Source organism: Rhinatrema bivittatum, chromosome 3, assembly GCF_901001135.1.
Source record: "Rhinatrema bivittatum chromosome 3, aRhiBiv1.1, whole genome shotgun sequence".
Taxonomy (NCBI): Eukaryota; Metazoa; Chordata; class Amphibia; order Gymnophiona; family Rhinatrematidae; genus Rhinatrema; species Rhinatrema bivittatum.
The window spans coordinates 340,488,290-341,065,005 of NC_042617.1; the positions used below are offsets into that span (position 1 = coordinate 340,488,290).

A 576,716-nucleotide genomic window follows, 5' to 3' on the forward strand; every position below is an offset into this window, starting at 1 on the left:
AAAAAACACTAAAGCAAAACAAAACAAAAAAAAAAACCAGAAAGAGAAATGGGCCTGGTCCCCCCCGCATAAAACCCCTCCAGTGTCACTGAGAGAAAATAATTTATCTCCTTTGTTCCCCTGGACTTCCATTATTTCCACACCTCCCGCCCCCCCCCCCCCCCCCCCCAATACAGCTTACCCCATCTGTTGGTTCCAGTGGTCCAGATGGGGCAGGAGCAAGCCCTAGTTGCTTCTGCCCTGCCAGATCCTTATTTGAAAATGGAGTTGGTCATACAACAAAATTACACCAACCTCAGGGCTGACCAGCACCATTTTCATATCGAAGCCCGGTGGGGTAAGAACAGCCAGACACCTGCTGCAGATTTTTGCAAACTTTTACCAATAGCCCTTTCACAATATCACTTATGAACATGAAAAGAACCAAGCTGAAGATGAATACCTGCAGTAAACTACTGGCTACGCCGCTTTCCTTGGAGTAAACTCCATTCGTCCCTGATCTTTGTTGCCTTCCAGTCAACCGGTTCCCACCCCATACCTAGGCCATTCGTAAGCCACCTATGCAGAATCGTATCTCACGGCCTTGCTGAAATCAATATACACACTACATCTTGCTCTCTCCCTGATCCAAAGCTCTGATCACCCAGGCAAAGAAATTGATTACATTCATCTGACAAGAGCTATCTCTCTGGTGAAACCGTGTTGCCTTGGATCCTGAAATCCAATGTGTTCCAACAACTGCACTATTCCCTGTTTTAAAAGCAATTCCATTCATTTGCTTACCACTTGGGACAGACTTAGCCAGTAATTGTAGAGGATGATTATGCCTGTGTACAAATAAGACATCAGTAAGTATACACACCAAATCAGTGCTTTATTCTAAGCTCATGTCTTCACATTGAGAAATGCACTTGTAATCCTCTTCTGGCATGGGCTCACTTGAAGACTTTACTTCCCTTCACATTCAAAAATGAATGCATCAAACATATTATAGGCCTGATTTTCAAAAGCATTTACTCACTTAAAACTGGGTTTTACATATGTAAATGCACTTTACCCTATAAGTGGGTTTTTGAAAATTGCTACAATAGTAGTTACGTTTATAAAAGTAACTCCTTTTAAAAATGACACCCTTAGCATCTACTTCCATGCCAACCTACATTGTAAAACTAAACTACTGCCATGGAAGAATTCATCATTTTCCTGTTTAGTTTTCCTCAGGGATCAATTTTCAAAAAGATTTGTCTGACTAAAATTAGGTTTTAGCCTGCGAAATTTCATTAGTTAAATGTACGCCCTCTAGCTTGCTATATTTGTGCAAGTAAAACTAAGTTGCACAGATTCAGCTGGGCATAAAGGAGTAATCTATCATGAGGAAGGACTGGATGTTCTGCAGACAGAATCTAGTGGACGGGATCTGCAGAAGGATAAAAAGAAAAAGAAACATTATCAGATCTTGGGGGCAGGGACTTCGGCCATCATCGCTGTGATTAACCCCTACGTATCCTAGGAGTCTGAAAATTCTGCATGCCGCCATGTCGCTTTGGAGGGCATTCCGATGATGTCATGTTTGCAGGAGAGTGCTGCTGCGTCAGGGCTTTGAGGGAAGGACATTTACGGTAAAATCTCCTGCAGGTGGAATTCTGTACTTGCCTGCAGCTTGCTATAGTTCCTGGGTGCTGGCTACCAGCACAGCAACATACTTGGAGGGCTTCTGAGATAAATTTCAAGTCTGTGCTTTCAGGGAAGAATTTTCAAAGCCACGTGTATGTAACCACACCCCGGGGAGCTTACTGCACTTCGGTGGGACCATAAAAGTTTTTAATGTCTCTTCTGGGCTCTATTCACTCCCGGCTAGCTCTAACATGGTTCTCTTTCCCCCCAATGTCGGGATCCTTTGTTTGGGGGGGGGGGGGGGGGGAGGAGGAGTTCTACTTCCAAGGCCCGGAGTGACAGGGGTGTTCTTTTCTCGCATGTTTCCTGTCTCTAGTTTCCTGGGAGAGGAATGCATGATTTCTCTATGTGCTCTATAAGTGTCCAAATAAAAAAAACAAAACACTCTGGAATCACTGGGAGAGTGTCCAGAATAATAATCTTTACTGTGAAACACTGGTGGATTATGGCACAAGAAATGTAAACTGCAGCACCACAGGATTCTCTTGTTTACAGCCTCTTTCCTCTATCTGTGCAGGAGTGTCTTAAACCAGAGTCAAGGAAACTTGTAGCCTCCACCGCTTGGATAACTAGAGTCCCCAGGCGAGCAGATTATCCCTTGGTTGGATGGGAGACCCTTTCCAAACTGTCTTTTACTCAGGGTTAGCAGATCATCAGAATACGCAGCCACACACAATCATCCTTGTGAATCTTAAAACTCAATGTCCTTTTCCTTTCAATGGAAGCTGACACCGGAGTTCCTCCTAGCAGCAGGTCACTGACACCCCCGTCATTACTGAGGGTATGGCGGGCAGGTCTTTCCTAACGTACACAGCCCCAGATACAGGGTGCCCCGTGCTCTGGGCCCTGGTGGTGTACAGGCATTCACAAGACTCCTACCACTAAAATTCTTAAAGCCCAAAAACAACCCAGAGGGATGTCCCAATCAGTTAATGAGTAGACTGGAAGGAAAGCCCTCCCGAGCAAGGTCAGGACCCCCAGTTTGGATTAGCCTTCCTATTCTGACTCGGCCTGAAGAAATTACAAAAACAGGTTGAGCTCCTCACCACTTCCTAACTTTCCAAAAACAATAAAGGTCTTCCGACAGACTCTCAGGAGAGAGGTGTTGTAAACCCTTACAGGTGGATGGCCAATCCAGACCCTACAATTGAAAGTCTGCATTTGAATGGATCCTCCCCTCATGTACTAACCTGATCTTCACTATCTGAACTAAGGATTCATCCAGGCCTTAATAGTAATAGACACAAGGGACTATTACTAGGGATGTGCATTTGTTTAAAATGAATGCAAACCCACAATAAATAAGGCCAATTTGTTTAATTTGGGGGACCCCGAAACAAATCCGGGGCCCTCTTGAATGAAATATTCACTGAATTGGTTTTAATTAAATGCATTGAGCCTAGGCCCAAGGTCGGGGCCTCGCCTAGGGCATAGGCCGAGGCCCAAAGCAAGGGCCACGGCCGAGGCTCGAGCACGATGCCATGGTCTCTGTCTAGTTTGGGCCAACAGTGTGGCTTTGGCTGAGCCCTGTACCCACCGAACAAACTTATCTAATCAATTGGGTATCCATGGAAGCGGACAGACCAGGTCCTGATGCCTAAGCCTCAGCCTAGGCTGCAGTCCAGATGCAGGCCCACTTCCAAGGTCCAGCCCGGAGGCCAAATACCAATGCCTGTACCTTGGCCTAGGCTGGAGCCCTGACTTAGATCTTATGCTGCAGCCTTGCCCAGAGGCTGGGTCCTGACGCAGGGGCTCTCAACATAGACCCAGGCAACCTGGCTTGAAGACTGGTTCCCAATGCCTGGGCCTCAACCTGGGCAGAAGCCCAGACCGAGGCACAATGCCACAGTTCAGTCTGAAGATTGAGTCCCAATGCTGGACTTCAGCCCAGACCCAGCACAATGCTGGGGCCTGGCTCAGAGGCCAGATAGAGACACCTGGGTCTCCACCTAGACCAGAACCAAGACCCAGGCCCAGTGCCATGACCTGGCCTGGATGCTGGGTTCCAATGCCTGGGCCTCAGACTAGGCTGTAGTCTGGACCTAGGCCCGATGCTGTGGTCCAGTCTGGAGGCCAGGTCTTGATGTCAGGGCCTCAGCCTGGACCCAGCCATGATTCCATGGCCCAGCTCAGAGGCCAGGTCCTGATGCTGGGGCCTTGACCTGGACCCAGGCCCAAAGCCACAACCCATCCCGGAAGCTGGGTCCTAATGCATGGGCCTCAGCCTAGGCTGTAGTCCGTATCTAGGCCCAGTGCTGCAGCCCAGCCTGAAGGCCAGGTCCCAATGCCAGGGCTTCAGCCTGGATCCAGCCACTATGCCATGGCCTAGCTCAGAGGCTGGGTTCAATGTTTGTCATTGGCCCGGGCCCAGGCCAATGCCGTAACCCATCCTGGAGGCTGGATCCCAATGCCTGAGCCTCAGCCTAGGCCGGAACTCGGACCCAGGCCCAACAGCGGCCCAGTCCAGAGCCCGGGTCCTGACAGCAGGGTCTGGGCCTAGACCCAGGCCTGAGTCTGGGGCCTTGGCCTGTATGTCTCGTGAAGCACTTCATTCAGATGCTCAAATGTTGAGGAAATTTTTGGATGAAGATGGCAAGAACTGGGACACATTGATATTCTACATGCTGTTCACAATCCGCAAAGGGTCACTGAGCTTGATAAGTTTTCCTCTTTTGAGTTACTGTATGGGAGGAGACAGAGAGGAATCTTGGATATGGCAATGCGAGACTTGGGAAGATGAAGTGAACCCCGAGCAGAACCTCATTGACTATGTTTTCCCAGTGTAGTATCATTTATAGAAGGCTGGGAAGCTGTCCTGCCTATGCCTAGAGAAGGCTCAGGCTACCCAAGTTAGAAGTTACAATCTCCCTATCGTCTGAAGAGTATTCCAGGCATGGAACCGCATCCTTGTCCTCTTCTCATATTTGAAAAGCAAGTTGTTAGCCCATTGGCAAGAACTCTATGAAGTTTTGGAGAAAACAGAGCCCATGGATTACAAAATAGCCAAGCCGGTTAAATGAAAGCAAACTTAAATCTACCACATAAACCTTCTGAAGAAGTGGGTTACACAGGAGTGCAGAGTGGTGCAAAAAGAAGAGTTTAGTTTGGAGGTCAGACCTGAAGTAGACTGAACCAAGATTCATTTCAGATAGCAGAAGTCCCTGCATAGATAGCTGACATAAAGCAGCTGCTAGAACAAAACAAGGATATCTCCTCAAATATACTAGGTCATATCCACCTGGTGCAGCATGAAATCTTTACACTTCCTGAAGTTGTGGTATGGAAAAGACCCTATCAATTACCCAAAGCCATATGCCATGTTATTGAGACCGAAGTGAAGAAGATGCTCCAGCTCCGGGTTACAGAGGAGTCTAAAAGTGATTGGACCACACCCATAGTGTTAGTGCTGAAGCAGATATCATATTACACCCAATAATTAAATCTAATTAGTATAAAATTAAAATATCCCACTCTTCATACCTTATAAAAGGTACTTTTCATGTAAACAACAAAGAAGAAGACTGTGTTCTCGACACCAGGAGGACTTTACCCCATTTGGACTCCTTGGTGTCCTAGCAACATTTCAATCCTGGGTTGCCCGCCTGCTCCGCCCACATCATGGGTATGCAGCCTCCTATTTGAATGGCATCATGGTGTACAGCCCAGATCTAAACCAACTCCAGGCCATGCTAATCAGTCAAAGGAAAGCAGGACTGATGGCCAGCCCTAAGAAATGCTTGTTGGGAGAGCAAGAAGTCCAGTATCTTGGCTACACTCTGAGGAAAGCCAAGATCCATCCACAGACCTGGAAGATCGAGGTGACCACCAGGGTTCTAGTCCCACAAACAAAAGTGAAAGTGAGAGTATTCCTAGGCCTTATAGGGTACTACAGAAGGTTTATTCCCAATTACTAGCAGAAGGTGGAGCCTCTCGCAAGGCTATTGTTAAAGAAAGCACCAGAAAAGGTCCAGTGGTAAGCTGAATCAGAGAAGGCCTTCTGGGCTCTGAAAGAGGCGTAATGCTCCAAACCAATGTTGATAAGTCTGGACTTTACTGAACCCTTCACGGTGCAGACCTATGCCTCAGATGTAGACTTGGAAGCAGTCTTAGGAGAAGAGAGGAATGGTTAAGAATATCCTGTGACAATAATTTGCTGGAAGTTGATGACTCAGGAGATCATTCAACTCAGGAGATCATTCAACTGTTGAATACTACAGTTATTCAACAGTTGAGAAAGAAGTCTTGGCAGTCAAGTGGGCCTTGCACTTCTACTTGCTGGGATGGCAGTTCATACTCATATCGGACCACCAACCGCTCCTATGGATAAATATAAATAAGGAGTCCAATGCTAGGGTGATAAGATGGTTCCTGGCTATACAGACCTTCAACTATAAAACATAACATAGGGCAGGAAAGGAAAATGCCAATGCAGATTTTCTGCCCATAGAGGTTTCCCTGCTACAGGCAGGGTGAGCTGAGAGGGAGGGAATGGGAGCGAATGTACCGGAAACTCCCTCGAACCACCTTAAGGGACCGGCCACAGCTATCGAGCCTGGTCCTCATTAAGGATCAGCCCTGCAAGGGATTGTGGGTAAAGGGAGGCTTCCCTCACCGTACTATAAGGAGTCAGGGCCCAGAAGGGTTAGAGAGGACCCAGGGTGCAGACCAGCTATGTTTGATGCCTCTATGTTACCTGTGCTTTAAGGTGAGCTGCGTCATTTTGTCTGTTTCTTTGCTTTGCAGTTTGCTTTTCACTGTAAATAAATTGCACAAAAGAAAACAGCCAGAGTCTGCCTCCTTATTTCTCCTGGCTGTTTCCCAAGCCACCATTTCCCAAGATACCACAGTGCTCCTAACTTTAAGAGTGTATGCACACAGCAAGGCAATGTCGACTTTGAGGGATTTTATAACAGCTGCGTGTCCAGGCCATGACCAGTTTCACCAGTTCATTCATCAGATTGCTCAGCCTACAATTAGGTCCTCAGGACCCTCCCGGTTCTTGAGCTTGCACTCCCCCAGTTAACCCAGATTCCTCAAGCATTTCATATGTGGCTAGAATTAGTTTTATTCTGACTTACACCTCATCTACAGCAGAACTAAAATTGCACTGAAATGGACCTGGATGAGCGCCCAAGTGCATAACTACATGCGGGCATGTCTCTTGGCCTCACTCACATTCTGCCCCTTTTTTTCCAATGCGAGATATTTTTGCGTGGGTGCTTGTGCGCATATGTGCGTGGTTTATAAAAGTGGGTGGACATGTGCACATCCACCCATCTCCTGTTTTTGGCACTTGCCTGGCTTTTAAAATGCACCTTTAATTATTATAGTGCACATTAATTTTTTTTTTTAATGTGCACTATTTCAAATTAGTACACACTAAACAGAAGCAAAAATTAATAAAAATGAAACAAAAGTGAAAAACAGAAAACAAAATGAAAAACGAATGAAAATTTTCTGGCTGCACACTCCTACCTGGTACTCTTTCAACTTCAACTCTAAGTCCCACACAGTTCTCCCTCTCTGCCAGCTCTTGTTTACACAGCTCACCATTCCAGCAATCTCACAGGAGGTGCTGTCATGAAATGGGATGCTCCTCTCTTAACCCCATGACCTAGGCTACTGCCATCTAATGGTTATCCCAAGGAGGTCACTGCATGCACAAAAAACAGCCATTCTGGATGGGCATATTTGGGATTAACGTGCATGCTTTTGATTTCTAAAAGTATGTGAATAAATTAAACCAGCATGTATAGCTGTTCCCAATAAGACAAAGTATTGTTCCAAATCTTCATATAGAGTAATATTTATTTTTTAATTTCAAACTTCCAAACAGTTACAATCCCCCGACACGGCCATGTTTTGCCATAGGGGCTGTGTCAGGAGGGATCCAAAGTAGCAAGTTTACATCTATATTAAAAAAAAAAAAAGATTATAAATAGAACAGTGGCAAAAACAGCATTATATGCGCAAACAAAAAGTACATACCAAGATGTAGTTGATAATATGAATATATAGACCAAAAAGTCAAGGTGTCCTGTAGGCAAGGAAAAAAGGCAGTGAAATTACTGTACAGAGTATTTTAAATGGGGTAAAGGCAAAATATATACCGAGCGGCAAGCAGACGATTATCAAAGCATATTTGCAGAGTATTCTAAAAAGTGACAAGAATAAAGGTTACGGTGCCAAAAATGCAGAAAAATTCTCAAGTAAATTAATAAAGCAATAAATGTTTAAAAGTGCATGTTTACCTTGCCCAAAATGGGGAGTTTAGAAGCCCAGGTTCAGCCACATGGAAGGACGCCTACTGTATGACTGGAAGAGACATTTTAAACAAAGATATTCAAAACAACACAGCACAAGACATCAAGAAGCTATCTAATCCAGTGTGAGCAGGATCAGACCACATGAGACAGAGTAGGAGTGATAAACGAAAGGAGCCATGTATACATGATCAAGAATATGAGGACCTGAAAGAAAACTTGGTCAATGTGAAGAATCTAAAAGAGAACCTGAAAGTGAACTAGTCAAAATGCATACATTTGCTCAAGAAGTGACTTTAAGAAACCAGGAAGAACCACATAAAGGCCACCTACTAGTGAATGCAGAAACATTTTAAAGAGGCTTATTCGAAATTGCGGCAGAACACTCTAGGAGGAGTTTAAAACTGAAAAATAAATATTACTCTGTATGAAGATTTGGAATAATACTTTGTCTTGTTGGGAACAGCTATACATTCTGGACACACATTTTGTTCCTATTTGCATGTTTCCTGTGTGCTTCCATTTACTCCACAATCCCTGTGTGCAATAATTTAAACCACACAGTTTACATACTGCAAAGATCCCCAGACTAGTTTGTGCACATTAGCTGGATAACTTTAAAAGCAAACCTATGTGCATAAGTTTGCTTTGAAAATTAGAAAAATGTATGCATTTGTTAAATGCATAAATTATGTGGATTATTATAAAATTACCCTCCCTGAGACTACTAAAACCATCCACAAAGGGGTCTGGTTATTCTATTGCTCCTCTATCACCATCTGATCAACCACTGCTCTCAAGAACCTTCAGCCAGTTGGGCCTAAGACCCCTTAAACACCTGCTTACATTCCCGCTCAAATATTGAGTGGGGTAGATTTAGCCAGATACTGAATGGTAAAATGAGGTATGTAAATGTGGCTGAATATCTGGCTAATGATAACAGAGTATACCTGGCTGTCTTTTAGAGAGGTGCATGCTGAACATTTTTGGTTTGGTTCATCTTCAAGGAGCCAGTTGATTTTGGTTTGGGGGAGGGGGAGCCTGGTCATTTTTGTTCATTCCATTTCTTTCATTCATTTTCTGTAAATAGTGCACCTATTTGCTTATAGTGAGCCCTATTAAAGGGGACACAGGACTGTAGCAACAATCCCCCACCCAACATCCACTGGAAAAATCCTTCCTGGGGTCTACTGCCCCCCTCCCCCCCCCCCCCACACTTTCCAACCCAGTCAAAGTAGCGTGTGATATGAGCTGGCACCAACCAATCTGACCAGTGCTTGTTAACATCATACAGGTCTTGGACTTACCCTAAGGGGTCAAAGTTCGATCTGACTTCAAGGGCCACCATTTTGAAGAATGGCACTGGCGAGGCAGATGCGAAAGGAGCAAGTAGGGATTTGCTTCTGCCCCTGCCCCAGCTAGGCTCCAGGAAAAACTATATACAGTAATTCTCGGGGGAGAGGAGGGCACTATGCCCCAGGTATTAGGTAGGTGGGGGTCAAGACTTTTCTCGGAATATGCGGCCTTGTTTCAAAATGAGGGCCCCTACATGAAAATTTGTGAAAATTTCCAGAAATTCTTGGAAACGTCCCAAAACTTTCAAAGCCATTTTCAGTTCATTCTGTTTGCAATAAATTAAAAATCGACTCAGTTGTCACATTTAACCCATTTGGATAAAACAAATGCACATTCCTATTATCTTTACTCGCTCTGCAGGCTTTGATCATCAACCACTTAGACTATAATGCATTGCAGTGCAAGGATTCTGATTTCATCTGTGCACAGTGTAACACTAATGACTTGCCTCTGATGGGTAACTACAACATTTGCAAATATTTAAGACAAGTACAGGTCATAGGAGCAGTCCTATAGTGCACACTCATAATTTGAAAGAACAAAAAACTTCTGCTAGCCAAAAGAACAAAGTTATATGTTTTGGAAAAGAATAATTAATAAAAAGAAACTGGACTGAACAAGATTACGAAGTTGTAGTTTTCCACTTCTCCCAATACTTAATTACATTTTTAAAAGCTAATGGAGCATCACATTCAAAGCATTAAAAAAACTAGTATGATGGATGCAAAATTAATTCAAAGTAGGTTCATGCCCAATTTCCTACTTTAATTGCTTGCATCAAAGAACTGATAAGGACCAATAGGCATGACAGCAAATCCCTAATTAATTTAGTATTACACTTGTTACTCTTACAGTGAAGAGAGCTTATCAGTCACATGCAACCAAGGCTTACAGTCATACTATTGGAGGAGCCAAGAATAAAGCAGTTTCCTGTTTAGAAGAATAGTGGAGCAGAAAAGCATTATTATAAATCTTTGGATAACATTTCGGATGGAATTGTGTCAAAAGTACTTTTGCATGCACACTTTTCATTTCTTTTCATTAATTAGAAGGACCTTAGAGCATCATTCAATAATGGAACAGGAAAGGCAATGGCTGATCATGCCGTTTTATATTTGGTGGCTTGCAGGACTTACCTGCAAGCTGCCGCACCTACCCCTGGTGCCGGTAGCAGCTGGGTCTCACTCCAGGGGCAGGACACTGCTGAACCTCACGCACGTAGCAGGATGCCACCAAGACCGCCACCTCTGGCCGACCCCCATGGGCGTTCTTGCGCCTGATGTCATCTCCATTAATGGGCCCGCAGCGGGAAAAATCCACAATGCCCATTGATGACATCAGCGGCCTTAGCCCCATATAAGGGCTGTCCAGACTCCCTCACCTTGCCTCAGCAACGGGTCTCCTTCATTCCTGGTGCATTGTGCATTGCTTCTCCTGCGTTCCTGGTTTCAGTGTCCTGCTTCCTGCCTTGCCTCATTTCTCCAGCCTGCCTTGTCTCGTTTCTACAGCCCAGCCTTGCCCTAGTTCTCCAGCCTGCCCTGTTTCATCATATCCAGATCCACTTGCCTTCCTGCCCGTCCTGCTGTGTCACTCCTTCCTCCTCGTCTTCCCTGTGGACTGGCTCTTGGATTTGACCTTTGCCTGGACACTGCCTACTCTTGATTGCTGCCTGCTTCTGACCCCTTGCCTGGACTCTGACCCTTGCTGGCCCTGCATCTCTGCTATCTACGCTATTCCAGTAGAGACTATCGCCTAAGTCCTGCTGGCCCCCGGAATGCAAGGACTCAACCTGCGGGGAAAGAGGCTGGTATAGGTGAAGTCCTAGTCCAGTCTCTCTCCACAACCTAGCTCTGCCAGATCTTGGTGAGGGCCTATGGGGTTCACCCCACTGGTTGCGTCAACCTCAGCACAGCAGCAAGGGTCCACACACATTACAGGCTTAGATCTGCACCAGCTCCTTGGAAAGCAGTCACAATAAATCCACTCTCTGGATTAAGTAGAAAGGATCTATCTTGGAGAAAGAACTGGGATAGTAACAGAAATCTAGAAGGTGGGGAATCAAATGTGATGGCCCAAAGTAGTCAGGAACATCCAGTTCTTTCTAGAATACTCTGCAGGACTCTGGACCATTAGTCATATTGATCCTGAAAAAAACTGGAATCAACTTTTATAATTTATTCAATAAACCTCCAACCATAACACAGATTTAAAAGGGAATCCATGTTTAGACATATTCTGACTGAAACTAGTGATCAGAAATCATGCTGCCTCAAATCTTTTGTTATTCCCAGCAAAATATGTGCATGAATTAAATACACCAGGAGCAGAATAAAGAGAGCATGACTCAAGAGTGACCTGATCATCATTCCCAACCCTTATCAAACAGATTCAGCACATACAGGCAGGGTAAGATTTCTCATAAAAAGATGTTTGTAGTTTATCTAAATATAGATTATGAAGCAGAAGAAGTCTGCCACAGAAAGGGGTGACTTTTCCAAACATTACATGCATAAAGGTTAGCATATTCGTATGTAAATTGCATACATAGTTCTATGTAAACCGATATGATGTACCCACTAATATCAGTATAAAAAAAAAAGCGGATAGATAGATAGATAGATAAATAAATAAATAAATAAATAAATAAATAAACAAACAAACAAACAAACTCGGCACATTCTGTATTTCCTAAACATTGAAAGTACGCACGTACATTGCATATCATGCACATATATGTGTGCATAAAAGGCAGTCTAGGGGCATTCCAGGACAAGGCTGATAGTTTCATGCAACGGAAGGTAATTTTCAAAGGAGTTAAGCTTGCACATGTAACATACTATCATAGCAGTTTTCAAAAGCCCATTTATGCAATTACAGGTGAATTTTTGAAAGAGATGTGCACACACAAAATAGCAAATATGTGCATAAATAGCTTATAACTCGTGGAAGTGCTATTTTATAAACCTCACATGCACGTACACAAGCACTGGTGCGTGAATACATTTGCTCGCATAAAAAAGGCAAAGAGCAGTGGTGTTCCCAAGAAAAGCTATTTATGTGCCTAAATTGCTATTTTATAACCTGCAAAAGCTGTGCATCTAGGGCTGTTACCTGGCATATTTACAGCTGCTAATTATCAGGTCTGAAGTCAAAATAGAACTCTTTATAGCCAAATATTGGCAGGGTTAGAGGGTCTGGGTAAACTGGGAGAAGTTCAGGCTGCCCAGTCTATCCCCAGGCTGCCAGTCTATCCCTATCTTGAGGACCTGGGGATAGACTGGGCAAACTGGTGGACTAATTTGCAAAACTGGTGTTTTTCTTCACAAGCGTACGGTCTATAATTTGATGATTTACACCCATAAAAGCCGACAAATGCTAAGGAAAATATGCAGATAAAATATCCTGATGTAAATGATGAACACAAGGAGCAGAAATACAAGTGCATACCAAATGCGCGCCACTTATCTGGCTAAGTAACATAGTCTAGCCAAGTAACAGTCTGAGAATGCTACATAGCCAAATAAGTAGCATTGTTTAAGGCTTTCCCACTGTTTAGCCAGATAAATAATAACTTAACCAGCTTCATTTAAAATACATGTAGCATTTGGATAAGCGAACATGTTGGGTAGAGTTACTTGCATTTTATATCGTGTGGGCACGATATAAAATTCATGTGCATGCAAGGGTGTGCCCATATATAGGCACACCCTTGTATGTAGGAATCGCCACTCGACTTTCAGAAAGAAACTCAAAACTTGGCTGTTCTGCCAAGCTTATCCAGGAACATAAGCCCCTTGTTTCACATCCTGCTTGCTCGTTCCTCCGTATATCCTCACTGTCCGATCCATTCAAGATTGCTCTGGGCACGATGTACCCTACTAGTATTCTCCACTGTAGGTCACTGTTGTTTACCCTCACAAGCTGTAATTGGCCCTACTCCCCATTTTCATTGTACTGACTACTTGATATAGCTCTGGGCACGATGTTTTGACTACGTAATATAGTTCTGGGCACGATGTACCCTACTAGTTTTCTCTGCTGTAGGTCAATGTTGTTTACCCTCACAAGCTGCAATCGGCCCTACTCCCCATTTTCGTTGTACTGACTACTTGATATAGTTAATCTGTTTATTTGTTTATTTGCTCATTTGTTTACTTGTTTTTCGGGACTATTCCATAACAACTAGAATAGTCTCCCTTATCCCAGTTTCTTGTACCCCTTGTTCCATGTACCGCCTACGAGCGAATTTCTTTTGATTTATTTCAATGTTTCAATGTAAACCAATGTGATTTGTATGTCATACAGGAACACCGGTATATAAAAATTAAAAAAATAAATATATCCGCGAACCTTCCAAAGTGCATATACGTGTGTAAAACCTAGTGATGATGCAATGGAATATATTGTAGTAATTTTCAAATGTCCACTGAGGGAATGACTGGCGATTCCTACAGGCCTGGAGACAAACTAGACTGACACCAGCCTTCTTTAAACAGTAACACTTTATTATAACTTCACACATGAACAACCATAGACTCTCTTCTCCTCAGACAGCGACGGCATACACTCTTTATTTGCTGTGTGTTGTTTCATCTCAGCTCAGTGTTTGAACAGTGGTACTTTACAGGAACTGCCTTCCTCCCGGAGACCTCAGGCTTGGCTGGTTATCCCCACCTGGATCCCAGCTCTTATTCCCCAGTCTCTGGCTACACCCTCTGAGCCCCACCTGCCCCGCAGGATCCCGCCCAGAGGGCGCACACTCCTTACGGCATTTAAGGTGGACCAGGCATCTAGCTGAGTCCTGCACAGGTAAATAGGGGACCACTAGGGGTACTGTGCATTTAAACATGTAAAATCCAGTTTTAAGCAAGTAAATTGATTTTAAAATTACCACCATAGACTAATGCACGTGAATTTGGCAACTTACTACTGTAATTTTTCACCTGCTAACTATCTTCTGCAGGTGCTAATAAATTTGTTTAGTGTGTACTATGGGGTAGGAGGTCTGAGTGACCTGGGGGGGAAGGGGGGAGATCAGGCTGAAGAACCAGAAGGTTCTTGATGATCTGAAGAAGGACTTGGTGAACTGGTGGGGGAATTAGTAAACTGGTAATTTTATTTTTGTGTGCAAAATATATGCACATATGTAAATATATTTTTTATACTTTATATATATATTAAATTAAGAATTATTTACAAAGAATGAACTTTACAAGAATTTATAAAAAGAACAAACAGACTTATTTGTATTCCACTTTTCAGGCACTTCTAAGTGGATTACTTGTACAGTGCATGTTTCCTTGTCCCCAGTGGACTCACAATCAGGCCGATACAGAAAAACGCTCGAGAGAGCCGGCACGCGCACAGGCCACTCTCCTGGGCACGCGATTCAGGAGGGTGGCCTATGCAAATTAGGGCCCGAGGTAAAAAGAGACGCTAGGGACACTAGCGCGTCCCTAGTGCCTTTTATTTGACAGGAGCGGCGGCTGTCAGCGGGTTTGACAGCCGACGCTCAATTTTGCCGGCATCGGTTCTAAAACCCGCTGACAGCCACGGGTTCAGAAAACGGACGCCAGCATAATTGAGCGTCTGTCTTCCGACCCGCGGGCCGTGGGCCGATTTTAAATTTTTTTATTTTTTTTATTTTTGGGGCCTCCGACTTAATATCGCTATGATATTAAGTCGGAGGATGCACAGAAAAGCAGTTTTTTCTGCTTTTCTGTGCACTTTCCTGGTGCCAGCAGAAATTAACACCAGCCTTTGGGCAGGCATTAAATTTTGAAAGTAAAATGTGCGACTTTGCTGCACATTTTGCTTTCTGGATCGCGCGGGAATAACTAATAGGGCCATCAAAATGCATTTGCATATTGCGGGCGCTATTAGTTTCGGGGGGGGGGGGGGGGGGGGGGAGGGTTGGATGCACGTTTTTGACGCGCTATTACCCCCTTACTGTATAAGGGGTAAAGCTAGCGCATCAAAAACACACATCCAAACAGTGCACTCTATCGGCCTGAATGGAGAGTAAGGTTACTTGCCAAAGGTCACAAGAAGCAGTAGCAGGATTTGAACCTTGATTTCTCTGGTTCACAGCCCACTGCTCTAATCACTAAGCTACTCCTCCACATACCAAAGCAAGGAAACTGTTAAGTGTTAATTTTAGTCCACAAGCAAAAAGAAGGGGGTGAAGAAGAAAAAGGAAGCTGTATAGAAACTGCAATAGCCTAAAACCCTGCAGGCATTTCACTCTGACACTGGATTGACAGATGCTATTTGTGGGACTTGAGAACAAAATAGCTTTCCTGGAATTAATAAAAAACTTGCAATTTGCCAGGTAGAAAAAAAGAAAACTTTCATTATGATATTTACAGGGGAATCTCAGCAATAAAAAGTAGCCCCTAAAGCCATGGCTTCCTGGTAGGAGGTTAGAAAGCCTTTTCTTCTCTCTTGAGTTGCTCTAGACAAATAGGGGGAAACCCTGAATGAACCAATAAACTGTACATTGATATTCCTAAAGTAACTATTCATAATAAAGTTTAAATCATATTTGGAGAGCACAGATACTAAAAACATCAAAACTTTCAGTTGGAAAGAAATCAGTAGAACTAAGAGTCACAAAACGAAACTCCAGAGAGGATGGACTCAGAACCAGTGCCAGGAGATATTTCTTCACAGAGAGGGTGGTGGATGCCTGAATGCCCTTCTGGAGAAGGCGGTGAAGCTGAAAACAGTAAATTAATTCAAAGGGCATGAGATAAATACTATGGGGCAGAATTTCAAAGCCCTACGCATGTAAATCCATGAGGATTTACACGCGTAGGGGGGTTATGCGCACCGAACCTATTTTCAAAAGGCCCGGTGGCACGCGTAAAGCCCTGGGACGCGTGTAAGTCCCAGGGCTTGAAAAAAGGGTGAGGAATGGGCGGGGCAGGGCGGTCTGGGGGCGGGGATGGAGCCTCCAGGCATAGCGGCCATTTGCTGCTGTGCCCAAGATTGCGGGCCGGCCATTGGCCAGCTTGAGCAAGTTGTGCTTGCCCAAGGCAGGCGTAACTGGTAAGATACATTTTTAGGGGGGTTTAGCTTAGGGCTGGGGGGCGGGAGAGTTTGGGGGAGGGAAGGTGGGGTGGGGTGGGGGGTAAGGAAGTGAACTGAACCATTGCAGGCATCCTCAGGGGAAGGTGCTGCAAGGAATGGTCTGCCCCTCCTAGCTGTTACCTAGCAAGCAGTAATCTAGGGCCAGTTAATGGGGGATCAAGGGTTCCCCACATATAAATTTCATGAAAACATACATACATGCATTTGTTGGGGGGGGGGATAGATATGCATATTTTATAACACAAGCTTATGTGATATATGTGGGTTATAAACTATTATCCTAGATCTATGCATGGCTCTGTACACAATATATACCGCCGCACACAGTTGCTTGAAAGTTATCCTCAAAATTTTGATTTGTCTGGGTATGTCTTGCCCCAGAAAAAAATGGGAAAATACCAGTCTAACACTGCAAAATCTCCATCCCTGTTTCCAATATTTATGATTCATAGTCCTGTCTCTAGCAAAATCAAGGGCCACAGGTCAAAAAACCTGCCAGCCAGTTTGCTTGTACAGTTCCAATATAATTCACCTTTTGCTTCATTCCTTGAAGGTTCCGAAAGACAGAGAAATCCACACGGCAAAAAGGTGTATGCAAAACGAATTGGAAGCTGAAGCCAGAGTTTGACAGTGGATTTTTTTTGGACGAGATTTTTCACAGTTACTTCAGATATGGGCTCTAGCTATCTTGAAAACCATATTGGTCTCTTTTTGGGCAATTTTCTATAGCATGTACATTTGCAAAGTGTGTGGATACTTTTACGGCATGTTCTTTGTAGCTGATTTTCCAAAAGAAAGTACCTGCGTAGCTTCTGCTTGGTAAACTACATGTGCTAAACGTGCCCATATACTTTTCACCCACTATATGTGCAGGCAGCCCAGGGGAGGTAAAATAATGCCTGCATTTTAGAAACTCATCATGTAAGTGTGCTGTTTTGTCTCTCTGGAATGCCACCTTCTCAGCTAAAAGTACGCATGTCATTGGAGCCCATATTTACTTTCACTCCGATACAGGAAAGTAATTTTCCAACAGGCCTGATTACCCTAGTAAAATGGTTTGATTTGAAAATTTCAGTCCCCATTCTCTGGCTCAAATTTACAGCAATAACACAGGAGTGGCAGCTTTTCGTTTACTCCACTCTTCTTTCACTCTACTTAGATCTTCTCACCCTTTCAGCTACTTCTTAATATTTTCTCTCTGACCTTTTGTATGCATAAATGTGGTATAAAAACCCAGTTTATTTGCACATTTTCAACGTGGAGGCCGAGGCCCAACACCTGGGCCTCGGCCTAGGCCAGAGTCCAGACAGAGGCTCAACACTGCAGCCCGGCCTAGAGGCTGGATCCTGACGCCTGGGCCTCGGCCTAGGCTGGAGCTCACACACAGGACCAATACCGTGAGCAGACCCAGAGGCCAATTCCCGATGTAGGGGCCTCAGCCTGGACCCAGGCCCGATGCAGCGCCCTGAACTGGAGGCTGGGTCCTGACACCTGGGCCTCAGCCTTGGCCAGAGCCCGGACCCAGGTCCGACGCTGCGACCTTACCCGGAGACCGGGTCCCGACATCTGTACAATTGTACAGCAATGCCGCACACCAAAATGGCACTGTCCACTGGGGTGAATGCGCTGCTGTTAATTAGGTCCTGGTGTGATTCCAGTGCATGGCATCAAAAGAAAGAGGAGGACGATACACAAGGAGCTGCGAGCCTTGGGCTCCGAGCCTGGGCCTGACCCTAGGCTGAAGCCAACGCTCAGGCACTGGAACCTGGTCTCCAGGCCAGGCCCCAGTGTTTGGCCAAGGTCTAGCCCGAGGTCCCAATTTTGGGAGCCAGCATCCAGGCACGGTTGCGGCATCAGACCTGGGTCTATGCTTCTGCCTAGGCTGAGGCCCAGGCGTTGGGACCCGGCCTCCGGAATGGATCATGGGTCGGGCCTTGATCTGGACTCTGGCCTAGTCTAAGGTCCAGGCTTCAGAACCAAGCCTTCGTTGAATATCTAACAGGTCAGGTAAGATTATTTTTCATTTTCAGGGATCTCAGCTGAGGCCCTGGTGTCAGTCTGGGCCTCTGCCAAGACCCTGGCATTATGCTTGGGCCTATGCCATGGCCCCTGCGTTGGTCTTCAGCCTAAGACATAGGCAAGGCTCTGACTTTGGGCCGAGGCACTGGTGTCACACTAGGCTTTGGGCTGAGGCCTATGCCCTAGGAGAGGCCACAGCTTTGGGCCTAGGTCCAATGCATTCGTTTCAAACAAATAAGGCTTGTTTTATTAGGGAGGCCCTGATTCGGTTCAGGGCCCCCGAATGAAACAAATCAGATTTATTCATTGAGTTTTGCATTTTTGTTTTAAACAAATGCACTATCCTTACAAAGTCCCTCATGAGAGGCTTCTAAGAAAACTAAAAGGTTTTGGGATAGGAGGTGATGTCATTTGGGGATTACAAACTGGTTAAAATACAGGAAACAGAGAGTAGGATTAAATGGTCAATTTTCTCAGTGGAAAAGGGTAAACAGTGGAGTGCCTCAGGCATCTCTACTTAGACCGGTGCTTTTCAACATATTTATAAAGGATCTGGAAAGGAATACGAAGAGTGAGGTTATCAAATTTGTGGATGATACAAAATTATTCAGAGTAGTTAAGTCACAAGTGGATTGTGATAAATTGCAGGAGGACCTTGCGAGACTGGAAAATAGGGCACCCAAATGGCAGATGAAATTTAATGTGGACAAGTGCAAGGTGTTGCATATAGGGAAAAATAATGCTTGCTGTAGTTACATGATGTTAGGTTTCACATTAGGAGCTACCACCAAGGAAAAAGATCTAGGCATCATAATGGATAATACTTTGAAATCGTTGGTTCAGTGTGCTGCAGCAGTCAAAAAAGCAAACAGGAATTATTAGGAAGGGAATGGTTAATAAAACGGAAAATGTCATAATACCTCTGTATCGCTCCATGGTGAGACCTCACCTTGAATACTGTGTACAATTCTGGTTGCCACATCTAAAAAAAAGATATAGTTGCGATAGAGAAGGTACAGAGAAGGGCAACCAAAATGATAAAGGGGATGGAACAGCTCCCCTATGAGGAAAGGCTGAAGAGCTTAGGGCTGTTCAGCTTGGAGAAGAGACAGCTGAGGGGAGATTTGATAGACGTCTTTAAAATCATGAGAGTTCTTGAACGAATAGATGTGAATCTGTTATTTACACTTTCGGACAATAGAAAGGGGGCACTCCATGAAGTTAGCAAGTAGCACATTTAAGATTAATTGGAGAAAATTCTTTTTCACTCAATGTACAATTAAGCTCTGGAATTTGTTGCCAGAGGATGTGGTTAGTGCAGTTAGTGTAGCTGGGTTAAACAAAGGTTTGGATAAGTTCTTGAAGGAGAAGTCCATTAACTGCTATTAATCAAGTTGACTTAGGGAATAGCCACTGCTATTAATTACATCAGTAGCATGGGATCTTCTTGGTGTTTGGGTACTTTCCAGGTTCTTATGGCCTGGTTGGCCTCTGTTGGAAACAGGATGCTGGGCTTACCCAGCATGGTAATTTCTTATGTTCTTATGATGTGGCGTGCCTCTTGTGCACATGACTGAAGCTGATTCCACATGGGCTGGCTGTTGCATAATCTGCTTTTCATCCTTGTGGCTGACACTGACATCGATGCTGCCTGCCTCTTTTTAGCCACATCGGACCATGGCGTGGCCTGTCTCTCAACTGTATGGCAAGCAGATGCTGCCTACCTCTCTGCTAGGTCACACAAGCTGAGGGTGATGCCTCCTTACCACCTAACTTTCTCCCATTCCCACAGACAACATTGATGATGCTGTCTGACTCCTTCTGATTGAACAGAGCCAATACTGAATGTGCTTGTCTATGGACTGGACAGGCCTTGGATGCAGTTATTGTTTGGCAAAAATATAAAAATTCTGCGCAGGAAGGGAATTCTGTGCTAATACTGCACTGCACTGCTCTGTCGCAACAAATTCCTTCAGGCGTACACATACCAGACAACAGAATCTCTAATCATTTCTGTTGTGTGCTCTCCTTCATGTTCACTACCCAAATATAAACTGTAAGTCCAATTGTAACTGCAAGCCAATACCTTGATGTGTAACAGCTGTTTCCATTTTAAGCAGGTTCATTTATTACATGCGCTTTTTGATCAGAAGAATTTTGTGGCTATTGTCCACACAACTTTGACCACTCATTTAGATTACTGTCATTTTCTGTATTTGGGATTACTGAAAAAGTGTCTGAAGAAGTTATAAATAATCCAGAATTCTGCAGCTCATCTTCTTTACCAGTCTGAAATGGAGGGAACAGAACACGTTTCCCCAGTTTTGCTGAATTTTCCGTTGTTTGCCTTTAGAGTCTAGAATTGCACTTAAAGCTTTGACTTTGACCTATAAAATAATAAATAATATGGGTCCACAATCCTTGAGAGAAGAGTTGTGGAAGTGCAAACTACATCAAACTTTACACACTCAAAGGGATAATCTCTTGGAGCAACCTAACTTGACGAAGGTGAGGTCTGTAAAGTTGGCGATGTGATCTTTCTCTTATCCTATTTCGTATCGGAGTAATTCATGACTACGTGAGATTTGTTTGGCTGAGAGTCTTCTTACCTTTAGATGTTAGTTTAGAACCTGTTTTGTTTTGTTTTTTATTTTGTAGATTGAAGTTCCTGGGGGTGTATCAATTGTTAAACTAATAAATTAATTATGAATAGAAGGGGTTGTTTAAGCCCAGGGAATAAGGTTTATAAAGGGCTTTGCGGCTATAATTACTATCCGGATTTTTTTTGTAGAGAAAATGGGCTTTGTGGTTTTAAATTCTTCAAAATCTGTTTGTAAGGCTTTAAGTATTAATAGCACATTTTTGCACATAGGATGGCAACCGTTGCATTTTATTATGTCACTGTGATATGTGATGTTGCCATGCTTGCTATGTTATTGTTTTATGGTATAATTTGCCATCTTTGTCTATGTAGTATGGGTATGACTGTGTTTTTATTGTGCTATTGTTATATGGGTTTTGTTACCGTATAATATGGATGTGTTTTAATTATTTCACTTTATGATGGTTACTATGTAACTATATTGTCTATATAGTATGGGTATGACTGTGTTTTTATTGTGCTATTGTTATATGGGTTATATGGGTTTTGTTGCCATATAATATGGATGTGTTTTAATTATTTCACTTTATGATGGTTACTATGTAACATCTGTAAGCTGTCTTGATTGTTCACAGAAAGATGGAGTATAGATGTTATAAATAATTTCATTTCAGAGCTGAAATCACACTAATTAGCTTTAACACATTCATGGTAAAATATCAACTGTCTATGTATGTAAAGAATGTTACTAGGGGGATAATGATCTGCTTAGCCATTATTTCCTGTTTAATAAAGGAGGGTACAAGTATGGACATTTCCCATTGGATGAATACCACAGAAAAATTAGCGACATAGAAACATGATGGCAGAAAAAGACCAGCCTGCCCATCAATTCCTTAGAAATCCCCTGTATTTATCCCATACGTTCTTAAATTCAAATACTGTTTTTGTCTTCACCACTTCCATTAGGAGGCTCACCTTACCTCTAGGGTATACTTGTTTAGATCTTTAAGTCTATCCCCATATGCTTTAGAACGAAGACCACTGACCATTTTAGTAGCCTCCCTCTGGACCGACTCCATCCTGTTTATATCCTTCTGAAGGTGCAGCCTCTAGAATTGTACACAGTATTCCAAGTGAGGTCTCACCAGGAACCTATACAGGGGCAATATCAATTATCATTTCCCTTTTTCGGCTGACTATTCCTCTCCATATGCAGCCAAGCATCCTTCTGGCTTTTACCATTGCTTTATCCACCTGTTTGACCTCCTTAAGATCATCAGATACAATCACCCCCAGATCCCGCTTTTCCTTTTGTGCTTAGAAGTATTTACAGCCTTCCCACTTTGTTCCTTCATAGCAAGGATTACACTAGTCTTTTCCCAGCTAGGGGTGAAGAGCAGAAGGATGAGGTCACCCACAGAGGAAACGGTGGGGGGGGGGGGGTGTACTCCTACTGCATTGTTCTCTAGGTCATGTTTTCGGCAGGGTGGTGTTTCATAGATACCAGGGTGCTGTGTTCAGACTGCAGAGCAGAGAACAGTGTGGTAGAAGGGAGCAGGCATGACGCTCCACCTTTCTCCTGCTGGATCAGGGGAAAGAGGTAAAATGCCCTGGATGCACTTGTTGTTTTTTTTATATAATTTTTATTTGTAATTTTCCAAACAGGCAACAACAATTACACTGGATTGTATTCTAACATCAGTTGAATTTCATTGCAGAGAGAATTAGAATAAGAGATCCCGACCCCATCACCCGCACATCTTCCTATAAAAGCCCACAATAGGGGCCGATTTTTAAAAGCCGGCGCGCACCAATCCCAGGAGATAAGAGCATGGCTGGGCCACATGCGTGCCGAGTGCATTTTCAGAGCGCTACGCGCAGAAGTGCCAGGTGTTTGAAAAGGGGTGGGCCAGGGGCGTGGGCTGGCTGGGAAGCCCCATTAGGTGCTGTGGAACTTGCTTCAGCTCCTGAGAGGAAGTAAGTTAAAAAACAAAAAAAATTAGATTAGTTAGATGAGGATGAGGGGGAAAAGGGAGGAAGGGGAGTTAGGGAGCTGGGGTAGGCCCTGTCCTGTCATTACGTGTTTCTACAAAAATCCCCTGCCCTGCGCACACGAGTCAGCACCTGCACGCCGATATAAAATTGGGCATGCATATGTGCGCTGTTATCAGATTTTATAACACGGGAAAGTGATGCGCATGTTATAAAATCGGCACATCCATGCGCGTGCTCTGGAACCACATACACATGGATGCCAACGGGTGGCTTTCAAAATTTACCAGATAATGTCCAACTTCAAAAATCAATCCCTTCTATCTGTTCCCCGCCATGTCCAGTATGGGCCCTAATCATGGTCATAACTGTCTATCCTATTCTACAACATATAAGTCAATTTTTCTAGCCTTGCTATCTCAGCAAGTTTCATATCCCAACAATTTCTTGAGGGTCACACTTCCACTGACGGGCTATTGTGAGTCATGCTGCATGCAACATATGCCCAACCAGTTTCCTCTTTCCACTACTTCTTGCAACGTTCCATATAGATTTCCAAGCTCAGGCATCAAAATCAGTACTCAAATCATTATTCCGCTGCTGAATTAATTTAGCTGTTGTGCCGGCCTCACCTAGCTCAGATCTAATAGTAATATATAAAACAGATATCAGATGTCGCGCTCTTCTTTTACAACATAACACCCCTTCTATTCCTTCTCATTCTTCCAACTCATCATATCATGGCTATTTTTTCTATAAATGCAATGAGGTAGATTTTAAAAGGGTGCACACGGGTGTACATGTGCGCGCACTACCCAGGACGCACACATGTACGCCTGATTTTATAACTTGCGTGCGCAAGTTATAAAATCGGGGGTCGGCATGTGCAAGGGGGTACACAATTGTGCACCTTGTGCGCACCGAGCCACACCACCTTCCCCCGTTTCCTACCCCCCACCTTCCCTTCCCTTCCCTTCCCCTCCCCTACCTCTCCCGCCCTTTCCCCCTACCTTTTTTCCTTCTTTTTTTTGTTTCACAACTTATTTCAGTTGGCCAGCGCACGATCCCTGGCACAGCAGCAAATGACCGCTGTGCCTGGAGCCTCTGATCCCGCCTCCTCTCTGCCCACACCCTGCCCCTTTTTGCAAGCCCCAGGACTTACACGAGTCCTGGGGCTTTAGGCACATCGCCAAGTCTTTTAAAAATAGGCTCGGCATGCATAACCTTTTTAAAATCCGGCCCAATCTGTATATGATTTAGTTTGGTGCATGGCGGTGCAAAAATCCTTTTTAACCTGCACCATGAATTTCAAAAGTTACCTGTGATATAACCTGTGAAATTTTCCAGGCTTCAGAACAGTGAGTGATGCAGCAGTGACATCACTAACCACGATACATTTTAAACAAATGTGAGCCAGTGCTATGTATTTAACTGGGGCCATGACAAGAAGTTGTAGGAAGTCAGGTGACCTCCTTTTGGCCACTGAGATAGTGAATTTTAGTCCATGTGGCTTCAGAAGACCAAAGATACCCCTAGATCACACGCTGAACAGGTACAGAGTTGTTCAGACACCCTCTTGTGACTTTCTGCGGCACTCCTGTGATAGCAGGAAGCACATGTTCCTACCAGTCATACTGGATTTTCCAAATGACAGCATAAGTCTGTACCAGGTGCACATTGGTTAGCAAGCTTGTCTTCTGTTTCTTGACTGACAGCGCTTATATTGATTTCAATGCAAATATTCCATTAGCCCAGCAGTTTGCTTGCATTCTTCTGTTTAAATGCCATCTAAATACATTTCAACGGTACTTGCAATGTTTATAGGTATCACTAATATAGAGGTAGAACAACCAAATCAGGTGACAAAATATGCCTAAAAGAAAGCAGACAGCATAATTTAAGCAATCATTTTCTTCCTAGGAAATAAATACAAATACTTTGAAAGCAGTTATTGAATGGGAAGAGGCAATCAAGTGAAGCAATTCTTTGCATAGCAGGTTGGGGAGAATGTCAACCAACCATTAAACCAACTTGTGTAAACGTCACTCCCAGATTAGGTATTAATCAGGAAGGTGTAAAAACGCAGCCATGGAAATCTGCCGCAGTGTGTAACCCGTTGGGAGGAAGCAGGCAGTAATCAATTTCCCTATGGAGTTTCATGTTAAAAATCTGGGCTGGCACGCACAGCGCCAGTACATTGCACCAGCACTAAATGTACCTAAAAATCCCCAGTCTTATTTCCATATGAAATCCTCACACGTACTTTCCATTCCCTGACCCAACCCTGCTCACTTTTTAATGCACACATACATCTATATATCTATTCTATAGACATATGGATAGAGACAAATATATATATATATATATATATATATATATCACATGCCACGCCTCTCAGTATCTTCCTGCAGGCCCAGCACTACCAGGTGTGCAAACCGTGCAATTGTACAGGGTGGCACACCCAGAAAGGTGTGGATGGAGCCTATCAAAGGAGTAATGAGTGGACCAGGGGAAAAAGCCAACAGTCACTCAGCAGTGTATGATTCGGAGGAATATATCTTTGAATGATACTAATGAAACAGGAGAGTTAGGGCATCCCAACAGAGAGGTTCCAATAACAACAAAGATAGTCTATGTGCCTGTAAGTAAAGAATCACTTGAGCTAAAGATTTCCAAATTATTCCTACCAACTGAAAAGCAGGTTGTTAATACAAACAAAAAACACACTTTGAAATGTCTGTATGCCAATGTCAGAAGTCTAAGAAGTAAGATAGGAGACTTAGAGAGTATAGCAGCAAATGATGAGATTGACAAAATTGGCATCACAGAGACTTGGTGGAAGGAGGCTAACCAATGGGACAATGTTATACCAGAGTAAAAATAATATCGCAATGATAGGTAGGATCAACTTGGTTGGGGTATGGCACTTTATGACCAGGAGGGTATAGAGTCCAACAAGATAAAGAATATACAAGAGACTAGATGCTCAGTAGAATCTATATGGGTAGAAATCCTATGTGTGCTGCGTAAGAGTATAGTGATAGGAGTATACTACTGTCCATCTGGCCAAAATGATCAGACAGATAATGAAATGCTAAGAGAAATCAGGGAAGCTAACCAATTTAGCAGTGTAGTAATAATGGGAGATTTCAATTACCCTAGTATTGACTGGGTAAATGTAATATCAGGACACGCTAAAGACATAAAGTTCCTGCTTCATGGAGCTATTGGCTCAGAAACCAACAAGAGAGGGAGCTATTTTAGATTTAATTTTAATGGAACACAGGTTTTGGTGAGAAAGGTAACGGTGGTGGGGCCTCTTGGCAATAGTGATCATAACATGATCAAATTTCAACTAATCACTGGAAGGGGAACAATATGTAAATCCACAGCTCTAACACTACATTTTCAAAAGGAAAACTTTGATAAAGTGAGGAAAATTGAAAGGTGCTGCTGAAAAAGTTAAAAGTGTACAACAGGCATGTCATTGTTTAAAAATACCATCTTGGAAGTGTAGTCCAGATGTATTCCATGCATTAAGAAAGGTAGAAGGAAGGCAAAATGATTACTGGCATGGTTAAAAAGTGAGGTGAAAGAGGCTATTTTAGCCAAAAAACATCCTTCAAAAATTGGAAGAAAGATCCATCTAAATATAATAGGAAAAGCATAAATGTAAAACATTGATAAGGCATCCTAAGACAGAATTTGAAATAAAGTTGGCCGTAGAGGCAAAAACTCATAATAAAAACTTTAAAAAATATATTTGAAGCAAGAAACCTGTGAGGAAGTTGATTGGACCATTAGATGGCCAAGGGGTAAAAGGGGGTCTTGGGGAAGATAAGGCCATTGCAGAAAGATTTTGCTTCTATGTTTACTAATGAGGATGTTGGGGAGATACCAGTTCTGGAGATGTTTTTTCAAAGGTGATGAGTTAGATGAACTGAACCAAATGTAAGATATAGTAAGCCAGACTGACAAACCAAAGGAGTAGCAAATCACCTGGATTGGATGGAACTCTGAAGAACTAAAAAAAGAACTTTCAGATCTATTAGTTAAAATGTGTAGCCTATCATTAAAATCATCCATTGTACCTGAAGACTGGAGGGTGGCCAATCTAACACCAAAATTTTAAAAGGGCTCCAGAGGCGATCCAAGAAACTATAGACCAGTGAGTCTGACTTTAGTGCTGGGAACATAAGAACATAAGAAAAATAGTGGAAACTATTCTAAAGATCAAAATCATAGATCATATAAAAAGACATGGTTTAATGGAACACAGTCAACATGGATTTACCCAAGGGAAGTCTTGCCTCACAAATTTGCTTCATTTTTTGAAGGGCTTAATAAACATGTGGATAAAGGTGAACTCGTAGATGTGGTGTATTTAGATTTTCAGAAGGTGTTTGACAAAGTCCCTCATGAGAGGCTTCTAAGAAAACTAAACAGTTATGGGATAGGAGGCCTTGTCCTTTTGTGGATTACAAACTGTTTAAAAGACAGGAAACAGAATAGGATTAAATGGCCAATTTTCTCAGTGGAAAAGGGTAAACAGTGAAGTGCCTTAGGGATCTAAACTTGGACTGGTACTTTTCAATATATTTATAATGATCTAGAAAGGAATTTGACAAGTGAGATAATCAAATTTGCAGATGATACAAAATTATTCATAGTAGTTAAATCACAAGCAGATTGTGATAAATTGCAGGAGGACCTTGTGAGACTGAAAAATTGGGCATCCAAATGGCAGATGAAATTTAATGTGGACAAGTGCAAGGTGATGCATACAGGGAAAAATAATCCATGCTGTAGTAGCACAATGTTAGGATCCATATTAAGAGCTTCCACCCAGGAAAAAGTGCTAGGCTGCATAGTAGATAACACATTGAAATCGTCGGCTCAGTGTACTGCGGCAGTCAAAAAGCAAACAGAATGTAGGAATTATTAGGAAGGGAATGGTGAATGAAATGGGAATTGTCATATTGCCTCTGTATCGCTCCATGGTGAGACCACACCTTGAGTACTGTGTATAATTTGGGTCACCGCATCTCAAAAAAGTTATAGTTGCAGTGGAGAAGGTACAGAGAAGAGTGACCAAAATGATATGAAGGGGATGGAACAGCTCCAGTATGAGGAAATGCTAAAGAAGTTAGGGCTGTTCAGCTTGGAGAAGAGACGGCTGAGGGGGGATTGTGATAGAGGTCTTTAAAATCATGTCAGGTCTAGAACTTGTAGATGTAAATTGGTTATTTACACTTTTGGATAATAGAAGACTAGGGGGCACTCCATGAAGTTAGCAAGTAGCACATTTAAAACTAATCAGAGAAAATTATTTTTCACTCAATGCACAATTAAGCTCTTGAATTTGTTGCCAGAGGATGTGGTTACTGCAGATAGTGTAGCTGGGTTTAAAAAAGGTCTGGATAAGTTCTTTGAGAAGTCAATTAACTGCTATTAATCAAGCTGACTTAGGGGTAGATTTTCAAATAGCGCGAATTGGCCTACTTTAGGCGAGCAGGGCTCTGAAAATCCGCCCCATTGGGAATAGCCATTGCTATTACATATGGCATCAGAAATATGTGGTTTACTTTGTGTTTGGGTACTTGCCAGGTACTTGCAGCCTGGATTGGACACTGTTGGATACAGGATGCTGGGCTTGATGGACCCTTGGTTTGACCCGGTATGGCAATTTCTTATGTTTTGATGTTCTTGTGGCTGCTATAGACACCATCCCAACAGCAGCGGAAGAAGTGAGAGGCTCATGCTACCAGCGGTGGACCACTTCCTATCGTCGGCAGAAGAGAGAGGCCCGCACTCTGGATGAAGAAGAGGAAGCTCATTTACAGCTCTTCCTCGTGTGCTCGCCGGCAAAGCGGTACTCAGCACACGTGGTACTAGCACTTCCTCTATGCTCATCTCATGGGCACACACACAAGCAAACCTCGGGAGTGCGTCAGGTTTGACAGCTTGGACTGCCGGATGGAGCAGGGCCTGGGACAGAGTGTGAGACTGATGGTTTCTATAGTGTGCTGGTTATTGGGGAAACCATCAAAAATGTTAGAACCTGGTATGGGAGTAGCTCAGGGCAGCAAAAACGTTAGCACTGGGCTTGGGAGGAAGTGTGGCTGCCCCTACTCAATACAGAGAGGCAGAGGGACAGAGATGCACCCACAGCTCCGCCTATGCTTTGACAGAGTCCTGGTTTAGGAGCCGATTAAAACAGACTCAAGTCATCGCTGCAAAATTTGTGACATAGAAGAAAAATGCGCTAGGGGGATCCGTTCTGGAAGCTACAGAATACTTTGGCTGAGACTTCTTGTTGCAGATAATTTTAATTCTACCAAAGAATACAAGAACAGCAGTTCTAATGAAAGTGTTTTTCTTCATTTTTTAAAATATAACAATTTGATATATTAGCAAGGAAAAAAAAAAAAAAGCCATCCTGCTGCCTAAAACTTTATCAGATATCTGATGTTCTAACACCCCCGAAAATACACTTGCAAATTAAACAGGTTGGAAAAAAAAAACATCAGGCCGGCAGAACTACAAAATGCAGTGTAAATGAGTCAAAGTGAAAAGAGAAGCTCAGGGGAAAACGAAATCTTTGTATTCCATGCAGCACCGTTGGCAGCAGGGACACCTCCGCAGAAAGCCTTCAAAGTGTTTTCCTAGAATGCCGTGCATGGCATGCAATGAGTCTGAGACCTGATGTGGGCTCCTTCTGTCTCTTTGGCTGTTAGAAAACAGCCTAAATCCCCAAAGACATCCAGTGTAGATGGACACGCCGCTTGTGAGATAATTATAGGATCTATGTGCTAGGCAGCATTAAAAGCAGCCCGGCATCATGACTAAGGCCCCTACCCACCCCCCACCCCCCAGCTGCGTTCACAGAAAGCCCCGCTTCCTTGCTGGTAGGAGGGAGCCAGGTTTCTCTTCTGCCGGTCGTGGCTCCAAATCTAAATTGCTGCCGCCGTGTCTCATTCGCGTGCACTCGGCACACGGGGTCAGAGCATCAGGGTCGTAATTTTGGATTTGGTAAACCATCTCTCTCCTGCTGGTAAAGATTCCGGGCTTTCTGTGAAAGTAGCTTGGGTTCTGGGGGTGGGTAGGGGTTTGGAAGGTCCAATTTGTGTTGGTAGTGACCAAGAGGTCCAATTTAAGACATGCATGGAGGTTATGGGGGGAGATGGGGGCCTGATTGGAAGCCTGATATTAGTTTGGTATGGTGGGGACTGGGCAGAGATCCAATATCCATTTGGCAGGGATATAAGGTACAGGTAGTAAAGGGTGGGCCCAGAGACCTGATATCAGATTGACAGGGGGTTCCAGGGGGTTGGTCCATAGACCTATTATCAGTTTAGCAAGAGACATGAGGGTCCTGGAAGCCCATAATTGCATTTTGGGGCAGGCTGTGTTTGGGCACTCAAGGTTCATAAAAGCCTCCTGAGGTATGGTTAGTTTTTCCAGCATTATTTAGGAGGCCTCATTAAGCCTCTGGTTGGAAAATCTCATTTGATAGATGTCAATGCCTGTTTATGAATACTACCTCTGTAACCATTATTTGTTGATTTATATCTATGAATGTTACATTTGTAAACCACTGTGATCTTTACATATATAAAATGTCTAAATACATAAATAATAAGTAAATAAGCACTGTATAGTACATCCAGTATTAATGCCTAGTGATCAGAGCAGCAGCCTGCAAATCAGGGAAGCCAGGGTTCAAATCCCACTGATCATCCCTGTGACCTTGCTCAAGTTATTTTACCCTCCTATTTACCATGCATTTTCTCCATAGACACAAACTGGTAAATTTTAAAACAAGTGCGCGCATTGCAGCGCGAGCAAAAATATACCTCATTCTATAAAGTACATGTGTAGCATTTAAAGTACTATTGCTGCATGTATGTCTTCTACAGGCTTTACATGTGTATCTTATGCAGGGGGAGAGAGAGAGAGCCTCTGAATAGAGTCAGTCAGATACTCTATATATAGGTACCGCTTTAGAGGGGCACTTTGAATCAGGGTGGGTTTTCGGGAGGTGGGGTGTTGTTATAGACACATTCAGAGGAATTCATAGTAAAAGTGACAGCAGTAAATAATGATAGCCGTTATAACTGATGAAAAGGAGTAGATTTGTACAATGCAGCTAGCCCTGTAGTTTACAAATCAACTCCTCGTTAGACTTTTCATTACTTATAAGGACAATCATTCTTTACTGATGTCAATTTAACTATGAATACCTCTGAATGTGTCTGTAAAAATGTCCCTCCTAACCCCAACCCACCTTCCGAAAACCTACCCTGATCCAAAGTGCCCCTCTACTGTGGTACCTATATATAGAGTATCAGACTGACTCTATACAGAGTCTCACTCTCTCTTTCTCTCTTGCTCTCTCCCATTTAGATGGATAACTCCAAGTTAGCAATTTAAATGTTTTGTTGTAAATATTGACCTCATTATGGGAGAAAACCTTTAGTAAATAACCCCCTAAGATTGTAAGCCCTCTGTGGCTAGAGAAGTACCTACTGTACCTGAATGTAATCCATTTTGAAGTGGCTGTTCAGTAATTAAAGGTGAAATCTAACATTTTTTAAAAATGATGTAATTATTACATTTTTGTTACTTTTGGGTATTTATATATTTTAGCATTACTGCTAGGGAATTGGTGGCAATGCTAATGTACATGCAAATAGTTGTTTTAATGTGTTTCGTACATGGGGGTAACTAATACATACATTAACATGCATAGAGAGGATAACTTTAAAAGGTGTATGTGCATGCACATATGTGAGTGTAAGTCAGCATGTGCCAATTTATAATAGTATTTTATAAAATGAGTACATGATGCCTGCGCAATTTATAAAATATGCTTATATTTGTGCAGGAACATATGCGTGTAAGTAGGCTAGCGAATGTATTTCTGCAATCTATCGATGCAGTGAAACTTGCATACTTTACCCCATTTTAAATATATACATTCATACATTTTGCATGTGAAAATAACATAGGACCTACGTAAGTCGGGTTTTAAATGCATAAGATGGTGTATTTTAAAAGAAACGTGTGCAAGTGAAATTACCAGTTTAACCAGTTAGCCCAACAGTTCACCCTGTCCTCCTGCAGCTCATCAAGACTGACCTGGTTCTTAAGCCTGAACTCCCCCCAGTTCACCCAGACCTCTCACCTGGCCATTAGTAAACAATAAACACGTCTACTAACAATCAGGAAAAAAGCACTTAAACTTATACCTTACAAAGTACAGGTTAACCCGCCCTACGAGGTGGCAATACTAAAATCACCACAACTAAACATGGGAATGGTCTATTGCCCCCCCCCTCCCCCGGAATACTTCAAAAAGACTTCTCACCTGTAATAGGTGGGCCTGATATTTAATCGGAGCCCACGGGTTACCTGGGGGAGGGCCGGACAGCCGGGCGCGTCGCGTGACATCATCGGGGCATGATCCAGCCCCAGTGGGGGCGTTCCGGGGCTAGCAGAAGCAAGGAGGGGCGGCGCCGATGCGAAGCGCCGCCCCTCCAGGGGGTGTTCCGGTTGCCGGCGTCATCGGCCCCGATGACGCCGGAGCCCGGATCTCCGCCCCTTTGGGGGCGTTCCTGCGGCCGGCGTCATCTAAAGGGGCCGGCTCGGCCTGATGACGTCGGCCGGGGTTTAAAGGGCCGGTGCCTCGAGGCAGCCGGCCCTTTTTTCCCTGGAGAGCCGTTTCCCCACCCTCCCACCCTGTAATGAGTTGTAAGGTGTAATGGAGATAGGAGACGGAGATAGAAGGGAGCAACGCAATGTCGCAGCTGGGGGCGGGTACCTGGGCCAATAGGACTTAGGGTAAAGGGATCAGCCGCGGGCTGACAAGCAGATTGCCGGAAGAAAAGGGGGACCATGCCCGGAGGCAGGGCCCCCCTGCTTACTAAGCGGCGGGGGGCCGGTGAACGGAAGTCGCCTTGCTTGGAGCGCGGCAGGCAGCGTGGGGTGGGCGTGATCCCGGCAGAACGTGTGGCAATAAATAGATACATATATGTATTGGCCCGGGGTGGTGGGTTGTTATGATTACATTGTGTGCTGTTATATAAACATATGGTTAAATAAAAGCTGCGGCCAGTTTTACCCAAAGATACGTTTTGAGTGGTCATTAAGCACTGCAGGTGGGCGAGCGCCCGGGAACAAAGGAAGTCACAAGTCCCAGAGTCAATCAAATTATTCACTAAAGCGTTTCCATCACCTGACTCTACACTAATTGTAGGAGACTTTAACCTACATGAAGATAGAACACCGAAAACCACAGCACGTGAAGTCTTTTTAGATACAATAGAAGCAATGGGATGGGCACAATTTATAACAAACCCCATTCATAAAGCAGGACATATCCTAGATCTAATCAATACCTCCCACAAAATATTGCCATGGTCTGATCACCAACTAATAAAAGTAAACATAACTCTCCTCAACACAAAGCAAACAATTCCAATAATAACCAAACCTTCACCTTCAGAAAAAAGATAGAACCGGATGTACTTAGGAATCTATTAAAAATAAGCTAATAGACATTAATCAAGCTAATGCCTCCAGAGCTTTTGACTCCTGGGGTAAAATCGTCAATGATATTAAAGATAACCTAAGCACAATTCAGACAAAAACATTCCAAAATGAACAGAATACCGTTAAATAAAAGAAACCATGGTACAGCTAAGAGCTAAGATGAACCAAACAAACACTAAAAAAATCGGAGAAATAATGGCAAAAATGCCAGTCTGCCCTAGGAAAATACAGATCCATCCTAACAAAATACCGTGCACAAATCAATAAAGCAAAAAAGACTACTATGCAAAACAGATTCACAGGATAATATTTAATTCCAAATTAATCTTTGATAGCATCAAACACTTAATCAACGAACCATCTTCTTCCATCTCAAATAATTACAACTTCTCAAAGAATGCCTGCAATGAATATGCCACCTCCTTGTTAGATAAAATAAATCGATTAAAAACACAATTCTCCACTTTCTCATCATATAAAGAACCTGAAGAAAAACATGGGCAGTCCAAATGGAACACATTCAACATAGTAACTAAACTTCAAATAAATCAAATCATTACCAAAATTAAGCCTGCTATCCACCTACTAGACCCAATTCCGGTGAGTTCCCTGAAAATAGTACACAGCGTAATCACTCCTACAATTGCAACCATAATCAACCATTCACTCTCAGAAGGACTGGTCCCTTATGGGATGAAACAAGCTGTGACCAAACCAATCTTAAAAAAATAAAACTGGAAAAATTAGAATAGGACAATTATCGACCAATATCCAACTAGCCTTTTATTGCTAAAGATCTAGAAAAAGCAGTGTTATCTCAATTGGAAAACCACCTAGAAGACAATGATATTCTACACTCAAACCAATTTGTATTCAGAAAAGATCGCTCAACAGAAACTTTACTCATATCTTTAATGGACCCTGTACTACAGGGGTTTGACAATGATATTACATCCTGGTTCTAATAACAGCAGCCTTCAACACAGTGGACCATACCCTGCTATGCCATCAGATGAGACAAACTGGAATAGAAAGATGTGTTCTCAAATGGTTCTCTTCCTTCCTAGCTGGTAGGACATTCCAAGTCCATAACTGCACCAGCTTCACTGCAGTATAGACCCAGAAACCAGAATAATTGCAGACAACTCATGAGTTGTGGTTCCAAAACTGGTCTGACTTGATTTGCACAGGAAATCTATTTTACATGCTGCTTTTCACAAGAATAATGAGTATCCACAGTCTGAGCTGAGCAGAGTGATCCCTTGAGTTTCTCCCTACACCTCGTTATCCTTTCTTAGAGAAAAGAAAATGCAAGGATTTTAAAGCAAACTATTTATTCCTGGTCTTCTTGAGATTATTCAGTCCCTCTACTCTTTACAAGAGCCTTCTTCTTCTTGTTGAGAATTTACAATGAGAGCTCCGTTTGCGCACTTTCATTGGTTGAAGACTCCCTTTACTACTTACAGTTCCGTGATGGCTCCTGACTGGACATCTATTAAAGAAGAGGTCTCACATCTTCACCAGGAGTCTGGCATTTCTTTCTTTGCCATGCTTTCGGCAGATTCTCTGTCTCGCAGATATTTCCAGCTCAGTCACCAAAAGTCTCCATGACCTCTTCATCCTTCTCTACCTATTTTCTGCTTCCAACACCGCTGATCACCAACATTGTCTTCAACATTTTGGTGCTCACTCTGTTTTGGCTTTCTTCTTACCTCTCCTATATCATACCTTCAGTTTATTTTCTGGTGGATCCTCCTCTACTGCTATCTGTCGGTATGCCTCAGGGCTCTGCTCTTGGCTCTCTTCTCTTTCATTTCTAAACTTGTTTGTTTGGTGCTCTGATCTCCTCCCACAGTTTTAGTACCATTTTTATGATTATGACTCCCAGATCTACCTCTCTGCACCAGAAACTTTATCAATAAACCAGTCCCAAATCTAAGCCTACTTGTCTTATATTGCTGATTGGTTTTGTTGGCTCGGGCTTATTACTTGCACTGTAATGAAGCTGTGGCTTGTTGATGCCCAGCAGTGGTGTTTGTCTTAATTTTGTGATGAAAGAATTGTGAAAGGGTTGTTGAAGAGTAGTGGTTTAAGTCCTGGTTACCCATGTAATCCATTTTTGGTTGTATTAATTTATAAGCAATGGATGACTTTTTATGCTCCAATGCATTATTTTACTTTTTTATTTTTTGCATTGAAACACAGTTTGATCATTTTCCTAATTTTTCAAGTCCCTTTCCTTTTTAATTCCTCTCCCAGTGTGCTTGCCCTGTTTCATAAGTTTGTGTCATCTGCAGACAACCGTCAAGTAATTTCTTTAATAACGAAAAGAATAGCTCCCCTAGCCCCAGGCCCTAGCATTGAGCTGGACCTACCCCCGTTAATCACTATATCTTCACCAAAATGAACTCTCTGAGATCTGTATTAATCAGTTTTTCACCCAATTTGGCATCCTCCTCCTATAATGGCTAGTTTGCTTACCAGTCTTTTGTGGGGAAAACTGCCTCTAACCTTGTTGAAATCCAGAAAAGCAACAGCCATTGCAGCTCCTTAAACCACTGATTCTGTCAGCTGGTCAAAGAATCCTGAAATGATGTTATCTGGGATCCTGTAATCTACCAGTTTCAATGCATTATCCTTTTCTTTCATTTTGTTTCTGTAGCTTTGGCCACTAAGACCACTATTGATGTTGGACAGACACGACTCCTTTTTATTTGCACTCTGATGATGATGCATTTGAATATTAATTAGGGTCTGCTGAATTGTCATAAATGGAGAAAATGAGCAAACTGGGTCATTGCCATTCCCTTCTCTCTTTTCCCTGTTTCCATGCACTTGAAACTCAAAGGGAATGTATTTCAGATTCACATGAGCAAGTGTGCTTTTTTTGTCAGTCTTATTGGACCAAAGTGGATATCGAAAAAATGTAGGAGCATGGAAAACAGCCAAAGTAAGGAGTAACGAAATAAACCACTACCAGCATCCCGCAAGTTATTTTGTCTCTTTCTCGTCTGCCTTCAAAGTAAAAGTCAAACACCTCTGCAGGTGGTCAGCTGTGCCGGCTCCAAATCACAGGCCAAACCGACAAAGACGGAGGGGCTCATCATAACGAATCCAGTGCAAAAATCTTTCTTATCCTATTAGAGAAGTGTTAAACGCAGCTGGCTTCAGCATGTCACAGAGCCCGAGTGCTCAGCTCAGCTCGGGTTTAGCTTTAGAGCACCTTTCCCAGACACGAAAGCCTCTCCAAACCAGATTGATTCAGCAGCACACTTCTTCAGTGTCTGGTACTTCAGGTATTGTTCCGTATTTAACATACTAATACATATTCAAATTTAACAGCCCCCCCGCCCCCTACTTTTTCATAGTACAATAAAGTTTTATACACTGGATTCCTCGACTGCCTCCACCTTCTGCTACTCTGGCTTGAAAACACGTGCTGAGATCGCAAAATTCCCCACTTCAAAGGCAATAACTAAAACTGAATTGCAAACCCATCCGACATAAAGGGAAAACGGGGGGGTGGGGGGGGCGTGTGCATATATTAAGTCAGCCAGGTAAAGTGATGTTTTATCTAGCACAGCTTTCTGCTGCTGCAAACAGTATTTTAATTCTGTAACAAACAGCCTCGGCCGAGAGTGGCTATACATTTCACATGCGTTTTAAAAACAATCCAAGTAGCAGACGATCAGATTAAAATGAGCGAACTGCTGCTGGACCCACCGTGGAATTCGGAGGTCATGCGGCTATAGGCAGGACAGGTCACGCGAGAGGTTAAAGGTCTTGGCAAAGGATGACGTCACGCTGGGAGAATTCTTACCAGAGCGCGTCCGAATTGCTGGGAATAAAGGAATGCGTGCTGCTGCTGCTGCTAAAGTTAAACTGATACGCTTTTACAGAGAGCAGCAGATTAACCTGCGATCGGAGATCAATAATACAAACGCCAGGGTTGCATGAAAATATAATGAGGACACCAAACGTTTCTGTGTAGCCCCCAGCGCAAAACATGTTTTAGTTTAGCAAAGTGGTTTTTGCCATCGAAAATGCAGGGTTTCAATGATAATAGTGAAGGCATTGTTGAACTACAGTAAAAGTTTGAAAGCCCGCTCTCCTCTCATCTCCCTCTACTTCAGTGGTTTGTATATATCCATGATGCGACTGCACCTTCGATACTGAGTACAGTTCCGAGACATAGTGGACATAGAACAGGGTGATAAAAGTGATAAAGAGGATAGAAAAACTCCATTACGGAGAAAGGCTAAACTGATTAGGGCTCTAGCTTGGAAGAGAGACAACTGAAAGGAGAAATTATTGAGATTTATGAAATCATGAGTGGGGCGAAATGGGTAAATAGGGATCGCTTATTTACCCTTTAAATAACACTAGGCCTAGAGAACACTCCACGAAACAAAAAACTGGCAGGTTTAAAACAAAGCATAGCAAGTATTTTTTCACTCGGTGCATAATCAAGCTAAGGAATCTGTTGCCAGAGGATGAGGTCAAGGCAGCTAACATAGTGGAAAAATCCATAAACAGTTATTATCCAGGTGGACTTGGGAAAGCCAGCACTTGTCCCTGGCGGTGAGATACAAGAATTTGAACTTATTTGGGCCTGGCCACTGTCTGAGACAGGATGCTGAGCCTGGGTCTGACCCAGCAGGGCACTTCCTGTCTTATGCTAATGATAGTGCCAGCAGTCAGGTTTTACCCTGGTTAAGGTGGATCCCAACCTGACAGAATAGGCTTCCTCTACCCCAAAATGTTCCTCATTTCCTAACAAATCGAAAACCCTCTTCCCTGCACCGTCATCTCATCCATGCATTGCGACTCCGGAGCCCAGCCTGTCTTTGGTTTCCTGCACTTGGAAACGGGCAGCATTTCTGAGAATGCAACTCTAGATTCTGTGTTTCAGTTTCCTGCCAGAATCTACACCTTCCTATGTTGTTGATTCTCACAGCTGGCTCCTCCCCAGTGCTCTCTAAGCTCCTACGTAGAAGACGTGAGGTCCACTACCTTTGTACTAAGGCAGGGCAACTTTCCATAGTCAGTCATTCCAGCCACAGTCCTCAGCTGGGGGCCATGCACCAGCAGGGCCGGAGAGAGAGCAGGAATTAGGCCCGTGCCAGCTAAGAAAAGTAGGCCCCTATGTAAGGTTCTGATGTGATTCTTAATAAGAGAAATCTTTTTCTAAATTTCCCAAATAATTTTTATTTATTTAAGAAGGCTTTATGAGCTTTTTTGTTAGTAAATTCTTCAATTACAATTGAAATTTTTATTTATACATGTTAGAAATAGATATACTTAGCTTTTTTTTTTTAATTTTGCCCAACAAAAGTAGGCCCCTTGAACTTTGTAGGCCCTAGCCAAATGGCCATGCTGGCACCCCCTCTCTCCTGGAGTGTGCACCAGGCTCCTTCCAGACTCTTGCAATCATGAACCCTAAATCCAGCCAGTAACTACTGCTGCTACTACTACTACTATTTATCACTTCTATAGTGCTATTTGACGTTACACAGTGCTGTACAAAAGCATGTAAAAAACCATCTTGTTCAGTGATGACATGACTTCTTTCTCCCCAGGGCCTAAGAACACCAACTCCAGAGAATCCCCAGCTTTTGCTGAATCAGGAACAGTTAGAAATGGAACCAAGGTCCACTGGGCCAGCTTTTCAATACTAGTATGTTCCAGGAAACTGACATTCCTGCCATCAGTAGTCATAGATAGTATGTGACAGAGGTCATCTGCCTATGTATAGAGTCTCAGGAGCTGATGTAATAAAACCAGTATTAAAATCTGTGCTGAGAATTTTCAGCACTGAACTTCAAGCACCTTGCCGTTAACCAGTTAGAAGCAACTCGCAAACCCGTATTCAGATGTCATCCCCACAACCACAGGCAGCAGGAGCCAGATTTTTTCCAGCGGGGAGAAGAATTCAATCTCCAGGACCCAAGGCACACGGCATGGCTCAGTCTTCAGTGTCTTCCTGTAGAACTCACAGTAGGGATGTGCAGACCAAAAGTTTAAGTTCATAAGTCCATAAGTCGAAAGGGGGTCCCATTTGCGGTCAATATGGACATATGGAGAATTCCATAAGTTGAGTCTATGTCCATATGTGCAAATAAAAATTTAAACCCCTCACCTGCCTTAATCCCCCCCCCCCCCCAAGACTTACCAAAACTCCCTGGTGGTCCAGCGGGGTCAGGACGCCATTCCTGAACTCCTTTGCAAGGAGCACATGACGTCGGCGTCACGTCGGAGTGACGCGGCGTCACGTGATTCCCCTCGGGTTCGCTCCTGGACCCCTCGTTGGGCTCAAAAGGAACTTTTGGCCAGCTTGGGGGGGCCTCCTGACCCCCCCCAAACTGGCCAAAAGTGCCTTTTGAGCCCAACGAGGGGTCCGGGAGCGAACCCGAGGGGAATCACGTGACGCCGCGTCACTCCGACGTGACGCGGACGTCACGTGATTCCCCACGCGTCCGCTCCCGGACCCTCACGGAACTTTTGGCCAGCTTTGGTAAGTCGTGGGGGGGGGGGATTAAGGAGGGTGAGGGGTTTAAATTTTTATTTAGATCAACAATCGCGATTTCCAACGTATTCAACATAGTTGGGGGGGGGGGGGGATTAAGGCAGGTGAGGGGTTTAAATTTTCATAGTTATGTTGAATAAGTTGGAAATCCGATCGTTTAAGCCTCATCTTTTTTTTAAGTTAAAAAAAAAAATAAGTTGCGTTTTCCATTTAAGTTCAAAACGAATGCACACCCCTAACTCACAGTTAACTTGTCTTTCTGGGAAATTGCCTCTCCAGTACCCAAAGACACACACAGGACTCGTTATTGGGGTGTTTCAAACTCAGAACCTTACCGTAACCAAGTCTCAAAAATAGAATAAACAATCTCCAGCCAGCCTCCCTGGAGGGTGAAGGGGTGGATTCGAGCACACCATTTGCTCTTCTGACTGCTACTTCCTCTCTCCCCGATCGGCTGCAGCACATGGAGTGCATTTGTGCTGGGTGGGCCCTGCCAAACATGCCATCTCCCCAAGCCTTTGCACCCGGGGCAGCTGACCCACTTCCTCAGCCTTCATTATAACCCCGGCTTTGAGCCTCCTCTTCTTTCAGCCCCTGTTGAAATGTGGCAGGCAGCATTGCAAGCATTTATGAAGCTCATGGGCTGGCACATCCAGTGTTCCGACTGCCGATCTTGAGATGCACAAGATCAGCAGTCAGTAAGAGCCAGGCCACAAGTTTTAAAAACGCTTGTGGTGATGTACCTTAAAGATGGGCTGGCACACCCGGAGGTTTCTGAGTTAATTGCTCCCCACCTCCACCACACACATTTGGTGGCATAGACAACCACCTATTTCTTCTAAAGGAAGAGCCAGTCCTGACTGGATCTTGGTCCTGAAGATCCTATTAATATAGACTTACTGAGGGGAAGAGGGCAGGCAGAAGGACAGAGTCCTTGTTGTTTCCCTTTTTTGAGGATGATTCCAAAATCTGTAACAGGATCGATACCTGGAAGGTGTGGAAAACATGAGAAGAGATCTAGTGAAGCTTGTGACAACCCAAGGGAGCAATACAGTGTAACCCCTCCAACCACGCACATAAAATGTGAAAAGGATCTGTCCTCATATGATGAGAGTCCGTCTTTCTAATTTATTTTGTGGATTTGATGATTTGAGTCATGCAGGTGGTGAAGTGGACCCTGTCAGAAGCAGTGGCACCGAATGCTTTTTACAGGTGGTGCACTGAGCGTGTTCCATATTAGGGATATGCATTTTGGAGAAACGAAATAGGAAATGACAATGAAATTACCTATTTCATTTTAGGTTGTTTTCAAAACAAAATGATTTAAATTCCAACAAAATTCAGTCAGAATTTAGCTTCATTTTGAAAATCTAAAAAAAAAAAAAAGTCACTTGTTTTGGCCTAGGCATTGGCCAACGCTGGAGCCTCTTCTAGGGAATAGGCCGAGACATAGAGCAGGGGCTCTGGCTCATGCCCGAGCGTGATATTGTTGCCAGCACCTCAGCCTGGGCCTCAACCAAGACCTGAGCAAAGGCCCAGGCCTGGAAAATTTCCCAATGTCTACTTACCTTAACCATCGAGGATCCGACCCTGTGACTAGGCCCAGGCCTGACATCAGGGCCCAGCCTAGAAAATGGGTCCCGATGCCAAGGCCTCTGCCCAGGGTCAGGCCCAGGCCCAACTGGAGTCCAGGCCTCATAGGTCCTCTTTGTTCTTCTTTTGTCAGTTTTCTTTTTTCAAATGATGGCGTCTGCTGGAGATGGTTGGAGTAAATTAACTTCTGCGCATCCTTCTCAGCAGAGAGTGCCTTTTTTTGTGTACGGCAGGTCCATTAACTGTCATACAACAAAATGGTGCCTTCCACCGAGGAGAATGCACCGGAGTTAATTTAATCTGGCGTGTCGCCTTTGAAGGCCCCATTTTTTAAAATGAAATAAACAAAATAAATATTAAAGAAAATTAAATTGTGGAATCCTCCCCAAAATGAAACAAAATTGTTACCCCTGTACGCCCTTATTCTATTTCCTCCCCTCCATGAACCTGGTGCTGGCATGAATAAAATTTCACAAACAAAATCACACCACTCACAGGCTTAACCAGTCTCCTAACTTTATTTTTCCAGTCAGCAACTGGATGCATTTTAGCAGAGGTTTAACAGTCTGTACTGAATTCTCAGAGTTCATGGGGATACACAGTCAGAGTGGAATGTACACTGTCAAAACTATTTGCAACCCTGCAGGGGCGGAGTGCCAATCTCCATGACTGCACGTGAACAGAATTTTAGATCCCACAAGCCACTCTGCTTATCACAGCCACCCCTTTCCATCCTCCAAGTTTCTCTTTCCCTTTTTGGGGGACATGAAGCTCAAATTACCTCCTGAGGCCACTCAAACTAAACACCATGAGCTGCTCACAACTTCTGGACCTTAGGCATCTCTCTCCCCCACCAGCCTGGGCTTTTCTCTCTGGCAAGGTGCAGGCTTCTCTGGTTTTTCTCCACACTCCAGTCCTCCCTGAGCTCTCCTCCTTGTGGGTCCCCCTTCACTTCCTTCTGCAGGTTTTTTTTCCCTCAGGGGGAGGAGTTGACTGCTTTCCACTCCTCCAGCCTTGGGCCTTTTCTCTTGGGAGGAAAAGCCACTCCATATTAGTTTGGTCCCTGAGTCCCACAATCCAACAGGATGGCTACTTCAAGACTCTATAACCTGGAGGTCTCTCTCTTCTGAAGAAAGGTCAACTTCTGCCAAACTGACCCAGAGTTTATACCGTCCTGGGTCACATGCCCACCAGTCATGTCCTCCCATTACTCTTAAGGAGACAGCCTCATCAAACGCCTTAACCTACATTGCCTTAAAATATCCCAGAAGCACATCTCATTTATCCCATATCAAACCAAATGCCATCCAGAGGTCACTTTGGGCAAAATTGGGGGTCCTCCCCGTGACAGTATAGGGGGTGAAGTTCTTCTGTGCACAAAACAAAAGTGGGATCTGATGATATTGAGGCAGCCAAAACAGGTAATCAAGGTGTTGGTAAAGGCCAGAAGGATGCTTGTGTGCATATGGAAGAGAACCAGCAGGACAAAGGAGATGATAATGCCTCTGTATAAGTCTCTGGTAAGCAGGGGCAGATTGGGCTATCGGGGCTTCAAGAATGCTCCGGTGGGACGCTCACATTGGCCAAGTGACCTATGTTTGCTGTTTTCCCAGTGCTCTAGTAGGAAGGGTCCAGAGGAGCCGCCATAGGAGTTCATTCTACTGGCGGGCAAAAAATGAGAAGACGGGCTGCAGCCCAGTCCGGCAGCGGCTGAAGAAAGAGAAGAGGGGCCATGAGCTGCTGCAGGAGCCCAGGCCATGGCAGCTGAAGAAACATAAGAGAGGCCAGGAAACCGTCGCCGGAGCTCTGGCCGGCGGCAGTTGAAGAAACAGAAAAGAGACTGTGAGCCACCACTGGAGCTCAGATTGGCAGCGGCTGAACCAAGGAAAGAGAAGCCACAGGATGTTGCAGGAGCCTCAGGCCACTGCTGGAGTCCAGGTCAAAGAAAGGAAAAAGGCACATTGTGTGTTGCATATGTGTGTGTGTGTGTATGTGAGGCAGCCTGCTTTGTGTGTGTGTGTGTGTGTGTGTGGCAATTAATTTGTAACCTGTCATTAAAATCATCCGTTGTACCTGAAGACTGGAAGGTGGTCAAGGTAATGTCAATATTTAGCTCCAGGGGTGATCCAGGAAACTATAAACCAGTGAGCCTGACTATAGTGCCGGGAAAATCGTGGAAACTGTTATAAAGAATAAAATCACAAAACATTTAGATAGACATGGTTTGATGGGACACAGCCAACATGGATTTACCCAAGGGAAGTCTTGCCTCATAAATCTCCTACATTTTATTGAAGGGGTTAATAAACATGTGGACAGAGGTGAACCGGTAGATGTGGTGTGTTTGGATTTTCTGAAGGCAATCGACAATAGGGATGTGAATTGTTTTAGGATGATTAAAATTATCGTCCGATAATTTTAATATCGTCTTAAACCGTTATGGAACACAATACAATAGAGATTCTAACGATTTATCGTTATAAATCGTTAGAATCGTGAGCCGGCACACTAAAACCCCCTAAAACCCACCCCCGACCCTTTAAATTAAATCCCCCACCCTCCCGAACCCCCCCCAAATGAGTTAAATAACCTGCGGGTCCAGCGGCGGTCCGGAACGGCAGCGGTCCGGAACGGGCTCCTGCTCCTCAATCTTGTTGTCTTCAGCCGGCGCCATTTTCCAAAATGGCGGCGAAAAATGGTGGCGGCCATAGACGAACACGATTGGACAGCAGGAGGTCCTTCCGGACCCCCGCTGGACTTTTGGCAAGTCTCGTGGGGGTCAGGAGGCCCCCCACAAGCTGGCCAAATGTTCCTGGAGGTCCAGCGGGGGTCAGGGAGCGATTTCCCGCCGCGAATCGTTTTCGTACGGAAAATGGCGCCGGCAGGAGATCGACTGCAGGAGGTCGTTCAGCGAGGGTTCCGGCGCCTCGCTGAACGACCTCCTGCAGTCGATCTCCTGCCGGCGCCATTTTCCGTACGAAAACAATTCGCGGCGGGAAATCGCTCCCTGACCCCCGCTGGACCTCCAGGAACTTTTGGCCAGCTTGTGGGGGGCCTCCTGACCCCCACGAGACTTGCCAAAGTCCAGCGGGGGTCCGGAAGGACCTCCTGCCGTCCAATCATGTTCGTCTATGGCCGCCGCCATTTTTCGCCGCCATTTTGGAAAATGGCGCCGGCTGAAGACAACAAGATTGAGGAGCAGGAGCCCGTTCCGGACCGCTGCCGTTCCGGACCGCCGCTGGACCCGCAGGTTATTTAAGTCATTTGGGGGGGGTTCGGGAGGGTGGGGGATTTAATTTAAAGGGTCGGGGGTGGGTTTTAGGGGGTTTTAATGTGCCGGTTTTGCGATTTTTAGATTTTTAGATTTTTCACGATTTTTCACGATATTTTACCCCCCCAAACGGCAACAATACGATTCCCTCCCCCTCCCAGCCGAAATCGATCGTTAAGACGATCGAGGACACGATTCACATCCCTAATCGACAAAGCTCCACATGAGAGGCTTCTAAGAAAACTAAAAAATCATGGGATAGGAGCCGATGTCCTTTCGTGGATTACAAACTGGTTAAAATACAGGAAACAGAGAGTAGGATTAAATGGTCAGTTTTCACAGTGGAAAAGGGTAAACAGTGGAGTGCCTCAGGGATCTATACTTGGACCAGTACTTTTTAATATATTTATAAATGATCTGGAAAGAGGTACAATGAGTGAGGTGATCAAATTTGCAGATGAAGCAAAATTATGCAGAGTAGTTAAATCTCAAGTGGATTGTGAAAAACTGCACGAGGACCTTGTGAGACTGGAAGATTGGACTTCCAAATGGCAGATGAAATTTAACGTGGACAATTGCAAAGTGATGCATATAGGAAAAAATAACCCTTGCTATAGTTACACGATGTTAGGTTCTATTTTAGGAGTTACCGTGCAGGAAAGAGATCTAGGTGACATAGTGGATAATACTTAATTCGTCAGCTCAGTGTGCTGTGGCGATCAAAAAAGCAAACAGAATGTTAGGAATTATTAAGAAGGGAATGGTAAATAAAAGGATGGATGTCGTCATGCCTCTGTATTGCTCCATGGTGGAGCTGCACCTTGAATACTGTATGCAATTCTGGTCGCCGCATCTCAGAAAAGATATAGTTGTGATGGAGAAGGTACAGAGAAAGGTGACCAAAATGATAAGTGGCATGAGGAAAGGCTAAGGAAGTTAGGGCTGTTCAGTTTGGAGAAGAGAAGACTGAGGAGGGATATGATAGAGGTCCACAAAATCATGAAAGGACTTGAATAAGTTAATGTAAATCGGTTATTTACTCTCTCAGATAATAGAAGGACTAAGGGGCACTCCATGAAGTTAGTAAATAGCATATTTAAGACAAATCGGAGAAAATTATTTTTCACTCAGCGTATAGTTAAGCTCTGGAATTCATTGCCAGAGGATGTGGTTACAGCAGTTAGTGTAGCTGGGCTTAAAAAGGTTTGGATAAGTTCCTAGAGGAAAAATCCATAAACTGCTATTAATAAATAAGCAATAGTAGCTTGTGATTTATTTAAATATTTCGGTACTTGCCAGGTACTTGTGATTTAGACTGGCCACTGTTGGAACAGGATACTGGGCTTGATGGACCCTTGGTCTGATCTAGTATGGCAATTCTTATGTTCTTATGTCCTGCTTGTGGGATGTGTGTGTGTGTGTGTGTGAGAAAAGGAGGAAGGAGAAATGTGTGCACCCCCCTGTCTCCAGGTGATCCTTGACAATTTTAGGATGACTGGGAATCAAACATTCCTAGGTATGGAAAGCACTGGATTTTTAAAAATTCTTTCTAAGCTTAATTGGGTGTTTTTTAATGTCTCCCAATCACCAAAACACATTTTCTAAACAATTTTAAAAAATATGAGTTTTTACTAATTGGATATTCTATTCATCTGCTATATTTAAGTATTTGTTTGTTTAGTATGCTTTTACTATTATGTTTTATATTTCTTTGTTTTATTTGATGTTTTATGAAGAAGCATTATGTTTCTGGTTTTCACAAAGAGTATCTAGCTTGTTGCGGTTTCCAGTTCAGTTTTGTGGATATGTTTCTATTTATACTTTTATGATATATTTATTCTGTATTTGTCTGTGTTCTGCCTTTGTCAGACCAAGGTGAAGTATTCTGTTAGGGTATAGTTTATGTGTAGGGATATATAGAGACAACTTGACTTTTTGTGTTTTCCTAATAAGAGTGTATTGATGTTTTAGGGCTTTGTGTAATATTTGCAATGTTGCCTTTTCAAGAGTAGAGCTGTTACTGTTTGAGTGCTGGCAGTCAGTGCTTTTTTGATAAGTGAGGTTTAGTATATTATAAATGTAATGTAGTTTGCTCATGACTTTGTGAGGGCTAAGCCCAAACCTGATGCATACCACAATAGCCCTAATACCATATGAGTTCCAATAGTTTTTCACTTTTTCAGGGTTTTCAGGTTGGCACTACAGCAGTGCATGTAAAGATAGTATACAAGCTGATATAGTTCCGTCATAAGACTACTTTGAATGTCCTTTTTTCATGCAAAATCTTATTGCAAATGCATAATTTGTAAATGTGTGTGGGGAAGGGAGGGGTGGTACTGGGGGGTGCAAGGTTGTAAGGTTTGCCGGATGCCTAACACCCTTGCAGCAGGCCTGGCTGCATTGCTTGCATGGGGGAAGGCAGAATTCCATCTGCAACTGTGCTGTCATGGGTCAGCTCTCCCCAGCCTCAGCTGCAGCAGTGATGCATATAGTCTTGGCCGTGGATTAATTTTCTGTTTTCTAAACCCTGGAGGAAGCAGGCAGTAGGGATCTCTTCTGGTCACACCACACCCCCCCCAGGAGCAGGTAGGAGGAGCAGAGCCCAGGGACCTATAAAAGCAGCAGACTGTGTAGGAGTGTGGGAAGCCCTGAGAAGTGGAGGCAATGGGGTGGAGAGCCAGAAGGAGGTGCCTGTGCAGTGTTAGTGAGGCAGCTGTCAGAGGTGGCTGGGCTGAGCTTTGAGAGGCACAGCTAGCCTGCTGTTGATCTAATGAGTCTCCTGGAGAGTGAGGGTGCCAAGAAAGGGTTAAAATGGGAAAAGGAAGGGGATGCTGCAAGCTGAGGAAGGGCTGGCAGCAAGCATCAACTTTTAGATAATGATGCGGCATTGCTGGGGGCAGGGGAACACTCAACTGAGCCCAAGAGAAGCAGCTCAACAGCAAATGTCTGTGCGTGTGATGGTCTCGCTACCTGGCAACTGGTTCAAGAGCTGATTGCTTGGCAAAAGACTAACACCAGACTAGGAATCCGGGATATATATGAGAGATGTAACCAGACTTGTGGGAGGCCCAGCCAATTGCCTGGATAGAAGGAGGGGACTGCAGCTTAGTTTGCTCACCTCCGATCTAGGATGTGCTCTACTTAGTTTGTTAGGAAAAATGTGAAATTTATGTTGGAGATTTTCTTTCTAAATTCCACCAGGCTCAGGTCATATGAAGCACATTTCAGTGATTAGCTCGGGGTCCTTTTGGGAGCTTTTAAGGCACATGCCACACAGAAAGTGCACGAGCGAGTCAGATACCCTGAGGGGCCAGTTTTTTGAATAAAAAAAAAATCCCCCAGGCTGATATTTGCCTGCAGTCCGCCCCTGCTGGTAAGACTTCATTAGGAGTACTGTGAGCAATTCTGGAGACCGCACCTTCAACAGGACACAAATCTGATGGAGTTGATCCAGAGGGCGTCTACTAAATTGGGGACAGACTAATTAAAGATCTAAGAATGTATACCCTGGTAGAAAGAAAGGAAAATAGTGGTATGATAGAGACATTTCAATACCTCCAGGAATTAAATGCATAGGAGAAATGGGTCATGGGATGAGAGCGAAAGGGGTAACATCAGAAATAATCTAAGACGCGGATGGTGGATGCATGGAACAATCTTCCATTAGAGGTAGAAGAGATGGGGACAGTGTTGTAATGAAGGAAGGTATGGAGCAAGCACAGAGGATCTCTGAGAGAGAGCAAGGGATTGTAATGCTAAGTAGCAGGTGGGGATGGGCAGACTGGACGGGCCATATGGTCTTTAATTAGTTAATAATTTTATTTGATAAATCGCCTTTTTGATTAAAATCAAGGCGATGTACAATAAAAATTTATCAATAATCACAGTGTATAACAAAATAAATTGGATATACATTAAATTAAAAATACAAAAAAATAAAACTGTTTAACATAAAATAAAATTGGAAAATCATCATCATGAAAAGGCAAAGGGCAGAACCCTAAATTATTTCATATTGCAGCAAAAACGAAGAACCCATCAATTAGACGAACAATTTAAATAATAAGAAACGCAAGTAAAAATAAGATTTGGCATTATGCCCAATCTAAAACTGATATTATCTCCACAAAAAGGTAGAAGAATAGATCCTAAAATTATTTCATACCTCAAGCAAGCGTGAAGATAACTAGATCTTCAGTTACTTCTTGAATTTCTGAAAGTATTTTTCAAGGCACAAGGCTAACGGAAGCAAGTTCCAAAGGGTAGGGGCCAAGTAAGAAAAAGCCATCTCTCGAGTTCCCTGCAACCTGATTTCCTTTGCTGAAGGGATTTTAATCAATTCTTGTTGGGAGAACCTAAATACATGACCAGGTTGGTATGGAGTTACTAAATTTGCCTGATATGACAGAGAACCACCATGGAAAGCTTTAAATACCAAAGGTCCAATTTTGGGGTAGATTTTAAAAGGTTGTGCGCAGGCGTACATGTGTGCGCGCTACCCGGCGTGCGCACATGTACACCCGATTTTATAACTTGCAGACAGCAGTCCAGCAGCAAGAAGGGGGCTTTCCAGTCTTTTTCATTGAGTGTCACATGTATGATTTTTGTGCCCGCCGATGAGAGATTGGATGTGTGCACTCGGTGCAAAGAGCTCCTGGCTCTCAGGGAACGAGTCCGATCTCTGGAGGCTAGAGTAACATACTTGGAGGAGCTGAAGCAGACAGAGAGGTACATTAATGAGACCTTCAGGGACATAGTAACCAAGTCCCAAATCCAGTCTGGCAGCCCCAGTGCTGCCTTAGATCAGAAAGGCCTCCCAGTAGGAGAACATCACCCTGGTGTAGCAGGAAGTGATCCTGTAGCAAGGACCTGCTCTCCAGGTGATGTAGCGTCATCTCACACTGAGGACAAGTCTCCCAGGGCTACTGCCCAGGAGGGAAGGGTTAGGCTGGCCATCATAGTTGGTGATTCAATTATTAGAAATGTAGATAGCAGGGTGGCTGGTGGATATGAGGATGGCCTGGCAACTTGCCTGCCTAGTGCAAAGGTGGCGGACCTCAGGCGTCACCTAGATAGGATTATAAACAGTGCTGGGGAGGAGTCTGCTGTCATGGTACATGTGGGTACCAACAACAAAGGAAAATGAGGGAGAGAGGTTCAGGAAGCCAAATTTAGGATTTTAGGTAGCTGAAATCCAGAACCTCCAGGGTGGCATTCTCTGAAATGCTTCCTATTCCATGTGCAGGTCCCCAGACGCAGGCAGAGCTCCAGAGTTTCAATGCGTGGGTGAGACAATGGTTCAGGGAAGAACGATTCAGTTATGTAAGGAACTGGGGAAATATTTGGGGAAGGGGGAGACTTTTCCGAAAGGATGGGCTCTACCTTAACCAGAGTGGAACCAAGCTGCTGGCACTAACTTTCAAAAAGGAGATAGAGCACTTTTAAACTAGAACAAGGGGGAAAGCCAACAGTCACTCAGCAGTGCATGGTTCAGAGAAATGTATCCTTGAAGGATACTAATGAAACAGGAGAGTTAGGGCATCCCAACAGAGAGGTTCCAATAAAAGCAAGCGTAGTCCATGTGCCTATATGTAAAAAAATCACCAAAGCTAATGATTTCCAAATTATCACTAACAACTGAAAAGCAGGTTGTTAATACAAACAAAAAACACACTTTGAAATGTCTGTAAGCCAATGCCAGAAGTCTAAGAAGTAAGATGGGAGAGTTAGAGTGTATAGCAGCAAATGATAAGATTGACATAATTGGCATCACAGAGACTTGGTGGAAGGAGGATAATCAATGGACAGTGCTATATCAGGGTACAAATTACATCGCAATGATAGGGAGGATCAAATTGGTGGGGGTGTGGCACTTTATGCTTGGGAGGATATAGAGTCCAACAGGATGAAGATCATAGAAGAGACTAAATGCTCAGTAGAATCTATATGGGTAGAAATCCCATATGTGTTGGGTAAGAGTATAGTGACAAGAGTATACTACCGTCTACCTGGACAAATGCTCAGACAGATGATGAAATGCTAAGAGAAATCAGGGAAACTAACCAATTTGGCAGTGCAATAATAATGGGAGATTTCAATTACCCTACTCACACAAGGGAGTCAGCGGTTAACCACAACATATAATCTATCACAGGAAATGTGGAACCCAAAAACAATTTCAAAAATTGGCCTAAGAAGGTGTCAGCAAGCCTTGACGTTATGTGTCACTCTCAAGCAGACACTAACCGGTCTTATCTATCATTCACCTTCATCATAATTTTAATGCAACAAACTTTTTTTCTTTTTTCAATTATTTAAAAATGTCCTCCATTCTTGATAAACAAATGACTCTTTCAAATAGCATTAGTAAGAAAAGCCCTACACGGGCCGGTGTTTCGCTGGGTAAGCTTCCTCAGGGGCATATAGAAACACTTCAGTTGTAGAGCCACATTTCATTTCAGACGGGACCAGACGTCTCAACCATCTTAGAGGGAAGGAAATGGAGGACCATTTCCTCCATTTCCTTCCCTCTAAGATGGTTGAGACGTCTGGTCCCGTCTGAAATGAAATGTGGCTCTACAACTGAAGTGTTTCTATATGCCCCTGAGGAAGCTTACCCAGCTAAACACCGGCCCGTGTAGGGCTTTTCTTACTAATGCTATTTGAAAGAGTCATTTGTTTATCAAGAATGGAGGACATTTTTAAATAATTGAAAAAAGAAAAAAGGTTTGTTGCATTAAAATTATGATGAAGGTGAATGATAGATAAGACCGGTTAGTGTCTGCTTGAGAGTGACACATAACGTCAAGGCTTGCTGACACCTTCTTAGGCCAATTTTTGAAATTGTTTTTGGGTTCCACATTTCCTGTGATAGATTTCAATTACCCCAATATTGACTGGGTAAATGTAACATCAGGACTTGCTAGAGACATAAAGTTCCTGGATGTAATAAATGACTGCTTCATGGAGCTATTGGTTCAGGAACCAACAAGAGAGGGAGCTATTTTAGATTTACTTCTTAGTGGAACGCAGGATTTGGCAACAGTGATCATAACATGATCAAATTTAAACTAATAACTGGAAGGGGGACAATAAGTAAATCTGCAGCTCTAACACTAAACATTCAAAAGGGAAACGTTGATAAAATGAGGAAAATAGAAAAAAACTGAAAGGTGCAGCTGCAAAGGTTAAAAGTGTTCAACAGGCATGGACATTGTTTAAAAATACAATCTTAGAGGAGCAGTCCATATGTATTCCACACACTAAGAAAGGTGGAAGGAAGGCAAAACGATTACCATCATGATTAAAAGGTGAGGTGAAAGAGGCTATTTTAGCCAAAACAAATCCTTCAAAAATTGGAAGAAGGATCCATCTGAAGAAAATAGGATAAAACATAAGTATTGTCAAGATAAGTGTAAAACATTGATAAGACAGGCGAAGAGAGAATTTGAAATGAAGTTGGCCATAGAGGCAAAAACTCATAATAAAAACTTTTTAAAATGTATCTGAAGCAAGAAAACTGTGAGGGAGTCGGTTGGACCATTAGATGACCGAGGAGTTAAAGGGGCTCTTAGGGAAGATAAGGCCCTTGTAGAAAGACTAAATGAATTCTTTGCTTCCATGTTTACTAATGAGGATGTTGGGGAGATACCAGAGATGGTTGGGGAGATGAGTCAGACGAACTAATGAGGATGTTGGGGAGAAACCAGAGATGGTTTTCAGGGGTGATGAGTCAGACGAACTGAAAAAAATCACTGTGAACCTGGAAGATGTAGTAGGCCAGATTGACAAACTAAAGAGTAGCAAATCATCTGGACCGGATGGTATGCATCCTAGGGTACTGAAGGAACTAAAAAATGAAATTTCTGATCTATTAGTTGAAATTTGTAACCTATTATTAAAATCATCCATTGTACCTGAAAACTGGAGGGTGGCCAATGTAACCCCATTATTTAAAAAAGGCTTCAGGGGTGATCTGGGTAACTATAGAACAGTGTGCCTGAATTCAGTGCTGGGAAAAATGGTGGAAACTATTCTCAAGATCAAAATCGTAAAGCATATAGAAAGACATGGTTTAATGGAACACAGTCAACATGGATTTACCCAAAGGATGTCTTGCCTAACAAATCTGCTTCAATTTTTTGAAGGGATTAATAAACATGTGGCTAAAGGTAAACCGGTAGATGTAGTGTATTTGGATTTTCAGAAGGCGGTTGACAAAGTCCCTCATGAGAGGCTTCTAAGAAAACTAAAAAGTCATGGGATAGGAGGTGATGTCCTTTCGTGGATTACAAACTGGTTAGAAGACAGGAAACAGAGAGTAGGATTAAATGGTCAATTTTCTCAGTGGAAAAGGGTAAACAGTGGAGTGCCTCAGGAATCTGTACTTGGACCGGTGCTTTTCAATATATATATATATATATATACATGATCTGGAAAGGAATTAGAAGAGTGAGGTTATCAAATTTGTGGATGATACAAAATTATTCAGAATAGTTAAATCACAAGCGGATTGTGATACATTACAGGAGGACCTTGCAAGACTGGAAGATAGGGCACCCAAATGGCAGAGGAAATTTAATGTGGACAAGTGCATATAGGGAAAAATAACCCATGCTATAGTTACACAATGTTAGGTTCCATATTAGGAGCTACCACCCAAGAAAGAGATCTAGGCATCATAGTGGATAACACATTGAAATCATCAGTTCAGTGTGCTGCGGCAGTCAAAAAAGCAAACAGAATGTTGGGAGTTATTAGAAAGGGAATGGTGAATAAAATGGAAAATGTCATAATGCCACTGTATCGCTCCTTGGTGAAACTGCACCTTGAATTCTGTGTACAATTCTGGTCGCTGCATCTCAAAAAAGATATAGTTGCGATGGAGAAGGTACAGAGAAGGGCAACCAAAATGATAAAGGGGAATGAACAGCTCCCATATGAGGAAAGGCTGAAGAGGTTAGGGCTGTTCAGCTTGGAGAAGAGATGGCTGAGGGGGATATGATAGAGGTCTTTAAGATCATGAGAGGTCTTGAACGAATAGATGTGAATCGGTTATTTATACTTTCGAATAATAGAAGGATTAGGGGGCATTCCATGAAGTTAGCAAGTAGCACATTTAAGACTAATCGGAGAAAATTCTTTTTCACTCAACGCACAATAAAGCTCTGGAACATGTTGCCAGAGGATGTGGTTAGTGAAGTTAGTGTAGCTGGATTCAAAAAACGTTTGGATAAGTTCTTGGAGGAGAAGTCCATTAACTGCTATTAATCAAGTTTACTTAGGGAATAGCCACTGCTATTAATTGCATCAATAGCATGGGATCCTCTTAGTGTTTGGGTAATTGCCAGGTTCTTGTGGCCTAGTTTGGCCTCTGTTGGAAACAGAATGCTGGGCTTGATGGACCCTTGGTCCAACCCAGCATGGCAGTTTCTTATGTTCTTATGTTCTTAATATTGGTGTGAAATGGAGTTTTGAAGAAACAAATATATATGTTTGATACTTGAGTGAAAAAGAAGGAGTCTATTGGAACAGTTACCCTGAGGATGCCCAAAAGGGTGAAACAAGGTTCCTTGTTGGGATGAATATATACATGTTGGTGTTTTGAAAGGCGATATATTAAGACTAATTGTATCATAGAGTGGTGTTTGGAAGGTGAACATCAAGTAAACCGCATAGAGTCTGTCTACATGCATGAAGGCGTTTTGAAGACAGGATATCAAGATAATCTGCACCTACATGCAGGGCCGCCATCAGGAATTTTGAGGCCCCATACAGCCAAAATGTCTGGACAGAGCGCGCGGACGAGTCTCTGTCTGCGGTGCTCTGTAAATCAATGCTATGTGTGTCTAAAAGACACGCATAGCATTGATTCTCTCCCTTCTCTGGGACCCGCACCCAGGGCCGGCTCCAGGTTTCAGTAGGCCCCTGGGCGACAGACTGTCGGAGAGAGCCTCAGTGGGCCTCTTTGCCATGAACTAATACATCCCCCAAGCGCACCTGCCGCCTGGCGGCTGCGGACCCCCATATGTGGCAGTAGATCCTGGGGCCCCATACTGCAGGCCCAAGAATACTGCCCTGATGGCGGCCCTGCCTACATGGTTCATCAACATAGCATAATGCTCATTTGGCCATTATTTTTTATTTTTGAGCAGATCACATTTTAGTTATTTTTTGAAGTTTTTTTCATGTGAGTGTGAATGATTGTGTACGTATGAGTGATTTTTATTTGGGTATTTTAATATAAGGGGTTTGTTGGACAATGTTCTAGGCACTGGTATTTATATTTATTAAAAAATATAAATATAAATGGTATGATGTAATATTTATATTTTGGTAATGTCCATTATATATTATATTGAAAAGTATTTCTCAAAGTTTTTGTATTGCTATAAATAATAAAGTGGATCCATGTATTGTGTATTTATCTTTATGACGGTGTGACAGAATATTTACCTCTTGTATTGGTGGGATATAGTATTTGTATGCCAAGAGGTCAAGAGTATTTCCTGTTTTTTTGCCTTAATATGTCTAGCAAACTACATTGCCTCTGATTTTCCTGGGTTTACCTTTGATTTGGAGGAATGGAGCCAGTTTGCTACTGCAGAGAGACAAATGTTAAAGTTAACCAAACAGTCTGGAGACTTTAGGTCTATACTGGCCATAATTTGGATGTCACCTGCATAGAAATAAAATCCATGTCCGAGGCTCTATATAACTATGGCCAGTGGAGCCAGATAAATATTGAAAAGTGAGGTGACTGGAACCCGCCCCCCCCCCCCCCACACACACACAGACACCCGTGTGAGAAGGTGGATTTCAGAAGGTGTAAATTGACAGATTATATTGTAGGAACAGTTTGTGAGGCATGAGCTGAACCAATTAAGTGGTGAACCTCTGATTCCAGTTTCTGCAAGACAATGTATGAGATGGCAATGGTCCCTTTAGCTAAATTTAGGATGCTGTGCTTTAGCACCTCAGTGAGAGGTCTTTCTGTACTGAAACCCTTTCAAAAGCCAGACTGTTTAGGATGAAAAAACTAGGGTTTTATTGAGAAAAGATGAAAGTTGGACGTGCGCTGCTTTTTCCAGGATCTTAGAAAAAGCAGGGAGATCAGCAGCAGAATTGTGCTTTTTTTGTTCGAACGGGGCGAGCTTTGATATTTTCAGTGAGTCAGGAGGAGCTCCCTGCGGCAGGCTAGAATTAACATGCTCAGCAAGGAGAGGAAGCAGCGCTAACTCTGGGATTTTCATAGCAGAAAATGGAACAGGGGTTCAGAGAGGAGAACAAAGAAGGCCTCATGTGCCTTAGGATTAATGACAATCCTGCAGCAGTCATCTTTTTAGAAACTGAAAGTTTATTTGTAGGGCCCGCACAGATAGATGGATAAGTAGCACTTATCTAGCTACCTAGCGGTCGCTGAATATCCGCTTATGTTCAGTGGCCAGAGAAGTTTGTTGGCAGGCAGTGGGCGGATCGGGGCAGCGCTACTTTAGCCCAATAACTTATCTGGCTAAGTAGCGATACTTACACCTAGCTGGATAAGTTGACCATCTAAGCTAGACCTGCTCAATAGCAGGTCTAAACTTTTACGCGGATATTCAGTGGCGTAGCTGTGCTGCTGAATATCCATGTAACTTAGCAGGATAAGTTATATCTGACTAAGCTACTTTGCCATTTAGGCTTTAAATATCTATATCCCTGTGACTGAAGTGTTATCTGCTGAAAAGAGTGACTGAAGCTAGTTTACAATTGTCTGCTAAGGAAAGTGACTCTGAGGTTGGTGAAGAATTAGACAGAGAGGACTGTAAATCAAATGCAGCACTGATTCGATTTATTTTAGTCTTAAAATTGTCAGATAGCGGTAGCAGGGTGAGCATCAGGGGAGGCACCTGAGAAATTGGAAACAGACTAAAAAGGTTTCCAGCCTTATAAGGGCTTCCTTTTTTGCACATTTAAGTTCAGAAAAATGGTACCTGGATATCGTTTTTTAAGCAAATATTCACTTTCTGGTGTTTTATTTGTCTAGTCCTTAATGTTCTAGATGTCTCTTTATCTGCTGGCAGGCTCTCTGTTTCTTTCTTCCTTGGGCTCTGATAATACCCAGGCCCAACTCTGCTTAGCTTCCAAGATAAGATAAGATTAGCACATTCAGGACAGCATGGCAATGGTGAGCACTAGTGGTCTTTAGTATTCAAAAAGCAGAACGCAACTTATGCAGCAAATAGTGAATTTCATTGTCTTTTCTTATTTTCTCTGCCTTGCAAATAGATGTTATAGTTTAATTTTTGCGTCTTATATTTTAGGTGCACTTTGATGTTCTCCAGGTGCAGCATCTGGCCAGTCCTGCAGCGTGAGTGTTCAGAGCGCAGTGTATCCTAATTCTTTTTCTCCCAAAGCAGCAACCGCAGAACTCTTGCTGGGAGGGAGCAAGGAGGCTGGAGGCATTAGTACTGCTAATTGAGAAGACTAATAGAGGAAGCAGCCTTCCATCATCACCTGTGCAGCAGAACTGCAGGGCCTGTGACACTGCCGAAATGACTAGAGAGGAGTATTACGGTATACAAGCGCCATGCTACAGTCCTGTCAAAGTAATGGTGCAAGATGAAGGAAACATGAAGCATTTTATTTATGAGAATTCTAGCTAAGTAATAGCTTTTTCTGTCTATAAGTGACATTAAGCAATAATGGCTGATTTAAAAAAAAAAAAAAAAGAGCTCTTCTTTACAGTAACTAAGTTGGCTTTGATGAGTTTTGCAATTAAGGAAATTACACAGGCTGTAGGGGTTTAATGATCTGTATTAAAATATTTATTATTCCACTAGCTTTATACACATAATAGTTGCTTAAGAAAAAGGTGTTTGGTACACTCTTATTCCTCATTCCCCTGTTTGCAACAGACTTTCAAGAGGTTCCACCTGCAGACATCTTTGTGCCCTGTCAAGGTGCCATGAAGTAGGTCTAGCATTAACGCATGATCTGGTGCCATACAATAAAGCTCCTTGCAGCATCTTTCATATACCAGTACCTCCAAACAATGTACAGATGCGAATATAGCAGATAGGATGCAATGTACATGATTAAATATATAAAGCTGTAAGCACTAACTGCAAGCTTTATACATCAGGTATAAATCAGGTCAGAAGAGGTGATAATCTGTGGCAAAGGGAAAAGGCTTCGGTTTCAATTTGAAAAGTGAAAAAAGAAAACTTTAATCATTGGAAAAGAAAAGGTAAAGTCAGCGACTGACTGCCCTATTCAATAAAGATTTTTTTCTTATAGGTAGAGCAGCTGGGGGGGGGGGGGGGGGAGGAGTCATTTTTGTGCACGGCTATAAAGACCTGATTCATAAATCCTTCCCCCTCCCACATAAACACAAAATAGAAGAAAATCCTAGTAAATCAGGCCCTATTTAGGGTATTGCTGTTGGAAGGAGAAATGGATAGACTAGATAGCTCTGCTGTAAATTATTATTATTATTATTATCTCTGATGCCTTACATTTAATAGCATTGTTCATCCATCTGAAATTCAACTCTTCCAACTTGGTTAATAAATCATTGTAAACTTTACTGCCAAGTAAGTCTTCTGCTTGGTAATACACCCACTTTGTGCAGGCAGAAATATAGCGGTCTATGCTATCAACACCACTTTTATATTGTACCTCACAATGAGGTAGGACCAGGCCTCGCATTAGAAGAGGCTCAGGGAACAAGGGTGAGTAGAATCTCACAAAATTCTGCCTGTCACCTCACCAGGGAGTGCATCTATAGTGCACGCCCTCTTCTCTGTCATGGAGTTTGGTGAAGGGTTTGAGCAGCAAGCTCCACGGTGCCTGATGACTTCAGCCAGCAACAAGAGAACACTGACAGAGTACTGGCACTGCCTTATTCAGAGCTTTAACTGAAACACATGTAACAGAGGAGAAATAGGTGTCAGGAAGATGGAAGGGATAGATAGGGGGGATAGAAAGGTTTGGACTGGGGGATGATGGAAGATGAAGGGCATGGGGGAGATGGAAAATGGAGGACAGGTAATATGAAAGAGATAGGTTAGAGAAAATGGAAGGGGAATAGCATGATGGATGGAGTATATGGATCACATGGGAACACATGATAACAAGGATTGGTCATAGGGGAGTGAGGTGAGATAGGCTGTAAGGAGCTTAGGGTGGAGGTAAAAGTAGGAGAGGAAATACACTAAAATGCAGGGAAAGATAGACTGAATATAGTAAGCACATAAAATAAAGAGTAACAAAATCACCAGGACCAGATGGTATTTACTTGAGAGTTCTGAAAGAAATCAGATATGAAATTGCAGACCTGCTACTAGAAATCTTTATCATTAAAAACAGAAACAGTACCTGAAGACTGGAGGGTGATCTGGAAACTAGACTAGTGAGTCTGACATCTGAGCCAGGGAAATAATAGTAATCATTTTTTAAAATAAAATTAAAAAGTCATGGGAAAGGAGATAATATTCTAGTGTGGCTTGGTAACTGCTTAAAAGACAGGAACAGAAAGTAGGACTAAATGGTCAGTTTTCAAATGACAAAAATTAAATAGTGGAGTGTCCCAGGGATCTGTTCTGGGGTTGGTGCTCTTTAACAAATTCATCTGAACTGGAAAAGGAATCACTGAGTGAGATGATCAAATTTACTGTGATACAAAATTATTCAAAGCTATTAAAATATGAGCAAGCTGTAAGGAACTGCAGAAGGACCCTGTGAGAATAGGGGACTGGCCATCTAAATGGCACATGAAATTTAACATAGACAAGTGCAAAGTGATCCACACAGAGAAAAACAATCTAGACTATAGGTACACAATTCTGGGTTCCATGTTAGGAGTCACTGCCTAGGAAAGGGATCTTGGAGTCACTGTGGATAACACATTGAAATCCTCAGATCAGAGTGTGATGGTGATCAAAAAAGGAAATAGAATTTGAGCATGATTCTGAAGGGAATGTAAAATAAAATGGAGAATATTCTAATGCTGCATCTTTAGTATTTTAGTTCTGATCACCACAAGGTAGATACTGAGCCACTGTGTGCTTCTGCTAGTTAGCTGGAAAAAACGTATCTGGCAAACTTACCCCATATATTCAGCGGTGTAGCTATGCCACTAAATATATACAGTTATTTTAAAGTTAGCTTGATACGTTTATCTGGCTAACTTTAAGACAGCCCTATGGGTACCATCAAGCTAGGGTGAGTTAACATAGTAGAAATCTCATCTTTGTGAGACTTTCCTCACTCCAAATGACATCAAATCTTCACCAAGGGTACTGTGCAGTTCGTACGTCTCACTGTGCATGCAAAACTGGCCCCTAAACCCTAAACCACCACCAATACCTCACCTCAAGCTATTATATGGTCCTCCTATGGTCATTTAAAGAGTTGAATATGGTGAAGGACTCCCCAGAGTCTCTCTCTCTCTCTCACTCCACTCTCCAGCCCAGAAATGGCATTTGCAAAATGTATCGTGAATTGTGTTACAGTTGTTTCACAACATATCACACTGCTTAATGCCAGGAAAAAAGGTGTAGATGTTTCTGGCATTAAAACCATGCAATAGCATGCATTATGCTATCACATAGTGTGATATTGCCCCTCATTTTAATTAATCCCACCCAAATCCCTCCCTAATCCCAGCCCTTCCAGAAATTTGCATTCGTGCCATGCGATAGTATGATTATCGCATGCTATTTGGTGTTAATGCAGTAATGCATTTTGATGAATGACCCTATTAGGCAGCTTCTCCGCAGAATGCCATCTCCCACCCGCCACATAGCCAGCTAATTATTTAGCTGGATAACTAGATATCTGAATAAGTAGCAGCCAGACAACGGGGCCAGATATTCAGCCATTGCTACTTAGCCAGATAAGTTCTAACTGAATATTGCCCTCCAGATCTATTCTCTGGTGTCTTCAGGTTCCTATGATCGAGCTTGGTCACTGTCAGAGACAAGCTGCTGAGCTTGATGGATCTTTATTCTGACTCAGCATCACATGTTTTATGTTTTTAAGTTCAGGGAGAGGATCAGAAGTGATGGGAGGAGATGCAGACTGGATCAGGGATGAATAATAATTAAAAGACATGCTAAGTTTAAGAAGAGAGACATCTTTAAGTATGAAGAGGTGATAATATATAAATTGGATAGAGGACGATAAATGCTGAGAGACAGCTTTGGATGAGAGAGAAGAGACAGCTCAGGAGAAGGGAAACATTTGGCTGGGGACAGAAAGGGAGATGAGGAGACAGGCAGATGGGATAAAGGGAGAATGACAGACTTGGGGAAGAGGAAGATAAAAGGGGAAAAAAAGGTTATAAAATTAAGAGACTATATGACAAATAAAGAGAGACAGCCTTGGACATGGGGAGTTACAGGGAAAGAGACACAAAGAGGTAAGGTAGAGGTTCTGAGAAAGGAGGAAGAGATGGTACTGTGGAGAAGAGGAGGAGTAGGAGCAACGTCAGACCGAGTAGGGAAACAGGAAGAGAAAGGTTTGGGGTAAGCTGAGAAGGAAAAGGGAGAAAGGACCATGGGAAAAGAAATGAATGAACACTACAGTATCCTTTTCTTTGTTCATACAAATTAACTTAAAGACTGAGGGGGGAATTTTCAAAAAGAGCGATGTGCAGACATCTTAGTTTCTGCAGATAACCCCCCATTTGTACGTTTACACACATAACGTGCAGGTATTTCGGGGGCAGAACTGAGGCAGGGAAAGGATTTCTGCGCATCCTTCTCGATTTTCCACAAATGTTCGGGGTCGCACCTGCTGGAGAGCAGGTGTAATTTTGTGGGTCCATGAGACGGAAGATTCCTCGCACGCCAGCAGGCCTTCATATTCACTCTGAAAATCCTAGCTGAAGTCTGCAGGTAAAAAGTACCCACAGACTCTCACATGGTAAAGGTTTATCAATGTAGTAAATCATTGCTTCACTACGGTCAACTTGGTTTGTCCCTGGATAATCACAATCATTAACAAGCCCGTTCCTTTATTGATATTTAAATTCCCTCAAGAGTTTACAGCCTGAATGCTGGTCAGCCATTTCTGATTCCAAACATGAAGTAAATATATCTAAGACATTCTCTCCAATTTAGATAATTTAAATATGACTGATTATTTGTCACCTTGCCACCCTTCTTTAGAGAAGCCAAGCTGGCTATGTAGTGAACTAAATTAAATAACTACCAACATTACCTTCAGAAGGACAGGGTACAGGATAAAGAAATATCAAATCTAACACAAAGACCAAAAAACAGAGCCCTACAGAAAGGGCCAGAAACCCGGAAATATGTTGAACTGAACAAATTGCTACCATGAGAACAGCTTTCAAGAATAGGCCCTTAAATCAAGCATGTTTCAAATGCTTAAAGCAAGGCAACATTGAGGAATTATTGGCTTAAAGGGAGGCTGCAGTCTCTATCTTCCAAGAAGACAACAGGACATATCAGGATGGAAATTACCGAGATCCCTTGACTTCTACCCCTAAAATAGGAAAAAGCACCAACCTGAACATTGTGAAGTTCAAGGCCAGACCCTTCTCTAGACTTCACCTGAGAAAGACTAATAGACAAGGAATATTCAAACGCTAAGAAGAAACCAACCTTCTACAGCAGCACACCAATGCTGCACCAAAAACCAAATGTAAGCCACAGAAATAATTAGAATGTGGGCCTTCCTTAGAATAGAAATCGTCAATGAACGATAACTCTCCTTTCTTTTTCTTTTTTTTTTTTTTAATAAGCTTGACCTTTCAAATCCTCAATCATCTGGGAGGCACAGAGAATAGTCAATCTGTAGTCTCATTAGAATGGCATACCATGACCCTCTTGGCTAATCTGGAGCCATTTGAATCATGGGAGCATAGTCTGCCTCTATTTCATGAACCATTCTGTTAGATGCTTGAAGACCTTCATGGTAAAACTTGATAAGGTAAAAGATTCCTTCTTCCCTAAAATATGCTGCCACTACCACCATTACCTTGAGAAAGATACATGGAGCCATAGCCAGACCAAAAGGAAGTGATTTAAATTGATGAACAACAAGTGAAAGATACTTCTGATCTTCTGATGGGAATTGGCAGACACAACTGAACAAAGACATGCTGGATGGAACTGAACTTAGTCTGTTTTTTTCCTCTCCCCCCCCCAAAGGGCCTGGTTCTTACTTCTGGCCCTGAAATGAGAAGAATATGACCGCCTTTGAGGCCTATAGCATCTGGAGTTCCAAAACAGCCCGGCCCCATTGGGATGATAAAAAGACCAACCCTTAACCGCAGGAAGCCACTGGCATCTGAATCCTAAGCAGCTGATTCAGATCCTACCCCAAACAGAAATTTCCCCTTAAAGGAATCCTACGAAGTTAGACCTTAGACCACAAATCTGCCACCCAATGTCAAAGTCATAGAAGCTTTAGCAGCTCCAGCAGAGAAAAACCTGAAAAGGTCATACAGAGCATCAGCTAAGAAAGCCACTGCCAGTACCAGCCTCCACTCCTTCAGGAAGTTACTCAATCCAGCGCAAGAGCCCTTGTGACCATGCCACGGCAGATAACCATTTGCTCAGGCAGGGCCGCTGCTGTAAAACTTTTCCAGAGGCATCCCTGAGGAAGGTACAGGTCTCCACTGCAAAAAATATTCTAGAACCTGTAGAAACCGCAACCCGAGGCCACTGGTATAAACATTACAGTGCCTCTTGTGCAAATGAATACAGGGAGAGACAAGATTTTTCACTCCTTGGAGACCGGTTTCAAGGTTGCACATTCTGAAATCGACATGCTCACTATCTCAGAATGAAATCAAAATCCCAGAGGATTTGCACTCTTTGACAATATTTTCCAGGTTCTGTAACTAGGGCGCTATACTATGTACTGAAGCGCCTTACGTAGCAGCATGGTTTGTCCAAGGGGACCATTCTAGCCCAGTTGTCAGTAGGGACACTTCTCTTTATTTTAAATTATCAGGCTATAGAAAACGCATTCCAGGAAGTTTTATAACACATTTATAAGGCTGCTCTAATCCCCATATAATGAATTTATTGGGTTTCCATACAATATTTGAGTTCAAGGGTTCAGGGTAGCACCAGGGCCATTTACCGGGGTGTGTGACCTGTGTTACCAGGGGTGCTGAAATCAGGGCCGATGGGCAGAGATTTTCAGGTGGTGCCACAGTGTTGTGGTAATGGGCTGGAAAATAAACATAGGGGCCTGCGATTTGTCATGGGCTTACAGGCACTGCAGTGGCCATGCCTTTCACGTTGTCTTTCCTGGTAACATGTAGGAGGAGAGGTTGGGGGCCGCCGAATGGACTATGTGCTTCTGTTAACTCACAGGCCCTCCTGTTGCTGCCACCTGAAGACCACCAGGACAGGGATGAGCCAAATGAAGTGAGGAGAGGGCTGGAGAAGAGTTAGATAATCTGAGGAGGTGTCATGAGAGGAATAACAGGAGAGTGCTGCCAACAGTTCGGATTTTTTCTGAGCAGTGCTGACTTCTGGGTTAATGTTTGGAAGTCAGAAAGTGGGCTAAAATGTCCCGAAATGGTCTGGATTTTAACTCGCCAAGTCCCAGTGCTCCATCAGTGTTACCATCAGCTCAGCCCACCTTGCTGCCACCATGGCAGCCTGGGTGTGGATAGGCTGACCGGTTTGCTGTTTCGAGAGAGCGCACATGCCACTCAATTATTTCTTTGAAGGCTAAGTGTAAAGGGAAAGTCAGCCACCATGTAGTGTGGCTGAGGACATGTCGGTGAATGCTATGAGCTGCCACCAGGCAGAAGGCCCAAAACTGACCTTGCCTTCAATTTTTGTGCTGCTTCCCCAGTCATTGCCTTGAACTCAGTCGGTTTCTTCTCTGTATCTCCCCTCCTCCTCTCCCACTGCTTATTTTGGTGTGCAATGTGGCACTGATCAGTTTCAGTCACTGAGCAGGCAGGCTACAGAACCTGATCCAACAACCAGAGAGGCCATCCTGACTGCACCGGTTGCTCCTCCCCAGTGTGGGCAGGTGCCAGTGCCAGATGGGAGCAGCGGCAGAAGGCCACTGCTACGGTGGTTTCTCGTAAGAGAATAAAGCTGAAGTCTCCCAAGATGCCTTAACTTGCCACTATATGTGTGTGGTTCTAATTTCTGATTGATATGGGGTGGAAAAGAGAGGTGGATCCAATCCCGGAGGTCGGGGGAAGGGAGAAAGGGAAGGATGACGGGGTCTGGCCTGTAGGGGAGGGTGGGGAGGGGAGGTGAATGCTAGGACTGGATTTGGGAAAGAGAGAAAGTGTTCTGGCGTCCAGCCTGGGAGGGACAAAGATATTCCTACTCCTGTAATGAATCCCAGCTCGCTTCCCTTTCCCCCCTCTCCTCATCTGACTCCAGCACTCGCTTCTTTATTGTCCACACTCCAGGTCCAACCACAGTATTTTCCCTTTCTCCTCTCTCTCCAGGTCCAATGTCCAACACTCTTCCCCTTTTCCCTTCCTCAAAGGGGGACGTTGATGAAGTTGGACCTGGAAGAGGAGAAGGAGAGGGGAGAAGGGGCCCAGCCTGGGATGGACCATGTAAGGGGAAGAATACTGGGTTCAGATTAGAGGAGGGGAGAAGGCGGAGAGTGCTGGGGACCAGTCTCCCCCCCTTCTCCCCTCCCTAGAGTCTGGCTGTAGTCAAACCTGGGGCAGTGACGGGTAATTGTGCTGGCCGGGGGTCACAGGGCTGGCTTTTGGAGAGGATATAGGTGCGGCAGAAGGATAGAGAAAGGGAAGAAAAAGAAAGAGACAGCATGGGTGGAGAGAGAGAGAGAGGGAAGTGAAGACGGGAGGAGAGTAGGGGTGGGCAGAAGGTGGGGATAGATAGGGACAAAGAAGCATAAAGGGTGAAAGGTTATTTGATTGATCTCAATTCTGTTGTACGTTCAAAGTGATTTACAATAAACAGCCGCAACAAACACATGCTTTGTTGGAGATGCCGAGCCTCCATCCTTTTTTGCAGGGAACGTTTGGCATTCTAACAGTTGAAAACTGCCAGGCCCTAAGTAGGAGAGCCCATATCACTGGAGAGTCCCTTTCCCTGCAGCACATGGCACCACTTATCTGAGGGCCAGCCCTGGGTCGCGCTACCTGCTTTTGTTTACTTTTCTAATTTCAAAAACTCAGTTCACCCATCACCCTACAAGAAGGCCAAGAACCTTCTAAATGCATATTTGAAGGCCATGGCAACCGTCATGCTTGTTACTAATACAGCGGGTTTAATCATTTTGATAACTATTAGTCTTTTTCAGCCAGCTTGTGTTCTAACATAAAATAATGAATTTTCAAAGTGACCTTTCTCGCTTTTTTTTTCCCCACCATAATATTCACAACCTTCCTCCCCCTCCCCCGCACTAGTTCACTTAAATTGAGTGGGAATGACACCGACCTTTAGATTTCTTACAGTTATGTTCTAGCACCTGCATTTGTTGACTTCTGATTGAGACTGCTCTGCTGTATTTACAAAAGATGATTATCGAACAGTAGTGTTTAATAATTACACTTATTATAGATAAAATTAGGGCATTATGGCAGTAAGCAGACAATGTGTACAATAATAACTTCCCCCCCATACACACAGTTTTTTTTACTCTATTTATGTGCCATCCATGTTGATTGAAGAGATGTGTATGAGAAAATCTACTTTACTTCAATAGCTGCATTGCTGCACCTGGATCAAAGGGCTTCTGAGTCAAAATGGCTGCCATGCCCATCGCGTTTGATAGATCCATCTGTATATTAGCATGAAACATGGTTATGTTACCTCTTCTATAGGCAGGGAAGTGAAAAAATACACTTTGGTCTTTCGTTTCTAATATCTGTTACACAGAATTGCACAGTGCAATTAAAGAAAGTTTTAGCATTGTTTTGTGCTATTGACTCTAACCAAAGCCTAAATATTAACCTTAAAAGCATAGAGTTTGTTTTGTTTGTTTGTTTTTTTCTCAGAACTTTTAAGGATTAGGTGTTCCAGTCTAAAAGCTCGATTTTAATGTATTTTCAATGTTGTTGATTTCACGCTCGGTTATCTTCATCTTAAACTTGGTGCACTCAGACAGCCGCTTCCGGAAGTTTCCGCTCAGCAGCACATAGAGGAACGGATTGACGCTGCTGCTGGCGTAGCTCAGGCAGATGGAGCAATAGTAGCACACGTAGAAAGTCAGCGTCGGCTGAGAAATCTGCAGGTTCACCAGCTGTATCACGTGGTAGGGGGCCGAGCTCACCACGAAAACACCCACCAGAACAAGCACCATCTTAGTCAGCCTCAGGATCCTCTGCCTTGGAATGCTGGTATTGTAACTAGAAGGAAGACAGGAAAAAAATGCTCACTGCCTCATGGAGGTAACTTGAAAACAATAAAGCTGTGCAACATTTGTTTGCAAAGTTTAAATTATTAAGCAACACAAGAAGTGAACAGCCTGGCCCTGCAGTCTCCCCTCCCCCCCCCCTTTAATTTTGAAAGATGTCTCGTGAATGACCTTCCAAACAACTTTTTACACCTTTCCCAGATACAACAAAATACTGATGGGAATTTCTTTTTTTAATTATTGCAACTACAGCTCATTATGGTATGCTTCCTGTGTACCCAAGAGACATCACTGAACCTAAACAAAAAAAAATATGAGATGGGGTGAGGAAAGTGTGAACTCATTAAGAAGATAGTAATACTCTGTGCTATTTTCAGAAAATAACAAAGAAAGACAAAGGCAGGAAGATGGCATAGGAAAGTGTGAACAAATAAAAAAAAAAAAATATATATATATATATATATACACACATATACATACTATTAAAAAGTGCCCATTGTTGCTTGGGTTGTCTAGTCCATAACAGATATAATTTTATGCGTGTGTGTGGGTATGAGCATGTGCATTTATATGTAGCTATGTGTATATGTGCAGGGGAGCCTGTTTATGTATGTGTGTGTGTGTCTGCCAGTCCTTGTGTGTTGGAGCATGAAAGACAGGGCTTTGCGAATAGAGCATGTTAACAAAATGCACCTGGCATTGCGCAGGCAGTCTAGTTTATTACTAGAGATGTGAATCATGTGCCAGATAGTCTTAACGATCAGATTCGGCTGGGGTGGGGAATCTGATCGTTAAGATATGTGAATTGGAATCGTTTCCGATTCCAATTCACATCGCTAGAAAGGCCCGCGCCGCTAAAAAAAAACCAAACCACCCGACCCTTTAAATCGACCCCCCCCCCCCCCAAAACCTTTTAAAATTACCTGGTGGTCCAGGGGGGCCTCGGAGGGCCTTCGGGAGAGATCCAGGGGGGCCTCGGGAGAGGAGAGATCCAGGGGGCCCTCGGGGAGAGATTTCCCGGCATCAGCTGTTCTATAAAAAGAAAAATGGCGCAGATGCCCCTTTGCCCTTACCATGTGACAGGGTATCCGTGCCATTGGCCGGCCCCTGTCACATGGTAGGAGCACTGGATGGCCGGCGCCATCTTTAAAGATGGTGCCGGCCACTTTACTCATCAGCCCCTATTATAATAATAGGGGCTGATGAGTAAAGTGGCCGGCACCATCCAGTGGGGCATCGGCACCATTTTTTTTTTTTTAGAACAGCTGATGCCGGGAAATCTCTCCCCTAGGGCCCCCGGGATCTCTCCTCTCCCCAAGGCCCCCCTGGATCTCTCCCTGAGGCCCCCCTGGACCACCAGGTAATTTTAAAAGGTTTTGGGGGGGGGGGTCGATTTAAAGGGTCGGGTGGTTTTTTTTTTAGCGGCACGGGCCTCCCTAAAAAAAAAGGGTTGGGAGGGTGGGGGGTCAATTTAAAGGGCCGGGTGGGGGTTTTTTTTATCGGGCCATCGGCGCCATTTTAATTAGTGGCAGCCAAAATGGCGCCGATGGCCCGAGAGCAGGAGATCGCGCCGGGACCCCCCCCCCCCACACTGGACCACCAGGCAACTTAACATTTTGGGGGGGTTCGGGAGGGTGGGGGAGGGTAAGGAATTGGTTTTAAAGGGTCGGGGTGGGTTTAGGGGTTGTTTTGGTGTGCTGGTTTTCCCGCCCTCCCCCAAATAATTCCCGTGCCCTATTTAACGATACAATACAAATGCCCCTGACGATAAATCGGGGACATTTGTATTGAATCGTGCACTCTAACGATTTTGGACGATTTTAAAATTATCTGACGATAATTTTAATCGTTCAAAAATGATTCACATCCCTATTTATAACTGGTGTAAATGTTGAAAACCAAACAAAAGTGAAAAAGATAAATATACTTTTAATGTATTAACAAAATTAAGAGAAGGGTCTGTGTGTGTGGGAGCTTTGCAGACAGAATATTTTGTCTTTGTCCAATGTTCCGGGTACCACCTGATGGCCACAGTGAGACACAACAGTGTGACTGACCGACGCAAGCCTTTCATTCATATATATGCACACACACACATATTTCTTTAATAATGTTTTTGGCAAATATAGCAAAAGAAATGGGAGCAAACATCACACCCATACAGTCAATGTATGTAGCAAAGGAGGGTGAAGCCAATGAGTACAGAGATAGTCGAATAAGTTATTCAGCTAACTCCAAATATTAGAGTTAGCTGGAAAAGTTATTTGGCTAACTCATCCCTGCTCCAGAATGCCTCCAACAGGCTTCTTTCATAATCAGCTAAAACTTTGCTGGATAATGACTTATCCAGTTCAGTTTTAGCTAGATAAGCAAGAAGGATATTCAAAGCTTGTCATTTAGCTAGATAATGTGAGTTATGTGACTAAACGATTTTGAATATTGACCTCAATATGATTACAAGGAAATATTGATAACATCATGCTGCATCAAGGACAAAATACCAGCCACTAAGGCATTTAAATCAACAACACTGAAGAGCTAATTGATTTAACAGATTTTTTTTTCTTTTGCCTTTTAGCAAATTAAACTCACATGATAATGGGATTTGCACAGAGCAGGAAGCCTGGGCAACATGATTAAATTATCCTACCAACTATTTGAATTTGGGTTTGAATTTTAGATTTAATTACTCTCCATTCTAGATCCAGATTCAAAGCAAATTACAAAGGCAGGCACAGTTGGCTTACAATCTAACCCATAGATTTATCAAAATGCTAGAAATATAGTGGAAATAGTGCCCGTGATAAAAAAAAAAAAGGGGGGGCATGGCTAGGCTAACCTGGCATCACTAAAGTTTTGTAGTCATTATAATGGATGGAAAGTATAACTAAAGGAGTGACTACAAATCTTTAGTGATGTCAATTTTACTATGAATACCTCAGAATGTTTCTATAATACCACCCCTTAACCTCCCATCCCCACCTTCTGAAACCCACCCCGATTCAAAATGCCCCTCCACAGTGGTACATATATAGAGAGTGTGAGACTGACTCAATCTGGAGGTTCTCTCTCTCTCTCACCCTGAAATGACAACCAAATCGGGATATGCTGAGAAAAAAAATGTATGGTTTGCATATTTTTTTGGCTCAGTGATTCATTTTGTTCGGTTCACATCCCAAAACTTCATTAATTTATTTGGGTCATTTGTTTTCCATTTAAGTCAATGGGGAAGAAACAAATCCTATGCTGGGCTCTAACCAAGCCACGCTGCCTTCCTCCATTCCCTCCCCCCTAATCTAACCTTCCCACCCCTTCCCCTAATTTTTCCCTCCCCAGCCCTACTCTAACCCCTCCAAAATTATCATCTTACCTTTTGCGCCTGCCAGCCGATTGCCGGCATGTTTTCCATGAGACTCTATCTCTAGTGTATGCCACCAAGTAAGTTAAGATGGAAATATTTGCATTTGTAATGCTATTTGAATCCGAAAGTGAACATAAGAACATAAGAAATTGCCATGCTGGGTCAGGCCAAGGGTCCATCAAGCCCACTATCCTTTTTGTTTAGGACACTATTATTTGTTATTAGCATCATTTGCATCATTTTTGGACTAAAAAGCTTTATTGAAGATAGAAGCACTAACATAGCATGATATCTGCCCAAGATGCAGATAACGAAACACTGATATAGTGTTGGGCTGCTACTGAAGAAAGAAATTGACACATTCATTCCTGAGATAAGCCCTTTTTATCTGCAATACATAAGAAAACTAAAGAAAAATGCAACTTATATGATCTATGATTATAAAATTCGGTGCACCCAAGTATGACTTCAGAGACTGTAACTCATGAGTGCAGTCGGCATCTCTAACTGTATATTTGTGCATGAAATGTTAATTTTTGTGTTTCAGTAACTGTCATAGGTGAATTTATAATCTACTTGTTGTCATACAATATTCAATGAGTGGGTTCCAGATTACCAGTATCGTTCATAATTGTTATGACCATTGGCTGCAGGCGGCCGCAGTCGACCCAACTCAAATCATGTGCGGCCCTGCTCTCCTCTCCGGGCGAACTCGCGACTGTGGCTAGCTGTTCCCGACACATGCCACCAATCTCCCAGGACTTCTCATGGTGGCTGGGATGCCACCGACCTCCATGCCTCTTCCGGGCCTTTCTAGGCGCGCGCGCGTGCCACCGAGTCTACCTTTAAGGAAGCTATGGCGGGAACTTCAGGGGCGTCTCCTTTTGATGACATCAATAGCTGGGATTCATAAGCACCACCTTGGGCCTGCATTAATCGACTTGGCAACAAGTTCCTTTGCTACTGGTGCTTGTGCCTGTCTGCCCGGACGTCTGTGTCATGTGTATTTCTTATATTTTTGTATTTTGCTCTCTTAAGTATTCCACTGTTCAGAAATTTTTGTTTCTCAGGCTTTCTATTTTAGTATATCTGCATGTTTCTGTTTCTAATTTATAGTCTCTTATTTCTATATTAGGTAAGGGTCGGTCTCAGTTTTGCCTGTGTGTGACAGAAATGCAGTATTTCTGCTAGTGTGTAGTAGTCCATCTTGTTCTGTTATTCCCGTAGGTGATGTATCAGTGCTCCTTCCATGTGACAGGGGCTGGCCAATGGCACGGATACCCTGTCACATGGTAAGGGCAAAGGGTCATCGGTGCCATCTTTATGAGTGGCAGCCGACGGCCCGAGAATGGGAGATCGCTCCCGGGACCACCACTAGACCACCAGGTAATTTTAAAATGTTTTGGGGGGATCGGGAGGGTGGGAGAAGCTAAGGGGTCATCTTTAAAGGGTCGGGTGGGGTTTTTTTTAATTGGGCCATCGGCGCCATTTTTGAGTGGCAGCCAAAATGGCGCCGATGGCCCGAGAGTGGGAGATCGGTCCCCATGCCCCCACTGGACCACCAGGTACTCGTAAAAGGTTTTGGGGGGGGGTTCGGGGGGGGGGGAAGGTAAAGGATTAGTTTTATAGGGTCGGGGTGGGTTTAGGGGTTGTTTTGGTGTGCCGGTTTTCCCGCCCTCCCCCCAAATAACTCCCGTTAGTGGACACTAACGGGAGTAACGATTTTTCATGATAAATCGTGAAAATTTCTATTGTATTGCGCACTGTACCGATTTTTGACAATTTAAAAAATATCAGACGATTTTTTTAAATCGTCAAAAAATGATTCACATCCCTAGTTATTATTCCCTCCCTACCGACCTAATAACATGTGGAACCAATGTATGCACGTAATATAACCTATACAGTCTGACACCTGAACTACATTTATAATGCCTACAATAACTATGTTAACAATCGCATGAATCTTTTGAACGCTCTGTCAAACATCGAAACTTTGTAAACCATTGTGATGGCAAAACCGAACAACGGTATATAAAACTTGATAAATAAATAAATACATACATTTTTCTATTTATTTATTTAGTTAATTTTTAAGATATCTTACCCACCCTTCCACTGCATAGTCTATGTGCTTTGGAGTACTTTCCCCCTCCTGATGATGTCTTTTCACAAGTTTTATTAGAATTGATGAGAAAACACCAGTTTTGGAGCCCAAAATAGGCTGCAGTGCTTCCCCCATTGGCTTTAATGGCAAATGAATGAACAAATGAAACAAATACATTAAATTTGTTTTCATTTGAAACAAACTAGATGAATGTAAATGATCTACAAAATGAATGAACCAAAATGAATTTTTTTTTCTCTGCACATCCCTGAATTTCCTCTCATTGCTCCCAAAGTAAATGGTTTCAGATAAAGTCTAAAATGACTCGTTCAGTCTGCCGAATTTAGTTTTGTCCACGTTGGGTTGATGCAAATATAAATTCTCATATGGAACCCTACACTAACTCCACCCCCACCCCACCAAATGTGTTCTATGCAATCTTTCAATTCTTTACCCATCACTACTCTCCATATCTGTCCCAAGTATGCCCAAAATCTGTTACATTGATGGCCTTCATTATCTCCACTGGTAGGCCATTTTAGGCCTTGCCATCTTTAATTTTGCTTCTTACAAGACTAATACTTAAACCAATACTCTGGTGCCCTTCTATGTCTTCTTATAATAATCCATACAACTACCAAGGTTAGAGAGGCTGTTATAAAAAAAAATCCTTCCTCCCCATGCTCATCTAAATTTTGGGTTTAACCATGGTCCCTCTATAGTCCCTCCATGTAACCTCTGTGCCATGAATGTTACCCTAATATTTTCTTAAAGTCCCAATGCAATCATATTTCTACTGTTTATGATTGTTCACCCACCAATAATAACTGGGATGAATAAACCCCAATATTTCTTGAAAATATAACACATTGAAATATTTATACATAATATGTGACAATAAAAAACGTAAAGTACTTTACCATCCTGCTTTCTTGTTTTGCTGATACATCTCCCAGGTGTAACACAAAATTAAAATGTAGCAAGCCAGGATCAGAGGTAGCGGAAAAAAGAAAGTTGTGATAGTCAAATAAAGGGTATACCTGGAAAACAGATTGTACAGAAGAATGCTGTCATCGTAAGTTAAAACAGCCCACTATTTTCAATAATTTTGCGGTCAGAACATCTGTCAACTAATTCCAACTAACAGGGCCACATTGAGCTAGTTCTGGTTCATCAAGTCCCTTCCATCAGTATTCCGGCACTGGACTTCTCGTTCAGAGGAAATGAAGAGGCAACCAGGGATCAAAAACATTTAGGGAAATGTAAGCCCTGCCCCTGCCACTCAGCAGCCATGGTTGTGGTGCTGTTCCTCCTCTCCCCTGCTTCCTGTTGCTTCCTATGCTGCAGGCCTAGAGCAAGGCCCCTAGCTCCTATATCCCGCCCTCTAACTTCCTGCTCCTGAGTAAATGCAGGTACGGGACAGCTGATACAGCCAATAGGAAGAGAAGGGCTATGGGCATCAGGGAATGGCTATGCTGTGCTGAAGGGCTATGGGCTTCAAGGAAGGGCTATGGGCTATCCTGAAGAGCTATGGGCATCAGGGAATTTCACAAGGGCACAATCTGACCTGAAGAGCTAAGACATAGAGAGAGAAATATGAGAATGTATGATTAGAAAGTTTACTGCATTGTTAGTTATTGCATATTTAATGTCAGATTAGAGCTATTTTATTGTTAGAGGCATGAGAGACTGAGGTTCTGTATGTAGGAGGCTGGGATCCTCTGGAGGAGAGGTCCCTGCCTCTAATTAGGAAACAAACATGCTGGTGGTGGGAGACACCCCAGTGAAGAGATTGGGAGGGCCAGCCAGTGGAAAAGTCAGGAGGGGCAGCTGTATCCAGGAAGGGCCAGTGGTATTTGCCCATGCCTGAGCGCAAGCACAAGTGAATTGATTTGCCGTGAGGCAGCCATTATCTGTCTGGATCGAGCCAGCATCTCCAGGACTGCAAGAGGCCAGCATAGAGGGACTGAAACACCTCTTATTTTGGTTGACAGTAGGGCCTAAGATTGTGATTAAGCAAATTCTGCATGCTGCACCACTGCTGTTTTCAAGTGAGTACAAAATAAAGTTATTGGACCCTTCCTGCATGAACCTTCTTTTGTTATATGCTGCTATGGAATCCATGGCCTCAGGGCCAGGAAGAAGAAACCACCCATAAATGTAACAGTACTGCAAAAGGACAGGTGAATGTGCAGACCAGGCTTGAATTTGTCAATAAGCACACTAGGCCTGTGCCTAGTGTGACAAAAATCTGGGGGCAGCAGACTGGCTGAAGATTTCCTGCCTTTCAGCTGTGCTGATTCTCACTCAGCAAAGAACTCTCTGTTTCCTGAAAAGAGTTCCTCCCCTCACAGGCACCATACAGGGAATAGGGAATAGGGAATAGGAAGAGAGGGGTTACATATGGAGCAGACAGAGCAGACAAAGAACTATTTTGCTCCCTTATCCATTCCCTCCCCTTCTATCATTCAGGAACAGGAATGGAAAGGGTGAGCCTGGAGCAGACATAACAAAGAAGGCTCATGTTGGAGAAGCTAAGAGTGATTGAGTGGGGGAACACTGCAAGGTGAGGAGAAAGGATTGGCTGGGGATTATGCTTCTGTTTATATGAGAGCGGGGAATGGGAGGCAGTGTCCGTGTGTGTGTGAGAGGCATGGGATTGGTGCTGTACGAGTGCCAAATTCCATGGGAGGTTAAAGACAGGACGCAATGAGGATTAGGACTTGTGTGCAGTAGGGACATCTGCCTCCTACTTCCCCCCTCCTTCCTCCTCACCACTGAAATTCAGATCCTCTCTCCCTTGATCTCAGATTCTATCCATCAGTTCCTGGGAACTACTTTCCTTCCTGCCTTTCTCTTCTCTCTGGGTCCTGGAACCCACCTCACCTTCCTTAGTCCCAGAATCTATATCCCTCTCCATCCTCTTCCTCCCCATTCCTCACTCTCCTCATCTCTCCCTATCCTCATTATTATTATTTTCCTCTCATACTCTTCCCCCCTTCTCTTCAACCCATTCCTGGTCCTCCTCCTCTTCTCCTCTCCCCATCACTGTACAGATAATAGAAATCCCTTTTCCTCACCCAATAAAAAAAAAATTATATAGACACAAGCAAGATTGCCAAACTATTTTTATAAAGAACAATACATGATAGAACTGTTTGCCAATGTGCTTCAGAATTTTAAAATTTTTGCCAGAGAATCTACCCCGGAGCTTCCGCAGGAAATAGTGGAGGTTGAGCTTTAGACCTTTCTGCTCCTCATTGTCCGACCTTACAGTGGGTGGGAAGGGGCAGCAGCTCTGACAATGCCTAGGGTGGCAAAATCTTAACTCAGTCACTGAGGCAGACTAGATGGGTCTGGTGGTCCTTCTGCATTACAGTCTGGTCTGCAAGTTCCAGAATGCGTGGAGATGGGAGTTGAAAAACTTAGACTGGCTCCAAGCATCCTTGATGGTTAGATATGAGAGGTATGAATAGAATATCTCCTGTTCTCCTTATCCACAGCAGCCCAAGGAGGCTGAAGAAGTGCTACATGTACAGTGCCATTCATTTATTGATCATGTTGGCTTACTTCAATGACCATGAAAGAGCGATGACCTTCATTTTTTCCCACTGCCAGATCATCAACTACCTCTCTATTTTCACACATCACCAACTGTACCAATTGGATTCATGCCAACGTAGCTGGATGAACCAGTTCTCTTGCTACCCAGTTTGTGTCTATGGGTTTCTTTTCTAGGAAAAGAAGGATATAGATGAAACAGGATAAAACTAGGGCTGACACTGGTGACAAGGAGTCAGTTTGTAACTACCCTCACTCATCCCATTCTGAATGTCGACTGATATAAAAACTCATGTTCTACCATTTTCCATCTTGAAAGAAACATCAGTTACATTTTTCCGAACATTCATTGTCCGCTAACATTGTAAACTGTTAGCTGTTACTGGAATCCATTAACAATCGTGGAAGAAAGTGGAGTTAATTGTGTAGCAAGCGTTTACTGTGATGTCACCAGAAAGAGGAAATGGGTGAGAGAGAGATTCTATTTACACATGAGCAGCTTCTGAATTAATTTATTAGCGTTTTTTCTTTCGACATAAAATAGGTGTAAACTTGCAATGAATGCCAATAGTGACCCTTGTTGTTCCTCATAATGGTACAGAAAAGTTGTTTGACTGTTAGATTTTTACTTATATAGGCAAATCTTCAAACAATTCTCAGAAAAACAAGTGACAAGAAAGGGTACCTTTAAAAGAAACATCTATAACTTTAAAGTGTATGAGTAAATACCCCATTTTTTGCTTGAAAATGGAGCACAAGGAAGGACCAGGAAAGAAACTTACAATTTTGCTTTTAAAGTGCTGCATAGTGCCATGTGTCCAAGTCTTTATGCTGGTGACTGTGGGCTAATTTCATATGAAATCATAATGTAGACAAATTTCCAGCAAAAAGATTGATAGCTTGGTGAATAAACATACATAGGCATAATGCAGTTTGGAGGACCTGTGTATCACAAGAAAAGTAAACTCTGTGTAGGATTGTGGCCTAATCCCCACTCTGAATCGTGAACTGTATCATCCACTTTATTAAAATATGCATGAATCTCATCACCAACATCTGGTTACAGGAAGTGCAATCAGCTCAAACTGGATGAAAATGTTGAGACAGCCTTTGCTGGGGCGTTGGCGTCTACTGAGGTTCTCAGCAGTTTGTTCGGAGAAGGTTCAGGATGCCATCTCGATGCGCAAGGTCAGAGTCGATCTGATAAAGCCCTCCTCGGTGTCTTTACTAAACCTGTGGTGCATTTTAGCAGTCATTGAGAAGTCTTTTTCGTTGTTAGCTGTAGTGACTATGTATATACACTAAATTTCAGAATCAAGAACAGCATTTGAATGATTATGAAAAGAGACTGAATGTTGTAGAAAAATTCATAGTTCAAGTGAAGGAAGTCGAAGTTAATATTATTAAAGATCGAGCTGTGTATTCTCAGAGGGTAGAAAATCTAGAAAATTTTTCTAAATTTCTAAAATTGCATTTTCTTAACTTTCCTCAAACCCAGTTAAATAAATCTTACATAAAAGAGATAAAGCAGCTTCTGGTACTTGCAATATCTCCATTTTTTAAGATTTAATATTTACCTGGTGCTAAGAAGCATTTGAATGAAGTGGAACAAGCTCCTTCTAATTTGTCAGATATTCTAGAAAATATGGATGAAACTATTTCCTCAAGAGCTGCTTTATTAGTGACGTTTGGTCTCCCAGAAGATCAAGATAGCATTCTTCCACTCTTTTTCACAGGAAGAAATTTCTGTCCTGGGGGGCATCCTTGTAAAAGTCTCATTAATTTTGAAGACACTAGGTACTTATTTTATGATCCTTCACAGTTGAGAGGCTTTCTGGATGTTAGAAGTAATGTTCCCTCCTAGCTTGTCTTGTGCTTGGCGTAACTGTTCATTGTCAGGCAGTGTTCTGATCAGAGTTCTCATCAATGTTCTGATCAGTTGTGCTTGTTTCTTCATTCTAATATTGCTTTTATTTGGCTCTAACCCTAGGGCATCTTTCTTTCTCCCCCTTTATATGTAGTGGACTAACTTGGCTATTCATACTGGGGTAGATTTTAAAACCTACGCGCGGGCTTCCGTGTGCGTGCGCTACCCGCTGCATTTAAGTTTTAAAGTGTGCATTCCATCCCTCCCGACGCAGCCTTCAGGCGAAACACGGGTCCGTGTCGGGGGACGCTAAAGAGAACTGTTCAGGTTTGACAATTGAGCATTGGAGTTACCGCGTTGAATAATAAAGACATCTTTATTTAAAACTTTCAAATTTTGGACCGACTAAGTTTCTTTGCATCTCCTTTGGCATTGAATAATAATATATGGGCAACCAGACAGGACCCAGAAAACCTGATGAACTCACCTGATGTTTTATAAGTGACGTGAAAGAAGGGTGAGTTATATATATGTACGGCTTGTGTAACTGAGACACAGCTTGAGATAGTAGTGCTACATAGTGCGATGAGTAGTCACTACGAATATATCCAGCTTGCTAATGCAGCAGTGCAGTATGCCAGCACTATATTGTGTCTTTTCATATGTCTGCAGTCCTGAGTGGCCATGGATGTGTGATATCTGCTTGAGCAGATGTGAGGTGTACATGCACAAAAGGATTTGCAGGCATAGATAAAATGAGTGGCGTGCAAATGTGAGTCTGTAACGCATGACTGAATGAGCATGATAGCCTGGGTAAACTTGTGAATGCAAGTAAAACCAGGCTCAGAATAGCATAAGAGAGAGAGTGTGCATGCTGTAGAAGGTAAAGCAGGTGTTGGGGGAGGCTAAAGCCTTTTAAAAAGAGAAGTGACCTGACTGCTGTGAGAAAAACAGCACTGGCATTTTAAGGGAACAATATTAAAAAAAGCAGGAGAAGGTAGTTAACAATGTGTGTGATGTTGTCTGAAAGAGTAAAAGAAGGGGGTCTCGTTTTAGATAGCTTTCCTTTGTTTTTTTCACAAGTGTGAAAACATTTAAAATGTGTCGAAAACTGTTTTGTAGGAATTTAGGAATGAATGGGAACTGCTGGAATGCAGCATGTGCTCCAGTCCAGACTTATGCCAGTCTCAAGCCTGGACATATTTGATCCTGAGCGTTGCCGAACATGAATAAAAGGTGCGGATATATGTAGGTGAAAAAATGTTTGCAAACAGGTCTGTAGAGTAGGTCATCCATCTGCACACTCTGAATATCTTTTTTTTTCAGGCCATGGTAAATATCCTTTTTTTTTTTTTTTTGCCCAGTATCTCCCACATCTTATCACAGCTGCTATTTGATTTCTTTTCTGATGTTCCCTCCTTACAGGCCAAACATATTTTGGGTGAATTTAGTCCCATGTTATTATTTTACCAGAAGAAGAAATATATGGAATAGTCAAACAGCACCGAGGCCAATTTTCTATAGATGCTTCTATGGAAAATTGCCTCATAATTCTATTCAATCAATAATTTTCCAAATGCTACTCATTAGCAAAATGGAAACATTAAAAAAAAAAAACAACTGAAAGCTTCTTTTAAGCAATAAATACAGTGAGGCCCATTCTATATGTTTCCTGGATTCCCCTTGTGCTGCCATTACAAGGGAAAAAAAAGGGCTCACTCAGAAGAAAAGACGCTTTAGCCATGAGATAAACCCACTCCATTATTTTAATCAGGAAAAGATTCTTATAAAGTCAGGCACATGATTCAAATGAACAGAGCAATGACGACACTAAGATGCCATAGCGTAATCCTTGCATCTTATGCTCAGAACTTGCATAGTACTTGGAAGTCCTAAAGTACCAGGTCTGGCAAGTCTATCCTAAAAATCAGTGGATGATGGTGAAGGCTAGCATAGACGAGCTATGTATTTATGTATTAACAAATGTATATACTGCATAATCAGTACAAAACCAATAAAAGCGGTTTACAGAATCATCCATACAATGTCTTTTAAATAGGTATCTGGACTTAGCAAAAGCTGGTCCAGGTGATATGTTCCCATGCAGATATGTTGCTGCCACGGTAAATGATGGCATAAAAAGGACCAGCTGACCCATCCAATCTGCACAGTGAAAATGTTCAAGACTAGTTTTGAGTTTTTGCCTCCCTTTCCCAGAATTGAACTGGTAGCCCTGGGATTCCCACTCATCCTGTACACCCATCACAGTAGAAAATAACTTTTTCTTACAAAGGTTTTGTTTTTTTTTTGCCTCGGTTACAGCATTTGATGCTTGCTAAAAACAACAGTGTGCTCTGAGGCTCTTGGGTAGGCTTAGTTGCAGGGAGTGCAGGCCAGATGGGAACTATACTTTGAGAAGAAAAATATTATCTCTTTTTTGGAGTGCAGACCGGTGTGTTTTAGTGCAACTAAACTGAAGGTTGGAGGCATTTCAGCTTGGACAAATTTTGAGTCAGCCATGTTAGGATGCATCCTTCATCTTGAAGCTTGCAAACGCAACCATAACCTAAAGTTTTAAATTCTACTCTATAATTCTTTTCATAAACAGTATTCAATGAATTAAAAGAATGAAGATTTAAGAATGAGTATAGTCATCTACCCAGGATGGTAGAAATTCAAAGAGGAAGACAACTAAAACAGACTTGCCTAAGGAGCCATAGCTGGCATCTTGGATATATCCTTATCAGTGTAGGCCAGAATAACCAGGCTGGATGGATAGGGTAGATGGTCTGTATTTGCCATCATCTACTATGTTATGATGTAAAGGTCAAGTTGCAATGAATGTTGCATTCGAATATATGAATGTATCATTTTATTTTGCATTCTTCACTTACCAAAGAACATCATTTGGTGTGGTTAAATCGAAAGCACAACTCTCCAAACCATCTTTGAATTTGATAACTTTTGAGTAGACCCACACAGGAAATACCAGAATAAAAGAAACAGCCCAAAGGCATAAATTGACTCGGATGGTTTTCGATCTCGTTCTCAAGCTTGTCAGTCGAAATGGCTGGACAAGAGCCAGGTACCTACAAAACCAATTGATTAGTAAGTATTATAGAAAATCATTAAAAACAATGAAAGCTTTATTTGCTACTTGCATGTCAACGGTGCCTTGGGGAGAAAAAAAAGCAATATTTCAAAAGGCAACTAGTACCGCAGGCAATAGAGAAACCCAAACCTGCTCCTTGCTAGACTACTAATAATCAAATTGTTGGAGCAATATTCTCCTGATGACTTCAAACAATCTGCAAAGGCTGCTATGATTTATTTGAACTTCAAGTTAATATTTAATTGCTTTGATGGAATTTTTGCTTAATGAAAGTATGATAACCAACAATGGAACCTCCAGATGATACGTAGAACCACTTAGTGCCGTGTATGTAGTTTTAATTAGACATTGAAAGGCACTCGAGGCATTCTGTGGAAATATATTTGTTTTCAGTTCTGAATATAATTTAAGAACTAAATTACACAGTGAGTGCTATAGTGGATCCCAACCCATCAAATCTATAGCTGCCCAAACTTTAATTTAAAAAGCTCCAAGGCGCACTTACCAATGCACCGTAAATTTCAAATATGCCACAGGTTTACTGGCTTACAGCTAGCCCGTTAGCTATAGTGCTGGATCTTTGCAAATCAATGTCACTTTCAAGTTCAGTTCGTGATCAGCTTGTTTGAGAGGTGCTCAAAGCAAAAGGTCATTCAGGGTTATCTGCTAAAGAAAGAGGCTGAAGCAGAGCTGGAAAAGAGTTAACCCAAATCCCGCAGGCCGCCTGTGAGCTCTACAGCAGTCCACGAAAAGCGCCAAGCGGCAAAAGAGAGGGCATTAGGAGAGTCAGGCTGCTCTTTTATTTCTCTTAAGAAAGCGCTGTGAAAGATAGTGGTGGCTTTTCAGTTACAAAGTACAGGTGCCCGCAGCATGGCGGGCGGGGGGGGGGTCATTATCGAAGCCTTTCCCACAGGTGAAACGGTGCTTTATCAGCAAAAGTGGAAGGAGGGTGTCTCTGAAAATTGCCAGCTCTATGTGGGATAAAATGAATTGCGTAGTACAGTGACGATCGTCACGTCACCCTTAAGGAAAGGAAGTATTTCGGGGGGAGGGGGAGCAGTACGCATTTTTGAGACATGCTTAATTTTGAATTTTCAAAAGTGCTCCTGTATTTTTATTAAGTGGAAAAAGTAAAAGTGGAAAAAAAAAAAAAAAAGGAGCTGCAGATTTGTGCGGCCACATTTCTTAGGCAATTTTCAAAGGAAAAGCTTTCCCTTTGAAAATGAGCGCAGAGTCATTAGGGTAAGAAGTAGCCGTGGGCTCTGAGCTGCTGGGGGCACTTTGGAAAGCTTCCTCGCTGACAGTGCACCCACCGTAGCTTTTCACCGCCCCTCCCCCCCCCCCCCCTGAGAAATAACGCTTATGGAAAGAGTCATTTTCAAATCCTGCTGGAATCTCATTTCCAAAGGGAAATTCTGTGCGGTGCTTCCCTTTGAAAATTCAGACCGCAAGTGCTTCTGTGCCCAAGGACTTTACATCTGCCTTAAAGCAAGTGTAACGCGGGTGCTGGGATTTCAAAATGAAACACCCGCGTGCAATTTCCGGTTCCCCAACCAGCACCACCACTAAATCCACTCCCCAGGGCCCATCCCTTTCTGGCATGGGAAAAGCACGCATTCTGTGAAACTGCACATTTGTTTTTACTCGACATTGATGGGGCAATTTCCAAACATCCCCATCCAGTCCTCTTTATCCTTCTAAATGTGGCCAGTTGCATTTGAAAACTAGCCTCTTCATGCTGCTGAGAGCACACAAATATCTTTTAAGTTCGTTTAGTTTTGAATCTACGTAGTGTGAAAGCCGGTATAGCACCGTGTGCTCTAAAATTAAAAGTCTCACAGGAGTCCTCAGAAAACTGTATAGCACTCAGTCAACAAGTCTCTCTCATCAGGAATGAGATTCGGGGCGGCAGGGAAGTGGGGATAAGTTGGTGGCAGTACAGGAGGGAGATGTGCCCTGAGTCCTTGCTGATTCCTTTTTTGTTTTTCGTCATCTTTCAGTCTACCTAACCACTGTACAATGGTTACGAGGAAGAGGGAACGTCAAGACTTTTCCATCTGAGTTTCCTCTATGATCCCTCCCTCCGGCTTAATGGATGGATTTGTGACTCAGGTGGGAGAGACCCGGATGGCACCCTTCACGGCAGCATCTCTGCCAGAGATGGACCCTTCTTTACGTCCCAAGGTTCTCCAGCTCCCGCTAGAGCTGCATGGCATGGAGGGTAGACGCAGTCCCTCACAGTTTGCTCTCTCTCTCTTACATTCTCTCTCTGCAGCCCCCCTCCCTAACACCCACAATGCCAACGAAGGCCTCCACCCTTCCCAAGATCTGTGTGCTTCGCATCTGTGTGAACTCAATCATTTTCATCTGCCTCAACCAGGCAAACAATTTTGGGCAATAGTTTTGGGTGACACAGGGACAGATTCCCTAAACTTTGTGGGCATTTATGGCAATCGCTAAAGCCTTTACGTGGCACTTTTGTCGCATAAACCCTTGCTGACGTGTCAGTGAGAAAACGCTCCACCTCCACATACGTGGATAAGGAATTCATTATGCTAGGAACCGCTTCTGTGTGGGGCCAAACTTTGGGCACTAATCACTTCAGAGCATGAATAATTTTACTCTCAATGTTTTTCTCTACCACTGGTGCGCGCATTGAAGAGGGAAGGCCACCTTCTTTGTCTCAGCTGCCCATGGGAACACTGCTCGATACCGCGGCCATAGAAGTATCCTGGGTGCAGGAGGTGGCGTTGGCAGATGCCGGAAGACCGGTCCAGGAGATGAGGAGACAAGAGATCAACAACAATGTAGTGAAAGGAGGAGGAGGAGGAGGTGGGGAGAGAGGGGGTACAAGAGTGTCTGGCCAGCTGGGCAGGGGACACCACATACATATCCGGGAAAAGAGGAGCTATTGGCACCCGAGCTCTGGGGAAGGCCTCAGCTATCCATGCACACTAAAGAACAACAGCTGCATGGATAGCTGAGGCCTTCCCCAAGCTCTGGGGAAGGCCTCAGCTATCCATGCACACTAAAGAACAACAGCTGCATGGATAGCTGAGGCCTTCCCCAAGCTCTGGGGAAGGCCTCAGCTATCCATGCACACTAAAGAACAACAAAAACCAGAAATTCAAATTTAAAAAAAAACTTTCTTTGGGAAAGAAGACCTGAAAAAGGCACCAATCTCACAACAGAGAATCGTTAGAAGTCCACGATCGCCAAGGGAAAGGAGCTAAGTAGAGTCTGCAGCCTGTAAAGGTGCTTGGGGTTTGGATGAAAGCTCCACAGAAGCCACAGGCTGTTCAGCACCCCATGGACAGAGGAGGCCGAGCAGCACAGCATCTACAGGCTGGGCACCGGGCCTGACCCCTTTCCGGGCAGTAGTTCTGGGCAAAAGGAACCCCTCCTAACAGACAGAAGCCACCGGCGCCAGCCTCTGCCGGTGCAGCTCAGCTACACCGGCTTTAAGGTTCTTCGCTGGCGTTGTTTTTAATGCTGGATCCAGGGCCAGCCTTAGCAATGTGCTACCTTGGCAGCCACACAGGGTGCCAGCATTAGGGGTGCGTGCACACATTTATTCATTTCTTTTTTATTCATTTCATTTTGGTTATTTGAAATGAGGAAAGAATAAAGCAACAAAAACAAAAGAAAACAAAAAAATAAATGTTAGGTCACTGCTGAAAATAAAATGAAAAAAACTGCAAACCCGTCCTGGGCACTGCCGCCCTGGATCTTCTTACCCCCACGTCATCTTCTTCCACAGTGCAGGAGCTATTTCCAGTCACTCCTGCCTCATCAGCGTTATAACTGTAAATTGCACCAGTAGACCGAAGCTGGTGCCATTATCAATTTCCCCCATCCAGCAAAATGGTGCCAGTCACTCACATTCATTTTTTTCATTTCACTTTAAAAAAAAAAAAAAAAGGAATGTAATGGGAAACTATTTCTGGTTTCATTTCCATCGAAGGCACTTGTCTATCTGGCATGCCCAATGGGGCTCAGGCAGGCTAAATGGGTGCCATTCACAAATTCCAAGGGAGAACACTCCAGAGAAAGTCCAAACAACCTCCCTCTCCCTGCTTTCCCCTCCTCCACAGCCTAGGGCTGGCCCTGAGGGCACCCTTAGGAGGCTTCCAGGCCGCCTGCCACCTGCATTCCCGTACCCTTTACCCGGGTTGTTCTTTCCCGCTTCAGCCTCTTCCCCATGCTGCTGCTGGGGTCGGCTCCACTGAGGCAGTACAGTGCTGGTGGTAGACTCCACTGTGGGGGATCGAGTTGGCTGCGCCCTAAGGACATTGATGCCTTGCAGCAAAGTGTGGGCTACGTCAGTCGGGATGACCGTGCCTCTGTCCAGGAATGTGGCAATGCATTTTGTACATTTACACAATGGACTTTTGGAGATTTTGAACACTTTAGTCCCAAGTGCTGCATAGGTTGACAGTGAAGATGACGATTGCCAGATTGGGCCTCTGAGACCTGCATGGATCATTTGGTCCAATCTCTGCTGACTCAAAATAACTGAGGGCTCTGTCAGTGGGCTGGTCTCCTTGGAAAAAGTGATGGCAGTCTAGGGTCTGGACTGGAGGGTCCCACCGCAATGATGTTGGCTGCAGCTGGTTCAACCTGCTTCTGCTGCTCTGTGACTGGCAGGCCTGCTGATATCACCTCCGCCGTCAACGTGGGTGCAGCCTGTGTCTCTTGCAGAGTCAACTGGAGACAAGGCAACTGAAAGAGCAGATGCGTGGTATGCCATGGGTACCATTTCAGTAGGGCCTGAACCCTCGAGATCACCACTTGGACCTTTATAAACAAGAAAAGGGAGAGGCAGTGATTGGAACATCTGCTGTGCATCCTCAGTTCCGCAAGTGCTTTACACGGGATTTTCCACTAGCAGCATGTTGAGGTTACAGCTATCCCCTCTGAAATATCTCACTACAACACCCATTCGCTTCCCCTCCAATCCCAAGCCCTGTATTGCTCCCATCTCCCAGGTCAAAACTAGTAAGAAACAAATAATCTCTGTCAATAGCAGGGGACATCCTTCAGAAAGTGTAAGCATTTGCCTGAGATATGACCAAGTCCTGTCTGCTGTCTCCTCACATATTTCTGTGGCAGTGCTGAGGTCCCAGGCCACTTCCTCTAGGCTTCCCATTCCCATGGGGGAGAAGAGGTGCCACTTGAGTCTGGCCAGATGTAAGGGGCATGGTTTTCCCCCATAGGTCTTGTAAGCCGAACCTGAATCAAAGTGTGCATAGGGCAACCCTGAAGTTATATTCGATGCGCTCGCCTGCATGTGGCAGGGTGCTCAAACTGCAATGGCTTTCCAGAATTTCTGCTTTACTGCACTGGATTTTTTTTTTGTCATGTTTTTCTACTTCTCCTGCCCCTCCTGACCTTCAGTGATCTTCGTCCTCGTAACCTGTTGTTGTGCTTCTCCTTCAAACTCAGTCTCCCAGTGCTAGCACTACTACATTACCACATCCCGCCTGATTCCCATAACCATTCCACCTGACCTCTTGTCCACTCCTTTTCCTAACCTTTCATGCCCTATCTGTTGCACATCAACTAAAAGAAGATGATTCATTTATTTTTCAAAAACTTCTTTGAATTTGTCCTTCTTAGTATAGGGCAAGCAAGAATGTTGGATCCTGGAGTCTCTGGATGGTGGAGGATCCCTTCTCTGCTTCCGAGAGGCTTATTCCTACTCCTGCTCCTAGAGGCAAAGCATGCACATGATCAAGTGAGGATAGCAAGGAGAAAAAAAGGACAGTTCAGTGAGAATATGTCACAGACATATCCAAAAGCAGCACGTACAAGTTAGGAAACAAAGGGAGCACACACAACAATAATCCTCCAACTGGGGGCATCTCCACACCTCAATAACAAACCCAGGGAATACCTGTATGCATGCATCTATTGGTGGTATGCCTGGCCTACAGGACACCAGCCATTTGGAGAGGCTATTGGATAGCCACGTTCTGGATAGTCAGGGAAGAAACTCAAACACAATGAGGTTACAGTTACTCTAAGAAGCATGAGCAAAGAATGCAAAGGTAGGATGCACAGAAGAGGCAAGGCGTACAATGTAACTCTGAAAGACCAAGGCATGCAACATGACGGACACTATGAAGGGAACATCAAAACAGCACGTGTGCTTCCACTGCATTGCACTAGTGGACTACACCCAGAGGTCAGAAAGAAAATAATGCCACAGAATATACAATACATAACATTAAAAGGCATTGGGGGGGGGGGGGGGGGGGAAAGCAAGCACTTTGTTAAAGTTGGACTAAGTGATATAAATAAACAAGATAGAGGAACGCAGCAGTTGTTACACCTGCATGCTAGACAGAGACATAAAAAGACATTTGCAGACACACACACACACACACCAGTATCCATGATAGACTAACAGATATGTACAAGGAAATGCTCACAAGATAGATCCATCTACCCATGGCTACTGGCCTCCTGGGACTGCCATCAAGCACTTGGGCATTCTTGCCCTGTCCAGTTCTTCCTCTTGATATTGATGGTTTATCCCAAAGGCATCTGTAGGTTAATGACAAAAACAGTTCCTTGGAAACTCAGTTCTGTCTTGGTGGATTTGCTGGAGAGCAATAGATATTATTTTAGCAGCGTTCTTCTTGTCTTATCTTTTTGTGTGAAAGAGAGTAAGCTCCAAACACTTGGTCTAATGATTACCTTGCTCTGAATCCCAGACCAGAAGCAGGCGGGTCATAGGTTTGGGTCAGTCTGAAAAGCAATCCCAAAAAGGCAAGAATCATTAGTGGACTGAATCCAACAGGCTCAAAACAAGGCAGTAATCAAGAGAAATGGTTCACTTTCACTCTATAAATACACATTGGGGCCCATCAACATTATGTGTGCACCCTGCTCTTCTCACAGCAAAGCAGGAGAAAAGACAGATAAACTTACCAGAGTTAGAAAGAGGATCCCCCGGGGTACGCATATCCAAAGTAGCTTCAGGAACACAGGTGGGTGGCAGCGACAGTGGCAGTGGTCAGGGGCATCACAGGGATTGGGGATGGGGGGGGGATTGTGACCACCATCCTCTCTCTCTTAGTCGGGGCCAGTGCCAGTGCTCGACTGTGGCATTAGGGGCATATCTGCAGCCTGTCCATACAGATGAAAGATTTATTCTGATATAAGACAATCATTAGAAGGAAGATTGCCTAAAACACATTTATTCTGAAAGCTGCCACAGCTCGAGAGACATGGAAGGAATTATGACAAATGACAATACATCACCTTCGGCATTCAATCCTTCTCTGAAATAATGTGTAAAAAACCTGCTCGCTTTTAATTTCAGGGTTGTGTAATTCTTTTTTTTTTTCCACTTGAGTTCCCAAGAAAAAAATAATAAAAGGGTGAAAGTGGTTTAAAAAAAACAAGACCTGTTGTTACTCTGCAGAACATCTGCAGAGACAGGAACGTGACGCCGGTGACCTGTTTTTGCCATTAACCAGCGAGAGTCTGCCAGAGAGAGCATCAGTCATGCCTTTGTTGTGAGATTTACAAGGGTTGCTGCGATTCGGAGCCAAGGCATTTCTGTTCTTCAAAAGACAGTCCTGAAGGACAGGCACACACCTTACCATCCTAATCAAGCACGGCACTACGCTGCTATGCATTTTAGAAATAAGAAAAAGCTTGCTGTTGTGTCTGATCCTCATGGGAGCCTGAGAGACCTAGATCAAGAACTCAAGCTGAGCTGACAGCACATGAGAGTTTCTGACCTTTCCTCAGACCTAATTTGCATGGGTTCAAACCTGCTTCTTAAACTGGCTTTAAAAAGGTCTGCATTTATGGGTCTGATAAAGCTTTTCTTCCATTCTGGGTCTATTAGTGGTTATGGGGGCAAATTTCAAACTGCACGTTTGCTTTCCCTACGAAAATTGCCCTGGGTGCCAAGTCCCCACTTGGATAAAATTTCTCTGGAAAATAATGCTGGGCGGGGCCAGTGCTAGCTTTTTTTCTGCCCTGTGTAAACAATTACCGCGCTGCCCCCCCCCCCCCCCCCCCCCCCCCCAGCCCCCAGTTCATTCATCTCCCTCCAATAATCTAAACTTTATAATCTGACGTTCCTCCCTACCCAGGTCTACCCCCTCTCCTCTGCCCAGTGCAAGGGCATTAGATGTCATAGGCAAACTTTAAAGCCCCCCCCCCCCCCCACGCACAATTAAAAATGATGCATTAATAACAGATTTTACATTAAAAGAACATTCTGAGTATAGTCTTCTGAAGTAAAAATATCACTTACAACAACCTGTATATTATATTTATATACATTGCTATGATGCCAACCAAAAAACCCTGCAAAAATACCCATACGGTATTAGGCCTATTGTAATGCATTTTGGATGTGGGCTTGACCCTCAGAAAGCCTTGAGTAAACAAATTATAATATAGTAAACCTCCCATACCTTAACAGCATTAACTTCCAGCACTCAAACAATAACAGTCATACTTGTGAAAAAGTAACACTGCAAATATAAACCAGCTCCTAAAACACCAATACACCTCCTATTAGGAAAACAGAACAAGCCAGGCTGCTATACATTCCTACACAGAAGCTAATCTTAGCAGAATACCTCACCTCGGTCACACATGCAGAATACAGACAGTCCATCCCTAAATAAAAAGTCCATCACAGAATAAAAATTTGCAGACAAAAACTGAACAGAAAACCGCAAAAGGCATACTCTGAATATAGTGCAACAACAGAAACATCACCATTCATCATAAAACAATAAAATCAAGAAATATAAAACATCAATCATAATAGTAAGACTATATTAATAATGAAGATATATATTTCAAGACAGCTGAAGAATAAACATCCAATAATTAAAAACTCATATAAATTGTTTTTTAAATTTCCCAAACACCAGTAAAATATTTCAAAACAGCAGACATCAAATAACACCCAATAATTAAAACTAATAAGAATAAAAATAAAATATCCTGCTCGTCATACCTAGGAACCTTTGGTTTCTAGTTACCCTGAGACTGTTGTGGATTAGTGGGGGAGGGAGGGCACACAAACTTTCTCCTCTCTCTCTCTCTCTCATATATGCACTCACACTTTCTTTCTCTCATACATACTCATGCTCACATACTCATGCTTCCTCTATCAGATGCACACAGTTCCTCTCTCCTACTTTTGTGCACACACACACACACACACACACACACACACACGCTCCCTCTCACACATACATTCACACACAGAGACAGATGCTCTTTCTTGCCCCCACACTCCCACATATTGATACTACCTCTCACATTTTCCTTCTGTCTCACATAAACACATGCACTCCCTTCCTCATACCTACATATACATATGCGCTCCCTCTCAAACATACACACACACACCCACATGCTGTCTCACTCCACTTTGGCTGCTGGTGAGATGGGTTCTGCTGGCAGCCTGCAGTCTCTTCTCTGCTTAGGCCACCAGTGGATGGGATGAGGTCTACCGGATAACCCATTCCCTCACTACCTCAGTTCTTCCTCCCCTTCCCCTCACTATCTTGCTCTTTCTCCCACTTTTCATCCCCCCTCCCTCCCTCTAGATATTCCCTTCTCACACTACCTCAGTTCTTCCCCCATTCCTGTCCCTCTAGAGATTCTTCTCCCCCCTTACTGAGTCACTATCTCAGCTTTTTTCGCCTTCATTCCCTCTCCCTTCCTCTATAGGCTCTGTCCTCCCCTCTTCTCACCCCTTCCTATGCTTTCCCCACTTTCTTCCTGCCGGCTCCCTATGCCCTTCCCCCACCTTCTCACCCAGTCACTTCCAGCCTCTTAGCCCTCCCCAATCTCTTCCTCCTCCCACTCCCTGGTGCAGTTTATTACAGTCAGGATTCCTTTCCCCCTCAGCAGGCAGCAGGAGCAGCAAAGCGGCCGAAGTAAAGAAAAGGCCAGGAGACTGCCCACGGCACAGGAGCCGCTAAACGAGGCTTGCCAGTTCAGATTTAGATATTGGATTAGGCAGAGGTAACCCAATCTCCTGCCCGATCCGATGCATCGACATCTAGGTCTCCCGCACGAGCTAGCAACAGGAGCAGCAGCAGCATTTGAATGACGTCATCTCCTGCTGCCGTGGGAGGAGCAGCGATATTGCAGCTCTTCTCGCGAGACTGGCCCCGCAACAGCAGGACATGACGTCATTCAAATGCTACTGCTGCTGCCCACTGGCACGGGCATTCTGTTTCCAGTGGTGACCCATCCAGATCACAAGTACCCAGCAAGTCCCAAGTAGTAGATAGATCCCATTCTGCTCCTTGAAATGCCAAGTGACATGCAGTTTGAAAAATTTTCAGTGGTAGAGTTTGATGGAGTGTTAAGTGGCATCAAGACTGGGACAGCCCTGGGCTATGACGATGATGCTGTTTCTGAGTTTTTAAAGCATCTAGGTTGCAGATCATGCTTCTGGCTCTAGTCTCTAGTCTCTTCTTGAGAATCCTAACCAAGTGAACACTGCCCAGATTTCTACATATGGTCAAGATCATTGCCTTGTTCAAGTCTAGCAATGATCCAAATAATTCAGCCAGCAACTGTCCCACAACTCAGTGTTCATTTCAAAATGTCTTGACATGATTAATCTTCCATTGAATATTGCCATCAGTTGACAGTCCTCTGCCTGTGGACCAGCTGGCATTTGGTCAAACAGGTCAAGCAGGCTGGCTTTAGCGCCAGTGATGCCCTGTGTTGACACCAGAAAAGGCACTCCTTTCTAAACACAACAGTACCCTCCATGGCTGGGAAAGGAGGGGTTACCCTGAGATAATTCCAGCTGGTGGTGCCCTGCTCTGTTTAGTAACTCCCTCCTTCACATAAGCCACTACTTTGCCCCTGAAATGGCAGAGCCCTGTGAAACTGCACTGAACCCATACTCCCCTAAAGCTGGCTTCAGTCACATTGATCATGGTTTCGCCTGCTGTGCAGTCTTCCCATTCCAAGATTCTGCCTGCTGTCCAACACTAGGAGCGAACCCTGCTCCTAGTGTTGCCAGTTACCACTTCACTGGTCACAGCATGCCTCAGTCTCAGCCCTACATAATCCAGCCTGCTCAATACCTCAGTGCCTCTTCATCAAGTTACCTTGGCTCCCTGACCTGGCCACCTGTCCTTACTATCCTATCTTACCTTGTGGCCTACCCAGGACTCCTGCCTTGCCTTATGACCTCTTTTGGTCTCTTGTCTTATGTTCCTCCTGGGCCTCTGGGCCTTACCTTATGGCTTACAGGTCTACTTGGTTCTCCTAGCTAGACTTGTGCCCTGTTAGGCTTCCCTGTTTACTGTTGCTTGTTCTATCTAGTCCATTCCTGTCCTTGTCCCAGTCCTGTCCTGGTTCCTGTCTATGCCATGTATACTGTATCCAGCCCCTTCCAGTCCCTGCATTTAGTCTGAATCTGTATCCAGCCCCAGCCAGTCCCTGCATTTAGTCTGTATCTGTATCCAGCCCCAGCCCATACTCTGTGTCCAGCTTCCAGCTGGTACCTGTATCCAGCTCACAGCCTGCACAATGATGTACAGCCAGAGACAAGCCCTAACGGCCCCCTGAACTCAAGGGAGTGACCTCCTGCACTCGGGCCGTCGGCTGCCAGTATTCAAAATGGCACTGATTGTCTTTGCCCTCACTATGTCACAGGGGCCAACCAAGGGCACCGGTAGCCCCTGTGACATAGTAAGGTCAAAGGCTATCGGAGCCATTTTGAATACCGGCAGCCGACGGCCCAAGTGCAGGACATGGCTCCCGAATCCCCTGCTGGACCACCAGGGAGTTTTGGTAAGTCTTGGGGGGGTCAGGAGGGTGGGGGGTTTGTTTAAATTCGCTCCTTTAGATGGCTGAATAATTCGGTGAAGATTCGTTGTATTCGTGGGGAATCGCAATACATTTCGCTTTCCCACGAATACAACGAATATGGCCCTATACGTTGCGGATTACCAATACGTTGGAAACGAATGCACACCCCTATCAGAGGCTGGTTGAGCTGGTTCTATAAGTAGCCAAATTCAGAAATTTGTATTTTTCATGTATTGCAACACACTTTTTGAGTGATCTCTGAGTGGTGTGGCGAGCATTAAGAAGAATTTTATTTTCACTAGAAGAGGATGGAGATCATGTTAGTGAATTTGGCTTCACTTCCAGAGTCACTGATAGGTATCTTAGCAATCTGGGGCACAGGCTCTTCCCTCCCATCGCCCCCCCCCAACCGAAATTTTGATAATTAATTCACCACCACCACCCCACCCCCCGCAAAAGAATTCGGTAAAAACACATAATTAGTCTTTGCTTTTTTTTTTTTTTTAATTATCTCTATTTTACGTTCCCACGCAGCTGTTATCAGGGAATCATCTTATAGGACCTTGTGAAAGGGAAGCCCATGCAGTTTGATGCCAGCAGCAATCCTGTGGCTCTCTCCACACCTGCCTCTTACCTCCATCCATATAGAGAAGGAACATCTCCTCCCATAAACCGGGAGGCACCGCTACAAATGTTTTGCATCATCATTGCAAAGTGCTAGGCGTGGAAGTCACTGACATCTCTAGACAGAGGGAACTTCCATGCAGCAAAGGAACCAAACTACTGCTAAAATTCCTGAAGAGCATTAATCGATAAAATGATTCACTTGGGAGTGAAGTTTGGGGTCTATACAGGCTAGGACAGAATCCCAATGTACTGCGAACCCTGCATTCACAGAAGTTCCCACAAAGGGTGCAGAGCAGAACCAGGATCCTTTCCCTTTTACCACTCACCATAAAAAATACTATTTAAATTCTATCAGCTCACTGTAACAGCAACAATTAGCACACCTCAGTAACACTGTGTAATAATTCAAAACCCTGCAAAAAATATACTCAGAACTTAAAGCAAACCTGCCAGACCATCACACACACTAACTGCCAGATTCAAACAGTAGCAATCCTACCCATGAAAAGGCAACACTGCAAATATTACACCAGGCCCTAAAACACCAATGCACCTTCTATTATGAAAAAAGAACAAGTGGGCTGCTATACATCGCTACACAGAAACTTCATGCTTGCAGAATACCTCACTTCATTAACACATGCAGAACATAGACAGATCTTTGCCAAATACAGAATAAAGAGACCATAAATAAAAACGTGCAGATAAAAACTGAATTAGAAACCACAACTGGCCAGACTCTGTATGCAGTGCTACAATGGAAAAAAAAAAAGAAACAGCAGCATTCTTTGTTAAACATCAAATACAATAAAGAAATTTGAAACAGCAATCATACCAATAAAATTTATTAAACACCAATAAAATATTTCAAAACAGCAGACACATCAAATAACACCCAATAATTAAAACTAATAAGGATAAAAAAAATATCCCCTGTGATCCATACCTGGGAACTTTAGATTTCCAGTCACCATGAGATTGTGGTAGATTGGAAAAGAGTGCACAAACTTTACCATCTTTCTGTCTCTCTCACAATTACACACACACACACACACACACACACACACATGCATATGCAGTCTTTCTCTCAAACGCACAGTCTCTCTGTCTCTCACACACACATATAGGCAGTCTCTTTCACTCTCACACACATACACAAACATACACAATTGCAGTCTCTCTCTCTCAAATACACACGCAATCTCTCTGTCTCTAACACACACATTCAGGCAGTCTCTCTCACTCCCTCACTCACACACACACACACACAGGCAGTCTGTCTCTCTCTTTCTCACACATATACACACACACACAGACAAGTGGTCTCTCACGCACACAGAGTGAGGGCGAGAGACTGCCTATCACACATACGGGGCATCTTGTTTGGCCACCTGCTGGATGAAAACACCAACGGCCTCACAGGGTCTCCCCTGCTCCACCTGCAGCTAAGGACTCAGAGTTCCAAGGAAGAGACTCGGGGCATAGGTCCTGTGTGCCTAGTGCTAACGATGCCCCTGTTCATGTCCCAGGCGAGCTTCCAGCTACAGGAATTTTTTTTTTACTAAAGGTTTCTCTCATTTTGTGTCTATGGGAAAAGTACTTAATAAATAGGATAAAGTACTTAATAAATAGTGTCCTACATTTTTTTTAAATTGTGCAACTCCTTTAGCCTCCATTCCCCCCCCCCCCGTACCATTCCCTCCCCCTCCCCCTCAGCCACCCTTTGCTGTTCCCCTCCAAACCTTTCCCTTTTGATATTTAAATATCCTAATGGAAGCCTTTCAGGAGCTCAGACGCACTAGGCCCATCTCTTATCAGAAGAGAGTGAATGGAAGGTATACTTTCACTTTTGGTCGTGATCTGCTTTGGTTGTGATCCACTTTTTTTTTCAAGGTAATTGAATTAATAGTGACTAAGGTTGAGTCTTTGATGACTGAATCTTGCACTAACTCAGCCCCTTTGAGTGCTTGCTGTGTTTCTGCTTTCTTATAAGTCCCTGAGGCGCACGTCGCTCAGAACCATTCTTGCAGTTCTTGAAAAATAGTAGGGTGGCAGGTGAATGGAACAGTCTCCCGATGGTGGAAGCCATAAGAGTAACGGTATTCAAAAGAGCTTGGGAGAAACAGGGGGGGGGGGGGTAAGAAAGAACTCGAGCAAGAAATGGCAAACCTGTTGCTGGTAATCTGTCACCTATCATTTAAAGTAGCCACGATACTTGAGGAACGGAGGAGCGGCCACTGACACTGGGAATCTCAAAAGCACGCCGACCCGAGGTAAAACGTGCGCTCAGCCTTTTACGCAGAAAGGGGGGTGGAGGGGAGCTTATGGAGGGAACAAGGAGCCGGCCCTGCTAGGAAAACAAAATGCACTGGGCAGAGGGAAAGCCGCCTTCCCCTCTCTCTCTCTCTCTCTACGTCCTGAAAACATTTTTTTTTTTTGTGCAGATTCAAAACAAATTGCAGAACGCACTTTTTCCTTCGTCACGCAATCAAGCTGTGGAATCTTTTGCCGGAGGACGCGATGAAGGTCTCTAGCGTAGCGGGGTTTTAAAAGAGGTTTGGACAAGTTTCTGGAGGAAAAAGCCCTTAGCGTAATGTTAGCCAGGCAGACTAAAGAAAGCTGTTTCTGTCCCTGGGAATTAGTAACGGGAATTAGATCTGCTTCATGGGATCTGCCAGGCACTTGCGACCTGGCTCTGGGGGGGTGGTCGGAAGGAGAATGCTGTGCTCGATGGACCTTGCTCTGTCCTAGCCTGGCACTTCTGCCCTTATGTACTGTTTAGAGAGGGGGGCCACAGTACTTAGAATCCATTGAACCTATTTAAACAAATTTGATGCAAACATAGAAGAAGGTGACATATAAAGACCTCGCAGCCCAGCTAGTCTGCTCATTTTCTCTTTCAGTTGCAGAATCTATTTAATTTCTGGCTCCGTTCTCACTTTCCTGCAGCAAACATCCCTTGTGCTTGCTCTGCGCCTTCTTGAATTCTAATCAGTGCCAGAGACAATTTGATCCCATATTCCAAAACAGCTGGAAACGCACTCTACCCTTCACCAGATGTATAATAATTAAACAACTGACACCGCATACCATCTCTGTCAGGCACTGGTAAGACTTTTTTTCTGTCTGTAATAACTGTAGTTTTTCACGTGTATTGGTGGCTGCTGGGGTTTTCCCATTGAATCCCCTGGATCCAGAGCAAATACCTGTAAGTGTTGGAGAAGATATGCAAAATGCAGATGGTTTTGGCTTTTTGCCCTTATCCCCCCCCCCCCCCCCCACCCCCACTACCTTTTTATATAAGGAACTGCGATCAGCCGAGTCAGCACTTTACATGTCCAAAAAGCGATAATGAGAATAATGCAATTATATGGCAGTTATTAGTTAATGCTTTCCACGATTCAGAGCCAGGTGGGCCCCAAGTGCTTTGTTACATATTTATTATTACCCAATCCATAGCTATTTAGCCTCACATGCAGCTCTGAATTACATTTTTCTTCTGTATTTGCCAATCTTCCGGTAGCAAAATGGGGATCTTTGTACCTGTTGAGATTTATTATTTTGCAGTGAGACCAATCAGGAGGATTTTCAAAACCCTGCGCACATAAAACTCGGTAGATACACGTGTGGCTGGGCCGAGCACACACCAAGCGCATTTTTAAAATGGCCCGACCACATATGTATCTACCGATACGTGCGGAAATGCCCGGGTTCACAAAAGAGGCAGGCCAGGAGGGGCGGTCTGGGCAGGGTGGGGGCCAGCCAGCCAGGACAGCGCAAAATGGTGCTGTCCCGATGACTCATGTGCCAGTAGCTGGCCAGTGTGCGCAACTTACTTCAAATCAGGGAACGAAGTAAGTTACAAAACAAAACAAAGGGATAGCTAGGGTAGATTTAGGGGTTGGGGTGGAGAGGGGAAAAGGAAGGAAGGTTACGTAGGGTGTAGGGAACTGGGAAGAAGCCCTATTGCATCACTGTGCGTAATTGAAAAAATCCCCCCGTGCACGGAGGAGGCCATCCGCACGTATATGCACGCACGGACATTAAAATCCAGCATGCATGTATGTGTGGGAAACATATTTTATAACATGTGTGTGCTGATGCACACGTTATAAAATCAGCGTGTCCATGTGCATGCACAGGGAACCACGAGTGCATGGATGAGCATGTTCACCTTTTAAAATTAACCCCTTTTTGTTTACTCTAGTAAGACCTCCTTTCCCTTGCAATTCTGGAACTGGCAGGCAGGTGGCAGCCTAACTCCTGCTATGCTCTACAGTTTCAAGTAGCTACAACTGAAGAGGTTAACTTGCATGTACCCCAAAGTGAGGCTTAGGATTTATACTGAAAGGCAGAATATAACATAAATAAATAAAACAAACATACATGCTTTCCCAGTTTCCAAACAATGGTATAATGTTGCAATATTTTGTATTGCTATTGGTCAGGGCTTTCATTGGCTGTGCAATACAAGTCCCAGAGTAACCCAGCCTAGAATTTGTGGGAACTCTCAAGATTTGTCTGAGAGATAAGAGGAATCAGATCTTTGCCAAGGTGCTGCCCATCTCTATACATTCTTGTGAGTATAACCATTTCCTTATTTTACTTGTTTGTTATTTGAAATTTTCATTTTTTTTCTGTTCACTGTTCTTGATATTTGTTGATAAACCTTTTAGTTTGTTAGCTCTGCCCTGTGACTGGTGATCACAGTATTTTTTTTGTAGTTGGTCTCTAGATGAATTTCTAGGTACTGTGTGACTCTAGAAACTACCAGAGGATATTTTGCTGATGGGGTACTTGCCAGGAAAGTGGGAACCTAGTTGGCAGGTAAGAGGCTGCCAATCTAGAAATATGTGCACAGATACAGGCAGCCCTGGGCAGTACTTGGCAGGACTCTTCGAGTGTCCACTGGGTTAACTCTGAGTGGGTGTTAGAGGTAGAGCTAAGATGTTATGTGACACTGTCCAATTAGCTATTTGCCACAGCGTCCTTGCTAATGATCGTAAGCTCTTTTGGACAAGAACTGGTACATGTCTGTAATTTGTTAGAAAGTGCCCTGGTATAGAATTTTATATAAATTTCAGCATATAAATATCTTGCATCCACAAAAAGGCCACATTTTAAATAGTTTGCTTTCAAGAAAGCAATACTGAGACAAATCCAGTGCTTCTGACATTAAGGATTATAATTATATTTATGATTTGTATTGGAAATGTCAAAATATGTAAACAAACACTTTAAGCTGAACACAAGCAGTTATGAAGCAGGAGTTGAACAGAAAAATGGTCAAAAGCGCCTATGATTTGAATAAGACATTTTTCTACCACTGCTACCATTTCCGTTCCTGATATGAATTCTTGGGAATGACACCCTTTCCTCTGGAATCTCTTCTCAGAATCCCAGCTCTTGTCACACAGTCATAAGTCAGAACAAAGTATATAAAACAGATTAGCAGCAGTGTGGGAGAATTAAAACAAAGAAAAAATGGATTAAAGGTAAATGACTGTTTTTTATCTGAGTCCTAAGGCACAGGGAGATGAAGAGACTTGTCCAAGGTCATACCCAGAGTTTTTTTGTTTCACATTTATATAGTGCTTTTCTCAATAAAACAGTTTACAGCAATAAAAGGTATAAAAATATAATATAATACAAAAAAATATAAAATAAATACAATTAAAATACAATAATACTAGAGACATGGGAGAGAGAAGTCTTGAAATAATGACCCATAACATCTCCTAAAATTAGAGTCCAGTGGTCTAACTATTAGACCCCTTCTTCTTCCCATCCTCTCAGATTCTGTTTTTGTTAACCCAACAGATCACCACCCTGGACAGTCACTTTAGTGGAAGATATAGTCAGAAAGACTCAGGCATACAAGAGAGACAGAAAACAATGTCAGAGACTGAGTCAGGCAACACATTGAAGATAACATGCATCTCATCCCTGGATGTGCTGGGCCGATGTCAGAAGGCCTGGATACAGAAAGGCATAATAAGTTGGCATATTTTATTCATTGGAAATTGTGTAAACATTATAACATTGATGTACCAAAAAAACAATGGGAGCACAATCCTTAAAGAAAAGAAGAGAACAAAGAAGCTGTGATTGCCTAGGATATTCCTATTTCCACCAACAGGAAGATGATGCTAGGAAACAGACATTGTGGTGAAAGAGAAAAACACAAAAATAGCATTGTTGATAGAGGTGTCAGCACCCGACTATTCTTGTGGACTTTATGGAGAAAATTAAGATCCTTAAGTACCAAAAGATGCAATCAGAGACTAAGAAAATGTGGCAGAAAGATACAGAAAATAGTCCCAATTATATTGGGTGCCACTGGCTTAATTAAGAAGAATTTCCAAGTGCACCTCGATATGTTGCCTATAAAAATTACATTCAGTGAATTGCAGATGGAGGATCTCTTTGCCATCATGCAAGTACTAAGAAGTAGAGATGTGAATCGTGTGCCAGATCGTCTTAATGATCAGATTCGGCTGGGGGGGGGGGGGGGAATCTGATCGTTAAGATATGTGAATTGGAATCGTTTCTGATTCCAATTCACATTGCTAATTTTTTTTTTAGGGACGCCTGCGCCGCTAAAAAAAAAAAACCCACCCGACCCTTTAAATCGACCCCACCCTCCCGACCCCCCCAAAACCTTTTAAAATTACCTGGTGGTCCAGGGGGGCCTCGGGGGGCCTCGGGGAGAGATCCAGGGGGGCCTCGGGGAGAGGAGAGATCCAGGGGGGCCTCGGGGAGAGATTTCCCGTTCCCAGGCATCAGCTGTTCTAAAAACAAATGGCGCCGATGCCATGTGACAGGGTATCCATGCCATTGGCCGGCCCCTGTCACATGGTAGGAGCACTGGATGGCCGGCGCCATCTTTACTCATCAGCCCCTATTATATACTATATTATACTATTATACTATTTTACTATACTCTATAATAGGGGCTGATGAGTAAAGATGGCGCCATCTTTAAAGATGGCGCCAGCCATCCAGTGCTCCTACCATGTGACAGGGGCCGGCCAATGGCACGGATACCCTGTCACATGGTAAGGGCAAAGGGGCATCGGCGCCATTTTTTTTTTAGAACAGCTGATGCCTGGGAACGGGAAATCTCTCCCCGAGGCCCCCCTCGACCACCAGGTAATTTTAAAAGGTTTTGGGGGGGGTCGGGAGGGTGGGGTCGATTTAAAGGCTCGGGTGGGGGGTTTTTTTTAGCGGCGCGGGCCTCCCTAAAAAAAAAGGGTCGGGAGGGTGGGGGAGGCTAAGGGGGGTCGATTTAAAGGGTCGGTGGTTGTTTTTTTTTATCGGGCCATCGGCGCCATTTTAATTAGTGGCAGCCAAAATGGCGCCGATGGCCCGAGAGCGGGAGATCACGCCGGGAACCCCCTCCACTGGACCACCAGGTAATTTAACATTTTGGGGGGGGTTGGGAGGGTGGGGGACGGTAAGGAATTGGTTTTAAAGGGTCGGGGTGGGTTTAGGGGTTGTTTTGGTGTGCCTGTTTACCCACCCTCCCCCAAATAATTCCCGTGCCCTATTTAACGATACAATACAAATGCCCCTGACGATAAATCGGGGGCATTTGTATTGTATCGTGCACACGATTTAGGACGATTTTAAAATTATCTGACGATAATTTTAATCGTTCAAAAACGATTCACATCCCTACTAAGAAGGTCATTAGCAGTAAATCTGAGAGACTGGGATCATTCCCAACATGCCCTGGCTTACGAATGAGATTCACTGCTGTCAAGGTTTGTGCAAACCAAACCCATTTGGAGAAACTGCCTTGAGAATTAGCAGAAGTTAAAAAGTGATATTACCAGTGAATAAGACATTGACAAGGAACTTAAGGCTTGATTTTAAAAGGGCCATGCGCATAAAAACTGGGGGTTACGTGCGAGGCTGGGCCTTGCAAAAGGGACGGGCTGGGGGGCATGGTATAGGCAGGGAGGGGGTGCGGGGCAGACAGCGCTATTAGCCACTGACCCAGGGCAGCACACACCAGCAGCCGGCTGTCATGAGGAGTTTACTACTGCTCACGAGGAGCAGTAAGTATAAAAATAACAAAAATGAGGAAGGTTAGGGTTAGTTTAGGGGTCAGGAAGGAGAGGGGAAGAGAGAAGAAGAATAGAGTTAGCGGTAGGAAAGTTCCCTCCCAGTCCGCTCCTTAATTGGAGCGGACTGGGAGGGAACTGGGCAAAGGCCCGATTGTGTCGCTGCGCGTACTTTAGAATATTCTTCCCCTGTGCACGTGAGTCGTGGGCTGCTTGCACATGTGTGCGCAGAAGTTAAAATCCAGCAAACATGTGTGCGCGGATTTCGCATTTTATAACATGGGCGCGCGGATATCACATTTTATAACATGCGTGCGTCGACGGGCGCATGTTATAAAATGATAGCGTCCATGTGCGCGCACTGGGAACTGTGCACACATGGATGTGAGCGGGCTCCTTTTAAAATCTACCTTTTACTGTGGGTGCCCAGGGAAAAGAAATGCAGTTTGTAAGGGGGAGGCAGCATTTAAAATGTTGTGGCAAGTAAGCCTTCTTTTAGTCTGTGGCCTGTGTCGGAAATAAACTGCTCCAGCTTTGGAGAGTGTCTGGCTTGATTCTTCCTTTGGATTTAATTACTCCCCTCTCCAAATCCATGCTCAAGGCGAGTTACAATTCAAGTACAGTTGCAGCTGGTAGGTTCCCTGCCTCGGAGGATTTAAAGTCTAAAGAGGTCATTTTCAAGGCGGCTTCGTATGTAAAAGTAGCATATATCGTAACAATTTTCAAAAGCCCACTGATGCACATAAAACCTTTGCACAATTCAGCCCTATGGAGTGAATTTTCAAAGGAACCACACGTGTAAAAGTAGCAGTTTTCAAAAGTCCATTTAGGCACTTAAAACCTAATTTAACGTGTGTAAATGCTTTTAAAAATTGCCTCCTAATGTGACTTGTCTAAGGTAACAAGGAGCATCCACTCCCACACACCTTCAAAGTGTTTGCATTCCCCATCTCCCTGCACAATGACTTAAACACAATAAGAAAAAAACTGGTAAAGTATGTGATAGAACTACAAACAATATATCAAAAATGGATCACATACAGCAACGTGACCAATAGTAGGACGGGTTTACCCTCTTACATGAGTGACTATACATATACACCCGAAACGGTGTTTCAAATCTCTTAAGCACTTTGTTTTAGATGTGCAAGCAAGCACTCTTAGAATAATCATAGGGTATCCCAATTTCTCTTTTTTTGTAATTTTTTTGAGAGTCCTGTTTTTTTGCAAAAATGTCAATTCAATTTCTAACACCACTTAAATATGGAAAAGTGCACTTATCTTTTCCAAAATTTGGAACAAACGGCTCCTCAGCCTTGTTCAGCCAAACGCCCATTTAAGTGGTGTTAGAAATTGAATTGACATTTTTGCAAAAAAACAAGAAGAAGGGGCAATTTACCTTTTTTTCAAAAAAAAAGTTCAATATTTTCCATGTGTGTTTATGAACGGCATATGTCAACGTGCTTTAAAACAAAAGGACTCTCAAAAAAATTACAAAAAAAGAGAAATTGAGATACCCTATGATTATTCTAAGAGTGCTTGCACATATAAAACAAAGCGCTTAAGAGATTTGAAACACCGTTTCGGGTGTATATGTATAGTCACTCATTTATGAGGGTAAACCCGTCCTACTATTGGTCACATTGCTGTATGTGATCCATTTTTGATATATTAAACACAATAAGGGTAACATTTTTAGTAAGGTGTCTATGGCCAAGGTACTCACATACTTGAAAGACTACATAGATCAAGGACATTTTCAAAGACAAGGTACTCAGGTACATTGAGTCTGAAAACCGGCTTGTTATGCATTAGCTGAATAGGATAAGCACACTAAGCTGAACCCGCTCATTGCTCTCTACCTTTTTGCCCCTTCTGCTGATTTCCAAGGGGCAGAAGCTTCTAGGACATGGGCCCATAAGCCTTCCCCTTCCCTCCCCCTGAGAAGTAGATAATTAAATTAGTTAGTCTATAAGCTGCCACCCGACACCAGTCACTTGAGAAAAAGTAGAACAGGCATGTAAAGTTATCTGTATCCAAGTTATAACTACCTGTTCTTTGTGAGACATCAACTTGTCATTGTTATTGTTTAGAATGTAAACCGAATTGATCAGAAATTCTGTTACTGGAAAATCGGTATATAAAAATGCTAAATAAATAATAAATAAGTACATTAGCAACATTGCATCTATTCATGTACATTTTGAAATTGAAAGGTAACATGCACATCTACTATAAGCCCCCAGAATGCCTTTTGCTTTAGTGGGGCCTTGTTTGTGTGCCCTATGATATTATGCACATAGGGGTAGATTTTCAAAGGGTTACACGCGTAACCCTTTGAAAATCTACCCCTGCTCGCGCCGAGCCTATTTTGCATAGGCTCGGCGGCGCGCACAAGCCCTGGGATGCGCGTATGTCCCAGGGCTTTGAAAAAGGGGTGGGAAGGGGGCGGGGCCGGGGGCAGGGCGGCGGTCCGGGGGTGGTCCGGGGGCTGTGCCGGGGGATGACGCACCGGCGGCCGGCCGGCAAGCGCAAGATACGCCTGCACGAGGCAGGCGTAAAAAAGAAAGTAAGATGGGGGGGATTTAGCTAGGGCTGGGGGGTGGGTTAGTTAGGGGAAGGGAGGGGAAGGTGGGGAGGAGCGAAAGAAAAGTTCCCTCCAAGGCCGCTCCGATTTCGGAGCGGCCTTGGAGGGAACGGGGAAAGCCATCGTGGCTCCCCTTGGGCTTGGCGCGTGCAAGGTGCACAAGTGTGCACCCCCTTGCACGCGCCGACCCTGGATTTTATAACATGCGCACGGCAGCGCGCGCATGTTATAAAATCGGGCGTACGTTGGTGCGCGCCGGGTAGCGCCCACAAATGTACCCCGCGCGCGTAGGATTAAAAATCTGTCCCATAGGTTTAGATGGTGGAAAATCTGCTACCTACATACAGCTGTCTTGCACAAATTAACTATTTTTATCTCCATAACAGGCATATAAGGGCAGATTCATTAAAGATACCTAACAGAGTGCATGCTAAACCAGTTTAGTGTGCATGATAAATTGCATCCTATTCACAAAAGCCTTAACATATGTACTAAAGCGCCTACTAATGCTTTAACGTGTGGGCAGTAAACCGTTAACGTTTAGATGCATGCATATCATTATCTTAGTGATTCTCATTTTAAAGTTCACACTAAAAAAATTTAGTGCATTAATGCTAAACAAGTTTTAGTCTGAATGAAGGTCAGTGAATTGCCCCATAGTGAGGTAAATTTACAGAGATTTATAGGCCTATGCAATAAAACTCATGCAAAATCAGTTTTAGTGAAGGTTCACAAAAATAAAACAAACAAAAAAACCCAAAAATCGGGGTCATTAAAAAAACCACTAAAGGAATCATGCAAAAAAGATTTACCATGCTTACAGTAAAAAAAAAATGTCAGAATAGTCTGCTCACTGTGTTCTCATGCACGAAAACCCAAAAATGCATTAGCTGAATAGCATAAGCACACTAAGCTGAAGACGCTCATTTCTCTCTGCCTTTCTGTTCCTTCTACTAATATCTGAGAGGCAGAAGCATTGCTAAAAGATCTAGGACATGGGCCCACCAGCCCTCCCTTTCTCTCTCCCTGAGAATTAGATAATTAAACAAGTCTATCAAAATCAGCAGCTTCCTCTCCCCCCCCCACAAGAACAATCCTGTAAAAACACATCATTGGATATCACACTTTTACATATTAAATTGCAAAGGCTCTTTGTTCTACACCTTCATGCAGTCATCATCAGAGAGTCATCCTATATGACCTGTGACAGGGAAACAGCCTTATTAGTTTGCTCGGGGTGGTGGGGTGGGGGAGTTGATCCCCCTGGCTTTTTCCACATCCACCTCTTACCAAACTCCATTCAAGCAGAGACAGAACAGCCCAGGCTCATGAAACAACAGGCACTACTGCAAACCTTTTGTACCACTGTCGCAAGGTGCCAGGCATCCATGCCTGTGGTGTCTCTAGACACAAGGACCTTCCATGCAATTAAAAAAAACAAACATCCATTTTCAACCATCTAATAAAGCTACCACTAAAATTATTTGGTAGCATCAATCAATAACATTCTTTGATATGGGAGTGAAGTTTGGGGTCTACGCAGGATAGGACAGGATCTGAAAATAAACCCTGCACCTCAAGTTCTACAAAGTAACTTCCCCCAAAAAAGAGTGCAGAGAGAGCTAGGACATTTCTCCTTACCACTCAGTTTAGAAAAAAATAATATTCATATTCTGGTGTCACCGAAGAAACAGCAACTCAAACTCCCTTCAATGGCAGGAAAATTGTGTAATATTTCAAAATCCTGCAAAAAATAAATACTCGGAACTCAAAGAAAACCTGGCATACCATAAAACACTAACTGCCATACTCAAACAGTAACAACCCTACCTATGAAAAGGCAACACTGGATATATACCACCTGACCATAAAACACCATTACACCTCCTAACAGGAAAATAGAACAAGTCCAGCTGTTATAGATCCCTACACAGAAACTGCATGCTAGCAGAATACTTCATCTTGGTCACACATGCAGAACACAGACAGACCCTCAACAAATACAGAATAAGGTGACCCATAAAGTATAAATAGAAACATGAAGATAAAAACTGAACTGGAAATCTCAAGAAGCCAGATTCTGTATGCAGTGCAAGAATGGAAAAACAGAAATGTCCCCAATCCTCACAAAACAACAACAATAAAATGAAGAAATACAAAACATGTCATAACAGCAAAACCTTCATTGACCACCAGTAGGATGGTCTCTGCCAACGGCCCCAGTAGGCCTCTCCTTTTCTTCTTGCTGCTGGCTTGATGTGCTCTGTCAGCAGCTGAAGAATCAGAGACTCGTAGCATCAAGGAAGTGACTCGGGGTATGCTCTCCCTGTGCACACAGCTAATGGTGCACCTGCCAAGGGGTACACAACTAAACATGGTGCATGGGGATTGCTTGTCAATGCAGAGGGAAGAAATGGGAGACCTACTACACTGCAGGTGAGGAGGTCACATGAGTGTGACATGAATATTTGTACAGAACCATTTGTCTTCTGTGTCAGTAAGGATTGATAAAGAGTCGAATGAGAGGAAATGTTTAGGGACAGAAGGGAGCATGAAAAGGGGAGACACATGGGGAAACCTGGCTGTCCTGCTTCAGAAAGGAGTGGGCATCTAACCATTTCCCCGTTTGGTTAGATGGTTAGTCATATATGCACATAAAACTTGGGTTTTATGTGTGTAAATTGCTTGTTATAAAATTGAAAACGCAATCTATTGGAAGGGACAGATGAATAATATGTATAAATTGTGATCAGTGCAACATGGAAATTAACAGAACTAATCTTTGGAAGGGTGTCAGCAAGCCAGGACAAGTGCTTGACCTCTTGATGAGGTAGCCCAGACCCCCATGCAGGCCCCCAAAAAGGATGCCAATAGTCTCAAAGTACACATTTTTTAAAGATTTTTAAATGTAAGTAAAAAGTCAAACATCAACTAGAAAACACTGTGAACAACCTATCACCAACCTATTTTAAAGGCACTACAATGACTGCACTACACAACCTGCCACTGCTTCAGAGCTCAGGAATTAACTTTGCACTCCGACCAAAACAACTGGTCGGCTGAAAAAAGCTTTTGAGTGTTAGACTTCTCTTTGGCATCGAGCCTCTGAGTGTCTACAGTGGTCTTTGGCAACCTTAGCAATGTCAATGATACGTTTGTCGTGTAAAGAGAGGCATAGGCCATCCAGTGTCATTTTGAGAGATGGCAGTGACTGAACCTTAGCCTAAGGGATGATCTGCTCTGAGCCCCACTAGATTATCAGACATGAAAAGGCACCCTTGGAGGGGTCAGCGTCAGGTGGGGGGAGTGGACTATGGGGAGGGGGGCTCTGGAGCCATTGGGGAGGCCTTTGATAGGGGGAAGTAACGGGCCAGGGGGTAGAAATCCAGATGCTGTTGGGTGGGGACGTGTTGGCCAAGGGGAGGTCTTTCATTGTAAAGGAGGCAAGATGGGGATGGGGGAGTGCTCATCACCATGTGACTTTGGCCCTGTGGTGGGGGAGTGTGGTGAGGGTCTCACAAGACCTCTGGGGCTTCTCTTACACATGGGGGGGATCTCTTTCTGGTCGCTGCTGGTCCTTTTAGAAGATGGTGGCTTCGAGTGAAGTGGGCTACTGTCGCATGATATTCCCCCTTTCTCTGCTATATTTTTTCTCACTAAGTTTTTTCACATGAAAAAATATAGTGTTGAAGCTGCTATAATATTTTTCCACAGAGGGAAAATATTCAATGGGTATGCCCCTCCCCCAGGGGAAAATATACCATTGGAATGTCCCCCTACTGCAGTATTTTACTATTGCCTGTGGTATTTGTCCCCTCCCGTGGTAAAATATCATGGCATAGAAAATAACCCCCTACATCTTGGGAATCAGCATTCATCAGTATGTATTAGCTCTACAATCATCATAGTTAAACAAGTAACAGATGGAATCATAAGTGACTTAATGATCCATTTGCATTTTTACCTTGCTGGCCGTGTATACATAACATGTACATGATTGGATCATTACAGTCTGACAGAAACATATGCTACTGGTATGATCAATCACATTCCTTCTACTGAGGCAGGCATTCCTCACTCTAGCTGTCTTCAAGGTTCTTTTCAAATCCCTTTTCCCTTCGGTACTTTCAGACTGTTGGTCTTGCCCTGGTCATTTGCTGCTTTGCATGCTTGCTGCACCATTTCTTGGACTTTCAATGTCATTCTTCCTCCATATACCTCAGCCCTAGAAGTACATCTTGGGTGGTTTTTGTTACTCTTCTTGCTGTGCTGCTCTGCTCCTTCCATTTCAGTTTTTAATAATCACAAGCACCACTGATGCAAATGCCTTTCCAAGCCAATCTTCATACCTTAGCATGCTTCCTCCAGTACTACAGCTGGCTTCTTGATGCTTTCCAAATCTCTTTCCCATACAATACTTGCTGACTTGCATTGGCCATTTGTTGCTTTGCATGCTTGCTGTACTACTTCTCGGACCCTTCATGCCACCCCAGATACCACTTTTCCCTTCTGGTATCTTTGGCTTTTGATAACATTCTTCCTCCTTCCATCTCAGTCCTCATGGTGCACCTTGGGGTTTTCAGCTACTCTTGATGCATTGTTCTGCGCCTACCATTTCCGTTTTTAATAATGGACAGCACCAGGAGAGAAAACAAGATGGCGCCCTAAGAGGGTGTACTTGCATTTGCTCCGGATCCAAGATTTCTTTTTAAAGCTAAATAGCGATATTTCTTCATTTTCAAATGCCTCATAAGAGAAAAGGCAAAGTCTGGGTTTTTCCTCCCGCCCAGGACATTGTTTCCGGACAATGATTGATATCAGAGTTCGCCCTCCAACCACCACAATTGAGGGTGTCTGTCCCCGCTGGAGAGCAGGCGAGAGGAGAGCCTTACTCCCCTGGGAAACTTTCATTGAGCCCTCTGGACCTCAGAACGCCGCTGAGAACTTTGCCCCTGACTGCCGACGGAGGAGTAGAGGCACTTCCCGATGACATCATTGGGTGAGGCCTGCTGGGTGGCTCAGACGCCGACCGAATGGGTGGAGAGGAAGGAGGTACTCCGAAAGCTTGTGGGTCTGAAACGCCAAGAGAAGGAGGAGAGACAGCAACATACGTCCCCAGAACATCGGGGGAGCTTGGAGGAGTTGCCGGTCTTGGGGTAAGAACCCTCTCCCAGCAATTAACCAAGCCAGTGACTATTACCCTTGATACTATCTGGGAGCTCATGGTGAGGATGTCTTCAAAGCTAGATAATCAAACCCTGAAGCTGGATGATATAGCAGCTAAAGTAGGGGTGTTGGAACGGGACACATACCAAAGATTTGATGAGCAGGATAATTCATTAAAGAAAATAAATGATGATATAAGAAGCCTCCAAAATACAAATGCAACAATGGTCTTAGAAAGAATTTCATCTTTAAGACGTTTGGAGTCAATTGAAAATTATATGAGACATTTAAATCTAAGACTTTTAAATTTTCCACTTGTATCGGGTGAAATATCTTTGTTATCCTTCAAGAAGTATATGTTGGAGGTTTTAAAGATTCCCCAGGAAGAGATACCAGCTATAAAGAAACTCTTTTTCCTACCTAAAAGAAGCAGCACTCCTTTAGTATTTCCAGCTCAAGGATCAGATTTTCAAAATCTAACTGATTACCTAGAAAACTCAAACATAGAAATTTTGGATCGTGCTGTGCTATTTGTTTCTTTTTTTGATGAAACAGCTGTTTCTTTGATTATGAGGAATTATTTAAAAAATATAAATGTGTTATATTGTGGGGGTCCTGTTCGTATATACCCAGACTTAGCTAAGTCTACACAGCAGCGCAGAAAAGAATTCCTCCAGATGAGAACTGAGACCTTAGCACTAGGGGTAGCTTTAAATTACGCTATTCCTGTAAATGCATTATCCAACTGGCCAGAAATACTTATGTTTTCTTTCTGCCTGACCAGCTAAGGGATTTTTTAGCTGGCAGGAGGCCTCCCGATGAGAATTAGGGGTTTATATAATTAAAGTGGTGGTTAGAGCACCTGTTTATGTAAAAGTTTCCAGATATATACTCCTCTTAAAGTTTCTTTTCTCTCCCGATTGCCTATGTAATAAGAGATGTTTGAATTAGGATTAAAACAAATGTTATGTTAAATGGGGTTTTTTGCCTTAAGATATTGGGATTCTGTATCTCTGTGATTTCATATACAAATGTTTGTTTGTATATTGTTTAAAAATCTGATAAATAAAAAAAAAAAAAAAATGGACAGCGCCACTGCTGATCCAAGCCAGTATTTGTACCTTAGGGTGCTTCCTCCACTGAGCCAGCTGACTTCTTGGTGCTTTCTAAATTCTTTACACCTATTGTACTTGTCAACTCTTGGTCTTGCCCTGACTATCTGATGCTTTACACAGGCTCCCCCCCCCCCCCCCCCCCACACACACACATACACCACCCTATTATCTTTAATAGTTTCATACTCTCTTGGACATTTTCTTCAAACTGTTTCCTTACAGTTCTTGTGATTAATGGTTTCATCTGATATGAATTATACCGCAGCAAAAGGCAAGGGTTGCAGAAGTGCAGCACTCAGAACAAGGACTGTGCTCTTCCATAATTACTGCTTCTGAGTCAATGGTGGCAGTATTTGCAAACATTAATTCAGAAAAATAATCATGTCCTGGATTTCCTGAATCACATGATATTTAATAGCTAGTAGCTAAAAAGTATTTGGTGCCTCTAGTCAGTAGCATCTTAACTTCCAGTGAAGCCCAAACAGCCAATTCCTTGATGCCCCTAATGATGCCATATGAAAATGACATCAGGTCTCCTTCAGGATTTCCTCTGACTTCTTCTTGCTTAGAGCTTTCTACCAATTTGGTTGGTACCCTTGGCTCCTCATCTGGAGCTTTAGATTGTTCTTGCTACTCTGGGTGGCTGCTTTGTGCCTCTCATGATGCTTTGTAGTCTTCATGCCTCTGTTTTACTTGCTTTGACTCTCTCTCATTGCCTTGTAGGGTTTTCTGCCTCTTCATGGTGCCTTGTGCTCTTCATGCCACACTTGATGATGTTTTGCCCCTCTCATATACCCTTGGGGGTTCATGCCACTGTTGATACCCTTTGCTTCATTTCTACAGTCTTGGGATGATCTAACTACTCTTGCTGCTGTTTTGCTCCTCTGATGGTGCCTTAGAGAATTCTTGCTACTGCTAGTACTGTTTTGTCCCATCGCAAGTCCCTGGGCTCTTCTGCCACTTTTGGTGTCATGTTGACTTAATCTTGATGCGTTGACATGCACCCTTCTGACGATATCTACCCACCAGTTTTGTTATTCACTGCCAGGGATAGCAATAGCTTTCTTTAGTCTCCCTGGCTAATAATGTGTTATGGACTTTTCCTCTAGGAGCTTGTCCAAACCTCTTTTAAACCCCACCATGTTAGTTAGCTTGACCACATCCTCTGACAACAGATTCCACAGCTTGGTAGTGCGCTGAGTGAAAACGTATTTTCTACGTTTTCAAGCAGTGTGACCTCGTTTAAGTATTATTTGAATGGGTAAATAACTGTTATTTACCTGCTCTAACCCACTCATGATTTTATAAACTTCTATCGTGCCCTCTTTCAGCCGTCTCTTTTCCAATCTGAATAGCCTTAGCCTGTGTAGCCCCTCATCATAGGAGAGTTGTTCCATTTTTGTTGTCCTCCCTCTGCACCTTTCCTAGTTCCACTATGTTTTTTTTTTTTGAGATGGGGTGACCAGAACTGTAAACAGTATTCAAGGTGTAGTTGCACCATGGCTCGATACAGAGGCAATTTGATATTTGGATTTGGATGCAAAAGCCACAGACGTCTATTAGAGTCCCTAACAGGGGAGCCTAATTTAGGTGCCAAGTCCATTCAATAGTGTTTACAAAATCGCCACTGGGCAGGTGCTGATAACTCTGGCTTCGCCCAAGTGGAGCCATGGGATCTCGCGCTTAGAGAGCCCCTGGAACAGGCATCATGACCGCTGTTCGGTTTGTTCAGTTCAGAGTTAGCAATTTGTTCAGTGAGGAGTTAACAGTCTGCTTGGGATTAGCAATCTGTTGTTATTTAGGAGAGTTGTGGGTGGATCCTTGGACAGGTGGCAGATGACCATGCCCCTGAGGGAAGATCCCGAGAGGGACCACCGGTCATGCTTAGAGTATGGAGACAGACACACACTAGTTTTTTTATTAGTCAGTATACTGAACCACCAGAAGTGGCAGTAGTGAACTGGAATGCCCGGCTGGGCTATAGTCCCTCAGATATTGGAACAGCGATCCCTGGAGGCTGAGCTGTAGAGAAACTGAAATATAGTGAGTAGGCAGAATATACAGAGTTCATGTACTGAACCAGATGGTAACACTCACACAATGTCTCATAGAAGCCCAGGAGCTGGAATGTATAGGCCCTCGAGGAAGCGAGTACCTGGTTCCAGGGAAAGCTCTGAGAGAGCAATGGTAACTCACTGATGTAGTTGGCAGTGATGACTTCCAGGCAGAAGAGAGTACCGAGTAAGTCTGGGAATGAGGGCTCTCAAGGAGCGAGTACCAGTTACAGACTGTCACCTGAAAAACAAAAGAGAGAGTGAGGCCCCCGAGGATCGGGTACCCTTAGTAAGTCTGAGGAGGCAGAGTAGCTTAGGTAGAGTAACCCTTGCTAACTCCGAGGAGGCAGAGTAGCTTGGAAAGTCAAAGCGAGTCCAAAGTCATTCCTTGCTAACTCAATCTGTTAGCAATTTCTAAGACCTTATATATCCGTCGCGGGTGACGTCATCTTCGGGGGACGCCCCCGAGGTTCGCACCATCACCGGTACTTCAGTTGGAGCTGCACTGCGCGCGCCCCTAGACTTCCAAGAAACATGGCAGGTTGCAGCATCTAGCCGGTCCGAGGATGCCGGAGGGCCTTGGCAGAAGGACGCCGCAGCAACCATTCTTCCCGCAGACGAAGAGGGAGGCGCCAAAGAGGTAAGGAGGGCAGAGAGAGGGCGTCAAGAACCGACGGACACAACAACTGCCATGCACCAGATGGGATCTCAGCCCAGGCCGCCACGAAGCAAGCCCCTGCTGGAACCCATCTGCCAGAGGGTATCTAGGCCTGGCCGCCACAAAGCAATATAGTTCTGCACAATGTCCATCCACCCATTTGTGTTGCAAATGATAACCATTCCTACTGTTCTTTGTAAAGGCCATGCCTATATATACTTTGGTTGTAAGTTACATGTGAACCGACACGATGTGCAAACGGTTGTCGGTATATAAAATCATATAAATAAATAAATAAATAAATAAATAAATAAACACTCACCCTGGGACTGTATAGCCTTGGCTACTTGCCGATTGAACTTGGCATGGTACCTTCCCCACCACCTGATGCACATCAAGCTATGTTGTAATATAATTTTGGACCAGCAGATTTTTTGCGGACAGCCATGAGGAGGCCAGGTAGCTAAAGTCTTCCCTGATCTCATTCATCAGAGTAATGCTGACACTTTTTCCTAAGTCATTGCCACCAAGGTGTATGATGATCAAGTCAGGCATTGTCGGGCTCACTCTTCTCGACTGCAGCATGCAGCATAGCTGATGCCAATGCATGCCTCCTTAACCTATCCATTTGATTGTGTATCCTTTCCCCGACAGTCCAAGGTCATGACCAAATTTCCCTTCCGTGGCCTTTTTCCGGGCATGTGTGATTTATGAGTGGCTGACGATGCACGAAGAGCAACACTGGACGGCAGCTGCAAGTGAAATAGAAAAGTAGGTCATGGTGCTTACCTGGCCCGGTGCCGGCACAAGGGAACAATCATTGTGCCTAATATATGATGCGTACATTCCCAACCTTCATCAGCCCAGCTGCTGTATCACTGCCGGCAGTGGTGGCACTGGAAGCAGCTCTGATGCAAAATGAGTGAGTGCCAAAACATTCACCCTGTAGTCCTACCTCCATAAGAGCTTTCTTGAAAACCACCAAAAACTATTAGCAAGTTAAAGGGCTCATCGTATGCCTGTGAGGCCCTCCTGCGATTGAAATACCTGAGGCCTATAATCTTTAAGGCTCTACACTATCCACACGTCTTAGAGGTATTAGCTGCCGCGAAACGCAACTCCTCAATACAATATCAGGGTCGTACAATCGTCTTTGTTCCGGACTTTGCTAAAGCCACGGCTGATAGGAGGAAGGCATTTTTGGCCCTCCGTCCGAAACTACGTGCCATTGGGGCTCAATATGGCCTGCTTTACCCGGCTCAGATGAAAGTGATATACCAGAATCACACTCATCTGTTTCAACTACCGGAGAAGCTCATAGAATTTCTGCAAACTACCGTGGATTCTGCAGAAATGGTCACATGATTCAATTTTATGATTCCATTATGAGGACCTAATTGCATTGTACCCTCTTTTTCAATCACAGTTTTTTTCTGGTTTTCCTAACTGTGAAATCGGGTTTGCAAAGCCCATAATTATGGTATTCTATGTCTGGTGAGGAAATGAGTATGGGTAGCCTTCTGATCTGTCAAGAGACTCTTTTTGTACTCCAGTAGCCTTGGATGGCTTTTTTTTCTTCTCCCAAGCTACTTTTTCCTTCCGTCTGTGACCTTTTTGTTCTCTATCTCTATCTAGTATACTGTTTTTTATTCACTCCTCTGGCTAGCAAATATGGCTACTCTGGATATCTTGGTACTGAACACATGTTAAACAGTATACTTCGACTCCACCATTCTTATTTTTATTTCACTATGCTCCCATGGCGACTTCGTCTTCTTTTATTAATCTCACCTCCTTGAATGTTGGGGTTTTTCTCATCCTATAAAACGGAAGAAGATATTAACGTATGTACAATCTCTTCACACTGATATTGCATATCTCCAGGAGACTCATCTCACAGCTGTGGAATCTGCTAAATTGAGGCAACAATGGGTTGGCCAGGTTATCTACGACCCTGCTCAACAAAAAAAAAACGTGGTGTCACTATCCTATTACATAAAAGACTGGATGCCCAAATCACCCATCAGGTAGCGGACCCAGAAGGTCAATGGATACTAGCTCACATCACTATAGCTAATTCCACTTTTGCACTGTTGAATGTGTATACTCCAAACGCGGATGACCCTACATTTTTTCAATCCGTATTCTCCAATCTACTCTCGCTGGATTCAACCTCCAGCATTATCGGTGGAGACTTTAACCAGACTTTGGATCCTTTTCTCAACAAGAAGACCTCCGCTCGTCCTCAAATTTCCAAGTCATGCAAGATTCTTAGACATTTCATGAGCTCTATCGGTCTTACAGACCCTTGGCAAATATCGCACCCAATGACTAATGACTACTCTTTCTACTCCTTTCCTCATTCCTCTTACTCGAGGATCGACTACTTTTTGATTTCTGGACCTTTGCTCCCTACAGTCCTTTCAGCTTACATCTGCCCTATCATAATCTCAGATCATGCTGCAGTTCTCCTACGCCTCGAGTTGTCCTCTCCTCTTATGGTGGATCGTCAATGGCGATTTAATCAATCTTTTCTGGCGGATTCTTCTTTCATGGAAGCAATCTGTATCAAAATTGATGAATACTTTCAGATCAATGAGACACCAGACGTCTCTCCGTTGACTTTGTGGGAAGCGTTTAAAGCCACAATCTGTGGGGAAATTATTGGATATACTATTCGTACCCGCAGAGCTCAAGCTGCTCTCACTTCGAAGCTACAGGATACAGTAGTGGCTCTGGAGAGGTCACATATTGCCTCTCCATCCGCATCTTCGCTCTCTGCCTTACTGAAAGCAAGATATCAATACAACCTACAGCTAAGCTCCCAAGTTAAACTTGGTATGTTTCGTACCAAAGCTTACTATTATGCTGAAAATAATAAGAGTGGGAAACTGCTTGCTAATTATTTAAAGAAAAGAACAGAGAAGAAACAAATTCTTACTATCATGTCACCAACAAATCAACCTTTGAGTTCTGATACTGACATTCTTCAATCAATCCGCAACTTCTATGACAATCTTTATCAGTCAGAATTAACGGATTCCCCAGTGGAGATCAACAAATTTCTCTCCTCCATTTCTCACCCGACCTTGACCACTTCGCAAGCTTCCTCTCTGGATGTTCCCATAACTGTGAAGGAGATCGACTCGGCCATTGGATCCCTCCCAAGTGGAAAAGCGCCTGGCCCAGACAGCTTCACCATTGACTTTTTGCAAGCTTTTAAAAAGGACTTTATAACAACTTGCATTCCTATTACTCCTCTTTACTTGAACATACTGATACTCCCTCTGTGCTATCTGACGCTTTCATAGTGGTGCTTCCAAAACCAGGAAGAGATGATAAATTAGTCTCTAATTATAGACCTATATCATTAATACTGATTATAAAATGTTCACTAAAATGTTGGCTAATAGACTATCTCTGTCTCTCAATTCCCTGATATACCTGGACCAATCTGGCTTTATTAAACAGCGCTTAATTGCTAATAATACTAGTCTTTTTTTTACACATACAACATCATGCCCCTACCCTATCAATGCCAGTTATAGCTGTCTCTTTGGATGCTGAAAAGGCTTTTGATAGGGTAGAGTGGCCTTTCTTTTTCTCTGCCCTTCAATGGTTTGGATTTGGGTGGACTTTCATCTCCTGGATCCAATATCTCTATCATAGTCCTTCCGCATTCCTTTACATCAATAACATAATATCTCCTCGTTTCCACCTCAATAGGGGCACCAGGCAAGAATGTCCCCTCTCTCCCCTACTCTTCAACCAGGCTTTGGAACCACTACTTCAGGCCATTCGGCAATCCTCTACTGTTGAAGGTATTTCTGTAGATCATGACACTTATAAACTATCCACATATGCAGATGATGTCTTATTGTTCCTTAATAACCCAGAGGCTTCCATCCCATCCCTATTTCAATTAATATCTGGATATTCCCAAGTATCTGGCTATAAAGTCAACTGGAATAAGACCAAAATATTGCCACTCAATATGCTAGGTTCCCTGGCAAATTTATCCCATCTTCCCATTCAGAAAGTATCAAGTATTTAGGAGCTCATTTCTACTTCAACTAGACAATGCGATTAGCAACTGTGAGTCAAATATTTTACAACAAATAAGAGATGCTTCTCTACACTGGTCTCCTCTTCATCTCTCTTGGTGGGGTAGGCTAGACACGATTAAGATGGTTCTGGCACCCAAAATCACTTATTTGCTCTCCATGATTCCAATATTCTTTACCAAGGACTTCTACACTCATGTTGATAGATTATTAATGCGCTTTCTGTGGAACCATAAGACCCCAAGAATTGTGCTATCCAAATTGAAAGGGTCGTCCCAGGAAGGAGGGGTTAATTTCCCTGACTTTTACTCCTACCACACTGCACTTTTATTACAACAGGGATATTAGTTCTTTAAGGTCTCTCTTACCCCATTCAATATCCCATGATGGCTTCCCTTGGAAACCCATCTGTTATTTCCCTTTCCTGCTGAATTTTTCCCGGCTACCACAATCTCAACAACACATGCACTTAACCCCATTTTACGTTCTATTCATACAGCTTTCCAAGCTTTTGATAAGATACAAATTCCTGATTCTAGCCCCTGGACCCAGTCCTGTTTAGCTCCTCTATGGGGTAATCCACATATACATATTGGGGGTCATTCCCCCAAATGGCCACATTGGCAATCCCACGGTATTTGGTTTCTCTCATCTCTTATACAAAACAATGAAGTTATGCCATTTGAACAACTTCGCCTCACCTTCTCACCTTCTCCCTACCACTTTCCCAGTTTTTTGCATGGCTCCAAATTCGCAACACCATAAAAGATATCCCCGAGGCTATACTTCATATGAGGAGACCACCACCAGTTATTAAGATATATCAGACATATGGTGAATTGGGTCATTTAGCCTCCCGGTTTTACAAACTATTGAGATCTTCCCCCAGTGCATCGCAGTCACTTTCTAGTTTATACTCTGTTTGGTCATCCGACTTATCTTGCACTCCGACTAAGGTGGCATGGTCATATATTTGGAAGGTCTCCAATCGCATCTCATTGTCCTCCAGTTTAACCCAAACTGCTATTTTTGTATCACATAGGGCGGTCTGGATGCCCTGGAAGTTCCATCGGGCTGGTACTTACTTCTAATGCTTGTTGGTCTTGTAATGCTAGCAAAAGTGGGCTATCTCATATGCTTTTCTATTGTCCCTTAGTAAATTCCTTTTGGCAGCAAATTTGGTATACTGTCTCAGCCTTTTTAGAACTATCTCAACCCATTATCTATTGAAAGGGGCTGACCCTTCTATTGATATCTCCATCCCTGCCCGTAGTTACTAGATTTTCTATTAATAGTGGCAATCCATAATATTTTGTCTAACTGGAAACACAGTGAGATGCTTTCAGAACACCTGTAGTGGAACACAGTCTGCATGTATAGTAAATATGAGCAGTCAATGGCTGTGAAATTCAATCGCATGACAAGTTGGTGAAGGGTGTGGAAACCTCTTAACGTTTATATTTCATCCAGCTATTAAGATGAATGGTATTATGTTATCTTTATTGTTGTAACTCTGTGTCTTGCTATGCCAAGCCCAAGCTGTCTCTTTCTCTCCTTCACACTTCTCTTCTTTTCTTCTTCTGTTACTCATTCTCTATTCTGTCTATTTTTTTCATTCCCTACTTCTCATTTTATTTATTTATTTATTTCACATTTTTCTATACTGAGCTTCATGGTTGAATACCATATCAGATCAGTTTACATCGAACGAGGGATAGAAACTTGTAACCAAAAACAGAACAATAAGTTATAATCAGAAAGAGAGCAAGAAAGTTACATTGAACAAGGACTATAAACTTGGAGGCTTTACAGCTTGGAAGTAAATAGAGTAAAAAAGGCCCGAGCAGGGCCGTAACTTAAAACACAAAAGTCATAATGAGCTCAGTTCGAGCAAGATAGTTTAATTGCGGAGGTATTGGATAAGAGGCATCTCACGGAGAGGCATGGTTCCATGGCTCGTGAGTAGGATGGTAGATTATTGTGTGTCTGAAGGATCCAAGAAGGCTAGTCGGACAGCCAAGTCTTAAGTTTTTTTTTTAAAGTTGGTAGGCATGGTTCCAACCTGAGTTCTGCGGGAAGGCTATTCCAAATGTTTGGACCTGCTAGAGAAAAGGCTCGGACCCTGGTCGAAACTAGGCGAATGGTTTTGGTTGGAGGGGATTGTAACTCTCCTTTGTGGATTTCTCTAATCGGTCTGTTGGATGTATGGAGTTTGAGGGGAAATTCAAGGTCAAGATGAAAATAGTTATGGATGGACTTGTGTATCGTTTTCTTTCCTTTCCCTTTTTCCCCCCTTTGATTATTCCTGGCTCTAATAGAAAATTGGCTTCATGTCATGTACAGCAAAAGTTTTGCTATTATGTATGTTGAAATTATGTACTACTTTCCTTCAGGCTGTATATGTTGTTTCAATATCCTGCCTATTTAATTTTCAATAAACAAATTTCAACAAAAAAAAAAAAATGCCAGTGCAAAAGCGACCCAGAAAAACACAGGACGCACCACAATTGTAACAGCAGATCATGGGTTAATGGTCTCCGGGCATCATGCGGAGGCAGGGATTCCCTGGCCCAGCTGAGCATTTCCCTTTTTACTGCAAAATGTTGCTCCACGCGACTCCTTTCTAGCTTCAAGAAAAACACCAGGGCCAGTAGGTGCGAACGAACCATGTTCCTGGACAGTCCCTGCCACTTAACGTGCACTATGTAGCTAATCAAGAGGTCCTCTAGAACCTGATGGCCGGACCAGCGGTTTGCAATGAGAAATGCCTTTACTTTGCTGTAGTTGCGGATGTATGAGTTCCATGTGGTTGGAGCAAGTGATCTTCTCAGCATCTCACGTGCTGTTCAGTTCTGAAGGACCAAAAATGTTCTGGGACCTCTCTGCTGTTCAGCTTGGCTCATTGCACCAGCTTCTTACCCAGGGACCACTTGCAACAAGAAAGAGAGTCAGCTATTTCATTGTGCATTCCAGGAACATGCTTCGCCCATGCCACAATGTTTGCAAGCAGGCAGCATAAAACAAATTCTCTCAACAACTCTGCCACCAGGAGGCACTTGGAGGTCTGCTTGTTAATTGATTGGACTACTGCAGCATTGTCACACCATAACACCACCCGATGGTAGCTGAGTGTGCGCCCCAAATATGTACGGTGGCAAAAATAGGAAAGAGCTCAAGAAATGTGATGTTCTTAGTTAAACTGCGAGCAGCCCAGCTGTCAGGCCAGTGTGCAGCACACTAATCTCCCTTTTGATGTGTCAGAGTATAGCTGAAAGTTGTTGCTGCCGTTCGGGCTAGAGAGCCAGGCTGAAATACCATTGAAGTCTCTGAAGAACTTGGACCATAGCTTCAGATGTTCCTTAATGGGCATGCTAATCTGCAAATGGTAGTGGTCATAAGCCAGGCCTACCATGAACCAAATTAAATGATGCAGGAAAATCCTGTCCATGGGAATAATCCATAAGGCGAAGGTGAGGCTGCCTATGCGCATAGGAGCCACTAGCTCTGACAGTTTCGTTAATTTATCACTTGGGAATCTGGATTCTATATGCATAGAATCAAGCTCAATCCCTAGGAAAGTGAGAACAGTTACCGGCCAAGGGACTTTGCATTCAACAAAGGGACACCTAGTCAGCTCGCCAGTTCACGAAAAGTGTGGAACAGCTTAACGCATTCCGGTGAACCCTTTCTTCATTTGAATAGGAAATCACCCAAATAGTGAACTAGTGATGCTAGTCCAGTTGCTTCCTCCATTGTCCAGTGAAGGAAGGTGCTAAAAGTTTCAAAATAGGTGCACAAAATTGAGCATCCCATTGGCAGGCACTTGTCATAGTAAGTATTGTCCTCGAATTGGAAGCTAAGTAGATGGAAACTGTTTGGGAGAACCGGGAGCAGCCAAAATGCAGACTCGATGTCCACTTTGGCTACAAGGGCGCCCTGACCACAGGATCTTAATAAGCCCAACGCAATGTTAAAGGATGAATATTGCACTGAGCAGTATTCCAAGGGAATATTGCTATTCACGGAAGCTCCGAGTGGGTGAAAAAGATTATGTATGAGCCTATATTTTCTGGGTTCGTTTTTGGAAATGACTGCTAGTGGGGACAGCACCAGGTGCTCAAAAGGAGGCTCAGAGAACGGTCCGGCTGTGCCCCAAAGCTGAATCTTCTTCCCGAGCTTCTCCTGGACGATATCAGCCAGAATGCGTGCTGAAGGAGCATTGACCACCTTAGCGGATTGTGGTTGAGCTGTGAAGGGAATAAGGAAACCCTCATCAAAACTGCTCAGGACAGTATTTGCCCCAGCCCTATTGGGATAGCGATCCAACTATGGAAGCTTGCCACCTCACAGGGGTTGGGGCTAAGGCCAGTTCCATCCCCTCACTTCTCGCTGCATGGACATTTGTTAGCCTGGTGGGATGCGACACATTGACTGCATATGTCTTTGTATTGACAGCTAGTCGTGGAGCAGGCGCCATGGTTGTATTTCCAGCAGGCACCGCTTGTGCCTTGCATACATTTGGCTAACTCGCTGTGCACCTGCTCGCTACGAAAGGGCCACAAACTGGCTTTGGAGCCAACAGCCTGGTTAGTCATTTTTGTGAGCCACAGACTGACGTCCTGTCTTCCCCATGACATGGCAGACCTGCTGGCCATTCTCTCACAGAAGGCACCATCGTAGTTGAGCCATGAATATTCTCTATATGCGCCCAGGATAGTGTCTAAGTAAGAGAGCAAGGGCTACATCGCTGCGGGCTCAGAACGCACCATGACTGAAGCCAATCATGAAAAGCACGCACCCAATTTATGATCTCTCTTTGAGTGGGTTTGGCTGCTTCCAGCTCCTTTCTCCTCTCCCGCTTAGTCTGGCCTCGCCTCATATGTTCCTCCATCAGGCAGAACAAGTCAATGTAGTGCTTGTGTCTGATATGATGCCTAAGGGGCCTGGGTACCAGTTCCCAAAGTTCATGTTCTGATTCTGACCATTCGTGGGGGTGGACGGAGTCCTCCCAGTCACACCTGCGTGCCATGGAAGCAAATCCTGAACTTTGGGAGGAAGAGGAGGAACAGGAAGAGCCGCTATGTGAGGAAGACAAAAACAACGTCTGCCTGTTCCTGCCTGTTCCACGTCAGTCCGTGCCAATGGTGAAAGGATCCTTGGTAGCGGCTTCGGTATCAAGGATTTGCGAGCAACGATGTTGTGATGGGAATCTGCTATGTGCACTGATGATGAGCGATGTCTCAGCCTGTGAGTGTCGCCATCTCCGTCTCGCTGTATGCTGTCCAAAGGCATTGCAGGCTGCTTTTCGTGACTGTGGCTACCTCTGAACTGGGCAGGGAAGTGACTATACTCTCCGGGTTCCTCACCACTATCGGGATATGGTGAGAAATCTCAGTGTGGGGCGGTAGAGATCAAAATGCAGTTGGGGAATAGAGAGGACATCTGTTCCACCTGGGCCATGGGTCAACATTGTAAGGCCTGTATCCCCAGTAATACATGATGCTGTCTGGATCTCCATAGGAGTAACCATCATAAAAGGGCCACCAGTACAGCCTGTGACAATTGCATGTTCCAGGACTGGTGTGGAAATGCTCCGATGGTGAACCAGAGACAGGTCATGATGGGGATCTGTAGCGCATCTCATCCCTTGGGCTATGTGAGTTCCTAATGCTGGGCTCACGAGGAGATGCCGAGGCACGTTCTGCATGGCCAGCAGGACTTTGCACACCTGTATCAGTTACCACGTTAGTAAGGACAGGCAGGACTTGAGTCTAGATGACTGCCCGAACCTTGATTTCCTCGGGGGTGAGCTGCTTCATATGGGTGCTGAAAGCACAGATGCCCTTGCTGCTACCCTACAACACTTTTCCACCTTGGCCCCCAATTTTTTTCCGAATGAGCCAAATTATGCTTTCCGATAGGGGTCTTTTGGGACTTTCCCCCATGCTTCATGGTTCCCTTATTAGTAACCTTCGCTCCTCGAGGCAGCCCAGGTGCCCTATATCTTCCCCGTTGGCTTCTAGTTCCCCTGCGGTCAGAAATGCCAGTGGGCAGGCGGATCATGAAGTCAGGACCAGAGGGTTTCGGACCAGTGAGCACCTTGGGGTCGGGGGTGCCTAAAACTCCGTAGTGCACTGTGCTGGGGCCTGCCGAGCTACAGTCGAGGAGTTGGACCTCAGGGACATCCGTACAAACGTTGGCAGCACCTCCTTACAATAACGCAACCCAGACAAATTGAGAAAAGATTTTCATTTTTTTATTTTTGGAGTACAAAAGGAACCTGTGGGAGTGCAGTGAAATTGGCAGGCAGCTCAAAATTAAGCGCCTAGTGAGCTGTGGAACCCAAGGCACCAATGCAAAATTCCCCACGGAAAGGTACAGCAGCTCAAACTTCCTTAAAGCAAGGAAGTGTTAAATTTCTAGAACTCCTGTTAAACTATGTTTTTGGTTTGTTTGTTTTTTTTTACAGTGAAGAGCACTTACCCGAAGCCAAGGAGCTAAAACAAACTGATCAAACCGATCTGCTTAGAGCCCAAGGAGGAAGAGGCTGAGCCGAGGGGAACCGGCAGGTTTTAAATTGCCTGCCGGCCATCCTTCCTCCCGACACAGGAACACAAGCTCCCCCCTGGCCAATTGGGTGGCCCAGCATTGGGGGTGCGTCTTGATGTCATCACTGCTCCCGACTCTAGGCCAATCAGGCAAGAGTGATGCCATATGATGGCGCCCCACAGGGGCAGCACGATGCCAGCACCATTCTCAGTGGCATGCGGAGGGGACGGGGTCAGACCCCCTTCCCCTCCGAGCCAAGGCAAGGCACCAGCGCAGCAGGGGCAGCCACCAGCATAGGTGCATTGGGTGCCCAGTTATTTGCGGCGCCCACACATCTGTGCTGGGGGGCCACCTATGAATCTTCAAAGTGGTGAGGCTGTGGTTTAGTTCCTGTTCATGCCTGGGGTCTAGTCAGTTAGAATAGTTTATAAATTATAAGCAAGTTCCAGCTCTGAGAATGTGTTATGCTTCTGATAACTTATTCATATCTATTGAGCTATTCACCTATTGAGCTGCCTCCTTTGCTTAAGGATTCATTATAAGTTTCTAAGATTGCTAAGTGGTTACAGTAAATCTCTATTCTGAGACAAATGAGTGTGAGTGCCTGGGCGGATCAGATCGCATATATAAGATAAAATAAATGTTAATTTCTGTGCACTGCTAGTTCCCTTAGGAAGGGGCGAAGAGGGCAGAATCCAGACTGCAGCTTGACGCTTATTAATTCCCTACAGTTTTTATCAGACCTATGCGAGTAACATGATTTCCTACATATTAAAAAACACAATGAAAAACTTCACAAAACACATAACAAATTAAAATGCACACTCATAAAATAGCTCCAATACCCAGTAGAATGTCATTATTGTATATTAAACCTCTAAGCCTGTGTACTGCAGTTTTAGTTGGGATGAATACAATCAAGTTATAATATGCTACATTATTACTATTACCAGCAACAGCCTGATTAAAAAAAAAAGAGTGCACTTTATCTTTCTTAACTATTCAGGCAAAGAGTTCAAGAATGGTGGGCCTGCAAACTCCCATTCCCTGACCTCTATTATGAGACCAAGCCCCTGTTGTAAGCATACAGTACTTTTTTTCAAAAAATGCCTGAGTTATGAATGTTTATGAAAGTTGCATGATTAGTAGCTAAAGCTGAAGCCTTGATGATTGGTGTGTCCACTCACGCATTTCAAACTGGTGCTAATTCCACCCTTTTTGTATGTGTGTGTGTGTGTGTCCCAGTGGAGCACAATGAAAATCAATGGAAATACCCAAGTTAAACTGCAGTTCAAGCAGAAAACCTTAGAGCCTGCTTGAGTCTGCAGAATAAGTACCTGGGCGTAGCTGCAGCTTTCACTTGGGAACTGAAGGTCTGCGCGACCTCTCAAGCAAAGTTTCGGATCAGCTGTGGGGCTTGTAACTATTTCTCCGGCATTGCATAGCATACAGAGTGGGGTTTCGTAGGGCTGCCAGTTCAGTTTTTGTCAGGCATGGTTTTTTTTTTTCCATTTCTAATTTGCAATCACTTAATTCTGCATTTGTTCAGGTTTCCTTACATCCCTCTTGGGTTTCCCCAACCCTGTGTCACTGTCTTCCTCCCTTGAAACTTTAGAAAAAAAAAAAATAATAAAAAGGTTGTGGCCTTGCTGTTGCAGTTTAAAAGTGAGATGTAAAAGGAATTGCTGGTCTCCTGCGCACACCACCTCATCAATACTCAGACTGAGGGAGGGGGAGGAATGTTGGGGCAGCACCATTTAAGAGAGAGAGAGACACACACACAGCTTCCGCTCCCACTGATCTCTACTGCAGGGCTGCCAGAGGCTCTTGGGGTTTTTTCCCCCAGTCCTTAGCTCCAGAGAACCTGGGAGCTCGCCTTAAATTTTGGAGACATGCAGGTGAAATTTCAAAGGAGTTAATGCATGTAAATGCGACATACTATCGAAGCAATTTTCCAAACCTATTGATGATTCAGTGGCATATGTTGTGGCAGGTAAGTTTCATTTACACATGAAAATCCCAATTTTAAGTGTGAAAACGCTTCTGAAAAATCAGGCCCTCAGGGTCCAACCCGGAGAGTTCCTAGGTACGATAGGCATCACCTAAGGTGACATCGCCTGTTGGCATAGCCAGTGAAAAGCCTCAACAAATATTACAGCAAGTCTCCAATGCAGTAGTATCATCCCTACAATTTAAAAGCTAGGAGGGTTTTTGGGGTTTTTTTTTAAATAAAGCATAGGCAATCACAATCCACTTCCCTTTGGAAAAGGGTCCAATCAAAATTATTAAAACAGACCTAGAAACTACCATCTCATTCTCAAAGAGGTCCCTATGGAACGTGGCTCTGCAACACCGATGACAAGAAGGAAAGATTGGAATGCTGTCACCTGTGCCATATTTGGTGTTTGCATAAATAGAGGATTTCGGTGTGCGGGTTCTCAATCTAGTGCCTGTCACCATCAATAAATTAATTCACCTAGATTCTTTGCAGAGAGCGATGCCTCTTCTTATTGGACAAATGTAAGAATTATTCACAGACGCCGCCGTGCCTGAGCTCTTGAGATCACATAGGACCCTTTTTCTTCAGATGTCAACATATGTGGCCTTGAAAGATTGCCTGCCATGTCTCCTGCTGAACAATGCCTACGTCAGTCCAATTTAAGGTATCAACACTTACAGAGAATCCAGTTCTGAGCAGGGCCAATACAGCTACAAAAACACTGTGCTACCTGAATTCATTTAAAAAAAAAAAATCTTTAAAAATCATCACAATGAAACTAACAAGCCACTCTCTCTGAAAGTTTGCTCTTCGTGCCATAAGACCATTTTAATTTGTTTGAAAGGCTGCTCTGTTCTCTTTCTCGCTGGAACAAGCCAATAACAATTCACCTTGTTTTGCCGTATGTAAAATTAATCTATTGGAATGATTTAATTTCCAATTTTAGGGCATTGTGGTGTAAAGGAGACAATCTATATGTCTGCTGTTTTCCATATGCCATTAGGAGACTCTACTTAAATAATGTTCTGCTCATCCAGAAAAATAAGGGAACAGAATAATCTGCTAGTCACATTAATTCCAATATCCAGCTGTAGGAAGCCAACACACGTTTGGTTCTTTACAGAGCATTTCACTTTCCTGAGCCATTTAGCATGGCTTCTCGGATAAAATAAATGTAATTACTAAGTAAATTTCACTTATTTTGCATATATGAAAATGCCTTTTGCATATCACAAATTTAATTTTGCCTTTTTTTTTTTTTAAAGTTCATTTGGTAGGTCAATTACTTCATGACTCATACAGAATTATTTCCATTACATTCCTCAGAAGCTCTACAAGCCAATAACATAATGAGAATGTGCTAAAATAATTTTTTCAAGAGTTTACACTTACATTGTTTTATGAATTTATTGTAATTCACAATAATATATTGAACAATTGAAACTAGAAATTAAGTACTTGTGGAAAATAATAATAAGAAACAGAGGAAAATACCAGGACTAAAAGAATGCTCCTAATTACGGGGGAATATGATGTTCCCTATAGACCACATGCATCCCCTTTGCATTCCCCGATAAAATCTCAGGGCAAGCCGGTAAATTTATGGGGCATAAACTGTCTTGGATCACTAACAATATAGCTATTACCTCCATATTTTATTAAAAACTTAAAAGGGTATTGAAGAAAACATTCTATGCCAAGATCTAAAACTTCTCGATGCATTGCTAGAGATTGTCAACTCCTATTTAATGTTGCTCTATAAAAGCCTGGGTAAATTCAGATTTTGTGACCCAAGAACAGATTATCGCTATTCCTAAAACAACATGAAAGCATAAATAAATAAGTAAAAAACAAGTATCCAGTCCCAGTCAGAGTTCATTTCCATTTTTTAAGATCTTTCCATGCATAGAGGTTCTGAAGCAATTAAGCTTAAAGCAACTGTACCAATTTTATACATCTGTAGGAGAAAATAAGTAAAACATACATGGTAGGGGTGTGCATTCGGATTGACCGCATTAGTAAAACGCAACTCATATTTTTTTTTAACTTAAAAAATTGATTCGACATAAACGATCGGATTTCCCACATATCGAACATAGATATGTTCGATATGTGGGAAATCGCGATTGTTGAGCCAAAATAAAAATATAAACCCCCTCACCCTCCTTAATCCCCCCCCCCCGACTTACCACAACTCCCTGGTGATGGAGCGAGGAGTGAGGACGCCATTTCTGCAATCCTTGGCGAGAAGCATGTGACGTCGGCGGCACGTCGAGTGACGCCGGCGTCACGTGATTCCCGGCTCGTTCGCGCCGGACGGCTCGTTCGGCCCAAAAAGAACTTTTGGCCAGCTTGGGGGGGCCTCCTGACCCCCCCAAGCTGGCCAAAAGTTCTTTTTGGGCCGAACGAGCCATCCGGCGCGAACGAGCCGGGAATCACGTGACGCCGCGTCACTCGACGTGCCGCCGACGTCACATGCTTCTCACCAAGGATTGCAGAAATGACGTCCTCACTCCTCGCTCGATCACCAGGGAGTTGTGGTAAGTCTGGGGGGGGGATTAAGGAGGGTGAGGGGGTTTAAATTTTTTTTTTGCACATATGTACATATACCCAACTCATTGGATTTTTTTTATGTCCATATTGGCCGCAAGTGGGACCCCCTTTCGGACATAAGAAATATGAACATAAAATTTTGCTCTGCACATCCCTGATACATGGCGCCTACATCAGACTTATGCTTCTTTGGAGTGCAATCGCATACCTGTCCAGGCTCATTGCTGTCATGATAGCGCTGCATGCAAACTGGTTGCACGTGTCCAATGACGTTATAATAGTGCATAACGGGCTGCCAAATACCCATTCTCCGCTTCTGGCCCACTGGTGAATGAGAAAGGGCATTCCAATGACATGGACTAAATCTGCCACCGCCAGATTACAGATATAGATATCAGGGATGGTTTTCCGTTTGGACCTGCAAGAAAGAGGGGATCAAAGAAATTATTGAAGCAGCAGTACTGAGTGTCATCTTTAGGACGTACTGAGGCTGACATTCGGCACCATTTGTCCGGTGCTAAGTTTGGACTTAGCTGGACAAATGCTAGTATTTAGAAATCCCACAGTGCTGACCTGATAACTTTCCATCAGCCTTTTCAAGCTAACATAACCAGATAACCTGAGGACAGACAATGAGCACTCCCATACTGCTGAATATCCCTGCAAATAAGCTAATTGGACTAACCTTGCTAGCTGGCTTGGCAGCTGAATATGGACTTCATGGATCCCAGGGAACCTATTTTCTAGGGTCTCTTGTTGAAACAGGTCTGTCCTTTCCATTATGAGGTATAAGAAGGAGGGAAAACTTAAAAGCGTCTTAAAGAATTCATTTTAAACAAGATGAGCCCAATATTCAGCACTTCTTAGCCGGATAAGTAGTGACTTATCCGGCTAAGAAGGAAGGAGGGTCAATTCTGCCCCTTTCTACCCTGGAGACCCACATGGAAAGAGTAAGTGTGAATCAGGGGGAGGAGAGAAATTTGCATTTGCTAGGAGGATCTTGAGAGACTGGAAGATTGGGCATCCAAATGGCAGATGAAATTTAATGTGAACAAGTGCAAGGTGATGCATATAGGGAAAAGTAACCCTTGCTATAGTTACATGATGTTAGGTTCCATATTAGGAGCTACCACCCAAGAAAAAGATCTAGGCATCATAGTGGATAATACTTTAAAATCGTCGGCTCAGTATGCTGCAGCAGTCAAAAAAACAAACAGAATGTTAGGAATTATTAGGAAGGGAATGGTTAATAAAACAGAAAATGTCATAATGCCTCTATATCGCTCCATGGTGAGACCGCACCTTGAATACTCTGTACAATTCTGGTTGCCGCATCTCAAAAAAGATATAGTTGCAATGGAGAAGGTACAGAGAAGGGCAACCAAAATGATAAAGGGGATGGAACAACTCCCCTATAAGGAAAGGCTAAAGAGGTTAGGGCTGTTCAGCTTGGAGAAGAGACGGCTGAGGGGGGATATGATAGAGGTCTTTAAAATCATGAGAGGTCTTGAACGAGTAGATGTGAATTGGTTATTTACACTTTCGGATAATAGAAGGACTAGGGGGCACTCCATGAAGTTAGCAAGTAGCACATTTAAGACTAATCAGAGAAAATTCTTTTTCACTCAACGCACAATTAAACTCTGGAATTTGTTGCCAGAGGATGTGGTTCGTGCAGTTAGTGTAGCTGGGTTCAAAAAGGTTTGGATAAGTTCTTGGACGAGAAGTCCATTAACTGCTATTAATCAAATTTACTTAGGGAATAGCCTCTGCTATTAATTGCATCAATAGCATGGGATCTTCTTGGTGTTTGGGTACTTGCCAGGTTCTTGTGGCCTGGTTTGGTCTCTGTTGGAAACAGGATGCTGGGCTTGATGGACCCTTGGTCTGACCCAGTATGGCTATTTCTCATGTTCTTATGTTGTTTTTTTTCCCATTGATTTTTCTCAAATGGAAGTCAACCAAAAAATATATTTTTTATTGGGGTGGGGGTGGGGGGGGGGTTGCTTTTGTTTTAAATGATGTAGATAAACCACCAAAGCCGAAGTCCATGTTCCTCATACTCAAAGAAGTTTGATTTCAATAATGGCTATTTGGGGTTTTCCCTTTCTTTCTTTTTTTAACGTTGCTGGTCTTTCAACTGTGGATATGTAGAACAGTACTAATACTGGTGAGCATAATATATTGCTTGAGGGAAATAATATAAAAGTAAAAAGCAAGACCAGTATGGTTTGTTTAGTTTTTATAGTTTTTAATGTAATACGTGAGTCTTTTGTTACATTATTTTAATTAAAAATGAATGCATACCCCATAGACTCCATATCATTACAAGATATTAATCCTCATTGTCAGGGCAATTCTCAGAAGCTATTTGCCTGGGAAATATTGATTTACCTGGGTAAATGGCCTTTTGAAATTTGCCCTCCCACCATATGGTTAAAAGTATGCATTTTTACCTGCATTGTGCAGCGATATTCCTAGGGGCAGGTTCAGTCAGAGGAGGCAACACGTGTAAGTGTGTAAATTCAAACCCATAGCCATTGTTTCTTAAGAAAAAAGCACCTGTAGATTGCTGTAGGTACATTTTCCAGGGTTCATTGTCAAAGAGATGTCTGAGTTATCTATTACATGCAATATACAAATATTTGTTAAAAATGGGCATGACTTTGGGGTAAACGTTTGCACAGATAGTGAATGCTATTGCGTAAGTTTAGGTGTTGCAACACAGTGACAACATACCGGCTTGCTGATACCCCTAAATATTTGCATGCTACTTGCACATTGTTCTTATCTTTTTAAGTAGGATAGATGCAACTTATTTATATGAATATTTATATACTACCTCTTAGTGTTTTCACCATTTAGTTAGTTTGAGGTAGATAAAGCTCTCTTTTCTTGTACAGTTTGGTGAAAGGGCACTTCTGTAGGTAAAACACCATTTTAGCCATGGAAAAGCCTTTGAAAATTACCCTTTAAAGAGCAGGATATACAAATGTAAGCCAGTGGCTTATTAAATTATTATTTTTCCTACCTGGCTAGGGTAAATTAAATTACAAAGGAAATAGCCTCTGGCCACTTTCTTATGAACTCAGCAAATGTTCCTTTTGAAAGTAAGCAGAAGGGCCATTATCACTTCCTTGTGATAGTTATTACCTTCTTTTTTATGTTCCTAGGAAAATCTTTCTGGTTTACAGCAGGGGGGCTCCTTTGGCTAGAAGCCAGTGCTGTATAATTTTTTAGACTACACTGATACCAAGTGGACAATACTGGAAAAGGGGGCATACTAGAAAGTATTATAATTAAATTTTCTTGCTCTGCCTAGGAAATACTAATTTATATTTGAACTGATGAATGGTATATCAGGTTATATGAGTAAAGGGAATATGGGAGTTAGAGGGAGGGGGTGGTGCTAGTTGGATGGGGTTGATTGGGATGCAGGGAGGAAGGGGTAGGAAGAAAAGTTTGGAAAGAGAATCTGGCTGTACTACCTTCAGGGGAATGAGGTCCCTGAAGTCTTTTCATAGAGCTAAAGAGTGTGACAGAAAATTGTTTCTATCAATATCCAGGACTTGAATACACCTACTAAGTGACAATAATTATTTAAGGAATTATGTATTTATTTATTTATTTGTAGCTTTTATATACTGACATTCGTTTAGTAACATCACATCAGTTTACAATTAACGTAACATCTAACATTGATCCATCAAAGGGCGTATATTGCCTTTATTCAGGAGAATTGATCCGTCAAAGGGCATATATTGCCTTTATACAGGAGAAACATTTAAGGAAAAAAGACAAGACTTTACTGAGGCATAAGCATTATTCGCAGATATTTTTAGTGTCTGCGAGTGATAAAAAGTAGAGGGGTGGGAATCCTATTTCACAAATTCATACCTGTCCAATGATAGAACCCTATGGAGGAACAACCCCCATTCCCCAGATGCCAAGCAAGATTCCCCATAGGTAATCACAGATAGCAGAATTAACATTATATGGTAAGGTCTTGGGATTTAAGGTGAATATGTATAAATCAAAAATACTAAATATATCAGTCCCTCCAGGGCTAGAGGAATGACTGAAGGGAGGTATTCCCGTTAAATGGGCACCTGACTTTGTTCCTGTTAGGAAGCGCTAGAAGAGCACTTCCACTTTCCAGGGGATCGTGTGTCCTTGGACCATGGCTCGACCCCAGAGGAACTCCGAAGAAGTGCCGAGGCAGGTGAAGCGTGCCCGAGCATGGGCTGGACAGGAGCGAGGCTGGACAGGAGCGAGGCTGGACTGAAGAGAGATGATGGAATCCAGAGCAGGGACAAGGCTGGAGTGAAGACAAGGATGACTGAAGGTCCTGACCCTCCACCGGACCTGCACGTTTCGGGAAGACCAACAACGCATTGGTGGTCTTATGAACAGTCCTACGATCATTCCAAGCCCTTTCAGACCTGCCGCTGGGTAACAGCAAGAAGCAGCAGGCCGGATGGAGGCCAGGGGCAAACGAAGACTGGAACATGGAGATACAGATGAAGACTCAGGCGAAGACTTAGGTACTTGGACGAAGACTCAGGCGAAGATGTAGGTACTTGGAGGAAGACTCAGGCGAGAACACTTGGATGAAGACTGAAGACAAGGAGTCAGGTCGCCCATATGACATAGTGAGGGCAAAGGTAGCACCGGCGCCATTTTGAAGATTGGCAATACGGCCCGCGTGCAGGAGGTCGCTCCCGGACCCCCGCTGGATATTTGGCAAGTCTTGTGGGGGTCAGGAGGCCCCCCCAAGCTGGCCAAAAGTCCCTGGGGGTCCAGCGGGGGTCCGGGGGCGATCTCCTGCACGCGTGACGTCGGGAGCCAGGAACCAAAATGGCGCCGGCGCTACCTTTGCCCTGTCACATGATAAGGGCAAAGGGCCACCGGCGCCATTTCTCTTAACGCAGTCGTGGCCAGAGAGATATCGCGCCGGGATACCCCCCCCCCCCCCACTGGACCCCAGGTAATTTAAAACATTTTGGAGGGGTTCGGGAGGGTGGGGGATTTGTTTTAAAGGTTCGGGGTGGGTTTTAGGGTTTTTTTGGTGTGCCGGTTTTCCCGCGCCCTATTTAACGATACAATACAAATGCCCCTGACGATAAATCGGGGGCATTTGTATTGTATCGTGCACTCTAACGATTTTGGACAATTTTAAATTATCTGACGATAATTTTAATCGTTCAAAAACGATTCACATCCCTAGTAACCACCACACCAGCAAGTTACCCCCATACACTCTTTTCATCCCTTTTGAGATACTGTCTCCAGAACTGAACACAATACTCCACATGAGGCCTCACCAAGGTGCTATACAAAGGGACTATCACTTCCTTTTTCTTCCTAGTTATACCTCTCTCTATGCAGCCCAACATTCTTCTGGCTTTAGTTATCGCCTTGTCACATTGCTTCGCTGTCTTCAGATTGCTAGACACTATCACCCCAAGGTTCCATGCAAAATAGCCCTTCACCCCCAAGACTTACATCTCTTTTGGATTACCACACCCTAGATGCATGACTCTGCACTTCTTGGCATTGAATCCCAGCTGCCATATTTTTTTACCACTGTTCAAGCTTCCTTAAATCATTTTTCATTCCTCTCTACTCCTTCTGGCATGTCCACGCTACTGCAGATTTTAGTATCACCTGCAAAAAGACAAACTTTACCTTCTATCCCTTCTGCAATATCACTAGCAAAGATAATAAACAGGTCCAGTCCCAACACTATCCTTGTGGCAATCTGCTTAACACTGCTCTCTCATTAAAATAGGTTCCATTTACCATCATATGCTGTCTTCTATCTGTCAACCAGTTTGTAATCCAGGCCACCACCTTGGCACTCACTCCCAAGCTTCTCATTTTATTCACAAGCCTCCTATGCAGGACCATATCAAAAGCTTTGCTGAAATCCAAATAGACGACATTAAGTACTCTTCCTTCATCCAATTCCTTAGTTACCCAATCAAAAACGTCAATCAGATTTATCTGACAGGACCTTCCTCTGGTGAATCTATGCTGCTTCTGGTCCAGAAATTCTTCTGACAGTAGATAGTTCATTATTCTTTCCTTCAGCAGCATCTCCATTACTTTCCCACGACCAAGGTGAGGCTAACTGGCCTGTAGTTTCCAGCCTCCTCTCTGCTCCCACTCTTGTGAAGCAGTGCCACCACCACTCTTCTTCAATCACTCAGCACCACTCCCATTTCCAGGGATCAATTGAATAGGTTGTGCAGTGGACCTGCCAGCACATCTCTGAGCTCCCTCAGTATCCTGAGATGAAACTCATCAGGCCCCATGGCTTTGCCCACTTTTAGTTTTCCTAATTTTTCCCATACATTCTCTTCTGTAAACAGTTTCATCTACTCCTCCCCCAACCACAGCCTTGTCAACTAACAACGGTCCTTCTCCTGGGTATTCTTTAGTGAACACCAAAATTAAGTATTTGTTTAATATTTCTGCCATTTCTTCATCTTTCTCCAACATTGATCCTTTCCATCTTTCAATTTCACTGACCTTGCTTAAGTGCAATACTTTTGGAAGATTTGAAATACTTTGGCATGATTTCCAGATCTGGGACAGAGACAGGAGAACAGCTTTCTTGGATTCTTGAAGACTAGATAACTAGTGCTGGGGTGGGGTAGGGGTAGGGGTTGTTTGGGGGTTAAATTACTGTCTGATTATGGAATTTTCTTTTTCTGCAAAATTATTCTTGTTGAAGCATATTTTTTTTATTTTATCCTCTTTTACAATAAAAATTTCATTACAAAAAAAAAATGGCAATGGCTAGTCACAATACAAGTTATGCCCTTACCACATGACAGAGGTATAATGTGTATTTCAGCTAGCTGTCACCATTTTTAAATAAGATGGCATTGAGCCTGGAGCCTAGGTGGTATTCTGGGCCCCAATAGGCCACCAGACCTTAAAGGTATGCCTGGGTGAGGGTAGCTTAGAATGGGCAAGGGAGCCTAAAACTGGAGGGGTATTTTCTTGAAAATATCTTGTGAACTTAGTTTTCTTTTGTTCTTATCATTAGGACTACCTATAGAGGAAGCATGGGGTGGAGGTGGTTCTCACAAGACCAGGTGGGTTATACATGTTGGGTGGGGGTGTTGATCAAACCAATATAGCCCTTTAACAAGATGGTCCTGAACAAAGGGGTCGCCATTGTGCGGCTTTCAGGGCCTTTTCCCCACGGTATTTTACAACTGGGGAAAATACTGTGGGTGTTCACTAAGCTGTGGCAAAATACTGTGGCTTAATAAATGACTTTGCAAATGTATTATGTAAATGTGCTTGCACTGATTTTACTTATATTACTTGCAATAATATTGTTTGTTTATTTATTTTATGTTAGTTTTATTTTCTGCTGCAGACTCTCCTTCTCCACTCCTGGGCAAACCTTTATTCATTTCTTCCTTTATTTAAAAGCATTTATTATCCGCCCCTCCAAATTTCAGGGTGTGGTACAAGAAAATATTCATAAAAGAAAATATAATCACAATGTAGTTATCTACACTGAAACAAATTAAAACAAAAACAAAGCATAAATGCCAAGGGCCAAAAAATACAAATTGGAGAAAAAAGCAATACATCATTCTTAAGAGGCTGGAGTCAAAATGAGGTCTTAAGACTGGAGAGAATGAGGAAGACATCACTACTGGAAGGCATCATGGAAAAGATGTTTAAGCAATCTGGAATCTTGTGCGAGTCGCAATGAAACGGAGAGAGTTCCAAAGGACTGGGCCATGAAAGGAAAATGAATTTTCATGGGTGGAAACCAGACGGGTGGCCCTGGGGTGAATATGTAGAAAAGAGCTAATTGAGGGGGAATTGAGATTGTAATGGAAATTGCGCATGGAAGTAGCAACTTTATATTTGATACGGGCGGAGATGGGTAACCAATGGAGTTATTGTAAGATAGGTGTAGTATGATTTTGAAAAGGGGTGTCAGTGAGGAGGCGAGGAGCAGAATTCTGAATTATTTGATGTGCATGAAGAGAATTTTGTGGAAGCTCAACATAAAGAGAATTGCAGTAATCGATAGATGGAAAAAGAAGAGCTTGGAGTCCAGTATGGAAACTATCAAGTTGTAAAATGGGGTTTTAATGTCTAAGCATTCTCAATTTAAAAAAAAAAAAAAAAAAGAGTTTTTGACAATGGATTTAATCTGAGGGAATCATGGAAAGATTCGAGTCTAGAATCAACACCCAAGTCACGGAAAGATGAAGAGATGCTATAACTGATTCAGTACACCCAAAAGCTGTACTGAATCAGGGATAGCCAAAGGAGGATAATGACCCAAGATAAGAAAATCCATTTTACAGAGATTTAGAGAAAGCCAGATTGCAGAAACCCAACATCGTATGCTTTGGAAACAGATGGCAGCAAAAGAAAGAGCTGTGACCTTTAGTTTTGTGAGCATGCAACACATGGCTCATTCTGCATCACACAGCTGAGAGGTGGGGTTATATATGTGGTCCCTCTCAAAGGTGGGGGTTTACACAAACATTTCTCCAAACACATGCAGGTATTGCTGGTTCCTATTTGATGACTCTTCCAGACTTATCATCCTGTGATTCATAGAAGAAACACCAACACTAGAAAATGGAAAAGATATTGCTTCTTAGTCACTGGCCACCTCCCTCTCTTCCCTTTGCTGCTTCCATTTGCCCCTATCTCAAAAAAGATTGAAGTCTTGTCACTGCTTTGGTGACTACAACCTCTTCTAGCAGCTGATTCCAGGCATTCACCACCTCAGAGAATTAGTGCTCTGAGCCCCATCCCTTCAGCTTCACATCATAACCCTAAGTTCTCGAGCATTTGTTTTTTTGGTATGGAAACTACTACCTTCTTGCACCTTGCAGAAATCTAACAGATGCACATATGATTTCATACATCACATTTACAATAACAGCTTACCAAATGAGATAATGATTTACCCCCAAAAACTTAGAATAAGGATATGTGAGGGTGGGTGTTGGTGTTGGTTTAAAAATAAGTGCTGACTTCCAGGCTGCTATTACAGGGTTGTCACTCTTAAATCGCACTCAAAATATTATAGAGCCCGATTTCAAAACAGTCCACTGTACACCATTTGCGCATGAAGGTAGGCTCACAGAGATTTATGTTAGTATCTTATTACCTGTTTGGCAAAAGCCACATAATTTAAAAAATACCACATATTTATGCCCTGAAAGTACACGAATATGCTTCAATATACATGTATTTGTATTGCAGGAACATGCATGCTTTCTCCACCTTTTTTTATAAAATTACATACTAGGGATGTGCAGAGGGACGCCATACGTTGCATTCGGGATTCGTATTTGTCGGGGAACAGATACATTGCATTCGGCAAGGGGGCCCCCCCGATACGTTTATATGTCAATTCCTATTCATTTCCCCGCTAAAATTAAATTAACTACAACCCCCCACCCTCCTGACCCCCCCAAGACTTACCAAAACTCCCTGGTGGTCCAGCAGGGGGTCCCCTGCACTCACACCCTCGGCTGCCGGTTTCAAAATGGTGCCGATAGCCTTTGACCTACTATGTCACAGGAGCTACCGGTGCCATTGGTCAGCCCCTGTTACATGGCCATAGGCGCCATCTTGTGCTCCTACCAATGGCACCGGTAGCCCCTGTGACATAGGGGGCTACCGGTGCCATTTTGATTACTGGCAGCCGACGGCTCGAGTGCAGGAGATCGCTCCTGGACCCCAGCTGGACCACCAGGGACTTTTGGCAAGTCTTGGGGGATCCTCCTGACCCCCACAAGACTAGCCAAAAGTCCAGCAGACACTCCATGAAGTTAGCATGTGGCACATTTAAAACTAATCGGAGAAAGTTCTTTTTCACTCAACGCACAATTAAACTCTGGAATTTGCTGCCAGAGGATGTGGTTAGTGCAGTTAGTGTAGCTGTGTTTAAAAAAGGATTGGATACGTTCTTGGAGGAGAAGTCCATTACCTGCTATTAATTAAGTTGACTTAGATAATAACCACCGCTATTACTAGCAACAGTAACATGGAATAATAGACTTAGATTTTGGATACTTGCCAGGTTCTTAGGGCCTGGATTGGCCACTGTTGGAAACAGGATGCTGGGCTTGATGGACCCTTGGTCTAACCCAGTATGGCATGTTCTTATATACATGCTACTTAATGCACATATATGATAATTTTATGCATGCAACCCTCATGTGACTTAATTCCTTCCAGAAAGTTTACAATTTGGAGTCTTTTAACAAAGGTATTACAGAACATGGCAACTATCATTTCAAATTATTTTTTGTCCTGGGAAGGGTTTGGAAACAGGCAAACTAGGCAGTCACCTACAGGACCTCAAGTTAGGGAGTGGCAGTGCCATTGCAGCAGTACTAACAGCAGGTTGCATGCTCCACCATTGTCAGTCCATCTGCCAGTGCCAAGTGTCAGCCTGGGAGAAAGAAGGAAGGAGTCAGGGTTAAATGGGGGCTCTCATCCAACGCATCTTGCCATGCTTGTGGCTGGAAATTGATGCCCTTCTCCTGGGGGGGAGAGCACAGTCCTTGGGTGGGTGCAGGATCCAAAAGGTGGCAGCACATGACAGCATAAAGTAGAGGAGCATGGGAGTCATGCATATGCTGTGAACCGTCTACATTCTCTGCAGGAGACTCGAATCTGGCTTGCATGGGGTGCAGAGAAACGACTTCTAAGAGCTGGAGCTGCTGCCGCTCAGCCACTGTGTCTGGAAATCCCAGGAGAGAGAAAAAGAAGTTCAGTATACCTTCTGTGTGCCAGACCCCCCAGCATGCCATCCGTAGGAGGCAGGGAGAGCGAGAAGTGGCTGGGGTGAATGCTACTGAGGCAGGGAGTTAAGGGAAGATGGGGAGGGCAGAGAGGGAAGGATATTGTTGTGAGGGTGGAGAGAGATAAAGGGGAAACAGATGCTGCTTAAGAGGCTGTAGAGGAAGAGGAATCAGCTGAATTGGGGGGGAGATGAGAATCTGGATGTTGCTGTGGAGGCTAGAGGGGGAGGGGTTTTGGGAAAGAGCGTGAGAGATCCTGTGGAGGAACTGATGCTGCCACTGAAGGAGGGGGATACCTTTCCAGGTGATGGGGCTCTAAGAGGGGGATTCTGAGAAGAGGGCAAGGGGAGAGAGGAGGATGCAGCGGAGAGAGAAAAGACACTGCTGCATAGGTGCGGGAGGCATAAAGAGAGACTGGGGATGGATACTGCTTCTGGGCAGGGACAAACAGAGGGGAAACGCTGGGCAGAATATGGGGAGAAAGTGGTGGGTGCTTTGTCGAAGCTGCAGCTGCTGAAGGAGGGAGTGTTGTGCCAGAGCAGCTCTCAAAGAATGTTGACGTCGGATTAAGGCAATACTTTTCAATGAAGCTTTTTTGTGATTAGTTTAAATTATTATTTCTTTTTATTATTGGTTTTGTGCGAATTGCTTTTATTGTTATTTAGATATTTTATGTTCTGATGCTGTAAACCGCACTGCAAAATCCTTTGGGGGGATTTTGCGGTATATAAGAGTAAAAATAAATAAATAAATAAATAAATAAATAGAAGAGCTGGATGAGAGAGGGGAATATTGGGCAAAGGGGGGGGGGGGCGGTGGTAGAAGCTGATTCTGGGTGTAGGGAGGAGGGAGGAGGGTGCCGGGGACCTGGCATGGGAGGGAGAAAGGAGAGGAGGATTCTGCAGGGGTTGGGGGGGGGAGAGGTTGTTGAGGACAGAGAAAGAAAGGGATGAATGCTGCTGGACGAGGGGAGAGGGAGGGTGGGGAGAGTGAGGAAGGAGGGGGTGCTGTGCTGGAACCACTTGCTGCGTGTGTGTGTGGAGTGATTGAAGGGGGAAGGCTGAAGGTTTGCTAGGGTTCCTAACACCCTTGCATCGGCTCTGGAGCCCTTAAAAGCTGCTTCCCAGACCCTGACTTATGCAGTGAGCTGGGTCTTTCTGCCATCACAGGACGGCTAAGGCCTTTAGAGGAGCTGTCAAGAGGTATAAGGGGTAGACAGTGATCTGGATTACTGGCATTAGAGTAAGATTACAGAGAATCAGACAAAAAGGAAGAACTTTTAATAAGTTCTGAGACGGATAGATTGTTTTTACGTTTTTCCCATTTTATGTGTTCTGCTTGGTCTTGATCTACATTAATCCCCGCTTTCTGACTGGCAGGCCGATACAGTACAGTGCGCTCCAGCGGAGTGCACTGTTAACCCACGATTGGACGCGCGTTTTGGATGCGCTAGCTTTACTCCTTATTCAGTAAGGGGTAATAGTGTGTCCAAAAAAAAGCATCCAACCCCCCCCCCCCCCCCCCCGAACCTAACAGCGCCCACAACATGCAAATGCATGTTGATGGCCCTATTAGGTATTCCCGCGCGATACAGAAAACAAAATGTGCAGCCAAGCTGCACATTTTACTTTACTTTACTCTGCCAGCACCGGGAAAGTGCACAGAAAAGCAGTAAAAACTGCTTTTCTGTGCACCCTCTGACTTAATATCATGGCGATATTAAGTCGGAGGTCCCGAAAATTAAAAAAAGTAAAAAAAAAAAGAAAAAAAAATTTGAAATAGGCCCGCGGCTGTCAGGTCGAAAACCGGATGCTCAATTTTGCCGGCGTCCAGTTTCCGAGTCCGTGGCTGTCAGCGGGCTCGAGAACCGATGCCGGCAAAATTGAGCGTCGGCTGTCAAACCCGCCATATGGCCCATCCAGTCTGACCAGCCTTCCAATTCATTTAGCATCATAGTTTCCATCACTTCCTTAGAGATCCCCTGTATTTATCCCATGCTTTTTTGAATTCAGATACTTTACATGCATTCGTTTGAATGTGCACAAAATTGCATATATGCGCATAAATCAATTTTATATGCATATATATTTTTCACATAAAATTGCATTTTATGTGAATAACAAAACAAAAATTAAAAACATGCCAAAAAAATCAAAGAAAAACAAATAAGTTATTTCTCATGCACATTACTAACTGGTATGCAGTTTTTTCAGGTCCTTATTCAGAAAATTACTGTGATTCCTTGCCTCACCCAAGCACTGATAATGCACTGCCATCTTCATACAGTCTTCCTCTTCTATTTATTTAAAATGGTGAATCAGAAATAGAAAGGAAGAATTGATGCTTAATGACCCAAGACACTAGGGGCTCCCAGTCCGTAAACAAGAAGAAAGCACTGGTGCTTGCTTAATGTTCTGAAACACAAAAGCAATATCTAGATACAGCTCATGCTTTTTAGCCTACTTAGCGAGACAGACCAGTCTTTTTCCAGCCCTTAACACCTCTACAGATAGTTAGCCTGGTTTATTTTCTTGCTGCATTGACATCTTCAGTCATGTTCACTGCATGCACCACCCAATGAGCTGTAAGCAATGTGTGTATTTTATTGAAAATTTACCCATTCATTTCAGCCTGACTTAATATAAAAGAGAAAAAAAATAACTCAGTGATCCTACAAAGTCTGATCAGACCAAACATTTTGCTTGGTATGCACAAATTAGCTACTGGATTCCTCGTATTCAAAAGACCTCTTATCCCGGCAGAGAAACAAAATGCTTTACAAAGAATATGGATGAAGTACTTTGGGTTGCGATGATCGCTTAATTAGGCTGAGACGCGTTTAAAGATGCACGCTTTGTCCATGACACTGTTTCTTTCCGCTGGCAATGGTGGGGGGTGGGGGGAACCTTAGGGACTGGAGGGGGTCCCTAAAGATTGCATCTTTGAACCTGTGTTAACCTAATTAAGGTAACTTCGCTGCCCTACCGCTTTGTAGGTTTTCATTTTAATTAATTGAATGCCTCACCGCAGCCAGGATCCGCTTCTTTTTATTCTGTTATTCATAGCATAGTTTCCCCAATTTGATTTAATTCTTTAGTTCAATGTTTTCCAGGCAGTTACCTTCTTTGACATTTGGAGGGGGGAGGGGGGGCGTAATTAATGACTTGGTCAGATCGTACTTCTGTTATAACATCATTTCCTCACCGGCCTAATTTGGAATTTCATAAACATTGGTGTCTGAAGGATAAGGTGCTGAAGATCAGGTAATGGAGCTTTTGATCAGTGAGGCCATTCAAGAATATTTTAACTTTAATGAGACTGAATATTGCTCCTGAGACAGAATATTCCTCCTAATGCATCTAAGGCAGCCATCAGAAAGGGGTCCTTATTAGTCTGGCACCTGCAGATAAAAGGCACAGGAAAATCTCAGAATAAAATGCAAGTAAAAGTCTCTTTAAGGTTGGTGAAAAAAAAAAATGGCATGTCTAATTGTTACAGTAGATTCTGTATAAAGCATTTTGCCACACTCTTGTTTTGTTGTTCTGGCTGCAAATCCTTAATGCGAGCATTAAAAAATCTTTTAAAGATTTTCATGAGCCAACAAATTTTCTCAGGTCTTGAAAAAAGAAAAATTGTGGCGAATATCTGCAAATTCATATCAATAGGGAGAGTCATTTTCAAAGGCATTGTCACGGGCATTAGTGTTTTACAGGCAGAAATGACCTTTTATAAAATTGCCCACCTGATTTGCAGGTAAATTTATATGCATATATCATGTTCACGGGTAAGTTTCCTCTTTATTGGGATTTGTAAATCGCTTAAGCCAAAGCACTACGCAATGTACAAGATGGCATGCATAATCTAAAAACAATGCATTCATCACAATGACAGAAAATATTCAATAGGCATCGCATAAAGGTAATAGGAAAACATTTCTGCAGAAAATTGAAACATCCTATATATGGCTTAATAGATCTGGGCCCAGCTTAATGACATTTTCTGCCACCAAATGCCAGCATCGCAAAATAATTTGCTAGTTCTGGATCAATTCTAAGCCTGTTTGAATATTTTTTTTAACATGGATTGAGTGGGGGCATTCCTGGAATCAGAGTTGTGAAAGGATTTGCATGTCTGAGCATACGTTTGGATTTTTTTTTTTCAATGACAAAATTTGTGCAGCTGTTTTAAGCAGAAGAAACTTGTGCAGGTATATTTGGTGGGATACTTTTCAAAGTGGCTTTCTGCATATAAATCTGCTTTGAAAACTGCTGTAACACAGAGCATGCACACATTTTGCCAGCCAGCTTATATATGATATTCCAAAATTACCCTCCCCCCCCCAAATCAATGGATTATTAATTGTATGCTGGAAATAGTTTAGGGCGAAAATGTAAGCAAGAGAGTCCAAGAAGCCTATTATCAGTAAAGCTGGCAAGCAACAAAAATATCCAGGAAAAGTTATGCTTGCAGTTTTGGCAGGTATGCAGCAGGAATCACAGGCACAAGTCTGCTGCTGATAAAGTCACACGCATAACATTATCTGGGGTGGCTAGGGTCAGCTTTTTTCTGATCAGCCCTGCGCATGTAACTTTAGCCAGAGAGCAATATATCTCTTTATTTCTTTTATTTACGCAATTTTTATTCCGCTGAGCCACAACTCTGCATCAACGGCCTAAAGATTAGCCCTGCCCCTGGAATACCTCCACTGATGCCTGGAAAAATTTTGCGCACACAGGGGTCGCTTTTCGATGACCCATGCGGGCATCCATGTGCACGTGGTTCCCGGCGCGCACATATGGCCACGGCTATTTTATAACTCGCGCGCTTCAGCGCGTGCAATTTATAAAATACGATTCCCATGCACACTGAATTTTAACATCCGTGTGCACATGTGCGGGCGGGTGGCTTCTCATGTGTGCAGGGTGGAATTTTGTAAAGTATACGCGGCGACACAATCGGGCCTTTGTTCCCTCCCAGTCTACTCCTTAATTGAAGCAGACTGGGAGGGAACTTTCCTATACCCCTATTTACCCTTCCTCCTTTCCCCTTTCCTCTCCTTCCCGACCCCTAACCTCTACCTAGCTACTCAAAATTTTTTTTTTTACCTTAATGCTCTTTCAGAACAGAAGTAACTTCGGCGTGCAGGTCTACTGTTGGCGCAAGCGTCCCCAGGCCTAATGTCTGCTGTCCTGGTTGACCCCTGCCCTGGCGCTCCCCTTCCAGACCCCACCCCCCCCTGCCCACCCCTTTTCATTGGCCTGCACTTCTGCGCATACCGGAGGTTACGCGGCTGGCCAGACCATTTCTAAAATGCACTCGGCGTGCACATGGCCCGGCCAGGCGTGTAACCTCCGGTACGCGCAGAAGTAAATAAGCAAGTATCTTTTGCTCACTTACTTATGCACACAGTTATAAAATTACCTTCCCTGTGTATGTATTTAACTTTTTGAGTTACATGCGACCCTCTCCTAAACTTTGTCACCCAAATTTTCAAAGGGTTGCGCACGTAAAATCCAGGGGTTACTTGCCTGACCAGACCATTTCTAAAATGCACTCGGCACGCACATGGCCCGGCCAGGTGCATAACCCCTGGATTTTACGTGTGCAACGCTTTGGGGGTAATTTTCATAAGGATTTACACGTGTAAATGTAACTACTATTGTAGCAATTTTCAAAAGCCATTTACTCATGTAAAGTGCACTTATGCGAGTAAATCCTATGGACGATTCAATGGCATATATTGTAGCAATTTTCAAAAGCCCACACTCGAGTAAAGTGCATTAAATGCGTAAAACCCAGTTTTACGCATGTAAATGCTTTTTAAAATCAGACCCTTTGAAAATAAGTGAGCAAAAGATACTCGCTTATTTCAACCCAAATTCTCAAAGCAAACTTACGCCTGTAAATCAGCTTAGAAAACCAGGGTTGTGATAATTAGGGCAGGTGTATTCACAGGGATGGTAACTTTAAAAAGAGCATGCATGTTCCCACATATGTAGGAATCTTTAATCAACCACGCAAGTACGCACATAAAATTTAAAAATACATCTAGCACACATTATGGGCTGGATTTTAAAAAGGTTATGCATGCTGGGCCCATTTTAAAAAGACCCAGCGACGTGCGTAAAGCCCCGGGACGCAAGTCCCGGGGCTTTACTAAAGGGGCGGTCTGGGGGCGGGGCAGAGTGGACATTGCCGCTGTGTCGGAGGATCGCGTGCCGGCAAGCTGCCAGCGTGCGCAACTTGCGCCTGCCCAGAGGCAGGCGCAAAAGGTAAGACAATTTTGGGGGGGTTAGAGTAGGGCTGGGGGGGAAAAGGTTAGGGGAAGGAGTGGGAAGGTTAGGTTAGGGGGGAAGGGAATGGGGAAAGGCAGCGCGCGCGCCGACCCCTGCGTGCGCAAGTTATAAAATCAGATGTACGTGTGCGCGTGCCGGGTAGGGATTTGTCGGCTTTAATGCTCACAGCTAAGCGGATTTTAAGACAAGCGCATGTGAAGGAAGTTTGACCAATTAGACCACCGTCTTGCCCAGTCTATCTCTTGGTCTTCGAGACTCTCCTGGTTCTTCAGCCTGCACACACCCCCAGTTTACACAAGACCCCCACACCTAGGCGTTTTGGGCCTAAAACAAGTTTTCTTCAGACACACACCTCATCAAAAGCCGAAGTAAATTATTGCAGGTAACAGTCCAATTCACGTTAAGGGCGTGGGATTTAAAATACGTATTCACACATGTAAAACTCTTTCCCACCCCAGAACTCCTCTGACATGCCCTAACGCCGCTGCTTTTTACCATCCATTGGGTTGCTTGCCCATGTACATATATGAACATACTTGGGCCATTTTAAAATATGAGTTGCTCACAATTGGCCCAGTTACTCTTGTATACAGGCCTTTTAACACGAGCAGCTCTTTCAAACTTCACCCCATAATGTTGATTTTCAGAAGTACTCATACAAAGTTACACGCACACATTCATACTGCTATAGAGTAGGCGTAAATTAACGTGCATGTAGGGAGACCTCCAAAAATACGGTGCACTCTGTTGGAGTTGGGTAGTGACACGAGAGGCTCTGGGTGGGAGAAACCCGGGGAAATTCATGGTTTCCTGGTTTGGAAATAAAATATGATGGTAACTTTAAAACGTGCTCATGCACTGCCCATATAAACATGTATATGGATGCGCAGCCATATATGCTGCAGTTTTATATCCTGTGCACAAATACGAGCACATGCTATAAAATAGGTATGGCGCATATATGCACGCTCCCAATTTTAGGCATGTATGCATACAACAGGGAAAAGTCAGCAGTCAGATGCCCAACTGAGGGAATTTTTATAGCACACCTAGGAAATAACCAGCTTAACCAGTTCAGCCACCATTATTCCCAGTCTATAGCCTTGTCCTTAAGACATCCTGCCCTTGGTTCTTTAGCCTGCACTCCCCTAGTTAACCCAGACCTCTCAGGCAGTTCATATATGGTCAGAAATAGTTTTATTGAAATTTATGCCTCATCTATATTGCGCTGAAATATACCTGGATGCACGTCCTTGTGCGCAGCTACATACGTGCATGTCTTTTGGCCCCCACCCTGGAACGCCCATGCCCCTTTTTTTCCCCCAATGCGAGATGTGTGTGCATCGGTACTTGTGCAGGTATGGGGCGGTTTGTAAGACTGGGTGGACACACGCCTATGCTAGATGCACATGCATCTCCTTGTTTTGGCCCAGGTATCACTTTGAAAATTCACCTTTTAATGTTTTACAGCTCTGTTGATGGAATACTGCTTAAAGACTACTGAATGGCCTTTTTTTTTCTGTGTGAGCATTGTATTAATGTGATGGGGGGGGAGGGTTGTTGCGAAAATTAGTGTGCATGTTGGCTTAAAGACTTGCGCTGTTGTGATTGGGTGGTCCAGGTTTTGCGGGATCTATAAAAGATTGGCGTTTTGGCAGGATTTTGCCATAACCTGCCCATTCCAGAAGTGGGTTGGGTTATTTGGGTTCCAGAAGTGGGTTGGGTTATTTGGGACCTCCAGGGATGTGATCTCCTATAACAGCCAGCCTGGTGGACCCAGGGACAATCCCATTTGGGAGAGGGACTCTGCAGGGGCTTTTCCGCTGAAGGGAAGAGGCCCAAAGCAATGAAGAAGAGGTTTCCTCCTCCTCCTGCCGAGGAGCCTACCAGAGTAGTGAGACGGAGAGGCAGGAGCTCAGGAGTGGGGGGAATCCGTAGATGAGGAGTGCCCTAGAGTACCCTTTGATATGCAGTGGTCTGGGGAGACTGAACCTGAAGGAAGGAGAATTGGAAATTGTAAAGGTCAGCGACCAAGTAAACCTATGGGTTTGGGAATTGCATTTGGCCTCCATTGAATGTGACAGGGATATGCTAATAGGGAACATCTGTCCCTAACAGGCATGGGATGTATGGGATTAAATAAGAAAACTGTCAAGGTATATACCAACCATCGAGGTTGATTCAAGGAAAACAAAATTGTGCAAGGAGGAATGTATCATGATGTTCTTAAGCAATTTAGGATATCTTATATTTATTTATGTATTTATTTATTTTTAATTTTTATATACCGAAATTCCCGTATTGGATACAAATCAATCCGGTTTACATGGAACGATAAGTTGCCCTGGTCTGAGAGGTCCGACCAGGGCTTTTTACATGGAACAGTGAACAGTACATTTCCGTATTTTATACAATTAACGAGTTAAACATTGCATTTAACGAGTGAAACATAATGCTGACTGTTGGAAACTGATGAATTTTTTATTTATTCAATACATAGATGCAATCACGCTTCACATCCTTGTATACAGTTTGCTGGCTGGTTAGTCCAGAGTATAAAATTTGTAGTGCTGAATTTTGGAATTTGGTGTCTGTCACATTTTTTTCCAGCAGCATTGAGTTGAAGCAGGAACGCTGAGTTCATGGAGGGGAGCGGAGGGATATCCTCCCTATCCAGTGAAAGATGAAAATGGAGTCAACCATCTAATCCTACTCTCACTACACAGGTCACTTCACTATCTGGTATACTGAACCTACCAAAGTAATTTGGAAGGGAAGATCTTTAAACAATAGGGAAATCCCATTCCATCATTTTATGTACCTAACCTGGGGTTACATGCACAATGTTGATTTTTAGAAATATGGGTGTAAATGATTTCCCTGCCCCAACTCTGCCCCTAGAACATCTTTTTGTGCGCATAAAACACCGCACGTACTTTTAAGTGCACAACATAATTTGTAATTAAAATTGTAATTTTAATAGGCATTTGTTCTCCCCACTTTTAATTATGTGCCAAGTTTTCTACCCATGTAACCTGATCCAAGTTTTATGCCCTGTTCTCTGTAATTGCATTTCTCATGCCAGTTTTTTCAGTTACAATGTAAACCGAGACGATATGTAACATTTTACATGAATCCCGGTATAGAAAAATGTTAAATAAATAAATAATAAATAAACACCCCCCGGGCAATTTTCCAAAACCCAGTTTTATGATTGTAAATCCTTTTGAGAATTCAGCTCAAAGGATTTGAGTATTAAACTCTGAATAACTTCCAAAGGTAAAAATTCCACTTTGTATTTTGCTCTCTTGGCTTATGCCAAAATCATTTCCGCACATGCCTACTCAATATGGCCACTTGAGTTTGATTATTATAATATTCATCTTGAGCAGCATTTTTATTTCATCTCTGCTTGAAGATTCATTTTATTTTTGTAGAAACAGAAAAGAGGCAATTGCATGGAAACCGTCTACAGGAATCCTGATAGCATTAAGATCGTATCAGCATAATATAACACCCTGACACGTGAGAATGGATGTCTCCACTCTGGCTGCAAGTAGCAACCAATCTGTTCCAGTATAAAAATACATTAGGACATTCTTTCTTTGTCTAATCTACATGAAAAAGTTAATCCTTGCAGTTAGAACATTTTTTCTGAAATATACTTAGCTGATACTGTATTTGACAAGCAATATTTCCTACATGAAATATTTATTACAAATTGAATTAACATGCATAATTTATTGACATATTAGAACTCTAGGATGTGCGGATAGGATAGTATACTGTAAACAGTTTTGTTACATGTAATTTATTATTATAATGCCCTAAATCTTAAATTAGGATTATAGAAAGGTAATCAAAATATCTGATGGATAACAAAGGGTGTAGCTACTATTGCACATGTCTTCTTCTCAAGGTCAGCTACCGTGGCAGACAAAGTCACCAAATGAGAATTGATCTTAAGCACTGATTGTTGTGCTCCGCGGCCGCGGACATCCGCGGCCACGGTCCCCTACCTGTCTGCTGCCGGCGGGACGCTGCAGCAGCGATGGGGGAGGTGGCTGTGTCGAGTCCCCTTCGCTCCCTCGCATCGGCACAGGTCCCCGGGGTGACTCGCTGAGCTTGGGAGCTGTCCCTGCTCCTCCTCATGGTGTCAGGCGGCTTCCCCCGTGGGTCCAAAATCCAAGATGACTGCCGCCATCTTAGACGCGAGGCCGCACCTCCTTGCTAGATTTAAAGGGACCTCGTCCCTTTAATTGCTTACAGCTGTGTTCAATGGACCAGAGCAGAGGAAGTATATAAGGAGACTTCCTCTGCTCATTCCTTGACTTGGCAACGTCCCACGTAGTCAGGTCTGCTTGCTTTGGTGAGTTCTTCTACTTTGGATCCTTGTTCCTGTCTCGTCTTGGTGTTCCTGGTTCCTGACTTCGGACTGGCAAGCGGTGATTCCTGGTGTGTGACTACGAACTGGCAAGCGGTGATCCCTTGGTGTAAGACCTCGGACTGGTAAGCGATGACCCTCTGGCACTTGACCTCAGACTTCTTCTGGACCATTGTCTCCAAGGGCCCACCTAAGTCCCAGCAGCCTGGGTCCGTACTGGATCCTCCCGGGGGGACCGCGGGCTTCCAGGGGTGAAGCTCCAGTTAACCCTTGCACCAAACTCTCGACTCCTTGACCTCTCAAAGGTCCACCTAAGCCCCAGCAGACTGGGTTCCTATGGGCTCCTCCTGGGGGGACCGTGGACTTCCAGTGGTGAAGACTCCGTTCCTCTTCTTGACGTCACGACTCTTCGTCTACCTCCACAGTCGCCTCAGACTCCAGTGCCGAGGGTCAGCTGGTCGCATCTTCTGTCCTGCCTCGCCAACCGACGGGAGAACCTACGGATCCACTTCCTAAGGTACACCATCCTCCCGTCTGCCCAAGGGTTCACAACCTGAGCATAACACTGATAAAACAATGAAGCTATATTACAAGGAAAAACCAAGGGAAAGGGGACCATTACCAAGATTCATGGCTCATTTCAACTATTCAAATGAATCACAACATTTTAAATACTTTCAATCCCAAGGAGCTTGCTCGATTTGATGCATTGTAGAGTATATCTTAGCAAGGTCAATAGGGAAGCAAGAAAACTTAGAAAACAGTGTAGTTGGTTCATAAATATACTAACACATTTCACATCACTCTTCATTTTTGGACATATACACAAGCTCTCTTTCAACATGGAAAGGCTATAAAATACAAGAACATATGCATGCACAAATGCTGGTGCATTTGAGTTACGCAAATTCGGACATATCTGCATAAATGCTGATTTATCTGCCTAAGCAGTGGCACATAACCAGACAAGCAGCACTTTTCAAACTTATCCAGCCATGTAGGCTAGATAAATCAGAATATAGCCGGATAAGTGCAGTTACTTATCAAAATACGTTCAAATTTGTCCGTCTAAGTAGCGGGATAAGCTGAATAAGTTGGAAATTAGCCAGATAAGTGTGTACAACTCACATACCAGCATATTTATATTTCCAGTTTTACAAGTACACACATGTAGATTGTTATCGTGTTAATGTAATGGCTTTTACATGCATAAATCAGGGCATTTTATAACATACATATGGCAATGAAATAACCAGTTTTACCATTTAGTCTTTTTTTTTTCAATTATTTCTTTATTGAATTTTTTTCAAACAATATACATAAAACATGAATATGTTACTTCACAAAGTAAAATATATAATTCTAAATTTGAGAACAAATAATAATTTCCTATGATTAGACAAATAATCCTCTAATTTTCTCAAGTTAGAATTTCCAATAATGAGGGGGATCTGATTATCAAATAAATTCCCATACTTACAAATCATGTGGAGGGACAACTACTTCTTTATTCTCTATTGTATCTCCTAGAATCATTTCTTGGTTACTTTTTGGACTTGATTTATCTTGCAAGAAGTTTTCTAATTGAGACGGTTCATTGAAACTGAATTTCTTACCCTGGAAATTAATAAAACATCTAGACGGATACCTCATATAAAACGTTGCTCCGATTTCCAGGGTTTTACTTTTCAGTTCCAAGAATCGTTTCCTACGGACCTGAGTGGACTTTGAAACATCCGGAAACATATAAATCTTTTTACCACAAAACTGTAGGTCCTTATTTCTAAAGAATTTCTCCAATAAACATTCTTTTTCACTTTCCACCATAAAAGATACAAAGAGAGTTGCTCTGTTGTTAATAATATCTATTGATTCCTCTAAAAATGTAGTAATTCCAACACTATTTTCCTCACTTAACTTGTTCTTATCGTATCGAGGTACAAAATAATGTATTTTTGAAAAAGATGGTATATCTTTTTCCTCATACATCAAGATTTCTTTTAAATACTTTATTAACATTTCTCTTGGAGATACTAACCTCGTTATTGGGAAGTTTACTAATCTTAAGTTTTTTATTCTTATCAAATTCTCCAAGTTTTCTAAATCATAATGTATTGAGGTGTTATCTCTAACTAATACATTTTCTACTTTCTGTAGGCTCTCTATTTTCCCTGTTGTTTCATTCATCAATATTTCTACAGCACTCAATCTTTTACCTTGTTCTAAAATTGACGTTCTATTAATACTAATTAGAGAAGTGAGAGAAGAATTAACTTGCGTCAAATTCATGTCCAATTTCACCAGAACCCTCCACAGATCCGAAAGAGTCACTTTGGAAGGGTCCACAGCCGAAATCTGTGGACTACCAACAGTTACCACCGGATTCCTTTCCTGTGCCTCACTCGAAACATCTCTGAGGCACACAGAAAGGTCAGATACATCCGCCGCAACTTGCAAACTTCCTGCACTTACGTTGGATGCAACTTCCCCATCCAGCTGGTCCTCTCCCGGATTCCTGTGCAGTTGAGGGGGAGTTACTGCATTGCCTGGACTCAGCGAGGCTTCCGACGAGTCTCGCAAACTGTCCATCTTTGGCAAACCCTGCCGACTTACATGGGCGTCCATGGGTCCAAGCTTAGGTGTTATTGTTGCAGGAGACGATGTAACATATCTTGCCTTCCTTTTGCGGCCCATCAAATCGCAGATGTTTCCTTCCCAGCCAAATCCCGGTCAAAGCCGGTCTAAGCCGCGCGCGCCTTCGGCACGCGCGGCGTCGGCTGCGCGCCGGCGTCGGCTGCGCGCCGGCGTCTCTCGGGTTTTAAAGACCCGGACTCCTGATGATGACGTAAGTCCTCTGCTCAGCTGATGTTAATTGCTGTCTTTCAGTTACTCACTGCTCGCTTCTAGTTGTTTATTAGCGTGCGTTTTCACTCCGGGGACTCCAATCAGGGCGGCTCGTTGTCTCTCCAACTCTCACTCGGCCAGACCCCGTTTACCATTTAGTCTATCAGTTCACCCAGTCCATTTGCAGCTCATGAAGACCCTCCTGACTCTTCAGCCTGAGGTTACCCATTGCACCGAAATCCTCTACCCAGTCATTTTTTCACTTTAATGATGTTTACAATTGCCTGCATCAGATATTGAGTAGAAGTGTAATATATACACTTGTCATTTTGTCAGGTTTTAAAATAGCAACTTATGCATGTAAATGTTGGCTTCACCTGAAATGCCTCTGGCACACCCCTTTCTTACATATGCAAAGTTACTCGCAGAATCTGATTTATGTGTGTAAGTTGCAGTTTTGAAAATAGCTTGTATTCTTGTATGTGCTATTTTATATGTGCAAGTGCTTTTTTTTTTATGTGTGCACTGTTTGAAAATTCACCTCATTGTGAAATGGGTGGATATTTTGTCTCAGATACTTAAATAAATCTCAAGTCCCAGGTCTCATACCTTTCCTGTAGTCTTCCCTGTTTCTCCTTTTCTTCTCCTGGCAATACCGGGTTGGCACTCCTCTAAAGCAGCGATTCTCAACTGGTGTGTCACCAAGCACCAGCAGGTGTGTCGTGGTTTCCCGATATCCCGCCGCCCCAGTTGTACACGAGACGCACACATTCTTCCACTAACACTGCTACCATTCTGTCCAGGCAAGAACAGCAGCAGTGTTTAAAAAAAACAAAAAAACCCCAAAACCTGCCCCATCCCTTCCTATTTCATTAAATATAAAGCCCCCTCCCCCCCGATCCCCCTCAAGACTCTCCCAAGGACCCTAGTGGCCAGCGGGGGCCCGGGAGTGATCTCCCTCTCCCGGGCTGTCGGCTGCTAGTAATCAAAATGGCGCCAGCGGTCCTTTGCCTTTACCATGTGACACTGGGTCCCCCGCTGGACCACCAGGGACCTTGGGCGAGTCTTGAGTGGGGTTGGGACAGGGGAGCTTAATATTTAATGAAATAGGAAGGGATGGGGCAGGTTTGGGGTTTGTTTGTTTTTTTATAAACACTGTTGTCGTTTTTGTCTGGACAGAACAGCAGCAGTGTTAGTGGAAGAATTTGTGTGTCTCATGCACAACAGGGGTCCAGAGTGACAGTGAGCCAGAGGAGGAGAGCGTATTTGTGTGTGATTTACAGCATGTATGTAAGAGAAAGCATATTCGTGCTAGTGTGACAGTATGTGTCAAAGTGAGAAAGCATATGTGTGATTGAGAGAGACAGGTCAGGGAAGTGATGTTTTTGTGTGTGAGAGAGATAGACAAACTGGTAAAGGAGGTGACTGGTGTGTGTGAGGGAGGCAGAGACAGAGACTGGTCAAGGAGGTGACTGGTGTGTGTGTGTGTGTGTGTGTGTGTGTGGGTGTGTGTGTGTGAAGGAAAGAGAAAACTGTTCAAGGAGGTGACTGGTGTGTGTGTGTGTGTGAAGGAGAGAGAAGACTGTTCAAGGAGGTGACTGGTGTGCATGTGAGGGAGACAGAGACTGGTCAAGGAGGTGACTGGTATGAGTGTGAGGGAGACAGAGACTGGTCAAGGAGGTGACTGGTATGAGTGTGAGGGAGATAGAGACTGGTCAAGGAGGTGACTGGTGTGTGTGTGTGTGTGTGTGTGTGTGTGTGTGTGTGAAGGAAAGAGAAAACTGTTCAAGGAGGTGACTGGTGTGTGTGTGTGTGAAGGAGAGAGAAGACTGTTCAAGGAGGTGACTGGTGTGCGTGTGAGGGAGACAGAGACTGGTCAAGGAAGTGACTGGTGTGCGTGTGAGACAGACAGAGACTGGTCAAAGAGGTGACTGGTGTGTGTGTGTGTGAAGGAGAGAGAAGACTGTTCAAGGAGGTGACTGGTGTGCATGTGAGGGAGACAGAGACTGGTCAAGGAGGTGACTGGTGTGTGTGTGTGTGAAGGAGAGAGAAGACTATTCAAGGAGGTGACTGGTGTGCATGTGAGACAGACAGAGACTGGTCAAAGAGGTGACTGGTATGTGTATTTGGGAGACAGAGATTGGTCGTGGGTGTAATTGGAGTGTGTGTGAGAGAGAGAGAGAGCTGATCATGGGCCCTAAAGAATAGGACCAAGAGGACAGAGCTTCAGCGGCCACTGCTGCTTCTGGTGTGTGCTGTTGGCCTGCAAGGGAAAGGAATAGGAGAGTTGCTGGAGAGGGTAAGTAAAGGTAGCTTTTTAAGTTTATTTTTCTTGATTGACTGTCATTTTAATTATTTAAGTTTTTTGAAATATTTTATTGATATTTGGAAATGATTTAATAATTTTTACGATTTTTAATTGTTGGATGTTGTTTTGTTCATCAGCTGTTTTGCAACATTTATTAGTATAGATTTTAGGGATGTGAATCGGGCTTCGGACGATTGAAAATATCGTTGATATTTTCAAAATCGTCAGAAATCGGGGGCTCCCCCAAAAGGATAGGAAAACCCCACGATATTGTTCGTAGGGGTTCTTTTATCGTTTTGGGGGAGGGCGGGAAAAACGGCACACAAAAATAACCCCTAAACCCACACCGACCCTTTAAAACTAATCCCTTAGCTTCCCCCACCCTCCCGTCCCCCCCCCCAAAAAAAAACTTTTACAGGTACCTGGTGGTCCAGTGGGGGTCCCGGGAGCGATCTCCCGCTCCCGGGCTGTCGGCTGCCACTAATCAAAATGGCACTGATGGCCCTTTGCCCTTACCATGTGACAGGGTATCCAGGCCATTGGCTGGCCCCTGTCACATGGAAGGAGCACTGGATGGCCCGCGCCATTTTTAAAGATCGGCTCGGGCGCAGCTGATAAACAAAACCGCGATCGAGCCGGATGAAAAAAAAAACCCACGATGTGAATCGGAACTGGAATCCGAACCGATTCCGGTTCCGATTCACATCTCTAATAGATTTACAATTATTTCTGAGTAGAGATCTATAGCAGCTTGGCTTGCTCTGTTTTCCTAATAGGAGGTGTATTAGTGTTTAGGGCCTGGTTTAATATTTGTAGTGTAGCCTTTTCATAGATAGGGTTGTTACTGTTTGAGTGTGTTCCATAATGCAGGTGTAACTTTGTACCTGTGCGCGCATGTTATAAAATCGTGTGTCCATGTGTGCACGCCGGGGAGCACGCGCACATGGATGCACTTGTGCAGCTTTTAAAATCTACCTCTATATTTCTGTTTCCATTTCTCCAGGTTTGCACTGCATGCAGAATGGATTTTTGGGTTTCCATTCCAGTTTATGTCTCCATATTTATAATTTGTGGTCTTTCTGTACTTGGTGAAGGTCAGTTCTGAGTGTGTGACTGAGGTGAGGTATTTTACTAGCATGTAGGCATTTGTTATCAATCTTATTTGTTTTGTTTTCTCAAAAGGAAATGCATTGGTGGTAAATTACTGTCTTTTCATAAGCAGGGCTATAGCACCTGGTAGTAGAGGGAGTTTGTTTTGCTTTTACTGAGATGTCACCCGAACCAGAATATCTTTTTTATATGGTGAATTGTATGGGGAATGCCCTCGTTCTTCTCTGCACCCTTTGTTGGGGGGTCAAGGGGGTTCCTGTGGATGTAGAGTGCATGTTTACATTTAGCGCTGCAATGGTCACATGTTCAGTGTGTCACACATGTGAGAACCATCTGTCAGGTGTGTCCTGACTGACCAAAGGTTGAGAACCACTGCTCTAAAGTATTTCTCACTTGGGTCAGTAATGTTATACTCTTGAATGATACTCTAAATTGAAATTCCTTTTCTCTGTTAATGAATGTGAATCCATTCCTCTGAGATGGCACAGCTACTTTTCAGGTTCTTTCTAGATGAAAGACACCACTTCCTGCAGATTTTACACAATCTGAGACCCTGGGCCCTAGAGTGCTCAATCAATAAAATAAAAACAAGAAGGAAAAATCGTACTCGAAGGGGAAACTAAATAAGAGGCAGAAAGGGTAGAAAAACTTCTTCCTCGGACAACAAAAAAGTTTTCCATAACCATGGACAAAATTAAGGGTTAAGGCACTCTGTCACCATTCTTTTACTCAGGTCTCAGTCTGAGACCCAGAGTCCTTGTGAATAAAAATTAATCAAAATAGGGGACAGGAAAGGTCAAGCAGAGTTGCTTACCTGTAACAGGTGTTCTCCAAGGACAGCAGGATGTTAGTCCTTACACATGGGTGACATCATCAGATGGAGCCCGGCACACTGAGCATGCTGCTAACCACGCATCCACGTGGGGTCCCTCTTCAGTATTATAACATAGAGTTCGCGAAAAATAAAATAAAAAACCGAGAGAAACCCAACTCTGCGGGATGGCGGGCGGTTTTCATGAGGACTAACATACTGCTGTCCATGGAGAACATCTGTTACAGGTAAGCAACTCTGCTTTCTCCAAGGACAAGCAGGATGGGTGATTATGAAGCTCCAGGCCACTCCCAACACTTGCAGCATAAACAAGTGCCAACGTGCACAACAACTAGAGATACAATAACCAGAGGAGCAGGCCTGCACCCAAGGATAGGGCCCATGGAGGGTTTTCATGCCTGAAAGAGATTACAGAAGACTGATTGTCCAAAACGACTGTCCTGCCAGCCATCCTTATTTAGGCAATAATGGGACTTGAACAAGGTTTTGTAACCAGAAAATAATTTGAATATTTAAATGTTAAGAGTCCTCAAATGCCTATATTATACTCTGTACCTAAAGTGCATAAGAATAAAGAAAAGCCACCTGGGCGACCCATTGTTTCGGCGAATGAATTGGTATTGGAAGGACTGTTGTATGTGGATAAATTCATAAAACATTTTGTGCAGGCAGAGGCAATTCCTTCTTATCCTAGAGACTCTATGCATGTGTTAAGGATTTTGGAAGATCTGGGTGATCAATATTCGGAATGCCTATTAGTCACAATGGATGTAGTTGCGCTCTATGGGCTGGATTTTCAAATCTTGTACGCACGTAAATCCAGTTACGCGCGCCGGGCCTAAAGCCCCGGGATGCATCTAAGTCCCGGGGCTTTACTAAAGGGGCGGGGCATGGGCAGGGAGGGGCTCTCCGGGGGCGGGGCCAGGGACCTCTGACACAGCAGCCATTTGCCGCTGTGTCAGAGGATTGCGCGCTGGCAGGCTGCCGGCGCTCACAACTTGCGCCTTCCCGGAGGCAGGCGGAAAATGTAAGATAAAAGTCGGGGGGTTAGAGTAGGGCTAGGGGGAGAAAGGTTAGGGGAAGGGGTGGGAAGGTCAGGCTAGGGGGAAGGGAACGGGGGTAGGCAGTGCAGCTCGGCAGTGCATTTCTGCACCCCCTTGCGCGCGCCGACCCCTGATTTTATAATTTGCATGCGTGCACCCTTTTAAAATCTACTCCTATACGAATATTCCTCAGGATGATGCATTGGAAGAACGTGCGCGTCCTTACACTGTACCAATGAACTTCAGTGTAAGATTGGCCAGCATAGTGTTAAAAGAGAATTATTTCATATTTGAAGATTGATTATTTAACAAATATCTGGCTCATTTTGAGAAGAAATGGATTGCTAATGCACCATTTGCTGACAAGATTTACAAGATTTGCAAAGTTTACTGTTCTATGTAATGGCAGTGCCAAAAGTTCTGTTTAATGACACTGTCAAAAAGTTTTAGTTTTCTGGAAACCGATACGATGTGCAAACGGCTATCGGTATATAAAATCATTTAAATAAATAAAATAAATAAATAAATAAGATTTATGTTTGGAAAAGATATATAGATGACGTCCTGATGGTGTGGTCTGGAAATGTTGAATTGAATGGATTCCACAAATTAATTAATTCATGTGAAGGAAATAAACAACTTTATATGGACAGTCATGACTAATCTATACTGTTCCTAGATTTGGAGATATTTAAAGATAATGAAGGGTATCTTAAAACATCTTTATATGTAAAACTGACTGATTTGAATCAAGGATTGCATTACAGTAGTTTTCATCCTATTCAACTGAAGAAAAATCTACCTATATCTGAGTTTTTTAGATGCAGAAGGAATTGTTCTGAATTGAGTAGATTTAAGAATGAAGCAAGAAGAATTGGTAATAATTCTGTATCGAGGTGTTACCCTATTGCCTGTGTAAAACGAGCTTATAAAAAAGCAAGATTCATTAATAGAGATTTGTTATTAAAAGAAAGAACAAAAGAAGTTCAAAAGGATATGTTCACATGTGTGTAACAAGGTATTCACCTTTATCAGCAGGAATACATAAAATAATTCAGAAACATTGGTCAGTTGTACAAATGTAACCACAATTCCAGAATAGTGTAGTAAGAATGGCATATACATGAAATCACAATTTAAAAGGAATGTTTGTCCCTGTCAACATTGCTGAAGGTGCAGAATCGAGCCATGTATATATTATCAAAGAAAACAGTGAATGGGTTTATGAAATTTTACCTGAACTTAATCCCACATACTGGGCACTGGGCAGTGTCATTTCAAATGTGGGGTTAATGCTCAGTTAAAATTTTTCATAGACCCAGCAATGAACAAGCAGCACGAATTGAGAGAATTTTCAAACTGTTCAACACCTTCAGTAATTTATATGATCAAATGCCCTTGTGATTTATTGTACATCAGGAAGACGAGTAGAGTATTTTGCATGAGATTGATTGAACATAGAAGCTGTCTCCATTTGCTCCTATGGTGAATCAGAGTGTGAAAGAAAATCACACATTTGAACAATTACATTGCCATGTAATTGAGGTGGTAAAAAAGCATCACCTTGGTGGCAATGTGGATGCATATCTGTCAAGAAGAGAATTGCAGTGGATTTACCGGTTAAATACTGTTGAACCAAGGGGGCTTAATAGGAATATGGAATGGAATTGTATCCAATGAACACGCATTGTGAGATACATCAGTGATGACGGGTGAGCGTAATAGAACATGATTGGTTCATTAAAAATCTTAGGGTGTGTATAAAATAGTCTGGAAGCTTTTAGTTTGTGGACCGCCATTGATCGCAGAAATTTTTGTGTTGTAAGTAAGTGCACTATCTATTACAAAATTAAGAGAAATGCATATTCTTTTTAAAAGAGTAAAAGTAATTTGTTTGTTTATAGATTGAACTTTGAGGCAGCTGGGGAAGCGAAACACTGTCAGCATCAGGATTTTGGAATGGGTGGTGTAGCAGTCTGTGAATCCGATTTCACGAGAAATCTTCACAAGAACTTAAGTACAAGTTGATATCTGCTTTTGTGAACATTTGATTATATAGATTGTTGAACTGAGCTATAAGAGGAGCCCTTATAGTTGGTTTAAATTGAAGAGCGATACCAACTGAGATTATACGTTGTTTGAATTTTTTATAAGAAATGCAGATAAAATATGAAATTTAAATTAGGATAAATAAAAAAGAAGTAAAAATTAAAAGTAAAGAATTGAAAAATAGGCAGGATTGTGATTATAGGGCCCAATGACTAAAACAAGTATATAGGACTCTGTGGGACTATAGTCTCAATTGAGTTTAAAAATCTGTCCTGAGGTCCATTCCTCCTAATTAATTTTATTCTAATAGAAGTGCATTTTGTGGGAACTGAATTTTTGGTTTTTAGCTCAGCAAGTTAGCCAGATAAACCTATCTGAATAACACACACCACTTAGCCAGATAAGCTGGAACTTATCCAGCTAACTGGCATAGAATATGGACCACTTTATGTTTTTTTCAATTTGGGAAATAAAGCAAAAAAAAAAAAATCCCCCGAAAAAGAAAAAGCTACGGCTGCAGTTCCCTATTATTTTCTCAATTATAGTTTTGCAAATAATGTTTGCATTTCAGAGAATGAGTCAGCAAAATGCAGAATATGATTTAAAGCTAGAGTACAGAGAAGTCATTTAATAAGTTTTGGGCAGCTGCTAGAAAACTCTGGGCAAAGTTAAAGGGATCCACAATGTCGATGATGCTACCTGTGAATGCCAGCCACTTATTAATAGATATTGCTATATTTTTCACCGTGCTGCCTCAGGGATACACAATAAGATTTTACTATCATTACCTTACTAAGCTCTTATGGTAAAAACAATAGGGTTCTAATTCAGTAAACGGGAAGAGTCTTCTGCGCTGATGTATTGTTTGTCACATTTTGGAAGCAGAGTGCCATTAGTGCAATGCTTTTGTGTGCCTTGACCTAGTTTCTTCCTCCAGTGGAATGAATACAAATGGTGGAGTCAAATGTACTAATGACTGGCTGATCTTCCTTGGGAATTCACTGTACAGCGGGAACATTTTTTTTGTTTTTAATTACGGGGACTTTATTCCTCATGGGGTGGCAACACCCAGTAATTCAAACCTTCCAGTCAGAAGTCTCGTCATGGCTATACAAAATGAAAAGGTTGTTAATCCCAGCAGACTCTCTGCTAATTTTATTGGGGTCGATTGAAAGAAGATCACTGTTTAGAGCTAAAAAGGGTATTGTAATGATAAATCACATTAGTGGCAGCAAAACAGGCTAATGAAAAAAATAAAAAATACTGGAATAATCCCATTAAACCCTCTCATGAGACTTGGATTCCATGACTGTGGGACACCGATGCTTTTGAATAATTAACACATGTAATAAAAGATTATCCTAGTGCTGTTTCTTTTTAATAATTGTGGGAGATTGGGATATGTGTACACAGCAGATAGTCAGGGTTGCAGTTTATTTCTTGCATCTCCAACAGCTCTGATAAATCAGACTTGTAACCCTGGGAGTCCAGGTTCACTGTCAGAGATTGTGTAGGAAGCCCCGAGGCCCTGGATGCTGTGGTGGGGAATTCAGAAAGGGGCACGACAAGTGAGATGGTTAAATTTGCGGATGACAAAAAATTATGCAGAGTAGTTAAATCTCAAACAGATTGTGATAAATTGCAGGAGGACCTTGTGAGACTGGAAGATTGGGCTTCCAAATGGCAGATGAAATTTAATGTGGACAAGTGAAAGGTGTGTAGGGAAAAATAACCCATGCTGTGGTTACACGATGTTAGGTTCCATATTAGGAGCCAGGAAAGAGATCTAGTTATCATAGTGGATAATACATTGAAATTGTTGGCTCAGTGTGCTGCGGCAGTCAAAAAACCAAAACAATGTTAGGAATTATTAGGAAGGGAATGGCGAATAAAAAGGTGGATGTCATATTGCCTCTGTATCGCTCCATGGTGAGACCGCACCTTGAATACTGTGTACAGTTCTGGTCGCCACATTTCAAAAAAGATGTAGTTGCACTGGAGAAATTACAGACAAGGGCGACCAAAATGACAAAGGGGCTGGAACGGCTCCCCTATGAGGTTAGGCTAAAAAGGTTATGGCTGTTCAGCGAAATGAGATGGCTGAGGGGGGATATGATAGAGGTCTACAAAATCATGAAAGGACTTGAATGGGTAAATGTGAATTTGTTATTTACTCTTTTGGATAATATAAGGTCTAGGGGGCACTCCATGAAGTTAGCAAGTAGCTCATTTAAAAAAAATCACAGAATTTTTTTTTCACTCAACATATAATTAAGCTCTGGAATTCATAGTCAGAGGGTGTGGTTATGACAGTTAGTGTAACTGGGTTTAAAAAAAGGTTTGGATAATTTCCTAGAGCAGAAGTCCATAAACTGCTATTAATGAATAAGGATTAGTAGCTTGGGATTTATTCATTTAATGTTTGGGTACTTGCCAGATGTTGCACTGGAGATGGACCCTTGGCCTGGTGCAGGATTGTTATGGCCCTCTGGTCGGACCCAGAGAGCACCTGCCACAAGGAGCACACATAATAACAAAAGAACATAAGAAATTGCCATGCTGGGTCAGACCAAGGGACCATCAAGCCCAGCATCCTGTTTCCAACAGAGGCCAAACCAGGTCACAAGAACCTGACAATTACCCAAACACTAAGAAAATCCCATGCTACTGATGCAATTAATAGCAGTGGCTATTCCCTAAGTAAACTTGATTAATAGCAGTTAATGGACTTCTCCTCCAAGAACTTATCCAAACCTTTTTTGAACCCAGCTACTTTAACTGCACTAACCACATCCTCTGGCAATAAATTCCAGAGCTTAATTGTGCGCTGAGTGAAAAAGAATTTTCTCCGATTAGTCTTAAATGTGCTACTTGCTAACTTCATGGAATGCCTCCTAGTCCTTCTATTATTTGAAAGTGTAAATAACCGATTCACATCTACTCGTTCACGATCTCTCATGATCTTAAAGACCTCTATCATATCCCCCCTCAGCCATCTCTTCTCCAAACTGAACAGCCCTAACCTCTTCAGTCTTTCCTCATAGGGGAGACAGAGGCTAGCTGGAGCTTTGCCAATAACAGTTCGGGGTTTCTGCAGGTTGAGCCCTTGGGTACCCTGACCACCTGGACTTAGGTGGGCCTCAGATGGTCTCCCAGAGAGGTAGCGGAGGGGTGTGCCCACCAGGAGCAAGGGTGCGCGGCTGATGCTGAAAGGATGGACTAGACCTGAACTGGAAGCTCCGGAGACCTCAAGGAGGTAACTGTTCAGGAAGGTTCTCTGGGCCTGCGGGTCTAGTCTGGTGAAGGCCGCGGGTTGAATCCAAGCAGGTTGGTGTGGTAGTCACGGTAGGCCAGAAGAGAGTGTCCGAGTGAAGCGCAAGGGTCAAAGCCAGAGTATCCATCTAGTCAGCCAAAGCAGGGGTCAACACCAATGTCAGTCCGAGTGTAGTCAAGGCAAGCGAGGATCAGTTCCAGGCAGGAGATGAAGAGAATGGTCAGGCAGGCAGTGGTCAGTTCCAGGCAGCAGTTGAAGAGAATGGTCAGGCAGGCAGATGAAGAGAATGGTCAGGCAGGCAGTGGTCAGTTCCAGGCAGAAGATGAAGAGAGTAGTCAGGCAGGCTGAGGTCAGTACCAGAGATCAGTCTGAAAAGGTACTACCTGAGTGGGGACACAGGAAGGACACAGGAACACTGGAGACGCTGGAACAAGGAGATGCTGGAACAAGGATCAGATACGAGGAACAGGCAAACTAGTACACTGAGGTGTTGACCCAATTGCCAAGGCGAGGTGCTGGGGGCAGGACCTCACTTTATATAGGACTTCTATGTGATGTCATCAATTCACATCCGAGTCGGGTTTCCCGCGCTTGGCCCTTTAAATATCGAGACGTCGGCCGCGCGTGTGCCTAGGGGTGGGGCCGAAGCGGCTGAAGACACGGAGCCCCGACGGGAGCTCCGCTGCAAGGTCTGCAGCATGGAGGAAGCTGGAGAGGGCCGCGGTGAGCGACGAGGACGGCGGGAGCTGGCAGCAGCGGCAAGATTAGAGCTAGTTGAGGGCTACACGAGGTGAGCAGGCCCGCTTGCGGCACCCATGCGGCCTGGACGCACAACCCCAGGTACTTTTGACTTTGTTGGCCTCTGTTGGATATGGTATTCTGGACTTGCTACCCCTGACTTAAGTCAGTGATGATGCATTAAAGGATTATATCAGTGAATGCTTGTGCAATCTGAGGATCCATGTCAGACTAATTGCTTTTGCATGAGGGAATGCACTCAAGTGCCCCAGAGAAGTGTCCTTGGAGATGCCAGTGCTCCTCCATAAGTGCAGGTTTACATAACAATAAAACTAAGGGGTAGATTTTAAAAGGGTTACGCGCATAAGGTACGCGCGTAACCCTTTTAAAACACCCCTGCGCACGCTGAGCCTATTTTGCATAGGCTTGGCAGCGCGCGCAAGCCCCGGGACACACGTAAGTCCCGGGGCTTCGCTAGGGGGGCGTGTCGGGTGGGCGGCGCGACGTTCAGGGCATTCCAGGGGGCGTGTCGGGGCGTGGTGCCGGCTCGGAGGCATTTCGGGGGCGCGACCAAGGCCTCCGGAACAGCCCCCAGGTCGGGAGATGGCGCGCAAGAGTTACACCTGCTGGAGGCAGGCGTAACTTTTTAAATAACGGTAAGGGGGGGTTAGATAGGGCCGGGGAGGTAGGTTAGGTAGGGGAAGGGAGGGGAAGGTGTGGGGGGGTGGAAGGAAAGTTCCCTCCTAGGCCGCTCCGATTTCACAGCGGCCTCGGAGGGAACAGGCAGCGCGCGCAGGGCTCGGCGTGCACAAGGTGCACAAATGTGCACCCCCTTGTGCGCACCGACCCCGGATTTTATAAGATACGTGCGGCTACGCGCGTATGTTATAAAATCCAGCGTACTTTTGTTTGCGCGCGCGCTGTTTTTTAAAACGTACCCCTATGTGTGCTTCCAGCAAAGTAGTGCACATTACATGGTGCCCATGCAGACTATTATATGTAAGTAAAACAAATTGCATGTTACAGTCACAGATGATAGAGCATCGTAGTGCCATAAACTGCCAGAGATTGTAAGCCCCATTAGTAGTGCACTGTCCGGCAGACAGACATACATTTGAAGATTTATTTTTCTCAGTTTTGGAGGAACTTAAAGTGAATGAACATGCAATGATCATAATCTTATGTTAAGTCAACATGAACAAAAATGGATCTTTAAATTGTAGACTGTGTCTCAATAAGGAAGTTGATTGGTCTGTGTTCCAGTAGATGTGTGCAGTGACATTGCAGTTTCTAATAGGTGAAAAGGTCCATCTGTTTAGCCCTTTAAATTTTAGTGGTGTTTTGGTAGCTGCCGCCATTTTTTTGAAAGCTAAGCAGAGCCTGGAGTGGTCAGATTAGGGGTATGGTCTCACGTAGTCGCCATTTTATTTTATTTTATTTTGATGTGTTTTTAAATTGTACTTTTTGTGATTTGGTCCCCTGATGAAGGCACTTGCTGGCACTGAAACATTGTCAACGGTGGGCCTCAGTTTGAAAGCACTCATGTTTGTGGGGTGAGTGGAACATGTTTAAGTGTGTCAGACAAGCAGAAATAAATTTTCAAAATATAAAAGTTTGTTAAAAATAAAAGATCTATAAGCAATTGTTTTAAAGGTGTAATAAATAAAAATAAAGCCTGGAATAAAGGTGAGGAAAAGGTAAATGACGTTTTTCAGAGTGCTTTTTCTATGATAGGGACTGAAGCCTGTTGCTGCATGAGCGTGTGGATTAAGATTTCTAAGCACATTTAAAATCTGATACTATTACGAGTAAATTTATATCTTAAATATTGGAGCTTTTTTTGTATATTTTTGGAATTACATAAGAATAATACATCGCCTCACACTGTTGGAGTGGGGCTGTTAAAACTGTAGGGATATGCATTCATTTGAAACAAAATTTCATTTCATTTATAGCCCCCCTGAAACAAATAGAGGGGTCCTCACAAATAAAACAAAAATTTTCACCTCATTCTTTCATGTTTCCCATTCAAATCTATAGCATTTCCAAGAATATGACTATGTACTGCTGAGCAAAAAACCAACTGATAACTGTAGCAACCCACTCTTGCTTATGCGACATTACAGCCTGGTCAGAGCTGAGGCAGTCAAGTAGGCAATGAGACCAGACAGAGGACAGATCATAGTGCAGCATCTTTTAAACCAGTTTATAGATGCTATCTGGATCAAGTGACACTGATGTCCTCACACTGAAAGGACTGATCATGTGCAAGAAGCTCTGTATTTCTTCTAGCAGTTGTAGGGAAACACCTGTGATGAGATGCTGTTTCAGAGTATTAAAATAAAAAGCTAGAAAAACTTGGATTTGAAACTGGTAAAGGACTGTTTATGATCTTCTTTATTGTGGTAGTCTCACTCACTGTACCAGAAGACAGTGGCACTGCTGCATTTTTTCTTCATTGGGGGAAGGTCAGGGTAGGGGTGTGGAGATGGTAGCAGTGCTAGTGAATTTTTTTGTCTCTGTCTTGTCTGAGTGTCTCAGTTAAGTCAGCAGTGAGTATAGAATAAGGGCAGACTGAAGAGAGGAAGAGTCTTACCAGGTTACCAGTCTTTTTGTTTAAAAGTATTTTTCTGTGTGGAAAAGGAGTCAGTCATCACTGAGTGCAAACAATATAGCAAACATACAATAAGTATTTATCAGACAGTAGAGCGGTACTGTAAGTAGAGGTACAGTATTCCTTTGTGCACTTCAAATTCCATCATATTATTGAGAGAAAAAGGACAAGAAGGGAATGGCAGCCTTGTCAAAGGGTAAAGGTTTTACTGGAGAAGCAGCCCAGCCTAGGAGCAATGATAGTAGAAATAGGGGTCACGATTTGAAACTCCAGGGAGGAAGACTTAGAACCAATGTCAGGAAATATTTCCTCACTGAGAAGGTGGTGGATGCCTGGAATGCCCTTCTGGAGGAAGTGGTGAAGACTAAAACTGTGGATTTCAAAGGGGCATCGGATAAACACTGTGGATCCCTAAAAGACTAGAGGATGGGAATAAATAAAAATGTTTAACCGGCATGGAGCAACAATTACTACCCTTAAGAGAAACATGGGGGTAAACTGCACAGAGCAGCAGTTACTACCTTGGGAAGCTTGCTGGGCAAACTAGATGGACCATTTTGATGTTTTCCTGTCGTCATTACTAAGTTACTATGTTATTATAGAAAAGGCAGCCCTGCTACTAAGTTGAAAAAAAACTTTCTTAGCCACCGAATAGCAGGAGTGTAAGGCAGCTCAAAGTTGAAATAACTGAAATGTGTAGAGCACATGCCTCCACCACCTGTTCCTCTCTCTTTTGTTTTGCAGTAGAAAAGGGAAAAGGTGGGAGAGCTATCCAAGGCTGGCATAGGCAGGATAGGGGCAGCAGAAGTTCAATGCCCAAAAACAATAGTATTCTCTTCTATAGTTAGAGCTTCTGAGGCAGTGAAGGCAGTATTTTCACTAAGTGATTCTAAGGAAGAATCTTGTCTATGATCCTATGAATTAAATCTTGAATAGCTAGTAGGTAAATAAAAATTTGGGTGGATTAGTCAATAGTATCGTAGCCTCCAGTGTTGTGATGGGGAGATAGATGATATGGAATTGACAGCAACCCCCGGGATGAACAGGTAGTGTATGTAGATAGTGTGAGTGATGCCCCTGGCATTTTTCTTCAGATCTACCCTCTACTTCAACTCCAGTGACAGTATAAGCCCCCAAGGATGTAGAGAAGAGATTGTGGAAAGCATCCCTTATCTGGAGGCATTTTAAAGTGAGTAAGGACCCCCATTTTAGTATATTCACTGCAACAAGGTCATCAATTGAGGGAAGCAAGTGGGCTATCTGACAAATGCTGTTATGCAGCATCACCTACAGAAACAGCATCCTCTAGCATTGAAATCAGAGATGGTTTCAATACTAGCCTGGGGACTCCTTCTGCCACTCAAAGTAAAAGCCAGAGGAAAGGAGATGAAAAGAGGAAGACTTTTCTCCAAGCTGATCCTATGGCCCATTTCAGCAGTCAAGTAGCAGCCAGCAGCCCCCTTGCCATGCATCTGCAGTGGTGACCAAGCATAAAGGAAATGAGGTGATGTTCCATATCCTAGAGCAAGAGGCAATAATAATGAAGAGCATTGGGGAAATGATTGCCTTGGATAACTAGCTCCTGAAAGTAGTGGAGAATGTGAGTTTTAACCATCCACTGCATGAATTAGCACCTATTTACAAAATCCCCTCCAGGATGGCATTTAGTAGGCAGGTTGTCCTCATCCTGTACAACCAGTAACATAGTCGCATCCAGGTGCAGCTGGCTAAGGCAGAGTGGAGTAGCATGCATTTCACCAGCAATATCTACATCAGTGTAACACTACACATGCTTACATGTCCCTGATGTCACACTGGTGAGACCTGGCTGAGGCAGGGGCAGGCAAGAGCTCTAGTGGGGACCGAGCATCAGGGTGCAGATGGGCTGTGATGCACATGATGGCTAACCCCCATATCTTGTGCAATATTCCATCAGCTATAAGAAACATCCCGGAGGGCTGGCCATTAGTGGAGTGGCAGAAGAATTCAGGCAGGTTTCTTTGTGACAGACAGTGATTCAAATATGATAAATAGAATGGAAGATGGCGGCTTTTGGGGGATCCATTGCTTTGCACGCTTGCTGTACATGGTAATTAGGGATGCCCTGGGGCTGGGGCCCAAGGGCCATGGGAATCTATTCCTGAAGGACCTGATAGAGAGGTGCAGGAAAATAGCAGGACATACCTAATGAAGCATGAATGAGGGGCAGCTTCTCCATGAGAAGCGGGAAGAATTTGAGATGTCTCATAAGTATCTAATTCAAGATGCTGGCACCCACTGGAATTCCAGTTATATGACGCTGCAGAGGTTACTGAAGTAGCTGGCTCTCTTAATGATCTGGCTCTGGAAACAAAGATAAGTATGGATCGCTCCTGGCCATCATGCGGGCCGATACAGTAAAGTCCGCGGGAGAGCGGGCGTTTGCCCGCTCTCCCGGCACGCACACAGGCCACTCTCCTGTGCGCGTGGTTCAGTATGCAAATTAGGTCCGGCGATAGAAACAGGTAAAAAGAGACACTAGGGACACTAGCGCGTCCCTAGCGCCTCTATAGGGACAGGAGCTGCGACTGTCAGCGGGTTTGACAGCCGATGCTCAATTTTGCCGGCGTCGGTTCTCGAGCCCGCTGACAGCCACGGGTTCGGAAACCGGACGCCAGCAAAATTTGAGCGTCCGGTTTTCAACCCGCGAGCTGCGGGCCTATTTCAAATTTCATTTTCTTTGTTTTTTTTTACTTTTTTTAACCTTCGGGACCTCCGACTTAATATTGCCATGATATTAAGTCGGAGGGTGCACAGAAAAGCAGTTTTTACTGCTTTTCTGTGCACTTCCCCGGCGCCGGCAGAAATTAGCGCCTGCCTTTGGGTAGGCGCTAATTTCTTAAAGTAAAATGTGTGGCTTGGCTGCACATTTTACTTACTGTATCGCGCGGGAATACCTAATAGGGCCATCAATATGCATTTGCATGCTGCGGGCGCTATTAGGTTTGGGGGGGTTGGACACGCGTTTTCGACCCCTTACTGATTAAGGGGTAATGCTAGCGCGTCAAACGCGCGTCCAATGGCGAGTTAACAGTGCTATTGGCCTGATGATTAGGTAGTGAGGAGGCAGTTAACAGAAATTCTAAATCCCTTAAAGGATGCTACAAAGGATCTGATTTCCAGAAGCGCCATCCTGGGGTAAATAATCCCTATAGAAAATATTCTGGAGGAAAAACTACAGGGTTTCCATGAGCAAGAAGGAATGGAAGCAGAGATCTTGCAGATTATGGACTCCTTGCAGCAGCAGGTGTAAGTGAGTCAGGAAACAATGCATACAAGCTTGCCACTCCTTGTAATTCTCAGGTCAAAGGGCATCTCGCCCTTCAAGTCCCAGTGTTTCATATTAATGAAGGAGATGCTGGTATGTAAGGTGGGTGAAGAGGTTCACCCGAGGCAGAGGCACAGTGGGGATGTAGCACAGGAAAGAGTGGCCACCCCAGAGAATAGTGCAAGCAGGAGCAGCACCCTGCCAGCTGCTCTTTTTCCTACCACCTCAATATTGCAAAGCCACGTTGCCCGCAAAGGAACATCTCTCCTGTCCTAAAGTTAGCCATTTTGTTTGAACTGAACCAAATGAATGATTGTGACTTATGAAATGAATGAATGGAGTGAAATAAATGTTTTTACTCTGCACATCCCTATAAACTTTAATGAATAAATAAAATATCATATGTACTATTTTGTAGTGAGGCAAAATGACCATTGCAAATCAGTGATACTTGGAGCCTGATGTATGTTCATGACTGATTCCTTACAACTTGCGTGCACACCTACTGTATTTATAAATAGTTGTATCAGTTAATACTATCTCTATTTTAATTCTCAATATGTACAAAAAAAATCAGTCCTTCTTGTAGTGAAGTATCCAACGTCATTGCTCTGCCAAGATACGCAACATGGGGTGGATTTTCAAAAGGTTTTACTGGCTAATCATGATACATTTCATTTTGTTTTTGACTGAAATAAAAGAAGTGGTAATGCTGGGAGGGTTACAGTGTAATAATTGTAGGGTAATAGTTTTTAGAGACACCCTCTGCAGGCTTCTGTGTTGCCCTCTATGTAGTTAACTCTCTAGATAGGATGAAGATGGATTTGTTCATGGCAGAATTGGCCAGCACTAGAGGGAGCTCCCCTCATATCCAGAGTATACCAACCTGCCCCCTTCTCACACAGAGAATTTTAAAACTGAAGAGCAGATGGATTATAATGGATTAAAGTAGGATAAAGGCATGTGAGTCAAAGACACTTTCCATAAATAACACCACTACACAATATCTTTACTACCTTGGAGGTAAAGGAAAATCCCACAGAGGCATCTGAAGTGGATAGAAAAGAAAGTGGAGGCCCACCATAAATGGAAACAAGAATGGTGGCAGAGGATTCCGGAAAAGGAAAAAAATGTCTTTTGGTGTGAAAATAATGTCCGAGGAATAGATCTGGGGGAAAGACTGGAGAGAGATAGGAAGGTTACAGTCTGCAGAGATACAGACCACATTCTCAGGATTGCCGGAGCAAAAGAAGAGGAAGAGAAATTGATATTGTCCACTTGGGGGGCAAACGACCTGGCTGGCATTCAGAGGGGTTTACAAAATTAGAGGATGATCTTAAGCAGCTGTCAGTAAATAATAGTGATTTTTCTAAGGTGTTTTCCGTGTGTTACAGAGGAAAACATAGAAGTTCAATGCCTGGCTGAAGCTCAGAGAAGAGGTTTGAAATTCATGGGGGACTAGGGATCTACGTAGAGGTGTAAAAGACTTTTTAATGGTAATGGTCAGCCTCACCAAAGGGTATAGCATGGTTCTACATGGACAGTCCAGATCTTACCTTGGCATGGGCTTTAAATTAGATGAGAGGGATGGCAGATGGAAACTAAGTGAATCAGGCTGTCACCTCTATACAGTCTTTATCTATCCTCATATCATATATTTATATCTGGAAAGGCATCCTATCATTTTAACCCTTACCATCTGTCAACAAAGAAACCCATTAATACTGTTTGAGGACATTCAGATCCAATAAATGGACAGTCCTACAATTCTGGGGTCCTTCAGAACCCCAATCCAAATAACCAATAAATGGTACAGTAACTAGGAAAAAAACATTAATTAAACATTTTAATTAGCATAAATAATGTATCTCCCATGAAAACACATTTTTTAAAAAATGGGAAAAATCTTTTTTCTCAGCAATAAACATTTTGGAGTGACCCAGACAGGAAGTATTAAATAATAAGATGCACTTATCGACATGAATTTTTTCGCTGAACGCAATCAAAATGCAGCTCTCCGCACATAAAACTTCTTGCAGTCCGTACAACATCTTAGTGTCTTCTGGTCTGTTGCTCAGAGACGAACAGCACAACTTGCCCTTTTAACCTCATTAAGTTCAGTGGTGGCTACTAAGATTCTGATTGGCCTGGTCAGACTCTTAATATTATTTTGTCGTCTCCATTTTTTCAGTCCATCGATCAGCTACTCTCCCAGTTGACTAAGGAGCAGGTGTCTTCTTTCTCAAGGCAATCTGCTGTTCCAAGCAGCATAATTTCTCTTCCAAACAACAAAACTGGCAATTTCATCAAAATTAATCACATTGAAAAATGTCATTGGCTATCTGTTTGTTTTGCAATTGCAAGTAGTCATATGTACTAAATGAGCCAGATTGTCCAACCACAGTTTTGGTTTTGTTATAGTCATAGTTGGTAAGTTTTCTTTCCTTTCCTACTACTGTCATGTCATAGTGCACTTTTGATAGCAGCTACACTGCTTTAAACTTCCTGCTTTAGACTTCCTATGAAACTAAGGTGAGATTCTAATCAAAAATAAAGATGGATGAAAATTTCTCTCTTTTGGGATCAGGCTGCATTTCATAGGCAATCTCAGCCTTCATTCTCCTAATGATTCCTAAGTAGGTCATGTTTTCACTTAGCAATGTTCCAGCGAGGTTTATGCTGATGAAAAAGTTATCAGCCACAACATTCCTTACTGATTTGCACCAGGGCCAAACAAATTTTTGTATAACTTCTATTTGTTGAAATCTTTCCAAATTCAATGTGGCATGAAAACAAGGATGCCAGAGCATAGAGACTACAACACATTCAGGGTTTTGTGCTGGCCATAAATCAAACCATTCAAAATGAATAGCCAGTGTATGCTTTTAGTTCAATTTTATCCAACTGCTTCTATGTTTTTATGTTATTAGAAAACCCTAAGTCTGTCTCTATCATGCCTGACATGGGATATTCCTCGTCATCATACCACTGGAGAACTTGGCATTTTGGCTGCTGTCACCACTAACTCCTCATCACTTGTGATCTTCAGTCACTGACCCTGGAAAAAAGTGGATCGCTATCATTGGAATATCCTTCAAATGGAATTTACTCTGACAAAGACACTGTTACTAGCAGTGTGCCTCAGGGATTGGTCTAGGTTCTTTTCAACATTTTCGTGAGTGACAACACTTTAAACAGCCAGTATGATGTGGAAAACATGAGAAGAGATCTAGTGAAGCTGGAGGCATGATCTGGGGTTTGCCAGCTAAGATTTATGCTAAAAAATATAGAGCAATGCATTTAGGCTTCAAAAACCCAAGGCAGATGTACACTATTGCAGGTGAAATCCTTCTAAGCATGAAAGAAGAGCGGGATCTGAGGGTCATCGTATCTGATGACCTTAAAGTGGCCACACCGGTGGATAAAGTGATGGCAAAAGCCAGAAAGCTCGTGGATGCATAAGGAGAGGAATAGTCAGTAGAAAATGGAAGGCAATATTGCCCCTGTATGGGTCCCTGGTGAGACCTCATTTGTAATATTGTGTACAATTCTGGAGACCGCACCTTCAAAAGGATATACACCAGATGGAGTTCGGCCAGAGGGTGGCTACTAAAATGGTCAGTGGTCTTCATTCCAAAACATATGGAGATAGACTTAAAGATCTAAAAATGAATAGAGGAAAGGTGATATAGTGGAGATAAGATAGAGATATTTAAATATCTCATTGATTTCCACAAACAGGAGGCCAGCCTTTTTCAACATAAAGGAGGCTCTAGAATGAGGGGGTCATGGGAACAAGGTGAAAGGGGATAGATTAAGGAATAATCTTAGGAAATATTTCTTTACAAACAGAGTATTAAATATATGGAAGGCCTCCCAGTGGAGGTGATGGACATAGAAATGGTTTCTTAATTCAAGAAAGCATGAGATAAATACAAGGGATCTCTGAGGGAGTGATGGGAATTGTGAAGCTAAATTATTTGGGTGGATGGGCAGACTAGATGGGCCTGACTGCCTTTTTCTGTGTTATGTTCTGTGTGTCTTGATAAACAATAGAGGAAACAAACTTTATTATACAACCAATGGTGATCCAAGGCGTGGATCAACAGAGTCAGTCCCGAGAGAGTGACCTGCAGCTGGTCGGTCTGCATAGAATCCTCAGCATGGAGTAGTCTGGTGAATACCTTCTCTAGGCATAGCTTGTGCTGGCAACTCCGGTAGTGGTCCGCAAGTACACAGCAACCACAAAGTCTCTCTCTCTCTCTCTCATATCTGCTTTTGGCTGTAGATAGCCATATAGGCTAATGTCCATTTTTCTGATGTAGGAAGGCCCAGAGGAGGCATGGAGGTTGGCGGCATCCCAGCCACCATGAGAAGTCTCTGGAGGTAGGCGGCATGCGGCAGCAGCGGCTCACCACAGCCGCGAGTTCGCCTAGAGAGGAGAGCAGGGCAGCACATGACGTGAGTTGGGTCTGCCACAGGCGGCCGCAGCCAACGTTCATAACAAAATTGAGTTTAAGTATGCAAATCTACTTCAGTTTCCCTCTATATCATACATTGAATCCCACAATCCCTGAAAATCTCAGTAGCCTCCCTTTCATTAGTAATGACTGGCTTTTACAATTACTGCTGAAAAAATGTTGAAGTTGTAATGTGGATGAAAATTAATGACATAGAATTCCAGCAATGTTTGCCTTGATGTTCCCTAGAATGGAACAGTCCAGAAAGTTTTGTGATGGGAAGTAAAATTCCCCCTATTTATTAAAACAGGTGCACTTCCCTTATCTGTTTTGCCACATAGCACTGGATGAGAAGCACTTGCTAATTCTTATGTACCTTAAGTTTTAAGATGGAGCAAGCATCACTGATTTCTCTTTGCTCTGGATAACAATGACGTACTACAAGAACGGAAGTGGAGGAGGCCAAGAATATCGGCATTAGATTCTGAAATTGTGTTCTTATGCCCAACTACAGTAGACACGACCTTGCAGGAACATCAGATTTAATAGCTGGAAGAGGCTCGCGCTCTTTGAAAACTATCAGCTGAAATTGGGAGAGCCACAATTCCCACACTCTAGGGATCAAAATGTGTTACCTGGCAGACAAGCAAATGGGAGGTGATATAACACTCACTGCCAAAACTGAACAAAGCTAACCTGGTAGGAGAATGATGGAATGTCATTTGGACTGCAGCATGCCAGATTTTGCAAATTAAATCTTAACAGAGTTCTTCTAATAAAGCAAAGATACCCAGATTTAATACCATTTACAACATTATGAACAAGAAAAGAAAAGAAATTCGACATCAGAGGATTTTTATTTGGCAATCACTTCCAGAGTAGGGATTCTCAGTGAGGGAAGCAGACATGCCTGGATTTCAGGTTGGCCAGAGTGAGTGTCTGCCTACCTGGTGCGAAGGTGGTGGACCTCATGCGTCACCTATTTAGGATTTTTAGATAGTGCTGGGGAGAAGCCTGCTGTCATGGTACATGTGGGCACCAACGACATAGGAAAATGTGGGAGGGAGATTCTGGAAGCCAAATTTAGGCTCTTAGGTAGAAAACTTAAATCCAGAACCTCCAGGGTAGCATTCTCTGAAATGCTCCCGGTTCCACGTGCAGGTCACCTGAGGCAGGCAGAGCTCCGGAGTCTCAATGCGTGGATAAGACGATGGTGCAAGGAAGAGGGATTCAGTTTTGTTAGGAACTGGGGAACCTTTTGGGGAAGGGGGAGTCTCTTCCGAAGGGATGGGCTCCACCTTAACCAGGGTGGAACCAGACTGTTGGCGCTAACCTTTAAAAAGCAGATAGAGCAGCTTTTAAACTAGAGCAAAGGGGAAAGCCGACAGTCACTCAGCAGTAGGGATGTGAATCATTTTTTGACGATTTAAAATATCGTCCGATATTTTTTTAAATCGTCAAAACTCTTTAAAGAGTGCGATACAATAGAAATTCCCCTGATTTATCGTGAAAAATCATTAATTTATTTTATTTATTTATTAAGGCTTTTATATACCGACTTTCTTGATACAAATCAAATCAATTCGGTTTACAATGAACTAAGCAGAATATACAATTAACCAATCAACAAGAGATACGGAGCATACAGTTACATTATAACAAGGAAGCCTTAACTTGGAGTAGGAAAATAAAGAAGGGGTGAACGGAGCAATAAATAGATAAATAAAATGAAATAAAATAGAATAAATACTATATACAGAAGAGGGGGTAAGGGGCCAACCTCTCTTTAATGGATATTATGCATGAAAAATTTGGAGAGTTTATCAGGTTTGTGTCCACTAACGGGAGTTATATGGGGGAAGGGCGGGAAAACCGGCCCACCAAAACAACCCCTAAACCAACCCGACCCTTTAAAACTAAACCCTTACCTTCCCCCATGCTCCCAAACCCCCCAAAACGTTTTAAAATCACCTGGTGGTCCAGTGAAAGCCCCGGGACCGATCGCCCACTCTCGGGCCGTCGGCTGCCACTAATAAAAATGGCGCCGATGGCCCTTTGCCTTTACCATGTGACAGGGTATCCGTGCCATTGGCCGGCCCCTGTCACATGGTAGGAGCACTGGATGGTCGACACCGACGGCCCGAGAGCGGGAGATTGCTCCCCGCGCCCCCACTGGACCACCAGGTAATTTTAAAACATTTTTGGGGGGGTCGGGAGGGTGGGGGAGGCTAAGGGGTCAGTTTTAAAGGGTCAGGGTGGGTTTTTTTGTTTATCGGATCGGGCGCAGCCGATAAACAAAAAACCAATCAGGCCAGATGATAAAAATTATAAGATTTGAATCGGAATCGGAACCGAACCGATTCCGGTTCCGATTCACATCTCTACTCAGCAGTGCATGGTTCGGAGAGAGGTATCTTCAAAGGATACTAATGATGCATTAGAATTAGGGCATCCCGACAGTGAGGTTCCAATAATAAGAAAAGTAGTCCAAGTGCCTCTAACTAAAAACTCACCTGTGCTAAAAAATTCTAACTTATCCCTATCAATTAAAAAGCAGAATGAAAATACAAACAAAAAACAAACTTTGAAATGTTTGTATGCTAATGCCAGAAGTCTAAGAAGTAAGATGGGAGAATTAGAATGTATAGCAGTAAATGATGACATAGACTTAATTGGCATCTCAGAGACATGGTGAAAGGAGGACAACCAATGGGACAGTGCTATGCCGGGGTACAAATTATATCACAATGACAGAGAGGAGCACCCGGGAGGCGGTGTGGCGTTTTATGTCTGGGATGGCATAGAGTCCAACAGGATAAACATCCTTCACGAGACTAAATGCACAATTGAATCTTTATGGGTAGAAATCCTTTGTGTGTCATGGAAGACTATAGTGATAGGAGTATATTACCATCCACCTGGTCAAGATGGTGAGACTGACAGTGAAATGCTAAAAGAAATTAGGGAAGCTAACCAAATTGGTAGTGCGGTAATAATGGGAGACTTCAATTACCCCAATATTGACTGGGTAAATGTATCATCGGGACACGCTAGAGAGATAAAGTTCCTGGATGGAATAAATGATAGCTTTATGGAGCAATTGGTTCAGGAACCGATGAGAGAGGGAGGGAGCGATTTTAGATCTAATTCTCAGTGGAGAACAGGTTTTGGTGGGAGAGGTAATGGTGGTGGGGCTGCTTGGCAATAGTGATCATAATATGATCAAATTTGATTTAATGAATGGAAGGGGGACAGAAAGCAAATCCACAGCTCTCGTGCTAAACTTTCAAAGGGGAAACTTTGATAAAATGAGAAAAATAGAAAAAAACTGAAAGGAGCAGCTACAAAAGTAAAAAGTGTGCAAGAGGTGTGGCCATTGTTAAAAAAATACCATCCTAGAAGCACAATCCAGATGTATTCCACACATTAAGAAAGGTGGAAAGAAGGCAAAACGATTACCGGCATGGTTAAAAGGGGAGGTGAAAGAAGCTATTTTAGCCAAAAGATCTTCATTCAAAAATTTGAAGAAGGATCCAACAGAAGAAAATAGGATAATGCATAAACGTTGGCAAGTTAAATGTAAGACATTGATAAGACAGGCTAAGAGAGAATTTGAAAAGAAGTTGGCCTTAGAAGCAAAAACTCACAGTAAAAACTTTTTAAAATATATCTGAAGCAGAAAGCCTTGAGGGAATCAGTTGGACCGTTAGATGATCGAGGGGTTAAAGGGGCACTTAGAGAAGGTAAGGCCATCGCGGAAAGATTAAATGATTTCTTTTCTTCGGTGTTTACTGAAGAGTATGTTGGGGAGGTACCCATACTGGAGAAGGTTTTCATGGGTAATGATTCAGATGGACTGAACCAAATCACGGTGAACCTAGAAGATGTGGTAGACCTGATTGACAAACTTAAGAGTAGTAAATCACCTGGACCAGATGGTATACACCCCAGAGTTCTGAAGGAACTAAAAAATGAAATTTCAGACCTATTAGTAAAAATTTGTAACCTGTCATTAAAATCATCCATTGTACCTGAAGACTGGAGGATAGCTAATGTAACCCCCATATTTAAAAGGGCTCCAGGGGCGATCTGGGAAACTACAGACCAGTTAGCCTGACTTCAGTGCCAGGAAAAATAGTGGAAAGTATTCTAAACATCAAAATCACAGAACATATAGAAAGACATGGTTTAATGGAAGAAAGTCAGCATGGCTTTACCCAGGGCAAGTCTTGCCTCACAAATCTGCTTCACTTTTTTGAAGGAGTTAATAAACATGTGGATAAAAGTGAACCGGTAGATGTAGTGTACTTGGATTTTCAGAAGGTGTTTGACAAAGTTCCTCATGAGAGGCTTCTAGAAAAAATAAAAAGTCATGGGATAGGTGGCGATGTCCTTTCGTGCATTACAAACTGGCTAAACGACAGGAAACAGAGAGTAGGATTAAATAGAAATTTTCTCAATGGAAGGGTGTGGGCAGTGGAGTGCCTTAGGGATTTGTATTGGCACCCTTACTTTTCAATATATTTATAAATGATCTGGAAAGAAAAAGTGAGGTAATCAAATTTGCAGATGATACAAAATTGTTCAGAGTAGTTAAATCACAAGCAGATTGTGATAAATTGCAGGAAGACCTTGTGAGGCTGAAAAATTGGGCATCAAAATGGCAGATGAAATTTAATGTGGATAAGCGCAAGGTGATGCATATAGGGAAAAATAACCCATGCTATAGTTACACAATGTTAGGTTCTATATTAGGTGCTACTACCCAAGAAAGAGAGCTAGGCGTCATAGTGGATAACACATTGAAATCGGTTCAGTGTGCTGTGGCAGTCAAAAAAGCAAACAGAATGTTGGGAATTATTAGAAAGGGAATGGTGAATAAAACGGAAAATGTCATAATGCCTCTGTATCGCTCCATGGTGAGACCGCACCTTGAATACTGTGTACAATTCTGGTCACCGCATCTCAAAAAACATATAATTGCGATGGAGAAGGTACAGAGAAGGGTGACCAAAATGATAAAGGGAATGGAACAGCTCCCCTACAAGGAAAGACTAAAGAGGTTAGGACTTTTCAGGTTGGAGGGGGGATATGATAGAGGTGTTTAAAATCATGAGAGGTCTAGAACGGGTAGATGTGAATCGGTTTTTTACTCTTTCGGATAATAGAAAGACTAGGGGGCACTCCATGAAGTTAGCATGTGACACATTTAAAACTAATCGGAGAAAGTTCTTTTTCACTCAACGCATAATTAAACTCTGGAATTTATTGCGAGAAGATGTGGTTAGTGCAGTTAGTATAGCTGTGTTTAAAAAAGGATTGGATAAGTTCTTGGAGAAGTCCGTTACCTGCTATTAATTAAGTTGACTTAGATAATAACCACCGCTATTACTAGCAACGGTAACATGGAATAGACTTACGGGCGGATTTTAAAAGCCCTGCTCGTGTAAATCCGCCTGGATTTACGCGAGCAGGGCCTTGCGCGCCGGCGCCGGCGCGCCTATTTTCCATAGGCCGCCGGCGCGCGCAAAACCCCGGGATGCGCGTAGGTCCCGGGGTTTTTGGAAGGGGGCATGTCGGGGGCGGGGCCGAACGACGCGCGTTTTGGGGGCGGGTTGCGGTGTTTCAGGGGCGGGACTGGGGGCGTAGCGCCGGCCCGGGGCATTCCGGGGGCATGGCCGCGCCCTCCGGAACCGCCCCCGGGTCGGGTCTCGGCGAGCCAGCAGGATGCTGGCGTGTGTGGATTTACGTCTCCCTCCGGGAGGCGTAAATCCGTGGATAAAGGTAAGGGGGGGGGTTTAGATAGGGCCGGGGGGTGGGTTAGGTAGGGGAAGGGAGGGGAAGGTGAGGGGAGAGCGAAAGAAAGTTCCCTCCGAGGCCGTTCCGATTTCGGAGCGGCCTCGGAGGGAACGGAGACAGGCTGCGCGGCTCGGCGCACGCCGGCTGCCCAAAATCGGCAGCCCCGATCCAGGATTTTAGAAGATATGCGCAGCTACGCGCGTATCTTATAAAATCCAGCGTACTTTTGATTGCGCCTGCTGCGCAAACAAAAGTACGCGAACGCGCTTTTTAAAAAAATCTACCCCTTAGTTTTTGGGTACTTGCCAGGTTTTTATGGCCTGGATTGGCCTCTGTTGGAAACAGGATGCTGGGCTTGATGGACCCTTGGTCTGACCCAGTATGGAATGTTCTTATGTTGTTATGGCCTAAGGACAAGGCTAATTTGTGTAACTTGGTTTTCCTGAAAACCAGACCTGTTTTCACCCTGGGATGACTGGAGTTTAGAACCTATGTCCTACAGTGTAGGTTCCAAACGGAAAAAAACCTGATTGGTTACTTCGATAATAGAAGAGTATGTTGTGATGAACAATTCATTTATTAATTTGACAATTCCTTCTAAGCTGTGCCTGTATATAAATCACATTTTTTAAGCTAAATGTATGCAATGAATACATTCCTCTTACTGCCTAGAATTTTTGACAAATGATGGAAACATCCCCCTCCCAAATGCTATACATAATATCCATCTGTCATGTTCTGTAATAGCACAGCAGTGTAAAAAGCAAGCTGATTAGTAATATGTGTCTCAGAGTCATATGCAGGAGGGCTCCATTTACTCAGAAAGAAACACCTTCCATGCTTCATTGCACAAAAGTTTATTAAATTATTTTTCTTAGATGAATCAATGGTAAGTTAAAAAAATCTCCTATCCCTTTGGAGTAAATAAAACCCAAAGAGATCTGTGAAACTCAAAATGTGCTGCACCATTTAGAATTTATAACACACAAAGTAATAAGCTTAAAAAAAAAATGTCTTCAAGTGATCCAAATTTATCTTTCACTTCTGGAAGGATGTCACTTTTTTCCCGTGGAATTACTCTGTTGTATCCTAACTGGAAGAAGCAGGAACAGAATGTTTCCATAAAGGTGCTCTGAAGTGATGAATGTTGGCATCTGATCCATTCAAAATAATTTTCCCAAGTCCTGGCCATGTATTATGCAAAAGCAGCTGCAAGCAATTCTCTCCTTATTTATGTTTTTCTTTACAGTACGGTGAGAAAAAAAGTCCCAAGGTCTAATAAAAACAATTATCGCAGCCTACTGGAAAGGTCACAGTGGCATAATCAGTCCATTTCTGTTTAGATACAAGATGCCACACATTTAAATTCTGTTGACTCATTCGCATACATCCAATTACTGAATGAACATTAATGGACGTGATTTTCTTTAATCAAACTTAAAAGGCAGCAGTGTTAATAAGGGTTAGACAAGGTGCAAGATTAGCACATTCTGGAAATTGAAATCTTAATTATCTCTAGTTGCAGAGACCGACTAGTATATAGCATGGAATAACAACTAGAGATTGGTTTGATGCTTCTATTTTTTAATTTCAAATATTTTCAGGGCAGTGGGTGGCTCATTGGGTAATAGGTCATCAGAGTCTTTCGCCTTTGATGAGCTCGATCTGTCCAACTTGCTAGGCTTTTGGAAGGGCGATGTGAAAGCTTGAGGTGGGTGAAATATAACGGCACAGCCACACCAGCTAATCGTTCAAATAATGTTTATTTTGGTCACAGCAGCAAAACAGTAAGAGAAATCACAGCAGCTCTTCAGGTTTCCCCCATAGTAAACAAGAAAGTGACATAGTTTACCAACAGGGTGAATGTTTCTCGGTCATTTAGGCAGATTGATGCCAGTTGAGAGCTTTGCTGCCACTTTTCCTTATGTGTAGCTCGCCAGCAGCTGCACATAAGGGCAAATGGTGCCCTAGGCAAAAAAAAGTGACTCGCCAAAACTGATGGTGCCTCTCTCCCAACTTGACAGTGCATCCTCCTTTGTCAAGCAGGCTCCTTGCTCAAGAGCCACCAGAGTGTATCCGCCCTTACAATTTAATTCTGGCTAAGAGCAGAATAACTTTGGACAGGAATTCTGCCGCTGCCATGCAGCTCCCATTCACAACAGTTGCACAGTTTTGAAATGGTAAAAAAAAAAAAAACCAACTTGTTTAACCTGGACAAAAACAGAGGGGGCCAATTTTCAAATGGTTTGAGCTCCTAACCTTTGGCGTTAGTCTCCTAAACTGGCCTTTTTGAGAATTTACTGGGCCGAGTTCCTAAATTTAGGCTTAGTTTCACTAGGCTCCTAAATATGGGTGGTTACAGGGGTGGAGTTGGGGAGGGGAGACAAAGTTCAGGGCTTGGCACTGATTTTCAGAATTAGGTACCTAACCAGGCAAACAAATAGAAGGCCCAATGAAGGAGCTTAAACTCAGGAGCTTAAACTCAGGAGCTCCATTCCTTTTTAAATATTGGCATCAGGAAGTCTTCCTCAAACCCCTTTATTTTATTAAAAAACCCTCATTGCATTAAAAAATCAAAATAAAACATTTAATTTGCAGCTCCATTCAATGAACGCTTTGAAAGAGCCAGCACCCCGTTTTCTAAACACTTGCTTTCTGTAAAGCGTTTTGTCTCTTAGCAGTTATAAGCTCCTCTAGAACCTACACAGCATATCCATTCTATTGTACAACAATTTTTTCTTTCATTTAGAACTTTTTCTTCTTCTCTCTGACCTGCTTGTATATTTTGACCTCACACACTCACACCTGAGCTCCATGGACACAGCCCAACATTCACGTCTCAATATTTCATCTACTCAGAGAGCATAATTCCACAGGCCTATGTATCTCCCGCCCACTCCACTCCCACTTCCATCCCCCACTTCTCTATTCTCTCACAAAAGGATGTTTGGGTTCTTTCCCATCAAGGCCCTAGTAGTAAAAATAGGCAAAGGGTACTTCAGACTTCTACAGAAAGACTATGAGCCAGCCACAAAAGGCGAGTTCTTGAGCCCAAACTAGAAAATAGTGAGCCAGACAGCAAAAATATATAGAAGTTTGTTAGTGAAACTGATTGACTTCTGTCTGACTCCTATCTATCTTGTCCACTGGTTTCTGTTTCATCAGAACAGAGGAATAGCTTACATTTGCTCCTTGATGCATGATGTCTCGTTTATATAAAATACTAGCCGTTAAGCCCATAACAACGGGCTACATTTAAAAAAAAAATTTCGGTCCATTTCCTTCCCACTCCCTTCCCCTCATTCTCCCTCCCTCCCTCCCTCTTACCTCTCTCCTCCCTCCCCCCTCCCCTCACTCTCTCCTCCCTCCCCCCTCTCTCAATCCCCTCCCCTTTCAGTTCATCTACAACTGGCAGATGGAAGATCTCCGGGGGGGGGGGGGAATGGGTGTCCCTCCCTCCCTCGCGCATGCCGCCACCACCGCCGTTACTGCTCCTCACCGCCGCCGCCACTCCTGCTCCTCCCAGCACCATTTTTTTTTTCGGGCACGCTCCGCTCTGACCGACGTGCTCGCATGCGCAGTAGAGCTGCTCTCTACTGCGCATTTGCGGGCCATCGGTCAGAGCCCATTTATAAGGTAGATTCTAGATAACTGTCTTTTGGCCATCTGAGTAGTACTTTAAAATCTGAAACTTTCTCCCAGTTAAGAATTACCACCAGACTCTCTAGAAAATACTCCTTCATTGAATAATGTTTGATAGCCCCCATTCAGAAATTACAACATATCTAATTTGTTCCCAGGCTCTACTGTTTCTGTGAATATCTATCCTGGACAGTGGTGTTCCTTCCTCTAACCTCATTATGCCAGGGGACAGGGAAACATCTACAGTACCTGCATGTAATCTGCTTCGAAGGGTCTGAAAGGCAGAATATAAGTCAAATCAAATAAATAAATGTTAGTTCCAAATATCACACATGCATGTCTTGCTCACTGGTTTCTGTTTCATCAGAACAGAGGAATAGCTTACAGTTGCTCCTTGATGCATGATGTCTCGGAGATGAAACGTTTCTTCTTCTTCCTGCAGATATCACGCCTATGTCCATGGCCTTACTGGTCATCTGCCGCAACCATAAACCCACATCCTGTGTCCCCCATGACATGTTTCTGTTTTCCTCCATCTTATCTCTAAACTTTTCGTCATAGTTTAACCAGCAGCAGCCTTGATACTCTTTGTAGGCCTCCAGAATCACATCTGCATAGTTAAGCATGGGTGCGTACTGGGACGGGTCCTCCTTTCCTATGACACTAATCATTTTTAAATACGCTCTGGTCCAATTAATGATATTTTTGGCACCTTTACTTCTCCCCCTTTTTGCTCTTCCTTTTTTTCCCTTTTTCTTCTTCTCTGTTGCACCTTTCCTGCCTTCTAATATTGAGAATATATCCATATACTCTCTCCTCCTTATTTTATTTCGCAATGCCCTCGGGACTCTCTCCCATAACTCAGCTAAGGTGGGCAGCGCTGCCATCGCTGTCGTGCTCGCTGCTACCCGCTCGGGCATCACCGAGGTCCCTGTGGATGCCTTGCTCCCATCAGAGTCCTCCTCTGACGAGCCAGAGCTGGACCCGCTTGCCTTTCTCTTCATTTTAGTACCCTTGCTTTTCGATTCTTTGGCTGTTCTCCGCTCGCCTCCGCTCGTTCCATCTGATGCCTCTGGCCAGGCCGCTATTCCTGCTGAGCCTCTGGGTGTCCCCGCTTCCCTGGCCTCCTCGGTGCTTGCTTCACCTTCTCCGGTTTCCGTCTCCTGTGCCGTTTGCGCTCTGTCGCTCCCCTTCGCAGCGACCCGTCTTCTGGGCTGCGGGCCCTTTCTGGTTTGCCTCTCCTTTGTCTGCACTGGCTCGTTCAGTCTCTCTGTGCCTGAGTCTCTGTCACTCGGTGTAGCTGTGCCTCCGGGCACTGAAGTATACCACGGCGGTGGTACCTGACACCATGGTAGATACATTTGCTGATAGTAAGGCTGTGACATTGCTGCTTGCCATGGGGCAGCACCGTACTGGTTTCCTTCTTGCCCTCCTTGCACGGTCGCATTTGTGGTTGCGCCTGGCCGTCCCGCTCTGGGCATGGCCCCCGGTCCCATCATGGGCCACATGGGCCATCCCCACCTCAGGCTGCATTCCTGTTGCCCCACGCTCGCTGCCTTGCTCCATCGCACTGCTTTTGGCTGCCTTTGGCTGCTGCCTGCCTCCGCTCCTTCCTTTCTGTGCCTTCTGCCCCCGGACGGCTGATCCTGCTCCCTTTTTGGCTCCTGACCTCCGGTCTTTGTCTCCTTCCGGCTCTTTCTCCTCCCTCTCCTGGACTCGAGGATGGCTCCCCCTGCGCTCCTTGGGGTTCTGCTCTCTCTTGCTGCCTTCATCTCCCCCGTGCTTTTCCTGCTCCTCCCACAGCCATGCCGAAAATGGGGTTTATACTCATAGTTTGAGAATTTCACAGCTCATAGATGTGGGAAGGGAGTGCTACGCAGGTCCTTGGGCTCCTCTCCGCTGCTTCAGGTCCCAGATCAGGTCTCCGTCCTCTCCTTGCCCACCTTTGCTTTGAGCACAGGGCTCCAACACATGGCTGCTGGACTGCAGCTCCTCATGGCATAGGAAATGCACAAAAAAGGCCGCCTGTGCCTTTAAATTTCCTGTGCCGGTCTCCGGGTCCTCTTTTCTGTCCTTTCCTTTGCCTGCCCGGTTTTTTGGTGCCTTCCCCGGCTCCGGTCGTTGTTCGGGCGACCCGGATCGTGATTCTGGCCTTCTCCGTGATCCCCCTGCTCCTGTCTCACGCAAGAGCTGGCCATGAAAAGAGACCGGGCCCAGCGCTTGCCGTCGTTTTGGTCTCCCCAGCCTCACGATACCCACGAGGCTGATGTCACCACATGATGACGCTCTGGCATCGCTGCGTACATCATCACCTCCCCTCCCCCATACCAGGGGAATGCTCGAGAAACACCGCCGCGGCGCCGGGTAAGTTGGGGGAAAAAGGGGGGCCTCCCCCTCCGGTAAGCGCCAGGTTAGGGGGGGGGCCCGACCTGCATGCCGCGGGTCGACTCCTTTTCTATTCCCACTCTCTTGTCTATATCTGTCCTCTCTCTCTCTCTCTCTCTCTCTCCCTAAAACAACTAGGAGTTCCCCTAAACAAATCTGCTGGCATGTCACATTCAATTCCCAGCCCGGGAAGTGCAATGGACTATACTAGTTCCTTCCTTGTGCTAACGATGGGACTCTCTACTCTAGAGAGGCTATGAACTTTATTCATGTATCCCTAGTAATGTATAAATTTCAAACTATATTTATAGAATTGTGATACACAGCTACTAACTTAACAAGTGTGATTCACGCACAGAGCTCTTAGCATTAATTACGATTATATTTCTCCATCAAGAAAGCTACTGTACATATATCGCGCACACCTTTCCTTCATACCACATTCAGAATACCTCCATTTACATTTCACCATAAATATATTTTGTTAAATCCATATCCACAACACAATACATTTAGCACATAGGTACCCTATTGTATAAATAGTATTTTCATCAGAGAAAAAAAATGACTGGATCCAAGGCTATTTCTTGATAGCCTGCAAATCACTGTTGGCTGCCTAATGCCCATCTTTTATTTTCATGTAAAAATCATATGAGATCAAGACGACATCCGGCTTCAAAATTGTATATTTTGAAACTATGCCAAAGAGGACTTTGGTGATTGGCAAAATATTTTTTTTTCTCCTGAATTTTCTTGCTCAGGATCCCTTCTGAACCAGAATGAAAACTGGATCTGTTCTTCTTTTCAGTAGGATAGTTTAGCTTATTGGACTTCCGATAGTGAAACACGATGTGCCCGGGCACCTTGTGTTTGAAAATCAGCTGGATTTGTTTAGGATGAAAAGAATGCATGCATGTTGCTGGGTGAGTGTTGTACTTGCAGGACTGGTGCAAGGGGATTAGGTGCCCTAGGCGAATCTTCTGCCTTGCGCCCACTCCCCTCCCTTCCCCCCCCCCCCCCCCCTGGTCCCAGCCTTGGCCCCAACCTCATTCACTGAGATGCCACTCTTGGCCCACCAAATGTTTGCTTTTGTCGGCCGTGATTCGGATGGGCAGTGCTCGCAGCCCACCAAGTCTCTACTCTTCTTGGCCATGAGTGGGATATTTATTGTTATTTATTTAAAGTCTTTTCTGTACCGTCGCTAAGTTATATACCATCTCAACGGTTTACATGTAGGCACATAAGTAATGTTGGAGTAAGCTTACTATAGTACATTCTAACAGGTGCCATTAAGTTTCGGTTACATTAAATCATAAAAATACGTACAAATGTTTATTGATGTAGGTTCTGGCCAGGTGTACCTAGAAGGTACTTTTACAGGTAAAAAAAAAAATCACATTTACTGTGTTATATTATTACATTCATTGTGTACTCAATTTGTTAAAATATTGTAATGCACATTTATGAGAATAATGCTGTGTGCCGGTGCTCTTCTGTTTATTCCAGTGTATTTTCTATTCGCCGGTCTCTTTATAAAAGGCTTGTTTAAAAAGCCAAGTCTTTAGACTTCTCTTGAATGTTTTGGGGTCTCTCTGTAATCTGATCTCCAAAGGCATTGTGTTCCAGAGTGTGGGTCCTGCTAAAGATAATGCCCTTTCTCTTACCTGTGTTAGTCTCGCTGTCTTGACTGTGGGAATGGTTAAGAGAGCTTTATTTGCTGAACGAAGGTTCCTGTGTTTTACGTGTACCCATAGGAACCTTCGTTCAGCTAACTCCACTCACAGCCCCACATGGCTACTCTTCATCACCCCCTAATGGTTGGTGCCCTAGGCGACTGCCTAGTTTGCCTAATGGGATGCACCAGCCCTGCCTACTGTAAGATATCCTAGTACTGCCTAGATATTTCTGAAATGACATAAATGGAGAATGTTTAGGACTGGATGAGGCAGCTTCCCCCTTGGAAAGGACTGTTTTCCATGTGTCCTCCTGAACTGCATTGAGGCATGGCAATAGCACTTTTACAATAATAAGCTGGCAGTATTTCAAAGGGAATCATGGGTAAACACCCTTGCAGATGAAGGAACTGCCGCCCTCATTTTGCCTAGTTTCAGAAAATATCACTTTTCTCCAAATGCCTTATCGTGCAGTTACTGTATTCTCAGAGATGAGAATGGATGGTCCCAAGGTTGCTTGGCTTCTGAAAATCCCTATTTGCTGTTTGGGACCTGCCACCTCCTTTTCTTTGAAATTATCATAACCGACTAATGAGACCTCTCACTGCATGCCCTATTTTCTGAATCTACATCAAGCCAGAATTTGAGGATTTGCTAAAAATAGTGTGGTTGCTCTGGCAGTCTACCTTAATCTGTGGGAATCAAGGATTTTCTAAGAGATCCTTTCCAAAGATATCTGATCAATAAGCCCTTTTGAAATGGAGCAAACATCCGAAATTCTACCACACTCTAGGCTAGGAAGGTTTTATCGAAAGAAATCATGTTGCAGAAGAAAGGACTGTCACTCATCACAATCTATTATTTTGTCTTATTTCACAAAATCTAGAGGGCAATTTTCAAAATGACTTCTGAAGACGTAACAAAAGGTTTTGCCCATGTAAATCATTTGTCTGAAAACCGCCCCTCCCTCTCCCCTGAAATGTTGCTAAAAGTTCATATGTCATGTTTAGGTCTGAGGAAGAAATGTGTGCACATAGATGGCATTTTTAAATCGATGTGCATACTTTTCAAGCAAAACTTCTACTCATGCAAAAAAAAAAATGCAGTGGCGTTCTCTGTATCCATTGCAAAGTGAAAGTAAATGTGGACTTTGGGTTTGAAAATTGGTGCAAAGCCTGTGGATAAAAACTGCTTGAGTGGTCTTTCTCAAGGTGGACGGTTTGAAAAATCCCCTCTCCCCCCCCCCCCCCATATTTTGTAACCCACTGCCTCATTGTGCAAACACTGCTCCCATAGTAGAACCCAACAGTACATCGGAGACCAACATCACTCTGTTATTTACCCAATAGTTTCATTCTTAATATGATGCCAGAACAATAAGGCAAAGAGACATAAGTTGTATTTACTGAAACTAATATATAGAGGAGCATGGGATATTTCTCACACAAAGCTTTACTTAAAACTCCCTTCAACTGGTCCATCCTCAGGTAGTGCGTTACCTTACAACACATACAGTATGCTTTAGTTGCAGGGGATTATCGCTCCATGGTGAGACCGCACCTTGAATACTGTGTACAATTCTGGTCGCCGCATCTCAAAAAAGATATAATTGCAATGGAGAAGGTACAGAGAAGGGCTACCAAAATGATAAGGGGAATGGAACAGCTCCCCTATGAGGAAAGACTAAAGAGGTTAGGACTTTTCAGCTTGGAGAAGAGACGACTGAGGGGGGATATGATAGAGGTGTTTAAAATCATGAGAGGTCTAGAACAGGTAGATGTGAATCGGTTTTTTACTCTTTTGGATAGTAGAAAGACTAGGGGGCACTCCATGAAGTTAGCATGGGGCACATTTAAAAATAATCGGAGAAAGTTCTTTTTTACTCAACGCACAGTTAAACTCTGGAATTTGTTGCCAGAGGATGTGGTTAGTGCAGTTAGTATAGCTATGTTTAAAAAAGGATTGGATAAGTTCTTGGAGGAGAAGTCCATTACCTGCTATTAAGTTCACCTAGAGAATAGCCACTGCCATTAGCAATGGTAACATGGGATCTACTTAGTGTTTGGGTACTTGCCAGGTTCTTGTGGCCTGGATTGGCCACTGTTGGAAGCAGGATGCTGGGCTTGATGGACCCTTGGTCTGACCCAGTATGGCATTTTCTTATTATAGTCAACAGTAATTTGTTTATGGTGTAGAAGGGGGGGGGGGGGGGCTAAATCTTCCCCATTCATTGCACTGAGGAACATTCCAGCCATGGGAGGTTCAAGAGCATGTAGTGGTTTTGACAACTGATGGCAGGGTTCCTCTGCAAAAGAATGAAGCTTGGTGGAAGGGAAACACCATATTGGGCATATCAATAAGCCGGTGAGCGGACAAGTTATCGGGATAAAATTAGCCTAATAACATGTCCTGGGTATTCAGCAGGATAAACGTCCTGCTCACTGGTAAATAGGGATGTGAATCATTTTTGAACGATTAAAATTATCGTCAGATAATTTTAAAATCGTCCTAAATCGTTAGAGTGCACGATACAATACAAATGCCCCCAATTTATCGTCAGGGGCATTTGTATTGTATCGTTAAATAGGGCACGGGAATTATTTGGGGGAGGGCGGGAAAACCGGCACACTAAAACAACCCCTAAACCCACCCCGACCCTTTAAAACCAATTCTTTACCCTCCCCCACCCTCCCGAACCCCCCCAAAATGTTAAGTTACCTGGTGGTCCAGTGGGGGGGTCCCAGCGCAATCTCCCGCTCTCGGGCCATCGGCGCCATTTTGGCTGCCACTAATTAAAATGGTGCCGATGGCCCGATAAAAAAAAACCACCCGACCCTTTAAATCGACCCCCCTTAGCCTCCCCCACCCTCCCGACCCTTTTTTTTTAGGGAGGCCCGCACCGCTAAAAAAAAAACCCACCCGACCCTTTAAATCGACCCCCCCCCTCCTGACCCCCCCAAAACCTTTTAAAATTACCTGGTGGTCTCGGGGGGCCTCGGGGAGAGATCCAGGGGGGCCTCAGGGAGAGGAGAGATCCAGGGGGGCCGCGGGGAGAGATTTCCTGTTCCCAGGCATCAGCTGTTCTAAAAAAAAATGGCACCGGTGCCCCTTTGCCCTTACCATGTGACAGGGTATCCGTGCCATTGGCTGGCCCCTGTCACATGGTAGGAGCACTGGATGGCCGGCGCCATCTTTAAAGATGGCGCCGGCCATCTTTACTCATCAGCCCCTTGGGTCAAGGCTACAAGGATGGAATCTTTTGTCATCTGATACGAAAATTTCAGTATTTCGCAGTTGTCATGAAGATTTGACAAAATATTTCAACCAAGTAGACAATCCATTGATGTCACATGCTGTGACATCAATGGATTGTTTTGTGCTCTCGGATGTGACCATGACCCAAAAGAATGGCGACTGCTTATTGATTCATCAGTCTTAAGTTTGAAGGCTGTTTCGCTGCACAACAGCAATATCTACCCATTAATACCTGTCGGACATGCCATTCATATGAAAGAAATGTATGAGAACATGTAGCTACGTCTCAACCACATTGAGTACTCAAGGTACAACTGGAATTTGTGTGGTGATCTCAAGGTAGTTGCAATTCAACTGGGTCTGCAGCTTGTTTACACCAAGTATTGTTGCTTCCTTTGTAACCTTAAGAATCTCCAACATATATCTTTTAAACATTTCTTTTGGTGAAACATATGACAATTTAGGGAAATGAATCAAGCGGAGGTTCTTCTTTCTATTTGTATTTTCTAAGTTTTCTGTTTTTATCTGTAATTGTTGATTTTCTTTAATCAATGTATCTTGTACTAATTTACAATTATCTACATCTTTCTTAATTATATAAATATCTCTTAATGATTTCAATTTAGATTTTTCCATATTAGATATCTTATCTTGTATAACATTCACTTTATTTACTATTGGATTCAATTGCAATGCAAAAGATATATTTAAACTTGTGATTGCTACCCAAATCTCATCTAAGGTAATTTTATTTGGTTTTACCAGGTCTGGGACTGATATTTTAGCAAGATAAGATGTTTCATCCACCGTAGGCTGAACCAATAAATCTTTACCACCTTCTTTTTCTAGTGAATTGGCTTGACCCCCTAAGGGGCCATTCTGGATTTTCCCTCCTGTTTCTCCAAAGGTCTATGGCCCTGCTGGGCAAAGTTCTCCAACTGCGACTTCCACAGGAGGACTTGCCCCCTTATAACCCTGGGTTCTGGAGGCTGCCAGATTTGCAGGTGGGTCCCGGTAGATCGGGGATAATGATATTGATAGGTCTGGGGGGGAGGCTGTGATGTCTCTCTCGGGCCCTCCCCCACCCAGCACCTCATCCGATCTTGGAGCTTGTTGAATGTGAGAGTCCATTGGGCCTGTTACTTGGTGATCGGGGCAGATGCAGGGTCCACCCTCTCCTTAGCCTGTCTTTTTCACACCAAATGTGGCATATTAAACAGAAAAAACTTTAATCAGGTCCCAGGCTACTCAAATTTGCTGATTATTAGGAAGTTGAATCCTTGATACAGAGGATACAGGAGATCTAGAGGATCAAGATTAGGAAAATAAAATCCAGAGCGGAACAAACTTTTCAAACAAACTTCTTTTTTTTTCTCTTTCAGAGACAAAGCTGTGTGCCCCTTCGGTGCGTGCAGCTTAGGCAGCGTGCCAGCATCGGCTGCGCGCTGCAGGCAGGCAGATCTTATAGAGCTTTAGCCGCGTCGCTCCGGTGACGTCAGCAATCAATTAGGCACACTCACAGGCCGGGAAAGCATCCTCACCTCGGGTACCAGTAATATTTTTTCTCAATTCCTCTCTCCTTTCTCCTCGCAGAGTTAATGCAGGTGGGCAGATCTTATAGAGTTTCAGCCATGTTGCTCTGGTGACGTCAGCAATCAATTAGGCACACTCACAGGCCGGAAAAGCATCCTCACCTCAGGTACCGGTAATATCTTTTCTCAATTCCTTTCTCCTTGCAGAGTTAACGCAGGTGGGCGGATCTTATAGAGCTCTAGCCACATCACTCCGGTGATGTCAGCAATCACTCACAGGCCGGGAAAGCATCCTCACCACGGGTACCGGTAATATTTTTTCTCAATTCCTCTCCTTTCTCTTCCTTCTTGGTGTATTTGAAAAACAGTTAGTCTCTGTTGTATGTTTAAAAATCATAAAAGCTACTGTCCAGCAAGAAAATATATGTACGCGAGATTATGTTTTAAAATTTCACATTGTAACAGAAAATTGGCCATTTCTCAAAACCCTAATGTGATGTACAAATTGTGAAGTAATATCTGTGATCAGCATCAAAAAATCTATTTGGGACACCAAAAAGCCTGAAGGAAACACAAACTTTGTTTACCAGTGATATACTCACCTAAAGTTATATGGCTACATATACCTGAATAACTTTAAAACCTAACCAGCTATGTTTCAATATACCTACTTAGGTATTAAAGTTATCCTCTTAACCAGATATCTTTAAATATATCTGATTAAGTGGCACTGTTAAGGAACAGAAAAAATTGCCTAGCAAGCCTGTGACCCATTTCAATTGAAGTCTGAGTGTACCTTCATACGATGCTGGTAGGTAATTCAGCTATCGTGTCTGTGAGCCTAGAATAAGGCTTCAAAATCATTAGGTACCTCAGTGATGTAGTTCTTTGTACCAGAATGTCCACTTCCAGATAATAAAGCCATTAATGTCACTTATCTTTTGTTCTGTGGTCGATCTTGCACAGCCGACATCTAGATGTTTCGGAGACTAGCTCCTTCTTCAAGGCCTGAATATTCTCAAGAGAGACTCGTGGAACACTGTTTATTTCTAAAAAGAGCATAAATGGAGACATCCTTTGGTTATCGAAAACATTTTCACTTAACATCACCACTAGGAGATGGAACATAATACATACGTGCTATGATGGCAGTATTCGTTTATCAAATGTGGACTGTTCCGCTATGATAGCGGTCTGAGGAGCTCCGCTGAAAATAATGAAGAAGGAATCTCAAAGTGACTGGCGATACTTAACCTCATTGAATCGCTGTGTTTTGAAATGAGACCGATGAAAATAGCCTTGTTAGTGAAAATATTTGAGCCAATATTAGAGCGAATAAGATAGCACTATCTTTTTTAAAAAGAAGAATGGAAGCGCATAATATGATAAAACACTCTACACAACGTGAGTGTATGAAGTTATCAATGAAATTAATCTAGCTCTATAAAGCGCAATGAAAATGAATGAAAAAAATGTGCTCGCAGAGTCTGGCTTTAAAGTGCTTGTAACTTCAAAGCATTTACTTGTTGCCTCAAAAAATACAAAGTGTTCGCGAAGTCTAGCTTCGAAGTGCTGTCTTTTTAAATCGTTATGACTTTAATCCGGACGTTTACTTGTTTGCTCAAAAATTAAAGGTACTCACTGTGTTGAAAGCGGCTGCTCCTAGCGGCTCCTTTGCTGGCGTGAAAACGCCGACTGAGGCGCCATATTTAAAGGGATTCCTTCAAAAGAAAAAATGACGTGTGGGCGGTGTTAATGACGTCACTAACTGCGATATTGAGACATACCTATTATGTCTAAATGAGTGTGTGCCAATCGATCTTGTCATTAAGTCCAACAGGTTCCAAGGTGTTAAGGCGGAAGATCCATGCATTCTCTTGCTTGTTTAAGATGCTAACCCAGTCTCCTCCTCTCCATGATGAACGGACATATTCAATGATAGCCCATTTGAAATCATTAAAAATGTGACCACAATCAATGCAATGCTGAACAATTGGTGCCTTCTGATCTTGATTATTAATTCTGCATTAGTGTTCTGTCAGATGAATTCTGATTTTTCTCTTGGTCCTGCCAATATAAACTTTTGGGCATGGGCACTGTAGGGCATAGATGACAAAATCTGTGTTGCAGTTCACATCACAATTAATTTTAACTGTGAATCCTGACGTTGGATGGCACCAAGTGGTGCCTTGATGTGCTTGAGAGCAGAAAATACATTTACCACAGGGTGTCTGACCTGTGGATACTGAGGCTATTGGTTCTGGGATAGATGCCCTGATAACATGCTGTCTAATATTCTGTCCCCTAGAATACACAAACATAGGGACTTGATTAAAGACTGGATGTGGGCTTAAAACATGCCAGTACTTTAATAAAATTTTTCTGATTTGTGGCATGAGTTGAGAATGTTGTAAAACACACACTAAATCCGTATTATCAGGCTTATTTTTATATTGTAGAAGGGAGTCCCTGTCTGAAAATGTTGCTCTTTTATATGCATGGTTAATAACTTGTTTAGGGTAACCTCGAGCAGAAAAGCGTGTTGAAAGGGTGCGTGCTTGCTTGTGAAATTCGTCTTCTTCTGAGCATAATCGTCTAATACGGAAAAATTGCCCCACTGGTAAACCTTCTTTGAATTTCCTAGGATGGTGACTATCGAACCGGAGAAAATTATTTCTGTCTGTTGTCTTCCTAAATAAAGTGGTTTGCAAAGTAAGTCTGATGTCCAATTATGATATGGTGTCGTGATGGTAAGTAAGAGTAAATTTAAGATTGGGATGGGACTGATTTAACCACTGATGGAATGCTAAAAGTGAAGTTTCCGTGCCTGTCCATATGAAGAAAATATCGTCGGTGAACCTCGACCACTGTAAAATCTGTCCATAAAAAGATGAGGTGTACACTGTGGATTCTTCAAATTTGGCAACGAAGGGGTTTGCCAAATCTGGGGCCACTGGGGACCCCAGATTTGCTACTCCGTGTATTTGTAAGTAATAATTTTGTTCGAATGCAAAATAATTATGAAAAAGTATCATTTCTGCAACTTAAAAAGAAAATGGGACGGAATCCTGTGCGGACGTGGTCTGCGCGTTAATATGTCCTTAATAAGCATGAGGGCTTCTGTCTGGGGTATATTAGTAAACAGTGCCTCTATGTCTAATGTGACCAGGAGGCTCTGTTCTGGTAATTGCTGTATTTTAGCTAACCTGGTAAGCATGTCAGAAGTGACTTGGACGTATGATTTTGCTAATGGAACTTCTGATTGGCAAAAATGATCTATAAATTGTGCGAGTGGCTCTAGTATAGAACCATTGGCTGAAATTATGGGGCGACAGGGAGGCTTCACCAGTCTTTTATGTATTTTTGGGACTCCATAAATGACAGGAGTCCTGGGATGGACAACTTGAAGAAAATTGAACTCATGTGTGGTTAAATATCCATTTTGTTGAGCTTCAGTAAGGAGTTGCTGTGTCCTGTCCTGATTAAGTTAAGTATCGCCAGTCACTTTGAGATTCCTTCTTCATTATTTTCAGCGGAGCTCCTCAGACCGCTATCATAGCGGAACAGTCCACATTTGATAAACAAATACTGCCATCATAGCACGTATGTATTATGTTCCATCTCCTAGTGGTCATGTTAAGTGAAAATTTTTTCAGTAACCAAAGGATGTCTCCATTTATGCTCTTTTTAGAAGTAAACAGTGTTCCACGAGTCTCTCTTGAGAATATTCAGCCCTTGAAGAAGGAGCTAGTCTCCAAAACATCTAGATGTCGGCTGTGCAAGATCAACCACAGAACAAAAGATAAGTGACATTAATGGCTTTATTATCTGGAAGTGGACATTCTGGTACAAAGAGCTACATCACTGAGGTACCTAATGATTTTGAAGCCTTATTCTAGGCTCACAGACACGATAGCTGAATTACCTACCAGCATCGTATGAAGGTACACTCAGACTTCAATTGACATCCATATAACAGGTCTTACATGGTGCAGTGATAGAAGCATAAGCTACCCGCAGTTATTGCATGGTGTAGCCATAATTGGGCATGGGTGGGCCATGGTTGTCTGACACCGGAAAAGCAATGCCATCACGGAATCCTATCCCCATGATGGTGAAGAACGCCGAAGCAGCAAGGACGTCGCAGGATCCCATCCCTGTGACAGTGGAAGTAGGACTTTGGTTATGCCTAATGAAAAGTCCCATGTGTGTGGGTGAGAATGGGAGCCTGGGTATATGTGGGGGAGGGGGGTGAGAATGGGAGCCTGGACGTGTGTGTATGTGAGTGAGACTGGGAGCCTGAGTGTGCATCTGTCTGTGGGTGAGAATGGGAGCCTGGGTGTGTCTATGGATTAGAATGGGAGCCTGGGGGGGTGAGAATGGGAGCCTGGGGGGGGGGGGTGAGAATGGGAGCCTGGGTGTGTGTGTGTGTGTGTGTGTGTGTGTGTGTGTGTGTGTGTGTGTGTGTGTGTGTGTGAATTAGAATGGGAGCCTAGGTGTGTGTCTGGATTAGAATGGCTGAAAAAATAAAGGCAAATAAACAGCATTCAAGAAGTATAAAGGATCCCAAAAGGAGAAACACAGGGAGGAATACCTAGTGAAACTGAGTGAGATGAAGAAAGAAATCAGGAAAGCAAAAAATCAAGTGGAGGAAAGGATTGCCAGAGAGGTAAAGTGAGGTGACAAAACTTTTTTCCAATATATCAGAGAAAGAAGGAAAGCCCAAAGAGGTATAATGAAACATAGAAACATAGATAATGATGGCAGAAAAGGACCGATCGGTGCATCCAGTCTGCCCAGCAAACTTATGGTAGCATCTGCTGTGCCATACAGATCACCCCCATATTTAGTTTCTCAAATCGTCAAAGTCAGGGCCCTTGTTGGTTGCTGTCTGAATCCAATTTCCCATTACCTCTTGCCATTGAAACAGAGAAATGTTGGAGTTGCATCAGAACTATCAGGCTTATTGGTTAAAGGTAGTAACCGCCACACCAGCAAGTTACCCCCATGCACTCTTTTTTTCTTCATTTCCATCCTCTAATCTTTAGGGATCCATAGTGTTTATCCCATGCCCCTTTGAAATCTTTCATTGATTTAGTCTTCACCACCTCCTCCAGAAGGGCATTCTAGGCATTCACCACCCTCTCCGTGAAGAAATATTTCCTGACGTTGGTTCTGAGTCTTCCTCCCTGGAGTTTCATTATGTGTGCTGGGGAGATATGATACAGATCTTCAGATACCTGAAAAGTTTTAATGATGCACGAACTTCAAACCTTTTCCATTTGAAATAAATCAGTAGAACTAGGGGTCATAAAGTGAAACTCCAGGGGGGATGACTCCGAACTAATCTCAAGAAGTATTTCTTCACGGAAAGGGAAGTGGATGCCTGGAATGCCCTTCTAGAGGAGGTGGTGAAGATGAAAACAGTCAAAGAATTCAAAGGTTCATGGGATAAACACTGTAAATCCCTAAAGGCTAGAGCAGAGCTTTCCAAAGTGTGTGTCGCGACACTTTAGTGTGTCGCCTGCAGTGTGCCGGTGTGTCGCGCAAGCCCGGTGCACGTGACACACCAGCAAGTGGGAGCAAATGCGGCCGCCGGTGGATCTCATCCCACTGGCGGCTGAGCAGTGAAGAATCACTGTGCTGTGTGCTGGAGACACACAGCAGGAAGATCGGCAGAGCCGTGGTGGAGCTCATGTCACCACGGCCCGAAGAAAAAGGTCATGTCTAAACGTGCAGGTGCTCCTCCTCCTTCCCCTGATCACGCGGCCCCGGAAGTCTGGCTTCTTGGGGTTTCCATTTCAGTTTTTGTCTAATTTGTGCTCCTTTATTTTGTATTCTGTATTTGGTGAGGGTCTGTCTCTGCTCTGTGTGTGTGACCATGATGAGAGATTCTGCTAGCATAGGGATCTATAGCAATCTGGTTTGTTTTGTTTCCTCAGTAGGTGGTGTATTGGTATTCTAGGACCCAGTGTAATATTTACCCTTGCTTTTTCACAGTTAGGGTTATTGTTGTTTGAGTCCTTGGTGTTATTACTGTTATGTTACAATGGGATTGCAGTATAGATTTTGAGTGTCTTTTTTGCGAGGTTTTGTGTTAGTTCACAATGTGCCTGGCAGTGGAAGGTGTTTGTGCTGCTGTTACTGTGAGGTGACACCAGAATTTGAAAATATTTTTTAGTATGATGAGCTGTAAGGGAAACATCCAAGCTCCATTGTTTGGGGGAATTTCAGTGAATGCACAGAGTTACAGAACTGGAGGTGCAGGATTTATATTGACATTCTGTCCCTTCCTTTATATATTCCAGACTTCACTCTCATAGCCATATAGAATTAGTTGAATGAGGCTATCAAATAATTATATAGTGTGAAACTGGCCAGCTTTTTAAAATTACGCAGAAAACCCTTTGGACTTTTTTATTAACACCAAATATTCAAAAGCTGTGTTCATCCCATCAAGCTCATATATCTCATTAAAGAGGTACATTGAATAGCACAATAACTTTGTTTTATTATTGTTACTCATAAATTATAACAATAACATTAATCTTGGAATATTATATATTTTTAATACAAATGAAAGGTTTTCACAAGATAGGTTGTGTCGTGAAACATTTTATTGTGTATATATTTAAGGAAACATACATAAATTGTCGAAATACATTTCGTTCGTTTAACCTTTAACCTCTGGTTTGCTAGTAGACTGAATTACTGTGTCCCGAAATTATGTTTGTCTAAAAAGTGTGTCACCAACATGAAAAGTTTGGAAAGCTCTGGGCTAGAGGATGGAAATGAAGAAAAGAGAGCATGGGGGTAATTAGCTGGTGTAGCGGTTAGTATCCTTAACAGAAGGTATGGGGATTACTACCCTTAACCAATAAGCCTTGATGCAACTGCAACTTTGCTCTCTGCTTCAATGGCAGGGGGGGGAAAAGGAATTGGATTCAGACAACAACTAATGAGGGCCCCGACTTTTATGGTCTGGGGAACTGATAAGTAGGGATGTGAATCGTGTGATCGATCGTCTTAACGCTGGGGGGGGAGGGAAATCTGATCGTCATGGTTTTTTTTGTTAAAAAATCGTAAAAAATCGTAAATCGGGGGAGGGCGGGAAAACCGGCACACCAAAACAACCCTAAAACCCACCCCGACCCTTTAAAACAAATCCCCCACCCTCCCGAACCCCCCCAAAATGTTTTAAATTACCTGGGGTCCAGTGGGGGGGGGGGTCCCGGCGCGATCTCCCGCTCTCGGGCCATGGCTGCATTAATAGAAATGGCGCCGGTGGCCCTTTGCCCTTACCATATGACAGGGCAAAGGTAGCGCCGGCGCCATTTTGGTTCCTGTCACCCGACGTCACGAGTGCAGATCACTCCCGGACCCCCGCTGGACCCCCAGGGACTTTTGGCTACCTTTGCCCTGTCATATGGTAAGGGCAAAGGGCCACCGGCGCCATTTCTATTAACACAGCCGTGGCCCGAGAGCGGGAGATCGCACCGGGACCCCCCCCCCATTGGACCCCAGGTAATTTAAAACATTTGGGGGGGGGGGGTTTGGGAGGGTGGGGGATTTGTTTTAAAGGGTCGGGGTGGGTTTTAGGGTTGTTTTGGTGTGTCGGTTTTCCCGCCCTCCCCCCTCCCCCGATTTACGATTTTTTGACAATAAATCGGGGGAATTGCTATTGTATCGCGGCTCTAACGATTTTTGACGATTTAAAATATATCTGATGATTGTTTTAAATCGTCAAAAAACGATTCACATCCCTACTGATAAGCATGGGGATGACTTGCACAGAGTGGAAGTTACTACCCTTAACCTAAGGCATGGGATTAATACCCTTATCCAATAAGCCTTGATTCTTTTGACGCAACTTCAACATCACTCTCTGCTTTGACGGTGGGGTGTGAGGGGTGGGATGGAAAGAAGTATTGGATTCAGACACAACTAACACTGGCCCTGAAGTTTGCGGTGTGGGGTACTGATACACAGACATAAATGTATTTCGAAAATTTATGTATGTTTCCTTAAATATATACACAATGATCAAGGACTAAAAGTAAAATTCAGTTTTATTGTTTTAACTCTCATCTGATCATTGTTATCGTCATGTTCTTCCCACTCCCACTGCTTGTATCACATCAATAATCCCACTGGTCCCCATCCCCCTCCTTCTCATGTTTGTAACTTCTGTGAAGCAACCTAAACTTGTCTTTAATGTTCCCTCCAACAGATTATGGCTTAAATCACATTCCGGTTTATTCCATTATGTTAAACTATTTGGTTTATTATAGTTACAGTAGTTATTTTTTGGTTTATGGAAACTTGATTAATGTAAAGCTTAAAGATGCAAATTGTTTACATATTCTTTAAAACGGTTAATTGTAAAATCTGTTATTAATATATTCATGCTGTTTAATTTTGTATAAACTGTTTTATGTAAAGCCTGTTGCTAAAATTAATGTTGTCTGTAAACCGAGGTGATGTATCTTTATACGTACCGCGGTATATAAGAATCTTGAAATAAATAAATAAATAAATAAATAAATAAAGGGAAAATCCCAGGACTGCTTCTACGGCCAAGTCCATAAGCAAAGCACGTCAAGCACTACTGTCTGAATTTTGAAGAAGGCTCACCATCCAGTAAGAGAGACACATGGAGATAACCTACACAGCATGGCAGATACTACCATAAGAAGCTTACTGGGCAGACTGGATTGACCATTTTCGACCTTTTCTGTCTTCATTACTATATTACTTTATGGTTTAATTCATGTTTATCCAATTGAAGACAAACTAAAATTGGAGTAGAGAGTTCCTCTTGGCATCAATTAGACACCAGCATACCACAGAGCTCATCTCTCTCCTGCTTTTTGATGTATATACGTGTCATCAGTCTTCAGATTACTAGCCAGATTATGTAACCGTTACCGTCTGTATGCCAATGACATACAGTTATTCATTGAAATGGGCTCAATTTGGGATGAAACATCAGCACTGGTTTCTTGTTGTGTATCCACCTTATGTCAATGGCTAACTCATATACAGCATAGTTCTCTGCTTCAACGGCAGGGGAGAAGAAAAACTGATACTTCACACATCCAGCAGAGCTCTCTGCTTCAACGGCAGGGGAGAAGAAAAAAGGGTTCGCACTCACAAAGCGGGGAGTAGCTGGCTTGTTAGGGCGGTTACTACCCCAAACCAAATGTGCCTGATACTTCACTTTCGATGCATATCCAGCATGGCTCTCTGCTTCAACGGCATGGGAGAAGACTGATACATCACGCATTTCCAGCATAGCTCTCTGCTTCAACAGCAGGGGAAAAGAAAAACTGATGCTTCACGCATATCCAGCATAGCTTCAACGGCAGGGGAGAAGAAAAAAGGATTTGCACTCACAAAGCGGGGAGTAGCTGGCTTGTTACGGCGGTTACTACCCCAAACCAAATGTGCCTGATACTTCACTTTCGATGCATATCCAGCATGGCTCTCTGCTTCAACGGCATGGGAGAAGACTGATACATCACGCATTTCCAGCATAGCTCTCTGCTTCAACGGCAGGGGAGAAGAAAAACTGATACTTCACGCATATCCAGCATAGCTCTCTGCTTCAATGGCAGGGGAGAAGAAAAACTGATACTTCACGCATATCCAGCATAGCTCTCTGCTTCAACGGCAGGAGAGAAGAAAAAACTGATACTTCACGCATATCCAGCATAGCTCCCTGCTTCAACGGCAGGGGAGAAGAGAAACAACCAATAAGGGCTGTATAACATAATCTGGGTAAAACAAATAAGCATGGGTGTAGCTTGCTTATTGCGGCGGTTACTACCCCTACTACCCCTAACTAATCAAGCTAGATATTTCACTTGGATGCAGCTCCATCACTGCTCTCTACATTAATGGTGGGGGTGGAAGGGAAATAGAACCAAGAGCTAAGAGAAACAGATAAGTATGAGAGAAAAAATGTGTGAAGCTTGCTGGGCAGACTGGATGGGCCGTTTGGTCTTCTTCTGCCGTCATTTCTATGTTTCTATGTTTCTATAATAAACTAGCCCTGAATATTTCAGAAACAGAGATATTAGCTTTACGGCGGAATTTATATGGCTGCCCTAATCAGCATATTCAAATTGAAAACACCGTCTTGCCAGTATCCACCTGTATGAAGTGCCTTGGCTTGCAAATTGACTGTGGCTTGAAATTTAATAACCAAATTAAATCGATCATTCATTCGGGCTTTTGTAAGCTGCACGTCCTGTGCAATCTGAAACCATTATTATCACATTCAGATTTCCGTTCCGTAGTTCAGGCTCTAATACAGCCTTTATTAGATTACTGCAGTGCCCTTTACGCTGGGATGCCAGCAGTATCTTTAAAGGCTTTACAGATATTACAGAATGCCACAGCAAGGTTAATTACAGGGCTTTCTGTGCCTGACCATAACAGCTCCGTTCTCAAAGCCCGTTCCCTGACTTTCTATTCTTTCATGAATCACTGACAAAATTGCTCTGCTAGATCACAAACTCTTAGCAACAAACTCGTTCCCTTGGGCTAATACAAATTTGTGGATTTTCAATGCTAACCAATCCCTGCGCTCCTCTGAAAGAGGTTTACTAGGAGTCCCTTCAGTTTGGTCAGGCTCGTCTAGCTCCGGAGATTTGGAATTCTCTGCCGCAAGCTTTGCACTTCATTACATATTCAAAAACTTTCAAAGTAATGCTAGGAACGTATTTGAGCTAGTTTTTGATCAGTAGCCAACAGAATATAGTAAAGAGCTGATTAATAGTCATTTTATTATGTTTTAAAAACTGATTGTGTTTGAACTGCAAACCACTCTGGGCCTTATATAAATAGCAGTGCAGACATTTTTAATAAAGATAAAGACAGAGGTGATGGGTGAGGGTGGGGGTGGGGGGCTGGAGATAGCTCAATTTTGGGGAAGGGGGAGCAAGCTAAGGACCCCGCTGTATATTTTGCACATGGGGGAGGGTCATTTATGACATTTTGGGAGATGTGTGTGGGAATCAGGACGCAGGTCTACACAGTAATTTTTGTTTTTTCCTTGACAGTGTCACTTAACTGGATATCTTTGAAGATATCCACTTAAATGTCAGATAGTATTTGACTTGCTCTGAAGCAGGTCTAAAGTTATCTGGCTAAGTTACAGGGCCATTCATCAAAATGCATTAGGGGCCCTAGCCTACGACAAAAGGCTCTAATGTGCATTATGTTGCACAATATATATAATATTTTGCAAATCCCCGCCCATAAATATGCTCCCCTGTTAAAATGACCTTCTTTGCATGCAATTTGCATGCACTAATAATGCAAATGAATGCAAATTTTTTATCAGGACCAACTGAGAAGGTTATCAGCCATAATAAAATAACTACAACTCCCTGGCATGCGTTAGATGTGCTGCGGGAGACCTGGAACCCTAACACTGGTTCCGAGGCTCCCATAGCACATTTAAAGTGTCGGGGGGGGAACACGGCCAAATGAGGAATTTTAGCGGGGGTCATTTCTGACCCCTGTTTCAATCCGGGGCTGCCAATCGGAGTGGCCCCGACTCCCCCAAAATACAAATAAAATTAAAAGCATGTGTGTGCAATGGTCCCCACACCCCGAATGAGCAATCCCCTTCACCTTGGCCCCCTGGAATGAGCAATCCCCTCCCCATCCCCTTCCCCTGGCCCCCCCCCCCCCCGCTTTTTTTTTTTTTAATCTTTATCAAGTTTTTAAGTCAAATTAACAAGTTAATCTTAACTTGACAAGAAACAGAGTATAGAGAATACATAAATCAAAAGAAATATTCTTATACAAAAACATTATTTTCTCAAATACATCTCTGTCAGACCACAATGTGGGGGAGGGGACCATTGTAATTATGAAAGAAGAAAAACTTGTGTATATGAAAAGAAGAAAAAGTCAATACGATATGGAGACCAAACCCACTTTTCAATTAGTCGGTACACTGTGGGGTGGAAGTAAGGTTAGACGATATCAGCTTAAGTTTATCATTTAAGAAATTATTTAACTGTGTGGGGTCAAAGAAAACATATTTGACCCCACTAAACTTAACTACACATTTACATGGAAAGTATAGCCAAAAGGATGCTCCCAGATTCACGACAGCAGGACGCATTAATAGGAAACGTTTCCTCTTAGATTGGGTAATCTTAGACACCTCAGGAAACATGCGAATCTTAAACCCCAGAAATACTTCATCCCTCTTACGAAAAAACATTTTTAGGACAAAATCTCGGTCAGAGTCCAGAGCAAAAGTAACAATCAAAGTTGAAGAGGTAATATTTCCTTCAGTGGAGGTTTCCAGAAAAGATGATAAATGAGACATATCCACAGGAGAAACTTCAGTTGGAATATTTTTCAAATTTTGAGCTTTAGCTCCAGGTAGATAGTATGCCTTAGAAATAGGTGGAATTAAATTTTCCTTAATTACCAAAACTTCCGTGAAATATCTGCGAATCATTTCAATTGGTGTGGTAAATCTCTTTTTTGGAAAATTTAAAATTCTAAGGTTACAACGTCTTATAACATTTCCCAGGTTTTCCATTATATTCTGTAGGTATAAATGACCATTCGATATTATGTCCATTGATTTCTGAGTTTGTAACTCTTTAGATTCCAAGGAATCCACTTGGACTTTTACTCCTGCAATTTGTGTTTGCATAGTAGTTAAAGCAGTTGAAAAGTCCCACTGTTGAGACAAGGACTGTGCAACTTGATTAGACAAAGTTGTTATCGCTTCCCAGATTAAGTCTAAGGTAATATTAGCTGGCTTTACCAAAGTAACAGGCAATACTTCTAATATATTTATGTTTTTTTATTTATGTTTTTTATATACCGATCTTCTTACATTATATGCAAATCAAATCGGTTTACAGAGAACAGTTGAAAAACTTGCTTGGGGGCAATTACATATAACGAAGAACTTTTTAAATAACAGTTAAATAGAAGAAAAATATATATGACAAAAAACAATGTCTTAAATGTATAAAAGTCTTAATGTTTTAAATAGAGCTTTGTAACTAGCAGTTAAATAGAAGAAAAAAAATAAATGACCAAAAAAAAATGTCTACAAAAAAAAACAAAAACCCACGGTATTAGGAAATATTCCTGTTCCTAAATTGTACCGATGCCTCACAAGAGGTTGGTAACAGAGGCCTTAGATAACTAACTTCCGCATGAGTGAATCGAACGAACAATTGAGATAAGGTACAGGGGGGATAGGAAAGGGTAGGACGGGGGGAGGGGTAAGGGGGGTCAGAATGGGTGGGTAAAAGTGCATTTATAAGGGGGGGAATGAAGTTTAATGGGGTGGGGAGGAAGGTGGAGTTATACATTTACAGCGAAACAGATGTAAAATAGCAAGTTGAAAGCGGCTTGTTAGTAATCAGGGAAATGCTTGGCTGAATAGCTAGGTTTTCAGTTTTTTCTTGAATGACTGGTGGCAAGAGTCTTGTCTGAGTTCTGGTGGCAGTAAATTCCAAAGGGAAGGACTTGCGGTGGAAAAAGCCCTGTTCCTTAATATAGCTGAAGAAAGTCCTGTTGCTGTCGGGTTTAAAGGAGCTTTAAGAGATATTGCTTCCTTACCCTGCCGGCTTCCAATTCCCTCTGTTTGATCCTCCAAGCTATCTCCCCCCGATGCTGACATTGCTGGCTGTACACTCTCTCCAGAGTGCAAGGGGAAAATGCTGTGTACATCAGTTCTTCCCGTGGGGGGGGGGGGCGGCTGTGGAGGAACCCGACGCTGCTCCGGAGATAGTGATGATTCTAGATCCGGAGTCACCGGCAAGGGAACACCTCTCTGCGTGGCCCCCAAGGATACGTTCAGGGAGCTCCGAACCACATGTTAATCCATTGGACCCATTCGAGGAGTTCCCTCGGAGACCTCAGGGAATGCTCTGGGTCTTCCTTTCCTTTTTCCCATCAAAAAGGTCATTGTTATTTTTGAAAACGCCGAAGAAATTCAGGGTATAAGAAGTGTGTCGGAGCACGACTCCTAACTTGCGGCCATCTTGGAACCGCCCCGCCACAAACCTGTGCGCTGTCAATCGAGGCTGTCAATCGGAGTGGCCCCGACTCCCCCAAAATACAAATAAAATTAAAAGCATGTGTGTGCAATTGTCCCCACACCCCGAATGAGCAATCCCCTTCACCTTGGCCCCCTGGAATGAGCAATCCCACTCCCCATCCCCTTCCCCCGGCCCCCCTGCTTTTAATCTAACTCCATTGCATAAGCGGTATATAAACATTTGTAAATAAATAATAAATTAAATAAACAATTCCCTTCCCCTCCCCCTCCCCTCCCCCAGGTTCCCCCAAATGAGCATTCCAAATCACCCCTCCCCCTCCCCATGGCTCCTATGAATGAGACATCCCCCAGCCTCCCTTCCAAGCCATATCCTCACCCTAGAAACCCCCTTAGCTTAACCTCGATCCCGTGACGGGGATGGGTGCACCCTCGCACCCGTCACAGTCAGCATCATTTTCCAAAATGGCACTGACCTCACCCTGCCCCAGCCATGTGACTGGGGTAAGGTACGGGGATCGGGCTCAGGTTCATTTGGGGGGCCGGTGGAGGGGGAGAGATTGCTCATTTGGGGTGTCGGGGGGAGGGGGGATTGTGTATCAGGGGCAGGTGGGCCACTGTTGCCGAATGCTTACTTTACACTTTATTTGTATTTTTGGGGAGTTGGGGGCCACTTTGACTTGCGGCCCTAGGTTGAAAGGGGGGTCAGCAATGACCTCCGCTCAACCTCCCCGTTTGGCCACGGGTAATCTTTGGGGCAGCCAGCAGCTCTTTAAGACCATAGCTGTCTGTGAGATTGGGGCCACCATCATGTTACAGGGCTGCTCGCCGCATTCTTTTGTGTTGCGGTGTTTGGCCGCGAAACAAAAGGACACACCATGGAGCCATGATGTATTTTCCTGGATGGGGCCCTACTATTGCGGCAATAACCCCCCCGCGCGATAATGAGATGCCTCCTGCAAAGACACATTGCAATTTGATAAATCCTGGCCTTAGCTGGATAACCTAAGCTCACCCCAGAACACCTTCGGAGCCTCTCTTTTTTGTACAACTAGACTTTAGCTAGATTATGACTTATCTGGCTAAAATCTAGCAGGATAAGTAACCCAATATTCAAAACTTGCCATTTAGCTAGTTAGCTTGTAAATTATCTAACTAAATGGCTTTGAATATTGGTCTCCATAAGTCTCAGAAATTTGATATTGAAGGGAGCTGGGAGAGGCAGCCAAGGTCTGTGGCTTTCCAGGGCTTTTGGAAAAGACAATGAATGCATGGATGCACTAAGGAACTCAGCTACATCCAGAACCAGGAGGATTTCTTATCCCAAGATCGAAGATTGTACAAGGATTTGGTCACCAGCTAAGTAGAGGCAGAAGAGGATTTTCCTTTTCAGGGGTTTGCTAAGGAGAAGATGCCTTCGGGAGAACTAGGAGGGATTGCCCTGAGCCCTATCTCAGTAATTAATAGGCATGTGCATTAGTTTAAAAGAAAATAGAAAAATGAAATGAATAGGAGCCAATTTGTTTCTTTTGTGGGGCCCCGAAACAAACTGAGGCTGTGTTGAGAAGTCTGTGAGTGTTAGAGAACAAGTGCCAGCAGTGTGACACTCAGTGCAGCAGTGTCTCTGGGTTTCCCCACACATACACATCAGCATGGCACTGGCACTGGCACCGTCAGTGGGCATTAACGATTCCACTGCAAAATATTAAATCATTTTAATCCTCACATCCCAGTGACAGAATCAATCCTGTCAGGGATAGGGAAAGGCAAAGCAGCAAGAACCCAAAAAGTAGTGCTGACTTGGGATGCCATTGCCACTTTGGGTGCCAGTTTGCCACTTGAGATGGCATTGAGGGTTCATGTCACTGTTGTTAATGCTCTCTCTTTTGGAGCCTTGAGGTGTTCTTTCCACACTTGCTTTTTTGCTTGGTATGTTATACTGGGGTTTTTAGTCCCCAGAACTAAAATTTGAAAAAAGTCAATAAAAGACATTGTTTCATTACCAGGGCACAGTGACACCTGTAACTTCCATAGTTCTTCCTTTCCTCCTAAAATCTCAGCCTGGTTCTCCTACCCCATTGAGAATGATTGATTATTTTGGGGTGGTTTTTTGCCCAGAAAAGCACTAATTCTGAAGGACAAAATAGAGGCATAGTCAAAAAATGCACAAGACTAACCATTTTGATGTCCTGAATGTGATAACAGTTAGAGTAGTGTGAGATAGGGATGTATAGCAGGGACGGATACGTTCGATTCGGTATTCATATTCTTCGGGACCCAAATCCGTTACATCCATTTTCGGGGGACCCCAATTCATTCATTAGTTATGTATGGTAATTGTTTCCCATTAAAGTTAAAAAAAAAAAAAACCCCATCCCAACCCTTTAAATTTCATTAACTACAACCCCCCACCCCCCTGACCCCCCCAAGACTTGACAAAAGTCCATGGTGGTCCAGCGGGGGTCCTGGAGCATTCTCCTGCATGCGGGCCATCGGCTGCCGGTATTCAAAATGGAGCTGATAGCCTTTGCCCTTACTATGTCACAGGGGCTACCGGTGCCATTGGTCAGCCCCTGTCACATGGTAGGAGCAATGGACAGCCGGCGCCATCTTGTGCTCCTACCTTGTGACAGGGGCCAACCAATGGCACTGGTAGCCCCTGTGACATAGTAAGGGCAAAGGCTATTGGTGCCATTTTGAATACCTGCAGCTGACGGCCCGAGTGCAAGAGATCGCTCCAGGACCCCCACTGGATCACCAGGGACTTTTGTCAAGTTTTGGGGGGGTCAGGAAGGTGGGGGTTTTATTCGTTAGTGATACGTTGCAGTCATGGGGGTTCGCCATACGTTTCGGAACTCCACGAATGCAACGAATAGAGACCTATACATTGCGGATTGCGTATTCGTTCAAAACGAATGCACATCCCTAGTGTGAGCGATTTCATGCAAATGCAGAAAATCAGGAGATGGAACAACATGAGATCAGCTAAAGAATATGGAAAATGGTTTCTAAATAAATGGTTTCTAAATAAAGAAGCTCTCACCACTTTCACTGTGGTGTGGAAAACCACACCACAGTCATTTTCCATGTACTAAATGTGATATAATTTTCATTTGGAAAGCCCATTCTACAAAAAACATCTAAATTACACCCTGTACCTATTGGGTCTTTATGCCACTCAGTCTTGCTTCTATGCTCTGACCTTACACCTTGGAGATCCCTATGCCACTCTGCCTTGCTGTCATAAACCAAAGCTAACACTTTGTCAGTCTGGAAGTCTTCTTTGCACCTCTCATTGCTGCTTTGGAACCTTCAAGCCACTCTTTGTGCTGCTTGGCTCCTTTATTAGTGTCTGCCTTGCAAGTTTTACTGCCACCTTTTCTGCTTTCTTCCCCCTTAATGCTGCCTTAGATTGCTAATGCCAGTTTAGTTGCCAGTTTGCCACTTGAGATACCATCAAGGGCTTATGGCTCTGTTGCTGGTAACCACTTAGGGCCTTGAGGTGTTCTTCCCACACTTGATCTCTTCTTGCTTTGTTATACTGGGGTGTTTTGTCCCCAGCACAAACATTTGGAAAAAAAAGTAAATAAAAGGAAGACATAGGTTTCACTACGGGCATGGCAGCACCTGTTTTCCTTTCCTCCAACACTCTCAGCCTGGTTCTCCCATCCTGTTGATAAAAACACTAGTCTACCTTTGAAAAAATGTTTTCTGCTGACCTAATTATTTTTGCTGATTTTACCCAAATGAAAGGTGCTGATTCCAAATATGAAGACAAAAAATAGGCAGTACGTCTAATTTTTTCACAAATGAGAAATGTTTGATTAAAGATTATAAAGTCAAATATCAAGGGTAATAAGTTCTGAAGAAGCGATATCATGTAATATATTTGTTTCATGCAAAAAATGAGTCTATCGTCTAACCAAGAGAGCAATAGTTGTGTAAATTGTAATTGTTAGGGAGAATTTTCTCTTTTTGGATGCTCTGGAATAATTATGATCAGGGTTGTCGTGCTGTAAACACCAGCAGTAGTCTGCCATCATGTTTGTGTTCCATCTGCCTTGATATCTATGTTCCATGCTCTTGATGTCTTGGTAGAAGCGCTCTTCTTGTTCTTCACGCATAGCTCCAAGATTTGAGGGGAAGTAGTTCAGGTGGCTATCAAGGAAATGCAATTTGACACTCATGTTTGCTCCCAGTCTAAGAAAAGCAATCAACAAATTTTGAACTAAAAGGTTATAATTTTCAGCCTGAAGTTGCCAAGAAAGTCTGTAATCATGTCAGAAAAAGCAGATGAAGCATACTTTTCTATGGTTACGTTATTGCTATAAGAGTTTATGAGTAAGCGTTTTGCGGAAAAAACGGACATGACTGGAGGAAACGGATGTGATTTTTTGATTCAGCACATTAAAATACATAAAGATCACATGTTATCTTGTCAGCAAAATTGATGTAGACCAGTGTAATTGATTACACTGGAGTGGGGGTTTTTTTTGCCCAAAACAGCTCTCATTCTGAAGGAGAAACAAGACAAAAGATTCTCAAGCGTAACCATTTCGATGTTCTGACTATGATATCACTTAGGGTAGTGCCAGAGATTTCATGAAAAACCAGAAATCAGGAAATGGAACAGGCTGAGGACAGCTCAGTGATGTAGGATATGGTCTCTAAATAAAATAGCTCTCACTGTTTTCCTGGCAAACTACCCCACAATCATTAGAGAAACCTTTGTGATGTACTAAATGTGACAACAACCTTTACATTTCGCCAATCCATGCTACAAGGAAATCTAAATTCCACCCTTCCCCTTGGGGGTCTTTGTGCCACTCAGTCTTGCTTCCATGCCCAATCTTACACCTTGGAGTTTCCTTTGCCACTGTGCCTTGCTGTTGTACTCCAGAGCTAACACCTTGCCAGTCTGGGGGTTGGGGGGGGGGGCAGCTGCTTTGCATCTCTCATGCTGCTTTGGACCCTTCAAGCCATTCTTTGAGCTACTTCGCCCCTTCATCAATGCCTACCTTGGAAGTTTTACTGCCTCCTTTTCTGCTTTGTTAGAACATAAGAACATAAGATTTGCCATACTGGGTCAGACCAAGGGTCCATCAAGCCCAGTATCCTGTTTCCAACAGTGGCCAATCCAGGTCACAAGTACCTGGCAGGATCCCAAGGGGGAGACAGATTCCCAAGCTGCTTATCCCAAGAATAAGCGGTGGATTGCTACAACTCTACCTTAATAATGGTTAATGGACTTTTCCTCCAGGAACTTGTTCAAGCATTTTTTAAACGCAGCTACACTAATAGCTTTCACCACATCCTCTAGCAACGAATTCCAAAGCTTATTTATGCGTTGGGTCTAAAAATATTTTCTTATTAATTTTAAATGTATTACCCAGTAACTTAATTGTGTGTCCCCTGGTCTTTGTACTTTTTGAAAGAACAAACAACTGATTCACATTTACTTGTTCTATTCCATTCATTATTTTATAGACCTCTATCATATCTCCCCTCAGTCATCACTTCTCCAAGCTGAACAGCCCTAACCTCTTTAGTCTTTCTTCATAGAGGAATTGTTCCATCCTCTTTTCTGTACCTCTTCTAATTCTGCTATATCTATCTTGAGATGTGATGACCAGAACTGAACAAAATATTCAAGAGGAGGTCACACAATGGAGAGATATAGAGGCATTAGGGATGTGCAGAGCAAAATTTTATGTTCATATTTTTTATGTCCGAAAGGGGGTCCCACTTGCGGCCAATATGGACATAAAAAAAATCCAATGAGTTGGGTATATGTACATATGTGCAAAAAAAAAATTTAAACCCCTTCACCCTCCTTAATCCCCCCCCCCCAGACTTACCACAACTCCCTGGTGATCGAGCGAGGAGTGAGGACGTCATTTCTGCAATCCTTGGCGAGAAGCATGTGACGTCGGTGGCACGTCGAGTGACGCGGCGTCACGTGATTCCCGGCGAGTTCGCGCCGGACGGCTCGTTCGGCCCAAAAAGAACTTTTGGCCAGCTTGGGGGGGCCTCCTGACCCCCTCAAGCTGGCCAAAAGTTCTTTTTGGGCCGAACGAGCCGTCCGGCGCGAACGAGCCGGGAATCACGTGACGCCGACGTCACGTGATTCCCGGCAAGTTCGCGCCGGACAGCTCGTTCGGCCCAAAAAGAACTTTTGGCCAGCTTGGGGGGGCCTCCTGACCCCCTCAAGCTGGCCAAAAGTTCTTTTTGGGCCGAACGAGCCGTCCGGCGCGAACTTGCCGGGAATCACGTGACGTCGCGTCTGAGTGACGCGGCGCCACGTGATTCCCGGCTCGTTTGCGCCGGACGGCTCGTTCAGCCCAAAAAGAACTTTTGGCCAGCTTGGGGGGGCCTCCTGACCCCCCCAAGCTGGCCAAAAGTTCTTTTTGGGCCGAACGAGCCGTCCGGCGCGAACGAGCAGGGAATCACGTGACGCCGGCGTCACTCGACGTGCCGCCGACGTCACATGCTTCTCGCCAAGGATTGCAGAAATGGCGTCCTCACTCCTCGCTCGATCACCAGGGAGTTGTGGTAAGTCTGGGGGGGGGGATTAAGGAGGGTGAGGGGGTTTAAATTTTTATTTTGGCTCAACAATCGCGATTTCCCACATATCGAACATATCTATGTTCGATATGTGGGAAATCCGATCATTTATGTCGAATCAATTTTTTAAGTAAAAAAAAATATGAGTTGCGTTTTACTAATGCGGTCAATCCGAATGCACACCCCTAAGAGGCATTATGATATTCTCTGTTTTATCCTCCATTGCTGTCCTAGCATTCTATTTGCTTACTTGGCAGCTGCTGCACACTGAGCAGAACATTTCAATGTATTTTCAATGATGACACCCTTCATACTGCATTAGGATGCGCTAATGTCACTTTCAGTGCCAGTTTGCCACTTGAGATGCCATCAAGGGTTCATGGCACTCTTGCTGGTGCCCTTATTTGGGGTGTTCTTCCCACTTTTTCTGCTTCTTTGCTCCTCTTACAGTGAGTTGGTGAAATTCTGCCAGAGCTGTTATCCCTTTGACCCTTTACGGAGTCGCAGGCTATTCATGCCACGTTTGGTGCCACTTTCCAGTCTCCTCAGTTTTTCCAGGTACCTTGGAGTTCTTTCCCCCTTCTGTTGATTCCTTCCCACAAGTTTTAAGACAATTGATTAGAAAAGCCTATTCTGAAGCCCAATATAGACTGAAAATTACCTGTAATGCTTCCTCCACTGTCTATAATGACAAACAAAAACAAATCAAACTAAAAGATTATATTTTTTTTTGTTTCGAAACTAAAGAAATGAATTAGGATCTCCATGAAATGAATTTTGCAACAAAACAATTTTTCCTGCAGCACATGCCTAGTTTTTAAGTGGTTTGAGGACTTTTTCTTTTCTTTTCACACTGTGTCTGATCTATTTTTGTATTTGCTATAGTGCGAAGAATTAGTTTGGCATTCCTGAACTGTTTTTCTGTGTCTTGAATTACTGAACTGCTTTATTTTTATTCTGTAAACTTCACTCTTGTTTCGGATCATAACCTCTGGTATGAGGACTGCATTTTGTGGCATGACTGTGTGTGATTGCCTGGGCCTCACAGGTTAAGCACGAATCTATGGTTTTCCAAATACAGAAAGAAGTTGAGAGTTTCCATCACTCTCTGAATTGTGGCCTGCTTTGAAGGAGGGGGTTACAATGGGGGGTTTTGTGTTATAGGTACTGTATGTCTAATTTTTTTCAAACAGTGTTTGTGCATGGAAGCCTTATTGTTTAGTTACTTTATGCACGGAGGAAAAAAAGAGACTGGATTCAAGGCCACGCCACTTTTTTTCTTTTGTAAAAACGGTGCCTGTGCACTGAAATGCAGAGAAGGAACAGAAGGTGATAGAGATGTGAATCGTGTCCTCGATCGTTTTAACGATCGATTTCGGCTGGGAGGGGGAGGGAATCGTATTGTTGCCGTTTGTGTGTGTAAAGTATCGTCATAATCGTTAAAATCGTGAGCCGGCACACTAAAACCCCCTAAAACCCACCCCCGACCCTTTAAATTAAATCCCCCCCCCTCCCGAACCCCCCCCCCAATGCCTTAAATTACCTGGTGGTCCAGCGGCACACTAAAACCCCCTAAAACCCACCCCCGACCCTTTAAATTAAATCCCCCACCCTCCCGAACCCCCCCCCCCCAAATGCATTAAATTACCTGGGAGTCCTCCGTAGCGGCGGTCCGTGGCTAAATCGGGGAAGGGGGAGAGCACGAAAACCGGCACACTAGATCGTGAGGTCTTCAGCCGGCGCCATTTTTCAGGCCATAGACGAAAACGATTCGACGCAAGAGGTCGTTCCGGACCCCCGCTGGACTTTTGGCAAGTCTTGTGGGGGTCAGGAGGTCCCCCCAAGCTGGCCAAAAGTTCCTGGGGGTCCAGCGGGGGTCAAGGAGCGATTTCCTGCCGCGAATCGTTTTCCGTACGGAAAATGGCGCCGGCAGGAGATCGACTGCAGGAGGTCGTTCAGCGAGGTCCGGAAATCTTGCAAGGGTTCCGGACCTCGCTGAACGACCTCCTGCAGTCGATCTCCTGCCGGCGCCATTTTCCGTACGGAAAACGATTCGCGGCAGGAAATCGCTCCTTGACCCCCGCTGGACCCCCAGGAACTTTTGGCCAGCTTGGGTGGGCCTCCTGACCCCCACAAGACTTGCCAAAAGTCCAGCGGGGGTCCGGAACGACCTCTTGCGTCGAATCGTTTTCGTCTATGGCCGTCGCCATTTTGCGGCGGCCATTTTGAAAAATGGCGCCGGCTGAAGACCTCACGATCTAGTGTGCCGGTTTTCGTGCTCTCCCCCTTCCCCCGATTTAGCCACGGACCACCGCTACGGAGGACTCCCAGGTAATTTAATGCATTTGGGGGGGGGGGTTCGGGAGGGTGGGGGATTTAATTTAAAGGGTCGGGGTGGGTTTTAGGGGGTTTTAGTGTGCCAGTTTTCCCTGCCCTCCCCCCTCCCCCTTCCCCCGATTTACGATTTTTTGACGATAAATCGGGGGAATTGGTATTGTATCGTGGCCCTAACGATTTTTGACGATTTAAAATATATCGGACGATATTTTAAATCGTCAAAAAACGATTCACATCCCTAGAAGGTGATACTGTGGAGGGCAGTGGAGAATGGCCCCTCTGGTTTCAAATGCACGCAGGCACTTTTTTAGGCCGCATGCACGGCAGCCAATTTTACAACAGGGAAGACGAGAGCATCGTCTCCCTTTGGAACGAGGCAGCCGCAAAGCGAGCGTGCTACTGGCGACAGCGTACTCTGCATCATCCACTGTTTGTGTGGGCAGCCAAGGAGGACGAAACAGCACATGCGCTTCTCAAAATGCCAAGTTCACACATTTGTTTCCTCCCCAAGCCACACACCCACAGGAATGCCCCTTTTTAACCCAGCAAGAAAAAAAAAAGTCCGAGAACTATAGAAGCTGGCATCTGCTTTTTACCTAGGCAGAGGCAGGCAATTTTCTGGCCAGCCATTTCCCCTCAGGTAAATCATGGGGGTAACCTGCATGGAGAGGCAGTTACCACCCTTAAGAGAAGGAATAAGGGTAATCTGCTTGGAGTGGCAGTTACAACCCTAGTCAGGATGGACCATATGGGTCTTTATCTGCCACCATTTACTGTGTATGTTGCTGTGAAACCAGAGTAAATGGCTTTAAAATGTGTCCTCCCCATATTTGCACAGCATATTCTCTCTCATAACCCCCTATCAACTGGATCAAAGGTGCTTCACTTAGTACATCCTTGACAATATAGAGTTTGGCTATCAGCAGTACAGGTCTGAGAAAGTAGCACCACATATCCTGCATAGATGATCTAATAAAAAATGCATTAATTAAATATCATCATTGTTTATTTCAACAGTTGAAAGCATGTTACAGCACTTTAATGTTGCAATGCAATAAAAAAAAAAAGCATAAAGCAATGACTTCTATTTGCAGTCCGCAGTTTGTAACCATATGCTCACAGTAAGGCTTTAATCACAATTAACAAGTAATGAGGTGGTGGGGTGACAGTCATTAAGCTAAAATGAAGCAGAGGGAGTAACATAATGCACTTATAATCATAGTATGAGCAGAATGCTACAGCCAAACAAGCATCATATCAACATTTAGCAAATGGAGCCTAGGCGTACCAGTGTTTCAGACTTGTTTTGGGAGTGTGGAGGAGGCCATCCATAGTTAAGGTGCTAGATGTCACAGATGGAGAGAGAGTGGACGATCCTGATGAGCACCTGGTAAAGTACAGTAGTTGTTGGCTGGCTGCTTAGGCTTCACCTCTGGTGTATGCCTGCAAAGGTTTTGGTTTTGTTCCTAGAGGGTAATTAGTAAGGTACAGTGGTCATTAGCAGAGAAATTTGGGTTTGTTGCTGCGGGCCAGGCACATTTTTAGTAGTTTTCTGAAGGCTAGAAGGTCTGGAATTTGCCTGATATTTGGTGACAGCAAGTTCTAGAGCTTTGGAGCAGCACCTCAGAAGGTCTTCTTCCTGGTAGTTAGGAGGTATAATTCCTTGAGGGCTGGGGCAACCAATCAGGTTTGTGACAGCGAGTGGAAGGGGCAGGAGGGCACGAAGGGAATGAGATGGCAGCTGAGATGGATTGGTGCATTGCCTGGGAGGATCTTGTAGACTAGAGTTAAGATTTAAAATTTGGTATATTAAAGTGTTGGGAACCAGTAGAGTGTCTTTATGAATGGTGTGATTGTTAGGATCTAACTCCTCAGAGGGGAGGAGTTAGCAATCTTGTTATACTCCAACTCCTCCAGAGGGGAGGAGTTAGCAATCTTGTTATACTCCAACTCCTCCAGAGGGGAGGAGTTAGCAATCTTGTTATGCTTTGCTGCTCCAGAGGAGAGGAGCTAGCAATCTTGTTATGATCTCTTGGAGGAGTTAGCAATCTGTTAGGATAGACTACAGAGTAGCAATCTGTTATGAATATGTTGCTGAAGGCTCCTGATGGAGAAGGGAGTAGCAATCTGTTACCAGCGGAGTGCTTGGAGAGGGCACTCGGCTGTAGAGGAAGGTAGATAGGTGAATCCTTGGGCCGATGGCAGATGACTGTGCCCCCAGGAGGATATCCTGAGAGGGACCACTGGCTAGGCTTGAGTACAGAGACAGACACAGATAATTCTTTTATTAGACAGGTTAGTAGAACCACTAAAGGTGGCAGTAGTGAGCTGATATGCCCAGCAGGGCTGAAGTCCCTCAGGTACTGGTACCATGATCCCAGGGTTGAGCTGTAGAGAAACTATAGATAGTGAGTGTTCATAGCCAGAACTAGATGACAAAACTCAGTAGCTGGAAAGGGTTAGGCCCTCGAGGAGCGAGTACCTGGTTCCAGGGAAAGCTCTGAGAGAGTGATGGTAATTAAAAAATGTCTGTATCTGCGTTAGCTTCCAGGCAGTAGAGAATCTTCAGAGTGTTCAGGAACATGGGTCCTCAAGGAGCGAGTACCAGTTCCTAGCTGCAATCTGAAATAGAGAAAAGAGAGCGAGGCCCCTGAGGATCGGGTACCCCTGGTAAGTCCGAGGAGGCAGAGTAGCTTGGACGAATCCTTGCTAACTCGATTAATTAGTGAATACTGAGACCTTTTATATTGGACGTGGATGACGTCAGCTCAGGGGATGCCCCTGAGGATTCGCACCCTTATTGGTACATCAATGGGAGCGCGTGCCCTACGTCATTAGGAACATGCCAGATCCACAGTGTGGTGCTGGTCCGGGGATGCCGGAGGGCGACGGCAAGAAGACGCCGTGGCTGCTAACCGTCCATCAGAACCGGAGGGAGTCGCCACAAAGGTAGAGAGGGCGGAGTGAGGGCGTCGATCAGCAACAGTTGCAACAGTGATCTTGTCAAAATTTGTTTATATTTGGCAACATTTGTGTTTGAAGTATTTTATACAAATTGCAGTTGCACCCAATGTGTAGTGAGTTGAAGTAGTCCAGGTGGGAGATCACAGCGGCCTGGATGATTCTTGCAAAGGCTATGTCTTGGAGAAGAAGGCAGAGATCACACAATTGGTATAGTATGAACATAAAAACATAAGAAATTGCCATGTTGGGTCAGACCAAGGGTCCATCAAGCCCAGCATCCTGTTTCCAACAGAGGCCAAACCAGGCCACAAGAACCTGGCAATTACCCAAACACTAAGAAGATCCCATGCTACTGATGCAATGAATAGCAGTGGCTATTCCCTTAGTAAACTTAATTAATAGCCGTTAATGGACTTCTCCTCCAGGAACTTATCCAAACCTTTTTTGAACCCAGCTACACTAACTGCACTAACCACATCCTCTGGCAACAAATTCCAGAGCTTTATTGTGCGTTGAGTGAAAAAGAATTTTCTCCAATTAGTCTTAAATGTGCTACTTGCTAACTTCATGGAATGCCCCCTAGTCCTTCTATTATTTGAAAGTGTAAATAACCGATTCACATCTACTCATTCAAGACCTCTCATGATCTTAAAGACCTCTATCATATCTCCTCTCAACCGTCTCTTCTCAAAGCTGAACAGCCCTAACCTCTTCAGCCTTTCCTCATAGGGGAGCTGTTCCATCCCCTTTATCATTTTGGTTGCCCTTCTCTATACCTTCTCCATCGCAACTATATCTTTTTTGAGATGCAGCGACCAGAATTGTACACAGTATTCAAGGTGCGGTCTCACCATGGAGCAATATAGAGGCATTATGACATTTTCCGTTTTATTAACCATTCCCTTCCTAATAATTCCTAACATTCTGTTTGCTTTTTTAACTGCTGCAGCACACTGAGCAGATGATTTTAAAGTATTATCCACTATGATGCCTAGATCTTATTCCTGGGTGGTAGCTCCTAATATGGAACCTAACATCGTGTAACTACAGCAAGGGTTATTTTACCCTGTATGCAACACCTTGCACTTATCCACATTAAATTTCATCTGCCATTTGGATGCCCAATCTTCCAGTTTTGCAAGGTCCTCCTGTAGTGTATCACAATCCGCTTGTGATTTAACTACTCTGAATAATTTTGTATCATCCGCAAATTTGATAACCTCACTCATTGTATTCCTTTCCAGATCATTTATATATATATTGAAAAGCACCAGTCCAAGAACAGATCCCTGAGGCACTCCACTGTTTACCCTTTTCCACTGAGAAAATTGACCATTTAATCCTACTCTCTGTTTCCTGTCTTTTAAACAGTTTGTAATCCATGAAAGAGCATCGCCTCCTATCCCATGACTTTTTAGTTTTCCTTGAAGCCTCTCATGAGGGACTTTGTCAAACGCCTTCTGAAAATCCAAATACACTACATCTACTGGTTCACCTTTATCCACATGTTTATTAACCCCTTCAAAAAAATGAAGCAGATTTGTTAGTCAAGACTTCCCTTGGGTAAATCCATGTTGACTGTGTTCCATTAAACCATGTCTTTCTATATGCTCTGTGATTTTGATCTTGAGAATAGTTTCTACTATTTTTCCTGGCACTGAAGTCAGGCTCACTGGTCTATAGTTACCCAGATCATCCCTGGAGCCTTTTTTAAATGTTGGGGTTACATTGGCCACCCTCCAGTCTTCAGGTACAATGGATGATTTTAATGATAGGTTACAAATTGTAACTAATAGATCAGAAAGTTGCTGTTGTCATGACTAGGTCTTGGGCGTTGATGGTGAGATTAGAATCTAGTAAAACACCTAGCAAATATACTTGGTAGCTATAGGTGAAAAATAAACCTTTGAGTGTTACCTTTGAACATAGGCAGGGTGGGGGTCTGCTTTGCTAACTCTTAGTGCTTTAGTCTTTTGTGGACTGAGTTTCAGTTTATTTAATCTTAGTCAAATGGAGATTATTTTCTTTGCATCCTTTGAGATTGTTGATTTTTTTTCTGGGTCTGGATCAGGAAGTTGGGTTCTGGTGACTTTGCTATGGGAAGCCATGTAGAAGTTGAAAAGTGTGGGTAAGAATACAGATCCTTGAGGTACTCTGCATGTTGGGGATGTAGGTGAGATAACTGCTGAAACCAGAGAGATAATCTGAGAATGATCATAAGGACAGGATGTAAACCAAGCGAAGGCTGAGCCTGCTAAACCTAAGTCTCTCAGGCCTGCGATTAAGACTTTATGGTTGACAGTAACAAAAGCTGAAGAGAGGTCTAGGAGTGCCCATGGTCTAAGTAGAGCCTTAGTTCATCTGCTAGGCTTACAAGTATAGTTTTTATACTGTGGTGGAATCTGAAGCCAAACTGGTGTAGGTCAAGGGTATTTGTTGTCTCTAGGAATTCAGTTAGCTGAAGAAAGACAGCACTTTCAATGCTTTTGCTTAAGAATGGTAAGGTACAGACTAGGTGATAGTTGCTTAGGCTGTTTTGGGTCTTTAAAGTTGGCCTGACTGTAGATCTTTTTAAGCTGTCAAGTAGGTGGCCCTCCACAAAGAAAGTGTTGACGATTGATTCAAGGCAATCAAGTAATCCTTTTATCTGTGTGTTACCCGATTTTTAACTTTGCTATTTTGTTTGCTATATTACTTTATTAATGTAATAGCATATGTTATGAATTATGTTAATAAGATTTGTTTTTGTTTTTGTTGTTTGCCATATTTTGCATGTAGCTTGAACACCGCTTAGCATTATAATTTCAAAATAAGCAATATATAGGCATTTTTAAATGAATGAATAAATAAATAGATAAATTATATATTTAAAATAAGTAGGCGTGTGTTCATTGATTAAATTATCCAGAATGGGCAGAGGTCTTTGTTGCATGTTGTGACCCAGAAGGCAGAGAGAAAGGCAATGGTGTCCTCTTCTCGTAGTGGGTTGAACGAGGAAAGTGTGTGGGTGGGAGGTAGGTTGTGTTTCCAATAGAAGATTCACCTCTATAATCAGGTCCCGTTCTGATCTAATGTAAATAATCTTATTTATGAAAAATTTTACTATGTTGTTACATTGGGTTTCTGATGCAAGCATGGAGCAAATGGAGGGGGTGGATCCTAGGAGTTTGTTGACTGTCCAGAATAGTTCTTTGCTTGGTTGATTGTTTTGGTGTAGTACCTTTTCTTGGTGTCAGTCACAGCTCTGTGATAGACTGTTTGGTATTGTTTGTAGTTTTTCCAGTTGGCCTATAGGTGTCATTTCTCACATTTCTGCTCGAGTCTTCTTCCAGTTTGTTATAGTATCTTTAATTGTGGTATAAACTAGAGAATATGTTTTGAGCTCCTAATGTGAAAGACCTTCACTGGAGCAATTTTGTCCATAGTTCTTTGGTCCAAGTTCAAGTTTTCAACAGGTGGCTAGCTGAGGTGTTTGTGTTTGTGGGTTTGCTTCTTGAGGGTGTGTAGAAAGTCCTCTGGAGTTGTGTGTTTAGTCTAACTTGAAGCTTAGATTTTGTGATTGTGAGTGCAGTTGGGGCGGGGGGTCATTGGTTGTAGCTTCAATTGTATCATGTGATTGTTAGTCCATGAGAGCTGAGTGGCTTGTAGTTCCTCAATTTTTTTTTTATTGCTGTAGCTGGTACGGTGTGAGTACCAAATCCAGCATGTGGCCTGTATTATGAATAGGTATGATTACTAGTTGGGATAGACCTAATGTTTCTTTTAGGTTATGAAGTCATGAGTGGGAGCTTGGTCTGGTTCATCTGCATGGATTTTGAAGTCTCCAAGATCAGTGTCCTTGGGAACTCTAGGAAAATTTCAGGGAATAGTGAGAGGAGGTTTTGGAAGGCTTCCTCTGTGCCTAATGGTGGACAGGAAACCAGAAGGTTTCCCCATTTTGTGCGGGTATCAGCTGGTAGAGACATAGATTCTGTTTAATAGAACATAATAAACTGACTACAGAGGGATTATAGGGTAACAAATGCTTTGTGAAGATACATTTCCCATTTCTGAAAATGGCATTTCTCAGGCTTGACAAAAATATAAAGTGACACCTTTCAGGTTTTACTGTATGGTACTATGTATCGTCATTAGGAACTGTCCTGCAGAGGGAGGTCCAACTGGGGGTGTAGGCGTCTGAGTAAGAGGAGATGGGTTTTGGCAATGGTATAAAATAGGGCTCTGCAAATCATGGGGAGGAGTTACTGAAAGGGTTTCTAAAGTGTCCCAGCTGGAAGCCAGTCCTGGGGGTTGCTGATACACTGAGGAGAGTGGAAATGACTCTTTGTGATGAGCTGAAGACTGGTTGGGAGGCGTGGAGCTGATAATTCAGGAGAACACCATCAATTCCGGGGAAGCCTGCAGCCAGTAGTGAGTGCTAAGAAAAAAGTAGCTTTCTCTTCTTTGGGGGTGGGGGAGGGGGACTCCTAACGGAAGGAAAAAGACCCTCGTGGAAACCGGAGAGGGTAAGACCTGAGGAAGTGAATAATTACTTGGGGCCTTGTTGACTGTCTGAGGAGCTGTGCTCTACTTTTCTTGAATTGTGGCCAGTTTTGCAGATTTTTATTTTTTTTTAATACTCCTGGGGAAATTCTGCGACACTGTGCGATGCAGAATTTGCACAAATTCCCCACTCGCGCACATTTTGTAGTTACTGCTGCAGAATTAGGCAGGAGGAGGAGGAGGCGGCCGGAAGGGGCAGGAAGTGAGTGCATTGGCCCGCGGGGGGTGTAAGAGAAAGACGGCGTCTCCGGGGTGTGGCCGCGCTGGTCTCGTTCTCCAGCGACAAGCATGTGAGCAGGCTTCCAGCTGTCTTCCGAGCTTTCCCTCCTGCCAAACTCGGACCCAGAGCAGCAGGCTGTGAAGCTGCTAGCTATTCCCTGCTCCAGGTGGGGTGCTAGTCAGGAGGCCTGGACCTTACTTTTCTCCATAATCTAAATATGCGAGAAGGGGAATGTGGCACAGACTTTGCATAGAGAAGCCTATTCCCCAGGAGATTAAGTTGCTGTGCATTTACCAAAGCCGCAAGCAGCGTGACACCAGCCCAAAATGGGCTTCTGAATGTTCATGTAACAAACATCCCCTGATAGAAGTCAATTGTATTTCATGATGGAAAGGAGACTGGCCAAGTGTTATCAGGGGATCCTGAGATGGCATTCAGGGAAGCTGTGGGGGGCCAGAACTCCCCCCTGCAATCCCTAATCAGAGGGGAGCTTTCCCTCCTGCCTAACTCGGACCCAGAGCAGCAGGCTGTGAAGCTGCTAGCTATTCCCTGCTCCCGGTGGGGTGCTAGTCAGGAGGCCTGCGAGCCAGGGAAGGGAGGAGAGGGAGAGAAAGCTGGCAAGGGTTGTTGAATCCGGGAGGGGGAAAGAGTTGCTTGAGGTTTAAGAGAGAGGGAGAGAGAGAGAACTGAGATTGAACTAGAAAAGAGGAGAAAGACAGAGAGCTGGAGAGAGAGGCTAGATCTTATTTTCTTCCTGAAGGAATTCTGCTTAAAATGTTTTTAATTTTGCATCAGAGTAATAATTTTTCTTTATTGCATTTTAAATGTATTACTCCGTGAGTAGATTGTGTTACATTGACAAATGTCTGCAGAATGTTGCTGAATTTTGAATTTTTTGTGCAGAATTCCCCCAGGAGTAATTTTTCTTGCCTCTAGGCTGGACTTTAAAAGTGTACTCTTTAATAAATCTCTTTTCTTGTTTAGAACACCGAAGTCTTGTAAGATTTTTTTTTGGGACCCTGCAGGTGAATCTGTGGCCTGTATTCCAAGGGCTGCACCAAGTGGGTCAGTGCTCTGCAGCCTCTGAAGGTGACCGCCTTGCCAAGGGGGTGAGGCGGTTTACAATAACATGAAGCCCTGTACCTTACTTTTCTCCATAATCTAAATATGCGAGAAGGGGAATGTGGCACAGACTTTGCACAGAGAAGCCTATTCCCCAGGAGATTAAGTTGCTGTGCATTTACCAAAGCCGCAAGCAGCGTGACACCAGCTCAAAATGAGCTTCTGAATGTTCATGTAACAAACATCCCCTGAGAGAAGTCAATTGTATTTCATGATGGAAAGGAGACTGGCCAAGTGTTATCAGGGGATCCTGAGATGGCATTCAGGGAAGCTGTGGGGGGCCAGAACTCCCCCTGCAATCCCTAATCAGAGGGGGATGAAAACAGAGGAAGCAGAATGGATGCCTGCCCAGGGAGAGGTTTCTGCTGCTGCAACACTGGCTGAACGCTTAACCTGCTTGACAGCTGAAAGACTCTTGTTAAGTTTTTGACACTCTCTTGAAGCCTGGAGAAATAGAAATACTGTTGGCAAGATTTTGTTCTAAGGTCTCTTACCAGAGGGAGAAAGCAGACTGAGAGCCCGCCTGCCATATTGAAATGGGGAAGGCTGCGGTGAGTTGGTTAAACTCTCATTCCTCTGTTTTTCCGGGCTTAAAAAGAAGACCCGTATCATGGTGGAAAGCATGCATGTTCAAGTCTTCCTACATTTCCCTTCTGCTGCCGCTCCCCTTCCACTTCCCCTGTTACATATTTTTTCTTGCAGAATTTCTCTGTGCATTTTTTCCCTCCCAGAAACTACAGGAAGTTAACCTCAGGCAACATATGTGCTGTCTTCAGCATCGCTACACTGGCTCCTCTTCCGCGTACAGCTCAAGCTTCTCATATTCGCCCATAAATGCATTCACTCTGCAGCTTCTCTCTGTCTGCTGCCAAGCACCCTTCCTCATGAGCTCCATTCATTGAGCAAGCCGCTCCTATCTGCGCCTCGTCCCCTCCAACGCCAGCTCCCCATTCTGCATTTGGACCTTACTGTGCCGTAGATGTGGAACAGTCTTCTTGAATCCGTGCATCACTCTCCCTTTCTGCTTGCATTCAAATCCAGTTAAAAAACCCGCCTTTTTGAGGCCGCATTTAAATCTTAACCATTGCTCTACAATAAATGCATTTTCCATGGACTCTTGTTTGTCATGCATGCTTGTCTTAACTAGATTAGACTGTAAGCTCCATGGAGCAGGGACTGTCTCTTAGATACATCTGTACAGCACTGTGTACATTTAGTAACATTTGAGAAATAATAAGCAATAGTACATTAAAGTTGTGCAGTAAACCAACTAGCAGCTTTTTAAGTCTTTTGACCAAATTTTGCCAGATCCTTAATATAGTGAAATGACAACAAAGTAATAGTGTTGGCTCTTCACCCATCCATTCTACCAATGGTGCCCTTTTCTATTGTGTCAACACAGGGCCCTATTTTAAAAAAACATTTATGCATTTAAAATTGGGGTTTACAGGTGTAAATGCACTTTGCCCATGTAAGTGGGCTTTTCAAAATTGCTACAATATATACATTGAATTGCCAATAGGATTTATCCATGTAAGTGCACTTTACTTGCATAAATGACTTTTGAAAATTGCTAGGACAGTAAGTCACATTTATGTGCATAGCTCCTTTGAAAATTACCTCCACGCATTCTTCTCAGTCTCCGGTCGTCTCTCTCCATTTGCCCTTCCAGCCACCCTCCGTATCTATTCTAGGCATCACCACCTTCTCAATCAAGAAATATTTCCTCTGAGCATTCTTCCAAACTTACAGCCTAGCCCCTTTCCCTGGAACTTCTATGAAAAACGCTGCCTTCTCGGGCCTTGGGGAAACCTGCCAGATTTTTTATTTATTTATTTATTATTTTAAAACTTTTCTATACCGTTGCTAAGTTAAATACCGTCGCAACGGTTTACATGTAGGCACATATTTAATGTAGGTAAATGTGTACAATAGTACATTCTAACAGGTGCCGTCAAAGGTTCGGTTACAACATATCATTAGACTTACGGGTAGATTTTCAAAGGGGTATGCGCGTACCCCCCGAAAACCTACCCCAAACCCCCCCCTGCGCGCGCCGAGCCTATTTTGCATAGGCTCGGCGGCGCGCGCAAGCCCCGGGACGCGCGGAAGTCCCGGGGCTTGCATGGAGGGGCGTGTCGGGGGCGTGCCCGGAGTGACGCGGCGTTTTGGGGGCGTGTTGCGCGTGACGCGATGTTTAGGGGGCGGCGCCGCGGGCGTGGTTTCAGCCCAGGGGCATTCCGGGGGCGTGGCCGCGGCCTCCGGACCAGCCCTAGGGACCGGAACACGGAGCAGGGCAGCCGGCCGGTGCGCGCAAAGTTACGCCTGCTGGAAGCAGGCGTAACTTTGCTGACAAAGGTGGGGGGGGGGGGTTAGATAGGGCCGGGGGGGTGGGTTAGGTAGGGGAAGGGAAGGGAAGGTGCAGGGGGGTGGAAGGAAAGTTCCCTCCGAGACCGCTCTGATTTCGGAGCGGCCTTGGAGGGAACGGAGGCAGGCTGCGCGGCTCGGCGCGTGCAGGCTGCTGATTTTGGGCAGCCTTGTGCGAGCTGACCCCGGATTTTAATGGATACGCGCGGCTACGCGCATATCTATTAAAATCCCGCATACTCTTGTTCACGCCTGGTGCGCAAACAAAAGTACGCGATCTCGCTAATTTATAAAATCCGGCCCTTAGTCGTTTAGCGAAGTAGTTCATGACCAATTGTACCAAGGTACTTACACCGGTAGTTTTATTACACATAGTATTATAGTTATGGTTTATTGTGGTGTTCATAGACTAATCTACTGTATAGTCCTAAGGACTGTATGACGGTGCCTTTCTGTCTTTTCCTGAAATATTTCTCTCTATTCTCCTGTCTCTTTGTAAAATGCTTGTTTAAAAAGCCATGTTTTTAGGTTTTTCTTGAATGTCTTGAGATCACTTTGTAGCCTGATCTCTGGAGGCATTGTGTTCCAGATTATGGGTCCTGCCAGTGATAGGGCTCTTTCTCTCACTTGTGTCAGTCTTGCTGTTTTAACTGATGGAATGGTTAGGAGTGCTTTATTTGCTGATCGGAGGTTCCTGTGTGGAGTGTGTACCCGTAATGCTGTGTTCAACCAGTCTGATTTCTCATCATAAATTAGTTTGTGAATGATACATAGGGTTTTGTATTTAATTCTGTGTTCAATTGGTAGCCAATGTAACTCTGCTAGGGTTTCAGTTATATGGTCCCTCCTTCTTTTTCCAGTTAGTATTCTAGCTGCTGTGTTCTGAAGTATTTGCAGTGGTCTTAATGTTGTATTAGGTAGTCCTAGCATAAGGGCATTGCAGTAATCTGTGCTGGAGAAGATTAGTGCCTGCAGTATTGTTCGGAAGTCATTTTGAATTAGCAGTGGTTTAGGTTTTCTGAGTACTATGAGTTTTGCATAACCTTCCCTTACTTTTAGTGATATGTGTTGTTTCAGATTGATTTCAGGGTCTATTATTATTCCCAGGTTACGTACTTTTTCTGCTAGTTCAATTTTCTGGTTGTCTTTGAGTATTATTGATGTTTGACTGATTTCAGAATTTTTTCATTCTAAGTGAAGAAATTCTGTTTTATCTGCCTTTCCCTTGTTGCCTTCCTGTAGAAAGTGAAATATGCAATCAGAGGTCCTATACAAAATATTATATTCTACAAGTAAGTCTTTTTTATTAAACACTTTTCATATAAATCATCCTCCTCTAATACATAGGAACTCCTAGCTAGACAATCTATAGTAAAAACCACTCACTCATTCGTTACCCCCATTCATACTAATCATACGCATACAGTTCACTAACATAAAAAATACCTCAACATGATTAATATATCAATAAATTTCTTGTAACCATTTCATATAGTATACAACGCACTCCCTCTCAGTGTATAACACGTGTCAAATTGGAATCTATTTATATGATCAATCACCCGACGACGATCTCGTTTCGTCCGCCGTAGCAGACTTCCTCAGGGATATGTTCATGAACGTATTAATTAATCACGTTGAAGTTGGTTATTGCACCTCCCGATAACCGTGCTCATAATGATCACCCTCGTACTTCTTGTGACCCTACTCCTTAATATACCTTCCCACGTCTAGCCGAAGCTCCTAAATCGATACATGAATAAAATAATTTTATCAATTCAAGTATATTCATATTTTATAACATAATCTTTACAGAGTCAGTAGACTCCCCCGCCGTACTGAAACATTGACTAACCACATCCACTAATCCAAGTGAACAAATGCACTCCGTTCACTTTTATCTTCTTGCATTCCGTCAACACTGATGGTATTCGCGGCACTACCAATCTTCTTTACATATATCTTCCCTTCATCTTCTGTAAACATATAATGCCATAATATATATTATACATGTCCCTCTACCGCAACAACCTTATTAAGACATTCTTATGCTACATTATCAAAGTTCGGCTCTTCAAACCTGTGCCTACAACCTTAGCATTAACATACCTTGTACTTAAACCAGCAAGTGGACCTTCCTCTTACATATCACTTAAACGCAACGGCTTGACTTGTTCCGCATCAGCACGCTCTGCTCAAACGGACTGCTACCAGGAAGTAGCCACGTTCTTTTAAATATCGCTCTACCAATCACAGCCGTGCCCCGTGAATCCATTTTAAATGTTTACAACTTTATTAAACCTGTGGACTGACATCCACTCCCCGCATCCAGGAACCATCTGTCTCTGGTATACGTCGTGATCTGGTATACGTCGGGAATCCGATTTAAATGTCTACAACTTTATTTAAACCTGTGGACTAACATCCACTCCCCGCATCCAGGAACCGTCACTCTCTGGTATACCAAGAATAAGCCATATCTAAACCGATTCTACTTCTATCAAACTAAACCTTTTAAACCGGTACAGTACGATATTCAAAGAATACCCAATTCTTCAGGTGTCACATAACAGAGAATATCCTCAAATGTCTATTCTTTAAATGTAACCAATCATCAAATACCACATATATTTATCCGACACTTACCCAAAGTTTAATTAAAGTGAAAAGCCATCTCCACATAATCTATTAATAAAATGCCTCCCATTCCAATGAATCATTTAGCCCCCCTGGACGTACAGTATTCCACTGAAAATGTATTTTTGTTCAATTTTATGCATGATCTGTGTCACTTCTCCCTGAGTCTTGATTTCACATTGTTGTATCACAAAATAACGTACCTGGTCTACGGTATGCCCTGCCTCAATCCAGTGTGCCACCAAAGGGGCACCTTCCTTAACAGTTCTTATTCTACTTTTATGTTCTGTGATTCGCAACCTAATTTTTCGTGTGGTATAACCGATGTATACAAGACCACAAGGGCACACTATCCCATAGATTACCATAGCTGAATCACAAGAAAAATTCCCTCTCAATACAAAAGAATGTTTCCATTGAGCTGGCTTAAATGTTTGGATTTCCAAAACATTTTCGCACACCGAGCATCCTGTACATTTATGTTGACCCCATTGTAACATGGGCTCAATCAAATCCGTTCTAGATAACAACGATCTGATATATACCATACCGCGTTTCATGGCAAAAATCGGTGGCTCTTCAAACCCTGGTAATGCTCTCACCAGCTGCCAATGCTTCAATATGCACTTTTTAATTTGATGTACCTTGGTAGAAAAAGGTAACGTGCAAATTGGTCTCATGACTGTACTACGGGGGCTATGCTGTAATAAATTATCTCGATTAGCATATAATGCTCGTTTGTAAGCCCCTCTAATGCATTTATGTGGATAGCCTCTTTCTTCGAATTTCTTCATTAACCTTTTAGCCATCACTTTATATTCCTGTACAGACGAACAAATCCGTCTATACCTAAGAAACTGACTAATCGGTATACTTTCCTTTAATTTCTTTGGATGAAAAGCTCTGGAAATGCAATGTAGTATTGCGATCCGTAGGTTTAGTATACACTGAAAAAACCAGTATACCATCCTTTACTGTAATCATCATATCCAAAAAAGGCAACTGCACTACACTTGATTGAAAAGTAAACTGCAAATGTGGATCACACTGGTTTACATATTGAGTGAATTGACCGAGGGCTTCTTCAAGGCCTTCCCAAATAAAAAACACATCATCGATGTATCTTTTAAAAAAATGGGATATGTGTAAAATATTGAGATGTATAAATAAATTTATCTTCAAAAATCCCTACATAGAGACATGCTACTGAGGGGGCTAAGGGAGAGCCCATTGGAATCCCTTTGATTTGTGTAAACAAATGCTCCTTGAAATGAAAATAAAATTGAGTAATAATGATCTCTGCTAACTGACTGATCACTGCTTTTCTAGATGCTCTTATGCCTGTTTTACTTAAAGAGATGTTGATTATAGAAAGAGCTTCCTGTTGGGGTATGTTTGTATAGAGTGCCGTGATATCAGCTGTCACCATCTTAGACCCACATTTGATCTTACTTATATGACCTGAACTACCTATAAAATCTGTGGTATCTCTGACATAAGACTTAATATCTTTAACCAAAGGTTGTAATATTTGGTCAATAAATTTTGCTGCATTTTCAAACACGGAACCTCTGCCTGAAACAATAGGCCGTCCAGGGGGGTTTCGCTAAAGATTTGTGTATCTTTGGAACAAAATATATATATGGAGTAGTAAATGACTCGATATATAAATATTTAGCTTCTTTGTGTGAAATCACACTCTGTTCCTTCGCTCTAGTGACGATCTGATTAATGTTAATCATAATATCGTGTCCCGGATCTTCTATTATCTTATTGTAGAACTCCGTGTTATTCAACTGTGACCATGCTTCAGCTTCATAATCCTGGGTGTCCATTATGACTAACGCACCCCCCTTATCAGCCCCTTGTATAATAATATCAGTGTCCACCCGTAATTGGTGGATGATATCCATGTCCTGTCGAGATGTGTTAAATTTTAACCATTCTTTCTGTTCCTCAATACAGCTTATGTCACGGATTACCATAGTCTCAAATGCCACAAGAAGGGGATGAGGTGGCTCTGTCGGAACCCATTTAGAAGGTTTATATAGTTTATCCCTGGCATCCATCGAAGATGGTCCAAAGAAATCCCTAAGTCTCAAACGCCTGAAAAATTTGTGTATTTCAATCTGAGTGGAAAAGCTATTGTATCTATTGACAGGGATAAAGGACAACCCCTTGCCCAATAGATTCAATGTAGACTCCCCAAAATTTTTTGAAGACAAATTAACTACTTGTCTTCAAAAAATTTTGGGGAGTCTACATTGAATCTATTGGGCAAGGGGTTGTCCTTTATCCCTGTCAATAGATACAATAGCTTTTCCACTCAGATTGAAATACACAAATTTTTCAGGCGTTTGAGACTTAGGGATTTCTTTGGACCATCTTCGATGGATGCCAGGGATAAACTATATAAACCTTCTAAATGGGTTCCGACAGAGCCACCTCATCCCCTTCTTGTGGCATTTGAGACTATGGTAATCCGTGACATAAGCTGTATTGAGGAACAGAAAGAATGGTTAAAATTTAACACATCTCGACAGGACATGGATATCATCCACCAATTACGGGTGGACACTGATATTATTATACAACCCTAACCCTAACCCTAACCCTAACCCTAACCCTAACCCTAACCCTAACCCTAATTGTCTTCAAAAATTTGTCTTCAAAAAATACATCGGTTATACCACACGAAAAATTAGGTTGCGAATCACAGAACATAAAAGTAGAATAAGAACTGTTAAGGAAGACAAGTAGTTAATTTGTCTTCAAAAAATTTTGGGGAGTCTACATTGAATCTATTGGGCAAGGGGTTGTCCTTTATCCCTGTCAATAGATACAATAGCTTTTCCACTCAGATTGAAATACACAAATTTTTCAGGCGTTTGAGACTTAGGGATTTCTTTGGACCATCTTCGATGGATGCCAGGGATAAACTATATAAACCTTCTAAATGGGTTCCGACAGAGCCACCTCATCCCCTTCTTGTGGCATTTGAGACTATGGTAATCCGTGACATAAGCTGTATTGAGGAACAGAAAGAATGGTTAAAATTTAACACATCTCGACAGGACATGGATATCATCCACCAATTACGGGTGGACACTGATATTATTATACAAGGGGCTGATAAGGGGGGTGCGTTAGTCATAATGGACACCCAGGATTATGAAGCTGAAGCATGGTCACAGTTGAATAACACGGAGTTCTACAATAAGATAATAGAAGATCCTGGACACGATATTATGATTAACATTAATCAGATCGTCACTAGAGCGAAGGAACAGAGTGTGATTTCACACAAAGAAGCTAAATATTTATATATCGAGTCATTTACTACTCCATATATATATTTTGTTCCAAAGATACACAAATCTTTAGCGAAACCCCCTGGACGGCCTATTGTTTCAGGCAGAGGTTCCGTGTTTGAAAATGCAGCAAAATTTATTGACCAAATATTACAACCTTTGGTTAAAGATATTAAGTCTTATGTCAGAGATACCACAGATTTTATAGGTAGTTCAGGTCATATAAGTAAGATCAAATGTGGGTCTAAGATGGTGACAGCTGATATCACGGCACTCTATACAAACATACCCCAACAGGAAGCTCTTTCTATAATCAACATCTCTTTAAGTAAAACAGGCATAAGAGCATCTAGAAAAGCAGTGATCAGTCAGTTAGCAGAGATCATTATTACTCAATTTTATTTTCATTTCAAGGAGCATTTGTTTACACAAATCAAAGGGATTCCAATGGGCTCTCCCTTAGCCCCCTCAGTAGCATGTCTCTATGTAGGGATTTTTGAAGATAAATTTATTTATACATCTCAATATTTTACACATATCCCATTTTTTAAAAGATACATCGATGATGTGTTTTTTATTTGGGAAGGCCTTGAAGAAGCCCTCGGTCAATTCACTCAATATGTAAACCAGTGTGATCCACATTTGCAGTTTACTTTTCAATCAAGTGTAGTGCAGTTGCCTTTTTTGGATATGATGATTACAGTAAAGGATGGTATACTGGTTTTTTCAGTGTATACTAAACCTACGGATCGCAATACTACATTGCATTTCCAGAGCTTTCATCCAAAGAAATTAAAGGAAAGTATACCGATTAGTCAGTTTCTTAGGTATAGACGGATTTGTTCGTCTGTACAGGAATATAAAGTGATGGCTAAAAGGTTAATGAAGAAATTCGAAGAAAGAGGCTATCCACATAAATGCATTAGAGGGGCTTACAAACGAGCATTATATGCTAATCGAGATAATTTATTACAGCATAGCCCCCGTAGTACAGTCATGAGACCAATTTGCACGTTACCTTTTTCTACCAAGGTACATCAAATTAAAAAGTGCATATTGAAGCATTGGCAGCTGGTGAGAGCATTACCAGGGTTTGAAGAGCCACCGATTTTTGCCATGAAACGCGGTATTAATATCAGATCGTTGTTATCTAGAACGGATTTGATTGAGCCCATGTTACAATGGGGTCAACATAAATGTACAGGATGCTCGGTGTGCGAAAATGTTTTGGAAATCCAAACATTTAAGCCAGCTCAATGGAAACATTCTTTTGTATTGAGAGGGAATTTTTCTTGTGATTCAGCTATGGTAATCTATGGGATAGTGTGCCCTTGTGGTCTTGTATACATCGGTTATACCACACGAAAAATTAGGTTGCGAATCACAGAACATAAAAGTAGAATAAGAACTGTTAAGGAAGGTGCCCCTTTGGTGGCACACTGGATTGAGGCAGGGCATACCGTAGACCAGGTACGTTATTTTGTGATACAACAATGTGAAATCAAGACTCAGGGAGAAGTGACACAGATCATGCATAAAATTGAACAAAAATACATTTTTCAGTGGAATACTGTACGTCCAGGGGGGCTAAATGATTCATTGGAATGGGAGGCATTTTATTAATAGATTATGTGGAGATGGCTTTTCACTTTAATTAAACTTTGGGTAAGTGTCGGATAAATATATGTGGTATTTGATGATTGGTTACATTTAAAGAATAGACATTTGAGGATATTCTCTGTTATGTGACACCTGAAGAATTGGGTATTCTTTGAATATCGTACTGTACCGGTTTAAAAGGTTTAGTTTGATAGAAGTAGAATCGGTTTAGATATGGCTTATTCTTGGTATACCAGAGAGTGACGGTTCCTGGATGCGGGGAGTGGATGTTAGTCCACAGGTTTAAATAAAGTTGTAGACATTTAAATCGGATTCCCGACGTATACCAGATCACGACGTATACCAGAGACAGATGGTTCCTGGATGCGGGGAGTGGATGTCAGTCCACAGGTTTAATAAAGTTGTAAACATTTAAAATGGATTCACGGGGCACGGCTGTGATTGGTAGAGCGATATTTAAAAGAACGTGGCTACTTCCTGGTAGCAGTCCGTTTGAGCAGAGCGTGCTGATGCGGAACAAGTCAAGCCGTTGCGTTTAAGTGATATGTAAGAGGAAGGTCCACTTGCTGGTTTAAGTACAAGGTATGTTAATGCTAAGGTTGTAGGCACAGGTTTGAAGAGCCGAACTTTGATAATGTAGCATAAGAATGTCTTAATAAGGTTGTTGCGGTAGAGGGACATGTATAATATATATTATGGCATTATATGTTTACAGAAGATGAAGGGAAGATATATGTAAAGAAGATTGGTAGTGCCGCGAATACCATCAGTGTTGACGGAATGCAAGAAGATAAAAGTGAACGGAGTGCATTTGTTCACTTGGATTAGTGGATGTGGTTAGTCAATGTTTCAGTACGGCGGGGGAGTCTACTGACTCTGTAAAGATTATGTTATAAAATATGAATATACTTGAATTGATAAAATTATTTTATTCATGTATCGATTTAGGAGCTTCGGCTAGACGTGGGAAGGTATATTAAGGAGTAGGGTCACAAGAAGTACGAGGGTGATCATTATGAGCACGGTTATCGGGAGGTGCAATAACCAACTTCAACGTGATTAATTAATACGTTCATGAACATATCCCTGAGGAAGTCTGCTACGGCGGACGAAACGAGATCGTCGTCGGGTGATTGATCATATAAATAGATTCCAATTTGACACGTGTTATACACTGAGAGGGAGTGCGTTGTATACTATATGAAATGGTTACAAGAAATTTATTGATATATTAATCATGTTGAGGTATTTTTTATGTTAGTGAACTGTATGCGTATGATTAGTATGAATGGGGGTAACGAATGAGTGAGTGGTTTTTACTATAGATTGTCTAGCTAGGAGTTCCTATGTATTAGAGGAGGATGATTTATATGAAAAGTGTTTAATAAAAAAGACTTACTTGTAGAATATAATATTTTGTATAGGACCTCTGATTGCATATTTCACTTCTGATTTAGACAGAGGCACTGCACTATTTTAGTGTACCTATTCCTGTAGAAAGTGACACATTTCATAAATGTAAAAAAAAAAAAAAGTGTATGTGAGTTCCTTAAGTCTTTCTGCGTATGGCTTGTGCTACCATGTTAGAACGAAGGCTCTAGAACGAGGGGGTCATAGGATGAGGGGGAAAGGGGTTAGGCTCAGGAGTAATCTAAAGAAATATTTCTTCACAGAAAAGATAGTGGATGAACGCAGCAGTCTCACCGTGGAGGTGGTGGAGACGAAGACAGTATTCGAATTCAAGAAAGCATGGGATAAACATGGAGGATTTCTGAGGGAGTAGTAGGGATTGTAAAGCTGAATTAGTTGGTATGGATAGGGCAGATTAGATAGGCTATATAGTCTTCTTTTGCCATCACGTTTCTGTGTTTCTGCGGTTTTGTTAGCTTTTCTCTGAACTGTCTTCATCCTTGTAGAGGGTCTCATTTTCAAACAGCCCACGCAGGGCAAAAATCTGCAGGTTTTAGTTAGCCTGAATTTTCAAAGAGTACTTGGCTTGCATAAGCCCACTGAAAATCTGTGGGTTGTCCCAGTACATGCATGGACATAGGCACAAGAAGTTGCACTCTGCTTGGACTAGGTGTCATTTTGCTGCATGTGCTTTTAAAAGGTGAATTTTGCAAACATTATGCACGTAAAAATCAGCACATATGCATGTGGATAGCATGCACTCGTGTAGGTGCTATTTTATAAACCTCAAATATTCACATGTAAATAGGGTCACGCTGAAATATACGCATGTAAAAACGGGGTGACATCGGGGCGTTCTGGAGCAGGGCCAAGCTGCTATTTTAGAAGAGACTTAAGTGTGTAGATTTGGCACCTGCTCATTAGCTGGCATAAATGATATTAAACATCTTTATTGTGAACTGGGTGGGTGGTCTGAGTGAACTGGGGGTTGAAGGGCCAAGAGGGTCTTGATGACCTGGAGAAGGACTGAGTGAATGGGTAGATTGACTAGGAAAACTGGTAATTTCATTCATGTGCATATGTTAGAAAATGTGCAGACTTGCACTCATAAAAGCGACTTGCATGGGGTAAATGCTACTTAAATTTTGTGTGTAAAATCTCCATGCATATAAAGTAATAACATAGTAACATGGTAAGGATGGCAGAAAAAGACCAAATGGTCCATCCAGTCTACCCAGCAAGCTTCCCCCAGCAATAACTGCAGTTCCATGCAGGTCACCCCCATGATTCTGTTAAGGGTAGCAACTGCTGCACCATGCAGGTTACCCCCAGGCCCACTACCCCTACAATCCCCAAGCTTTTTTTAATTCTTTTCCATCCTCTAGCCTTTAGTGATTTACAGTGTTTATCCCATGCCTCTTTCAAATCCTTCACGATTTTAGTCTTCACCACTTCCTCTGGAAGGTCATTCCAGGCATCCACCATCCTCTCTGTGAAGAAATATTTTCTGACATTGGTTTTAAATCTTCCTCCCTGGAGTTTCAAATCATGACTCCTAGTTCTACTAAATTGTTTCCTATGGAAAAGGTCTGTTGTTGACCATGGATCATTACAACCTTTCAAGTATCTGAAGGTCTGTATCATATCACCCTTGCTCCTCCTCTCCTCCAGGGTATACATATTCAGATTCTTCAACCTCTCTTCATAAGGCATTCGATGGAGATGACCCACCATTTTGGTCGCCCTTCTTTGGACTGTCTCCATCCTTTTGAGATGCAGTCTCCAGAACTGAACACAGCACTCCAAGTGAGGCCTCACCAAGGACCTGTAAAAGTGAATTATCACTTCCCTTTTCTTACTAGATATTCCTCTCTCTGTAGAGCCCAGCATTCTTCTGGCTTTAACTATAGCCCTGTTGCAATGCTTCGCCGACTTCAGGTCGTTAGACACTATCACCCCAAGGTCTCTCTCCTGTTCTGTGCACATCAGCTCTTCACGCCCCAACACATACAGTTCTTTTGGATTACCATATGCCAGATGCATGACTCTGCACTTCTTGGCATTGAATCTCAGCTGCCATATGTTCAACCATTCTTCCAGCTTCCTTAAATCCCATCTCATTCTCTCTACTCCTTCCGGTGTGTCCACTCTGTTGCAGATCTTAGTATCATCCGCAAATAGACAAACTTTACCTTCTATCCCTTCTGCAATGTCACTCACAAAAATGTTGAACCGGTCCCAACACCAATCCCTGTAGCACTCCACTTAACACCATTCTCTCTTCAGAGTAGGTTCCATTTATTAGAGATGTGAATCGTTTTCTATATCGTCTTAACGATAGAAATTGTGTGGCAGGGCAAGAAAATCGTGTTAGGCACGATTTTTTAGTTAAAAAATCATTAAAAATCGTTTTTTCCGATTAGTGCGCACTAACGGGAGTTAGTGCGCACTAACTGAAAATGATACAATTTGACACTTTTCAGGTCAGTTAAGGTCAGTTTAGGAATGAATATGTATTCCTATTGGCTGCCCTCTTATTTATTCACGTTACCAAGCTTCCCACTGACAGTATATGGGGGATGGGAAATGGAAACAGTTGGTAGCTTGACAAAACAAGTAATGTGATCAGTCAATGTGACTAGAACTTGTGCCCTAACCCTGATACCAGGGGTATTGTGATCTTCCTGCACACAGTGCCCTATCCCTATTAATACCAGGAGTGTTGTGATCTTCCTGCACACAGTGCCCTAACCCTGGCACCAGGGGTGTTGTGATCTTCCTGCGCACAGTGCCCTATCCCTATTAATACCAGGAGTGTTGTGATCTTCCTGCACACAGTGCCCTAACCCTGGCACCAGGGGTGTTGTGATCTTCCTGCGCACAGTGCCCTATCCCTATTAATACCAGGAGTGTTGTGATCTTCCTGCACACAGTGTCCTAACCCTGGCACCAGGGGTGTTGTGATCTTCCTGCGCACAGTGCCCTATCCCTATTAATACCAGGAGTGTTGTGATCTTCCTGCACACAGTGCCCTAACCCTGGCACCAGGGTTGTTGTGATCTTCCTGCACACAGTGCCCTATCCCTATTAATACCAGGAGTGTTCTGATCTTCCTGCACACAGTGCCCTAACCCTGGCACCAGGGGTGTTGGGATCTTCCTGCACACAGTGCCCTATCCCTATTAATACCAGGAGTGTTGTGATCTTCCTGCACACAGTGCCCTAACCCTGACACCAGGGGTGTTGTGATCCTCCTGCACACAGTGCCCTATCCCTATTAATACCAGGAGTGTTGTGATCTTCCTGCACACAGTGCCCTAACCCTGACACCAGGGGTGTTGTGATCTTCCTGCACACAGTGCCCTATCCCTGGCACCAGGGGTGTTGTGATCTTCATGTACACAGTGCCCTATCCCTATTAATACCAGGAGTGTTGTGATCTTCCTGCACACAGTGCCCTATCCCTAATACCAGGGGTGTTGTGATCTTCCTGCACGCAGTGCCCTATTCCTGATACCGGGGGTGTTGGGATCTTCTTGCACACATCCCGGTATCAGGGATAGGGCACTGCATGCAGGAAGATCACAACACTCCTGGTATCAGGAATAGGGTACTGTGTGCAGGAAGATCACAACACCCCTGGTATTAATAGGGATAGGGCACTGCATGCAGGAAGATCACAACACCCCTGGTATCAGGGATAGGGCACTGTGTGCAGGAAGATCACAATACCCCGGAGGAGTGAGGGTAAGGCAGCTCCCCCCCTGTCTGTGAAGCCAGCCTCTCACTAGTAATGCAGGGAGAGAGCTGTCTCAGACTTCACCATCCTCCCCCCCCCCCCCCCTCACCCACACACCATTCACTAGCTGGGACATGGGGGAAGTCAGGAGTGAGGGTCAGGCAGCTTCCCCCTGTCTGTGAAGCCAGCCTCTCACTAGTAATGCAGGGAGGGAGCTGTCTCAGACTTCACCATCCTCCCCCCCCCCCCTCACCCACACACCATTCACTAGCTGGGACATGGGGGAAGTCAGGAGTGAGGGTCAGGCAGCTCCCCCCTGTCTGTGAAGCCAGCCTCTCACTAGTAATGCAGGGAGGGAGCTGTCTCAGACTTCACCATCCTCCCCCCCCCCCCTCACCCACACACCATTCACTAGCTGGGACATGGGGGAAGTCAGGAGTGAGGGTCAGGCAGCTCCCCCCTGTCTGTGAAGCCAGCCTCTCACTAGTAATGCAGGGAGGGAGCTGTCTCAGACTTCACCATCCTCCCCCCCCCCCTCACCCACACACCATTCACTAGCTGGGACATGGGGGAAGTCAGGAGTGAGGGTCAGGCAGCTCCCCCCTGTCTGTGAAGCCAGCCTCTCACTAGTAATGCAGGGAGGGAGCTGTCTCAGACTTCACCATCCTCCCCCCCCCCCCTCACCCACACACCATTCACTAGCTGGGACATGGGGGAAGTCAGGAGTGAGGGTCAGGCAGCTCCCCCCTGTCTGTGAAGCCAGCCTCTCACTAGTAATGCAGGGAGGGCGCTGTCTCAGACTTCACCATCCTCCCCCCCCCCCCTTCACCCACACACCATTCACTAGCTGGGACATGGGGGAAGTCAGGAGTGAGGGTCAGGCAGCTCCCCCCTGTCTGTGAAGCCAGCCTCTCACTAGTAATGCAGGGAGGGAGCTGTCTCAGACTTCACCATCCTCCCCCCCTCACCCACACACCATTCACTAGCTGGGACATGGGGGAAGTCAGGAGTGAGGGTCAGGCAGCTCCCCCCTGTCTGTGAAGCCAGCCTCTCACTAGTAATGCAGGGAGGGAGCTGTCTCAGACTGGTATCAGGGATAGGGCACTGAGTGCAGGAAGATCACAACACCCCTGGTATCAGGAATATGGCACAGGTTCTAGTCATATTGACTGATCACATTACTTTTTTTGTCAACTACCAACAGTTTTCATTTCCCATCCCCCCAACCATCACCTCAGTTGGAACCTTGGTAACATCAATAGATAAGAGGGCAGCCAGCCAATAGGAATACATATTCATTCCTAACTGACCTTTACTGACCTGGATAGTGTCAATAATTTGTATCATTTTCTGTTAGTGTTCCTGAGTTTCCATTTCCATTTCCCATCCCCCCAACCATCACCTCAGTGGGAACCTGGTTAACATCAATAGATAAGAGGGCAGCCAGCCAATAGGAACACATATTCATTCCTAACTGACCTTTACTGACCTGGAAAGTGTCAATTTGTATCATTTTCAGTTAGTGCGCACTAACACGATTTAACGATTTTTAACGATAAATCGTTAGAATTTCTATTGTATCGTGTTCTATAACGATTTAAGACGATATTAAAATTATCGGACGATAATTTTAATCGTTAAAAAATGATTCACATCCCTACCATTTATCATTACATTTTGTCTTCTATTCGTCAACCAGTTTGTAATCCACACCATCACCTTGGAGCTCACCCCCAAGCTTCTCATTTTGTTGAGTCTTCAATATGGGACCGTATCAAAAGCTTTACTAAAATCCAAGTAAATTACAGCTCTCTAGACACCAAATCAATGAAATCAATCTGATTTGTCTGACAGGACCTTTCTCTGGTGAAACCATGCCATCTCAGGTCCAGCAATCCTCCTCACTGTAGATAATTCACTGTCCTTTCCTTCAGCAGAGTCTCCATTAATTTTCCCACCACCGAGGTGATGATAACCGCCTGTAGTTTCCAGTCTCTTCTCTGCTCCCACTCTTGTGTAGCGGGACCAGCACTGGCTCTGCGGGCCATTGCCATCGCTTGGGACTAAGCCATGCCCCCTCATTCCTCAGGTCAGCACTTGTGAACTGTGACTGCCTGGCACTCTCCCGCTCCTCATGAATACGCCTTGTTACTGCGACTACATCATGTTCCCCACTCCTCAGGGTAGCATCCTGCCTGCTCTCCAGGACTGTGCCGCACTTCCCCGCTCCTCGGGATAGTGGTCCCTTGCACTGCCAGAGACCTCCTGGGTTCCCCGTGCCTCAGGTAACCTATGTCATTCTCCAGTGCAGACTCTCTCTCTCAGTGACTTTGCCCCCCCAGGGTCACTCTCACTAGCACTCCTCCTTTCCCTGTTTGCATTCCCCGCTCCTCAGGGCCTGTTCAACACTCTACCACCAGGGGGATCCTATCTGTCTCATTTTTCCTATGATCCAGCCTCCTACTCTCTTCCTACTCACTGGCTGAGTTACCTATAGCTCTGACCTCGCCTCCCGACGGTGAGGCTCAATGTGGCTCCTCCCCGTGGGTGATGCCACCTCTCACCTCGGGCCAAGGGCCCACTAACCTACGAATCCTAACACTTGTCACGTGCATCTTTAATCTCCATCACTTTGGCTTCTTCATTATGTATACCTAGAAGGCATTTTTTATGTGTGTCACTTAAGAGGGTGTGTGTCTCCTCATCACAGATCTTACTCTACCAGAACCCACAGTAATCCATTTATCCCTGGGTTGCTGTACACTACTTGTAAGTGAGGGGGAGGGGGGGGGGACATATGGGTTTCAGGCTTGTGAACATAAGAACATAAGAAATTGCCATGCTGGGTCAGACCAAGGGTCCATCAAGCCCAGCATCCTGTTTCCGACAGAGGCCAAACCAGGCCACAAGAACCTGGCAATTACCCAAACACTAAGAAGATCCCATGCTACTGATGCAATTAATAGCAGTGGCTATTCCCTAAGTAAACTTGAAGGATGAGTGTCTTTGGGTCACATGTCTTGTTCTACCTGTGCCTAATGTAAACCACTTTTTCATGGGCTTTTGAGTTCTCCTTGGTAATGGTGAAACAGTTCCTGAACTGTACTATAGAATGGGTGAAGATTTCTTGGTGGTTGCTGATACTTTCTTTATTGCAGCTAATTCTGCTTTAAGGTGAGCCAATTCCTCTTTCATGGAAGAGAGTTCTGAACAAAAGGGGCAAGCCCTAAGTTTCCAGATTGTTTGCCACAAAATAAAGGCTCCACAATTTTTACATTGGATAGTCTTCATTTTGTTCAATTGATGTGATGGAGAACCTAAGGAATTGCTAAATTTCTAAATTATCTTGTTTCTAATTCTTTATCCAGGTGGACTATATTAGAAGAACAAGACTAGGGGTGGGTGGGTAGGTAGTGGGGTAGGGTGGGAGGGAAATTAAATAGTGGACGCTTTGGATTCAAGTTACTTTCAACAGCACCCCCAATTTCTAGTACAACCAATATTCTGAGTTCCTCAGTTCAATAACAGACTTAGAAATTAAAAAGAAAATAACTTCCTTATCTGCTGCTGAGCTCTTTTAAAAAGCCTCTGGTCAGTCTTGCATCCAAGACAACATCAATTCATGTACAGCAGTTCAGCACCACTTAGCTTTATTTGAGACTTAGCCAGCTAAGTAGTGCTTTTTAAGACTTACCCTGCTAAAGTGTAGCAAAGGCACTACTCCCCCCCCCCCCCCCCCATTTTTGCCGACAATGGGAGAAGTCTCATTGGTGGCAGTGGGAGGGCACATTATTCCCTTTCCGCTGCTCATCCCCACGTTGTTGCCGAAATCTCCTCACTCACCCTCCTTGGGTCTGAAGAATCAGGGACTGCGGCCTTGCAGGATGGCCCCTGCTTCTTCCTTCCTGGCTGCAGGTGCCTGAATGACATCATCAGATGCCAACAGCCAAGGAGGAAGAAGCGGCCATGATCTTCTGAATGTTTGAATGATGGGGGAGGAGGGATGAGTGAGGGGTGAGTGAGGGGTGAGTGAGGGGGTCGTGGCGGCACCGCCAGAAAGGAAGTAATGCACTGGCCACCTACGGCGAGTGAAGGGACTGTGAGTGAGAAGGTATGGGAGGGGGAACAAGACGTCTGGGGACTAGGGAACAACTTCTGGGAAGAAGGGGGTCTGGAAGGGGATCTAGGAGGGGGCAAAGTGGGGAAAGGTGATTGGGGAGCAAGAATGCTGGGAAAGTGGGAGGTTTGGGAGAGGAGGGGGCTGGGGAGCAAGACTGCTGGGAAGTGGGGTGTCTGGAAGGGGCAAGGGGAGCAAGACTGCTGGGAGAGAGGAGATGGAGCTTGGGACCAAAAGTGCTGGGGAGTTGGGGGTCTGAGAGGGATAGATGGCTTGGGACCAAGAGGTCTAGGGACTCGGGAACGAGGAGCTGAGAGAGGGGAAGAGGCTTGGGACCAAGAGTACTAGGGAGCTGGGAGACCAAGAGTGCTGGGGAGTAGGGGGCTGAGAGGGGAGAGGAAGCTTGAGAGCAAGAATGCTGGGGAGAGGGCTTTGGGGAACAAAACTTCTGGGGTATGATAAGCAAGACTGCAGGGGATGGACGTATGAGAGCCAGAAACCCTGTGTCTGTATGTGCATGTGTATGAGAACAAGAGAGCCTGTGATTGAGAGCCAGAAAGCATGTGCATATGTGTTTGTGTGTGTGTGTGTGTGTATGACAGCCAGAGAGTATATGTATATATGACAGCCAGAGAGTATATATGAGAGTATATATGACAGCCAGAGAGTATATTTAGATGATCATCAAATACTCTTTCCATCTCAATATGGGTTCAGAAAGTACCACAGCACGGAAACACTTTTGATATCACTTTCTGAGGTGCTACTAAAAGCTTTAGATGCTGGCAAATCATATCTCATCGCCCTTCTTGATATATCAGCTGCTTTCGACACGGTAAACCACAACACTCTTATTACCAGTCTTTCTGAAATAGGTATCTCGGGATCGGCTTTACTATGGTTTCAGTCATTCCTGAGCAATAGAACATACAGCGTTAGATGTGGACGAAGTGAATCCAAGCCAAGAAACCTCTCTCAAGGAGTCCCCCAAGGATCTTCTCTCTCCTCCACATTGTTCAATGTTTACCTTACACCGCTATGCCGGCTACTCTCTAAATTGGGTCTTCAACACTTCATCTACGCAGATGATGTTCAAATACTCATACCTATAACCAGCACAATCACAAATGCACTGAATACCTGGAAGGTAGCTTTATTAGAAATTAAAACAATCCTCACAGACAACCAATTGGCTATAAATACCAATAAAACTGAACTTATCATAATTTCACCTCCAAAAAATACAATACTGATCAACTCTGATATTGCTCAAAACAACTCCACTATTTCACAACAAGTACGCAGCCTTGGTATCATCATTGACAGCAATCTCTCATTTAAAAAATTCATCACGGATACGGTAAAAAATGGTTTCTTTAAGCTATTTACTCTTAAACGGATTAAATCTCTATTATACCAATATGATTTCCGCACAGTTTTACAAGCAACTATTTTATCAAAGATTGATTACTGCAATGCTCTGTTACTGGGTCTACCCAAAGCCACCATTCAACCTTTGCAAATGCTGCAAAATGCAGCTGCCCGCATTATCACCGACACAAGCCGCCATGATCACATCACTCCAGCTCTTCAGTCTTTGCACTGGCTACCTGTGGCTTACAGGATAATTTATAAATCTATGTCGCTGATACACAAAGCCATTCAAAACAGAGAAATGCTCTGGTTTACAGATGAACTACAATTCAAAACGTCTTCCCGCCCAACGAGATTCCAGAATTTAGCCAAACTAAATATCCCAGCACCAAATCTGACTAAACTCTCTAGTACAAAAGATCGATCTTTCATCATTGCTGGATCAACAATATGGAACACCATGCCCTCTGAATTAGGCCAGGAACTCTGTCACAAAAAATTTAAACAAAACCTTAAAACCTGGCTATTTAAAAAAGCCTACTATCAATGATCTGAATCCTCAACTACTCTTCCTAACTGCCACAATCTCTCATATATTGCTGATATTCTATTAATATAAAGTTATATACTGTATTGTTTTTCGTTTAGTTACCTTGTTATATTGTAAAGCGCAATGCTGAATTACTGTTTGAATGTAAACCGAGGTGATGTTATTTACGTACCCCGGTATAGAAAAATCTTTAAATAAATAAATAAATAAATAATAAATATGTGTGAGACAGAGTCTGCGTGTATATGCCTGTGAGAGGGAGAGGGTATGTATGAGAGTCTGTGAGAAAGGGGTTGTCTGTCAGCATGTGTGTGAGTGAGAGAAAGGGGGATATGTATGAGAGAGAAAGGGTATGAGGGCATATGTGTGTGAGAGACTGAGGGTCTCCTAATCTATGACAATCTCAGGGTGACTGGAAATAATAAAAAAAAATCCCATATATGAAGAGCAGCAGGTTTTTTAATCCTTGTTAGTTTCATTATTGGATGTTATTTGATGTGCGTGCTGTTTTGAATTATTATATTGGTGTTTGGAGAAATTTATAAACATTTTCATGAGATTTTAATTATTGGATGTTCTCTTCATTAGCTGTTTCGAAATATTTATTATTTTTATTAGTATGGTTTTACTATGATTGTTTTAATTTTTTTGATTTTCTTGTTTGTTGGTCTTTCACTGTTTTGTATGTGTGACCAAAATGAGGGATTGTTTTAGTGCATAATTTTTGTGTAGGGTTCTATATTTCTGTTTTCAATAGGTGTATTGGTCTTCTAAGGTCTGTTGAACTATTTGCAATGCTGCTCTTTCATGGATAGGGTTATTGCTGTTTGAGACTTGGGAGTTTAGTGTTTTGATACAGCAGATTTGTCTCTTGGAGGAAACTGAATGCTTGACAGGCTGTGATAGCTTTTATTGGAGCTATGTAAGTATTATCCAAATAAACTGTCCGTGAGCTATTAAGGCAATGTAGGATCCATCTTTAGATATGAATGTCTCTGATCTGACATCTGAAGAAGGGTCCTATGTAATTTTTTGAAAGCTTTTGTACAATAATTTTAGCTACATGCGCAGCAATAATCTGTTCATTGAATTATTAATTCCTGCATTTTTCTTATTTCCAAATTGTTTGACAATATTGTACTTAGTGAACTATTTAAAGATCTTCATGTAGATATTATAGTATATTTTTCTGTGTGTTTAAATGTTAAAATTATATATTGGGATGCCAAAGGAAGTATCCACCCCATGTGCCAAATACTTTAGGTATGTCACTACCCCTCCCACCCCCTTTAGCCACAATCCCTCCCCCCTTACACTCCCTCTTTCTCTCACCCCTTGTCCTATCCCCCCTCCATTCCCTTCACTCTCCCTGCTCCCATCCCTCTCCTGTTGCTCTCTCTCCTTCCTATCCACCTCCCAGAAGAAAAATGACAAAGGTTCAACAGCCCAATATAATACCATATTATGTGGGAGCTGCAGAGACTTTGTCATTTTTCATGTGATGGGTGTTAGGTTACATTACAGCTCTCACTCCCCACAATAAGAATGCCTGGCCTATCCTTGGTCTAGGAGGAAATGCATGTCTTTTTCTAGTGCTCCAGTGCTGCATTGCATGCAGAGTCTGGCTTCTTGAGGTTACTGTTCTAGTTTTTCTCTGTATATTTCTGTTTTTAATTTGTGATCACTTATTTTGTATTTGAGGGTCATTTTGCATGTGTGACTAAGGTGAGGTATTCTGCTACCATATAGTTTCTGTGTAGAGATCTGTAGCAGTCTTGTTCATTGTATTTTCCCAACAGGAGGTCTATTTGTGTTCTAGGGGCCGATGTAATATCTGCAGTGCTGCCAAATCAAAGTAGAGCTGTTGCTTTTGAAGTCTTGTGAGTTAGTGCTGCTGTAGTATGGCAGGTTTGCTATAAATGTACAGAGCCCCCCCCCCCCCAGGATTTTATATTATTTCTTAATGCAGCTGGTAGTGGAGGAAATTTTGTGTTTCTGTCACTTAGATGACACCAGAATTTTTTTTTCTGTGGTGAGTGTCGGAGAAAATATTATTCTCTTCCCTCCATTGTTAGAGGGTTATGTGTGTGTATGTTGGGGGTGGTCTGCAATGATAGAAATGTCAGTACTAAGTATTAGTAATAATGTTTTTGTCATTTTTTCCTTTATCAAGCATCAAGCATTTATTTGATCTGGGAATGAATAATCCTCTCTGATTAATGCAAAGAATATATGCAAGATAGAATAATTAACAGCAAATGTAAAGTAAAAACGTGGCAGTCGGAATGTGGGCAGAGCTTGGGGTGGAGTTGGGGGGAGGCATTTGGGCCCACCCCCTACCCCCAACCAAAAAAGCACTCCGCTGCCTCTGATCTTACCTTTGAACTCTACAAGAGCCATATCACTTCCCTATCCTGCAGGAGATGTTTCTTCTTATGACAAAAACAGTTCCAAACAGTATAACCTTTGATATAAAATGCATACATTTATTAAAGTGAAAAATCAAGCAAACAATGTGGTAATCCACTTTTTTAGGGATTTTCCTCGGTTTCCCAATTGCAAGTTATATATGGTTCAGCTATTCACTACATAAGAACTCAGTTAGCTAATGACAATAATCACCCTGATCTTTCTTCAAAAAGATTTTGCTATTAAAAGCACTTTTATATAATCAAGGACAAAAATTATTCTAAAATGGATATGTCAGTCAATTCTTTTAAGTCTGAAATAAAGGAACTTTTGCAATGATGATTTAAATAGGTTGAATTCAATTAGACTCAACATCCAAATTGGTGTTCCTTGGATAACTTCACACAATCGTGAGAGAATGTTAAAGAAGGTGTTTAACTAATTCTTATGCTCATTTCAATTTGAAATTTTCAATATTTAAATCTATAATTGGTTATACTTCATTATCCTTAAACAACAATAGGTATGTATCAAAGACATTTGATTAACCAGAAATTTTACTTTTCTTTCAATTGTTAATTATTTTACACATCTCAGACTTCATCCTTGCATTGTCTGCTTTTTCTTTCCTATTTTTATTATCGTTAGTTCATACGTTTTACAAATTTTACTTCTATAAGAAGCAATAAGATATATTCATATTAATAGTAAGAAAAGATGCACAAATCTTAAAATGCAAATTTATGTTTAAAATTTAAGCTAACTCAATTTCATGTTAACTCGTTCAGTTCATCCAAAGTTAAGTCCATGTTTATCTGTAAAAACCACAGGAAACTTTGTCATTTCCAGTACCAGTTGTTACCCTGTAAACCGATGTGATATGTCAAATTGAATGTCGGTATATAAAAAATAAATAAATAAACTGTAAAACTGGCTTAATATCAAGAATGTTTCAATCTATTTTGTTTCAAATTGAAAATCCATATCAGTTCCTAACAAGATATAATCAATCTCCTGTTCTTACTCTTGTTCAGAGGCCAAAAGGGGACTGAATTGGAGGATAGCATTTAAAATATTTTTTTTAATTTAATTAATTGTTCCCAGATATCCATTTTTGTTGTGGTTATAATTTGTGTTATGTATTCTGGAGAGCGATGTAAATTTTATGTTATCCTAGTTTGTTGGGGTATGAAATATTTTATTGTAATATCAGGATAACTACCTTCTTTAAATTGCCACAAGCCTTCAGCAGTGATGTTAAATAAATGTAAAATCTAAATACATAAAATAATATCTTGGAACAGAAATAAGGTTGGCCAAATGTGACCAATCATACAGTCCTCTCTCTACTGAAAATATTGAAGAAAAAGAAAGAGAACAGCTTAGAATATCTGCCAAGTCCTCCGGAATGGAAATTCCACGGCAGAAATTGAGGGCAGCAGTAATAATGCACAAAGGGGAAAAAAAGCAGTTAGGTAGTCACCCTGAAACTCAACACCATCATCCCCAGGACTGCCCATGGTTTAGTGGTCTCTTTCTGCTACGGATGCAAATCAGCTACATAGCAAACTTGCGGAAGAAACTTTGCTGTGGGGTCACCAGTAACATCAATTTTCACTGAATTCTAAAATAGTGAGCTGCTTTGCATGACGGTGCATCAAAGCAGTTCATTCATTCATAATGTTAGTATACTTTCACACACAATGTGAAGGTTTATTACTTGTGAAGGGGATATTTTGTGAACTTTTTTGCAAAAGGAGCCAATGCATTAAAGCTCACAAAATGCTGAAATTTTGGTGTAGGTATGTTTTGAGCCATTTTGCATATTTTCGTGCATTGGTCCTTTGTACAAAGAAATTTTGTAGTTTTGTTCATCTGCCTCTAGGTTAGATAAGGAGACATAGGACAAGATATTAACAGGCCTATCTTCCAAAAACCTAGAGAGCTGTTAAGGTTGAAAGAATATTTAGTGCATAGTGTATCACTATAATAGCTATTTGCAAGGATAATTCAGTATAAACCGTGCTTCCAGCTTCAGTACTCTAGTCATTAATTCAAGAATATTTTTCCGCTTTTGTGTGCCACAAGCTACTTCAGAAAAATCTTAAACTTTCAAATTTTAGGGAAAAAATGTATGCATAATGACAGATTACTTCAATATCTATTTTTTACCTGGTATTAATCTATGATTTACAATCAAGGTCGAACTTGCTGCCACCTCTCTCTCAAACATCCCCAGGAATTCAGAAATGTCCAAACTATCAAAAGATAGCTGGTCGACTTGCAATTCCCTGTCACCACTACTAATCCTCGGATGGGTTTGCTGGCCTTCGACACAGGCTCCCCAACCTAGGTTGGCGGCATCCATGGTTAAGGTCACCTGAGGAGCTGATTGCTGAAAGGGGAGACCTTTGCGCAAGTTGGTGTTGTGCATCCACCAGGCGAAAAATAAACGAAGCTGATTGGTTATTTGGACTACGGATGAGAGTAGCTGAGTGGCTTGGTTCCACTGAGATCTCAGGGGCCATTGTGTGGCTCTCATGGCTAGGCGGGCCATCGGGGTGATGTGGACCATTGACATCATATTGTCTAGCAACATGGAGTAGCTGGCGAGCCAAGGCTGCTTGCCGATGGCGGATCGAGCTGGCGAGGTTGGAAAGCATGGTTGTGCATTCATTGGGGAGGAACACCTTGGCCACAGCGGTGTCCAGGTCTGCTCCAATAAAGGAGAGATGGTGAGACGGTGTCAAGTGGGATTTCGGGTAATTTATCAGAAACCCTTGGGGCATAACTGTGCTGCCACGACTGCCAGGCATTTTGTGAATACTCGGGGCACTGAGGCAAGGCCGAATGGCAGTACCTTGTATTAATAGTGCCCATGTCCCACTACAAATCACAGGTATTTGCGATGAGGAAAGATTGCAATATGGGTGTAAGCGTCCTGTAGATCCAGACAGCAGAGCCAATGCCTCTGCTGTAGGAGCAGGAGCATGGTGCCCAAGGACACCATTCTGAACCAGAAACAGCTGTGGCTCCCACTTGATTAGCCTTCACTGAGTTTGTGATTTGCAGTCCTGCTAAGGTGTAGCAGTGATGAGTGCACTCAACTAGCCAGTTAAAAAAGGTATGTTTGGTAATTGCTATTCCTATTTGATTAGGATAATATGAGACGAATAGTTAGGAGTGTTTCTGTTGCGGCTGAGTTTGTTTCTTGTAATACACTAAGGCCTTTTTGAAGTCCAGAGTGTGCAGGGCTTTTTGGCACTCATGCATGTGGGGCCTAGGAAAGAAGGTAGGTAATAACATGGATTGATTGATATGAAAAGCCAAGACAACCTTTGGGAGAAATTTCAGGTTGTGGAAGAACTACTTATATGGAGGAGAGTGGAAGAGAGCTTGGAGTTTGCTGACTCTTTTGGCTGAAGTCACTGCAACAAGAAATACCAAGAAATGTCAATAACGTCTGGAGTCAAGATTTGCGCTTGGCTCTTTACCATTCCCAAATGAAAACAGACATTTTCTTGGCTTTATAACAGGCTGCAGTTTATTAACATACCCGAGCCCGAACAATATAACTGTCATGCTGACAACACGTCAGCCAAACATTTCACCCCCCCCCCCCCCTTGTGCCTTAGCTCCCACCACATCCCAGTGGTAAGCTATGTGCCCCCCCCCTTCATCCTACCCCGCTGCAGCCCAGCGAGGGTAGGACTTGGCCTTGAGCTTTAGCTTTAGCCCCCTAGCTCATTCCGGCCGTCTCGTGCTGCAGCCCCCCCCAACTGCTCGAGACTCACCCCCCCCCCCCCCCCCCGTGTCCTTTAAACATCCAATATAATAACAACATTCAACTTGGGCTCGGGTTTCCACCACAAACAAGGAAGCTATGCTTCCTTGTTATCCCACTGCGGCCCCTTATAAACCTTCTATCGCTGCCTCCAATCCTTCTTGCAGGGCGTTGTTAAATAAATAAATCCCCACATTGGATAGGTGCACTCCATCCCCTCGAAAAAACCCCTACAAACCTTCCCATGCCCATCCATGCCGAACCCAGAATCCCCCTTGTTGAAGCATCCAATGCCCCATCTGCCTGTTTAACAGCTCTCTTCCATATTGACTCATCCTTGCATTTAAAACAAACTATAATGTCAGACCACCCCACTTTAATTTCTGGCCACTTCAACATCACCATCGCTAGGTCCTTACCCATGTCTTAAATCAAATTCCTACAAGAGCCCCATCCTGTATCATTCCTGCCCAAATGCACCAATAAAAGTCTCTGTACCCCTTTTAATTCAACCTGCTCCTTCAAGAAGGATAAAAGCTCATTCCACCTCATGCCCCCTTTTCCTTTCAGCACATCTTCCAATTCAGTCGTTCCAATTGAAGTTTCTCTCCATAAGGCTGCTGTTTTGCCCTCTGCTCTGCCCAATGAATGAAGGAGTGGCCCACGACCCAAGCACACTCCTGATTATTACTAAGCAGTATAGATTCTGGAAAAGAAAAGGCCTTAGTTAATACCACAATCATCCTTTGATTACCCCTCAATTTCACATGTATCTTTTGAAAGCCTTTGATTTCCATCTTCCAATTGCCTTGATCTCTCCTTCACCCATGCTGGTTTTGGCCGCCGTTGTTGCTGCCCCTATATGAAAGCAATGCGAGCTGTAATAACTCGCATCTTCTCCCATAACCTCCATTACCTTTTTTAAAACCCTTGAGAATTGAAAACTCGTCAAAGGCGAGCTGTCCTCCAGTATTAAGTAGGAGCCTGTCACCCTAGGGCGTCCACTCTCATACTTCTGCAAATTTATTACTGGGCACACTATTTCATGACCCGCTCTTCTCAGCCAAATCCAACACCCTTTCCCCAATTGATCTGTCTTTGACCTTTTCAAATAAACCCAAATGCTATCCCTTTGTACACAAACCTGCTCCACCATCAATGTGGCCCTAAGTGGGTTTACTTTTGAGCTCACTACCAGTTCACTGATTCTCATGGCTCCAAAGAAAGCCAGGGAGAAGGCCACCCTAAACAACTGAACCTCGAAAGCAGACCAACACACTTGCTCCAAATACCTTGCAAGCTTTACCAAATCAGCGTACCTAATGGGTCGCCTCTTATCCCCTTCCCAACCCCTCTCCCTTTGCCAACCTTGCAAAATACGCTTCACCCGGAAGCTTAAGGCCGGATTCCTCCAACCCCTAATCTTGTGAAAAAGGCAAACCCTGCTAAATGTGACTTAACCGCAGATAAGGAATATTCCTTGGACTTAGCCCACAAAATGTTCTCCACCACTGTGTCCTCGCCTACCGCTCCTCCGAGCCACCCTTTTGACAGCAAAAATGTAGTTATCGCCTGATGCCCAGCAATATTTACTGCCCATGTGTTCGGGGCTACCGACCTTTTAATTAATGTCCACTCTTCTTCCTCCCTAGTTCCCACAGGTATTCCGGACACTGCTCCCCGGTCATATTCGCTCCAGGTGCCAGCGATCTGAAGACCTTCCACTTAAAATGAGAAAGGGCATCAACAACTATAACATTTTCAACTCCTGGAACATGCTTTGCTGTAACACTCACATTCAACCGTAAACACAAGCCAACTAACTCGCGTAACAACACCGAAACCAACAAACATTTTGCTGACAATCTATTGATTTCTTGAATCACTCTGAGGTTGTCACACCACAAAACCACTCGCTTGTTGCTAAGCTCCGCACCCCAAATAGACAGTGCCACCACTATGGGAAATAATTCCAAGAACATTATATTCCTTGTAATACCTTCTGTCACCCAATCCTCGCGCCATGGCTCTGCACACCATTTACCTTGGAAATAGACTCCGAATCTGGACGTCCCCGCCGCATCAGAAAACAGTTCCAATTCCCGATTTGTTACTCCTTTATCCGGCATTATGCACACCCCATTGAAATCTTCCAGAAATCCCTCCCACACCTTCAGTTCTTCCCTAATGGCCCGCGTTACCCTAATAAAGTGATGCGGCATTTTCACTCCAGTGGTAACCGTAGACAACCTCCTAATGAATGCCCTCCCCATCGGTATAACCCTACAGGCAAACATCAACATCCCTATCAAAGAACACATTTTTTTTAATGTCATCTTTTTGGATTCACCCACCTCCCGCACTAAGATCCTTAACTTGAGCACCTTATCTTGAGGTAGTCTGAACTCCAAAACCCCAGTGTCTAATTCTATACCTAAAAATGTTAACTTCATAGTCGGTCCTTCCATTTTTGTCCTGTGCTATGGGCACACCCATCCTGTGCGCAACTTCCAGAAAACCTTCTAACAACTTACCACACTGCTCAGATCCTCCTCTTCCTATGAAAAGAAAATCGTCTAAATTGTGTAACATACTATGGTTACCTGTCTTATTTTCTGTCTCCCACTGCAAGAAGGAACTGAAAGCCTCAAAGTAAGTGCATGATATAGCACAACCCATCGGCAAGCACCGATCCACAAAAAACTTCCCTTCAAACGAAAACCCCAACAACGGTAAACTTTCAGGGTGAATCGGCAATAATCTAAAAGCAGACTCTATATCTGCCTTAGCTAACAACGCCCCTTTTCAAGCTGTTTTAATCAGTTCTAAAGCATATTCAAATGACGTATACCTCACCGAACACTCACTCCTGGGAATAAAATTGTTAACAGATGAACCTTTAGGGAAAGACAAATTAAGAATCAACCTGAATTTTCCTGGAACCTTTTTTTGGAATAACTGCTAAAGGGGATAAATGCATCTTATTAAAAGGTGGTTCGCTATACGGTCCAGCTACTTCCCTCAACCGCGCCACGGACCTAGCATTCCAAGCTCGTCCCCCTTCCCCCGGCCCTGTGTAAAGAATTGGAAAACCTTCAGAAAAACCTCTAGCTAATAAAAGTGCTGCCGTTTTATTTGGATATGCTTTTAGACTCTGCAAAAGTTCTGCTAAGACTATAGGCGAGTCTGCTTTTCCCAACAGCTCCTCATTGCTTACCCCCTCTGTGCGGGGCAATAGGGATGTGAATCGTTTTAGGACGATTAAAATTATCGTCCGATAATTTTAATATCGTCTTAAACCGTTATGGAACACAATACAATACAGATTCTAACGATTTATCGTTATAAATCGTTAGAATCGTGAGCCGGCACACTAAAACCCCCTAAAACCCACCCCCGACCCTTTAAATTAAATCCCCCACCCTCCCGAACCCCCCCCCCAATAACTTAAATAACCTGCGGGTCCAGCGGCGGTCCGGAACGGCAGCGGTCCGGAACGGGCTCCTGCTCCTGAATCTTGTCGTCTTCAGCCGGCGCCATTTTCCAAAATGGCGCCGAAAAATGGCGGCGGCCATAGACGAAAAAGATTGGACGGCAGGAGGTCCTTCTGGACCCCCGCTGGACTTTTGGCAAGTCTCGTGGGGGTCAGGAGGCCCCCCACAAGCTGGCCAAAAGTTCCTGGAGGTCCAGCGGGGGTCAGGGAGCGATTTCCCGCCGCGAATCGTTTTCGTACGGAAAATGGCGCCGGCCATACGCGTATGGCCGGCGCCATTTTCCATACGGAAAATGGCGCCGGCAGGAGATCGACTGCAGGAGGTCGTTCAGCGAGGGTTCCGGCGCCTCGCTGAACGACCTCCTGCAGTCGATCTCCTGCCGGCGCCATTTTCCGTACGAAAACGATTCGCGGCGGGAAATCGCTCCCTGACCCCCGCTGGACCTCCAGGAACTTTTGGCCAGCTTGTGGGGGGCCTCCTGACCCCCACGAGACTTGCCAAAAGTCCAGCGGGGGTCCGGAAGGACCTCCTGCCGTCCAATCTTTTTCGTCTATGGCCGCCGCCATTTTTCGGCGCCATTTTGGAAAATGGCGCCGGCTGAAGACGACAAGATTCAGGAGCAGGAGCCCGTTCCGGACCGCTGCCGTTCCGGACCGCCGCTGGACCCGCAGGTTATTTAAGTTATTGGGGGGGGGGTTCGGGAGGGTGGGGGATTTAATTTAAAGGGTCGGGGGTGGGTTTTAGGGGGTTTTAATGTGCCGGTTTTTCGATTTTTCGATTTTTCGATTTTTAACGATTTTTCACGATATTTTACCCCCCCAAACGGCAACAATACGATTCCCTCCCCCTCCCAGCCGAAATTGATCGTTAAGACGATCGAGGACACGATTCACATCCCTACGGGGCAACGCATGAACCCGCAGGGCACTTGACTGTTGGGTGCGTTCCACTGCAAACTGAACAGGCATGCCTGAATTTACAGTCAGGAAACATGCAGCTGGCTTTATTAAATCGCCAGCAAACATCTCCTCCTCCCCCACCCGGTTTACCTGTTGCCCCCCCCCTTTACCTGTGTTCCCTGAACCATGAAAGGAACTCGCTCCCCCTGACAAACTACTCATCCCACCTGCGCTACCTATTCCTTTTGGGGCACCAGAGCTCTTATTTGTCATTTGGGTAAGCCACAAATTAATGTCTTGTGTCCCCCATGACATGTCTATTGCCCTCCATTTTATCGTGGAACCTCTCGTCATAGTTGAGTCAAGCCCAACCATCATAATCTTTAAATGCTCCTAAAATACTGTCGGCATTAGCCAACAGCGATCCATACTGATGAGGTTCAAAATGCCCTACCACACTCGCCAAAAGCAGAAATCCTCTAATCCAGTTTAAAATATTTTTGGAAACTTTTGGGCTAGTCTATCTTTCCCTTTTTTTTTTACTCCTCTTCTTGTCCTTCCTCCTTCCTCTTCTACCATCTAGCAATTTAAATATATTTACATATTTACGCTTTCTAATACGCCGGCGCATTTTTTGCGGCACTTCTTCCCAAAGTCCCGTTAAGAAAGCTAATTCAGGGAGACCCATATCCTGCTTGGGGCCTGCTGTGGGACTTGGCCTCGATTCCAATTCTGACTCACTAGAAGACAAGGATGAATCCTCTGAACTGCTATCTGATTCTGAACTGGATTTCTTCACCCTCTTTTTCTTTTTCCCTTTATCTTTTTTACGCTTGAAACCTGTTTTTTCCAACTCATCCGAGTTAATTCCATGAAAAGGAACTTCTTGTCCTGTTGATTCCTTGTTCCTTTGCATCCAGCCTCCTCTCTTCGTCCCCACTTCTAAGCACGAAAAGGCTCTGTCCCTCCAGGCTTCTTGATGGGAAGTGCCGGGGTACTCGCAGTAATCTGCCTCTGTGGGAACAGACGTAAAACCAGCAGAACTACCCGTACATCGTAAATCTGAATACCCTGTCCTACCGTCTCCCCATGCATAGTGTAATGCCTTCCTTCCTTGCAGCAGGCTCAATCTATCTTCCTTCCTTTGCCCCAATTCTATCGGGTATCTAGGAAGGACTTCAAACTCTTCCAACTCATCTTGCGCCGAGTCCCTACGTTCTCTTAACTCTCCGCCTGGAATACTACCCCTTTCCTCACTGTGTTCGCCTGCAATAAACCTTGACCGCGCAAGTCCAAGGTCTCTTCCCGGGATGTGACCCGCTGCCCTTCCTCTGACCCACCTACTTCCAACCTGCTTCCGCTGGACACATGTGCTGCCCACAGAACCATACCCCAAGGGGGTAATGGCAGCCTCCATAGTGGCTACTTGTTTATTCTCGCTCTTCCGGGAGACCTTGCTGGCACCCTTGCCATGTTGAACCCCTTCCTCCGCATCTAGGTCCGCCTCCTGCACCTGGAAACTGACCCTACTACCTTTAGTCTGGGGACCCTTTCCTTGAGCTGCGCGGTGCTGCACAAGTACCTTCTTTACGTTCCTACCTCTGACTGCCTGAGGCCCCGCGCCACTGGATCCCTCTTCCCTAGTCTCCCCTCTCTTATTCACTAGAGCAGGGATCTCCGGCAAGAATGAAGGGGGGGAATATATTAAACGTGTCTCACGAAACTTCTAAAGAAAGTTCTGGAACATCTGTGTCCTCAGAGCTATAAATTTGGGAAGGGGAAGGGGTGGGATCAGCCTCCGGCCCACTCTCGCCTGATAAGGAGAAGGGGGGGGGGAACCGACGCTGGGGGAGCGATTGAAGGACTTGCCTGCTGGAATATCTCTCTCGGATCCTGGGGTCTCCCTGTTGCCATCGCCTTCTTGCTCCCTGCCCACTGATGGGCCTCACCGACTGGCTGGGCACTCCTCTCTTTGCCCCTCTGATTCATCCCGAGGCAGGGGGAACGCACAAGGCAAGGGAGATGAGCAGGGATTGCTCGAGTACTATTTTTTTTTTTTTTTTTTTGGAGACACCCGTGGGACTGAAACTAGCCAAGATTAGACAGGAAAAACAAACCGGACAACAAAAGCAAGGCCTGGATTAATGAATTACATTTTTTTTTTAACTAAGCTACCGAGAATGAAGCAAAGAACCCCGCGCAGCCGCTCCCTAGCTCTCCCGAACAGACTGGCAGCAACAACCGTTGCTTGCCTGCTGGACCAATTGCACGGCCGCGATTCAAATCGCTGGCGCCACGCTATTGGTCTGCCTCTCCTCCCAGCTACCCCTCGTGTCGACTACCCCCTTTCCCCGTGAACTTCGCCATTGCACGCTTCTCTTCTCGTTAGCGCGTGTGGCACGGGATGAGCCCACGCCGCTGCTCTTGTATTTTAGAGACGCTGACTTCAGTGGTTCAAAAGGAGGTTTCATTAGTTGGGAAAGGACTACAATCAGGACCCATGGAACAAGTGTCTTTTGTGCAGGGAGTTTGACATCCCATAGGAATTTCATGAAGTGAGATATTAACAGATGAGTAGAGATCAGCTTGATATCTAAGTACGGTGAGCTGCTATAGTGCTGAGGTGCACCTGCACAGGTGAGACAGTGAGGCCTGAGTCAAAAAAGTGGAGCAAATATTTCAGAAGTTGCTTAGACTCGCAGGAAAATGGGTCCAAAGCATTTTATTTTATTTATTTATTTATTTATTTTTAGGTTTTTATATACCGGAAGTTCCTGTATACAATACATATCACTCCGGTTCACAATTAACAGAGAAAACTATCGCCGGGAAGGCGGTTTACATGGAACATACATGGAACATGGAACATATCGAATAAACTATAATAAAGTACAATCTAATTTAAAAAAAACAACTGAAATAAACTTAGGAAATAACTTGGTACATGTAACTGAAGCAAGATGAACATTACATTGCTGCAAGGCAAGGCTGGATGTTTGTTCTTATTGCTATTAGCTCTCTGGGAAAGCTTGATGGAATAGCCAAGTTTTGAGTTTCGCCTTGAAAGTAATGTGGCATGGTTCAAGACGGAGGTCTGGTGGTAGTGAGTTCCAGAGAGACGGGCCCGCTGTGGATAGAGCACGTTTTCTCAGGGTAGATTTTGCAGGTTGTGTGATCATTCTATTCTGGTATGCCGTTCTGGTTGGTTTGTTAGAAGAGTGTAGTTGAAGCTGGAAAGTTAGGTTGAGTGGGGAGATGTTGTGAAGGGCCTTGTGAATCATCATGCAGGTCTTGAACTGAATCCTATATTTGATGGGAAGCCAGTGGAGATGCTGGAGGATCGGGGTGATATGGTCCCTTTTTTTGGCATTGGTAAGTATTCTTGCAGTGGCATTCAGTACCATCTGGAGTGGTTTGGTAGTGTATGCTGGAAGGCCTTGCAGGAGTGAATTACAGTAATCTAATTTAGTGAGAATGATGGCCTGGAGTACTGTGTCACTGTGCCACTTGAAGGCATAATTCCTTCTAGTGGAAGGTTTCCTAGAGGAGATAAGTATGTCCACAATTTCTGTAGGTAAGATCCTCAATCACTGAGCACTCAACATCCAAGCTGCAAGGTTGTAGCCTGAAAGATGTCCCATCTTCCTGTGCCAACACTGCAAGGTCTATTCCCAGATGTATGGGAGAACTGCTGGAAAGTTGTATGAGATAAGCATAACAGATCTGCCTAGGCCACACTGGAGCTATGAGAATTAGACTACTGCAGTCCTGAAGAACTGTCTGCACTGCCCTGGCAATAAGTGGTAACAGTGGAAAAGCATATATGAGGCTTTGTCTCTAATCGAGAAGGGAAGTGTTTTTATTCAATCTGTGATCACTTGATAAAATTGAGCAAAACTGATTTAGTTCTGCTGTGAGGCGAACAAGTCCACCAGTAGAAGACCCCATAAGCTGAGCAGTTTGTTAGTCACTGACTGCTGTAGAGACCATTTGTGTGGTTGAAACACTCTGCTGAATTGATCTACCAGCATGATGAGATGCCCAGTAGATAAGTGGCCTGAAGAGCAGCTCAATTTGTCTCCACTCAATGCAAATCTTTTAGAGCCATGATCCCATTATTCCTTGCTTGTTGATGTAAAACATGGCAGCCTGGTTGCTAATTTGTATCAAGGGTCCATCAAGCCCAGATGCGGCGACCAGATTGTACACAGTATTCAAGGTGCAGTCTCACCATGGAGCGATACAGAGGCATTATGACATTTTCCGTTTTATTCACCATTCCCTTTCTAATAATTCCCAACATTCTGTTTGCTTTTTTGACTGCCGCAGCATACTGTACCGACGATTTCGATGTGTTATCCACTATGACGCCTAGATCTCTTTCTTGGGTAGTAGCACCTAATATGGAACCTAACATTGTGTAACTATAGCATGGGTTATTTTTCCCTATATGCATCACCTTGCACTTGTCCACATTAAATTTCATCTGCCATTTTGATGCCCAATTTTCCAGCCTCACAAGGTCTTCCTGCAATTTATCACAATCTGCTTGTGATTTAACTACTCTTTTGTATCATCTGCAAATTTGATTACCTCACTTGTATTTCTTTCCAGATCATTTATAAATATATTGAAAAGTAAGGGTCCCAATACAGATCCCTGAGGCACTCCAATGCCCACACCCTTCCACTGAGAAAATTGTCCATTTAATCCTATTCTCTGTTTCCTCTCTTTTAGCCAGTTTGTAATCCACGAAAGGACATCGCCACCTATCCCATTACTTTTTATTTTTCCTAGAAGCCTCTCATGAGGAACTTTGTCAAACGCCTTCTGAAAATCCAAGTACACTACATACTACATATATAGCCAAGCCATCCTCTAGGCTCCTATTGAGGCTGCTGATGTGAAAGCTGTGGTGTCAAATACCTCTTATATGGAGCATAACAGGTGGTGTAAGTCCTCCTCCAAATCATGGAGAGGTTGCAGTGTAATCTGCTCCCCTATTTTGGAACAGATATGTAGCTTCAGTTTTTGTACACATTCAAAACATTTTTGGATCTTATAGAATTGATGCTGTTTGATCTAAGATGCCAGCATTTTTCCTTGGAATACCTTCTTACCAAAGTCATCAAGCAGTCTGTGGTCTGTGCCCAGTGGCGTATTTGAATGGAGCCTGGTTTTTATGGCTTTTTTCATTGCTGATTCAACGATTATTAATATGCGGGGTAGTTGCACTAACCCATAGCCAGGAGTCTTCTTTAGTCAGAATTTTAAGTCTACCTTCCTTGCCATCATAGTGCCCAAGAAAGAGGCAAAGGTTGTTAGAGCATATTTGATTGCACTTAACTCTAGAAGGATGATCTGATAATGGTTATTTTGAAGAATCCAGAGGCCTTTTTTTCAAAGCATTCTGGTATGTGCTTCTCACACTTTGGTGGAGGTATCTGTCACATGAACTACCATATATACTCCATATATATATAAGTCGAGAAATGTAAGTGTTAAAATTAATCTTAAAAAACAGGGTCGCCTTATCCACAAGTCAATGCTAGTTTCCTCCTCCCCCTGCCCATAATTATTCTGATAACTATCCCTGGTCAATCACTCCTTAGCCATGGTGAGGGAGGTATCTCGTTCGTTCCCTCCTTTCTTCCCTTCTCCTCTCGATCTCTGAACTCACTCGCTGCTAGCAGGATGACGGAAGTTGCAGCTGTTCAGATGCGTCCTTCCTCCTCCCCTGCCAGGGCCTGATTGGCACACTTAGACCACGTAGCTCAGCCAGATAGAAGCCGAATATGGACCTCTAGAGGGTTTAGCAATGTTTCATCGGGGGACAGAGATGATAACTCTCTATCCAGCATTGCTCCCAAAGGATCTTCTCACCAGAGACAGTGTTCCAGTCTGAACTGGGCCTACCATATATTTATCTATGTGTTCCTTGGAGGGCAATGACCTAGAATCAGGAGATTAAATCCAGGTCTTTCCTTTCCTTTCCACCTTGGCCAATACTTATAAAGCTAGAAAAACTTTGCAGGTTAAGAAATGTTTCACAAAATCAGGAGTATGCGCAACAGATAATTATATATTGCCAGCCATACTGCACTCCAGCTAGCATTTTTGGCTTCTTGCCCATAATTTACACTATCACATCATAAGCCTATTCTATGTGCTTCCTCCATCCTATTTTAGAAGCTTCTGGCATTAGTACAGCAACTGTGCATATACAAAAAGAGATAATGATCCTCATACCTTTTGTAATGAGCCAGATAATGTACTATGGGCATGACAGTGAGATCTGAATTAAAACTCAGAATAAAGGGGGTTTATTCAGCTTTTCCAAGATACATGATGCTTCTGGAGACCTACTCATTAGGACCCTTTGAACACAAGGGTTTCCAACTCTGGTTATCAAAAGCCACAAACCAGTCAGGTTTTCAAGATATGCAAATGAATATGCATGAGATACAATTTTATGCGAAACTATCTCATGCATATTCATTAGGGACAGCTTGAAAATCTTTCTGGCTTGTAGCCTTCAAGGACCAGAGTTGGAAACCCCTGCATGTTTGTAGGTTTTATGGGAGAGTGAGATGGGGGTCAGGGGGCTGACGTCATTTTGTTTGATGTTGGACAAGAGGGAGGAGGGTTGGTGGGCGGTTGGGGAGGGAGATCTTCATTTTCTTTTAGATCAGGTTTGTGGTGTGTATCGCTTCCTTCAATATAACCCGAACATCAGGACTGCCGATTTAAATTTTGCAGTTCAGTGGTGATAAATTGATCTAAATAAAATGACCACTAAATGATTACAAAAAATACAAAAAGTACAAACTCTAAATATCCATTGAAGTTGACCTAAAAATGCATATCATAATACTCGTGCTCACAATACAAGATAAATCTTTATGGAAAAGGTCCTGAGACAGTGTCCTGATGTTAATATTCCCCTGATACAGATGTTCAAAACGTAGTTCCATGCCGGGATAATTTTGCCAATGGAGACTGCAGTGTTGGCTTAAGTGTATTATAAGCTAAGGGGTTGATTTTAAAAGGAGTGCACGTGTGTCCATATGCGCGCAGCTCTCGGAGCGCCAAGAAACATCGAAGAGCCGATTTTATAACATGCGTGCGCATGTGCAGGCGGCACACACAGGGTGGGCAAATTTTTTAGTAATACGTGCGGCAACACAATCGGGCCTTCCCCTAACCTTCCTTCCCTTTCCCCTCTCCACCCCGATCCCTAACCGCCGCCTAGCTAACCGAACACTTAGTTTTCTACTTACGGCTTCTCCTGAGCAGAAGTAGTTTCCATGCACTGGCCGGCTGCTAGCACACTCTTCCCCGGGATAGCGGCTAATGGCTGCTGACCCGGCCGGCCTCCAACCTACCCACTGGCCTGCCCTCTCGGAGAGGCCTGGCACTTGTGAACGTAGCAGGGTTTACGCGCATGGCTGGGCCTGTTTTAAAATGCGCGTGGTGCATGCAAGATCCGGCCACACGCAGAAACCCCACTTTTTACGTGCATGGTCTTTGAAAATCAGGGCTTAAGTGCATTATAAGCTAAGTATTTTGGGGGCATATTTTCAAAGCCATTTAGCTCCCTAATTAGAGAGTTAAGGGATTAGATCAATTTAGCAAGATTAAATATCTAATAATGACCTAATAATGCACATCATAATACTCGTGCTGCATTTGGCAGTCTGCGGGGCAGGCCTGCGGACTGCTGCACTTACCTACAACCCCGAGACTGAAGCGACATCCTCTGACACTGGGACAGACCCCTGAACAGACTCTTGGCAGGCTGCATCCTTAATCTGCCTCCGATGCCTCTACTTCTTCCAGGCTCTCCTAAGGTGTGCACGTGCCCGACATTGTTCTTCTTAAAGGGCCCGTGGCTGAAAAACACCAGCTGCACCCAATGATGACATCACCAACTAGGGCCTATAAAAGGCCAGCTCAGCCAGCAACTCCTTAGCTTGGTAATAAGTCGACTACTATTTAGTAGAATAAGTTGCCTCAGCGTTCCTGGTCTTTGTTCCTGAGTTCCTGGTCTTCGTTTCTGAGTTCTTGGTCCGTGTATTTGTCTTGTGGTCATTCTTCATTGAGCCTTCGTCTTATGGTCAGTCTTATGTTCTTCAGTTCAGTGTCTTCTACCCACCTGTACTGTTCCTTGCTTCCCTGCCTACCTATCCATCCCGTTTTCCCTTGGTCAGATCTTTGGCTTTGACATTTTTCTATGATTGAACTCTGCTTGCCACTGACCATTGCCTGACTCTCGACCATGTCTGGACGCTGACTGCCTTAACCACCGCCTGTTTCAGGCTACATCTGTTACCAGCCCGCCCTGGACCCTGGCCTGCGACCCAACTTTCTCCACAGACCTCCAGTTTGGCAGCAGAGGCCTCCATCTAAGACCTGCTGGCCCCAGCACCCGAGAGCTCAACCCAAGGAGAACAAGGGCTGGTACAGGTGGAACTCCAGATGGGCGTCTGCCACAGCTAGCTCCACCAGCTGTTGTTAGTGACCTGTAGGGCTCTTCTCTGCAAGTTGCACCAACTCCCCCTCAGCCCAAGGGTCCATACTCGCAACACTCATGCACACAATACAAGATAAACCTTTATGGAAAAGGACATTAATAAACAAAAAAAAAGACTAGCAAAAGCAACACAATCGATGTCTTAAAAGTATAATCATTGGTCCAAGTCTAAGTCTCTTTTATAATACTTTACTTTTATGTTATTTCGTGATGTTGTAATGATGAAGTCCAAACATCTTCACTGTGAATAACACATATAGAAAACCCAAAACTTTATCCACTGATAAAGATGAAAAAAAACCCCAAAGGGGTCAGTTTTCAAAGGAATTTAGCCAGCAAAGAAAGACTTAATGTCTAAATCAAGGCCTTTAAAAATTGATAGAGTTAACCAGCTCAGTTTCACTTTTTAAATTTCACTAAGGAACATAACAGTAGCCACACAAAATTCTGGGCAGGCCAGATACTGGGGTTAAGTTGGGGGAGAAAGTTAGATGGTTACTGCTAATTTTCAGTGCTGGCCACCTAACATAGTTGGCCAAATCTAGGCACTGCTATAGCAGATGTAAATTGACTAGCCAAAGCTCAAGAAACCTCCCCCATAACCAAAAATATCCCCAAACCTCAATCCCCTTCTTTCCCTCCCAATACCCAAAAAATAAAAAAGTAAAAATAAAACATCTCCACCTAGCTCTGATCTTCTTCCCTGCCAGCACTCAATGTAAAAAACAAAATCCCAGTTTCCCCAAGGTCATACCCCTATACCCAATACTTAATTTAAAAAAAATCCCCTGATGACCCTCCCCCCCCCCCCCATACTCAATGGCACCCTCTGATCCACCCCTCTCTTTCTCACCACCCCTCGAGAATCATATTTTCAGAAGGTCCCATCTTCTCTGGCAGATGACGTACAGATCCCAGAGGGGTGATTGGTGGGAGGAATGAGGAGGGTTAACAAGTGGGGTTCAGGATTTGGGGAATTTGAGAATTAGAAAGGGGATCATAAGGGGAACTAGGGTATGGAGGGGCAGGGAATTTTTTCAACTGAGTATCAGGAGAGGGGTTCAGAACTTGTGGATCTTTTATATATGAAAACATTTCTATGCTGCATTACCCACAATTCTAAGTGACTTAACAGTAAAACAAACAAGTGCAAATAAAACAATTCTCAATATGTACATTCTATATTCCACAAAAGAAGTACAAATTGTCACAAGAACATAAGATATGCAATACTGGGTCAGACCAAGGGACATCCAACAGTGGCAATGTACCTGGCAAGTAACCAAACATTAAATAGATCTCAATCTACTATACCTTATTGATTAATTGCAGTTTATGGATTTTTCCTCCTAGGAACTAACTGCCATAACCACCACATCCTCTGGCAATGAATTCCAGAACTTAACTGTGCTATGAAAAATAATTTTCTATGATTTGTTTTAAATGAACTACTTTCTAACTTCATGGAAACCCCCCCCCCCCCCCCCCAAGTCCTTCTACTCTCTGAGAGAGTAAATAACCAATAGCTTGCAAACTGGAATAAGATATACATTGAATAAAGTTGCAGAAAGTGAAGATCCTTGGGGAATCAGAGGGGAAATGGAAACCAATCAAAGGTAAGTGAATTAAGACACTTGCTGAGAATGTCAGTAGTATGACCTGAACCAAGCCAGAACAGTCCCAGCAATTCCAATCTCATGTAGGCGAGTGTGAGTTTGACTGAGCGATGGAGCAGGAACCATGCTGACTCCAGTAATTTCTCATGCAATTTCAAATTTTATTAACATAAATAGAAAATAATAGCAATAATAACTGTCCACCTTTGCAGTAATCTTACAAATCAACTTGTGAGAAAGGGCCAGGAGTTCCTACTCCTGGAGATGGGCCTCCTGATCCCAGCTGGGCTTCTGCCTCTTAACCTGCCCAGCAGGGGCCCACCCACAGAGCTCTTCCTGCCCAGCAGGATCTCTCCCTCTATCAGGCCGATACAGAACAGCTGAGCGCTCCGTTTGGCCACGCATTTTAGACACGCTATTATTACCCCTTATACTGTAAGGGGTAAGAGTGTGTGGAAAATGCGCAGCCAACCACCCTGAAACTAATAACGCTCATCCCATGCAAATTACCCCAGAATACTGAAAGTAAAATGTGTGGCCAAGCAGAATAAAACTGCTTTTCTGTACACCCTTCGACTTAATATCATAGCGATATTAAGTCGGAGGCACCAAAAATTTAAAAAATCTGCCCGCCAGTTGGCAGGTTCGAAAACGGACACTCAGTTTTGGCGGCATCCGTTCTCTGAACCTGTGGCTGTCAGCGGGTTTGAAAATTAAGCTTCGGTTGTCGGACCCACTGACAGCTGCCACTTCCACTAATAAGAAGGTGCTAGTGTCCCTAGCACCTCCTTATTAGTATGAGCCCTAATTTAAATAGAAAATTGCGCGCCCAGGAGAGATGCCTGGTCGCGCGTCGGGAGAGTGGGTGCTCACCTCGGAGCGCCGGCTCTCCTGCATGTTTTATTGCATCAACCTGTATGCGATTAAGGTAGACCAGGCATCTAGCCTAGCCCTGCATAGGTTAAGGAGGGATAGTAAGGCCACTCCTTCACAGCGAGCCAGTAAAAACCTTGTGATCAAGTGTATCAAGAACAGCGGAAACATCAAGCAGCACATCAGTGCCAGAATCAGATCCTCGACAAAAAATATCAAAAGCTAGACAAAATTAATGATTTTGTTCAATATTTGGGATGAAACCTAAATTGATATGTATCTAAGACATTATACCTGTACATAATATCACACAATTATTTAAACATTGAATATTCAATGACATTCACCAAGAAGGCAATCGAAAAAATAAGGAGAAAGTTACTGGAACTGGCTTGATCAGGGTGAGTTTTCATCAATAAGAATTGAACTGAGGCCCGCTAGAGGCACTGGTAAATGGTCCTCTATAAGCAATGCATTAACCAAATGGACCAAAGGAGCACTTAAGTCTTCAGCCATAGATTGTAACACAAGAGTATCACAAGGATTCAAGGAACAGTTTGTGGGATTCATTGATTTCACAATATCATTAATCCCCTTCTTAGAAACATAATCAAATTATTCCCATCTAATTTCAGAAGGTGAAGGTTACAATTCAGAAATGTTACTGGAAGGGAGGAAGATCAGAGATTGGGGAAGATGTTTTATTTTTATTTCTTGGGGGGGGAGGGAGGGAAATCAGGAGGTTTTAATAAAAAAAAGACTTTGCCAATTTAGTACTGGTTCAGCTAAACATTTGCCTTAAGATAGCCAGTTAAATTTATCCGGTTATTTTGTCCACTCAGTGGGTCACTGAAAATTGACCCCATGGGTTAGTTATACTTAGCTGCTTTAAAAATAGGTGTTCCGGGTGGCATATTTAGTAAGAGGAAGATATAGCTGGTTAACTCAAATTTTTAGCACTAGCTGGCAAAGATTAGCTGTTTATGATTGTCTGAGTATACAAACAGCAGGCATAGCTTGCGGCTGATAATTCGTTTAAATCAAGCTGGCTTTCCATTCAGTAGTTTACTGAAAAGTCACCCCAAGTGCAAGCAATGGCTTTGCCTGAGGTTTCTTGCAGATTGCCTACAATAAAATTGGAAGTGTTCACTGGTCTGCACTATGTAAGTTAGAAATCAGCTTCTTGCTTTCATTTTCCCAAAGCAGTCTCATTCCAAGACAAGGCCCTTCAAATGCAGGATGTACTGTTCTGATTAAACAGATGCTCACGGGTTTAACATTGTTTGAGAAAAGAGCAAATAAAATAAAATAAGCCTTCATATTGTTCAAAATATTATGCTCAAAAAACTATACTATCAATATATCTTTAAAAATGTACTATGGGGGATTGCAACCCTGTCAAAACCAAACTGCAGGAAACACAATTTGTCCTGCAGTTTTGATTGCTGATTCTGCTTAAAAAAATATATATAGTTGTGCAGTAAAGCAGTCAAATAATTCTGGAACCCATGAGAACTTAAATCATTTGATTATTTTATGCATCAAATAAAGCAAATAGCCTGCATTCAGTTGGTGGCAAAGTTGAGACAGAGAAGGGAGGCAGATTGAGTTCTCCTGCATTCTCACAAAACAGATATCAAGCTGCATCCCACAGCTGAGGATTCTCTCTTCTTCAATTTTATTTTTTATTTTTCTAATTTGTTTCCTTTCATGACTGGTCAGCTGCATCAAAGTGGATTACCAGTCACTGCCTCTGCCTACTAGCCCTTAGTGTGTGACCTAAAATTTAAAAGCAGGACTGAGCTGATAAGCCATCACCCTTCTTGCACATGTTTTGACATGAACTGACTTGGTCAGGTTGTTTTGCTATCGTCTTGTTTGAGCATAATGTGACGCCAAAGACATTTCATGGCCAGCAGGCTGCTTCAGAAGACTGCACCTAAGTTTGTTACTGCCGATTTGATGTACGCCGGCATCAGGAAGTGTCTTTACAGTCGCGCGCGCACAATCCTCCCTCAGCTGCTAGAGCCTGAACGTGCTGTTAGGTACTGTATAACCTGTTCTACAGTCCACATTTAACTTTGATTTAGAAGTGCCTTAAATGCAGCCCTGTTTTATTTTCAAAAATGCTTCTTCACCTGAAACGAGGATTGAAACAATCTATGACAAAGTTTCTCCCAAAAAACATTTGACCCTGTTCATAAGCGATTACCGTATACTCATACAAACATAGATATGATGGCAGAAAAGGATCAAATGGTCCATCCATTCTGCCCAGCAAGCTTATGGTAGTATATGCCATACCACACAGGTCACCCCCATACTTATCAGCTTCCCAGGCCATCAAGTCAGGGGCCTTGTTGGTTGTTGTTGAAGTCCAATTCCCCATTACCTCTTGCCATTGAAGCAGAGAGCAATGATAGAGTTGCAGCAACAGTATAAAGGCTTATTGGTTAAGGGTAGGAACCGCCAAACCAGCTAGTTTTCCTTATGCACTCTTTTTTTCTTCATTTCCATATTCTATCTAATTCCCCTTTTCCTCTTTTCTCCCTGCCGTTGAAACAGAGAGCAATGTTGTACTTGCATGAGAAGTATCAGGCTTATTGGTTAAGGGTAGTAACTTCCACACAAGCAAGTTACCCCCATTCACTCTTTTTTTCATTTCCATCCTCTAACACTTAGGGATCCACAGTGTTTATCCCATGCCCCTTTGAAATCTTTCACTCATCTAGGAAGGGCATTCCAGGTATCCACCTCCCTCTCTGTGAAGAAATATTTCCTAATGTTGGTTCTGAGTTGTCCTCCCTGGAGTTTCATTAGATGACCCTAGTTCTATTGATTTCTTTCTTTCCAATGGAAAAGACTTGTCGATTGTGCATCATTAAAACCTTTCAGGTATCTGAAGGTCTGAATCATATCCCACCGCATCATTCTCTCCTCAAAAGTCAATTGATGGAGACCCCCCACTATTTTTGTTGCCCTTCTCTGGACCGCCTCCATCCTGTCTCTGTCCTTTTTGAGATATGGTCTCCAGAACTGATCACAATACTCCAGGTGAGGCCTCACCAAGGAACTGTACAAGGGGATTTTCACCTCCTTTTTCTCAGTGGTTATTCCTCTCTATGAAGCCCAGCACTCTTCTGGCTTAAGCTATCGCTTTGTCACATTGCTTCACCATCTTCAGATCGCTAGCCACTATCATCCTGAGGTCCCTCTCTTGCTCCTTGCACAACAGCCCTTCATCCCCCATCACATACAGCTCTTTTGGATTACCACACCCCAGATGCAAGACTCTGCATTTCTTGGCATTGAATCCCAGCTGCCATATCTTCGACCTCCGTTGAACCCTCCTTAAATCGCACCTCATTCTCTCTACTCCTTCTGGCATGTCCACTCTGTTGCAGATCTTAGTATCATCCGCAAATAGACAAACTTTACCTTTTATCCCTTCCGCAACGTTTCTCACAAAGATATTGAATAGGACTGGTTCCAGCACCGATCATTGTAGCACTCCGCTTAACACAGTTCTCTCTTCAGAATAGGTTCCTGTTAGCGCCGCTGGCACTAATGGGCCGCAGGTGCCTCCTCTTACCCGCAGCCCGGCTGTCCTGACTCCCTCGGGGGCTCTTGCCGTAGCGGCAAGCCATTGCTGCCGTTCCCTGCCTGCCCGCCTCAGCCACATGGTGTTTCCAACGCCACCGACTCCAACCCTCCCAGGTGTCCCTAGCTCACACGTGCCAAGACTCCACCTCTTAAAGGGGCCGCAGCGGGAAAACCAGGCCCGGCCTGTAGCTGACGTCAGGACTCCTGGCTTTCTTAAGGGAGCTTCCCCAGTCACCCTACGACTTGGCAACAAGTTCTACTGCTTGCTTCTGGCCTCCTGTGTGGACTAGCCCTCCAAGTAGCCTTTGTATTTCTACCTTCTCTTCGACCTCAGAACAGAACTGACCTCGCCTTTAGCTGCCTGCCCAGACCTTGAAATGGAACTGACCTCACCTTTAGCCACCTGCCCAGACCTCGGAATGGAACTGACCTTGCCCTCAGCCCCCAGACCTCGGATCAGAATTGACCTCGCCCTACTTCCTTGGCCACCCTCGGGACCAGCCATGCAGAAAGGCCACCTAAGTCCAACTGGCCCCGACACCCAAGGGCTCAACCTGCGGGGAACGTGGGCTGACCCTGGTGAAGCGTCCATTTGCCTCTGCTTCCCGACTGGCCTCGCCTCCCAGCAGTGGGGACCTGCGGGGTTCACCCCACAGGTTGTGCCAACTCCACCTCAGGCCAAAGGTCCATGTGCAGCAACAGTTCCATTCACCATCACATGCTGTCTATCCATCAAACAGTTTGTAATCCATGCCACCACCTTAGCGCTCGCTCCCAGGCTTCTCATTTTATTTGCAAGCCTCCTATGCAGGACCATATCAAAAGCTTTGCTGAAATCCAAGTAGATGACATAAAGTGCTCTTCCTAGATCCAATTCTTTAGTCACCCAATCAAAAAAAGCAATCAGATTTGTCTGACAGGACCTTCCCCTGGTGAATCCATGCTGCCTCGGGTCCAGCAGTCTTCCTGACTGTAGATAGTTCACTATCCTTTCCAGCCTCCTCTCTGCTCCCATTTTTTTACAGTGGGACCACCACTGCTCTTCTTCAATCCCATGGCACCACTCCCTTTTCCAGGGAGCTATTGAACATGTCACTCAGCGGACCTGCCAGCATGTCTCTGCGCTCCCTCAGGGGCGGATTTTCAGAGCCCTGCTCGCGTAAATCCGCCCAAAACCGGGCGGATTTACGCGAGCAGGGCCCTGCGCGCCGGGAAGCCTATTTTACATAGGCCTCCCGGCGCGCGCAGAGCCCCGGGACTCGCGTAAGTCCCGGGGTTCTCCGAGGGGGGCGTGTTGGGGGGCGGGCCCGGTCGTCGCGGCGTTTCGGGGGCGTGTCGGCAGCGTTTTGGGGGCGGGAACGGGGGCGTGGCTACGGCCCGGGGCGGTCCGGGGGCGTGGCCGTGCCCTCCGTACCCGCCCCCAGGTCGCGGCCCGGCGCGCAGGAGGCCCGCTCGCGCACGGGGATTTACGCCTCCCTCCGGGAGGCGTAAATCCCCCGACAAAGGTAAGGGGGGGGTTTAGACAGGGCCGGGCGGGTGGGTTAGGTAGGGGAAGGGAGGGGAAGGTGAGGGGAGGGCAAAGGAAAGTTCCCTCCGAGGCCGCTCCGATTTCGGAGCGGCCTCGGAGGGAACGGGGGGTAGGCTGCGCGGCTCGGCGCGCGCCGGCTATACAAAATCCATAGCCTTGCGCGCGCCGATCCAGGTTTTTAGCAGATACGCGCGGCTCCGCGCGTATCTACTAAAATCCAGCGTACTTTTGTTTGCGCCTGGAGCGCAAACAAAAGTAGGCTATTCGCGCGCCTTTTAAAATCCGCCCCTCAGTGTATAAGTTGAAAACTTTTACCCCAAAAATTGATCCTTAAAATTGTGGTCATCTTATCCATGGGCCAATTCACATTAATGCCAGTATCGTAATGCAAGTTTCTTTTAGCCTTAAAGATTTTAGAAATGTGTTTTTATCTTTTATTTTTTCTAACAAATGTTGTATTTCTGATTTTTTTACCGTTGTATTATTTGTCTTTTATTTTTTAAGATTGAATATTATTCCTTTAATTTGATGTTTTAAATGCCTATAACAGGGCATGATTAGTTTGTACACCGATGTGATACTTAATTTTGAACACTGGTATAAAAAACCCAATAAATAAATAAATAAATAAATAAATAAAAATGATTGAATTGTTTGCACGCTCCTCTTTCCGATCCCTTAACTCACCCGCTGCTATGAAAACAATGAAGGCACTTGCAGTTACGCAGGCACGTCCTTCCCCCTCCTAAGCCAGAATCTTATTGGCGAACTTAGAACCACATGGTTGAAAACATGCTACTGGGACCCTGCGGGGGAGGAGGGAGGACACGCCTGAGCAATTGCAAATTCATCATCGTCCTCATAGCAGCAGTGAGTGTTCAAGTTAAGGGATCCAGAGGAGTTTTGGGGGACAGACATGAGGGAGGGAGGGAAAGATTCTGACAGTAAGGACTGCCAACATCAATGTCTCTTCTAGACATGTCACCAGTGGCTGTTGCAAATGACCAACTAAATGTTGACCTTCATATCTAGGTGGACCTGTTAATTTCCTTCTTAAAACATCACTTAAAGATACCTGTCAATTTTGTTTTGTTCATCTAATTGTTTACTGATTATCAAGTGTGTTTTGAATCACATTAAATTAAAACAAATAATTTAAAAATAAATTTCAAACTTTTGAGAAAATATTTACTCATTAAGTATCAAATCACAAAAAATGATCTTCAAGAGGCCGGTATTAATACTTTTGCTTCCCCAGTGGCTACTACAAGTATATGGAGAAATTTTAACCTCTATATCTAAGATAGGCCTATTGAATTTCTCACAAAAATCATCATTCAAAGTTCCAAAAATCTGTATTTATATATCTATTCAATTAATACAATGTTTCTGATTTTTAAAACAATGAAGTCAATGTATACCTCTGATAAACTGATTGGTCAAAGAGCAAAAAATTGATAATTCTAAAAGAAACATTCCCATTCAATACAAATATTTAACTCTTCAGGTTGCAAGCTTCTTAATTCATATATCAATCCTACCCGGCATGCGCACATGAGCACACGATTTTATAACTTGCGCACGCAAGTTATAAAATCAGGGGTCGGCGCACGCAAGGGGGTGCACAGTTGTGCATCTTGTGCGCGCCGAGCCTTGCTGCCTTCCCCCGTTCCCCCTAATCTAACCTTCTCCCCCAGCCCTATTCTAACCCACCCTAAAATTATCTTACCTTTTGTGCCTGCCTCTGGGCAGGTGCAAGTTGCGCACACAATGGCCGTTCTGTCGGAGGCCTCTGGCCCCACCCCCAGACCGCCCCTTTATTAAAGCCCCGGGACTTACACGCGTCCCAGGGCTTTACGCGCATCGCCGGGCCTTTTTAAAATCCGGCCCACAGATTTTCTTACAAGGACAAATGGCCACATAAACTACAAAAGAAGATGTACGATTAGTGAAATGATTCAAATGGTATTACTTGCCAATCTTGGGATGTACAAATTTCTTGATGTTTAACATTAAAGTACAACTATGGCAAGATCCACACTTGAACTGCCCAACTTTCCACTGGTAAAAATGCAGGGCTCAATTTTTCTTTCAAATTCCTTCTCCTACTATAAGCAAACTGTAATTTTTTTTCATCTTGAATGTTTGATGTATGGTTAAAATGTCCCAATTTCTTCTCAAAATTTTACTGACATCTCTCAAGCCATCCATATGTTGTAAAACCCTTGTGAAGGCTTAGCTTCAACAGATTTATTATCGGAATCTTTTAAAAGTTCTTCTCTAGGATAGTACAAAGTCCTTTTATATGCTTTGGGACAGATTTTAAAAGGGTTATGTGCGTAATATACGCGCATAACCCTTTAAAACCCACTCCTGTGTGCGCCGAGCCCCTGGAAGCTTGTATGACCCGGGGCTTGAAAAAAGGGGTGGGGAGTGGGCGGGGCTGGAAACAAGGCCTCCGGCATAGCGACCGTGCCGGGGGATCGCGTGCCGGCACTCGGTCGGCGCACATAACCTACACCTGCCCGGAGGCAGGCGTAAATAAAAATAATAAAGGTAGAGGGGGTATTTAGGTAGGGCTGAGGGGTGGGTTAGATAGGGGAAGGGAGAGGAAGGTGGGGGGTGGAAGGAAAGTTCCCTCCAAGGCCATTCCGATTTCCGAGAGGCCTTGGAGGGAATGGGGAAAGCCATAGGGGCTCCCCTAGGGCTCGGTGCGCATAAGGTGCACAAGTGTGCACCTCCTTGCTTGCGCTGACCCCGGATTTTATAACATGCGCGTGGCTGCATGTGCATGTTATAAAATCGGGCATAGATTTGTGCGCACCAGGTTGCGCGCACAAATCTATGCCCACGCATAATTCTTAAAATCCAGCCCTTTGCATATTACTAATAGCAGATATCCTCTGTCGAGAAAATCACTAGATGATATCTTAGATTGTGTTCTGCACTCCTTTGTTGTTGAGCAGATCTTTACTTTTAGAAACTGAGCATATGGAATGTTCTCTAATAATGCATATGGATGCGCACTTGTGAAATTTATTTATTTATTTATTTTTAACTTTTATATACCGACATTCTTGCATTAAATGCAAATCATGCCGGTTTACAGTGAAACAGAAAAAGCAGGAAAAAATTCCTTAGTCGAATACAATGAAATGTAGAAATTTATTGCAATCGATGCTTTTTTTGTGAGCACTTGTGATGAAATGTGATGGTTCATCCTGATTAATGGACACCTCCAAGAAAGAAATTTTCTTGTAACTACAACTGATCATAAATGTTAATGTATCATCCCATGTGTTTTACCATTGAGAAATTGAATGACTTCCTCAACTGACCCATCCCATAAGACAAAAATATCATCAGTGTATCAATACCACCCTTGAATATTTAACGAGCAAACATTTTATCAAAAGTTTAAAAGATTTTTTTGATTTGATGTGATTCAAAACACAACCAAGCATTGACAAGCAATAGGATGAGCAAACTGATATTGACAGGTTGGGATAAGTTTTATTTTTAAACTTGTCATTAATTTTTGAATTGGATGATCACCTGTTCTTGTTCCCATTGGTTAGATGTATTTTCAAATTAAGCATAAAAAGTTCAGCAAGACGCCGTTCAGCCATGTTTGTCATTAAAAGACATTTTTGGTGAGTTTTAATAACAATTATCAGCACTGTTTATATGGTTTCAGTCCTTGTAATTGAAGTTAAAAACATGTTTTAAAGATCGCTAAGAATCGCTACAGTAAGCCCTTGTTGGGTGAAATGCTGACAGCATCTGACATTGCAGGACAGAGCATTCGGACATGATAACTTGATAACAAGACACATTTTTGAGAAAATGAACCTCATTCTTTGAACACTACCAGTATTGATTGTATAAAGTGTTTCTGAACAACACAAGCAGTGACACACTAAGTAACCAAAGCATGAATTTCTGTTGCATATAAAATTTATTTAAAAAATAGGTTCATAAGAAGTAAAAAACAAAAACTGAGGAGGTATTTTAACTGATGACAGTACTTTCGCCTATGTTATCCAAGGTGTGTTGCCTAGATATTGGCATCTGTAGTTTTTCCCCCACTTGTGCATTAATAATTATTTTGGATACAATTTGTTTATCACATTTGTCAGCATTCAGTAGTCTCCTTTTTGTAGTCTACCTGCACTAAGCTGTACATTTTTTTTCATTTGAGACGTTCCACTATCACGGGGAGGGGCATCGCCACGATAGTGGGACCTCTCCCCCAAAAGAAGATTGCAGTTCTATGGCGTGTTCTTCTTTTCTCATGGCCAAACACCATGGGACAAAAAAACGCAGCGAGTGGCCCTTAAGATGCAATGGTGGGCCCAACCTCAAGGGACTGCCATTGCCTTAAAGGGCCACCACCTAAAAAGAAAACTTGCCACGGCCAAAGAAATTTTGAGCTGGGGATGTGCCCTGACCTTCGCTCAACTTTTATTTAGCTGCAGCGAGGTGTTTTTCTTTAGGCTGTCAGCACTTTAAATGTAATACGGGAGCCTCGGGACCCATGATAGGTTTCCAGGGCTCCTGCCTCCCATTTACTGTATTTCCAAAAGATGTTGTGATTTTATCGCTGCCGACCATTTTCTCAGGCGGCCCCGATTAAAATATTAATATCAAATCGCCTATGAATGACCTTCTTTGCATGCAATTGCATTATTCAAGAAAGCAAATTACATGCAAAGAAGGTAATTGTAATAGGGGAGGGTACCAGGGCGGTGCCATACATAATACTGTGTATATCCCTCGATATCGCCGCAATAGAGCTCTAGCACACGATATTTGCCCTTTTAATGCACATTGGAGCACTACTGTGGCTTGATACATCATCCAGTAAGTTTGTACCTAAGGCAATGGAGGATGAAGTGAATAAAATATTTAAAAAATGCTGAGGCCAATATTTAATATGATAAAAAAATGGATAATTTAGGATAAAGTTAGAGAGGATAACAAAGCAGGAATATTCAATGGGATAAATGTCCCATGGAATATCCCCAAATATAGGCATCCAGCTGCCCTTAGCTGAATAACTTGAAAACTTGCCATTTAATTTTGAATATCCATGGTTAGGGTTAAAGATATTCGAGAACATGTACCTGCATCACTTTAAACTTACCGGTAATCAGCTATAGTCAAAAGAATACAGCCAGTTAAGTGGTGATCTCCTGTTTAAAAAAACAAACAAACCAGCTTCATGGGCTTAGTAGCCTGACTCCCCAAATCCCACCCCAGTTTCACAGAAATGCAACCTGCCGGCAGGGGTCCTCCCAAGCCCCTCCAAATATTGTTTAAAAAGATATAATGGGAATGAGCCAATCACCACCCTTCCCCTGGCCCCCATCCACAGTTGTTCAAATAGATACTTAGCTCTAACCCTCCTTACCCCCCCTCCCCCCAAGATGAACCCTTACACTCACCAGCCACCCTTTCACACCCCTCTGGGATTTTTCTCATACCAGCATTTTGACTGTGCAAGTATTCCTCCGACAGCAATGGTGGAAGTTGCTGGGATCATGAGGAGAGTGTATCATGACCCCAATGGCACAGAGGGTGGGGATATTCGGTGACACATCCACACCACTGAATATACCTGGCTCTCTTCTAATGTTAGCCGAATAAGCTTATTTGGCTAAATTTAGGACTACTCTTTGGCTGTTAGTTGGTTAACTGTGAAAACTGATGTTCATGCAACTAAGAAATGTCTAAATAAATAAATAACTTGACCACGGAACACCCCTACCCCGTCCCTGAGCTAGCCAGATAACGCTTTAGCCATATAAAAATGTATTTAGCTATCTTGGAGCCAGCCAGCACAGTGGGAATTTCAAATTCCTCCACTTGTCCTGCTAAGTCTGAGCTCTTTGAATATAGCTGGCTGAGGATATTAAAACAAAGTCGGTAAGTTTCAAACTTATCCAGGAAAGTATTCCCAGAAAACTGTGTTCAAGGTTATTCAGCAGGACATTTATTCCACTGAATATCCCTGATAACATATCCCGCTAAAGTTAGCGGGATATGTTATCTGTTTTCCAGGGTTTTTTCTTAAATATTTACCTCAAAAAGATCTAAGTAGTGGAGGGAGGGAGACAATAACAGATGTGTGTGTGATGGCACAGTAGGCAAGCACAAATGGTCAGACTGGGCGGGTAAGGACTTCCTTATCTGCCAACCTCTTCGATTTTCTAAGTGTTTCATAGCTTCATTTTTGTGCAAAATGTGGGTCGTTAAAGCATGGGTAAATTAGAGCTTTATTTATCTCTAAATCCTTTGATTCTTCTTTTTCTCTGACTGACATTTTATTTTTCAATCCTATCAGGAGGAGAGAGGATAGTAGTCAATAAATATTCAGCCACTGAGCGGCTAGTTAAGTTAACCGGATACACATATTCGGCAATCATAACTGGGATATTCAGCAGTGCAGCCACGCTGCTAAATATACCTGGATAAGTTAGAGTTGGGTTATAAAAATCAAGCCTCCAAAATGTACATTTCTTGATCTGTTATACGCAGAGGGCCGGATTTTAAAAAGGTTATGTGCATAAATCCTTTTAAAAAGGCCCGGCGACGTGCGTAAAGTCCCGGGATGCGTGTAAGTCCCGGGGCTTGCAAAAAGGGGTGGGGGAGGGGGTGGGGTATGGGCGGGGAGGGGAGGGGACGGTGCCAGAGGCTCCAGGCACAGCGGCCATTTGCTGTTGTGCTTGGGATCGCGTGCCCCGGGGCTGAAGTAAGTTTTGCAATAAAAAAAAGAAGTCATCAAAGGTAGGGGGGAAGGGGTGGGGGAGGTAGGGGAAGGGAAGGGAAGGTGGGGTGGGGAGGTATGGAAGTTCCCTCTGAGGCCACTCCGATTTTGGAGCGGCCTGGGAGGGAATGGGGGAAGGCAGCGCAACTCGGAGTGGGCTCGTCGCACGCAAAAGTGCACAATTGTGCACCCCCTTGCGCATATTATAAAATCGGGCATACATGTGTGCGCGCCGGGTAGCACGTGCTGCTTTTTAAAATCTACCCCAGAGGTTGGTAAGGAACTGCCGTTTATGTACTATCAAGTAAATTTTAAAATTGTATATCATGCATGCAAGTATACGTATACCATTTAAAATACCCCTACCGAGCGTATGTATGGCGCCTTTACGTGCTTACTCACAAGTGACAAGAGAGAGAGAGATTCTGACACTCTATATATCTCCTACTGTAAGAGGGGCACTTTCAATTCAGGTGGGTTTTGGGAGACTCTTGTGCCCTAGGCAGACCAATGTAACACCGCCTTCCCTCTATAGATAGATAGAGATAGATAGATAGATACCAGAGGAGATCAATTCTATATTTTCTGGCATATACAGTAATTACCCTTTACATAGAACATACTGCCAGCAGGAAACATTTGACTTGGGACCTTTGAGAAAAGTGATTTTAATTTTAACTCATATCAATGCAATATGCCAGAGAACACCAGCAGCATAGCATATTAAATTGTCAGTCAACTTGCATCATTTATATTAAACACCGATTGCTGAAATACTCTCCTCCTTTGATATTTAATTCGAAAAGTGCATTAACAGACCCAACTAGCAAAACCCATAAGAGCATGCAGTACAGAAGATATGCCACCCTGGATCAAACCAAGGGCCCATTAAGCCCAGTATCCTTTCTCCAACAGTGGCCAATCCAAGGTGCAAGTACATGGCAAGTACACAAATATTAAATAGATCCCATGCTACTAATGCCAGCAACAAGCAGTGGCTATTCCCTACTGATTAACACTAGTTTATGGGCTTCTCCTTCAGGAACTTATCCAAACATTTTTTAAACCCCACACACTAACTGCCTTAACCATATCTTTTGGCAACGAATTCCAGAGTTTAATTATGCATTGAATAAAAAGAATTTTCTCCAATTCATTTTAAATGTGCTTCTTTCTAACTTCATGGAGTGCCCCCTAGTTCTTGTATTATCCGAAAAAGTAAATAACCAATTCACATTTACACGTTCTATTCCACTCCCGATTTTATAGACCTCTATCATATCCCGCCTTTCCTCACAGGGGAGCTGTTCCATCCCCTTTATCATTTTGGTTGCGAGCAGAAATGCACATAGTATTCAAGGTGCAGTCTCACCATGGAGCAATTCAGAAGCATTATGACATTTTCTGTTTTATTTGCCATTCCTTTTCTAATAATTCCTAACATTCTGTTTGCTTTTTTGACCGCCGCAGCACACTGAGCCAATGATTTCATTGTAATCTCAACTATGTTGCCCAGATCTTTTTCCTGAGTGGTAGCTCCCAATATGGAACACAGATAGAAGACAGTTATGCTGGAAAACATAGGCTATGGAAAAATGTCAGCAGCTTGCCTGTTTCAAGTCAGTAAATCATTCATTATTCATGCCTACATTGCACAATTAAGTCAGCTTTAATTTACAGGGAGAAAATAAAAATCTCAAAATAATCAAGCAAATGAGAGATTTTCTACTGATTTGGTACAGGGTGAGCAATGCAACCTGTTTTTTATAGTGTGGTTTATTTAAGTAATGGGCTACTTGCCTTGAGCTAATTCCATACCTTATTATGATCATCAAAACAAGGACATTCCCGACCAATCCTGTTGCACAGATAATCCCAATGAAAGAAGGTAGGATGATGGTTTCTGCTGCATTGATTACTTGGTAATGATGTCCGGCACTCCAGGATTTGTTAAGTAGTTCAAAGGTGCCATTCCAGCAGGAGAGCTGAATTTCATTCATGTTCATTGGATTTCTGGCTTTACAACTGTAAAGGTGAAATAAAAATGGTATTAATGACCTACCATGATTAGTGTATTTCCAATTTCTTCTGAGCATCTAACCACCCCATTAGAATGCTTACAAACATAAATCCAGGAAAGGAGAGACCATGCAACATGGCTGAGGAGTTAATATTTTTGTGCAATGCATTTAAAAAACTCACAACTGTATTACTAAAAACTCAGTATTCAAAAAGGTTCCAAAAGAGGATGCATGCCTATTTAAAACTAATTCTAATTATTAGTGTGCTGATTACAACTTCTTACATTGTACGCATTTTGTACCAGCGTTCCTGTGAAATGGTTCCATGTTTATATGCAAAACGTTTGTTCAGACATTTGAGCATTCAGCCACTGAAATAAACTGAATAGGTTGGCAGTAAAGTATATAGAACAGAACAGATTTTATGGTTGCATTTTAATGATAATCAACAGTAAATAATTATTCAGAATGAAAACAGAGGATGTCTGAAGTTTTTCAGATGCTTATGCTGTGCTGTATCCATTATATATGATATATTTTTATGGTACATTAATATGGGGACACTTTATCTGCTGCTAATCCTCACCAGTCTTGTTCCCTACTGAAAATTTGCTAGGAACATCTCTGCACTCTTCACCTCACAAGCCATTCTGTTTTCTGCACGGTCTACCACTCTTGAGCTACAAAATGTTCTCTCTCTTTATTAGCAACACGGATCACGGGTTGGTTCCGCAAGCCACTGTACTCGCCCCAACGCCGCCGAGAGTGACCCAGGATGCCGTTGGCATGGGCCTGCGGTTAGGATGCCACCATCTCCTCGGTGCTGCCAGGCGTGGCCCCACATGCTGCCATGCTGCTTCTGTTCTGGAGCCTCCTTAGGCGCACACATATGCCCACATTCTATGGGCCCCATGGCAGGAAATATTGAATGGCACCCTCCGATGATGTCAGGCTGACCGGCCTATTTAAGCCAGGACCTCACAGCATTACCTCACCTCAGCAATAGGTCTCCTGCCTTGGAATGTGTGTTGCCTAGAGTTCCTGATTCCTGTGTTCCTGTGCCTCATCCAGCCTTATATTCCAGCCTTGCCTCATTCAGCCATATCTTCCAGTCTTGCGTCGTCCAGCCTTGTCTTCCAGGGTTGCCTCTTCCAGTCTTGTCTTCTAGCCCAGTGGTCCCCAACCCTGTCCTGGGGGCCCACCAGCCAGTCGGATTTTCAGGATATCCACAATGAATATGCATGAGAGAAAAATTGCATGCACTGCCTCCATAACATGCAAATTTTCTCTCATGCATATTTATTGTGGATATCCTGAAAACCCAACTGGCTGGTGGGCCCCCAGGACAGGGTTGGGGACCACTGTTCTAGCCTACCAGTATTGCCTCATCTAACCTTGCCTTGTCCAGGCTTGCCTTCCTGACTTGCCTTCCAGCCGAACCTCATCCAGTCTTATCTTCTCTAGCTTTCCTCGTCCAGCTCACCTTGTCAGATGGATAAGATTGCGGGCAAATTTGTTTCCGAGAGATGCAGTAAAAGTGACTTATATTCCTTCTCTGTTGGCCGGCACTACACTGGCTTGACCTCACCCCTTTAGGAAAAGGATTATCCTCTCTTGGGGGACCTAGCATGCTTGCTGCAAGAATTCGGGCAAATATTCGATGAGTCTCGTCACACGGCTTCCAAGGCATCTGAACTCCTAAAGATTAGGGATGGTTCCTGGTCTGTGAGACAGTAAGTGTGCACTTCCGCACCCTGGCCTCTGAATGTCAATGGATCAGTGACAACCTGATTACAATTTTCCATCAAGGACTCTCAGAGCATATTAAATATGAGCTAGCTGCCCAGGACTTGCCGGATACCTAAGAAGGTCTGACTAGTCCAGCCATATGGCTAGACCTAAGGTTCCAGGAGTGGGTCAAAGAGAGAAGCTCATCTCACCATCCTGTTCACCTCACCCCAAATTTCCAGCATCCTTTACTCTGCCAATCTCGTCTAGAGCTGAGACCTGCACCAATGGAAGCCATGCAGTTGGATCGCTTCAAACTGTCAGCCGAAGAGAAGCAGAGACACTGTAACCTGAACCTGTGTTTATACTGTTCTGCATCTGTGCATTTCACAGGTCACTGCCCGAATAAGCTGGGAAATTCATGGACCCTAGGTCATTCTTGCACCTCTCCATAACTGCTAGTCCCAATACGCTTATCTCTTGGGAACATTCTTTTCAATGCTCTTGCCTTTCTGGATACCGTGCTGGTAGCAGCTTTATCCATGAGGTTCTGGTCCAACACTACCGCATACTGACAGTTCCTTTGGTAACCCTGCTCTTGATGTCCTCCATTTATAGGGACCCCTTGCCTGAACATATTACAAAAATCATAGTACTACTGACCATGCAAACAGGGGTCCTTCATGGAGAGCAAATCAGACTGTACATGATGCCCAAGGCAATTATTGCAATTATCTTGGGCCTGTCATGGTTCATGCTACATCAGCTCAACATCGATTGGACCATATTGTAAATCACTAGATGGAACCCTAGCTGTCACGAGCAATGCCTTGCCAAAGTCTCATTTGAGGTGCCTATGGCTCGGAAAAGTTATCTCAGAGTTTCCACTACAGTATACTGATTTTGCCAATGTTTTAAGCAAACAGCAGGCAGAGGTCCTGCCAGCTCATCGCTGCTACCATAGACATAGTCCCCGTCAAGGTCCCATCCAGAGACAGAGTATATCCACTTTCTGCTCCTGAAACAGAGGCTATGACCAAATATATTAAAGGGAACTTGGACAGAGGCTTCATTTGCCACTCTTCCTCACCTGTAGGGGGTTGGATTCTTTTTTGTAGGGAAGAAGGACGGGTTGTTATGTCCCTGCATTGATTATTGTGGTCTTATCTCTATTACCAAGAAGAATTGCTATCCTCTTCCCTTGATCTGCAAGCTCTTTGACCATCTTCGGGGTGTACATATTTACCAAGCCTTCTGGGGGCATACAACTTGATCAGAATCCGAGAAAGTGATGAGTAGAAGACCTCCTTTAACACCCACAATGGACACTATCAATACCTAGTGATGCCCTTTGGATTGTGTAATTCCCCTGAAGTCTTCTAATTTATGGTAAATGAGATCTTCCAGGACTTTCTTTACTCCCATGTGGTGGTTAACCTGGATGATATTCTAGTCTTCTTGAAGTAATTTTCAGAGTACCGTCATATTGTGAAACAGGTCCTCCAGAGGCTCCATGAGCACCACCTCTATGCCAAGATAGAGAAGTGTACCTTCACACAGGAAGAACTCCCCTTCTTGGGATATATTATTTCTTGCCAAGGCCTCCATATGAACCCAGATAAATTAAAATCCATACTGGAGTGGCCTTGGCAGTGAGCCTTAAAGCACTACAGCACTTCTTGGGGTTTGCAAATTACCATAAGCAATTTATCCATGATTATTCCTCCTTAGCAGCCTCACTCACAGCCTTAACTAAAAATGGTTTGGTCACCAAGAAATGGACTATGGACACTATCCAAGCTTTTGAGCATCTCAAAGAGGAATTCATCCTTGATCCATGCCTACACCATCCAGATCCATCCGAGCTATTCATCCTAAAGGTAGATGCATCTACCCTCTGAGTAGGCGCTGTCCTCCCACACCATAATCATAATGGTACACTCATGACCTGCTCCTATTTTTCTATGAAATTCTCTCCAGCAGAGAAGACTTATATCATTGAAGATCATGAGCTACTAGCGGTCAAGCTAACCTTGGAAGAATGGCAACACCTGGTGGAAGTAGCCAAACAGCCATTAACTATATGAATTGCAAGACCATGGAGCATCTAGCTCAAGCTGCTGGTGTTTGTTTATGAGTTGGTTTGACTTCAAATTGCCGTACCATCCTGCTGAGAAGAACCGAGCCGATGCCTGCTCATGTTCCTTTGATACTGAGGACTCCCTGGAATCCCTATAGATTATCTTCGACCCTGTAAGATTGTGGTTGCTGTCACATTTACAATTTTGCTTGGAAAGACTGTGGTTCCCTGGTGCCAGCAAGAGAAGGGTCTTCAGTGTGGCCCATGACTCTCCTTGGTGGGGTACCCAGGTATTACTTGAGCCTTGGAATGAGTCGTTCAGATAAAGGCCAATATTAAGTGTTATGTAGAGTCTTGCCCCATGTGTGCTATGAACAAGAGTATACGAACACAACATTGGGGGGTGTTGTAGCCACTGCCAGCCCCCAAGGACTTCAACACTGACTTTCCCCTTTCTGGTGGCAACACCACCAAATGGGTGGTAGTGGATAGATTTTCTAAGATGGCTCATTTCACTCCCCTTCAAGATCTTCCATCTGTGCCTGAATGACTAAACTCTTCAACACATCTTCCATCTGCATGGGCTCCCTCTTCATATCCTCTCAGACTAAGAGATTCATTTCACAGCCTGCTTTTGGAAAGGCTTGTGCAGGAGTTTGGAATTATGTTGGATTTCACCTCAGCTTACCACCCCAGAGCAATGGACAAACCGAGCGGGTAAATCAAGGCCTTTCTATGAGCCTCATGAACCAACAGCAGGATAACTTGGCCTCCTTCCTCCCATGGGCCAAATTCTTACATAATAACCAGTGAACAGTTCCACAGGATTATCAGCTTTCTACATCATGTTTGGATGTCATCCCCATAGACCTAAATCTATTCTAGTCTTTGATTCTTACCCAGCAGCTTACCTGATGGGAAAGGAATTTCAGGAACTATGGCAGAAGACACACCATCTTCTAGAGCAAGCAGCTGACTGTTTAAAAAAAACAAAAAAACATTCTGACAAGAAACGCCATCCCGCACCTCAACTTCAACTGGGAAGCTTAGTTTGGCTCAGCACTAAAAATCAGAAACGCCATCCCGCACGTCAACTTTACCTGGGAAGCTTCGTTTGGCTCAGCACTAAAAATATATAATTAAAGAACCCATCTCTGAAATTTGTACCACAATTTGTGGGTCCACTCCCTATTGAGTGACAACTGAACCCTGTGACTTAACAAGATCAAACTATCAGCATCTTTACAAATTCATGATGTTTTCCACGTCTCACTGTTGAAGCCTGCCATTCTCTCTTGACTGGGTAGATTGCCCCTCCAGACCACTGAAGTTGCTACAAAGGAAGACACTCAATTTGAGGTCTAGGAAATTCTAGCTTCCCGAACAGTCTGAAATCAAGCTGCAATATCTTATATACTGGAAAATCTATGGACCCGAGGAGAACTCTTGGGAGCCAGCCTCCAACCTGCAAGCCCCCAACACATCTGAATTCCATAGGAGATTCCCCGGGAAACCCAAGCCCAGAAGACAGGGGATGGGGCTATGGAAGGAGGGTAGTGTTAGGAAAATGGCTTGTGGGTTGGATCCACGAGATGCTGTATCACCTTGATGCCGCAGAGAGCGGCCCAGGATGCTATTGACATGTTTCCATAGTTGGAACGCAGCTGTCTCCTCAATGCTGATGGGCCCGGCCCCACATGCTGCCATGCTGCTCCTATTCTGGAACCTCCTGAGGCACATGTATGTGTATATGCATGCATTATATGATCCCCAGAGTGGGAAATGCTGAGCGGTGCCCTCAGACTGACCGGCTCACTTAAGCCATGACTTTGCAGCATTACCTCGCCTCAGCAATGGGTCTCCTGCCTTGTAAGGCGTGTTGCCTAGCATTCCTAATTCCTGTGTTCCTGTGCCTTGTCCAGCCTTGTCTTCCAGCCTTGCCTTCAGGTCATTCCTCATACAACCTTGTCTTCTCCAGCTTTCCTTCTCCAGCTTACCTTGTCCTGCCTCACCTTATCTTAGCCGTCTTGTCCAGTGTCTTCAGTGTGTCTTTGTCCACTCTTGGCCTGACCCTCCAGATGACCTTTTGCTTGGACCTGACCATGATTGCCTACCACCTGGATCTACCCCTTGCCTAGAACTGACCACTCTTGCTAGCTGCCTGCCCTGAACCTGATGTACTTTTGAACTTTAGTTATCTTCATGAACCTAAGGACCCACCTAAGTCTTGCTGGCTTCCAGAACCCAAGGGCTCAACCTGCGGGGGAGGCAGCAGGTAAAGGTGAAGCTCCACACTGTTCCGCTACAAGGTGAGTTTGCTAGATGTCGGCATATACCTCATGGGTTTGCCCTTAATGCTATGTCAACTATACTGCAGCACAAAGGGCTCCCACACCTACTACCCTTCACACTCTCGTCCAGCTGTCTCCATTCTTCTCAAAATCATCTCAACCTTATCACTGTCATCATACCTCCTTTTCTCTTTTGCTCCCCTTTTCTCCTCTTAGCTCGAGATATCAATCCAAATCCTCATCCTCTAAGGCACCTCTCACCGCATCTGTGTACATCAGACTTACCCCTTCAAACATATCCCTATCCTCTTCCTCCTTCCATCTTCACTCTTTTTCTCATGTTCTCTGTGGAATTCCCATTCTATTTCAAACAAGCATGCCTATGTTATTGATCTCTCTCTCTCACTCTCTCTTTCTCATACTCTCTATCCTCTTGGTTTGAATGAGACTTGGCTTTCACCTGAGGACTCTGCCTCAAGCATGAAAAGTACCTTTTTTTTCTCATACACCTAGCACATTTGACTGTAGTGGTGATGTTGGGATGCTACTCTATCCCTCCTTTTTTCCACCTCAATCCCATTCTTTTACTTTATTCAAGGTCTACTCCATCTACCTATTCACCACTCCAGGTAGCTGTCATTTATTGACTCCTTGATATATCCCCCACCTCTTTTCTCATTGACTTTGACTCCTGGCCTTCTTTCTTTCATTTTCCCCTTCCATAAATCTTAGAGACTAACTTCCATGCTGATGATCGCCTCTGACTCTTATGTCTCAGAGCTCCTTGCTTTAAGCTCCTCGTTTGACCTCCAATTATACCCATCATCTCTACTCACCAGCAGGACCATTGCCTTGACCTAGTCCTTTCCTCCAAAATAATCTCTCTTAAACTTCACCTCAGTTCTCCCACTCTCTGAACATTATCTGATCATTTTCATCCATAATCAGATTTGCCAGTCAGCACCAACATATTTACAAATTTTGATGCTATTGACCAAAGTGGCCATAGCATCCACTCCATCATTGTCTCTTCTCTTTTCTTCTATCTTCTCCTTTACTTCACCTCCTCTCCTTCACAGAGTCTGTTGATGATGTAGTTTCCTCTTAGAACACTATAATCTCCTCTGAACACTTTTATTCATCCCCTTTCCTATCCTATAAGGTGCAGCCTTCATTCACAAGAATTTGATCCCTTTGTACCTGTACTGCAGAGTAATCCTCGCTAAAATCCTGTGCCAGTGCTGACTACGTACATATATGATTCATTCAGACCTCCTTCCACTCTGCTACTGCATTTGTTACACATTGTTATACTTTTGCACAATTGTTAAAAGAGTTACAATTTAAATTTTGTAAACCGTTATGATGGCTTTACCGAATGACAGTATTTTTTTTTTTTATTTATTTATTTTTATATACCGACATTCAATCTCAATCGAGATATCACACCGGTTTACATTCAGGTACTGTAGGTATTTTTCTATCCCCAGAGGGCTTACAATCTAAGTTTGTACCTGAGGCAATGGAGGGTAAAGTGACTTGCCCAAGGTCACAAGGAGCGACAGCAGGACTTGAACCCTGGTCTGCTGGTTCATAGTCCACTGCTCTAACCACTAGGCAGACTAGACTAGACATAGTCCACTGCTCTAACCACTAGGCAGACTAGACTAGACAGACTAGACAGACTTTCTTGCCTCCAACCTAGACTGTTTCTTTGCCACTTTCAGCTCCCTCCACGTCCAACCTCCCTTCACTCTCTGCCCAGACTATGACTGATTACTTACATGACATGATTAATCTTGAACTCTCCATCAGGTCACATCCACCTTCCCCTCGCCCACTTCATTCCTTTTCTCTGCCTTTGGCTCTTCTCACCCTTACTTCCTTTTCTGAAATCACATAGGAGGAAACTGCACTTCTCTCTTCATCCAAATTCATTAGCTGTTCTTCTGACCCCATTCCCACCCAACTATGCAACTCATCTTCCCTTCTATCATCCGCCCCATCTGTCATATCCTTAATCTATCACTTTCCACTACAGTTTCTCCTGCTGCCTTCAAACATGTTGTGATCACACAACTCCTCAAGAAACACCTTCACTGGACCCTTTCAGCTCAGCTAACTATTGTCCCAATTCTCCCTCCCTTTCTCATCTAAATTACTTGAATATGCCATTCACTTCCACTGCCATTCTTGATTCATTCCAATTTAGCTTTCACACTCTATATTCCACAGAAACAGCCCTTGCCAAATTCTCCAGCAATTTCTTCCTGGCCAAATATGAAGGCTTTTACTCGATTCTCATCCTCCTTGACCTTTCTGCTGATTTTGATACTGTTGATCACCACTTGCTCCTTGATACTCAATTCTCTCTTGGATTTTGGGACTCCTTTCTGTCTTGGTTCTCTTCTTACCACTTCTATCATGCTTTTAGCATATACTTGTTATTGCTCACCCCACCAGGAGGGCGGAGTTAACAATCTATTAGGTTCCAGCTCCTCTGGGAGGAGGAGTTAGCAAACTGTTGTGGCTCAACCTGCCAGGAGGGTGGAGTTAGCAGTCTGTATCGACCAGCTCCTCCGAGGGGAGGAGTTGGCAGTCTGATACCCCCTTCAAGGTCATGGAGAGTTGTGGCATTATCTGTTGTCCTCTTTCTGACCAGATGAAGGACTTCATTTCTTCGAGACACTCATATAAATGCTGCACTATAGCATTGGGGCTGCTGTATTCTTGAAATCAACATTGAGCTTTGGAAGACCCTTATGCCCAAAGTCATCAAGCAGCTTGTGATCCTTTTCCAGAGGAGCATTAGAATGGAGCCTCAACATCTTCACCTTCTTCATTGCAAACTCCATTACTAGCAAAACATGAGGCAAATGTACTACCCCATAAGCAGGAGATTTCCTAAGATGAAATTTGAGGTCTAATTTACTTGATACTGCAGCCTCCCAGGACTTAATTAATACAGAGCCCAGCACCACATGTGATGGCAAAGCTGTGTGCTCTCACTGCTCTGCTGAGATGTTAAGGATTTTCAGAATGTCAAATGCCTCCTCCCAGTTTTTCTATGAATCTTGAATAAGTAAGATCCTCCAGAGGATATGAATGTTACAGAGGGTTATCTGGAGGATCAGAAGGAATGCAGGTAGAGGTAGCTGGAGAATGAGCTAGGGAGAACTCTCCCTGCTGGTCTGACTGCAGAGAAGCAGGCAGGCTCTGCATCCCTACAGGATCCTGCAGCAGAGATAGAGGCACTTCATTCAGAGGTGGAAAAGGTTGCGGTCAATGCATAAGCATTTTGTTCCCCCTGGGTCCATCCCCTAGTATATGCTCATGTAGAAAAGGTTATAGCACTGCACTGCAAGGAAGTAAAGAGATTTTTGATAATGAGAGAAATCTGTTGCATAGCCTGGCTAAAACAGGCTCCTGGCGATAAGAGAAGGAGGTGTATGTCGCTCTTCCATATGTGCAGGAGAACTCGCACTGAGTGCCTACAGATGTGGGGTGGTTGAACAGCTGCCAATGTAATGTCAGAGACTGGCTGCCATGGACTTAACCCCAACGTGGATAAAGTTCCTCTTGCAGAGTGAATAACTAACATTTGAAAAGAGACTCTGCTGAAAGACTGGAATAAACCCATTGCCCTCTTTGTGACAAGGAAGCAGAGCTGATAGACTGTAGTCTAGATGGTGACAACCAAGGCTGATTAGACAATGTGTCAAGGATGGGTTCTAGTTCTCTGAAAAGGTCAGGCGGAATAGAGGATCTCTCCTGCACCTTCCTCTGCTTTGGATTGTGCTGCCCAGCACTGAGTCTGATGCAGGGGGATGTTTCTTGGCTGCCGTCACATCTAGCTTCTTAGCTCCTTTGCAGATGTTTGGGGGTCGAGATCTAGGTCAAAGGTTTCTTCTCTCATGCCATATGCTTCAGCTGTTGCATGGTAATATTTGACACAGCACCTGGTGCTTGCTTTGGTGTGTTGTGATGGTATACATGTGCACCGCGGCCTTGTGTAGATGCACTGTGGCTGTGTACAGGTGCATCACATCCACCTTTCCTTGCCAGTCATCAGCCCTTTGGATGCATGTACTTGCATCAGCCTATGCTTCACATTGTGTGTGATCTTTGACGCCTTCCTGATACGTCTTGCCGAGCTGTGTTTTGCATAGGACGCTGCAGTTTGGCAGATTTTGAAGCCAAAACTGGTGCATGACTGGGGGTTTCCTGCATCTTTACGACATGGCCCTCAGAGACTATCCCCATTACTGATGGAGGAGTAGTCTTACGATGATCTGGGTGTTTTGCACTGTGCTTCGGAGCCCTCGTTGATAGCTCCAGAGAGGCAGCCCTCCTTTGTGAGTCCGGCTGATGTTTTTTCAAACACGGGGAAGAGTGAGTCGAGCATCTCAGTGAAGGGGCATATCTACCCAACGCCAAAGAGCCCGTTCTTCCTCTCACAGATGAGACTTTTAGGGCTCTCTGTTGCTGTGCCTGGGGAAATATGAGATCTGCAGTCGCACATGAGGCCTAGTCATGGTTCGGGCCCAGGCAAATATAGCAGTAGTTATGACTGTCAGTTACCCACATGATATGCCCACACTGGCAATACTTAAAGCTGGACCTCTTGGACATCTTAACACTGACAAGTGCTGTTGAAGTGTTGCATGCATGAAAGTCAAAAATATTACTTTTCTGAGGAGAAAAAATACAAAGAGAATCTTCTACACATCCATGCAAAATGCAGAAAAAATGGAATTGAGGAGTTGTCATGACATAGCAGAACAACATTCTGTAGTCTTGGAGAGAGAGCTCTGCGTCGTGCGCCATCGAATGACGTCACCCCAGACAGTATGGCTAATTCTGCTTATCAACAGAAAATATTCATATTTTTGTGGAAAGTGTTTTAACCATGAAGAAAAGCAATTAAAAGTGACACAAAGAGAGGGTCTCTATTGGTCTGTTCTGTTTTTCTTTTATATTACTAAGTGACTGCATTATAGGCAGTTTGTCTTTTAACCAATTAGAGAGTATTATGTGGAATGTTTTCATTGGTTCGATAAGTTTTGAATAATGGCAGGCTTGTCTTTATTTTTAGAGATGCTGTAAGAAGAATCCTAATGAATGTAAGTGCTCTGGACAGTTAAGGATTACCCATAACGCAGGAGGATTTCCGAAACACCATCTGTATTGGGTTATAATGAAAAAAGAATAATGAAAAATGCACAATGCAACATGTTGGAACTTCTGGCAGCAGTCCATTCTGGAGAAACTTTGAAGGCATTTTCAAGATTGCAAAGCTAAGTACTTTCTTCAATATTTATTGGTTCTTAAATGCATGGATAAAAATATCAAACAAAAATAATAGGAACGATGATGAAAAAGTGTAGTGGCTGTACACAGTGATAGCAGAGTAAAACGTATTTTATATTTGTAACTCCTTGTCGCTTTTTTTGAAGGTCCATATTTTACACATCATGAAATGCTTTCTGTTGTGCTTTTTGCTGATTTAATATATTAAAACAGTAGTGGCAATATTTCTACAGTTTGTGAATTTTGATCAAGTACAATCTGTTATAGAGTTCTTGGTTAGTATTTAGACCTTTTAGAGATGCTAAAAGTAGATCCTCATTTTAAAAGGCTCTCACTAAAATGTTTTTTTTTTATGTTAATTTGTTTTAAAATCCATTTGGGTGTGATATGTTATCTTGGAAACATTTTTTATCACCACTGTTTCCATTACAGCCTAACTCAAATGTTTTTACACTGATTTTCTATTGTCTTGTTCTCTGGTTCATAATATATGGTTACATTTTCTCATTCAGTATGCTTGTCTTTTAGACAAAACCATTGTTGCTTTTCTGCCTACAGAATAGGGATTTGATTAAATTAAAGTAAGAGCAGTAAATCTGTAAGGTATTGTTCTGCACGAGTATAATCTTCATTTAGAATACATTTAAACTTAAATTAATATAATTAGATTTTCACATTGGCACGCATGTACCCACAAACCTTTCATCCCTCCCTCCCATACTCTGCTTCTGTAATTCCGTCTGTCCCACTTTCAGCAGAAAAATAAATAAAGAAAAAAGTGACAGGAATCCAAGGAAAAGAATAACACAGATCTTTGTGCAGCATGAGTCACAGTATGGGGTTCGAGGGATCCCCTAAATTAGAAAAAAGAAGACTAGCTATTAACAACCAGCATAAAAATAGATATTAGAAGAAGTTTGTCAGAAAGAAAAGAAAATATATGTCATGGAGAGGCAACATATATTTGAAGTGCTCAGGAAGAACAGCTTCATTAATGCCTTCAACGCCAGTCACAGACCTGTCCACAAAGACCAAGTGTCACCCAAATATGTTTGCCTCTTTTATTAATCTCCAGTAGCCCTCAGACTTTGCTCCAGTTCGAAGTGAGTCGAAATCCAGGCCTTAATGCTGCTGGAACCATGCAGCTCCTTTCAGCCATTTTGACCTTTATAAACCTTTTTATTCCATGGGAAGAACAGGAAAGAATAAGCCATCTTTGTTTTTACTCCATTAAATAAAAAAAACCCCACAAATTCTTAATAAGATGTCATCAGTTCTATTAAAAGCCTAAGCTGCTTTTAAAGAGCCAATGTTGGTGTTCCACAGGGGATGGTGACATTCCTCATTTTAAAAACTGCTCTGGCACACCCTAACAGCTGGGATCTCATCAACAATGCACTTATTCTAATCTAAACCTAGATTTATTCGCATTCACATCTTTACTCCCTTGCACTAGCTCTCATGCTCATTCAATCCCACTTCTCAATTATACTCCACATACTTCCTGCATGCATGCAAACTTACTTCCACATATCCGTCTTTCATCTCCCTAGCCATACAGGAGTACATATCCATGCAAGTAATTATTTTCAAGATTGTAGCAGTATCAGAAACCAGGTACAGTGCTGCCGTATTGCTCAGTAACATTAGCATGCATGACTCATGCACACTGTGCATGTGCACCCATAAACGACTACATGCAGTCACATCTATGGCATGGAACTTACTGCACAAATATTTCACTCGCATCCCTTCTTCATGCCACATGCCCATCGCCACTACCACTTACAAATCCACTCTCTGGTTTTCTGGTTCATATATATCACAACATAAAACAATTCCTCACACACTATAAGGATAAAAAAATAATACTCTTATTCACAGAGAATAAAAATAGAACATAAAAATGTATCCGAGACAAATTCTGTCTAGCTGAAGGAATGGTGAGGAGGTAGAATATGGAAAGTTGTGTGCTTTTTCACAAGACAAAAAGGGCTTCTCAATTTGATAGAGACCTCAAAATAATAGAAATTTAAAACATAATTAAAGAAAGATGAGCCGGTGTGAAAGAAGGGGGAGAAAAGCAGAGTTGCTTACCTGTAACAGGTGTTCTCACAGGACAGCAGGATGTTAGTCCTCACATATGGGTGACATCATCAGGATGGAGCCCAAAAGTGTTCCATGATTGGGCTCCATCCTGCTTGTCTTGTGAGAAATCATAAAATGCAGCAGAAAGAAAGAGGCATAAGAAGGTGAGAACAACAATGGAAGAAGCACTGTCAAATTGGTAACAAACATATAGAGGTCAAAATAATTTTATTTTCATCTGTATACATTCTGTTTTGTTTTTTTGTGTGGAACTGTGTGATAATTAATCTTAAACTATGTGCTGCCTTGGCAAGTCAGGGAAAAATTGCCCCAAAATGCTATGGGGCCCAACGCATTCTATGCAGAGAGTAAAAGAAAGGCAAAGATATTTCTTTATAATAGGAAATAAACATTATTGATCCAGTTAAGAGATATTAATGACAATCAGTGGAGAAACAGCCTAGAGCAGTGGGCTGAAAACAAAAGCAGTCAGGATTTGAATGCTGTTTCTACCACTAATGTCCCTTGTGACCTTGGCTAAGTCACCTCATCCTTCATTGCCTCAGATACAAACTTCGATTTTAAGCCTTGTTGGCAGGGTTTTTAAATCACCTTGTGTTCAGATTTGAAAAGGCAAATAATTTAATCCAATTTTCCTTGGGTCAGATTGAATGTGTACTTTCTATATACAAGTATTCATTAGGTATTGGAACAGATATAAATAAAGTGGCATTTTCACAATTGTACATCTATGATGGTGAACAAATCAATTTCATTCTGAAATTATTGAGGGCGATGTACTAACCTAAGGAATTTCCCATGGGTTAGCAGCCTGTTTGGGCAAAAGTTTACTACAGATGAAAATGAGCTCTGTAGCAAACTTTTGCATAAAATTTTGCAAGAGAGAAAATGAAAAAACAGAGGTAACTAAACTTCATTAATGTGTAATGGCTAGAAATCCTTTGTGTGTTTAGGAAGAGTATAGTGATAGGAGTATACTGCCATCCACCTGGCTAAAATGTTAAGATAGTGAAATGCTAAGAGAAATTAGGGAAGCTAACCAAATTGGTAGTGCGGTAATAATGGGAGACTTCAATTACCCAAATATTGACTGGGTAAGTGTAACATCAGGATGTGCTACAGAGATAAGTTCCTGGATGAAATAAATGACAGTTCTATGGAGCAATTGGTTCAGGAACTGACGAGAGAGAGTGAACTTTTAGATCTAATTCTCAGTGGAGCGCAGGATTTGGTGAAAGTGGTAATGGTGTGGGGCCACTTGGCAATGGTGATCATAATATGATCAAATTTGAATTAATAACTGGAGGGGGGCAGTAAGTAAATCCACAGCTCTAGCACTAAACTTTCAAAAGGGAAATTTTGATAAAATGAAAAAAATAGTTACAAAGAAAACCTGCTACAAAGGTTAAGTCTGTACAATAGGTGTGGGCATTTGTTAAAAAAAAAATTCTTCTTAGAAGCGCAGTCCAGATATATTTCATGCATTAAGAAAGGTGGAAGGAAGGCCAAACAATTGCCTGCATGGTTAAAAACTGAGGTAAAAGAGGCTATTTTAGCTAAAAGATGTTCATTCAAAAATTGGAAGAAAGATCCATCAGAATGAAATAGGATAAAGATTAAGCATTGGCAGGTTAAATGTAAGACATTGATAAAACAGGCTAAGAAAGAATTTGAAAAGAAGTTGATCATAGAGGCAAAAACTCATAATAAAAACGTTTTTAAACTTATCTGAAGCAAAAAAACCTGCAAGGGAGTCAGTTGGACCATTAGATGATAGAGGGGTTAAAGGGGCACTTAGGGAAAATAAGTCCATCATGGAAAGACTAAACAAATTCTTTGCTTCAGTGTTTACCGAAGAGGATGTTGGGGAGATACCCATTCCGGAGACAGTTTTCAAGGGTGATGAATCAGATGAACTGAACCAAATCACAGTGAACCTAGAAGATATAGTAGGCTAGATTGACAAAATGAAGAGTAATAAATCACCTGGACTAGATGGTATACACCCAGGGGCGGATTTTCATACTCCGCGAATAGGCCTACTTTTGTTTGCGCTCCAGGCGCAAACAAAAGTACGCTGGATTTTAGTAGATACGCGCAGAGCCGCGCGTATCTGCTAAAAACCTGGATCGGCGCGCGCAAGGCTATCGATTTTGTATAGCCAGCGCGTGCCGAGCCGCGCAGCCTACCCCCGTTCCCTCCGAGGCCGCTCCGAAATCGGAGCAGCCTTGGAGGGAACTTCCTTTTGCCCTCCCCTCACCTTCCCCTCCCTTCCCCTACCTAACCCACCCACTCGGCCCTGTCTAAGCCCCCACCTTACCTTTGTCGGGGGATTTACGCCTCCCAGAGGGAGGCGTAAATCCCCGCGCGCCAGTGGGCCTCTTGCGCGCCGGGCCGCGACCTGGGGGCGGGTACGGAGGGCGCGGCCACGCCCCCAGACCGCCCCGGGCCGTAGCCACGCCCCCGTACCCGCCCCCAAAACGCTGCCGACACGCCCCGAAAACGCCGCGACGACCGGGCCCGCCCCCGACACGCCCCCCTCGGAGAACCCCGGGGCTTACGCGAGTCCCGGGGCTCTGCGCGCGCCGGTAGGCCTATGTAAAATAGGCTTACCGGCGCGCAGGGCCCTGCTCGCCTAAATCCGCCCGGTTTTGGGCGGATTTAGGCGAGCAGGGCTCTGAAAATCCGCCCCCCAGTGTATACCAGACCTATTTCAATTAATTTGTAACCTATCATTAAAATCATCTGATGTACCTGAAGATTGGAAGATGGCCAATGTAACCCTATTTAAAAAGGGCTGCAGGAGTGATTCGGGAAATTATAGACTGGTAAGCCTGACTTCAGTGCCAGAAAAAAATGTGGAAACTACTATAAAGAAAAAATCACAAAATATTTAGATAGACATGGTTTAATAGGACACAGCCATCATGGATTTACCCATGGTAGGTCTTGCCTCACAAATCTACATTTCCTGGCGTGTAGCCAGATGGACTCAGAACGAATGGGATAGTATCCGCGTGCTAGCAGTTGGAGACGGATCTGACGTCAGCATGGGGTATATATATCCCCACAGGAAGCGTAGCAACTTAGTAATTTCCATCTCCAAAGCAGTTTGGAGTGCCTGCACGCTAGTCAAGCGTGCTTTCCAAGACTACTTTAATCTTTTTCTTACGCCATCTCGACATTGGCAGATTGCTGCCCAGATATCTGGAAGTGACACAAGAACTACGAAAGGTGGACCATCTGTTCGTCCTGCACAGCGGGAGGAAGCAAGGTGAAGCGGCCTCGCGGCCCACCATCGCCCGCTGGATTAAAGAAGTTATCAGAGCAGCTTACGTGGAGGCCGGGAAGTCTCCGCCTCTACAAGTCAAGGCTTATTCTACCAGAGCGCAGGCGGCCTCTTGGGCAGAATCCAGGATGCTGTCGCCTGCAGAAATCTGTAAAGCAGCGACATGGTCCTCCCTCCATACCTTCTCCAGGTTCTACCATCTGGATGTCCAGGCCAGGGAGGACTCAGCATTTGCGAGGGCGGTCCTACATGGTCCTCAGGCAGCCTCCCGCCCAGGCTGGGAGTAAAGCTTTTGTACATCCCATTTGTTCTGAGTCCATCTGGCTACACGCCAGGAAATGTTGAGATTACTTACCTGATAATCTCCTTTTCCTTAGTGTAGACAGATGGACTCAGCATCCCGCCCAGCTGCCTGTGTACATGGGTTTCACCGATTCAAGGTAAGCCATGTCATCTATTTCTATAAGAGAGTACACTCTACCAGGTGTTAACGCCTTCCGGTTGTGAATGCTGGCGATCTCCAGCAACTATCAATCGGTCAGGGGAATCCTGTTTCACTTTTCACTGAGCGTCAGTACACACATCCATAACAGCTTTTGCAAGGAAGATTACTAAGTTGCTTCCTGTGGGGATATATATACCCCGTGCTGACGTCAGATCCGTCTCCAACTGCTAGCACGCGGATACTATCCCATTCGTTCTGAGTCCATCTGTCTACACTAAGGAAAAGGAGATTATCAGGTAAGTAATCTCAACATTTTTGAAGGGGTAAATAAACATATTGGGGCAGATTTTCAAAGCCTACACGCATAACCCGAGAAAATCTTTTCCTGCGCATGCCGAGCCTATTTTGCATAGGCTCGGCGGCGCGCGCAAGCCCTGTGATGCGAATATGTCCCAGGGCTCGCAAAAAGGGGTGGTCCAGGGGCGTGGCAGCAGTCCGGCAGCAGGGTCAAGTGCTCCATCACAGCAGCCTGTACCAGGGCATGGCACGCCGGCAGCCTGCCGGCGCGCGCAAGTTACGCCTACCTTGGGCAGGCGTAACTTTTGGAGTAAAAGTGTGGGGGGGGGGGGATTTAGTTAGGGATGGGGTGGGTTAGATAGGGGAAGGGAGGGGAAGGTGGGGGGAGCCGTCAGGGAAAGCCATCGGGGCTCCCCTCGGGCTTGGCGCACGCAAGGCACACGTGTGCACCCCCTTGCGCTCACGTGTTATAAAATTGTGCGTAGATTTGTTTGTGACGGGTTGCTCGAACAAATCTACGCCCGCGCGTAGATTTTAAGATCTGGCCCATTAGGAGCTACTACCCAGGAAAAAGATCTAGGCATCACTGTCGGCTCAGTGTGCTGCAGCAGTCAAAAAAGCAAACAATGTTAGGAATTATTAGGCAGGGAATGGTTAATAAAATGAAAAATGTCATAATGCTTCTTTATTGCTCCATGGTGAGACCACACCTTGAATACTGTGTACAATTCTGGTAGCCGCATCTCAAAAAAGATATAGTTGCGATGGAGAAGGTACAGAGACGGGCAACCAAAATGATAAAGGGGATGAGGAAAGGCTAAAGAGGTTAGGGCTGTTCAGCTTGGACAAGAGACGCCTTAGGGGGGATATGATAGAGGCCTTTAAGATCATGAGAGGTCTTGAATGAGTAGATGTGAATCGATTATTTACACTTTCGGATAATAGAAGGACTAGAGGGCATTCCATGAAGTTAGCAAGTAGCACATTTAAGAATAAAAGGAGAAAATTCTTTTTCACTCATTGCACAATTAACCTCTGGAATTTGTTACCAGAGGATGTGGTTAGTGCAGTTAGTGTAGCCGGGTTCAAAAAAGGTTTGGATAAGTTAATGGAGGAGAAGTCCATTGACTTCTATTAATCAAGTTTACTTAGGGAATAGCCACTGCTATTAATTGCATCAGTAGCATGGGATCTTCTTGGTGTTTGGGTAATTGCCAGGTTCTTGTGGCCTGATTTGGCCTCTGTTGGAAACAGGATGCTGGGCTTGATGGACTCTTGGTCTGACCCAACATGGCAATATCGTATGTTCCTATGTTCTTATGTGGACAAAGATGAACCAGTAGATGTGTTGTATTTGGATTTTCAGAAGGTGTTTCACAAAGTCCCTCATGAGAGGCTTCTAAGAAAACTAAAATGTCATGGGATAGGAGGCGATGTTCTTTTGTGGATTACAAACTGGTTAAAAGACAGGAACAGCAGGATTAAATGGTCAGTTTTCACAGTGAAAAAAAGTAAACAGTGGAGTGCCTCAGAGATCTGTACATGGACTGGTGCTTTTTAAAACATTTATAAATGATCTGGAAAGTGGTACGATGAGTGAAATGATCAAATTTGCGGATGACACAAAAATTATGCAGAGTAGTTAAATCTCAAGCAGATTGTGATAAATTGCAGGAGGACCTTCTGAGACTGGAAGATTTTCATTTCCCATTTGGAAGCTCATTTAATGTGGACAAGTGCAAGGTGATACATATAGAGAAAAATAACCCTTGCTGTAGTTACACAATGTTAGGTTCCATCTTAGGAGTTACCATCCAGGAAAGAGATCTAGGTGTCATAGTGGATAATACATTGAAATTGCCAGCTCAGTGCGCTGTGATGGTAAAAAAAAACAAACAGAATGCTAGGAATTACTAGGAAGGAATGCAAATAAAACAGTGGATGTCATAATGCCTCTGTATCGCTGCAAAGTGAGACTGCATCTTGAATACTGTGTGCAATTCTGGTCGCCGCATCTCAAAAAAAGATATAGTTGCAGTGGAGAACTTGCAGAGAAGGGCAACCAAAATAATAAGGGGCATGGAATGGCTGCCCTAGGAGGAAAGCCTAAAGAGGTTAGGACTGTTCACCTTGGAGAAGAGATGGCTGAGGGGGGATATGATAGAGGTCTACAAAATAATGAAAGGACTTGAACAGTTTAATGTAAATTGGTTATTTACTCTCTCAGATAATAGAAGGACTAGGGAGCATTCCCTGAAGTTAGCAAATAGCTCATTTAAAACAAATCAGAGAAAATTCTTTTTCACTAAACACATAGTTAAGCTCTAGAATTCTTTGCCAGATGATGTGGTTATAGTAGTTAGTGTAAATGGGCTTAAAAAAGGTTTGAATAAGTTCCTAGAGGAGAAAGCAGAGTTGCTTACCTGTAACAGGTGTTCTCACAAGACAGCAGGATGTTAGTCCTCACATATGGGTGACATCATGTGATAGAGCCAATCACGGAATACTTTCGTCAAAGTTTCTAGAACTTTGACTGGCACCTACTGGGCATGCCCAGCATGGCAACAACCCTGCATCCAGCAGGGATCTCCCTTCAGTCTTATATATAGCAAAAAAGAGCTTGCAAAAAATAACATAATAAATCGCAAGCGTACCCAACTCTGCAGGGTGGCTGGTGGGTTTTGTGAGGACTAACATCCTGCTGTCCTGTGAGAACACCTGTTACAGGTAAGCAACTCTGCTTTCTCACAGGACAAGCAAGATGGTAGTCCTCACATGTGGGTGAATAACAAGCTGAGGATGCCTGCGCATGTACCGAAAACACCCAAAGACATGCAACAGCCACAACAACAAGGAGTGATTCTTTGGTATACAGGCAGCCTGAATATCCCAGCGGGTGTAGAAGGAAGTTGGATATTACCCTGAGAATAGATTGCGTAGAACAGACTGGCTAAAGATAGAATCTTGTGTACCAGCCTTGTCTATGCAATAGTGTGCTGCAAAGGTATGAAGAGAACTCCAGGTTGCAGCTTTGCAGATATCAAGGAGAGGTACAGAACGAAGGTGTGCAACAGACGTTGCCATAGTCCTAATGTCCTGAAGCAGAAGGCCTGCTTGCTGATAGCAGAAGGAAATGCAGTCCGCCAACCAGGAGGACAGGGTCTGCTTTCCAACCGGGGTTCCCAGCTTAAGCTTATCAAAGGAAACAAAAGTTGGGTGGATTTCCTATGGCCTGCAGTGCGTTCCAAATAAAAGGCAAGTGCACGTTTACAGTCCAAGGAATGCAGAGCCTGCTCAGCAGGAAGTGGGTGGGGCTTTGGAAAGAAAGTAGGCAGCACTATGGATTGATTTAAATGAAACGCAGATACCACTTTCGGTAGAAATGTAGGATGAGTGCGAAGGACCACCCGATCATGAAGAAATGTTGTGTAAGGAGGGTATGTAACCAGCACCTGAAGCTCACTGATCCTGCGAGTAGACATTAACGCCAGAAGGAAAAGGACCTTCCAAGAGATATGCCACAACTCGCAGGAATGCAGAGGCTCAAATGGAGGTTTCATGAGCTGCGCTAAAACCATATTAAGGTCCCAAGATGGGGCCTGTGGACGGAGTGGAGGCTTCAGGTGAAGCAAGCCCTTCATAAAGCGCACCACCAGGGGCTGTGTCGAGATAGAGACATCCCCCATATCCCTATGGAAGGCGGCCACTGCACTGACATGCACTCTGATGGAGGAGGTTTGTAAACCAGACTCCGAGAGATGCCAGAGGTAGTCTAAAAACTGATTCATGGGGCAGGTAAAATGATATAACTCCTTTGAAGTACACCACAATGAAAATCTTTTCCATTTTGAATGATAAGACCTTCTAGTAGAAGGCTTTCGTGAAGCTACCAGGACCTGAGATACAGATTCCGAAAGATTGAGAGGTTGTAGGATCAACCTTTCAACATCCAAGCCGTCAGTGACGAGGCCTGAAGGTTGGGGTGGCACAATTGGGCGTTCCTCTCATATATGAGGGATGGGTCCGAGCCTAGAGGAATCTGTGGACACAGTGAGAGATCCCGAAGAATGGGAACCCGAGCCTGACATGGCGAGTTGGAGGCTATGAGAATCATTAGACCCCTGTCCGTGCAAAGCTTCACTAGAGTCTTGCTGGTGAGAGGAAGTGGTGGGTAGGCATAAAGGAGGCTCTCCTTCCAGGATAGGGCGAACGCGTCCCGAGGTGGAACGTGGTGACTGCGATGTAGAGAGCAGAAGTTGTCCACCTTGCGATTCTGCAGAAACGCAAAGAGGTCAATGGTCAGGCGCCCCCACTTCCAGAATAGACTGTCTGCAACTACAGGGTTGAGAGACCATTCATGGGGCTGAAATTCCCGACTTCGTACGGTAAGTTTACCCCGTTTTTTGGTCGGTTCCCGGTGGGGACCTCTGTGGGCCTTGTCGGCACAGACCGCGACCAGCCTAAACTTTTCAATGGCCATGCTGGCAACGGGTTTTCGTCGATGCCCTGACTGTCCGAGAACTATGTCGATCATGGACCCTCGTGCAGGTGTTTGCCATGGCGAAATGCAGAACAGGGTGCGTGTTGAAAAAGGGAGGGACCAGAATGGACCAACAACGTATAATGATAATGCAGATCTGATTTATTCTCCCCGAAAAGGGGATAACAGAAGTCACCTGGTCAGACGAATCCATGGAGGGGTACGGAAAAGTAAATCCTGGTTAATGAACAGAAAACTGACATCCTTGACCCCTCCAAGATAACATCCCACTTGGACAACTTTTCAGACTAATGACTGTGTTCATCCCACCCCTGATCTTATTGCACAGTTATGTGTTCTTATTTTCTTGAGAGGGGCTATCTCTCACGATAGCCCCTCTAAAGGGGGTTATCGAAAAAGCATTTAAAAGGTTCATTACCTGTGGCAGAAAGATACAGAAATTTTTATGAGTGCTACTGGCCTGATTGAAAAGAGCTACCAGGTACATCTAGACATGTTGCCTGTGCATATAGCACCCAATCAACTCCAGAAGGAAATGCTGATTGGCACGGTGCAAGTTTTAAGAAAGGCATTAGTAGTAAATATGAGAGATTGAGATCAGACTCAACATGCCCTGGGCTTATGAACTCTGTCAGATTATGCATAAAATTAACCACCAATGCACAGTCCTGCCACTGTGTTATTGGGCAGCCAGAAAATATATATAACTTAAAGAAAAGAGACATTTTTTAAACCAATAATCATTAATACAGAATGGATAATGAATATCTGCCATTCAGCAGTGACATACACATTTACTTTGAAACACATACCTTTATGTGAATTTTTTTAAAATAACCTACCCAGGTTTTTTGAGGGTCTTTTTTTTTTATTTTCATTAAGGCATGCACACAGTATTGAAAACAGAGTCAAAACGACAAGTTTGCATAGATAAAAGTCATATACAGTGAGTACTTTAATAAGTACACATACAGCAAAGTGAGTACTGAATTACACATAACCAGTGGGCTAACATATCATGTCAAAGAATCATTTAATACACTCTCTCCTATGACTGGGTTACTAGGGAAACAGCTCACATGTCAAGTAATAGGCCTGAATAACAGCCATTGACATAGGGAAACTTAGCAATCAGATGCAATATTGAGAGGCATGGATATAATCACATCAGCTATTTTTGCACAGCACCTTACACAAGAAAATCTATGCGTCTGTACCGGAAAATCCAATATTCAGATGTAGTTTTAGTTTGTTTAATTTGATGATTGTCTCTTAAACAAATTCTCGGCAACACCTATTATTTAAGCAGCGAGAAGTACGTGCAAAGTGCAATACACATCTACTTTTCAGCTGCCGCAAAGGGTAAAATTTTCAAAGGAGTTTTGCATGCAACAGGGCCTTGTACGTACGACATACGCACATAGAAGCGATTTGAAAACAGGCCAATTACGTGCACACTTGTGTGTTCGCATGGGAAGGTAAGCATGAAACTTAAAAGTTCTGGTATTTCTTATTGTAAACGCAACATCTCCCCTCATATACTAGCCTTCATGGCACTGAAGAACTAGTACAATTGAGGAAGAGTTGTTACTCACTTTCTGCAAAACACCTTGTGGAAACGCTGTTGCGTTTACAATAGGAAATAGCAGAACTTTTGAGTTTTGAATTGAATCATTTGTTCATCTGTGTTTTATGAACATATAGGCATGCTTTTCAAGTTTTTTATTGTGTCTAGCGTGCAATAATAAATTGTGTAGATTTTGTTTTTGGAAGACAATATTCTTTACTTATTTTTGTAAAAAGTAATAATAATTTTCTAATCATTTTTTGGAAGTTTGGTTTAGGGAGTTTAATCATTAGTGTTTAACATTTGCTGTTTATAGTATATCTGCAGGGCCAGCGCAGTGCGTCTATTAGGTGATCTAGGCAGTCGCCTATGGCGCTGACCCTTAGGGGGAGCCGAAGAGCAGCCATGTGATGTATTCTGCTCAAGGCAAAGAAGAGTAGAGATTCATTGGGACGCGAGCAGCGTGCGCTGCTCATGCCATTGAGAAGCGCACAAATGAGATAGGAGTCAGGGGCGGGGCAGTGTGACTTGACTGAGGGAGATGGTCGCAAGGCAGAAATCACCTAGGGCACCTCTACCATTCTGTAGAACACTTAAAATATAGATTTCTTGAACTGCCTTATTGTTTGTCTACTTAGTAGGTATCTATCTATCTATATATATAGAGAGAGAGAGAGATCACTCTGCATCCCAAGCTTTAACTTTTTTTTTTTGATATTTTTTTTTGAGTATCCATGAAGCTTTCACAATTTTGGAGGATCATTTTATTCAGTTTTTTTGGGTCTTCATGAAAAATGAGGTAGTATTTACACTTACTAGGCTGATAAATTCCCTTTATCTATTTAAAGTAACAGAAATAACATTGTGGCTCTCAAAAACCTATTCTAAAATAAAACATCACTGAAGTATTGAGGGGGAGGAAGAGTCAAGCTGATCATGTCTCGTTTCCCCAGCCAGAAGATCTACTTCGCTCCACGGTGGTCAACAGGAAGGGCAAAAGAAGAACTTACCCCAGTGAGTCTGTCCCATAGATACATTTTTTTTTTTTTAGAATTTGGGTGCATCTCAGACCTCCAGGGACAGCACTGGGAGCCAAGAGATGGGAGAGGTGATGTTGGTGTCTCTGGCTGAGGCCTCGCTGAGCTCATTGGAGCATACCCCACCTCAGCTACTGATGCCCTTCCAGGGTGCATCAGTTCCTGTGAGACATCCAGGCCTTGGAAGTATAGGAGGCCTGAGCGAGCAGGAGTTGTAAGATGCTTAGGAAGAGTATGAGGAATGCCTACATCTACAGATGGGCTGTGACTTGTGGCATCTGGTGAAAGTGGCTGGCCCCTAAGCCAGGAAGCTGCAAGGAGAACAGAATCGGGTCAGCAGGACCTGGGGCCATACTTGGAATCAGATGGTAGGGTCTCAATGCCAATATGTCATGGAAAAAGTTGTTTTCTCTGGTCTTGAATCAGGGTTTCCTCAGTTGAGGACCAGTGCATTATGTATAGAGCTCTAGCAAGCTAAGATCAGATGTCAGATAGCCTGCTGTATGGCCCCACCCTTGAAGATCCAGTTTGTGTGTTGGGGTACCTGGAAAGTATTTTCATCATTTAGACAACATGGAGGCCAAACAAAGGTCTGGGATCCCAGGGGAGACCCGTGAGTTCTAGATTGAGGTGTTTTAATGTTATGCTGTATTAATACATCTGGAAGCCTATACATTGTCTATAACCAGAAGTCTTGTCTTCATTTGTGCTCAAGAAAATCTACCATGACAAAAACTCGGACTGATTACCTAGACTGGAAGTAAGCCTTATCCCACTAAGAATGAATTCAGAAACTTTATAGAAGCCAAGTTGACTTAGAGCTCTGCTGGTTATTGCCAACTTTCTTTCATTTTACTCACTAGCTTAGATTTTTGATGGTGACGCATAAGGGGAAGGTACAGAGAGGTCCCCCCTAATTTTTGGTATCTTCTTGAAGTCGACAACCCTTCATTGCAGGGCGTCATGAAGCAGTTTTACCCATATCGAGGTCTGGTGATTCTATTGTGCAAGAGGCAGAAGAAATGGCCTCCGTTCTGGAGCTGAGATCCCCTCAGCCCTAATGACCACACTACTCCTTTGCTGCTGACCCGCAGAGACAACAGTCTGTGGGTGGGCCAGACGGACTTGTAATGAAGCAACCTTCAGCGGACTGAGGACTCCAGTTCACACTAAAGCGAGGCAGCCAGCAAGTTTTGGTTGGGAAACATCACGGGACCAACAGAGAAGAAGAGAAGTTGGAGTGAATGAATGGTTTGTGGGGACTGATGTGCAAGTGGAATTTGCAAGATCGGGAGTAAGTGCTACTGAAATCCCTTACGCTCCTGAGTTTAGTACCAGCCCAACACTTGTTCTCCACCTGGACAGACCTGCCACTATCACATTGGAATCTATTTAGATTGCCCTGTCATTCCTCCATCAAGCTATTTCTTCATTAGCAATTTTAATTTCTCAAAACAGGTTTGCAGGTCAGACGTAGGAGTCCACTTTGTCTGGCCAGATTCAGAGGACTGAGGAAACTTCAGGCTAAACTAAGCAAAAAACCAGCTATTCAAGTGACATTAGTTGAAGATAAGACTGTAGTGCACAGAAAACTGGAAAATCTGTAAAATGTTGTGATTTCCCCGAGATTATTACATAAACTTCATTAGAATTTTTCATAAAATACACGTCTGGATTTCTGAATAGGGGGGTTGCCAATTGGCTTCACATTTTCAGGACAGGCTAAGCCTGAGGGAGTCCTGGTTTTACCCCATCGAATGCAGGGACTTGTAGTCTTGCTTTTTTAAGAGAATACAATTGGGAAGCAAGAGCTACAAGTCCCTGCATGCAAGGGGTAAAACCAGGAATGGGTCACTTAGTCCTGGAGCCAGTTGACCAACCTAGTAGTATCTTATTATAGTGTTTAAAAATTTTGAGTTGAGAGCTTCTAATGTTAATTTTCTTTTTCTTCAGTTTCCTGGATATCATTCCTTCATGGTCTTAAATTCTTGTAATCTGTCTGTTATTGTAGGCTAAGTAGAAGGCTATGAATTTTCATGTTGAAATTGGCACTGCATCTTCTAGATGTAATAATTCTAAGGTGTAGAAATAAAAGTAAAAAAATAATTAATTTAACACAAGGCAAATAATTACAAGAAAAAATGAATTTATTTATTTATTTGCTTTTTTAAAAATGTTTTTATTCTGCCTAACGTGATGAAATTCTTGCTAGGCGGATTACAACAAGAGAATTATTCTCATCATTTAATCCTAATGGTGGCAGCATTTTCACAGTTTCTATCCAATAGGTTTCTTGTTGCAATAATTCTGAAGGCTGTCAACATTTCTGAAATGATTGATGAGTTCTTCTAAACCCCCAAAAGATGAATTTATTCATAATACTGTGATGACAGTCATTAACATGTCAAGCTACTGGATACATTCCATCATTTCTCCCAGTGGTAATCAAATGTTCTCTCATTCTCTTAAAGTTCTTGGTTTTCTTTGGGTATTTTATGGCACATTCTGGAGTAGATTTTCCTGTGTAGAAATCCAAGCCTGATATCAGGCCCCCCTTCTTGGTCCATTTTCAAGTTCCACCACTATACTAGCCCCAGTGGTCTAATGGATAAGACACTGGCCTCCTAAGCCAGGGATTGTGGGTTCAAGTCCCACCTGGGGTGGCATACACATATCATATTTAGGTTATTTACTCTTTCCGATAATGGAAAGACTGGAGGCACTCCATGAAGTTAGCATGGGGCACATTTAAAACTAATCGGAGAAAGTTCTTTTTTACTCAACGCATAATTAAACTCTGGAATTTGTTGCCAGAGGATGTGGTTAGTGCAGTTAGTATAGCTGTGTTTAAAAAAGGATTGGACAAGTGCTTGGAGGAGAAGTCCATTACCTGCTATTAAGTTCACTTAGAGAATAGCCACTGCCATTAGCAATGGTAACATGGAATAGACTTAGTTTTTTGGTACTTGCCAGGTTCTTATGGCCTGGACTGGCCACTGTTGGAAACAGGATGCTGGGCTTGATGGACCCTTGGTTTGACCCAGTATGGTATTTTCTTATGTTTTCAAAAAAAGAGCTGATTCTTTTCCATTCAATCAAATACAAAAAGGCAAAGGAAAAGGAAAAGAAAAAATCATTTAACTGTGCTCATGAAAAAATTTTTTGTCAAATTTTTTGTAAAAAAATTTTTATATTGTAAGACTGACCATATCGGCAAGCCTGGCGACAACCCCTTGAGAAGTCCGGACAACCCCTGTTGAATATCTTATCATCTACAGTCAACCTTAATCACATTGGGGCGGATTTTAAGAGCCCTGCTCACCTAAATCCGCCCAAATCCGGGCGGATTTAGGCGAGCAGGGCCCTGCGCGCCGGTGAGCCTATTTTACATAGGCCTACCGGCGCGCAGAGCCCCGGGACTCGCGTAAGTCCTGGGGTTTTCTGAGGGGGGCGTGTCGGGGGGGTGTCGGGGGCGGGCCCGAACCGTGCGGCGTTTTTCGTGGCGTGTCGGGAGCGTTCCGGGGGTGGGCCCGGGGGCGTGGCCGCGCCCTCCGGACCCGCCCCCAGGTCACGTCCCTGCGCGCTAGCGGCCCGCTGGCGCGCGGGGATTTACGTCTCCCTCTGGGAGGCGTAAATCCCCCAACAAAGGTAAGGGGGGGGTTTAGACAGGGCCGGGCGGGTGGGTTAGGTAGGGGAAGGGAGGAGAAGGTGAGGGGAGGGCAAAAGAAAGTTCCCTCCGAGGCCGCTCCGATTTCGGAGCGGCCTCGGAGGTAACGGGGGTAGGCTGCGTGGCTCGGTGCGCGCCGGCTATACGGAATTGATAGCCTTGCGCGCGCCGATCCAGGATTTTAGCGGATACGCGCGGCTACGCGCGTATCTACTAAAATCCCACGTACTTTTGCTGGCGCCTGATGCGCCAGCAAAAGTACGCCAAATCGCGCGGTTTGAAAATCTACCCCATTGATTTTTACTATGTTTTTTGAATATTTTTCAAGTATTTTTCAATAATGGTATGCTCCCGGAGAAACAAATATTGACGAGAGACATCATAATCCATTTTTCAATCAATTTTTTTGAAGACATGTTCGGGCAAGAAGGATGTTAGTACGCTCCCGGTGAAACCAACACCGACGGGAGACACTTTAAGGAAATACCACGCTCCTGATGAAGCAGTAGCGAAACATCGGCCGGGTGTCGAGTTTATTTAATTTTCTTGTCCTTTTGATATAGGAAACAATTGTTCTGGACACAGTTATACCAATGAAAAACACTTCTGATACAGGAAATAATTGCTCTGGACTTAGTAACATTATTGAAAAATACTTGAAAAATATTCAAAAAACATAGTAAAAATTAATGTGATTAAGGTTGACTGTAGATGATGAGAAGTCCGGACAACCCCTGTTGAATATCTTAAGGGGTTGTCGCCAGGCTTGCCGATACGGTCAGTCTTACAATATAAAAATTTTTTTACAAAAAATTTGACAAAAGATTTTTTCATGAGCACAGTTAAATGATTTTTTCTTTTACTTTTCCTTTGCCTTTTTGTATTTTCTTATGTTTCACACTTCTTCATGTCCATGAAATTCACTTCTTCTAGGATCTGCCAAGCTCTTCCATTCACATGTCTATGGCGTTCTATGTCCCCCTTTCTTTTCACATACAAGGTAAACTCAGAAAGCTATTTTACTTCATGTCTGATGATGATAATGTACTGTATGAATCTGTGTTTACCTTTTATCTTTTATCTTTTGGGTTTTTTTTTTCTTTTTGGGACTGGTGATTCCTTTCTCCTTTTTATTTCAGGCGCAGTCAGAATCAGTGATCCTGATACCATGAGCATTCATTCAAAACTAGCCAAGGCTGGTTTTCCCCTCTTTCACCAGACCCTTCATCCCATTGTTGCTGGTCAGCTCATTTCAGCAACAGTCCTGAGGCTGGAAGTCATGTGTCAGGCTCCTGCCAGAACTTGGTATCAAAGAGCTCTAAGGGGGTTATTTTCTAATGGGATCGCACGTGAAAAGGGACTTTTCGCGTGCGAAAGCTAAATCGGGGTGGAGTCGGGGCAGCATCAGCACCGGAAGGGGAGGAGTTGGGGCGGCATTGGGGTGGACGCGGCATAGATATCGCTGGCGGCGGAAAGGTAAGAACCCTTATCTCTGCCAGTAATGCGCCCATTAGCACCACCTTTCACGGTGGCACTATTGGTTTGCGAAAGCCGGCAGCGATAACACCGCGGTGGTGCGATCGCTGCCGGTTTTCGCAGGCCCGCCCCCCATTAGTGATGGGATTCTCAAAGGCCTGCGATGAAAGAAAATCCAGGCCTAAATTTGGTCAGCCTTACTGATGATCACAACTCCCTTCTCCTTAGGACTGTGACCACTACCTTAGCAGTAACCCCAACTCTGGCCAACCCAGGTTGTAGAAGACCCAATCAAGAATTAAAACTGGGTCCCTTCAACCTTGATAAAACAGAATGATCCTAATTGACTTCTTTATAGGTATGAATCTGAAATCAGTGCTCATACATACTAGTGTTAAACTAGGCAGTAAATAATCCACATAACCGAATCATACTACCATCCTATTGGGTAAAATAAAAGTGAGCAGGGGGCCTAGAGTGTTGATTTAAGTATGAAAACTTGTATACTTGTATATAATAGCAATCATTAATTGGAACAAGGACAAGCAAACAATATTCACTAAGTAATGACATGAATGATTAAATGAATGCATGTATGTTTTATTTTTCCTGTAATTTTTTATTTTAAAATTTTAAGATAGTAAGAGTGGAAATACTGTCAGTGGAGACATTATTTGTTTTTTAGTTTTGAGATTTGCAAAATTGTAAACCGTTATGATGGTTATATCCAAATAGCAGTATATAAATGTTTTTAAATAAAATAAATACATAAAAATAAATACTCATCTGCCAGACTAGGAGTAGACCAAAGAAGGGAAATGACAAAACTAATTTGAATGAGGATCAATACTATGCAAGTGGTCAAACTTGTACAGCTAATGGCTGGGAAATATCCTTTTCTAGAGTAAGATAGGAAGACTGGATGGACCAACTTATCCTTATCTGCTGATATCTATTATTTACTGCTTTATTATCGGCCTCCATCATGAGCACAGTTAAACAAGAGCATCTCAAAGGAAACAATACTGAAATCATAAAAGATTGAAGAAAAAAGAGAAAATAAAGCAAATTCCCACTCAAGATAAACCAACATTAATTAACATTTTGGATTATATTAGTCCTCAGAAAAATGGAGAAACAAAAAAAACCCCAAAACTGCAGCTTGTATACTGTAGGAAAGTGAAAATATACTTGTTAAAAAAAAAAAAAAACTGCATGCAATTGACGACTCACAATCCAAAGTGATAACTAAAGAACATTTAGCCTTGCACATGACCTCCCTCAGCCCTTTGATTCTGATGGCTCAACTTGGCGTCAACATACAAATTCTAATGCTCAAGATCAAAAAAATATGTATCTATTGTTTTATAAAGTAAGTAAATATTTGCACAAATATCTTAGAAACATTTAAGTAACAAGTGCTCTCGGCCCTTGGTCAAAAACATTTAACTTCCTATGAGGTTCTAGTGTGTTCCTAGTCACATCAGGAAAATCCCCTGATTATTGACCAACCAAAAACTTTTTGCCAGCAGTGGAAGTCCAAATGTTGAATTAATTTCTTATCCTGTTGGAATTCCAGAGTTACTAATAAGGTTGCAGATTTCACCTCTTCCCTAGTAGATCTGTGTAGGACACAGGCAGTGATAGTTCATTCAAAGGGAAGGGTCTGGAAAACTAACTTTGTTAAGAAGGAGGAGTGCCTTAAGGAGTCATTAATTTGGTAGGATAAGCAAGGTGACGGAGAAAAAAACATGGGTAAAACTGAAGAGACATTGTAAGGGCAAAAAAACCTTTTTGTTAGAAAAGCAAATAAAGGTAAGAGGAAAAAGAGGCTACTGTTATTTTCTAAAGAAGCAGCTAGAAAGGTAAAGGAAGATAGGTTAGTGTTCATAAACTTCTCAGATACAGGAAAACAAGCAACAATATCTGGAGAAACTAGGAAAATTTGGGAAAGCAGTCAGGAAAGTGTAGGCGCAAATGGAAGAAAAACTAGGTTATACAGTAATAGAGGGTGATGAAACTATCTTAGATACATTAGTAACAAGTGGATGTGCAAAAATTAGATTGCAAGACTCATAGGTGAAGAGGGAAATATGTAGAGGCCGATGAGGAAAAAGCGACATTGCTTAACAATATTTCTGTTCAGTGTTCATGTAAGATGGGCCTGGAATAAGACCACAGAAAACTGCCACTAATATAAATGGGATGGTGAGAGTCTTCAGTCAATTTTCAGAAGGCTGTCTTAAGAGGAGCTAGCAAAACTAAATGTAGATAAAGTGATCAGGACGGACTTGATACTTCTGAGGCTATTAAAACAACTTAGGGAAGTCATGGCAGCTCTACTGTCTGTTCTTTTCAATGATTTGTTAGTCAGGAGTGGTTCCAAAGGACTGGACATGTACAGATGTGGTTCCTCTTCACAAAGATGGAAGTAAGGAGTAGGGATATGCAGCAGGGACGGATTTGTCCCATTCGGTATTCGTATTTGTCGGGACCCAAATCCGTTGCATCCATTCTTGGGGGACCTTGATCCGTTCATTAGTTACATATGTATTCGTTTCCCTAAAAAACCCCATCCCAACCCTTTAAATTTAATTAACTACAACCCCCCACCCTCCTGACCCCCCCCCCAAGACATGCCAAAAGTTCCTGGTGGTCCAGCGGGGGTCCTGGAGCGATCTCCTGCACTTGGGCCATTGGCTGCCAGTATTCAAAATGGGGCTGATAGCCTTTGGCCTTACTATGTCACAGGGGCTACCGGTGCCATTGGTCGGCCCCTGTCACATGGTAGGAGAAATGGATGGCCAGCGCCATCTTGTGCTCCTACCATGTGATCTGGGGATATTTACACCACACCCAGGCATATTGCATTGGGTGGTGGTCAAAAGTGGCATAGGATGATGAGACAAGGAAAACAGACCAGCTTCTATTGAACGAGGCAAAGGTGAGCATATCACGCAATCAGAGATATTTAAAAGTGCGTCCTATGAAAGAGCTTGCATATTGTAGTTATTCTGGATGGAGGCAGCTGCTTTCACCCAGGCCAATCTATCTCGGTACAAACCTATCCTAAATCACTCTGCAATTGTCCTTTTAATGTCACAATAGTTTGTGATGTCCTCCCGACCCCAAAGCATCCAATTAAAAAAATATAGATAATTTTATTTATTTATTTATTTATTTGAGTTTTTTCTATACCGGCATTCGCGAAGGGAATCGCATCATGCCGGTTTACAAATAACAAGGAGTGAACAACAATAAAGTGATAAAAAACATTAACAAGTGCTAAATCCAGCTTTAAAACTTTTTTTAAAAGTTTTAAAACTTTTAAAAGTTTTTTAAAACTTTTTTTAAAAGTTTTAAAGATAATCCAGCTTTAAAACTGCATACCATGTCATTCCTCCTTGTTTCTGGCTACAAAAACTCCACTACCTCCATAAACTCTTGAAGGTGAATTTTAAAAGCGATGCATGTACATAAAATAGCAGATGGGCATACCCTTGTTCGCACTACTGCTCTTTTATAAACACACATATGCATGCAAGTACCGATGTAGAAATAACTTTGCTCATGTAAAAAAAAAAAAGGGGGGCAGATTTTGGAGGGGTCAGGGGCCTTCCAGGGTGGGGCCAACATTTACACACACAAATCCCGATTTTATAACTTGTAAACAAAGAGTGCATCAGGTTGTTACCTGCGCATATTTACTTCTGCTCTCTATCAGAGGTAACAATAAAACTATAGCCAAATACAGACTGGGTGAGGGGTCTGGGTAAACTGGAGGAATGCAGGCTGAAGAACCAGAGGGGTCTGGATGACCTAGAGACAGACTGGGCAAACTGGAGGACTAATTGGTAAAACTGGGAATTTCCTTCTCGCGTGCAGGTTATAACATGAACTCACCTGCACATGTAAAAGCCAAGTCCTAAGGAAAATACATGAATAATATTTCCTCATGTAACTGCTTAAAATCGGGAACACACATACACACGCTAGGTATATTTTATATAATGCACATGCAGTTGTGCGGATGATATAAATTTCTAGCGCATGTGAGCTTGTGCCCAATTATGCACGTTTATGGGTGCGCATGCTCATTTTAAAGTTACCAGCATAGTCTATCAGACAATTAGGGGGATACACAATGAAGTTACTAAGTTGTACATTTAAAACTAATAAAAGAAAATATATTTTTACTCAGTACATAATTAAACTCTGGAATTCATTGCCAGATGATGAGGTAAAGCTGTTAGTATTGCTGCGTTTAAAAAAGGGTTGGAACAAGTTCCTGGAAGAAAAGTCCATAAACCATTATTAAGATGGAGTTGCAGAAATCTACTGCTTATTCCTGGGATAAACAGCATGGACTCTATCTACCCCTTGGGATCCTGCCAGATACTTGTGACCTGGATTTGCCACTGTTGGAAAGAGGATACTGGGCTTGATGGATCTTTGGTTTGACCCGGAATGGCAAACCTTAAGTTTTTAAAAGCAGCCCAGTCCATGTCAGTGCTATTAACACCTGCACCTTCCCTGCCAGGCTACAGCCAAACTTTACCTAATCCAAGGCCTCAGTAGTACTCCTCTTCGCCTCCCATGATCTTTCAGCCATGGCCACTCATGTTTGCACTATCCTTGGACCACCAAACCCTGAGGCTGCGGTTCTTTTGACTCTGTTCTTAGAAGATACTGTGTGAACCATGCACACCTGAGCGACTGTCAGCTTTGGCCCATGATCTAGTTTAAAAGCGGCTCTATTTAAATTTTGAATGTTAGTGCCAGCAGCCAGGTTTAACTCCAGTTAAGATGGAGCCCATCCTGTCAGAATAGGTTCTCCTGTCCCCAAAATGTTTCCTAGTGCCTAACAAATCTAACACTCTCTTCTCTGCACAATCATCTAATCCACACGTTAAGTCTCTGGAGCTCAGCCTGCCTCTGTGGTCCTGAACATGGAACCAGACACATTTCTACCCTAGAATTCTGGATTTGAATCTCCTACCTAAAAGTCTAAATTTTGGTTTCTGGAACCTCCCTTCTGCACCTTCCTACATCACTGGTACCCATATGTACCATGTTAGCTGACTCTTTCCCATCTAGATGACACATGAGATCTGCCACTTACGTACCAGGCAAGCAAGTTACCAAGTGATTCTCAATATCCACCAGTCATCTACATTTAAAATGATTGAGTCATCAATAATAATGGTAGCCTGAACCCTACCCTCCTGGGCATACAAGTTAGATACCCATTTTTTGTGTGAAAGGATAAAACATTCATGGAAGGTAGATCCCAGACATAGGAATGCTTCCTGCCACTGAAAAGTGATTGTCTCCTTCTTGGAGCCCTTGTTCCTCCAAAGCAACACAAGGGCTGCCAGACTGGACATGGGATTGTTCTACTATGTCTTGAAGGTCTCCTCTATATTCCTGCTTCAGCAGCTCCAGGTCTGCCATTCTAGCCTCTGGAGGCTGGATACATTCTCTGAGAGCTAGGAGTTATGTACACCAGCTGCTGCCCACATATGGCCTCTCCCCAAAGGGTACAATGTGACACGGTACAAAAGACTGGGTATCCCCCAGCCAGTTGATGGACAGCTGCCTGCATCTTAATGTTGTTGAGTTATTTACGTTTTTAAAGTTGTATAAAGAGTAAGAATGCTTAATCCAATTTAAAATCCAATTTAAAATACACCTAATAAATTTAAGGGACTTTATTTTAATCTCTTTGTCAATGACATGCATTAGGACTACAATCAATCACTTGTTAGTGGCAGGTTTAATTATTCATTTGTTGATGTAAATCCTTAATTGACTTTTATTGTGAAAACTTTCCTGCCTAACCTTCTAATTAGGTTAACAGTCTATATGTAAAACTGTTTTTGGGATGGATGAGAAATGCCTATGGGGTGCACGGCGGTGGGGGGGGGGGGGGAATCAAACACCACTGATTACTATACCTACAGCAAACTGCTATCACACCTACCCTCAGCAAAATAATTGAATTTTGCAAACTCATTACACACATAGAATTAATTCAATCCTGAAAGTATTTTCCTTAGCACACTTTTGTTTTAGTCTTAGGGAAGGCAAGATTCAAAGCCATTTCCACGTGTGAAACTGTTTTACACGTGGAAATTATCTCTTTGAAAATTACCCACCCTGTATGCAGGTAAAAGTACAGTCATAGTTCCACAACACATAAAATTTTATCCACATTTAGTGGAGGCATTTCCTTTGCTGGGGGAGGGGAGGTACTGCAACCTTGTTTGTAGTTTTGTATTTTCAAAAGTGCATGCCTGTTATGGTTTCAAGGTGTTTGAGTGAATTCTTGGGTGCTGCGGAGATGGCCATTCCCACGAGGAGCCCCATGAGGAACCACAGTACTAGGCTAGACTCTTTACACGCAGACACAGAAAATTCGTGTTTATTATACAGCTTGGTGATACTGCCCAAGGGGTAGCAGCAGTGAGGTAATCCAGTAGAGTATTCCAGGGGTCCTCGGCAGAGGAGACCCGTCCCACACGCCAATGATGGTAGGCTGCGCTGGGTAGAGGAGAGAGTCCCAGATGTAGACTCACAGCGCTGAAGCTGGAGGTGAGACAAGCTGACAAGGTTAGTTACTCACTGAATAGATAGCTGTATTTGTTGAAGATCCTGGCAGGCAGAAGTAGTTGGTTTTGCAGGCACCAAGGCAGGGAGAGCAGGCCCTCAAGGAGTGAGTACCTGGTATCCCAGATAGGCACCTGAAAGAAAGCATAGGGCCCCCGAGGAGTGGGTACCCAGGTTAGAGATGAATGGCCCCAGAGGGCAGAGAGAACTTCCAGCAGCAGCAAGGAAGCGGCAGAGTAGTTTAGACCGGAGGTAATTCCAATCCTTGCTAACTCAGTTTGTTAGCAAACGAAGGGCAGGCTAAATACCCGGATGACGTGACATCACTCGGAGGGGGCCACCCCCGAGGTTCCTGCCATGACATGGATAAAGACGTGGGTGGCGTGCTCGCGCATGCACCCTAGGAGGCCTCAGGAGAAACATGGCGAACACTGTCGCCGTAGCCATTCTGGGGACGCCGGAGAGAGCGGCATGATGATGCAGCAGCAGCCATCTTTCCAAGGCTTGTGGAGAGAGAAGGAAGAAAGGTGAGGCACAGAGGTCAAAGCCGACTGAGACCGACCGACACAACAATGCCTTGTTTTAGTTGGAAAAAGTACCCACAGAAAAAGTAGGTACAAGTGTCTGTGGACACTTTTGCTTTAGGAAATTTTCAAAGTGAAAATATACACATACTTCCATTTTGAAAATTGGTGCAAAGTCCATGGATAAACAGTACCAATGGACTTTGCAGCTAAATGGTCAGAATGAATTTTCAAAGTCATTTATGCACATAAAATCCAGTTTTATATGTGTAAATGACTGTTTTAAAATTGTCCTTGACTTTACACACCTAAAAGTATGCATGCAACCTGGTTTCACGCATACTTTTATGTTCACTGAGGAAAGACATTCCAGTAGGGAGGAGTTGGGGTGAATTTGGCAATTACATGCATAATTTTTATTTTTAAAAGTCTGCATGTGTACATGCATTGTTACAGATCCAGAAGTGGACCCCTGTTCCAAGGTAAGGTTAGCACTACCAAAGAGGGAGTTAACCCTCTCTGGTCCCTACCGTCGGAGGGCAAGGCTTGAACGTTCACCCATCAGGTTAAGACCGCCATGGAAGCTCACGGTTCCCCCAGGAGGAGCCCGTAGGAACCCGGCCGCTGGGACTTAGGAGACTCCCTCAAGACTGAAGATTGGTTTGGATGCAGGCACCTCCTGCAGGTCGTAGGTTCCAGACGGCTGGCGCCTCCAGCAGGTCGAGTCAGTCCAGGAGTAAAAGCTGAAGAGTAGTCGAAGGCCGTTCCGAGGGTCGAAGCCAGGAGAAGGGTCCGCAGCCAATCCAGAAGTAACCCAGGAGAAGGGTCTACAGCCAGTCCAAGGTCAAGCCGAGAGAAGAACGAAAGCCGGTCCAAGGGTCAGGAGCCAAGAATCAGTCCAACAAGGAAGGAGAACAGAAACGGGACGAAGATCAGGAATGGAGACCAGGAACACCAGCACAGGATCCAGGACCAGAACCTCAATACCAAGGCAAGGTCTGAGGAGCAGACCTTGCCTTAAATACCTGGAAAGAGGGAGGAGCCTCAAGAGGGAGCCACGACATTTCCTGTCGTGACCCCTTTAAATCTATTCTTCAGCCGCGAGCGCAGCCCTATGCAGCCAGGAAGAGGGAGCTCAGCCCCGCTGGGCTCCGTGGCCGGCCTGGGCAGCAGCCAAGGCCGCAGGAAGAACGCCGGAGGAGGTTCCCTGCTCCTGCAGGAGCCTCCGGGCCCACCCGATGTCGTGGGTGAGTACCTGGTCCCAGCCGCGGACCACAGCGGCCGGCGGCCATGACAGTCGGCCCCGGTTGTGGCTTGCCGCGGCCGGTGGCCATAACATGCATAAGTTACACCCTGCAAAGAGGAGGAGTAATATTACACAAGTAAATGTGTGCATGTACTCGGCCAATGATCCTAGTATTTTCAAAGCAAACTTGTATATCTAAGTTTGCTTTGAAAACGCTCAGTAAAGTCTGCATGTACAAGCAGACATTACCAACATGCAGGCGGTTTCAAAATCACCTTCCAGGAATTTGTTGTATATATTTCCCATTAGCACACATTTCACTTCATTGGCAGAGTTCCATCAAACTGTTGCTTGGGATAATGTCCCAAATAAATAAATAAATACAATTTCCATTTTGGAGTTTTTTTTGCCTCTAATGCAGTTGTGGAACGGCTTCTCCATTACAAATCCTGAACTTGCCCCTCAGCCACAAAACTGATAGAAAATGTCCTGCAACTTAAAATGGTGCAAGAATGCAGCAATGTTGTATACACCAAGGGGCGGATTTTCAGAGCCCTGCTCGCCTAAATCCACCCAAAACCAGGCGGATTTAGGCGAGCAGGGCCCTGCGCGCCGGTGAGCCTATTTTACATAGGCCTACCGGCGCGCGCAGAGCCCCGGGACTCGCGTAAGTCCCGGGGTTCTCCGAGGGGGGCATGTCAGGGGCGTGTCGGGGGCGGGCCCGGTCGTCGCGGCGTTTCGGGGGCATGTCGGCAGCATTTTGGGGGCGGGTACGGGGCGTGGCTACGGCCCGGGGCGGTCCGGGGGCGTGGCCGCGCCCTCCGTACCCGCCCCCAGGTCGTGGCCCAGCGCGCAGGAGGCCCGCTCGCGCGTGGGGATTTACTTCTCCCTCCGGGAGGCGTAAATCCCCGGAGAAAGGTAAGGGGGGGTGTAGACAGGGCCGGGCGGGTGGGTTAGGTAGAGGAAGGGAGGGGAAGGTGAGGGGAGGGCGTTAGAGGGTTCCCTCCAAGGCCGCTCCGATTTCGGAGCGGCCTTGGAGGGAACGGTGGTAGGCTGCGCGGCTCGGCGCGCACCGGCTATACAAAATCGATAGCCTTGCGCGCGCCGATCCAGGTTTTTAGCAGATACGCGCGGCTCCGCGCGTATCTACTAAAATCCAGCGTACTTTTGTTTGCGCCTGGAGCGCAAACAAAAGTAGGCCTATTCGCGGAGTCTGAAAATCCGCCCCCAAAAGCGCAAATAAAACTTTACTTTGGTCACAGTTTAACACTTGTAGGGGCGGATTTTCAGAGCCCTGCTCGCGTAAATCCTCCCAAAACCGGGCGGATTTACGCGAGCAGGGCCCTGCGCGCCGGTAGGCCTATTTTACATAGGCCTACCGGCGCGCGCAGAGCCCCGGGACTCGCGTAAGTTCCGGGGTTTTTGGAGGGGGCGTGTCGGGAGCGTTCCGGGGGCGGGCTCGGGGGTGTGGCTACGGCCCAGGGTGGCCCGGGGGCATGGCCGCGCCCTCCGGACCCGCCCCCAGGTCGCGTCCCGGCGCGCAGGAGGCCCGCTGACGCGCGGGGATTTACGCCTCCCTCTGGGAGGCGTAAATCCCCCGACAAAGGTAAGGGGGGGGGTTTAGACAGGGCCGGGCGGGTGGGGTAGGTAGGGGAAGGGAGGGGAAGGTGAGGGGAGGGCAAAGGAAAGTTCCCTCCGAGGCCGCTCCGATTTCGGAGCGGCCTCGGAGGGAACGGGAGTAGGCTGCGCGGCTCGGCGCGCGCCGGCTATACAAAATCCATAGCCTTGCGCGCGCCGATCCAGGTTTTTAGCAGATACGCGCGGCTCCGCGCGTATCTACTAAAATCCAGCGTACTTTTGTTTGTGCCTGGAGCGCAAACAAAAGTAGGCTATTCGCGCTCCTTTTAAAATCCGCCCCGTAGTTCCTTTATTTTCAATGCGGTAACTCCTTTCAGTGAAGCACAGTGTTTAACAACAATCCCCAACATGGACCAGTGTTTCGCCAGTCCGGAATGCAGCAAGAAATCTTGGTTAAAAAGGTTTAACGGCAAATCCAGTTCTTGTTTTGGTGACGAAAGTGTCTGCCTCCTATTCTTTCATCTTGTGCAAAATTTCAAGTCCTACGGCACTAGGCGTCTCACCACACTTATGCTGCTGGATAATTAATCTCAACTTATCTGGCAGCTCAGGTGCCCCTCACAAGACTGTGAGCCACAACCTTCTGCGCATCCCATGAATTCTGGAGTTTAGCTTTGGTAATCAGAGCCGAATATGCAAACTCAGTTCTCCACATGAATCAGATTAGATCCAGCTCGGCAAACTAAATAGAGACCTGAGCCAAGTTGACAAGATAAGAGCCAATGCACTGCATGTTCTCTGGAATCTATTACTGGACATTCAGGTGTAGGAAGACTGTCATTTTTACATGCAGGTTCCAGGATTTGATCCAATCACCATCTTGTAATCAGAAAGGAATTAGTTGCTTGGGAACATAACTGCCTGGAAGTAACTGTGAAATAAATTTCTGTTTTCACTTGGATCATCACAAAACATAACTGCATAGGCAGCTTGAAGGTTGCTGTCCTTGATAGGCTTCTTAATTTATTTCAGACAAATTAAGTAGGTTAACTAAAATAAAGTAGCCGGAGTTAATAACTACAAATCTATACAGAGGATAGAAGAATAAAAATGGAAGAATAAAGCAAACAGAAAAGGAAAGCTAGCTTCGTAGTAGAAAGTCTATCCTATCCTTGCCTAAACTAGCCTAACCTAGGCTAGCCTAGCTTAGGTCTATCCATTTTTACAATCTGATTTACTTTCAGTTTTCTAGACAATTTATGCTGTTGAAGACTAAACAAGTCTCAAGTCTGCTGTAGATCCTGAGGTAAACCATGGTTTATAACTGTCAAAAACTGAAAAATGCGGACAACTACCATTCCGACACAACACAACAGCCTCCACATCACTGTATGGCAGTGGTGGTTTCTGTCTCTTTCCTAAAATATATTTTCTTTAAACCTTCATGCTGAGGTACAGCAGCATCCTGTCTTTATAAAAAGACACCGGTGATGGTAAATACCATGATTATTGCTTTGTGTTTTCCCTTTATCCCCCCTGCCAGTGACTGTCGTAGATAATAATCCTATCCCTGCAATGCAGGCCAAATCTGTGGAACATCTTTCCTCTCTGGTGTAGGTTCCTCCATCGAGGTAGGGGGCGGGGGGAAGGATCTCTTCCTGGCCCCAGGCATTAATTTAATAAATGGCAGTTATGAAGCTGGATACAGTACTGGTGTTCCAACATAACTTTACTAAGGAAATGATTCAAACATTCTACCTGTCTCTTAGAATATACACCCAGGTACTGCAATCTGTGTGTATTTAATATATTGTATTGTGTTGTATTTAATATATTATAGTAAATTTTATTTATTTATTTATTTATTTAAACTCTTTTCTATACCGTCGTTAAGCTAGAAGCCATCACAACGGTTAACAATAAGGCACTTAAAATAATGTTGTTTAACTGTTATTTTAACATCTAGACAGGTGCCTGTAAGGTATGGTACAGAGTTTCATAATAATTTACTTCTGTATGAACTCTAATTATTGTCTCCTTGCTCCACCAGTTCTAGCAACCCTGTTATATTGTAACTTTTTTGTTTCTTATGCACTTGTTATATGTACGAAGTTACTGCACCCCCTGTTATCTGAAAACCGGCATGATATGATTGTATCATGAATGCCGGTATAAAAAAAGCTCTAAATAAATAAATAAATAGATCTGCAAACCTGTGACTTTGTGTCTAGGTAAAACTGAGATCCTTCGGTCCATCCCTTAAGGTCTCTTCCTTATCCTTGAACTGAATATGAAACGCCCTTGGGCTCCTTGGACTGGGGTATTCCTTTCCCTAAAGAGCTCTTCTTGAAATGCCTGAGATCCACAGGTGATGATGGCATTCTCCACTGTTCTCCCGCCTCTTTCCTCGGCTCCCAGATGGGCACCTTCTCAGGGAGCAGCCGATGAGCACCTGGAGGATAACCCACTCCTCCCAGGCTTTGGAACTGGTTGGGTGTCCACCTATACTTCTTCACTTGCTGGTTAAGCAGTTCGATCCCCTGGACTAGGGAAACCACAGCTGACCAAGCAGTACTCCTCTTACTTCAACTGAGGAGGAAGGATGGATGGGAACACCCTCTCAGATCGAAATCAGTTTCTCAGAAAAGACAATAAAAAAATCACATAGGAATAAATCAAATTATTCACTTGGTATGAGTTGAAGTTTAAAAGCTGTCTTGCTGCTTGCCCTAAGGCTTGTAAAATTAGCAGGAACTGAACAGAACATCTCACTCCTCCTCAAAACCAAACTCGATGACCACAGAGGGGGCCACCTGCTTCAATACTAGGAAGATCAGCCCATAGCAGCCGCCTCACTTGGAGGGTGCTGTAACAGGCATGGTGCATTCCTCTCTCCTCCTCTGAGTGCATGACCCTTCTACAGGGCCACATCTTCGTAAGGATCTCAGTAGGGACCCCAACAGAAAATACTTGATAAAAGATGAGTCAGTGGACTTGCTCCCGTCCTTGCACCCCCCCCCATCCCCACCCCAAGTCCTAATCACCCTCACCATTCTTCTTCCTCCAGCCTGCTCCTCTGCCACTTCCGACCCCTCCTCCCACCCATCGAATTTGGGTATTTCCAATCTGCTGTGCGCATGTGCCCCAGCCACCAATGTGTATTGTATGCATTTGGGGGTAGATTTTCAAAGGGTTACGTGTGTAATATATGTGCGTAACCGTTTAAAAACCATCCTGCGTGCGCCAAGCCTATTTTGCATAGGCTCGGTGAAGCACGCAAGCCCAGGAACGTGCGTATGTCCCCGGGCTTTGAAAAAGAGGTGGGAAGGGGGCGGGAGCGTGAGTGTGGCGCAGCTCTGGGGGCAATCCGGGAGCGGGACCGAGGCTTCCGGCACAGCGGCTGTACCGGGGGATGGCGCGCCAGCAGCTGGCCAGCGCGCGCAAGATACTCCTGCCAGAGGCAGGCGAAAATACTTGAAATAAGGTAGGGGGGATTTAGGTAGGGCTGGGGGGGGGTTAGATAGGGGAAGGGAGGGGAAGGTGGGGGGGAGTGGAAGAAAAGTTTCCTCCAAGGCCGCTCTGATTTACCTGCTCGCGCGGGGTACATTTGTGCGCGCTACCCGATTTCGGAGCGGCCTTAGAGGGAACGGGGAAAGCGATCGGGGCTCCCCTAGGGCTCGATGCGTGCAAGGTGCACAAGCGCCGACTCTGGATTTTATAACATGAGCGCGGCAGTGCGCGCATGTTATAAAATCGGATGTACATTTGTGTGCGCCGGATAGCGCACACAAATGTACCCCGCGTGCGCTGGTTTAAAAATCTGCCCCTTAGTGCACTCTATTAGCCTGGAGCACATATATGCAGCAGATCTATCATTAAAATCATCCATTGTACCTAAAGACTGGAGGGTGGCCAATGTAACCCCAATATTTAAAAAGGGCTCCAGGGACAATCCAGGAATAGACCAGTGAGCCTGACTTCAGTGCCGGGAAAAATAGTGGAAACTATTCTAAAGATCAAAATCACAGAGCATATAGAAGACATGGTTTAATGGAACACAGTCAACATGGATTTACCCAAGGGAAGTCTTGCCTCTCAAATCTGCTTCACTTTTTTTGAAGGGGTTCATAAACATGTGGATAAAGGTGAGCCAGTAGATGTAGTGTATTTGGCATTTCAGAAGGCATTTAACAAAGGCTTCTAAGGAAACTAAAATGTCATGGGATAGGAGGCAATGTCCTTTCGTGGATTACAAACTGGTGAAAGACAAGAAACAGCAAGTAGGATTAAATGGTAAATTTTCTCAGTGCAAAAGGTGACATGCCTCAGGGATCTGTACTTGGACCGGTGCTTTTCAATATATTTATAAATGATCTGGAAAGGAATATGATGAGTGAGGTAATCAAATTTGCAGATGATACATAATTATTCAGAGTAATTAAATCACAAGCGGATTGTGATAAATTGCAGGAGGACCTTGTGAGACTGGAAAATTGGGCATCCAAATGGCAGATGAAATTTAATGTGGACAAGTGCAAGGTGCTGCATATAAGGAAAAATAATCCATGCTGTAGTAACATGATGTTAGGTTCCATATTAGGAGCTACCACCCAGGAAAAAGATCTAGGTGTCCTAGTGGATAATACATTGAAATTGTCAGCTCAGTGTGCTGCGGCAATCAAAAAAGCAAACAATGTTAGAAATTATTAGGAAGGGAATGGTGAATAAAACAGAATAAAACGGAAAATGTCATAATGCCTCTGTATTGCTCCATGGTTGCCGCATCTCAAAAAAGATATAGTTGCGATGGAGAAGTACAGAGAAGGCCGACCAAAATGATAAAGGGGATGGAACAGCTCCCCTATGAGGAAAGGCTAAAGAGGTTAGAGATGTGAATCGTGTCCTCGATCGTCTTAACGATCGATTTCGGCTGGGAGGGGGAGGGAATCGTATTGTTGCCGTTTGGGGGGGTAAAATATCGTGAAAAATCGTGAAAAATCGTAAAAAATCGAAAAAACGTAAAATCGCAAAACCGGCACATTAAAACCCCCTAAAACCCACCCCCAACCCTTTAAATTAAATCCCCCACCCTCCCGAACCCCCCCCCCCCCAAATGACTTAAATAACCTGCGGGTCCAGCGGCGGTCCGGAACGGCAGCGGTCCGGAACGGGCTCCTGCTACTGAATCTTGTTGTCTTCGGCCGGCGCCATTTTCCAAAATGGCGCCGAAAAATGGCGGCGGCCATAGACGAACACGATTGGACGGCAGGAGGTCCTTCCGGACCCCCGCTGGACTTTTGGCAAGTCTTGTGGGGGTCAGAAGGCCCCCCCCAAGCTGGCCAAAAGTTCCTGGAGGTCCAGCGGGGGTCAGGGAGCGATTTCCCGCCGCGAATCGTTTTCATACGGAAAATGGCGCCGGCAGGAGATCGACTGCAGGAGGTCGTTCAGCGAGGCGTGGCGCCGGCCGAAGACAACAAGATTCAGTAGCAGGAGCCCGTTCCGGACCGCTGCCGTTCCGGACCGCCGCTGGACCCGCAGGTTATTTAAGTCATTTGGGGGGGGGTTCGGGAGGGTGGGGGATTTAATTTAAAGGGTCGGGGGTGGGTTTTAGGGGGTTTTAGTGTGCCGGCTCACGATTCTAACGATTTATAACGATAAATCGTTAGAATCTCTATTGTATTGTGTTCCATAACGGTTTAAGACGATATTAAAATTATCGGACGATAATTTTAATCGTCCTAAAACGATTCACATCCCTAAAAGAGGTTAGGGCTGTTCAACTTGGGGAAGAGATGGCTGAGGAGGTATCTGATAGAGGTCTTTAAAATCACGAGAGGTCTAGAATTGGTAAATGTATATCGGACTAGGACTAGGAGGCACTCCATGAAGTTAGCAAGTAGCACATTTAAAACTAATCAGAGAAAATTCTTTTTCACTCAATGCACAGTTAAGCTCTGGAATTTGTTGCCAGTGGATGTAGTTAGTGTAGCTGGGTTTAAAAAAGGTTTGGATAAGTTCTTGGAGGAGAAGTCCATTAACAGCTCTGAATCAAGTTGTCTTAGGGAATAGCCTCTGCTATTACTGGCATCAATAGCATGAGATCTACTTAATGTTTTGGTACTTGCCAGGAACTTGTAGCCTGGATTGGCCACTGTTGGAAACAGGATGCTGGGCTTGATGGACCCTTGGTCTGACCCAGTATGTCAATTTCTTATGCTCTTATGATAGGCACCAGCCAATATAGCACGAAATGACAGGAAAGTGCCCTTTGTATACATAAAGGATACAAAACTTCTGCAGTGGAGCAAATTGTGCTATAATAGCCATCTGTATGAAGCATCGGCTATTTAAATGCCGCTGTTTTAAGTCAAGTCCAATATAGCACATTTTAATAGCGGATAACTTGTCACAGACATTTTGTGGGAAAAACATCCCACTAAATATCCCTGATTATAGTTATCCCAATTAAAGTTATAGGGGCAGGAGGGTGAGGCTTAGAAGACCATCACCATGAGTTTGGTATAGAAGGGATTTAAGGGGAAGGGTGATTGGGACCAGCAAGGGCTTTGTTACATTTGAGGTGAGGGGGTGGAATCAGGATAGGCGCCAGCTGTTAGTTTATTTTTTTTTTTGTGTAGGACTGTCACTTAACCAGATATCTTTTGAAGATATCCAGTAAGTGGCTGGTTATCTGACCACACAAGGCCACGTTAATATAGACCTGTTCTGAAGCAGGTCTAAAGTTATACCAGCTAACTTAATCTGCTATAACTGAAAATCGGCTAGGTTTGCCAGAAAAGTTAGTCACATCCCAAAATGCCTCTTTTTTTATCCAGTTAAATTATAGCCATATAATGAGTTATCCAGCTATAATTATAATAGCTGGATAAATGGCCAAATATTTAAAAAGCTATCATTTAGCTGGATATCTTGTGAGTTATGTGGCTAAATAGCTTTGAATATTGACCTCTAAAAAGTCTTATTCTCACAAAATGAGAATGGTTGCTGTACTGTAATAAACATGCTTGATGTTGTATTGAATCCTGCTTTCAAAAACACAGAGGCATGCATATGGATTCTTATTAACTTAAAAGCTCATCCTCTTGGTTATAGCAGAAGGACTATGGGGTCTATTTATTCAGCCATGATAAAAAATAATTGCAAATATTTCACATGGAGTTAAAATTTGCCCAATAAAAAAGTGGGCATGTTTAAACAAATAAACCAAGTAGCACTTTGTGATATGAAAATTAAAAAATAATGCATGATGCAGTATATTTCTGCTTCACACGATATTTTTTGGACTATAAAAGCCAGCTTCCTGCTGCTGCCCCTTTGAAGGTGTGTCGGGTATTGGTGAACAAAGAGTTTGGTAAGAAGCGAGAGGATAATGAGCAGAGCTTTGATTACCTGAGTGGATCCTCTTGTCTTTTGCTTGTTTCTTCTGTGTTTACCTTCCTCATAGTCTGGTATCTTTTATTGTGTGTGAAAGAAGTGTGTGAATTTTTGTTTTGTTTCTCTTGTTTATTTGTCTGTCCTTTTTATTTTAGAGCATGCAAGAGATGAGTGTGTGTGTGTGTGTGTGTGTGTGTGTGTGTGTGTGTGTGCATGATAGATGTGAAAATGGAGAGTGGTCGGAGTGGGCATGGGTGTAACAGGGGTGTGTGTAGGGCAAGTGAGGTTCGGGAGGTGAGATGAGAAGTGGGTCAGGCAAGGAGGGAGGGCCAGGAGAGGTGGCTGGAGAAGGAGGAGGACAGGAGTGGTAGAGAGAGAGAAGTGGTAGAGTGTAGTGTGGTGGCAGAGGGGAGAGTCAGAGGAGGAGAGACAGGGAGGTGAGAAGACACAGTGGGAGATGGAAGGGAAAAAGCAGGATAGTGTGGCAGGAGAGGCCTAAAGAAAGGAGAGAGGGAATAGCAGTGGATAAAGGAAGTGTAGGAGGAGAGGAGGAAGTGATCGGAGCAGGGAGTGAGAGTCAGGAAGGGAGGGGCCTGACACCAGCTGTATATAAAGGTAACACCATAACATGTAGATCCCAGAGGGTATGTATACCCGGAATGTGTGGGGGCCCACATACTTTTTTATTTAAGGTGATATCTTGAGTGGACATAGCACTAGCATTGGGCCTGGGTCCAGTTTGAGGCCCTGGTATCAGGATCTGGCCTCTGGGCTGAGCTGCGGCATTTGGCCTGAGCCAGGCTCAGGCCTAGGCTGAGGCCCTGGTGTATGACCCAGCCTTCGGACTAGGCCAAAGCAAAAGGCCTGGATTCAGGTTGAGGCCCTAGAGTCACTGTCTACCAATCATTAAAATGTTTTACTTCTTGTTAAACTTTTTATCTTTCCTCTAACTCTAATCCCAGTTAGAATGACCCCCGTTTTATTGTAACTTTTTCTTCCATGCACTTGGTTTACTTTTTAATGTATACTCTTATGTTATTAGTTATTTACGTTATAATGTATTTCTCACCCCTTGTTTTATGTAAACCGACATGATACGAACTCCGTGAATGCCGGTATAGAAAAATACAAATAAATAAAATAAATAAATAGAGTCAGGACCCGGTCTCAGCTGGGCCACAGCATCAGGCCTGGACCTGGGCTCTGCCCTAGGTCAAGGCCCAGATATCAGGACCTGGCCTGGCCATTGGATAACAGATGAATCAGATAAGTGATTGTTCGTGGGAGGTGGCTCTGGTTTCATCCAAGACCCCGACATCGCATTCGGGCCTAGGCCGTGGCCCTTGCTTTGGGCCTTGGCCTATGCCTAGGCAAGGTCCTGGCTTTTGGCCTAGGCTAAGGCACCGATGTTGCGCTCGGGCATTCAAACGAATACAATGAATAAAGTTTGTTTTGGGGCCCCCCCAAATTGCCCTTATTCATTATGTTTTTGAAATTTGTTTGAAATGAATACACATTTCTATAGAACTCTTTCTAGTATTGGATTATTTCAACTTGCAATCATATAATGTTGCTGAGCTCAGTTCCTTGGCTCTGTAGGTGAGTACCAGGTCAGTTTGGTTTGTTTATGTGCTCAAGATTTTTACAAATAAAGTCCTGCTATCTCCATGTGGAATTGTTTCCTGCAGGGCCGATACTTCAAAACAGCAGCTTGCTCTTCTGTATTAGAGGATACCCCTTTTTCAAGGGTCCTTCCACAGTCTTTATTCAGAGTTTGGATAACTCTGGAAATGACTTGCATTGCAGCCTTTTTGCTTGTCTGGTATGCAGCTAACTCTCTAGACATGCAACTTAAACTATTTTAATACTATTTCAACCCACATTCTTCTTAAAAAAGAGCACTACAAGGCAATATCAATAAAGAATTAACTTAAGTTTCAAATTACAGTTTAACAATAGATTCATGCCACTTCAATGGAAAATACAGCAATTCAAAAAATACTCCTTACCACTGAAACTTTTTCACAATAGATGCACCTATGTCACTTGTTCAACAAGTAACATCAACTCTTTAATCTAAAGTACAACATATAAATTGCTCACCTTTTTTCAAGCAAATACAAATTAATATTTGCTTGAAAAATTCTACACTACTGAATACCAATCCCACTCCCCCATCCAATCCCCACAGTCTATAGTTCAGAGCTTGGTGACCTCTGGAAAAGACTTCCACTGCCCTTTTGCTTGTCTGCTATGCAACTAACTCTCTGGCACACATGAGACCCTTAGTGAAGATCTGGGGATACCTTAAAAGGGACCTTGCTGTTCTTTGTATGTCTGAGTATAGAAATCACAGTAAGGGTTACACTAACACTGGGGGACTTAGCTGTTTAATGCTTGCTCTGTGTTGAGTATTGGGTTATTGGTTCTCCCAACTCCATGAGGTGCACTAGAGATCTGTTACCTGTTACACACCAACATTTCTTCATGGTCTCTCTCTCTCTCTGGTAACTGTGATTACAGAACAATTTGCTAGCACTTGTACCGGGCACAGCGTCTCCTCAATCTGTTTATAAAGCTTGCTGTGTGAAAAAGAAGGCAAGCATAGCCTGCACTGTGCAAATCAAGATGTGATCATGTGTACATCAGAGATGTATAAATTGTTGTATTCAAGACCATACGCTACAGCACAAAGAGTTCAGATAACAACCAAAATGCCTCATGATCATTTGATGCTCACCAATGCCAACAGTATTGACATTTAGGAATGGCATCAGTTAAGTAGTACAGATTGATGGGAGTGAGGTCTGGGGTCTCTCCTTTATAGGAAAGTACGCATGAAGACATTCTAGTCTGAAACACTTCCTGCACAGTAGGAATTGTCCGCAGACTTTGGAGCCCTCTTTAAGTGATGGGATGTTACTTAGGACCATTTCCCTTGGTACACAGCTCTTTATTTTATTTAGTATGAGAGCCGCTAACTTCCTCCTCTACCATGCAATCTGTGAAGAAACAATAGCACAAGGAACCAAAGTAACACTCCTTCACCAGGCAGCCAGCGGTAACACTCAAAATTGTCAAATAAAAGATGGAAAACACTAAGGGGTACATTTTAAAAGACAGAGCGTGCGCGCGTACTTTTGTTTGCGCATCAGGCGCGAACAAAAGTACGCTGGATTTTATAAGATACGCGCGTAGCCGCGTGTATCTTATAAAATCCGGGGTTGGCGCGCGCAAGGGGGTGCACATTTGTGCAACTTGCGCACGCTGCCCATTCCCTCCACCCCCGCGCACCTTCCCCTCCCTTTCCCTACCTAACCCAACCCCCCCCCCCCCCCGGCCCTATCTAGACCCCCCACCACCTTTATCTTAAAAGTTACTACTGCCTCTGGGCAGTAGTAACTTACGTGCGCCGGCGCAGCAGGCCCCGACACAGGCCATGCCCCTGGACTGCCCACACGCCCCCGATCCTAAACCACGCCCCCTGGCCACGCCCCCGACCGTCCCTTTTTGCAAGCCCCGGGACTTACGCGCGTCCCGGGTCTTGCGCGCGCCGCCGAGCCTATGCAAAATAGGCTCGGCGGCGCGCAGGGGGGTTTTAAAAGGGTTACGCGCGTACCTTATGCGCGTAACCCTTTTAAATCCGGCCCTAAGCCTGCAAGGCAACGGGAGAAAATAGTTGTCTATGCAGCTACATAATCTCTTATTAGGAGCTGCAATAATCTTCACAGCAAAAGATCCAGCTACTCTATATATGTAACCCTTTGCTAAAGAGGTTTAAATCCCAAGGGCACACAAACATTTATTCTTCGGGGGCTGCTCCGGCTAATGCTTCTCCCTTAACATTACTCTCTGTCCCAAAGGTGGATCCTTTTTCTGGGGGGAAGCTCTCACTTATGGCCCAGGCGATGGTGTGTTAGATGCTGCACCTCAAGGGGTGAGATGCTGGGACAAACCAGGTAGGACAAAGCATTGGGTGTTACATTAAATGCTTACTGATTCTCTAACAATTAAAGTCCATTTATCCATGCAGGTGAAACTAGAGCTGACTGACTTATAGGGGTAATTTTCTTCTTCTGGGTAGGTATCCTTTATCTCAGATATCTGGCTAACGCTTCCCATGTTGATTTTAGTGCACAAAACTCTCCCAGAGGGCCAAACGGGAATCCTGTTGGAGGGGTCCCCTCAAGCACGAAAAGTCCTACCTGAGTTTGGTTTATTCACGGTCACCCGGCCTATCCTGCTCCCATAGGATGGAGATCCTAGGGGAGGTCTCCAAAGATCTTGATCCTCAGTCTTGGTGTCGGTGACTTCTTACGCAGGAAAGACCTTAGGACTCGAGAACCAGGCTATGCCAGCCCTGGAACCTTTATGGGGAGGGGTGGGTCAAAAAACCCTTCCCACAAAACAATAATTGAATTATTACTTGTGTGCCACAAAAAATCTCTGGGTGACTGCTGCTGTACTGTCACTTAGGGATGTGAATCGTTTTCCATATCGTCTTAACGATAGAAATCGTGTGGCAGGGCAAGAAAATCGTCTTAGGCACGATTTTTTAGTTAAAAAATCGTTAAAAATCGTTTTTTCCGATTAGTGCGCACTAACTCGAGTTAGTGCGCACTAACAGGAGTTAGTGCGCACTAACTGGGAGTTAGTGCGCACTAACTGAAAATGATACAATTTGACACTTTTCAGGTCAGTTAAGGTCAGTTTAGGAATGAATATGTATTCCTATTGGCTGCCCTCTTATTTATTCATGTTACCAAGTTTCCTACTGACAGTATATGGGGGATGGGAAATGGAAACAGTTGGTAGCTTGACAAAACAAGTAATGTGATCAGTCAATGTGACTAGAACTTGTGCCCTAACCCTGATACCAGGGGTATTGTGATCTTCCTGCACACAGTGCCCTATCCCTATTAATACCAGGAGTGTTGTGATCTTCCTGCACACAGTGCCCTATCCCTAATACCAGGGGTGTTGTGATCTTCCTGCACACAGTGCCCTATTCCTGATACTGGGGGTGTTGTGATCTTCCTGCACACAGTGCCCTATTCCTGATACCGGGGGTGTTGTGATCTTCTTTCACACATCCCGATATCAGGGATAGGGCACTGCGTGCAGGAAGATCACAACACCCCTGGTATCAGGGATAGGGCACTGTGTGCAGGAAGATCACAATACCCCGGAGGAGCGAGGGTCAGGCAGCTCCACCCTGTCTGTGAAGCCAGCCTCTCACTAGTAATGCAGGGAGGGAGCTGTCTCAGACTTCACCATCCACCCCCCCCCCCCTCACCCACACACCATTCACTAGCTGGGACATGGGGGAAGTCAGGAGTGAGGGACAGGCAGCTCCCCCCTGTCTGTGAAGCCAGCCTCTCACTAGTAATGCAGGGAGGGAGCTGTCTCAGACTTCACCATCCTCCCCCCCCCCCCCTCACCCACACACCATTCACTAGCTGGGACATGGGGGAAGTCAGGAGTGAGGGTCAGGCAGCTCCCCCCTGTCTGTGAAGCCAGCCTCTCACTAGTAATGCAGGGAGGGAGCTGTCTCAGACTTCACCATCCTCCCCCCCCCCCCTCACCCACACACCATTCACTAGCTGGGACATGGGGGAAGTCAGGAGTGAGGGTCAGGCAGCTCCCCCCTGTCTGTGAAGCCAGCCTCTCACTAGTAATGCAGGGAGGAAGCTGTCTCAGACTTCACCATCCTCCCCCCCCCCCCCCCCTCACCCACACACCATTCACTAGCTGGGACATGGGGGAAGTCAGGAGTGAGGGTCAGGCAGCTCCCCCCTGTCTGTGAAGCCAGCCTCTCACTAGTAATGCAGGGAGGGAGCTGTCTCAGACTGGTATCAGGGTTAGGGCACTGTGTGCAGGAAGATCACAACACTCCTGGTATTAATAGGGATAGGGCACTGTAAGAGATGACTGTAGTAGATTGAATAAAGATCTGATGTTTCTGCTCTCCTCACACCAAACAAAAACAACACACAAGCAGAGAAGCCCTTCTTACAAAGCTGAGCTAGTGAGTTAAGTAGGAGGAAAAGTAAACATACTGGTGCCAGTGTGGCTACTTAAAAAATACACTTACCAACAATCAATTACATATATTTGAACTGTGTACAGTTCCAGCCAGGACCACCTTTCTAAAATGCACAGTGATTGGCAAATTCAACATGCACTAGCATTTCAGGTGCCTGCTAACAAAAATAATAAACAAACAAGTTCTAGTCACGTGAGTGCTGATCGTTACATTACTTTTTTTGTCAAGCTTCCAACTGTTTCCATTTCACATCCCCCCAACCATATTGGTAACATCAATAGATAAGAGCACAGCCAGCCAATAGGAATACATACATACATATTCATTCCTAAGTGACCTTTACTGACCTGGGAAGTGTGAACACTTTGTTTCATTTTCTGTTGGTGTTCGTTAGTTTCCAGTTCCATTTCCCATCCCCCCAACCATCACCTCAGTGGTAACCTTGGTAACATCAATAGATAAGAGGGCAGCCAGCCAATAGGAACACATATTCATTCTTAACTGACCTTCAGTGACCTGGAAAGTGTTTATTTGTATCATTTTCAGTTAGTGCGCACTAAATCGAGTTAGTGCGCACTAACGGGGAGTTAGTGCGCACTAACTCGAGTTAGTGCGCACTAACACGATTTAACGATTTTTAACGATAAATCATTAGAATTTCTATTGTATCGTGTTCTATAACGATTTAAGACGATATAAACATTATCGGACGATAATTTTAATCGTTGAAAAACGATTCACATCCCTACTGTCACTGGTACTTGCCCCCAAGTAGGCAGTAGATTAGGGCTCACAGGCCTTCAACCCTTGTCCTTTGTGTCTGGGGAAGCCGGAGCAGGAGGAAGAAGCAGAATACGCTAAAACTGTCTATGTGTTACTGCTACAGCTTGATTTAAGCACTACTGGGGCAAGCACATGATTTTCCTGCTTTTGCTTTTGTGTAAATAATAAAAGATTTCCGTGAAACACAGCCAGAGTCCAGACTGCTCTGCCCTCCGGCAAGCCGAGGGCCGCTCCGCGGTGTTACAGACTACTGCGTATAAATGTGAAAGATGTAACGGGAAGCCAGAGTACAAACCTCAAAAACATGGACAGTATCTGCAGTGATGTAGCACTGATTTTTTTTGTGTGTGTGCCAAGCACTGCGTCCAGTGCAGGCCTTTTTCTAATGATCTAACTTGCTACACTACTGCCAAAAGCTGAGAGAGACATCACATGACCTCCCCCCAAGTCAAATACACGAATTGCAATGTTTAATCCAGCATGAAATCACTGTAGCATGAGCTGAAGCATGTAAAAGAAGAGGTTTCCAGGTCCAAGGGAAGACAAAAAAAAAAAAAGCAAGGCTGGCACAAAAGGATCCTGCAGCTGCACCAAAGTGCTGTCCATCTGGTTACCAGTCCTTGATGGTGCAATCAGACAGCACTTTCTGCACTCTTTTGTGCTGTGTTTATTCATATACCAGCTACCTTTTTGTTTTGTGTCATGCATTCTTCATCTGAGGCAAGGGCTGTAACTGTTGCTTGGTGTTTATTCCTCCTCAGCAGATACTCTGCATTGATTGTTTTTAAGCCCTTTACATGTGCTGGCAAGGAAAAGCTTTAGGTAGGGGCCTGTCAACCCCTCGGAGTACAGCTGTTTGTACAGGCAACAAGAAGCTGTGCTCAAGCAATAATATATCCTGTCACTTAAGCATCTGACGTGTGCTCCACCAACGCAAAGTTACAGATCTTGAGCTATATATAGCGTACAGCATATGAAAGGTCCCAGACGGATACCCAGCAGGACGTTTTGTGCCATGCGGCACCCACAAGGCAAAAGGTGATCTCAGAGAGAAGAAAAAAAATATATACACAGCTCACATGCACACAACAGTGCCTGACACTTGCCGTGTGAGCACTGGAACCTCTACTTACATTGTCTGCCACTAATTGCATAATGGATATAGAGCTGTAAACCTGTTTGTGTGCGGATGTGTGTGTATATGCTGATCAGTCTATGGAGGGACTGAGAGAAACTGAGAGCAGATAGGGTCTATCCCAGTTTCTATGTGCTCCAGGGTGCCTCTTAAAGAATCTGTCTTGCCCTGGGGTTGCATAGACATATATATATATATATATATATATATATAGTAGAAAAAATGTTAGGCAAAAAAAAAAATTTCAAGTGTTCAATTCTGTGTAAAGTAAAAAAAAAAAAGCTATAGAACACTAATGTAACATTGATCAAATTCATAAAATGTATAATTTTATTAAAAAATAGTAGAAACACATAAAATCATCTTTTGATAAATCATGGGCCTAAATTTACAACAAATCAGATTAAGAGTTTTTTTCTCAAATAGGCCCTGTTTTGTGGAACAATTTGTCCTCTTCTATAAGGTGTGAAGATTATACAATTTTTAGAAAGAATCTTAAATGTATGAGTTTTTAAGCAGGTTTATGCAAGTGAATGATATTTTGTTATTGCACATTTGCTTTGCAATGCATTTTGTATTTTTTGATGTGTTTATGGATTTCTCTGAAGTCCATAACTTAAGATGGATGGCGTGCTAAGATAAATTTGACTTTCAGAACGCAACATCATGGATGGAATATAAAGATCAAGGAGGTCTGCGAGAGGGAAATGATCACGATGCAAAGATTTAAATCCTAAAAGTCAACAAAAATTTGATTTGTTCTTCAATGGGGAGCCCAATGAAGAGAGCGTAGCACCAGTAAGATGTGTTCAGAATATTTAGCCCCTATTATATAAACAAAATGTTGCAGTAATCTATTTTTGACAGGACCAAGGATTGGACTACCAAACGGAAGTCCATAGGAGAGAGGAAAGGGACGAATTATTTGCAATTTAAAAAATGCAGTCCTTGCCAAAGATTTAATGTGAGGTTTCAATGTCATGGACACTAAAGATTGTAATAAATGGGAAAGTTTTGAAGAAACCCTGGAAATAGAAGTTGAGCCCCTACTTAAATCAATGAATCCCGCAAGTCATCCTCTTGATACTATAAGTATTTCTGATCTAAAATTGATCCCAGAGGTAATAGTTCCAGTCCTCACAAAATTAATTAATATATGTTTGATGGAAGGAATGCTTCCCTCAAATCTAAAAGGGGCCATAGTGCGCCCCATCCTTAAAAAAAAGAATTCGGACCCGTCTATTTTGAACAATTATCGGCCGGTATCTAATCTTTCTTTTTTGGCCAAATTAATAGAAAAAACAGTTCTGAAGCAATTAAACTATCATCTTGAAAGTAATGATATTTTATATCCTACACAATTTGGATTTAGACGTCATTTTAGCACTGAGACCCTGTTGCTGTCCCTCTCAGATACTGTGTTAAGAGGAATGGATCACGGGAAGGCCTACTTGTTGATTTTATTAGATTTATCGGCAGCGTTCGATACGGTGAATCACCAAATTTTAATTACAAGACTAACTGAAATAGGAGTGTCAGGAACAGTTCTGAAATGGTTTGCATCTTTTTTGTCTAACCGTTTCTTTCAGGTACAGGTACAGAATACATGCTCTAGTAAAATGGACTTAAGTACAGGTGTTCCACAGGGTTCTGCGCTATCACCCCCATTGTTCAATATCTATATGTTGCCAATTTGTCGGTTACTATCAGGTTTGGGTCTACAATATTTTTTGTATGCAGATGACATCCAAATTTTATTGCCAATAGAAAATTCGGTAGAAGAGACATGTAAACTTCTTTCAATATATCTGATGGCAATTAAACAGGTCCTTGATCAGTTGAAACTTGTACTCAACATGGAAAAAACGGAGATTATTATATTAGAGAGAAAGATCTCCCCCAGGGACATAACCCAGATAAAACTTCAGGATAATATCACCTTACAATTTTCAGAGACAGTTAGGGATCTAGGATTTATAATCGACCCAGAATTCTCGTTTAAAAAACATGTCCTTGCAAAAGTGAGAGAGGGTTATGCAAAATTATTGATGTTAAGAAGACTAAAGCCATTACTGGAGACAAACGATTTTCGCACAGTATTACAGACCCTTATCTTTGGAAGCCTGGACTATTGTAACTCCCTCTTGTTGGGACTGCCTGCATCCACTATTCGACCATTGCAGGTATTGCAGAATGCGGCGGCTAGAGTCCTGACGGGGGTGAGAAAAAACGAACACATTACACCTACACTGATTAGTTTACACTGGCTGCCAATAGAGTATCGCATTAAATTTAAGGCCATGTGCATTCTGCATAAACTAATTTTTGCAGAACAGGTAGATTGGCTGAATGCAGCCATTAAACTACATGTCCCCCAAAGGAATCTGCGCTCAGCGAATAAGGGTTTGCTTTCCCTACCAACAGTTCAGTCAGCACATCTTAATCAGGTTAGAGAAAGAGCCCTATCTTTGGCTGGCCCAGGAATATGGAACGCACTCCCAGCTCCGCTAAGACTAGAACAAAATTTTAAAAAGTTTAAACGGGAACTTAAAACCTGGTTTTTTACAAAAGCGTATACAGAATAAGTTAATTACTGTTGCACACTAATTGTATGGAAGCAGAAAGGGGGAGGAGGTTGAATCTGAATCAAACTTTATTTTAAAATTTTATTTGGATTTTAGATATATTTTACACACTGAAGAAGAATTTGGAGTGTCGTATATTTTATAACTTTTTAATGGGTAATTTTAGCTGGAAAAGTTTAGTCATAAGTTTTATACTGTATGTTAATTAATTTTATATATGATATGTTAATTATTATTTGTTGTAAACCGTTCCGATAGATTCTGAGGGACGGTATATAAAAGATGTTAAATAAATAAATAAATAAATAAAATGTTGGAATCAAAACTTAATTCCCAAAATTCTTATCTCAGTAGCAATAGGGATATTATATCCCCAAATTTAATCTCCTGAGACTCCATCACAGGTTTTCGGCTGAAACGTAGATTGTCAAAGGATATAGGCATTATGTGTGGCTCCCGAGTACCTGGGCACGACATTGAGGATGCACATTTTTGAATCACACACCACTTGCACATTGAGGGAGTAAAGTGCTTATGGTTGTGGTAGGACTCCTCCCTCTGACAGGATGGGATGAGGGCTATATGGGCGCATCTGTTGCTCTCAGGACATAGTGGAACTGCACCATGGCATGGAAACCTCTCTTTAGAGCCAGAAATTCAGGCCTCAGTATGGAGTCTGATGTAAGTATGAATGTGGCTACGTATGGCTCACAGTACCTGGTGCAAGCACCTAGAAAAAAATGCTTCTGAAATGCCCCTTACAACACTGATAGTTATGTGGAAGGAGCCCAGCCATAAAATGGAGGGAACCCAATTGTTTCATAAGGCCTGGATTGGCATGGCATTGAGATCTTCTTATAAAGCCATTAGGGCCTCAGAGCTCAAGCGGTATCTCGTAGTCATCTCCTTCTCTGGAAGACCAGTAATGTGGTGTGGGGATGCGATTCGCTCCTCCGTGCCCTGTGTGGCCTCCTGCAAGGTGATACTAGATGTGGGACCTGCTGCCCAACCTGTACCTGCTGGAACTCTGCTCTGAGTGCTGAGACTTCCCTAGGTGGTATCTCTGCCTTCCTTCCCTCTTGGTGCAGCTGATTTGCTGTCTGAACCATCCAGTGTGCTAATATCACTATAAACTGGCCTATCACTGTGCCTCCTAGAAGCATGGCCTGGTTAGTTAGGGGTTTTATTAGGTGTAGGCCTCTGTATGCATGGCTGCTTGAGATTGAAAATAATGTGCAAATTTAGCCATTTTCGCATGATATTTTCTCCAAAAATTAAATAGAACTCAAAAGTTGTAGCTATTTTTAAATATTTTTATGATATTTAGTCCAAAATTGTGTTATTTTAACATGAGAAGCTGAAGGGAGCCCTCATTTGCATGAGATTTGTGTATTTACATGCACATTAGCGATAAAATGATTTCACAAGATATTTAAAAAATGTGATAATGGCAAATAACCAGCGGTAACTGTGTTTAATGTGCAATATCAGCCAAGTATTGCATGATAAAGCCATACCGCACCATAGTAAATGATCTTGTATATCATGATTAGATTAATGTGTTTGGGAATATGGACACTTTGACGGCTAAAAGAACCAAACAGAAGATGAACATTCATTTATTTATTTTTTTCCATTTGATATTCCACCTTTTCCTAGGAAAGCACAAGGCAGATTATGAAGAAAGAAGAGAATCACAGTACATATGTTGGGGGGGGGGGGGGGGGGGAAGAAGTGGACATAAAGGACAAACTGTATGTAATCCTGGGGATGGTTGAACCCAGATAGTCATTCCAGAGGCCATATCTCAAATTCAGTTTTAGGTGGTAAACTTTTCATACTGTTAAAGTATTTTACCTTAGGATTCACTGAGCTGGGAGAAGGATATCCTTCAAAGCCCTTCATATTGCAACACTTAAGTCCCAGTTTCGGTTCTTTGAATACAGCATTGATGGTAACAGCACAGATAAGTGTTAAAGTCACATTGCAGCAATAACAAAGTTGGACTCTTAGGTCATTTCCAACAATGCTTTTACTGAGATGTTGTGAATTGATGAAAATAGTCTTTACAGCTAATTGATTCATTTTTCAATTTTACAAGTATTTTTCAATACATTTGTGAGTTTAGTCTGGTTTAAATCTTTATATGGTAAAGCCAATTAATTCAATCTTTAATCTGATGTTTCTCCCTTCTCATTGGTTTAGAGGAAGCTTTATACTTCCCGTCCAATGTTGATGCAATTTTAATGATTAAATTCATTGATACACAGTCATTTATCTCCTACTTCTCCATTTAGTGTTCTCCTCTGAACTTCTTAGTTTCATCACAATACCCAAATGGCACCAGTCTTTCTCCTCATCTCCCTTTTTTAGCATCAGATCGCTAATTCTATACTCCTCCTCTCCAAATATTCAGCAGATGTTCCTGCTCCCTCTTTGAGGGGCCATCCAATTCCCTTCTCCCCTCATCTCCTCCTTCTCCTTTGGATGATTTTAATTCATCCTTCTTTGATGCTGATGATCTCAAATTCCTCTTTCTGGAAGAAAACGTCTCCAAATGATGTTCGAGTAGCAAAGAAAATATCTTAACTGAATCCCTAATTAATGAGTACTTAGAACTCAAATAAAGAAGCAGAAAAGTCTAAAGGGATTGGGAGATTAGAAAAAAAACTCCCATCCAAATAAAAGGTTCTATAGAGGCATCAACTCAAACAACAGGAAAATCAGAAAGCAGGCAAGACATGCTGCCTCTGCAAAAGAAAGTATAGGATCCACACCCTAAGGTGTTGGTCTGGCTTTATATATCTATGACTCTCTGCCACATGGGAAAGCCAACACACACATTAACTTGTATTTTCTCTCACAATGGGCCGTAGCCAGCAGCGATCGCTGCCAGTTTCGCACCCAATAGCGCCACCATAGAAGGTGTAGCTATTGGGTGCGAACTCGGACGCGAAAAGGACCTTACCTTTTAGTTGTCCGCGGCATCTTCGCGGAGTCGGCCCCAGTGACGCCCCGACTCCTCCTCTTCCGGGGCCGACTTCACCCCCATTTTGTATCGCACGTGATAAGGGACATTTCACGTGCGAAACATCCCTTATCGCATGCGATCCTTTTAGAAAATGAGGCCCAATATGTATTATTTGTTTTGGTTACCTAATTATCCAATTGTTCTTTAATTATTTTGTGTTAACTAATTTGTTTATTAATCTCCTTATTTCATATTTTCAAATGTAAAGCGCCGTTGCTATCCTTATGTTAAATGGAAACCGATATGATGTTACTAAATGAATGTCGGTGTAGAAAAACCTGCAAATAAATAAATAAATAAATTATTACTATGTCTCCTCCCCACACCAATGGTAAGAACATAAGAACATGCCATACTGGGTCAGACCAAGGGTCCATCAAGCTCAGCATCCTGTTTCCAACAGTGGCCAAGCCAGGCCATAAGAACCTGGCAAGTACCCAAAAACTAAGTCTATTCCATGTTACCATTGCTAGTGATAGCAGTGGCTATTTTCTAAGTCAACTTAATTAATAGCAGGTAATGGACTTCTCCTCCAAGAACTTATCCAATCCATTTTTAAACACAGCTATACTCACTGCACTAACCACATCCTCTGGCAACAAATTCCAGAGTTTAATTGTCGTTGAGTAAAAAAGAACTTTCTACGATTAGTTTTAAAATCTTTATTAGTTTTAATTATTGGGTATTGTTTGATGTGTCTGCTGTTTTGAAATATTTTATCGATGTTTAGGAAATTTTAAAATTATATATTGGGGTGGGTGCTAAAGAAGTTTCTGCCCCAAGTGCCAAGTACTCTAGGTACACCTTTGCCTTTCCTATAGGATATACATGTTTAAATTTGTAAGTCTGTTCCCATATGCTTTATGATGAAGATCATTTACTATTTTAGTGGCCATCCTCTCTACAGACTCCATCCTGTTTATGTCTTTGTGAAAGTATGGTCTTCAGAACTGTACTTATTATTCCAAATGAGGTCTCACCAGGGATTTATAAAAGGACAAAATCAATTTTTTTCAGCAGACCATTTCTCTCCCTATGCACCCAAGCATCTTTCTGGCTTTTGCCATCACCGAATCCATCTGCTTGGCCATTTATCCACCTGTTTTGCTTTTGTTGGACTGGATCTGTTCTCAGTAATGAATAAATTGAATGTTTGTTTGCGTATGGTGGCGGTTTGATTGAGGTGACATAAGACAACGATGAATCCATTCAAACCTGAGGTTCTTTGGTCCAGTTGACTAGGCAGGAATTTGTCTGTATCCTGAATTGTTGATGGTTGGCTTATCCCTAAAGGAAGTAGTCTTCAAACTAGTAGTAAAGCTTGATGCCCAACTGACTATGTGTGACCATATCATGGCAGTGGTCCAGAATTCATTTAGGAGTCTGCACTCTATTTGATAACTTTGTCCTTTCTTTAAGAGGAAAGATCTTGCCCTAGGGATTCATACATTAGTCACATGTCATTTAGATTACTCTAATGCACTAGAATGATAAATTTAAAATGAGTGCGTGGACACCCATAATCACGCATATGGGCGCGTGAATGCCCATGTTTGGAATTTTAAATCATGCGTACATTTATGCACTTATAATTTAAAATATGCCTAGTGCGCATGTGTGCTCCTAATTTTAAGCCATTACTCAAACAAATGTATTTTGCGTATCTTCCTTAGGACTTTGTTGACTTTAACGTGCACAGGCAAGGAGATTTTAAAACATGCTCACGTGAAGGGCATTCCAATTTTTACCATTTAGTCCACCAGTTTACCCACTGTCTCAAGGTCATCCAGACCCCTCTTGTTCTTCAGCCTGCACTCCCCCCAGTTGATCCAGATCCCTCACCCAGTCATTTTAAGGTTAAACACAGATTTTTGAAAACGTACTCTTCAACAGGAGCGGAAGTAAATATGCGCAGCTAACAGCTCGCAGTATGCTGCAGCCGCCAGATTTAAAAATACAGATTTATACATGAGGCTGTTAGCCCTGCCCCGGAATAGCCATGAACCACTCCAAACCTGCCCTTTGTTTTGTTTTTTGTTTTTTTTGCTCAAGGCCGCGCAGATACGTGCGTAATTTGCGACTTTTAAAATACACATTGTTCACATACAGCCCAGATAGTCACATATATGCACGAGCAACAATTTTAAAATTCCCCCCTAAATTAGGGCATTACTTCACCAATTTAAAGCAGCTTCAACTCCTTCAAAACAACTCAGCAAAATTGCTATTGGGCAAAAAGAGATTTGATCATATTACAACTGTTTTGAAGGAGCTGCACTGACTTCTGATGTAATTCAGGCCTAATTCAAGATCCTGATGCTTAGTATTCAGATGTTTATGGACTGATGTCCCTAAATACCTTGCAGATCGCTTGCCATCATGAGCTGAGGTAAGCCTTAATATCATCATCGTAGGCTCTTCTGGCCGCTCCTTTGGCCATTGGTCATCTGACCACTGCTCATCCTAGGGCCTTATGTTGCTCCTACCCTCTGGAATAGTTTGCCTTATGAGGCACTCAGGGAAATCAACTATCCTAAATATAGAAAGCTGGTCAAAACATGGTATTATAAAGTAGTATTTGGTTAGGAATTTTGCTGCATTTTACCCTTAAGTTGGCATTTCTTTAGTGGGAAATCTTTGGCCTATCAGTGTTTTAGTGGATGAGTTGTGGATTAGGAAGTAAATGCTGAGTGAGGAGATGATTATGTTTGGGGAAGGGAGAGGAAGGGGTCTTTATTTTATGTGGATTATATTGTATATTTAATGCTTATGGGGGATTGCTTTTGAAGGTGGTTTAGAGGGGGTAACTTTTGATTGACATTGACTATCTCTTATTTTTGAGTGAGCCACTATGATGTGTGACGGAAAAACGGAGCATTAAAAGAAAAATAGAGGAAACGTTATATACACATAGACAATGATGACAGATAAGGTCCAAAAGGCACCTCCAGTCTACCCATTCCTGATGTAATGCCACAAAGCCTACTCAATCTAAGGATCCTCTGAGTTAGTCCCAGGCTTTCTTGAATTCTGGTTCTTTTTTTTGCCTTCATCACCTCCTCTGGAAGACAATTCCATGCATTCATCATCCTTAACATGCAGAAGTATTTTGCTTGCATTACTCCCGAGCCTTACTCCGTTGAAACACATACCATGATGACAGAAGGCAGCATGATAGCATAATAATGAATAGAAATTCCATTCTTCATAAAATAGTTCCAGAATACCATTGCATAAAAACAGAAAATATACTATGTTGGATCAAAACAAGGTCCATTGAGCCAAGCACCTTGTCTCCAACAGTGGCTAGTACCCGGTAGATCCCAAAACGTAGATCTATTTCTTGTTGCTCACTCCCAGGGATAAGGCCTGGCTTTCCCAAGTCTGTCTAATATTTATTTATTTATTAACAGCTATTTATATTCTGCCCATTTACCAGCGCATCTGTTCTAGGTGGATAACAGCATATAAAATGACAGCATTCAAACAAAACAATAAAACAGCAAACAGCTAATAAATGTTTATGGACTTTTCCTCCAGGAACTTGTCCCAGCCAATTTTAAACCCCGCTATGCTCGTCACCTTGACCATGTCCTCTGGCAACAAATTCCTTAGCTTGATTTTGTGTTGAGTGAAAAAACACTTTCTGTGACTTGTTTTATATCTTCCGGTTGTTAGTTTCATGGACTAATGCCTTGTATTAATAGTATTATTTAAAAGGTACATAACCATTCCACCACACAATTTTAAAACCTTTTATAAAATTGCTGTAGGCTCTCTTTTCTGTAATGTACACAATCAGATTAGCATTTTTCATAGTGCATTTCTGAAATGGTTTTATCCTAAATGACTGAAGGTAAGACTGCTGTTTCAATTTCCCAGTTTTCATTGAGGAGAAAAATCTAAAATTAACGCATACACTATTTCCTCCTCCCTCATTACAAATCCAGGACATGTGCCATCTGTGTGGGGACAGTATGCAATCAGCGCGGACTAATCACAAGTGAAGGCATCCAAGGCTGATTCTCTGTAGACAAAAAGAATGATAAAATCTTTTCTGTTCCACTTCTGTTTAACACAATCCCCCTTCTTGCAGTAATCAGTGTTATTGAAGTTTATTAATATGTGGCAGCAGGCCATTCGCCATTCATTGCAACATCTATTATAGAATGGTTGGAATAATTCAACCATTCAGGGTGTTATGCAGTTTTAGATTTATAATGAGCAGACTGAAAAAACTGTTAATGAACACTGGTACAGTTCATATTATCGCTGCTGCTAATGCTGGATTTTGCTTTTTTTTCTCTCCTCTGGTAGATTGCTGTTAAATTTTAGAGGCAGCAGGTGTTGCACAATCCTTTTCTAGTTCAAGGATAGAAAAAAAAATAAAAAATCAACACAGTTTGGTAAAGTATTGCCTTACAAACAGATGAATGGATGGATGAGTCACACACCTAGAAGTAAACCATTTGTGATGACTTAGCCTGGCACTACACCTGAAAATTATAGAGATTTTGCTTCTCTCCACGCTAAGCTTTCTAGCAGCAAACTATAAAAGCTCAGGTGCATATAATCTTTCCCAGATGGATGCATTATTCTCCAAGGATCCAAAGAGCTCCTTCTGCCATTACTCATGTGGTCACCTTAAAAGAAATCCTATCCTGAATCAAAGGGCTGATGTAAATCTCTACCAATTATTTCTGGAAATCACCAATTGCCACATTATGAGCAAAATTTTGAAAAAAAAAACAAAAAACCACCACACACTCAGGTGAATGTGCCATGGGATCATAGATTCTAATCAAACTTATTTTTTCTCCATTTCTCTCTCTATATATATACCTGATAGCCAGTGAATTGTACTGGTCCTGTTTGCTTCCCCCGGCCAGTGTAGCATACAGTGCTGCCCACTGGCCACTGCTCAATGATTTAACCATACTAGGGAAGCAGAAGGGGTAGGCCTGCTGCACGGTGAAAGGGCACAGCCGCGACCTAGTGCCCCCACCTCCTGCCAGTGCACCAGCATGGCGGGGCAGGCCTCATGATGGACAGCATCATCGTAGGGACAAGTGGTCCGTGTGGGCTAGCGGACAAGCAGCAGCGGAGGTAGGAGGCTGAGGGGCATGGGTGCAGAGGTCTTCTCAGCCCATCATTGGTGACGCGCCATTTTAGCTGGCGATAACTCTGTCTCCTTACTGTCTGAAATTTGATGAATCAAACTAAGACCTGGAGATCATTTAAGTAGTATTGCCAAACCATTCTTTTTGCCCACAGATGGTGAAATGGTGAAATGGCTCATTCCTTCGCCCATTTCCCTTTCAACCTCATGGACTCCTTATATTAAAGGTGTGCTTTCTATAGTAGTAGCAAATGTGGATTTCCTTTATGAACATAGCTTGCCATTTTACTTTCTTTCTTGGGTTACTCATTCCATGGGCTTTCGAGGACACTACTTTTATCTTAATTCCTCACTGTTATCACAAGACACTTAGGGGCGGATTTTAAAAGCCCTGCTCGCGTAAATCCGACCGGATTTACGCGCGCAGGACCTTGCGTGCCGGCGCGCCTATTTTCCATAGGCCTGCCGGCGCGCGCAGAGCCCCGGGACTCGTGTAAGTCCCGGGGTTTTTTGTCGGGGGCATGTCGGGGGCGTGTCGGGGCGGGGCCGATCGACGCGGCGTTTTGGGGGCGGGACGCGTGGTTTCGGCCCGGGGCGGTCCGGGGGCGTGGCCGTGCCCTCCGGAACCACCCCCGGGTTGCGTCTCGGCGTGCCAGCGGCCCACTGGCGCGCGTGTATTTACGTCTCCCTCCGGGAGGCGTAAATCCGTGGACAAAGGTAGGGGGGGTTTAGATAGGGCCGGGGGGGTGGGTTAGGTAGGGGAAGGGAGGGGATGGTGAGGGGAGGGAACGGAGGCAGGCTGCGTGGCTCGGCGTGCGCCGGCTGCCCAAAATCGGCAGCCTTGCGCGCGCCGATCCTGGATTTTAGCAGATACGTGCGGATTTTAGCAGATACGCGCCAACAAAAGTACGCGAACGCACATTTTTTAAAAATCTACCCCTCAGTCTCATATGTGTGCCTGCATTCCTCCATATGCTTATCAGCATTTCTTGCCTACAATTTCATAAATTTTACAGGCTTGGTATCTTCCGTCTTCTGTGCCTCCCTGTATAGCCAAGATATAAAGATTAACTCTTCTGTTTCTGCTACTTGCAGGTGGCCTTGTTTTTTTCTCTTGCAACTACATCTCTTTATTTTCTAGGGCTGATTTCAGTTTTTCAATCTCTTCAGTATGTTTTTAAAATTCAAAGAGCTGAACAGTCAGGAAAGCAACCTTGCGGGGTTTTTTTTTTTTTTTTTTTAATTATTTCTTTTGTTGTCCCTTTTTTTTTCTTATAATTCTTTGAAACTGTGTAGCTCTTACATAATCACAGACAGCGAAGTCTCTGGTTTTTTTATCCAATGCCATTTTGTGGGGTGAAAGCTAGCAGTATCACTGTTCTTTTTTGGGGAGAATTCTCAAATTTTCACACAGAATCTAGTGTTTTGGAATAGGTGCCCACAAAGCTACCACCTCATGAGCCCATCTTGCAAATGGCTCACTTGTGCCCCCTTCATAATCCATTTTACATACATAGTAGCAAAGCTGATAGCAGATAAAGAAAGACCAATTAGCCCACCCGGTCTGCCTGTCTGTTTCTGTCTACACTGCTCTAGCTTAGGATATATCTCAGTTGTCAATCATACAATATTTGACTCACTGCAGTACATCACTTTTTCTATCCAATTAGGTTTGTTATCTGCTGTCTTTGGTCTGGTGGTTAGACATGGGAAAGCCGGGTGCTAGGGAGAACCAGGTGGAGATCTTATAAAAATGAGGTAGACAAGATACTTCCCCAGATAGGGAGAGATATCGTTCAGCTGGGACATCCACATCAGTGTGAATAGTATAACCGGCAGACCGAATGGGCCAATTCATCTTTTTCTGCTGTCATCTACTGTGTTATTGTGGGTAGATGAGCATACATTAATCCAACACCAAGGGCTTTCTCACCCATGTCTTCTACCCAACCTCTCAACCCTACTCCTACTACTGCCCTCTATATTTGACCCAAATGTGCTTAAATTCAGGCACAGTGTTGACTTCTACCACCTCTACTGGAAGGCTATTCCAGGCATCCATCACCCTCTCAGAAAAGTAGTAATTTGGCATATTTCTTCTGAGCTTCCTTCTCTCCAAGTTCATCCCTGGTCCTTAAATTTCTTTTCTGTGGGGAATAGTACTTTCCTCGATCTGGTAAGCAGAGAAATTGGCAGTAGGCAAGACGGTACGCCTTCTCCTCATCCCCCTAGCTGTGTAATTTTTGGTTTATTATATTGTACATATTCATATCTTATGGAAATGTGCCAAATATAATGGTGGGTTGATTGCTTTTTGGCAGACATATAAGGAAAAGTAAATTTCAAAAATATTTTTCTCAAAAGCAATCAATCAGTAACTGTTGCTGCAATGTTCTGAAGAAAAAAATATTACTTTTCACTGCTATGTAACCCTAACTGATTAAGTTAAAATTCATAGGGGTAGATTTTATAACATGCGCATGTGGCGTACATGTGCTCGCGCTACCCGGCGCGTGCACATGTACACCCGATTGTATAACTTGCGCGCGCAGGCTCGCGCAAGTTATAAAATCAGGGGTCTGCGCCGAAGCCCGAAACACATTCTAAGAAGCCAATCTCTGTCTAAATCCAATACCAAGGAAACCAATAGTATAGAAGGATTTGCAGAGTCAGATTCTAGCAAGGGTGTAACATACACAGCATTCTCTGAGACAGGTGAGAGTTCCTGAGATCTTCTACTCTCTGTCTCTCTTTATTAGAAGGAGGTAAATATAATATATTCTAGCAATAGGAGGAAGTGCATTTTCTGGAATCTTCAAGATTTCCAGCCTATATCTCTTAAACATATCCCTAGGAGAAATAATAGAGACAGTAGGGAAATTCACAAAGGACAAATTCTTGCGCCTTAAGGAGTTCTCCAGATTTTCCACCTTGTTAGATAGCAATATGTTAGCCTGATTAAAGACTTCTTATAAAGGTTTTACTTGAGACAAAGAAGTTTTAAGATCAAATAATTGAGGCCATATCTTCCTTAGAATTTTTCAGTACCAATACATGAGATTCCAGAGAATTACTATGAATTTGCAAGCCCTTCAATGGCATCCCAAATTTTCTCAAGAGTGAAGGATGAGGGTCTCTTCAAAGTAGAAGAGTCTAAAGGCGGAACATTACTAGCCAAACCAAATAATTCAGTAGCTCTTTGAGCTCCCTCCTGCTGCAGCTGTGGTTCCACACAAAGAGTAATATCAACAGACCTACTAAAACTTCTGGTGATACTGCTGCCCTTGGTGTTCCCTGTGCCATGGAGAGCCACTGAGATGTAATTGGTAAGCGACTTTGAAGGCCATACAGAGAGGAATCTGACCATCGCTGGGTCTGCAGGAGGTGTTCTCACAGCCGGGCTGAGAAAGGTCATTGAGCCAGGGGAAGAAGAAAGCAAATGTTCCCTTCCTGGATTCCCAGTTATCAATGGCTCACCACCCTGAATCACATGAGCATCCATTGGGCCAACTGGAGTCAGGGCCTGTGGAGCCATCCACCTGCCTTTCCTTTTACAACCCACTGAGGTAACATGAATAAGGAAAATTCATTTTAAAACAGAGCTCTGCCTCTTAGCTGCCAGCTGCAGCCATCTTGGAATCCCTCTGACTTTCTCCTATGTTCTGATTGATTATTTGATTGTATGACTAGAGAACTGGATGAAGGAAGAGCACTTGATGTGATTTACTTGAATTTTAGCAAAGCTTTTGATACGATCCCGCATAAGAGATTCATGAACAAAATGAGAAGCTTGGGAGTGGGTGCCAAGGTAATGGCATGGGTTGCAAACTGGTTGGCTACCCAGGTACCCATGGCTACCCATGCCTACTCTGAAGTAGGCATGGGTAGAGTAGGCAACCAGGTACCCATGGCTACCCATGCCTACTCTGAAGAAAGAACAGTGTTAAGTGGAGTGCCATGGGGATTGGTTTTGGGACCAATTCTGTTCAATATCTTTTTGAGTGACACTGCTGTAGGGATACCCTACTATACAGCTTTGATTTCCCTTGAACTGAAGAACCGGTATGCAGCCCTCGAAGAGGAGGAGGACATGTCATCCCATGATGGGGAAAGCCAGGACATACAAACCCCAAAGCTACAGGCACAGCAACCACTGCACCCAGGAGGTGGAGGGTAGTAGTTGTTGGTGCTTTGCTTCTGAGGGGCACGAAGGCATCCATCACCCGACCAGTCATGTTGTCCCAGGAAGTGAGCCGTCTGCTGGTTTCCAAAATCCAAGAAAATTCAGAGAGATTGCTGAGAATCCTCAAGCCTACTGACCACTATCCAATGCTGCTCATCCATGTTGGAATGAATGATACTGCGAGGCCCCACACAGATTGTATCAAAAGTGACTTCATGGCTCTGGGGAAAAAGAGTAAAGCAGATAGGTGCATAGATGGTATTCTCCTCAATCTTGCCAGTTAATAATAAAGTCCCAGTCAAGGAAGCTTGCATTCCAGAGATAAATGAATGGCTGAGTAGATGGTGTCAACCAAGCATTTTGGCTTCCTAGATCATGGGATGATGTTTCAAGGTTTGCTGAGCAGAGGTGGCTTCCAGCTGTTGAAGATGAGGCACAGCATCTTTCAATAAGAATGGCAAGCTATTAAGGAGAGCTTTAAACTAGAATCATCAGGTATGGGTGAACAAAACCGTAAGGTAAGTAAAACTTTACTCATATAGAAATGGGAAATATGGGAAAAGAAAGGCTATATTTGGAAAGCTATGTACAGTAATGCTCATACTTTGGGGAATAAAGTCCCACATATAGAGGCAGTCTTGTAACAAAGCTGATTTAGATAGAGTAGCTATCATGGAGACCTGGTACTGTTAGGATTTGTGAGTATGTGGGCCCTGGGCCGAGGTGAGAGATGGTATCGCCCAAATGGAGGAGCCCTATGAGCCTCACCATTGGGAGGCGAGGTCTCAGCTGACGTCAGACACAGGTAGAAGACTAAAGTCTTTATTAAGGAAGTAAGGAGACACTGCCCGCGGAGCGGGGAGTGCAAGAGAAAGGCATACAGGCACAGGGGTGCCAGAGGGTCCGTGACATGGGGTATACCCAGGGAGGATACCTCAGTAGAGAAGATACGGTAATGGTCCGCAGAGCAGGGTACACCGATGAGGCTCCTCAGTAGAGATGATACGGTAGTGGTCTGCGGAGCGGGGTACACGATGAGGGTTCCTCAGTAGAGATGATACGGTAGTGATCCGCAGAGTGGGGTACACTGATGAGGGTTCCTCACAAGAGATAATACAGCAGGTCCGCAGGAAGGGTACAGCAATGAAGGTACCTCACTAGGGATGATACGGTAGTGGTCCATAGAGCGGGGTAAACCGATGTGGGTTCCTCACTAGCGGTGATACAGCAGGTCTGCAGAGCGGAGTACTCACAGGAGCGATGGTTCCAGGAGAAGCCCCGGAGAACGGGGCAGGTAGCAGTCCAAGGTGCAAGGCCATCCGAGGAGCAGATAGCCTGAGATGAGGAAGGGCCCCCGAGCAGCGGGTACTCGGGAAGTCTCATGCCGAAGAAGCAGGAGCTGGAACGGAAGTCCATAGTGAGCGAAGCGGATTCAGCAATGAGGGAACTCGTTGCCAAGTCGTAGGCAGACAGGACTAGCCGGCTTAAGAGTCCGTGGAGAATGACGTCATCTGGGGGGGAACCCTCGAGGTTTCCGCCATGACGTGCTTAAGACTGGCTCGAGAGTGCATGAGCACACCTAAGGAACTCCGAGGGCAAGATGGCGGTTGACAAGTCTACGCTGACCAGGGAGGCCCGGGAACAGGGGCGAGCAGAACGGCGAAGGCTGGCGGAAGCTGCAAGTTCACCCAACGAAGTATGAGTAGTGAAGCAAGAGGTGAGCAACAGCGGTCGCAGCTGTCTGCGACCAACGGGCGTAACAGTACCCCCCTTCTTAGGGCCCCTCCCTGGGGGTTTGGGCTTTCTCGGATGAGAAGCATGAAACTGCTTGATCAGTTCTTTGTCAAGGATATTGATGGCAGGCTCCCAACTGTTCTCTTCAGGGCCGAATCCTTCCCACGAGATTAGATATTCCCAGCGCTTCCCACACTTCCTAATATCCAGAACGTCTTGTACCTGATATGTAATGTCCTCCTCTGATGCCAGAGGTTGGGGCTCTGGTGGTTTCTTGGAGAACTCGAACAAGATGTTAAGTGTAAAACATCGATAAGACAGGCGAAGAGATAATTTGAAATGAAGTTGAAGGGGGATATGATAGAGGTCTTTAAAATCATGAGATGTCTAGAATGGGTAGTTATAAATCAGTTATTTATACTTTTGTGTAATAGAAGGACTAGGGGGAACTCCATGAAGTTAGCAAGTAGCACATTTAAAACTAATCGGAGATAATTCTTTTTCACTCAGTGCACAATTAAGCTCTAGAATTTGTTGCCAGAGGATGTGGTTAGTGCGGTTAGTATTGCTGGGTTTAAAAAAGATTTGATTAAGTTCTTGGAGAAGTCCATTAACTGCTATTAATCAAGTTGACTTAGGTTATGGCATCTGCTACTACTGCCATTAGTAGCATGGAATCTTGTTAGTGTTTGGGTACTTGCCAGGTTCTTGTAGCCTGGTTTGGCCACTGTTGGAAACAGGATGCTGGGCTTGATGGACCCTTGGTCTGACCCAGTATGGCAATTTCTTATGTTCGTATGTTCTTATGAGAGGCTTCAGTAATGAGATGTGGAAGGCATTATGAATCTTGAGTGACGTGGGTAGGTGGAGACTGTAAGTGACCAGACCTAGCCAGCGAAGTATGGGAAAAGGCCCAATGTACCTGGGAGTGAAGCAGGCTGAGGGCAGTTTCAAGTGAATAAAGCGAGTGCTGAGCCACACCTTGTCTCCTGGGTTAAACTGTGGAGCTGCCCGATAATGGGCATCATAGAATTTTTTTGCCTTCTGAGCGGCTTGCTGTAGAAGTTGTGTGTTCCCAAAGTTGGTGTAACTCTTACGCAGAAGCTTGTGCTGCCAGAGACAACACAGACAGAGGTAATGGAAGAGGAGGCAGAGGCTGGCATCTTTATACTATTTGGAAGGGTGATGACCCGGTAGATGCAGATTGGTGGGAGTTTAAGGCAAACTCGGCCAGGATAGTAAATCGGACCAGTCATTCTGCCGAGAGTTCACATACGCCCGAAGAAACTATTTCAAGATATGGTTCATCCTCTCTGTCTGACCATTGGCCTGCGGGTGATAAGTTGATGTGAGGTCCAAGGCTATGTCGAATCTTTTACACAAGGACCTACAAAATCCGCCGTAAATTGAACACCTCGATCAGAGAGGAAATGCCTCAGGCGAAAGATGTGATGAATGAACAATTTAACTAACTCCAGAACTGAAGGAAGACCAGGTAACTCCAGGAAGTGAGTCATCTTCGAAAATCAGTCCACGGTGACCCAAATAGTGTTGTTGCCACTGGAAGGGGGTAGGTCCACAATGAAATCCGTGGCTATATGTGGTCACAGCTCATTAGTTGCAGGAAGAGGTTGAAGGAGACCCCCAAGGATGGCCTGCCAGTGGCTTTTGATGAGCGCAAGTGGGACATGATTCTACATACGCTTGGGTGTCTTTTTTCATGGTTGGCCACCAGTAGAATCTCTGGAAAGTGGAAAGCGTTCTGGCTTGTCCAGGATGACCTACGAGCAAGGAATCATGCGCCCAGCGGAGGAATTTCCTTCGAAGTGGTCAGGGAACCACCTTCTTTCCAGCTGGCATCATGAGTATGGCGGAGAGGAGCATCTTAGTGGGATCAATAATGTGCCGTTGAACGTCTGGAACATCTTCTGTGGTGAAAGAATGAGAGAGTGCAACGGCTCGGGCATTCTTATTGGCTGGCCAGTATCATAGTAGGAAATTGAACCAAGTAAAAAAGAGAGACCAGCAGGTTTGCCTATGATTATGGCATTGAGCATGGTGTAGATACTCGAGGTTCTTGTGGTCAGTATATACCGTGATTTTGTACTGCGCTCCTTCGAGCCAGGGATGCCACTCCTCGAATGCCAGTTTAATCACCAGTAATTCCTTGTCCCCGATTCCATAATTACGCTCAGCCGTGGAGAAGCATTGAGAGAAGAATGAGCATGGTTGCAAGGTGTGATTGGCTGAATGCTGGCTGAAGACTGCACCAACAGTGACGTCTGAGGCGTCCACTTTGATGATGAAGGGTCATCGAGGATCGGGATGATGCAAGCATGGTTCTCGTAGGAATACCTCCTTGAGCTCCAGGAAGGCAGTCATGGCCTCGGGTGACCACTGGGAGGGATTGGCTCCCTTTCAAGTCATAGCTGTGAGAGGGTCAGTGTTGAATAATGATGGATGAATGACCTGTGGTAGTTAGTAAAGCCTAGAAATCTTCGGAACGCTTTGAGGCCTGTTGGTTGAGGCCAATCCCGAATACTCAGACTTTTGTGGGTCCATCTGGATCCCCTGGATTGAGATCACATAGCCCAGAAAGAGGACAGACTCCTGGTGAAAGGAACATTTCTCCAGTTTGGCATATAACTGGTTATCCATTAATCATTGTAGAATGTTGGCGACATCCTGGTGATGGCTCTGGAGGTCTTGCGAGAATACCAGGATGTCGTCCAGGTAGACCATGACACAACTGTAGAGCATGTCTCTGAAGATTTCGTTCTTCATATTCTGAAATACCGCTGGAGTGTTGCAGAGGCCAAACGACATGACCAGATATTCAAAAGGGCCATCGCGGGTATTAAATGCGGTTTTCCATTCATCGCCCTGGCGTATCCTGACCAAATTATACGCTCCTCTGAGGTCCAATTTTGTAAATATCTTGGCCCCCTGGAGCCTGTCAGAACGTTCAGAGATTAATGGCAAGGGATAGCAGACCTTCTGGGTAATCTCTTTTAAGCCGTGGTAATCTATGTATGGCCAGAGGGAGCTTTCCTTTTTTCCCCACAAAAAAAGAACCCTGTTCCAGCAGGAGATTTGGAAGGCTGAATGAAGCCTTTTGTCAAATTTTCTTGTATATATTCAGACATGACCTTTGTCTCAGTCAGTGAAAGTGGGTAGACTCTTATTGAGGGAGAGGCTAAGTGTTAGGCAATAGATTTATAGTGCAATCAAATGAGTGGTGAGGCGGTAGAGTGTCCGTGGCTTTCTTTGAAAATATGTCCTTGAAAGAGGAGTACTGCAGAGGAAGACCTGGAATGGATGTAGTAGTTAGGCAAGGCATCGGGGACATGAACTCCAAGCATTTTCCATGACAGGAGTTGCCCCAGTGGGACAATTGTAGAGTGCCCCAATCGAATTGTGGACTGTGTAGTTTTAACCATGGCAGTCCAAGGACCACAGGGTGTATAGCCTTATCTGGTACCAAAAAAGAAATGGTCTCCGAGTGTAGTGATCCAGTGCGAAGTTGAATGGGGACAGTGGAGATGGTAACCACCTGGTAATGGTTCGCCATGGATAGAAGAAAGTAGTAATGGCGTTGGCATCCAGACAGTGGGAATCCGGAGGTGTTCCACAAGTTGCCTGAGAATAAAATTTCCACCGGTCCTGGAGTCCACCAGTGCCAGGGTATGAAATTCCTGATCGTCCGAATTAATTAAGACAGGCAGAAACAATGGAGGAGAGGGTGCAGTCAGGCCTAGGAGGAGTCCTCTGGCAGATCCTAGGCCTGGGAGTTTCTGGGACAGAGTGGACAGGAGGGTACCGCATGACCCAGTTGACCACAATACATGCAAAGACCAGATGTTTGATGATGACGCTTCTCCTTTGTGGATAGATGGCTATGGCCCATTTGCATTGGTTCCTCTTCCTCAGTGCTTGGTATAGGAGCAGTCTGGGTGAATAGTGTTGGACAAATGCGTGGAGCACCTGAAGACATTCTCTTGGATCCACTGGCTTCGTGCGAACATTCATGCAGACGGTGGTCAATGCGACTGGCGAGGTCTATAAGAGAATCCAATGCCTCAGGGAGTTCTCTTGCTGCTAATTCATCCTTGATGCGCAAGCTCAGACCTTCGAGGAATATAGCATGCTGGCAGCCCAGGTCGCAGTGCAATTCCGATGAGAGTGTCATAAACTCGATGGCATAATCGGTCAGTGATCTGGAACCTTGTTGCAGATGCAGGAGAGTAGATCTGGTGATGGTCTTTCGACCGGGGTCATCAAATACTGAGCAAAATAGGGCAAAGAAGCCTGGCAAGTCGTTGAGGATTGGGTCAGTTCGCTCCCAAAGGGGTGACGGCCATGCCAATGCTTTTCTGTCCAGGAGGGACAAGATGAACATAGTTTTGGAAACTACATCCGGGAAGTATGCAGGTTGTAAAGAAAAGTGCATATTGCACTGGTTCAAGAAGCCCCTATACATCAAGGGGTCACCGCGAAATGAGGAGGTGCTGTTAAGGGTACAGGAGGCCAGAACGGTGATGCATGTGAAACGGGGCTTAGCTTGGTAGGCATCAGGAAGGAGTCCAGCCAATTGTTCAATTGATTTATGGCGATAGCCAAAATCTCTAGTACCTTTTGCTGTACTGTAATTTCGCTGAGCCAGGCCAGGGATGGCCAGGATCGCTGAAACTTGTGCCAGGTCCATGGACTCTGCAGTCTGTTAGAATTTGTGAGTATGTGGGCCCTTGGCTGAAGTAAGAGATGGTACCGCCCACAGGGAGGAGCCCTATGAGCCTCACCATCGGGTGGCGAGGTCTCAGCTGATATCAGACACATCTAGATGACTAGAGTCTTTATTAAGGAAGTAAGGAGACATTGCCTGCAGAGCGGGGAGTGCAGGAGAAAGTCAGACAGGTACAGGGGTGCCAGAGGGTCCGTGACGTGGGATATCCAGGGAGGATACCTCAGTAGAGATGATATTGTAGTGGTCCGAGGAGTGGGGTACACCGGTGAGGGTTCCTCAGTAGAGATGGTACAGTAGTGCTCCGCAGAGCGGTGTAAACCGATGAGGGTTCCTCACTAGCGGTGATACAGCAGGTCCGCAGAGCAGAGTACTCACAGGAGCAATGGTTCCAGGAGAAGCCCTGGGGAACGGGACAGGCAGTAGTCCAAGGCGCTAGGCCCTATGAGGATCAGATAGCCAGAGATGAGGAAGGGCCCCCGAGGAGCGGGTACCCGAGATGTCTCACGTCGAAGAAGCGGGAGCTGGAACGGAGGTCCGTAGTGAGCGAAGCAGATTCAGCAATGAGGGAACTCTTTCTTTTGTTCTTATGTTCTTAGTTGTAGGCAGACAGGACCAGCCAGATTAAGAGTTGGTGGAGAATGACGTCATCAGGGGGGACGCCTCCGAGGTTCCCGCCATGACGTGCTTAAGACTGGCCTGAGAGCATGCACGTGCGCCTAAGGAACTCCGAGGGCAAGATGGTGGTTGGCAGCGTCTACGCCGACCAGGGAGGCCTGGGAACAGGGGCGAGCAGGCTGGCGGAAGCTGCAAGTTCACCCAACGAAGTATGAGTAGTGAAGCAAGAGGTGAGCAACAGCGGTCGCAGCCATCTGCGACCGACCGGCATAACAGGTACATGGAAACCATGACTGGGATATGGTTATACCGGGCTATACTCTATTTAGGAAGGACCGAGTAGGAAGGAAAAGAGGTGTGGAATTATATATAAAAAAACAGTATTAAAGCACTGCTGGGCTGCCGAGATAAGGAGGAGGTAATGTGGGTTAATCTTGAAAGAAGGAATGGAACATCTATTTATATTGGTGTATTATACAGACCACCATCACAGACAGAGGAGATGGATAGAGATTTAATGGTGGATATTCACAGAATTGCTGTAAAAGGGTAGGTGCTGCTGCTAAGGGATTTTAATTTTCCAGATGTTGATTGGGATATCCCAACTGCAGTATCTTCTAGAAGCAGGGAGATCCTGCATTCTCTGCAAGGAGAACTGTTCTGTAAACTAGTAATAGGGTTGATACTGGATCTGGTGCATACCAATGGGAACAGTATTTTTCGTGTTGTAGTGGATAAAAATCTAGGAAAAAGTGATCATTGGATGGTGTGGTTCAGTATTAGGACGCAAGAGTTGAAGGTTAATTCCAAGGTGAGGGTCTTAGACTTCAGTAAAACTAACTTTCTCAAAATGGGGGCATACCTCAAAGAGTCATTAGCTGAATAGGAAATCTAGGGGAAGTAGAAGGGCAGTGCGCAAAACTAAAAGCAGATATCATGGCTGCAGGTTTGGGCCTTGCTGGAGCCGGAACATCTCCCCCAACCAGGATGCCACGACGCAGGTGGGAGGAGCCCCAACGCGATTCAAAAACCGGCGGAGAAGCAGCGGAGATCGCTGCAGGTTTGGGCCTTGCTGGAGCCGGAACATCTCCCCCAACCAGGACACCATGACGCAGGTGGGAGGAGCCCCAACGTGATTCAAAAACCGGCGGAGAAGCAGCGGAGATCGCTGCAGGTTTGGACATTGCTGGAGCCGGAACATCTCCCCCAACCAGGACGCCACGACGCAGGTGGGAGGAGCCCAACGCGATTCAAAAACCGGCGGAGAAGCGGCGCGGCTTGGTCCAGCTTAGTCCGGAGAAGGACGGAGGAGGCTTAGAAGCTAGGTATCCTGGATCTTCAGCCAAGAGGGGGCGGAGTAAGTAGACGTCCTGAGAGGCTGTAATTTCCCCTGTTCTGTTTTCCAAGATTCTAAATTGAGCTTAGCAATATTTTGTGTTTCAAAATGCCTCACAAGAGGAAAGGAAAGGTCCGAGTATATCCACCTGACTCAGACCTTTCAACAGGACAGCGATTAATATCGGAATTTGCCTCTTCTTTACCCATATTGAGTGTCTCAACCCCCGTTGGAGAGCAGGTGAGAGGAGCGCTTTACTCCCCTGGGGAACTTTCGTTGAGCCCTCCAACTCCTAAAACACCGCTGAGAGCTTTGCCGCAAGACAGAGTCAGAGGAGCCGAGGCTGCATCGGAATTCACCGGTAATGCCGGGCTGGGTGGCCCAGAAGACCTTGTCCTGCTTGGGGATGAACCAGTAACCCAGAAAGCTGCTCCGCTGAGAGGCCGAAGTAAGGGAAGCAGGAGCTATTACCCCCTCGACATCGGGAGAAAGTAGCTGGACTTCTGAAAGTGGGGTAAGGAAATCATTCTCACGGCAATGTATTAAACCAGCAGTTGTTACCCTAGATACAATCTGGGATTTCATGGTGAGGATGTCTAACCAACTAGACAATCAGGCCCTAAAATTGGACGAGATTGTTGCTAAAAGTGGGACACAAGAACGGGAAAATCAGAAAAAATTTCAGGAGTATGAAGAGTCATTAAAGAAGGTTAACGGAGAAATAAATAGTCTCCAAAGTATTAATGCCACTATGGGGGTCATTTTCCAAGGTGTTATCGCGGGAGATAAATTCGCAAATCACGCTAACAGCTGTTAACGCGATTTGCAATTTTATATTCAGGGGGCGGAGCATATGTAAACAGGAATCATGTGCCACAGTGGTAGCACGGCTAATAGCTATAACACTTTCATTTGTGTTACAGGTTATCATGAGAGAGAGAGAGAGAGAGAGAGAGAGAGAGAGAGAGAGAGAGAGAGAGAGAGAGAGAGAGAGAGACTTGCTACAGTGCCTATGCTCTAGACAGGTATTTGTAGCCCTATGGGAGGGCCACCTAGTAACTCGAGGTGGGGATTAGGTATGAGCGTAGGGGGTTGGGGGCCACTTTCACATTCAACATGAGACGTACGGAAAGAACAGTGGTCTCTAGTGAAGATTTGCTGGCCGTCGGAGTGAGGAAACTCACTCCAAGAAGAGATTTGGGCAATGTTCTCTCCACCTAGCTTGATGGACACTCTACCTGGGCAACAACAAGCTAGGTGGAGAGAATGTTGCCCAAATCTCTTCTTGGAGTGAGTTTCCTCACTCCGACGGCCAGCAAATCTTCACTAGAGACCACTGTTCTTTCCGTACGTCTCATGTTGAATGTGAAAGTGGCCCCCAACCCCCTACGCTCATACCTAATCCCCACCTCGAGTTACTAGGTGGCCCTCCCATAGGGCTACAAATACCTGTCTAGGGCATAGGCACTGTAGCAAGTCTCTCTCTCTCTCTCTCTCTCTCTCTCTCTCTCTCTCTCTCTCTCTCTCTCTCTCTCTCTCTCTCTCTCTCTCTCTCTCTCAAAATATATGTAATGGAGACTTGCAAGATGAGATTCCAGCTGTTAAAAACTTCAACTCCTGAAATTGTGGATAGAGCTGTACATTTTATGATGAAGCTAGTGTTTCAAAGATAATTAGAAATATGAGTGAATTATATTGTGGTGGTCCTGTTTGTTTTTAGCTAAAGCTACACAGCAGCATAGAAAGGCTTTTTTGTTAATGAGATCTGAAACCCAAGCACTAGGAGCCAGTTTCATACTGCGCTACCCGTGTAAGTGCATTATAAAACTGTCCAGAAATACTTATATTTTCTTTTTTCCTGACCAACGTAGGACCTTTTTGGATGGGAGGAGACAACCTAGTGTATCATGAAAGGAGTAATTAGTAATTAGGGTAAGGATACAGGACGATAAGAATGATTAATATATTTTCTTTCTCTTTTATCTCCTTGTATTCATTAAACCCCCTCTATTGTTTTCCTATGTAACAAGAGAAGTTTCTAGATTATTAATAATAATTTTTTTATTAATAATATTTCTATGTTTTGAAGAGCAAAAATTTTCTTTCAATTCTCTGTATTTCAACGCAAAAGTTTATTTTGTATGTTATTTAAAAAGCTGAATAAATAAAATTAAAAAAAAAAAGCAGATATCATTGGGGCAACTAATCTTTTTGTTAGGAATGTAAAAAAAAGGAAGAGGAAATAGAGACCATTATGGTTTTCTAAAGAAGTCTAAAAGGTAAGAGAGGAAAGGTTAGTGTTCATAAACTACAAGAGATCGCAGAAAGCGCGAGGCAGGCAACAATATCTGGAAAATTTAAGAGAAGCTGCGAAAGTAGTCAGGAATGTGAAAAGGTCAAATAGAAGAAAAATTAGCAAATATGGTAAAACAGGGGGACAAAATTTGTTTTAGATATGTTAGTGATAGAAGGAAGTGCAAAAGTGACATTATGAGACTCAAAGATGAAGGGGAGGAATATGTAGAGGCTGATGAGGAAAAAGCAAAATTGCTTAACAAATACTTCTATTCAGTGTTCATTGTCGAAGGGCCTTGAGCAGAACCACATAAAACAAGCTCAAATAAGATTGGAAGTGAGGTAAACCTCAATCAATTTTCAGATCAATGTGTTTGTGAGGAGATAAGTAAACTTAAAGTAGTTAAGGTGATAGGGCTGGATACCTCCAAGGGTACTAAGGGAATTTAGAGATGTCCTGGCAGCTCCACTGGCTGAACTTTTCAATGCTTACTTAGAGTCTGGAGTAGTTCCAGAGGACTGAAAAAGTAGAAGTAAGCAGGAGGCTGGGAACTATAGGCCAGTTAGTCAGACCTCTGTGGTGAGCAATCTAATGGAATCACTGCAAAAACAGAAGATAGTGCAATTTTTGGAATTCAATGAATTGCAAGATCTGAGGTAGCATGTTTTACTAGAGGTGAATCTCAGCAGTTTCTTTGACTGACCAGAGAGCTGGATCAAGGGAGAGCGCTAGACATAGTGTGCTTGGATTTCAGCAAGGCTTTTGACTCAGTTCAGCACAGAAGACTTTTAAATAAATTGTGTGCCCTTGGAATGGATCCTAGAGTTACTGACTGGGTTAGAAACTGACTGAGTGGGACGTGACGAAGAGAAGTGGTAAACTGAGTTTTATTACATTTGGCGGTCTGCGGGCTGTCCCTGCAAACGTCCGCTCTCACCTCCCTGGCCGGGCCATTACTGCTGGCTACTGATGCGGCAAAATGTGTTGATTTTTCCACTCAGCAGAACGCCGCGCTCCAACACAGAAAGATGCCGTCAGCTCCTTACACGGCAGGATGCCACTGGCCCCATTCTGCCATGCTCTTCCTTAGGCACGCGCACCCAACCTCTTCATTTAAAGGGCCTACAGCAGGAAATGTTCCATGGCACCTGCTGATGACACCACATGCTAAGCTCTAAAAAGGGCTCACTCTCTCCTTCCCTCACTGCCTCAGCAATAGGTCCAACTGCTTCCTAATAGTGCATGTTGCTCCCCAGAGTTCCAGTCGTCGTTCAGCTTGTCTACAGTCTTCATCCAGCTGCCTTCGGTTTGTCTTCTGTAATCAGTCTGTTCCATCCACATTACCAGCTTGTTCTTGTCCTTGCCTGCCTGCCCTGCTTATCCGTCCCTCTTCTCCTCTCTCAGACCGATACCTGATTTGACCTTAGCCTGGACCCCGGATAAGTCTGACTGCTGCCTACCTCTAACCATTGACTGGAGTTCGGATATGCCTGACTGCTGCCTGTCTCTGACTTTTGCCTGGACCTCAGATATGCCTGACCACTGCCTGCCTCTGATTATTGACTGGAAATTGGATATGCCTGACTGCCATCTGCCTGTGATCTCCTCATCTGCCAACAGCAGAGACCCCACCTAAGTCCTGCCAGCCCCGACACACAAAAGCTCAACTCGAGGGGAATATGGGCTGAAATAGATGAAGGTGCTGACTGGTTTCTGCTTCGCCTGGGTCCACCTACCAATGGTGAGAACCTGCAGGGCTCCTCCCTGTAGGTAGAGTCAATCCTGCCTCAGCCCAAGAGTCCACAGATACAACAGTTTTCTCTGAGGAGGGAGTTGTTACTAGTGATGTGTCTCAGGGATCGGTCCTTGGACCGGTTTTTTTCAACATTTTTGTGAGCAAAATAACGGAAGGGATTGGAAAATATGAGGAGGGATCGTGAATCGCAAGGATTGGTCTAAGGTCTGACAGCTAAGATTTAATGCTAAAAGATAGGGATGTGCATTCGTTTGCAACGAAATAGGAAATAAAGACGATATTTCCTATTTCGCTGCATTTTGGGGGACTAACGAAACAATAGGAAAACCCACAAAATTTCATGTGGTTTTCTTATTATTTTTTTTGGGGGGGGAGGGGGAGAAAGGCACATTAAAAAATAAACCCAAACCCACCCCAACCCTTCAAATTTAATTAATTGCAACCCCCTACCCTCCTGACCCCCAAGACTTGCCCAACCCCCCTCCCCAAGACTTTCTGAAAGTCCCTGGTGGTCCAGCGGGGTCCTGGGAGCAATCTCCCCCTCTCGGCTGTCAGCTGCCACTAATCAAAATGGCGCTGGGGCTCTTTGCGCTTACCATGTGACAGGGGCTACTAGTGCCATTGGTCGGCCTCTGTCACATGGTAGGAGCAATGGATGGCCCGTGCCATTTTTTAAGATGGCGATGGCCGTCCATTGCTCTTACCATGTGACAGAGGCCGGCCAATGGCACTGATAGCCCCTGTCACATGGTAAGGGCAAAGGGCTACCGGCGCCATTTTTATTACTGGCAGCCAACAGCCTGAGAGCAGGAGATCACTCCCAGGACCCCTGCTGGACCACCAGGGACTTTTGGCAGGGGGGTCAGGAGGGTGAGGGGGTTGTAGTTAATTGAATTTGAAGGGTTGGGGTGGGTTTGGTTTGGTTTTTTTTCGGGGCAGCCGTAAAAAATCGGCCCGAACCGCAGGAAAACAAAATTTCGCACGGTGGGCCGATAACGAAGGCTGAACCAAAAGGTTTGGCTGAATTACATCTCTACTAAAAAATGCACAGTAATACATTTAGGGTGCAAAAACACAAGACAGGCTACCCCATGCTTTATGTTAAGGATAGCAATTTTTAGAATCAAACCAAGCAACTGTCTAACCCATTGTAAATATTATTATCCTTAACATAAGGCATGGGGTAACCTGTAAGGAGCAGGCAATTAGTTCCCTTAAAAGACACATGGAGCGGTATTTACCATAAGAAACTTTCTGGGCACACTGGATGGACCATTTGGTCTTTTTCTGCCAGCTTTAGTATGTTACTATTTTACTGTGTAACTGACCTTTGGTATCTTTATAAGATTTTGAAAAATGTTTTTAAATCACATTGAATGTTTTTACAATAGACATTTTGCAAAAAAAAATATATTAAAAATGTCTGTTTTTGAACTGGCAAATGAGGATCATGGTGTGGAGAATCTGACATGACAACCTAGCCAACTTTCCATGGCCTTGATGCTTTCCAGTTTTATGGTGTCATAACTTGGGGTTTAATTATTTTACTCCCCACTGGGTTTATCTTTTAAAAAATTGACTGAGACACCTTCTTTAGAGAAAACCTTTGTTTCTAATTATGCGGAACTTATAGTAAACAAAAATCCAATCTTATAGTAGCAGGTTAGTCATGGGTGTAGCAGAAACCACAAAAGGAGAAGAGAACAAGAATATGGACAATGGTGTAACTGTTTGTTCGAAAACCGGAAGCAGGGGAGAACCGAATAAGTTCTGCTGGTTTTGGGAAGGATAACTCAAACTTTTAATTCACAGATAGATTGCAGAAATTTGAGAGTACATCATGTATTATAAAGGTCACCAACTGCAGATGAATATGTTATTCCCCTCTGGGTGTAATTAGTTTTTGAAATTATGAAACTAGACAAGAATAATGCAATTTCTCTTAAAAGATGATTAAAAATTAAATGTGAAAATTATAGCAGCAGAGACAAAAGGCCTTCACAGAGAGGACATAGGGGTGGCAGGGGGAAGAGATCTTGTCAAGCAAATTTGCTCCAGCTCTTTTGTAAGGTAATAGTGAAACTGGGCAGCTAAATTTAGTTACTGAAGGGGGGAAATTCCCCCCCCCCATGGGATCTAGCCACCTAACTCCCTAGTCAGGCAGCATGATCCTAAATAAGATCATTATTTTCTGAAATCTACTCCGTACCTTGTAACTACAGACTCTGTGCAGTTGGGTTGCATATGGCAATTTATATGTGTGTCAACTTAAAATGGACAAATCTCAATGGGGCGGACTAGATGGACTATTTTGGTTGTTATTTACAGTCATTTACTTACTGTGTTGGTACCGCAGGTTAATGAATCCCACGGCGGTTGTAAAATACTGCGGGGAAAACATTCCAAGGTTTAGCTGACCCCAGAAACAGCATGCGATGGTAGCCTCACATTCCATCTTTTAAAGGGACCATTTGGCCTTGGAACTCCTTTCTTTCCAACAAAGAGTCAAAATCAGTAAGGGCCATACCCTCTCCCAAACCCTAAGCCACACTGCAGGATTATGCAGCAAGTATTCGAAAAATATAAAGTACTTGGGTGGTAGCCACTCCCCCTTGTCCCCAAGCCTCTCCTACCTTTTTCTAATAAGAATGATCTGGCCTCTGCCCCAGCCTCCTTCATTCCCCCAAACTCCCCATATCATGATCCACTTACCCCTAGTGATGTAGTGGTGATGACCGCAGCAGTCCCTAGACACCAGCTGGCCTTGGGTACCCCAGGAACCTGACCCGAGGGATTTAGCAGGCCAAAAAAAGGCACTTAAGTATTTTGGCAAATGAGTACCAGGAGGCAGGTCTGTGGGTAGGATGGAGGACATTAATAACATGTCTATAGTGACAGCTCCTCCTACGGGAACTGAATATCCTTCAGTGGGCCATTTCAGTAAATTATCTACTGAACATTTGCTGCTATGAGTTGCTGTTTCCATTTCTATTTTTTTCAACTATTTCTCCTTCCTCCCTCTTACCCCAACCACCCCTTGGTCAACAACAATTCATGTTAATGTGAATTATTTTCAAAGCCCTGCAGACATTGATAGCACTTTAAAATGATACAACACATGTATTATTCATGTGCACAGTGCATGAGAAAATTAAAAAAATGAGACAATGATTATTTGCTGAATCGGGAGGATCTGCAGAGTCTCCTGGTGAGTTGATACAACTGTAGTAAGCACCGAAGTAACTGTTAATTAAGCCGCCTAGCAAATTCAGGCCCCGCAAAGATTATTTAGTAGTGGAAAATTCAAAAAAATCTCTGTAAGGGTACTGCCACGTTAATAACTTTCTTTTTGAAAGCACCATCTCGGAGAAATTCTTATCATGAACTATAATTATTTTTTAATTTTAATAATGCAATTCTGTTTGAGATTGGTTTTAGATCATCTCATTGTAAAGAACAGCAGCCTGAACTTCAGTGTAGTAACAAATAGAAGGCCCTTACAGAGAGTCTGGGTGGTGGGGGATTGTTTAATGTGTAAGAGTGATTGGTGATACATGGCAATGTGTAGTATTTAGATAATGGATATAAAAGGAACCAATCTAGACAGTACCCTGACATTGTAATAGAATATAAAGTCCCATTCTTATCTGAAATGCCAGATGGATATTCTACCAAACAGGAAATAGATGTGTTTCATGGTCAATGGCAATGTCATATGATGTGTATGTTGGATGGTGTATTGTGTCTCCTTTAAGCGATTATGGAAAGAAGATTCCACTAGAGGGAGTATGTTTAAGATCCATATAATACTGTTTGCAAAGTTTAGTGGGGAGGGGGGACTTCCTGGGGTAGCCTAGCCACCACCCCGCGAGCTGACTGCACTCCGATGGGGCTATAAAAGTATCTTAATGTCTCTTCGGAGCTGGAACCCTTCCTGGCTAGCTAGTACACTGTCTCTTTCCTCCAGGCCCTGGATCCTTCATTGGTGGGGAGGGGGAGGTAGTTTTTTCAAGGCCCAGAGTGCTAAGGGTGGCCTTTCTCTGGGGATCATTCAGTATCCTCCCTGGATGTCACAGGATCACTATTCACTACAAAAGCCATAAGTGAAGGAATCCCCAGCACCCCAAGCTTACATCTCTAGGTCATTTCTCCATCTTTGGGACTAATTCCAGATGCCCCAGTTCAGAGGTTCCCAAATCTCAGCCAGTCAGGTTTTCAGGATATCTACAATGAATATGCATGAAACAAAATTTGCATGCTATGGAGACAGTGCAAAAACCCGCACACAAAAAAGTTTTTCTTTAATTTTAAATTAATTTTTACCTTTTCTTCTTAAGATTGCAATTCACCTATGTGCCTCACACATACCCAACCTAATTTAAACTTGCGATTTAATGTCAAAGAAAATTATATATATCTTAAATATTTGATAGGTGTATGGTAATGCTTCATAAAACTTTAAGAGCACCTGACATGGTGTCCTGCTCGATTTTTATTGTTTAATCATAAGCACCACCATCCACCACATAATCCTTTAATCAATTTATTCAAAAACATTTTTTTGTTGTTGTTTGTTATTTTCTTAAAATTTTTCTTTTTATATCTTTTTATATCTTTGAACAACCAAGTTTAAAAGGAAAGTGTAAAACACTAAGGGGCGGATTTTCAGAGCCCTGCTCGCGTAAATCCGCCCAAAACCGGGCGGATTTACGCGAGCAGGGCCCTGCGCGCCGGGAAGCCTATTTTACATAGGCCTACCGGCGCGCACAGAGCCCCGGGACTCGCGTAAGTCCCGGGGTTTTCGGAGGGGGCATGTCGGGGGGCGTGTCGGGGGCGGGCCCGAACCGCGCAGCGTTTTCGGGGCGTGTCGGGAGCGTTCCGGGGGCGTGGCTACAGCCCGGGGCGGCCCGGGGGCATGGCCGCGCCCTCCGGACCCGCCCCCAGGTCGCGTCCCGGCGCGCAGGAGGCCCGCTGACGTGCGGGGATTTACGCCTCCCTCTGGGAGGCGTAAATCCCCCGACAAAGGTAAGGGGGGGGGTTTAGACAGGGCCGGGCGGGTGGGTTAGGTAGGGGAAGGGAGGGGAAGGTGAGGGGAGGGCAAAGGAAAGTTCCCTCCGAGGCCGCTCCGATTTCGGAGCGGCCTTGGAGGGAACGGGGGTAGGCTGCGCGGCTCGGCGCGCGCCGGCTATACGAAATCGATAGCCTTGCACGCGCTGATCCAGGATTTTAGCGGATACGCGCGGCTCCGCGCGTATCTACTAAAATCCAGCGTACTTTTGTTTGCGCCTGGAGCGCAAACAAAAGTAGGCTATTCGCGCTCGTTTTAAAATCCGCCCCTAAATGTAGAACAAGAGATTGTAGGTCGCCAATCACTCAGGACTGGAGCATTACTTATCTTGCACTTAAAGTCCTCAGAAAAGTCCTCAGAAACGATCTTTCAGCGGCACTTGCCCCAACAAGGCCCAGTTTCGAATCCTCTTCATTAGGGGAAGCCACTCCAACTTTGTCCCAGACAATTTCATCTCATTTAATGTTCCAAATCCATAAAGAGCTCGCCTCAGCGCTGCTCACTCCACACTCCTCTTCAAAAAAATGGCGGACCATTAAAAATGGCAGACCATTAAATGAGTCCAAAGCCAGTGTGTGCTAAATGGGTGCACATACACTGCATACTCTGGGTATGATTAGGTGTGGTAAGGGAGGAAACAATGAGGCCGACATCACCCCCAGACACAGATATAGACAAAGGCTAACACAGCACGTTACTCACCTTGACGCACACAGATACACATATCTGTTTGCCCCTAGTTTGGAACAAACTATCTCTAGCCCTTTCTTCACATACACATGCCCAATGTAGATATTCCTGGCCTGTTCGTCATCAATCGTCATAGATGTCTCTGTCGAGCTTGTCCCTACCTACTAATGAGAGAGTCTGAGTCATGACTCCTCACAGAAGATTACCTACACCTGGCAGAATGACAGACATCTGTCAGAAGCATATATGATTATGAAATTGACAGAGTTAGAGACACAGGCCCTCCAACCCTTATGTGGCCCTAAATGCTTGTATTCTTCATAACAACACTGAAAGTGCAGAAGCCATCATGCCCAAACACCCGATACCTCTGGAAGCAGTTGACCTATACATTCTGCACAGCGGTACACTTGAAATAGAGGCTGGTGGTTGGCTCCTGAGGTCATCCACAAATAACACAGACTCTAGTTTTTTGTTTTTTTTTTTTATTTCTCTTTATTAAATTTTTTAACAAATTACAAAGATAATTTAACACTTTGTAGTGAAATACTGTAGCTGACAGAACACAATGATGTTATTCAATAAAATTACAAATATAAATTTCAAGAAATACTATCTTATCTTTGTGCTTGTCATTGCTAAAACATCAAAGAGGTAATACTTGCAAGAGGTTTCTGTGCAACATTAGATAGGGATTTCGAGGAATATTCTAACAATAACAATTGTATAAGGTACAGCCATTATTCTTTATTGACCTCATTACCATTTCCTTCATTCAGAACCTGTTGTTTTGCTTTCAAGAAATCTCTTAACTGATTTATTTCAAAGAAAATGTGTGTTGTTTCTCAAAGTTTTAACGTACATTTGCATGGATATTTTATTTTCATTATAGCACCTAATGCCTCAGCTTCAGGCTTTAACAATAAAAAAGCCTTTCGGCGTACCTGGGTACCCCTTGCTAGGTCAGGGAATAACCTGACCTTATTACCTAGGAAATTAATATCCATATTTTTAAAATATGCTTTCATCACTAAATTCTTTTCCTGTTCGGATTGAAAAGTAATCAAAAGTGTAATGTGTGTGAGTATCTCCACCTGAGATTCTTCTAGAAATCTTGTTAAGTTCTGAAAATCTATGGGGTTTCTTTCTACATTATCAATGGAAGATTGCTTATTAGATAATTGAACAATTTTCTTTATATCTGGTACTTTATCTGATGGAATTTTTAAATTTTCCATCAAATATTTCTTAAAGGTAATAAGCAATGGTTCTTCTTTAATTTTTGGAAAATTTAAAACCCGGATATTCAAAATTTTAATGGAGTTTTCCAAAAATTCCATTTTTCTAGATGTTGCCAACTTATCTCGAGAAATAACTGATGACAAATCTTTCAATCCCTTTACTTCTTCTCCTAGAGATTGTGATCTGTAAGAATTTTCTGATGATCTTGAGATACAAAATCTAACTTCTGGGAAACATTTCTTAAAATTAATGACTGTTCTTGAATGCTAACCGACAGCTTTCTGATCATGTCCACCAAGGACTCTATGGACACAGCTGTTAGTTCTTTAATCCCTTCATCCTCTACTACTCCAGATTTACCTTCTGGTGTAGAGGACCTAACTATCACTAAATCCTCTCCATGGTCTCCAGTTGTTTGTTGTACTGTGGTAGATACATCTCCATTTCCAACAACAACCATGGAGGGTATTAGGGGGGAAGCTGTAAGCAGCTGACGAGGTTCTGGGGGGCTTAAAGATATTTCGCCCGGTGATAGCGGTGTCCCTACCCCCGCTACACCAATGGGACTAGCACTCCCCTGTGGTGTGGCTGATAGTGCATATTCAGGAATTAGGTGTTGTTGTAACAAGGGAGAGGGTTCAGCTGGAAAAACCCTTACCTTGCTTTTCTCTTATGAGGCATACCTTAAAAGGAAAATTTTTCTAGCACTTAACCTAAATTCCTGAGTTAGCTCTTATACTAACAAATTAATACACAGAAAAACTCTTATGGAGAGGTTTGGTGTTTTCCTAGTCAAGAAACAAGAATAAAAGTTATCCTTTAAGAAAAAGAGAATTACCAGCCCTAAAATCCGTACAAATCCGGACTAAGCCAGACAAAGCCACGTGCACCCCTTAGGCACGCGCAGCTTTGGCGGAGCGCCGGCGGCAGCGGGGCGCCGCAAGGGCGTGGATCTTATGCGCGCCTCTAGCTCCTCCCACTGGCGTCCAAATTCAAAGAAGAAATCTTTAAGCAGGCAATAACTCACACTGCAGCAAGAAATGTCCCACACAGACTGTCTGATGAAACTCCAATTGGGAAAAGGATTCCAAACCGCCCGGTGAGCTCTCTTAGGCCGCGGATCTTATGCGCGCCTCTAGCTCCTCCCACTGGCGTCCGAATTCAAAGAAGAAATCTTTAAGCAGGCAATAACTCACACTGCAGCAAGAAATGTCCCACACAGACTGTCTGATGAAACTCCAATTGGGAAAAGAATTCCAAACCGCCCGGTGAGCTCTCTTAGGCCGCGGATCTTATGCGCGCCTCTGGCTCCTCCCACTGGCGTCCGAATTCAAAGAAGAAATCTTTAAGCAGGCAATAACTCACACTGCAGCAAGACATGTCCCACACAGACTGTCTGATGAAACTCCAATTGGGAAAAGGATTCCAAACCGCCCCACTGTCTCTAGTTTTAATGCTATACACAGAGCTGATGATTGATAGTTTATCAGCACACATGCCTTGGTCACAGTTTCCACAAACTATAAAAGTCACAAACACCACATGAGACACATCTTATAGGAAAGCAACTCTTCAGTGTTGGCCACAAGTTATGGCAGCCATGTGGACAAGCAAGGGCCTCATACCAAAACACACCTGAGGGGTGGCAACTCACCTTGGAAAATGACCATTCTACAAGCTGCTCTCCCCTGGAGACCTCAGCCTATGTGCTTTAAGAGTGGCCACAGTTAGGATAAGGAGTGTAACTGATACGAGCAGTCAGAACAAACAAAATACTCTGCATATTTTCTATGTAGATACATACAGCAGGACAACATGACTAGCCCTGAGCTGAACAGACCAAGGTCCTTGCAGCACTGTGACATATCCATATTTGTCAAAGGCTACCTGTGACATGTCCGGCTAGGCAAATAGCTTCTAACACACCTTTGCCTTGGGTTCAATGAGGTGAACCTTTTCTTAGGGGGGGACATGCAGGTACTCTTATAGTCATTACAAAATATACTCTGACCTTCACATTTCAGAGTTGACTTTCAGCTACAAGTGAAGACATGACACCATACTATTCTCTATCCAGCCTTCACACAGTCTGATCATCATCCTTGCTTAAGCTCCCCAAGCAGTTTACATAACCATCATGACATCCCAACAGCCAAGACCCTCCCTCACCATCCGTACAAGAGAGTTGACAATTTGCCTAGATAGGTGTAGCAGGGTCCAGCTGTGTATGGGTACATGCAACCACAATGAGGTATGCTAGCTTGAGAATTTTGGGAATGCCACAAGCTTTGACATGCGCTTTCCTAAAGGCTGTAAGTGAATGCGTGCTAGGTGAGCACTCTGATGTCAACACTGTCTTTGAAACAGCTGAGGCAGTGCTGTCATCTGTGTCTTTGCAGGTTCATGTGATACAATGCATTGGATGTACAGATGCATATCTTCAGATGCATATGGATGTCAACGAATGAATGTGGCTGTAAAATGTCGACTCTGTGATTGATGCTTTTAACTGTCAACTTGTAGCTTTAGGCTGTGCCTTTAAGCAGCTGAACTACTTGTGATTTATATGATTTCTAGAGCAGTTGGGCTCCAATGATCAGGGCCCTGCTGGAGTTCCTTTACAGCTATGCCACTATCTCACCCACATGTGAGAGCTAAGACAGGGTCCAAGGCTTAGGGCCACCAAGCAAGAAGGCGCAGGCAAGCTATGTACACTGTGTGGTAGTCCCACATGAACACTATTGCGAGACATGGCTCTTTTAGACCCACTGTCAGTCAAAAAAACATTAGGCCACCCACATGTCTTTGGTATAATCTTTACTTTGATAAACTTTTTATACTTCACTCTATTGCTCCATTGTCAAGATGTAGCCTACCCAGACCTAAGTGGTTTCTGTTACACACTGACCCAGATAGAGGACCAGTGAGTGAAAGACAGAGAGGAGAGCAGCTGGAAACACTCTGCTGGGCTCTCTTCCTTGGAAGGGGAAGAGGTAGTTGAGGGATAACTGGCAAAATAGTGTTGCATGATGCTTTGCCGAAGCTGACTGTCAGTCAGTGTGGTGTCCTCAGTTTGTGCAGGTGGACAAGGGGGAATCCTCGGGTAGATCTTGAAGTATGTCTATTGGGATACCATGGCGTACAGAGAGCAGCACTATCTCCACAGCTCTGGGTGTAGCACACATTAAAGCTCCCCCAGTTTTGTCCAAACAGCGAAAGCTACTTTTGAGAACTTCAAAGATAAAACCTTTGACACAGTGGGTAGAACATAAGGCCTTGTTGAATCTCGTCTCTGCCTGTGTGTTGGGAATAGCAAAGGGGGGCGGGGGTAAGAAGCCAGGTCCTGCAACCGTATCCTGAATCTCCTGTGGCAAAGAGAGAATGGCTGCATCAATCACACCGCCATGACTTTGGGATATAGCTGCCAGTCCACGGTGTGCTAAGACAGTTGAAGTGAAGCTCTAGCTAAGCATGAGTCTTAAAAGGCTCTTTACAAACCCAAAGTCCATGTCGCCTTTTTCTGTGACACTATATGAACACTATAGCACTTGCTTATGCCGTGTCAGATCTTCCAGAGTGGGGAAAATGCATCTGGGGTTCCTACCAAATGGGTGCGTGTCACTCACAACCAAGCTATCGCTACCCATTTCTAGCACTGCTCTAACACTGAAGTAGAACATCACAGCCACCACACATGTCATAGCAGGAAAACCTCAACCACGTGGTATGATTGTGCATGTCCCTGGCTGCTCTGCACTATGTCCTCCAGAGATACACACGTGATTGACCTGATACAGTGAATATGCTAGGGCCAGAATGCACAGCCCCCAGCTTCTGTTTCACCTGTGTGATGGTCAAGACAAACTGTGGCTGGCAACCTGGCTGAGCAATCACTAATAGGGCACACCGGATCTGGGAGTCCCTGCAAGTGTGGACACTAAAAGGTTGTGAATAGTATGTGAGATTTCAACTACGTCAAGTGGGAGGATTTGAAAAGGCAATTGTTTAAAGTTAACCTGTAGAAAGTGTATAGTAGCTGGTCACACACAAAGCTTTGAGGCAAGTGTATTGTTTTGGCACACAACATTAGCAGGCCTCTCCAGCATGGGGAAAGAAAGCCGGGCCCTGGCTCAACAACTTGTAGACCTAACAGTACAAACCTCTTGTCATATAATCGATGGTATCATATCCATGACAGCCCCCTGTGTGAGTGCCGTTGGCTGGAAACACATAACCAGAGATGGAATAGAGAAAGAAGCATCGCTGTTACCTACGAGCCAACCATCACCATAGAGGCTGTCTTCAAAATTGTCAAACCAGGCTGATTGCCTAAATATAAAGGACTCATGCACAGCTCCCGGGTACCTGGCCACCTCATCGAGGATGCGCATTCAAGCATCACAGGCCACTTGCATGTTGATGGAGTGGAAGAACGTTCTATTGCGGAAGATCTCCTCCCTGCCACAAGATGGGATGATGGCTATGTGAGTTCAGTCGAAAGCTCCAAGAATATTTAGAAAGTTGCAATGGCATAAAACCTCACTTCAGTTCCATCAAGTCCTCCTGTCATGAGGGAATGCTATGTAGCAATTAATGTGCTCACATGTAGCTGTTATAACCTGGCCCAGACAGTGGGAAAAAGAGGTTTGGGACATTCCCCCGATGACCCCCATTGTCATTTGGAAGGAGCCAGATACCATGAAATGCAGGGTGGACAATAGTTTGGTAAGGCCTGGTATAGCATGACACAATTCCGTGATTGGATCCAGATCCCTTCTGAGTTCTTTATAAAAGTCCATGATAGCCTGAGAGTTAAGGCAATACATGCTAACCTATGTTCCTCTGGCATGTCTAACAATGTGATACGTGGAGTAGCCTCCCTGTATCACCTCCGTGCCCTTCTGTGTGGCAAGCGCTGTGTTACGCTTGGGCTCCGGTCAGGAGTCGTGAACACCACCCAGCAGGGTGGCTCCAGGTGGAGAGAGACAGGAAGCTAGAAACAGTGTCAGGTTCCAGGCTGGGTCAGGGCAGGCAGCAAGTATCAGAGTCTGGGTTCAGGCTGGGTTAGGGCAGGCGGCAAGTAGCAGTGTCTAAGTACAGGCTGGGTCAGGGCAGGCAGCAGTAGCAGTGTCTAAGTACAGGCTGGGTCAGGGCAGGCGGCAGTCAGCAGTGTCTGGGTCCAGGCTGGGTCAGGGCACAGTAAGCAGGGCAAGGCAGGTCAGAAGGCCCGTAGGCCACACACACACACACAGAAGGCCCGTAGGCCACACACCATAAGCGGGGCAAGGCAGGTCAGAAGGCCCGTAGGCCACACACACACAGACAGAAGGCCCGTAGGCCACACACCATAAGCAGAGCAGGCAGGTCAGAAGGCCCGTAGGCCACACATACACAGAAGGCCCGTAGGCCACACACCGTAGTCAGGGCAAGCAGGTCAGAAGGCCCGTAGGCCAGGTAAGAAAAGCGAGGAAGAAGGCCCGAAGGCCACGCAGGGCAAGGAAAGGCCCGAAGGCCGCGCAGGGCTAGAGCAGGGAGCCCAGGTGAGCTCGATGCCGAAGCACCGAGGGAACTGTCAGGCAGGGTTATAAGGGCCAACCCAGAACATAGAGTGGACAGGGGAGATGGCCTGGGCCTGTCAGGAGAGCCAGCACTAGAGGGACCCCTGGTGGTGAGGCGGTTGCACTGCAGCCAAAACTGTAACAGTACCCCCTCCGCAAGGCCTCCCCCTCCTCCTGGGTCCCATCTTAGCAGGGGGTACTCAAAAATGAAATCAGACCCCTCCGAGGGCAGCAACAGCTGGAGCAATTCAACAGGCTCAGATGGCTGAGTCAGAAAGTCTGTTAGTGGTACCGGTTTGAGCCCCTCCGGGGGTGGCAGCAGGACCGGTTTGGCAGGCTCGTCTCGGGGTAGTGCAGCAGGCTCGGGCCCCTCTCGGGATGAAACAGCAGGCTGGAACACCTCTCTGGGCATTGTAGCAGGTTCGGACCCCTCTCGGGGCGATGAAGCAGGCTCGGACCCTTCTCGGGGCGATGAAGCAGGCTTGGACCCCTCTCGGGGCGATGAAGCAGGCTTGGACCCCTCTCGGGGCGATGCAGCAGGCTCGGCCCCCTCTTGGGGTGATGCAGCAGGCTCGGATCCCTCTTGGGGCGATGCAGCAGGCTCGGCCCCCTCTTGGGGCGGTGCAGCAGGCTCGGCCCCCTCTTGGGGTGATGCAGCAGGCGTGGATCCTCCTCGGGGCGATGCAGCAGGCGTAGATCCTCCTCGGGGCGATGCAGCAGGCTTGGCCCCCTCTTGGGGTGATGCAGCAGGCTCGGCCCCCTCTTGGGGTGATGTAGCAGGCTCGGCCCCCTCTTGGGGTGATGCAGCAGGCTTGGATCCCTCTTGGGGCGATGCAGCAGGCTCGGCCCCCTCTTGGGGTGATGTAGCAGGCTCGGCCCCCTCTTGGGGTGATGCAGCAGGCTCGGACCCCTCTTGGGGTGATGTAGCAGGCTCGGCCCCCTCTTGGGGTGATGCAGCAGGCTTGGATCCCTCTTGGGGCGATGCAGCAGGCTTGGCCCCCTCTTGGGGTGATGCAGCAGGCTTGGCCCCCTCTTGGGGCGACGCAGCAGGCTTGGCCCCCTCTTGGGGTGATGAAACAGGCTCAGATGGCAGAGCAGCAAGGTTAGAAGCAGTGCACATAGAAGACACAGATTGCACTGCTGTGGGCTTGATACCCCGAGCCAAACTCTGAGGCTCCTTATTTTGTTTCTGGAGGAGCAGTTTAGAGAAGGCACAGGCAGTTCTAGGACGTCTAGGAAATGTGCTCGTTAGTGTCTCAACAGCAGCTGTGGGAAGCAGAGCCCTGCTAGAGTTAATCAACTCTCTCCGTTTGAGAGAAACCTGTTCCTGAGGCTCTAGCACTGGTGTCACAGAAACCTTCTTGGCCAGGTAAGTCCTGGGTTTTTCTATCCACAAACTGCCAGCTAAAATGTCTGTTTTAGTGGAGCCAGAAGCAGAATACCGGTTAGGAGAGCTGATTGTTTTTTCTAATGGAACAGCTGATCCTAAAGCAGAACAACGGGGGCAGGGTTTGCCTGGTGGTAACAGACACGGAAGACAGGAGCATTTCCACCACCCTGGTTTAGGTTTAAACAATTTAAACATTCCTGATAGACCGAGACGTTCCTCTTATGACAACCACTGCATACCCAGTGTTCTTGGTCTGAGAGTTGACATGCAAGACAGTTCTTGTAACTGAGATAGTTCAAAGTCTGGCAACAAGCACAGACATAAAAACTTGGAGGCTGAGGCATAATGTGAGTAGAGGTAAAAGAAAAATTGGCTCACCGGTAGTACCAAGACCTATCTCTTCCCCTGGAAAATTGATGGCTTCGGCATACTGTTACGCTTGGGCTCCGGTCAGGAGTCGTGAACACCACCCAGCAGGGTGGCTCCAGGTGGAGAGAGACAGGAAGCTAGAAACAGTGTCAGGTTCCAGGCTGGGTCAGGGCAGGCAGCAAGTATCAGAGTCTGGGTTCAGGCTGGGTTAGGGCAGGCGGCAAGTAGCAGTGTCTAAGTACAGGCTGGGTCAGGGCAGGCAGCAGTAGCAGTGTCTAAGTACAGGCTGGGTCAGGGCAGGCGGCAGTCAGCAGTGTCTGGGTCCAGGCTAGGTCAGGGCACAGTAAGCAGGGCAAGGCAGGTCAGAAGGCCCGTAGGCCACACACACACAGAAGGCCCGTAGGCCACACACCATAAGCGGGGCAAGGCAGGTCAGAAGGCCCGTAGGCCACACACATACACACAGAAGGCCCGTAGGCCACACACCATAAGCGGGGCAAGGCAGGTCAGAAGGCCCGTAGGCCACACACATACACACAGAAGGCCCGTAGGCCACACACCATAAGCGGGGCAAGGCAGGTCAGAAGGCCCGTAGGCCACACACAGACAGACAGAAGGCCCGTAGGCCACACACCGTAAGCAGAGCAGGCAGGTCAGAAGGCCCGTAGGCCACACATACACAGAAGGCCCGTAGGCCACACACCGTAGTCAGGGCAAGCAGGTCAGAAGGCCCGTAGGCCACACATACACAGAAGGCCCGTAGGCCACACACCGTAAGCAGAGCAGGCAGGTCAGAAGGCCCGTAGGCCAGGTAAGAAAAGCGAGGAAGAAGGCCCGAAGGCCACGCAGGGCAAGGAAAGGCCCGAAGGCCGCGCAGGGCTAGAGCAGGGAGCCCAGGTGAGCTCGATGCCGAAGCACCGAGGGAACTGTCAGGCAGGGTTATAAGGGCCAACCCAGAACATAGAGTGGACAGGGGAGATGGCCTGGGCCTGTCAGGAGAGCCAGCACTAGAGGGACCCCTGGTGGTGAGGCGGTTGCACTGCAGCCAAAACTGTAACACGCTGCTGTGGGCCTTGACACTCTCCCTGCGGGGTTAGTGGCTGTGGGTCTGGTAGTTGTTGTTGTTCTTGTTGCTGTCTGCGCCAAGCATCCTGAAGCAGCCAGTCTCCCACTACAAGCAAACTTCCCCCTAACATTACAGTTTTAGGAAGACAGGTGAGGTAATAAAAGGTGTTTTGTTGGCCCAGGAGGGCTTGGTAAGTGTGTCTGGTGGAAGGCCTAATTTTATCACATGTAATAATAGCCACAGTAATAGGCATGATCTGCGATAATGGCTGCTGTTGCACGATAAAACTTTTTTGCCACTCTAACCCCCCAAAAAAGATGATGTTATTTCTGATGATAAATCCTGCATTAGTGTATGTTAAATCATTGCAAAAGGTGGTCAGCGACACTAATTTGCATTAACTCCTCTCATTTGCATACTCATAATTTACATGCTTACTCATGACATGATATTTATTGCACCATTTAACGTGCATTAGGACCTCAACGGGATTTGAAAAATGACCCTATAAGTTTGTACCTGAGGCATTGGAGAGTAGCTTGACTTGCCCAAGATCACAAGGAGCAGCAGATCAAGTAAGTAAAAGAACTGAGAAACATCTGAACTTAAGAAAGACTGTAGGAGTCACAAACTTACTTATTAAAATACAAAGCTGTAAAGACTTAAAACCCATCATTGCACCTTATCAGTAAAGAGAAATCTGGAAACCACCAAACAACCTCATAATTAGAATTAACTTAGTTATTCTTTATGAAGGTTATCAGTGCTGTATGCAAGAGACTTAACTATCAGAAAAGTAAAGAGTAATGTGAGGGCCCTGAAAGGAAACTTTCCCCCCATGCAGGAAACCCTGGAAAGTAAATCTACTGTTATGGCTACAGTGTCCATCTAAAAAGAAGCGTGAGATTTGCCATCTGGGACTATTCTGTAACCCCATAACAGGGGTTACAGAAACAAAATAACATGGCTGCCTGAAAAATCGTAAGCCATGTTATGTTCTAGAAAATTAGCTCCAACTCTGAAGCTGTAGCTTTCACTGAGAGCGGATGCTAACGCATGTCCGGATGCTCCTGAACCAGTCATTTAAAGGATGATCCCAGAAAACAAGATGGAAGCCGATCCAAAGTGGCAAAGTAGCAGCCAAGAAGAAATGATAGGTCAAAACAGAATTTGTTTATTATGTGCTCTAGTAAAGGTGATAGTAGCAACCAATCATTTCTTCTTGGTTGCTATTTTGCCAGTCATTTAAAGGACACTTACAGCCCAAGTGAGCCTCCCACACCCCACCCCAGTATCAGCAAAACCACCGGGGAGTCTCTGAAGACACCCTGTCCTACCACCCCTGCTGCTGCTTGAGGCTTCTGTAGTATCCCCCCAAAAATGTTTTCAACAAATTAAGACACAATGTGCTGACCCAAATCCTATCATGTGATAGGGACAAAGGCAGGCCCTTGGCCTTTTGCACCATTTTGAAAAATGGTGGCGCCAGGCACGGATCCATAGGAGAGTGCTCTGGGCACCCACTGGTCCAGCAGGGATGTTTTGGTAAGAACCAGGGGGCTTGGGTTGGTACGGGGCAAGCTCTGGTGGGTTACAAAAGGGGAGAGGTTTAGAGAGGGGCAGGGCCAGCACACAGGGTCTAAATTTTGTTTAAAACCTTTTATAGGGATGCTACAGCCACCTCATGGAGCAATGGGGAAGTTCATGAGATTCTTTAAAGTCGTTCCCCCCCCCCCCCCCAATAGTTTTGCCAATACTGTGGGGTGGCTCATTCAGGTTATAAGGTTCCTTTAAGAAGATGGTGACCCTGGGCTATAAGGTTGCTATTGAACATAATTTTGGAGGGCATCTAACCTCATGGCATTTTTCCCAGTGGTATTTTACCACCATGGGGTTTACTAAGCTGATGTACTTGTTACTGTGACTGCAGAGACGGCCCAAGTTTCATACATCTACAGATTTTTTTTTCCTTTCTTTGGTATCGGCACAATTAAAGGGCAATGTGCTAAGCTGCACCGAACTTCACGAGCCTTGTGCGCTATTTCGTATTTAGCCCATGCTATTTTGAGATCAGGCATTATAAGTAAATGAGCCCTCTAGGTAAATAACATGTATATTTACCTATGGACTTTAGCATAAAATATCCTGGAGGTGCAGGTAATTGTTTTTTTGCAATATTGCTTTTGCAAAGAATGGATCGCATGTAATTTAAGTGCATGCTCACAGCTAATGAACGACTTTGCATTATTTTGCAACGCAGTCATTCCTTGCTGTTGATTTTGTGCATAAACTTGAGAATGAGTCTGACTCTTAAGACATTCAGGGGGCAATATTCAAAATCATTTCTAGACACAGTTTTATGCTTGTAAATGATTTTTTGAAAATCAGCCGGGGGAAGGGGGGGTCCTATGTGCATAAAAGAATACATGAAACCCTATTTCTTGCATACTTTGGTGCACACTCTCCAGAGGCTTTTCAGGGGGTGGAGCTGGAGCAGGGAAATTCGCATTCATGTCTTAAATTTTTCAAAAGTATTGCACAGAAATCCGCACGTGTGAAGCTCTGCCTGCTCAGCAGCAGGGATAACATGCACATAGCAGCATAACCTGTGAATTTTCAAAGCAGTTTTATCTAGGCTGTTTGAAAACTACCCATTTTAGAGAACTTTTTCCAAAAGGTTTACGTCTATCAAGCCAAAACCTGCCCTGCACAGAGTGGTTAAATGTAGCAATGTACTTTCACAAGGTGGCAATATTTATCCTCTTTTAAAGTCAACATTCCCAGGCGTGGAGGGGAACATTGAGGTTTGGGTTCAGGGAATAAACAGGGTAGGTACAATGGAATTTTAATATTATTATTAGCATTTATTTATTTATTAGTTGATTGATATTTTTAACAAAAGTAAATCAAAGCAAAGAACAGAATGAAATTAAAACATAAAATAACTTAATTTCTGCCAATAGTAGCATGGATCTACTTAATGTTTTGGGTACTTGCCAGGTACTTGTAACCTGGATTGGCCACTGTTGGAAACAGGATGCTGGGCTTGATGGACCCTTGGTCTGACCCAGTATGGTAACTTCTTATGTTCTTATGTACAAGCTGAAATGATACTAAAACAGATAAGCCCAGTGGCCTAATGGATATGGTATTGGCCTTCTAAGCAGATGATTGGGGGTTTAAATCCCATTTGGGGTAGATTGTGATGTGGCTAGGTACATCTTCATATAACTATCATTTTTTTCTTATATGCACAGTTAAGCTCTGGAATTATTTGACAGAGGATGTGGTAAAGGCAATTAGCGTAGCTGGGTTTAAAAAAAGATTGCACAAATTCCCGGAGGAGAAGTCCATAAACTGCTATTAATCAAGGTGATATAGGAAATAACATAGGAAATTAGTAGCATGGGATCTATGCAATGTTTAAAGTTTGCCAGGTACTTGTATCCTTGATTGAGCACTGTTGGAAACAGGATGTTGGGCCTGATGGACCCCCGGCAGTATTTCAACTTCTTATGTTCTAATATATAAAACCAAATATAATAAAACAAAGTAAAAAATTCGAATTTCATGAGATTAGTTAAAACAAGAAAACCATGTCATGATTAGAATAAAACCTAGGATGAAACTAATGGTAAATAGACCAACAGTTTTCATAGGCTTTTACAAAGAAGAAAGTTTTCAAATCCTTTACCTAAGGTAATCCTTCTCTAATTGAATGGCCAGTGGTAAGGAGTTCCACAAACTGAGTGCAAAGTAAGAAAAACTTCTTTCTCTGGTCATTTCTAGCCTAATGTCTTTTAATGAAGGTAAAACAAGCAGGTGTGGATGAGAAGAGAGGTGGGGTGTAATAAAATGGGCAAGATTTGAACGAACACCCCGACGTAAGACTTTAAAAGTGAGACATCCTATTTTAAATTGAATACGAAATGTTATAGGAAGCCAATATAATCTTGCATGATTGGAGTGACGATTAAGCTCTGGAATTCGTTATCAGAGGATCTAGTTAGGGCAGTTACTTAGCTGGGTTTAAAAAAGGTTTAGATATGTTCTTGGAGGAGAAGTCCATAAACTGCTATTAATCAAGCTGACTTAGGGAATAGCCACTGCTATTACTGGCATCAGTAGCATGGGATAGACTTAGCGTTTGGGTTCTTGCCAAGTACTTGTATCCTGGATTGGCCACTGTTGGAAACAGGATGCTTGCCTTGATGGACCCTCGGTCTGACCCAGTATGGCAGTTTCTTATGTTCTTATGGTTATACTTCCGTTTTCCAAAAATCAGTTTAGCTACTGTGTTTTGTACTAATTGGAGGCAGCTAGTTTGATGTGAGCAAAGTCCATGTAGCAAGGCATTGCAGTAATCAGTGCAACTCAGAATAAAAGCATTTGTCAATATCTTGAGATTGGAAAGCTTTAAGTATGATTTTATTTGAGAAAGGAAACATAGAAAGTAATAGGAATTTTATGCAACCTTTTTTCCATGGATAGAAAGGCTTAGTGATGAGTCTAGCCAAACCCATGGAAAAACTCTTTGATTGGTATGGGATTTCCTGCCATAATAGGTGATGGCAGATAGTCAACATTTTTGCTCCTCAGGAACCATATGGCCTTGGATTTTGATGGATTCACTTTGAGCTTGGATGAGGCTAACCAGTTTGCAACCTTAGCTAAACATTTATTAAAATCTGACAAAGAGTCAGTAGAGTTTGCATCACAGGTAGCCAGAATCTGGATGTCATATATATAAATAACTAGAGAAGCCAAGACTTTGGATGAGAGTTTTGAGTGGTGCCAAGTAAAGTTTAAAAAGAATAAGAGATAATACAGAACCCTGCAGAGCACCACCACATAAATAACTAATTTGAGAGATAGAAGAATTCCAGTTAACCTGGTAGTCTCTCTTCTAGGAAAGATTTTAACCAGTACAATGGCAGGTTACGTAAGCCAGTGTCAAAGAGTCTGTTCAGTAAGAGCTGGTGATGTACTGTATTGAAAGCTTCACTCATGTCCAGACTGACTAATAGTACTGCAGCGTTTTTGTCAAGATGCAGGGAAATTTCTGTAGTGAGAGCAGTAAGTGCTATTTCTGTACTAAAACCCTTCCTGTAACCAGATTGTCTGGGATGAAGTACAAATGTTTGTTGCAGAAAACGTGAAAGTTGCACATGAACTACTTTTTCGATGATTTTAGGTAATCAGGCAGATTAGATATTAAACGATAATTCTCCGGTTTATCTGCATACGGTTTCTCCCCCTTCACCTGAGCTGCAACAACAGCAGAGTCAAAGTATAATGGGTACTTTTGGACTCATCTACCTCATGCGAAATTTCAAAGAGTAATTGCCCGGGGTGGTTTGTCTTTGAAAATTCATGTACTTTGCCACTAGGCAGCTTAGAGAAAATTGCCCCTTTACTGGCAGCTAATATTACTACAGCTGATCATTTCTACAGCCTTACGAGATAAACGCAGAGCCGATGCCCCTTCTGAAGGCAACCTAGCTCTTGAATTCAGGATCAGACCACAAAATCTCGGCTGTAGAAACAAAGAACATGAGGGCAGAGGGAAAACACATGAGGACCATGTGGCCTGTCCTTTTTCCCTTCCTGTTGCAATAGCGCAGACTTGTTTCCACACTGTTAAGGATCCTCTCTACTTGTTCCATATGCCCTTGAGTTTCAATACCATTTCTGCATAGATCATTTCCACTGGCTGTCCTGTGCATCTACCACCCTTTCAGTAGAGCAAAGGTTTTTCATGCAGCTGTCTGGAGGGAATTAGAAATATTATAGATATTATTCATGATCATTTGCTGGAATATGTTTCACATTATTTTGTGGGAGGATTGTCCATGTTAGTTTAAAAAACCCTGAAGACACTAGCATTTGAAATGGCTGAGTTTGCAAAACAAAGCATTTCTTAGTTTACTGATAAGTCCAATTGCTAGAAACCAAAATGGCCACTGAATGTAGTATTGCCATGGAATTCATGTCGTGGTGCCCAATGACTTTGGTGGGGAAATAGCTGAGGATCTGTGACAAAGCTAAGTGACATCACTCAGCATAGAAACAGAGAAAATTATGGCAGATAAAGAGCAGAATGGCCCATCCAGGGGAGATTCATCCTCTTTTGGTAGATGTGCATATAAAATTTGCGAATGCAATCAAACAACAACTCCCCTCTTCCGCTTTCCCACCCTCTCCTCAACCCTCCTCTCATATCTGTCCAAAGCAAGGCAAAAAGCTATCACAGCGTTGCTCTTCCCCATGCTTTCTTTCAACGCTGCCATTATTCCACTGCTGTTTAGAGTTGTTAGCACCCTGCTCCACAGAACGGCAGTAACAACAGGAAATGCTTGTTGTAGGACTCCAAATGGAAAATTTTAAAAATGAAATAAAGCTCAAATGGTATAGTTTTAATTACACAATTATTTTTACAGCTGGCTTGCTAAACATCCCCTTACTTTGTAGATTATTATGAATAAGGTGCTTGACTTGTGAAGGAAACACAGCACTGTGAATACCATCCCAGCATGGTAAGCTCTTTCTATTGGGTATATAAAGCATATATAGTGTAATAAAGCTGGTTTTGTTCCTTTGTTTTAGTAACTCCCCTTTTTCTCAAAAACACCCACAACATTTTAAAAATAATTCCAAAATGTAAACTTTTGAAATAACTGATCATTTTACATTAAAAAATATGACAGTTTTATTAATGGTCTTAATGATGAAAGATGCCACTTACTAGAAGCTCAGAAGTACAAAAAGTAGCTTTGTAGAGCTCTCAGGATAGATAAATCACTCATAAAAATGTCTTGAATTTTATTAGAAAGTAAGAAATTCATTGTAATATCATATAATTAAATCATGACCAAATATTGTTTCTACTCTCTGGAGGACCTGAAAAAGAGAACATTTCCAGGCACTATGAGAAAACATAGTTTGCATGCTAAAAATGGAGGAAAAGTAACCACTGAAAGTAGAGCCTGGATAAATAAACTGATCTTGGGTGCCATGATGTGCATATGTTTTAAACAAATGTGCAAAACGTGATGAATAAGGGCAATTCATTTCATGCATACATCAAAATAGCACTGTCCGCTGGGGTGAATGCGCTGGAGTTAAATAACTCTGGTACAATCCCAGCTAATGGCATCAGTTTCTGAAGAGAGAAGAAAGAAGAGGATGCTGTCATGGGAGCTGTGCGGTCTGGGTTCTGGGCCTGTGGCCTGACTGTAGGCCACAGGCCCAGGCATAGGGACACGGCCTCCAGGCCAGGGCCCAGCATCAGGTCTGGGCCCAGGCTTTGGCCTAGGCTGAGGCTCAAGCATCATGACCTGGCTTCCAGGCCAGGCCCTTGCAATGGGACTGGGTCCAGGTCAAGTCCCTGGAATAAGGATCTGGCCTCTGGGCCAGGCCAAGGCGTTGGGTTTGAGCACATGCTCCGGCCTAGGCTGAGGCACAGGCGTCATGACCCAGCCCTGGCATCAGACCTGAGTCCAGGACCCAGCCTCCAGGTCGGGTCACAGTTATCGGGCTTGGGTCCTTGCCCTCGACTAGGCCAAGGCTCAGGTGTCAGGACCCAGCCTCCAGGCCAGACCCCAGCATTGGGTCCTGGCCTCAGGGACAGGCTCTGGCAATGGGCCTGGGCATGGGTTCCGGCCGAGGGCAAGGTCATAGCAACCTACCCTGTCCTCTGCCTACAGAGGCTTCGTAGGCAGATCCCCATTGGACCATGTAAGTGAGGGCCAGAGGATACTGGCCCTGGCATTTTTCCAGGTAGGATGGATGGGTAATGGAAACAGGAGGCCTTGGGAGAACTCGTTTTCTTTTTTTGGTTCATTTTTGGGTTTTTTTTTACATTTGATTCATTTTTTTTTCACACGAATGAAATGAATCAAACATTCCATGAAACGAAATTCATGAGGAAAAAAACCTCCTGAAAATGAACCGAAAAACAAAAACAAGTTTTTTATCCCTTCACACCCCACGTGGCAATCCAAAGCCCCTCCTAATCTGATCCAAGAAACTCCAAGTAAAAGTGGCAAAAATCTCCAAACAGATGAGGGACTTTGCCATGTTTTCCCCCTGATTTGAATGATCTGATTGTTTATAGTGATCTCCCACCCATGGGAGAAATACCTAGATTTGGGGTGGAGGTGTTTACTAACATGGAATCAGTGTTCCACAATGTTAACTTGTAAATTATAATTCAAAGCCACATACCCAGCTAAATGGCGGCATTGCAAAATTCACCCATATTCAGTGTCCACTACTTAGCCAGATAACTATTTACCCAGCTAAATATTTACCTATCTAAGTGGTGGGTGGGATGGGGGTAGTCCCAGCCGTGGCTTCTTATCCAGCTACTTTAGCTGGATAAGTGGAAATACTCAGCCTTATCTGACTTTGTCAGCTTAAATTAGGCCTCCTACTGAGAAGGTCTAAAGTTAGGTGGATAAACTTATCCAACTAGCTCAAAGTTATCTGGGCATACTCAGTGGGGTGGCCATGCCACTGACATCCCAGATATGTTTATCTAGCTAACTTGCTTAGCCAGATATTGTTGGAATATGGACCTCAGAGCAATTCAGAGGAAGAATTTAGAGAGGGTCCTAAAAGGACCCTTTCTGGCGGTCAAAAATCGCTTTGCCCGCAGAAATGTGTTTTTTTTTTTTAAATTGCCCATTTTCTATGAGTATTAAAAAGCATGCACGGGGCCTCTATGCCCGTGCTTCACCCCACTGCGTGGGGGGGGGGGGGGGGAGAGATGTTTCCAGGGGCTGGGTTGCAGAGGAGTTTGCATTTGCAGGCATATTTTTTGAATTTCCAGAAACTGGCATGTAATAGTTTTCTCAGAAAAAGCTACCCGCTCAAATTAGCAGACGCCAATGCGGACGGGCAGTTTTTTCCCGGATAACCATCAAGTACCAAAAGGGAACGCATGCGCGTACTTTTCCCTTTGGAAATTAGTGCAAAATCTGCAAGTATAAAGCACCGATGTTTGCAGTTTTAAAAAATGTCCCCTTGATACCCTCAAAGCAGTGCCTTACACCTTACTACAGATGGTAACAAAAATTTAAAAAAAGAGAGACACAACGTATTATGGATAATTTATGGCTCTGCTTCTCAATTCCAGATTCACAAAGATGCTAATTTAATATTAGTTTTCATGACATAGAAAATGTAATTATACTTGGCATACAGGATGAAATATGTCAGACATGTAATGCTCCAGGGTGCACTCTGAGCTCAGACACCACAAGTCCCACATAACCCCCGGACTGAATTAGCAAGGTGCCCTATTTATGCCATCAGATCTTGTGAGAAATCATGATTTTGACCTTGATACCTCAGCAGATGACCATCACAAAGTTTTATTATCTTAAGATCAAGGCACGTCTGCCTAGATCTAGTAGCATTACAAAAATGATGTGGTAGTACTAGCCAAGCAATCATATTTTACAGGTCCCAGTGAATGCCTTCCCCAAGATACTTGTCAAACAGCAAGATTAAAAACCTTGTGATTGCTCCATGCTTGCTACAGCAGAATGCACAAAGGTCTTTCTTATCTTTTATTCTTGTTACATTCCCTTGGAGAAACTGGATGAAGGAACTATCTGACAGAGCCAGGCTAGAGCAAAAACCTGGGAGATGCCTCCAGAGCAAAAGAGAAATCAGAATGGGAAAAGGACTTCAATTCCCAGGAAACACAGGGGCTCAAGGGGGGAGGTTCCGTGATCAGGCAGGGGGGAAGGGATCTTCCAGGGCTTACATCACCCAGGTGAATCACTGGCTGGAGAGAAATCCCCGGTGTGCTGGGATACAGAAAAGGGTTTGCTAGAAGAAGAGGAAGGGGCAGGAGGAAAAAGGAACTTCAATAGAGCCAGTGAAAAATGTTGAGGCAATGGAGGTGGAGGTGGTGTTGCAAACCCCTGAGTAAACTCCAGAGCGATGGACATGGGAGACCCCAATGGCGGAGGCCCCCTCTGGGAGGCTGGCAGATGAGAGTATCTGAAGGGACGCAGCTGTTGGGTGGATGTAGCTGCAGCCAAAATGAAAAAGGGGACCTTATAACCCCAGCTGCAGGCTATGGTGGGAAATGGCAATAGAGGGCAGGGCCTTGCTTCCCAGAACCAGGCCCACCAAGACACAACCTTAGGGCTGCAGAAAGAGCTTTCTGTCTCAAGAAAGACACAGGCTGTGCTGTAGTTTTAAAAGAGAACGGCTCTGCTATATGAGGAGTTTGTTGTGTTGGCAAAAGAGAGAGATTGTATCATCCTTTCAAGCTAAACTGACCAGCCAGGATGGGAATACCTTTACAGATAACAGTGACACTCTGAGGAAGGAACAGGGTAAACATGTGCCATGGAGACTTTAAACTTCTGGGAGAGTCATGGACTTTACCCATTTAAGCTAAACTTACCAGCCAGGGTGAGATTAGCTTAATACACAGCAGTGACACTATGGAAAAGGAACAGGGTAAGCATATGCCATAGACACTTTAGGCTGCCAGGAGACTGGGGTTTTAACTACCAAAGTTAAACTCAGCAGCTGGGGAGATATCACTTTACTGCACACCAGGGTCACCTGGGGGAGGAACAGGGTACATGTAGAGATAAAGGACAGCGGTCGCCAGGGTCTTAAATTGGCCACCTCCGGGGAGTCAACCAGTGTTCCAGTTTTCCCGTCCCAGCAGAGAAATCAATTAAAGTCGGCACCGAGGAAAAGTGCAGGCACGTTTAAAGCCCTCCAGAAGGAGGAGGTACGAAAGAGCCCAGCGGAGCCCGACACTATATTGCTATCAACTTGTAAAAATAATCATTGCAAGATTTACAGCCCTCTGCAAAAAACAAAAGCATGGAAAGCTGTGTTTTGGAACTTCTGTTTTGTATCCTGCTGAGAGGAAAAGGTAGGACACCCCCGCCTCTACGAGCCCAGCTGGCACACTTCTTGCCCTGTACGCCCAAAACAAGAAACACCCCATCCGTCACAGCACTCCAAAAAGAATAAACAAAGCAGCCATCAGGACGTTACTTTCTTACGATTGAAGACTATCAAACTTACTAAGAACTGTTTCTGCTGGCTGCAGATGGTCAAATGGCCAAGAGCTATTTCCTTCTTACAGAATGGGCCTGTGCTCCAACTCCCTCCCTCGCTTTCTCTCTCTAAACTGCAAGAGCGCCACAGAATCTTTTGCAGTCACGGAGAGAGAATCCTGATAGAGGAGCAGAAAGCAGAACGCGTTCAACCAGCGAATGCTGGTTCCCTCAGTCTCTCGAGCACCTCCCGTCGGAGAGAGAGAGGAGGAATCTGAGGGGGGAGGGACTAGGATCCCCAACTTGCTGAGTTCCTACATGAGGGGGTCCCGGGTGGAGGGAGGTGCCTCTTGTTTCCACTTAGTCAAAGTACAATTGGATATTGAATGTTTTTTTTTAACCAATACTCCATCCATCCAGCAGTGGATATCGATTAGGTTAACGGAGAAAACAATTCAAGCAGGGAAGAAAATATGGGAGTGAATTTTTCAAACCGGATTTGAAAGGATAGAGAAAGCCAGACAGGTGAAGAGAAAGAGGGAGGCTGTTTCTGATTTATAGGCAGGGGCGGGAATAAGCTTTTGCCCCAGCAGTCACGTGGGTGAGGGGGATGGTGTGGTGAGTCATGAGGGCAGAGAGGTATCCAAGACTCAGGAGCTGTCCCATGAACAACTGCAAATCAGTTAAGATTATTATTATTATTATTATCATTTTACTGAAGGAGGAGCCCAGAAAAGCTCTGAATTTAGTTGCTATTCAGACTCAGGTTAGGGGTCAGGCAGTGGTATTTTGAAGCCTAAAAGTAAAGAAACTACAGCAGCAAGGACAAAAGGACTTGAATATTCCGCCAGCAAAATTCCTTGGGAAAAATCATGCTAATAGCCATGAATAATCATTTTTATGAAGACTTGACACGGTTCCGCACAGAAGACTTATAAAGAAATTGAGAGGTTTGGATCCCAGAGTGACTGACTGGGTTAGAAACTGGCTGAGTGGGAGGTGAGAAAGGGCAGTGGTAAACGGAGTTTTCTCTGAGGAGGGGGGTGTTATTGGTGATGTGCCTCAGGGATCGGTCCTTGGAACGGTTCTTTTCCCCAGACCAAGTAATGCCAACCAGCGGCGGATTCACGATGTCGGACCGGCCCGGGTATTCGCAGCCCAGGCCGGCCCAGGACACATCACGTGGCTCTGTCACGGCCACGCACGGCAGACCACGTGACTGGAGCGATCGGCCCACCGGGGGATGCCCGAACCCCCGATAGGCCAATCCGCCCCTGGTGGCAACCCTCCCCCACCAAACCCCTCTCCCTAAAGAGTATAATTTGTTAGGGGGGGGGGGTGATATCGCAGATTCGACCCACCTCCTCCTTCCCTCTGTTGCTTAAATTTTGAAATGCATCGAAAGACCGTGGAGAGCAGGACAGGGGCACCAGAATTCAATCAAAAGCAAGTCGTACAACTCGATCTTCTTGCTGATCTGGAAGTACACGGAAAAAAAAGATTCAAGACTAGAATGAGTCCTTCAGCTGTGCTTTAATCCCCAAAAAATAATTTAGAAAGTCATTTCACGGTCATATCAATAACAGGTTAGTCTCCTGACTTGATCCGTGTTTCGCAAGGATCTGCATCAGGAGGGACAGGATCGAGGAAGCCCGTCATAATGTGACGAACCCTCCAATTGCATCACCAGTAGGACCTGGTTGAGCCCTTTGTTCAGCTAGAGAGAGAGAGAGAGAGAACAGGTTAGAGTGAAGGGAGGATCCATTCAAATACAGTCCTTGCTACAGCTCGGGAGGCAGTCCATTTAGGTTAGCACAGAGTGCAGAGGTGTTAGGAGTTTAACTTTTGTTGTTTTACAGGCCCAGTCAGTAAAGGCAGACTAACCCAGGTTCCAGTACACAACCTGTCTGGTTGAGTTCCCTCTGAGTCTAAGTTTAGGAATTTTTGAGATTTTATTTAGGAGCCTCACTGGACACCTGGTCCTGTCTTGCACGTGTGAGTCGTCCAGGGATAGGGAAGATGCACCCCTGAAGCAGTGGTGACCTGCTGTGAGGAGGGGACTCCGCATTAGTTTCTGTTCCTTTTTGGGGACAAACACTTTTGTTAGTAGATCCAGGAGGAAGGCTTATGGCTGCCCCTCCTTCCTGCTAAAAGCAAGACAACTGCTTGTTTCAAAGAGGGTCCCATACACCAAGGATCCAGAGAGACAACTAAAGAGACTGTGTAAGATCAAGGAGGTCCTGAAGATCTGTGACCATGAGTAAAGGAAACATGACTGGGGACGCCCATCCGGTGCTTCTCCACCCTGGGGAGAGAAAGAGAAGATTTACTCTCTGCGCCATAGACTTTGCTAATTTTATCAGCCTGGAAGGGGCTTTGACCATCCTAAAGACCCCGCCCTCCACTTTACCTTAATCCAAGAAGAGTGGGTGCCTCCCTTGCCCTGATATAAGTGAGTCCTGCACAGATGAGGGAAGAGGCTGTAAAGGAACTGAAGAGAGATTTCTGCGGTGCTGCAGTTTGAGGTTTGTGACCTTCACCATCAGTGCTTAACAGTAAAGCCTTTTATTTTGGACACTAACCAAGTGGCTCCAGAGTATCTATTTCTGCACTCACTACAGAGACCAGCATCCTCCCCAGGGGAAACACAAGGGAATGTGTAAGAAAACCACCCCTGTCTCATCAGGACCTGAGAGGACTTCTCTCTTCCCCCAGTCCTGAGAATCCACTGTTGCGGAGGTGGACTCTTGGCCCGAGGTGATGTTGGCGCTACCTGTGGGGAAACCACCATGGGTTCCCACCATCGGGAGGCGAGGCCAAATGGGAAGCGGAGGCCGACTGGAGCTTCACCAGTACCAGCCCTCGTTCCCTGCAGGTTGAGCCCTTAGGGTAACGGGGCCGGCTGGTCTTAAGTGGGCCTCTACGTGGTTGATCCCGGAGAGAGTGTACAAGACAGGGTGCCAGGAAGCAGTGGAGACGCAGGGTCCGAAGGAGCAAAGTCAAAGACAAGGCCAGGTTCCAGAAGCCCGGACAGACTGAAGCAGCAAGCAATTAGGAACAAAGTTAAGTCAGGGCTTGTGAGTAGGCAGGCGCCTAAAAGAAGGCCAGGTCCTAAGGCAAGGCAATCATCTGGAGAGAAGAGCAGGTTCAAGCTGGAGTCAGGGCAGGCGGCTGAAGACAAGGTCAGGTTCAAGCTGGAGTCAGGGCAGGCAGCTGAAGACAAGGTCAGGTTCAAGCTGAAGTCAGGGCAGGCGGCTGAAGACAAGGTCAGGTTCAAGGGCAGATGGCCGAAGACAAGGTCAGGTTCAAGCTGAAGTCAGGGCAGGTGGCTGACGACAAGGTCAGGTTCAAGCTGAAGTCAGGGCAGGCGGCTGAAGACAAGGTCAGGTTCAAGGGCAGATGGCCGAAGACAAGGTCAGGTTCAAGCTGAAGTCAGGGCAGGCGGCTGAAGACAAGGTCAGGTTCAAGCTGAAGTCAGGGCAGGTGGCCGGACAAGGTCAGGTTCAAGCTGAAGTCAGGGCAGGTGGCTGAAGACAAGGTCAGGTTCAAGCTGAAGACAAGGTCAGGCAGGTGGCTGAAGACAAGGTCAGGTTCAAGCTGAAGTCAGGGTACGTGGCTGAAGACAAGGTCAGGTTCAAGCTGAAGTCAGGGCAGGTGGCCGAAGACAAGGTCAGGTTCAAGCTAAGGTCAGGGCAGGTGGCTGAAGACAAGGTCAGGTTCAAGCTGAAGTCAGGGTACGTGGCTGAAGACAAGGTCAGGTTCAAGCTGAAGACAAGGTCAGGGCAGGTGGCTGAAGACAAGGTCAGGTTCAAGCTGAAGTCAGGGTACGTGGCTGAAGACAAGGTCAGGTTCAAGCTGAAGTCAGGGCAGGCGGCTGAAGACAAGGTCAAGTACAAGTGAGGGTCAAAGCCAAGAAATCCATCCAAAGGGTATCAGGAACAGGAAACTGGAACTGGAACTCGAACACTGGAACAGGAACAGGTACTGGAACTGGAACACGAACAAGCAGCAATTAAGCACACGACAGGAAGCATGGAGACCTGTTGCCAAGGTGAAGACTGAATGGCAGAGCCCGCCTTATATAGTAAGGCTGAGAGATGTCATCATCCGGGACTGCGGGAGGCTTTCCCGCCGTGGCCCCTTTAAAGTCAGCGAAGGTGTGCAAGCGCATGCCTAAAGCGGGCAGTGGAGCTAGGAGATGGCAGCGTCTCCCCTTGGACTACGTGGGGAGACCCGACCGGGACCGGAGGAGGCCGCGGAGCTGCCAGAGGGGCCTGGGAGTGTTGCAGGTGCGTAAGTGACTAGACTACCTACCGTTGCCGAGGAGGAAGGGCCAGGTCCAGGACCCGGGCATCGGGGGTGAGTGGAGCCGGCCTTGGGCCTGCCGTGGCCGGGGAACGCAACATCCGCACCTTGGGAAGTAGGGTTCCAGCCCCAAAGAGTATAAATAACTTTATGGCCTCACCTGTGTGCTAGATTGGCACCCTAGGGTGGGGTTACAATAAGATCAGATGGGCTTAGAAGCTAGAGCCAGAAAAGGAGCTTGTCTTTCAGAACCACGATGGATGCGTCAGGGATAGGTAAGAGGTAACCTTAGTTGAGGAGGCGTAGGGTTGGGGAGTTATTGCTTACAGAGGTTGCGGGAGGATAGAGGGCATGGGGGGAGGGCGGCAGGGTGGCATTTCAGAATTTTAGCAATATGGGGATGGATGGGATAGGGCAATCTGCAACCTGCCTCCCCTTCCAACAAATTTGATTCTTTTGGGGAGGGTTTGGCGGGTGTTGGCATTCCTTGGGCTGTTGGAGCCATTTTGGACTTACAATATTGGGGTTGGTATGGGAATCAGATCTCTGACCTTCAAATTACTTTTTAAAAGAATTTTGCTAGTGCTTCTTAACTGGATATCTTTGAAGATATCTGGCTAAGTAGGAAGTTATCTGGCCACGGAAGGTCGGATAACTTTAGACCTGCTCTAAAACAAGTCTAAAATTATCCGGTTAACTTAGCCCATAACATTTGAAAATCAGCTAAATTAGCAAGATAAATTAGTCACACCCCAGAATGTCCCCAGCATGCCTTTTTTATCTGGCTAAATTATAACTGGATAATGACTTATCCGGCTATAATTTAGCCGGATAAGTGGCCAAATATTTTAAAAGTTGCCAATTAGCTGGATAACTTGTGAATTATCCAGTTACGTAGCTTTGAATATGGATCTCATACTTAATAAAATACCAAAGTACATCCAAATAGTGTCAGGAAAGAAATTAATCAATTTAAGGGTTAATGTGAAAAAAAAGAGTCCCTCACAAAATTTGATACCCATCCAGAGTTATATAAATTATAGCCGGGGTCTAGAAAAAAAAAGATTAAATCCTGTAATGCCAAAGTTTTCAAAAAATAAATTCTAAAACAACTTATCATTAAGCTGTGCATTCAAACAACAAAAACAAATCTTCATATGAATGTATTTTGCTTCAAATCTGTTTCATGTGGGAGAAATAGTTGCACCAAGGTTATGACCAAAGGTGGCAAATCTGAGATCAGTTTGAAAGAATGAGAGAGAAAAGATATGAGGATTCTTTAAGCAAACTTTTCTTTACCTACAAGTACACCATCTGTCCTGTAACTGAAGCTGTAAGAAACTGAGGCAGAAGCTGATGTGACCCAGGGGAGGAAATAGGGTGACACGAGAAAGGGCCACTGAAGGAATCTAAGGTCAAATTGTTACAGCGTGAGCTTGTTTTAACATATTCAAGGCCAAGAGATGCAGCAAGAACGTGAAACAGGACTTTATTTTGGCATGCAGGGGTTGTCATCAAGTTACAGCTTGAGAGAGGGAGTGAGGAGCAGCTTCTCAGTGAAGGATCAATACGAAGAGGAGCACAACAGAAAGCAGCCAACCTGAACGCCCGAAACAGAACAGTGCCATCCGGTGGCCTTGCAATAGATTGCATCCTTCATTACACACACCGGTGGTTTGAGTGAAATCCAAAATTGAAATAATTCCAGGAGAGGGTGGCTTGGCAGGGAAGGCAACCAGCAAGGTATGAAAAGGCCACTTTCTCAAGGGCATCACTGAAAAATGGAGGATTGAAAATAAAACTGTAACCGGAGAGGGAGCTAGCATTCAGTGAGGTTTTGGAGGGGGGCTTAAAGTAGAGAAGTAACTATTGCAGCTTTCAGTTAGCAAGTAAAGCAGACAATAGCCATGGTAATAATGTAAAGAGCTAGCGGCTGGGACAGAAAGGATGAGAGAAGGCAGATAATTTAAGAACGTGGACTTATTAGAAATGCTGGGTAAGGATGGTCTGATGCGTAAGGAATAGTAGCTTGAGATCTATTTAATGTCTGGGTAATTGCCAGGTTCTTATGGCCTGGATTGGCCACTGTTGGAAGCAGGATGCTGGGCTTGATGGACCCTTGCTCTGACCCAGTATATGTTTTTATGTATGTGCTGTCCTGCCGAGAACCCGGGCCCAACTCCCCCTGCCAGAACTCTGCTCCCCAGGTTGGCAGGAGGGTGGGGGGGGGGGGGTTCTGTTTAGAGAGCATTCACAGCTGTCAGAGGCAGGGAAGCCCTGCCCACCGCTGAATCACGACGCCTAACAAACAGATTTAGAGAGCATGACTGCACACTCTGTAAAGAGCCATCCGGTGCGATCCATGGCTCAGCATCTTTGCCGTGGGGGATATCAAAATCGGGACTAAATATCCTTAGGGCCCTTCATTTTCAGTTATTATTTTAGTTTTCCTGGGATTACCTTATAGCATTACCAGTCTCAAGATACAGTATCAATGTATTTTTCATTATCTCCCCTCTTGCTTCTGTTGTTCAGCTCCTTTCCTGTTGCCTCTCTGCTCCCACATCTCTCCTGGGAGACAGCAAACTCTCCTGGGAGACTGAAAGGAAAAACGATGAAAGGGACTGGAGATAAAAGGAGGAAAAAAATAGAAAGGTCTGGAAGGAAATGTTCAGAGCACCGAAGGAGACAGGGGATGAAAAACGTAGGTTTCCATCGAAGCAGACTCTTCTGGTCGTCCCCTACACAGCCCCATCTTTCCTCCAAACTCCTTCCTTCACAAAAACTTTTGTCAACTTGCTAATGGGGACTTGAACGCAACAAAGAATCCAGATATTTCCACCATATTTGCTTTTTGTTTTTTTAATGGGAGGTTTAATCTTCCTGGTTTTGGCCAGGATCCATAAGGTTTTGGGTCTCCGATGGGCGTCAAGTGGCAGGGTGTTAAACCCCCACCCTCATCCCCCATGCTGTACAAGTTCTCACTCTCAGCCATTAGTCTGAGACTCCCTTCACACTTGACCTTGCATTTGACCTTAGCAAAAAAAAAAAAGAGGCCACAAAGTGTCCACCTACATGCCAGGGCATTCCCCAGCGTGGCTAAGACATGTGGCTAGCAGCTGTGATCTGGAATTTGTTTTTTTCACTCACGCTGAACATTAGTAATTGCTTTCCTGTCTTTCTAAAATGTGGGACGATCCTGAATGGCCTCCCTTTAATGTGTTTCAGTGTTCTCTTCGGAATATCTTCACTGTATTAATCATATTACAGAAGCATTTATTTAAATTGTCTCTGTTTTGAAAGAAAGTTATCTCAATAAATGACTTTATATATTTTATGAGTAGTTATTTTATGTGTATTTGTTTTTTTATATTAAACTTGTTTATTAGGAATGTCTATTGTACTCCTCTGTGAATGTTTTTTTGGAAAACTGTGGAATATAAGAGATGCTTAAATAAATAAATAAATAAATAAATAAATAAATAGATGTATGTGCGTTTGAAAGGCTTAACAGTTATTTAAAAGGTCAAGCAGTCGATTTGGCAGGGTGGGGGGGGGGGGGAATGCATCCTGCCATCATATCAGAAAGGTTGTCTGACCAGAGACATTACTGAACATCACCAAGACCAGCTGTAGCAAGTCTTTGATATTTAACTTCAATCTACAGGAAAAGGAGCTTAGGGCAGACATAGGAAAGGTGAAGTTAGTGTAGCTGGGTTCAAAAAAGGTTTGGATAAGTTCTTGGCGGAGAAGTCCATTAACTGCTATTAATCAAGTTTACTTAGGGAATAGCCACTGCTATTAATTGCATCAGTAGCATGGGATCTTCTTAGTGTTTGGGTAATTGCCAGGTTCTTGTGGCCTGGTTTTGGCCTCTGTTGGAAACAGGATGCTGGGCTTGATGGACCCTTGGTCTGTCCCAGCATGGCAATTTCTTATGTTCTTATGAAGTGACTATGGTCTATAACGAAGCTGGAACAGGTACAGTTGCCTTACCTGGGATAAATGATGGTGATCATGATGATGGTATTTAACCATGCTCAAACTATCATGCCATTAAATTCAGCATTCAGTCTATATTTCAATTTGATACCCAGGGCCTGACTCATCAAGGTCTTTTCCTATAGACACAGGATGGGATAAAAGCCTTAGTGAATCAGCTTCCTGGAACAGAGTAGCCAACTGGCTCCAGATTTTCAGTAGAGGCTGATCCAGTCCTGGTTCTACCCCACTGTGTGCAGGGACTTGTACTTCTGATTTTCCCTAAGACAGGCACAGACTACAAGTCCCAGCACACAGTGGGGTAGAACCAGGACTGGATCAGCCTCTGCTGAAAATCTGGAGCCAGTTGGGCAACCCTATCCTGGAGTGGCAAGCCTTGTTCTCAGGGATCATTTCCAAGTGTGACTATTTTATAACTTAACATGGAACACAAGAAAGGGGAGACCATAGTCAGGGGGTGGGGAAGGGAGCTGAGGTATTTTCCACTCTAGTCCAGTCTGCTGTGCCTATCCCTTATGGGGTTTGGGCTATAAAACCAGTACATTTATTATGGCATTCTTACTACAGGTCGAATACGCACGCACCGGTGCTCATCCCGATGAATTTTCACAGGTACCAAAGATTTGGACCATCCACTTCCTGTTCTCATCCATTATGAAATCAACATACCATTGTTGCGCACACATATCTTCCCAGCAATCAGGAGGGATCTGCTTTCAAAGGAGTATTTCCATGAACAGGAGAGAAAACATAGAAAATAGGACTCCCTGCTGTTTCTTAAAAGCTTTTTCAAATTACCTTTGTCTCACAAAAAAATAAATAAATAAATAAGGCAACACATTTCAACCAGCTGCTGTCTTTTTGACAATAATAGAACTTTCTCCCTGGAACAATTATTATGCATAGGAGTTGCTGATAAAACAGCCCTGTGGATTACAGGGAATGTGTGCTCCTGCCATCCCAAATAACACATGGGGGTTAAAGTTCACTCCCAATCAGAAGTCTCTGATAACAAGGTTTAAAGAGATACAAGTTGACCTCAGCCCGTTGAATAAGCTCACAGCTGTGTTCCAGCGTAATGACAGGATTTCTCAGAGGTGCACTTAAGTTAGCAACTTGCACGTTCAGGAGGCTATTTCATCTTTTATTGTGAACTATAAAACAAGAAATTCACTCCACCAACTCTTTCATTCTTACTCTCAATATGTTGTCTTTAAGGGAAACAAGGTGCTTTTGAGCGTTAATTTGCCTCCAGCAAAGCTGTTTAGGTACAGATTTGTTTACTCTGCCGAGAGGCAAAAAAAGATGCCTTTCGCCATTAGCAAGAGTCTTGCAATGCTGGTATGGAGTAATTGTTTCCTGCTTAAAAATAAAAATAGGTGAACCAGCATAATCCCTGACGTAGGCTGCCTTTCCCAGATTTCACTTTCTGCAAAACCTGAAACAATTCCCCCACCCCCCTCTTCATTAGTTAGCTCTGCCCCCGCCCCCCAATCCCAGCTCATTGTCTAAGAAAGTAAAACCTTATCTGGGGAGGGGGGGGGTCATCATTCTCCCTCCTACTGCTACTAGTGCTATTAGATGGGTGCAGCACTATCCTCTCCATTAGCTACTTCTGATTCTTCTCGGAGAAGCTACCCTCCCGTCCCCCAATCCCTTGTGGGTTTGGCCTCGCCCAATCCGAGCCCAAGGGAAGTTGCAAATTCAGTGACAGCCGGTGGCTCCCTCACTCTGGAGGGCAGTGGAGGGTAATGTGATTTGCCCAAGGTGAAAAGAAGAAGGATTCGAACTCTGGCTTCCCCTCTGGTTTTCAGCCCTTTGCTTAAGCCTCTTTTAAATGTTATGTTTTCAAAGGGGAGGGGGGAGGGGGTTCACAGGGAGAAGCTGTATAATTAATAATGAACAAAATCAGTGGAAGGCAGTTTTCCCCTACAAGAAATCTACGCAGTGAGATCATGGAGAGGTAAAAGCCAGCTTTGCCCCATGTTCACAGTAATACTCTTAATTATGCCTTGATCATATTTCTGGCGGATTTTAAAAGGCTTGCGCACGTCAAAACCGGGCGTGTCTTGGACATGCGTGCGCGCCGCGCTGATTTTTAAAGGCCCACGCATATCTCCTGTTACATGCACAAAAGGTTTTTCAGGGAAAGAGCGGGGGCATGGGCGGGCCGGGCTGAGCCATGATTTCTGCTCCTACCTATTTATGCGCACAAGCTCATGCCGGGATCCCCTACCACGTAACTTTACTTCTGGTATGGACGTATGTCATACGTAAGTCATAAAATTAAAAAAAAAAAAGGTTACATAGCAAGATAGGGGTTCTGGCCTAAAAGGGTAAAAGGTAGGCAAAGTAATGGGGGGGGGGGGGGGGGGGGTAGGAAGGCTGAACTGAGAACAAACTGGAAAAATGGGTTCTAGTTTCAACGTGCGTGTCTAGTAAAATCCCTCCCACTTACGTGAGCAAGGCGGCATATGAGCGCACATGTACGCGTCAATATGAAATCAGGCGCACATGTGCACACAAATAGCCGATTTTTAAAACTCGTGTGCATAGGTTTTAAAATCACTGCGACCATGTGTGTGCGCCGGCAAACGCACGCACATGTGCGCCCGCGTCCTGCTCTTAAAATTTACCTCACTGTGAAGATGGTACAAAGGGGACACAGAGGGGCAGATTTTCCCCTAACTAACCTGCACCCTGGCCCTAACTAATTCCCCCCCCCCCCCCCCACCTTTATTTCAAAAGTTACGCCTGCCTAAATTGTGCACACCGGCGCTCCATGTTCCAGTCTGGAGGCTGGTCCGGAGGCCACATCCACACCCCCGGAATGCCCCTGGGCCGGAACCACGCCCGTGGCCCCACCCCCGGTACGCCCCCGATGACACGTCGGTCGTGACACGCCCCCGACACGCCCCCCCCAGGAAAGCCCCGGGACTTACGCGCATCCCGGGGCTTGCGCGCGCAGGGGGTGGAAGGGGCAGCTTTTCAGTGGTTACGCGTGTAACCCTTTGAAAATCTGCCCCAGAGGCTTTAATGTTAACATAAGGAGCTGACAGTAGACAAGCAGATTCTCCAGACTTGCAGACCACAGAGCAGGAAGCTGAATTTCCCTGTTCCATACATCCACTGGGACACTACAAAATTAAAGCAGCCGTCCTGCCTGCCTGAAATTTATTTTACCAGAAAATAAAGGCGATATACCTCCTTAACACTAACAGTACATATCTCTGACTAGCTTTCAGGATTTAGCTCTCAATTCCTCAGGTACAAACAGCAGGAGCAAGTCAGAGTACAAGATGACATAGATAGATAATGGCAGTGAATCACAGACTCAAGGTGACAGAGATGAGTAGAATTACTGCTGGTAGTGAGTTTAAAAAAAAAAAAAAAAAAGAAAGAAAGATCTTTGCTAAGTCCGTTTCGGGAAGTATTGAAGTGTTTGATCATTTTAATGTCAAATGTTTGCCTAGGAGACATTCTGCCCTTGCCGTACATTCAGTGAAAATATTTCCAGCTATTAGTTGGATGGTGTATGAGCTTCCACATCTCTCTAAGTAACCCTCTTCCATCTTCCCTGGTCCTAGATAAAAAAAAAAAAAAAACAAAACAGATTTGCTTTGAGGTGTTTGGCATGGAGAATATTTTCCTGGAGGCGCAACCTCGATGGATGCACCTCTGACTTCCCAGATGTTAACTGGTGCCGGGCTCCAGTGGGCACAATCGGAGGCGCACTTCAGAGGTGCGATAACTTATTGTCGAAGGAGGTGCTTTTCTCTGCCATGCCATTTGCACAATCAAATTCCCTACACAGAGCCCCGGTGCCTGGTCCTATTACGCCCCCGTCCACCCGCCCCATGACATAATTGGGAACCATTAATTAGGCCGCGCACTCTCTGCGCACCATGTCCGGCCATGTACTCCAGTGCCCTCTCTTTGTTCTGCGTCTCCTGCACATCACTTCCGGGCTCTGACCAAGCGGACTCTGTCCGGGAAAGCTCAGGTCTAGAAGGTGCCACCCGACTCCTGTCGCTTTGAATTATACAGAAAGTTCTGATCTGGGGGGGTGTGTGTGTGTGTGTGTTTTGGGTTTTTTTTTGGTTTTTTTTTTTTGGTGGTGGTGAATATTTGCCTGGTGCTCATTTAATCCCAGCCCTGGGTGTCCCTACCTGCAATCCTTTGCAGAAAGAGCAGCCAAGGTCATGTCAGCCTCTGTGACCCAGGCACCGTCCACCCAGCCGCCGGATGATGTTAGTTTGGCCATTCCATGGCGATTCGATGTTTGTCTGTTCGCGGTAGAAGCGGTGACTGCCTGCAGCGTCGCTGGAACAGCCGAGGCCGCGGTCAGCTCGGCACCAACCGGCCCTGTCCAAGGACAGACAGGAAGACTTCACCCCCCCCCCCCCCCCTAGGGGGAGAACAGTAACCCTCCTCCGCGTGGGTCTGTCTGTCTGTCTGTCTGGCTTCCTCTGTACCCCGCTTTCTTGAGGGGGGGTGGGGGGGTTAGCCTGGATGTTTTTGACATTTACTAAGGTCAGTTTAGGGGAGGCAGGTGAGGATGGGATGGACACATTGGCAAGGCTGAGGCGAGAGGCTCTGGCAGAGGTGCCCGTTTACTTCGGAGCCGCTGGCTGGGGCACGCGTCTGCGCAGCCCGGGAGGAAGAGCTCCCGGCACGTCCGGAGAGCCGCCCCTGGCACAGGGAGTCCGGCACAGGGAGTCCGGCCCCGGGCTCCGGGGGAGGGGAGGGGGAGCGGGGGTGCTGTTCACACTTCCGACCCCCCCCCCCCCCCCAGATGCTCACTGCCGCCTCCGATCGTCCAGGGACCGCTACAAACTGCACGGATTCGGGAGTGGGGGAAATACCGTGCCAGAGCTTTCCCCTGCATCGGTCATAGCTCAGTCCACAGTTATTCTTTATGTTATTTCTATCTTTTAGGGAAAAATTTAGCAAAAAAAAAATTTTTTTTTTTTTAAAAACCAGCAGACCCTAAATATCGCAGTTTTAGTTTCAGCAAACTACGCCCCAAATTAAGAAACCGAAAAGGTGAGTAAATAATTGCCCAGGATACGGTCGGATCGAATTTGCACAGACAAGGTGAGATCTCCAACAACTGTCCGTTTCCTCCCCTTCCTCGGGGTCAGGAGAAATTACATTCATTCACATGTATCCGCTAGATAGCATTAAATGACTACTAAGCGAGAACGAAAAAAAAAAAAAAAAGGATTGTATACTTACTTTCTGGAGACACATGCGGCCAAGAAACTTGCGCCGCCGTAAAACCACGAGGCGCTGTTGAAAACCAGCAGCTTGTATCGGGGTCAAAATAATAACAAATAATTATTAATAATAATAATAATAATAATGAATCCAGCAGAGCATCCTGCCCGAGGAGGATAGTTAGAAAGCCGTCCAGGCTGCTGCTCCAAGAAAAGTGAAGTGGGACCAGGCTTTGCCCTGGAAAGCTCCTTCCTTGGCGGCTTCCCTTTCCGAGGCGCCAGCTGCAGTCCAGCGGTTGCCTGCAGGGCTGGGACCCAGCTGTCCGCGCGCGCCCACAGCTGGATGCAGGCAAGGAGCGGCGGCCGCCGCTGCTGCTGCTGCTGCTGAGGCCAGCGGCTTTTGTGCCGGAGCCTGCCGGGGAGACGTCCCCCCCCTTACCTCCGGCAGAGGAGCAGGGAGAGAGAGAGAGAGACTGACAGAGACAGCAAACAAGGAGAGGGAAAGGGGGAGATAAGACGAGAGAGAATGCAGAGAGGAAGAAGAGGATAGGGGAGAAAGAAATGCAATAAAGGGAGAACATGAAAGGGGTAAAGAAAGACTGACAGAGCGCAGAAGGACAGACACAGAAGGCTGAAAGAAGGAGAGAGAGAGAGAGAGAGAGAGTGAGTGCCGGCAGAGGAGAGGGAGACCCACGGCGAGGAAGACCGAGAGAAAAGAACGGGCTTGAGAACTGGGGTTCTGAGCCCTTCCGTCCTCTTCCTCTCTCAGGTCATCATTTTCCTCCGAAGTCTGCTGCCCTGCACTTACTGTAATTCTCAGATAAACCACCTAACGCGTCCTTCCCGCCTCTGCCACATTCATTTATCTCCTGTAATCAGTCCTTGTTAGCATCCTCTCCTTTGTACGCACACCGCGAAGGGGAGTGCGGGCTCAGGATTTAGCATTTCTTTCTTCTGGGGAAATTTTGCGGAGCTGAATGCGCTTTTCTGCAATTTTAAGACTTGCTCCTGGCAAGGGAGGAAGCTGCATCCTGCCCTTCTTCCATCGATTATTCCCAGTTGTTAAATCGCGGGAGAATTGTGAGAAATTGCTAGAGGACTTCTTGAGACTGGGAGACTGGACATGCAAACAGCAGATGACATTTAATGTGAACAAGTGCAAAGTGATGCACATGGGGAAAAGTAATCCACACTGTAGTTAATACACGATGTTAGCTTCCATATTAGGAATTACCACCCAGGAAAAGGACCTGGAGGTCATCCTAGGCTCAGTGAGCAGCAGTGATAAAAAAAAATCAAATATAATGCTGGGGATTATTAAGAAAGGAATGGAGAATAAAACAGAGAATATCATAATGCCTCTGTATCACTCCAAGGTGTGACCTCATCTTGAGTATTGTGTGCAGTTCTGGTCACCACGTCTCAAAATAGATATAACAGAGTTAGAAAAGGTACAGAGAAGGGCTACCAAAATGATAAAGAGGATGGAACAATTCCTCTATGAAGAAAGGCTAAAGAGGTTAGGAACTCTTCAGCTTGGAGAAGAGACGGCTGAGGGGAGATATGAGAGATATGATAAAGGTCTATAAAAGAATGAGTGGAATGGAACGATTAAACGTTAATCAGTTGTTCACTTGTTCAAAAAAGTGCAAAGACCAGGATGAAGTTAGTAGGTGATACATTTAAGTCAAATAGGAGAAAATATTTTTTTACTCCAGCATAATAAAACTCTTGAATTCATTGCTGGAGGATGGGTTTAAAAAGTTTAGAAATGTTTTTGGAAGAAAAGTTCATAAATCATTATGAAGGTGGAATTGTGGAAATCCACTTCTTAATAGAGATGGGATTCGGCTGAACCATTTGGTTCTGCCTTTGCTATCGGCCCGCCGCAGGAAATTTTATTTTCCTGCGATTTGTTTTGGCTGCCCCAAAACAAAAATCCCAAACCCTCCCCAACCCTTCAAATTTAATTAATTACAACCCCCCACCCTCCCAACCCTCTCAAAACTTGCCAAATGTCCCTGGTGGTCCAGCGAGGGTTTCAGGAGCTATCTCCCCCTCTCGGGCCGTCGGCTGCCACTAATCAAAATGGTGCTGGTGGCCCATTGCCCTTACCATGTCACAGGGACTATCGGTGCCATTGGTCGGTCCCTGTCACATGCTAGGAGCCGGCGCCATCTTAAAAAATAGCGTGGGCCATCCATTGCTCCTACCATGTGACAGGGGCTGACGGATGGCACCGATAGCCCCTGTCACATGATAAGGGCAAAAGGCCATCAGCATCATTTTTATTAGTGGCAGCCGACAGCCTGAGAGGGAGAGATCGCTCCCGGGACCACCCGCTGGACCACCAGGTATGTTCAGCAACACTTGGGGGGGGGGGGGTCGGGCATGTCTTGGGGGGTTGTAATTAATTAAATTTAAAGGGTTGGGGTGGGTTTGGGTTTTTTTTTAATATGCCCTTTCTCCCGCCCCAAAAAACAATAAGAAAACCACACGAAATTTCGTGGGTTTTCCTATCGTTTTGTCAGCCCCCCAAAAATGCAATGAAATAGGAAATATCAACTTTATTTCCTATTTCGTTGCAAATGAATGCACATCCCTACTTCTTAACCCTAGGATAAGCAGCTTGGAATCTATCCACCATCTGGGCTCTTGCCAGGTACTGGTGACCTGGATTGGGCACTGTTGGAAACAGGGTACTGGATTTTATGGACCTTTGGCCTGATCCAGTATGGCAAGTCATGTTTTTATATCATTTTCTGGTCTCTCCCCTCCATCCCTACCCAAGTCAGGAGAATGTTTGGGCATATACGGTAAGTTTTCTGAATTTTTGGGCGGTGGGGTTCTGATACTATTCCTTGGACCAACATAAGCATTATTCAAGGTAGATGTCATTCCTGATCTTTACAGATCCAAAGTATCACAGCCTGCAAAAAAATTGTTTTCTCCAAAACTAGTAAGGCTAGGAGATAACCCTAGGAAGCTCTTTTCCTTCTGAGACATCCTTGCAGCTCAGGCTTCTAATGCAGCAGCTTTGGTTATGGTGCATTTCACAGAATTGCATATCCTAGAGCATAAGAACATAAGAACATAAGAAAATGCCATACTGGGTCAGACCAAGGGTCCATCAAGCCCAGCATCCTGTTTCCAACAGTGGCCAATCCAGGCCATAAGAACCTGGCAATTACCCAAAAACTAAGTCTATTCCATGTTACCATTGCTAATGGCAGTGGCTATTCTCTAAGTGAACTTAATAGCAGGTAATGGACTTCTCCTCCAAGAACTTATCCAATCCTTTTTTAAACACAGCTATACTAACTGCACTAACCACATCCTCTGGCAACAAATTCTAGAGTTTAATTGTGCGTTGAGTAAAAAAGAACTTTCTCCGATTAGTTTTAAATGTGCCCCATGCTAACTTCATGGAGTGCCCCCTAGTCTTTCTACTATCCGAAAGAGTAAATAACCGATTCCCAGTAACTGGGCTTCATAATGCACCACACTTTTCTGAAAAGGGCATCTGGTTTTGACTCCGTTTAAAATTCCCTCAGTTTGATGCACAGAAAGTATAAAAGCATACATGGGATGCACGACTGCATACAGAAAAGTGATCAGATCAACCCAAGCTTTTTTGATGTTGTGAGTAGTAACAGCACTCATCAAAACTCCAAACTGTCTGCCACTCCCCCGGGCTATCATCCCTCAGATTCTTTGCGGGAAAAGGAGAATCACTATGCACAATGGAGATCTGCTTTCTACCATGCGGCACAGGGCAGGGTGCACAGCTGGCCCCATTTTAAGTTTGTTTTGGGTAGCTGTTTTTCAGAACAAGCAGATCTACTCTAAGCCATAGCATCCCTATGGGCAACATAGCTTTGGTTACAGGCACCACTGCCCAAAGGGTGCCGTCAGGGCTGGCTTTTTGAGTGTGCGACCCTCGCAGTCGCACAAGGCACCATCCAATAGGGGGGCAAATCTCTCTCCCAATGCTGCTACAAAAGAGCTGCCTCTCTCTCTCTCTATTCCTGATTGGGACCCAGTGCCAAATAGAAATGCTTGCTCCAGGGCTGCCACCCACCTCCCAAGATTGCTTGCAGGGTCAAAGAGCTGCTATTACTCTGCTTCCTCATGACCCATGGGAACAACAACAATTTACTGCTCCTGCCAGCCACTCCCCCCCCCCCCCCAGTCCGTGGGGCTGAAAATCAGCTGTTGTGCTCAGCCCCTCTCTCCTTTGACCAGACCAGCAGAAGAGTGGAGCTGGTAGCCCGACACATCTAACTTCCTCCTGCTGCTGCCGGCTCCTTGCTCCATGGGGTTCGAAAGCTGATTTGCATGGGAGAGAGGCGAGCTGGCAGCGAGGGGAGATAGAAGCACCAGGCTGCTGGCTTTGAGCAATGAACATGCTCTCCTGGCTACCATGGAAGGAGAGGGGCATTGTAATGTGGGGGAGTGGAGGTGGCAGGTGGAAGATGAGAGGATTTGAAAGGTGAGGAAGAGGAGGGGGAGGATGGTAGTCATGGGAAAGGAGAAGAATGGGAGGGTGGAAAGTGGAAGGTGGAAGGTGGAAGGTGGGGGAAAGAGGGGTGGAAGTTGAGTGAGACCGCACCTTGAATACTGTGTACAATTCTGGTCGCCGCATCTCAAAAAAGATATAATTGCGATGGAGAAGGTACAGAGAAGGGCGACCAAAATGATAAGGGGAATGGAACAGCTCCCCCATGAGGAAAGACTAAAGAGGTTAGGACTTTTCAGCTTGGAGAAGAGATGACTGAGGGGGGATATGATAGAGGTGCTTAAAATCATGAGAGGTCTAGAACGGGTAGATGTGAATCGGTTATTTACTCTTTCGGATAATAGAAAGACTAGGGGGCACTCCATGAAGTTAGCATGTGGCACATTTAAAACTAATCGGAGAAAGTTCTTTTTTACTCAACCCACAATTAAACTCTGGAATTTGTTGCCAGAGGATATGGTTAGTGCAGTTAGTATAGCTGTGTTTAAAAAAGGATTGGATAAGTTCTTGGAGGAGAAGTCCATTACCTGCTATTAAGTTCACTTAGAGAATAGCCACTGCCATTAGCAATGGTTACATGGAATAGACTTAGTTTTTGGGTACTTGCCAGGTTCTTATGGCCTGGATTGGCCGCTGTTGGAGGCGGGATGCTGGGCTTGATGGACCCTTGGTCTGACCCAGTATGGCATTTTCTTATGTTCTTATGTTCTTAAGGTGAGGGAGGGTTGAAAGATGAGGGAAGAGGGAGTAAATGGAAGGTAAGAAATTATGTTTCAGTTTCCCTAGGAACTTTCTCTGGGTCAGGTGGCAATCCTCACTCTGAGAAGAGATAAAACTGCAATAAAGAGAAAATAGCTTGAATTGCCATGAAATCAATTTGTTGTAAATCTCTACGGCTTGTGCTCAAAAGTCAGTGTATATGGAAGTGTAGAAGTGGTGTTCTCTCAAATAGGTTTTCGCTTGTGTCAGCGTCTGACTCTTCTTACTGAATACAGTGCAGAGGGTCCACAGTAGGACAGGATCCCAATAGAAAAACAGAGAAACAACGAGCATGAGGGCAGATAAAGACCATACGACCATTCCAGCCTGCCCATTCCCACCTCCCATGCATGTTTACAACCCCTTCCTCTCTATGCTGACTCTGTCCTACTCTCCAACACCTCCACTGGGAGTCTGCTCCATGCATCCACCACCCTTTCTGTAAAGAAATACTGCCTTAGATTACTCCTGAGCCTACTGCTTTCACCCTCATGCCACATGACCTCTCCTCTGGAGCCTCCTTTCCAATGAAAGAGACCTGCCTCCTGGGCATTTGGTCCTTCAAGGTAGTTACATGTCTCTGTGGCATCTTATCTCCTTTTCCACCTTTCCTCCAGGGTACACTTTTAGACATTTCAGCATGAAAACCACCGATCTTGTTAGTAGCTGCCCCACGCACCGAATCCATCTGGTTTATGTCCTTTCAAAGACATAATCTGCAGAATTGTACACAGTATTCCAAATGACCCCTCACCAGGAACTTGTATAGAGGCAATATCTCCTTTTTTTTCTCTCTTGACTCTTCCTCTCCAGTGCATTCAAGAATCCTTCTGATTTTTGCCAGCATCTTATCTACGTGTTTGGCCACCTTAAGATCAGCAAATATGATCGTGCTTAGAGGCTGATCTTGTTTTTACGCAGAAGAAACTCACCCCTTCTACCAGGGGGCAACCAACCAGCATCTCGTGAGCAGCCTGCGGCTTTTCCACCTCCAAGCTGTAGTTTATGTTTTTTTCCAGCCTGCCCGTCACCGGAGCTTCACTGCTCCTGCACGTGGCAAACCTCTCCTTTCTCAGCAGACAGCATGCCAGCAGAAGTTGTGTCATGCGACCTTTGCCCACGAGGTGGCTGCTGAGAAGAGAGGGGATCGCCCTGTTCAGGAACTGCGAGACCTACAGCTGCCTGCCCTCATCTCCACTGCTCCCCCACCACCACCAACATTTCCACCTCCATAGCAAAATGGAAGCAGGAAGTGAGTGCTTAAGTGTTCAGGTCGTAGCTGCCGCCGCCAAGACCATCACCACCGTAGCCAGTGCTGGTGCCCTGCGGCCACCAGCACTCTGACTGACCCAAAAAGAGAAGGGGATTTTCAAGTTCACTGGCATTCACTTGGAGGGGGTGGAGTTAAGGAGGGGGTTGATGGGGGAGGGGAAGAAAAGAGGGAGATGAGGGGGATGATGGGGGAGAGAGAGAGAAAGAGAAGGCAGGGGAGGCAAGGAAGGAGATATTGGGCAGAGTACAGGGGGAGGGTGAAAGGGGGAAACACTGGGCAAAAGTATAGGAGGTGGGAGAAAGAGGAAGAGCCAGTATGAGAAGGGAAGGAACCAGAGGAATTCTGGGCCAGCACGGCACAGGGGACTCTATGCCAACCCAGAGCCAGCGGAACCTAATCATGGACCCAGCCCAGCATTGGCAGTGCTAAAGACCATTAGGTGTAGCTATAGCACAGGAAATCAGCATTGGGCCTGCGGCAGGCACATGCTGACAGATCCTACTGCACCCTGCCCCCTTCTCCTGTAACCAAGGAAACCTGTGCAAGGGGCAGGGCCACTGCAGGGCTGCGAGCATATGCTGGCCTACAGGCCAAATGCTGATATCCTGTGCTATAGCTCTGCTTGCAGTTCTCCCTCGCTGAGAGTGGCTAATCCATGGCCCACAGCAGAAGGAAAAGGCAGTGTGGCTAGTCCTGGCTGTTACAATCTCCGGCCGCAGGCCGGCATCCCCTACCTCCCGGCGCTGGGCCTCGACCTTTGCCCCTCTCTCCTCGGCCGCAGCAGGCAGCCGCCTTCGCAATCCTCCCATTCCCGGGCCTTCCAGTTCGACCAGGGTCAGTCCGCAGACTCCTGCCGCCTCCTATCCGTGAGTGGACGCCGCCACATGGAACACGCTGCCACCGCCTTCTTCCTCGACCCCTGCTCCTAGGCGTGCAAACCTCTGCATAGAGGTGTGCGCGCCATGGAGCAGGGGTCTCCATGCATAGAGGCCATGGCGGGAAAAGCTCCCGCAGCCCCTAATGATGACGTCTGTGGCTCTGGGTATATAAGGCAAGCTCTGGCAGTCAGAGCTTACCTTGGCAACAAGTCTGCTCACTGTCTTCTGCCAGTGTTCCTGAGTTACTGATCCTAATCCTGTTCCTGCGTTCCTTTGCCTGTACCAGTTTCCAGTTCCTGGTCCTGCTCCTGCTCCGGATTCCCAGCTCCAGTTCCTGTGTTCCAGTTCTTGTTCCTTGCTCCATGCCCCTTGGATGAACCTTGTCTCTTGACCCGGATTGCTTCCTGACACATCTTCTGCTGCCTGCCTCTAACCTCTGGACTGGACCTGACCACGTTTTCTGCCGCCTACCTTTGACCTCTAGTCTGAACACGACCACATCTTCTGCGGCCTGCCTCAGACAACTGGCTCCTGGTTGCCGCCTGCCTCATCTGGCCGTGCTACATGGGATCATCCATGCAGAGGCCCACCTAAGACCAGCCAGCCCCAGCACCCAAGGGCTCAACCTGTGGGGAATGTGGGCTGGTAGTGGTGAAGCTCCTGCTGACCTCTGGTTCCTGTCTGGCCTCGCCTCCTGATGGTGGGGGTCTCTCCCACAGGTAGCGCCAACACCACCTTGGCAAAGGGCCCACTCTCGCAACAGGTTGCTAAGGCTATGGGCACGGCTGAGGCATCCACCCTGCAGGCCATTCTGGGCCTGGCCCTCAAGATCCAGCAGCAGCAGCAGCAGTACCTCGAGGCTTTGGCAACCTCCATCAAGTGTCTCAATGCTCGTCTGGACTCTAGTCCTGCTCCAGCCACCACGCCAGTGTCGATGCCCAGCCCCTTGATGCAGCTGGCACCGCAGAGGTCATCCATTTTGCTACAGGCACCTCCTTGATTCAATGGCAACCCAAAGCTATGCAGAGGGTTTATAAACCTGTGCTATATGCACTTCACCTTGCAGGCTGCTGCTTTCCCGGATGAGATGACCAAGACAACCTTCATCCTCTCGTGACTCAAGGGCAGAGCTCTATCCTGGGCCTCCCCGCTCTGGGAATGTTCCAATGCCTTCCTTCAGGACCTGCCTCGCTTTGTCACAGAATTTCAGAGGACCTTTGATGACCCGGGGAGGTCAGTGAATGCCAGCTTCGACCTCCTGCACCTCTGCCAGGGCCGGCGACCTCTCAATGACTATGTCATTGAGTTCCGCATGCTGGCCACGAATTTGTGTTGGCAGGAGGATTGACTCCATCCCGTCCTTCTGGGAGGCTTGTCTATGCAACTGAAGGATGAACTCACAGCTTGCAAGTTGCCAGACTCCCTTGAGGGACTAATCAACTTGACCGGTCGAATTGATCGCTGGGCCCAGGAGCGCAGCCAAGAACTGCACCCTTCTCATCATCTGCCTTCGGAGTCTGCTCACTATTCCTCCACTGGAGAGAAGTCCCCCTCGAGGCCCTTGAGCCCTCACAGCTCTAAAGAGCCCATGCAGTTGGGATGAGGCAAACTTTCTCCCGAGGAGCGTCTTCTTAGGAGACAGTCCAGACTCTACCTATACTGCGATGCAGCAGGACATCACCTATCCCAATGCCCAGATCATCTGGGAAACTCCCCAGCCTAGGGCCAGCAGGGGCCCTGACCCTAGGCGCAGCCAATCCGGCTCTCCGACTTTCCCTGCCAGCAAGCTGACCTGCGGCTCCTGCTCCTGCCCGACTTTAGCCCTGATCGATTCAGAGGCTGGCAAGAATTTCCTGTGGGAAAACCTGGCACACCACCTGATTATTCCCATTAAGGCGCTCAATGTTCCCTTAACCATCACCTCAATCCATGGGAACCCCCTGCCGGAGAGAATCTCACGGGTCTCCGCACCAATTCAGCTACAGGTCGGAGCCCTCCACCACGTGGATATCGAATTCTACATTTTGGAGAAGTCCATCCACCCGGTAGTCCTGGGCCTTCCTTGGCTTCAACACCACTCCCCACAGTTCAACTGAGCAACTCTTGGAGTGGAGTCCTTTCTGCCGGGGGTCCTGCCTAAAACCCATCAAGCCTGTGGAGGCCTCCCTGTCTCTCCCATTGTCTACGACGATCCCCGGAATCCCAGCTCCATATGCAGACTATTCTGATGTGTTTTTTAATCAGATGGCCGACATTCTGCCACCTCTCCAGAAGTTTGACTGTGTCATAGAACTTCTTCCTGGGATCCTGAACCCTAGGGGTAGGGTTTATCCTCTCTCTGTTCCCAAAACCAAGGTGATGGTCGAGTACATTAAGGAAAATCTGGCCAAGGCCTTCATCCGGCTCTCCTCCTCTCCCACAGAGGCCAGCTTCTTTTTCATAACTAAGAAAGATGGATCCTTGTGCCCCTGTATTCACTACAAGGGCCTTAACGCCAACATCCGCAAGGATGAATACCTGCTGCCGCTAAAAAATGAGCTATTCAACTGCTTGCAGGGCACCACCATCTTCTCCAAATTGGATTTAAAAGGTGCCTACAACTCAGTCCGGATTTGCCCTTCGGATGTCTGGAAGACCGCCTTCAACACCAGGGATGGGCATTCCAAGTACTTTGTGATGCTCTTCGGCCTTTTCAATGCCCCGGCAATCTTCCAGTGAATGATGAATGAGATTTTCTGGGATCTCCAGTACAATAAAGTTCTCATTTATCTGGACGATATCCTGATCTACTCTCAAGATCTGCAGATGCACCGCCAGGTCATGCTCCAAGTTCTCCAGCATCTTCGTGACAATCACCTGTATGCCAAACTGGACAAATATGTTTTTGAGAAGCCGAGTCTACCCTTCCTTGGCTACATAGTATCCAAGAACGGCTTCGACATCGACCCCAGCAAACTTCAGTCCATCTGGGACTGGCCTCAGCCTTCCAACTTGTGCGCGCTTCAGCGCTTTCTGGGGTTCGCCAACTATTATTGCCAGTTCATAACCAACTATTCTATTATCGCGGCACCCCTTATTGCACTTAAATGGAAAGGTGTGGATCCTAAAAACTGGAACCCTGAGGTCATTTCGGCATTTAAGGCCCTCAAGGAGGCCTTCCTCAAGAAGCCGTGCCTGCAACACCCATACCCCAGTCGACCTTTTGTCATTGAGGTGGATGCCTCCTCCATGGGGGTCGGAGCCATTCTCAGCCAGTGCTCTCCCAAAGGCAAACTTCATCCATGCTCATTCTATTCCCACAAATTCACTCCCACTGTAAGCCACTAAGGTGTCGGCGACCTTGAACTACTTGCCATTAAGTTGGCCATGGAGGAATGGTGTCCCTGGCTCAAGGGAGCGCAACACCGGTTTGACTTCGATCTCAAGTACTGCCCTAGAGAGAAGAATTTGTGAGCATATGCGCTCTCATGCTCTTTTGAGTCTGAAGTCATTCCAGATATGCCACAATACATCATCAACCTGGTACGCATGTATCTGCTCACATCCACCCTGGTACCCGTCAGGAGATGGTAGTTTCCCACAGGCTCCAGGAGAAGGTATTACGCTGGGCTCATGACTCCCAGGTCTCTGGGCATCCCGGTCATGCCTGAACTCTAAGCCTTCTCCATCTTTATTACTGGTGGCCGAACATCATCCAGGATGCCCAAGGCTACGTGGACTCCTGCCCCACATGTGCCCAACAGAAGGCTTCGGTGGGACAGCCGTGGGGGCTTCTGCAACCATTACCCATTCCTAAAGTGCCCTGGGTCATCTCTCCATGGAATTCATGGTGGACTTTCCCAATTCCAATGGCCATACCACGATCTGGGTAATCATGGATCGCTTTCCAAAATGGCCCATTTTGTTCCACTTCCTACATTGCTGTCTGTTCCCGAATTTGCCCGCCTCTTCTTCATCCACATGTTCCAGCTACACAAACTCCCTAAATACATTACCTTTGACTGCAGACCCCAGTTCGAGGCTCGGTACTGGCGGGCTCTCTGTCAGAAGTTCTTAGTGAAATTATGTCTAACCACCACATATCATCCCCAGGCTAATGGCCAAGCACAGCGTACCAACTGCTCTTTGAAGACCTTCTTAAGAGCATACTCCAATCAACAGCAGGATAACTTTGTCTTAACTCTTGCCCTGGGCAGAATTTTTTCACAATTTCCAAATTTGCGAGTCCTTTGGAGCCTCACCATTCTCCATTGTATATGGCTGACAGCCTTAGCCACCTCTGCCAGTTCAACTGTCCATCTCCTCTCCAGCTGCCCAAGCCATTGCTGAGGCCCTGCACGCGGTATGGGCCCACACCTCAAAAATGCTCCAAGAGTCTGTCAATTACATTAAGAGAACGGCCGATGCCCATTGCAGGCTGGCTCAGGTGTTTCATCCTGGAGATAAAGTGTGGCTAAGCACATGCCACATATGCCTAAAACTACCCTCTCAGCGCCTGGCTCCAAAATGTATTGGCCCATTCCCAGTTACCAGATGCGTTGAACCAGTATTATACCAGCTCCATCTCCCGCCTTCCTTGATGATCCACAACACATGTCACGTATCACTACTCAAGCCCCTGATCCTATTGTGGCCAACACGCAAACCTCCTGAACCTCCTCTGCTTACTACGGATCTGGACCCCCACCTACCAGGTATGTGAAATCCTTGATGTCCGGATGAGAGGCCATAAGTGGGAGTACCTCCTCTCTTGGGAGGGTTACGGCCCTGAAGAAAATTCTTGGGAGCCAGCTGCCAATATCCTGGATAAAGAACTACTGAGACAGTTTCACACCAGTCACCCCAACAAACCCAGACCTCTGGGGGGGGGGGGGGCGTAAGGGGGAGTACTGTTACAATCTCCAGCCTCAGGATGCCAGCCCCTATCTCCCAGCGCCAGGCCTTGTTCTCAGCCCCTCTCGCCTCAGCCGCGGCGGGCAGCCGCTGTCACAGTCCTGCCATTCCAGCTCGACCGGGGACAATCCTCCGCCGACTCCTGCCGCCTCCCATCCGCAGGTGGATGCCGCCGCATGGAGCATGCCGCCACCACCTTCTTCCTCGGCCCCTGCTCCTAGGCGCGCATACCTCTGTCAGGGATTTAAAGCAGCCGCGGTGTGAAAAACTCCCGCGGCCCCTAATGATGTTGGAGGCTCTGGGTATATAAGGCAAGCTCTGGCATAGAGCTTTCCTTGGCAACAGGTCTCCTCGCTAACTTCTTCCAGTGTTCTGAGTTGCTGATCCTGATCCTGTTCCTGCATTCCTGTGCCTGTACCAGTTTCCAGTTCCTGTTCCTGTTCCTGTTCTTGCTCAGGATTCCCAGCTCCAGTTCCTGTTCCTTGCTCCATTCCCCTTGGATGAACCTTGGCTCTTGTCTTGGATTGCTTCCTGACATGTCTTCTGCCGCCTGCCTCTGATCTCTGGACTGAACCTGACCACATCTTCTGCTACCTACCTCTGACCTCTGGACTGGACCTGACCACATCTTCTGCTGCCTGCCTCTCTTTGCACCGAACCCAACCACATTTTCTGCTGCCTGCCTCAGATCACCGGCTTCTGGTTGCCGCCCGCCTTGTCTGGCCGTGCTACACAGGATCTTCAATGCAGAAGTCCACCGAAGACCAGCCGGCCCCAGCACCCAAGGGCTCAACCTGCGGGGAACGTGGGCTGGTAGTGGCAAAGCTCCTGCTGGCCTCTGCTTCCTATCCAGCCTCACCTCCCGACGATGGGGACCTGTGGGTTCTCTCCCACAGATAGCACCAACACCACCTCGGGCCAAAGGTCCACACTCGCAACACTGACATGCAGAAGAGGAGAGAGGTAGAATGTGGCTGACCCCGGCACCCAGCAGAGGAGAGAGGCAAAGGGAAGCTGGACTCTGTCACTCAGAAGGGAAGCAGAGTGAGACTGACCGCTGGCCCATGGCAGAGAGAGCGACAGAATGTGCTAACAAAGTAACGACAATGCTGTTACTATTATTATTATCATTAAACTTTTAACTGTTAAAAAGTAATAAACAATATGTATGGCTTTTTGGCACTGTGCATTCTGATTTTTTGGTTCTTGGTCTGTAAAATATTGGCCACCCTGCCCTATACTATATTGCTCCTTCAGTTTTTTACAACCCAAACGCATGACCCTGCATTTTTTTACCATTAAATATGAGCTACAAAACTCTAGAACATTCCTCGAGCTTCATTGGATCCATCCTCACATTTTCCACCCCTTGCAGGGCATCTACGCTGTTGCAGATTTTGGTATCATCCACAAAAAGGTAAACCTTATCCCAACAGACTCTCGGCAATATCACTTACAAAAATGTTAAATTTAACCAGACCAAGGATCAAACCCCTATGGTCCAATGCTAGTAATCCCCCTTTTCATGGTGTGCGCTCCATTTACCACTAACATTTGTTGCCACCCACTCAACCAGCTTCTAACCCGGTCAGTCATGATAGAAATTGTACCAAGGGTGCTCAGTTTGTTTATAAGTTGCCTGTGTGAAACCATGTCAGAGGCCTTGCTGAAATCCAAGTGCACTACATCCAATGCTCTCCCCTGATCTCTCTGGTTGCTCGGTCAAATTAATTGATTATATGGAAACAAGTTAAAGATTTTTTCTTCCTCTCTGATCACCAGTTAAGCATTATTTGGATATTATGTCATCGAAATGCTGCAGAAATACTTACTGTATCTATTTTTTTAAACATTTAATAGATGTGAGCTAAATTCTTCTTCTCTACTGCACTCTGCCATTCCTTGCCCCTAAAGATTTCTTACTATTGTGTTTTTCCACTTTCTGGCATGACAGTGTCCTTTCAAAAAGGGTTTTATTTTAACCGTAACACCTCATTGACGTTTTATGCAATAGTGTTTCACTTTGGAGGAAATTCAGAATATGAATCTAATGGAGATCTAGAAATAATAAGGGGTAGATTTTCAAAAAGCGCGCCTTCGCGTACTTTTGTTGGCGCATCAGGCGCAAACAAAAGTACGCTGGATTTTAGTAGATACGCGCATAGCCGCTAAAATCCTGGATCGGTGCGCGCAAGGCTGCCGATTTCGTGTAGCCGGCGCGCGCCGAGCCGCGCAGCCTGCCGCCATTCCCTCCAAGGCCGCTCCGAAATCGGAGCGGCCTTGGAGGGAACTCGCTTTCGCCCTCCCCTCCCCTCACCTTCCCCTCCCTTCCTCTATCTAACTCACCCCCCCCGGTCCTATCTAGACCCCCCCCTACCTTTGTCGGGGGATTTACGCCTCCTGGAGGGAGAAGTAAATCCCCGCGCGCCAGCGGGCCTCTAGCGCGCTGAGACGGGACCTGGGGGCGGTCCCGGAGGGCGCAGCCATGCCCCCGGACCGCCCCGGGCCGAAACCACATCCCTGGGCCCGCCCCCAAAACGCCACATCCCGCCCCCAAAACGCCACGCCGATCCGACACGCCCCCGACACGCCCCCCTCGAAAAACCCCGGGACTTACGCGAGTCCCGGGGCTCTGCGCGCGCCGGTAAGCCTATGGAACATAGGTGCACTGGCGCGCAAGGCCCTGCTCGCGTAAATCCGGGCGGATTTACGCGAGCAGGGCTCTTAAAATCCGCTCCTAAGTGAATGGTTATGCTGCAAAGTGTTGCCCTTTGGACGTTTTGTTTTGAGCACAGTGTAAAAACAGATGTGCGAAGTGGATCCAATGAGTACCAAGATGCAAGTGCTGCCCACCCTATCTTCACCTTTCTACCTCTCGCTCTCATTGCCTCTTCTTAGCCTTCTATCTCCCCCCGCTATTTCTTCATCTCCATCTCACCACTCAACATCTTCATCGCTGTGGCCCACACTCTATATTTCCTCCTCTGTTTCTTTATTTAATTCATATTCCTCTTTTTCAGGCACTTCAAAACAGATTACATTCAGGCACTGTAGGTATTTTCCTATCTCTAGAGGGCTAAGGAGGTCATTTACTGTGCTGCAATATTTTATCATGAGAAAGGACATAGGGAGGGGGGCAATTCCACTGTATTTTTCCTCTCTTATGAAAAAATATCTCAACAACTTCCCCATGATATTTTTTCACATGAAAAACCTCCATGAGACAAAAATATTGTGGGGAAACAGGAAAATCATCACATGGAGCTACCATCGTCTTAAAGGGCCACAGTAGCCCCAAATAAATCCTCCCTCCCACTTTTTAAAACCTCTGTCCCGTGTCAAGATGACCTAGCAGGGAGAAAATGCTAACATTTACAATAAAATGTCACATGGTGACCCCCTGACCCCTTTCCCAAACCTCATTCTTGTCAAGAAAAGTAACCTTGGCCCAATCTAGTCCCCCATCAGTCCTCCCACCTGATCCAACCCCCACCTCTGTAGAAGGCATTCCCCCCAACCCCTCCCACCCTCTGGAATGCCCATAACTTAGAACTGGTTCCTGGTAATCTATTGGGGCCTGGAGCACCTTCTAGCCTCTGGGCCAATCACCACCATCTTGCAAAATGGCCCATTTTATTTTTTTACTTTTATCCCTGCTGGGCTGCCTCTAGAGGTGGCAGAGTGGTGAGTGTGGGTCTACCCAGACCCCAGGGAGGGTCTGGGCAGACAAACTGAAGAAAATTCTTTTTCACTTAGCGCATAGTTAAGCTCTGGAATTCATTGCCAGAGGATGTGGTTACAGCAGTTAGTGTAACCTCGTCTAACCTTCAGCAATACCATATGATTCCTTACCTTCTCCAAGATCTTATACTCGACAATATTTACTATCTGCAACTCCACACCCCCACATGGTTTATCAATTCAGGCTATTATATATAATGAAACGTTGGTTTGCCTCAGATAGATTATTTGCTCCTGCAAATACATGGTTATTAATATTCTATTGTTCGATATGTATGCATATTATTTGAAACCCATGTTTTTCTGTAAAGCCTGTTGCTATTAATTGTTTTACTGTTTATTTTATACTGTTACATGTAAAGCCTGTTGCTAAATTAATGTTTCACTGTAAACCGAGGTGATGTATTGCTATATGTACCGCGGTATAGAAGAACCTATAAATAAATAAATAAATAAATAAAAACTGAGTTTAAACAAGGTTTGGATAAACTTAATGGAGGAAGTTTATGGAGGAAACTGCTATTAAGTTTCCTCCATAAACTTAATAGCAGTTATGGAGGAAAAATCCATAAACTGCTATTAATTAATAAGCAATAGTAGCTTGAGATTTATTTAATGTTTGGATACTTGCCAAGTACTTGTGACTTGGATTGGCCCCTGTTCTACAGGATACTGGGCTTGGTGGACCCTTGGGCAGACCCAGTATGGCATATCTTATGTTCTTATATAGGACTGCAGCTGGCCCTTAAAATGACATGCAGGGTGCATCGGGATGTGCATTATTTTTGGCAAGCCATGTTACTTGAGTTGCATGAAATTAGGTATGGAAGAGCTGCTTTGCATACATTTGAAAATTGTATGCATGCAAAGTATCTCATTTCAGTGCGGTGTTGGTTTTTGTACAAGTATCATGAGATATCCCCATGGTAAGGGAATATTGCATAACAAACAGTGTTTTTCACGTACTATACCCTTAGTAAATATATCCTGTTTGTACCCAAGGTGATGTTTTCTCATGCATTTCCAGCCATCCATGTTGATGGAACCAATATGTACTACAAGAGTGACAGTAAACAGTAAGAGTTACATTTTAGTAGTTTTAACTGTGTGTAGGCTGTGAAGAAACTGATGTTTCGCTTTTGAGTTTTCCAGATTGACTCAGACTTGGTTAATATGTTGCTGCTAGTTCTATGGTTGGAGCAGTGCACTGTCCTACCTGGGTACCACCAGGGACAAGTACCGGCATCATCGATACCACAGTGGTTCAAGGATTCAGAACACCCTGTATTTTTTTGTTAGCCAACATGGCTACAATTGTGTTTTACCAACATCAAGCTTGTAGTTTGTCCAGTGATCAAAGACTTGTCTATGTTACAAAGATACGTTGTATCGGAAATATAATCATTCAATCTATCAACATCACTTTTATTAAATCAATTTTAAAACTTGAAATTTGTGTGTGTTTTTTAATTTTATAAGATTTCTTCTTCTAAACACTTTGGACCATTCATAACACTCCGCGATGTACCAAGTTTGTCAATTTTCACTTGTATGTCTACCGCTCTGGTCTGTCAGTTTTCTTGCTAAAGGGAAGTACCATTTTTTCTGCTTTTAAGAAAAAGAAAATTTGTCACTAAAAAAGACTTTGAAAAAATATGCTCAGTGGCCTGATGATTATTTAAAAATGACTCCGAGCGGTAGACATACAAGTGAAAATTGACAAACTTGGTACACCGCGGAGTGTTATGAACGGTCCAAAGCGTTTAGGAGAATAAATCTTATAAAATTAAAAAACACACACAAATTTCAAGTTTTAAAATTGATTTAATAAAAGTGTTGTTGATACATTGAATGATTATATTTCCGATACAATTGTGTTTTTACATGATGATTGTGTCTGGCTGCCATGCTGGTGTGGTAGATAGTCTGGGTTTATTATGTGTCTATTACAGGTTCAGGTTTTACACACAGCATAGCTGATGACTGTATCTATGCGCTTTGTGCCTGCATGTATGCAATGCATCCTAATTTTGATTCAGTGCAATGCATCCTAGTTTTGATTCAGTGCTTTGGGCATGACTCCGTGCTGTGTGCAAAGGAAAGGCATGTGCTATTTATGTATTTTGTGATGAGTCTCATTGAGGCTTCCACCATTCCTATCCATTCTTATATTTTGTCTCTTTTCTTTCCTGGGTTTTGTAGGCTTCCATGTCTTGCCTACAGTTATATATGTTATAGTTTCTTCATTGCAATTTCATACAAATTAAAAAAAAAAAAAAGTCAGAGATTGAAGTCCAAGATATTTTTTAAATATTTATCAATAAATACTAAATTGTTTAATTTTTGTCTTCTGTGTCTCCTCTAATAAATTTAATGGTGTGTGTGCTGTGTGTGTGTGTGTGAGAGAGAGTATGACTGAAGGATATAAGTGCAGGAGTTTGGGTGCTTGTATATATTGTATGAAACAGAGTATGATGGCAGATAAGGGCTGTAATGCCCTTCTATTCTGCCCGATTTCATTCCTGGTACAATGACATAGACCCCAGCTGACCTCTGCCATAGACCCCAGCTGAATTCAAGCTTTCTTGAATTCAGTTACTGTTTTCCTTTTAGGGATGTGCATTCATTCAATTCAGCTTGGGAGATTTGTGCATGCATATTTTTTATACTCATAACATTTGATTTTATTCATGTAAATGCACACACAATTCAATATTATGTGTGTCAAGCAACATTTACTTGCAAAACAAAAAAATGAGTGGAAACAAATAGGACTTTCAGAACAAAAGTCCCAGAAACCATTCAAAATTAAAACAAACTGAACCACAATTTTTTTAGCTGCACCCCCCTATTGTCTCTATCATCTCCATTTGGAGGCTATGCCATATATTCACCGCTCTTTCCTTGAAGAAATATTTTCTGATGTTGCTGTTGAGTCTGCTCCCTTGGAAACTCATACTGTGATGTTTTTAAAGCAGGGATGGCCAACTCTGGCCCTCAAAAGCCACAAACACGCCAGGTTTTCAGGATCTCCGCAATGAATATGCATGAGAGAGTTTTGCCCACATTGCCTCCATTTTATGCAAATGCATCTCATGCATATTCATTGTGGAGATCTGGCTTGTTTGTGGCTCTCAGAGACTGGAGTTGGCCACCCCTGTTATAGATCATGCTTTCCTCTGAAAACGATTTTTTCTTTATATTCTTTGTATCATTCAAGTAGTGTAAAGTCTCTGTCATGTTCTCCATGTCTCTTCTCCTCTAGGTATACATATGTAGGTCCTTATGTCTCATCCAATGGCAGTTTCTCTGTATCACCTCAGCCCTGTCTATATCCTTTCAGATGTACAGCCTCCAGAATTGCACATGAGGTTTCACATGACCTGTACAGAGACATTATTACCTCATTTTTTCGACTGACTGGCTATCTCTCCCTATACCCTCAGCATCCCTCTGGCTCTGACTACTGCTTTACCACACTGCTTGAGTTCATCAAACATGGTCATCACAAGGTCTTTTTCCTGGTTGCTATACAGCAGCATCTCATTCCCCACTGTGTACTACTCGCTATGACAATAACTTTAAAACGAGCACACATATGCAGGAGTTTTAAATCGTGTGTGCAATTGCGCGCACAGGATTTTAAATACACCCATTGTGTGTATGTGTGCTCCTAATTTTAAGAGGTTACACGAGAAAACATAGTTTACGTATCTTCTTTAGGGCTTTGTCAGCTTTAACGCACGCAGTAAGCAGATTTTAAAATATGCTCGCGTGAAAGACATTCCCAGTTTTACCAATTAATCACCCGTTTGCCCAGTCCATCACGAGGTTAGCCAGACTCCTCTGGTTCTTCATCCTGCACTCCCTCCAGTTTACCCAGACCCCTCACCCTGTTGTTTTATGCCTAAAAAGAGGTTTATGCAGATTTACTTACATTTCATCAAGAACAGAAATATGCGGGGCTAACAGCCCACCGTGAGCCGCATTCGCCAGTTCTAAGATCAGGATTTTCGCGTGAAAATGTTGGCCCCGATCCAAAACACCCCCGACCCACCTCAAATCCACCCCTTTTTTTCATGCGTTCTGTTCCTCGCGCATGCACTTACATGCACATTATTGGTCTGTTCTACTCGGCACAGATACTCACGTATATGGGCCTTTTAAAACGAGCAACTCTTTATTTATTTATTTATTGATTGATTCTTTTATACAGCTCAACAGATACCAGATCTGGCCAGAGTGGGTCACGATCTAAAATTCACTCCATAGGTTTCTGCACCCCAAATTAATGATTCTGAATTTTTTTGTATTGAATCTTAACTGCCAGACATGCAAACACTCCAAGAGCTATCATAGATCACTTAACATTCTGCTTACTCCCTCAGCCATACAACCCTAGAACTCATACACACAGTGTTATGTACAAAATACAGAAAAATAATGTATATAATACACAAACTTTATATTTCATTTCATATAGAGTTGTATGGCTGTATTTAGGTGCCATCATTTTAAAATGTGGATGTGGTGTGTGTAGGTTTTATATTGTATATTGTACACTAGTATGATCTCTCATTTACTAGTTGATTGATAGAAATATTTCAAGTATTTTGAATAAAATTGTAGAATACTTATTCCCTTTTTAATATTTTTGTTAAATTATTCGGTGGCATTGTTTATCCAGTTCTCCTATATGGAAGCAAAGTCAACCCCAAACTATACAGAATGAGCCAGAACACCAATAGAAACCCTGAACATCCAGTTCTGGAAACCAATTATCCATCAAGGAGTGCAAAGCAGAACTAGGATGTTTCTCCTTACTACTTAAAATACAGAAATGCATATTTACATTCTGGGGTCTTCACCAGTAAGCGTGAAACAAACTCCCTTTCACTCACAGCACTTAGGTTTTCAGCATACTGTTCGCCTGTGAGAAAGGTGGCTCTGTTTAGGAGACATTTTAACTGCAAGTTATCTGGTTGAAAACTTGCAATCCCTTGGATAAGTTCCCCTCTGCCCCAACCACACCACACCACCAGCAATGCCCACATTTTGAGAGGCTAAATATAGCCACCCAGTGACAAAAGGCAGCTAAATTTAGTCACACAGAAGGGGTACGTTATCAGGAGGTTGTGTCTAGCCCCTCCTCCCCAACTCCCAAAGGTAAGCAGCTGGCATCTTTTGAAAATGTACCCCTTTGTGAATGTGTACAAATCGGGATCATCAAACAAATTGTAGGGAGCTCAGAATTCTGGAAAAGGCACGCTCGACACCCATGTACCAACTTGGCCTTCCACAACAGCACAAACTCCCAGGATTCAAACAGCAACAACCCTACCTATGAAAAGGCAACATGGCAACTATTAGGACAGGTGCTGGATTGTTGAATTCAGAGAGACTGGGATGGCGGAGGTGAAGAGAAAGTGTTGCAGCACGTGAAACCACCTTTCGCAGCTCACTCTGAAAAAGAAGTTACGCCAAAACTGGCACCTTCTAAATAATGCAAAGGTCAAAGGTAGCACAAGCAGAGCAGAACCACGGCAGTTATTAGACGCATAGCTCTCTGTCGTATTTACCTTTGCTTCCACCTTCTCATTTCAGGGAAGCTGCGTGCAGGAACTTCACCTTTCTCACCCCATCGTCCAGAAAGCAAATAACCACCCGTGGTGGGAGTTCATTAAAGTTGGCCCATTCATGGTCTGCTGTTCCTGGAGAGACAACAGGACTGAGTGACACAGACAAATCAGTCAGGAAAGAACTCGGATGAGCTGCTGGGAGTCGCGGTTCATAAGAAGTACTACGCAGGAAATGACTGACACTTGTTCGGCAGCAGTCAGATTCCTTTCTCTTGTTCAGAGACTGGGGCTTGAAAGCAGCAGGTTAGGTGGTGCCGAAGGAGTGCTGCTAAGACCCAGCCAGAGGCTGAGAAACCTCAGGCTAGATTGCACTGGGAGAATAAGGGAAGTTACAGCCCAGAGAAAGAGAGAAACACTGAGTTGATTTAGGGTGGAATGGCTGCCAGCTATTTCCTCCCTCCTGAAAATAGTTTGGAAACCAGTTAGGACAGGACACAGGATCCTAGCAGTCTCTGGATGGGATCCTGCCTATGAAGAAAGATCCAGGCGTTTGCAGGGAGGATCTGGGGAGCTGTTACATGCCAGACTCCAGAGGTCATTCCCAGAAGCTAGGAACGGTTGAACCTGTGCACCCTTTTGCGTGGAAAATCATCTGAATTACCTTTAACTGAATTGTGCAAGAAGCTAATACCAGTGGACTCGTGAACCCAGCAGCAGAGCTGGAAGAGGAAGCAAACAATCCAGGCATCTGCCAAACCATCTGGGAGACTTGGGCTCTCTGGTAACAAGATGAAGTCCAGCCAGGAAACCTAGGCCAAGCAACTCAGACCAGCATAATAGTATTCATGGATAGCATTACTGGCTGCATACATCAGAACTTACAATTCTTGGAGGATACTTTGGAGGCTGTGATATCTGATCTTGGACCAATAAGGAAGAGTTATTTACAGATACTAGCGTGCATTACCTCTCAGTACCTAACAGGACCCATCCTCAGACATCTTGACTGCTCCGAGAGGTCCTATTCTCAAAGAAGCACATTTCCCATATACTGTAAGTAACCTTCTTACTAAAACTGAGGACAGCAACTGACATCAGTCGATCAGAGTGTGTATTATTGAAGGGGGGGGGAGGAGAGGGACTGTAAGATAAAAGGACATAATTGCAAATGAAAGTCAGGAATCTCTTGGGCACTAGGGTTAAAAAATTAAAACAGGAAAGAAAGGAAGATGTGTATGTGTGTGTGTCTCCGTGAACAAAACAGGATTTCAGAACTTCCAGCTCTCCTGTTCAATGCCTTCAGGTAGGTATTTAAGACATTGTTCCCATGGTAGCACTTCCTACTGCGTGGTAATTGCCCACGCTTGAAGTCCCAAGCCAAGCCGAGAGCAATAACATCTCAGGAAAATGCAAGGGCAATTATCTTTGGGCTAGAGTTGGCTGCTAATGGTTCAATTTGTTTTAGAAACTGAATTAGATGGATTATTTTTTAAATACATATTAACACATTTTATGTGGGCAGATAAGGACTGTTTCACCCACCCAGCCTACCTGGCTGCCTCTGCCTACAGTGCTCTTGATTAGGTTCTCAACCTATACCGCATTGAAACCATACAACCAAGAGCTTCATTTGGACTCCAGAGCCCCTTCCCAGTGCTTTGTTTTGCAAAATTTAATGATTTAATTATTTCAATCACCATAATTAACTCCCACCAAAAGGAATATGTTGTACATAAATGTGGAACACTTTTCTGTTTCCTCTTGTCAAAGGCTTCATTCTCATTAGTAGTAATGGGGAAGGTGGCTTACCCAGTTTACCTTAAATATTATGTTTTTCTTGCAGGAGAATGCTGTTTGTGCTTCCGTTGGTCCAAGAAGAATTTGAAATGTTGGCTAGACAGATGAAGAGCATCCCTTCCCATCCTTATCTTCTCAGCTGATCCCCGGTCCCCGATATACCCAAAACCATCTTCCTTCTGCCAATATTTCAACCACAAATAGAACTTCTTTGTGAAGATATTTCTGTCTGCTCCCTGCTATACTTAATTCATCTTTTATCCAAAGCCATTATCTTGTAAAAAGGGGAACTGTATTTATTCTGAAAACCCACTCAGTCGTTCTTCCTTTCTAAATGATTTTATTCACATTTCTCAAACAAAAAAAGTAGCAAAGATACCATTAATTAATCAATCTGTGGCCATTTGTAATTAATGATGATGTATCCTCTGTTGTCTGTTTTTCCTGTTTTTATTAGTTAATATGATGTGTGTGCCTGTACGAACGGTGCTTAGAACGTCACCCTCCCCCAGAGATCTGTTCTATACATGGATGCTTGGTCTTCTGCCAGTAGGGATTTAAGAAGGCAATTATCTAGGTAAAAACTCTTTTTTCGAAAATTGCAGTAGCACAATTCAAGAAGGGATAAACACAGGAATTTTTTATAGCTAGGAGGATGTGAGGGTAAAGCCTAAGTTTGGGCACAATGTTGTATCAGGACTGAGCAGACTATAGGGAACTTGAGGTTTTCACGTGCACTGCTTCTTCTATGGATACGCTTTCCGGCCTAAACAATGTGCACGGTTTTGAAATGCAAATCTTTACATAGAAACATAGAAATGGCAGAAAAGGACCAGTTGTCCATCCAGTCTGCCCAGCAAGCTTCCCTTGGTAGTATCTGCCATGCTGTGAGGGTTACCCCCATGTATCGGTCATTTTTGCTTTGCTTATGAACTTGGCTGTAGAAGCAGTCCTGTGTTTTTTTTCCTTAATGTCTATGCAAAAAAGACATGGCTCATGTTGGTTGTCTCTGAATCCAGATTTCTCTTTCCTTTCATCCCCCACATCCCTCCATCGAAGTAGAGAGTGATGCTACAGTTGCATCAAAAGCATCAAGGCTTATTGGTTAAGGGTTGCAATCCCATGCCTTCTGTTAAGGGTAGTAACTGCTGCTCCATGCCAGTTATCCCCATGATTATCAGTTCCCCAGACTGTAAAATCCTCATCGGTTGCTGTCTAAATCCAATTCCCCTTTCTCCCCTGCCGTTGAAGCAGAGAGCAATGTTGGAGTTGCTGAAAAAGTATCAAGACTTATTGGTTAAGGGTAGTAACCACTGCACCAGTAAGTTACCCCCATGCATGCTTTCTTCATGTCCTTTAGGACTTGACTATAGAAGCAGTCCTGTGCTTTTTTCCTTATGTCCACGTAACAGTATCCCAGACCATGGAAGTCGGGGCCCTCGGTTGTCATATGAATCCAATTCCTCTTTTCCCACTGCCATCTAAATGGGGAGCAATGTTGCAGTTGCATTAAATAAACCACAATCTGAACCCTCTAAATCGATTTTATAACAGATATATAATCTTCATAGACCCCAAAACAGGTGTCGCATATTCAAACAACGGGTGCACAATATTTTATAATAAAAAAATTTTGTAGGAAAAGAGAGGAATGTTTCATATATTGCTATCACAAATCCCCGAGAAGGGTAATATGATTATATTTATAATCATAAACGAACCTCTCCCATCCGAATGTTTTTCTTGAAAAAAATATGAAACACCAAGTGTGAACCTCTCTAGTGTTTTTTTAATAAAATCTTCATTATTAACAACGGTGAAAATTCACTCCATCAATCATGAAAATGATAAATGTGAATGTCCCGGTAGAATTATAATAATCCCAAAAGGTATTTATGAGTACTTGACTCGCTTATGTAGGACATCTAGGACCTCTCTGGCATAAGAAAACTTGACACAGGCTTAAATTCTAAGCTCCTTCAACATCCTGACTTAGAGGTTTGAATGAGGACGAATTCCCTGATGAAAGGTCCCTGGACGGACTTGAAACATAGCTGCGTCGGTCATCCATTGAGAACATCAGATAAGTCGGGATGTTGAAGGAGCTTAGAATTTAAGCCTGTGTCAAGTTTTCTTATGCCAGAGAGGTCCTAGAGGTCCTACATAAGTGAATCAAGTACTCATCATAAATACCTTTTGGGATTATTATAATTCTACCGGGACATTCACATTTATCATTTTCATGATTGATGGAGTGAATTTTCACCATTGTTAATAATGAAGATTTTATTAAAAAACACTAGAGAGGTTCACACTTGGTGTTTCATATTTTTTTCAAGAAAAACATTCAGATGGGGGAGGTTCGTTTATGATTATTATAATCATATTACCCTTCTCGGGGATTTATGATAGCAATATATGAAATGTTCCTCTCTTTTCCTACAAATTTTTTTTTTATTATAAAATATTGTGCACACGTTGTTTGAATATGCGACACCTGTTTTGGGGTCTATGAAGATTATATATCTGTTATAAAATCGATTTGGAGGGTTCAGATTGTGGTTTATCTAATCTTGTTAGGAATCCCTCATAAATAATTTGGTGCCTATTGTTAGCAGTTGCATTAAAAGCATCAAGGCATACTGGTTAAGGGTAGTAATCTCCATGCCTTCTGCTAAGGGTAGTAACCGCCGTACCAGCCAGTAATCCCCTTAAATGCTTATCTCATTTCCATCCTCTGGCCTTTAGGGATCCACGGTGTTTATCCCATGCCTTTTTGAATTCTTTGTGTGCTGTTGCCTCCCCCAGCCTAACCCCACCCCTGGGCATGTATACCTCCATGAAAATGTTTTCCCATAAGATGCATTGAGGAAGATTTGAGGACTTTTTTAATTGTTTGAAATTTGTCACCTTTCCACTTTTTGGTATATCTAATAATATTATTAGTTAGAGAGAGCCACCATCTTTCACACTCAGATGTCACCAAGCAGTGTGTACTTCTTATTTTTCCAAAATGAGGTACAAGTTACAGTATTTCTGACAAGCAAATTTCTCTGTCACACCTTTCCAAGGACGTCGCCGTAATCAAGGCCTAGGGTTCACTTTAATTGAACCCTGTCCAAACCATGCTGGTGATTATATTGTCAGTATCATTCAGATAATTAAGCCTGCCTTACCCCCTCAGAATTTTATTTATTTAGTTCAGTTATTTATTACATGCTTATCATAACAGATGAATGTAGTCCAGTAATTCATAACTATTACTCTCAGTCTTCTTTGGACAGTCACCATCTCTGTACATATTTTTATCCTGGACTAGGAGTACTCCATCTTCTTCTGCAGGTAAACCACATAAGCTGTGAAAAAACCCTCAAAGCATCAGCAAAATTCTGGATAGGATTCCAATCAGATTGTAGCACTGCAAAGAAAAGGACAATTTAAACGGAAAGAAGGCCAATCTGGAAAGATTGTCTGAAAACCCTGCTAACAAAACTTAACTGATTAAGTTAAAATAAAAACAAAAATCATGTTATGCTGGAATACACGATTTTTGTGTTTTTAATATGTTTGACATTTTATAGGGGAATTTCTTCATTTGACACACCAAAAGAAAAACATTGCAAAATCCTACACACATAGTTTCATACTAAGCACATAATTCCACATTGTTAAACATAATTGTAGCAATACAGCTCCCACAGGGAGACTTTGGTTTTAAATCAAATAGTTGTTAAATTACTAGGGCACTATTATGTCAAAGAGCTTAATGATCAATTTTCATTGAACATAATTCATAAGATATCTGTTTGCTTTCTAAGCATCTTCTCAGCCAGGCCTTCTGGTTAATAGAAGATGTGCTTCTCTTGATTAGCAATGTCCTTTGGGGAAAATGCCAAGTCCAGGGCAGCTAACAGGGGAAAATCTAGATCAGATATCTCTCTTAGTGAAACCTTCTGGTCACCAAAAATCTGGACCCTAAAATTAAACATATGCAAACAGCAAAGAGAGAAAACACAGAAATGTCATTTGCTGTAAAGTCTTCTTTGGAACTTCAAGAATGTGAGGCTGCAGCAGTTCAGAGTAAAATAAATAGGGGTGTGAATCGTGTGATCGATCGTCTTAACAATCGATTTTGGCTGGGGGGGGAGGGAAATCTGATCGTCGTGTTTTGTTTTTTTTTTAAATTGTTAAAAATCGTAAATCGGGGGAGGGCAGGAAAACCGGCACACCAAAACAACCCTAAAACCCACCCCGAACCTTTAAAACAAATCCCCCAACCTCCCGAACCCCCCCAAAATGTTTTAAATTACCTGGGGTCCAATGGGGGGGTCCCGGCGCGATCTCCAGCTCTCTGGCCATGGCTGTGTTAAGAGAAATGGCGCCGGTGGCCCTTTGCCCTTATCATGTGACAGGGCAAAGGTAGCACCGGCGCCATTTTGGTTCCTGGCTCCCGACGTCACGCGTGCAGGAGATCGCTCCCGGACCCCCGCTGGACCCCCAGGGACTTTTGGCCAGCTTGGGGGGGCCTCCTGACCCCCACAAGACTTGCCAAAAGTCCAGCGAGGTGACCGTATGACATAGTGACGTATGACCAGGAACCAAAATGGGGCTGGCGCTACCTTTGCCCTGTCACATGATAAGGGCAAAGGGCCACCGGTGCCATTTCTCTTAACACAGCCATTTCTCTTAACACAGCCATTTCTCTTAACACAGCATTATGGGAGATTTGTTTTAAAGGGTCGGGGTGGGTTTTAGGGTTGTTTTGGTGTGCCGGTTTTCCCGCGCCCTATTTAACGATACAATACAAATGCCCCTGACGATAAATCGAGGACATTTGTATTGTATCGTTCACTCTAATGGTTTTGGACGATTTTAAAATTATCTGACGATAATTTTAATCGTTCAAAAACGATTCACATCCCTAAAAATAAATCTCCAGTCCTTCTGGAAAGGAAGTCTCTTAGTCTCTATTAGAGATGTGAATCGTGTCCTCGATCGTCTTAACGATCGATTTCGGCTGGGAGGGGGAGGGAATCGTATTGTTGCCATTTGGGGGGGTAAAATATCGTGAAAAATCGTGAAAAATCGTGAAAAATCAAAAAATCGTAAAATCGCAAAACCGGCACATTAAAACCCCCTAAAACCCACCCCCGACCCTTTAAATTAAATCCCCCACCCCCAATGACTTAAATAACCTGGGGGTCCAGCGGCGGTCCGGAACGGCAGCGGTCCGGAACGGGCTCCTGCTACTGAATCTTGTTGTCTTCAGCCGGCGCCATTTTCCAAAATGGCGCCGAAAAATGGCGGCGGCCATAGACGAACACGATTGGACGGCAGGAGGTCCTTCCGGACCCCCGCTGGACTTTTGGCAAGTCTTGTGGGGGTCAGGAGGCCCCCCCCCAAGCTGGCCAAAAGTTCCTGGAGGTCCAGCAGGGGTCAGGGAGCGATTTCCCGCCGCAAATCGTTTTCCGTACGGAAAATGGCGCCGGCAGGAGATCGACTGCAGGAGGTCGTTCAGCGAGGCGCTGGAACCCTCGCTGAACGACCTCCTGCAGTCGATCGCCTGCCGGCGCCATTTTCCGTAAGGAAAATGGCGCCGGCCATACGCGTATGGCCGGCGCCATTTTCCGTACGGAAAACGATTCGCGGCGGGAAATCGCTCCCTGACCCCCGCTGGACCTCCAGGAACTTTTGGCCAGCTTGGGGGGGGCCTCCTGACCCCCACAAGACTTGCCAAAAGTCCAGCGGGGGTCCGGAAGGACCTCCTGCCATCCAATCGTGTTCGTCTATGGCCGCCTCCATTTTTCGGCGCCATTTTGGAAAATGGCGCCGGCTGAAGACAACAAGATTCAGTAGCAGGAGCCCGTTCCGGACCGCTGCCGTTCCGGACCGCCGCTGGACCCCCAGGTTATTTAAGTCATTTGGGGGGGGGGGGGTCGGGAGGGTGGGGGATTTAATTTAAAGGGTCGGGGGTGGGTTTTAGGGGGTTTTAGTGTGCCGGCTCACGATTCTAACGATTTATAATGATAAATCGTTAGAATCTCTATTGTATTGTGTTCCATAACGGTTTAAGACGATATTAAAATTATCGGACGATAATTTTAATCGTCCTAAAACGATTCACATCCCTAGTCTCCATTCTTCCTCTAGAGTCACATCTTCTGGAGGCTGAGGGGTAACATTCCAAACCAAATCGTGCTCACTGGAGCTAGCTGTACATTCAGGTGCTACTTCATCTTGTCTTTCAATTTCTCTATTTTCTTTCGGGCACCACACTTCAATAAGGGGGTGGACTGGCTTGCAAGCACATGGCATTCCCAGCTCCTCTAAGTGTGCCTGGGGTAAGCTGACAGACAGCATTATGGTATCTAGTTTGGAAATCTCCCCAAGAGAACACAGAAGTTTAACCTGTGAATAACCATCCTTTTCAGTGGTACACAAATGGGGAAAATACTTATGTTATGTTCACATGCTCTGTAACAGTTATCTGCTGCTATTGGATCCATATAGTTCTGGCAGTCATAACAGATCCATCGCATCTGTTGAGTGCTTTGTTCAGCTCACAACTGCATACAATGCATCCAAGCAGAATTCACTTCATGGGCAGAACATATTTTATCATCAAATGTCTCTCCTTTAGATGAACAAACAAAACAAAGAGCCCTTTTCATCTATGACACACATGATGAAACATGTAATTCACAAAAATTGGCATATTTTGCAGATACACGAAGAATTTCACAACACACCTAGGTTTACTCTTACTCGTGGATTGAACCTCAAAGACCAACTAGTTCATTCTGATTCTTCAATTCTTGATACTCAACATTCAACAGGTTCCCATTCTGCCTGCGGTTTGTGTTCTGTTTGTCATATCATAATACAGATGTCATCAATATATTTCTCTAGACAGCAACAATTGATCCATTTAATGCACAATACCAATTGCCTATCTATAGGACTGACTTACATTATCCAATGTTCTTGTAACATGTTATATGTGGGCAAAATAAAATGAGCTCTAAAAACTAGGCTAATAGAACATCGTTCGTGTATAGCTATGCATCGGGTCAGTGCTCCACTAGTAACACACTGTCTTGAATTTTCCCATGCCTTTGATGATCTTAAGGCTTGTGTACTCAAACAGATTCAACCAGCTTGGTGAGATGGTGACCTTAATGTACAATTACTAAGGGCCAATCAACGATAGATACATCAGTTAAGTGCAGTTCACCCCATTGGTTTGAATGCCGTGCTGGAACTCAATGTCTTTCTATAATGATCATTCACAGTTTTTTTAATCATTAACAATCACTGTCCTTCTGTGCCAGTACTTTATAACAAATTTTACTGTCTATTTACGTTTCACGTTGATGACGTACAGAAGTTGAGTGAGGTCATCACATTACCAATAGAGCGGGCTATTTAAGTGTTGACACAGAAAAGATGTTGTCTCTGTCCCAAAGGTATGAAGCACATTAAGATATAGTGTCCTAGGAAGAGGTTGGCAACACCACAACAAAGAAGTTAAGTATTTTTTGTTTTGATTTAAATATTGTCTGATTTGTCCGTTGGTTTGTCCGACAGAATATACAGCTACATTGTTGCAACACATTTGAGCACAATGAGTTCCTTCCTTTATAATGACTCCTGATGAAGCAACTTTTGTTGCAAAACACCAGCCACTGTCGAGTCATCTACAGGAGAGTCATCCACGGAAGCAGACAAACTGTCTTTAAAAATACTATTTTTCTGATATATTGGAAGCACTAGGTGATCTATATAACTGCAAAGGATTGAAATGACCGGACGGCTTTGATCTTGAAAATCCACGTTGTCAGGCTTGCTGAGGTGGTTTATAAATTTTAAATTAATATAGTGAAAAAACACAACAAAAAAAGAAATTCTTGATTGGTGAAGGTTTTTTGGAAAACATTTTTGGCAGATTCCTTTTGTGATATTAGCATCTGCTTTATATGAACCATAGTCTAATATCTCCAGTAACAACGCAGAATCTCTGGCATCCCCTGAAGAAAATGCTTTGTTTAATGCTCTTTCCAAGTTAGTTACTGCTAGTTCTCTTCTTCCGGTAAAAAGAATGGAAAGCAAAGATGATAACAACAGGAAGGGAGACATACTGGCAGTAAAGAGAAAGGAAATGATGCATTCCCCATTCGTTGGTGGTAGCAGCTCCTCCGCCACATCCCACTGGTTGCCTCCCATCCTATATCATGGTACGCAGTCAGCTACAGTATCCTAAGTTGGTGAAATTCCTTGATTTACCACTGACAGATCTGCCTCTAGTAAGACCATGCTGCCTCGGATCCTGCCATCCACTGGATTGCAGATAGTTCACTAGTCTTTCTTTCAGTAGTGCCTCTATCAGTTGTTTCCACCACTGAGGTAAGGCTAGCCAGCCTGTAGTTTAAAACCTCCGCCTTGTTACCACTTTTATGAAAAGGGACTCGGCGCCGCATCTGCCTTTCTCCAGTCCAGCAGAATCATGCCCATCTCCAAAGCTTTATTGAGCAGGTCCTTCAGTGGACGCACCAGAACCTCTCTGATCTTCCTTAGTATTCTGAGATGCATCTTGTCCAATCCTATCGCTTTGTTCACTTTCAGTTTTGGTCGTTGCCCCCTGACTCTTTCTTAAATGACGTCTTATCTATCCCATTCCCAACAAGTGTCCTTTGCCAATCCCTTCTTTAGTGAAAAATGAACAGAAATATTTGTTTATCAGTTCTACTTTTTCCTCATCTCACCAGTAAATGCGATCAATATATCTACATACTCTACAAGTAGGTGAGCTATTCAAAATTACCCCAACATGGGAAAAACCCTGTAGTACTACAGGTCTTTTGTGTCTATAAGAAAAATACTTGGTAAGTCTGACCTTTGTTAAAAAAAAAAAAATGGGATGTTGAAACATTTGCAGGAGAAAGCAGTGGGAGAGACAGTAACAATTCTGGACAGAAAAGGAAATCTGAAAGAGTAATAGTTGGCTTCTTTGAAGTTATCTCTCTCCCTCAAATTGCTGCTCCTTGCTCGTGCTTCTGCAGTCATATTGTGCCTTGATACTCTTTTTCTCCCAAAGTTCTGTGCCCTATTGCTCTGCACTTGTTGGGATCTGCTGTTACCCCCGGACTGCCTGCCCTGTCACTTTTCTGGCCAGGATTGCCAGTGCATTCTTTTCATTAATTTAATCCTCCCAGCATCTGAAATGGCACATAAGGTAGAACATCGCTGCTGCCAATCCATGGCCATAGTTCCCCGTGTCATGCCCCAAGCCTTCATCTCTTTCTCTCTGCCATGTCTCTTTGGGATGACCCCTTTCACACTTCATATTCTCCTTTTCACTGTTTGGGCAATAGTTTTATACTTGTCCTCTGATGCAGCTCTTGGTTTCAGATTCCTCTTAACCAACAGCAAATTCAGAGGGATCATCCGGAAGCACTTGTTTTGGAAGTTCTCTAGCTTGTGAGTTAATCGCTTGTTGTGAGCTTCAGGTATTGTGAGGATGCTGCTGTTAACAATCCTTAGCTTTGTTCTCATTCCTGCTCTCTTTGGCATCCACATCAGGTTAGTCCTGATTTCTCTCTCAGTGGCTCCATCTGTTGCAACCTTACTACCCAGGTAAGGCATTGTTCTTTAAGGATTGTGGTTTATCTTCTGAATCAAGCTCATCAGCTTTGTCTTGTAGGTGTTTGTTTCCAGTCCAACCTTTTGAGCTTTATATTAGGTGAAAAAGAAAACACTGTTTTGGTCTGGTTTCTCTTTCCTGTTCAGTCTCTTGAACACAGTGCTTGGACCATTACTCTGATGAGCCCCAAGGAAAGCCCAGATTCGGCATGAGAAGCTTTAGAGACACTCTCTGACAGTTTTGACCTGAATGAAGGCAAAGAGTGATGATATTTAATGGTAGGGATGTGCAGACCAAAAGTTTATGTTCATAAGTCCATAAGTCGAAAGGGGGGGTCATTTGCGGTCAATATGGACATATGGAGAATTCCATAAGTTGAGTCTATGTCCATATGTGCAAATAAAAATTTAAACCCCTCACCCTCCTTAATCCCCCCCCCCCCCCAAGACTTACCAAAACTCCCTGGTGGTCCAGCGGGGTCAGGACGCCATTTCTGAACTCCTTTGCAAGGAGCATGTGACGTCGGCGTCACGTCGGAGTGACGCGGCGTCACGTGATTCCCCGTGGGTTCGCTCCGGGACCCTCGTTTGACCCAAAAGGAACTTTTGGCCAGCTTGGGGGTGTCAGGAGGCCCCCCCAAGCTGGCCAAAAGTTCCTTTTGGGTCGAACGAGGGTCCCGGAGCGAACCCGCAGGGAATCACGTGACGTCGGCGCCACGTCGGAGTGATGAGGCATCACGTGATTCCCCGCGGGTTCGCTCCGGGACCCTCGTTCGACCCAAAAGGAACTTTTGGCCAGCTTGGGGGGGCATCCTGACACCCCCAAGCTGGCCAAAAGTTCCTTTTGGGTTGAACGAGGGTCCCGGACCGAACCCGCGGGGAATCACGTGACATCGGTGCCACGTCGGAGTGACGCGGCGTCACGTGATTCCCCGCGGGTTCGCTCCGGGACCTTCGTTCGACCCAAAAGGAACTTTTGGCCAGCTTGGGGGGGCCTCCTGACACCCCCAAGCTGGCCAAAAGTTCCTTTTGGGTCGAACGAGGGTCCCGGAGCGAACCCGCGGGGAATCACGTGACATCGGCGCCACGCCGGAGTGACGCGGCGTCACGTGATTCCCCGCGGGTTCGCTCCGGGACCTTCGTTCGACCCAAAAGGAACTTTTGGCCAGCTTGGGGGGGGCCTCCTGACACCCCCAAGCTGGCCAAAAGTTCCTTTTGGGTCGAACGAGGGTCCCGGACCGAACCCGCGGGGAATCACGTGACGCCGTGTCACTCCGACGTGGCGCCGACGTCACGTGCTCCTCGCAAAGGAGTTCAGAAATGGTGTCCTGACTCCTCGCTGGACCACCAGGGAGTTGTGGTAAGTCTTTGGGGGGGATTAAGGAAGGTGAGGGGTTTAAATTTTTATTTTGGATCAACAATCGCGATTTCCAACGTATTCAAAATAGCTATGTTGAATAAGTTGGAAATCTGATCGTTTTCGCCTCATCACTTTTTTAAGTTAAAAAAAAAAAAGTAGCCTTTTACATTTAAGTTCAAAACGAATGCACACCCCTATTTAATGGTAAGAAAGTAATACAGCCTTGGTACATGAACTTAGATTACTCATTAGTAAAGGATGTATTCTCAAGCCTTTTATTACAGTTTATAGACCTATTATTCAGAAGCTAATTTTACCTCTGCACTTTAATAAGGAAGTCTAGGAATGATTCAGAATTTTAATTTCCCTGTCTTTATTTTACTTATTTATTTTTTTACTTTTTTCCATTTCCATGTTTGGTTGAACACTTTCCATTTTATATTGTATTTATGCTAACGGCACCACATACAAGCAGAGTAAAGGAGTAGCCTAGTGGTTAGAGCAGCAGGCTACAAATCACGGAGAAGCCAGCATTCACATCCCAGCGCTGCTCCTTGTGACCTTGGATAAGTCACCTTACTCTCCACTCCTTCACATACAAGCTTAGATTATAAGCTCTCTGGGAACAAGGAAATGCCTGCATGTAATCTGCTTTGAAGTGGCTGAAAAAAAAAAGCATAATGTAATTTAAAATCTGTGCTGATGATGACTATAGAAGGCATTTTGACGAGCTGTTTGAAATATGGAGCCCAGCTTTGCACATAACAGAGCTGAGTTGGAACTGGCTCATTGAAATGCAACTAAGATAATCTTTGAGTTAGAAAGTCTTTTGCATGAGGAAATAAAATATTGACATTACTGAGAGTGTACATCTCCTAAAGGGTGAAATAATAAGTATGCCGTTCACAGAAACCAAGGCTCATAGGGATTTCACTGCCAGGCTGTTTACATGATTGTAGACACCTATGTTAAGACTGAAGGACATGAGTGGAAACTGGATAAGGATAAAAATAACTCGATCTTGAGAAAGACATCTTTGTGCAGGCAGCATATTAATGGTGTTGAAATGTTGACCAAAAAATAAAAACAATTCTGACCTGAGGAAGAGAGCATTAGCTCCCGAAAGCTAGTCATGAAATGTATTGTTAGTCCAATAAAAAGAAATCACCTTCTTTATTTTGAATGTATTTCTTTTTATCTGCTAATCTTTTCTTTCTGTGCATTCAAGTGGGATAATATGGTAGTTACACTATTTTATCCTCCCAAAATAAAAAAAAATATACAGGGAAGTCCACTGGAAGCAGATAAACAGAGATGATGGAGATAGCATTCAAATGGCCCATGAGGTTGAAAAAAATAACAAAACCATGCAGGTGCTTTTCATATGCACAGCTTTCCAGAGTTTTCCAAGGGAACCCACGAGGTATACTTTCTCATTGAAAATCCAGGCATGATGCATGCCCTAAATTCACTCCGTGCAGCTTGCCCATGACATTTTCAAAAGTAGCACACCTGCTTTTGAAAATGCCATGGGCATCTGCCATTTTCCTTTTCTTTTCTGACCTAAACACATCTAGAGGAATGTCCTTTTCTAATGCGGCTGAAAGGCTGCATGTCGTAAACCCCGCATGCACATTTTAGCTACTCTGAAGGTAGTTTTCAGACTCAGATGACTTGCTTTTTAGTCATGGAAATGGCTTTAAAAATTAACATAAGAACATAAGAAATTGTCATATTGGGTCAGACTAAGGGTCCATCAAGGCCAGTATCCTGTTTCCAACAGTGGCCAATCCAGGCTACAAGTACCTGGCAAGTACCCAAAAACTAAGTATATCCCATGCTACTGATGCCAGTAATAGCAGAAGCTATTTTCTAAGACAACTTTATTAATAGCAGTTAATGGACTTCTCCTCCAAGAACTTATCCAAACCTTTTTTAAACCCAGCTACACTAACTGCCTTAACCACATCCCCTGGTAACAAATTCCAGAGCTTAATTGTGCATTGAGTGAAAAATAATTTTCTCCGATTAGTTTTAAATGTGCTACTTGCTAACTTCATGGAGTGTCCCCTAGTCCTTGTATTATCTGAAAGAGTAAATAACCGATTCACGTTCAAGTCCTTACATGATTTTGTAGACCTCTGCCATATCCCCCCTCAGCCGTCTCTTCTCCAAGCTGAACAGCCCTAACCTCTTTAACCTTTCCTCATAGGGGAGCTGTTCCATCCCCTTTATCATTTTAGTCGCCCTTCTCTGTACCTTCTCCATTCGTAACTATATATTTTTTGAGATGTGGCAACTAGAACGGTACACAGTACTACTCAATGTGCAGTGTCACCATGGAGCGATACAGAGGAATTATGCCATTTTCCGCTTTATTCACCATTCCCTTCCTAATAATTCCTAACATTGTTTGCTTTTTTGACTGCCGCAGCAGTCCTCTGTAAGTTTTCTCTCTAAGTAGGCCAAACAGCTCCTTAGATGCAATTTCTCAGAGTACTGTGCCTGTCAAAAATCATCAGTAGTTGTGCAATATATGGAGAAAGCTGATTTAAATGTCATTGGGCAACATTAGTAAAGGGGGTAGAAAAATCCTAATAGAAATCCTATATCTTCCTCTCGTCCATCTGTACTCCACCAGCTACCTTCATTGTCATTCACCTCTGTTCTGTTTTGCCTCATGGCCAGTAAACCAGAACAAGACTTATGCCCCCTTCCCTCAAGAGATCGATAGATCTGATTAGCGGATCACATCCCATTTTCCCCATTGCAGAACGGAATGGGGCCACGTGGAATGATCAGACATTCCATTCTAGAGGGTAAAATTCTCTTATTTGGCAGGGAGAAACAAAATGTGAGCAAAGCAGGTGTCCAAGCTAGCAGGAAGCAAGCTTGAAATAGATTTGAGGCATCAAAGTTTGATGTCATGACTAAATGTGAAAAAAAAAAAAAAAGAAAAGAAACTGCACCCTGTGGAGTCACAGGTATTGCTGGGAACTGAACATTAGCACCAAGACCCACAAAAATCAGCAATATTGGTACCCTGAAAAGCAATGATCTATATAGAACCCAGTGGGCTCACATATTCGGGCAGTGTTGGAGTTAAAGCAATAGCTATTTATTGAGAAGTCTTAGTAAAACAAAAACAGATCAGCATGCAGCACATTACAAATGGGCAGAGAAAACAAATCTACTACTTCAACCTTACCTCCTGCTAGCTAAATGTCAATGCTTTTGCCAGAATTCTCCATTTTTTATTTTTTAGGCACTGCTGTCTATTGCTATTGTAAATGACTGTTGTATAAGGAAACCAGGAAGTTATATACCATTTAGAGCAAAAAAGAAAGGGAGAAAAGAAAGTGAAAGATCAATAAGAAAAGAAAGAAAAAAGGAAGGAAGAAAAACAGAAGAGACAGATACACTGCATCACTGAAAATATTAGCAGTCCTGGAGTTCTGACTTGCTTCTGACTAGCTTCAAAGTCTTGCTGGGTCACAAAAAAATGCACGCTAGTGCAAGTCACATGATTTTAAGCAGGGGAAGAGAGGAAGGTCTCTCTCTCTGTGCTAAATATTTTTTTTCTCTATTGGTCATGTATAGTGTACAGTCTTGCTGCAAAGCATTGCACGCCATTCAAGCTCAAGTTAATGCAAGCAAAACATGTTGCAAGCAAATTGTGCTGAATTGCTGCTTTAAGAGGTAATCTTGAAGGGACTGGCATTAATCATCATGAACTAGGTCTGTTTTTAGAGGGTTGCAGCTGAGGACTGCAAATAAATACAACCCAGCACTAAGTTTGATCTTACATTGCCTTTGCGTGTTTGACAGATAAAGAGATAGGGTATGACTGCTGAGCTAGATATTCAATAAAAATATACATTAGTGGGAGAATGGGTGGTCTGCCAATAACTGATACACTTCATATCTGTCAATCTGGTATCTGCAGGGTTCATGGGATGAGACTGTCCTGCTGGTATTAATTGACAGTATTTGTTTACATACCAATAAAGTCCAGAATTCTCTCCTGGTCAGTTTAGATTTATCAGCAGCATCCAGTACAATTGACCACAACTTGCTGTTGGACCATTTGAAATGCATTGGAGTTACCACATTAGCCAAGCTAATATTTAAGTCCTTTTTGTTAAATCGGTCTCAGATAATTTTATGGGATAAAGTCTGCATGTCTCCCCAACAGTTCATCTAAGGAGCATCTCATGCTCTTCTCTTTACTTATTAATTTTTATTTACATCCTCTAGTGGTTAAAAGTTTTAACATTGATTGGCAGTGTATTGTAGATGATCCAGCTCTGTATCAGGATGGGAAAAGATTAGTCTTTGGCCATTGCTAAGCTGAACCATTGTTAAACTGCATTAATTCCTGGTTAGATGCCCACAGACTCAGATTGAACCAGACTAAGTAAGAACTCCTCTGGGTTAACAGGGCAGCCAAGCCCTTACTGTGCAAATCTTCAATGCTGGGAATAGTTTTGGAGCAGATCAAGATTGTTCAAAATTTGGTAATCTTTTTTTCGACCTTTCCTTGACAACGGAAGCCCTAGATGACCTCAGTAATGCTAATTTTTTCACCACTCTGTGAATTATAACTCATTTATGTTATTCTTAGATAGACATGATCTTTCTACTCATATCTATTTTTTTTTAAGACCATACTGGGTCAGACCAAGGGTCCATCAAGCCCAGCATTCTGTTTCCAACAGTGGCCAATCCAGGCCATAAGAACCTGGCAAGTACCCAAAAACTAAGTCTATTCCATGTTACCGTTGCTAGTAACAGCAATGGCTATTTTCCAAGTCAACACACTTAATAGCAGGTAATGGACTTCTCCTCCAAGAACTTATCCAATCCCTGTTTAAACACAGCTATACTAACTGCACTAACCACATCCTCTGGGACAAATTCCAGAGTTTAATTGTGTGTTGAGTAAAAAAGAACTTTCTCCGATTAGTTTTAAATGTGCCATATGCTAACTTCATGGAGTGCCCCCTAGTCTTTCTATTATCCGAAGGAATAAATAACCGATTCACATCTACCCGTTCTAGACCTCTCATGATTTTAAACACCTCTATCATATCCCCCTTCAGCCGTCTCTTCTCCAAGCTGAAAAGTCCTAACCTCTTTAGTCTTTCCTCATAGGGGAGCTCTTCCATTCCCCTTATCTAGTCTTAAATGATGAGCCAACTTGGCTATTCTAATTTGCTAACTTCCCCGGATGATTACAAAGAAATTACTGCCAATACAGAATACAGTAGCTAGGGTTTTTGACAGGAAAAAATGTGACCATGTTTCTCTAATATTAAGAAAGTTGCACTGGCCACCAATAGAAGCCAGAATTAAGTTAAAAGTTCTCATGTACATCTTTAAAAGCTTGAACTTAGTGGGACCTAAATATTTGAGTGAACTATTGGCTTGTTATGAGCTGCTGAGGATTCTCAGTGGACCTTGTTGACTGTTCCAAGTACAGTATCACCTAAAATGATGACAAGACTGTCAGGCATTAAGGTTGTTTGCGCCTACTTTATGGAAATTGTTTAAAATGGTTGTTTAATTAAACCTGTGCATGATGTTCTTATTTATTGTTAACACTGAATTTATCCGTTATGATATTTTATGTTGTGTTTTCTTTATTGTTTGTATATTATTATATATTCTATTACTGTATTCAAATGCATACATTTTAATGTCACCTACTTTGGGCTTATTTCTTGAAAAGGCAGGGTATCAAATTAAAGTAAATACATTAATAATAAATAACATTTATTGAAACTCAGTTTACGGCATTGCTGATAACATGACATTTGTTGTGGCAGGGAAGGTAAAATTAAAGTGCTATTTCTGCTGTATTGACTAATAGACATCCCTTCAGTCTTTCACTTCTCTTAATCACCAATTTAGATACCACCGTACAGTGAAATCTGAACCAAGCACATTTCCTGAGGAAGAAGAGGCCAACGACATAGTAATGAAATAAGAGTGTGAAAGAACTAACAAATCAATTGACCCAAATTCTTTTTGACCATGGAAGTAAAAAAAAAACTGATAGCCAGGAAATATTCAGCACATAAAAAGAGATGTTCATTATGACTTTGAAAAGATATTTGTCATGCATAAATGCTCCATTGACATCCTTCTGCAGTCATGCCTATAATAAACATCCATTTACCCAAAGACATACATGTCTCTTATAAACCTCTGGCAGCCCTCAAATTTAAATCTATTTACTCCTGTTCCAGGCTGGCATCTATTTGGACTGAAGCACTGCCACGTTTACACAGCTCTTATTACTTCCTAGAGGAGAAGTTTAGACATTTTCAAAACCTTGTTATACTATTCTCCAAGAAAAATAGGAAACCTGGCTAGAACAAATGCTCTTCTTTTGTTCTATTAAATAACACTCAAGAAATGTTAAAAGCCTTCATCTGTTAAAGTCTACCATGCAAAAGATAATTTAAAAGAGCCAATGTTGCTTCGCCCAGAACACACTGCCCAGCCCAGAACAGGTCATAGAAGAATGGATGCCAGGATGCCACCTTAAAAAAGCTCCACTATAGAATGAAAAAAATACCAATATCTAGAAAGGCACCCTACCTCTTAATCATATGGACAAGTGTGACTGTCAGTCAAAAATATAATAAATGGTGGAAGGTGGTCGTTTCTTGACACCATAGGCATAGGAACATAGTATACCTTTCTTTGTATGAGGAAATATAAATGAAACCTTAACCTTCTGTGCAAGCTTGTGGTGAGGTGAGTGGGGCGAGGATGACTGGACTCCTTCTGTATAGCTCTGCTGCTCCAGGGTTACTTGAACTGAACATATTTTTTAATATGATTGATTTTGTTTTCCTCTTTGAGCACATCTATGGAAAATCATCTGTATAAATGTAAATAATACATAAAAAAATATTCAATATTCATAGAACATTCAGTTTTGCCGTCTCCATCCCTATTGTTTTTGGGTGCATTCATGGAACCAAAACTGTTTTTTTTTTATCAGCGTACATTCGCCATCTAAGCCCTCACTCGGTAATTGTTTTTCCCATATGGCTCACAGCTAAACTCCATCATGCCCCTGCCTTCAGATGTTTCCCATTTTTTTTTCTTTTTAGCTCAGTTTCCAAGAAGGAAAATAGCCTTGGAAAGTGGAAACTCATCATGTCTGTCTGTCAGTCTGTTCCTGAACCATTTGTCCAGTCTGTGCCACAGATAGTAGAGCACCCAGTGCCCCCTCTTGAGGGTCACATTTTCCTGGGTGTCCTGGATACCTCCAACAATGTTTAAAATAAATTCCTCTAAACATTTTAGTTCAGCTGAAATCTCAGGGAGGTCAGAGCACACTGTGATATCATAGAGCACTTTTAAAGCCAGCAGGCCATTGGGTGACTTTAAACATTGTTTGTGCCCACTTTAAAAGCATGATGGTGAAGCAGCAATCAAGTTGAAATAAATAAATTGCATGGGAATAAGTGTACCTGTAAGTTTGCACTGGTTCATAAATCACCTTGGATGAGTTTGATTGGAAAGCTCCTATATTCGTATTAAATTATCACTGCCTTTGACATCGATTGGTGCCTGTGGTCACCAGCTGGCCTCATTTCTTGCCTAGTTTCCTACAGGGGGGAGAAAACGTTTTTAATGATAAATGATGTACTCTTTGCACATAAATCCATTTAATAAACATTGTCATACCCTTGTGTCCAAATGAACAGGGCAAGATCTTCTGATGACCGAGACATCAAGATGCAGCTCCTTTCAGAGCGACCACAAGTTGCTGCTTGAAACTACTTTCTTCTAAGGTGCTGAACTATAGAATAGAAGCAATGGCTTCTAGTCACCTTCAGAAGGAAGAGCCGACGATGTCAGACAAACCAGGCTTCTTACTTGGCAGTAGAGTACTAATGAACTGGCTATTTGCATCGAGATTTTCGATTTCATTGTACATGAAACCCTAATGAAATGAAGCATATATTAACGTCATCTTTACAGGGGGCAGATGACAGGCCATTTATTGAAGTTAATTAACAAGAAAGATCTGTGGTAATAGACTCTTTTCACTCACATTTAAAATGGGAGCTTCAAATGAAATACAGGCTCCAAATTAATCCTGGATTTCATACGTCTAATGAGAATGCAGACATATGGTACTGTACCAGTGCCAAAAATACCTTTACGGATCATGATTAAGCTTGCATAACTATCAGCACCTACAAACAAACATGAAATGCTAATACATGATTTAGTGGTTTTCCTCCTGCATTCAGCCTTAATTTCCTTCTGATGAGAGATATGTGTGTGATTTCCTAATGAGCTCGTGCATTCTTTTGCACAAAAATATCACCAGAATGAGCTGCCACTTATGTACAAAGAAGAACTCAGTTCTTGTAGTTACAAGGTTCCAACAACAGCCAGACAATGATCTTGTAGTCAGAGATTATAGATAATAAGTAACATAATATGTAAACAACTATGAGGGAAATAATAACATTTCTAATGGCTTAGGGAAACAACCGTTAGGTAACATTTTTAATTTGTTTGCTGTGCAACTCTATTTTGAAATAAACATTTTGCAATTATGCTATTCCTGGAAATTAATGAATCATTAGCATTTACGATAACTAGGAGCTCTGTGAGAAATCTGCAAAGTCCAAAATAATGCTTCAGTCAAACATTTGCCGATAATACCCTGTAAATCTTGAAATAGAAAAGACAGAAGATTGTTCAGGTTGAGTGGGGGAGGGGGGGGAGAAGGGGATTTCTTAGTTTGGTTTGTTTCCTTTATTGTCTCTAATGCAATGGTTTCAGTGTTTTCCCACCTAAGGGCCTCCCCCCCCCCCCCCCCCCCCCCCAGCCTTGGCCCCCACCCCTCTGAGGAGAAAGCAGATTGCAACCAATGATCTTATCTGGGTAACTGCTTATCTACCTAGGTAAAATTATCTGAAAACTGCCCTCACTACTGAATGCCTCCATGGAGAGCCAGCTGGTATGTGCATTCTGTAGCGACTTGTTTATTCTATGGCGACCATTGCTAATTATTCAGCCTTTCCCACAGTCATGGAATTGCTAGAGACAGGGGCTATTGTTTATTACTGTGCCAGAGCACATAGCCATAGGTGAGACTGGAATGGGAGCAGCAGATAATATGTTTACATCTCATGATCTCCAGATTTTTAAGCTTTGGGATTTGAAAATACATTTTTTATATAAATAATCAGTCTGTAAATCAAAAGCAGAGTAAGGCACTTCTGGAAGCTGCTCAAAGAGAAAATGCAAAAAAAAAAAGTACAATAAAAAATAATTACTATTTAAAAACAACTCTCCAAATATAGTCTTCTTTGTAAAAAGTATTATTACATTTTAAAATTTAAGTCAGAGTGTGATCTTAGCACTGTGGTCTTCTAAATCTTCTATATAAATAAAAATGTTAAATAGTTTGTACGTCGTGGCTAATCTCGCCAACCGCTTAACCTAATGCGTTCAAATTTGCACACAACATTCACTTCCCATACGGGAAGGATCTTATATACTTACATTACATATAGGTCACACCTGTGACAGGTAATACAAGTTTAAAAATTGCTTACACAAAACAGCGACATCTGCTGACCGTCACCGCAAGCGCAACCTCTTACACCTTTCACACACACTCACACACCACACCCCACCCCCACACAGGGCTATTGTCTTTCATTCACACGCCCTCATAACACACAGAAATCCACACTCATCACACCACACATCCCCACCCACACGCCTGCCAATGTCACTTACTTCACCCACCCTCCCAAAACACACCAAAACACGAATTCCTGGCTGCTACATTGGGAAGCCATGCATTTCACACACCCTCCGAATTTAAATTAATTACCCTCTTCCACCCACCCACGCACTGCACTCCGATCACACACTACACCTGAAACAAGTCCGTGCTTCTCTGCCGGCACCACAGGAACGGTCCGAGACACATCACATTCAGTAGGGCCGACGGATGCCAGCAGCCAAAATGGCGCCGGCAGATCTTGCCCTTACTATGCTATACGGAGACAACAATGACGTCGGTACACCATGTGACATAATAAGGGCAAGAGCCCATCGGCGCCATATCCTCAGCGGACATTTTCCCTTACTAGGTCAGGAATCCTGACGCACATCTTTCACCGGTGAAGTTTTGCGACATGGCAGCCGGCGGAACAAACCCTAGCACACACCCTCACCACCAGCTGGCAGTTTACACAGGTAGCCGGGGAGGAGCACGGTGGGGGACTGTTCTCATTTTCCGCCGTGCGTTTTTCACAGGCGGAAAAACGCTACAGCCACGCTGTAGCGTTTTTCCCACGCTACAGCCCCCCTCCCGAGAGGGGGGCTGTAGCGTGGGTTGCTCTATTTTGCCGGGTTGGGGGGGGGGGCAGGAAGGTGTGCTTGCATATTTAAACTATTCTTTGCTGGTGCTGTTCATTTGGGGTAAAAAAAAAAAACAACACACAAACTATAACCTTTACTGATCTCTGAAAGGTAGCGGATTAGCCCTCCAAAAGAAACTTCTCTACAGACACATTACTAGGTGGATTAGGCACTCCCCTATTTTTATCCCTAAGGATCACAACCTGATCACAAACTGACCACGTTTATACACACCAATTCATTTCTTATCTACTGCTTTTTAAGGTCTGGATCTTCTTACCTAAGAAGGCATTAATTTTTGCCCTGTGCATTTCTCTTGCTCTTCGGACATTACAGTCCCATTTCCCTTGATCCTTTTACACACCATTCATACATCTCTTGCAATTCACCAAATTGATGCCTCGCAGAAAATCTAACTTACGTCGGCGTACTCGCGCTGCGCTAGCGGCACAACGCCTTAGAACTAGGCGCACGGAGGAGGCACGGGCAGCAAAAAAACAGCACAACAAGGAAAGAATAGCTGTAGGAAGACAGCAGGAAGTGGCCGAGCAACGTGCATCCAGACTGCTAGAGGCACGCTTGCGATCACGGCAAGCACGTTCCGCTGCTCACAATCTCCTTCGTTCACAACACCATGCCCATGAAACGCTGACAGTGGCTGAAATCCCTCTAACATCGACAGCACCTCAACGTCAGCCATGGATCCCACATCAACTGGCCAAACATTATAATCGATTTGCTTTCCGATACAACCCACATCAGGATTATACTTTCATACGGCATGTTCTCATTGGCTCTATGACACCCCTGTGTCCATACTGCAAGGCTATGAAATTTCTGGGAGAAACAAAGGGGATGTGTTGCTATCAAAAATTTAAGGACCAATATCATAGAAACTACAATCTTGACAGGACCTTTCAAAGGTGAAGATGTACTCATTCCTCGCATCCCTGTCATTCCAACAGATATGCCATTTCAATTTAAAAGATTGCAATTCCCAATTAGATTGGCATTTGCAATAACCATCAACAAAGCTCAAGGACAATCTTTACACCTCTGCGGTTTACATCTACAAACCGATTGCTTCTCACATGGACAATTGTATGTTGCATGTTCACAAGTAGGCAAACCTGACAATTTGTATATCTGCACTAACGATGGAACAATAAAAAATGTTATATACCCACAAGCATTGCAAAATTAAACATATTACAGATATCCCCTGGCTCTGTTCTGTTTTTTCAACTTAACCAGGCTCAGCCACAGCAACGCGTGGCAGGGTACAGCTAGTAATTCTTATAAATACAAACTACCTGACAAATGCCACCTTCTTCAATCACCTTACACTTTTTTCTTTGGTGAATTATCAAAGAAAATTTAACTAGGTAACAGCATGCCCATTTCAACAAAAATAATTCAATATTCATTTTGGAATCTTCACGCACATCATTTTTTCTTTCCACTCTACTTTGATTAAAATGTTTCATAGGAAACTCTAACAGGACTTAAATCAACAGTACCATCCACTGCTGTATGCTTCTCTTAATGTGATGTTGGCATAGATCTGAAGATTACCTCTTGGGATGTGAGGGCAAAATATTTTCTGATCATTTTGTGTCATTTATTTTCAACCTAATATTGTTTTGCTGGGTTTTGTTTTGGGTTTTTTTTTTCATTTTTTTTCATATTTTTTTCATTTCGGAAAATAGCATGCACTGTTTGCAAATAGTGTGAACTATTTATCAAAATGAAAAATCTAAAATGTTGATGGGGTTTAAAAAGCATTTTCAACATGTTTCAGATTTGACAAAATGAAACAAAAATGGCCTTATTCGGATCAGAATGCACATTTGTTTTAAATGATTGCACATCCTTAATCACCTCCACTTCAAAGAGCAACATGAAATGTGTTCTATTAGATCTATTATTGTGCTCTAAAGCACCAGTTCTGCTTAGTCTTCCCTGAATTGGTTGGGGCCAGAGATGCTGTGGACGCACTAATTTAGCTCTGCTGCCTTGGCTAGGTCTCCCTTCTGTTTTCTATAAAAATGTATGTGTTCTGTCTTTATACTTTCCAAGAATAAAAGATGTACCGTTTTATTTTAGGCATGGCCTCTGCTACTGAAGAATCAATCTGTCTCCTTTAAGGGTACTTCTAGGTCATTTACCCTGTGTTCTGCAGATGTACAGTAGGAGGTTGGTCTGATAACAAACAGGGCATTAGCACCCAAGTTTACAGATGTACAGTGGTGGGAGTGGATAAGGGAGATGAGCTCTCAAAAACTTCAAAGCCTTATTTCTCAGCAATGGCATGAAAATCTGAAATATCAGCAAAGAAAAGCAATATCACTGTACTTTAGCTTTTTCTTAATGATGATTGACTTGATATATGTTTTTTTAAGGGCGGGGAGACAATTTCCAGCTAGCCCCAGTTGCCTAATGGATAAGGCACTAGCCTCCAAAGCCATGGATTGTGATTTCAAGTCCCACCTGAGGTGGACTTGTAGAGTGGCTAGCTACCTCATAATGCATTAATAATTTCACATTTCCATTTTATGCCATCTACCATCATCATTTCAATTATTCATTTTTTCCAGTCCTACAATAAGTTATGGATGGCCCTAAGAGTTAAGCTATGTTCCATCAGCATAGTAATGTATGCATTTAGAAAACACTTGCAGTCAACATAGCTCTAAACCAAGATATATGTATATCTATCTATCTATATATATATATTAAGCAGTAAACATTGCATTGGGAACAACGCTTCAGCAATACAGATTAACATCTGGAAGCACCGCTCATGAGTAAAAATAAACTCTGCCAAGTTATGTCAGGTCCTTAAGTGGTTGTCACTAATTTAGCTCTGCCGCAAGCTTCCCTCATCAGCCCTCTTCATGCATAACATCATTAGCTGAGCATTGCATTTCCTGGAGGGAGAAACATTCCTGCAGAGATCTTGTTGTGAAAGGGGTTGGAGAGGGGACCTATCCCTTCAGATGTCTTTTCATCCCTGGAGAGTAAAATATCTCTGCATGGGCTGTTTAATTATTTGATGCAAGGAATGGCCTCCTCGTGAAGATGGTAGAGGCAAAATGGGTAATGGAAATCAAAGAATCTGTTATAATATGTCATCTCGGAGGGAAGTACCTCTGCAGGGGACTGTCATGCCTAGAGGGGAAAATACCTCTACAGAGGCCTTGTCATGAGTGAAAGGGAGCCACCATTGGGTCTCTAGGATGAGACCTGAGTAGAGTAGCGAGGGTGCCTTTGCCTGTTTTATCATGTGTTTTGGAAACCTTTTGTTTAGGAGGAGGAAGTTTGTTCCACCCTTTCTTCCTCTGGTTTTGATTTCCCTTTTGCTTAAAAACTTTCGGGGTTTTTTGCTATTTCTCTGAGTAGCCTAGGGCCCAGGCACTCAGTTCTTTTGTTTATTCATAGGAATAGCACCTCTCCCCATGAAAGAACCAGTGGACCACCTGTAGTCGTGTGGAGGAATCCATTCCTGGGGGAAGAAAGAGGAAGAGGAGTGGAAGGAAAGCAGTGACCTTCATCTAATGTGTCCACGACCATCTCACCGAGATAGCCAGGGAAGAGAGGAGAATGGAGGTCCCATCCAGTTACAAACAGAGAAGAGAAGAGAATACTGAACAACTGAACTAAAGGTATGAAAATTGGGACTTTTCTCTTTCTATTTACCAGCTATTGGGAGGAAGCTCAGAAACTACCTCAGTGACTGGATAGCAATAGTATAGGAGGACTGAAAAGCTCATTTGCTTACTGTTCCCAGTACCACCCAGGAGAGGACTCCAGAGGTCACAGCAAGCGATCCAGGCTTTGAACTCCACAGCCCTAGCTTCCAGAGGCCCTGCACCCTTTGCAGTAGAGGAGGGCTGGAAGGCTCATTTGCATACTGTTCCCACCATACCCTGGGAGGTCACAGTGAGCATTCCAGAATGTGAATCACCAACCTTATCTCATCTCTCCCCCCTCCCTCCCCTCTCCCTTTCACCAGTCAGAAGAACCCCAACACCACTCTTAATTCTTTCGAACTCACTTCTGCCTCTGAGATTACTAGATTCCTAAAGAAAATGAAACCATCCTCACATCCTGAAGACTCCATACCTACTAAATCCCTCCTGGCTATCCCTGACATCATAGCCAAACCCATATCAGAAATCATTAACTGCTCCCTCACTACTGGTCTAGTCCCCCCTGAACTGAAACAAGCCATACTCAAACCCATACTTAAGAAACCTAACCTAGATCCCGCAGTTCCTTCCAACTTCAGACCAATATCCAATTTATCATTCATAGCGAAACTCATGGAAAGGGTAGTAAATGCTCAGCTTATAGAACACCTGGAAAATCACAGACTGTTATTCCCATCACAGTTTGGCTTCCGAAAGTTCTTTAACACTGAAACCCTCCTAATCTCCCTTTCCGACACCATTCTAAAAAGCCTTGATAAAGGCCAAACATGTATCCTGGCCATGTTAGACATCTCTGCGGCCTTTGATACTGTTAGCCACAATATACTAATCGACCGACTCTCTGACATCGGCATCTCAGGCCCAGCTCTGAGCTGGTTCACTTCCTTTCTGGCGGATCGCCACTTTAAAGTTAAATTCAGCAACTACGAATCAAACCCTGTTAAGCTATCCCATGGGGTCCCTCAAGGCTCCTCCCTTTCCCCAACCCTCTTCAATATTTACCTCCTTCCCTTATGCCAACTCCTTGCAGACCTAGGACTCACACACTATGTCTATGCAGATGACGTCCAGGTCCTCATTCCTGTCACCGACTCTGTGACTAACGCCCTCAAAACCTGGGATACATGCCTCAAGTCAATCAACAGCCTCCTCACTAACCTCAGGCTTGCTCTAAACACCTCAAAAACAGAACTACTTTTTATCTCACCTTCCCGCCATATCCCCACTCTCCCTGTCACCTCCAACCCCTCTCCACTTCATGTCAGGGATCTAGGGGTTACCCTCGACAACCACCTCAATCTCCAAAAACACATTTCTAATATAACAAGGGACTGCTTCTTTAAACTTCACATACTGAAGAAACTAAGACCCCTCCTTCACTTTAGTGACTTCCGAACAGTCCTCCAAGCCACCATATTCACAAAGTTAGATTATTGTAACGCCCTACTCTTGGGTCTACCTTCAACCACAATCAAACCGCTGCAGATGCTACAAAATGCAGCAGCTAGAATCCTCACAAACTCACGCAGATCGGACCACATAACTCCAATACTCAAAGAACTTCATTGGCTTCCAATCCCTGCCAGAATCCAACATAAATGCCTAACAATTATCCATAAAACTCTACACAATAAAGAGATGATTTGGCTAAATGATTCACTCCAATATCACTCCCCCAAGAGACCAACCAGATCCATTTATTTAGGAACTCTGTCAACCCCTTCCCACAAACTTTCACAGCTCGCCTCCACCCGAGAGAGAGCATTTTCCATAGCAGGACCATCTCTATGGAACTCAATGCCCCCTGACTTACGTCTAGAGCAGAGCACAACAACCTTCAAAAAAAAGTTGAAGACCTGGTTGTTCAAACAGACATTCACCTAATCGTAGCACCCCTGGTCAACATAGCTCTGTATTAAAGTCTGTAATTTACAATGTAACATAATGTAATATACCTTCAGATAATGTTATATAATACTCTACTACTGTACCGTATTATAATGTGGCAGTAATGTAATATAGTTTCTTTCTTTCTTTCTTTCTTTCTCTCTTAACGTTAACTCTATCCCTCACTAAACTCTGCTTCTCTTTTCGACATCCCGTTCCTTGGAATTTACCTTGTTAGATGTAACTATTATTTTCCTCCTACTGATGTTAATTGTTACCCCTGTTATAATGTAAACCGATGTGATATCCATTTGAACGTCGGTATATAAAAGTTTTAAAATAAATAAAAAATAAATAAATACCCTGGGAGGTCACAGTGAGCATTCCAGAATGTGAACTCCACAGCCCCAGCTTCCAGAGGTCCCACACTCTTTGCAGTAGAAGAGGACCAGAAGTGTGCACCAACCCAAAACTCTCAAGCCATTGAGAGAAAATCAACTTGTTGGTAAGTACGGTAGCTTTGGGAAATTTTAGTACTTAAATAAAGTATGGAGAAAGGTGAAAGAGTAAGATATATTCTTTAGACTTTGTGTGTGTCTGAGATAATAAGCAAGCCAGAGGGAGTTAATTCTAGTGTCTGTCTTTCCCTCCTACCCAACCCTACCTCATGCCTTGATTTATAGACAAGACACTTTCTCATTAAAAATCAATCAGGCTCTTATCTTAATCATACTATTGCACCAGCCCTTATTGAGAGTTTAATCATTCTCTTGTAGGGAAATACCAGATTAATTAGTGAATACACCTATAAATTTAAAGGGCTCTAATTCCAATCCCCATAGCAAACTAAATTTAACTAGGAACTCAACAAAATTAAGATGAAGGAAGCAGTCCACCAGCAAGAAGGGGGCTTTCCAGTCTTTTACATTGAGCGTCACATGTATGATTTTTTACCTGCCGGTTGAGGTTGTATGTGTGCACCCGGTGCAAAGAGCTCCTAGCTCTCAGAGAACAAATCTGATCTCTGGATGATAGAGTAGCAGACCTGGAGGAGCTGAGGCAGACAGAGAGGTATATTGATGAAATGTTCAGAGACATAGTAGCCAAGTCCCAACTCCAGCCTGGCAGCCCAGGTGCTGCCTTGGATCAGAAAGGTTTCCCGGTTGGAGAACATCACCCTGGTACATCAGGAAGTGATCCTGTAGCAGGACCTGCTATCCAGGTGATGTATTGTCCTCTTACACCGAGGATGAGTCTCCCAGGGCTACTGTCCAGAAGGGAAGGGTTAGGTCAGCCATCATAGTTGGTGATTCAATTATTAGAAACGTAGATAGCTGGGTGGCAGGTGGACGTAAGGGCTGCCTGGTAACTTGCCAGCCTGGTGCAAAGGTGACTGACCTCACGCATCACCTAGATAGGATTTTAGAGAGTGCTGGGGAGAAGCTGGCTGTCGTGGTACATGTGGGCACCAACAACAGAGGAAAACGTGGGAGGGAGGTTCTGGCAGCCAAATTTAGGATTTTAGGTAGAAAGTTGAAAACCAGAACCTCCAGGGTAGCGTTCTCTGAAATGCTCCCTGTACCACATGCAGAGCTCTGGCGTCTCAGTGTGTGGACGAAACAATGGGGCAGGGAAGAGGGATCCAGTTTCGTAAGGAACTGGACAACCTTTTGGGGAAGGGGAGACTTACCAAAGGACAGGCCCCACCTTAATCAGAGTGGAACTAGGCTGCTGGTGCTAACTTTTAAAAAGGAGATAAAGCAGCTTTTAAATGACAACAAGGGGGAAAGCTGACAGTCACTTACATTCCTCCGAATCATACACTGGTATCTTCAAAGGATACTAATGAAACAGGAGAGTTAGAGCATCCCAACAGAGAGCTTCCAATAAAAGCAAAAGTAGTCCATGTGCCTATAAGTAAAGAATCAACTGAGCTAAAGGATTCCAAATTATTCCTACCAACTGAAAAGCAGGATGTTAATACAAACAAAAAACATACTTTGAAATGTCTGTATGATAATAACAGAAGTCTAAGAAGTAAGATGGGAGAATTAGAGTGTATAGCAGTGAATGATGAGATAGACATAATTGGCATCTCAGAGACCTTGTGGAAGGAGGATAACCAATGGGACAGTGCTATATCAGGATACAAATTATATTGCAATGATAGGGAGGATCAACTTGGTAGGGGGTGGCATTGTATGTCTGGGAGTTCATAAAAATCATGAAGAGACTAAATGCTCAGTAGAATCTATATGGGTAGAAATCCCATGTGTGTTGAGTAAGAGTATAGTGATAGGAGTATACTATCATCCACCTGGTCAAAATGATCAGCCGGATGATGAAATTCTAAGAGAAATCAGGGAAGTTAACCAATTTGGCAGTGCAGTAATAATAATGGGAGATTTCAATGTAACATCAGGACATGCTAAAGACATAAAGCTCCTGGATGGAATAAATGACTGCTTAATGGAGCAATTGGTTCAGGAACCAATGAGAGAGGGAGCTATTTTAGATCTAATTCTTATTGGAACTCAGGATTTGGTGACAAAGTAATGGTCTTGGGGCCACTTGGCAATAGTGATCATAACATGATCAAATTTGAACTAATGACTGGAAGGAAACAGAGAGTAGGATTAAATGGTCAATTTTCTCAGTGGAAAAGGGTAAACAGTGGAGTGCTTCAGGGATCTGTACTTGGACTGGTGCTTTTCAATATATATACAAATGATCTGGAAAGGAATACGACGAGTGAGGTTATCAAATTTGCAGATGATACAAAATTATTCAGAGTAGTTAAGTTGCAAGCGGATTGTGATACATTACAGGAGGACCTTGCAAGACTGGAAGATTGGGCATCCAGATGGCAGATGAATTTTAATGTGGACAAGTGCAAGGTGTTGCATATAGGAAAAAATAACCCTTGCTGTAGTTACATAATGTTAGGTTCCATATTAGGAGCTACCACCCAGGAAAAAGATCCAGGCATCATAGTGGATAATATTTTAAAATCGTCGGCTCAGTGTGCTGCAGCAGTCAAAAAAGCAAACAATGTTAGGAATTATTCGGAAGGGAATGGTTAATAAAATGGAAAATGTCATAATGCCTCTATATTGCTCCATGGTGAGACCGCACCTTGAATACCTTGTACAATTCTGGTCGCCACATCTCATAAAAGATATAGTTGGATGGAGAAGGTACAGAGAAGGGCAACCAAAATGATAAAGGGGATGAAACAGCTCCCATATGAGGAAAGGCTGAAGAGGTTAGGGCTGTTCAGCTTGGAGAAGAGACGGTTGAGGGGGGATCTGATAGAGGTCTTTAAGATCATGAGAGGTCTTGAACGAGTAGATGTGAATCGGTTATTTACACTTTCAAATAATAGAAGGACTAGGGGGCATTCAATGAAGTTAGCAAGTAGCACATTTAAGACTAATCGGAGAAAATTATTTTTCACTCAAAGCACAATAAAGCTCTGGAATTTGTTGCCAGAGGATGTGGTTGGTGCAGTTAGTGTAGCTGGGTTCAAAAAAGGTTTGGATGGGTTCTTGGAGGCGAAGTCCATTTGTTCTATATCTGTTCGGAGTTAGCAGTCTGCTAGGGGGTTAGCAGTCTGTTGTTATTTAGGACAGTTGTGGGTGGATCCTTGGACCGGCGGCAGATGACCATGCCCCCGGGGGAAGATCCCGAGAGGGACCACTGGTCAGGCTCAGGAGACAGACACACACTAGTTCTTTTATTAGACAGTATACTGAACCATCAGAGGTGGCAGTAGTGAGCTGGAAAGCCTGGCTGGGCTGTAGTCCTCAGATACTGGAACAGCGATCCCTGGAGGCTGAGCCTTAGAGAAACTGAAATATAGTAAGTAGGCAGGGTATGCAGAGTTCATGTACCGAACCTGATGGTAACACTCACACAATGTCTCACAGAAGCCCAGGAGCTGGAATGTAAAGGCCCACGAGGAGTGAGTACCTGGTTCCAGGGAAAGCTCTGAGAGAGCGATGGTAATTCACTGATGTAGTTGGCAATGATGACTTCTAGGCAGAAGAGAATACGGAGCAAGTCTGGGAACGAGGGCCCTCAAGGAGCGAGTTCCGGTTCCAGACTGTCTCCTGAAAAACAAAGGAGAGAGCAAGGCCCCCGAGGAGTGGGTACCCTTGCTAATTCAATCTGTTAGCAAATTCTAAGACCTTATATATCCGTCGCGGATATATAAGGTCTTAGAATTTGCTATTCCGGGCTTAGATCAACGTCTTTCAGAACAGCAAGAAACCTTGGAGAAACTTACTGCAGCTTTTTACCAGCTTCATACACAGAAGGCACAAAGCACAGCTTCTATACAAGGAGGCCAGTTACCAGAGGTAACTTTAAAGTCAGCTGTTCCACTGGCGGCACCTGTTCGATTCTCTGTAGAACTCCAGAAGACTCGAGACTTCTTGAACCAGTGCAGCTTACATTTCCCTCTACAACCTTCATTGTTTCCCACAGGCCTCTCTAAGACCAGCTACATTCTGTCTTACTTGGATGGGAAAGCCTTGTCGTGGGCTTCTACCTTGTGGGAATGCAAGGACCATGTCTTGCAGGACATAGAAGGATTTATGGACTTGTTTAAATCCGTTTTTGATGACCCTGCTCATATGTCTGTTGCTGGATTTGCTTTGGTGGACTTGAAGCAAGGCAACAGATCTCTGGCGGAATTTGCCATTGAATTTAAAACTCTTGCAGCGGAGCTGCACTGGGACCCCAGATGTCTGAAGACACTTTTTTGCAGAGGCCTGGACACCCACGTGAAAGACGAGCTGGCTGCTCGTCAGACACCTGACTCGCTGGAAGAATTAATAGCCTTAGCCACTCGGATTGACTGGCGGCTCCGAGACAAGGTAAAGGAACTCCGGCCTAAGGTGTTACCTGGGTTAAAACCAACCAGTGCTCCTGCACTACGTGTGGGTACAGCACCTCCTGCTGTAGAGAAGAAGGAACCGAAGGAACCTGGTCATGGTCACTTGACCTCTAAAGAGAGAAGATATAGGAGGAAGAATGGCCTGTGCATGTACTGTGGTCAGCCAGGCCATAATGTTTCTGTTTGCCCTATTCGTTCGGGAAACGGACGAGCCTGAGTCCCGTGGGAGGACTGTTCTTGGGCTATACAGCAATATCTCCTCCACTCTCTCGTTCAGTCTCTGTGATCCCGGAACCGGTGACGGTTCAAACCTCTGCCCTGAAGGACTCAGGGGCAAGAGACAACTCTAATCTCAGATGTTTTGTGGAAAACCTGAGGAGTCCATTCAACAAATTTGAAGATCCACTATTGTATCACAATTTGAAGTGGACCTTGGATGATTCTTTTCACCACCACTTCTTTTGAGGATCTTATCAACATCACCAGCAGTTTTTTTTTATTTACCTGCTGTTATTCATAGCGTTTGCTATGCGCGCCATAGCTAGGTGGTGCTCTACATCTTTAATGTCTTCCTGGACTACAAATTTGAGATATCCACTACGATCTATCCACTTGGAAGTCGTGCGGAAGGACTACAGCACTGTTGATTCCGAAAAAGAAAATATCTCTAACTACCAGCCTGGTTGTCTGCTGGTGTAACCATCAGTTCCAAAGAAGAAGACATCTCTAGCTACCAGCATTCGCAATTGGTTCACTTGGAAGTCATGCCCAGAAACCTTTGGCACTGTTGATTCCGAAGAGGAAGATGTCTCTATCAATCCTACGTTTTGCCTACTCGGAAGTCGTGCCCAAAAGCCTTTGGCACTGTTGATTCCGAAGAAGAAGATATCTCTCACTATCAACTTTACGTTTTGTTTATTCAGAAATCGTGCTGGAGGTTTACAGTACTGTTGATTCCGAGGATAAAGATATCTGCATCCATCAGCCTGTTCATTTTGCTGGTATTGCCATCATCTCTCTTCCAGCATCCTGCGGAAGAGCTACTCAGAAGTGGATTTTGGACCTGTTTCTACATCACCACTTCCACTGAAACCTCAGTGATGTCCACGGCAGCCCTCTCATTGCTGTTGACTTCATTATACACTCTGCTAGATTCTTCAGATCTCAACATCTATCTGTCATCGTGAATATACGAACTTGAACTCAAGAATTAGAGACCTTGGATGTTTGTACCGAGACTGAGTTTTATTTGCCTGAAAGGGCTTTGGCCCCGAAATAATCTTTGGGAGCTTCAGACCTATTGGATAAGAGATGCTTCATCAGTTCCACCTCGCGCATCTCTGGTACTTGACCTGGTACCCAAAGAGGAGACCGCCCTTTGAAGGGGGTTACTGTTGCGTTCATATCTGTTCGCACCCTCGCTCCACTCTCTCTACCTTTGTGGTGACTCCCTTCGGGTCTGACGGACAGATGCTGCCGCGGCTTCTCCTCACCTTTCGCCCCGGAATCCCCGGGCTGCCTTGACACTGCAGATCCGCCATGTTCCTGATGACGTAAGGGTGCGTGCGCTCTTCACACTTGTACTAGCAAGGGCGCGAACCTCGGGGCATCCCCCCGTAGTGACATCATCCGCTTCCAACTTAAAAGGTCTTTGCTTGCAACTACGAATCGAGTTAGCAAGGGGAATTCTTTCTCCGCTGCTCTGCCTCTACAAACTTAACTAGGGGTACCCGCTCCTCGGGGGCCCCGCTCTCTCTCTTCTTGATTTCAGATTGCTAAGATGGGATTCGATACTCGCTCCTCGAGGGCCTACGTTCCTGAATGCTCAGAAGACTCCTTAATGCCTGGAAGCGATCACAGACGTGAACACTGTGAGTTCTATTGCAGATAGGAACCGGAACTCGCTCCACGAGGGCCTATGTTCCTAATCTCTGAAGACTCCCTTCTGTCTAAGACGTTATTGCAGGTACAGAGATCATGAGTTATTATTGCAGATTGCAGATAGGAACCGGTACTCGCTCCACGAGGGCCCATGTTCCTAAAACCCTTTACAGACATTATTCTATCTCAGAAGCTATTGCATATCTATATCTTATGAATTACTATTAGAGATTGCAGATAGGAACCGGTACTCGCTCCACGAGGGCTTATGTTCCTAAATCCCTCCAAGACTCTCTTCTATTCCAGAAGCCATCTCATATCCAGCTATTGTGAGTTCTTATTTCAGACTGCCTATAGGAACCAGTACTCGCTTACGGCTCTTGTTCCTGAATATACTGAAGACTCTCTGTTGCATAGAGGCCATTACAGATATCTACAATTGTGAGTGTATTATCTACTACTGGTTATGTATCCAGCATACCCTGTCTACTCACTACCTATAGTCTCTCTCTACAGCTCAACAACCCAGAGATCGTAATTCCAGTATCTGAGGGACTTCAGCCCTGCCGGGCACATCAGCTCACTACTGCCACCTCTGGTGGTTCAACTTCCAGTCTAATAAAGAACTAACTGTGTTTGTCTCAATACTCCAGCCTAGCCGGTAGTCCCTCTCAGGATCTCCATCTGGGAGCACTGTCATCTGCCATCGGCCCAAGGATTCACCATTTCTACTAAATGTTTATTCCTTACACTACTAGAGTGGTATCATACCGACTGCCACTCTGTGGGAGCCATCCCACATCAGATCGCTAACTCCGCCTACGGAGTATTACATATCGCTAGCTCCTCTCTTTGGGGAAATAGCATTCTACAGAAGACTAACTCCGACTCCCTGGTGGTCACATTACTAACAGATTGCTACCCCTCTCTTCTCGAGGAGTGATCTACAACAGATTGCTACGCCTCCCCTCTGAAGGAGCTAAGCCATACGTATTGCTAACGTCACCCTCCTGGCGGGGTGAGTGCTACCAGATTACTAACTCCGCCCTCCTGGAGGGGTTATCCATAACAGATGCTAGCTCCTCCTTCTACAGGAGTATCCAGCAGCCAGATCAATACCAGATTGCTAACTCATCCACTCTGGGGGAGCAGATCAATAACAGAAGGTGGGGGGGAGCGGAAGGAAAGTTCCCTCCGAGGCCGCTCCGAAATCGGAGCAGCCTCGGAGTGAACGGGGAAAGTCATCGGGGCTCTCCTAGGGCTCGGCACATGCAAGGTGCACGTGTGTACCCCCTTGCGCGCGCCGACTCCGGATTTTATAACACGCACGCGGCTGCGGCATATGTTATAAAAGCAGGCGTAGATTTGTGTGCGCCGAGTTGCACGCACAAATCTATGCCCGTGCATACCTACTAAAATCTGGCCCTAAATTAATTCTTTGCTTCTGTGTTTACTAATAAGGATTTTGGGAGATTCCGGTTCCAGAGATGGATTTCAAGGCTAATGAGTCAGATGAACTGAACCAAATCTCTGTGAACCGGGAAGATGTAGTAGGCAGATTGACAAACTAAAAAGCAGCAAATCCTCTGGACTGGATGGTATGCACCCCATGGTTCTGAAGGAACTAAAAAATGAAATTTCAGATCTATTAGTTAAAATTTATAACCTATCATTAAAATCATCCATTGTACCTGAAGACTGGAGGGTGGCCAAAGTAACCCCAATATTAAAAAGAGCTCCAGTGGTGATCCTGGAAATTATAGATCAGTGAGCCTGACTTCAGTGCCAGGAAAAATAGTGGAAACAATTCTAAAGTTCAAAATCACAGAGCATATAGAAAGACATGATTTAATAGAACACAGTCAGCATGGATTTACCCAAGGGAAGACCTACCTCACAAATCTGCTTCATTTTTTTGAAGGGGTTAATAACCATGTAGTTAAAGGAGAAGTGGTAGATGTAGTGTATTTGGATTTTCAGAAAGTGTTTGATAAAGTTCCTGATGAGAGTCTTCTAAGAAAACTAAAAAGGATAGGAGGCAATGTCCTTTCTTGGATTGCAAACTAGTTAAAAGACAGGAAACAGAGAGTAGAATTAAATGTTCAATTTTCTCAGTAGAAAAGGATAAAAAGTGGAGTGCCTCAGGGATCTGTACTTGCACTGGTGTTTTTCATTATATTTATAAATCATCTGGAAAGGAATACGACAAGTGAGGTAATCAAATTTGCAGATGATACAAAATTATTCAGTTAATTCACAAGCGGATTGTGATAAATTGCAGGAGGACCTTGCAAGACTGGAAGATTGGGAATCCAAATGGCAGATGAAATTTAATGTGGACAAGTGCAAGATTATGCATATAGGAAAAAATAACCCATGCTGTAGTTACATGACATTAGGTTCCATATTAGGTGCTACCACCCAGGAAAAAGATCTAGGTGTCATAGTGCATTGAAATCATCGGCTCAGTGTGCTGCGGCAGTCAAAAAAGCAAACTAGAATGTTAGAAATTATTAAGAAGGGAATGGTGAATAAAGCGGAAAATGTCATAATGCTTCTGTATCGCTCCATAGTGAGACCGTACCTTGAGTACTGTGTGCAATTCTGGGCACCACATCTCAGAAAAGATATAGTTGCGCTGGAGAAGGTATAAAGAAGGGCGACCAAAATGATAAAGGGGATTGAATGGCTCCCCTATGAGGAAAGACTAAAAAGGTTAAGACTGTTTAGCTTGGAGAAGAGTCAGCTGAGGGGGGATATGATAGATGTCTTTAAAATCATCAGATAATAGAAGGACTAGGGGGTACTCCATGAAGTTAGCAAGTGGAAGATTTAAAACAAATCAGAGAAAATTATTTTTCACTCAACACACAATTAAGCTCTGTAATTTTTTGCCAGAGGATGTTGATAGTGTAGCTGGGTTTAAATAAGGTCTGGATAAGTTCTTGGAAAAGTCCATTAACTGCTATTAATCAAGTTGATTTAGGGAATAGCCACTGCTATTACAGGCATTAGTAGCACGGGATCTACTTAATTTTGGGTTTTCTTGCCAGGTACCTATAACCTGGATTGGCCACCATTGGAAACAGGATGCTGGGCTTGATGGACCCTTGGTCTGACCCAGTATGGCATCTTCTTATGTTCATACGTCGTAAATAATTAATGGACTTTAAAATCAGAATATATTTATAAGGTCACAAATTTATTGAAGATTTGAAGTATAAATTTGGATTTGTAAATAACAACAGCTCTAAGGAACCTTTTCATCAATTTCCATCATTCATCATTAAAAGTTAAGGAGGAAACCAAATCAGCTTCCAGGGTGATCATTACTGCTGTTTACAACAATATGATGATTATTCTGCTGTGTTCAAAAGACTTTAAGGATTAATTAAAACTTGAAAAACACTCAGGGCCTAGAAGAGAATCTTTCCCCCCGACAAGAAATCTTGGACTTTCAGAGAGTATTACCATCAGGATAGGACTTTACTAATTGAAACCCTATTTGAGGGTCCTGTGATGGAACACTAGCCCCAGGGTTACATATTTTGTATAGACATTGATGATTTATAATTTTTTACAAAGGGATTCAGTCTACTATGTGTGCGATTGATGAATTTTGCCAAAACCTGTACATAGAGCAAGGGCGACAAATTCCAGTCCCAGCAGGCCATAAACAGGACTTTGTTATTGAACAACTGAAATTTGTACAATTGTGATAAACTAGAATTCTTTAATGCAAATACATTCCATGAATAGTCATTGCAGACTGGCTGGAAAGTCTTTCAGAAATCAGAACTTGAGATTTTGGGTACAGAGCTATAAATAAAAATAATGCTATCAGCATTGCCTTGGGAGAAAAATGCATTTCTGAAAAACAGCATCCGCCTTAAAATCCAGCAGTTTGTACCCCAGACTAGTGACCAACCTGTAGCTAGTGACAGTCAGGCAGCCATTTATGTATTTATTTATTTATTTAGACATTTTATATACCGTTGTTCTATATATAGATCACAACAGTTTACAAAGTGACATTCATAGTTATGACTCAACAAACAAACAATGGTAGGTTACAGAGGTAGTATTCTTATACATGTATTAATATCTATCTTGTGAATTTTCTATCACATATTAATATCTCTTGGATTTATTTTCATGTTTGATCATTATCTTTTGTCTTTCTTGTCTTCATGGTTCTCTATTTTCAGGTGCATTAGGTTAATTCATACATGTTTTTGAATAGCTATGCTTTTAGTTTGCATTTAAATCTCTTTCTATCAGGTAAAATGATAGGTAAAATGATAGGTTTTGGGCCCGCTACAGAGAACACACGATCTCTTATTTGCATCAGATGTGTGCTCTTTATTATTGGAATAGTCAATAGTCCTTTATTTTGGAATCGTAATGTTCGCTGAGGTGTATAAGCTTGTAGTGTCACTCCTAACAAGCTGGAGTTATTGTAATGAATGATGTTGAAAATTATCATTAGTACTTTATAATAAATTCTGGATTGTACTGGTAACCAATGCAGTGAGATCAGCAAGGGTGTAATGTGGTCATATTTCTTGCATCCTAGTAGGAGTCTTGCTGCCGCATTTTGTAATAGTTGTAATGGTTTTAAATGACATGCTGGAAGATCTAGTAGTAAGGAGTTGCAGTAGTCTAGGTCTGAGAAAATTAGAGTTTGCACATCAGTATGGAAGTCTGCCATTGTTAATAACGGTTTCACTCGATGTAGTATACGCAGCTTGGCGTAACCAGATTTGATTAATTTACTGATGTACATTTTCATTGTTAGATTCCCATCTAGTTGTAATCCTAAGTCCTGTACTTGGTCTGAGGGATTTATTTGAAAATTGCGCAGGTCCAGGAAGGGTGGTTTAAATATCGAAGTGTTTCTACTTTTTGGTCTTTTTGGGGTTTCTACTTTTTCGGTCTTTTTGGGGTTTCTACTTTTTCGGTCTTTTTGGGGTTTAATTTTGAGTTTAAGTTGTAAAAGTAATTGCTGTATTGCTTTCATATAGTTAGAAAGTATCAAGGCTGTATTTTCATATGTTTTGGAGAGTGGTATGTAAAACTATATGTTGTCAGCATACAAGAAGAAAGATATTCCTAGATTCGTTAGTAGTTTACATAGAGGGAGCATGTAAATATTGAAAAGTGTTGCTGAGAGGGCTGAGCCTTGAGGGACACCTGTATCACACTGGAAGGTGTCAGATATACGGTTGCCCAATTTGACTTGGAATGTTCTGTTGGATAGAAATGAATAGAACCATCTGAGAACCTTGTCGTTGATCCCAATGTTTCTCATCTGATGGCATAGCAGATTATGGTTCACTGTGTCAAAGGCTGCTATTAAGTCAATTAATATATGTCAGTAAGATTCATCTGTGTCTAGCCCTCTTAAAACCAAGTTCATTAGTGAGAGGAGTAATATCTCATTTGAGTAATGTTTCCTAAATCCAAATTGATTTGGGAATAGAATATTTTGATCTTCCAGGTGATTATCAAGTTGGGATAACACTGCTTTCTCAAGAACATTTGCTAGAAATGATAGGTTGGATATTGGATGGTAGTTGTCCAAATCATCCATTCTACCAGACTTGTTTTTTGTGATCAGCTTTATCACCACTTGTTTTAGTCCATTTGAGACAGTTCCTTTTGAGAGAGACAGGTTAATTAATGTTGTGATTGCCTGAGTGATAACCCCATGTACTTGTTTCAGGGAGCTGGCTGAAATTGGGTCACGTGAGTGAGTGGCAGGTTAATTTTAGTAATGATTTGACTAATTTCCAGCTTCGATACTCTGTCAAATGTGGACTACTTATCTATGCCACTCGATTCTTCAGGTGTTTTTATTGTGGTACAGTTGGGGAGTTGAGTTTGTCTAACTGCAGTTACATATTCGTTGCAGGAGGCTTTTCTGTAGTTGTCATTTCCAGAGATGGAAGATGTTGGGTCTTTAATTAAATGTTTAACAACATCAAAGAATTCAATATGACCCCACGGATTTGTTTGGCATAGTAATCTTTTTAACTTTATTGGTTAGTGTATAGTATTTTGTAAGGAAAGATTTGTATTTTCCTAGAGATTCAGCAAATAGTCATTTCCACCATTGTTTCTCTAATTTTCTAAGGTTCTTTTTAGTGCTTCTTAATTCTTCATTGTACCAGGACTTCTTAAGTTTAGTGTTATTCCTATCTTTGTTCATAGTTTTCATCTGGATAGGACTAAGTTTTTCTGCTATGTCATTGACTATTTTATCCTAGGAAACAAATGCTAATGTGGGGTTGGTTTATTTTAGTTCATGGAACTTCTTTTCTATTGCTTCAGTGAGTATTTCCATCTCTAACTTTTTCCTGAACTTAAAAGCATGTTTATTCTCTATTCTATTATGGTTTTGGTTGATAAAGGTTATTTCTGCTTTTATTAACTGGTGATCAGACCAGGGCAATATTGTGTATGAAGTGTTGATTAGGCAATTGTTGGTGTTAGAGTGTGGCTTGCTTTATGGATGGCTTTTGAGACACATTGTGACCATCCCAGGGCTTCCATTGCATCTAAAAACATTTTACAGTCTAAGGTTCTCGGAGTTTTGTCTATATGGAAGTTAAAGTCTCCTACGATTAATGTAGATATTGGTGATGGAAACACCTTAGTAAATAATTTGATCGATGGCAAGCAATTATTTTTGGTGTATTCCTGAGGGACAGTAGACCAGTCCTATAATTAATTGTGGAGATTTTAAAACTGCAACCTCATGTGGTGGGTTAGAAAGCTGCTTACATGCTATTGGCTCTCTGCTGGGATGCTGGTACAGAAGAACCAGAAGCATATGAAGGGATAGCTCCAGCCCCACCCACCTCCTTCCAGACTCCGACTCCCAAAATATTTACTCCTTTCTTTCTGTTATGCTCAGGCTTGTGAACCCTTGGCTGACGGGAGGATGGTATACCTTTCGGAAGATCCGTAGGTTCTCTCGTCGGGTGGCGAGGCAGAGCAGAAAATGGAACCAGCTGACCCTCAGCACTGGAGACTGAGGCAACTGTGGAGGCGGATGAAGAGACGAGAAGAGGAGCTGTGTCTTCACCACTGGAAGTCTGCGATCCCCCCAGGAGGAGTCAGTAGGGACCCAAACCTCTGGGGCTTAGGTGGACCTTTGAGAGGTCAAGGTATCAGTGCAAGGGCTGACTGGAGCTTCGCCCTGGAAGCTCGCGGTCCCCCCGGGACTTAGGCAGGCCCTTGGGGATGGTAGTCTAGAAGGAGTCCTAGGTCAAGTGCCAGAGGGTCGTCGCTCACCAGTCCGAGGTCACACACCGAGGGATCACCACTTGCCAGTTCGAAGTCGCACACCAGAGATTCACCGCTTGCTAATCCGGTCACACAGCAGAGAATCACCATAAGCCAATCTGAAGTCAGGAACCAGGAACACCAAGACATAACAGGAACAAGGTCCAAAGCTCAAAGAACTCACCGAAGCAAGAAGACTAGACAGCACTGGAGGATGTTGCCAAGTCACTGAATGGGCAGAGGAAGCTTCCCTTTATACTTCCCCTGCTCAGGCTGATCAAGAACAGGTGAAGCTGGTTAAAGGGATCAGGTCCCTTTAAATCTATGAAGGAGGCGCGGCCTCACGCCTAAGGATGGCGGCGGCCATCTTAGATTTCCCCCGCGGAGGAGACAGGCTGCTGGACGCCGCGAGGGGGGAGCAGGGACGGCTCCCCCTGCAGCGAGCAGCACCGAGGGCCACGCCGGAGCGACGGCCCGAGTCAGTGCCCTCCCCCGGGGCTCCCGCGGCGGGGGAGCACCACGGGCAAGGTAGGGGCCTGCGGTCGTGGTCTGCCACGACCGTGGAACACAACACTTTCCCTATTTTGTTCCAGCTTTTTCGCATTTGCAAAATGCTGCAACATATTAGCTAGCAGTGTGTCCATCTCCTAGCAGAGATGTAGATATAGTAGTTGAAATAAAAACATGAATTGACATTTAATATGGTATAAAGGTGGTGCGTGTTTTTACAAATAAAATGCCTACATGTTCTTTGATCAGATGATTTCAAAGGATCCAGATTCAAACTGATCCAGAGGGAGAGGGATGCTGGAAATTCACTCAGTGGATGATAGACATCTCTAGAGGGAACAAAAGTTACTGCAGTTCTTCCCGTCCAAGATTATGAACTCCAGCCCCCATGATATGATTCCCAAACTTTTGAGTTTGCTTGCCAGGACTCTGACTGCAGGTAAACTTCAAAGGATTAGCATTTCTTCCTATTGTTCATTATAATTTGCTTACAATTTGGCACAAGTAAAGTATTTAGAGGGCTTTATTCTCTTGAAGATTAGATGATAGTAATTTTACAAGAGACAGCAAACTATACAATAGATTTCATATCATAATGTAAATAATGTAAATATTTTAATCTCTTCCGTTCGTCTCTCTTATTCTAATTTCTCTTCCCAGTTTTAAGACCCTGTTGTAATGTAACTTTTGTTCTCCTTGCACTTGTTTTTCGTTTCTTGTTCTCACCCCTTGTTTTATGTAAACCGGCATGATGTGGTTTCTAATCATGAATGCCGGTATAGAAAAACGCTAAATAAATAAATAAATAAATTATTTTCCCAGGAGAATGGCTTTCAAAATTGTCCTCTCCCCCTTTATGCATGTTTTGTATAAACTGTCATGCCAGTAAAAATTTCTGAATCAGAGTCTGAGAGAAAGAGGAGGGGCTATGGGAGTTGTTTAAGTCACCTCAAACACATGTAGAGCTAAGTGCAGGAGGCATACAATAGTTGCATGCACTGCCTGCAATGTATTTGTGACCCAGCTTTGCCTGACACTGACGTTCCCTTAACTTATTTTTAGCATAGGCAGCTACACTAACAGCTTTCAGCACATCCTCTGGCAAAGAAATTCCAGAGCTTAATTATGCATTGATTAAACAAATACTTTCTCTTATTAGGTTTAAATATATTATTCAGTAACTTCTTGTGTGTTCCCTGGTCTTTGTACTTTTTGAAAGAGTAAACAATCGAATAACATTTACTCGTTCCATTCCACTCATTATTTTATAGATCTCTATCATATCTCCCTTCAGTGTCTCTTCTCCAAGCTGATGAGTCCTAATCTCTTTAGCCTTTCCTCATAGGGGAGTCATTCCATCCCTTTTATCATTTTGGTCACCCTTCTCTTTACCTTTCCTAATTCTACTATATCTTTTTTGAGATGTGGTGACCAGAACTGCACACAATACTCAAGATGAGGTCGCACCATGGAGCGATACAGAGGCATTATGATATTCTCTGTTTTATTCTCCATTCCTTTCCTATTTGCTTTCTTAGCTGCTTCTGCACTCTAAGATTTCAATGTATTATCAACAATGATGCTTAGATCCTTTTCCTGAATGGTGACTTCTAATGTGGAGCCTTGCATTGTGCAGCTATAATTTGAATTACTCTTCCCTAAGTGCATCAGTTTGCACTTGTTCACATTAAATTTCATTTGTCATTTGCATGCCCAGGCTCCCAGCTTTGCAAGGTCCTCTTGGAATATCTCAGAATGCTCTTGTAATTTAACAACCTTGGATAATTTTGAATCATCAGCAAATTTGATCACCTCACTCATTCCCATTTTCAGGTCATTTATAAATATATTAAAATGCAGTGGTCCCAGAACAGATTCCAGGGGCACTCTACTATTCTCCTTTCTCCATTGGGAAAATTTACCATTTAGCCCTACTCTCTGTCTTCTGTTTTTTAACCAGTTTGCAATTCACAATAGGACACTGCCCCCTATTCCATGACCTTTTTAATTTCCTAAGAAGTCACTCATGAGGGGCTTTTTCAGATGCTTTCTGGAGATCCAAATACACTATATCAACTGCCTCACCTTTATCCATATGCTTGTATATGCCCTCAAAGAAATGTAGCAGATTGGTGAGGATAAATGGCTAAATCCATGTTGCTTTGTCCCATTAAACTATGCCTATCTATATGTTCAGCAATTTTGTTCTTTATGCTAGTTTCTACCATTTTGTTTGGCATAGACCTCAGACTCACTGGTCTGTAGTTTTCTGGCTCACACCTTGATCCCTTTATAAAAATTGGGGTTATATTGGCAACCCTCTTGTCTTCAGGTACCATAGACAATTTTGATGATAGTTTACAAATTTCCAGCAGCGAGACCCGTCTGTGGCACTTCAGGACCGAAGTTGACTATCCCTAACTTAAGGGCCTTTTACATGAATAAACATAGAGTTAACCCACCTAAGTCAGAATAGACACACCCCACACCCTCCACATAAGTCATAACGACCAACCAGATCAACCATGAAAACCACTGTCTAAGATCTGCTAGAGCTCCACTGGGATACTTCCTATCTCTTTAATTTGAAGTTTGCAAAAGAGCTAATAGTATTGTTATATTCATTCTTTTCTTACCTCCTTATCTGATGCATTGTGCCTGATTTATATTTAACTAATTGCAACTTGCTTTGAACTCTTTTGGTTGAAAAGTATGTCATAAATAAACAATGATGATGAGAAAGATCATGAAATTAGCTATATCTTCACAAGTGGATTTGTATCCACCTGAAAGTATGCACATACTTTGATAGTGTGCTTACTTTAGGCTACAAAGAAATAAAGCATTATGGGAAGTTGTGAGGAGTTGGAAAATGTTGAGAATATGTTTGAAAATTAAACTTGTACATTTAATTTCTTTTTAAGTTTTTATATTGCAGGCATGCCACTAACATGCCTAACATCATTGTTATAAAATATGGGTAGCCTCTGCATAGTTGTATGAACAATCTCTGAGTTGGAGGCCCCTGCAGGGGAATCTGCAGACATACTCTATGCAGTGTACATACTTTGAAAAGTGACGGACAGAGTTGTTCCATATTGCCATGTGGAGGCACCTGAGTTTGATTACTAGCTAAGATCATCTGCTGCCTGGGTCAGCCAGGGCTGGGAATTGTTCAGGCTGCTTGGGCCCTTTAAAAAGATGGTGGCCCAGGGCAAAGTAGCCACCATCGTACAGTATTTGGAAGACAACTAAACCACTGTATCTTTCCCTGTAGTATTTTACCCCTGGGAATAAACCATGGGATTTACTAAACTATGGTACTGAATGGAATGTGCATTCATTTCTCCATTCGTTTCATTCATTACAGTGGTATGCATGTATCTCACAAATGTATATAAGTGTGCAAAACAGATGGTATGCGCATATGTAGTTGGCCCCCTGCATATGCTCATTTCATTAGTTTTGCACACCTACTACCCATTCATGAGATACGCACATACCGCCAAAATGAATAAAACAAATGGAGCAACGAATATACATCCCTACCAAATACTACAGTTTAGTAAGCCCCTTTGGTATTTCCCCGCTTAGGGAAAATATTGCAGCTTAGTAAATGGCCTCATAAGGCTGATAGAAAAAATGAAGAGAGTTGTTCAAGCTAAATTTCCTACTTTTACTTAAACATAGTCACATTTTAGACATTGCAGAATTCATCCATATATTACACCAAAACATTTTTAGAAAACCCAGGTCTTAATTGCTACCTTTTGATGCTGGTTAGTTATCCCTCAATAGAAATATCTAAGCCACATCTATGATTTATATCACCTGAAATTTAGCTGCTTCAGAAGTTATTGTCCAAACTGTAATCTTCAGCTCTCAACACTGCCTATTTCGATCTTCCTGGTTTGAGCTTCTGTGCTTTTGGTTTTATGCATGATCATCATGGGTGGAGCTTACCTTGTCATTGTAGGTATCTGGTTTATGAGTGGCTGCCTTTGGTTGCTAACCAGTTTCTTTTTTTTTTGTACCATTTGCTAGTTATTAATATTTCAAACATTAAAATGAACTGATGAAAAGAAACAATGCAATAGGCCAGAGATTACATATTGATAAGGAAAAACATCATAGTAAGAATACTTAGCATATTACATACAAAGCCCATTTCATGAGGAAACACAAGGGGGAGAAGAAGAAAAAGAAAATGTATAGAAAGCCAAGTTCCAATGCAAATCTTAGCCGTAAAGAACACAAAACCTCTTACCCATTCCTCAACAATAAAAAAAAAAAAGTTAATTCAATGCACTTTTATCAAGAAGAAATATCTCTAAATGTAAAGGATCTGAGAAAATAAACGTATTCCCTTGATTTGATATAATGCATTCACACAGGCATTTCAGAAGAAAAGCATCTCCCAATAATAGCACTTGATGTTTCAAGTGGAGAAAATCTTTCCTCTTTGCTTGAGTTGCCCGAGCAACATTGTGAAAAACTTGAATTCTCGGTCAATAGAGAGGGACAGTTTGATTTTTGAAACAGTATTTGAGTACTAAGTTTTTGTCAGTCTCAGAGCAGAAGGTCACTGTAAGCATGGCCCTTGTTGCTATCCCATCCTGCAAGGATTTGAGAAACACAGATAAGTTTAAGCTGTCAGTAGAGATGAATGTATCCAAAACATCCTCTATATTGTTAACTGTATGCTTCATTACTGGAAGATGATAAGTCTTGGCAAAAGTTTTGCCCCAATCAGTAATTTTTAATATTTCTCTCTCATAGTTCATGAACAGCTCTAGTTATCAGAAAATGTAATAAATGCACATTTTTCTTGCCCTATTCATTGTTCTCCAAAAGTTCCACTTTATTATAAAGTTGCAGGTTATCCTTAATAATGGGCTACATTAATGACTTGCAGGATGGCAATTTGAATTTCTATCCCACTTCTGCTAGCCTTTTATCATGCTCCTCCAACTTGGATGCAGTACCTTTAGAAAAATTGCACATTTGAGAAATAGAATTCAGCAAAATTGTTTCAGTCCAAGTTACCACCCTCCAGACATCCAAAAGAGTGATGTTGGAGGGCGTAACTGGTAGGGTTCCCTTAGCTCTTCCTTGTCTTTGAGGGGGAGATACCATCACCAGGATTGGGATAACAGAGAGATTGGAACATCCCAAGGCTCAATCCAGTGCCTGATCACAATCACTGTCCAAAAATATAATCTGAGCCCTCACTGGGGGCACTACAAATCAGACCAGGGCACCACTGGACCCACAGGCTCTCTCCACTCCTCAACAATCCTCTTCCAGCATTTCCACACAGAGGTTGAATGAGCCCTGATATTCCAGCACCTACACTTCTGGTTCTGCATCCTGGAACTCCTGAGGTCTAGACCCTCGATCGATTGCCAAACTTCTTGAGCAGCAGTGATCATTAGGCCATCTCCCAACAGCAGTAATAACAGCAGCGGTGGTGGGACTCTCATAGCCAGAGAAAATGAGGCTCCTGTTGCAAATAAAATAGTCCTTGCTTCTATCTTCTATAACTGAATTTAGACACTGCACATGACTATCTAGCAGTCCCTGAACAGGAGCAGATGCTGAAGCTGCTTTTTTTTGCTTATGTCCCATAATAGCAGGAAAAACTACAAAAAAAATCAGTAATAAAAGGAAAACATCTCAAGCCTACTGACAAAGTGTCCTGCTAGGCAGCTCACTTGATTCCCCCGGTTGCTAACTAGTTCCTAGACACCTGGTTGATTAGCATCATGTGGCCAGGCCTTCCCAATATGTGATTGGTTCTTCTGACTTCAGGAGATTCCCAGTTATGTCAGAGTTCATTGTCAAGCTTTAATTGGCTCAGTTCAGTGTCAGATCTTATATGGGTATCATGACCTATTCAGGAAAAGGTCAACAGTGCTTTCCATCTGTGGTTAGTTGTCCAGATATTTTCCTGAAATATGCTGGGCTGCATCTGATCTCAGGTGCTTCCCAGCAATCACCTCATACTAGTTACTTATATTTATTCTGTGACAGCCTCCTGTTAGTATTTTAGCAGTCTCTCTGAAGTTGCCAAAGTTCAAAGCCATATGGCTCACTCATCCACTCACCCACCCACCCATCCACTAGGTATTTCGGTGGTTTTCTAACCTCTGCTAAGGCAAGCTATGTCAGTCACTAGCTAGAAAGAACAGAGGGAAAAAAAACAGTATTTGTGTTTTAAATCCTATGGCTACAAATATGCATTTGGGCGATTTGGTGTATGTAGACAGGTTTGTAGGTGAAGTGAAAGATATAATTGAAGTCTGTTCTCTGTTGTGGCTCCTTCTCCAACAAATATCTTTTTTGCCAGGCCACAATGAATTGTTAATATTTCCTTTTTTGTGACAGTTGCTACTTGGCAAAACTTAAATACTTTCTGTTCTTCTCCAGAAGCCAAAACTATTTGGAGCGATTTGAGCCTCATAAATATTTTTGTTGTTAGATAAGTGGAAATTCTCAAGCAGATTTGTATCCTAAATATGACTTCTGTTTGCTTAGATTCAAGTCCTTCGCGTATGGAAGACTGCTCAAAGTATACATCATTACAGAAGGTAAAGTGCATATTGTTAAATAAAAAAAGCACTTATTTCCAGAAGGCCTGATGCTGTAATTTAATTTTTTCACTTATGAAATTGTTTTGAATAACATGGCTCAGCAGGAAGCATAAATAAAGCAAAGTCTGCTGAGAAAGTCTCAGACATTTAGAGGTTGATGTCAAAATGGTTAAGCGCTGGAGTGAAATGAAGTGTCTAACACACATGTAATAAAAGGAACCATCACAATTATTTTTCTGCTATTCTGGGTCTCTCTGTCCATATCCCATCACCTAACATCTCAGCTGCATTTGTATGGCAAATGTAAACTACCTCGAGCTGAAATTGGGAAGGCAATCAAGAAATACAAATATTATTATTATTAGCGTTGCAGCTGAAGGAGTACCAAATTCCTCTATTCTTACTACTGAAGATTAGGAATTAATAGTAGAATTGCATCCTAGTTTGATTCTGAGCACAGACAAGGTTTTGTTTTAATTGTCTGAGCTGGTTCTGACTCAGCCACATGGCCACCCGATATTTGCTGGCCACCATACATGCCAACATCTGAAAGCTCTTAGGCGCAGATGTACTAAACATTTTTTTTTTTCATAGACAAACCCATTACTATAGATGGCCCTTAATTTGCCAAAAGATGGTGGGGAAATGTTGTAATCTTCTAATAATACATGTCAGGAAAGACAACTTTCAGAAGGAAGGAAAAAGTTGGAAAATGATTAGAAATGGGCCAAAATATACTGATTCTGGATTGAGACTGCAAACCCAACTGGTGTCTGACTGCAAGCCCATAGACAGGGTTTTGGTAATCACAGCCCAAAATTGAAAACGTCTATTTGAGAAAATAATAAAGCACAAGACAAAATCCCTGCCAAAGGCAAACTCGTATTATTGCAATGGGAAACATTATCTAACATTATCCAGGCCAAATGCCTGGATCAGAGGCAGAGTTTCACACTGCACGTTGCACCATGGAGTGAGGTAGAACAGCCTGGTGATTCTCAATCCACTCTTCGGGAACGAGTCAGCCAGCCTGGTTTTCAGGCTACCCACTGTGAATGTGCAAGAGATATATTTGCTTGCACTGTCTGCACTGTGGGGTAGATTTTCAGAGCCCTGCTCGCGTAAATCCGCCCAAAACCGGGCGGATTTACGCGAGCAGGGCCCTGCGCGCCGGGAAGCCTATTTTACATAGGCCTCCCGGCGCGCGCAGAGCCCCGGGACTCGCGTAAGTCCCGGGGTTCTCGGAGGGGGGCGTGTCGGGGGGCGGGCCCGGTCGTCGCGGCGTTCCGGGGGCGTGTCGGCAGCGTTTTGGGGGCGGGTACGGGGGCGTGGCTACGGCCCGGGGGCGTGGCCGCGCCCTCCGTACCCGCCCCCAGGTCGCGGCCCGGCGCGCAGCAGGCCCGCTGGCGCGCGGGGATTTACGTCTCCCTCCGGGAGGCGTAAATCCCCCGACAAAGGTAAGGGGGGGGGGGTAGACAGGGCCGGGTGGGTGGGTTAGGTAGGGGAAGGGAGGGGAAGGTGAGGGGAGGGCAAAGGAAAGTTCCCTCCGAGGCCGCTCCGATTTCGGAGCGGCCTTGGAGGGAACGGGGGGAGGCAGCGCGGCTCGGCGCGCGCAGGCTATACAAAATCGATAGCCTTGCGCGCGCCGATCCAGGATTTTAGGGGTAGATTTTCAGACGAGCGCGAACAGCCTACTTTTGTTTGCGCTCCAGGCGCAAACAAAAGTACGCTGGATTTTAGTAGATACGCGCGTAGTCGCGCGTATCTACTAAAATCCTGGATCGGCGCGCGCAAGGCTATCGATTTTGTATAGCCTGCGCGCGCCGAGCCGCGCTGCCTCCCCCCGTTCCCTCCAAGGCCGCTCCGAAATCGGAGCGGCCTTGGAGGGAACTGTCCTTTGCCCTCCCCTCACCTTCCCCTCCCTTCCCCTACCTAACCCACCCGCCCGGCCCTGTCTACACCCCCCCCTTACCTTTGTCGGGGGATTTACGCCTCCCGGAGGGAGACGTAAATCCCCGCGCGCCAGCGGGCCTGCTGCGTGCCGGGCCGCGACCTGGGGGCGGGTACGGAGGGCGCGGCCACGCCCCCGGGCCGTAGCCACGCCCCGTACCCGCCCCCAAAACGCTGCCGACACGCCCCCGGAACGCCGCGACGACCGCGCCCGCCCCCGACACGCCCCCGACACGCCCCCCTCCGAGAACCCCGGGACTTACGCGAGTCCCGGGGCTCTGCGCGCGCCGGGAGGCCTATGTAAAATAGGCTTCCCGGCGCGCAGGGCCCTGCTCGCCTAAATCCGCCCGGTTTTGGGCGGATTTAGGCGAGCAGGGCTCTGAAAATCTACCCCAGTGTGGATACGCGCGGCTCCGCGCGTATCTACTAAAATCCAGCGTACTTTTGCTTGAGTCTGATGCGCAAGCAAAAGTAGGCTGATCGCGCTTCTTTTAAAATCTACCCCATAGTAAATTATCTACGTGCAAGCAAATATCATCATCATCCCAAAGTGATGCATATGTCAATTTCATCCTTTTCTTGATAGGAAAGATTTAGAACTGATTGTGCGTGCAGTGACTATTAGCCAGCTTGATCACTGTAATTCTTTTTCAGTGCTGTGCAGTTACGGTTCTGCAGGGCATCCAACTCCTTCGGAGCACAGCAGCCAAGATTTTTGCTTGGAGCAAAGAAATTCGATCATGTAACCCTTTTTTGATCATGTTGTTTTGTCTGCCAGTGACATCCAGAATAAAGTTTAAAACTGTATGTATTGTATTTAAAACTTTGCATTCGGATTATCTATGTTCTTTTCCTGATGTTTTAATACCTTGCAAACTGGCACAGGTTCTATGTTCATCTCAAGTGGCTCTATTAATTGTTCCGCTGCCAACTAAAATTAGATTAGAGTAGAGCCCACGAGACAGTCGGATGGTAACTTTTAAACAGGTGCACGGGCGCACTTGTGTGCGCGTTCGTTGGCCCACACCCAGAGACGCGTCCATTTTACAACATTCACGTGTATATGCGCATATGTTATAACATAGCCTGGACGTGCGTACATGTGCACACAATTATAAATGGAAGCACGCAGGTGCGCGCAAATGCCGCCTCTACTGCGTAAGTGGGGGGACTTGCGCCGACACGTAGCTAATTTTCTCAGTTCATTCCCAATTCACCTAGTTAAAGGATAGGACTTCCAAACGCCCTTAAGTTGCGAGGCGGGGACCCCTGCGCATGCCTGCGCTTAAGTATTTACACGCGCATCTCTCTTGGCCAGTATTTACACGCGCATCTCTCTTACACGCCCACGCCACCCCAGGCCACGTCCATGCCCCGGCCCTTACGTGCATCCTCCGGCGGCTTTTACAATCTGCTCGGCACGAGCCGACTCAACTTGTGTGCGTATCTCCCAGTTTTGGCGCGCCCAGGGCTTTTAAAATTCGCCTGTCAGCCTTTAGTCGCACAGCCCCTTACTTGTGGGAAATGTTGCCAATAGATTTAAATATAATTTCATTAAATTTCACAAGGGTTTGCGTATGTGGTTATTTAAGCAAGCCATTATAGGTGTACGGTTTCCTTTTAATGTGAATCTAAGATGGAAGTGCGATGCACAAATTTTGTGTTTGATTTCCAGGTTGGGATCCTATTACTATTTTAGGGGGGTCATTTACTAAGCCGCAATATTTTATCATGGGAGGGGGCAATACCACAGGGGCATTCCTGCAGTGTTTCTTTTTCCACCGCCATAAAAAAAAAATCATCTCTCCACTAGAATTAAAGGGCCATGCGGCCCAACCCAAACCCTAGCCTTAACCCTAAAGTTGAAATAAAGCCATGGGGGGGGGGTTCTTGCCAGACCCCCACTCACCCTGAGACTGCCTTAAAAACAATAAACAAGTGGAAAAATGACTTTTTCTACTGATTTTTCTTTTGTGTTATAGCAAAGTCATTTTCCACTGATTTTTGTTGTTACGCCATTGAAATTACCAGGCAAAATAAAATTAAAACTGAAAATGAAGGTCCCTACTTAAAAAGTATGATCCAAGAAAGTACTGCAAAAATCATGACAAGCAAAATACAAATCATAACCAGGAAAGCAATGGCTACTTTCTCCATGGTGCATTTTCTAGCCATGTTCCTTCCTTCAATTGACCCAGTCTCCACTATCCCTTCCCCATAGAGGGTGGGATGATTGTCCTCAATAACAATCATAAAACCAGGGAGAATACCGAAAAAAATCCCCTGTTTCTCCAAAAATACGTCTCAAATCTTCTTCTCATGCCATCGATTGTCAAGCCTTCTCCTTTGCTATTAACTGGGTGCAAAGAGGGGAAAAGACCTCCACAAACTCAGTCCTTCCAGAAATGGGGGGGGGGGGGGTTTTCCACCCTTCTATCATGAAATGGTCCAGACTGCATCACAATAGCCAAAACCTCCTCTTTCTCTTCTCAAAACTCCAGAAAACTTTTCCAAAACTCCAGACTCCTGGGTCAGTCCACTGTGAAGCAGCAAAGGTCCTTCTTTGGTCAGTCCACCAGGGAAGCAGAAAGACTCCGATCCGTCCTCCAAGTAGAAGGAAAAAAGTAGAAACCCTTTTCTCATGCTCAGGGGGAAATTCATTTCCCTGAGACACATCCCACGGAAAAGGTGAGCAAAGGCAAGGGGAGGACCCCCAAAAATGCAAAACCCTTGAAAGCTGAAAATTGGGCAAAATAGTAGCAGCGGCTACATTAGCATACAATTAGTTTACTGCATCGGAAGTTAACTCTTTTTTTTTTTTTAAGCATGTGAGTAACGAGAAGTTGCGGCTCAGTGTGCATTTTTTCACTCACATCTAATTAGAGTGGGGCCTAAGCTCTTGAAGGCCACCAGACGTCAGACTGCAGCCGACGCTGTGCTTCTCAGAACATGAGGAAAGTGGTAACTGAATTGTGTCTTGCCATTTCTCCAAGTTTCGGTTGTGGATGCTAACCAAAGCTTGTATTTCTGTTCTGATTCATTTTGCTGACAAGACGCTGTGGCTTTTGGGGGGGTTTTTTTATTGTTTGCTCCTGGTTTATTGTCCTGCTTAAATAAGCAGCTGAATTTTGATATGGGAACAACAGCCACGATAAACCTATTGAACTGTATTCTGTTATGGCTGTGTTTAGCTGGTCGTAAACACCCCCGGTCTACCACATACAGCTTCTCTTATGCTGTGAATGTAGTTTAATAAAAAAAATTTTTTTAAAAACCTCTTTTATGCTTTATTTGTACTGAATAACTCTGTCACTGTAATTATGGATACCGTTAGATGAATAAGATATGTGACATAGTTTAATAATATTCTTTCAGTCCTAGAACATAGGGCTCAGTATGGTGTGAAATGGTCTCAAGGTTTTTTTTTAATGCTATTTGATTAAATACAATACCAATTAGATCAGGTAATGAGCTGTTTTACTTCCATTGCTTTATTTAAAATAAGCTTCACTGTAAATAATGAAATGGTTTGTTAAATATATCACACTGCAATGCCTCTAGTGCTTCACTTTAATTATTCTGTATAGTTAAGACTTCCCAAGCTTTGATTATAGCTGATCAAAAAGGTTTAAAAATGGTCAAAGTTCCTGATGGCACAGAACGGGAGATCAATCATAGTGCTGCTTCTTTTAACTGCCAATAGAAACTGAGAAACAGGCAACAGATAAAGACCGCCGCCTCTATTTAATCTGCTTCTAGTCCCTACCAACTCTCAGACAATCTCAAAATGTAGGAAGGCTGTTCCATGCACCTGTTACCCTTTCTATGAAAAATAAATACTTTCTTCTGTTAATCCTGAGCTTACACCTTTCCAGTTCCATACTGTGATTCTTTGTCTAGACCAGTGATGGCCAACCTTTTGAGCTCAGTGTGTCAAAATTCATAAAAAAGCCGAGCATAACTCGGGTGGTGTGTCACTTCTAGAAAAATCCATAATTGTGATATTTGTAGCTCTAATTAATAACAAGTTATAATTTTAATATATGTACTGTATTTATTAATAAAGCAAAAACAAATAATTCTTTACCTTGCCTGCTTAGTGACTTTTTTGTTGCTGAATTTCGTCAGCTAAATCTTCAATTAAAACCCTCTCTCCCCCTCCACCCCCCCCTCCCACACAAACTCTTACTCCCCTGGATTTTCTCATACACACTCATGCTCTCACACTCACTGGCTCCCTCACATACACACAAACACACACACCCAGGCAGGCTCCCATTCATTTTCACACCACTCCCGCTCCATCCTCCAGGCAGGCACCAATTCATTGTCACACACACAGACCCCCAGGCAGGCACCAATTCATTCTCATACACACAGACCCCCAGGCAGGCACCTATGCATTCACACACATACACCCCCAGGCAGAGTCCCATTCATTCACATGCACACACTAAAGGCAGACCCCCCTCTTTTGCCAGCAACCTCGGAACCTCTCTCATTCCTCTGCTGCCACTGTCACTGCTGCCACATGACTATTGGGGATGTTACTATTCTTGCACATTCCCAAAGATTACATGTACCAATCACTAAAAATATATATATTTTTTTTAACCTTTGCTGTCTGATCTTAGTTTTCTAATTGATTGGTCACAGGCTTTTTTTTTCCACCTTCCCTTTCTTATTTTTTCCACCTTCCCTTTCTTATTTTTTATTTTTTTTTTGCCAATTCCTTTTATATTGTCTTTTTTTCTGTTTCTTTTCTCTCCATCTTCTTCCCTCAAACACACAGTCAGGTTCTCATTCTCACATGCATTTCTCTCTCTCTCACACACACACACGCACATACACAGGCTCTCACTGGCACATGCTGTCTAACTCTCACACACACAGGCTCTCTCTCACTCCCACATGCTGTCTTGCTCAAGCACAGGCTCTCACTGTCACATGCTCTCTCTCACACACACACAGGCTCTCACTGGCACATGCTGTCTAACTCTCACACACACAGGCTCTCTCTCACTCCCACATGCTGTCTTGCTCAAGCACATGCAGTCTCTGCAAACATTCAGGTCCTCACTCTCACACACAATCTCTCAACTCATCTCATACACGCACGCGCGCGCACACACACCCACCCACCCTCTACAGACCCTCAGCCTCTCTCTCACCTCTGGGCCTCCTCTTCGCGGGTCGCGCAGGATGGGCTCTGCAGCGGCCCTGCTACCGGGCTTCTTCCTCTTCTCGGGCCGCTGCGATCTGAGATTCGCGGCGGCCCGTAAGTGCAAGCGATGCTCCTCTTCTGCACGCACTGATGCTTCTCCTCCTTCCTGCCCACGCGGCTCCGGCAACGTTTACTTCCGGGGCCGCACAGGCAGGAAGGAGGAGGAGCATCAGCGCGTTCAACACGATCTTTTTCTTTGGGCTGTGGTGAAGTGAGCCTCACCACGGCCCTGCCTGTCGCTGCGCCTCCCTGCACCCGGGGGCATTTGGGGGGGGGGGGGGGCTGGAGGGATACTAAAAAACTAAAAAATTAATTTTAAAGGGTTGGCGCAGCCGAAAAAAAAAAAAAAAAGGCTCGGCACAGCCAATAAAAAAAAAAAAAAATCGATAGTCCCGAAACGCTAGGCGTGTCAGCAAAAACGGCTCGGCGTGTCACCTCTGACACGCGTGTCATAGGTTAGCCATCACTGGTCTAGACTCTAGAGTTTCTTTGCTATTAAAGAAAAAACACTTGCCTCTTGAGCATTATTTATACGTAACCCCTGAGATGGTTGAACCGGGATACTAGTTCCAGAGGCTTCATCTCAGATTTTTATTTTTAGATGAAACACTGTTATCATGCCAAGAGATGTAATTCTAGGCTTTCCTGCGCTCAGAAAAGTTTCTTTCCAAGGCCCTTCACATTGCTTTCAGTTTTTCCCACTTTAAAGTCCTTGCACACCTCACTGATGATAAAAGCACAGATGAGCAATAAAGTCATCACTCACTGAAACACATGAGAAGAATTTGGTGGTTGCCAACATTTGTCTTGTACTGATAAAGTGCAAAGTGATGGTTTAAAGTTTTTACAGGTGTGTACTTCACTTTTAAGATGGTACAAGTGCTTTTTAAGTTCATATGTCAAATCCAATTAAAATGGTTCTTTTAGTTACTCGATTTCTTCCCTTCCACTGGATACAGGACAAGGCCATGGTGTTTCCTTTCCAATGAAGATGAAGTATCAAAGATGTAATTTGTTGTATAGCCTTTTATCTTCTACTTCCTCCATGTTTCCTTCTTCTCTCTTTCTCCTCGTGCAGTATCAGGGCGATAACTTTAACTCCTCTTCTCCAAATCTCAAGTGGATGTATATAGGCTCTCCTCTCTCCCCTTTCTCCTTCTTACTCTCAGGATGCCTATAAGTCATCCTCTCCCTTGAATCTTGATGATCACACATTCCTCTTGCATGAAGGGGAACCTCTCCCATTAGACTGAAGGGCAAAATTAAATAAGCTTAACTGAGTCCCAAATGATTGGGCACTCCAAACTTAAATAAATTAATTAATACTGTGGCCCAGCCACAGTATAGACTTATGTTCTCATCCTTTAGTTTTTTACTGTCCTTTATTTCCAGGCTACTCTAGCCCCCAAGTTCCATCTCCCTGTTATATGTAACTGCGCTTTGGCCTTCCTGTTATACGGTTATGTTTAGTTTGTCCCTAAGTTCCATGTAAACCGGTCTGATATGAATCTTGTCATGAAGTTCGGTATATAAAAATGTTAAATAAATAAATAATGTAAAGAGTGGACTGGGAAGGTGGAAGAAAACTCCCGTCCAACTAAAATGCTCCATAGTGGCACCAACTCAATTAATAGAATAAACAGGGGACAGCTAAGGTACGCTGTTTCTGCAAAAGTAAAAAGGAAATCCACACAGCAAAAATAGTGATCTAGCTTTAGGAACCAGAGGGACAACTCTAGTGCAAGTTTCAACATGAAGGAGCTGCAAACCAACTAGTCTACTTTTTATGTCTCTCTCCGCCCCAATGGTATATTCTTCTAGCTGTTACATTTCACAACTTGCAGGGCTCTGCCCCATGAACCACGGCCCTCACCTGAGTCTGCCAACCTGACAGCCTCTCCCTTGCAGCGAGATGCTATTGAACACTTGCTCCATGGCTCAGGACGCCACCATTGCCACCAACTCCCGAGTTCTTCCAGACAAGAGCGCCAGACTGTGCAAGACTTAAAAGGCCCGCAGCAGGAAAAGGCCTGTGGCACCCACCAATGACGTCACTGGTTCAGATCTATAGAGGGCTTCCCAGGCCTTCTTCCCTTCGCCTCAGCAATGGGTCATCTGCATCGTGTGTGTAATGTGAGTGGCTGCTTCTTCTTGTGTTCCTGATCCTGTGTCTCTCCGGCTCAGCCTACCTTGTCCCTCTAGCCCAGCCTGCCTTGTCTTATCCAGCCCTTTCCTTCCTTCTTCCCCTTCCTTGTCAGTCCTTCTCCTTGTCTCCTCCACCTCTTTTCAGACTGACTTCTGGATCTGACCCTAGTCTGGACTTTGAACATTCTTGCCTGCAGCCTGCCTCTGACCTTTGCCTGGATACTGACCATTCTTGCCTGCCATCTGCCACTGATTCATGCCTGACCACTGACCCTTCCAGTTTGGCACCTTCCTTTGACCCTAGCCTGATACTGGACTTATGCCCATGTCATCTCCTTAGAGACTCTTGCCTAAGACCTGCGAGCCTTTGGACCTCAAGGGCTCAACCTAAGAGGAAAGGGGTTGGAATAGGTGAAGCTCCTGATCTGTCTCTTCCCAGTGTAGTTTTGCCTGCAGTCAGTGAGGATCTACGGGACCTTTCCTATAGGTTGAGCCAACCTTACCACAGCACAAGGGTCCATGAATCTTACATTAGCTATATTCTAGTAGGGGCCTAACAGGATCACTACATATATCCTTTAAGTATCTGTATATCTTACCATATCTCCCTTCTACCTGCTGGCATCCGAGACCAATTCATATCTTGAGATACATTTAACTGTTGGAAATCCTGAAAATCGTCAAATTAAGGGAATCTGCACTGATGAAAGAAAAAATAAATTAATTATCACAGCTCTAAATAATGTCACAGCACAGGAAAAGGAAGATGTGTCTGGCAATGGGAGAGCAACTAAGAAATATGAAAGTAAAGTTTGGATTGTTTTATCCAGTGAAGGTGAAAACCACTGTGTATAATGTGATGTCGTGCAAGGACTGTCAGGAAAGGTTTGTCTTTCTGTGGATGATACCAAAATCTGCAACAGGGCAGACACCTACATGCCGATGCAATACCATGCACTCAGGCTAGCACATAGGTTAATACATGGTTGTACGCGTGTTTTGGATGTGCGTCCATAACCCCTGATGCAATAAGGGGATCAGCACATCCAAAACGCTCATCCAAACCAGTGTGTAGCTAATAGCACTTATCACATGTAAATGCCATGTTGTTGAGGCTATTAGCTAGTACCCTCAAAGTAAAAAATAACTGTGCACCTAGGGGTAGATTTTCAAACCGCGCGAATTGGCGTACTTTTGCTGGCGCATCAGGCGCAAGCAAAAGTACGCGGGATTTTAGCAGATACGCGCGTAGCCGCGCGTATCCGCTAAAATCCTGGATCGGCGCACGCAAGGCTATCGATTCCGTATAGCCGGCGCGCGCCGAGCCGCGCAGCCTACCCCCGTTCCCTCCGAGGCCGCTTCGAAATCAGAGCGGCCTCGGAGGGAACTTTCTTTTGCCCTCCCCTCACCTTCCCCTCCCTTCCCCTACCTAACCCACCCGCCCGGCCCTGTCTAAACCCCCCCCCCCCTTACCTTTGTCGGGGGATTTACGCCTCCCGGAGGGAGACGTAAATCCCCGCGCGCCAGCGGGCCGCTGGCGCGCCAGGACACAACCTGGGGGCGGGTACGGAGGGCGCGGCCACGCCCCCGGGCCTGCCCCCAAAACGCTGCCGACACGCCCCCAAAACGCTGCGCTGACCGGGCCCGCCCCCGACACGCCCCCCTCAGAAAACCCCGGGACTTACGCGAGTCCCGGGGCTCTGCACGCGCCGGTAGGCCTATGTAAAATAGGCGCACCGGCGCGCAGGGCCCTGCTCGCCTAAATCCGCCCGGATTTAGGCGGATTTAGGCGAGCAGGGCTCTTAAAATCCGCCCCCTACTGCGCACATTTTAACTCTCAAAACTTAATGCCAGCTCTGGAACTGGCATTAAGTCTTGAGGAGCTCCAAAAGCTGAACAGAAATCAGAAACTATTGATTTTCTGTGGTTCCTCCGACTTAATATCATCACAATATTAAGTCAGAGGAACTACAGAAAGCAGCAACATGAAAAAAAAGTCTTGACGGTGGTCAGGTTCGGAAAACAGATGCTCAATTTACTTCTTCTGGGCTCCCGATGCTGAGGAGGCATTAGGGATGCACAATTTCCCCTAACGCCTCCTTTTTAATGCAACCGCTCATTAGCATACTGCATCATGAGCCCAGGAGAGGTAGATGGGCGCGTGTTAGGACAGCAGGCGCTCAATCATGAGAGCTCATTTTTCGCATGCCCAAATTGCATCGGCCTGCTAGAAAGGTGTGGAAACCATGAAACAAGATTTAGTGAAATGAGAAATGGTCTAGAATTAGGCAGCTAAGATTTAATACTAAAAAAAACAGAGTCATGTATTTAAATTGCAAAATCCCAAAGTAGTGGTACAGTATTGGGAATAAAATTCTTCTAAGCACAAAACAAGAACAGGATCTGGGGGCAATCAAATCCAACAATCTTAAGGGATTGAAAGAGGTGGATAAGGGTACAGCAAAAGCCAGAAAGATGCTTGAATGCATAAGGAAATAATGGTCAGCAGTAAAAAAAAAGGAGATGATATGGTCCTGTACAAGTCACTGCTGAGACCTCATTTGAAATAATGTGTGCAATTCTAGAGACCACGACTTCAAAATGATTTAAACAGGATGGAATTAGGATGGCTACTAAAATGGCCTATAGTCTTCATTCTAAAGCATATATAACCCTCCCTGGGTTTAGGACTCTTCTGCTACCATAGTCATTTGGTGGTCAATGGCTCTTTTAATTCAAGGTATCGTATTAACATGGTACCGCTTAGTACAATCTGTTTCACTGAATTGCTATATAACAATTGACTTTTTTATTTTTTGTTTGCTATTGTGCAAATTTTATTTGAGTGTGTTTTATTTTATTTCTTTTATTCATTCATGTGTTTTATGTGGTGTTTTAAATTCTTTCTTGGACCTACATGATGTAAACCGCTTAGGATGATAGGTGGTCAAGAAACATTATAAACAAATAAATAAGACTTAGCCTGACGTAACCAAATGGGTTTGGGGTGCCCTCCTCTTTACCATGGGGCTTAACTCCAGCCTCTGACCAGGAGTTAAATTTCCTGCAGTAAAAGGTGGTGTGCTAGGCAGCCTCCCCATTAGCGCCCCTCCTTTGCATTGCTACTAAGGTTTCTTATCCTGCAATTAGCATGAGATGGGCTAATCTTGCCAGGGTTTTAAATCCTGTTTTAGTGCAAGTTTTTCTGGCACTAAAACCCCTGTTACATATCGAGATTAGGTTAGTGCCAAAAAAACCCTACACTAAGACAGGAGTTAAAACCAGAGGTAGGATCAGCTAATTACATGGGCCCTGATGATTGTGTTGTGTTTGTTTGTAGTTTCCACACACTAGAGCTGAAATTTTTGCTGTTGATGAGTATCTTCTCAAATATCCCTCTCACTATTAACGCTTTCAGAATTTTCCCTTGTCTGTTTCTATTCCTTTAAATTCTTCAGCAGACTAGTCTGACAATGTTACCTCCTCCAGCTGGAACCTACATGGAAGTATATTTTAAGTAACTAGTGCAGGGCGTGGCCAACTCCGGTCCTTGAGAGCCACAAACAGGCCAGGTTTGCAGGATATCCACAATGAATATACATGAGATAGATTTGCATGCACTGTCTCTATTGTATGCATATCTGTCTCAGGCATATTCATCGTAGATATCCTGAAAACCTGGCCTGTTTCTGACTCTCAGGACCTGAGTTGGCCACCCCTGAACAAGTGTTAAAGAAAAAAAATTATAATGTACACTGCTGACACTCAAATCCCATTTAGGCTCATTCCTCCAACTCTTCCTACGGCAATGTCTTGGGGTTATTTTGTACGATATCATCTTTTCAAGTCAGTCACTCAAAATGTTGAGAATCCTTATTTTAGATCTGTCAAATTTTCATGTATCCTTTACTGTCCCCTGACACAAGTTAGGGTCTCAGGTGCTCTCTTTTACATGTGGAAAGCTTTCTTGCTCTCCAACAACTGGAGATGTGCTGCACTGAGCATTCTGTATTTCAGAGACTCAGCTCTGCTTTGAATGGCAACTATTCCCTTCTTTTGAAAGAAAATGCTCCCAATTCAATTATGCTTTCCTAATTTTGTCTCTCTCTTTCAGAACATCTAAGATGAAGCCTCATAGAAGGATCTCATCGGAGCAGACACTAGCCCTCTGTTAATTTCATTTTAATTGGCAGTGTTCTAATTTACATCAGTTTAAAGATCTGTTAATTTTGTCAAGAATTATAAAACCCTTTTTCTTAAAGGCTGTGAAAACGTTTTCCAGGTAAACAATCTTTCCATCACTTTCCATTCACTTCACTAATAAATGAACTAGAAAATGTACTTTCCGTACTTTCATTTCTCTGTTATTTTAACTCTCCTGACTTTCTTACCTTTCTGGATAACTTAGCTTCTAATTATTGTAAGCAACTCACTCACACCATTCACACGCCCTTAAGCATTATCTCAAATTAATGAGAGTCTATGGTGTTTGGTGTCACTGGTAACTGTCACAACTTCCAGACAGTTTTCTCTGTTTCTCTAGTTTTTGGTCTTCTAGGAGGAACAACCTCTCAGCCCTCCCTTCAGATCCTCAATGGTCTCTCTCCAGGTGTCACAGAACAGCAACTGTCAGTATTGTTCCACCAATGTCATTTCAAAGAAAATATTCCCTGGGCTTACAGTACACCTATAACACAGGATTTTTTGCCTCGCTCAGCCCCCTGCTAGTTGCAACCACAATTAGGACATATTTTTGGTTTCCTTTTAAACAGCTGAAAAAGTTTCAGAAATCCCAGGGAAGATGGTTACTTTACACCCTGGTATCCTTCCACTGGCATCTCCCTCTGTTGTGTTTTTTTCTCCTCACAGCAATGAGCTCCACCTGATGCTGAAGTTTCTGCCTGGTTTCCATGGCGACTTTCAAGCTAAGGAGCTGTGGAAGGTGAATCCCTGCATTTCCTTATACTCCTTTTATCTGCGTTTCCACTCTGTAAACAAATGTACCCTTTTGTTCATTTTAGGGGTGTGGTAGGGGCCTTTTCAGGGCAGAACATGCCCCCTTTTTAATTTAAATTTATATTTATTTTGTCCTCCTTGGCAGAGGCTCCAATCAATCAATGCTTCCAGGTTGACCTGGATTTTTTAATCAGCCCTGCAGGGGCTTGCCCAAGGCATCTGGCCACTTATCAAGCCCCCAATATTTTTATTTTCTTTATTCTAAATTTCCCTCATGGCTAATGGCAGCAGAGCCATCATGGACCCTGCCCTATTTCTGAGTTCATGGGGGTCTCTAACAATGCCACCAGACTTCTGTTTTATACAGAGGAAGCTTGCCCAAAGTTTCCCCCATCTTTATTTGTCTCTCCATTTTTATTTTTATTTTTTTAACTTCCCTGATGCCTATCATTGGCAACATCATCGATCTGGTGCTTCTCCTAGGTCCATGACATCACCACTGACATCAATAACCCAGCCCAGAGCTCACAGCTGCCGCTGCTTCTGTCATCATCACCTCTCATACGCAGAGACCCAATCCTGTTCCCTGATGCCTGTACCGCTGGCCGGCCCCTATCTTCTCAGTGAGCAGCCTCCCTGCCATTTCGGTCTGCCTTCTTCCCTTCTCTTGCTGCTGGCCCTCTCTTGGCAGAACAACAAAAACAGGTCTCATTTTGATCACAGCAACAACTGCTGTGCTGCAGCTTCCACTCCTAGCAGTCTTATCTGAGCTTTACAGCCCCACCAAACTGATGCCAGCACCTACTGGGCATCAACAAGGGCATCTATGCTCCCTCACACATTTGAGGACAGGCCTGAAGATCTAAAACATGTATACAGTAGAGGAAAGGCTGCATAGGAGAGATATGATGAAAACCTTTAAATACCTCCAAAGTATCAATGTGCAGGAGGCAGGTCTCTTTCAATGGAAAGCAGACTCTGGAATGAGGGCTCAGAAAGAGGGTGGAAAAAAGGTACTCAGGAGTCATCTAAGAAAATATTATTTTACAGCAAGGGTAATGGATACATGGAACAGCCTGCCAGTGGAGGTGGTAGAGACACGGGCAGTATCTAAATTCAAGAAAGCACGTGATAAGCACAGGGGATCTATCAAATAGTAGTAGGGATTGTAGAGCTGAGTTATTGGTGTCGATGGTCAGGCTAGGTAGGCCATATGATCTTTTTCGCCATCTTGTTTCTGTGTTTTTACATTTAATGAGGTCTGATTTCCAAAAGGATCCAGCCATCCTACCATGGAGTTGGGTGGCAAAATTCTCCATCTGAAAACTGCCCTGCTGCTGAGTTGGGCGTTTGCTGTCATTTATTTGCTGATAACATTCAGGTGGATTTTCCCAGTGAAAATAGGTGGAGTAAAGGAGCAGATGTTTACTGTGGATCGCATGCAAAAAAATTGTCTCTTAGTACCGTATATATGGCATGAAACTTAATAGTAAGAAGACAATTACTGTGGGTGGGGAAGGGTGGGTGATCCAGAGACAGATTTTTCTATTAATCAACTGACCTTAAATTAGTACCTCATGAGTATGTTTCAGGTCTGGGAGTACGATAAGACCCAGATCTTTCGATGCAGGCTCATGTTGCACTGTTAAGGCTGCTTACTTTCGCTTATGAGTTATGCATAGATTTGACTTTTTCTGTCCCCTTCCAGGACCTGAGAATGGTGATACAATCCCTAGTCTTGGCCAGGATTGATTACTGCAATGTGATTCTGTTGAGATTACCAAGCAAATATTGAAATGATTTCAAATAGTCATTGAAACTGATGTTAGACTTATTGGAGAGCTGAGTTTGATCTAGTGACTCCATAGCTCTAAGAGCTGCATTGGCTCCCAGTTGAGTTTAGGGTCCAATTCAAGGTTCTAGTTTTATTGTTTATGGTCCTTCATACTTTATCCCCCCCCCCCAGTTATTTGTCAGAAAACATCATGCATTATGTACCACGGAGTTCTTTTCATTCTTCTTGACAGGGCCTTCTTCGGGTGCCAAGAGTTCAAGAGATTAAGCATGAAATGAATAGATCAAGGATATTTTGTGTGGAAGAGTGGAGCCAGAAGACCAGGGTTTGAGTCCCACTGTTGCTCCTTGTGACCTTGGGCAAGTCACTTTACCCTCCATTGCCTTAGGTACAAACTTAGGGGGGTCATTTATCAAAGTGCTATGTGGTGTTTTTGCATGCATGCAATGCAAATGAGAAAAATAGGAGGAGCTTGGGGTAGTTTTTTCATTTGCATAAAGCCGTGTAATAGGGTGGGGGGGGGGGGGAGAAAGAGAGACTAGCCATAATGCCCTCATCCTAGATAGGTATTTATATCTCTATAGGAGGTTCGCCTAGTAACTCGAGGTGAGGTTTCGGTATTAGTGTAGGGGTTAGGGGCCAATTTGACATTCAAAGTGAGACGTACGAACAGAACAGTGCTCTCTTGTGAAGATTTGATGACCTTCGGAGTGAGGAAACTCACCCAAAGTGAGATTTGTGCAATGTTCTCTCAACCTAGCTTGATATTACCCAGGTAGGGAGTGCTTGGGGGGGGGGAAAGATGAGTGTGGGGGGGGCCAGATGTGCTTGGGGGGGAGTGAGATGAGTGTGTGGAGGACAGACATGTGCTTGGGGGGGGGGAGGGAGATGAGTGTGTGGGGGCCAGACATGTGCTTGGGGGGGAGAGAGATGAGTGTGTGGAGGACAGACATGTGCTGGGGAGGGGGAGAGATGAGTGTGTGGGGGCCAGACATGTGCTTGGGGGGGAGAGAGATGAGTGTGTGGAGGACAGACATGTGCTGGGGAGGGAGAGAGACGAGTGTGTGGGGGCCAGACATGTGCTTGGGGGGGAGAGAGATGAGTGTGTGGAGGACAGACTTGTGCTGGGGAGGGGGAGAGATGAGTGTGTGGGGGCCGGACATGTGCTTGGGCTTGTTTTTTCATGAAACACTGGCAACAATCAAAAAGAAGAGGTACATGAGTGTGGGGGCCAGACATGTACTTGGGTGGGGGGGGGGAGCAGATGTGCTTGGGGAGGAGAGAGATGCGTGTGTGAGGGACAGACATGTGCTTGGGGGAGGGAGAGAGATGAGTGTGTGGGGGACAGACATGTGCTTGGGGGGGAGGGAGAGAGATGAGTGTGTGGGGGCCAGACATGTGCTTGGGGGAGGGAGAGAGATGAGTGTGTGGGGGACAGACATGTGCTTAGGAAAGGGAGAGAGATGAGTGTGTGGGGGACAGACAATACTCCTATAGAAATCCCTTTATACTAGAAAGGAACATAATTTTTTAAAATAATCTAAACCCATTCAATTCAGTGGGGATGGGATCTGGAAATCATCTAATCCTTTGTGATCATAATGAATGTGCATCAAGGAATCCCAGTGGTGGTTCGGCTCTTAGTCCTTGCAAGCTGAAAAAATCTCTCTGGCCACACACTTTCTTTTCATCCTGGCCACTGAAGGGAATCATCCCTCCCCTGGTTTAAGGCCGTGGAGAGTAGCATTTTCCATAGAAGAAGAAGCTCGAGGACAAGGGGGTCCTTGATATTAAGTTTGAGGAAGGAAGGCAAACTTTGGTCATGATCAGAGACTTTCCTCTGGTAGAGGGCAAAAAAATAACTGGAAAACTCGTTCAAGTAGCCATGCAAAAATATCATTGCAATTTACCAACGTGGGAGCTGTCCGTACAGCTTCTGAAACGTTTTAAGGCAAAACACGGAGGCTGATTAAGCAAGCAGTACCATAAAACTGGGAACATGGCAGTCAAAAAGGAAAGACTGCTTTTTAAATTCTAAGATATATTTCTATGACATGACCTCAACCCCCTCAAAAAAAAAAAATAGTAGCAAACTATTTATTCCTCAGCATCAGAGTTCCCAGATTTAATTCTTCAAAAGGGACCATTCCTCTTATGTGAGCAGAAGTGTTACAGTTTTTTCATTGATCCTCCACCAATTTACTATTACTACTACTACTTACCACTTCCATTGTGCTACTTGACGTATGCATAAGAGAGACAGTCCCTAGTCTTTACAGCTTACTGTCTAATAAACATCCAGAGAGTGTGTGAGTTTCATTTATTAAGAAAATAGTTAAAATCTATAAGGCTGTGAGAGGGAAAATCAGGGCTTAAGATTTAAAAGCAGTCTTAAAAACGGAGGAGTAAGCCAGTGGTTAGAGCAGTAAATTGTGAACTAGGGGAGACCAGCATAGGGGAGACCCACTGCTGCCGCTCCTTGTAACCCTGGGCAAGTCACTTCAACTTCCATTGCCTCAGGTACAAAATGCGGGTCTGATATACAAAGCATTTTTGCCATAGACATAGAATGGGAGAAGAGCCTTAGTAAACCAGGCCCTTAGACTTTGGGCCCTGCGGGAACAGGGAAGTACCTACAGTAACCTGAATCTAATCCGCTTTGAAGTGCCTGAAAAGCAGAATATAAATTATAAAAATAAAATGGTGGTTTTTAGACTGGATTTGAAAAAGGCCAGAAAGGGAGCATGACACAGTGTAATGGAATTATTTCTGACTGCTCTGTAGAAGTTAGGCCGTAAGGATTCAGACACAGACTAGTTTGTAGGCCACAGACCAAACTCTAAGTGAGCTCATATTTACTGTTTTGCACTGTGAAATGCTTATGAAGAGGCAAAAATCTGTGAACTGTAATTATGCCAGTAGTTCTGTGGTGAGAAAGTAACTAACTAACTGACACTAAAGTCTGAGAGAGTGAAGGCCACACAGCTGCACCTGAAATTGATAAGAACACAGAGGGAGGGAACAGTGCAACTCTCCAGTTAGTGTAACTGGGTTTAAAAAAGGTTTGGATAAATTCCTAGAAGGAAAATCCATAAACTGCTATTAATTAATAAGCAATAGTAGCTTGAGATTTATTTAATGTTTGGGTACTTGTCAGGTTCTTTGGCAAGTACCCATGGTTTGGCCTCTGTTGGAAACAGAATGCTGGGCTTGATGGATCCTTGGTCTGACGCAGTATGGCAATTCTTATGTTCTTATGTTCAAAGCATGTAAAGCCTGATTTTAAAAAGCATTTATTTACATGCATAAAACTGGGTTTTACATGTGTAAATTCACTTTACTCGAGTTGCTACAATATATACCATTGAATTATTCATAGGATTTACCTAAATAAGTGCACTTTACACAAGTAAATGGCTTTTGAAAATTGCTGTTACAGGCCGATACAGTAAAGTGTGGCCACAGTTACCCTGCTTCTAACCCGCTTCTAACTCACAATTTGGCTGCGTAAGTCCAACCCGCGATTCACTATCCCTTTTAACTTATCCTTACTGCTTCTTTAAATCAACGGGTAACCCTTTCCGCCCGCAACATGTATATGAGATGTAAATGCTCCGATTAGCTATTCCCTCCCATACAGTAATGTGCGCCCCAATTATCTCTTTTTTAACCTGTAGTTTTGCCGCGCGTTTAACCTGCTAACACCGCCTACCCTTACCCCTGCGTTAGTGTGGAGCGTCAGGTCAGAGAGACGAAATTTCATGGACAAACAACCCCCTCACCCCCCGGGACCCTTACCCTGGCGTTAGTGTGGTGTGACAGCAATAGGCAGGCTCCGGACAAAATCCCCCCCTCCCGAAGCAAGGCGCAGGGCGAAAATCGGCTCGACATGTCATTAAAACAAAAGTAAATAAAGTGTAATAAAAGTAAACTTACTGCATGTGAATTTTCTTTGAGCAGTCCTCTCTCCCCTCCTCCCGAGGCGTGCACTGCGGCTCCCCTGCCTCCCGGAGGCAGCCGGCGGCGAAATCGGCTTCCAGCAGCCCCCGCCGGCGAAGGTGGATGAATGGACACCCGTACGCCTGGATGAATGCACGCCCGCCGGCGAAGGTGAGTGAATGAATGCACGCCCGTACGCGGCGTGAGCCGGCGGGCGTGCATTCATTCACTCACCTTCGCCGGCGGGCGTGCATTCATCCAGGTGGAGGGAGCCGGCGGGCGTGCATTCATCCAGGCAGAGGGAGCCAGCAGCGAAAGCGGCTTCCAGCAGCCCCCGCCGGTGGTGAATGAATGCACGCCTGTGTACGCCTGTGCGTGCAATTTGGGAGCTCAAGGCGTGACGTCACGACATTTGACGTCACGGCATGTGACGTCGGCGTTCGCTAATGCACTGCCTTGAACGCCCAAATTGCACACACAGGTGTGCATTCATTCACCTTCGCCGGCGGGGGCAGGGGAGCCAAAGCGGCTTCCAGCAGCCCCCGCCGGCGAAGGTGAATGAATGCAATTTGGGCGCTCAAGGCAGTGCATTAGCGAACGCCGACGTCACACACCGTGACGCCAAACGTCGTGACGTCACGCCTTGAGCGACCAAATTGCATGCACATGTGCACATTCATTCACCTTCGCCGGTGGGGGGCTGCTGGAAGCCGCTTTCGCGCCAGCTCCCCCCGGGAGGCAGGGGAGTCGCAGTACGCGCCTCGGGAGGAGGAGAGAGAGAGAGGACTGTTCAATTAAATTCACATGCAGTAAGTTTACTTTTATTACACTTTATTCGCTTTATTCACTTTTGTTTTAATTTTCGCCCTGCCTTGCTTCAGGAGGGGGGGAGAGAGGACTCGTAATCCCCCCTGGTACCTGTCATTTCAAACGTCATTTGAAATGACGTTTGAAATGACAGGTACCAGCGCACCCAGGATACTGTATAGGCGCTGTATAGCGCTCTATACAGTAAAATGGATTGCGCAGGCCTAACGCTTCACGGACACTTCTCGGACGCGGCTTGCATTTGCAAGCTATTTCAATACAGTATCGAGCGGTAGGTGATCCGAACTGTGCGTGCGGCAAACCCGGGTGCGCCCGGCTGTAACGCACCTCTTCCTACCGCTCCTTACTGTATCGCCCTGTTAGTATGTTACATTTACGCACATAACTCTTTTAAAAATTACCCTCTGTGGAGGTAGAGAGAGAGAGAGAGAGAGAGAAAGCATTCCTGGATGTGATAGCACAGACTGATCCTTTGGAAACATGTACGCTTTTTATATATGTAGCAATTGTTATAACCTGCAACTGATTCTTCTATAAGATCTGATTTTATTTGTTCTGTCCTCTTACTGCTTAAATAAGGCTACTTTCCTAATTACCTGTAACTGTGATATACTAATTCAAAGTTTGTGTGTGTGGCTGTTTGTGTGGGGAATAACCTCCTGGATATGACCCCCCCCCCCCCCAGGTATAATCCCAGTAAGTGTGTGTGAGTTTACAGTGGGTAAGCCCCCGAGGCAGTCCTGTGTGCAGGCAGATGACAAGCCACTCGGTAACCCCTGGTGTAGACCCGCGTGAGATCAGCCCCTGGGTCAGAACCCCCGGGCAGAATGCCAGAGTGCATGGGCTGAACACAGAACACACACTAGCTCAGGAAGTTTAGGACAGTAAGGTGGAGACATGGAGTCTGGAGTTGGGCGTGGAGAAGGGCATAAATAGAAGTAGCTTTCCCAATGAGCTGAGTTTACGAGGAAGGGTGTAGGAAGACATAAGAGAGGAGGGGAAGCAAGTAGGCGAGTAAAAGGAGCTCAAACTGCGAGAGAAGAAGGGTTATATTGGTGTAGTGACAGTGGCACAAGATAAATCATGCAGCTGAATTTTGAAAAGTTTGTGGCAGAGAGTGATGGCTCACTGGGAGACCTGTGAGGAGCAGGTTGCAGTAGTCTAAGCGGGTAAGTGATGAGAGAGAGAATAAGAGTTCTGCTAGTGTATTCATGAAGTAAGAGATGGATTCTGATGTTTTAGGGAAATGATCTGGAAAGTAATATGACAAGTGAGGTTATCAAATTTGCAAATGATACAAAATTATTCAGAGTAGTTAAATCACAAGCAGATTGTGATAAATTGCAGGAGGACCTTGCGAGACTGGAAATGGCAGATGAAATGTAATGTGGATAAGTGCAAGGTGATGCATATAGGGAAAAATAACCCGTGCTATGTTACACAATGTTAGGTTCCATATTAGGTGCTACAACCCAAGAAAGAGATCTAGGCATCATAGTGGATAATACTTTGAAATCGTCGTCTCAGTGTGCTGTACCAGTCAAAAAGAAACAGAATGTTAGGAATTATTAGGAAGGGAATGGTGAATAAAACGAAAAATGTCATAATGCCTCTGAATTGCTCCATGGTGAGACCATACCTTGAGTACTGCGTACAGTTCTGGTCACCGCATCTCAAAAAAGATATAGTTCCGATGGAGAAGGTACAGAGAAGGGCAACCAAAATGATAAGGGGAATGGAACAACTCCCCTATGAGGAAAGGCTGAAGAGGTTAGGGCTGTTCAGCTTGGAGAAGAGACGGCTGAGGGGGGATATGATAGAGGTCTTTAAAATAATGAGAGGTCTTAAGTGAGTAGATGTGAATCGGTTATTTACACTTTCAGATAATAGAAGGATTAGAGGGCATTCCATGAAGTTAGCATGTAGCACATTTAAAACTAATCGGAGAAAATTATTTGTCACTCAACACACAATTAAGCTCTGGAATTTGTTGCCAGAGGATGTGGTTAATGCAGTTAGTGTGGCTGGGTTTAAAAAAGGTTTGGCTAAGTTCTTGGAGGAGAAGTTCATTAACTGCTATTAATTAAGTTGACTTAGGTAATGGCCTCTCCTATTACTGGCATCAGTAGCATGGGATCTTCTTGGTGTTTGGGTACTTGCCAGGTTCTTGTGGCCTGGTATGGCCTCTGTTGGAAACAGGATGCTGGGCTTGATGGACCCTTGGTCTGACCCAGCATGGCAATTTCTTATGTTCTTATGTTCTTAAGGCAAGTGGGCTTGGAGGAAGACACAAAAAGGTAAATACTTGCTGCTGCTGCCACCCTTCTCCCTCCGTGGTGAGGCTCGAGGAGGAGAGTAGATAGATTTTGGGGCTCAGAATGGCAGCAGCAGGCTCCTGTGGGTGGGGTTCCTGCTCATGCACTTTTCAGCAGAAGAGGGCATACTGTCTCTCTGTTGAACCTTGGCCTTTGACCTGCGGTTCTGGCGTGGGGAGGGGAGTGCTGCTGGATTTGGACCTTGAGGAGGGGAGGGGGCATTGGATCGGAGGAGTTTGTGTGCTTCTGAGCTTGGGCCTGGGGGAAGGGGAGGAGGAGTGTGTGTGTGTGTGTGTGTGTGTGTGTGTGTGCAGTGCTGCTGGGCTTGGGCCTGATGGGAGAGGAGGGGGCATAAGTGTCAGAATGGGGTGGGCTTCCTGGGCCCTTGCTCATGTCTGACCCCACCAGGTTTTCCTGCTGCCAGGCCACTGAGTATCTTCATTGTTTGGGCCAGTCCCGCAAACAGCTAATGCTGCCATGGCGTGGCTGACCTCCAGCTGTGCCTTTAACTCCACGTGCATTGATTTTGCAAGACTGAGACTGTGAGATCAGCATGAAAGTAGCAGCACCTGCGCTGGTCTCGTCAGATCAGCGAGGAATGGATGCGTCCGCAGGATTTGACCATTAGCTGTTTATGGGACTGGCCAAGACACTGCAGATCCTTGCTGATCCAGCAGCAGGAAAACTTGGTGTAAGCCATCAGGGTACAACGGCTTGTTAGATAGGGAGGAAGAGAGACAGGCAGGCAGGCTGGCTGCAGGAGGGAATGATTGTGATGGTGGTGCAGGCAGGCAGGCTGGCTGGCTGGGGGGGGGGGGGGGGAGTGGTGGTGGTGGTGGTGGAGCAGGCAGACTGGCTCGGGGAGGAAGGGATTTTTAAAGAATCATGCTTTCTGCTGCAGACTGCAGCAGCAAGATGTTAGCAAGCACAAGTTATTGATATTCAGTGCCTTGCAAAAGTTTTCACATACTGGTGGAAGGCAGGAATCCCCTTTGTAGCTATAACAGCCATGAGTCGTTCAGGATACATTTCTACCAGCTTTGAACATTGGGCTGGTGCATATTGTTCCCATTCTTCCTAGCTGAAAATCTCAGGCTCTTTCAGGTGGGCTAGGGATCATTTGTGGACTGCAGTTATCAAATCTTGCCACAGATTTTCTGCTGGATTCAGGAAAGGGCTTTGACTGGAACCTCTCCCCCCCCCCTCAACGACATTCACTTTCTTTTGGATGAAAAGTAAATCTTGCCCCCAGTGCCAGGTCTATGGCAGACTAAATAGGTTTTCCTCTAGGATCTGTCCGTACTTTGCACCATTCATCTTTCCATAGATCTTCACAAGCCTCCCTGCCCCCCCCCCCCCCTTAACATAATACTGCACTACTGTAGGAATGGTGTTAGCAAGATGACGTGCAATGTTGGTGTTAGGCCGCGCATATCGCTTGCTAGCACTGAGATCAAAAAGTTCCTCCCATACAGGCCATGTTTCGGAAGTAATCTTGAAACTGTTGAATGGTCAACATTTTCCACGGTCTCAACCAAAGACCTCTGTAGTTCTTTCAAGGTGGTCTTAGGCTTCAAGTGGCCTTTCGCAGCAATTTCCTTAACCCACATCTACTGACTTTGGAGAGACAAACCTGATGGTGCCAGCATCTTTCTAGTGCCAAACTCTTCCACTTTACAATGGTGAACCTAACAGTGCCCCAAAGGATATTCAAACACTTGGAATTCTTCTTTTAGCCTTCCCCCAATCTGTAACTTATGAAATAGGTTAACCCAGAATTTCTTTGGCTGCTCCTTGTTCATCGGCATCTTCTGACTTTTGCTTCAAATCCGCCTTATACTACAAAAAACAGCTGGGTTCTTCTTCCAGGAGGAATGGGCTCAGCCCAGCTGTTGCCATTGGACACAGATAGAATCTAACTTATTACGGGCCTATCAAGGCAATTTTTTTGAACAGGAATGAATTTGGAAATGCCATGATAAATGGTGTAAAGACTCATTCAATCAAGACCATTTGGTTTTTTAAATAATTATTTTGGGTATTTTAAATAATTTATTTTAATAGTTATTGTTGATTTTGCTTTTATAAAAAAAAAATGTAGACAGCAGAATGTGAAAAATATACAAGACTCTGAAGACTTTTGCCAAAAAAAAAAAATTGTATAAATCACTTTTTGCTTCTAAAGATGTTATGTGCTTGCACACTGTTTGAAATTTCAATAAAAAAAAAAAAGAGAAAACACCCCATCCAGACTGAAGAACATTTTGTTAAAAAGGTACATTTAAAATGTTATTACAAAAATTGCGTGACCTGTTATTGTTCCGCCCCCTGCTCCCTGCCCCCAAACATGCATTTGTTTTGAATGGGAATCAAAAATATATTTACTCAAACTTTTTTTCTCTTAAACCAGTGAAAGAAATAAATTCCACACCAGGGACAAATTCCAAGATTCACAATCTTCCCCTCAGATCCAGAGCTTTTATAATTATTTTTTTATATTTATACTTTATTAGTTTTCAAATCACACTCAAGTGATAACAATTTTTTCAGACAATTAATAAGGCAAATAAGGTGAGCTACCATAACAAAATCAAAATTATAGATACATAATAATCCAATTTTAGCTCCTTTATCCAATAAAGAGAGCGGTCTAAACATAACCATTTCTATATAATTTTATACAAGAAAAGGAGGATTTAATTTCAATTTATTCTTTACCCACTTCTGTTGGTGTTGCTTGATTAGACTTTTCTAATTCTTTATCCCTTAAAAAATTTTCCATATGGGAAGGAGAGGTAAAGATAAACTTATTCCCTTGATAGTTCATGAAACATTGGCAGGGGAACCTTAAAAAAAAAGTTGCCCCTAGTTCCAATGTTTTGTCTTTCATTTTAAGGAATTGCCTTCTACGACCCTGCATAGTTTTAGATACATCAGGGAAAGTGTATACCTTCTGTCCACAGAATAAAATTTCACGATTTTTTAAGGCTTTCTCAAATAAGAATGACTGATGAACCAGGTGGAATGAATGATTTACATTCCCCAGGGATATCAACATTCCTGGAAGATTCCCTGGATATAATTAATAAGTGAACAACATTGTTCGTGTCATTTGTTCAAGAGAGGGATAAAGAGTCCAGCTTTTATAATTATTTTAAAGAGTTTTCCCACATTAAAAATAGATATAGAACAGCAGACTCCTGTTGCTGTGTCTGTTTTAGTCTGTCCCTAACTGTCATCTTCCCGGGCTCAAGCTTCCCTTCGTCACCTCCAGCCCCTTTAATCTCCTTCCCCTAGGGGGCGGAACCTCCAGTCCTGCATTAATTTCTAGCAGGACCATATTCATTGAAACACCCACAGCTGGCCCTGTTATCTCTGGCTATTCTCTGGGACCCAGAATTCTTCCTAAAATTGAGTAGGATGGCAAATGCTGAGGCAGATGTCTCCTGTCACTTTTTCCTGACTCCCCAGCTCTCCGTCACAAAGGCAGCCTAAGCGGTACTACAATTCGATGCACACTTCCTGGGTTTACAGTGGCTGCTGACATCACTACCACATGCCTTGGCACTAAGGGCCGGATTTTAAGAGGTACGCGTGGGCGTACATTTGTGCGTGCAACCCGGCACGTGCAAATTTACACCCGATTTTATAACATGCACATGTCGCCGGGCCTATGCAAAATAGGCTCGGTGCGCGTAACCCCCCTGCGCGCGCAGGGCTTTTAAAATCTGCCCCTAATTGTGAAAGTGAAGCCGCCCAGACCACTTCCTACTGAATTCACTGACTGGTCCGAGGCTTTCTGAAGTGGCAGGATACGTTCAGTAGGTAAAAACCTATAGTACCTGAATGTAGTCTGCTTTGAAGTATATAAAAGTGAAATATAAATAAATAAAAGTTTAAAAAAAGATTTGGAAAGGAGAAACTTGAAGCAAAGTGAGCTGAGCTGTTGTCACAATGTATAAGAGGAGACACTGCCATTTAATCTGTTCATTGAAAAGGAAGAAATAAGAGTTTATCTCTGCAGGGCAATGAGATCTATTTTCATTATCACTGTTATGCATACAGCTGAAGTGACTCAGACCTGATAGAACAGCAGTCTCTTTTTTGTGTTCTCTATGACTTTCTGGTGTGTAAAAAGGAATCAGTATGTATGGACAACAGTGTTTGTGACTTTTTCCACAAATTGTATCAATTTCTCGTGTTAAGTCTAAATAGTCATAGCTAGAGTGTGTGGCATTCTTTGCAATGAAAGTGACTGTTGTCTGTCTGTGTCCACTCTTGTGCTTGTGTACACAATATAGTACATTACCACTAAAACCCCCTAGCCACTACTAGTAATTGAGCAACCAAAATGGTGCCCTCCACTGGGGAAGTTGCGCCGGAGTTAATTAGATCCAGCGCAACAACCCTAATGGATGGCATCAGTTGATGAAGAAGACCCGAAAAAAGAAGATGCTGAAGAGGAGCTCTGGGTCTGGGCCTAACTCTTGGCCGAGGCCCAAGCATCAGGACCCAGACTCCGGGCCATACACCGGCATCAGGTCTGGGTCGGGGCCAAGATGTGACAGCATTGGAACCGAGCCAGGATGCGGCATCGGATTTGGTAAGTATGAGGAGTTTCGTTCAGAAATTTCCTGGATCTGAGACTTTGCATGGTTATCAGTCTAGGCCCCGGCATCAGGCCAAGTCCTAGGCTGAGACCCTGGTGTTGCATTCAGGCATAGACCATGACCCCTTCATCAGGTCACAGCCTATGCCTAGGTAAGGCCCAGGCCGCAAGCCTTGGCCTAGGCTGAAATGCCAGAGTTGCACTTAGGTGTAGGCTGGGACACCTGCTTTGAGACTCGGCCCACTCTTTAGGTGAGGCCCTAGCTTTGGACCTAGGCCTAGATCCAACCGGCAAATTTTTTTTTTAATAGTTTTCAAAACAAAATGAGATTCTGGCAAAATTTCATCGGAATTTAACTTGTTCGATTTTGAAAACGATCCGAAATGAAATAGGAAATTTCATATCATTTCCTATTCCATTTCTCCTGAATGCCCATCCCTAGTAACTATTTCTGTGAAGTAGTTGCACTTAATTTCCCTTTAGCAATTGTCTGTGCATGCAAATAACATTAAAGTCCAATTAAAGAGTTCGTTGATACAATTATTATCATAAAACAGAATTAAAATGTCCATCATAAAAAACATTAGGAATTAGAGACAATACCAAACTATTCCATCAGATTAAAAATTAAACACAGCACTGGTTTTAATTAAACTGTTCAGTTGGTATATCATGAATATTGCACACATCAAATAGGACAAGAATTGTCACTACAAAGAAAAACAGAAAATACAAATTAATTAAGAAATATATAAAAATACACAATTATATAAATACATTCCTCTGACTGCTAAGCAACACACCTGAAAATTACAATGAAGCTGATATTCAATGTGATTTCTCTGGCTAAGGTCTGACTTACCAAAATCTATATAAGCACCATTGTGAACAGCGATCCTCTTAGAATATAATCAAATCGAGAACAAAATATTGCTCTGTCACTGTAAAAAAAGAATTTTTTATCATTTATGTGTCAATTTTAAATACATATATTCAATATTGGAATTTTAATTTCAATACCTACACTCAACATAGGTCTGATAATTTTTCAAAAAATCTTATTTGTTCATATTAAAGATTATTTTATCTAGAAAAATAGTTTTTTAGAAGAGCAGAAGGTTTCATATAGAGTGTAGGTGTCCCCCGCACCAATTTGTGTTGGTTATAATCATTAACCTCCTGCCACCTCCATATACATGATTTTCTTAAAGGTTTTTTTTAAAGGGTTTTTTTAAAAGGGTTTTTTTTTTTTTTTTTTTAAATCATGTATATGGAGGTGGCAGGAGGTTAATGATTATAACCAACACAAATTGATGCGGGGACACCTACACTCTATATGAAACCTTCTGCTCTTCCAAAAAACTATTTTTCTAGACAAAATAATCTTTAAGATGAACAAATAAGATTTTTTGAAAAATTCTCAGACCTATGTTGAGTGTAGGTATTGAAATTAAAATTCCAATATTGAATATATTTATTTAAAATTGACACATAAATGATTAAAAAAAATTCGTTTTTTACAGCAACAGAGCAATATTAAGGTCTGATTTAGCCAGACAAATAGTGAGATTTGAAAATCAACACTGGCTGACCCCCTCCAAGTTATCTGGCTAAGTAGATAAATTTTGCCAGATAGCTTGGAGGCATTATGGAGGGTGTTTTGGGGCAGAGTTAAGTTAGCTTGTTAACTGGATATCAGAGTTAGCTAGAAATCTAATCCGGTTAAAGCTGGTTATGCTGTATAGCTGTCCTATAATTAGCCAGATAAAGTTATTTAGCTGTCTTTAAAATAGTTGGACATATTCAGCGGCATCACTGAATATGCCAATAAAGCCAGATAGGTTTATCCACTAACTTTGACTGCTGAACAGTGACTGAAAATGGACCCCACTAACTTCCTATGCAGGACCAAAACAAAAAACAATCTCCCGAACCCACTACGGGAATGTACAATGGCAAACCCTTTACTCCTTCCGTTGCCATCTCCAACAGTCATTATGTAGAAAGCTAATTGCCACGGTGAAACAGAACAGTCCTGGAGAGAAGAAGAAAGCCCAAGCTATGCCTCTGTTCCTCAAGCCAAGTGGAGCTGGGCATGCTGCAAAGCACATTTATATAATTCTTGGGAGGAAGGGAATCATGCTCTGGAGTTCATCGTTCCCCTGCATCCTAAAGGAGAAGTAGAGCCCAGTGTTGATTAACAATCTTGGGATTTTTTAAAAACTTAATTCTCCTATTTAAAAATTTCTTTTCAAAGGGGTGGGTGGTCTGCAATTTTTTGTTCTGAACCTCTCCGTGGGAACCTTTGAGAGTGAATAAGCTGGCTATTAGAAACTAACAGCTTTTTGGTTAAAGTTCTAAGTTTATCAGGGATCATTTATCTCCTGCAACCTAATGAGTACATTTTCAAAAGAGTTGCACATGTAAAGATGGCGCATAAGTAGCTTGTATTCACATACATGCTTTTTTTATAAGCATCAAAAGTACGCATGTATTTTTAGTTTTGCATGCACTTTTTCCTGTGGGTTAGCCTAGGTGTGTTCTGGGATGAGGCCAAGAGGTACACACAGAAGAAACTATTTTATGAGAGATTTACATGAATACGAGGCAACTTATTTGTGCCATTTCTTACCTGCTAATTAGCCAGTGCAACCGATATCAGACGCATCTGTTATCTGCCATTTTTGAGTCGGAGGTCTGTGTGAACTGGGGGCAGTTCAGGGTGAAGCACTAAGAGGGTCTCGATGAACTGGAGATCAGAGTGGATGAACTGGCAGAAGTATCGTTAAACTGGTGATTTCAAGTACGCATACATATTTTAAAATATACCGACTTCCGTGTATAAATCAGGGTTTTGCGTGTATATATTTTCCTTTGCACATAAGATATACATGTCTATGTTTATAAAATAGAGAAAGTATGCACTTTCATTGCATATCAAAATATTTTCACACAGATCATAAAATACTGTAGTAGATCTCCATGCGCCGTATACGAACATGTATGGCACTATATGGAGCTGTTTGAAAATTATCTTTTAAAAGAGAAGTAGAGCCCCAGTCTTGGTTAAGTATCTGTTCAATTCTTCTTAAAATCTGGCATAGTTTTATCTTGCATGTACGTGATCTAAGCTCTAATTTCCTGTTTAAAAGTTGCTTCTTAGGCAGAGGAAGGATCTTGTTCTCTGGCAGTTAGTTTTTCCCTCCTATCTACCTTGTCTTCCTGTTATACAGAGTCTCAACCCCGGTTTAGGGTGGAAACCTCTGCTGTGCCTGCTCTCTATTAGACTTTCTCTCATTGTAGCTCTGTATTTAAATTTAAATTTATTTTGCTTTGGTTTAAAGGACATATTTTCCTTTTTACTTATAGTCCCACACACCCCACTTCCAATTTTTCTAATGTAGACTCTTCAAAAAAGAAGGATAGACATTTCTGTAACCCTTACTTGATTCATGTAGTACCTGCCTTTTCTGGGACTGTACAAGGGGAAGCTGGAAAAGAAATGAAAGTGAAGCTTTAACATTGGCAGCTTGCACTGCCGTGTTCTCCCCCCCTCCCTCACTTTGCGGTATGACCCTACATTAACCACATGTACACCAGGCTTGGGTGAAAACAGGCCGCAGCTTTTATTAATTATTAACATAAAACCAAACTTTCGGTACCGAGTATTAGTGCGTCCCTCAAATATTACCATACCAGGCTTCGTACCGGCGTCCGCCATGATAGCCAGTCCGCCACACGATCTGACCGGCCCCCCGCCATGTCCAAGCCATGGGGCCATCCCCCGGGCAGCCCACACCCACCTCTACGCACTTTTCCTTCACCTATGACCACAGCTTGTCCACCGTGCCCTCCGGGCCCCTCCTGGCCCACTAACTCGGGTACCCCCCGCCAACCCCAATTGCTGCGACATATTGTACATTTGGCAAATTCTCTTGCTAACATTGCTTTCTAACTATCCGTTTACCCTATTGATCCTCATTAATGTGCCCTCTTTTCCCCCTCTCCTGTTCTTTGCTGGGTGGGTGGGTGGGAAACGCGAGCGCCGGCCAGCGAAAAGAGGTCTGGCCCGGCGCTCACCCACTATTTGAGTCCCGAGGTCTCGCGAGACCTCGGGCCGAGATTGGCGCGCCGATGCGCGCCGGCACGATGACGTCGCCGCGCGGTGCGCGATGACATCATCGCGCCTCGACGTGCCAGCACCCGCGAATGCCGCCCGCTGCCTCGACGTCCCGTCCTCCTCTTCGGGCGGGCATCCAGCCCTGCCCGGAGGTAAGCCGACCCTAGGGGAGGGGATGGGTGGTCGACTCGCCGGCAAGCGCCCTGTTAAGGGGGCCCTCCCCCGCAGGCGCTTGTCGGTCCTTCATTAAATAAAATATCTAAACAGAAATAAAAGGTTAGATATCATGGGAATGGTACTGCATAAAAACTATGTAGCATTACTTCCTAAAGAGCTCATTTTCAAATTTTGATGTTGCCTTATCTATCTGTAGCTGTATGAGCTGAGGATGGAGATGGTTCACAGAAGAACTGGCCAGAATTAAGGTTACTGCCAACCATCTCTGTACTTCAGAAATTTTACTCCCAACTCCTTCAATCTGAAGGAAAGAAGGAGATAGAATGTAGCAGATCTAATCTGTTACTATGTATTATGGTTTATTCTATGCCTAGTGCTCTGATGCACAGCATGTCCTGTTTCTAATTATAGTGGAGAGTTGCATGGAATTGAATAAAGTAAGCTTGTCTTAGTAGCTTGTGTTTGTCACTTATATGAAACTAATGGTACTCTGGTAGAATAAAATTCAAGAGTCAGATGTGCCCCAGAATTATACCACATCACTATGCCTTCACAGCACTGGCAATAGAAGATAGCCCTGCAATGACATCTGATATGGTGACTGAGTTTAAAGAGAAGACTGTAATAGAATAAAAGGGCAGTGGATGTGAAGACTCCTAGATGTGACACATAGGGATAGTAGCTTGTGTTATCAGCTTGTGTTTGCTGCCTATATGAAACTAATAGGGATGTGAATCGTTTTTTGACGATTTAAAATATTGTCCGATATATTTTAAATCGTCAAAAATCTTTAGGGCCACGATACAATACCAATTCCCCCGATTTATCGTCAAAAAATCGTAAATCGGGGGAAGGGGGAGGGCAGGAAAACTGGCACACTAAAACCCCCTAAAACCCACCCCCGACCCTTTAAATTAAATCCCCCACCCTCCCGAACCCCCCCCAAATGCCTTAAATTACCTGGGGGTCCAGCGGCGGTCCGGAACGGCAGCGGTCCGGAACGGCCTCCTGCAATTGAATTGTGTTGTCTTCAGCCGGCGCCATTTTTCAAAATGGCGGCGCAAAATGGCGGCGGCCATAGACCAACACGATTCGACTGCAGGAGGTCGTTCTGGACCCCCGCTGGACTTTTGGCAAGTCTTGTGGGGGTCAGGAGGCCCCCCCAAGCTGGCCAAAAGTCCCTGGGGGTCCAGCGGGGGTCCGGAAAATGATCTCCTGCCGCGAATTGTTTTCCGTACGGAAAATGGCGCTGGCAGGAGATCGACTGCAGGAGGTCGTTCAGCGGGGGTTCCGGACCGCCGAACGACCTCCTGGGGGTCCAGCGGCGGTCCGGAACGGCCTCCTGCAATTGAATCATGTTGTCTTCAGCCGGCGCCATTCTGCGCCGCCATTTTGCAAAATGGCAGCGCAAAATGGCGGCGGCCATAGACCAACACGATTCGACTGCAGGAGGTCGTTCCAGACCCCCGCTGGACTTTTGGCAAGTCTTGTGGGGGTCAGGAGGCCCCCCCCCAAGCTGGCCAAAAGTCCCTGGGGGTCCAGCGGGGGTCCGGGAGCGATCTCCTGCCACGAATCGTTTTCCGTACGGAAAATGGCGCCGGCAGGAGATCGACTGCAGGAGGTCATTCAGCTGGGGTCCGGAACCTCCGCTGAATGATCTCCTGCAGTCCGGAACCCCCGCTGAACGACCTTCTGCAGTCGATCTCCTGCCGGCGCCATTTTCCGTACGGAAAACGATTCGCCGCAGGAAATCGCTCCCGGACCCCTGCTGGACCCCCAGGGACTTTTGGCCAGCTTGGGGGGGCCTCCTGACCCCCACAAGACTTGCCAAAAGTCCAGCGGGGGTCCGGAACGACCTCCTGCAGTCGATTGTGTTGGTCTATGGCCGCCGCCATTTTGCGCCGCCATTTTGCAAAATGGCGGCACAGAATGGCGCCGGCTGAAGACAACACGATTCAATTGCAGGAGACTGTTCCGGACCGCCGCTGGACCCCCAGGTAATTTAAGGCATTTGGGTGGGGGGTTCGGGAGGGTGGGAGATTTAATTTAAAGGGTCGGGGTGGGTTTTAGGGTGTTTTAGTGTGCCGGTTTTCCTGCCCTCCCCCTTCCCCCTTCCCCCGATTTACGATTTTTTGACGATAAATTGGGGGAATTGGTATTGTATCGTGGCCCTAACGATTTTTGACGATTTAAAATATATCGGACGATATTTTAAATCGTCAAAAAACGATTCACATCCCTAATAAAGACTCCTAGATGTGACACATAGGGATAATAGATAGCACCCTACTCTATCTATAGCACCCTACCCTATCTATCTATAGATAGATAGATAGATAGATAGATAGATAGATAGATAGATAGATCACAGTATGCAAAGCTGTCATATACTTAGATAAGCTAAATAAAGATAAGAAAAGCCCTACTAGTAAGCAGCAATGATGCAAATATATAAGTGCCTTCTTACTGGGCCCCTTTGCCTAGACCCTGTACCCTAGAGATAAGCAAATGCCTTGAACTATCATGGTTATTAGCAGAAAATAGTTTTAAACAAAAAAACTACTTTTAAATATTACTTTGAAACACATACAGAAAAGTCTTTCCTTTAGTATGTAGAAAATACAATACTAAAATACATACTAAAGGAAAAGTCTTTCCTTTAGTATGTAGAAAATACAAAACTAGCCATTTAAAATTAGATACTAAGAAACTAGATTTTACCTTAGTAGAAGTAAGGACTCTAGCATATAACTAGAAATCTTCATTTTTGCTTTTTATTTTTATTTATTTTTTTACCTAGGAATTTAGCAGGATTTATTATGACAAGAACAAAACAGGAGAAAATCAGTGAGAAAAATGTGACTCATCTTTCTGGGTAACTATCAGAATTTATTTTGGTGGACAGAAGCCAGAACAATAAAACAAGTTGTTTCTCCCATTCAACCGCATTCCTATCTCTACCCCCATGCCCTGCCCAGCAGGCCCCTTTCTCTCCCCCCCCCACACCCCCAACAAGAATCTCTCTCTTTCCCCCATCCCCTATTGCAACCGCATTCCTCCTTACTAGCGGTGCATCTGAAGCTCTGGAGCTGCTCTTTAATCAGCCTAAAATTAGGATGAAAATCAGGTTACAATGATTGTAATTTTGTGAAAAACCAGGAATTTATGGATAAAAATTGGTTTAAACTGAAAACAAAGGACTCTACATATCACTGACTGAGATGCTATATCTCTTAAATTGGGGTGTTGGCTAAGTTGTAATGGACAAAGAAAGGACTGTACCTATGCCAGTAAGATCCCTTTCATTCAGTATATAAGGAAGCTGAGTACAACACAAAGACAGTATAGATGATGAACGAGTTCCTGATTCGACCCAGAGCTGTGTCCTCAAAAAACCAAGAGAGAGAAAGACACTTCATTCCTCTTCTCAGTGGGACCCTTAGAGCCACCATATCTGATTGAAGGGGGCCTTTCAGGAGACTAGGGCTCGGCTCACCCAAATTCATCTCACCTTGGCTTATCTCACCTGTACTCATCTGACAACTTGCAAAGCAACCACTGAAGGCATAGCCTTGTAAATTACTTCTTTTTCTCACTTTGGGGGCCATTTGCATAAGTGGTCCTGTATAATCAATACACTTTTTCAGAATATTGTTTTTGCATTTTGTATATTGCATTTACATAACCATTGCTTTGTTTTATAATCATTGCTTTTATCACTATATATATATATATATATATATATATATATATATACAAAAAAACCCCCAAAATAGATAGAAGATAGAATCAGATGAATGGAATACACCATTAATATAAAATTAATAAATTAATGTGGGATTGTGATTTGAATAATTTGAGATAAGTTTCTTCAAATCTAAATGGTGTATTCAATATGAATGACCGATCAGTACATCAATGTGGTTAGGGAATATCAAGTCCGGTAAGGGTAAGATTGAGACAAGACATAGGAGAAGGTTGAGGGATACAATTATATGGACTTAACATTAATTTTTGAAGTAATCAATGAATTATTTAATATGCACGTTATGATGTGTTGATAAGCTACTGTTAAATTTTCAATAAAAAGTAATAATTTTATGAAATATCATATTTTTGAGATGTTTTTTTGAATAATAAGGGTGCTTGTTTTTCTCCAAACAAATTTTTTTGGGGGGGTTGTTTGTATATACAATAGTCACAGCACTGGTGGAGACAACATAGCCAAAACTTTTTTTGATATATATATATATATATATATATATATATATATATATATATATAGGGGTAGATCTTAAAAACATACGCGAGCGCGTACTTTTGTTCGCGCACCAGGCGTGAACAAAAGTACGCTGGATTTTATAAGATACGCGCGTAGCCGCGCGTATCTTATAAAATCCGGGGTTGGCGCGCGCAAGGGGGTGCACATTTGTGCAACCTGCTCGCGCCGAGCCCAGCGCGCGCTGCCTGTTCTCTCCGAGGCCGCTCCAATTTCGGAGTGGCCTCGGAGGGAACTTTCCATCCACCCCCCCGCACCTTCCCTTCCCTTCCCCTACCTAACCCACCCTCCCGGCCCTATCTAAAGCCCCCCCACCTTTGTCGGCAAAGTTACGCCTGCTGAAAGCAGGCGTAACTTTGCGCGCGCTGGCCGGCAGGCCTGCTCCGTGTTCCGGTCCCGGGGGCTGGTCTGGAGGCCGTGGCCACACCCCCAGAACACCCCCGGGCCGAAACCACGCCCGCGTCGCCGCCCCCGAAACGCCTCGTCACGTGCGACATGCCCCCAAAACACCGCGTCACTCTGGGCACGCCCCTGACACGCCCCTTTTACAAAGCCCCGGGACTTACGCGCCTCCCGGGGCTCTGCGCGCGCCAGCAGCCTATGCAAAATAGGCCGCTGGCGCGCGAGGGCCCTGCCCGCGTAAATATGGCCGGATTTACCCGCACAGGGCATTTAAAATCCGCCCCATACTGTATATACATATAGGGCCGGATTTTAAAAAGGGGCGAGGTGTGGGCAGGGCATGGGTGGGGCGGGGCGGGGCAGGGTCAGAGGCTCCAGGAACAGTGGCCATTTGCCGCTGTGGTTGGGATCGCGCACCGGCAGCTGGCCGGCACTTGCAACTTGTGCCTGCCCAGAGGCAGGTGCAAAAGGTAAATTAAAAATTTTAGGGGGGTTGGAGTAGGGCTAGGGGGAGGAAAGGTTAGGGGAAGGGGTGGGAAGGTCAGGTTAGGGGGAATGGGGAAGGCTGCGCAGCTCGGTGCATGAAAGGTGCATAATTGTGCACCCCCCTGCTCACGCATGTTATAAAATCGGGCATACATGTGCACGTGCCAGGTAGCAGGCGCACATGTAGGCCACGCACGCTTCTTTTAAAATCTACCCCGTATTGTGTGTCTTATTTCCACTGAGCAACAAGCAGCACCAAAAGGGTAAAGGTAAGATATTTTATTTCAGAAGACCCACTGTAAAAGAGAACTCAATGGTGGTGTCATAAGAATTCCAAAGAGCATAAAACTCCTTCTACTGGGGTATTTAATCATCAGAGGGATGACTTAGGGGGCCGGATAGTAGGGAGGCAAGAAGGTCAAATGCCTTCTGGGACAGGGCCATACTAGGTTATAATCTGTTCAGAAAGGTAAGACTAGACAAAAAGAGGAATAGTAACACTATATGTAAAAATATAATATTAAAGCAACTGAAATGCAAGGATTATGGGCGGTGTTGCTGGTGGAAGATTTTAATCTGCCGGATATTGATTGGGGCATTCCATCTCTAGAATCAGAAGTAGAGAGATCTTGGACTCACCTCATGAGCTACTCTTCAGGCAAATTGTAATGGAACCCACTAGGGAGGAAGTGATGCTGGGCCTGGTATTTACAAATGTGAAAAGTGTTCCTAATGTCTACGTAGGTGGGCATTAGAACTTCAGTAATAACCAGACAATGTGGTTTCATCTAGCATATAGGAGCACAGGCAGAATGGAAACACATGAAGTTAAGATCTTACATTTCAAGAGTACCAGCTCTGATAAGATGGCAGAGTACAAGAAGAAGGCACTTGAAAGGAAAGAAGATCTTTATAGAAGATCAAACCACTTCAGATGGTCCAGAACGCGACAGCCAGAATGCTCACTAACACCAAAAAATGGGATCACATCACCCCTATCCTCCAAAATCTTCACTGGCTGCCCATAAAATTTAGGATACAATTTAAATCCCTCATGATGATTCACAAGGCTCTTCACAACATCTCCCCCCTCAACCTATCCTTCCAACTACAGCAATACGTCTCCAATAGACCGATCAGAAGTGCATACCAGAACATGCTTCACACCCAGCCAACAAAAACCTCATTGAGGAAACGAGCTCTGTCCACTGCAGGTCCCCATCTTTGGAACCTGCTCCCACCGGACCTCCGCCAAGAACCATGCCTTCCGACATTCAAAAAGAAGCTAAAGACTTGGCTATTCACTCAAGCTTTCCCTGAGAGCTAAAATCTGGTGAAGCGACAGACGATATACCTACCTCTGTACATATGTTCCTGATTTATGGTTCCTGATTTATGGTTCACAGTTACATTTAATTGAGTTTATGAAAGTTCTCTTTTAATAGTTTTCCTGTATACTTGTGTTAATGTATTCTGCCTTGAGGCGACTGTTTTAATGTATTTTCGCCCTGGAGGCGACTGTTCAGTTCCTTGTAAACCGGTGCGATATGTATTCTTTACAGGAACATCGGTATATAAAAATTAAAAATAAATAAATAAATAAATATAGCTGAAAGATAGTGGACTAAACTAAAAGGATTTATATTAAGGTAAACAAATCTTTATTTTAGGAAAGTAAATAAATGTAATAGGAAACATGTGCCAGGTTGGCTTCAAAGGACAAGTCTGAAAAAGCAAAGGCAAAATCATGAACATTCCAAGGTACAAGGAAGAATATCTGGAAAAGGCAGACAAGCAAGCTGACAAGACTTTCAGATATGCCAGTGAAATGAAGAATGCCAGAGGTGGGATTGTGAGACTGAGAAAAGATTAAGAGGAATGAACAGAGGGTGATATAGAAAAAGTAGAAACTTTAAACAAATACTTTTGTTCACTGTTCACAGAAGAAGAAATTGGAGAATGACCATCAATGTTGGCAGAGGTACAACTGGCAGTGGGGTATATGTTGCACCATTTCCAGGAGAGAGGATTTATGTAAAACTAGCAAAACTGAAAGTGCACAAAGCCATGAGACCAGATGGGATACATCCTAGGATATTAAGGGAGCTCAGACAGATTCTGGCAGCTCCAGTGATGGCTCTGTTCAATCAAATCTCTGGAGATTGAAGTGGTTCCAGAGAACTGGAGAAGTACAGATGTCGTCCCTATTCATAATGTAATAGGAAGCAGGTTGGCAAACACAGACTAATTAATCTGATCTCAGTGTTGGGAAAATTAATGAAGATTCGATAAAAAGAAGGGAGAGTGAAGTACCTCAAGTCCAACTGGTTGCAGGATCCAAAGCAGTATAGTTTTCCAGAAGGAGATGATGTCAAATAGATCTGATATATTTCTTTGATTGGATGACCTGAAAAGTAGACTTGGAGACTGGAAGATTGGGTTTCCAAATGGCAGATTAAATTTAACATGGACAAGTGCAAAGTGATGCATATAGGGAAAAATAGCCCTTGCTGTAGTTACACAATGTTAGGTTCTATCTTAGCAGTTACCACCCAGGAAAGAGATCTAGGCATCGTAGGGGATAATACATTGAAATCGTCAGCTCAGTGTGCTGTGGCAATCAAAAAAGCAAAGGAATTATTAAGAATGGAATGGAAAATAAAACAGAGGATGTCATAATGCCTCTGTATTGCTCCATGGTGAGACCACACCTTGAATACTGTGTATAGTCCTGGTCACCGCATCTCAAAAAGGATATAGCTGCACTGTAGAAAGTGCAAAGAAGGGCGACCAAAATAATCAGGGGCATGGAATGGCTGCCTTAATGGGAAAGGCTAAGGCAGTTAGGGCTGTTCAGTTTGGTGAAGAGATAACTGAGGGGGGATATGATAGAAGTCTACAAAATCATGAAAGGATTTGAACAAGTTAATGAAAATGGGTTATTTACTCTCTCAGATGATAGAAGAACCAGGGGGCACTCCATGAAGTTAGCAAGTAGCTCATTTAAAACAAATTAAAGAAAATTATTTTTCACTCAGCGCATAGTTAAGCTCTGGAATTCATTGCCAGAGGATGTGGTTACAGCAGTTAGTGTAAATGGGTTTAAAAAAGGTTTGGATAAGTTCCTATGAGGATAAATCCATAAATTGCTATGTCGGTAATTAATAAGCAGTAGTAGTTTGTGATCTAATGTTTGGTTATTTGCCAGGTACTTTGACTTGGATTGGTCACTGTTGGAAACAGGATGCTGGGCTTGATGGGCCCTTGGTCTGACCCAGTATGGCAATTTCTTATGTTCTTATGTAAAGATCAAATGTAGCCCATGGCATTGCAAAAAGGTAGCAAAATGAGTGGATTGCATAGGTCGTAAGTCTTTCTCCACTGTCATATTCTCTGCTTTCATGGATGCACATGGACTACTTGAATGAACTATGAATTATGGTAGAGGATTGTCACTTTAAAAGCTGGACTAAATGTGAAGGGAGAAAGGATAAAAAATGAAATGAAGGCTCAACACACTTTAGTCTTGATTGGATTTTTTCTGTACAATTAAAAAGAAAAATATGCAAAGAAAATCTTTGTACAGATAGATGTTTGTTTGGTGCCAAGACCAACTGTTTTAGACAGCTGACTGAAAAATGGTTGTTTTGAGCCATGAGTATGTTTTAATTAAAGCATATATTTTTCCACACGAATAAGAAAAATATGTCTATAAGTAGTAAAATATTTTAATTGCAATTAAGCACTTATGGGAGAAGAGTCTATTTTATAATGAGCGCCACAGATCCTCCAAGATTTATTTATTTATTTATTTATTGACTTATACAATTTCTACCCTGCTCATCCAGAAATCTCAGCAAGTAACAGAAAATACACACATAAAAAACAATCAAGCAGCAAAAAACAACTAAAATTATCAGCACATATTTCAGTAAGACAAAGCCAAAATGAAACCTAGTGACTGCGTAACCAACCTTAGAGGGGCCTAGACTACAGTCAATGTTGTCTTTCGGTAAAAGCCACGACAAACAGATGAGTTTTAAGTTGTTTCCTACAGCGAAGCAGGTTGTTTTCAGCTCTAAGCTCCTCAGGCAATTCAATCCTTAGGATCGCACCAGCTGTATTAAACATACGTTCTCTAGTAGAAGCTTGGTGTGTTTGACTCTGCTGTGGTTTGTGCCTCTCCTCTTGGGGGTGTATGCAGTTTCAAATTGCAATGCTCTTGCGCCTGCTTTGCGATGCAGCAGCAAAGGAGTCGCTGAAATAATCCCTCCTGTTCGAGGAAGGTGGTATGTAAGTCAAGCATCCAAAAGATGCGAGGCAAAAAGAAGAATACTTTCACTGGCACATCCAATAAACTCTTCCCATCTACTTTCAATTATATTTTAAACTGGCTCATTTGGGTCTCAAAAAGAACAATGAAAATGTGGGAGGAAAAGACCTCAGACTCAGTGTGGCTTGCTGAATCAGCTGTCCTCAGCTGATAAAGGTGTAATCATCCATCTAAAGACCTCCCGATATTGACTGGCTTCTCTAAATTGGCCACCATCTCTATAGGAGTGATAATTTGACCTGAATGGATCCTCTGGTAATCTTTGAGGTTTAGTTTCCTCTAAGGGGGTAGCGATATTATTAAGCATGCCTGTGCTTGGGATGCTGGCAGTGCTCATTTTATGTTGGAGGGGTACATTTATCAGATGTAGGACAGGATCTTTTCAACAATGCTTTCCGGGAGACCTTGGAGAGTGTTCTATTTACTGAATCTTATGCCGCATTTTTTGAGGGTCACAGGATTAGTCTAGTGTATTCCATGCCTGTGGCGGGAATACCAGAGCAATATGTGGGGCAGGGTGGTGTCGACTGATCAGCCAGGGAGACTGAATGGTCGATTCTGGAGAACCCTGAGTGGATTTGGCGTGATTGGGTGAGGCTCCTTGCTGGGATGTGGTGAGTGCCTCATATTGAGGCGGCTGATGCTGCCAGATGCCTGCAGGCCAAGAAGCTTGGGGGTGGTGCAACTTGCTGGCATGTGGCAGATGCCCACTAGGGCAAGGTTTAGGAATGTATGTAATTGCTATGTTCAGGTGTTTGCATATTTTGTGTTAATAAAGCTGCAACCTTTGATTTGCTAAATTATTTGATTGTGGTGTTCTTTGTTGATGTGAATTATTGTATTGTAAGAAGTGTGAGTGCAGGGAGAGGTTATTTAGTCCTTGCTATCCATATTATTATTGGACTTGCAGGAGCAAATATTATTGCAAATTAAATCCCTTGATAATATTGAATGCAATAAAGGGGTCAATTTTCAAACTACCCACTTTGCTGCAAAGTCCATGGGTATTTTTTACCCGCAGCCTTTGTGCCAGTTCTCAAAGGAAAAGTATAGGCATACATATTTTCACTTTGAAAATTGCGTAAAGGAAAAGTAATTTAATTTAAAAATGTATATTCCTCCTTTTCAATCAGTCACAGGCACCTGCAAAGATTTGCACCTGCTTTTTCTTTTTTTTTTTTTTTTTTAATTATTTATTTATGCAATTTTACAATTTTTCAAGAAAAAATTCTTGTACAGAATCAGAAAAAACATTGTATCTAGTCGGTACTATAACAACAGTATCGTCTATTTTAACCATAACAATATAATAAAGAAAGGAAATAAGTTTCCTTTGTTTCACTGAAGAGATCCACAAAAGAGAGGACGGATCTTTCCAAACCTTCAAACACAATATAGTCATAAACAATTTACAGGTAATTCCGGATTTTAACAGCACCCCTTATTTATGTGAGGTATTAGGATCCTTCAGGGTACGTTATCTACAGCTACTGGCACCTTACCCACTAAGAACTGTGTTAACTGGGGTGGATCAAAAAAGACGTAAGTATTTTGCATATATTTGACCACACACTTGCATGGAAATTTGAGGAAATATCTTGCCCCAATTAACAAGACCTGAGGTCTCAAAAGTAGAAAGGCCTTCCTTTTCTTCTGTGTCTCACGAGACAAATCAGGAAAGGCTCGGACCATTAAACCAAGAAATCTCTCATTTCTGTGTTTTATACTCAACCTTAAAAGTCTATCTCTATCTGACTCTAAGGCAAAAATCACAATCAAAGTTGTAGGAATAGCCATTTCAGTGTCTGATGTTTCCAACAATGCTGTTACGTTCAGAGGTTGATCAGTTGCTAGTACTTCCATCTCTGTTCCAATTCCTTGGTTCTCTGCCGCTGTTCTAGGCTTTGGTAAGTAGAATAATTTCAAAATTTTAGGACTTTGTTCAGGTGAAATTTTTAATATTTCAGACATATATCTATTAAAAACTTCCATTGCAGATCTCACTGGTAGTTGTGGAAAGTTAATATATCTAACATTCCTACTTTTTGCATAATTTTCTAAACTCTCGATCTTTTGTCCCATAATTTTATTCTCTTTTATTATCATTGCTTGTGTTTGCTGAACCATTTTTATCTCAGTCCTGATAGTTATTGATTGTTGATCTATCTCCATATTTGACTTTTCAAACACTTCTAGCTTCTTTTCAAATCTCCTCAGTTGCTCCATTGCTGGAGTTAGTTGTTGTAAGATATTTGTCCGCATGTCATTAATTGCTTCCCACAAAGTTTCAAAGGAGAAAACCAGAGGTCTTACCATTGATGGTATTTCTCTCGTGGAAGAAGCAGCATCAGCTATAGCATTTTCCCCAGATAGGGTTCCCCCTCCTTCACCGCCATGCCTCTGATCGTCTATTGGGCTGGAAGCAGCCATCGGCAGCACTCCTGCTCCTGCTGGGAGGAATTCATGGACTCTTCGGTTCAGAGTGTCCTCCCCAAGGAATGATGCGTTTCTACCGGCTGCGGGATCTGACGGTGGGGTCCTCACAGCGGGACTCAAAGGAGACATGGAGCCTGGCAAAGAGGGGAGCTCTACTTCCCCTCCCCCACTCTGCAGCGGCTGGTCTCCCACTTCTCGAGTGCTGCGCGTGACATGGGCGTCCATCGGGCCGGAGGGAGTGCTCACCAGAGGCTCAGCAGGGTAAGATGTCCTCGGTTTGCGCTTCCTTCCCATAGCAGGTAAATAATTTCGCAGGAAAAAAGAAATCTTTAACAATCACTCGAGGACGCTCACGGCACAGCGTCTCATCCGGCAGCCATCTTGGATCCCAATCCTCTGCACCTGCTTTTTCTATATATATTTTGCATAGTTTTGAGAATCAAAAATGATGCACACAGTTTTCTTTCCAGAGCCAACTCTGCCCCGGGAATGCAGGTAAAAGTATGTGCCTTGTGGAATTACTGTACATGCAATGCTTTTACCCGCATACAAGATGGGCAATTATCAGCAGGTGATTTGCATGGGTCATATGTTTTCTACCTATGGAAATTTCTTAGAAAACTGACCTCCATGAGGGCAATTTTTCAAAGCCATTTACCTGGTAAATGGGTATTTACTGTACTTAGGGAAACTGGTCTGGCTGAAATTTGCTCCTCATCCCCTCAAATGAGCTAAAAGTATGCCCAGGCTTCCCCAGCAAGTTTACATATAGTCGGGTGAAATACACCCCAGAGGGGAGTTTCAACTGGGGTGGAAAATAGTGGGCAAATATTGACATTTTCAATTGTACATGTACTGTTTTGCACCAGATTGGCTGCCCCCACTAATAACAAGTGGAAAGTATGTGCCCCGTTTTGAACATGCACTCTTGTGGAGAGTTTCTGTGTGGTTCCTCTTTGTGAAAATTAGCTGCAAAGTACGCACAGACAAAAGCATGCACATCCCATTCAACTACACCAGCCATTGAAAATTACCCTCCTAATGGACACAGGGAGGACAAAAGTACAATCCAACTCTGCATTAATGAATCCAGTTTTGAAAATTGCCCACCTGGATTTCTACATCTTAATTAACCTTGTCCATTGATGTTATAGTGGTGTACTCTCTGACGACTACCATTTCTTTACTAAACATTTCTTCTACTGTCTTCAATTATTTGAATAATGGATCATGTCATATTTTTTCTTCACTTGCTGTAATTCTCTAGCAAAAGTCTCTCATTAACAGTGTTATGCTACTATTTGCAGTGGGTGGCTTCCTGCTCAACAGCTACCATCTATATTCAAGTGACTAGTACTATGCATTTCTATATGCATATTCTCTATCTGATTAGCTGAATTAATACAATACTCTAGGATCACAATTTTATTGCTTTTACTTTAAGAGGCATTTTTCAATACTATGCAAAAGGATAAACAGTAAGCAAACATCAAATAAGCAAAATGAAATGAAGAAAGAAGCTCAAATATATACATAGATGTCGATAATCTACAAAAACTGAGTTCTTAAATTTTAATTTAGCATCTGAGACCAGCGCCAAGTTGACATTAACAAAGAAAAGCCAATCTCAGGCCTGGCTGGCACCATTTTCTTGTACAGTCGTACAAACATATTGTACAGTGTGGGGAGAGTAAAGAGTCATAGGGAAAGCCTTAGGGGACCTCATATGTTAAAAGGACAGAGCTTAAAGAACCATCCACCAATATGGTTAGTAGGGGTGTGCATTCGGATTGACCGCATTAGTGAAACGCAACTCATTTTTTTTTTTTACTTAAAAAATTGATTCGACATAAACGATCGGATTTCCCACATATCGAACATAGATATGTTCGATATGTGGGAAATCGCGATTGTTGAGCCAAAATAAAAATATAAACCCCCTCACCCTCCTTAATCCCCCCCCCCCCCGACTTACCACAACTCCCTGGTGATGGAGCGGAGTGAGGACGCCATTTCTGCAATCCTTGGCGAGAAGCATGTGACGTCGGCGGCACGTCGAGTGACGCCGGCGGCACGTCGAGTGACGCCGGCGGCACGTCGAGTGACGCCGGCGTCACGTGATTCCCGGCTCGTTCGCGCCGGACGGCTCGTTCGGCCCAAAAAGAACTTTTGGCCAGCTTGGGGGGGTCAGGAGGCCCCCCCAAGCTGGCCAAAAGTTATTTTTGGGCCAAACGAGCCGTCCGGCGCGAACGAGCCGGGAATCACGTGGCGCCGCGTCACTCAGACGCGGCGTCACGTGATTCCCGGCCTCCTGACCCCCCCAAGCTGGCCAAAAGTTCTTTTTGGGCCGAACGAGCCGTCCGGCGCGAACTCGCCGGGAATCACGTGACACCGCGTCACTCGACGTGCCACCGATGTCACATGCTTCTCGCCAAGGATTGCAGAAATGACGTCCTCACTCCTCGCTCGATCACCAGGGAGTTGTGGTAAGTCTGGGGGGGGGATTAAGGAGGGTGAGGGGGTTTAAATTTTTTTTTTGCACATATGTACATATACCCAACTCATTGGATTTTTTTTATGTCCATATTGGCCGCAAGTGGGACCCCCTTTCGGACATAAAAAATATGAACATAAAATTTTGCTCTGCACATCCCTAATGGTTAGTGCTTGTTCAGAGAAGAATGACTTGAACCATGCAAGAACTGGCCCTTTCAATTCTAGATTTGCCAAATGGCTAATCATGAAGTTATGGGTGATGGTATCAAAAGCAGCACTCAAGTAGAACAGCAGCAGAATGTAATCCATCTAAATTAATCTTAGTTTAAATACATGTGTAGATTGCTGCTAATGCTGTCTCCATACCTTGAAAGCATCTAAATCCCAATCGGTACTTATCTAAAGCCTTTATCTCTTCCAGGTAATCCAGCTAAAAACAAAAGCATTGAATCAATCTGATTTTCCCAGTCAACAACCTCATTTTAATATGTCATAAGGAATTCATTGAATGCCCTACATTATCTAAGCCTAAATTCAAACTTATTGTGTTACCATCTTGTCTTTCTTTCTTATTGTCGTTATTCTTCCCTTTACAATTTACTTCCTTGCCTGGGGAAGACTAGATGGGCCACGCGGTCTTTTTCTGCAATCAGAAAATGGCCCATGGTTTCTTATTTCTCTCTCTTGCTTTTTCTTTAGGTTATCATGTAATTCTCAAAAATTGCAAAGTCCGCAGGTGTGATTAGTAAAGACACATTTCATTTTAGATTTTTCAATTCCTTGCTACTGCAATCAGATAGAATTGTAATAATTGGTGATTTTAATATACATTTGTACTGCAAACCATCTGGAAGGTTTAACATTTTTCATGATTGCATTGAAGGTTTTCTACTAATACCACTAGTTACTAGTCCCACATATCAATAGGGTCATATATTTGACCAGGTATATTGATTTGCTCTCATTATAAAGCAGCCATTGATTATCTTGTTATTTAACCAGTGCTGTGGTCAGATCATTTTTTTCTATCCTTCTCACTCAGGCTATGTAATGTTAAGATTAAATCAAGTATATCTTTTTCTTGACAGATAGTACGAGGGCCTATAGACCCAGAATTCTTAAAAACTGAATAGAATTCTATGACTAAAATTGTTAACGTTACCAATTCCCTGTTTTCATCATTAAGAACAATTGTCCAAAAAGTAGCTCCCTCAAAAAAGAAAGCTTTGAAGTGTATACATAACAAAGTTGCTTGGTATAACATGGAACTAATGAAAAAATAAATAGCTTTTAGGGTGCATAGAAAGAAAATGATGCAAAACTCCCTCCGAATTGAATTGTATCAACTTTTTATCATAGAAACATAAAAACATAGAAATGCTGGCAGAAAAGGACAGAAAAGGACCAGATGGTCAATCCAGTCTACCCAGCAAGCTTACCGTAGTATCTGCTGCACCATGCAGGTTACCCCCATCTTTATGGGTTTCTCATACCGTAAAAGTCAGGGCCCTCGTTGGTTGCTATTTGAATACAATTCCCCAAACCCCTTGCCATTGAAGCAGAGGGCAATGTTGGGATTGCATCAAAGTATCAGGCTTATTGGTTAAGGGTAGTAACTGCTGCATCAGCAAGTTGCCCTCATGGATTCTTTTCTTCATTTCCATCCTCTAGCCTTTAGGGATCCACAGTGTTTATCCCATGTCCCTTTGAATTCTTTCACTATTTTTGTCTTCACCACCTCCTCCAGAAGAGCATTCCAGCATCAACCACCTTCTCTATGAAGAAATATCCCTGACATTGGTTCTGAGTCATCCTCCCTAGAATTTCATTTCGTGACCCCTAGTTCTACTGATTTCCTTCCACAGAAAAGGTTTGTCATTGATTGTGCATCATTAAAACCTTTCAGGTATCTGAAGATCTGTATCATATCTCCCCTGAACCTCCTCTCTTCCAGGTTATACAATTTCAGATCCTTCAGCCTCTCCTCATAGGTCTTCTCATACAGACCCCCACACCATTTTGGTTGCTCTTCTCTGGACTGGCTCCATCCTGTCTTTGTTGCTTTTGAGATATGGACTCCAGAATTGAACACAGTACTCCAAATGAGGCCTCACCAAGGACCTGAACAAAGGCATTATCACCTCCTTTTTCTTACTGGTTATTCCTCTCTCTGTGCAGCCCAGCATTCTTATGGCTTTAGCTATCACCTTGTCACAATGCTTCGCCATCTTCAGATCTCCAGACAGATCTCCAGACAGATCTCCAGAACAAAATATAAGCAAACTCTTGAAGTTGCCAGGAAAGAATACCTTCAGCAGCGTATTAAGGAGTCATTAAATTAGCCTTGGAAACTATTTAGAATCCTTGATTATTATTCAGATGAAATTAACTCCTCTAAAATATTGGATTATTTTAACCCACAAAATTATGCCGACTAATGTATTAAGCGGATTAATAATCTGACAGATATTTCTGATGGGATTTCAACAACTCAACTGAGTCCAATTACTGTTCCTTCACACTTGTCCATACCATCTGATGAGAGAGAACCTGACTGGGACCAGTTTGAGGAAGTGAGTTGGATAGAAATTGTAGGTTTCTTATCTGGATTGAGGAATTCTTGTAATTCTTTAGATCCTTAACCTCTCTCGGTAATTTATTCATTGCAGGCTGATTTTAAAGAGATCTTGACCACTTTGATTAATGGATCCCTAGTCGAAGGGTTAGTCCCCTCATTATTAAAACAAGACCTCATTTGACCTGTTTTGAAAACTGATCATGAACTATCAGATGGCCAATCTAGCGTCTGACCTTTTCCAATCTATGTATGTTGGGAAAGTTATTAGTGAAAGTGGCATATTTCCAGTTCACTGATTTTCTTTCAGTGAACAATGTGCCTCATGCCTTTTAATGTGGATTTCGTAAGAAACATAACTCAAAACTTCATTGGTGTCTGCAAATGATTATCTTTTAAGGGAGCTTGGAAAAAAATGATTTTATTATAGCTGGTTTTTTTTTTTTTATATCTCAGCAGCATATAACACTGCAAGTCATCAAATATTATTAAATTGACTGTGGACCCTAGGTATTAGAAGGGTTGTTTATAAATGGTTTGCTTCTTATGTTTTGGAGAGAGAACAAAAAGTATTGCTTGATAACACCGCTTCTAATTGGTTTAAATTGCAACATGGGGTCCCCCAAGGGTCTATTTTATCTGCCACACTGTTTCATGTTTATGTTTTTTCACTCTGTTTTGTGAATTGGGTATTGAGTTTTGCATGTATGCAGATGACCTACAGCTTTTTTTTCCCCCATGCCATTCATCTATTTCATCCATCTTAAAAAATATCTCAACATGTTTCATAAATTCATGGGTATCAGCTAATAATTTGTTATTAAATTTCTCTAAAACAGTTTGTCTATGTATCCATCGACCCTATATGGTCCCCCTGATATGAACCAATTTCTGCTATTAGTGAATGGAACAGTAATCCAGTTTAAGAGAGTAGTTAGGAATCTTGGTTTCCTTTTCGATACACATTTGAGTTTTAAATCACAAATTTAATCTGTATTAACGAGTAGTTATAAATAGTGGATGCTTCGCCATTTTCGTTACAATCTGCAGCGCTGTGATTTCAGGACATTTGTTCAGTCATTTATGTTGAGCACTTTGGACTATTGTAATGCATTGTGTATCAACCTTCCTGGTTCTCATTTACACACACTTCAAATTCTGCAAACTTCAGCAGCTCATTTGGTAATGGAAAATGCTCCTTGGGAGCATGTTACTCCTCTTTTTGCAGATTTTACATTGGCTCCCACTGAAACAACACATCAAATTTAAGATTTTATCATTGGTACATAAATCTTTAAAATTTAATGGTCCATGGTAACAGTTCAGTGAGTTTGTACTCTCCAACCAGGCCACTGCATTCCCAGGGGAAAACCCATTTGACTATTCCACCTATAAAAAAAAAGGTTATTTGCAAACTACAGGACAAGAGCCTTCTCAATCATGGGACCAACTCTTTGGAATCAACTACCTGAATCTCTTCACTCCATAGATGATTATTGTACTTTCCATAAACATTTAAAAGCTTTATTGCAAAGCATTTGGTTCTGATGTTACTTAGTGAGATTCAAATTGATGTTTTTATTTGTTTTAAATGTTTTAAATGTTTTTGTTTTAAATGTTACCTTTATATAATGATTTTGTTTTAAATGTTACCTTTATATAATGTAATTTTATTTGTTGTACTCCGCTTAGCACAGCAGGTCTGTTATAGGCAGATAAGAAATGATTTTAAATAAATAAATAACACATTAACCAAACTGACAGCTAAAGACCTTCCCGCTCAGTTCACTTTCTACTTATCTGAGTTGTCACTTTGATCTCAGTCTTAATAATCAGGGAAAAAATTGCTCCTCTATTAAGGATATGTTAAAGAAGCATTTTAACGTAACATCTTAACAAGTCACTGAGGTTAAAACACTCTACAAGTGTGCATTACAACTGACGTTCCTTGGCACACATTAAAAGAAATTTGGATCTCAAATCAGTGAACTTTTCAAGCTCTTGAAGTAAAACTTAATTTCCTAAAAATATAGTTGCATTCAGCATTGCTTTAAGAGGCCCATATAGAGGGTAATTTTTAATAGTGTTCCAAAATGGGTGCATACACCAAAAGTGGAAGCAGCTAAAGTTAGCCCCATATTTTATTACAAGTGTCATGGAAGCCCACAAGTTATAAAATACATATATCTCCACCTTCTATGCACTGATTTTCTCAAATATGTACACTGGAAACACATGGAGATAGCAAAATGACATGTTGAGCCAGAAAGTCACTTTTGTTAGACACAAAGCATGCCATATACTGCTGCATTCTTGCTGGCAATATGTAGACTTACACTAGTAGTTAAGTGATGCGGTTTGTGGAAGAGTCCCCTGAAATCAATACTAAAGGGTTTTCTTTTTTCAAATGATATTGTATGCTATTGTTTAAAAAATGACCCAGTACAGTACCTTTATTCTACTGATGACCTTCCAGAAGTGAGTGTACGCTAAAAGAACACTGTCCTCCAGAGTTGTAAAGTGCCCTCACACCAATGATGACTTGCAGGATCCCCTCTTCCTCTCTGCATACTTGAGTGCAGCTGCTGGGGCTGTAGATAAGGGCCGACCATGTGGTAAAAGGCCAGGGGCATCTCTAATACTATCCACCACTTGCTTTTTCAAGAGGGGTACTCTTGACCCTCCAGATGAGGTAGAAAATGTTGCGTTCATGCCTATTCTCGCCCTCACTCCACCCTCTCTACCTTTGTGGCGACTCCCTTCGGCTCAGACGGACAGATGCAGCTGCGGCTTCTCCCCGCCTCTTGGTCCTGGTGTCCCCGGGCTGGCTTGATGCTACGGATCCGCCATGTTCCTGATGATGTAAGGGCATGCGCTCCAGACTTTGTACCAGCAAGGGCGTGAACCTCTGGGGCGTTCCCCCATAATGACGTCATCCGTTTTCAATTTAAAAGGTCTTTGTTTGCTAACTACCAGCAAGTTAGCAAGGAACTCCAACGGGACTTGCTTCAGCAGTCCACGCTACTTGCAACTACGTTCCGAGTCAGCAAAGGGAATTCTTCTCCACTGCTCGGCCTTTTCAAACTTACCAGGAGTACCCGCTCCTCGGGGGCTCCGCTCTCTCTATTCTTGATTTCAGATTGTTGGACGGGATCCGGTACTCACTCCTCGAGGGCCTAAGTTCCCGAAGACTCAGAAGACTCCTATTGCCTGGAGGTGATCGCAGACATGAACACGGTGAGTCCTATTACAGACTGGAACCGGTACTCACTCCACGAGGGCCATTGTCCCTAATCGCTAAGGTTCCCTTCAGTCTAAGACGTTATCACAGGTACGGAGATTGTGAGTTACCATTGCAGATTGCAGATAGGAATTGGTACTCGCTCCACGAGGGCCTATATTCCTAACTCCTTTCTCATACTCTCTTCTTCCTCAGAAGATATCGCATACCTATATCTTATGGATTACTATTACAGATTAACAGATAGGAACCGGTACTTGCTCCACGAGGGCCTAAGTTCCTAAATCTCTTCTAGCCTCTCTTATTCCAGAAGCCATCCCATACACAGTTTTTGTGAGTTCTATTTCAGACTGCCTATAGAAACCAGTACTCGCCTGTGGCTCCTGTTCCTGTATACTGAAGACTCTCTGTTGCATAAAGAGGACACTACAGAGATCTACAATCGTGAGTGTATCATCTACCACTGGTTATGCCCCGCATACCCTGTCCGCTAACTACCTATAGTCTCTCCTTACAACTCAGCAACTCAGAGATCGTAGTTCCAGTATCAGAGGGACTTCAGCCCTGACGGGCATATCAACACACTACTGCCACCTCTGGTGGTTCTACTTCCAGTCTAATAAAGAACTATCTGTGTTTGTCTCAATACTCCAGCCTAGCCGGTGGTCCCTCTCAGGATCTCCACTTGAGGGCGCTGTCATCTGCCATCGGCCCAAGGATTCACTATTTCTACTAAGTGTTACTCCTACACTAATAGAGCGGTATTATCATTTGCCACTCTTTGGGAGCCAACCCACATCAGACCATTACTCCTCTCTCTGCGGAAGCTGATCCATATCAGATAGCTATCTCTCCGTGGAGATCATACAGGTTGCTGGTTCATCTTTCTACAGGAACAAAGCATAACAGTTGCTACTCCTTCCCTCTGGAAGAGCAGAGCACTAACAGATTGCTACTCCTTAGTAACAGAGTGCTGGTAGGGAGATTGCTAACAGATTGTTAATTCCTCCTTCAACGGGAGTATCCAGCAGCCATATTCATAACAGATTACTAACTCCTCCCCTCTGGGGGAGCAGATCGCTAACTCCTCCTCTTTGGGGAGCAGGTCTTTAACAGAGAAGACAAGAATGGTAATGGAATTCAAAAGTGTGTAGGATAAACACAGAGGATCACTAGCAGCTAAAGGATGGAAATGAAGAAAGGGGTAGTCTGCATGGGGATAACCTGCATGGAGCGGTAGTTAGTACCCTTAAGAGAAGACATAGGGGTTAACCTGGGTAACCTGAATGGAGTGGCAGATACTACCTTCAACAGATTATATGGGATAACCAGCATGGAGCAAAGTTACTATCCATAAAAATAAATTTGCTGGGCAGGCTAGATGGACCACTTGAGTCTTTTTCTGCCACCCTTTACTAAGTTACTACATTAGCAGTATCACTTGCTGCTTCCTATGGCTATTCTCTGGATAGCATGCTCGTAAGAAGACTCCACAACCTCTCCTCAGCTACTAGGGGCCCGATATTGAAAGCTCGCTTATCCAGTTAAGTAGTGGCAGTTGAATATCCAGCTATGTTCAGCTGCCATCAGTTAACCGGATAAGTCACTTATCCAGCTAAGTAGATAACCAGATATTCAATGGGCAGGGAATAGGTGAATCGGTGAGGCGCTATTTATCCGGTTATCTTAACCAGATAAGTGCCTATATTTAGCTTTATCTGGTTAAGTTAACCAAGTAAGTTAGACCTGCTCAATAGCTGGTCTAAAGTTATCTGGATATAACTTATCCGGATAACAAAAACTTACCAGGTTATACTCAGCAATGCTACAACCTCCCAAACCTATTCTCATTTCTGTTTTAGATTATGATAATAGAAAGGACCATTAGGTCAATCCAGACTGCTCAATCCCTATGCCAGATGCAATGTCACAGATCCCAGTCAATCTTTGGTTCTCCCTTCATCACCAGGGATTCTCTGTGCTCATCCCATGCTTTCTTGAATTCCATTACTGTGTTTTTTCTACCACCTCTTTTGGGAGTCCATTCCATGCATCTACTATCCTTTCAGTAAAGAGATATTTTCTAGGGATGTGAATCGTTTTTTGACGATTTAAAATATTGTCCGATATATTTTAAATCGTCAAAAAATCGTTAGGGCCACGATACAATACCAATTCCCCCGATTTATCGTTAAAAAATCGTAAATCGGGGGAAGGGGGAGGGCAGGAAAACCGGCACACTAAAACCCCCTAAAACCCACCCCCGACCCTTTAAATTAAATCCCCCCCCTCCCGAACCCCCCCCCCCAATGCTTTAAATTACCTGGGGATCCGGTGGTGGTCCAGAACGGCGACGGTCCAGAACGGCCCCCTCAATAGAATCGTGTTGTCTTCAGCCGGCGCCATTTTTCAAAATGGCCGCCGCAAAATGGCGGCCATAGACAAAAACGATTCGACGCAGGAGGTCGTTCCGGACCCCCGCTGGACTTTTGGCAAGTCTTGTGGGGGTCAGGAGGCCCCCCCAAGCTGGCCAAAAGTTTCCTGGGAGTCCAGCGGGGTTCCGGGAGCGATTTCTTGCCGCGAATCGTTTTCGTACGGAAAATGGCGCCGGCAGGAGATCGACTGCAGGAGGTCATTCAGCGGGGGTTCCGGACCGCCGCTGAATGACCTCCTGCAGTCGATCTCCTGCCGGCGCCATTTTCCGTACGAAAACGATTCGCGGCAAGAAATCGCTCCCGGAACCCCGCTGGACTCCCAGGAAACTTTTGGCCAGCTTGGGGGGGCCTCCTGACCCCCACAAGACTTGCCAAAAGTCCAGCGGGGGTCCGGAACGACCTCCTGCGTCGAATCGTTTTTGTCTATGGCCGCCGCCATTTTGCGGCGGCCATTTTGAAAAATGGCGCCGGCTGAAGACAACACGATTCTATTGAGGGGGCCGTTCCGGACCGCCGCCGTTCTGGACCACCGCCGGATCCCCCAGGTAATTTAAAGCATTTGGGGGGGTTCGGGAGGGTGGGGGATTTAATTTAAAGGGTCGGGGTGGGTTTTAGGGGGGTTTAGTGTGCCGGCTCACGATTTTAACGATTTTTCACGATAGTTTACACACCCAAACGGCAACAATACGATTCCCTCCCCCTCCCAGCCGAAATCGATCGTTAAGACGATCGAGGACACGATTCACATCTCTAATATTTTCTGATGTTGCTATGCAGAAAAACCAGAATTGTGTTGCTTTTGCCAAGTGGAGACTCAAGAGGCACTGAATAAATTAACGCCTTACTTTTTCTCCCCAAATTCTTACAAATTTATTTCAGATAACAAATTAATTTCAAATATACTGTAGTATTTTTCAAGAGAATTTATAATTGATTTTGCATTCTATTTTGGGGAGAACTCTCCCCAGTTTTTTTCTAGGTGTACTGTTTTCATCTTTATTGGAAAAGATCTAGATTTTGACTGTTTCTTGTAATAATTTTATCTAAATTTTATAGGTTGTTACAAAAAAAGCAAAAATTACTAACTTTTCTCAACATTATTTGTAAGGTCCATGTTTGTAGCCTGGTCAACAAATCAAATGAACAACTTCAGGCTTCATGTTTTCTAAATACTTGGCAGTTTACTTTTTTATGTGTCTCTTCTGAGAACTTTTCAAACTGTATGTTATGTCACCTTACTTCTAAGTTGAGCTGTCAGTGTGTTTACCAGAGGTGGTGGTATATGCCACTTTTCCAATTTTACATGCAATTTTCCTGTCAACTTCCATATGTCATGTCATCTTTTCAATACATTTTAATTCTTTTTTTTTTTTGTCTAGCTCCATGGGTCAGATAATTTCCTCGCTGTTCACTTAGAAATTTGTATGATTTTTGACCCCATTCTCCACCACATAAATGTCTCACTTCAGTGAGTGATATTTATGCAAATACATCAGAACATCCAGAAATGCTTCCTGTGATAAATTGTTGACGTTATTTAGATGTTCCAGCATCTGGGAATGAATATTTATGGGTAGTGCATTACAGATCTGGTGTGATGAAATGGATCAGAATGACAGTACAGAAGAAAATATAGATAAAGTCTAGTTTTTTGCTAAAAAATTTCCCTGTTTAGTCTGAAGAAAGGAACACATCGTTTCTCAAATGGTGATATCAAGCAATCTTCCGAATGGTCTTCAGTGGAAGAGGAGCAACACAGAAAATTATTTGCTGACTGGCTAAAAATTAATGGAGGCCACAATGCCCCTCTCCCCCATCTCAAGCACACGTATATAATTACTAACAACAGTATTAAGTAAAACAGGAAAAGCCTAGCCAATATGTCCAAGCAATGCTGAAAGTCACCAGGAGCAGAGTAGTGTGTGTATGTGTGTGGGGGGGGGGGGGGGGGGTGGGATGTGGAGTAGTTTGGGAGAGGGAGGAGGATGAGGAGGGAATCACAAGTAAGTTTATTTGGACAAACTGAAGGGATGAGATGAAGAGTGGTAATCAATACCATTCACCTTTTGCACGATCTTTGGGACGGCTTAAACTTGGGGAGAGGGAGAATCAGGCCACCAGTTCCCAAATTAGTCTCACTGGAGTGGGGGCTTGGGTCGGCTGGTTCACTTTTTTTTTTTTTTAACATGCTCATCATTTAATCAGCTATATTCTTTGAATTTAGCTGGTTAAAGTTAAATTTATCTGGGAACTAACTAACCCAACTCAAACCTGGAATGCCCCCAAAACACCTTCCACTTATCCAGATAAATGTATCCAGATAATGACTTATACAGATAAGTGGCGATGATATTCATACCTAAGCATTTATCAAAAGTTATCCAGATAAATGGCTCTGAATATCAACTTCATAATAAATAACAGCAGAAAAAGATCAAACGGTGCATATTCAGTCACTGTCCGGATAGCAAAGTTAGCCAGATAAATTCTGTCTAACTTTGGAGGTATATTCAATAGTGCAGCTGCACTGAATATATCTGGCTATCTTAAAGTTAGCCGGATAACTTTAGGACAGCTTTTTGTTGTGACCAGGCTTACCCACATAAGTCTGAATATTGGAGTTAGCTGGATAACTTATCTGACTAAAGTAACTCCTCCCTGAAATGCCCCTGGAATGCCTGAAAGTTATCCAGCTAAATTTTAACTGGATAAAAAGTACATTATCTCACTAAGGCCTGGATTCACCATTCTACCGCAGAATGGTGAATCCAGCGAAAACGGGGGGGTGAGCCTGCGAAAGCCAGCAGCCATCGCACCACCGCGGTGTTATCGCTGCCAGCTTTCGCACCCAATAGCACCATCGTGAAAGGTGGTGCTATTGGGCGCGCTACTGGCAATGATAACAGTGCTTACCTTATCGCCGCCAGTGAACACATCGCAGCGTCCGCCTCCTCGCCACCCCGACTCCACCCCCGGCAAGCTATCGCACGTGAAAAGGGACTTTTCGCGTGCGATAGCCACTTATCGCAGGCGATAAGCAATAGAAAATGACCCCCTCAATGCCTTTGAATATGGACCACCAAATTGGCTCATTCAGTCTGCTTAGTTGCTATTCTTCCATTTTGGATAAATATAAATTCCCAAGCAAAACACAACACCAGCACATCACCAGCTCCCCTTCTGCCATCTCTTTTACCTGAATGTTCAGCCCCTTTCCTACCACTGCCCTCCCTATCAGTCACAAACATGCCCAGCATCTGTTCAAGTGTTAGCTTGGTAAGCCATTTCAGTTCATGTCATTTTCCTCTATGATTCTTGACCAACTCTAAATCTAACACCCAAGTCCCCTTGCATGTCTTATTCCCAAGTTTTCTAATAATCTACATAGCTACCAAAACTAGTAAGGCCATTGTCCAAAATATCCAGCCTACCCATGATCAATGAAGTTTGGGTTATAACCATGGTCATTATGTGTGGGTTACCCCAGTGCCTTCTTGGAAGCCCAGTGCAGTCATACAACAGCTGTTAGCATCATGCAAGTTACTTCAATGCTTTCTTGGAAGCCCCTTGTAGGCTTGCCACTAATATTTGTGTAAAAGCCGAACAAAACCGTACTCGGTTGAAAAAGTGGCATTAGCTCTTTAAAAGCAACATATGAATGAGAACGTCTTGCCAGTGTTTAAGAAGAGAGAAAGATTGTTACCAAATTTAAAAAAGTAATATATGATAGAGTGAAAGGAGAGGGATTGGGCCTATTTATTTTCCTATTTTTCCCCGAAGCACAAAAGAGAATTAAGAGTGTCAAAATCACTCCTATAAGAAGTAGTATGAGCTGCACAACTGTGATGGTGCTCTAGCCAGGTGCTACCCTGCCTCAAGCAGGGGTGAATATATGCAGATCCAAGGGCTGCCAGAAGTGAATAAAAGTTGCATATGTATTCCGGTGAATAAGTATTTGTGGACATGTTTGTGTGTGGCATGGATGGCATAAATGGAGAGTATCCTGCATGTCCTATGTATCTTTTATCAGACTAAAGAATATTTTCTTTTTTCGCTGAATATCTTTCAAATATCTCCTTTTCCCACAGATGTAGGAGGCTAAATAGATTGTAGATTAACTTTCCTCTTTACTGATCTGCAGTGCTGTCAACATGACCCAACTAATGCTTCCAGATATAATTCCAGTACCATTTTTACCTCTAGGACCTGGATTGGAATCTGCCTTCCAATGAATGTTGTAGAGCTGCAACAATAACCAAAATTCAAGAGGACATAAGTCCTGCACAGCGGATCCTTGGCAATGGAGATGAGGGGGATCAAAACCCAGTTGGGACCATGGTATGGCAATAGCAAGGGAAACCGACCAGAACAAGCAGATTTTACAGTCTTCACCTGCTCTCTTATTCTTAAGTATCCACACTTGCTAAGGCATGCTCATACTGAAAGGTATAGATATTCTTTTAGACTCCATGGTTATTGAGAGTAAAAGGTGACTCCTGCTGGGTTTATTTATTTATTTAAGGCTTTTTTTTTATTCCAACGTTCGTTTGCACATCACATCGGTTTACAAGGAACATATAGCAATAACGATGAGCAGAAATAAGGAAAAGAAGTTACATCTTAAGTCTGATCTTCAGTGCTCTGCATGTATCTTTACACCATGGCTGACCTTTTGTCACATATTTTAGCTCATTCGCTACACTTTGCACGATCTTTCATGATAAAAGTGCCTTCAGTCATTGGTCACCTCAGCAGGTATTACATTTTCTGGGATTCAATGCCACCATCACAGATGGTTAAATCAAAGATACAACCCCATTCTTCACTGAGTCCTTGGAACGTGTTTCTCTAGGGTGTAGGTGAATAGGGCATTCAACTTTTCAAGGTTCAGCAGATCCAGGTGTTTCTATTAGTTTCTCATTCCACATTTGGCTCCTTGGGTTTGGTATTGAGATGCTGAGTGCTAGTAAGTCAGAATTAATTTAATTTAATTTAAAACCTGGCTTTGAGCCAAACTTCTGCTTGCTGCTGAGTTTTTAATTCAGTTTTACTCTTATGATATTGTTTTATTACTGTTTAATGCTTTAAATTTGATCAGATATTTCTATCTATCTAGTTTTTATTTTTGTATTGTATATTGGCCTTGAGCAATGGTTTGAAAAGGCAGTCTTCAAATGGTAGAAAATAAAAGTCAGGAAATTCCTTCATGAACGTCAGTCATTTCTATACTGCAGGATAATCATACAGCTGGTGTCTCACGTCTTCAGTTTGTCTTAATCATTTTATCCTGCTGGCTTTCACTCTTCTGACGTCAGGCAGAGCAATCCAAGCCAGCAGGTAAATATGGTTTTGCCTGGGAGGCTTCATATAAACTACGGTACATCAATGACTTTCCTTCAGAATGGGACTCATCCACTTAGCTTGTGCAGATGAGACGTTAAGAGCCAGAGCAGTGACTGTCATAGTTGAAGGGCTAGCTTCCCTTTTTGAACTGATAAGCCTATCTAAAATGTTCTTGCCGGTGCTCACCTTGATGTGTCCCTTCCCTTGTATGAAATGGTTCAATGAATGGAAACACCAAGAAAAACTGGGCATGGCCAATGGGATAGTGGGATCCCTAATCATGTTGTGTTATCCTACAGCTTTTTCAAATAAAATGCCCTTACTTGTGTTTTCCCAGATTGATACTCAAATAGTTCTTGAATGAGTCAATGTTAAGTCAATTATATGCCTTGCTTAAGGATTCTTCAACCTTGTCAAAATCAGTAATTCGGGCTGCTATGTAAAGGTTACTGTGTAGCCAAAACATTTGGGTTTCAGATCAGTTAACACAGAAGAAGATTATTAATCCATTGTCTTTATCTGCTTCACTGCCCATCTAGTTTGCAAAAGAAATGTCTTTTTGCCAGAAAAAATTCATATCAGATCCTTGAGATATAGATCATTTGTCATTTTCCAAACATTATTTAAAACATCTTCTGGGGTTATTTTGCTTTAAAACTAATTTTAAAAAATTCACAGTTATAAGTATAAGGGGAGAAAAGCTGTCACAAATACACTTAGAGAAACATTTATGATCATTCTCCAAGTTTGTTTTATGTGTCTATTGATTCCTGTTGGAGGCCTATGTACCAAAGGATAAATTACTTTGTAAAAAGGGCCTTCACATGAAAAAATAAAACATGCAAAGTAACTAGGGATGTGTTGTTGCTTTGAAATTTAATTTCATTTTTTGAAACAAAATGTTGCTCATTTGTTGTTCTTTTGTTTCATTTTTTTGACCAGCTGCCATTTTTAAAACATCCATGGCCATTTCTCCCAACCCTGTGCTCCCACTCCCACCTATCTGCCACCCCATAGGCCTTCCAAACTCCCCTGGACTCCCTCCATCACACTTGAAACTGGTAACTTCCCCTAGAGCAGGAGCGATCTCCGGTCACTCATGCCTTGCTGATGCCATTTCTCGTAGTGGCGCTGGCCTTTGCCATACATCAGAATGGCACTTACCCCCTCATTTATTAAAATGTGTTAAGGGCTTATTGCATGTGAAAAGCCCCATTAATGCATGCAAAAACGCCTTTAGTGTGTGTGATAGCACCATATAGGGGTGGGTTTACCATTTTGTGAAGCCCTCTGGCATAGCTTTAATGCTGATTTTAGCTACAATGTTTTCAGTAGTGTTAAGCCCTGTGATGGCTTACTGCCTGTAGTGATGTGGATCATGGTTTTGGTAGTTTGAAGCTCCTAGAGGCCTGGGGGGGAGAGAGAGAGTGAGAGATACTAGCCATAATGCCCTCATCCTAGATAGGTATTATATCTCTATGGGAGGCCCACCTAATAACTCGAGGTGAGGTTTAGGGATTAGTGTAGGGATTAGGGGCCACTTTGACATTCAATGTGAGACATAGGAACAGAGCAGTGCTCTCTTGTGAAGATTTGATGACCCTCGGAGTGAGGAAACTCACCCAAAGATGAGATTTGTGCAATGTTCTCTCAACCTAGCTTGAGGACTCAAGCTAGGTTGAGAGAACATTGCACAAATCTCATCTTTGGGTGAGTTTCCTCACTCCGAGGGTCATCAAATCTTCACAAGAGAGCACTGCTCTGTTCCTATGTCTCACTTTGAATGTCAAAGTGGCCCTACACCAGAGCTTTCCAAACGTTTCATGTTGGTCACACTTTTTAAACAAACATAATTTCACGACACAGTAATTCAGTCTACTAGCAAACCAGAGGTTAAAGGTTAAACGAAGGAAACATATTTCGCACGTCTCACATTGAATGTCAAAGTGGCCCCTAACCCCCTACACTAATACCTAAACCTCACCTCGAGTTACTAGGTGGGCCTCCCATAGAGATATAAATACCTATCTAGGGTCAGGGCACTATGGTTAGTCTCTCTCTCTCTCTCTCTCTCTCTCTCTCTCTCTCTCTCTCTCTCTCTCTCTCTCTCTCTCTCTCTCTGTTTGCAGTAACTTAGGTATAAAACACACCTCTTTTCCCCTCACATGTGATATTAACTGCATTTTGATAAATCCAGGCCCTAGTGAGGTATAATTATCATTTTTTGGACTTCTCTCTGGGAAATGTTTTCATGCAAATTTGTTATCAGTAAAAGTAGCAAATTTTCATACAAACAATGCTACTGTGGGAAATCCCACAGATTACAACATTAACCCCCTGGTCTTAGTATCATCGCCTGTCTTTTACTTTTATACTAATAGGTTGTTCTTTATAGAATACTTTTAGAATATATCGCTTCCTTATATATATATACTCTTCCATTAAAAACAAAGCAAATTGCCCCTGACTTCATGCTCCAGTTGTTCATGCTATAGTTGTGTTTTGCAGGTAGCGGTACGATGGCTGCATAGATTCCTGCAGAGAGCCAGGAAGCAGTACACCAAATTATTTAGGATGCAGGTAAGTAGCAACATTTCACTTTTCCTCTGAAACAAAAAAAAAAAAATCAAAACCATAACCATAAAAATTTTGCTTTACACGGCAACTGAACCATGCATAAAACTTTCGTTTCTTTAGAGCTGTGAATCTAAGTCAGAGCCTTTCTGAACCCGGTGACTCACAGACGCCATGCATCAATGGTACATTTACATTCATGGGAAGATTATATTAAATAAATATACAAATTGCTCTGAGTCATTCTGCTTCATTTGATGCCAATTAGCATGATTAAATGTACTGGAAAATAATCTGCATACCAAAGTTAATTAGGACATTTTTTTTTTTTTTAATTGTTCAGTGTGCAACCACCTCTGGTAGTGTTGCATGCCCACACATGAACCTCATAGCCTCTGTCTTCCTCTTCTTTCAGCTGAAAAGAAAATGTGAGTGGGAAGTCAAGCCTGTACATTCAATGTTGAATGGCATATTCTGTTCTGCAGTAGTCATGTTTAGTACATTGAAAAGAAAAAGAAGCAAGCAGTGTATACATGATGCTTCTTTGGATTATTGTAAACTGTATTTCTCTGTTGTTGCATATTTTACTTTTAGGCTTCCAAGCTAGAAATAGGTTACAATATTAGGCAACGCATCCATAACAGAGCTGTTCATGACCTTTTGATTTGGCGATGGACATCCCACAGGTAGACTTCCTTGGTACAGCCAGTAACTTTATGTATATGCCCGTTCAGTTCTACACATGAATGATTTTCTACCACACAAACATGTGTAAGGGACCTTTGGTTTCCCCTTACTAAAGGAGTGTACCATTAAGCTGGGGAGGTTCTCTGTAGTAATAAGTGAGAGAGGTTTGGGTTTTACTCCCCCATGTGGGAACAGGCAGATGGTGTGTGCTAGTTGCTTATCATCCCAAAGTACCTGCTATGCTCATAGATTTTAGTTGGAGTTTGATGGAGTAGGAGCTCTCTGTCTCTTATCTTCTGATTAAGAACATAAGAACATGCCATACTGGGTCAGACCAAGGGTCCATCAAGCCCAGCATCCTGTTTCCAACAGTGGCCAATCCAGGCCATAAGAACCTGGCAAGTACCCAAAAACTAAGTCTATTCCATGTTACCGTTGCTAGTAACAGCAATGGCTATTTTCTAAGTCAACTTAATTAATAGCAGGTAATGGACTTCTCCTCCAAGAACTTATCCAATCCTTTTTTAAACACAGCTATACTAACTGCACTAATCACATCCTCTGGCAACAAATTCCAGAGTTTAATTGTGCGTTGAGTAAAAAAAAACTTTCTCCAATTAGTTTTAAATGTGCCACATGCTAACTTCATGGAGTGCCCCCTAGTCTTTCTATTATCCGAAAGAGTAAATAACTGATTCACATCTACCCGTTCTAGACTTCTCATGATTTTAAACACCTCTATCATATCCCCCTTCTTCTCCTAGCTGAAAAGTCCTAACCTCTTTAGTCTTTCCTCATAGGGGAGCTGTTCCATTCCCCTTATCATTTTGGTAGCCCTTCTCTGAACCTTCTCCATCGCAATTATATCTTTTTTGAGATGTGCCGACCAGAATTGTACACAGTATTCAAGATATGGTCTCCCCATGGAGCGATACAGAGGCATTATGTCATTTTCCGTTTTATTCACCATTCCCTTTCTAATAATTCCCAACATTCTATTTGCTTTTTTGACTGCCACAGCACACTGAACCGATGATTTCAATGTGTTATCCACTATGACACCTAGATCTCTTTCTTGGGTTGTAGCACCTAATATGGAACCTAACATTGTGTAACTATAGCATGGGTTATTTTTCCCTATATGCATCACCTTGCACTTATCCACATTAAATTTCATCTGCCATTTTGATGCCCAATTTTCCAGTCTTACAAGGTCTTCCTGCAATTTATCACAATCTGCTTGTGATTTAACTACTCTGAACAATTTTGTATTATCTGCAAATTTGATTATCTCACTCGTTGTATTTCTTTCCAGATCATTTATAAATATATTGAAAAGTAAGGGTCCCAATACAGATCCCTGAGGCACTCCACTGCCCACTCCCTTCCACTGAGAAAATTGTCCATTTAATCCTACTCTCTGTTTCCTGTCTTTTAGCCAGTTTGCAATCCACGAAAGGGCATCACCACCTAACCCATGACTTTTTACTTTTCCTAGAACCCTCTCATGAGGAACTTTGTCAAACGCCTTCTGAAAATCCAAGTATTCTACATCTACTGGTTCACCTTTATCCACATGTTTATTAACTCCTTCAAAAAAGTGAAGCAGATTTGTGAGGCAAGACTTGCCTTGGGTAAAGCCATGCTGACTTTGTTCCATTAAACCATGTCTTTCTATGTGTTCTGTGATTTTGATGTTTAGAACACTTTCCACTATTTTTCCTGACACTGAAATCAGGCTAACCGGTCTGTAGTTTCCCAGATCGCCCCTGGAACCCTTTTTAAATATTGTGGTTACATTTGCTATCCTCCAGTCTTCAGGTACAATGGATGATTTTAATGATAGGTTACAAATTTTTACTAATAGGTCTAAAATTTCATTTTTTAGTTCCTTCAGAACTCTGGGGTGTATACCATCCGGTCCGGGTGATTTACTACTCTTAAGTTTGTCAATCAGGTCTACCACATCTTCTAGGTTCACTGTGATTTGATTCAGTGCATCTGAATCATTACCCATGAAAACCTTCTCCATTACGGGTACCTCCCCAACATCTTCTTCAGTAAACACCGAAGCAAAGAAATCATTTAATCTTTCTGTGATGGCCTTATCTTCTCTAAGTGCCCCTTTAACCCCTCGATCATATAATGGTCCAACTGACTTCCTCACAGGCTTTCTGCTTCAGATATATTTAAAAAGGTTTTTACTGTGAGTTTTTGCCTCTACGGCCAACTTCTTTTCAAATTCTCTCTTAGCCTGTCTTATCAATGTCTTACATATAACTTGCCAACATTTATGTATTATCCTATTTTCTTCTGTTGGATCTTTCTTCCAATTTTTGAATGTCCCCACACATTTTCATCTCCCCTTTTAACCATGCTGGTAATCATTTTGCCTTCTTTCCACCTTTCTTAATGTGTGGAATACATCTGGACTGTGCTTCTAGAATGGTATTTTTTAACAATGACCACGCCTCTTGCACATTTTTTACTTTTGTAGCTGCTCCTTTCAGTTTTTTTCTAACAATTTTTCTCATTTTATCAAAGTTTCCCTTTTGAAAGTTTAGCACGAGAGCCTTGGATTTGCACACTGTTCCTCTTCCAGTCATTAATTCAAATTTGACCATATTATGATCACTATTGCCAAGCGGTCCCACCACCGTTACCTCTCTCACCAAGTCCTGTGCTCCACTGAGAATTAGATCTAAAATTGCTCCCTCTCTCGTCAGCTCCTGAACCAATTGCTCCATAAAGCTATCATTTATTCCATCCAGGAATGTTATCTCTCTAGCGTGTCCCGATGATACATTTTAGAGATGTGAATCGTGTGATCGATCGTCTTAACGATCGATTTCGGCTGGGAGGGGGAGGGAATCGGATCGTCGCAGTTTGGGTTTTTTAAATATCGTGTAAATCGTGTAAATCGTGTAAATCGTGTAAATCGAAAACCGGCACACTAAAACAACCCTAAAACCCACCCCGACCCTTTAAAATAAATCCCCCACCCTCCCAAACCCCCCAAAATGCCTTAAATTACCTGGGGTCCAGTGGGGGGGAGGGGAAGGGGGAGGGCGGGAAAACCGGCACACTAAAACAACCCTAAAACCCACCCTGACCCTTTAAAATAAATCCCCCACCCTCCCGAACCTTCCCAAAATGCCTTAAATTACCTGGGGTCCAGAGGAAGGGTCCCAGTGTGATCTTTTACTCTCGGACCTCCGTGCGTTGTAGAAATGGTGCCGGCGCTACCTTTGACCTGTCATATGGCAGGTCAAAGGTAGCGCCGGTGCCATTTTGTTTTTTTGTCCCCCGACGTCAGGAGCGTAGGAGATCGCTCCCGGACCCCCACTGGACCCCCAGGGACTTTTGGCCAGCTTGGGGGGGCCTCCTGAGCCCCACAAGACTTGCCAAAAGTCCAGCGGGGGTCCAGAACGACCTCCTGCAGTCGAATCGTGTTGCCGTACGGCCGGCGCCATACAGTCGAATCGTTTTTCCATACGGAAAAACGATTCGCGGTAGGAAATCGTTCTGGACCCCCGCTGGACTTTTGGCAAGTCTTGTGGGGGTCAGGAGGCCCCCCCAAGCTGGCCAAAAGTCCCTGGGGATCCAGCGGGGGTCCGGGAGTGATCTCCTACGCTCCTGACGTCGGGGGACAAAAAACCAAAATGGCGCCGGCGCTACCTTTGACCTGTGACAGGTCAAAGGTAGCGCCGGCGCCATTTCTACAACGCACGGAGGTCCGAGAGTAAAAGATCACACCGGGACCCTTCCTCTGGACCCCAGGTAATTTAAGACATTTTGGGGGGGTTCGGGAGGGTGGGGGATTTATTTTAAAGGGTCGGGGTGGGTTTTAGGGTTGTTTTAGTGTGCCGTTTTTCCCACCCTCCCCCTTCCCCTCCCCCTTCCCCCGATTTACGATTTTTTGACGATAAATCAGGGGAATTGTTATTGTATCGCGGCTCTAACGATTTTTGACGATTTAAAATATATCGGACGATATTTTAAATCGTCAAAAAACGATTCACATCCCTAATACATTTACCCAGTCAATATTGGGATAATTGAAGTCTCCCATTATTACCGCACTACCTATTTGGTTAGCTTCCCTAATTTCTCTTAGCATTTCACTGTCCATCTCACCATCTTGACCAGGTGGACGGTAGTATACTCCTATCACTATAGTCTTCCCCAACACACAAGGGATTTCTACCCATAAAGATTCAATTTTGCATTTAGTCTCATGCAGGATGTTTATCCTGTACTCTATGCCATCCCGGACATAAAGCGCCACACCGCCTCCCGGGTGCTCCTCTCTATCATTGCGATATAATTTATACCCCGGTATAGCACTGTCCCCTTGGTTATCCTCCTTCCACCATGTCTCTGAGATGCCACTTAAGTCTATGTCATCATTCACTGCTATAGATTCCAATTCTCATCTTACTTCTTAGACTTCTGGCATTAGCATATAAACATTTCAAAGTTTGTTTTTTTGTTTGTATTTTCATTCTGCTTTTTAATTGATAGGGATAAGTTAGAATTTTTTAGCTCAGGTGAGTTTTTAGTTACAGGCACTTGGACTACTTTTCTTATTATTGGAACCTCACTGTCGGGATGCCCTAATTCTAATGCATCATTAGTATCCTTTGAAGATACCTCTCTCCTAACCATGCGCTGCTGAGTGACTGTCGGCTTTCCCCTTTGTTCTAGTTTAAAAGCTGCTCTATCTCCTTTTTAAAGGTTAGCGCCAGCAGTCTGGTTCCACCCTGGTTAAGGTGGAGCCCATCTCTTCAGAAGAGACCCTTCGGAAGAGACTCCCCCTTCCCCATCAGCCATCTCTTCTCCAAACTGAACAGTCCTAACCTCTTTAGCCTTTCCTCAGAGGGGAGATGTTCCATCCCCTTTATCATTTTGGTTGCCTTTCTCTGTTCCTTCTCCAGTGCAATTATATCTTTTTTGAGATGCACAACCAGAATTGCACCCAGTATTCAAGGTGCGGTCTCACCATGGAGCAATACAGAGGCATTATGACATTTTCTGTTTTATTCACCATTCCCTTCCTAATAATTCCTAACATTCTGTTTGTTTTTTTTGACTGTCACAGCACACTGAGCCGACAATTTCAATTTTTCTTTCTGCTTTATGGGAAAGAAGTAAAGAAGCTCCCATTTAGGGATCGACCTCCCGTTGACTCATCTACCTATTTCTAAAAATTGTTTAGACTCTTTTAAGTCAATTTTTATGGATTTCTGGTGAGAGCCCATTGCCCTTGTCACAGTGGATTGTGGAGTCCCTGTATTCGAGCTTGTGCTACTACTTCTAACGAGCATACAGTGACAGTGACCTGCTGTAGAGGAAGAATATTTTTTGCATTGACTGTTTTGAGCTCTCTCTTATGTTGGAGGCTCGGAAGTTTTATTCCACCCTTCCTGCTTCTTGCTTAAATTTTCTCCATTTGGGTTCAAGTAACATCTTTTCCCCACTTGGAGCCGATAACCCAGGGCAACTGGGACTCAGTATACAAACCTTTTCATCCAGAAAGATACAGAGGTTTTACAAGTTCCCTCTAAAGCAAGGGATCCCAGTAAAGTTCATTGAGAGGAGAAACAAAGAAGATACAACATAAAGGAAACAAGAATGTTTTTGCTATTGTGGAAAGATTACTTAAGGGTAAGAGAAGGGCCCACCCAGCACTGCCGAAGGAGTGGAAAGAATTCAGGAAAATACAAGGGAGAGTGAAGTACCCTACAATTGCTGCATAAGAAGTTAAAGTAGTTAAAGAGGATTTCTGGAAGAGTATTAAATCTGGGACTGAGTTCTGATTAAATATTGGAACAGTATTGTATAGTCTGACTACCTAAAGTGGGAAGAGCAAAGAGAAATAAATTGGAAGGTGAAGGAAGATTAAACTACCTTTAATCTGTATAACTAAGGAAAGTAAGGAGTTGGATGCAAGAAGTAATTCTGTGTAAATAAGGAGCTTCCACTACAACATACGAGCATAACAACATAAGAACATGCCATATTGGGTCAGACCAAGGGTCCATCAAGCCCTGCATCCTGTATCCAACAGTGGCCAATCTAGGTTACAAGTGCCTGGCAAGTACCCAAACACTAAGTAGATCCCATGCTACTGATGCTAGCAATAGCAGTGGTTATTCTCTAAGTCAATTTGATTAATAGCAGTTAATGGACTTCTCCTCCAAGAACTTATCCAAACCTTTTTTAAATCTAGCTACACTAACTGCACTAACCACATCCTCTGGCAACAAATTCCAGAGCTTAATTGTGCATTGAGTGAAAAAGAATTTTCTCTTAGTTTTAAATGTGCTACTTGCTGACTTCATGGAATAACCCCAGTCCTTCTATTATCTGAAAGAGTAAATAACCGATTCACATTTACCCATTCTAGACCTCTCAAATTTTTAAACACCTCTATCATATCCCCCCTCGGCTGTCTCTTCTCCAAACTGAACAGCCCTAACCTCTTTAGCCTTTCCTCATAGGGGATCTGTTCCATCCCCTTTATCATTTTGGTCGCCTTTCTCTGTTCCTTCTCCAGTACAATTATATCTTTTTTGAGATGCACAACCAGAATTGCATGCAGTATTCAAGGTGCAGTCTCACCATGGAGCAATACAGAGGCATTATGACATTTTCTGTTTTATTCACCATTCCCTTCCTAATAATTCCTAACATTCTGTTTGTTTTTTTGACTGTCACAGCACACTGAGATGACGATTTCAATGTATTATTAGAGACTTTATCAAGAAGTGGAGTCACAGGTTTATTCTATCTACCTGCTGTTTATTATTTATTGATTTTGATGAAGAAAAACAAATCTAAGCTGTAAATATTATCCAATCATCTAACTAAATAATCAGTAAAGAAGTTGGAAACCATAATTCATTGGATGCTGAGACTGTATAATTATTGATGCTGTGAACTAATTGCAAAGAGTTCCCCACATATCGGAACTCTTGGACTCAGATTAAAGCTATCGGGTAGGGAGAAGGAGTTGTATAGAGACACAGACGAGTTGGGAGACTCAGGGTTTGTACAGCAATGCCCAAGGCCAGTGCAAGGATATTAGGTGCCGTAGGAAAACATTACAGCTTTGCACCCCCCCCCCCCCCACCCCATCACACCCTCCTCACACACAATTAAAAAGTAGGCATTTATAATAACAGATTTTACATTAAAAGAACATTCAAAGCACAGTCTGCTGAGGTAAAAATATCACTTACAATATGTATATTATATTTGCATGCATTGCTGAGGTACCAATCAGAGAACCCTGCAAAAAGCAAGAGATACTTGGAACTCATATGATATTAGGCCTACTGTAATGCATCCTGGGCATGGGCATGTCCTTTAGAGAGCTACTCAAGCAGCAACAACCCTACCTTTGAAAGATAATAATATACATATTACACCAGGCCTAAAATAGTAATAAATCCCCTATTAGGAAATCAGAACAATCCAAACTTCTATAGATCCCTACATAGAAACTACACACTAAGATCCGGATTTTAAAAGCCCTACACACGTAAATCCAGAGGATTTACATGCGTAGGGGTGTTACGCATGTCGGGCCTATTTTAAAAAGGCCCAGCGACGCACGTAAAGCCCCGGGACGTGTGTAAGTCCCGGGGCTTGCAAAAAGGGGTGGTCTGGGGGTGGGACATGGGCGGGGCAGGGTGGTCTGAGGACGGAGTGGGGGCAGGGCCAGAGGCCTCCAACACAGCGGCCATTTGCCGTTGTGTTGGAGGATCGCGTGCCGGCAGGCTGCCAACGCACGCAACATGTGCCTGCCCGGAGGCAGGTGCAAAAGGTAAAACAAAGGCCGGGGGTGGGAGGTAGAGTAGGGCTGGGGGGGGAAAGGGTGGGAAGGTCAGGCTAGGGGGAAGGGAATGGGGGGGGAAAGCAGCACGTACATGCTATAAAATCGGGCATACATGTGCGCACGCCAGATAGCACATGCAGATATACGCCCGCACTCACCTTTTAAAATCTACCCCTAACAGAATAACTCACTTCTGTCACATATGCAAAACACAGATAGGCCATCAAATACAGAATAAAGAGACCAACAATATAAACAGAAATGTACAGACAAAAATTGAACAGAAAATCACAAGCCAAATTCTATATGCACTGCAACAATGTAAAAAAAACAGAAACATTACCATTCCTCATAAAACAAAATTAGTAAAACCATACCAATAAAAACAATAATTCAAAACAATTAATGAATTGAATAACATTCAATAATTAAAAATTCATATAAAAATCTTCCAAACATCAATAAAACATTTAAAAACATACACATCAAATAACACCGAAAAATTAAAATAAGGATTTTTAAAAACTCCCCATTATCCATACCTTGGAACTTTTGATTTCCAGATGCCCTGAAATTGTCATGGATTAGCAGGCAGAGAGTAACTGGGGTAGTTTGCACACATATGCTCCCTCTGAGACACACACATGCTTTCTCTCACTCCCCCACATATATACACATATGCTCTCCCTCATTCTCCCACATACATGATCTCTCCCACACACATGCTCTTACTTTCCCACACACAAACTCACATGCTCTCGCTCACTTTCCCCACACACAATTATACAAGCTCTCTCTCATTCACTTCCCTTGACTTAGCAGACAGCAGCAGTATCCTTCTTCAGCCCCTGTGGCCAAGGGAATGAATTCCAGCCACGGGGCATTGGACTATTTCTCGCAGGGGCGCTCCTCCTCCTCCAAAGCAGCGCAGCCCTACCAAAATCAACAGCGTTGTAAGCACTGCCTTAGTAAGTGGAAAAGCAGCAAGGCCTCGCCAGAATCAGCAGCATTGCCAGTGGGGCCGTACTGCTTTTCCACTTCCTAAGGCTGTGCCTACTACACTGTCAGTTTCGATGGGGCCACACTACTTTTTATTCTGCTGAGGACTCGCCGGCCACACTGCTCTCCATGGTGCCTTTTGGTAGTGGCTCCTATGGCCGTGGCCATATTGGCCATAGGCACGTTATGGCTCTGGCTACAGTCACTGAGCTTTGCTTTTCTGAATGGTATGGGGGCAATTTTCAAATTGCAAAGCCTGTGGAGACTTTTTACCTGCCGTCTTTGTTCAGAAAGAGAGAACGTGCAACATTTCCCTTCAAAAACTGCCACCCCAGTGGAACAAAGTATCCACAGACATTTGCACCTGCTCTGTCTGCAGATACGTTTTGTGTGGAAAATAATGTGCCTGGATTTGAAAACCCAATCTCCTTGTATTATTTTCCTCCCCAACCTAAACCTGCCCCCTGGAAAGCTCCTTCTAATGCAGCCAAGAGTATGTGTGCTGCAGAACCCTGAACATACTTTTTGCCGGGTTATGAGTGGGTGAGTTTCAGACAGTCCTTTGGCCCCGTAAATCAGTATTTGCCGTGTAAATAGCTTTTGAAAATTGTCCTTGGTAAACGCCCCTAGGTTTTCTGTAATAATTCTGGGTCTTTTTCCGAAGAAGAGAAAAAAAAATACATCCACAGAAAAACTGATCCTACATTGTACATTTCACCAGCCTTCAGAAAGCAAACAGACATAAGCTCACCTTTCGGGACACACAGAGTCAATACTAGAAACTCAAGCCAGACACTCAGAGCTACCTTCCAATACACAGCCATAGTTGGGAGTTACATACACATATTGTACACATGAGCTAGCAACATTCAGCGAACCACATTATCCTTCCTATTTTCATTTCAGTTTCAATTAATATATCACACTTCTCAAAAAAAAAGATCCAGGGAGGCCTACAATATGTCTTCAAAATGCGTAATAGCATAAAAAATACAGGAACATAATGTAAATCGCCCTGCCAGGGGAAGCCTCTTTTGCTATGGTGTCTGTGTGGGCCGAGGGTATGTAAGGCAGAGACTTCCGATGGAGCTGGCAGGGGGACACTCTCAGAATCCTTATCTTCAATTGGGTGCTGCAAATGAGGGGGCTGGATCCCACCCATTATCGTCTCTCGCAGGTAGAGATGGAGAAGAGAGGGGAAAGGGGAAGGGTATTGAATGGCTGGATTTCTTCTGCTGTATAGTAAACAGGATTTATTAGCTAGAACAGTAATAAAATGCAAAAGATCATAAGCAATGGTGACAATACTAAGAATTTCTTTTATATACCAGATGTTTTATATACATTAAAGATGTAATTACTCCTTCATTCGAGAATGACTGATCTAATATTAACCCAAAATATAAGCAGTAGGTTCAAGAATTTGATGCTTTCTACTCACTGTCCTTTCACAGGTGTCCTTGCTCCTGCTGCCAGGCAGTAGCCAAATAGGTAAGTATCATTTACTTAAAACTATAATTGTGTCTCGATATTTGTATTTTCCTTTATTAAACAACTCAGAGTTATTTTGTAGCTGTCTCTTTCTTTGTCTAAGTGTACACGTTTTGTGGTTTGAGCCTTGTTCTTTCCTGTGAGTTGGTCTAGCTAGACTGCAGGCTGTGGTGGAAATATACTGAGCTCAAACTTTTTGTAGTTTGGTTTCTTTATAGCTGGTTCCAGTAGCTTGATCATTTCTAGGTCCTGTAGTCAATGCAGGTGCTGGGTCCGTGGTCAGTAGATCTTTCTTCATCAATGTGTTATCTATATTTAATTAAATAAAATGAGGAGGGACTAACTACACAAGTATACTTATTCTTTTGTAGTATCTTCTTTTTTTAGGTACTGAAATAGGTCCTGTGGAATGGCAGGAGCAATTCTTATGCCTCTGTCCCGGTCCAGCTGTTTTTATCTCTCTGCTTTCTTTCTCCCTTTTCTCTGATTTACTGCTTTCTTTCTCAGCTGCTGTTCTTCAACCTCCTTTCTTCTACAGAAAGCATGTATAGCGAAATCCTTTTTTCTGACCTGGAGTACCCATCCTCTGCAGATGATGTCAGAGAAAATAGTGCCCAGGGATCGTCATAGGTAGCATTTACAATTTTATAAATCTTTCCTTTTCCCCCTGCTTACAATAGCCAACAGCAATGATAATTTTGGACACTGTCTAAATCATCAGAGCAACTTTCAGTAACCTTAATTAAACTGAAGCACTGCAGGAATTAGTGTATTCTTCCACTGGCCTCTTTACTGCATTTTCTCACATGAAGAATACCTTGTAGAATTTCTAATTAGTTGGCAAGCTACTGAGCCTGAATCTCAGCAGGGAAGTCACAGTGAAATCCCAAATTGGATTCTTGCCATCCAGTGGATCAGGCTCATAATTTTCAATAAACTTTAACTCTTGTTTCCAATGTTTTGGGGGATTTTTTGGGGGGGAGAAAGGGCATATTTATAAAAAAAAAACAAACTCACTCCAACCCTTAAAGTTTAATTAACTACAACCCCCCCCCCCACCCTCCCGACCCCCCCAAGACTTCCTAAAAGTCCCTCGTGGTCTAGTGGGGGTCCTGGGAGCGATCTCCCATTCTCGGGCCATTGGCTGCCAGTAATCAAAATGGTGCCAGCCGTCCATTGCTCCTACTATGTGACAGAGGCTGGCCAATGGCACCAATAGCCCCTGTCACATGGTAAGGGCAAAGGGCCACCGGCATCATTTTGATTACTGGAACCCGAAGGCTCGAGAGTGGGAGATCACTCCTGGGACCACGCTGGACCATCAGGGACTTTTGGAAAGTCTTGGGGCGGTCAGGAGTGTGGGGGGTTGTAGCTAATTAAACTTTAAGGGTTGGAGTGAGTTTGGGGTTTTATTCTTATAAATGTGCCCTTTCTCCCCCCCCAAAAAAACAAAACAAAACGATAGGAAAACCATACAAAATTTTATGGGTTTTCCTTTCAATTTGTTCACTCCCCGAAATGCAACAAAATAGGAAATGTTGTCTTTATTTCCTATTTTGTTGCAAACAAATGCACACCCCTATTATATACCACTTTCTCCAAAGGATTGATCATAGTTTACATCAATACATACACAATATGCAATTAAATTAGCCATATACGTCAGATAGCTAGTCTGGATAACTATTTAAATGCTACTTATCCAGCTATCTTTCTTAGCCAGCTATGTCTAAAAAGTGCTATTTAGCCGGCTATCGATTTATCTGGCTGAGTAGTGCTTTCTAGACAAATTTAACTATCTGACATATCTGGATAAGTCAGACGTTGTCTGGATAAGTGTCAATTTCAAGATTTAGCTAAATAAATTGTATTTTTATCCTGATAGGTAGCATGCAACTTCTTCGCTTTCATATTTTTACATCTAACTTTAAAAACATATGCATGGATATTTTACTTGCACAATTTACATGCATTTACCCCGTATGAGTTGGGTTTTATGCATGTAAATTGGGAGATTTTGTAACATGCGCGCAGCAAGGATAATACCAGTTTTACCAATAAGTCTACCAGTTCAACCAGTCCATCTGCAAGTCATCGAGACCTTCCTGGTTTTTCAGCCTGAAATCCACCCCCACCCCCCCCCGGTTTACACACACCCCTCACCCAGCTCGTATTTGACAATAAATGCTTTTATTCTCAAATACACCTGGAATTTTGCAGCTGTAAGTATTCACAAGTAACTGACTTACGCACATCACTATCGTTGGCCCCACCAGGGAATGCCCTGGGCTACCCCTTTTTCACATGTACTGGTTTGCTCACATATGCTTACTTACACATGTATGCTGGGCTTTTTAAAGTTGTTTGGTAAAAACGAAATATTTCATCCACTTTTCTAAAAAGCAAAATAAGTATGTTCTTCAACACTTTCTTATTTTTTCCAGTTGTTGGGACATTACAGATTCTATTTGTGAAATCACAAGTGAAAAGTCTTGGCAAATATTTTGTACAAACATTATTATGAAAACTGAATGAAAAAAAATTTGGGATATTGAAGGCACGAGATGATGGTCAGGACATAAATTCATAAGTCTGAGGTGTTCTTTTGACTGGTCTGTTTGATGCCCTTCTACTTATTTTTCAAAAAATTACTTAATAGTTGAACACTGTGCTCATGGCAACTTGACACAGTAAGCAATAAATGTTTGGCTACATTGATGTGTAAAAAATTGTTTTGTTGCTACTACTACTTCTTTTTGGATAAGGGCTTTTTTAAAGTACCATAGATGCAAGGACCCTGCTAATTTTTAACGCGTGCAACTTTTGAAAATTCACCTCTAAGCCTATCAGGCATCAAAGCAGGACCTCCCTCACAGTTAAAAATAGGCAAAAAACAAAGGATTCTCCTGATACAAAGGATACTGACAGTGCTTTCCAGAGTTCTTTTCTTCTCTATGAAAAGTTTTGTAGAGCATTCCTTGTAGCGGCCGCATCAGATACACACGCATTTCTGTGCTGAGGCAGTCACCCATATCTAGTAAGGCAAACAGGCACCCTCTTATTCAGCCAATCAACCGTTGGCCTACGGAGAAGCATGCACACCCTTCACATCCTGGGCTTTTTTTCAGGTGATATATGCCAGTGCTGAGTAATGGTACCTTTTCTTCACCTGCTTGAATTGCCCCCCCCCCCCACCCCAAAAAAACCCCAAACAAACATGAATCTTATGCCACTTTTGCTCCCCCTCCCTGTGTCCTCTCTGCTGCATTTTATTTATTATTTTATTTATTAAAATATGTATTATCTGCCTAAATCAGACATGCTGTGGATGGAGAAGGGACTTGGGGGAAGAAAGATGCAGCTTGGAAAAGGGAAATAGGGGAGAGAGGAAGATATGATGCTGGGCCTCTGAGGAAAGAGAGAGAGGTGATTCAGCCTACCTGCTGGGAGGAGGGGGCGGGAAGGAGAGTTAGAGAGACCCCCAGAGGGAGAGGGATAAGTCAAAATACTGTGAGGGGGTGGGAAGTATAATGTTAGGGCCTCTGAGCCCCTGTCATCATTCATTCGTGTGTCTGCATGGGGGGGGAGAAAGGGGGGCGGTATTATGTCGGGACTGCTGAGCTTCTGTCATTATTGTGAGAGGGAGGTGTTAGATTAGGGTCCAAAATGTCCAAACAACAAAAGCAGAAAAAAAGCATTTTATTTTTAATATAGATCACCATCTCTTGATCCAGTGCTGAAAGGGCATCAGCATCAACGGCACTGCCCTAAAGTGGTTTCAATCATTCTTTATACTCAACATTAAAGGGAGGTGCACCTTATGAACATCCAGTGCCAGTGCAAGGGTGTCCGGATGCCCTAGGCAGTGATGTCACCACATCATGTAATACTCTCTCTCTCTCTCTTAACCCGAACCCCCTCAACTCGCACAGCGCGCACCTGCATGTCGCACATGTGATCTGTCCCAGTGCCGCATGTCCATCACAGCACGTAACTCACCTTCCCTTTTCAAAAACTGCAGCCCTGACGTCAATGATGCCCTGCCCACGTCTAGTGCCCTAGGTGGCCGCCAAGTTCATCTCCCGCTGGCCCTGTGAATAACTTTACTCTGATATCAGATATGGTGCAATCCAGCCTATTAGAAGTCCACATTCAGGGTCATTTAGCTGGATAAATCACTAGTTATCCAGCTACATGAATGTTTGGTCACTTCTCTGGCTAAATTTTATCTGGATATCTTATTATCAGCTAAAATTTAGCTGGATAAAGTAGGGGTTAGCTGAGGGAGATTAGGGGAGGAATTATATTAGCTGGATAAGTTATCTGGCTAACTCTAGTATTCAGAATTAGCCAGATAACTTATCCAGCAAAGTCTGATAAAGTTACCAGGCTAACTTTAAGATAGCCTGCTATATTCAATTGTGTGGCTGCAGTATTGAATATTCTTCTAAATTTAGCTGGATAAATTCATCCGGCTAACGTTGCTATCTAGACTGTGATGGAATATGGACTTCTTAATAGTGGCTCCTGCACTACAGTTATAATCGTATTCCAGTCTTTTGTATTTTATCTTGCATGGAATACTTCTGCTTGACAGAGCTAATGTTATCCCTATTTATTGATTAACCAACTGTAGAATATACCCAGAAAAAAAGTCCCATTCAATATACCCATTCAAAAAGTCAGTCACATGAAAGGAATGGCATTTGGTGAAAAAGACCTCAATTATACTTAGCTTGAGATGTTCAAGCATAAAATGATGTAGCGCCAACTCTTAATTGCATCCAAACAGAAACCTCTATGGTGAGATAAACCCTCTCTTAGCCACCAGGTAAGGGCCCGACACTGCCAATCTTTTGATGATGAAGCACTTAAATACCTCTCTCAACTTCTTTCCCTTTACAGAATGTAGCCTGGAGAATCCCTTCTGCAGAATCTACCAGTTGTAGAAAGATAGTGGATGCCCTGCAAGGGGCTCTGTTCAAACAAATAGTAATGGAACCCACGAGGGAGCGAATTATACTCAATCTAGTGCTCACTAACAGGAATAATGTCTCTAATGTCCAGATGGGTGCCCACCTGAGCACCAGTGATCATTAAACAATATGGTTTGATATTGCAAATAGGATATAGAATGGTCACAAAAAGATCCGAGTTTTGCATTTCAAAAATACAGACTTTATCAAAATGGGGATGTTCCTGGAGGTAGAATTGGAAGACTGGGAGAAAATGAGAGAGGTGGAACAACAGTGGGCCAAACTAAAAGCAGCAATTACAAAGGCAACAAATCTATATGTTAGAAACATGAACAAAAATAAGAAGAATAAGAAACTGATCTGGTTCTCAAAGGAGGTGGCCGAAAAAATAAAGAAAAAAGAACAGCATTCAATAAGTATAAAGGATCCCAAAAAGAGGAACACAGGGAAGAATACCTGGTGAAACTGAGGGAGATGAAGAAAGAAAGCAAGAAAGCAAAAGGTCATGCAGAAGAAAGGATTGCCAAAGAGGTAAAGTGAAGTGACAAAATATTTTTCAGATAGAGAAAGAAGGGAGGCCCAAAGTGGTTTAGTGAAATCGAAAGGTGACATGGATCAATGTGTGGAGAGCAATGAAGAAATGGCAGAAATATTAAACAAATACTTCAGTTCTGTGTTCACTAAAGAAGACCCTGGAGAAGGTCCATCGCTGGTTGACAAGACCATAGATGGGGGTAGAGTAGATGAAACTCCATTTACAGAAGAGAATGGATGGGAAGAACTAGGAAAACTGAAAGTGGACAAGGCCATGGGGCCAGATGAGGTAAATCCCAGGATATTGAGGGAGCTCAGAGATGTGCTGGCAGGTCCGCTGAAAGATCTGTTCAATAGCTCCCTGGAAATGGAAGAGGTGCCATGAGACTAGAGAAGAGTGGTGGTGGTCTCACTTCACAAGAACAGTAGCAGAGAGGAGGCTGGAAACTACAGGCCGGTTAGCCTGAACTCGGTGGTGGGAAAATTAATGGAGATCTGGTGAAGGAAAGGATAGTGAACTATCTACAATCCGGTGGGTTCCTCGACCCAAGGTAGCGTGTATTCACTAGGGGAAGGTCCTGTCAGACAAATCTGATTGACTTTTTTGGTTGTGTGAGTAGAGAATTGGATCAGGGAAGAGCGCTTGATGTGATTTACTTGAATTTTAGTAAAGCTTTTGATACAGTCCCGCATGGGAGACTCTTGAACAAAATGAGAAGCTTGAGAGTGGGTGTCAGTGTAGTGGGATGGATTATAAACTGGTCAACTGGCAGGAGACAGCGTGCAATGGTAATGGAACCTACTCTGAAGAAAGAACGGTGTTAAGTGGAGTACCACAGGGATTGGTTTTGGGACCGGTTCTGTCCAATATCTTTGTGAGTGACATTGTGGAAGAGATAAAAGGTAAAGTTTGTCTATTTGCAGATGATATTAAGATCTGCGACAGAGTGGACATGCTTGAAGAAGTAGAGAAAATGAAATTAAGAAAGCTTGAAGATTGGTCAAGGATTTGACAGCTGAGATTCAATGCCAAGAAGTGTAGAGTAATGCATCTGGGATGCGGTAATCCAAAAGAGTTGTATGTGTTGGGCAGTGAAAAACTAATGTGCACAGACTGGGAGAAGGACTTTGGGTTGATGGTGTCCGGTGATCCGAAGGTGTTGAAGCAATGTGAAAATTTGATAGCTAAAACTAGAAGAATGCTGGCATGCATAGAGAAAAGAATAACCAGTAAGAAAAAGGAAGTGATGATGCCCTTGTACAGGGCCTTGGTGATGCCTCACCTCAAGTTCTGCATTCAGTACTGGAGTCTGTATCACCAAAAGGATAGAGATAGGATGGAAGAAGTTCAAAGAAGAGTAACTAAAATGGTGTGGGGTCAGCATTGGAAGACTTATGAGGATAGGCTGAAGGATCTGAATATGTACACCCTGGAAGAGAGGAGGTGCAGGGGAGATATGATACAGAACTTCAGATACCTGAAAGGTTTTAATGATGCACACACAGTCATTAAACCTTTTCAGTTGGAAAGGAATCAGTAGAACTAGGGGTCACAAAATGAACTCCAGGGAGGACAACTGAGAACCAACATCAGGAAATATTTCTTAACAGAGGGTGGTGGATGCCTGGAATGTCCTTCCGGAGGAGGTGGTGAAAATGAAAACAGTGAAAGAATTCAAAGTGACATGGGATAAATACTGTGGATCCCTAAAGGCTAGATGAGGGGGGTAACTTGCTGGTGCAGTGGTTACTACCCTTAACCAATAAGTCTTGATACTGTTGATGGAATTCCAACATTGCTCTCTGCTTCAATGGCAGGGGAGAAAGGGGAATTGGATTCAGACAGCAACCGATGAGGTCCCAGACTTTTATGGTCTTGGGAACAAATAAGCATGGGGGTAACTTGCTGGTGTGGCTGTTACTACCCTTAACCAATAAGCTGGATGCTTTGATGCAACTGCAATTATTGCTCTTTGCTTCAAAGGCAAGGGGTAAAGAAGAATTAGATTCAGAAGGCAATCAATGAAAGCCCTGACTTTTACAATCTAGGAAACTGATAAGCATGGGGGTAACCTGCAAGTTGCGGCAACTGCTACCATAAGCTTGCTGGGCAGACTGGATGGACCATGTGGTCCTTTTCTGCCATCATTATCTATGTTCTCTGTTTCTATGTTTCTCAAGGGAACGCCAGTCTGCATTAATGGCTCTTCTTTCCTCTCCTCACCTGACTGCTGCCAAATTGTCCTTTATTTTCATCTAGCACACACCAACAATTTGGAAGAAAGTGCCAGTTACTCTCCACCTGGAGTCATGCTGCCTTAAAATCAGGAAAAAAGCTACAGCAATGCTTTTCAGCCAGGCCTTCTCCAAGACCCACATCTTCAGCCCGACTTCCTGAACTCCTGGCGAGAGACTGTGCTATACATAACAGGGAGAGAACCGGCTCTTAAAACTATTCACAAATGGGTTTTCCTATGTTTCATCCCAGTGATATGTTAATTGCAAAATTATGATTCAGTTGTAGGCTGTTCTTAGAACTTCTGTTTTATTAATTTTCAAAATATATCAACCAAGAGGGTGTTGTTTTACGTGATGGTCAAATTGTTCAATAAATCATTAAGTGAAATAGATACTTAAGCAATCTTTTACAAAAGAAATATATCATGACCTATTATTTTAAGACCACATCAATGGGGAGAACAAAAAAGAAAGAGAGAAGTAAAAGGAAAATTTCACAAAGTTCAAATATCCAGAAATAGGACTTCATCAAGCATTATGGAACAATGTGCCCTGGGACCTTTGATCCGGTCCTGGTCTGAAGAAAAATTCCCAAATGAATGGGATCTAAGAAAATATATTTGACTCTCTGTAGACGCACAATGTATTAGCCAGAGCTAACAGCCGTGGGTTTTTTTTTAATCAGAAATCTTTTCCTCTTAGCCTGAATATCTTTTACCACATTGGGAAACAAAGAAACCTTTTCATCCATAAAAGATTTATCATCAATTTGACAGAAAAGTCTGAGAGTCACCAGCTTTGCATAAGTATTCAAAAAATTAAGCGAAGCTGGGAATGGAGTCAGGAATGCAAAAATTCAAATATTTATGTTTGGTGTTTACCGTGGAAGGGCTTGGAGCAGGACCACATAAAGCAAACACAAATAAGATTGGAAGTGAGGTAAACCTCAATTGATTTTCAGAACAGAAAGTTTGTGAGGAGCTAACTAAACTTAAAGTACATAAGGCAATGAGGCCTGATGGGATACATCCAAGGGTGCTAAGGAAACTTGGAGATGTCCTGGCAGCTCCACTGGTGACTTATTCAATGCTTATTTACAGTATGGAGTAGTTCCAGAGGACTGGAAAAGGATGCATGTGGTTCCTATTCATAAAAATGGAAGTAAGAAGGAAGCTGAGAACTACAGGCCAGTTAGTCTGACCTCTGTGGCGAACAAACTAAATGAAGAAAGATAGAGCAATTTTTGTAATCCAAAGGATTGTAATATCCAAGGCAGCATGGTTTTACCAGAGGTATATCTTGTCAGACGAATCTGCTCAATTTCTTTGATTGGATGACCAGAGAGTTGGAACAAAGGAGAGCACTAGAGTAGTGCACTTGGATTTCAGCAAGGCCTTTCACACAATTCTGCACAGAAGACTTATAAATAAATTGTGCAACCTTGGTATGGATCCTAGAGTGACTAACTGGGTTAGAAACTGGCTGAATGGGAGGTGATAGAGGGTAGTGGTAAATGGAGTTTTCTCTGAGGAGGGGGTTGTTTCTAGTGGTGTGCCTCAGGGATCGGTCCTTGGACTAATTCTTTTCAACATTTTTGTGAGTGACATAACGGAAGGGTTGTTGGGAAAGGTTTGTCTTTTTGCCGATAATACCAAAATCTGTAACAGAATGGACAGCCAGGAAGGAGTGGAAAACTTGCAGAGGGATCTAGTGAAGCTTGGGGAATGGTCTAAGGTCTGGCAGCTAAGATTTAAGGCTAAAAAATGCAGAGTAATGCATTCAGGCTGCAAAAAACCCAAGGGAGAGGTAAAGTATTGCAGGTGAAATTCTTTTAAGTATAAAAGAAGAGCAGGATCTCAGGGTGATTGATTCTGATGATCTTAAGATGGCCAAGCAAATGGATAAAATAATGACAAAAGCCAGAAAAATGCTTGGCTGCACAGAGAGAGGAATGGTCAGCAGAAGAAGGGAGGTGATATTGCCCCTGTATAGGTCCCTGGTGAGACCTCACTTGGAATACTGTGTACAGTTCTGGAGACCGCACCTTCAGAAGGATATAAACAGGATGGAGTCGGTCCAGAGGGAGGCTACTAAAATGGTCAGTGGTCTTTGTTCTAAAGCATATGGGGATAGACTTAAAGATCTAAACAAGTATACCCTAGAGGAAAGGCGAAATAGGGGAGATATGATAGAGACATTCAAATATCTCAAAGGTTTCCAGCAGGCTTTTTTGTTGGCAATCATGGGCTTGCTTCAAACCCACAGGAGAATTTTAGATGAAGTACACTCCCGAATAAGGGAAGTTCTCCATCCTCAGTGGAAAGAGGGATAAACGCACAGATCCCCAAAACATCACTGGCAGTTGCCCTTGTAGATAAAAATTGTAAGCTGCTCTAAATCCTCTGTACTTTTCAATTTATTCTAATCCATTTTAAGGGCAACTTTGGAAACAAGTGGAATATAAAAAGTTTACAAATAAATAAAAAGAGATTCAAATATATCAACTTTGGGAATTTGAATAGTTGGCATCTCTGATATCTTTGTATTTTGCATGATACAGAAAGAAACACATCTCCCTTTCTATTTCTCCAGTATTGCACTGCATGCAAATTCTGGCTTCTGAGGTTTCCTGTTCTGTTTTTATCTGCAGATTTCTATCTATAATTTGTGGTCACTTATTCTGTATTTGCTGAGGGTCTATCCATATTCTGAAGATGAGGTAGTTTGCTAGTGTGTAGTTTCTGTGTAGTGATCTGTAGCAGTTTGGCTTGTTCTGCTTTCCCAATAAAAGATGCACTGGTATTCTAGGGACTGGTCTAATATTTGCAATGCTGTCATTTCATAAGCTCTATGGCTAGGTGCGGGGGATGTAGCTCTAGGCAATTGCCTCTTTCCATCCCACCCCCAAGGAGGGCCGTTCATGTGAGCAGCAGCACCTTTTTTTCTAAATTAAAAGCACTGGGTATTAGTACAAATAAACTCTGTATTGCTGACTTGCAAAAACCTGCACTCAGTTAAACACACATAACCGTAGACAACGGAAGTAGCACAGGCAAGCAAATCCATGTAGCAGCAGCCATGTAAGAAATATTAATTTCCTGCTGAGACAGAAAAATATGTGTGTGTGTATGTGAGAGAGAGAGAAAGAGAATGACACTATTTCTCACCCTAGTTCTATAGATGGAACATTAGTGATAGATTGTTGATGTGCCAGAATAAACAATGACCTACCAGAAGACTCAACCTACTTTTCCTGGTAAAAAAAAAAAGCTATTCATTTTTCTTAGTTTCCTAGTGCCAGGTAAATGAATAGGTTCTCAGCTTAAACATAAGGTACTGTATGTGAAAATCACTTATAAAAATCTTCATTTAGTTCAGCTGTCCTAAGCAATGTTAACGTCAAGTTACGATCATGAACTGAATGTTCTAGACCAGCAGTTAACCGAGTTAGCATTCATGATAAATGACAGACCTTTCTTTGATATATCTTCCCATCAATCAGAAGGAGATTTTGTTGAGTAAGAAGGTGACATTGAGTGATTGCCTCTCCCAGAGAAAAAAGGAACAGTGCAATCTGATCCACTATATCACACTGGCCAGGGTTGATGAAGAAGTGCCATAGAGTTAAGACTATTAATCATTATGCAACCTCTACCAATGTGCATGAAATCCACTTCTTTAGAGCAATGGGAAAGAATTTCTCTACTTTGCATTTGCCATTTACATTCCATACAATAACAAATCAAAATTATCCCAATAGGATCAAAAGGGGATGGAATAATGATATTGACATAGGCTGTCTAATCATTTTTGGGGGCCTATTTACTAAACTGGATTAAAAATCTCTCATTAACTCACATTAATGGACAGTTTTAATGCAGGCATTAGTAGGCAATTTAATGCTCGATTCACAATGGGGGTAATTTTCAAAAGGATTTATGTGCTTAAAACTGGCTAAAAGCACTTCACATGTGTAAGTGGGCTTTTGAAAATTGCTACAATATATGCCACTGAATTGTCAATAGGTTTTAACCTCCGTAAATGCACTAAATGTATAAAATCTTTAAAAACAATCTTCTTAGATAAGTTTCATATTTTGTAATCATATATCTTGTTCTATTATTGTATATTTGATTTTGGACACTGCTTTTTAAGAATTTAGTGTGTCTTGGCATACAGTATGTCTCTGCCTACTCCCTAGGACCTGCTTAACCCTTCCAGGCCCTGAGTTCTTATACTCTGGTGAAGGGCTCCTTTTTTCTCCCAGGATTCCCTGTGGGTCTGGATCTTAAGGAGGACCAGGTGAGACAGCATCTGAGGGGGTTTCCTATAGATTCCTTCACATACCCTCTCCCTTAGCTCAGCCTTGTTGGGATGAGAGCCTTCTTGTTCTAGGGACACCTCTCTAGACAGGAAATCTGCATTGGTGTTTTCTCTGTCTGCCCTATGTTGTATTTTATAGTTGAAGGGCTATAGGGCCAGGAACTATCTTATCACACTCATATTGGACTTCTTGTTTCTGTTCATCCATAGGAGTGGTTGGTGGTCCAATATGAGGCATCAGTCTGCACCTTTAAGTGTTTGGTGGACTTATTAGGACCAGTTCAGAGCACACCACCTCTTTCAGAGCCCGCAAGGCCTTCTCTGTTTCAGCTGACTACTAGACCGTCTCTGGTGCTTTTTTCGACAACAGTCTTGTGAGAGGCTCTGCCTTCTCCAAGTAATTGGGAATAAACCTTCTGTAGTACCCCAGAAGGCCTAGGAATGCTCTCTCTTTTGCTTTTGTTTGCGGGACTGGCACCCGGTGATTGTCTCGATCTTCTGGGTCTGCAGAGGTACCTTGCCCTTTCCCAGGGTGTAGTCAAGATATTCCACTTCTTGCCCTCCCAACAAGCACATCGTAGTGGTAGACATTAGTCCTGCTTTCCTCAAACTGGTTAGCATGGACTGGATTTGACTTAGATATGTCTTCCAAACTGGGTTGTACACCACAATATCATCCAAATAGGCAGCTGCGTAGCCTTGATGTGGGCAGACCTGGCGGTCAAGCTAGCATTGAAACATTGCAGGGGAGCCATGGAGTCCAAAAGGGAGGACGATAAACTGAAAAAGTCCCCATGGTGTTAAGAATATGGTCTTCTTCTTCACTGCTTGCATGAGAAGTACCTGCCAATAGCCTTTTGTAAGGCCCAGATTAGAGATGAACTGGGCTGATCCCAGACACTCAATCAGTTCATCCACTTGTGGCATTGGGTATGAGTCAGGTTTTAAGACCTTATTCACCTTTTTAAAGTCAGTGAAGAACATTATGCTCCCATCTGACTTCAGTACCAATACTATGGGTGAGGACCAAGCACTGTTAGACTACTCTTCAACCCCAAGACAGAGCATCTTCTTCACTTCATTCTCATTTATGCAGCACCTAGATTCGGGAATCCAATAGGGTCAATGCTGCACAACTCCAGGAGGTGTAAGATGTCATGCTGTAATAGGTGGGTACAACCTGGCAGGTTTGAGAAGATTTCCTTATTTTACTCTACCAGCTGCTTTAAGACAGCTACTCTCCAAAAGGAACCTAGGTTCAGTCCACTTCAGGTCTGATGTCTGGACCAAACTCTCATTCATGCACCTCGCCATACTCCTGTGCCTCCCACTTCTTCAGAAGGTTTATGTGGTAGATTTGAGTTTTCTATTTTGTAATCCACGGGCCCTGTTTTCTCCAAAACTTCATAGGGTCCTGGCCAATGGGCTAACAACTTGCTTTCTGAAGATGGGAGGAGGACACGGATGTGATCCCCTGGCTGGAATACTCTTCAGACCATGGGATGATTGTAACTTCTGGCTTGGGTAGCCTGAGCCTTTTCTAGGCATAGGTGGGTCACCTCCCCAGCCATTTTTAGGTGATACTGCACTTGGAGAATGTAGTCAATGAGGTTCTGCCAGGGGTTCCCCTCATCTTCCCAAGTCTCATGAGCTATGTTCAAGATTCCTTTCAGCCTCCTCCCATAAAGTAACTCAAAAAAGGAAAACCCCATTGAGTTCTGTGGCACTTAATGGATTGCGAACAGCATGTAGAGTAGTAATGCATCCCAGTTCTTGCTATTTTCATCTACAAACTTCCTCAGCATTTGTTTCAGGCATCTGATTGAAGTGATCAACGAAGCTATTGGTCTGCTGGTGATACACCGAGGTACACAGAGTTCTTACCTTGAGCAGGGTGCAGAGTTGTTTCATTACCTTGGACACAAACAGGGTTCCCAGATCCATCAGGATTTCCTTTGGTAGTACAAGTCATGAACCTCCATTAGGGCATTCACCACCATAGGGGTGTTCTTATTCTGTAGTGGTATTGCCTCCAGATATCTTGTGGTATAGTCCAAAATGATGAGAATATACTTACTTCCTCAAGTATATATCGTTTAACCATTTATTCTTTCCTTTTTCTTCCTCTTCACCAAGTTCTGCCACCCTTGTTAATTGTAACTGTACTTTCGGTCACCTGAGTTCTAGTTTGATGTATTTAATGCACTCCCGTTTCATGTAAACCAGCAAGATATGTTCTCATGATTGCCGGTATATAAAAACCTTAAATAAATAAAATAAATAAAATAAAATAAGTAGATCTCTCTAGTGGCCCCACAAGGTCCATGTTGGAGAAATGGACCCTGCTGAGGGGTGGTTGATGCTGCTTAGTGAGCAAGCCCACTAGTCTCACCCTGTCGGCTGGCAGAGAAACCCTGTGGCAGGACCGACTGGAGCTTCACTTTTATCAGCTCCATTCCCCACAGGTTGAGTCCTTGAGTTCCAGGGGCTGGTAGGACTTATGTGGGTCCCCAGGGCAATCCAACAGTAGAGTCCGGGCAAGTGTGGGCGAGGCAGGTGACAAACAGCAGAACAGGTAACAAGCCAGAGGTCAGGCCAGATGTCATACAGCAGAAGGACGGAGTCCAGGCCAGGGTCAGGATCCAGGAAGTCAGTCCAAGACAAACAGAACAGACAAGACAGACAGGACCAACAGGACAAGTAAGGAAAGGATAAGCAGGAACTGGAACAAGAGTGGACGGGCAAAGAACTAGACAACAAATAGAGCACAGAGGAGCAAGGGACAAGGCAAGGAACCACAACAAGGAACGCAGAACAAAGTACAAAGCAGAAACAAGATAAGGATAGCAACACATACTGGAACACACCAGGAGACCTGCTACTGAGGCGCTAGCTGGTTGCAAGACTTCCTTATAAACTTCTGGAGGATGTGACATCATCATCCAGTGTCACAGGACGTACCAGCTAGGGGACATATAAAAGCAGTCCAGAGTTAGAGGAAGTTCTATAATGGAATAGCATGCTGCCAGAGGATATGCCGGAGTCTCTTCGGATCAGAGGTGAGGGGAGTAACAGTACCTCCACTCAAAGCCCCCTCCCTGGTCTTCTGGGCCTGGGCTTGTTGGGGAAACTTTTGTGGAAGTCCTTTAAGAGATGGGGTGCTTGCAGGTTGGAAGTATTCTCTTCGGGCCCATAGCCCTTCCAAGCATTGAGAAATTGTAGTATGGTGCGGTCCCTGCGGGAGTCAAGGATTTCCTGTACCTCGAACTGGGTGTCCGCTTCAATGAGAAGTTCAGGTTTTTGAGGCCGTGCTTGGCCTATCCATGAGAGGACTACAGGTTTCAACAGGGAGATGTGGAAGATGCTGTGTATGCATAGGGCCTGAGCCTATATGCGACTGGGCCTACCTGTCGCACAAATGGAAAAGTTTCAAAAATCAAGGGGAAAATTTCATCGAGAGTGTTTTCAGCCTGAGATTGTTGGTACTTAGCCATACCAAAGTACCAGGATGGAGGTCGGGTACAGAGTACCTTTTCTTGTCCACTTGAATTTTAGCTTAGCGAACAGCTTGGTCCAAGAGTTGCTGGGTCTTACCCCATTGGTCTTGGAGAGCCCATTCCTCTCAGGGTAGCTGCTGGACAAGTATCTGATATGAGGACTGGTGTCAGAGTACACGGATGGCATCCCTCTTTATGGACTCTAGCTTCATTTGGCTTTAACCGGGATAGAGAATGCACAGTTTTCTGATCCGATTTTCTGATAGGCTACTTTGCATCATATGACATCTTTGTGCCATTTTTGGCACATCCTTTATACCTTTATATCAGCTGTGAGTTTCCTCTTAGACACCATTTTGACAGAGGCTGTAAGGTGTACTTATGAGTGTATGGGCTTCTTGCTCCCTTTCTTCTATTTCTAGCCAAAACTATATTGATGCTAATTTTTTTATTACTATGTACAATTGTTTTTGTATGTTTGTTTTATATGTTCACTTGGGGGTAGATTTTCAAAGGGTTACGCGCGTAACCCTGAAAACCTGCCCCTGTGCTCGCTGAGCCTATTTTGCATAGGCTCGGTGGCGCGTGCAAGCCCCGGGACGCGCATATGTCCCGGGGCTTTGAAAAAGGGGCAGGAAGGGAGCAGGGTTGTGGGCATGGTGCCGATCTGGGGGTGGTCCGGGAGCCGTCCGGGGGCGGTCCCGAGTTCTCGCACGCTGGCTAGCAGGCCGGCGCGCGCAAGATACGCCTACAAGAGGCAGGCATAAAAAATAAAATAAGGTGAGGGGGGATTTAGCTAGGGCTAGGGGGTGGGTTAGATAGGAGAAGGGAGGGAAAGGTGGGGGGGAGCGAAAGAAAAGTTCCCTCCAAGGCCGCTCCGATTTTGGAGCGGCCTTGGAGGGAACAGGGAAAGCCATCGGGGCTCCCCTAGGGCTCGGCACACGCAAGGTACACAAGTGTGAACCCCCCTTGCGTGCGCCGACCCCAGATTTTATAACATGCACGCGGCAGTGCGCGCATGTTATAAAATCGGGTGTACATTTGTGCGCGCTGGGTAGTGCGCACAAATGTACCCCGCGCGCGTAGGATTAAAAATCTGCCCCTTTATGTTTTCTCCATTTCTGAGGTTATCTTTTATATCATTCATTTTCAGCCATCTCCCTCCTAAAAAAACTGTCCATTGAAACATGGCTGTGTCGGGGTAAATAAACTGCACACCTCTGTATTTGGGTAACCTTGCACATCTCTTTATTCTGAGCAGAACACTAATTTGAGTGACACATTTGGATAAAATGTTTGCTTTTTCTCTGGAGCACTAATCATAATGTTAAAGAAAAATTCCTTTGCTTGAGATTTCTGGGACTATCTGGAATTTTTCTCATATCTCTATTGTTTTTGCATTTTAACTTTAAGTGTGAGGTTACAATGATTCACCAAGACTTATTGACAGACTTTTAAATACCTGAAGGGTATTAATGATGCATGGGAATCGAGCCTTTTTCAATGGAAAGAAAGGACATGGCAGAAAATAGATAAAAGTATGAAAGTATCTATTTAAATTCAAACAACCAAAACATAAAACCCAATACACATAAAACAAAAAATATAGCAACCAACCAATAGAAATGTGCTAAAATGGAACCAACGGAAGTCCTGAGCTTTGTATTTCAGCACAAATGCTATTTAAATTCAAACAATCAAAATACACATAAAACAAAAAATATAAGCAACCAACCAATAGAAATGTGCTAAAATGGAACCAACGGAAGTCCTGAGCTTTGTATTTCAGCACAAATGCTTGCTTCAGGTGAATATTATTAAATGATTTAATCTTGGGAGATGGATCCATACTTCACTGTTCATCAGATCTAAAGGTCACACTGAAGATATTGGTAAATGTCCAGATCCCGCTGTTGATGTAAGATTCTGTATAGTGCACAAGTTGCAAGGGTCATACACCTTGAAAAGATGTCACATACCCTTGTAGTGAACTTATTGCCAAAATAAAGGAGCATTTATATAACCATATGCCTGTGACAGATGGAATGTGCAAAAACATAAATAAATACAGACTCTCTCCTTAAATGGGAACCATTGCAATTTGTACCTAATCACAATTACAGAATCTGCATTGGAAGGAAAAAACTATTTAACACTGCACTGATTTTCCACAAATTTGGATCAAAGTAACAGCAAGACTTCTTCAGTAAGGTTGGAATCTTTATTTCCCATTCTTTGAAGAAAAGATCCTAAACTATTGGTCTGTATTCTGTTTGTATTCTGCTGGATAATGATTTCTGTCTGAAATCCGAATCCACTGAAATGTGTGGGCCTGTCCTGACCTTTGAGTCCCAAGTACATTTAAGTTAAACGAGCAGGACATTAATCTTTTTTTTTTTTTTTTACTTTAAAAATATTAGTTAAATATATGAAAAAAATAAACAAAAAGCAGCCACTTGCTATTGCTGTACTATGTGTAACAATTAGTGTATTGTTTGGAAACAATTTATATTGTTTTAATTTAAGCATGTGATTTAACATAGTAGAATAGTAAATGCTGGCAGATAAAGGCCAAAGTAGTCCATCTAGTCTGCCCAGCAGATGTTTAGGGTTGTAACCACCCATCCGGTCAGGTTACCCCCAGGTCTTCTATGTACGGTTTATAACTGCTGCTCCGTGCAAGTTACCTCCATGCAGAAATGTTACACCTAAAGTTACCACAGGATACTCTCAGCCTAATTTCAACACGCGTGCACGTGTGTGCCCATACACATGCGTATCAGCGCGCCAGCAGAGATATGCTGCAATTTTAAATCACGCGTGCACTTGCGCCTGTTTTTGCTTTAAAATACACCTCCTATGTGTAAATACACGTATAATCTTAAGAGATTGCTCGAAAAAAAATTTACCTCGCCTATCTTTCCTAGCACTTTGAGCACGTACGTAGGCGGATTTTAAAACATGCTCGCCCAGTTTTTCCAATTAGTCCACCAGTATGCCGAGTGAACATCGAGGTCTTCAAGACCCCCTGGTTCCTCATCCTGCACGCCCCCCTCTTGACCCAGACCCCTCACCCTGTCCTGTAAGCCCCAAAACTCGAGATCTACAGACTTGCTCCTCATCTGGAGCAGCAGTAAAGTTACACGGATAAGAAGCCGATGCGCACCACGGTGTCCGGTATTAAAAGACAGAGTTGCGCGCGTAACTATTGGCTCCGCCCCGGAACACCTATGCCCCGCACATTTTCCGCCCTCTTAGTTTTGAAGCGCGCGCAGGTATATACACGCGTACATTGCAGCTTTTTAAAGCCTGCTTTGCTCATGCGCAGCCCCCATACACATGTATGTGGGCATTTTTTTTTTTAATTCTTTATTTATTCAGTTTTTATATGATATACAGAAACAAAAAAATAAAAAGATTATCACCTCTTTAAAAAATCATTTCAGAAAAGAAAAAGAAAAACATTTTAGGAAACATATCCATCAAAGAATTATTATTCTTTCCTTCTCCCTCTATCATATTTAACTTTAAGCGAGAATCTGGGAGATCCAGGATTTTACGGAACATCATCTTACAATTACACAAATGTGGAAACAAAAGGAGGCTTAATTTATTCTTCTCTAGCTCGTGACGTTTTAGGCCGCACTCCCCCCATTCTTATGGCTATCCAAGAATACACGCAATTGGTCCGGTTCAAAGAAGATATAATGGGCATTATTCCAAATTAAGATACATTTACAGGGGTATCTAATAGTAACTCTGGCTCCCTTCAGCCTCGCTTCCTGGTGCATCTCCAGCAGCTTTTTTCTTCGAATTTGTGTTGTTTTGGTAATGTCTGGAAAGATCCAAATCTTTTGTCCATAGAAATCTTTCTCCCTATTTCGCAGAAATAATTTTAAAACCATATCTTTGTCAGTGGAAAAAACAAATGAAACAGACGGTTCCACGAGACTCGACTTGATCCTCCAATGATGTTTCAAGGAGTGCTCTTAGATTATCACCAACATTCAAGGGTGGGTTAGCCAGAATCATATTTGAAATGTAAAATATATTTGCTATTGGGGGAATAGCTTCAACAGGTACATGCAAATTCTCTATAAGATATTTTTTAAATTGATCTCTCAAGGGGATCAATCTCACATGGGGAAAATTCAAAATCCTTAGGTTTAGATATCTTTGAGAGTTCTCCATATTTTCTACCTTCCTGGTCAATATTATATTTGATTTCACAAGATTTGTTTGTATTTCTTGAAATGCAGTCATTTTAGTGTCCAAATCTTTAATTTTGGCTTCATGCTGGGCTACACAGGATTCAATCTTTTTAATAGACTCTTGGTTATTAACTAATGCCTGTGTTAACGATGCAATCGATTTTTCTAAAATTATTAAGGCACTCCATACCGTCTCCAAAGTTATTTCACTCAGTTTAACCAATCTTTGAATGGGGATTGTGCCTACCTTATCCCCTCAACAAACTTCTGAAACCTTAGCAATTTCGTTGGTCGAGTCCTCATCCTCCATCAGGTCTATCAGGACAGCACTCGGTTCCAAATCAGCCCGTATCTCCATCTTGGGCTTCTGATCTTGCCTTCCTCTCACTGTCTCAGTGCTGTCCCCCATTACACTTGCTGCAAACACACCCTTTCCCGCCTCTGTGGCCGTTTCTCTCTCCACTTCTCGCTGGGAGATAATCCAGCCCAGGTCAGGGTTGTTGCTATGGGTTGGAAGTGAAGGCTTCTCGGGTGCTCCGGAGCTCAACAATGTTTGTGAATCCTGAGGTGAGTCGGCGTGTCCCCCGCCCATCACCCCTGCGGATCTCTCTCCTGGAGTTGAAGCTGATGTCGGAGTAAAGAAGCCCACTATCATAGGCTAGGAGGGAGTCATCACAACAGGTACAGAGGATTCCTGTCGAATTCACCCCTTCCTCTTAGTATGGGACATAATAAATCACGGTAAAATTTCAAGGAAAGCGGAGCCAACTTTACTGCAACCTCTACTTAGGACGCCATCTTGGATCTCGTATGTGGGCAATTTTGCATAATCAACACTTTTAAAATCAACCTCTCTGTTTCTTAATTTCCATCCTCTGTGTTTATCCCACACTCTTTTGTCTTCCTCTGTTGTTCTTATCTTCGCCACTTCTTGCAAGAGGAAATTCCATGTATCGACCACCCTTTCAGCGAATAAAATGCTTCCTGACATTGTTCCTGAGTCTACCTGCTTGGAGTTTCATATCATGACCCTTTGTTCTACATCTTCTTTTCCATCAGAAAAAGTTGAATCTTGCATATTATTAATACGTTTCAGGTATTTAAGCCTGTATCATATCCCCCTAGTCTCTCCTCTCTTCCCCTCTGGGGTATGCATATTTAGGTTCTTCCTTTCTCTCACCTCTAATGGCTTCCAGTGCAGGCACCGCACCATTTTGATTGCCTTTCTCTGGACCACTTCCATCCTGTCTCTATCCTTTGTGAGGTACGACCGTACCAAAACTGAACACAGTACTGCAGGGAAGGCCTCGCCAAAGGCCTGTCCATGGGGTATCATCACCTCCTTTTTCCTGTTAGTCATGGAGGGAGGCTCTATGCAGCCCAGAATCTTTCTGGCTTGACTCACTGTCTGATTTGTGTAATAAATTCAGTTTTTCAGAGATTCAAGACACTTTCTACTTTTTGTGTGCCTCCTTCCTTTACCCACATCTCCCCTGACTTAGGGGTTAAAAAAGGCAGAGAAGAAAGAAAAATGGATAAACTGCTGTATTTTCTCTTTGTGCCATAAACTGTGAATGTAATTAAAAGAATGAATCTGTGCTATATATATTCAGAATTCAAGCTGAAGTGTGTATTCCTGTGGAGATAGGATTAGTGTGCTTTAGAAAAGGTTTTCATTCCATGGGAAAATGTCTGAAATATATTTTTAAAAAGAACGCAAGGGTTTTTTATTTAATAACTTCAGATAAAGATGCTCTAGGGAGTTAGTAATTTCTTAATTAAGAACATATAAGAACTTAAGGTTCATTGAGCCCAGCATCCTGTCTCCGAAAGTGGCCAATCCACGTCACAAGTATCTGGAAGATCCCATAAAGAAGCTCTAATTCCTGTTACTCACCTCCAGGGATAGCAATGGTTTTCTTTAGTCTGTCAGGTTAAAAATGTGTTATGGACTTTCCCTCCAGGAACTTGTCCAAATCTCTTTTAAACCCTGCTATGCAAGTCACCTTGACCATGTCCTCTGGCACCAATTTCCACACCTTGATAGCTCGCTGAGTGAAAAAGTACTTTCTCAAATTTATTTTAAATCTGCTGGTTGTTAGTATCATGGAGTGTCCCCTTGTTTTATTATTATTTGAAAAGGTAAATAACCATCCTTTATTTTCCCATTCTGCCCCATTCAAGATTTTACAATCTCCTATCATGTCCCCTCTTGGCCATCTCTTTTCCAAGCTGAAGAGCCCTGGGCAGCGTAGCCTCTCATCATAGGAGAGATGTTCCACCCCCTTTATCATTTTTGTCACCCTCTTCTGTACCTTTTCTATTTCTGTTATGACTTTCTTGAGAAGGGCAACCAAAACTGCACACAATGCTCAAGGTGCAATTGCAATATGTTATTTTCCATTTTATTGTCCATTCCTTTACGGATCATTCCTAACATTCTATTTGCATTTTTGACTGCCGCCATGCACCAAGCCAAGGATTTCAACCTACTGTCCACAAGGATTCCTAGGTCCTTTTCCTGGGTAGTGACTCCCAATACAGAAACCAGCATCGGGTACCTGTAGTTGGGATTATTTTTCCCCATGTGCACCACATTGCACTTTTCTATATTCTAAATTTAAGCTGACATTCAATTTCCCAGTCTTCTGGTCTCACAAGCTCCTTCTGTGGTTCTTCGCTATCCACTGCCGTTTTAACAACTTTAAATGATATTTGAGTCATCAGCAAATTTTATTCCCTCAAATGTAGTTCCCTTTTCCAGATCATTTATGATTATGTTAAATAGCACCAGTCCCAGGTCCGATCCTTGCAGTACTCCAATAATGACTTTTCTCCTCCTGGAAAATTGTTTAGTCCTACCCTCTGTTTCCGGCCTTTTAACCGGTTACCAGTCCACAATAGAACACTGCCTCCCATCCCATGACTTTCCTGAGGATTATCTCATGGGGGAATTTATCAAATCCTTCTGTATGTCCAAATACACTATACCTACATGTTTATATGTGTTGCCTGGCTTTACCTGTTGCTAAGCTACTGCTTGGTTTTTTTCTAGCATAGTAGGGGATGGGCAACTTTTAGGGATCTTCCTATGCACTTATCCCCACATTTTTGTGGGAAGGCTTAAGGGGGCTATACATTTTCCTCATGCATGTGATTTGGGTCTTTTACTCTTTTCCATTCCCCAGGAGGATTGACAAGGAGGAGAGAGGGTTTCTCTGCTTGGTAGTAGAGGAGACCAAGGAAGCAGCTTTGGAGTTTAGAAGATTTTTGCTATTTTTTGTCTTCTTGGAGCCACTTGCTAAGAATGGATTTTCCCCGCTATCTGGACAGACTGGATGTGGATTTTTTCTTGCCTCTTGAGAAGGAGTAAAGCAAGAGGTAAAGAGATCTAAGATTTTGTACATTCCAGAAGGAGTGGCAGGATTTAAGGGATTTTTCCAGTTTTGGTTGTTAGAGTTACAATGGGGTGATAACTCTAAAATAGGAAGGATTACTTGATATGGATAATGATGCAAGGGAACAAAGGAGGAAAGGCATGGATACAGGCACTATGGCATTTTTTACAAGGGAACAAGGAGGAAAGGCATGGATACAGGCACTATGGCATTTTTTACACTTATTTTCCTCATTATTTTTTATATTCACCATCTTGGCTTGGATTCTAATTTAAAAACTGAAGCAAAATTTTGTTCTGAACACCAAAAGGACTCAAAGACTTGTTTTATCAGTGAGAAAGAAGAGAGAGTGAGAGCATGCTGTGATGGTTTTTTGTTTTTGCTTTCTATTATACTATAAGTTTTGGGCCCTGGCCCCCCCCTCCCCCCAGCATCACCCTTGGCACCCATTCTAAAGAGCAATGAGATCAGAAGGACTGTTTAATGCCTACAGACCATGTCTACATCATGGGTCCAGAAAGTCAAGCTTCCTCCTACCCATCGGATGAACCCAGCAACACAGTGCCCTGAGTGCAGCCAACTAGCCAACCAGGGGTCTCGCTACATTTAAACCTTCAAAAATTTCTAAAAGATTGGTAAAACAAGACTTCCTCTTGCTAAAACCATTTTGATTCTTCCTCATTAAGTCATGTCTATCTATATGGCCAGTGATTTTGTTTCTAAGAATGGCTTATACCATCTTGCCTGGCACAGAGTCAGGTTCACTGGTCTATAGTTTCCTGGCTCGCCCTTACAGCCCATGTTAAAAATTGGCATCGCATTGGTCAGGAACCACAGCATTTTATAAAGAAAGACTCAGATTACTAGTAACAGATTAGAAATTTCATTTTAATTAATTCATTATTTATTTAAAATATTTATATTCCACCTACAATAACAATGTCATGCTAAGCATGATTACAACATAACCTAAAATACAAAAGACCTGGGATGGATGCCTTATAGTCCCAGTGATTTGCTGCTCTTTGGTTTATCAATCTGATCTTTGCATCCTTCATTATCACAGATATTTGTATTAGTTGCTTAGAATCTTGACCATTAAAGAATGTTTCAGGTCTGGTTATGTTCCCAACATCCTTTTCTGTAAAGACTAAGGCAAATAATTAATTCAGTTTGTTTGCTATTTCCTTGTACTCCTTGAGCACCCCTTTTGCCCCTCTATCATCTAATAACCCAACCTTTAGCTACTGCTTTCTTTACTTCATCAGTAAAACATGCTGGCAATCATTTAGTCTTTTTTCAACCTTTTTCAATGCATGGAATATATTTTATCTGGGCTTCCAAAACAGTATTTTTAAACAACGCCCATGCCTCATGTAAACATTTTACCCTTGCATCTTCTCCTTTTTAATCTTTTTCTAATTTCTTCATTCTAACATAGTCTTCCATTTTTAATTTATATACTACTATAGTAGTTTTACCTAATGTCCTCCCTCCAGTGATTATGTAAAATTTGATGGTATTATAATTACAAATGCTTAGTGGCCTCACTACAGTAAACCCTCATACCAGGTTGTGCATTCTAATGAAGACTAGATCTAAAGTAGCTGCCCCTCTCATAGATTCTGCTCCATGAAACAGTCATTTATGGCATCTAGAAACTTAACCTCTCTAGCATGGCCCAATGAGACACTGAACCAATCAATACCAGGGTAATTGGCACCCCCCCATTATTATTATTTTGTTGCCAAAATGATTTGCTTTTTAAATTTCAGCTAGCATTTCACAGTCTCTTTCTTCATTTTGGCAGGTGGCTGGTATTATACATCCACTGCTATACTCTTACCTGTCACACATGGAATTTCCACATTGCATTTTTTTCCTGCAGGAGTTTTATCATGCTTGACTCTATGCCATCTTTTACACATAGTGCCACCCCTCCACCAATTTGATCTGCCCTTTCATATCAATATAAATTATAACCTATCACAGTATTCCATTGGTTATCCTCCTTCCATCAAATTTCCGAAATGCCTATAATGTCTACATACTCATATAATGCCATACATTCTAACTTACCAATCTTACTGTTCAGACTTCTGGCGTTTGCATTGAGAGAAATTGAAGTATGTTTTTTAGGGTATTTTATTTCTTTTTATATTCACAACCTGCTTGCAGTTTAGAATCATTCAGAACTGAGTGCTCTTTGTCTACATCCATCTGGACTACTTCAGCCTTAAACATAGGGATGATAACTTTTAAACAGGCATGTGGGCACACATATGCATTTCTATGTCAGCCCACACCAGGGCGTATATGTGCACATGTTATCAAATAGCCTGACTGCGAGCACATGTGCACGTAATTTTAAGAGGATGTGCACTTATGCACTCAAATGCTGCTTCTACCATGTAAGTGGGGGGGGGGGGGGGGTTTTAAAAGCCACGTATACCGATGCCATTAGCCATTTTCCCAGTTCATTCCCATTTCATCCAATTAAGAGATAGGACTTCCAAACCCTCCTAGTTTAGTAGCCTCCTTTCTCGCCTGTTAAAACCGATCCTTAAAACCCCACTGATCTGTCTAGATTTTGTTTTGTTTTACAACTTGCATGTTCTCCATAGCAGAAGTAAAGTTATGCAGCAGAGGACCCTGGCACGCTTTTGTGCATGCAAGTATTTATGCCCTAATTTCAAGTTGAAATTCAAGAACGCCCATACCTCGCCAACATCTCATCCCTTTTTTGGAACTTTTCATTTGTGCTTGTATTGGAAGATACGCACATGCACGGGCAGCTTTTAAAATTCGCTCAGTGCGCACCAGCACAACTACTGCGCATATCTCCCAGTTTTGGCGTGTACCAGGATTTTAAAATTCACCTTAAACTCTCTACTGGAATATTGTAACTTCTCTGTTTTGCAAGTATCTTTGGAAGATATATCCCTCCAAACCACGTTTCTGTGTTGTGTTTGTGGCATTGTGGACCCTTGGTGCTGCGGAGATGACTCCACCCACGGGGTGGAGCCCCGTGGGAAACCACAGCAATAGGCTGAACACAAATAGCAGACACAATATGGATGAAGGGCTTTATTGTACTGCTGTAGATAGATGATGTAGGCAGGAAGGTAAGGCACTGAGATCCACGAGGTGCCAATATGTTCAACAGCTCAGATGTATAATCTCACTCAGATGTTCACGATAGGCAGGAGCCCGCAGTGCGGGTAATGTTGCGGCTGGTGGGTGGAGCTGGAGCACCGGATCGTAGAGGTACTCACAGGAATGTAGGCATCTTCCTGATGATGAAATGGTAGGACCGAAGGTCCGTGGTGCAGGATACATAGACTGGTAGGCCCTCGAGGAGTGAGAACCTGATAGTCCGATATCCTGAAATGGAGAAGAGAGAGAAAGACCCCCGAGGAGTGGTTGTCTTAGTTAGTAGAGGCCCCGAAGGGTACTTAGAAGTGAGAGACCCCTGAGGAGCGGGTGTCTAGAGCTTCTAGAGGAGCGAGGCCCTTGGAGTGAAAGAGGCATCTAAACGTGCAGCTTAGAACGGTCAGAGTAGCTAAACCAAAGTCTTTGCTAACTCAAAGGTGGTAGTGTGGCGGAGGCTTAATATACCCGGAGGTATTGACGTCATGCGGTGGGGCCACCCCCGAGGTTCCCACCATGACGTGTATTTGAGCATAGGAGATGTGTGCGCTCGCACCCTAGTAGGTCACGGGAGTGAGCATGGTGGACTGGAATGTCCATGCTAAGTTGGAGACGCCGAGACCCTCGACACTCGGCACCGGAGGCAGCCATCATGCCCAAGGAGAGAGAAAAAGGAAGAAAAGAGGTAAGGCAGAGCGGTCGCAGCCATCTGTGATTGACGGACGCAACAGTACCCCCTTCAAAGGCCCCTCCAAGACCTCTTCCAGTTGGTCTGGGCTTGCGTGGGTGTGCCAGGTGGAATTGACGTACAATCTGTAATATTGGCCAATGGTTCCCAGGAGTTTTCCTCTGGGCCATAGTTCTCCCATGAGATGAGATACTCCCATGTCTTGCCTCTTTTATGTACATCAAGGGTGTCGTCCACGGCATATTCAATGTCATCTTCTGTATCTAGGCTGGTAGGTTCTGGGTCTTTCCTGGAGAACTCGGAGAGTATCACTGGCTTTAGTAGAGAAACATGAAATGATTTGTGTATCTTCATTGATGGAGGCAGTTTTAGACTGTACATCAGATTTCCTAATCACTGAAGGATGGCAAAGGGTCCCACAAAGTGAGGTGCAAATCTTGCTGAAGGAAGCTTAAGTCGAAGGTACTTGGTGCTTAACCAAACTTTGTCTCCAGGCTGAAACTGGGTGCCTTTTGATGATGAGCATCATAGGTTCTCTTTGCCTTTTGTCCTGCTTTGAGGAGAAGCTCCTTCA

The 576,716-nt window shown here is 43.7% G+C and overlaps 1 protein-coding gene and 1 non-coding gene across 2 annotated transcripts; one reads left to right on the top strand and one right to left on the bottom strand.

Annotated features, from left to right (window-relative positions):
- Nucleotides 1-66,353: 66,353 nt before the first annotated feature.
- On the bottom strand, nucleotides 66,354-425,667 carry MCHR2 (melanin concentrating hormone receptor 2). Its single transcript, XM_029595365.1, has 6 exons — nucleotides 425,464-425,667; nucleotides 281,159-281,365; nucleotides 128,761-128,970; nucleotides 81,068-81,262; nucleotides 73,666-73,785; nucleotides 66,354-67,269 (listed from the first exon to the last, which is right to left on the bottom strand). The coding sequence occupies exons 1-6, from the start codon at nucleotides 425,481-425,483 to the stop codon at nucleotides 66,945-66,947; spliced, it is 1,077 nt and encodes a 358-aa protein (XP_029451225.1). The 5' UTR covers nucleotides 425,484-425,667; the 3' UTR covers nucleotides 66,354-66,944.
- On the top strand, nucleotides 308,606-308,678 carry TRNAR-CCU. Its single transcript has one exon. It is a non-coding gene; the product is annotated as a tRNA-Arg (tRNA).
- Nucleotides 425,668-576,716: the final 151,049 nt, after the last annotated feature.

Coding starts and splice junctions, on each gene's coding strand:
- MCHR2 (XM_029595365.1), bottom strand. CDS start 425,483: ATGAGAAGGTGGAAGCAAAG. Junction 281,366..425,463: donor ATGAGAAGGTGGAAGCAAAG/GTAAATACGACA, acceptor TCACCTTTACAG/TTGTAAAGCCAGAAATCCAA. Junction 67,270..73,665: donor CAAAACAAGAAAGCAGGATG/GTAAAGTACTTT, acceptor TCTTCCTTCTAG/TTACAATACCAGCATTCCAA.